At 40.1% G+C, this 576,716-nt stretch overlaps 3 protein-coding genes and 2 non-coding genes across 30 annotated transcripts; 3 read left to right on the top strand and 2 right to left on the bottom strand.

The window, feature by feature from the left end:
• The first annotated feature begins 98,384 nt into the window (after positions 1-98,384).
• On the top strand, positions 98,385-225,493 carry ZNF280D (zinc finger protein 280D). Of its 18 annotated transcripts, none has more exons than XR_011380917.1 (24): positions 98,385-98,617; positions 137,967-138,012; positions 138,123-138,184; positions 143,666-143,812; positions 146,266-146,331; positions 146,431-146,570; positions 153,621-153,738; positions 157,258-157,428; positions 157,559-157,668; positions 166,945-167,168; positions 170,441-170,598; positions 171,579-171,679; positions 172,903-173,049; positions 174,863-174,997; positions 176,836-177,143; positions 177,289-177,429; positions 187,533-187,592; positions 192,645-192,763; positions 192,912-192,948; positions 207,726-207,771; positions 219,416-219,468; positions 221,448-222,126; positions 223,308-223,386; positions 224,243-225,493. XR_011380917.1 is itself a non-coding variant. In XM_070054241.1 (23 exons), the coding sequence occupies exons 3-22, from the start codon at positions 138,157-138,159 to the stop codon at positions 219,436-219,438; spliced, it is 2,358 nt and encodes a 785-aa protein (XP_069910342.1). In that variant the 5' UTR covers positions 98,385-98,617; positions 137,967-138,012; positions 138,123-138,156; the 3' UTR covers positions 219,439-219,468; positions 221,448-223,294. The 18 variants fall into 18 exon arrangements, 15 of the variants coding, with proteins under 15 accessions (XP_069910342.1, XP_002717765.3, XP_069910338.1 ...); XR_007910184.2 differs by having other exon boundaries at positions 98,423-98,617; positions 138,116-138,184; positions 224,243-224,454; XM_070054241.1 differs by lacking the exons at positions 223,308-223,386; positions 224,243-225,493 and adding an exon at positions 209,593-209,671 and having other exon boundaries at positions 221,448-223,294.
• LOC138844842 (U2 spliceosomal RNA) lies at positions 104,764-104,947 on the top strand. Its single transcript, XR_011381206.1, has one exon. It is a non-coding gene; the product is annotated as a U2 spliceosomal RNA (small nuclear RNA).
• MNS1 (meiosis specific nuclear structural 1) lies at positions 223,354-452,759 on the top strand. Of its 4 annotated transcripts, XM_070054243.1 has the most exons (13): positions 223,354-223,386; positions 224,243-224,333; positions 340,023-340,178; positions 387,697-387,918; positions 404,251-404,378; positions 416,466-416,568; positions 418,807-419,036; positions 419,631-419,847; positions 419,947-420,054; positions 426,723-426,980; positions 429,923-430,048; positions 431,140-431,245; positions 452,542-452,759. In XM_070054243.1, exons 3-12 carry the CDS (start codon positions 340,092-340,094, stop codon positions 431,218-431,220), a joined length of 1,560 nt encoding a protein of 519 aa, XP_069910344.1. In that variant the 5' UTR covers positions 223,354-223,386; positions 224,243-224,333; positions 340,023-340,091; the 3' UTR covers positions 431,221-431,245; positions 452,542-452,759. The 4 variants fall into 4 exon arrangements, with proteins under 4 accessions (XP_069910344.1, XP_069910343.1, XP_069910345.1 ...); XM_070054242.1 differs by lacking the exon at positions 452,542-452,759 and having other exon boundaries at positions 431,140-431,367; XM_070054244.1 differs by lacking the exons at positions 223,354-223,386; positions 224,243-224,333; positions 452,542-452,759 and adding an exon at positions 329,320-329,470 and having other exon boundaries at positions 431,140-432,293.
• Positions 389,364-389,497, bottom strand: LOC127484039 (small nucleolar RNA SNORA1). Its single transcript, XR_007910820.1, has one exon. It is a non-coding gene; the product is annotated as a small nucleolar RNA SNORA1 (small nucleolar RNA).
• On the bottom strand, positions 431,881-506,361 carry TEX9 (testis expressed 9). Of its 6 annotated transcripts, none has more exons than XM_002717709.4 (12): positions 506,217-506,361; positions 506,018-506,109; positions 497,270-497,333; positions 494,927-495,006; positions 488,909-488,957; positions 488,096-488,178; positions 484,125-484,303; positions 481,561-481,643; positions 480,654-480,827; positions 473,931-474,065; positions 433,131-433,265; positions 431,881-432,145 (listed from the first exon to the last, which is right to left on the bottom strand). In XM_002717709.4, the coding sequence occupies exons 1-12, from the start codon at positions 506,241-506,243 to the stop codon at positions 432,068-432,070; spliced, it is 1,179 nt and encodes a 392-aa protein (XP_002717755.1). In that variant the 5' UTR covers positions 506,244-506,361; the 3' UTR covers positions 431,881-432,067. The 6 variants fall into 6 exon arrangements, with proteins under 6 accessions (XP_002717755.1, XP_051677947.1, XP_069910346.1 ...); XM_051821987.2 differs by having other exon boundaries at positions 494,927-496,047; positions 506,217-506,273; XM_070054245.1 differs by lacking the exon at positions 473,931-474,065 and having other exon boundaries at positions 506,217-506,350.
• Positions 506,362-576,716: the final 70,355 nt, after the last annotated feature.

The raw sequence follows: 576,716 nt of genomic DNA, 5'->3' as shown, positions 1-576,716 counted from the left end.
AGTTACTACACACAGTAACTACATTTACTGTTGCTTACAGATAATGAGTAGCATGTTTGAATGTCTTTTTTCTAGTGAGAATTACATAGCAAAACATAAAGAGATACACTAATATAAAAAGAAAACACTCAGGATCTTCCCCAAGTGTCTTAATTTGGTAAGTTAAGCTTTTTCTAGTTGAAAATTTGTGTTTTTTTTTTTAAGATTTTATTTATTTATTTGAAAGACAGAGTTACACAGAGAGAAGAGAGGCAGAGAGAGAGAGGTCTTCCATCCGATAGCTCACTCCCCAATAGCAGAGAGCTGGATGGGAAGAGGAGCAGCCAGGACTAGAACCGGCACCCTTATGGGATGCCAGCATTGCAGGCAGAGGGTTAACCTACTGCGCCACAGTGCTGGCCCCTTCCTAACCCTTAATAGCTGATCATGTTGGCCTGCTTTTAGCAAGAATCCTTCCCACCGTTGATGTTTCCTCTTAGTCCATCTAATGACCTCCTCACACTGCTCATTGCCTGCAAATCCCCATCTGTCCTTGTGTTGGGAAATGTGCCCGATCACTTGCTCTACTGTGAGAGTTGATCTCTATTGTAATAAAGGTCTCAAATAAAGTCCTTCTGATAATTTTAACAAGCTTTGGAATAATTTTTTCTTTAATAAATACATGAAGAAAAGTGAGTTTCATGATCTGTAAATAAGCTACAAGAGACATTAGAATCAGTATCGTCTCATTTTAAAATTTTTATTTTACTTATTTGAAAGATAGAGACAGAGCTCCCATCTGCCAGTTCATTCCCCAAATGCCCACAATGTCCCCTGGCTAGGACTGAAGCCAAGAGCCAAGAATGCAATCCAGGCCTCCCATGTGGGTGGCAGGAACCCAATCACTTGAAACATCAACACTGCCTTGCAGGGTTTGCATTAGCAGGGAGCTGGAGTCAGGTACAGAACTGGGACTCCAGTTCAGGTACTCCAGCATGGGATGTAGGCCAACCAGCATCTTAACTGCTAGGCCAAATGCCTACCCCACCTTTTAAAAGATCATTTTGTCCTATCTTCTGGGATTTGGAATCCCTCAAACTTCAACTTGTAGAGCAGTACATATCCCTTTCCCCTACTTTTGGCTGCTTAACACATTTCATGGTAATCACTAATTTATCACATGGAACTGAATAAGAACCATTTAATATGATTATCTTCTCCATTAAAGCTGTCATCATAATTAGAGCTGCAGTGAACTGTTTGCCAGGAATTAAAACTTCTGCCAAGAAAAACTTGGGTGTCATTTTAGAAAAATTCTTAGGTGGGGGAGGAGGAGATCAGGACCATCTGTGTGGGGATCCAAAGCTGAAAAACGATAAGTAGAGCCCCTTTCCCCTGCCCCCTGCCAATCTCTGGCCAGCCCTCCAACAGGACCTTGCCAACAACTTTAGAACGAACCAGCTTTCAAGGTAGTCCAAGAAGCACACCCTCTCCACAGAAGGGAGCCTTTGGAAAAGGCAGCAGCAAGTAAGAATTAGGGCTTTGCGCATAAGGCTTTCTAAAAGTTGTTCCAAAAGGTTTTGTTTGCCACCCCACTGTTTCCAGGGCAACCACCTAAGCCAGGACAGAAGTAGAAGGAGACATGAGGCTCGAATGGGACCACCCACTGTAATTCTCATTTCATCCTGATGGCAAGAACCTTTCTGTCGACTCAAAGTGTTTGTCAGGCCGCTTGCTGTGAATCACTGGAATAACATTTTGCCCTGATGAAAGTGTGTCACAGGCTGCTGCTCCCAACACTCCCCCCCCCCCCCCCCATACTGAGGTGTTTCTAATGGAACCAAATACCCCAGGGATATTCCTGCACTACAGCATTACTTTGTCGTGCATTTTTAGATTACACACTGTAAATTATAGATTCAAAAAATACATTATGCTAAGTTCCTCCTGCATGCCTTTTAGTTATTTTTAGGAAAAGTGTGTTTGGAATTCAGCCTCCCAGGTAAACATTTCGAATGAATGGAATAATAAAACCAAGCAGAGAGAGCGCAAGCCTCAATGACAGTTGCACTACAGTCTGGCATAGTTAGGAGCTTAAGTCGGGTCCAGCATGGATTTTAGCTGCCGATAGTGGCAGGAGTCCTGGACTAGGCATCACTAGGTCTGGGTGTGCACTCCGGTTCTACAGCTTTTTGGGTGTGTGACTTTGGAGCAATTTGCTTCATTTTCCTACATCTTAGTTTCCTAACCTGTGAAATGTCGGTATTCAACGAGATCTCCAAGGTGACTCGCACTCCTTGTGCTCTGTGCTAAACTAAATAAAATTGCCTCAAGTCACATAGTAGATTATATTGATTATCTTTTAAAAAAAAGAGTGAATAAATTCAATCTGTGAGCTTTAAAAATGCAGCAGCACAAAACACTTCTACATACCTTCTCATGATGTCTTCCTGCACTGAGATACATATGGATTTATTTTCACTAGGTGTGCTGGAGAGCTTCCATTTACCCCTTAGATCTTTCCATCTCTCTCCAACCTGGCAGACTGTCCTGGAAGGAGCATAACACAGGCTTTTGTCTTCTGGCTTCCACATGAGTTCAGTGAATAAACAGGAGGTTGAGAAGTGGACAGAGTATGAGGATGAGTCTTTCCTGATCCCAGCCTGTGACATGGCCCTGAGCAGGTGGCACTGTCCAGCCACAGATCACCGCTTCTTTAAGGCATCCACTCTGGCCAACTGCCTCTAGGTTTACATAATGGCTTTCTGTGCTTGGGCTTCAGGTCTAGAGACATTGTGCAAACATGTGGTTCTCTACGCCCTGTCCACATCTTTAAAAATTAATCTTTATTGAAGTCTCCTCAAATTATCTGATGTGAACAAGTCATCTCTTCTCTGCTAGTGACCTGATTGATAGTCTCAGTTTTTTAAGATTACAAGTGTGGCAGGACTGAAAAGGCCATGGTGCTTATGACTGAAAAATATGAATTCACCGTGAATGCATCCTTTTTCTTTTCTTGGTTGCAACTCAGAAAAGATGAGAATCTCTATGTATTGCTGCTTGGTTATATATTACTTGACCTATATATGTGCTTGCATTAGGATATGAAGCAGATAATAGAAACCATTCTAACAGTTCAGGCAGGAAAGCATTGGATGCAGGGAATGAGATGCCCACAGTTACAGGGCTAGAGAACCTGAGCCTCCAGGAATGCGTCCATAACACAGCCACAGAGCTGCCTGTTTAGAGAACTAGTTCTGCAACAGTCAAGAAACTCAAGAACCAAGAAGCTACTGCACCACCCCCCAGCTCTAAGACCACACGACTTTGCTAGAGTTCAAGAATTAAAAAGCCGTAGCTTCAACTGTTGGCCCCAAATCATGCTGTACTTGATTTCTACCAAATGAAGGCCCTGGCACTACCTTCTTCCCTACTTTGTACTAAATCCAATTTTTATACAAGTACATCTAATTGGTTTAGCTTAAGTCACATTCCTACTCACGAGGAGTCTGAGAAATTTAACTTGCAGCTTTCTATGCTCTGTGCTACGGGCAGGCCCACTAGAAGAAGCTTGGAATGAATCCTGAGGAAGCCAATCTGTTCTATCTGCCACAAGATGATTTCTGAAAGCCTGTTTCAAATGGCACATTATGGAAGCACCAACTTCAGAGGTTAAAAAAGGAACAAGACTGAAATTCTATCTCCTAGCTAGGAAGTATTAGCTGTTTGACCTTGGGCAACATCACCAAACCTATTTTTCACCTGTGGAATGAGATTAATAATGTGTACTTCACAGAGTCCTGGCTGCTCTACTTCCAATCAAGCTCCCTGATGATTTGCCTGGGAAAGCAGCTGAAAATAGTCGAAGTGCTTGGGTCCATGCTTACATGAGGGAGACCCGGAGGAAGCTCCTGGCCGCTGGCTTAAGCCTGACCCAGCCCTGGCTGCTGTGGCCGTTTGGAGGGAGTGAACCAGCAGATGAAAGATCTTCCTCTCTGTCTCTGTCTCTGTCCCCTTGTAACTCTGACTTTCAAAAAAATAAATAAATCTCATATATATACATATGTATATACGAGAAGTGATAGAAACCTAACTAGTTGGTTAAGCTGAGAAGAATGGGATTCTAAAGATTCAGGACACAACTCAAACAGGCTTCAGAATTAGCCTGATGACACTGCCGGCTGCCGCATTCCTAGCACCCAAGGCTACATTTTGCATTGCCAGCTGGAACTTTACTGATGTGCTGCTACCGTCAGCTCTGCTACCAGGAGCTCAGCAGTGCCACGTCTGAAGACCAAGTGGCAGTGGTGTCACTCTCACTGGTAAAAATGGATTCCACGTGGTACTTCTTCCTCACATTGGTCTCTTCCCAAAGGAATTTTTATAAGAGTGTCTGGTGGGGCCTGGGAAACATACTTGTATCCAGCTGCAAAGGAGTCTAGGGAAGCCTAATTTCTGAGGTCTAGTTTGGGGAGGAAAGAAACTTCCTAGCTAAAAGGAGAGTGTTCACAAGGTATAGGGCCCCAGACAAATGTCCTATTCCAAATGACTAAGCAAAAAGGACTTTCATGGGTTGTCGCTCCCCCTCTTCGCGGAGGAACGACACTAAACCCTGCCTAGGCTTCATATCCGAGTCACGGCACCATTATGTCGCTCCCCGTCTTCGCGGAGGAACGACACAGGACCCTGCGCTGTTCTTTCATCTGCTCGGCCCTCCCCGGGTTTGCTGCTGGTTCTTCCCGGGTTGGCTACTATCCCTTCCACCTCCGTGGAAGGGCAGTTCCCCCTGCCACTTTCCCTACTTCCGCGGGGGAGCGGCACACCGCCGGCCGGCTCTCTCGGGGGCTTCTCGGGGGCTGCACAGGTGTTCCTCTTAGATGTTCCTCTTAGATGTTCCTGGTGCATGTTGTCTCTCTCCTTCTTTATAGTCCTCTTCCACCAATCCCAACTCTGCTACCCACACGCCGAGTACGCTGCTCTCCTCCAATCAGGAGCAGGTCCTGCTGTTTATTGGTTGAACTGGAGGCAGCTGTGTAGAAGCTGTTTCCTCCTCTCCCAGCGCCATATTGTGGGAGAGCAGATGCATAGAATAAGTCTTAATTCCAGTAACTTAGTCTAGTCCGAGTTGCTCCCCACAATGGGTTTTGATCCTGTCTTATCTGCTTTCCTTTGCTCAAGCATTCATTCTCAGATATTCTCTCTCAGAAACGGTGGCAGCCTAGTCCCTAAGTACTGCAAACTTGCATTCTATGAGCCACCACTTTCCCAACCATTCCATCAAAAAAATCTGTGACTGACTTTATTGATCTGACCTGGATCAAGTAAACTTTCCCAAACTTTTCATTGAACCAGGTGGATGGAATAGCTCTAAACACCAGGTCTGGATTATGTGCCAGCCAAACTGGAGAGGAATAGGTTCTGCCCCGCTGGAACTGTTTGGATCAAGCACAGAGGAAGAAAGATTTTGTAAAGGAAACTTGGGATGTTAGGTGGCAAAAATAGCTGTTATCCATTACAATCTTCCTGACTGTTCAATATCCATTCACATATTCTCCTGCTTATACAGTGTCATTATTGTTACCACCCACAACAGTGCAACTCCGAACTCCCTCCTTCCCCAGGTTCTAGGCCAGTTATTACATTCAGCTCTAGGATCTCTTGATAACATGCATTACCTTCAGGTGGGTCCAGAATAGGTCTTTGTATGTTGGAAACCTATGGCTAAATGATAAACTAATCTACAATGATGGAAGGAGATCAGAATAATTTTTAAAAAATCAAAAGAAAAAAAAATCCCATGTTAAAAAAAAGAAAGGGGAAGAAACGGCCTAGAGAGATCAATACCTAATAGTACTTTTTTTTTTTTAATTTATTTGACAGATAGAGTTAGACAGTGAGAGAGAGAGAGAGACAGAGAGAGAGGTCTTCCTTCTCTTGGTTCACCCCCCAAAGGACCGCTATGGCTGGCGCTGCGCCAATCCGAAGCCAGGAGCTGGGTGCTTCCTCCTGGTCTCCCATGCGGGTGCAGGGGCCCAAGCACTTGGGCCATCCTCCACTGCCTTCCCGGCCCACAGCAGAGAGCCGGACTGGAAGAGGAACAACCAGGACTAGAACCCGGTGCCCATATGGGATGCTGGTGCCACAGGCAGAGGATTAACCAAGTGAGCCACGGTGCCAGTCCCCCTCCCCCCCCCCTTTTTTTTATAATAGTACTTTTATTTATGACACTCTGCTTTCCAGGAAACCTAAGGGACTCCCTGTCCCAGAAGGAGTGAATCATTGATCAACCAAAGCAGCTGACAACAGTTCTTTCCTCTGGGAATGGAACCTGTGGTGCAGTGTCCATTGTGTCTTCATCTGAAAAGGACAGTGGGGAGGGTCACTTGTTGGAGCTAAACTAATTTAGGGCCCTATTTTCTATTTTTAAGGATTTATTTATTTTTTTGAAAGTCAAGGAGAGAGAGCGAGCAAGCGAGCGAGCGAGATCTTCCATCCACTGCTTTACTCCCTAGATGGCCACAACAACCAGGGCTGAGCCAGGCCAAAACCAGGAGCCAGTGGCTTCATTTGGTCTTCCATGTGAGTGGCAGGGGCACAAACACATGGGCCATCTTCTGCTGCTTTTCCCAGGCCATTAGCAGGAAGTTGGATCAGAAGTGGAGCATCCAGGACGCAAATCAGTGTCCACATGGGATGCTAGCATCACAGGTGGAAGCTTTACTTGCTATACAATAATGCCACCCCCACCCCCCTAGGACCTTATTTTCAATTGAGAAGAGTCCGGGCACCTGGATATTGCCCTAGGTTGGTCTACGTTTTCTATGAACACAATTTCCTTAGAATTGGAGTAGGCTCTCCGTATACATCCAATACCAGATACAGATGTCCTCTCTTGAAAAGCCTTAGAGCTCTGCCCTTCCTTCCAGCAACACTCAACCATAAAATCTCCATTTTGTACATTTCCTGGGGGTAGTGACAAGCAATCGCTTAGGCTAGAAGAGACTAAATCAATATGGGCTCCTGTATGCCATGTATTTCAGTGTTGGGCTCTCAAGTAGGGCTATTGAAGTCTTTATCAGAGAAGAAAAGCCCAGAAGAAGATGTTTAGTAGGGGTTTTCTAGGGTCCTTTTTCACTTCTACTTAAGTGTTCAGAATCTTTGAATTTGCCATCACTAACTTTATTTTCAGGGAGAGAATTCAGCTTAAGATGATCTGTGAACCCTCTCTGATTCCAGACCACAGTTAGAAAGGGCTTCCCATAGCAGTTCCAGAGCTGGAATTGGAAGTGGAGCTGGATCTCAAACCCAGGCATTCTAATTTGGGATACAGTCATGATCACTGCTCCAAATGACCACCCCTGAAATATGACGCCTCTGTAAGAGATCTATTGAAGGAGTACTTTCCTAGGACTATCCTGCATTCCTGCAAATGGCTACAGGATTATTTCAGCTCCCATGTACTCCTCCAGAAAACTGTTATTATTCAATCAAGAACTGGGGTCTTTGAATTTAGGTGTATCTTGTGACTGTTTTGATTAATAGAATGAGGTAGACTTCTAAGTTTATGTTACAAATTCAGCTATCATCAGAATCTCTCTGTCTCTCTCTCTCAGGACACTCTCATTTAGAACCCAGTCACTGTGCTATGAGAAAGCTGAAACTATCCCATGCAGAAAGACCTCAGCAAGAGTGCCCCAGTAAATGGTTTACATCAACTGCCAGACACAGGAGCAATGAGATTCAGGTGAATCCCATCCCCTACTTTCAAGTCTTCTATCTTACAAATCTTATGAAGAAGAGACAAGTCACTCCCACAAAATTCTTGACCCACAGAATCCACGAACATAATATGTGGTTGCTCTAACCTACCCAGTTGTGGGATCATTTATTACAATGGAAACATATTTCTACATGGAAGCAGAGTACAGCTGTAACAAAAACCTGTAAATATGACATGGGACTGGGGCTTTGAAGCAAAAGATGGAAGTCAAAAGAGTCTTGAAGATACTGGTATCAGAGTCAGATGGTCCTCAAAGAGCTTAAAGAAAAATGAGAAAAAGTTCTTGGAAATAGGAAAAAGGGTATCTTTGTTATATAGTGGCAGGATGTAGCAACACTGGGACTTCCAATAAGGTAGAAAATATGAAAATACCTAATGAACTGGATGATCTATCTGTAGATTTCCTGAAAGAGTGCTGAAGCTGCCACCTGTCTTCTTCTTGCATATTGTAAAAGGTGAGAAGAAAAAAATAGGGTGACTACAGAACTGAATTTAAAAATAAAATCATCATTTCTAGGCTCTCTATGAGTATCAATTAAGTATTCTTAGGTATTTAAATTTAACTGAAAAATTGATCCCTGTTAAAAATAAGAGTGGGAATAAGAGAGGGAGGATATGTACAGTTCAGCACATGCTCACTCTGACTTCCCCTAATGGTAGAACTAGAAACGTTCATGGGACTCCAAATCCCATTAAGTTGGCAGGTACCAATGCCATCTTACTAGTTAAAATGATCAGTTTAAGTTCATAATTGATCATAAAGATAGGATTAAGTGTCAAAAGGATCACATAAATAAGACCAGTGTCTGCTAATAATAACTGATAGAATTAAAAAGGAGAGACTGATCCAACATGAGAAGCGGGATACACAACAGACTCATAGAATGGCAAATGCCCTAAACAGCACTCTGGCCTCAGAATCAGCCCTTAAAGCATTAGATCTGGCTAAAAAGCCCACGAGAGTTTTTCAGGCATGGAAAGCCAAGACACTGTGGCAAAAAAAATTGACCTAAATGAAAGATCTCTGTAAGTGAGATCCCAGCGGAAAGAACGGGCCATCAAAGAAGGAGGTACCTTTCTCTGAAGGGAGGAGAGAACTTCCACTTTGATTATGGCCTTGCCTAAATAATGTCGGAGTTGGAGAACTCAAGAGGCTTCCATAGCCTTGGCAGCTCATGACAAGAGCCTCGAGTGATTACTACTGCCATAAATAAGAATGTCAATTGTTAAATCAACAACAGGAGTCATTGTGCACTTACTCCCCTTGTAAGATCTCTGTCCTTAATGTATTGTACTATGTGAATTAACAGTAAAAATAGTCTTCAAACAGTACTTTATACTTTGTGTGTCTGTGTGGGTGCAAACTGTTGAAATCTTTACTTAGTATATACTAAGTTGATCTTCTGTATTTAAACGAATCTTAATGAAGAATGGGATGAAAGAGGGAGTAGGAGATTGGATGGTTTGCAGATGGGAGGGTGGTTATGGAGGGAAAAACCACTATAATCCAAAAGTTGTACTCTGGAAATTGATATTTATTAAATAAAAGTTTTTTTTTTTAAAAAGAATATCAATTAAGAGAAAGCTTCACAAGAAAGATCAAATCTAAGGAACAACTATAAGGTCTGTTTTTATGGTCTTAGAAAAATCTAAAGTGGTTATTCAGAGAAAAATTTAGTCAACTTAAAAATCCTCTAAGGATCCTGGCTATATCCCACAGCTCTTCCTAATAATAATAAAAAAGGCTTGTAAAGATCTTAAAGGTGTTGACCCTCAGAAGCCTAACAGGAAGACTAATATAGAGATTAATGTAGATATCTTCTAGATATCTTAATTAAAAATTAGTTTTCATTTTTTTGAAAGACAGAAGGAGAGACAAAGAGGGAGGGGGAGAGAGAGAGAGAGAGAGAGAGAGAGATCAATTTTTCATCCACCTGTGCACTTCCTAAATGCCCACAAAAACCAGAGATGGACCAGGCCAAAACTAGAAACTAGGAAGTCCATCCCATGCTCCCACATGGGTGTCATGTACCTAAGTATTTGAGCCGTCACTTGCTGCTTTCTGGAGTGCACATTAGCAGGAAGTTGGATCAGAAGTGAAGGTGGGTTGCAAACCCGAACACTCTGGCATGGGATGTGAGCATCCCAAGCAGCAGCTTAACAACTGTGCCATAATGTTCACCCCAAGAGAAAGACTTTTCTTGAAAAGAACTTTTAGTGTGAATCCTGTTTAATGGAGTAGATTATAATTTGATTAATAGAAAACCCACAAGGATTTTAAAAGAAGTATATCAGCTTGTACTGAAAAAGACATTATACAAAATTAAAAGAGGTCATTGGACCCCCAATTTTTTTTAAAGATTTATTTATTTATTTGAAAGATAAATATGCAGAGAGAGCAGTCTTCCATCTGATGGTTCACTCCCCAGTTGGCCGCAATGGCCGGAGCTGCACCGATCTGAAGCCAGGAGCCGGGAGCTTCTTTCAGGTCTCCCACGTGGGTGTAGGGGTCCAAAGATTTGGGCCATCTTCTACTGTTTTCCCAGGCCATAGCAGAAAGCTGGGTTGGAAGTGGAGCAGCCGGGTCTCGAACCAATGCCCATATGGGATGCCCGCACTTCAGGCTAGGGCGTTAACCCACGTGCCACAGCACTGGCCCACCCAAAATTGTTATGGGCAGAAACAGGTTGAGAAAATTAGGAGCAAATGTGGGCTATTTTCTATGGAAAATGAAAGAGACCAAGAGGCCAGAACTGAATCAAGAATCATGGTGTATCATTCCTAGGTAGAACAACTGATCCTCTAATAAAGGAAATCTAACATGTGTTCAACAAGATTTCAGAATTGCTATGGATCAGTGACTCTCATGTGCTTCCATTTCACCTGGTTTGAAAGGCAGCATCCAGGCCGGCGCCGTGGCTCAATAGGCTAATCCTCCACCTTGCGGCGCCGGCACACCGGGTTCTAGTCCCGGTCGGGGCGCCGGATTCTGTCCCGGTTGCCCCTCTTCCAGGCCAGCTCTCTGCTGTGGCCAGGGAGTGCAGTGGAGGATGGCCCAGGTGCTTGGGCCCTGCACCCCATGGGAGACCAGGAAAAGCACCTGGATCCTGGCTCCTGCCATCGGATCAGCGCGGTGTGCCGGCTGCAGCGGCGGCCATTGGAGGGTGAACCAACGGCGGAGGAAGACCTTTCTCTCTCTGTCTCTCTCTCTCACTGTCCACTCTGCCTGTCAAAAATAAAAAAAAATAAAAAAAAAAAAGGCAGCATCCATAGCAGCTGTCATAGGCATGTGCCATTACTGTATCTTGGAAATATGCAGAAATATTTTGTCTTTGATTCAAAAGGAAATATGCACAATAGGAAGTAGGCTCTTCAAAGCACAATGCCTTCAGAAGCTCTTCTTGTTAATCACACACTTTAAGAAAGCTTTCAACCTTCAAAGGACCCAAGATGGTCTGCTGAAAAAATTATAGGAGTCTTATAGTTCTCTAGTATCCATTCTCTCTCTCTCTCTCTCTCTCTCTCCTTAAGGCAAGATAACCCTTGAATTTTAGCTAAGCACGTGGCTACCAAGAATTAAGATCGCATTTCCCAACTTTCCTTGCAGTTGGACATGCCAACATGTCTAAATTATCATCAATGGGATGTCACAGAGAAAATCAACAAAGTAAGTGTAATGCCCCTGGGTTGCGTTTTCTCTTTCCTGCTGGTAGGAAGACAGATGGTATTCACTGTTCACTTTGGAACATGCCTATAGAGTCACACTCTAAGACTGATAAAGAACAAAACTAGAAGGATTCTGGGTTCCTGACAAATAGCCATTTTATACTAGAGAATAATATTTGAGTATTAAAACCACTGTGGGGGCCAGAGCTGTGATGTAGCAGGTAAAGCCTCCACTTGCAGTGCTGGTATTCCATGTGGGTATTGGTTGGAGTTTTGGCTACTCCACTTTCAAGCCTCCGAAAGCGGCAGAAGATTATCCAAGTACTTGGGCCCCTGCACTCACTTGGGAGGCCTGGATGAAACTCATAGCTCCTGGCTTTGGCCTGGCCAAGCCCTGGCTGTTGTGATCATGAAATAGTGGATGAAAGATCTCTTTTTATCTTTCCTTCGGCCTGGTCCTGCCCAGGTCTCTGTGGCTGGTTGGGGAGTAGACCAGTGGAAGGATGACCTCTCTCTGTGTGACTCTACCATTCAAATACATAAATAAATCTTGAAAAAAAAAAAAAACCAGCTGAGGAGAACTTGGATTATGCAGACATGAAAAGAGAAGGCACTGGGGGCCAGCATGTGGCGTAGCAGGTAAAGCTGCTGTCTGCAGTTCCAGCAGCCCAGATGGGTGCTGATTCAAGTCCTGGCTGCTCCACTTCCAATCCGTATCTCTGTTATGGTCTGGGAAAAGCAGTAGAAGATGGTCCAAGTCTTTGGGCCCCTGCACCCACGAGGGAGACCCAGAAGAAGCTCCTAGCTCCTGGCTTCGGATTGGCCAGCTCTGGCTGTTGTGGTCATTTGAGGAGTGAACCAGCAGATTGAAGACCTCTCTCTCTCTCTCTGCCTCTGGCTTTCTGTAGCTCTACCTTTCAAATAAATAAATAAATCTTTAAAAAAAGAGAGAGAGAAGAGAAGGCATTTGGGATTAAAGAAAAAATCCAATTTAGAGATCTAAGTATTATAAGTTTACTTTTCTAGGAGGCCCTGATTATGGTGTCACAGTTCATTCAAAGTCCGAACAGACTCAGTGTATATTTCATTCAACCATTTTTGAAAACAGTGGTAACCACACCTAAGTATTGTTACACTAGGTATATAATAGATTTTGTTTTGTCTATTAAACTCTCATTACAGCAACAACATCAATTCAACCTTCCCAAACACATCTGCTGTTTCTCTAGTGTGAGAATAGAACAGCATAAAAGGAAAAATGACGTAGAAACATCATTTTTAAAACTTATATTCATCTAAAATGGTCTTTTGACCATGAAGAAGGACTTTGCAATTTGTAATGCAAGAAAAACATTCCAAACTCATTTTTTCCAATAGCTGATAGTTTGTATGCTGAGATTTTGATCCAACATTGAAATGGAATTGCAAACATTTTAATAGCTTCTTTGTTGCAGCTGAAAACCAGAGTATGAGCTTTGCCAGAAATCCTGCTTTTCTCCATATCATTCCATCCAGTTCTAACCTACTACATTGGTCATATTCTGCCCCCTTTAGTTGAGCTACATTAAAAACAAATTTACCCATCAACCTTTCACCTTAAAAGGATGCTAATTCAACTTACTTTCTACATAAAATGTGTTTCTATGTATTTTTTTTTCTAATTTTTATAATTTGATTGTGTATTATGAGGAAAATCTCTCCTACATGGCTTTAAAATAAATTTAGTCTATTTTTCATTTTTAAAAAGATTTATTTATTTATTTACTTATTTATCTGAGAGGCAGAGTTACAGAGAGAGGGAGAGATAGAGAGGTCTTCCATCCACTGGTTCCCTCCCCAAATGGCCACAATGACCAGGGCTGGGCCAGGCCGAAGCCAGGAGCCAGGAGCCAGGAGCTTCTTCTGGGTCTTCCATTTGGGTGCAGGGGCCCAAGACTTGGGGCATCTTCTGTTGCTTTCCTGGCACATTAGCAGGGAGCTAGATCAGAAGTGGAGCAGCCAAGACTCGAACCAGTGCTCATATGGAATGCTGATGGTTGCAGCCGGAGGGTTAACCTGCTATGCTGCACCTATTTTCATTTTACAAGTGAAGCGTGAAATTTGCTGTGAATTTCTGCTTCCTTCCAAATACAGTTCAAGTTGTTATTTGACGAAGTGTGATGTTAACTGAAACTTTATTATGTTAAGAGAATGTCTTCCTCTCATTGACTTTTTTAATTCATTCAACAGCAACAAAATAATTTAGCACTACTTTGTGTTGGGAACTGTAACTGAGTGAAAAGTTTCTCACATGTAGCGTACAGTTAAGTGGGACAGATATTTATGAAATAATCCCACAAATATAAATTTTTTATACTTATCAGTATCCTAGTTGTGCTTTGAGAGTGGACAGCAAGGGGATCTGGTTTATTTAAGGGCTCATGAAAGGCACTCATGCTGAGAGTTAAAGGATAAATAGGGTAAGAAGCCTAACACCCATGGTATGTGAGAGATGAAAGGGTTTTAGGAAGAGGGAATAGCAAAAACAAACATTAAATGTAGGCCTCTGTGGCTAGAACCCAGTTAATCAGTGCAAATATGCTTCAAGCTGTATTAGAGATCAGTGCTCCTATTCCATGTGCAATGGTACATTAGCTTGCATGAATATTAGTTAAGGGTCTTTTCAGCTGAATGTAATGGAAAACCCAATCCAACTTGCCTTAAACAAACAGAATCGGCTGGTGCCATGGCTCACCAGGTTAAAAAGTGGGGCCACTATTGTGGCACAGTGGGGTAAGTTGCCACCTGTGCCACTAGCACCTATTAGAAGTGCCAGCTGGAGCCTCAGCTGATGCACTTCTGATCTAGCTCTCTATTAATGTACCTAAGAAAGTAGCAGATGGACCAACGCCACGGCTCACTTGGCTATTCCTCCGCCTGCAGCGCCGGCACCCCGGGTTCTAGTCCTGGTTGGGGTGCTGGTTCTGTCCCGGTTGCTCTTCTTCCAGTCCAGCTCTCTGCTGTGGTGCTATGGCCAGCCCGGGAAGGCAGTGGAGGATGGCCCAAGTGCTTGGGCCCTGCACCCCATGGGAGACCAGGAGGAAGCACCTGGCTCCTGGCTTCGGATCGGCGCAACGCGCCAGCTGTAGCAGCCATTTGGGGGGTGGACCAATGGAAAGAAGACCTTTCTCTCTGTTTCTCTCTCTCAACTGTCTAACTGCCTGTCAAAAACAAACAAACAACAACAACAAAAAACCCAGAATCATTGGCTATGTAATGGTGAAATTCAAAGTTCAAACCTCATTCCATGCAGTTTTAACCATAACATGATGATGTCTTCATGCCCTACTCTGGCTCTCTGGGATCCTTTAACCCTATCTTCACCTTTGTGCTGGTTTAATATTCAGTCTGGCTCCTATCATGGTTAGAGAACTAGTCAATTTCCCTCATTGGATTTGCTGAAATCTTGGGCCCACCTAGAACCTATTCCTTGGGATAGGGGCATGGTGAAATCTAAACATGGATTAAGTACCTTTCTCTTAAATAATCTCCAATGAGGTAGGAGTATGTCAATTACAGCATCCTAATTCTGGAATTGGAGGTGGGGATAATCTCACCTAAATCATCTTGAGGGAGAAGTGGTATCCTAAAAAATATTTAGGTGAGACTGGCATTGTGGCATAATGGGTTAAGCCACTGCCTGCAATGCTGGCATCCCAAAAGGAGGCTGGTTTGATTCCCAGCTGCTCCACTTCCAATCCAGCTCCTTGCTAATATGTTTGGGAAAACAGCAGAATCTGGCCCAAGTCCTTAGGTCCCCACACCCATGAGCAAGACTCAGATGAAGCTCCTGACTCCTGGCTTTGGCCTGGCCCAGTCCCATCTGTTGCAGCCATTTGGGGAGTGAATCAGCAAATGGAAGAACTCTCCTTCTCTCCCTTAATAAATCTTTAATTTAGTTAATGAACAAATATCAGGCTGTTTTTATGATAAAGAGTGACAAAATATTTTGGATATACATCATATCAGATGTCCAATATGCTTTGAAAAGTTTTAAGGGGGTTGAGAATGGAGGAAGTAACATAAATAGATCTGTCTTCATGGTATAAACATCAAAGATGACCTGTGGAGTTGAAAATGTAGAAATGGCTCAGATAGAAATAGGGCTTGAAATCTATATCGAATTTCAAGCCCTGCCTGTAGTTGGGGCAGGGGCAGACCAGATGACTTACGCCTTAGATGGCCCATGGGTTGGATGTTTCCCACCCCAACTTAAAAGATGAAATGGATACAACTCAGTGATTAATTCAATATGGAGGATGAAGGTAAAGCATTGTTAGAGATGCTAACATGGTTACATGCCACAGGTTTTCGGCTTACCCATTAATGGGGTAGATGGCAGTAACATTACAACTGATAAGAGGTTTTAAAAGAAAATTTGAGGCCAGCGCCGCGGCTCACTAGGCTAATCCTCTGTCTTGTGGCGCCGGCACATCGGGTTCTAGTCCCGGTGTCGGGGCGCTGGATTCTGTCCCGGTTGCCCCTCTTCCAGGCCAGCTCTCTGCTGTGACCAGGGAATGCAGTGGAGGATGGCCCAAGTGCTTGGGCCCTGCACCCCATGGGAGACCAGGAGAAGTACCTGGCTCCTGCCATCGGATCAGCGCGGTGCGTTGGCCGCAGCGCGCCAGCCGCGGCGGCCATTGGAGGGTGAACCAGCGGCAAGGGAAGACCTTTCTCTCTGTGTCTCTCTCTCACTGTCCACTCTGCCTGTCAAAAAATTTAAAAAAAAAAGTAAAAGAAAATTTGGTTTGGTAAATAAAGCATCAGTTTCAAATTAATTTTGGTTTCTTTTGACACATCCAAAGGTAACTGGCCAGAAGACACTTAGACTATTTTGATCTACACAGATACATTTACTTAAGACTTTGTAATCAATCAACTTTCATACTTGGGTAAATTTCTCTAAGGCTTCTCTTACCATGAAAAAACAACCTTTCCACTCTATCTAACCCCTAGAGAGAAGTACTGACATTACTCTTATAATCTCTCCTTTATGTATTGAATAAAGAAAAAAATTAAGGAAAGGATCTTGGTGTGAGCATTTGGCATGGCAGTTAATACACTGCTTGGGACACATGCATCCCATAATAGAATGCTTGGGTTTGAGTCCTGGCTTCCTCCAGATTCTAGCTTCTTACTAATATGCAAAGGAAGCAGCACATGCCGGTTTGAGTGCTTGGGTACCAGCCACGCACAAGAGATCCAGACTGAGTTCCCAGCTCCTGGCTTCATCCAAGCCCAGCCCTAGACACTGTAGGCACTTGGGAAGTGAGCTGTAAGATAGGAGATCAGTTTCTGTCTGCCTTTCTCTGTTGGTCTGTTTCTCCCTTTGTCTTTCTGCTTTTCCAATAAACAACAACAACAATAATAATAATAAACAATCTTTATTTTCCGAAATCCCCTTTGGCTCTTTAGGAGAATCCTCTGGTGCTAAAGGGCCCCTTGTTGCCGGCTCCCAGACATCCAGCCCTCAAGGCAACGGGAAACATATCATCACAGCTTCTCTTGATGCTCCATCCTGCCCCAAGGACTGAGGTACTGGTAGGGTGTTTGTAGGATAGGGGTTTCACTTTTGGAATGTGTTCCTTTCTGTTTTAGCTTTCCAACTTTTGTATATTGTGCTTCATTTGATTACAGGTAATTAAAAACCCAACTAAAATAACTGAATAAATAAAAGGAAATTAATTGGCTCTTAGAAGTACAAGGTAAAGCTGGCTGGTGGGAGTCTGGTGACTCAGAAAACACTGCTGGTTGCCTCACCCCCAGCTCGGCTGTCTCTTTGTTTCTTTTCAACTGTGTCTACTGAAGGTGGACTTTCCTTCTTGTGGCTTGGTGGGAATGAGCTAGGAGCAGTAGGCGTAAGCCAACTTAAGCTTATAATACTATAGCTCGGCAAACTCAGGAATTCAAAATAACTTTTTTCCTCTGACCCCTTTATGAAACTCAAAGCAGGAGTTTTACTGGCCTAAGTCATATGCCTCCTTTTAGGTGATTAGTTTGGGAAAATACATGCGTTTATGGGGATAGTGGTGGAACTTCATAAATTGAGGGGCAGGTACCTCCCCTTGGGACGTGCATCCATGTGGGAAGAAGCAGGGTGTGAATAAGGGGAACAGTGAGCAGAAGAGAGTGGAAAGGGATTCTGAGTACACAAAAGCAAGAATTGGTCTTTCTAGTTATAAGATATGAAAATATCTTCAAGTATTTGCTCCATTGAGAGGGAAAAGAAAACTTAGATTTTATTAAACATTCTTCCAATTTAAATACCTGAGACATGATGTCTGCTGGGTTTTATTAATCACTGCTGTGACATTTGAGCAGTGTCTTAGCTTGGCTTACCACAGAAGCTGACTTGGAGGCAAAGATTCAAGAACTGATATTAATTTGGGAGGTATTTCCTAGAAGTTCTTTTAAGGGAGCAGGAAGTTGAGACAAGAAATGGAAGGAAGCCAATAAAGGATTCATTATTTAGAAGGTTACTGCTATGGACAAGTGGACTGTGGTTCCATGGGGGAACTCTGAAAAAGTTATCCAAGTTGAGAGACAGAGAAGTTGAGTGTTTTTCCTCCAGTTCCCATCTGTCATTGGCTGAGGGAACAAGTATCTTGGCCATTTCTCTCAGGTGGAAAGTGGCAGGTGCTTACAGCAGGATGCTGTCAGAATAAATTGGATCAGGGAGCAGGGAGGAAGATACAGGCAGGGAACCAATAGCATCTGTTACAGGTAAAACTTTATTCTGGTCAAATCATAGGTTGATGGCTTTTGAGGCAGCATCTGAGTAGCTTTCAATCCTATAAAGGTTGCACCATGTGGTAATAAGCAGAGTTTAATAGACTGCTTTTTCAGGAGGACTGAGGACAGGAAAGCAACTGCTGATGAACATGTCTAGTATAAGGAGAAAAGAAATATAAGATTCAGTGGTAGGTCATCTATCAGAAAGTCTAAAAACCATGGCACCTATAGACTTGTATAAAAGAATGACATAGATTAACCAATAACAATATAACATGATAGTTTTGTCACTAGTACTGCATGTACTATGATAATTCCTAGTTATTTGTAGGCTTAGGCACACACAAAAATCTGGTGTTGAAGCCTCAAGCAGTTAGCAAAGACATATTTTTTTAAGGTCTAATCCCTGTAATGGAGAGAACAAATAAAGAAAATGCACCCATTATTTACTTTCTTCAAGATTTAATTGGAAAATGCAGCTGAGGACAGAGGGATGAGCAGTGGTGGTGGCTTCAAGCATACAGGGTTGCAGCTAGAGCATATGAGGGCATCTATGTAGGGCACTGGTGGTGGCATCCTAAAACAAAGTGTCAGAGCATGAGTAGGGAGAGGAAGGTGTTCACAGAGACAGACCATAGCAGCAGTGGAAATTACTTACATGCTAGGAGACTAGACAAAAATGTAAATATATTCAGGATAAAGGTTGCCAAGATTTTTACTGTTGGAAGATAAAAAGCACAACTGGGAATAAATCCTGTGTTTTGAGATTGGAACACTGGTGGGTCCAGGAATTTCAGTGGGTAGGTAGATAGATGGATATAGTAGTAGCTGTATCCATTTTTATACGTGCATATATAGATTCCCAAGTTCTATTTACTATAAGGGCCTGGAAACAGAAATTTCCTCCAAATAATGAGCACATTCAGCACCCAGATCTTGGTTTCTAAACATCATTCTTATTAATAAGGAATAAGGCAGAATTGAAGCAGAGAAGTTACAAGACAAGCCTGGAAAATCCTGTTGTCTTAGAAAGTAAGGATGTACTCAAACAAAGATTCTAAAGGAACGGAAAACCAAGCATCAGAGGTTCTCACCGGCCAAATCTGGGGCAATTTGGTTACCACAATATGTAACAATAACATATATTACAAAATTGAACAAAATAAGAATGTATTAATCCATATGGATATAAAGAAGTAAATAAATGGAGATGGAGAAAGATTTTCCTTTTTCTTTTTTTTTTTTAAAGATTTATTTATTTGTTTGAAAGTCAGAGTTACACAGAGAGGAGAGGCAGAGAGAGAGAGAGGTCTTCCATCTGATGGCCCATTCCCCAGTTGGCTGCAATGGCCGGAGCTGTGTTGATCCGAAGCCAGGAGCCAGGAGACAAGAGCTTCTTCTGGGCCTCCCACATGGGTGCAGAAGCCCAAGGACTTGGGCCATCCTCCACTGCTTTCCCAGGCCACAGCAGAGAGCCGGATCGGAAGTGGAGCAGCCAGGTCCAAATGGGATACCGGCGCTTCAGGCCAGGGCATTACCTGCTGCACCACAGCACCGGCCCTGAAAGATTTTCTTTATAACTAGTAAATGTAGAAGGAATTATGCAATTAGAAAATCACTATTTGACAACCACAATAGTGGTGACTGGTTCAGAAGAAAATCAATGAATGCTAAAATTAATGGATAAACTTAGAAGAATTGAGGATGGGTGTTGTTACACAGTGGTTAAGCCACCAGCCGAGACACCTGCATCCAGTATCAGAGTGCTGGTTTGAGTTCTGGCTTCTCTGCAAGTATGTGGGAGGTAGCAGATGATGGCTCAAGTTCTTGGATCTCTGCTACACACATGGGAGACCTGAACTGAGTTGTGAGCTTCTGGCTTTGGCCTGGCCCACCTCTGGCTATTACAGGCATTTGGGCAGATGAACTAGTGGATGTTTCACTCTGTCCTTCAAATAAGTAAATAATTTTTTTAAAAAATTTTAAGGAATGGAATGAATTACATCTTGATAAAATGTTATTAATTAGAAAGTAAGGGGGCTGGCACCGTTGCTCACTTAGTTAATCCTCCACCTGCAGCACCGGCATCCCAAATGGGCGCTGGTTTCTAGTCCAGGTTGCTCCTCTTCCAGTCCAGCTCTCTGCTGTGGCCTGGGAGGGCAGTGGAGGATGGCCCAGGTGTTTGGCCCCTGAACCCGCATGGGAGACCAGGAAGAAGCACCTGGCTCCTGGCTTTAGATCGGCGCAGAGCCAGCCGTAGCGGCCATTTGGAGAGTGAACCAACAGAAGGAAGACCTTGCTCTCTGTCTCTCTCTCACTGTCTATAACTCTATCTGTCAAATAAATTTAAAAAAAAAGTAAGAATGTATAATTCTACGATGAAGAAGTTTGGAAGATACTGCCTTAATCAAATGTATCTAAAGACATATTGAGGGAAGTTCCCTAAAACAAAAGGAATCTCTTCTCTAGGGCTCAAGATACAATCATCCATTTCTCACTACCTCCCACTTTCTTCCTCACCATTTCTTCTTCAAATGGCTCTTATAACTAAGTTGTCCATTAAAAATAAAAATGAGATAATTTGAGTCTTTAAAAGATCTTTCATAATTCCTTCCTTTGCACAGATATTTAAAAATACTTTGGAAATTTTTATTAAGTCGTATTTTGCTTATGTTGTAGTTATATGATTTATAGTGGGATTATGATCATAAGACATAACGTATTGGGGCTGGCGCTGTGCCATAGTGGGTAAAGCTGCCAACTGCAGTGCTGGCATCCCATATGGGCGCTGGTTCGAGACCTGGCTGCTCTATTTCTAATCCAACTCTCTGCTATAGCCTGGGAAAGCAGTAAAAGGCGGCCCAAGTCCTTGGGCCGCTGCATCCACGTGGAAGGCCCTGGCTCCAGGCTTTGGATAGGCACAGCTCTGGCTGTTGCTGCCAATTGGAGAGTGAACCAGTGGATAGAAAACCTCTCTCTCTCTCACTCTCTCTCTCTTTGCCTCTCTTTCTCTCTCTGTGTAACACTTTCAAGTAAATAAATAAATCTTAAAAAAAAAAAAAGACACAATGTACTTACAGATTTTAGAGTAGAAAAGTTGCTAGTCAAAACCTTGTAGGAATTTATAATGTCTATTTTGATAGTTTACTATCCATACTGGATCAAAAGTGGGCCACAAGTTCTTTGAGCTTCTTCCATCAAGAGGTAATCTAACCATTAGAACATGGAGTGGCATTATGTGACTTTCAGTCTGAGACCTCAAAGAGATCTTGAAGCTTCTGGTTTAACCTTCCCTAGAATCCAGCTACCCTGAGTGAAACCCCAAGCTAGCCTACTACAAAGGCCATGTGAAGGTAAACAGAGACAAATAGCCTGCATCAGCTGCCAGATATATGAATGGAACCATTCAGGACTAGTCAGTCCCCAGCCTGTTTGCCAACCAATTGCAAACACATTCATCCATCTATCCAGTTATAAAGAGCACAAGACTTCTCCTCTGAGTTCCACCCAAAACACAAATCCATAGAATTATGAGCTTTATTAAACTAGGAATTAGGGACAGGTATTGTGGCACAATGGATCAAGCTGCCTCTTGGGACACATGCATCTCATATTGGAGTTCTGGTTGTGTCCAGCATCTCCTGCTAATGAATCCTGGGAGGCAGCAGATTATGGCTCAAGTACTTGGTCTCCTGCAATCCTCATGGGAGACCCAGATGGAGTTCTGGGCTGCTGACTTTGGCCTGGGCCAGCCAACTTGTTGCAGGCATTTGGAGAGTGAGCCAGCATATGGAGGATGGATTTTCACCCTTCCTCCCTTTCAAGTAGATGGAAAATATATAAATAAACATTCAAAAATAAATCAGGAGTCAACAAATTAGGATTTCACTGTCTTTTTGTAAATAAAATTGTATTTGAACCCAGCCACAGCCATTTATTTACTATTGTCTAGCCTTGAATTACAACAGCACAATTGAGTAGTTGTGACAGACATTGTATGGCCCACAGTGTGAACATATCTACCACTTGGCCTTTTACAGAAAAAGTTTGCTAACCTTTATGTGAAGACACTGCGTTTAGGATGATTTGTTAGGCAGCAATAGAGGACTCAAACACTCTCTTTACAGCAGATATGTCAAGCCCTTACTTGAACTATAATTAATTTCCATAATTTTATGTATACATGTTTGAAACCTGTGAAAGCATTTAACTTTATCTAGACCAACATCTGTTTTCATATAAGTAACAATGTCATTTTTCTAAATAGAAGACGTTAATAATGCCAGGCACAATATCTACTTTCTTGATACAAGGCATTTTTTGAATTTAATAACCAGATAAAATCCAATATGGCTCTTTTCCACTCTCAAAAGATGTTTCATTTAAAAATTATTCATGCTAAAGTGATTTCAACTTTATGTTGGAAACGAGCCTTGGTGGTATATGAAAGTCTTTCAAAGTATAATAATTCATCCCTGAAAGCAACCTCTAAGCATTGCTGCTACATTTTCACAACTTTTGCTAGATACTTGGTCCTTATCTTTTTTAAGAAAAAGAAAAGTAAAATATTAGCCTGTCTTCAACCTTCAAAGAGATGAGCTATATTTTCTGACTTGTACAAGGTATTTTAAAAAACTAATTTTAGGGATTGGCAGATCCACTGTGTAATCCTGCCTTGTTGAAAAGTTTACGAATAGATTTCCACATGAGTTTGGGAAATGTGAATAAATATAACATGTAAGACACTGTCAAACTCAATATTTATGTGTACTGCAGAAATTTGCTATCTATTCTTCCCTGTCTAAATGCATCAACAATCAGTTAGTGCTGATTAAATGTTACTACTTCTGCAAAAACTGTAAAATAAAATGTAAGTTAAGGAAATGGGAAATATAATGTATTTTTCTACATAGCTATGCAGATATAAAATGTACTGTGGGGCATGAGGGTACAAGGCTGGTTCCTCTGGGGCATTTATTTGCTTTTTGAGAGGTACAGAGATAGAGTGCACATATGAAAGAGATAGAGTTAGAGAGAGACAGACAGCAACAGTGAGTGAGAGTGCTCTTATATGCTAATTCCCTCCCCAGTGCCTGCAATTGCCCCCCAACAGGTTGAAGCCAGGAGCCCAGAACTCAGCCTAGGTCTCTGATGTGGTGGCAGAGATCTAATGACTTGAGCCATCACTGCTGCCTCCCACGGTCTATATTAAGAGGAAGATGGAGTCAGGAGCTGGAGCTGAGTGCTGAACCCAGGTACCTCAATGTGGGACACAAGTGTCTTTACTGTTAAGGTAAATGCTCATCTCTTGGGTCAGTTTTGAAGCATATATACCATAAAAGAAAATGCTGGTTGTTGAAACAACAAAAGGGACTGGTGCTGTGGTGCAGAGGGTTAAAGCCCCAGCCTGTAGCACCGGCAACCCATATGGGTGCTGGTTCAAGTCCCAGCTGCTCCACTTCTGATCTAGCTCTCTGCTGATGGCCTGGGAGAGCAGTGGAAGATGGTTCAAGTCCTTGGGCCCCTGTACCCGTGTGGGAGACCCAGAAGAAGCTCCTGGCTCCTGGCTTCAGCCTAGCCCAGTCCTGGCCGTTGTGGCCATTTGGGGAGTGAACCAGCAGATGAAAGATCTCGCCTTCTCTCCTTCTCTCTCTGCCTTTCAAGCCTTTCAACTAAATAAATAAATACATCTTTAAGAAGGCAAAAAGCCTGAGAATCTGAGTTACCCTCAATATGAATTATGATGATTCTGAAATTCTAACTCAAAGTTAGCACAGTTGGATCTGCAGGACTTTCCTTCAATTTATTTTCTATTATTATACATTTAAATTTTAGGAAAACCTCTAGAGTTGCTAACTTATCTCTGACTTTCCTGCACGTCCATTATTTGTGGTACACATCCAGTTTCTTTCTTTTTTTTTATAGATTTATTTTATTTACTTGAAAGTCAGAGTTACACAGAGGAGAGGCAGAGAGAGAGGTCTTCCATCCGATGGTTCACTCCCCAGTTGGCCGCAACAGCCAGAGCTGTGCTGAAACGAAGCCAGGAGCCAGGAGCTTCTTCCGGGTCTCCCACACAGGTGCAGGGGCCCAAGGACTTGGGCCATCTTCTACTGCTTTCCCAGGCTGCAGCAGAGAGCTGGATCAGAATTGGGGCAGCCAGGTCTCAAACCGGCGCCCATATGGGATGCCGGCGCTTTAGGCCAGGGTGTTAACCCATTCTGCCACAGTCCCGGTCCCATGTTTCAAAAGTTATATTTAACAACATTATATACTTGAACCAGAATTATAGTATTTTGGAACTGGAAGAGACCTGAGAGATTATTCAGTCTAAATGTCTTATTTTTAGTAAAAGGACATTGTTTCTCTTCATGTATGTATGTATACCATCTTACTTTCTACCATTTTCACTTACCCAGCAAACTATTGGATTGTAAATGCTTTTGAGGAGAATATAAGTAATGTGCACCAACTAGTTCAATTTGTTAGTTTTAACAATAATTTAATGAAGAATTTGATCTATTGTAGTTGTCTACGAGTTACAAACATTTGAGAAAGGATCTTAAAAGATCAGCAACAAAATTCAAAGCAATCCAAAAGTGAGAAAGTTGAATTTGTCTATAACCTTGTGTTATGGGCTGAATTCTGTTTCCCCAAAGTTCATACATTGAAGTTTCTCAGAATGTGACTGTGTTTGGACATAAGGTCTTTTAAAAGGTAATTAAAATGAGGTCAGTGTGTTAGCCCTAATGCAATATGACAGATGTCCTTATAGAAAGAAGAGTGTCACACAGGACCACGTGAAGTCATAGGGAGAAGGTGAACACCTATAAGCCAAGGAGAAGTGCTCCAGAAGATGCCAACCCTGCCAACACCTTAATTTCAGACTTCTGGCCTTCAAAATTGTGAGAAATGAACTTCTATTGTTATAGCCACCCATTCTGTGGTGCTTCGTTATGGCAGCTCTAGCCAACTAACGTACCTTGTATAATGAAATAAATAATAATACCTAATAATACCTAATAATACAGAAGTGGTCTGACTACATGACATCTTTATGTGGTGAACACCATAGCTTTATTGATGCTGCATACGATTTTGTGACCTGTATATATACTCATTTCTCTGTATCTATATGTTCTATTTCCTTGAATAAAAGCAATTTAGAATCAACAAATCTTGGAAAACAATTGCATCTGTACTGAACTATGTATAGATTTTTTTTCTTTTCAGGATTCTATAAGTAGCATTTACACTGCATTAAATATTATGACCAACCTAGAGATGGTTTAAAGTATATGGGAGAATTGTGTAGGTTATATGCAAGTACTACATCATTTCATATAAGGATAGTGAGCATCCACAGGGTTTGGTATCCTTGAAGGGTCCTAGAACCAATCCCCGGGGGATACTGAAGAATGATTATAGTTGAGATATTCTGTGACGGCTCAGAGTTCCAGTAAAAGACACACTTCAGGTATCCAAAAATAATTGGAAAAAAAATCTAAATTTTACTTCAGTCTCTTAAAACACACAAAAAGTGACAATACTATCCCTAACACATGACAACACTTGCTAGGAAACCTCTTTCCTCATTTAAAAATCCTCTCTTGCCACAACACTACAGGTAATTTAATTTCTTCTTCTCTCTCCTTTATAAACTTCCCAAACTCACTGTTTTTAGGCAGTGTTCATTGGCTTCTGTGTTTCTTACTAACTCCTCTCAACTTCATGATTTTTTTTTCCTTGTGCAACTCTCTGACTTTCCCAAGAGATCAAATCTTTTCCTATTACCCAATCCACCAATCTCTTAACAAGGTCAAGGGATTGACCTTGCCAAGAAAACTTTCCTTTGCTGAAGGAAGGAGGAGAGAGGCTGGAAGCAGTCAGCCATTAATTTTTTTCTTCTGTCAAAAAATCTGACAACTATTTCACATGATTGCCAATATTAAATTTAAAGTAACATATTTCAATGCTTAAGGTTAAAATGAAATAATCCCTATCTTGAACTGAGGATGGCTTTTTGTTTTGTTTTCTATTTTTAAAAATAGAAATATTAAATAATCTTTTAATGATCTTCCTGATATATTTCATCTTTTGGTCCAGCTTTCCAAAATGCTGGAATCTTTTTTTTCTGTCATCTAATATATTAGACCTTATTTCGAGTTTTATGAATTTGATAGCCTGGGACCACCCACTGAGTATGAGTCAGCAGTATACTGCGGGTGGTTTTATAAAGCTGACTGTGATAGTGAAATATATTAATAGGTCTATGACATCCAAGAGCTAGGAAAGTATCCCTCTGCTAAAGTTAGACTTGGTCACACCCTTAAAGTACCATGCCAATTTTGGGCACTGGCACTTTAATGCACATGTAAAATGGCAGGGAGGATTTGAGAGTAGGCTAACAAAAATGATCAAAAACATGAAATGAAATATGGTTAAAGTGGTTGAGATTACTGAAACCAGAAAATAAAAATTTAAATTTTTATGAAGAGGAACTATGGAGAAGACATTCACCTACTGTTCTTCAGTTTCTCAGGGAATCCAGGACACAGTATGGTCACAGTATGGACACAGTATGAGGACATGGCCATTAAAAACCTGGAAACAACATATAGGTATAATAATACAGGACTGTTTAAATAAATTATGGTGCCTTTATATAATAGAAAAATATCATGAAACACTAGATTTAAAAAAAGCCCTGAATTTTTTTTAAATTTTTTAAATTTAAATTTAAATTTTTTTTTTTTGACAAGCAGAGTTAGACAGTGAGAGAGAAACAGAGAGAAAGGTCTTCCTTCTGTTGGTTCACCCCACAAACATGCTATGCCGATCCGAAGCCAGGAGCCAGGTGCTTCCTCTTGGTCTCCAAAGCGGGTGCAGGGCCCAAGCACTTGGGCCATCCTCCACTGCCTTCCCGGCCTACAGCAGAGAGCTGGACTGGAAGAGGAGCAACCAGGACAGAATCTGGTGCCCCAACCGGGACTAGAACCCGGGGTGCCGGCGCTGCAGGCGGAGGATTAGCCTAGTGAGCCGTGGTGCTGGCCCCCTTCCCCACCAAAAAAAAAAAAAAAAAAAAAAAAATTGCCCTGAATTTTAAAAAATCATCTTGAAGTAAGGAAGGCCTTTCTAGTATCACATAAATCCCAAGCATAGAGTAAAAACATAGTTAAATTTACAGTTTCCAATAGGAAAAAATAAAACTGGAAAAATGTCTTATGGGATGGCGCTGTGGTGTATCAGGTTAAGCCTCTGCCTGCAGCACCAGCATCCCATATGGACTCCGGTTCTAGTCCCGGCTGCTCCTTTTCCAATCCAGCTCTCTGCTTTTGGCCTGGGAAAGCTGTGAAAGATGGCCCAAGTGCTTGGGTCCCTAACCTATGTAGGACACCCGGAAGAAGATCCTGGCTCCTGGCTTCAGATTGGCCCAGCTCCTGCTGCTGTGACCACTTGGGTAGTGAACCAGTGGTTGGAAGATCTTTGTCTCTTCCTCTCTCTGTCTGTAATTCTACTTCTCAAATAAATAAGTAATGAATCTTAAAAAATGTTTTAAAAAATATCAGAGTAGGGGTAAGCATTTGGTGCAGCAGTAAGATGCTGGCCACTTAGGACATCCTATATTGGAGTGTCTGGGTTCAAGTTCCTACTCCTCTCTTGATTCCAGTTTCCTGCTAATGCACACTCCAGGAAGTACATGGGTCCTTGCCATCCATGTGAGAGACCCAGACTGAGTTCTGGGCTCTTGGCTTTTGTCTAGTACAAACCTGGCTATTGTGGGCATTTAGAGACTGTATCTTTTTCTGTCTCTCTGCCTTTAGAATAAATAACTAAAAAAAGCTTTAAACTCAAAAAGGAAATGATCACAGAAAAAAGCAAACAAAGAGTAAAATACAGAACCACTTTCCAGCGCAGAGTTTGGAGAAGACACACAGAAATGATACCTTGCAAAGGGTAAGTAAAAGAAGGAGGCCTTGGACTTCAGGTGGCTGAAGGAGAGACTGTCTTTGTTGTTTGCCACATCTTTGCATGTGAAACCCTTCAGTGAAACCCTTGTCCATGTCATGGATCTTCCTGTCAAGGAAATCATCTATCAAGTGACTGGCCAGAGGAATTTGAAGGCTGACCGAAAAGAACCCTTCCTACATGCTACCATGTTGGCTACCCAGGATGTGGCCCAGAGGTGCAAGGAACTGGGCATCACTACCCCTATATATCAAACTCTGGGCAACAGGAGGAAATAAGACTAAAAGCCCTGGGCCTTGTGCCTGGTCAGCTCTTAGAGCCCTTGGCCGCTCAGATGTGAAAATCTGGCAGATTGAGGAGGTTGCCTGCCCCCCACTTTTCTACCCACATCAGCCACAGGAAGGTGGGGTTGCGCTGGCTGTCATCTTGTAAATAGGACTCCCTAGACTATTGTTTTTGGTTAATAAATTGCCATCATATTAAAAAAATAGAAAAGGCAGAACCAAAGGATTTAAATTTTCAAACTGAAAGAGCATAATGAGTGATCAGTTCACTGAGTGAAAAAAAAAACATAGGAAGGTACATTGTTATGAAATTTCAGGGCCTCAGGCATAGAGATAGAATCTTAAAAGGAAAGAAAAACCCACACAAACCACCAATCAGTTAACACAAAAAGTTATAAGAATCAGTTGGCATATGTGTTGACAGCAATCCTGGAAACCCAAAAATGGAGTAAGACCTTCAAAATTCTGAGGGAAAATGATAGCTGGCCCAACTACCAATCAAGTGAAGGAAGAATAAAGAATTTTCACTTGTTGGGGCAAAAGAACTTCCTTTTCCTCTTCCCTTGGAAGTTTCAGTAATTGAGCCTGCTGAAATAAGTTAACAGCAAACAGACTAACAGGAGAAAAAGCAAACATGTTCATTTACATAAATGCACGGGGGAGCCACACAAAATGCAACTCAAAAAAGCACCAGATGGTTAAAGCTTAAGTAGCATTTTGTGCTGCATAAAGAAATAGGGTATTGGGACTTCTTAGAAGGTAGAATAAATCATTTTTAGGGGACATTAATGGCCCAAAGAATAGTCAATACTCTGGTCAGGCCTGATGGTGGCTCCTGTTGCTGCACAGGCCAGAAATGAAAAGACTGATTTTAAAACTATTTATATACATATATAAATATATATAATGATATTAAAGCTTAAATTTTAAAGGAATGCCTGGAGAAGAAAGTTATTAGAAGGCATTATTAACGAAAAAATTTTACAATGTAGTTTTTTTTTTTTTTTTTTTTTTTTTTTTTTTTTGACAGGCAGAGTGGACAGTGAGAGAGAGAGAGACAGAGAGAAAGGACTTCCTTTGCCGTGGTTCACCCTCTAATGGTCGCACCACGCTGATCCGAAAGCAGGAGCCAGGTGCTTCTCCTGGTCTCCCATGGGGTGCAGGGCCTAAGCACTTGGGCCATCCTCCACTGCATTCCCTGGCCACAGCAGAGAGCTGGCCTAGAAGAGGGTTAACCGGGACAGAATCTGGCGCCCCGACTGGGACTAGAACCCGATGTGCCGGCGCCGCAAGGTGGAGGATTAGCCTATTGAGCCGCGGCACCGGCCTACAATGTAGTATTTAAAGAATGTGGTTTCGGCGCCGGCCTACAATGTAGTATTTAAAGAATGTGATAGCAATCTACATGCATAACAGAAAACCTGAAAGGAAAGAATATATGCCAAAGTATTAATATTGGATATTTCTGGATGGTGGGATTATGAAAAATTCCTATTTATTACTGGGTTGAACTTCATTTTCAAAAATTTCAAATAATAAATAGGCATTATTTTCGATTGGGACAGGTGTTTAACACAGTGGTTAAGTTGCCTCTTGGGACACCCACATCCCCTATCAAAGTTCATAGTTCAAGTCTGAACTATATTATTTTCAATTCAGCTTACCGCTAATGCATATAAACCCTGGGAGGGAGAAGATGATGGCTAAAGTATTTGGGCCACTTCCACCCATATGTCACCCAGAGCACTCCTGTTAGGTAGGAAGCCAGAAATTTAGCCTACATGTGTGTGTGTGTGTGTGTGTGTGTGTGAGAGAGAGAGAGAGAGAGAGAGAAAGAGAGAGAGAGAGAGAGAGAGAGAGAGAGAGAGAGAGAGAAAGGGCCTGAAGAGCAGCCTGCACTGTGGAAGCTCCAGAAGCCCAGCATTTTGCACTTCAAAGACCTGCTCAGACCATGATAACCTTCCAGGTGGTCCCAGCCCTTTCCCCAAGGAAAGCTTCCAGGAGAATTCTCTCAGGACTAAATGGGTTGCCAGATCAGATAACATGGGGCAATAAAACCTTCACAGATGCCCTAAGGGAAACCCCTTTACTCTGCCCAGAGCCAGCAAATCTGGGGAGGAATTTGCTAACTTTCACCCAACAAACCCTTCCACTAGGACTCCCCATCCTTTGTCCTGGAGGAGAGGGGGAGGACTCCCTCAAAAACCTAGGGAGGGGCCAGTGCTTTGGCTTAGTGGGTAAAGCCTCCTCCACCTACAGTGCTGGCATCCCATATGGGCTCTGGTTTGAGTCCTGGCTGCTCCTTTTCTGATCCTGCTCTCTGCTGTGGCCTGGGAAAGCAGTAGAAGATGGCCCAAGTCCTTGGGCCCCTGCATCCACATGGGAGATCCTGAAGAAGCTCTTGGCTCCTGGCTTCGGATCAGTGCAGCTCTGGGCCGTTGCAGCCAATTGGGGAGTGAACTATCAGATGGAAGTCTCTCTCTCTCTCTCTCTCTCTCTCTCTCTCTCTCTCTCTCTCTCCCCTTCTCTCTCTGTGTAACCCGGACTTCCAAATCAATAAATAAATCTTAAAAAAAAAAAAAGTCCTAGGGAGTCCAAACAGACTGTGAGATCAATTCTCTGCTCTTGACCTGCCCAGTTGTATTCTCTCCATTCAATCATGTAAACGCGCTCTCCCCAGTCCGAGTGACTGGGCACTCTCTATCTGCCCCTGCCATTCTGACGGATGTCCTATCCTCAATAAAGCCTTATCACTTTGCTGTCTGTCTCGTGCCTGAATTCTGTTTTGCGTGAAGACAAGAACCCCATGGCTTCCATGGCCTGTTCTCTTGAGATACTCCCAGATGGAGTTCCTGGCTTCTGGCTTCAGCCTGGCCCAACTCAGGCTGTTGTTGGCTTTTGGGGAGTGAGCCAGTGGATGGAAAATCTATTTCTCTCTCTCTCTTTTTCTCACATGCTGTTTCTCTGCCTTTCAAATAAAATGAAAAAAAAAAATTAAAGGCAGGAATTACTTTTGATGTGAGAAAAAGAATCAGCAATACAGGATATATGTATACTTGCATAATAGGAGGAGTTTAGTCAGGTAGTAGAAAGCATTTAACTTTAAAAGTAACTAAACACTTACTTTACCTTTCCTTATGTCAGAGAGGATAAAGTGCCCATAAAAGATGGGAGGCAAGAGGGAGAAGGAAGGAAGTTTAAAGAGTTTCTTGCAAGCAATTTTTTTTTCTTAAAGATCTATTTTATTTATTTGAAAGACAGAGTTACAGAAAAAGGTAGAAATGGGGAGGGTGGGGAGAGAGAGAGAGAGAGAGAGAGAGGTCTTTCATCCGCTGGTTCACTCCCCAAATGACCCCAACAGCTGGAGCTGAGCTGATCCAAAGCCAGGAGCCAGGAGCCAGGAGCCAGGAGCTTTATCTGGGACTCCTATGTGGTTGCAGGGGCCCAAGGACTTGGGCCATCCTCCACTGCTTTCCCAGGTACATTAGCAGGGAGCTGGATGGGAAGTGGAACAGCCAGTTCTTGAACCAGCACACCCATACAGGGCGCCGGTGCTGCAGACCAGGGCTTTGACCCTCCGCACCACAGCGTGGGCTCCAAAAAGCAACTGTTGAGAAGAATCCAGAATGAGAGGGAGCGGAGTCACAATGACATGTCAGAATGACAAAAACTTGAAAAATACAAAACGAAAGTTATGGACCAGAAAGCATGAAGTCTAGAAAAGACTATGCCTGGCTTCCAGTCAGGGTTGTGGAATCCTGCTGAAAATACATTTTAAGAGCGAAAAAGAGGAGCAGGAATTTAGCCTAGTGGCTAAGGCAATGGTTAGGATCCCTGCATTCCTTATCAGTGTACCTGGGTTTGATACACACTTCTTCCTTGTGACTCCATCTTTCTGCTAAAGCAGATCCTGGAAGGCACAGTGATGGCTCAAGCAATTGGCTTCCGGATTCCTGTGTTGGACACCTAGATTTTGTTCCTGGCAAGTAGCTCCTAGGACTCGCTGTTATGGGCATTTGGGGAATGAGCAAGTGGATGGACGCTCTCTCTTTTTATGTTACTCTCTGTCTGTCTCTCACCCTTTCTCTGGCTTCCTGCCTCTCAAATAAATTTAAACATTTTTTAAAGAGAAAGAAGAAATGTCACTGGAACACACACTGGTATAAATTCAAAGCACAAAAGAGTAAAAGAAAAGGAAAAAAGAAGAAAGAAGAAAGGAATAAGAAATAAACACTATTGGTGGCAGCTTTTATCATTAACAAGCTTGAAATTAAAATGGGTCATACGTAACCTATGAAAAAAATGTTAAGAATGGTTTTTCTTATTACAACCCTGTCCATGGCTATAGTTTCAGGATTTGAGAGGTTTCAGGTTAACTGACCAGTCCCAATGTGAAGGGAACAAGGAGCCTTCTTTCCTGTCATAATTCCGTGGCTATAACCAGACAAACGCTCCTGATAGCCCATAATGGAACTTCAAGGGTATTATTGCATGAAAAAACTGTTCAAATAAGCTTTTAGGTTTTCCCTTGGCTCAATTTTGATAGCATCTCCAGCCTTTATCTCCTATCATTTCTCTCTGAAGTTACATCCTCCAGATACACCAACTATTTGCAATCTCCTAAATATGCATTAGCAGAGCTCTTAGTTGCCCTCACAAACATATTCTGTCTTTCTTCTTTTTAAACACATTTAAGTTTGTTGAGAGTAATTTTGTGCCCAGCTTAAAAAGACTAAAACCAAGGAAGAAAAGAAAATTGTTGCTTCTCATTTTTTTTTTTTTTTTTGAGACAGACATGTCAATATGAGACCTCTCTGATCAAAGAGATTTTAAGAGAATTCTGCTTGGAATGTCTAACAAGGTTTTACTTCTCTGATGTGGGCACTGAAAATTTCTTCCTCCTGCTTGAAGCATGGAATGTGAAGGCTGGAGATGAAGCAGCCACCTTGAGGTCCCACAGGCCAATAAAATCCCAAAGACCTAGGACCTGTAATCCTTGAGCTTCTAAATCAATGTCAGCAGGTGCCTACCTATATATTTGCTAATTCATCTAAAGGGATTGTTTCTTTGTAAATCTTTACCTTACCTCTGCAAATTCAGGTAATTACATATTCTTTTGTACTCCCATAATATTTTTATATATTGTTATTATTTGTCATAAAACCTTTTCAATGGTCTGTGTATTGAATTATCTTTGATACTTACTTTGAACTGAGAGCAGGACTGAGTTGTATTTTTATTTTTTAAGATTTATGTATTTAAAAAGAAAAGTTACAGAGAGGCAGAGGCAGAGAGAGAGGGGTCTTCAGCCAGGACTCAAACTGGCACACATATAGGATGCTGGCACTGCAGGCGGTGGCTTTACCTGCTACGCCACAGCACTTGCCTTGAGTTGTATCTTTTGTGTTTCCTTGCCCAGTCAGACAAATCCAAGGGCTTAGAAGATAGATAATTTTTTTATCATTTATTTTTTATTCACTGGCAAGGCAAAAACTGAAAGAGGAGGAGAGACACACAGAGAGGAGCTGAAGTATAAGGGCCCCCACTGAATGCCTATTGGACAGTTACCTGCCAATCTGCATGACAGTACTGGTCGCTGATTGACAGCAACCCCCCTACACTCATGAGCCGCTGATTGATAGCTCTCAGCAATCTGCAGTTTGACAGCCCAGGCAGACATCCCACATGACAGTGCAGCCTGGTCCACATGACAAGTCCCCTTCTGAGCACCATCCAGGCCCACTTCTCAAGGCCCCCCACCTCTAACCTGCTTCTGTGTGGTGGAAATTGCACATTCTACCATGTTGCAAACAAACTTACAGTCAGCACTAAGTGGAAATACAGAAACATGGCTGCAGGATGGGTCACTCCCTCTACCCCTATGATCTTTAGGTCATTATAATGTCATCAAAATAAAATTACAATGTGGAGGGTACCCCCACTCCCATCATGCAACTGATACCATGACACTTCTGATATATCCAAAACAGTGCACGAAAATAGGCAGTGCTAAACTTGCCCCCAAACTCTACCCTTTCTGAATATTCAACTGAGGGGCCAGTGCTGTGGCGTAGTAGGTCACATGGGCTTTTGTTTGTGTCCCAGCTGCTCCTCTTCCGAATCAGCTCTATGCTAGTGAGCCTGGGGAAGCGGTGGAAGATGGCCCAAATGCTTGTGCCCCTGTATCCATGTAGGAGACTGGGAAGAAATTCCTGACTCCTGGCTTTGTATTGGCCCAGCTCCCACCGTTACTGCCATTTGGAGAGTGAACCAGTGGATGGAAGACCTTTCTCTGTCTCACCCTCTCTGTCTATAAATCTACCTCTCAAATAAATAAATAAAATCTTAAAAAAAAAATTCAGCTGGACTCCACTCTTTGGGCAATGCCTAATCTTGTAGAGGAAGGGTTTTTTCAATGTTAAAAGTTTATCCTTGTGATGGATTTTTCTTTGTTTTGGGGCCTTTTTGCATGTTGTCATGAACTCTACCTCTCTCCCTCTCTAGCTGGTCTGACTTACTCCTTGAGTTTGCACTTTTGCTTTGCTCTGAGTAAATCCTGCTTCCCTGTACAACTCTATGTCTCCACCTTTGAATTGTTTCATGCCTGAAGGGAAGAACCTACAGTAAGTCCAGCCAGGAGCCCTGTATCCCATAAAAAAAAACTATCTTGAAAGCCCAAAGTATCTGTTAATTTACTGATTGCAAATTTATTTTCACAAACACAACTGTGATGCAAATTTACCTCTGTATCACAGAATTTAGCACCATCTACAAATTCAGATGAAATATGTGGGTGTTCACTAATTTAACCTGTATTAACAGATAGTCAAAGAAACAAACCCTTATAAAATCTGAACTAGGCAGCAAAGGAGGGGAGCAAACATTCTGTGGACATTTCTTATTTACTGGTCATTGTGTTTTGAGACTTACCTTGCTTACCAAAGCAACTCTACAAGATGGGTATTCATTCCACATAACAGAAAAAGAGACTGAGGGTACAGACATTAAGTAACAAGTCCGAGGTCACAGAGTCAGTAAGAAGCACATCCAGAGAATGTACTCAGACTTCAAGTAATTTTCTCACTGTTTCTACGCTATCAAGCTGCCACTCATTCAAAAGTAAGAGTGAGAATGTAAACCTCAAAAGGCAGTGGAGTGTTGCCTTTCCCCTGCCTCTAATCTTTCCCATTCCAGTTTAATCAGCACATTGTGGTCCAATTCATCTACCTTAAATACAATTCTACAACATTCATACAGTTGGAAATATACGGGTTTTCCATAGTCTAGTAGAAAAAAAAAGCCACCAATCTGTACCTGTAGGTATCTCAGCCAGGCAACTGTGTTCTAGCCAGACTCCATCCATTTGTCAACACTGTTCCTGAACCCTGGATGGATCTTCCTACAACACAGACATATTTAAAATTCATCTGCCTTTGGAGACATTTTCCCCAACTTCACAAAGATCCTATGGATTGTCTGTTCTCTCTACTCCTACTGTATCTTATTCATTTCACTCTTTCTTGCATTTAATTTTATTTTGTAAACTGCTCATTTTTTTTCTCTTCCATACTAAATTGTAAGCTCCTAGGAAATAGGATCATTTGTATTCATTTTTGAATTTCTCTCAGTGTCTAATGTGGACATTCTATCAGATTTCAGGTGTTAAATAAGTCAATGAATGATAAAATATGCACATATTTGCACTTTGCTCATCACTGCTTTTTGTTCTCTACTCTCCTTTCACAAATGGTGTTCCCTTAATTGCAGACACGAATGAAAGTCACATTGGGCTGCTCTCTTACAGGGTTTCCTCTTGATGCTCCAACTTCAAAAGCCTCTTGTTATAGTTCCCATTTCTTTCCTGAAAGTTCTCTACCATATACTTTAATAGTGGGTCTGATTGCATGTTTAAAGTTTCTGCTTTCTTAGGAGAGCTACCTAAGACTTAGCCACACAGGCACAGAGGGAACATAGAGTCCAAAACTGCAGATCAGGCAACATGGATATACACAGAGGAAGGGAAAAAATATACTTTGTAGAACCAAAGCAACTGGAGCATGATTAGAACTTAGACACCCAAGTCCCTTTAGAAGCCAGGGGTCCACTAACCAAGGAAAACTGGTGCTGGAGCCTACCTTGTTTAACTTTACTATAAGTTGTCTGGTTCCACTGCTTTCCAATTTGAACTTGCCTCACCAGTGCTTCTACATATTAGCTTTTGCTAAGTTATCCATGAATCTTTGTCCAGACTCTCAGATCAGGAGACAGATTTGAGCTACACCTCCTGTCTCCTTTGCTGGTTGGCTACAGAAATAAAGCCTTTCTCTTCTTAAAAGATCAATGCCATAGTTTGTTTTTTGTGTGCATCAGGCAGTGAAACTACCTTGTTTGGTAACAAAAGTAGGCTCATGATTTCAGCACTATACTTCAACATTTTGAATAACTCTATTTCACCTCCTCTGTATTTCCTCTCATCCCCATCAAACTACATGTTATGTTAGAAGAGTGCTGAGTAAAGCCATGCATTCTAAATATTTCAGCAGCTTAAAAAAGAATCAATTCATTACCTTAAAATAGAAAACTTAAAAGTTTTTTCACCATTTTCCCCACAATCAGAAAAGTAGTGCTCTTTAAAATACTCAGTCTCATACATATTTCCTTAAGTTTGTAATGGCCACTCGACACCCTGTGGACAATGAATAAGGTAGAATGACTACCACACTGTTTCTTTTGCAGTACAGAAACTTCTCAATTTGATGCAATCCCAATAGTTGATTTTGGCTTTGACTGCCTGTGCCTCCCGGGTCTTTTCCAGAAATTCTTTGCCTGTGCCAATATCTTGAAGGGTTTCTCCAATGTTCTCTAGTAACTTGATGGTGTCAGGTCGTAGATTTAGGTCTTTAATCCATGTGGAGTGGATTTTTGTGTAAGGTGTAAGGTAGGGGTCTTGCTTCATGATTCTGCACGTGGAAATCCAATTTTCCCAGCACCATTTATTGAATAGACTGTCCTTGCTCCAGGAATTAGTTTTAGATCCTTGATCAAATATAAGTTGGCTGTAGATGTTTGGGTTGATTTCTGGTGTTTCAATTCTGTTCCATTGGTCTATCCATCTGTTTCTGTACCAGTACCATGCTGTTTTAATTACAACTGCCCTGTAGTATGTCCTGAAATCTGGTATTGTGATGCCTCCGGCTTTGTTTTTGTTGTACAAGATTGCTTTAGCTATTCGAGGTCTCTCGTGCCTCCATATAAATTTCAGCACCATTTTTTCCAGATCTGAGAAGAAGGTCTTCGGTATCTTGATTGGTATTGCATTGAATCTGTAAATTGCTTTTGGGAGAATGGACATTTTGATGATATTGATTCTTCCAATCCATGAGCATGGAAGATTTTTCCATTTCTTGGTATCCTCTTCTATTTCTTTCTTTAAGGTTTTGTAATTTTCATCGTAGAGATCTTTAACGTCTTTGGTTAAGTTTATTCCAAGGTATTTGATTGTTTTTGTAGCTATTGTGAATGGGATTGATCTTAGAAGTTCTTCCTCAGCCATGGCATTGTCTGTGTATACAAAGGCTGTTGATTTTTGTGCATTGATTTTATACCCTGCTACTTTGCCAAACTCTTCTATGAGTTCCAATAGACTCTTAGTAGAGTTCTTTGGATCCTCTAAATAAAGAATCATGTCATCTGCAAAGAGGGATAGTTTGAGCTCTTCCTTCCCAATTTGTATCCCTTTAATTTCTTTTTCTTGCCTAATAGCTCTGGCTAGAACCTCCAGAACTATATTGAATAGCAGTGGTGAGAGTGGGCATCCCTGTCTGGTTCCAGATCTCAGTGGAAATGCTTCCAACTTTTCCCCATTCAATAGGATGTTGGCTGTGGGTTTTTCATAGATTGCTTTGATTGTATTGAGGAATGTTCCTTCCAAACCCAGTTTGCTTAGAGTTTTCATCATGAACGGGTGTTGTATTTTATCAAATGCTTTCTCGGCATCTATTGAGATAATCATATGGTTTTTCTTCTGCAGTCTATTAATGTGGTGTATCACATTGATTGTCTTGCGCACATTAAACCATCCCTGCATACCAGGGATGAATCCCACTTGGTCTGGGTGGATGATCTTTCTGATGTGTTGTTGCATTCTATTGGCGAGAATTTTATTGAGGATTTTTGCATCTATGGGATTAAACATGACAATAGGTCTGCTCTGATTTCATCATCATTTTAAAAAATCATCTATTATTTTTCACTTTATGTTTCTGTGTGGGAGCAAACTGTTGAAATCCATACTTAATGTATACTAAGCTGATCTTCTGTATATTAAGATAATCGAAAATGAATCTTGATGTGAATGGAAGGGGAGAGGGAGTGGGAAAGGGGAGGGTTGTGGGTGGGAGGGACGGTATGGGGGGAAAGCCATTGTAATCCATAAGTCGTACTTTGGAAATTTATATGCATTAAATAAAAGTTTAAAAAAAAAAAAAAAACTAAAAAAAAAAAAAAAAAAGAAAAAAAAAAAAAAAAGAATGACTACCACACCAGGAAAAAAGCCCTATCTATTAGACAGAAATATATTGGAAAGAGTGACCAGATAAATACAAATCCAAGACATTCCAGAAACTAGTTTGAAAAAAGAAAGACTAAGTCATTAAGTCAGGGACCAAACCCTTTGAATTAATGAGGCAAGACCCAGAAGGCCAACTGGAAACAGAGCTTCAGTCCCTCACTGCTGTCAACATCAAGAATGAGAGGGAGAAGAGAGAGAGCTGGCTAGCACTAGAATCTTGAGCAAAAAAGAGTCAGGTACACAGTCAACTGTCCCATTGAAAAACTCAGGAAAACTTGTTATCAAAATAGTACTGACGGTCACCATCTTGGCACAACACAGGCAACAATGACTAGTATTCTAAGCCTCCATGGTCCATGGGGCTAGGGCATCCCAACTTACAGATTAGAATTTCTCAGCTATGGTGTACATTCTAAGAGATTAAAAAATAGTGGCTACAGGGAAGAGGAATGTATATTCTATATCAATAAAATGTAAGAGGAAAAGAGTAATCAGATTCATAGAGACAGAAAGTAAAATACTAGTTGTCAGGGGCTGGGTGGTAAAGAGAACACAGAGTTGCTTGGTAAGTACAGAGTTTCAGGTTTGCAAGATAAGAGTTCTGGAAATTAGTTGCACAATAAAGTAAATGTATTTAACACTCCTGAATTATACACTTAAAAATGGTTATGATGTATTTTGCCACAATTATAATTTCAAAAAGTTAAAAATTAACCCAGAAAAATGAAACCCCCAAGTTATAAAACTATTTCCACGTACCTAACTAGAACCTGGAACAAATCTCAACAATGTTAAAACAAAATTCATGGGCACCGTCATGGTTGGATAGTATAGTTAGGGTATCTCCCAAAGGCGCATGTATTGGAAACTTGGTCCCCAGTCTTACAGTAATAGTTAGTAGATTAATACTAATGGATAATGAATTAAGGGTAGACACTTGATACAATTATGGTGCCCATCCCCGGGTCAATTCTGAAGCATAGACAACAATGAAATAAAATGTTAGTTATCAAAATAATATGAAACTGGGGATCTGAATTACCATCAGTATCAATTATTATGACTCTAAAGCCTAACTTGAAATTGGAAATTAGATATGAAGGACTTTCCTCCAATATCTTTTCTATTATTATCCATTTAAATTTTAGGAAAAGCCTCCATAGTTGCTAACTTGATCTCTGCCTTTCTCAGATGCCCATTAATTATGGTTTATAACAATTTTTTTTTTTACAGGCAGAGTTAGACAGTGAGAGAGAGAGAGACAGAGAGAAATGTCTTCCTTTTCTGTTGGTTCACCCCCCAGATGACCGCTAAGGCAGGTATGCTGTGCCGATCTGAAGCCAGGGGCCAGGTGCTTCCTCCTGGTCTCCGATGCGGGTGCAGGGCCCAAGCACTTGGGCCATCCTCCACTGCGCTCCCGGGCCACAGCAGAGAGCTGGACTGGAAGAGGAGCAATTGGGACAGAATCTGGCGCCCCAGCTGGGACAAGAACCCTGGGGTGCCGGCGCAGCAGGCGGAGGATTAGCCAAGTGAGCTGCGACGCCAGCCAATAACAAATTTAAAGTTATATTTGGGGCTGGTGTTGTGACATAGTGGGCTAAGCCTCTGCCTGCGGTCCTGGCATCCCATATGGTGCTAGTTCTAGTCCTGGCTGCTCCTCTTCTGATCCAACTCTCTGCTACAACCCGGGAAAGCAGTAGAAGATGGCCCAAGTCCTTGGGCCCCTGCACCCATGTGGGAGACCCAGAAGAAGCTCCCAGCTTCTGGCTCCAGATCGGCCCAGCTCCAGCCTTTGTGGCCATTTGCTAGAGTGAACCAGCAGATGGAAGACCTTCCTCTCTGTCTCTCCCTCTCTCTGCCTGTAACTCTACCTCCCAAATAAATAAATAAAAATTTTTTTAAAAAGTTACATTTAAAGTCATTATAACTTGAACCAGAATTGTAGGATCTTAGAGGTGATCTGATCCAGATGTTTACTTTTTCAGAAAAGAACACTGTTTCTCTTTGTATACATATATATATATGTATGTATATATATATATATGTATACTATCTTGGAAGGTAGTTCTTGAGTGTGCATTATAAAGGCTGGGTTAGCATGCCTCTATCACAACCCTCACATCTCATCTTCTACCTCCCTCCCTTATTATTATTTAAGTCTATTCATATGGTCTTCTATAATAAAAATCTTAAAGTTTCCTCTAAGGAAATTTTAAAAACAACCCTGCTTACGCAGTACTCTTATCAGTTCCCTATCAAACTACAGTCTTAGCTATGACAGCCAAAGAATTCAGAAATTCTGAATATTTTCTCTTGCTCTCAACTTTGAAACTTCTTGTTCTGGTCTGAAGTATCCTATTATCTGCCTTGTTGCTACACGCTTGGATTTTGTGTTGGTTGGGTAGCATCTTCAAACTGATGTATCAGTCAAATGGACAGTCTGGCTTTCTCTCTCGTTGTTTTGCCTTTGGCTTTGTCTGTTGAAGAGCCATCGGTCACTGAATATAAGCTCTAATTCTCTCCCACACTGACATCCATCCTAATCATCTTCTGTCCACCACTGTATTTATATCCTTCACTCAACCTTTTACCTTTTCTTGGAGGCAACAGAGTGTAGTAATAAAAGAAATACTTGTCTTAGAATCATAAAGAAAATAGTTTTAACTCTCAGCTCTACTCTTTTCCAATCATAGAAATCCTGCAAATTCACTAAATCTCTCTGAAGGTTTTCTCACCAATTATGCTTATGAGGCTAATGCTTGCCAACTCATGGGATAGTTGAAAGGATCAGACGAGATAGTGTGTTAAAAAGTTGCTCTGGCTTTGAAGAGATAGATGGACACTATGAGTGAGGTACACAAGAAGAGAAGGCTGACTCCCCCTCTTTAGACAATAGATCCCGTTCCCTTTTGCTTATTCAAGTACTTGGTTTGGAATTACCATCTGTGTCTTTTATAGAAATGAAGAAACCACTAGTTTCTTCATTTCTATAAAATAATTCTGATCAACATACAACCATGCTATAATAACTCACATGTACAAGATGTCACAACAAAAACTCTAGACCTCACGTGCCTGCACAAGGGGGTAATTTCTTTGCTCTTCTTCTTAATATTTATCACCTACTTTTTACTCAACCTATTCTGTGTTAGCTTAGGCACTCTAAAAAGAAGACAACAAGACTGAATTAAATGAGTAAGGATTTACTGGGGGAATGGCACTTGGAGGATAAAGGCAGGGAGCAACAGCAGTTAGGGAGTGCCTTTGGATCACTGTGCATATCTGATGCCTGGGAAAGCAGAAGAGAAGGAAGAGGACTGGGGAGGAAGAGTTTCAGACTACAGCACAGTTTTAAGAAAGTTTTGATGAGGTTAATGAAAAGTCTTAAAATGAGGCTTGCCTGTTATGCGGAGTCCTGCACTAACAACCAGCCAGATTCAGTCACTGGCTGGGAGCAGATGGGGTAAACTTGATCTTAGTACAAATCCAGTGGTGGATCCCCAGGAGCTTCAGCTGGAGCTGTCAGTCAACCCTGTTCCCAGCAGATCTGTGTGGACCATCTCCATAGCTGCTCCACGTGGCAGTCAGGCTTTGGTTCCTACTCCTCCACTAGAACGACCCGTGTTGAGAACACTGCTTCAGTTTTGTCACGTTCACTGGCAGTCCTCTCATGCATCCTTCATATTTTTCAGCTTCCAGCAGCATTTGACACAACTGAATACTTTTTTCTTCCTGAAATATTTTCCTCATTTGACTTTGAGGTAGCCACATGCTCTCAGTTTTTCTCCAATTTCATAGATAAGCAAGGAGTCTTTTCTGGCTCCTTCTTTGTTGAAATCTCTAAATGTTAAAATGTTCCAGGACTCATTTTCATCCTCTATCTATATTCACTCTTTTGATAACCTCTACCTCTTCCAGTCTATTTTTTTTTTTTTTGACAGGCAGAGTGGACAGTGAGAGAGAGACAGAGAGACAGAGAGAAAGGTCTTCCTTTTCCGTTGGTTCACCCTCCAATGGCCGCCGCGGCCGGCGCGCTGCGCTGATCCAAAGCCAGGAGCCAGGTGCTTCTCCTGGTCTCCCATGGGGTGCAGGGCCCAAGCACTTGGACCATCCTCCACTGCACTCCCGGGCCACAGCAGAGAGCTGGACTGGAAGAGGAGCAACTGGGACAGAATCCGGCGCCTCAACCAGGACTAGAACCCCGGGGTGCCGGCGCCGCAGGTGGAGGATTAGCCAACTGAGCTGCAGCACCAGCTGCAACTGATCTTTCTAATAGCCTAGAGTGGTCTGAAAGGTGATGAGCCTTTCCCACATGTGAGACCTGGGTGCAGTACACTACCTGCTCTGTCTCACTATCACCGGGTCAATTTGTAAGGACAAGAATTCCATAATTAAAAAAATAAACAAAATGAAAAGATGGACATGCAGGGACTAAGGCACTAAATTGAGGTGGACACAATATGGCTCACAGAACAGATCACACTGTAGAACATCTGCAGACTGAATTTAATCACAGAAATCTAGATGACTAAAAGCCACATGAAATAGAGGGTGTTTCATAGCGTCACAGAGAGTAAAACCTGCATTTCACAGCTTCTTAACAGTATTAAGAGCATTCTCAAGTAAAAATTAAATCTACCAATTAAAACTGACCTGGAAGTTAACTCTTTCAGCAAGAAGCTAAGAAGAGAGACAAGTGCCAAAGAGAGAAGCAGACACATAGTGAGCAGAGCAGAAACCAGCTACACAGAGGCAAAGATATCATTCCACTTGCAATGCTCCAAGTGGCATTTCAGAGACAGGATATTGGACGGTGTTAAGGGGAATTACTATGAAGATCCCCAAATGGAACCTAAAATTCCTCTGGCAGCAGTTATGGAAAGAGGAATACTGCACTAATGTTGTCACCATGTTTATAAGCATGGCAGGCCGAAGTTCACTGAGAATATCTATATGTTTGCATAGAGCAAGAATGAATAAAATACGCAAAATCCATGCTTAAATGTTCCTTGTTTAGAAATCCGGCTTGCTTGTCTTGTGTCTCCCTAATCTACTTAGCCAGAGACTTTCCTTGTGTTTTAATATCAAATAGGCTTTAGCATAGACAGGTCTAATGGGACTTTGCCACTGGTAGAAGCTTAATAGGGCTACAGGAGGTTGTAAGTAAATTTCATTAGTAGGCTGTAATCTCCATCTCAGGAAAAACTATGTGTGTGTGTGTGAAAAGATATGAGGTCAGATATCCCTGCTGTTTGCTAGAAATGCCCTACAGGAATTCCCCGCCGGTCTCTGAAATCCTCTCTACTGAACTCTTCCAGTCTTGAGCAAGCCACATAAACTCAGGGCCCTGGGCTGCTGGGATAAATGAACTTTCCTACTTTCTAGTCAACAACCGAAATGAGCGTGGCTAAATACAATTATTGTTTTTACATTCAGTTTGATAGAAAATAAGGGACTTATTAATCACCTTCGATCACTTTCTATTGTTTAGAGAGTCCTGCATCTCCACTTCACTGTTACAATTTAAACATGCCTTATCCTAGAGAAAGGAAGGAAGCATTGCTGATTCGACCCTAAATCAAATAGAAGGGACACTTTAAGTTCAATACAATTAAAAAACAGATATGGTGAGAGCATTGTGAAGAGTGCTGTGTAAAGTATGAACTTTGGAGTGTTTGCAGATGAATAAGCACAAGAATTATTTGATATTAATCTTAAAAGCCTTGCTGCAAGGAATCATCATTCTGGCCATCATGGGAATATGACTCAGGCTATCATGGGAATATGAATAGGGTAAGACTCAGAGGAGGGAGGTGGATAGCCCAGACACTAGGTTAGTAAGAGAAGAGGCAGCCTAGCACAAGGACCTTTCCCTTAGCCACGAAGCTGAGGGGATTCAAAGATTCCCCAGAAAAGAGACTACATGTAACATAACAGAATCACATACATTGCTTATTTATTTTTTGGTTTTTAGTTTTTAACAGATTCAATACAGCTCATAGATATGATTCTAAAATACAAAGATTTTCCTTTTCTCCCTCCCTCCCTTTCTTTTAGCTTTTGAGATAACATTTTTAATTTACATTACAGTCAAGGACTTAATTCTCCATCAAATAAAGAGTTCAACATGTAAAAAGCAATAAAATCACAACAGCCAAAAAATGAAATTAATCAAGGTGTCTATCATCAGATAAATAAAGAAAATATGGCATGTGCATACACAAAGGAATATTATTTAGCTATAAAAAGAAATTCTACCATTTGCATCAAAATGGATGCAACTGGAGGACATCATGTTGTGGGAAATAAGCCAGACATAGAAAGACAAATGCTGTGCATTCTCCCTTTTATGTGGGAACTAAAATAAGAAAAAAAACCAAAAAGGCTGTTTATCTATGAATAGGAAGTGCAGTAATATATTTCAAAATTCTCATAGTTCAAGAATATACAGTAATAAATTATCTTTAACTCATATCTAACCTTCTCAAGTGCACTAATATTATCAAACTATTATTTTCTTTCAGTACAATATGAGCAAATGTGTACAAACTGTTTCCCTTCCTTTTACACAAATGGTAATACCTTATATGCTCTGAAGCTTATTTTTTCCCCCATTAAATCATGTTTGGAACTCATTACATATTAGTGATAATTTTACCTGTAATTCACAGTAGTATATCATTCCATTGACCGAAGGCATCATGAGTTCTTTGACTAGTTCCACATCGAGGGACATTTAAGTTATTTCCAGTGATTTGTTATTACAAATAATATTTCAAAGGCTTGCATTATACATGTTATTTTGCATATATTTAAGTAAACTACAGGGTAAATTCCTAAAGATATAATTATTGATCCAGAGAGTGTATATTTTATAATTTTGATAAATGTTGCCAAATTACCCAACATAAATGTTCTGCTAACTTATGTTCCTATTAAAAATATATGAAAATGCCTCTTTCATATACTCTAATGTAGACTATTATCAAGTTTTGTGATTTTTTCCCTAGTTTTATAGGTTTACTGTGACATTTGTTTACATTTAACTTGCATTTCTCACTATAAGTGAGATTGAACATCTTTTCATGTATGTTTTAGAATCATTTATATTTTCTTTTTTTAGTTTAAAATATTTTTAGTTTTGAGATAACATTTATATTTTCTCTTATGTAAACTATTGACAATCTACTGTTTTATCTTCTGGTTATTGGTTTGTTTATAGTTTTTTTCTTTTTCTTTAAAGAAAATTTATAGATAAAAAATCTGCACTTTGACCTATAAGTATTTTCCCAGCATTTCCATGGAGTTCATGAATGTCAAAAATTGTTTTGCTGGGGTCGGTGCTGTGACATAGAGGGTTAAGCCTCTCCCTGCAGTGTTGGCATCCCATGTGGGCACCAGTTCGAGTTCCAGTTGCTCCACTTCTGATCCAGCTCCCTGGGGATGTGCCTGGGAAGGCAGAGGAGGATGGCCCAGATGCTTGGGCCCCTGACACCTATGTGGGAGATCCAGAAGAAGCTCCTGGCTCCTGGCTCCTGGCTTTGGCCTGGTCCAGCCCTGGGTGTTGTGGCCATTTGGGGAATGAACTAGCAGATGGAAGAGAAATCTCTCTTCCCCTCTCTCTCTGTACCTCTGCCTTTTAAATACATAAATAAATCTTCTGAAAAATTTTTTAGCATTTATGGTTGAATGATATAAAGTTCTTCGGTCACACTTTTTTCCTTGAGGGTTTTAGTGGCATTTCCCTGTTGTCCTCTCAAACTACAGAGCAGTCATATGTCAACCTGTTTGTTTTTACTTTTTATAGATGATTCATTGGATTTGCTATACTCACTGCATTACAACGCTGGCCCCAGTTTATTCCTAATTGTGTATTTGGCACAACATCTTCGCATGATCTGATCCTATGATTTCAACCACCCATGTCTTTTCTGTCACCCAATCTTCCTGTAAGTTTTACATTTGAAGGAATACAGTGATCTAAGGACTTCTCTTCCTCCAGCTCAGCATATTCATCGTGTCGTCCTCCCAGTTTGTTGTAGCAGAGGTTTCTCTATGGGTATGCTTGCACCCCACAATGGAGGGCCTGTGCCTGAATCTTCGCTCTCCTGCTGATCCCAATTTCCTGCTAATGATCACGCTGGGCACCAGCAGGTGATATGGCTCAAGTTGATGGGTCCCTGCCACTCACATAAGAAGTTCCTGGCTCATGGCCTCAGCCTGGCCAGGCCCTGGCTGTTGTGGGCATTTGGGGGAGTGAACCAGCAGATGGAAGATTTCTCTCTCTCTTTCTCTCTATATTTTCTCTCTCTCCCCACTTCTGCTTTACTGCCTCTCAATTAAATAAAATAAATAAATTTTTAAAATGTTTTGAAGAGGGGTTGGCACTGTGGCATAGCAGGTAAAGCTGCTACCTGCAGTGCCAGCATTCTATATGGGCGCTGGTTCAAGTCCCGGCTGCTCCACTTCCAATCCAGCACTCTGCTATGGCCTGAGAAAGCAGTAGAGGATGGCCCAAGTCCTTGGGCCTCTGAACTCACGTGGGAGATACAAAAGAAGCTCCTGGCTCCTGGCTTTGGATGGTTGCAGCCATTTGGAGGGTGAACCAGCAGAAGGAAGACTTCTCCCTCCCTCCCTCCCTCCCTCTCTCTCTCTCTTTCTATCTCTCTGCCTCTGCCTCTCTGTAACTCTACCTTTCAAATAATAAATAAATAAATCTTCCAAAAGTGTTTCTAAGAGAGTATTATTGAGAAAAGAAATAGTGGAAATGGAAATTAAGGAACACTCAAAATATACTTTGCCCACTAATTTAATCTAGCTGGACTTACATAAAAATAAAGCAAGTCAAATTGCTACTATCATTATTTTACTAATAGTTAGAATTATATAAACATACCTGCAGGTAAATGACACCTCAAGTTTGGTAGGTGAGCATTTTCTATGAGAAGGTAAAACTTTTGAAATGGATATAAGTTTCTGCTTTCTTTATTTTATGGAATTTTTAAGCCTTTCATTCCACATTAAGTCCAGTTGACTTTAGTGTTCTTTTGAGAGCATACCTCTGCTCAGTGGAAACTTAGCTACTGTTCTGTTTATATCCAATGAGGCAATACCGGCCATGGCAGCTAGTCTAAGGAAAATTAAAGGGAGCTCCACTTTGGGATTTTTGCAATATCAAGATCACTTATTTCACATGAAGAGTGATGCTAGCATTACGTTTAAGCGTTCTTATATCAGGCTGGCATTGATACTTTTTTATCAAAGTTAGAATTATCCAGTCATTTCATTTTTAGAAATGGATTTTAACAATGAATTGATACGGAAATGTGGACATTCAATATGACCTAACCCAGTAAGGATTCTAATGTACAAAATAGATTTGGTGAATTGGAAACAATCTCCCAACAGAAATGCTACTGTGATTGACAGCCTCGAAAGAGTATAATATAATCATACATACATTATGTAAAATGTCTTTCTAAAGTTCAGCAGAACACATTGTTACTTCTTCTCAAAAGTACTCTTAATCCCTTGGCTTATACAACTGGGGTGATGCTGCCAAGTCAGTCATTTCAATTTCTTGTCCCATAAACAGAAGCACTTAAGCACAAGTACTTGTAATAAGAAGATATTTTGAAAGGCATTTTATTAAATGTTATGGATTTTGAAATGGTTAGTTAATAGGAATTGTGTCTATAAAGAATAGAATGCTCTAATGATTAATATATTCAGCAATCATTCACCTAACTGAGAACTTTTCTAGAATGAATACTTTTTTCTTATTTCCTACATTTCACATTTTAGTATAAAGATCAAGAAAAAGAAACATTATAATGACTGAAAAGTGGAAACAATGTAAATACCTATCAAATGATGGAATGGATAAACAAAATGTCATATATTCATCCAGTGTAATATTATTTGGCAATTAAAAGATATGATGTACCGATGCATGTTACAACATGGATGAACCTTGAAAGCATTATACTAAGTAAAAGAAGTCAGTCATAAAAGACCACATATTAAATGCTTCCCTTTATATAAAATGTCGTAACAGGCAAATCTATGAAGACAGAAAGTATATTAGTGGTTACCTAGAGTTGGGGAGAGGGGAACAAGATCAGAGTGTCTGCTAACATGAGGTTTCCTTTGAGGCAATGAAAATGTTCTAAAATTGATTGTGGTAGTGGCTGCACTACTTTGGGAATACATTAAAAAAATCATTGAATTGTCTACTTTACATGGGTGATTTATATGGCGTGTGAATTACATCTAAATTAAGCTATCAAAAATGAAAAAGAGAAATGAGATTTTATATCTGTTAAATTTCTGAGGTAACAGTCTTTGTAGGACAAAATTAAAAGTTTTAAAAATGTTTTATGTGGCAAAAATGTGTTTGATACTTTAATGTTTGGTTTGGTATTTCCCCTATGCATTACTATAGTTCTCTAAAGAAACATAATAGCAGAGAGAGAGAGAGAGAGAGAGAGTGTGTGTGTGTGTGTGTGTGTGTGCATGTATGTGTGTAGACGAACAGCTTGGGAGTCCAGTAGGGAAGAGAAGAGAGATATTTACTTTCAGGAATTGGCTCATGTGAATTTTGGGGATAACAGTGTTGGAATTCAGAGGGTGAGCCATCAGGCTGGAGACTCAAGGGAAGAGTTGATGGTATTGCTTGAGTCAAAAGCAGCAGTGAGGCAGAGTTCCCTCTTCCCTGGGAGCAGTCTCCTAAGGTCTTCAAGTGACTGAATGAGACTCACTCATATTATGAATAGTAACGTGCTTTACGCACATCTGCTGATTTCAATGTTAATCTCACCCAAAAAATATCTTCAAAGTGATATTCAGGCAGGTTTTGACTAATATCTGGTTTGCATGGCCTTGCTACATTGACATATAAAATTAACTGCATCAGCAAATCATGTAGAAAATAATTTTAATTCTTCAATTCCAATTATAGACACCATATTTGAGATTTTGGAACTTAATTTCTTTTTGGAACAAAATACATGGCTATTATAAACTTTTAAATATTAAAAAAAATAGCAAAACAAAAGTCACCTTATCCTCATCATTTTGAGTTATCTTTTCCAATTAGGTTTTGTCTAGAATTGCTCTGTAAACTGAGAATTATGGTTTTTATATAAGGAAAATTTTAAATCATCTTTGCAAAATATATGAAGAAAAATTACTTTATTATGAAGCAAGTAAATATGACTTATCCATAGCACACAATAGATCATTACCACTTTAAAAAATTATTTGATTTATGAGAAGCAGAAAGACAGAAAGACAGAGACAGACAGATGGAGATATTCAATTTATTTCACTCCCAAAAACACACTGCTCCCAGGGATGGGAGAGGCTGGAACTGGGAGCCCAGAACTCAATCTGGGTCTCCCACGTGAGTGGCAGAGACACAACTACTTGAGTCATTATCACCTGCTGCCTCCAAGAGCACATATTAGAAAGCTAGAATCAGGAACAGAGCTAGTGTTTGAACCCAAGCACTTCGATATGAGATGTGGGTGTCCCAAGTGGCATCTTAACCTTTAGGCCAAATACCTGTCCCATTGCTAGTTTTTTACACAGCCCATAAGTCACGAGAATCAAACGATGGTGATCAGGAGAGAGGAGCTTTTTGTGAGTCCATGGTTCTTTTCCTTTTTTTTTTTTTTTCAATAAATATTTATTTATTTATTTTGAAAAACAGAGTTACAGAGAAAGAGGGAGAGAGAGAGAGAGAGAGAGAGAGAGAGAGAATCTTCCATTCTCTGGTTCACTCCCCAGATGGCCACAATAGCCAGTACTGGGTCATGCCTAATCCAGGGGCCAGGAATTTCACCTGTGTCTCTCATGTAGGTGGCAGGGGTTCAAACATTTGGTTCATCTTCTGTTTTTTCCGGGTCATTAGCAGGGAGCTGAATCAAAAGTGGAGTAGTGCCGGCGCTGTGGTGCAGCGGGTTAACGCCCTGGCCTGAAGTGCCAGCATCCCATATGGACACCGGTTCTAGTCCCGGCTGCTCCTCTTCTGATCCAGCTCTCTGGTATGGCCTGGGAAGGCAGCAGAAGATGGCCCAAGTCCTTGGGCCCCTGCACCCACATTGGAGACTTGGAAGAAACTCCTGGCTCCTGGTTTCGATTAGCTCAGCTCCAGCCGTTGCGGCCATCTGGGGAGTGAACCAGCAGATGGAAGACCTCTCTCTCTGTCTCCATCTCTCTCTGTAACTCTGTCTTTCAAATAAATAATATATATATATATATATATATTTTAAAATGGAGCAGCAGGGACACATACTAGCACTCATATGAGATGCAGGCATTGGAGGCAGCAGCTTAACCTGCTATGCCATAACGCCGGCCTCAGGCCATGGTTCTTACATTTACAACAACTAGAATTGCATTTAACATAAATAATAACAGCATTTACCTTTCTCCCCAAAACTTTTGCACCCTACTCCATTACCCACACACATTTTCTCCACAAACCTAAACAAGTTGTCAATGAATTTCTTCAGTGAAAACAATTTATCTAGATTATGAATTAAACCACTGCCTACATTGGATCTGGGGACCACATCTGTTGAAGAACAATAGTGTTAACTGAGAATATACTAAGTCATAGACAGTTAATCTACTCTACTGTGTTACTTTCATGGAGGAATTCATCTTCCATCCACTGGATCACTCACCAAATGGCCACAACAGCCATTTGGCTGGGGCAAACTGAAACCAGGATCCAAGAGTTTCTTCCTGGTCTCCCATGTGGGTGCAGGGGCCCAAGGACTTGGACCATCTTCTGCTGCTTTCCCAGGTGCATTAGCAGGGAGCAGAATTGGAAGTGAAGAAACCAGGACTTGAACTAGCACCCATATGTGATGCCAGCACCACAGGAGGCAGCTTTACTTGCTATGTCACAAAACTGGCCCCCATCATGATTTCATATAACAATCATTCAAGATAAGTGATGTTTTCTTTCCCTGTTTCTGACAGAGCAGCAACTAAAGCACAGAGAACTTAATAGAGACTATCCTAGGTCACATGACTAATATATTGAGAAGGCTTTTTCCTTCCCAGAGATTTTCTTTATCCTCGGTAGTATCAAATGAAGGAAAACAGTTTTCTGAGTCTCAGCTCTTGTAACTGGAATCCCCAGCTCTTGTAACTGGAATCTATCTCCACTTTCTTAGGGTTTCCAAAGCATGCATGAGCTCCCATGTTTCAGTCTTGCTAAACACGTCCTGGTTTCTCTACAGATGCAGCAGGACCTGGATTGTTGAACTTGCCTACAATTCCTGAAGTAGTCTTGGCAATGGCCCAAAGCCCCTGGCTTGGATACAGAATCTGATTTCCTTCTCAAAGTGCAGTCTTTGTGAACTTCACTAGAATTTTTGAAATTAGCTTTAATATCTGAATTTGGCTCTATTTCCAGACTAAGGTTTTTGATCAGGCATGATGAAGTATACATGGACACTTATGATTCCAGAAGTCTGCCTATGTCAGAAAGTTTGCATAAAACTTCATAATGGACTGAATAAGGAATCCAGTGAATAAAGAATGAGTCCTAGATTTTTGTTTTGAGCTTCTGGGAAATGAGGGTGCAATTCTCTGAGACAGCCTTTTTTTTTTTAAATTTATTTGACAGATAGAGTTAGAAATTGAGAGACAGAGAGAAAGGTCTTCCTTCTGTTGGTTCACCCCCAAATGGCCGCCACGGCCGGAGCTACGCCAATCCGAAGCCAGGAGCCAGGTGCTTCTTCCTGGTATCCCACGTGGGTACAGGGACCCAAGCACTTGGGCCATCCTCCACTGCGCTCCCGGGCCACAGCAGAGAGCTGGACAGGAAGAGGAACAACCAGGACTAGAACCCAGTGCCCATATGGGATGCCGGTGCCACAGGTGGAGGATTAATCAAGTGAGCCACGGCACAGGCCTCTGAAACAGTCTTAACAGACTGAGAAGTAGTTCAGTGCAGGAGGTTGTAAAGACATACATGGTTTTAAACTTTAAACTCTTCCCTCCTACCCTATATCAATCCCTTCATCAATCCTGTCATTTCTACCTCCAAAATATGCAATGGTTACAGCAACTCTCAATAATCCAGCATCTCCCCTGTATCAGCCCAGCTCACCAAGGAATTGAGAAACTATTTTAAACACAAGGGATTTAAAGAAGCGACTTGGCTAGGCAGTTATTCAAGCAATGAGAAACCAAATAGAATGGCAGGCAGTTCAGAGATCAACCACAGTGGGAAGCTGTTGCTGTCACATAGTAAGCCAAGGGTGGGATTGGGGGACAAAAGGAGGGGGAAGAAGAAGGATCATCACCCAGAGGAAACTGAATCCATAGTGATACCATATGGCAAGAACAGGAATCACTTGTTCTCTGCCAGAGATGCTGCCTGAGGCTGAGAGAGGAGTAGGGGAGTACAAGAGAGGAGAGAAGAGAAAGGGACAGATGCACAGAGAGAAAGCTAGAGAAAGGGAGAAAAATAAATGACTTGCATCTCCTTATTCTTGTACTCCAATCACCCAACAGTGCCTCAAACCAGCTAGAAGCCATATGACAGATTCTGGAAAATGCGGAATGCAGGGACTGGCAGGGTTAGCAGAGCAAAGAAAGGGAAAAAATGAATTTGAGCATAAATAAACCCTGTTGGTGCATAACCTCATTCAAGCCACAATAATCTCTCTCTCTCTCTCTCTTTTTTTTTTTTTTTTTTTTTCTGACAGGCAGAGTGGACAGTGAGAGAGAGAGACAGAGAGAAAGGTCTTCCTTTGCCGTTGGTTCACCCTCCAATGGCCGCCACGGCCAGCGCGCTGCGGCCAGCGCTCCGTGCTGATCCGATGGCAGGAGCCAGGTACTTATCCTGGTCTCCCATGGGGTGCAGGGCCCAAGGACTTGGGCCATCCTCCACTGCACTCCCTGGCCACAGCAGAGAGCTGGCCTGGAAGAGGGGCAACCGGGACAGAATCTGGCGCCCCAACCGGGTCTAGAACCTGGTGTGCCGGCGCTGCAAGGCGGAGGATTAGCCTAGTGAGCTGCGGCGCCAGCCGCACAATAATCTCTTGACTGGGCTATCACAGTAGTCTCCTAATACGTCGCTGCTTTCACTCTAACCTTCCCTGTTGATAGGGTAAGATGAGGCTACTGTAACATGGACCAACAATACAATGGATTCTTACATAAGGACCAACATACAATGGCTTGTTGAGTAAACAAAGACATTTATTTCCCACTGGCTGATGGGAAGCTTTGCTCTTGCAGTGATTCTGAGACCAGGGTTGCTTCTGAGTCATTGCTTTTCATCTCCTTGGGTATTGCCATCACTTGCAATGACAACGCTAAGTCACTGCTATGTATGAGCGGTGTCTTTCAGGAAAGGAAAAGAGTGGACATTCAGGACAAGGAATTTCTTCTTTATCCAGTGACTCAGAAAGTTCACACATCATTTCCCTTACATTCTATTGGCATGTACTTAGACATGCTGCTGCAGGGAAGGCTTAGAAATACAGCCTTTAACTGAGAAGCTAATTGCGCCCAAGGAGAAGACTCTGTATTTGGGAAGTACAAGCATATCCCCCATAACCTGTACTCTAGTTAACAGCCAGCATGTTCCCCTTAAAACACAGACCAGGGGCCAGCGCTGTGGCGCAGTGGGTTAACGCCCTGGCCTGAAATGCCAGCATCCTATATGGGCTCCGGTTTGAGACTCGGCTGCTCCACTTCTGATCCAGCTCTCTGCCATGGCCTGGGAAAGCAGTAGAAGATGGCCCAAGTCCTTGGGACCCTGCACTCGTGTGGGAGACCTGGAGGAAGCTCCTGGCTTCTGGCTTCGGATCGGCACAGCTCCATTGCGACCAATTGGGGGAGTGAACCATCGGATGGAAGATCTCTCTCTCTCTCTCCCTCTCCCCCCCCCCACTCTCCTCTCTCTCTGTAACTCTGGCTTTCAAATAAATAAATAAATCTTAAAAAAAAAACCATAAAGCCAAATCAAGCTCTTGCTTGCTCACAACTCTGCAAAGGCTTCCCATTTTCCTTAAACTTAAATCTAAATTCCTTATGATGGAATTCAAGACTCTTCAAGCTCTAATGTCTGTTTAACTCTTTTTTTTAAAAGGATTTTATTTATTTATTTGAAAGTCAGAGTTACACAGAGAGAGAAGGAGAGGCAGAGGTCTTCCACCAGTTGGTTCACACCCCAGACAGCCGCAACAGCCAGAGCTGAGCCTATCTGAAGCCGGGAGCTTCTTCCATGTCTCCCACATGGGTACAGGGTCCCAAGGACTTCGGCCATCTTCTACTGCTTTCCCAGGCCATAGCAGAGAGCTGGATCGGAAGTGGAGCAGCCAGGTCTCAAACCTGGCCCTATATGGGATGCCAGCGCTTCAGGCCAGGGCGTTAACCCGCTGCACCACAGTGCTGGCCCCATCTGCTTAACTCTTGACCTCACTGTTATGACCAGTAGAGGATTCCTTGATTTGAGCAATTGTCAATATCCAAGTTACAAATACTTGTAGCATGGCTGATATCAGCCTACAAATGTAATGTCACTGCATGCAAGGCTGCAAAGAGATGCACAGTTTTGGCTTTTGTGAGCTAAGGTAAGCTGGTTCCAGCATACTACGGCCTACTAGTCTCTAAACTACTTAAATTTCTCCAGCTACATTAGTTTCTTTCCTGTTTTTCTAACACAGTGGTTTTCAAAGCGTTGTCCCAAGCCAGCAGCACGAGCAGCACCTGGGAACTTGCTAGGAATGTACATTTTTGGGCACTATTCCAGACACTCTGCACAGAGCAATCAACCTGTTTTAACAAGCCCTCTAGTTGTTGCTGTGTGAGCTCAAGTTGGAGAAGCTCCACTGTACCATATTAACCTTCTTCCTAAGTAAAGGCCTTTTTACTTCTGCATCCTCTGCTTGGTGTTTTCTTCTTCCATTTTTTCACATTATCTAGGTCTCTGTGAAAATCTAACTTCTTCAAAGATGGCTTCCCTCTTGCCAATCCTACTCTATTTTTTTCACTGGTATGTAAGCAGGTAGCAGAGACTAATATACCTAGGAAAACACTGGAAGATAGAAAAAGTCCCTGGGCCCCTACATCTAATGGGAGACTCAGAAGAAGCTCCTGGCTTTGGCCTAGTCCAGCCTTGGTTGTTGTGGCCATTTGGGGAGTGAACCAATGGCTGGAAGATTCTCTCTCTGTTTCTCTTTCTCTCTCTGTAACTATGCCTTTCAAATAAATAAATAAATAAATATTTAAAAGAAAGAAACAAGCAGCAACAACAACAAAACAGTACCTGGCATGTGCTGGACAAATGGAAATATATATCAGATGAATTACTAAATATATAATATATATACTGTATAGAATCATATGCTAAATCATGTTTGTTTGTTTTTGACAGGCAGAGTGGACAGTGAGAGAGAGAGACAGAGAGAAAGGTCTTCCTTTTGCCGTTGGTTCACCCTCCAATGGCCGCCACGGCCGGCGCACTGCGGCCAGCACACCACACTGATCCGATGGCAGGAGCCAGGTACTTATCCTGGTCTCCCATGGGGTGCAGGGCCCAAGCACCTGGGCCATCCTCCACTGCACTCCCTGGCCACAGCAGAGGGCTGGCCTGGAAGAGGGGCAACCGGGACAGAATCCGGCGCCCCGACCGGGACTAGAACCTGGTGTGCCGGCGCCGCAAGGCGGAGGATTAGCCTAGTGAGCCGCAGCGCCGGCCAAATCACGTTAATCATTAACACACCATGAATGTTAAAGTTAGTTTTATATTCTAACCAGTGCTCTGAGAAATTGGAAAAGAAATATATAAGACAACCATGTTCAAACCTTAGAAACTATCTAACCCCCTCCTCTCATTTCTTTAACTTGAAATTCAACAAATACATGTGGCAGTTCAAGTGGAAGTTTATAAAAGTGTTTTCAGGGTAAACATCACACCTTCCTATTTGCCAGTTGTTTCTGTTTTTTTCTGGGAGGAGGTAGAAGGGTAATAATTTTATTGAGATATAATTCACATTCCATGGAATTCACCTATTTAATGCACAATTAAGTAGTTCTTTTTTTTTTAAGATTTATTTTTTTATTTGAGGGGTAGAGTTAGAGACAGAGAGAGGAAGAGATAGAGAAAAAGGTCTTCAATTCACTAGTTCACTCTCCAAATGACCACAATGGCCAGAGCTGGGGCTGATCTGAAGCCAGGAGCCAGGAGCTTCTTCCATGTCTCCCACGCAGGTGGAAGGGCCCAAGCACTTTGGCCATCTTCCACTGCTTTCCCAGGCCATAGCAGAGAGCTGGCTCAGATGTGGAGCAGCCAGGATATGAACTGGTACCCATATGGGATGTCGGCGCTGCAGGTGTAGGCTTAACCAATTACACCACAACACTCGCCCCTTCAGTAGTTCTTGTATGTTTACAGACTCATACATCCTTCAACATAATTTTAAAATATTTTTATCACTCCCAAAATAATATCTTAGCAGGTATCCCTCCCCCATTTCTCCTCCACTGTCCAGTCCCTGGCAACTGCTAATCTACTTCCTGTATCTATGGGCTTGGCTATTCTAGACACTCCATAATAGATGGAACCATAAATAGGTGCTCTTCTGTGACTGGCTCCTTTCACTGAGCATGTTGTTTCCAAAGCTTATTTATGTTGTAGCATATATCACTACTTCATTCCTTTTTATTGCCAAATAATATACCATTGTATAACTATACCACATTTTATGTATCCTTGCACCAATTGATGGGCATTTAAAGTTTTCCATATTTGGCTCTAATGAATAGTGCTGCTGTGAACATTTGTGTACAAGTGTTTGTGCAGATACATTTTTCATCTCTCTTAGGCATATTCTCAATAGTGGAATTTTCATTTTAAACTTCAAGGAACAGCATGATTTCCAAAGAAGCTGCTCATGTGTTGGTGGTGGTAGAGTGGTTAGCATAGCTGCCTTCCAGAGAAGCTGCTCCATTTTGCATTCCTCACTAGCAGTAAGAATTCCAGTGTATCCAGTTCTTTGAAAAACTTACTATCCATAGTTTTTTTTTAAAGATTTATTTATTTATTTGAAAGTCAGAGTTAGAGAGAGAGAGAGAGAGAGAGATGTCTTCCATCTGCTGGTTCACTCCCCAATTGGCGATAACAGCCGGAGCTTTGCCGATCCAAAACTAGGAGCCAGAAGCTTCTTCCAGGCCTCCCACGTGGGTACAGAAGCCCAAGGACTTGGGGCATCCTCCACTGCTTTCCCAGGCCACAGCAGAGAGCTGGATCAGAAGAGGAGCAGCCAGGACTAGAACTGGCACCCATATGGGATGTCGGCGCTTTAGGCCAGAGTGTTAACCCGCTGCATCACAGCGCTGACCCCATTATTATCTATAGTTTTTATTACAGCCACCTTAGTAGTAATGACATAGTATCTCACTGTGGTTTTTAAAAAAGATTTATATATATATATATATATATATATATGAGAGGTAAAAAAGATATATATATATATATATATATGTATATATATATGAGAGGTAGAGAGATCCAGAGAAAGAGAAAGGTAGAGACAGAGACAGAAATATCTTCAATCCGTTGGGTCACTCCCTAAATGGCCACGACATCCAGGGCTGGTCCAGGATGAAGCCAGGAATACAGAACTCCATCTGGGTTCCCATGTGGTAGCAGAAGCCCAAGTACTCAGATCATTTTTTACTGCCTTCCCAGGTGTATTAGGAGGGAGCTGAATCAGAAGCAGAGCAGCTGGAACTCAAACTGGCACTCTGATATAGGATTCCAGAGTGACATGCCAGTATTGTGAGCGATAGTTTTATTCACTGCATCACAATGCTAGTGACTTTGATTTGCATTTTCCTAATAACTAATGACACTGTACACCATTTCATGTACTTATGGGCCATTTGTAAATCTTTGGAGAAATGCCCATTCAGATCCTTTGGTGATTTTTTTTTTTTTAATTTGCGGGAGAGAGAGAGAGTGTGTACGAGAGAGCACTCCCATCCACTGCTTCACTCTCCGAATGACTGTAAATGTGGGAGCTGATTGCTGCCAAGGCCTGGAGCCAGGAACTCAATCCAGATCTCCCAAGTGGATGACTAGGACCCAATCTCTTGAACCATAAGTACATTGCAGGAAGTTGGGATTGAGAGCTGGCACCGGGATTTGAAGCCAAGCCCGATGAGATGGGAAGTGGGCACCATAACCACTAGGCCAATACTTGCCCCTGCCCAGTTATTTCTCTTTTTATTACTGAGTCGTAATTCTTCTTTATATAAAGTAGAAGTACCTCATCAAAAATAAGATTTTCAGAGGAGGCAGAGCAAGATGACAGCTGAGTAAGATGTTATAGTGATCATCACCCCCCAGAAGACAGCAATCTGAACAGCATTCATGCAGTGAGCCAACTTCACAAGGGTCAAGGAAGCCAAGTGAGAGACTGAAGTGCCTAGTTTAATACAATAATAAGAAAAAATGCATTGAAGAAAGAAAAAAGGAAATAATTGCTGCATCACTGTTCCCCCAGCTCCAAACAGTGCAGAATCAAGAGATGCCTTGTCTCTCTCTTGTAGAAGGAGAGAACTGAAACTCAATAACAAGTAACTGCTACAGTGCAAACTAGAGCCAGAGGAGGCCCAAGACTCTTGCCCCTAGGTCAGTACCTGCAGCCTGAGTCTTGGACTCTCCTTAGCCAGGAGGCCAAGGGACCATCTCTACCACTCTTCCCCTAAACTTCAGCAGACAGTAGAGCAAGAGTCCAGCTGCTGGGAGGATGGCAGGAAAGTAAGCTTAGGATTTTGATTGAAGTTCAGATACCTGGCACCAGATAAAGTCCAAAGGCCTCTATCCCCAGGTCAGTGTTTGCACTCTAGGTCTGTCCTGGCTTCAGGAAGAGACCTGACTGCGGGTGGGATGGAATCATCTCAGCTTATATCACAGCCAGCCTTGTGTGTACCATTGAGACCAACAACAGAGACCATGCAGGACCCTAAGATTACGATCCAGTTTAGTGTCACAAGGCAGCCAAGAGATTACGATCCAGTTTAGTGTCACAAGCCAGCCAAGAGATTGTCTTTATCACTCCTTCCCCAACCTTGGGCAGACAAGGAGTAAGACTTTAACCACAGGGGAGTAGGACAGGAATGTGAGCTCAGGGTTTTGCCTTGAAGCTTAGTGTGAGTGCCTCAGTGGTGAAACCTAGCATTAGATAGACAGCAGAGGCCCCTAATCCCAAGCCAATACCCATGGATGGATCCTGTAGATCTACTGCAGCATCAGGTAGGGACGTGTGCCCTGGTAGGACAGATGAGAGTTTCAGCCTACCTCACCCCCAGCCTCATGTGCACCAGTGGTACAATCTACAGGATAGTACAGGGCATTATGGCTGTGAGACACAAATGTAATCCAGATTTGTGTTAGCCTTAGCAGCAAGGGACTAATTTTACCTACCATTCCCCTCAACTGTAGACAGACAGGTAGGAGCAAGACTCTAGTCACTGGAGAGTAGAGCACCAAAGTGAGTACAGGACTATGTTTTGAAACTGGTAACATTCCCAATCAACAGGATTTATATCCCTGCCAGAATAACCTCTGGTTGGTTGTCCTGGTCTGTTCAACAAGTCTACTTCAGCAGTAGGAAGCCCATAGGAAAATGGGTCTTGGCCCCAACCTGTGCTGCATTGGTCTTGGTAGGCTATAGGCTCTAGGTATGATCTAGCATTGCAGCATATGTAGCTACAGGATTGCATACTCCTTCCCCCAACCCGAAGGACTAAGCAGCCTAACACAGGGAGAGTAATTATCTGATTGGAGAAGGAAAAATAAGTAATATGAATGCATTCCATATAAACCTGAGGCTGACATCATGGAGACCTGTGTGTCCCTGCTGAACTTTTGACTTGGAGTTACTATGATCCAGGGCAAGCTTCTGCCAACATGGGGATCTAGATGACCCCAGTACTGGGGCTCTAGGTTAATACTCCCATGACTCCAGCCACCATGGACTGAATGTAATGCCCATATAACCCCAGATGCTGTCCCATGGGCTGCCATGAAGACCCACAAACCCCTGCTGGGACAGAGACGAATATGCCATACCCCCACTGCCACTGTCACTGCCACTGCCATTGACTACAGCAGAAGAAGATGTGGGAAGACTATGCTATAGCATCCCACTGGAAATAAAGCCAAAATAGCTCACCAAATTGACACTCAAAGACACATCATCAGAATACCAGTCATTTTTACCATGAATACCAGTCAGTTAAAGTGATAGAAACAACTAACCTTTCAGACGTACAACTGTAAACATAAAGGCAGAAGTATGAAAAATTAAGGCAATCTGATTCCCCCAAAGTAACATAATAATGCTTTAGTAACACAATCCAAAGAAATGGATATCGCCAGTGCCCCAGCTCACTAGGCTAATCCTCCACCTGCAGCACCGGCGCCCCGGGTTCTAGTCCTGGTTGGGGCGCCGGATTCTGTCCTGGTTGCTCCTTTTCCAGTCCAGCTCTCTGCTGTGGCCCGGGAAGGCAGTGGAAGATGGCCCAAGTGCTTGGGCCCTGCACCCGCATGGGATACCAGGAGGAAGCACCTGGCTCCTGGCTTCGGATCAGAGTAGTGCACCGGCTGCAGCACACCGGCTGTAGCGGCCATTTGGGGGGTAAACCAACGGAAGGAAGACCTTTCTCTCTGTCTCTCTCTCTCTCACTGTCTAACTCTGCCGGTAAAAAAAAAAAAAAAAAAAAAAAAAAAAAAAAGAAAGAAAGAAATGGATATCAATAAAAAGTCTAATAAAAAATTCAAAAGAATGATTGTAAAGATTCTCAAGGAGAATACCGACAGAAATAAGGAAAAAATGCATGATATGAATGAAACATTCAGTTAAAAGAGTTCTTGAGAAAGAACCAAACATAATCTTGAAACTGAAGAACTAAAAAATGCAGTTGAAAGTTTCAACAACAGACTGTATCATGCAGAAGAAAGAATATCTTTACTTACAGAACAAACCTTTTGAAACATTTTAATCAGACAAAATAAATGAATAAACACTTCTGAGACTTTGGGAACACCATTAAATGAAAAAATTTCAGGTTGTGTAGATCCCTGAAGGAGAAGTGAGAGGTAAATGCATATAAAACCCATTCTAAGAAGTAACAGTTAAAAGTTTTCCAAATCTTGAGAATATGGATATCGAAGTACAGGAGGCCATAGGACCTGAATAAACATAACCAGAACTGATCCTCAACAAGACATAGTATAGTCAAACTCAAAAGCACATTGCAAAAACAGAATTATATAATCTGCCAGAGAAAAGCAGAAAAGTCTCATTTAAAGAAGCCCCATTAGATTAGCAATAGATTTTTGAGCATAAACTGTCTGGAAGAATGGAATGGTATATTTCAAGTTCTGAGAGAAAAAAAAAAAGCCAACCAAGAGTACTGCATTCAGCAAAGCTATCCTTCATTAATAAAGGTGGAATAAAGACTTTTCAAGACAAACACTATTGAGTTCATCACCACCTGCCTGCCCTTAAAAAAGATGCTTAAGGAAGTCCTCTATACAGAAGCAAAATGCAGATAACCACTACCACAAAAACACATGAAAATATAAAACCCACTTGAAAAAGAGCAAAGAATATTCAAAATAAATATAAGAAATTATTTTAAAAGAGATTTCTCAACAGAAACCTTACACAATAGAATAGAATGATAAATTGCAAGTTCCAAAAGAAAAAACTGCCAACCAAGAGTACTTTACCCAGCAAAGCTATCTTCCACATATGAAGGAAAAATTGTTTCCAAGCTAAGCAAAATAGGGAATTCATTACCACCAGACTGGCTTTACTAAAGATGCTTAGGGGAGTATTAAATGAAAACACACAGGAAGATAAATATCAACTGAAAATATGCAAAAGACTAAAACCCATTAGAAATAGAATAAAATATTTTAAAAATATAAGAAAAAATTGTAAATGACAGAACTAACCTTGAATGTAAATGGATTAAATTCACCAATTAAAGATACAGACTGGCTGAATATAAAAAGACCCCATGAAATGTTGCCCACAAGAAATCCATTTCACCACTGAAGACATACACAGACTGAAAGTAGATATCAAAACTAAAACCTAGTGGAGATAGTTACACCAGACAAAACAGACTTTAACACAAAAACTGTAGAATGAGACAGTAAGTATAATAAATGATCAAAGAATCCTTAACAAGAAGATATAACAATTATAAATGTTTATGAGCCTAATGCCAAAGAATCCAGTTTTGTAAAGTAACCATGATTATATCTAAAGGGAAAAATCAAGTCTAATCTAATAATAAGCAGAGTTCTTTAAACTTCCACTTCCACTTCCATCAGTGGACAAAAGTCAGCATCTAGACTAAACTTCTAAGATCAATTGTATTCACAATAGCTAAAAAAAAAAAAAAAAATCAAGTACCTTGGAATAAATTTAACCAAGGATGTCAAAGATCTTTATGATGAAAATTACAAAACATTAAAGAAAAAATACGACACAAATAATAGAAAAATCTTCCATGTTCATGGATTGGAAGAATCAGTATCATCAAAATGTCCATACTACCAAAAGCAATTTATAGATTCAATATGATACCAATCAAAATACCAGGGACATTCTTCTCAGATCTAGAAAAAATGATGCTGAAATTCATATGGAAATACAGGAGACCCCAAATAGCTAAAGCAATCTTATACAACAAAAACAAAGTGAGAAGTATCACAAAATTAGATTTCAAGATATACTCAAGGCAATTATAATCAAAACAGCCTGGTACTAGTACAAAAACAGATGGATAGATCAATGGAATTGAAAAGTAATGCCAGAATATCAGTTCATGCATCTACAACCGACTTATCTTTGACAGAGTAGCTAAACTCAATCCCTGGAGCAAAAAAAATCCCTGAAATAAATGCTGCTGGGAAAACTGGATCTCCACATGAAGAAGTATGATGCAAGACCCCTATCTTACACCTTATACAAAATCCACTCAAAATGGATTATAGACCTAAATCTACAATCCGATACCATGAAACTATTAGAGAAGACAGGGCAAATCCTGAAAGACATTGGCACAACCAAAGAGTTCTTGGAAAAGACTCCAGAGGCATAGGCAATCAAAGCTAAAATTGACAAATGGGGTTAGATCAAATTGAGAAAGCCTCTGTACTGTAAAAAAATCAATCAGCAAAGTAAAGAGGCAACCAACAGAATGGGAGAAATTATTTACAAACTTTGCAATTGATAAAGGATTAATATCCAGAATATAAGAAGAGCTCAAGAAACTCAACAACTACAAAACAAACAACCCAGTTAAGAAATGGGCAAAGGAATTAAACATGCATTTTTCAAAAGAGGAAAAGCGAATGGCCAACAGACACATGAAAAAAGGCTCAGGATCACTAGCCACCAGAGAAATCAAATCAAAACCACAGTGAGATTTCATCTCACCCCCATTAGAATGGCTTTCATACAGAAATCAACAAACAACAAATGCTGCCAAGGATGTGAGGGAAAAGGTAACCTGATCCACTATTGGTAGGAATTTAAAGTGGCCCAGCCACTGTGGAAGAGAGAATGGAGATACCTCAGAAATCTGAACACAGACCTACAATATGACTCACTCATCCCTCTCCTGGGAATTTACCTAAGGGAAATGAAATCAGCATATGAAAGAGTTATCTGTACTCTCATGTTGATTGCAGCTCAATTCACAATTGCTAAGATATGAAATCAACCCAAATGCCTGACAACTGGAGACTGGATAAAGAAATTATGGGATGTGGCCAGAGCTGTGGCACAGCTGGTTAACGCCCTGGCTTGAAGTGCCAGCATCCCATATGGGTGCTGGTTTGAGACCCAGCTGCTCCACTTCCAATCCAGTTATGGCCTGGGAAAACAGTCCTTGGGCCCCTGCACCCATGTGGGAGACCCGGAAGAAGCTTCTGGCTCCTGGCTTCAGATCGGCGCAGCTCCAGCCGTTGCGGCCATCTGGGGAGTGAATCAACAGACAGAAGACCTTTCTCTCTGTCTCTACCTCTCTCTGTAACTCTTTCAAATAAATCAATCTTTTTTTAAAAAAGGAAATTATGGGCTATGTACACCATGGAATTATACAATGCGGTAAAATAAAATCCTGTCATTTCAACACAATGGATGAAACTGGAAAACATCATACTTAGTGAAATGAGCCAGTCCCAAAAGGATAAATACCATATGTTCTCCTCCTAGATCACCTCCTAAAAGGTGATCTATAGAAGTGAAATTGACACTTTGAAATGCAGTGACTTTTAACAGCCCTTGTCTCAACTGTTAAGGAACAGTTTTTTTCCCCCATACTATTTGTTGACCTCTTTATTTAACATAATCATATGTAAATAAAGTTAATTGTAAATAGATTTTAGTAAAAATAAGAATGGGAATATGAGTGAGAGGAGGAAGAGAGGTGGGAGCGTGGGTACAGTGGGAAGAATCACCAGGTTCCTAAAGTTGTAATTATGAAATGAATGAAGTTTGTATTCTTTAAATGAAAGGTTTCTGGGAAAAAAAATCCATCCACAGTAGCTACAAAAAAAACTTGGGTAAATTATTCAAGATTGTGAAAGACCTCTATGATGAAAATTACAAAACACTAATGAAAGAAATTGAAGGAGACACAAAAACTTGGTAAAACCTCCAACGTTCATGTGTTGGAAGAACTGATATTATTAAAATGTCCATACTAAGCAAAGCAATTTATAGACTTAGTATAATCTCCATCAAAATCTTAATTTTGTTCTTTTTGGTTTTGTTTTTATTTTATTTTATTTAAAAGGCAGAGTGAGTGAGAGAGAGAGAGAGAGAGAGAGAGAAGTCTTCCATTTACTGGTTCAGTCCCCCAAATGGCTGCAATGGTCAGGGCTAGGCCAGGCAGAAACTAGGAGCTAGGAATTTCATCTGGACCTCCCACATGGGTGCGGGGGCCCAAACACTTGGGCCATCCTCTGCTGCTTTCCCAGGTACATTAGCAGGGAGCTGGATCAGAAGTGGAGCAGCTAGGATTCAAACTGGTCCCCCATATGGGATGCTGGCATCATGGGCAGTAACTTAACCCACATACTATAGTGCTGGTCTCCATTAATGACATTTTTTACAGAACCAGAGAACAGTCTTGAAATTCACATGAAAGTACAAAGCCCCCAAATAGCCAAAGAAATCTTGACCAAAAGAACAAAACTGGAGGCATCATAATAATTAACTTCAAGACATACTATAGAGGTATCATCACCAAAATATTATGTTACTGGCATAAAAGCGAACATATAGATCAATGGAACAGAATAAGGACTCCAGAAACAAATCTACACATCCACAACCAACAAATTCTAGACTAAACCACCAAAAAAAAAAATTGAAAAAAGAATAGCCTCTTCAGTAAATGGTGCTAGGGAAACTGGATGTCCATATGCAAAAGGTTAAAGCTGACTCCTCGACACTTCCCTATTCAAAAATCAACTGAAGATGAGTCAAACCTTGTCAGAATAAGTTCGAAGTCGGTGAACTCAAAAGGCTTCCATAGCCTTGGCAACTCATGACTAGAGCCTAGGGAGACTACTGACGCCATAAACAAGAGTGTCAAATTGTTAAGTCAACAACAGGAGTCACTGTGTACTTACTTCTCATGTGGGATCTGTCCTTAATGTGTTGTCCAATGTGAAGTAATGCTATAACTAGTACTGAAACAGTATTTTACACTTTGTGTTTCTGTGTGGGTGCAAACTGTTGAAATCTTTACTTAATATATACTGAATTGATCTTCTGTATATAAAGATGATTGAAAATGAATCTTGATATGAATGCATTGGGAGAGGGAGCAGGAGATGGGAGGGATGTGAGTGGGAGGGAAATTATGTGTGTGGGGGGAAGCCATTGTAATCCATTAACTGTACTTTGGAAATTTGTATTTACTAAATAAAAAAAAAAGATGAGTCAAAGACCTAAATGTCAGACTTCAAATTATGCGACTACTAAAAAAAATAGGGGGAACACTTCAGGATAAGAGTATAGGTAATACTTTTTTTTTGATATGACCCTGAAAACATAGGAAACAAAAACAAAAATTGACAAATGGAATTATATAAAATTAAGAAGTGAAGAGACAACCAACAAAATGGGAGAAAACATGTACGAACTATTCATCCCACAGAAGATTAATGTAAAGAACCCCTCCCTCACACACACACACACACACACGCACAAAATAAACAAAAAACAGAAACCAAACAATCCAGTTAAGAAATGACCAGAGGATATGAACAGATATTTCACAAAAGAAGAAATCCGAATGTCAATGAATACATGAATAGTCGCTCAATATACAAACCTTTAGGGAAAAGCAAGTCAGAGCCACAGTTAAGATTCATTTCACTCTGGTTAGGATTACTACTATCAAAAATAAAATAACAAACACCAGCAAAGATATGGAGACAAGAGAACCCTTTGTTGGTGGGAGTGCAAATGAGTAGAGCCATTACAAAAAACAATATGGAGTTTCTTTAGAAAACCACAAATAGATTGCCATATGAACCAAGTATCCCACGTCTAGGTAAGTAGTCAAAGGAAATGAAATCAACCTATAAAAGACAGACCTATTCTCTCATGTTCTTTACAGCACTATTCCCAATAGTCAACATAAGGAACCAACCTAGGTGTCCATCAGTGGATGACTGGATAAAGGAAATGTGGTTCATGTATACAATGGAATACTATTCAGCCATAAAATGAATGAAATCCTGACATCAGCAACCAAATGGAGAGAATGAACGGTCATTATGTTAAGAGAAATAAAGCAGTCCCAGAAAGACAAATGTCTCATGTTCTCTATCATATGTGGAAGTTAAAAGACTTTTTCTGAACTTAGAACAGTGATCACTAGAGGGTGGAAAGGGGAAAGTGAGAGGGGGAGACAAGAAAGTCAGATAATGTTCAGGTGTTCCACAGCACAGTAGGGATAATATATTAATAAATTAATGCATTATATGCACAATGATATATTCTACACTGTATAAAGAACTGATAGAAAAGAGCTCATAGGCTCCAAACATAAAAGATAAGGAAATTGGTCTGGCTGAAAAGCCTGTGAGAGCATTTCAAGTATGCAAAGCCAAGACACTCTGGCAAAAAATGTTCTACATGAAGGATCTCTGTGAGTGAGACCCCAGCAGAAAAAAATGGCTATCAAAGAAGGATGCACTTTTCTCTAAAGCAAGGAGAAAACTTCCATTTTGCTTATTGTTGAGGTGGATTCATACTGAGAGGAGGAGCGTGGAGGGGGCAAGAGGCGCAGAGTCACCACACAGATCCCAGGAGTCGGGTGAAAGCAGGCCAGAAGCCTGCAGCCTGCAGACTCGTTTATTTCAGTAGGTACAGCAGCTTAAATAGCCAAGGCAACCAATCTGGTCAAGGGGCGGTCTATGCCCTAACCAATCACAGCCTGTTTCCAGGCAGTTTCCGAAGTCATCCAATCACAGCCTGTTGCCAGGCAGTTTCCGTTGCCAGCGGCCATCTTGGCATGGCCTTCTCATTCCACCAAAGCGTATAGCCTTGTCTAAATACTGATGGAGTCTGTGGATTCAAAAGGCTTCCATAACCTAGGCAGCTCATTCAAGAGCCTCTGGTAGTCACTGACATCATACATAAGAGTGTTAATTGTTAAATTAACAACAGGAGTCACTATTCACTAACTCCAATGCAGGGCCTCTGTTCTCAATGAGTTGTATTATGAGAGTTAACTGTAAAACTAGTTATCAAACAGTTTGTGTGTGTGTGTGTGTGTGTGTGCGCGTGCGCGCGCAAATTGTTGAAATCTTTACTTAGCATAGAGTTAGTCTTCTGTATGCAAAGTTAACTGAAAATGAATCTTAATGGTGAATGAGACTGAGAAGGGAAAGGGAGAGGGAGGAGCAGAAGGGGCAGGAGTGTGGGTGGGAGGATGAGTATGGTGGGAAGAATACTATATTCCTAAAGTTATACTCTTGAAATCTATATTCCTTAAAAAATAAATAAAAAGGAAATGAAAAATGCTAATTGCCTAAATTTAAAAAAATGTATTTATTTGGTAGGCAGAATTAGAGAGAGGGGGGCAGAAAGAGAGAGAGAGAGAGATCCCATATGCTGGTTCATTTTTCAAATGGCTGCAATGGCAGAAGGGGGGCTGGTCTGAAGCCAGGAGCCAGGAGCTTCTTGCAGGGATTCAAGGACTTCAGTCATCTTCTGCTGCTTTCCCAGGCACATTAGCAGGGAGCTGGATTGGAAGTGGAGCAGCCAGGACTCACATCGGTGCTCATATGAGATGACAGCATCGCAGGCAGTAGCTTAACCCACTACACAACAGTGCCAGCCATAACTGCCTGATTTGAGTAGTTTATACTGTATCTATGTATAGCAATTTTGCATATTACCCAATAAAATGTATAAATATTATATATTAATCAAATAGTTAAAACATTTTAAAAATAAAGTGAAAATTATAATTCGTAAATTCACCACTGATTCTATGGGTTGTCTTTTCACTTTCCTGATGGTATCCTTCAACACAAAGAACTTTTAGTATTGACAAAGTCCACTTTATCATTTTCTTTTGTTGCTTGTGCTTTTAATGACATATCTAAGAAACAAAATCTAGGTCATATAAATTGATGCCTGTTTTCTTCTGAGAGTTTTATGTTTTAGTTTTTATTCATTTGAGTTGCTTTTGATTCATTTAGGTCTTTGATCTATTTTGAGTTAAATTTTTCATATGGTATAAGAGTGTCCAACTTCATTCTTTTGCATGTAGATATCTAGTTATGCCAACATGATTTTTTGCAAAGACTTTTCACTCCCATTGCGTTGTATGGGCACACTTGTTGAAAGTCAATCGCCTGTAAATGTGAAGGTTTTTTTTTCTGGACTCTCAATTCTACTTCATTGATCTATATGTCTAATCGTCTGCCAGTGCTTCCTTTTAATCATTGTCTATTTAGTCATATCATAGGGTCCATTTCACTGTACAAACACATGTTTTATTCAAGAGCAATTTTATCTGCATGTTTTTCATTCTACAACTAACAAAATTCAGCCAGTTTTACCATCTTATGAAAAGGAAGACTGCAAATTATAAAAGGCATGTGTCCATTACTTCAAATGAATGGAAACTCTTCTGAATACCAAAAGAAGGAACTGGATGGTTCCAACCAGAAGAACAGTAATATTAAAATTATGATTGTCTCATCTGGATGCCAGATGTGGAAGCTATCTCCTTCAAAGAAAAAAAAAAAAAGAAAGGAAGGAAGCATAGGGATGATATAACTAAAATATTTGGAGGCACTGACATACTTGGCAATGTTAGCAAAAGGCTTTAATATCTTGATGAAAATTTAGCTGATTAGTTCTCCTGCTTTTCTGACAAAATAAATTACTTTTCTTCAGAAATCGTAGTGCCACATTTCAGCAACACCTCCCCACCCATTCCACCCCATTCTTCTCATGTTTGAGGTCAAAGAGTTGCTCCCTTATGAACAATTTATGTTGATGACAACAATTGCTTTCTTTTTTGTCAAAAAAGAACATGATTAAGTATACCTTTTGTAAAAGAGGACATACCTAAAAGGTCTCATTAGATGTAGGCTTGGACTCATCCTAAAGTAACTCCAGCTCAACTGAATCAAACCTGTAAGATATACTGTGGTCAATCAGATACAACTTTAACAATACTCTAGAATCCATATGGTGCTATTTCATTTCAGGGAACACCATTTTTAAAGAGTTTTAATTTAATAGTACATTGGTGACATTTTTTCCAAGTATATTTTCAGTTTTTTAAACCATGTGTTATTTACAGAAAATAGAATTCATGTGTTTTTGATTCATTTACACTTAACTCATTAAAAAAATTCCTGTTAAACCACTCAGTATTCATGGACTTTTCAGTTTTCTAAGTAAGTTTCCAAAAAGCCTTCTCAAAGATATGAAATGGTGTTAAATAAATATGTACATGAGTTTCCAAACCATGTTCATAATTTTTCTTTAGAATTTTGTGCCTTTAATTAGTAAAATATGCTTTTCTCCCAGCCAGAAAGAAATTAATGTGTGAAAATTTATCATTTGTCAATGTAAGAAAATCTTAACTTACAAATAGGAAGTTTTAAATATCATTAATCAATAAATAAATTCATTCACATATGAGTATATACTATAAAATAATTTTCACATAAGTCTCACAGCTTTTTAAAAAAGATTTATTCATTCATTTGAAAGTCAGTTACAGAGGGAGAGGGAGAAGGAGAGGGGGAGAATCTTCCATCCTCTGGTTTACTCCCCAGATGGCTGCAACAGTCAGGGCTGGCCCAGGCCAAAGTCAGGATCTAGGAGCTCCTTCTGGGTCTCCCAGGTGGATGGCAGGGGCCCAAGCACTTGGGCCATTCTCTGCTGCTTTCCCAGACCATTAAGAGGGAGCTGGATCAGACAAGGAGCAGCCCCAGGATTTGAACTGGTGCCCATATGGAATGCCTACACTGCAGTCAGCAACGTTAACCACTTCATCACAACAACGGCCTCATCTCACAACTTTTGGAGTGAGTTACCAATTATTGAGCACAGTGGGTTAAGCCACCACCTGTGATGCCAGCATCCCATATCAGAGTGCTGATTTGAATTTTGGCTGCCCTGCTTCCAATCCAGCTACTTGATAATATGCATGGGAAAACAGTAGAAAGTAGTCTAAGTGCTTGGGCCCCTGCAACTCATGTGGGAGACCCTAATGGAGTACCAGGGTCCTGACTTCAGCTTGGAGACTGTTGCAGCCATTTAGGGAGTGAACCAGCAATGGAAGATCTGTGTGTCTCATGCTCTTTGTCACTCCGCCTTTCAAATCAATATAATACATCTTAAAAAATATACAACAATTATTGAGCACTTCTTGGGGGCATGTATTGAGCTTAGTACTTTGTATACATGGGCACTTTCACCATTTTTTCACAGATTAAAAAATTGAGGTTTTGGTAGGCTAAATAATCTTCCCAAAGCCACATACTAGTTAAGACAGAACCATTATTCAAGGGTCTGTGTTCTTTTTATTAAAGATTTATTTATTTAAAAGTCAGAATTACAGAGAGAGAGGGAGAGACAGACATGTTTTCAATTTGTTGGTTCATTCCCCAAGTGGCTGCAACAATCAGGGCTGAGCTAGGCTGAAGCCAGGAGCCAGAGCTTTGTGCAAGGCAGGGGTCCAAGTACTTGGGCATCTTCTGCTGCTTTTCCCAGGCCATTAGCAGGGAGCTGAATGGGAAATTGTGCAGCCAGGACACAAACCAGTCCCCATAAGGGATGCTGGCATAACAGGCAGTGGTTTTACCTGCAGCATCAACACCTGCCTATCTATGATTCTTACGTCCATGTTATTTCTACCACCTATGAATTCTGATAGATTTGAAATGAGTTATAAAGTATCACACTTTTTCCAAATGTCAGTAATACAAATGTTCATAAGCCTTAGCTTCTTTGACTATAGGATGAGTACAGAAATATTCATCTTACAAAGCTGCTACTAGGAAGTATGAAACAAGACCCCTACCCTACATCTCATACAAAAATCAACTCTAAATGGATCAAGGAGCTAAATCTATGACTTGACACTATCAAGTTACTAGAGGAGCTAGAGGAGAACATTGGTGAAACTCTGGAAGACCCCAGAAGCACAGGCAATCAAAGCCAAAACTGAAAAATGAGATTACATCAAGCTAAGATGCTTCTGCACTGCAAAGGAAGCACTCAACAAAGTGAAGAGGCAACTGAAAGAATGGGAGAAAATATTTGCAAACTATGAAACTTATAGAGGATTAATACACAGAATCTGTAAAGAGCTCTAGAAACTGAACAACAACAAAACAATCAATCCAGTTAAGGACTTACTTCAAGAGACATTTTTTTTAACTTTTATTTAACAAATAAAAATTTCCAAAGAACAACATATGGATTACAGTGGCTTCCCCCACCCCATTACTTCCCCTCCACCTGAAACCCTCCCATCTCCCACTCCCTCTCCCATCACATTCACATCAAGATTCATTTTCAATTATCTTTATATACAGAAGAGCAATTTAGTATATATTAAGTAAAGATTTCAACAGTTTGCACCCACACAGAAACACAAAGTGTAAAGTACTGTTTGAGTACTAGTTATAGCATTACTTCACATTGTACAACACATTAAGGACAGAGATCCTACATGAGGAGTAAGTGCACAGTGACTCCTGTTATTGACTTAACAAATTGACACTCTTGTTTATTTGAACAGGCATTTTTCAAAAGATAAAATGCAAATGGCCAACAGACACAGGAAAATTGCTCAGGATCACTAGCTATCAGGTAAATGCAAATAAAACCCACAATGAGGTTTCACTGCATCCTGGTTAGAATAGCTCTCATATAGAAATCAACAAACAATAAATACTGGTGAGGTGTGGGGAAAAACGTACCCTAATCCAGTGTTGGTGGGAATGTAAGCTAGTATAGCTATTATGGAAGACAGAATGGAGATTCCTCAGAAAGCTGAAAATAGATTTACCATTTGACCCAGGCATCCCACTCCTGGGAATTTACCCAAACGGAATGAAATTGGTATATGAATCAGTTATCTGTACACCCATGTTTATTGCAACTCAATGCACAATAGTTAAGATATGGAATCAACCCAAATGTCCATCAACCAGTGACTGGATAAAGAAAATGTATATATACACTATGGATTAGTATTCAGCCATTAAAAAAATAATGATCCTGTCTTAGGCAACAAAATGGATGCAACTGAAAACCATTTAATTAGTGAAATGAGAGGTCCCCAAAAGACAATTATCATATGTTTTTCCTGATCTATGGTAACTAATAGAGTACAAAAAAGGTAAAGTATATGAGCAAAATTGACATTTTGAGAATTGATTACTGTTTATAGCCCTTGTCTCTACTGTTGAGGAATAGTGTTTTGTTTTTCTTACTTATTATTTGTTGAATTCTTTACTTACTGGAGGGTTAATCTTATGACTGTAAAATAAACTGAAAGTATGTCATGGTAAAAGTTAAAAGAAAATAAGAAAGGAAGGAGGAGGAAAGGTAGGAGTGTGGGCAGAAGGGAGGGAAAAGTGTGTGTCGTCACTATGCTCCCAAGTCTACATATATGAAATACATGAAATTTGTTCACCTTATATAAATAAAAAATAAAGCTGATATTAGAAGAAATGTAGTAATGTACATATGAATGCACCTAGATTGCAATGAGTTGATTCTCTTACCTCCAGCCTGGTACTATTTCAGCGAGTTTTCCTATTGCATAGTTTAACACTTTGAAATACCACGTTTCATGTCTATTTTACATTGCAAAATTTTCAATGATTCTCTAAGACCTCAGACTATAATTTAACGTTTATATAGACTTTACAATAGGTTTATATATTCTACTTCATCTCCTTTATTTCTCTAATAAATGTTTAATTTTATAGATTAATTTGTTCCTACACTCATGAATCAACAGACGCACTACACTTTTTTTTTTTTTTTTTTGACAGGCAAAGTTAGACAGTGAGAGAGAGAGAGAGACAGAGAGAAAGGTCTTCCTTCCGTTAGTTCACCCCCCCAAATGGCCGCTATGGCTGGAGCTGTGCTGATTCAAAGCCAGGAGCCAGGTGCTTCCTCCTTCCACCCATGCAGGTGCAGGGCCCAAGCACTTGGACCGTCCTCCACTGCCTTCCCGGGCCACAGCAGAGAGCTGGCCTAGAAGAGGGTCAACCGGGACAGAATCCAGCGCCCCAATCGGGACTGGAACCCCATGTGCCAGCGCCGCAGGCAGAGGATTAGCCAAGTGAGCCACGGCGCTGGGCACGCACTATACTTTTTTTTTTTTTTGACAGGCAGAGTGGACAGTGAGAGAGAGAGAGAGAGAAAGGTCTTCCTTTTGCCGTTGGTTTACCCTCCAATGGCCGCCACAGCCAGCGCGCTGCGGCCGGCGCACCATGCTGATCTGATGGCAGGAGCCAGGTACTTATCCTGGTCTCCCATGGGGTGCAGGGCCCAAGCACTTGGGCCATCCTCCACTGCCTTCCCTGGCCACAGCAGAGGGCTGGCCTGGAAGAGGGTCAACCGGGACAGAATCCGGCGCCCCGACCGGGACTAGAACCCAGTGTGCCGGCGCCGCTAGGTGGAGTATTAGCCTAGTGAGCCGCGGCGCCGGCTCAACGCACTATACTTTTTAAAAATTGTGGTAAAAAATAGAAAAAACAAAACTCACTATTTCAACTATTTTTGAATTCACAATTCAGTGGCATTATTTTTTCAAATTAATTTAATTCTTTGAAAGGCAGAGTGACAGAGATAAAGAGAAAGAGAAAGACACACACACACTCACACACACACACACACACACACACACTCACACACACACAGATTGGTCTTCTATCTAGCAGTTCACTCCCTACCTGGAAACAACAACCAGGGGTGGACCAGACTGATGTGCCAGGAGTCAGGAATTTATAATTGTCTCCCACACCAGTGGCAGGCAGCCCAAGTACTTGGGTATCTTTTGCTGCCTTTCCAGGCACATTAGCAGAAAGTTGGATTGGAAGTGGAGCAGCCAGAACTTGAACTCGCACTCTGATATGGGAAGCTGGTGCTGCAAGCAGCAGCTTAACCGGCTATGCCACAACACCATCAGTGGGGTTCCTTAAGAGTTCATTCACATTATTGGGCATCTATCATTACTGTCCCACACCATATTTTTCTAACCAGCATTTCACCATGCTCTATAGAAAACATTTTTCCTTACTTTCACTTATCCAACTCCATGTTCTCTTCTAAGATCTGACTCAAATCTTGTTCATGAAGTGTGTTTGACTTGTATCATATATTGAAAGGCAGTTTTGCAGTGGTTCAGTATGTAGACCCTAGGTCAGACTGTTTACGTTCTGTTACTCCCTAACCATATGATCTTGGGCAATGAATCAAACTATTAGTGTCCTAGATGTTTATCCAAATGATTAAGAAAACTATGAGTGCTAGCACTGTGCCATGGTGGGTAAAGCAACTGCCTGTAGTGCTGGAATCCCATATGGTTGCCCATTCGTGTCTCAGCTGCTCCACTTCTGATCCTGCTCCCTGCTAATGTGCCTGGGAAAGCAGCAGAGGATGGCCCAAATCCTTGGGCCCCTGCACCCATGTGAGAGACCCAGAAGAAGCTCCTGGTTCCTGGCTTCAGATAGGCTCAGCTCTGGCTATTGTGGCCATTTGGAAAGTGAACCAGTAGATGGAAGACTCTCTCTCTCTCCCTCCCACTTCCTCTCCCTCTCTTCTACTCCCATTTCCTCTCCCTCTTTCTCTCTCCCTCTCTCTCATTCCCACTCCCTCTCTTCCTCTCTCTGTAACTAGTCTTTCAAATAAATAAAACAAATCTTTAAAAAAAACTGTGTTCACACAAAAACCTATCTATAAATGTTTACAGCAGCTTTCTCAATAATTGCCTAAAGTCAGAAGCAACCAAAATGTCCTTCAACATGTGAATGAATAAATAGATGGGGCATATCATTATATAGTGGAATATTATTCAGAAATAAAAAGAAGTGAGTTGCCAAGCCATGAAAAGACATGAAGGAAACTCAAATAAAACAAGTCAGACTAAAAATACTACATAGTGTATGATCATGCCATTCTGAAAAAACTATTGAGACAATAAAAAGATCAGTGGATTCCAGTGTTTTGTGGAGCAAAGGTGGAACACAGAGGAATTTTAGGGCAGTGAAACTATTTTTTATGATACTTTAATGATAGATACATGAAATTATGCATTTGTCAAAACCCATAGAACTATTTATCACAGAATGAATCCTAATATAAACCAGAACGAGAGAAATACAGATTATTCTCCAAATGTTAAAAGAATAAAAATATTACTAACAACTTTATGCCAATAAATATGACAACTTAGATGACATGGATACATTCTTTGAAAGATACCAACTGCCAAAACTTATCTAAGAAGAAATAGATAACATAATGCATGAATGTCTATTTAAAAAATGAAATTAATAATTAAAAACCAACTCATTGAGACTCAGATGTTAAATTCTACTAAGCACTTAAGAAAGAAAATAATACCAATTCTACCTTCATACTTCTAAAAGATTAAATAAGAGGGACAACTTCCAGCTCATTCTGTGAGGCCAGCAATATTAAGATCTCAATCCCAATACAAGACATTAGAAGAAAAGAAAATCACAGAAAAATTTTCCTTATGAACTTTGAGGAAAACATAACTTTTAAAAATTTAGCAAATTGGGGCTGGCGCTGTGTCGCAGCGGGTTAAAGCCCTGGCCTGAAGCGCCAGCATCCCATATGGGCGCAGGTTCTAGTCCTGGCTGCTCCTCTTCTGATCCAGCTCTCTGTTATGGCTTGGGAAAGCAGTAGAAGATGGCCCAAGTCCCTGGGTCTCTGCACCCATGTGGGAAATCCAGAAGAAGCTCCTGGCTCCTTGCTTCGGATTGGCCCAGCTCCAGCTGTTGTGGCCATTTGGGGAGCGAACCAGCGGATGGAAGACGCTCTCTCTCTGCCTGTCCTCTCTGTGTAACTCTTTCAAATAAGTAAATAAATCTTTAAAAAATTTTTTATCAAACTGAATTCAACAATATAAGAACAAAGGGGCCAGCATTGTGGCACAGTGGTTTATGCTACTGCTTACAAGGTGCTGGCATCCTGTTTTGGAATGCCAGTTCATGTCCTGGTTGCTCTACTTCCAATTCAGCTTTTTGCTAGTGCGTCTGGGAAAGCAGCAAATGATAGTCCAAGTAATTGGGTCCCTAACACCCATGGGGAGACCTGGATGGAGTTCCTGGTTCCCAGCTTCAGTCTGGCCTAGCCCCAGCCATTGCAGCCATTTGGAAGAGTGAACCAATATATAGAAGATCTTTCTCTTGCTCTCTGCCTGTCCCTTTCTCTCTCATATTCTGCCTTTCAAACAAACAAACAACAAACAAATAAATAAATCTTAAAAAAAAAAAAAAGAACGAAGATGGGTTTATCTCAGGAATGCAAAGTTGGTTTAACTTGTGAAAAAAATCAGTCAGTGTAATTCACTGTATCAATAGACTTTTAGAATGTATATAAATGATCACCTCTTTCTCCCTCTCTGCCTCTCAAATAAATAATTTTTTAAGTGAGTAGAAAATCTTGGGGGTAGTGCTGTAGTATAATAGGCTAAACCTCTGCCTGTGGCGCCAACATCCCCTATGGGCGCTGGTTCATGTCCTGTCTGTTGCACTTCCAAACCAGCTCTCTCCTATGGCCTGAGACAGCAGTAGAAGATGGCCAAAGTGCTTGGGCCCCTCCATACATGTAGAAGACCTGGAAGAAGCTCCTGGCTACTGGCTTCGGATCGGCTCACTCCATCTGCTGAGGCCATTTGAGGAGTGAACCAGCAAATGGAAGATCTTTCTGTCTCTAGCTCTTTCTGTCTGTAATGCTACCTCTCAAATAAATAAATGAATAAATCTTTAAAAAAGAAACATTTGAACACAAACTTTGCCAAAGAAGATACATTGATGACAAATAAACGTGTGAAAAATTGCATAATATCATTAGTCATTAGGAACATGTAAATTTAAAACACATATGCATTTAGTAGAATGTTGAAAATTAAAAAGATTAATCATATTAAGTGTTGGTAAGAATGTGGCATTTTCTCACGGGAGGTTAGCAAGGATTCTGTCTCCTTTAAATGTTCATCCCAGGTGCTTCACTGGTCTCACCCTAGTCCTGGCCCTACTTGTAACTTAGCCATTCTACTTCTCTATTATATTTGCCAAGGTTTTCAAAAATTTATTTAAAACTCAAAAGTTGAGGCCTGACCCTTTTCTCTCTCTCAGTAATCCTTAAGAGGCAATAAAAGCCATACAAAACAGTCACTCTTTTGCAACAGTCACTCTTTTGCTGTTTTACTAAGATTATCCCTCAACCCTATTAAGGATAGATGTTGACTTTTATCAAATAATTTTGGCCCCTATTAAGATTATGGTTTTTCTGTCCTTTAATTTTTAAGACACTGAGTTAAATTGATGGATTTATTTAAAATATTTTAAATTTTAAATATGTCAAATATATTGAAAAGTATAAACAGTAATATTAACAGATACATATGTGCTCCCAGCAACAATATTTATAGACATTGGCATTTAGCCATATTTGCTTGAGTTCACTCTCTTTTTAAGGGAACAAACATCTTGTGTTTTTGTTTTTGTTTTTACAAACATTTTCCTTCTTTTTATCCTGTCTTTTTTGAACTTGCATCTCTTCTGTGATTTTTTTTTTTTTTTTGACAGGCAGAGTAGACAGTGAGAGAGAGACAGAGAGAAAGGTCTTCCTTTGCCGTTGGTTTACCCTTCAATGGCCGCTGCGGCCGGCGCACCACGCTGATCTGATGGCAGGAGCCAGGTACTTATCCTGGTCTCCCATGAGGTACAGGACCCAAGCACTTGGGCCATCCTCCACTGCCTTCCCTGGCCACAGCAGAGAGCTGGCCTGGAAGAGGGTCAACCGGGACAGAATCCGGCGCCCCGACCGGGACTAGAACCCAGTGTCCCGGCGCCGCAAGGTGGAGGATTAGCCTAGTGAGCCGTGGCGCCGGCTCTTCTGTGGTTTTGATAATCATTACCATGAATATTTTAATGCTTTATATATGATTTTATCTGTTTTAAAATTTCTTGTATAAATAGTATCATAATGTTTTACTTTGTAACATGGATACATTTATATTCGTGTTTACCATGATTTGGTGTATTTTCTTTTATTGCCCCTTTTAATCAATTTGTTTTCATTCCCTTTTATCTCCTGTCTTTGTTTTAAAAATCATGTATTCTGGCCAGCGCCTTGGCTCACTAGGCTAATCCTCTGCCTGTGGCCCCAGCATCCTGGGTTCTAGTCCGGGTTGGGGCGTCGGTTCTGTCCCGGTTGCTCCTCTTCCAGGCCAGCTCTCTGCTGTGGCCCGGGAGTGCAGTAGAGGATGGCCCAGGTCCTTGGGCCCTGCACCCGCATGGGAGACCTGGAGGAAGCATCTGGCTCCTGGCTTCGGATCGGCGCAGCATGCCAGCCGTGGCGGCCATTTGGGGGGTGAACTAACGGAAGGAAGAACTTTCTCTCTGTCTCTCTCTCTCTCTCACTGTTTAATTCTGCCTGTCAAAAAAAATAAAAATAAATAATAAAAAATCATGTATTCTTGGGCCAGCATTGTGGTGCAGCCACCATCTGTGACCAGAGATGCTGGCATCCCTTAAGAGCACAGGTTTGAGTCCTAGTTGCTCTACTTCTGATCCAGTTCCCTGCTAACACATCTGGGAAGGCAGCAGAAGATGGCCAAAGTACTTGGGCCCCTGCACCCATGCAGTAGACCTGGATGGAGTTTCAGCCTCCTGGCTTGAGCCTGGCCTAGCCCTGGCTATTGCAGCCATTTTGGGAATGAACCAACAGATAGAAGGTATCTCTTTCTCTGTCTCTGCCTCTCTTTCCCTGTAACTCTGCCTTTCAAAGAAATCAACATTTTTTTAAAAAACACATTCTTTTTCTATTCTCAATCTTCTCAATATTTCTACTGAAAAATTAACAATGTTGAGAAAAATATGTTTTCCCCCCCTAAGAAGTATTCTAGAGCTGTCAAGGTAGTCAATAAGGGATTGCAGGCCAAAATCTAAGCAAACACTGGAATCTGCAGAGATAAGTCGAGCACTGAAGCACTGAAGTTGCTTTTGCCTGGGGGAACTTGCTGATCTGGGCAGACGTGGACTTCGGTTTTAGCAGACCATGGTATGGCAGAATCTCAGAGTCAACACCCAGCGCCTACCCAAGGTGGGCGGATGACCTTCCCTTCATGAGCTGGCGAACTGAAAGGCTTGAAACCTTCAGAGTAAATGAAAACCTGGAACATATCCACCCTCCGAAAGCCCAGGATGGAACAGTAGGTTGCCTTGGTGTTGAGAAGAGAAGATACAAGAAGAAAAGGAGGAGGAGTCCTCCTTGAGAAGTTGTGACTTTCTGGGAATTGGACCTGGGTTTGAACTGCCCAGGGTATGAAGTCATGAAGTTGGATAACATGGTCCTGAATTGGCAGTTGAAAATCCTCACTGAAAGAAGGTACAAGTATGCTAGGCCTATAAGACCTCTTTCTCATAGTATTCTAGGCACAAGAAACAATATGTAGTAAAATACACACATGTGCATGCATTTTTTAAGAATAAAAACAGAACCAAAATATAGCAGATATGTGAATTTAGCAGAGAGATTATTTTAGAAACTCAGTTTAGGAGATGGGCATTTGCCTAGTGATCAAAACGTCCATGTCTTACATCAGAGTATCTGGCTTCAATACCTGGCTCTAGCTTCTTGCTAATGTACATCCTGGGGGAAGCAGTGATGGTTCAAGTAGTTTGGTTCCTACCATCCACACGGAAGACTTTGATTGAGTTCCTCCCAACTTTAGCCAGGGCCAGCTCCAGACTCTGTGGGCATCTGTGGAGTGAACCAGCAAATAGGAGCTCTTTCTGCATCTCCCAAAAAACAACCAAACAAAGCTGGGCTTACTGTATTTAAATACATAAGAAAATTATCATTATACTCTAAAAAGTGATTTTGAAAATAACCAGTGAAATTTAATAGAAAAATAACAAAGCATAAAAACAGTGAGTAAAAAAAACAGCAAATCAGAAGACATATTAGAAGAAATTATGAAGAATGCATCATATATTAAAAATATACAAAACAGAACAAAATTTAGGAGACATGGAGTGGACCTGAGGATCTAGTATTCATTTACTCAAAGTTTTTTTTGCCAGTTCGAGTCCTGGCTGTTCCTCTTCTGATCCAGCTCTCTGCTGTGGCCTGGAAAAGCAGTAGAGGATGGTCCAGATCCTTGGGCCCCTGCACCCACGTGGGAGACCTGGAAGAAGCTCCTGACTCCTGGCTTTGGATCGGCGCAGCTTCGGCCGTTGCGGCCATCTGGGGAATGAACCATCTGATGGAAGACCTCTCTGCCTCCCTTCTCTCTGTGTAATGCTGACTTACAAATAAATAAATAAATCTTTAAAAAAAATAGAAAAATAAAAAGATAGAGGAACAAAAGAAAGAGCAGAGGCAATATTTTAAGAAATAATGACTGAGGCCAGCACTGTGGCATAGCGGGTAAAGCTGCTGCCTGTGGTGCTGGCATCCCATATGGGAACCTGTTCGGTCCCACCTGTTCCACTTCCCATCTGGCTCCCTGCTGATGTGCCTGGGAAAGCAGTGGAGGATGGCCCAAGTCCTTAGGCCCCTGCACCCACATGGGAGACCTGGAAGAATCTGGCTCTTGGCATCAGCCTGGCCCAGTGCTAGCCATTGCAACCGTTTGGGGAGTGACTCAACGGATGGAAGATCTCTGTCTCTCAATCTCCCTCTTCCTCTGTAATTTTGCCTTTCAAATAAATAAATAAATCTTAAAAAATAAAGAAAGGAAGAATGACTAAGGCGTTAAGCCATAGGCTGTAACACTGGCATACCATATCAGAGTGCTGATTTGAGTCCTGGTTGCTCTTCTAATCCAGCTCCCTACTGATGTACTTGGGAAGGCAGCAGAAGATGATTTAATTGCTTGAGCTGCTGCCATCCACATATGAGACCAGAGGGCATTCTGGGTTCTTGGTTATTTGGAGAATGAATCAGCAGACAGAAGATCTTTCTCTGTTTCTCCCTCTTAGTCATTCTCCCTTTCAAATAAATAGATTTTTTAATGACTTATTTATTTATTTGAAAGTCAGAGTTACACACAGAGAGAAGGATAGGCAGAGAGGCTGAGAGAGGGAGAGGCCTTCTATCCGCCGGTTCACTCCCCAGTTGGCTGCAATGGCCAGAGCTGGGCTGATCCGAAGCCAGGAGCCAGGAGCTTCCTTTGGGTCTTCCAACGCAGGTGCAGGGGCCCAAGAACTTGAGCCATATTCTACTGCTTTCCCAGGACACGGAAGAGAACTGGATCAGAAATGGAGCAGCCAGGACTTGAACTGGGATCCATATGGGATGCCAGCACTGCAGGTGGCAGCTTTACCTTCTACTCCACAGCACCGGCCCCAAACATTTTTTTTTTAAATCACAAAGGATGTTCCAGAACTGATGAAGAACCTGCATTAAATGACTTTTTCATCTCACTCTATAGCTCTCAAATATTTGCAACACATGTTATTCTGTTTTAAAAACACTGCTCCCTTCATGCACAGAAAATTAGAAGCTTCAATTATGCATTTTTTGCTTGATATGACATTGAAAATGCTACTTTCATACTTGGTAAATTCCATTTCTTCCCATCTTGTACCAATTCTATATTCAAAAAGCAGGCAAGTTTTAGGTGGGCCATCCCATAATATGAAATTAACACTTTGATTCTCTTAGATATTTTAGTATACAAATTTTACTGGCAAAGGGTAGTGGTGTATTTAGCATTTTCCAGACCAAACTTACTGCTGCCCTGTTTTATAATGAGGAACGCAGAAGAGCAGTTTCCCATTTGTCTGTAGTTTAGAGAGGACACAAATTACTTTCTGAAGACAATCTCATCCGTATTCCTAGAACTTTATTTCTTTGGCACAACTCCAAGTACCAGGTGGAGTGACTTTCTATTCAGACGGCTTTTTGCATGTTTTAATATTCACCAGAAAATGTCAATGCTATTATCCTCCCCCACCCAGAGTTCTGCTGATTATTAAACATAAGGACCTGAACTTAATTAGTGACAATGAATTGCCATATTTCTTGGGGGTGGGGAGTTGATATCTAATTCAGAGCTGTTCACTATTTTTTAAAAGCTCAGTTGAAAGAAACACTAAGGAGAACTGCCTAAAAGATTTGCAATTCATGCATTTATTTGGATGGAGGAAATCCACCTCTCAATTAAGGCCTACCATACACTGACTCTTGCCTGTGATGATCCAGTGGAGAAAATATTTTCTGGATTCAATTCAAGTAGTTTTGCTTTAGTAAGGAACTAGTTCACTTTTTGTACTATAGACAATGTATCTGATATCTTTTTTTTTTTTTTTTTTGACAGACAGAGTTAGACAGTGAGAGAGAGAGAGAGACAGAGAGAAAAGTCTTCCTTTTCCATTGGTTCACCTCCCAATGGCCGCCACGGCTGGTGCATCGTGCTGATCTGAAGCCAGGAGCCAGGTTCTTCCTCCTGGTCTCTGATGCAGATGCAGGGCCCAAGCACCTGGGCCATCCTCCACTGCACTCCTGGGCCACAGCAGAGAGCTGGAATGGAAGAGGGGCAACCGGGACAGAATCCGGCACCCTGACAGGAATAGAACCCAGGTAGAGGATTAGCCTAGTGAGCCGAAGCACCGGCCCTGATATCCTTTCTTACCCTGGGGCTATAACTTGCTCAGGGAAACAGAACAAATGCATAGTTCTGAAGTCTGTTTTTAGACATGGATACTTTTTCTGAGAAATTTATTTATTTCAAAGACAGAGATCTTCCATCTGCTGGTTTACCCCCAAATTCCTGCAACAGCTGGGTCTGGTCAGGCTGAAGTCAGGAATACTTTAGTCACTACTTGTTCTCCGCCAAAGTGCTCATTAGCAGGAAACAGGAATTGGAAGCACAGCCTAGGACTTGGACTCAGGCTCTGATACAGGATGCAGGTGTCCCAAGCAGCATCTTAACTGCTGCATCAAACAGCCTGCTCAATATGGCCATTTTGGTACACATAATTTATACCCATTTCATCTCTGAGCCTCATCACATTCCCGATTTTCACCTCAACTGAGGACATCAGTAACTGTATGAGGCTCAGGAATATGGTGAGAACAATGATTTTGCACATTATGCCAAAATAAAAAGTGTAGCTGTTTCTATTTTAGTCTTTACCAAAATGTCCCCTTGTCAAAACTATTGTATCAAAATTTTACATACTCAGGAAACCATTAATCTTATAAGTGCTAAATACATTTAATAAACTTATTAAATCTCAGCTCTAGGTTAGTTATTTGGTATATGACAGTGAAAACAAAGCAATTAATTAAATATTTGAAATGAAACTATTAAAATTAATATATAATAGAAGCAATCAACTACATATAAGGTAGCAGAAGATTATGTATATAAGTAACTAAGGAATTTTGGAAAGAAAATTGAAATTCATTGAGCATATTTACTATGAAGTAGTCCTGTGTAGAAACCTCATTGAGTAGCACCCAAAACAAGATAAAAGGGTAAGAGCATTGTTTGTTGTTATGCTATAATTTAATCCAGCTCAATCTAATCAATTTTGCTATATTTTGACAAAATAAAAATATTTTAATAAAAAAATTGTTTGGAAAGGCTTCTATTTTTGTGTAAAAAACAGAAAAAAAATGCAGTTTTGAAGAATGTTTGCTACTCCTCATTCATATTTATTTATTCATCACACACTCATTGAAGCTTGAGGCTTGTGATACGCACTGAAAATATAAACACCAATAATGTCTCCTCCACATTCAATAATCTTAAATTATCAGAGAACAATAGACATGTAAATCATTAATTATAATATAGGCTGATAATTGCTAAAAATTTAATAATGACATATTGTATATTATATGGGTTAGGGTTATGACAATGCAAAGACTGAGAGTTGCAATTGTGTTCTCTTGCTCTTAGGTCTGTGATATGGCTAGGAAAGACTCCAGGCTCCAGTTTCTAGGCTCTAGAATACAAGTTGGGTTCAGGTCAGCTCCAAATGTCCCTTATTTTTGGACCAGTAGTTGCATAGGCTGTGTGGTCTGTTCCATGTGTCTACCCTAGAGACTAAATTGAATAATCAGCACCAGCAACCTGGGACATTTTTTTTTTTCATCATTAGAGTAGGAGGGCAAACTCAAACATACAAGAATATTTCAAGCCTCTGTTTGAATTACAAATGCTGATACCCCATTGGCCAAAGCAGAACATGCACTCAAGCTCAATGTCATTAGGGTAGGAAACCATACTTGAAGTATAAAGGAGTATAAATATTTGCTGAACATTAGTCCAAATTAACACTTTCAAAATGCAATAGGAGGGAGCAAGAAGTTGTTATGGAAATCAGAGTTCTGGGTTGTAAGCAACAGAAACAGATATCTATCAGATAGATAAGGAATTTACTTAAGGAGCAATGGTTAGTACATAACATCTTTTGGAAGTTTTAGAAACAAATCTCAGAGCGTATGAAGCCAGGAAAAACTCTCCAAATAACTAGGAACCAGGCTAGGTAGGACAGTTGTTACTACCAGTAGCACAGACATAGTAGCTTCAAGTCCCACAACTGATAACAACACTGTTGCAACAACTACTGGCACTATTGCTTCTACAAACTGGTTTTAGGTGCTTGGTCCATTGTTGTGCATTGTCAGATTTCTGAAAAAAAAATGCTTTTTTACACTATTTAGTCACTAATTCAAAGACCTTAGATCATATGTATGTGTGCCCTAAGTATAAGGGAGGTGGAAACAGCAAGTGGCTGGCATTTTCATTTTCTATAAAGATGGAAGCCTGTGCCCACAAGAATGGGTGATATTTCAATCACAGGTGGGGCACTCAGATGCTACCCAGTAAACACATGAATGAGAAATGTCCATTGCAAGCACACAGATAGAGGTAGGGGTAACAGGGAAGGCTACTCATATTAGGTAAAGTTCAAATAAGCAGAACAGATAAGCAGTGAATTGAAGTATAAATGTGTAATTTCAAGCAGAAAATATGGTATGTCTGAGGACCTGAAAGTAGTTCAGCATGGTTCAAGTACAATGTATGGGGTGGATGTGTATAGCGCAGTGATTGGAAAGAGCTTCATGAGTTTAGGTTAGCAAGAAAAATAGGAGTTAAATTATGAAATGCCTTGTATGACATGCTCATCCATCAGAGTATGACATGGGAAATACAAAATAGGTATTTCAGATAGAAAGATATTTAATACAGGGAAATATAACATTGGTGGAAGGGTTAGAGGAATAGAAATCAAGGGGCTGCTATAATTTCATAGCTGAGATCTAGGGTTTAGGAAGTTGCTGCTGCTGCCACCATTCATGCTACCTCAATTGCCCCTCACATACATGGATCTAGTTAATACGTACTAGAACTCTACGTTCAGTTACTGTGGTGGCCTCTTCCTTTTTTTTTTTTCTTTTTTGACAGGCAGAGTTAGACAGTGAGAAAGAGAGACAGAGAGAATTATAGACAGTGAGAGAGAGAGAGACAGAGAAAAAGGTCTTTCTTCTGTTGGTTCACTCCCCTAATGGCCGCTACGGCCGGTGCTGGGCCAATCCGAAGCCAGGAGCCGGGTGCTTCCTCCTGGTCTCCCACGCAGGTGCAGGGACCCAAGCACTTGGGCCATCCTCCGCTGCCTTCCTGGGTCACAGCAGAGAGCTGGACTGGAAGAGGAGCAACTGGGACTAGTACCTGGTGCCCCAACTGGGACTAGAAACCGTGGTGCCAGCACCGCAGGCAGAGGATTAGCCAAGTGAGCCATGGCACTGGCCACCTTTTTTTAATTTTTAAAAGATTTATTTATTTGAAAGCCATAGTTACAGAGAGAGAGAGAGGCATACACACACACACACACACACACACACCGAGAGAGTGAGCAAGCGAGAATCTTCCATCTGCTCGTTCACTCCCCAGATGGAGGCAACTGCAGGGGATGGGCCAGGCAAAAGCCAGGAATTTCATATGGTTCTCCTGTGAGGTTGGCAGGGGTACAAACACTGATTTGGGCCATATTCTACTACTTTTCCCAGGCCATTAGCAGGGAGCTGGATCAGGAGTGAAGCAGCCAGCACTGGCACTGGTACCCATATGGGATGCTGGCATTGCAGGCTGTGGCTTTACCTGGTGCATCACAACACTGGTCCCTGTAGTTGCCTCTTAATGTTTTCACAACCTTGCTGGGCAGTAGCAACAGCATCATAGAAGGTTTGTATTTCATTTCCATATTTCAAATCTGATGCAAGTACATCACCTATGCAAAACCTATTGCATCTACAACTCCAGGGGCAAGACTGTATAAATAATAGTTGTTTTTGCTTCAGCGTCCCAGCACCTCCCAGTCAGAAGAAGAGTGAAATGCAGTCTGAAGGAGCCAATCCATGGACTACACCATGTTATGGAATATGAGTTTTATCTCAAGGGCTTTGTAAAGAACTGATGTGTTTTTAAGACATAAACATTATGTATGACAGTACTTCAAAAAGCTTATGGAAAAATGGAGCTGCATGATAAGCTTATTTTGTCATAAAACATTTTTGAAATCCATGCATACTTTTTCCATAACATATATTTCCATGAGCACTTGGAGAACACTTTATATCTTGTTTTTTTTTTTTTTTTTTAGAGATTTATTTATTTTATTTGAAAGGCAGAGCTACAGAGAGATAGAGCGGGAGAGACAGAGAGAGGTCTTCCATCTGCTGGTTGACACTCCCAAATGGTCACAGCGGCTGGAGCTGAGCCAGACCTAAGGCAGGAGCCAGGAGCTTCTTCCTGGTCTCCTATGTGAGTGCAAGGGCCCAAGCACTTGATCCATTTTCTACTGCTTTCCTAGGCTTGTTAGCAGTGAGCTAGATCAGAAGTGGAGCAGCCAGGACTCGAACTGGCACCCAAATGGGATGCTGGCATTTCAGGTGGTGTCTTAACCTGTTATGCCACAGTGCAGACCCCATAGTTTTTTTTTGAAATGTGTTTTTGTGACACTGGAAGGAGTTAATTGCCACAGTATGAATTAGATGATTCTGCAGTAACTCAAGGACTATATGGTAGAGGAACCAGAAATTGACATTAGGACAAAGGTTGTTGCTTTAGTTTTCAAATAATAAATAAATAAATAAACATTAAAAAATACCTAAAGTTGTTTCTGAGACTTCCTTAGATTGAGTCCCCAAAAGCAGATCCTGAGAAGAGTTGTGCCCATTGATTTATTAAGTAATGTATTAAGCTGGCAAGGATGTGGGGAAAAAGGTACCCTAATCCACACTGCTTGTGGGAACATAAGCTGGTACAGCCATTGTGGAAGACAGTATTGAGATAACTCAGAAAGTTGAAAAAGGATCTGTCATATGACCCAGGCATCCCACTTCTGGGAATTTACCCAAGGGAATTGAAATCAGCATTTGAAACAGTTATCTGTACCCCCATGTTCATTGCAGCTCAATTCACAATAGCTAAAATGGAATCAACACAGATGTCTATCAACTGATGACTGGATAAAGAAATTATGAGATATGTACATCATGGAATTCTACAAAGTGGCTAAAAAAATGAAATCCTGTCTTTTGCAACAAAATGGATGCAACTGGAAACCACTATACTTAGTGAAATTAGCCAGTCCTCAAAAGACAGATACCATGTTTCTCCTGATTTGTGGTAACTAATAGAGTATCTAAAATGTATAGTGGAGTAAAATTGACATTTTCAGATTTAATGATTGTTTGTAGCCTTCTCTACTGTTGAAGAATTGTGGTTTTTTGTTTTGTTTTGCTTTTTTTTTGTCCTCATAATATTTGTTGAACTCTACTTATTGTAGGGATGATCTTATGAGCATAAAGGAAATTGAAAATAGATCTTTGTAAAAATTAAATTAAGAGTGGGAATAGGAGAGAGAGGAAAAAGAAGGGTGGGAGGGTAGGGTGGCAAGAATCACTATGTTCCTAAATTTGTATATATCAAATGCATAAATTGTTTATACCTTAAATAAAGAAAAATAAAGAAAAAAGAAAAGATAAATATATTAAGAACCTTGAAGCCTAGTGGGAGAAGTAGGGCAAAGAAGGTGAAGAATCCAGTGTATCACTCAGGATCCAGTTGGGAGATAGAAAGCACACTAGTCACTTAACTGAGAGAATTAAAAATAAATAATTGCTAAATGAATTTTTAGAACTTCACACACTAAATATTATGGAGGTAGCAACCTCTAGAAGCAGCTACCACACATAGAGCTCTGGGTGAACAAAGAAAAGAGTCCTCAATCATTAATACTTAGAAACTTGGAGCCCCAGGGAGCAGAAATTCGAATCTTTGGGAAGATAGCACTGCTCAGCTGCTGCTGGAACCTCTTATAAGAGAAATTCCACAAAGCTGAGAGTCATACCTCTGATGAAGGAGGTGCTATTGATGTCTTTGTGGAGAGTACAATGAGATCAGTTCTGCCAAGTGTTGGGAAAAGTACAGAGTTCAGTGTCTACTCCAGGAATGAATTGTCTGCTAGTGTGCTGCTAAGTTGCTCCAGTTACTCAGACAGGAAAATAAAGCAAATACAAGCAAACAGGAAGAAGTGAAGCCCTTCTTCTTCCTCTAGCCTTGTGGTTTCCTCTTATGTCCTGTGTTGGCAGAAGCTAACAAGGAGCGAATGGCAAAGCACCAAAGGTGGTTTGTAGGTTTCCAGCTCCTAGCAACACAAAGCTGAGTAGAGGAGGGTGGCTTGGACCTGAGATAATAGTCTAATTTGCACAGAAGCAAGGATTTAACTTTAGGCAAAACTAAAAAATTCAAGCTTCTACCTGATTTACAGAATTCTGGAGTGTAAGTTATATGTCAAAGTTGTTCCCACTAAGACATGAAAGTAGAGCTTTCACACTCCTACATATTATCAGTTATTGGTTAAGGGGCTACCCCTGAAATAATGTAAAGTACCAGGTACCTGCAGTCTCTGTGAAGGTTGGCAAAGTGGCTACAAAAACCCAAGGGTAGTTCTATTAAAAATTGTTACAAATCCTGGCTGCTGGAAGTAAAAGGGTAACAAAAGTTGAGGCTATGGGTAAACCCTCAAAAGGTAGGTAAAGTCTTTGCTTTATATCTACAGAGATTGTTGCATGATCCCTTGATATATCAAAATCCTTGAAGGCTCAAGTCCCTTATAGAAAATGATGTACTATTTGCATTTAACCTATATATAGTCACAGATATTCTTTAAATCACCACTATATTGCTTATATTACCTAATAACATGTTAATTGCTATATTGTTTACAGAATAATGATGAAAGTCTGTATGTGTTCAGTACAGATGCAATTTCTTTTAATATTTTTGATCCATAGGTGGTTGAATCCATGGGTGCAGAACTTGCTGATATGGAGGACCTACTATAAATACCAAAGGGTGTGTGGTTGAAACATCCACAGTATTTCCTCTGGAGACATAGTTCTAAAAGCTGCCTTATTTTTCTGCTTTATTGACTCAATCTTTCTTTTTCTCAATTTTATAGCTGCTCATTTGAGGCTATCTGAAAAGATCTTTTCCTAAGGGCAAGTCCCCTTGCTCAAATTCTTCTGAGGCTTCCTTGCTCAAAGCCTTTTAAAATCACATCTCTGAAATTTAGAGGTAGTGTTTTCCCATGTTGCAAAGCCCCCAAATACTGGACTCTGTCTATTCTCTTTCATTTGTTTATAAACTTGTTTATAAACTTGTTATTTCTCTTCTATGCTAATCTCTTTCTGATATTTTTGCTAAGTATCTAAAAAAATCACCAACATTCATTACTGATGTTATTTTCTGAACTCTTCTCTTAGAGCTACCAGGTTTTTAAATACTGGTCTACCTTCTGAGGCATTGTAAGCAACAGTTCAACCAATGCCTAATACGAATCTCCAGTTGTCCAGCTGGCTACATCTGTTCCCACATTTTCCATCTGACTGCTGTGCTAATGTTATATATATTAGGTTTGTCTTTTAATGATAAATCACCACATCTATTATTAATCAGGTATAGTGATTATAGCTCTTTTAACAACCCTCAAAACTCTGTCATTAACCAATAAAAGTTTACAATTTGATCTAATCAGTACAAAGAGGATCAGCATAGTGCTATGCTTCATGCAATCATGAACAGATCTGAAGTCTTTGAGTCTAAAACAGCTGCCAGCTCCTAGCTTCTCAGAGTTCTCTAAGTCTGGCTGACTAATGTACGAAAAACAAACAGAAACTATGAATCACTGGAGATTTTGAGTCAGGATTCTATCTGGCGATCACTACTTTTATCTACAATGCACTGACGAGAAATAGTCGTGCACCTGGGTCTGAAGGCAAGGGAACTAGGAAACACGGGTTTCCTAGAGGTGCAAAGAGAAAATATGGTCAATGTTTGCCCTTTTCTCTGTTACAGGATGCTGTCAGCTGCAGGTAACAGAAAAAACTCAAATTGGCTTTGAAGGGAGCTTTGAATTACCTTCTTGGGTTCGAAAATCTGGAGCCTTTAATTGATGAATTAAACTGACAAAAGGCAGATTAACAAGAGATTTTAATCACATGTATATAAGAGTTCACAAACAAATGTGACTAAAGTGTGAGGTAGTTAGAACTTGGGAGTTATATATTTACATATGGGAGGGAAGGCATGGAATACTTATGGGAAAAAAAAAGACTTAAGAGGCAGGGAAGGGGCTGGCGCTGTGGTGTAGGGGGTAAAGCTGGAACTCGCTGGTTCGAGTTCCAGCTGCTCCACTTCTGATCCAGCTCTCTGCTATACATGGGAAAGCAGTAGAAGATGGCCCAGGTCCTTGGGGCCCTACACCCACGTGGGAGACCTGCAAGAAGCTCCCGTGTCCTGGCTTCGGGTTGGCACATCTCCAATCATTGCAGCCAACTGGGGAGTAAACTATCAGATGGAAGATCTCTCTCTCTCTGCCTCTCCTTCTCTTTCTGTGTAACTCTTGCAAGTAAATAAATAAATCTTAAAAAAAAAGAGGCAGGGAAGAAAAGCACTTAAAGGGAAATAAGGGAGTGTTAGAAAAGACAAAGGAGTCCTTTCAAGAATAGTTTCATGACAGTGTCTATTTTGGTGCAGTGACACTTTTCATGGTCTCGGATTGTACTGCTTGACATTGCAACAGCCATCTTGGTTTTTAACTGCCATTTTGTCCTCTAGGTAAACCCTGATTGTCATCCCAAATCCTATTGGATAAACATAGTCATTGATATAAACTGCTTGCTCTTATCTGTTGCCTGGAAAGTCTCTTATCTGATGCCTGTAATGTTAATATTTATTGAGAAAGTACAGGTGCACTCAAATTAGCCACAGTTCACCTTTTGTTTTTTATGTAAAATCTGCTTTCTTCTGCCTTATGGCATGGGTCCCCCTTGTCTTGTGGCCACCCAAGACCACACTTCTGCCTGCAAATCCCTAATAAATTTTACTTTATAATCCTGGATTTGCCTGCCTCTTTCTTTGACCTCATAGCCTTTTCTGTCTTTGGCTGTAGGTTCTCAGTTCTCATATACTATTTGACCCAAAACAGGGATAATAAGATATTTTTGGTTGTTTTCTAGAGGGGATTTGGGGTTCTTTTGGAAGGTTCCACTTTTAGGCAGGTAAGAATTTGGAAACTCAAAGACATTCAATTCAAAATACTTTTTGATACTAAAATGCCTTATTCTGGACCTTTTCAGTTTTATCAACAAAGGAAATTTACTGGTTCATATAGCTGAGTATTCTAGAGGTAGCATGGAGTTCAGGTTGGGTTTGATTTGGAAATTTCTGATAATCTGAAGGATTGGCTTCCTTCTTCTACCATCAGTTCTCCCAACTCTCCCTCTTCCTTGTGTTCTTTTTATTGTGTTAGCTTTATTCTTGGGTGGTTCAGCAGAAAAGAAATAAAATTTTAACACTTCTGGTATTCATACACTAATACCACACCATCCAAAGAATTTCTCTTTTCCCTGAAAACACAAGTCTTCACTCTGGCCTCTGGGACAAAAACTGATTCAGAGAATAAGGGTAATTCTGACATTAGTTAGATCATTCTTGCATGTGCTGTGGGGCAGAAGAATTAATTCTGCCCAAACTTCATGAATGAACACAACAAAGTTGGGGACTGGAACCAGGGAATCATCTACATCCATTACCATCAGTCAGGGAAGTTTCAAAAAAAATTTTTTTTGACACGTAGAGTTAGAAAGGTAGAGTTCGACAGTGAGAGAGACAGAGAGAAAGGTCTTCCTTCCATTGGTTCACCCCCAAATGGCCGCCACGGCTGGCGCTGTGCCGATCCGAAGCCAGGAGCCAGGTGCTTCCTCCTGGTCTCCCATGAGGGTGTAGGGGCACAAGCACTTGGGCCTTCCTAGTCAGGGAAGAGTTTGGAACATGATCCCCCTTAAAGAGAATTACTGTGAGGATCCCACAATGAGTGGATTGCTTACAAAAGGGGGCTAAAGAGGGAAACGGTGTGGTGCAGACAGTTAAGCCATGGCTTGGGATGCCCACATCCCATATCAGAGTACTATTTTGAGTCCTGGCTACTCCAAATCTCTGATCCTGGGACAGAGGCCTCTTTTTAATTAAACTTGTTTCTAACTGACATGATTAAAGTTGTGGTAGAGGCTGCCCCAAGGTTAGAAGAAGAAAAAGAGAGGCATCTGCTCTGGGAATGAAATGTAGTTGTTATCTGCTTGCCTATGGATGCTTCAGCTGTAGTTCCTATCTGCTTCTGTGTAACCACTTTAGGTTCTGCTTGTTAGTACAGAGCAATGATGTTAACCTTTGCCAGCCGGTTTACAGTTCACTCTGTGTAGGGGAAAAAAAAACCAACAAACTTCAGTAACTGTTTCCATGGGCAGTATTGTATCAATCCTGTGGCCACCACCTACACCAGAATATCCAATCAAATGTATGCAGGTAACCATGTGAGAGACAAGGAGGCTAGAATCATATATAAGGGAAAAACCCTTCTTTGTCCAGGGCTCAGGATTTTGGATAAGAAATTCCACCTGGGCTTTATGCCAGCATAATAAAAGACTATATCCTGTTAAGAGGCCTTGGTGTCTTGTCTGGGTATACAAATCCTACTACAATCCAGCTTCCTACAAATACATGTGGAAGGCAGCAGATAATAGCCCAAGTTCAACCAGCAGATAGAAAATCTCCATCTCTCCCTGTCACTTTGCCTGTCAACAACAACAGCAAACCTTAAAAAGGGCCTAGGCTGAGCTGAAAATATAACATGATGGAGACAGGAAATTAGCTAATGAAGAGGAGTTGTAGAGTGCCAGCATGGGTGCTGCAACCCCTGTGTGCACCACCCAAATTCCACTCCCTTCCATGTAGACACAGTTGCTGGGGTTCCTCCAGCTAGAAAATATGCAACATGGGTAGCTGTGATGACGTTGAAATCAACATAATCAGTATAATGTGTGCCAGGGGTGATAATTAAATTACCATGCTCAGCACAATCACTCCCACCATGCACCTGATGCCATACTTCTGAGGTTTCCCGACATGTGCTATAGCCTTATGTGCACCTGACACCATGACACTTCTGAGATTTCCAAGAAAGGAGGCATGTAAACAGGAGGGACTCTAGCCCTACCCCAAACTCCACCCTATGTGAATATTCAATTAAGCCCTGTCCCAGGTACCACCCCATCCTATAAAAGGATCAACACAAATCTTGTAAATTTCAGCTCATTTGAGTTTGCTGCACTCATTACCGAGTGTATATTTCACTTTATATAAATCTTGCTTGGAGATAACACTATGGATGAAGTCTAGCCAGAGACCCTCTCTGCAACAAGAAGCTCCTAAAATATGATAGGAAAGTGGACAGTAAATCCAGAGAACCAAGAGTGGTGTTCTAGAAAACAAAGGAAGTTTTTTTCTTTTTTTTTTTAAAGATTTATTTATTTATTTGAAAGACAGCATAACAGAGAAAGAGGGAGAGACAGAATCTTTCATCCACTGGTTTACTCCCCTGATGGCTGCAATAGCTGGGATGGCCCCAGGCCAAAGCCACTAGAAGAGTAATTTTAAGGCTGGAGTAGGCTAAATCACCTAAATAATTTCTGGTATACTGATTCCAATCTTACCAGACATCCCTGGCAATTCAGGTTCTCATGTAAATGCTTTATTTTTTATTTTTTTAGATTTATTTACTTGAAAGAGTTACACAGAGAGAGAATGGGGGGGAGATAGAAGAGAGAGAGAGAGACAGAGACAGAGACAGAGAGACAGAAGAAAGGTCTTCCATCAATGGTTCACTCTCCCATTGGCTGCAACGGCTGGAGCTTCCCTGCTCTGAAGCCAGGAGCCAGGAGCTTCTTCTGGATCTCCCATGCAGGTGCAGGGGACCAAGGAGTTGGACCATCTTCCACTGCTTTCCCAGGCCATACCAGAGAGCCAGATCTGAAGTGGAGCAGCCGGGACTTGAGCTGGTGCCCATGTGAGATTCCAGTACTGAAGGCAGTGGCTTTACCTGTTATGCCGCAGCACCGGCCCATACAAATGCTCTTTTTTAAAGACAATACCTTGGCCAGATTTTTCTGGCCTTCACGGTGGTTAAGTTTTTCATGAAAAAAAAAAAAAAAGAAATTTCGGTTAATCCATCAGTCTTTAGTAAGTTTAGTTGGCATCAATTATCTGCTTGGACTTAATTTAGTTCTGGGAGCTGGTAACATTAAATTTTTGTCTCTGCAAACTAGGACCAGACCGTAGACTACAGAATGAAATATTCACTTCAATAATGTAAAATGCCTTGCTAGCCTTTAGGAACCATACACACACACACACACACACACACACACACACATATATATTGACAGGCAGAGTTAGACAGTGAAAGAGAGACAGAGGAAAAAGAAGTCCTCCCTCCGTTGGTTCTCCCCTGAAATGGCTGCTACAGCCAGCACACTGTGCTGATCCAAAAACCAGGAGCCAGGTGCCTCCTCCCGGTCTCCCATGTGGGTGCAGGGCCCAAGCACTATGGACCATCCTCCACTGCCTTCACGGCCCACAGCAGAGAGAGTTGGACTGGAAGAGCAACTGGGACAGAATCCAGCACCCCAACTGGGACTAGAACCCAGAGTGCCGGTGCCACAGGCAGAGTAGCCTAGTGAGCCACGGTGCTGGCCTAGGAACTATATTTGAAAAACAATGACTTAAAGGTGTTCTAAGATCTTGGCATTTCTAACTTTCTATGTTTGCTTGCTCTTTTATCTTTTTTTCTCTTTTTATTTTTAGGGCTAGCAGGAAACAGAAATCTTAGTAGACTATCCAAGACCTAGAAGGAAAGAGTCATGGTTGCCTGTGAAGAAAACCAGAATGAAATGTCTCTCTCACAATCCTTTTGAGTTAAAGACTATCAAGAAGCAGCAAAAGGAAGAGCTGTTTCCCCTTCCCCTGCTTTTTGGAAACAATATAAATTCTTTTTCACAGGGGGCAAATCCTGAGAGCTAAGAGGTAGCATCAGAGGACTCTACAAACCAACATTACTGCCTTCGTCCCAACCCATATGTTTACCTTTCCAGTTTCCTGCCTTTGGAACCCTAAAACTGCTTTCCTTTGTCCTGTCTTTGCTCCACAGATGTACTGTTCTTTGTTGAAGATGCTACCAGCAGACAAGCCAGAGTTCTAAATCACTGCCTTGAGTTACCATTCATTGAGATTTCTTCCACACGGTGTACACTGAATAATAACTTTTTTTCCCCTCCTGTTGTTGACCTATCTTTTGTTACACGTTCCCAACCAGACAACGAGGAGGGTTGAGGAGAGATTCTATTTCCTCCATGTGACCTGTAGCCACGCTAGGTAGGCACTACAGGTGATCCTGGCGGCTTTTAGGGGAGATTAACCTGGGCGTGTTCATCAATAGCGAGGCCTCTGGGATGACACACACGTGAGGAGAATTGGGGTCGGTCTAAAAAGAGACTCAGTGGTTGACTGGATGAAGTGTGTAACATGGCTCTGGTGAGGCAACGGTTCAAGCCGTGGTCACTCTTAATGCTGGACCACTTACTGTCCTTGACCTTGTAAAGACAACCAATAGAGGGTGTCTTCCTTACAAATCAAAACACAACGTCCAGTGTTTATTATGCGAGCATTGCCTTGGCAGATTTTTTTCCTTGCAAATAAACTGGTAATTTTTTTTTTCTTACATATGACATGAAAATCCATATAGCAGTTAGGATTTGAAAGTTATGGCTGAAACGAACTTGGTAAAATTAGCCGCTTAATAAAAGAACCGCTCCTCATCTGGACGATGTCTTCGTCTCTCAGGCACAGTCCTCCCCGTCCATGATGCTGACTTTCCTACCATCCAAGCCTGTGGAGGCAGAGCCCTTACACACAAGCAGGGCCTGAAACACAGGGGGAGCCTGTGGACTCCCGGCACCCCAAATTTCCGGGCTGGCCGGCGAGCAGGCCCGAACCCATCGCCGCGCACGCCCCGGCCCTCGCCCGCGGCCGGCGCGTGGCGGGTGGCGACGGCCTTCGAGGGCCCACGACGCGGCGCACATGCGGGCCGCCCCCCGCCTCCCGCGTCGGCGAGAAGACCGGGAGCCCGGACGCGCGGAGGCTGACCTGGAGCCTACCCATGAGGCAGCGCGCGGGCTGCACGCGAACCCCTTCACCCCCCTTCCCACGGCTCAGCTGCCTGCTCCGCAATGGGAGCCGCCGCCGTTGCCGCCGTGTAGTTTTTCGTGCTCCTCCTTTTCCTCCTCCTCTTTCTCCTCCTCCTCAGGGCTCCAGTCAGGCCGATCCGCTCCGCTCACGGTAAGCGCCCCCCGCCCCCGCCCGCCCCGCGCTGCAGCAGGCAGAGGCCCTCCCGCGCGGCCTGCGCCGCCTCACTCCGGGGGCGCAGGCCTGGGGGGTCTCGAGGCCGGCGCGGGTCGTCGGGAGCGCCCAGGGCGCGGGGGAGGGGACCGGCTGCGCGGAGGCGGCAGCGGCCGGCCCGCCATCTTGCTCCGGCCCCGGCGGGGGAGGGCTCCCGGCGCGACGCGGCAGCCCGCTCCCTCGGCTGCCGCAGGCCGGGGCTGCGCGGGCCGCCGCCTCTCCTCCTCCCGCGCCGCCTCACCTCCCAGGCCTTGAGCCTGTGTATTCCCAGCCTGGTTTTGCCTCTTCTCTTGTCCCTCTCTCTCGGCAGTGCCTTTGGTCCTTTGTACGATTCGTAGAGCCCCATAGTCTTCGCGCCATAGCCCACCCCCGAATCTCTTGAATCGTAGGAAGAGACCAAAAGGGGGTTCGGAAGTGGGCGGCTCAAGGCCCCCTCATTTTGTCTAGGTGACCGGCAGTCCCCCCCGCTCGCACGCTCGTTCTCGTCAGAGGGACTTCCGCGCTCTGCCCTGGAAGTCCCGTTATTGTCTGCAGAGGTAGGGCCCTAAGGAGAACCGTAGAGATGCAAACAGCTCACCGAGCTGGCAAGAATGATCTCAGGTTTAGCGTGCTCCCGACATGGAAGAGTTGCTTCCAACTTATCCCAAGTTTTCATGCTTTTAAGGAGGATTCTGCTGGAGAGGAAAAAAACCGTCCAAGTGAGCCCAGTTCTGCCAGCATGGGAGACCTTTGGACAAGGCGCTCCCTTTGTTTGGGGAAGCTTTTTGTTTTTTAAATATTGTCAGCTTAAAAACAAAAGTGTTCAGGTTTGGACTGTGGGTGTACAGAATTTGATGTCTTTGGGTACCATTAAACATAAGACTGAAAGGTGAAAGGAGAACTGGACAGTACAAAAGCCCCCTCTTAGCATTTGTAAGGTGTCCGGCTATGGGGGGTTACTGTGCCAACTCGAGCTGTCAGGACGCAGAAATTTCCTGTGGCTTATAAAATTCGCTTAGGGCTTTGTGCCTTTGATATTTCCACTTTATTACAAATACCGTCATAATTGTATCTTGCGTTTCTGTCAGTCGTTCATTTCACCTAATTTGTACCACATACTCCCTTCTGAAATGGTCTTTGTTGATAGATCTGTTTTGATGATGAAACAGCCTTAGGGAAGTGATTTTAATGAAACTGGTGGCGAAGAAGAGCCAGGGCCAGTTACAGAAGCTTAGATCTTCTGACTACTATGTATGTCCCTTTTTTGTTGGGATGAGGTGGTTGAGAATAGGCAAGAAGACGGCTTCTTTCACATTTTTATTTTCAAGATCCCTTCATTTTGCCACTTTTTATTAGGCAGTCTTGTTCTTTTTTCTAACATTGTAGAGTTGTGACCTTTTTGAACACTCATGCCTACCACTTAGTTTTCAGTTATTAGCAGATTTGCCTCATTTGCTTTATTTACCTATCTCATCATTTGTGCTGAACATTTCAAAGTGTCACCCCTAAACACTGTCAGTATATATTTTCTAAGAGTAAGGCCATTTTTCCATATACTGTAACACAGCACTATAATCACTTATTTAAGAATATTCCCTAAAGTCTAAAACGTATATGTAGTATATATCAACATTTCTCCAGTTTTTCCCAAAATGTCCTTTTGAGTCATTTTTTTGAGCCACAAACCAGTTGTTATTACATTTATTTGTTGTAGTCTCATTTAATTTGAAGTTCTCTGATTTCTTTCCTTTTTTGATGGCGTTTTCCTTTTAAAGAAACCATGTCAGAAGTCTTGCAGAGTAATCCACAATCTGCATTTTATTGATAGTTCCTCCTCATGGTATTTAAATTGTTCCCTCTGCCCCTTGTATATTCTGTAAACTTGAAAAGTTAAGCCCAAAGGCTTGAATAGATTTAGGCTTTATATTTTTGACATAACTAATTCATAAATAACAGTGTACTTCAGAAGACATATGAAGTAGGATTGTCCTATTAGTAATCCTAAATTTGATCTCTTAGATGAGATGACAAGCTGTCTTTCCCTTGCAAGCATTTCCTTTTGCAATTAGCAAGTAATCTGAGGTGTGATATTTTGGCATTAACACAGTATGAATTTCGCATCTGATAAACACTTAGTTGGGAATTGTCCTGCAGAAATGGGTGTTTGGAAATAGAAAGGAGTGGGTTTGAAGGATGGGACTAACCTGCTTAGTTTAGGGAACTTGGAATTGCTGCTATCTTTGGGTATCTGAGCCTTGGAGGCCTGGAGAGAGAAGGCAGAAGACTTTGTATGTTTAAAAGTTTGCTTAGGGCAATTGTGGCAATAAAAGTTCTGTTGTTGAAAAGATATAAATCTCAGCATCCCCGTATCAACAAGTTCTGTCTAGTTCAGCTACTAGCATTGGTGTTTTTAAAGAGGAGAGAAGGTCAAAGCAAAGGAATAAATAATTTTGTATTCTCCTTTCTCATACCTGTTTTTTTTTTTTTTTTAATTCAAAAGAAGCTTTGGAACCATACAAAGATTTTTAAAAAATAGGTTGCCTAACTGGAATAGCAATTTTTATAAATGAAAAGGAAACTGTAGTTTTAGATGACAGGATATTGGAAATTTATACTGAGAACATACTTTGTTTTTAGGTCATCCCTTATAATAAATATCCCTTCAGATTATACAGGAATTTTAAAATTAATTAATGACAGACAGTACCTTGAGCTGAGAATAATAACTAGTTTTCCTTAAAAATCAGAGTATGTTTGAAATTAAGATTATGTACAATGGACTTGAATTTCCTTTTGTGAAGATTCACAGAAATTCAATTCTATTCTTCCTAAGAATGCCAACTGAAGAAAGTTTCTTGCTGAATAATGCTCAGCCAATTCCACACTTCTAAGAAAACTTGTCACACACTGTATTTCTGACAGAATTTGGGATTTCATAATCAGTTTTGTAATACTTGTTACTGTTGGTTCTGAACTTACATGTTCTCAATCTCTGTGTACATTTATACTTTCCATGCTTATGGTGTTTCGTTGGCACTGTTGCCCAGCTATTTTCTAGATTTTGAATTTATGTATACTTGAAAAGGGCAGTGTTGTCTGAAAGCAACTAACTACTCAACTGTCATACATGATCCTGAACTTTTTTTTTTTTTTTTTTTTTTTTTTTGACAGGCAGAGTTAGACAGTGAGAGAGACAGAGAGGTCTTCCTTCCGTTGGTTCACCTCCCAAATGGCCGCCACGGCCAGCGTGCTGCGCTGATCCAAAGCCAGGAGCCAGGCGCCTCCTCCTGGTCTCCCATGCTGGTGCAGGGCCCAAGCACTTGGGCCATCCTCCACTGCCTTCCCGGGCCACAGCAGAGAGCTGCTGTGGAAGAGGAGCAAGTGGGACAGAATCCAGTGCCCCCAACAGGACTAGAACCCTGGGTGCTGGCGCCGCAGGTGGAGGATTAGCCCAGTAAGCTGCAGTGCTGGCCTATTTTTTTTTTTTTTTTTTTAAGATTTATTCATTTGAAAGGCAGAATTACAGAGAGGGAGAAAGGGAGAGTCAGAAGGAGAGATCTTCCACCCACTGGTTTACCCCCCAAATGACCACAACAGCTGAAACAGGGACAATCCAAAGCCAGAAGCTTTTTCAGAGTCTCCCATGTGGGTTCAGAGACCCAAATACTTTGGCCATCTTCTGCTGCTTTCCCAGGTGCATCAACAGGGAGCTGAATCAGAAGTGGAGCAGCTGGGACTTGAACTGGCCCCCATGTGGGATGATGGGCACTGCAGGTGACAGCTTAACCTGCTGTGTCACAAGGTCAGCTCCGATCCTGGAACTATTCATCTCATAATTACTGGCTTGATATGTCAAATGCTTCCCTAATAGGGTCTAGCTTGTCACTCCTTTGAGACCCTCCTTTTACATATGCATCAACAGAATGCAATATTTGAATAATTTTTTTGCAAGCTTTGAAAGTTCATCATTTATTGAAGGGCAGCCATCTTTTTTGCTTCTTTGTAAGATATTTTCAATTTCAAATTTATAAACAACTAAATAGAGTGATCAATCCAATGAATTTTAATTTTTCTTTCTTGTTTCCTTCTACTCACCTTTGTATACACCCACATTCAACACTTGTGCATTTATGAAATGTATGAAATAAAATTTTAGCACACACATAAGAGAGGAAAGCTGACTGTAACTTGTCCATTCAGTAAGACAGCATAGTGTACATTTTCTTATTGCAAAAGTATGACATGAAGTGCTTCCTACTGCATGAGAATGCAATATTTCCTTTCTCTTTTCAGAAATGTATTCACTCAGTGGTTGTTGAATATGAGAAAATTTGTCTAGGATTCCTCATCTGTAGCTCAGTCAGATTTCCCTCATATGATTGTATGATTGATTATAGTGTCAATATTAGAATCTAAAGTACTGTTACCTATCTTTCATTTATTATCTAACAATTGTGAAATATCTTCCTTAGTTTTTTTTCCTCTTCCATTATGGGCAAAAACTAAAAAAATTTGGGTGTTTAACTGTTGTATTTGGTTAAAACTAAAAGCAGATGAATGGGATCAGGATACACCACCCCAAATACACCTTTTTGACATAAGGATTATTTTAAGCTGAAAGCAATTGAGAATCAGCAGATGCAGGAAGAATATGGCGCCCTCCTTTTATCTGCCTAAAAGCAAGCCATAAATTTACTTTTATGAGGTATCCTCACCCTGTGCCAGAAAGGGAAGGGCAACTCTTTTCCCCTGCGATGGAGAGTCCATACAGAGATGAGTTTGCCTAAGCAAACCTTACGTAAAATAATCCTTATCTTCCATTAGTTCTGCCATACATTTCTTTTTTTTTTGTCATGATTTTATTATACCTTAAAACCCCCTTTCTTTGTTAAAATGGTATATAAACCCCTGAATGTAACAGTTTCTTTGAGTTTCGCTACTTATCTGTGAATTCCTGTGTATGTAAATATTAAACAAAACTGTCTTTTCTCCTGCTAATCTGTCCTTTCCTAGTGTAGTTTGCAGACCCCCAACTACTGAAACTACAGTAGAGGAAAAGTTTTTCTCCCTGACAAGGATTTTGAAGATGATGTCTTTAAAATTCTATACTTTTTTGAAAGTTGATGTTTTTTTTTGTTTGTTTTTGCAAATCAAGAAAACTGAAAAAACAAAAGTGAAAGATCATGTTTTAGCTGTGATTTCACTATTATATCCTTGTAGGTGATTGAATCATTCTTCCGTTTTTTTTTTTTCCTTATGTTTTATTTATTTAACATAGTTAGTTTTAATTGTTGACCAGTGGTGAAATAACGTTTGAGATGACGGAATTAACAAAATATTTCAGAGCCTGTGCTGTGGTGCAGTGGGTTAAACTGCCCTCTGCAAGCTGGTCCCATATGGGCACTGGTTTGAGTCCTTGTTGCTCCACTCACGATGCAGCTCCCTGCTAATGTGCCCGAGAAAGCAGCAGAGGATGACCCAAGTGCTTGAAACCCTGCAGCCACATGGGATACTGGGAAGAAGCTCTGGGTTCCTAACCATTTTGGCCATTTGGAGAATGATGGAAGATTTCTCTCTGTTTCTCTGTTTCTGTAATTCTGACTTTAAAATAAATAAGTCTTTAAAAAATTATTTTGGGGCCAGCACTGTGGTGTAGTAGGTTAATCCTCCACGTGCAGTGCCAGCATCCCATATGAGCACTGTTTCTAGTTCTAGCTACTTCTCTTCCAATCCAGCTCTCTGCTGTGACCTAGGAAGTAGAAGATGGGCCAAGTGCTTGGGCTCCTGCACCACATGGGAGCCCTGGAAAAAGCTCATTGTTCTTGGCTTCTGATCGGCTTAGTGGTGGCCGTTTAGGTCATTTAGGGAATGAACCAGCTGATGGAAGACCTTTGTCTCGCCCTTTCACTGTCTGTAACTCTACCTCTCAAATAAATAAATAAAATTTCTAAAAAAGTATTTCAAGATGTAGGAAAAAGAAAGTCAGTATGAGTCCATAATATTTATAAAAAGATTCTTTTATAGATCCATATAGTAATTGTGAGATAGAATGAGTTTTATTCTTTAGAATTAATAAGTAAATTTTCCCTTCTTTGAATATGTCTAGGATCGCTTCTCGGCCTTTTGGCTAAGATCAAGTGTGTGAATGTGTCTAGGAAGTGATGTAAGTAATATAATATCAGTCTTTACAAATAGAAAATAAAAAAGTTTTCTGTGGACTCTGATAGTATAATGAAGGCTAATGGATAATTTGGGCAGAATTCCAGTTTTCTCCAACACAAATTAAAGCTACCTGCCTCTCCTGCTACCTTGACAAATTTGTCAGCCTGTCATAAACATCTCTAATGAAGGCATAGAAAGTTGTCCCATGAGGTTTCTGTTGTAAAATACTTTTGTTGGTAGTAGGGTTTTTTTTTTTTTTTTTTTTTTTTCGGCTTACCTTCAGAGATCCTTCATAGTAATAAAATTATTTACTAGAACCTTGGTTGGTCAAGGGCTTGTATTCAGGCTTTTTGGTTAACTGGATTAAACCAAAACTGTTTTTTATTTCAGTCATTTTCATTGTAAGCATTCCTGTTTTTCTGGTTTGGTGTATCATGATGAACGCAAAATGATTTTTGGGATGATACATGTTTTGCCTCTCCCCATTTTTTAGCACACTGCCTACATGTAATTAATGCTTAGTAACTTTTCTTAGCGTTTGGCTTTTCATTTTTCATACTCCCTGTTTGGGGCCGGCACTGTGGCGCAGTGGGTTAACGCCCTGGCCTGAAGCGCTGGCATTCCATATGGGCGCCGGTTCGAGACCTGGCTGCTCCACTTCTGATCCAGCTCTCTGCTATGGCCTGGGAAAGCAGTAGAAGATAGCCCAAGTCCTTGGGCCCCTGCACCCGCGTAGGAGACCCGGAGGAAGCTGCTGGCTCCTGGCTTTGGATTGGCTCAGCTCCGGCTGTTGCGGCCAATTGGGGAGTGAACCAGTGGATGGAAGACCTCTCTTTCTCTGCCTCTCCTCTCTCTGTATAACTCTGACTTTCAAATAAATAAATAAATTTTTTAAAAAAGATTAAAAACATCCCCTGTTTATCAGGGAATCACTTGAATTCACTTATCAGTTGGCTCATTAACAGTTTTAAATTACTGCTTTACTCTTCAGATTGGTATACAGGTTAAACATTGTTGACCAGCTGGCATGGTAATTTAGCCCTCCTTAAACAAAAAGCTTTTACCTTTTATAAATAGTGTAGCAGTTCTCTAACTGTGTTCTTTGTTTGGCTTGAGATAATTTTCAAAGATTTCACTAGATTCTCCCTTTACCTCCTACCTATCTTGTGAGGCTGGGATTTTCTTCATTTCAGCAGAACAATGGTAAACAACAAACAGAATGCAGAAGCTGATTAGAGAAGCCAGCTATCTTTATTATGATGATGAGATTTGTAAAAATAGAAAACAATATGAATACTAATCTAATTTTTTTTGTTTTGGAAAATATAGTCATTTATCACAAAAAGATATTACTGTATAATGCTTTCAATATTGTCATTTTTAAACAAATTAATATATATGCTAAAAAATTCTCAGGTTTGGGGTCTTTGGATTCCCAAGGATTCTGTTCTTAGGCAGTAGTAGCAATACACACAGTTCTTTTTGGTCTGGTTTTGGGATTTCTTCAACAATATAATTGAGTTATGCAGTTGATTTGCATTTTGACTAGAACAAGTAACCAAAGATCATGAATCTGTGAACTACTTTGCCCCTTGCTTCCAGGTTTTACTCCTGTTTGTTATTTTGTGGGTAATTATTTCTATGCCAAGCTTGAGAATTCAGGAAGGGTTTGGGAGAGATTTGGGGGTTATAGCCAAATCTCTATTTTGTCTTGACTATTTTCTTATTAATCACTACTTTTCCTATTCGAAATTTAAGATTATTTGACTTTCAACTATAAAGGATTACTGATGGCTACAAGAAAGGGCCTCATAAACAAAATGCACATAGAAATATCTTTTTTTTTTTATTTGACAGATAGAGTTAGACAGAGAGACAGAGAGAGAGACAGAAAGGTCTTCTTTCCGTTGGTTCACCCCCCAAATGACCACCACGGCTGGAGCTGCACCGATCCAAAGCCAGGAGCCAGGTGCTTCTTCCTGGTCTCCCACATGGGTGCAGGCGCCCAACCACCTGGGCCATCCTCCACTGCCTTCCTGGGCCACAGCAGGGAGCTGGACTGGAAGAGGAGTAACCAGGACTAGAACCTGACACCCATATGGGATGCTGGCACTGCAGGTGGAGGATTAACCAAATGAGGCATGGTGCTGTCCCAGAAATATCTTTATTACATTTCATGGGGAAAAAATAACTAATGGATTTCACATTTTTATTGAATAGAAAAAGTAAGGAAAATTGACACTGATTTTGTGACCCTACGTTGTTAATATAGGGATTCATTTGAGAAGTTATATGCAAGAGATGTCTATTTTTTAAATTAATATGGAGTTCATTTGAGAATAATATTAATATAGGGGTTAATTTGTTAATATAGGGATTTGAGAAGTTATATGCAAGAGATGTCTATTTTTTTTAATTAAAATTATTTTCATTTTATTTGAAAAGTAGAAAGAGACAGACAAAAGAGAGAGATCTTCCATCCCCTGGTTCACTCTCCAAGTGCCTGCACCAGCCAGGGCTGGGCCAGATAGAAGCCAGCCATCAGGTTTTGCGTGTGGATGGCAGGGAGCCAAGTACTTGAGTTGTCACCTGGCTACTGGGGTAAGCGTTAGCAGGAACCCAGATCCAAAGTGGAGGAACTGGGACTAGAACCAGGCACTTCTGTATGGAGTGTGGATGTCCCAAGGGACGACCTAACCACTGTGTCAAACACCTCCAAGATAATCTTTGTGATCTTTTCATTTCTTTTATTTTGTAGTGTTTTAGAGATTGTAAAGTATACTCACAGTTATAGTTTCTCCTTCAAACCAATTCTTCTTTGAAATAGATGGTATTACCACAACTCATCTTCTATAGATTAGGAAATTGAGTCTCAGAGAAAGTTGCTTACATTTGTTGGAACATTTACTAGGTGTTGCATGTTGTGTATTTCTTCTCTAAGATGTGACCACAACTGGCCTTCACTTCCTTCAGCCTTAACCTTTCTTTTTTCTTTTAAGGTTTTATTTATTTACTTGAAAGTCAGAGTTACACAGAGAGAGTTGGAGAGGCAGAGAGAGAGAGAGAGAGAGAGAGATCGATCTTCCATTTGCTGGTTTACTCCCCAGTAGGCTATAATGGTTGGAGATGTGCCCATCCGAAGCCAGGAGCCAGGAGTCTCCTCTGGGTCTCCCATGTAGTAGAGGAGCCCAATCTCCTCTGGGGATTCAAGATGAGACGCATAACAGTTTCACTGGTAGAAAAAGTGAAATGCAAAGTACAACTGATTTTTATACATTGAAAAAGAGTCATATTACATAAAATTTGCTATTTTAAAATAAATACATTTTTACTATAATTCAGTGGCATCTAGTGCCTTCACAGAGTTGTGTAGCCATTAACACTATCAAATTCCAGAATATTTTCAGCTTCTTTTTTTTTTTTTGGACAGGCAGAGTGGACAGTGAGAGAGGCAGAGAGAAATGTCTTCCTTTGCCATTGGTTCACCCTCCAATGGCTACTGCGGCCAGCGCGCTGCGGCCGGCGCGCTGTGGCCGGCACACTGCGCTGATCCGATGGCAGGAGCCAAGTACTTACCCTGGTCTCCCGTGGGGTGCAGGGCCCAAGGATTTGGGCCATCCTCCACTGCACTCCCTGGCCACAGCAGAGAGCTGGCCTGGAAGAGGGGCAACTGGGAGAGAATCCGGCGCCCTGACCGGGACTAGAACCCGGTGTGCCGTCGCCACAAGGTGGAGGATTAGCCTAGTGAGCCGTGGTGCCAGCCTCAGCTTCTTATAAGGAAACTTGTTACCATTAAGCAGTCTCACTGCATTCTCCCCTTTCTCCAACTCCTGGCAACCACTATTCTGCTTTCTGTCTCTGGATTTGCCATCTCTAGAAATTTGATATGTATGAAATCATATAATATGTGAATGACTGGTTTCATGTTAATAGCATGCATCAGTACTTTTTAAAGAAATTTCTGAATAATATTACACTACTTGGATAAACTATATCCTTTTATCAATTGGACATATGGATTGTTTCCACTTTTTTGGCTATGAATAATACAGATCTAATTTTTGAGAGAACAATTTCAGTTTTGGAAATTCTGAATTTGAGATGAATTTTAAGTATCCAGATAACAATTTTTGGTAGTAGAAAAGAAGGATTTAGAACTTACTTGAGATGTCAGAGTTGGAATTTAATAATTGATGATTTTGTATGATTTTGCAGGTTAATACTGAGAACTGATAGTTGACTATGAAATTTATTAGGCCTATCTTTTGGGGAACAGTTTGTTTAGTGCTGAGATCTAAACTATGGAAAGCCTGTTTTTACAATATTAAAAGGAGGAAGAGATACAGATAATCTGTGAAGAGTTAAAAAGGAGCAAGTTGAATAAACACACTGTTGGTGTACAGAAAATTACTACGTTGGATATTTTAAGAAATGGGGTTAAAGTAGATGCAAGAAAAGCAAGAAAAATGAAAATGAAGATCTTCTGTCCTCTGGCTCACTCCCTAAAATGCCTCCACCAGCCAGGGCTGGGCAAGGCATACGGAAGCCAGGAGCCAGACCTCCATTCAGAATTCCCATATGAGTGGGAGGGACCCAAGTACATGGCCATTACTTGCTCAGAGCAGGTACTCCAATCCAGCATGTGGTTGACCCAAGAGTTGACTTAACTGCTGTGCCACAATGCTTGCCCCTCATTGGGATTTTTGAGGATTAGATGAAATAATGTATGCTTTAATTAATGTTATCTAATTGTAAAATTATCTTTATGATAATTATTATATGCAGTGTAGCTTGCAGTGGAATGTAATGAATGAAGTAGTTGTATTGAAGCTTAGCACTAGGAATGAAATTCTCTAGTTTACTCAAAACAACTAAGTATTATTATTATAACAAATAACAAATTTCTTTAACATACCACAACTTCCCCTTTCCTTCTTTATCCTGACAAAATATAATGGGGATACATTCTGAGGAAGGTATCATTGGGCAGTTTTGTTGCTGTGTGAACATAGAGTGAATTTAACAAACTTAGGTGGTACAAGTTGATCACTTGATGTGACCTCTTGTTGCAGTCAAGAGATGAGGTAAACACAAGTCAGTACAACACATTATACTGTTCAACACTGAATTTAGGAGACCCAGATGAAGTTCCTGGCTCCTGGCTTTGGCCTGGCTCAGCCCTGGCTATTGTGGCCATCTGGGGAGTGAACCAGTGGATGGACGGACTCTCTCTCTCTTTCTCTCTCTCTATGTCTAACTCTGAGTTTCAAATAAATAGATAAATAAACCTACAAAATAGGAAGAAAGTATATACTGTAATAAAATGTATATGTAAACAGTAGCAAATATGGAAGTCAGTAACATGGTTATATATTATCATTGTCAAGTACTATGTACTGTACAAGTATGTAATTGCTGTACTTTTAAAATTTATTTATTTATTTTTAAAGATATATTTATTTATTAGAAAGAGTTACAGAGAGGCAGAGACAGAGAGAGGTCTTCCATCTGCTGGTTAATTCCCCAAATGGCTGCAACTGCCAGAGCTGAGCTGATCTAAAGTCAGGAGCCAGCAGCTAGGAGCTTCTTCCCAATCTCCCACTTGGATGCAGGAGCTTGAGTACTTGGGCCATCTGCTGCTGCTTTCCCAGGCCATACTGGGTCTTGAACTGGTGCCCACATGGGATGCTGGCACTGCAAGTGGTGGCGTTACCTGCTACTCCATAGTGCCAGCCCCAATATACTTTTTTTAAAAAATATTTATTTATTTGAAAGGTAGGATTGGAGAGAGAGAGCGAGCCAGAGAAATCTTCCATTCTGATTCACTCCTCAAATGGCTGCAGTGGTTGGAACTGGGCTGATCAGGAGCCAGGAGCTTCCTCCCAGTCTCCCATGCAGGCCATCCTACACTGGTTTCCCAGGCACATTAGCAGGAAGCTGGATGAGAAGTGGAGCAGCCTGGGCTTGAATGAGTGCTCATATGGGATGCCAGTGCCGCAGGTGTTGGCTTTAGCTGCTATACCACAGTGGCAGCCACTTGTGCCATTATTATCTTCTATGCAGATGATAATGTGGTTTGTATAAGTTAGCATCAGCATAGACATGTGAGTAGCGATTTGCACTTAAGAATTTATATCGGTTTCAGAGTCACTAGGCCATAGGAATATTCAAACTCCATTATTTTATAGGACCATCATTGCATATGTGGTGTGTATTTGATTGAAATGAGGCATGTGTGTCTGTAAATAGCTTTCACTTCTACCTCCTCAGTTTCACAGTCTCAAATTTCCTAGGTTAAATATTTTTACTTTTTTCAGGTTAATCTAGATGAAACTCTAGTTCTTAATTCCTTGAAGAGGACATTTGTTGTTTTTCTTACTCACTGTCCAGATTCACCCTTATCTTTTTAACAGATATCTTGACTTTGGTTTGGGAAACAATCTTGTACTTTCTGATTGAGACCCTTACCTCTGGCACCAGGGAATGGTTGTGATCTGGGCCTAGACCTGTCACAGTACCTTCACAATAGTGATTACCTTAGGAAATAGCGTATGACTTTAGCCAGGCCAATCAGCTTGGGTCAGAGCTGGTTCTCTTGTTATTGTCCTAGATTAAATCTTGAAAGTTGTTAATTTGTTAAAGTAATTTTTGATGGAGATCCTGTCTGAGAATAGAATCAATGTAGAGGTAGTGAAGTCCAGGAATAGAGACAGAAAAGCAGAGTCATGTGATATCGCTTAAATAATATTTGTAGCTGTTCCTGTAAATTAGCCAATACATTCTCTTTTGTATAAGCCGAGTTTGAGTTGGGCTTTCTGTTACTTATAAAAAATTGTGGCCAATACACAGTATCCCAAGTAGGGATTGCCATCTCTTTGATTGTAGTCTCAAATCTTGTAATTTTGACACTGTATCACAAATCTGATATCAGTTTCTACTTAAAATCCCTAAGTGGGTTTTCATTGCTCTTAATGACAAAATTCTCTAACATGGTCTACAAAGTGCTTCTTGTTTGACACTTTTCTCATCTGCTACCAATAGCTTATTTCTGCATTTATTTATTTATTTTTTAAGTCACAATGACCTCTTTTCAGTTTCTCATAATAGCAGATATGGTCGGTTTGGGTTGTTTCCAAATAATCATCCACAAGCTGGAGTTGCTCAAAGGAAAACTTTACTTGTGCTGAGAAGCAAAGGAGACAGGGAGATGTCGCTCCCTGAGATGCAGTTTGCCAGAGTTTCTATAGCAAGGGTTGGGAATTGCCCAGAATGTAAAAAAGAGAGGGTAGAAGGGTTCTTCCTGCCTGTAGTGTGTATCCAGAATGTAGAAAAGGGCAGGGGGAGTGTCCTTCCTGCCTGAAGTATACATCCAGGATGTAAAGGAGAGGCAAGCTGATCCTTTGTGCTCAAGCAATGCACATCTTCATACTTTGTAAGTTTGACTAAAACTTATTTCTTTCAGCTTTCATTGGTTTGCTGATGGTCTGGCCCCTTCAAGTATAGTCTTGTAAGATAAGCCTTCCTGGAACATCCTCTGAAAAACAATCCCTGATGAGTAAACTGCCTCAGATTCTCTGCCCTGGTTCTGCACTCTCCTCGTGCCTAAACTACACTGTGTTTGTTACAGTAGATCTTTCGCACATGCTCTTCATTTTACATGGAATGTTCCCTTCCTTCTCCCATTTGCCTCTAACCTTTTATTAACTGCTATGCCAAATCTCTGTGCCCCCTCCCTTTCTTCAAATAACAGCTTAATTATCACTCTTTTTAGGGAAACCAGCTTAGATTATGATTCAGGTTCATAGTCTTCATTGCACTTACTTTTAGTTTATATCTCTTTGTATGAGTTTTGTACCTATCTCTAGACTTAGGGTTTCATGTGTGCAACAACTGTGTCTTAAATTTTTGCTCGTTATTGTATTCCTGTTTGGCACATAGTATATGCTTTGTAAATATACTTTTTGAATGAGTAATCCTTCGATTCATGGATCTCTGATAACCAAAAATGATGTGGTACATCTTCAATTTATATATATATATATATATATATATATTTTTTTTTTTTTTTTACTAAGTAAAGATTGCAACAGTTTGCACACACACACAAAACTGAGAACAAGTTTTACAGTTAATTCTCATAATACAACTCATTGAGGACAGAGGTCCTGCATGGGAAGAAATGCAGTGACTCCTGTTGTGAATTTAACAGTTAACATTCTTATGTATGATGTCAGTGATTCAATTTATATTTTGTAAATTTTGGTTTTTGGGCAAATATTAACTTTTACCATTTCTTTAAAAGATCCTTTTTGAGATCTTTTAAAGCCTCATTTTGTTATCTAACATACATTATTTTTTTAAAAAATGGTAATGAAAAGAAAAATTCTTTAAGGATTAACGCATATGTTTCCTTCATGGTAGGACATTTCCTAATCCTCCAGATAGACGTCATTGGTTTTTTTCAAGCTCCTGACCTAAAGATTCTTAACTTTTTGATTTCTAGGCCCTTATGAGATCTTGATACACTACCTTATCTTTCCAGAAATTGTATGACTATAAATGTAATTTTGCAAATTTTTATTTGTATAATTTCCCACCTTCTAAAACCTCATCAAGAACCTCTGCTCAATCACTTTTTAAAATTTTATTTAAAATGCTCACAACGTCTGAGGCTGGAGCCAGGAGCTGGGTCTTCCATGTGGGTGTCAGAGACTTAACTACTTGAATCTTCACCTACTGCCTGCCAGAGTCTGCATCAGCAGGCAATTGAAATCAGAAGCCAGAGCCACACTTTGAGCCCAGACACTGATGTGGTGTGTAGGTTCCCCAACAGGCATCTTAGGCACTAGACCAAGTGCCACTAGATCCCTGTTACCACTTTTGATTTTTATTATCACAGTAACCATGTCCTGGTTTGTATTTATTAATCTCCCTAATAGATCATTTATTGAGGTGGGATCTTTTTTCCTACTCTTTGCAGTATTGATGTTTGTACTTTGCAGTAGATACAGAATGATTACATCCATAAAAATTTTCTAAAATTCTTAATTGTTTATAATTATTTTATTATCCTCAGAAAAATGGAGTTCACCAACTTAGATAATTGTTTTAACTTTAAGGAATCCTTCAGGAATTCTACTAATTCAGAGAATTGAAGTGTTAAATCATTGGCAAGTTACCTTCAGATAGTGAAATTTTTTTGTTGTTGTTGTTTAAATTAGGAGATAGGCAAGGGAAGTTGGCTTAATTGTTCTAGTCATGTTATTGGAAGTAAAGTGACCTCTTCTAGGACATGGATTTTCCCTACTTTGTCCTGTCTCTTTGTAGACCAATTTTCTCAAGGCTGAGTCCCAACCTTTCACTTTTGCTGGTGTTTGCTGATAAGATTCCCAAATACATACTCTTATTAAAAATGACATTAGATTTTTTTTATTTAAAGACTGTGAATATTTATAGCCATTTTTAGATCTTTTTATCCTCTTCTTGGAGTGCCTTTATCAGGAGAAGTGTTCTTAAAAAATTACAATCTTTCAATAATTAGGTGAGATTTATCTTCTCAAGTCCCTTAAGATACTATGAAGTTTCAGTATTTTGCCTGCAGTGTTTTAGCTGCTGGAAGTCATGTTTCTTACACTGAGTTTGTGTGGTTGGAATGTACCCTTTTCAAAAGTAAGACTGATTTTTAACAGTAACAACTAGATGGATTCTGAAAAAAATTAATATTTAGTTCCCTACTACTAAAAAAATTATTGAAAGACTCAAGGAAGAGTATTTTCCTTTGAAATTTTGTCTGTTTAATGTTTGTAAATAAAATAAAAATAAGTAAATTTTATAAAATACCATAAATATTAAATTTTATTAAGTCAGATTTTAATCATGAGTCTCAATTGTATATGGATTTATTGCATTTGATTTAAGGTTTCTGTTGTCAAAGTAGATGTTGTCCTCTGTTTTTCTAATCCTTTTACAGTTAATTGTCATAATGGAGTTAACAGGTGATATGAAGGTAATGTACATAGGAGTTTTAAAAAAAGCTCTTTATCCTTAAAATATTCCATTTAATTTTTTAAAAGAAGATTTACCTTTTTGAAAGGCAGAGTGACATAGAGGGAGAGACAGAGAAAAACGGAGAGATTGAGAGAAAACTTCCATGCACTGGTTCACTTCCCAAATGGTTGTGATAGCTGGGACTGGGCCAGGCTTAAACCAGGAGCCAGAATCTTCTTTTGGGTCTTCCATGTAGGTGACAGGCACTCAAATTCTTGAGCCATCATTTGATGCTTCTGGACACATTAGCGGAGCGTTGATCAGAAGTGGAGCTGGTGTGATTCTAATTGGCACTCCAGTATGGGATATGAGCATACCAAATGTATTCACTGTATTACAATAGCTACTCCCACCATATGATTTTAAGAAAATGAACATTAAACATTAAAGTAAAATTAATTTTCTAATACCTTCTTGAGGTGGAAACCCTTGTGGGATCACAAAATCAGTTGAGAATGTTTATTATTGATAAGAAGTTTACTCATTTGAAGTTAGAATTTAAAAATTATAGTCCTCCATTTAAATATGTAATTAGTGATAGAAAGACTGAAGAGATGTTTATAAGATGAAATGCAACATAAACCAAAACTTTAAAGTCGACAGAATAGGGGCTGGCATAACGGAGCAGGTAAAGTTGCAGCCTGCAATGCCGATATCCCGTATGTGCTCCACTTCCAACCCAGCTTCTGCTAATGACCTGGAAAAAGCAATGGAAGATGTCCCAAGTACTTGGGCCCCTTCTACCCATGTGGGGACCTGGATGAAGCTCCTGGCATTGGCCTGGCTCAGCGCTGGCTGTTGGGGCCATCTAGGGAGTGAACCAGAGGATGTAAAGTTTTTCTTTTTTTTCTGTGTGTCTCTCCCAGTCTCTCTGTAACTCTTTAAAATAAGTAAATAAATTTTATATAAAAATAAAATTACTAGAATGATTTAAATCTCTGATTTCTTGGGAAATTTGGGAGAGGAGAAAGTGGCAGATTAAATTTTAGTGAAATCAGTGGCCATTTGTTTTCCAAATCATGAAAATCTCTTTTTAGTTTTAAATATTCTCCTACGTATAGATTTCAAACATTTTTACTTCCAAATTTTATCAGTTTTCTAAAAACTTCCTGAAATGCCCTTGTATAAGCAAAATTCTTAAATGTTTAGTTTTTTTTATAGCTAGAATGTTCATCTTTTTTTTTTTTTTAATTTAATGAGCATAAATTTCCAAAGTACAGCTTATGGATTACAATAGCTTCCCCCCCCCCCCATAACTTCCCTCCCACCCACAACGCTCCCCTCTCCCACCCCCTCTAACCTTCCCCTTCACATCAAGATTAATTGTCAATTATCTTTATATTCAGAAGATCCATTTAGCATATATTAAGATTTCCACTTTTTGCTCCCACACAGAAACACAAAGTGTAAAATACTATTTGAGTACTAATTATAGCATTAATTAAACACCTAAGAGTAATTGTGTATTAGTTACAGAGTTCAACCAATAGTTTTAAGTAGAATATAAAATGCAACTTTCGTATTGTTGTGGCTTCCCACCCTCAACCTCCCTCCCTCCCGTGGCCCTCCCCTCACCCACTCCCTCTCCCATCCCGCCCTTCATCATGTTTCATTTTCAATTACCTTCATATACTGAAGATCAACTTAGTATATACTAAGCAGGGATTTCAACAGGCTGCACTCACACAACCGAACCAGGTATAGGGTATTGTTCGACTAGTAGTGTTGTTTTTGAGTTTCATAGTTAAACACATTAAGGATAGAGATCCTACGTGGGGAGCATGAACCCAGTGACTCCTGTGGTTGATTTAACAATTGGCACTCTTATTTATGATGTCAGCAATCACCCGAGATTCTTGCTATAAGCTGTCTAGGCTATGGAAGCCCCTTGAGTTCACCAACTCTGAATTTGTTTAGTCAAGGCCATATCACAGTGGAGGTTCCTTCCTCCCTTCAGAGAAAGGCGCCTCTCTCCTTGATGGCCTGATCCTTCTGCTGGGGTCTTGTTCACCAGGATCTTTCATTTAGATTGTTTTTTGCCACCGTGTCATGGCTTTCCATGCCTGTGAGACTCTCATGGACCTTTTAGCCAGATCCGAATGTCCCAAGGGTTGATTCTGAGGCAGGAGTGCTGTTTTGGGCATTTGCCATTCTATGAGTCTGCTGTGTGTCCTGCTTCCCCCGCAGGATCATTCTCTCCCTTTTTATTCTATCTTTCATTATTTGCTTACACTGGTCTTATTTGTGTAATCTCTTCGACACTTACCCTATCTTTTTGATCAGTTGTGTATTTATACTTATCACTTTACCAAGTGTGCTGGCATTGGTACCTGCCTCCTTGGTAAGGTTGTGTTGAAATCCCCTGGCACATTTCTAGTTCCACCATTGGAGGTAGATCTGAGTGAGTATGTGCCATCCTATATATCTCCTCCCACTCTTATTCCCACTCCTGTGTTTCACAGAGATCAATTTTCTGTTAATTTTTAAATGCTGAAGAATGGTTGTGTATTGATTGCAGAGTTCAACCAGTGGTCTTGTGTAGAGCAAACCGAGCAACAACAACACCACCACCACCACCAACAAAAATATTAAAGGAACAAAATAGTAAGTTGTTCCTCAACAGTCTAGACAAGGGCTGCTCATGTCATTGTCTCTCATAGTGTTCATTTCACTTCAATGGGTATCATTTTAGGTGCTCGTTTAGTTGCCATCGATCAGGGAGAACATGTGATATTTATCCCTTTTGGACTGGCTTATTTCACTCAGCATGATGTTTTCCAGCTTCCTCCATTTTGTTGTAAATGCCCGGATTTCTTTTTTTTTTTTTTTTTACTGCTGTATAGTTTTCCATAGAGTACATATCCCATAGTTTCTTTACCCAGTTATCCGTTGATGGACATTTAGGTTGATTCCATGTCTTAGCTATTGTGAATTGAGCTGCAACAAATATTGAGGTGCAAATGGCTTTTTTTCACCCCTTTAATTCCATTTGGGTATATTCCAAGGGGTTGGATGGCTGGGTCCTGTGGTAGTGCTATATTCAGGTTTCTGAGGATTCTCCAGACTGTCTTCCATAGTGGCTTTACCAGTTTGCATTCCCACCAACAGTGGATTAGTGTCCCTTTTTCTCCACATCCTCGCCAGCATCTGTTGTTGGTTGATTTCTGTATGTAATCCAATCTAACCGGAGTGAGGTGGAATCTCATTGTGGTTTTGATCTGCATTTCCCTGATGGCTAGGGATCCTGAGCATTTTTTCATGTGTTTGTTGGCCATTTGGAGTTCGTCTTTTGAAAAATGTCTGTTAAGGTCCTTGGCCCATTTTTTTATTGGGTTGTTTGTTTTGATTCTGTGGTGTTTTTTGATCATTGTGTAGATTCTAGTTGTTAATCCTTTATCTGTTGTGTGGTTTGCAAATAACGTCTCCCATTCTGTTGGTTGCCTCTTCGCTTTCCTGACTGTTTCCTTTGCTGTTAAGAAACTCTTCAATTTGAGGTAATCCCATTTGTTTATTTTATCTTTGATTACCCGTGCCTGTGGGGTCTTCTCTAGGAATTCTTTGCCTATTCTGATATCTTGAAGGGTTTCCCCTATGCTCTCAGTTAGTTTCATGGTGTCGTGGCGCATCTTTAGTTCTTTGATCCATGTTGAGTGGATTTTTGTATAAGGTGTAAGGTAGGGGTCTTGCTTCATACTGTGACATGTGGACATCCAGTTTTCCCAGCACCATTTGTTGAAGAGGCTGTCCTTGTTCCAGGGGTTGGTTTTAGGTCCTTTGTCAAATATGAGTTGGTTATAGATGTTTGGATTGATCTCCGGTGTTTCTATTCTGTTCCATTGGTCTATCCATCTGTTTTTGTACCAGTACCAGGCTGTTTTGATTATAACTGCCCTGTAGTATGCCTTGAAGTCTGGGATTGTGATGCCTCCGGCCTTGTTTTTATTGTAAAGGATTGCTTTGGCTATTCTGGGTCTCCTGTTTTTCCATATGAATTTCAGCATCGTTTTTTCTAGTTCTTTGAAGAATGACTTTGGTATTTTGAGTGGTATTGCATTGAACTTGTAAATTGCTTTTGGGAGAATGGATATTTTGATGATATTGATTCTTCCAATCCATGAGCATGGCAGGTTTTTCCATTTTTTTGTGTCGTCTTCTATTTCTTTCTTAAGTGTTTTGTAATTTTCATCATAGAGGTCTTTGACCTCCTTGGTTAAATTTATTCCAAGGTACTTTATTGTTTTTGTGGCTATTGTGAATGGGATTGATCTTAGTAGTTCTTCCTCAGCCCTGGCATTGTCTGTGTATACAAAGGCTGTAGATTTCTGAGCATTGACTTTGTATCCTGCTACTTTACCAAACTCTTCTATGAGTTCCAGTAGTCTCTTATAGGAGTTTATTAGGTCCCCTGTATATAGTATCATGTCATCTGCAAATAGGGATAGTTTAACTTCTTCCTTTCCCATTTGTATCCCTTTAATTTCTTTTTCTTGCCTGATGGCTCTGGCTAACAATTCTAGGACTATATTGAATATCAATGGTGAGAGTGGGCATCCCTGTCTGGTGCCAGTTTTCAATGGAAATGCCTCCAACTTTTCCCCATTCAATATGATGCTGGCCTTTGGTTTATCATAGGCTGCCTTAATTGTGTTGAGGAATGTTCCTTCTAACCCCAATTTGCTTAGGGTTTTTATCATGAAAGGGGGTTGTATTTTGTCAAATGCTTTCTCTGCATCTATTGAGATAACCATATGATTTTTGTTTCTCAATTTATTAATGTGATGTATTACATTGATTGACTTTCGAATATTGAATCATCCCTGCATACCAGAGATAAATCCCACTTGGTCCGGGTGAATGATCTTTCTGATGTGTAGTTGGAATTTTGTTGAGTATTTTTGCATCTATGTTCATCAGGGAGATAGGTCTGTAGTTTTCTTTCTCTGTTGTGTCTTTTCTGGGCTTAGGAATTAAGGTGATATTGGCTTCGTAGAAAGAATTTGGAAGGATTCCCTCTTTCAATCGTTTTGAATAACTTGAGAAGAACGGGGGTTAGTTGTTCTCTAAATGTCTGGTAAAATTCGGCGGTAAAGCCATCCGGTCCTGGGCTCTTCTTTTTCGGTAGTGCATTTATTACTGATTCAATTTCTTCCATGGTTATGGGTCTGTTTAGATTTTCTATATCTTCACGGCTCAGTTTAGGAAGGTTGTATTTGTCCAGGAATCTATCCATTTCTTCCAGGTTCCCCAATTTGTTAGCATACATCTCTTTGTAGTAGTTTCTGATGATTCTTTGTATTTCTGTTGTGTCTGTTGTTACATTTCTATTACTATCTTTGATTTTACAGATTTGGGTCTTCTCTCTCCTTTTTTTGCTTAGTTGGGCCAATGGTGTGTCGATTTTGTTTATTTTTTCAAAGAACCAGTTCCTGGTTTTGTTGATCTTTTGTATTGCTTTTTTTTTTTTTTTTCAATTCTGTTTATTTCTTCTCTGATCTTTAGTATTTATTTCCTCCTTTTGGATTTGGGCTTGATTTGCTGCTGTTTTTCTAAATCCTTGAGGTGCATGGAGGGTTCATTTGTTTGGTTCCTTTCCAGCTTCTTGATGTAGGCACTAATTGCTATAAACTTTTTCTTAGCACTGCTTTTGCTGTGTCCCACAGGTTTTGATAGGTTGTGTTATCATTTTCATTTGTTTCTAGAAATCTTTTGATTTCTCTTTTAATTTCTTTGATGACCCACTGTTCATTTAGGATCATGTTGTCCATTCTCCATATATTTGCATATGGTTTAGAGATTGTTGGGTTGTTGATTTTGAGTTTCACTGCGCTATGGTCTGAGAAGCTGCATGGTATAGTTTCAATTTTTTTGAATTTGTTGAGGCTCCCTTTATGGTCTAGCATATGGTCAGTCCTAGAGAATGTTCCATGTACTGGGGAGAAATACGTGAACTCTGTCTGTGGGGTGGAAGGTTCTGAAGATATCTATTAGGTCTATTTGGTCTATGGCGTCAATTAGTTCAGTTGTTTCCTTGTTGAATTTCTGTCTGGTTGATCTATCCATTGGTGAGAGTGGAGTGTTGAAGTCCCCTGTTACTATTGTATTTGAGTCTATATCTCCCTTTAAATCCTTTAGTAATTCTTTCAGGTAGCCAGGCGCCCTGTAATTAGGTGCGTATACATTTATAATAGTAATGTCTTCCTGTTGGATAGATTCTTTAATCATTATATAGTGCCCTTCTCTGTCTCTTTTAATAGTTTTTATGTTAAAGTCTATTTTGTCTGATATTAGGATGGCCACACCAGCTCTTTTTTGATTTCTGTTAGCTTGGAGTATCTTTTTCCATCCTTTCAGTCTGCGTGCATCTTTGCTGATAAGGAGTATCTCCTGAAGGCAGCATATAGATGGATTCTCTTTCTTTATCCAATCAGCTAGTCTGTGTCCCTTTGTAGTGGAATTAAGACCATTCACATTCAATGTGATTACTGTTAAGTACTGTCTTTTCCCCTTCATGTTTCCTGAAATGAGCTGTTTATGTATTTTGAACTTTGTTTGTGGGTTACTCTACATTTGCTTTTTTTTGTAGTGAAGTTCTTGTTTTTGTATTTCTGTATGGAGCACGTCTTTGAGCAAGTGTTGTAGGGTTGGACGCGTGGATACAAATTCTTTCAGTTTCTGTTTGTTGTGGAAGATCTTTATTTCCCCTTCATTCATAAATGATAGCTTTTGCAGGGTATAGTATTCTAGGTTGGCATTGTTTGTCTTTTAAAACTTGAAATATATCATGCCATTGTCTCCTTGCCTGGAGTGTGAGAAGTCTGGGGTGAGTCTGATTGACTTACCCCTGAATGTGATTTGTCGCTTTTCTCTGGCACATTTTAGGATTTGTTCTTTGTGTGTCACTGAACTGAGTGTTGCCACAATGTGTTGTGGTGAATTTCTCTTCTGGTCTACTCTGTTCGGAGTCCTGGCTATCTGTTGTATTTGTGTGTTGTTATCCAGCTGCCTTTGTTTGAAGTTTTCTGATATTATTTCGTTGAAGACACCTTCCAATCCATTCTCTCTTTCCACCCCCTCAGGGACTCCTATTATCTGAACATTACACCATTTGATTGAATCTTATAGGTCTCCGACCGTATTTTTTAATTTTTTAATTTTTTAATTTCTTCTTCCTGCGTTTGAACTGACTGTATTATTTCTGGAAGTTTGTCTTCGAATTCTGATATTCGGTCTTCTATTTCATCTGTTCGATTTCCGAGGGATTCCGCGGTGTTTTTTATATGGTCAATTGAGTTTTTCAGTTCTAGTATTTCATTCTGGCGTCTCTTTAGGATCTCTAATCCTTGGGCTTGTTTTTCATTCAGCACTTGACATTGTTTCTCATTATTTCTAAGTATTCTGATGATTAATTTTCTGAATTCTTTTTCTGGCATGGTTTCAACTTCTTCTTCTTCAGCCTCTGTTATGGTTGGTTTAGCCTGCTCCATTGGCAAGTTTATATGTTCTTCTATATTCTTATTGTGGGTTTTTGTTTTGTTTTTTGGCATTCCATCTGGGTGGTTTTTAAGGTTGATTTCCCTCTGCTATAGGCTGCTGTGAGTCTGTACCAATATCCAGTGTAAGCAGGCTGCTCTACACAGCCCGAACGTAAACAGACAGGATGGCTGCTCTCTGCCCGCTACAGCTCTGGATCCTACCCTTTCCCCCCCCCCCCCCGCAGGCACTATTCAAATTTTTTTTTTCTTGTAACTTGAGTAGATGGGTGTCAGGGCTTTGAGCTGCCCTCCCTCGAGCAAGAAGTGTCCTGTTGCTCTGCTCCACCTTTGGGCTCCGCCTCCGAAGGTTAGTGTCCAGGCAAAGACAGTGCTCCTTTAAGTACGAATGTAAACAGACAAAATGGCTGCTTCCCGCCCGCTGCAGCTCCGAGGAGGCGCCAAGAGATTCTGGCTTACTCAGTCTCTCAATTAGTACCCCTGAATCGCGCACTCTTTCTGCAGGCGCCACTCACTCTGTTCCGTTTTCTATTTCCTCCCCCACTCAGTCGTGTGTGTCTCAGTGTCCATCCCAGGGTGGGTTGGGGGAGGGGCGGTGGCGGCTGTTGCTGCTGTGCTGGGCGAGTACCCCGTCTCACCTCGGCTTCCAGCGCTGGTGCGTACACACTCCTGCTGGTGTCCTGCGCCTCAGGCGTCCGCGTCCTCTTCGCATGTCCACCCTATCTCCCCAGTTTCAGGAAGGGCTTCTCATTCCTTAAAAACTACAAATTCTCACCCCTCTTTGAACCTTCCTTTACCGGACCTTCGGTGTTCTCCCTCCCTAGTCCGCCATCTTCCGAATGTTCACCTTAAGCTCAATTTATGAGTTAAATTTCTGCTCTTTTGAAAAGATTCTACTTCTTGTTTTATGTTTTTCTGTTTATGTTATAATCATATCTGGTTTTTATGTTGCCAGTTTCTTGGTTAGAAATGCAGTGCTCAATTAAAATATTATTATTATTATATTTTTAAATTTATTTGACAGGTAGAGTTATGGACAGTGAGAGAAAGAGACAGAGAGAAAGGTCTTCCTTCCATTGGTTCACTCCCCAAATGGCTGCTATGGCCAGCGCTGCACCGATCTGATCCAAAGCCAGGAGCCAGGTGCTTCTTCCTGGTCTCCCATGCAGGTGCAGGGGCCCAAGCACTTGGGCCATCCTCCATTGCTATCCTAGCCACAGCAGAGAGCTGGACTGGAAGAGGAGCAACCAGGAATAGAACCCAGCACCCATATGGAATGCCAGAACCGCAGGTGGAGGATTAACTAATAAGTAAGCCACAGCGCCAGCCCGTCAATTAAAATATTATTTTTAAGATGAAAAAAACCCAAAGATTAATTTTATGTGATTTCTTAGGTTATTTCATTGAATGCTTTTAACTAGTGGGATCCAGGAAGAGAACCACTCACTGTATTCCTCGTACTTATATTCTACTAGCCATCCACTCATTTAAAGATTTTTTTTAAGATTTTTCTTTTTATGGCCGGCGCCGCGGCTCAACAGGCTAATCCTCTGCCTGTGGCGCCGGCACACCGGGTTCTAGTCCCATCAGGGTGCCGGATTCTCTCCCGGTTGCCCCTCTTCCAGGCCAGTTCTCTGCTGTGGCCAGGGAGTGCAGTGGAGGATGGCCCAAGTCCTTGGGCCCTGCACCCTATGGAAGACCAGGAGAAGCACCTGGCTCCTGCCTTTGGATCAGCGCAGCGCGGCGGCCATTGGAGGGTGAACCAACGGCAAAGGAAGACCTTTCTCTCTGTCTCTCTCTCTCACTGTCCACTCTGCCTGTCAAAAAAAAAAAAAAAAAAAAGATTTTTCTTTTTATTTATTTGAAAGACAAAGTGACATAGAGAGCAGGAGAGTGAGATCTTCTACCTGCTTATTTATTCCCCAGATGCTGCAATAGCCAGTGCTGCGCCAGGTGAAAGCCAGGAGCTAGGTACTCCATCCTGGTATGTCATGCGGATAGTAGGGGTCCAAGCACTTGGGCTATTATCCACTGTTTTCCCAGGCACATTAGCAGGGAGCTGAATTGGAAGTGGAGCAGCTGTGACTAGGACCCATGCTTTGATATGGGTTACCAGCATCAGAAACTGTGGCTTAATCTGCTACACTATTATGCTGGCCTAATCTTTTAGTGATTTTTTTTCTTTTAAAGAAATTGAGTTACAAGATACATGCCAAATGAAATATTTTTTCTAGAATGAAAATTGTATAAGATACTTTAAAAAGATTGTTAATTTTTATGTTTGTTTTTTTAAGTTAACTACTTGCTTTATTAGATTATTTTTCAGTATATTGTAAAATATATAGTAAATAGTATGCATAAATAGTATATATAGTATATATAAATTATATATAATATATAGTACATATTTTATATATAAAATATGTAGTAAGTAGTATATAGTATATATACTATATATAAATTATATAATTATATACTATATATAAATTATATTATATAAATATATATAAATTATAAATAGTATACTATATATAAATTATAAATATATATAAAATATATATAAAAATATGTAGTATATATAAATAGTATATATAAAATATATAGTAAATAGTATACTAATAATATACTGATATAATAACTGTTGATAATTTTATGCGTAATCTTTATATGAGAGTTTAACAATTCTTGTGTAGATATATATATATATTTAATTTAGAAATACTTTTTTTGAAATTCTAAGGACAATTAATATTATTAGAAAGTTTTTGTTTTTTTTTAAGATTATTTATTTGGAAGAGTTACAACGAGAGAGGAGGGAGATCTTCCATCCACTAGTTCACTCCCCAAATGGCTGCAATGGCCAATGCTTGGCCAGGTCAAAGCCAGGAGCCAGGAGCTTCATCCTGGTCTCCCTCATGGGTTCAAGGGCCCAAGCACTTGGGCCATCTTCCACTGCTTGCCCAGGCAAATCAGCAAGGAGCTGGTTTGAAGGTGGAGCAGCTAGGACTTGCACTGGTGCCTATATGGGATGTTGGCACAACAGATGGTGGCTCAACTTGTTGTGCCAAAGTGCCAGCCTCAAGAAATGCTTTTTTTAAAACAATTAAAATTTGAAAGGATAGATTTGACAGCCACTTTCCAGAATATGTATTTATAAAGTTAAAATTTTGTCATGAGACTGTACTAAAGATCTTTAATTTTTGTTTATTAATTTGTTTTATTTGAAAGGCAGAGAGGGTGGTAGAAAGAGAGACAGAGATCTTCCATCTACTAGTTCAAATGCTATTATGCATTCTCCAAATGCCTAGAACATCCAGGGCTGGACTGTTTTGAAACCAGAAGCCCAGAACTCAATCTATGTTGGCAGGGACCCAAGTGCTTGACCCATCATCTGTTGTTTCTAAGAATGTGAATCAGCAGTAATCTGTATTGGAAATGGAGGAGCTGAACTTAAACATTCTGATGTGGGATGTGGGCATCCTAATTGGCGACTTAACTGCTGCACAATGCCTATTCTTGTACTCAAGATCTTTTTTTTTTTTTTTTGACAGATAGAGTTATAGACAGTGAGAGAGACAGAGAAAGGTCTTCCTTCCATTGGTTCACTCTCTTAATGGCCACTATGGCCAGTGCTGCACTGATCCAAAGCCAGAAGCCAGGTGTTTCCTTCCGGTCTCCAATGTGGGTGCAGGGACCCAAGCACTTGGGCCATCCTCCACTGGCCTCCCAGGCCACAGCAGAGAGCTATACTGGAAGAGGAGCAACCGAGACTAGCACCCGGCGCCCCAACTGGGACTAGAACCTGGGATGCCAGCGCCGCAGGTGGAGGATTAGCCAAGTGAGCCACGGCGTCGGCCCTGTACTCAAGATATTATATAAAACAATGGTTTGTAAGTGCTTAGCTGATAGCGTGTAAGTTCCAATATGATAATAGAATTGATATTAGTTTTTGAAGTTCTTTAAATCAGATTTAGCCTAGAGTTAAAAATGGTTAAGATTTATTGACAGGTTTCTGTGTGCCAGGCATTGGAACTATGTGCTTTATTATTATTATCTCATTAAGTTTTATTTTAATACCATGAAATAAGTACTGTTAAATACACACATACATCAATAAAACCAAGCATAGAGTTTAACTTGTCTAAGGTCATAGGGCTAATAAGTGGTTGAGGCAGAATTTGAATCTGGCAATTTTTTCTTCACATTTTACTATTTTTTTGATGTTTAAATTATACAACTAGAATTTTTTGGACTGGAATAAACTAGGGTCCATCAGCTGAGCTAACATCCTGAGGCTAGAATTGTGAGGTGATATGGCATTCATGTTGGAGACCCAAAAGAAGCTCCTGGCTCCTGGCTTTGGATTGGCCCAGCTCTGGCTATCATGGCCATTTGTGAGTGAACCGGTGGATGGAAGACCTTTCTCTCTGTCTCTCCTTCTTACTGTCTGTAACTATACCTCTGAAATAAAATAATAAACAAATATTTTAAAATAAGACTACTACATAGCACATACTGTGGACAAAGTATATGCTATGTACAATATCACATGTATTACCAATGTTATTTAACAAAGAAAGATTATGTGACATCTATCAATGGATAAAAGTGAAGTTTTCAAACAGTTAATGTGGGCCAGCGCTGTGGCACAACGAATTAATGCCCTGGCCTGAAGAGCCGGCATCCCATATGGGCACTGGCTCAAGCCCCAGATGCTCCACTTCCGATCCAGCTCTCTGCTATGGCCTGGGAAAGCAGTAGAAGATGACTCAAGTCCTTGGGTCCCTGCACCCATGTGGGAGACCCAGAAGAAGCTCCTGGCTCCTGGCTTCAGATTGGCGCAGTTCTGGGCATTGCGACCAATTAGGGAGTGAACCATTGGATAGAAGACCTTTCCCTCTCTCTCTCTCTGCATCTCCTCTATATAACTCTTTAAAATAAATAAATAAATCTTTTTAAAAAAACAGTTAAGAAATTTAGACCCATATTGCCATTGATTTCTTTTTTTTCTTTTTTTCTCCCTTTTTTAACTTTTACTTAATGAATATAAATTTCCAAAGTACAGCTTATGGATTACAATGGCTTCCCCCCCATAATGTCCCTCCCACCCACAACCCTCCCCTTTCGCGCTCCCTCTCCCCTTCCATTCACATCAAGATTCATTTTCAATTCTCTTTATATACAGAAGATCAACTTAGCATATATTAAGTAAAGGTTTCAAAAGTTTGTACCCACATAGAAACACAAAGTGAAAAATACTGTTTGAGTACTCGTTATAGCATTAAATCTCAATGTACAGCACATTAAGGACAGAGATCCTACATGAGGAGTAAGTGCACAGTGACTCCTGTTGTTGACTTTACAACTTGACACTCTTGTTTATGGCATCAGTAATCTCCCTATGCACCAGTCATGAGTTTCCAAGGCTATGGAAGCCCCTTGAGTTCTCCGACTCTTATCTTGTTTAGACAAGGTCATATTCAAAGTGGAGGTTCTCTCCTCCCTTCAGAGAAAGGTACCTCCTTCTTTGAAGACCTGTTCTTCCCACTGGGATCTCACTCGTGGAGATCTTTCATTTAGGTAATTTTTTTTTTTTCAGAGTGTCTTGGCTTTCCATGCCTGAAATACTCTCATGGGCTTTTCAACCGGATCCACGTGCCTTAAGGGCTGATTCTGAGGCCAGAGTGCTGTTTAGGACATCCGCCATTCTATGAGTCTGCTGTGTATCTCGCTTCCCATGTTGGATCGTTCTCTCCCTTTTTTATTCTATCTGTTAGTATTTTTTTTTTTTGACAGGCAGAGTGGACAGTGAGAGAGAGAGACAGAGAGAAAGGTCTTCCTTTGCCGTTGGTTCACCCTCCAGTGGCCAGCGCGGCCAGCGCGCTGCGGCCGGCGCACCGCGCTGATCCAATGCCAGCAGCCAGGTACTTATCCTGGTCTCCCATGGGGTGCAGGGCCCAAGCACTTGGGCCATCCTCCACTGCACTCCCTGGCCACAGCAGAGAGCTGGCCTGGAAGAGGGGCAACCGGGGCAGAATCCAGCGCCCTGACCGGAACTAGAACCCAGTTTGCCGGCGCCGCAAGGTGGAGGATTAGCCTAGTGAGCCGCGGTGCCGGCCTCTATCGGTTAGTATTTGCAGACACTAGTCTTGTTTATGTGATCCCTTTGACTCTTAGTCCCATCATTATGATCAATTGTGAACAGAAATTGATCACTTGGACTAGTGAGATGGCATTGGTACATGCCACCTTGATGAGATTGAATTGGAATCCCCTGGTATGTTTCTAACTCTACTGTTTGGGGCAAGTCAGCTTGAGCATGTCCCAAACTGTACATCTCCTCCTTTTCTTATTCCCACTCTTATATTTAACAGGGATCACTTTTCAGTTAACTTTAAACACCTAAGAATAATGGTGTGTTAATTAAAGAGTTCAGCCAATGCTATTAAGTAGAACAAACAAACAAAACTACTAAGAGGGATAACGTATTAAGTTGTTCATCAACAGTCAGGGCAATGGCTGATCAAGTCACTGTTTCTCATAGTGTTCATTTCACTTTAACAGGTTTTCTTTTTGGTGCTTGGTTAGTTGTCATGGATCAGGGAGAACATATGATATTTGTCCCTTTGGGACTGGCTTATTTCACTCAGCATGATGTTTTCCAGATTCCTAACAGGGATCACTGTTCAGTTAAAAGTTAAACACCTAAGAATAATTGTGTGTTAATTACAGAGTTCAACCAATAGTACTAGAACAAAAAAAAAATACTAAAATGGATAAAGTATTACATTGTACATCAACAGTCAGGACAAGAGCTGATCAAGTCGCTGTTTCTCATAGTGTCCATTTCACTTCAACAGGTTTCTCCTTTGGTGCTCTGTTAATTGTCGCCGATCAGGGAGAAAATATGATATTTGTCCCTTTGGGACTGGCTTAATTCACTCAGCCATTGATTTCTAAAACATTATTTTGTAGGGGAAAAATCCTTATATACAACTTAATTTTAGATCTATAAGAGCTGAAAAAAATTAATAGAATAGGAATTATAATTATGTGAACAGTCTCCAAAGCTAATGGATTGTATTCTAAAGGATCTGTGAGATCTTGGAATTAATTTTCCTCCTATGAAATAGTAGGAGGCTTCAAAAATTTCATGGAAAATGCTCATTATCTTAAAGCAACTTTCAAAACTGTATTATTTAATTTCATTTTATTTGAAAGGCAGAGAGACAGAGAAAGTCAGAGAAGGATCTTCCATGGCTAGTTCACTCCCAAATGCCTGTAGCAGCTAGGGCTGGGCCAGGCAGAAAACAGGAACGTAATCTGATCATCCATGTAGAATCATTACAAGCTATTTCACACAGTACGCATTAGCAAGAAACTGCAGTTGAGAGCGGATCTCGAACTTTAGCCCAGGCACCCAGTAATGGTACATGTCCTAAGCAGCATCTTAACTCCTGTGCCAGATGCTTTTCCTTTTCTATTATCTTGTAATTCTGATAGTGCAAACTTTTTGTAGCCCCTTCATGTATTAAACATGAGCATGAAATATGTTCCTGAGTTCCGTAGCTGAAGTAGAGTGTTCTCTCACTTTCTGGGCATTTTAGCTCCAACTCTGAGCTACATAAGCTAGAGAACTAACTAACTTTCTCTCTCTCTCTCTCTCTCTCTCTCTCTTTCTCTCTCTTTCTCTCTCTTTCTCTCTCTCTCTTTCTGTCTCTTTCTCTCTTTCTTTCTCTCTCTCTTTCTTTCTTTCTTGATTTATTTATTTATTTATTTTATTTGAAAGTACACAGAGAGAGAAGGAGAGGCAGAGAGAGAGAGAGTCTTCCATCTGATGGTTCACTCCCCCATTGGCCACAATGGCTGGAGCTGCGCCCATCAGAAGCCAGGAACCAGGAGCTTCCTCCAGGTCTCCCACACAGGTGCAGGGGCCCAAGGACTTGGGCCATCTTCTGCTGCTTTCCCTGGCCGTAACAGAAAGCTGGATTGTAAGTGGAGCAGCCAGGTCTTGAACTGGCGCCCATATGGGATGCTGGCGCTTCAGGCCAGGGCGTGAACCTGCTATGCCACAGCGCCGGCCCTTTGAGAACTTTCATACTTTGAGATCCTCAGTGCTTATCTTTTCTCTGTATTCCACTTCCTTAGTATCTGATTTAACCTTTTACAGAATTCCCTGCCTTACCACAAAAATTGTGAAGCATTTGCTGATAGAAATTTATATGATCACTTAATAAAAGTATATATGAGTCTGACAGACTATGTAATTGAGACCCTTGAAACTTTTTCTGTATTCTTGATAGCTAAATGCCTTAATGCTGAGCAAGAATTATCATGTACTTATCTAAACATAAGCATTACATTGATTCTAGTTAAGGGACAAGCTACAACTATTTAAATCGAGTTAAAGATTTAGTCAGACCTCAGACCTGGGGGAATTTATTAAAACCCAAGATTCATTGGGGTCTCCTGTAATCAATCTTTAAATATTTGTAGTAGTAATTTCTACTTTTAAAGGCTTCTTTTTAAAAAGATTTATTTATTCATATTTGAGGTAGAATTATAGTCCGAGAGAGGGAGAGACAGAGAATCTGCTGGTTCACTCCCTAAATGGCTACAGCGACCAGAGCTCAGTTGATCTGAAGCTAGGAACCAGAACTTCTTCCAGGACTCCCAATGGGTACAGGTGCCCAAGCACTTGGGCCATCTTCCAGTGCTTTCCCAGACTAGAAGCAGAGAGTTGGATGGGAAGAGGAGCAGCTGTTACATGTAATGGTGCCCATATGGGATGCCGGTGCTGCAGGTGGGGGCTTTAGCTTACTATGCCATAGTACATGCCCTGCAGTAATAATTTGTACAGTTAAAAGTAAAGTCGTTACTTATCAATGGTCACCTTGAATGTAAATACCTCAGCTCTCCAGTTAAAATGTACAGCCAGGCTGAATGGATTAAAAAAAAACAAAAAACCATCTATTTGCTGCCTCAAGAAGCACCTCTCACCAACAAAGATACATGCAGACTGAAAGTGAAAGGTTGGAAAAAGATATTGCATGCTAACAGAAGCCAAAAGAGAGCTGGTGTAGCTATCTTAGTATCAGACAAAATAGACTTTCATGCAAAAATTGTTAAAAGAGACAAAGAAGGGCAGTATGTATTGATTAAGGGAACAATTCAACAGGAAGATGTGACTATTATTAACATATACACCTGATTACAAGGCACATGGTATTTAAAAGAAATGTTAATGGATCTAAAGGGAGATATAGACTCCAATACAGTAGTAAGGGGGAACTTCAGTATCCCACTCAGCAACAGACAGATCAACCAGACAGAAAATCTGCAAGGAAATAGTAAAGTTAATTGACACTATAGACCAAATGGACCTAACAGATATCTATAGAACTTTTAATCCTAGAGCTGCAGAATACACATTCTTCTCATCAGTGCATGGAACTTTCTCTAGGATTGTTCACATGCTAGACCATAAAATAAGTCTCAGCAAATTCGAAAAAAATCGAAATCATACCCTATATCTTTTCAGTGGGATGAAGCTGGAAATCAACAACTCAAGAATCTCTGGAACACAAGCAAACATGGAAAATGAACAACATGCTCATGAATGAACAGTTGGTCATTGAGGAAATCAAAATAAATAAAAATTTCTGGAAACAAATGAAGGTGACAGTAAAACATATCAAAATTTATGGGATATAGCAAAACCAGTGTTAAGAGGAAAGTTTATAGCAGTTGTTGCCTGCATCAAAAGGTAGGAAAGGCACAAAATAAATGAGTTATAAATACATCTTAAGATCTAGAAAAACAACAACAAACCAAACCCAAAACTAGTAGGTGAAAAGAAATAATTGAAATTAGAAAAGAAGTAAACAAAATTGAAATCAAAATAATACAAAAGATCAGCAAAATGAAGAGCAGTTTTTTTTTTCAAAAAAATAAAATTGACACACCATTGGCCCAACTAATCAACAAAAAGAAAGAGAAGACCCAGATCAATAAAATTAGAGATGAAAAGTAAATGAAACAACAGACAACATAGAAATAAAAGAATCATCAAAAATTATTCCAAAGATCTGTGTGCCAACAAGTTGGGAAAACTGGAAGAATTGGATAGATTCCTGGACACATACAACCTGCCTAAATTGAGCCGTGAAGACTTAGGAAACCTAAATAGACCAATAACCAAGATATAAATTGAATCAGTAATAAAGACCCTCCCAAGAACAAAAAGCCCAGGATGATTTCACTGCTGAATTCTACCAGACATTTATAGAAGTAGTAACTCCAATTCTCAAGTTATTCAAAACAATTGAAAGGAAGGGAATCCTGCCAAACTCCTTCTATGAAGCCAGTATCACCTTAATTCCTGAAGCTGAGAAAGATACAGCAGAAAAAGAGAACTACAGACCAATTTCCCTGATGAACATAGATGTAAAAATCCTCAACAAAATAGTAGTCAATTGAAACCAACAACACATCAGATAGATCATTCACCTGGGCCACGTGGGATTTATCCATGGTATGCAGCAAAAGCATTTGATAAGATTGAGCACTCTTTCATGATGAAAACTATAAGGAAATTGGGTTTAGAAGGACCATTTCACAACACAGTTAAGGCAATTTATGACAAACCCATGGCCAGTGTCCTAATGAATAAGGAAAATTTGGAAGCATTCCCACTAAGATCTGGAACCAAACATGATGCCCACTCTCACTATTGCTATTCAATATAGTCCTGGAAGTTTTAGCCAGAGCCATAGGCAATAAAACGAAATCAAAGGGATACAAATTGGGAAAGAGGCAATCAAACTATACTATATTTGCAGATGACATGGTTCTATTTATGGGGGATTCAAAGGACTCCACTAAGTGACTATTGGAACTCTTATAAGAGTTTGGTAAAGTGGCAAGGTATAAAAATCAACACACAACAATCAATAGCCTTTGTATACACAGACAATGCGACCACTGAGAAAGAACTTCTAAGATCAATTCACAGTAGCTACAAAAAAATTTCTTGGAATAAATTTAAACAAGGATGTCAGACCTCTATGATGAGAATTACAAAACATTAAAGAAAGAAATAGGACACCAGAAAATGGAAAAATCTTCCATGTTCATACTGCTAGAACAATTTATAGATTCAGTGTGATAACCAATCAAATACCAAGACTATTCTTTCCAGATACAGAAAAAAATGATGCTGAAATTCATATGGAAATGCAGTTTGCTAAAGCAACCTTCTACAACTCAAAGCTGGAGGCATCACAATACGAAATTTCAAGAAATATGACAGGGCAGTTCTAATCAAAACAGCCTGGTACTGGTACAAAAACAGATTGATAGACCAATAGAACAGAATAGAAATGCCAAAAATCAACCAACGTATCCAAGACCAACTTATCTTTGACAGAGGAGATAAAATCAATCCCTGGAGCAAGAACAGATTCTTAAATAAACGATGCTGAGACTGGATCTCCACATGCAAAAATATGATGCAAGACATCTACCTTATCCCTTACACCAAAATTCTATCAAAATGGATAAAGAACTAAATCCACGATCCTATAACGTCAGATTATTAGAGAACATCAGGGAAACCCTGTAAAACATTGGCGTAGGCAAAGAGTTCTTGGAAAAGACCCCAGAGGCACTGGCAATCGAAGCCAAAATTGACAAATAGGATTACATCAAATTGAGAAGCTTCTGCACTGCAAAAGAAACACTCAGTAAAATAAAGAGGTAACTGATAGAATGGGAGAAATTATTTGTAAACTGTGCAACTGATAAAGGATTAATAACCAGTACATGTAAAGAGCTCAAGAAACTCAACAACAGTAAAACAAACAACCCAGTTAAGAAATGGGCAAAGGACTTAAACAGGCATGTTTCAAAAGAGGAAATACAAATGGCCAACAGACACATGAAAAAAATCCTCAGGATCACTAGCTGTCAGGGAAATGCAATTGAAAACCCCAATGAGGTTTCTCCTCATTCCCATTGGAGTGACTTTCATACAGAAATCAACAAACAACAAATGGCTTGTGAGGATGTGAGGGAAAAGGTGCCCTAATCCACTATTGGTAGGAATGTAAACTGTTCCAACCACTTGGAAGACAGAATGGAGATACCTCAGAAATCTGGATATAGATATAAATCTACCATATTACTCAACCATCCCCCTCCTAGAAATTCACCTAAGGGAAATGAAATCAACATATGAAAGAATTATCTGTACACCCATGTTTATTGCAGCTCAATTCACAATAGCTAAGATACAGAACCAACCCAAATGCTTATAGACTGGAGAATGGATAAAGAAATTATGGGGTGCCAGTGCTATGATATAGTGAGTACAGCCACTGCCTGCAGCACCTGCATCCCTTATGAGTCCTTGGGTCCTTGCACCTGTATGGGAGACCAGGATGAACCTCCTGGCTTCAGATTGGTACAGCTCTGGCCATTGTGGCCATCTGGGGAATGAACCAGTGGATTGAAGATCTCTCTCTCTCTCTGTCTCTCTGCCTCTGCCTCTCTAACTCTGCCTTTCAAATAAAAATAACTGAATCTTTTAAAAAAAGAAATTATGGGAATTTACTAGCAGTAAAAAAAACATGAAATCCTGTCGTTTGCAACAAAATGGATGAAACTGGGAAACATCATGCTTAGTGAAAACATCGTATTTAATCCCAAAAGGACAAATACCATATGTTCTCCCTGACCTGTGATAATAGAGCAAAAATAAAATAAATAATAAAATAATAGATAATAATAAAAGCTAATCTATAGAAGTGAAATTGACACTTTGAAATGTAATGACTTTGAACAGCCTTTGTCTTAACTGGTGAGGAACAGTTTTTTTTTTCTCATTATTTATTGAACTCTTTAAACAAAGTTAATCATATGTGTATGAAGTTAATTGAAAATAGATCTTAGTAAGCAATAAGAATGGGAATAGGAGAGGGAGGAGTAAGAGGCATGGGAGAATGTGTGTGGTGGGAAGAATTACTGTGTTCCTAAAGTTGTACTTATGAAATTCATGAAGTTTATATTCCTTAAATAAAAATTTTCTGGGAAAAAACAGCATTTTTTTTCCTTTGGACTAATTCACTACAGATATTCTGGAAATTGGAAAGCAGGAGGCCGGTGCCGCAGCTCAATAGGCTAATCCTCTGCCTGCGGTGCTGGCACACTGGGTTCTAGTCCTGGTTGGGGCACTGGTTCTGTCCCGGTTGCTCCTCTTCCAGGCCAGCTCTCTGCTGTGGCCCGGGAGTGCAGTGGAGGATGGCCCAAGTGCTTGGGCCCTGCACCCCCTGGGAGACCAGGAAAAGCACCTGGCTCCTTGCTTTGGATCAGCGTGATGCGCTGGCCGCAGCACGCCGGCTGCGGTGGCTGTTGAAGGGTGAACCAACGGCAAAAGGAAGACCTTTCTCTGTCTTTCTCTCTCACTGTCCACTCTGCCTGTCAAAAAAAAAAAAAAAAAAAAAGAGCCGGCGCCGTGGCTCAATAGGCTAATCCTCCACCTTGCGGCGCCGGCACACCGGGTTCTAGTCCCGGTTGGGGCGCCGGATTCTGTCCCGGTTGCCCCTCTTCCAGGCCAGCTCTCTGCTATGGCCAGGGAGTGCAGTGGAGGATGGCCCAGGTGCTTGGGCCCTGCACCCCATGGGAGACCAGGAAAAGCACCTGGCTCCTGGCTCCTGCCAGGATCAGCGCGGTGCGCCGGCTGCAGCGGCGGCCATTGGAGGGTGAACCAACGGCAAAAGGAAGACCTTTCTCTCTGTCTCTCTCTCTCACTGTCCACTCTGCCTGTCAAAAAAAAAAAAAAAAAAAAAAAAAAAATTTTCTTTTGTCAGGTTGAGGAAAAAGGAATATGAAGATTGAATTATCTTTGTATTTCAGTATTTTTGGTTTCCAGTGTCTAGTTTTTTACCTTTTTTCTTTGTAACTAAAGCAATTTTTAAAACAAATGTTTATTTTTTTTTAAAATTGATGCTGTTGCGTGGGGCCTGAACCCAGCTTTTACCAATATTTGGGGAGTGAACTGGCAGATATAAGATCTCTCTGTCCCTGTCTCTGCCTTTCAAATAAAATGACAAAGATGAAAAATATTTGATGTTGGATGAACATAAGAATTCCCCAAACAAATCTGTGGTTCAAATAATGCAATTCAAGTGTATCTTTGTGATAGTTTTTTTGATAATACTGTTAAAAGCCCAATGAATTATGACATAATAGATTGTATGCTTCTGAAAGCTGTGACTGTGACTTACCTTTGGTTTCTACTAGAACTTAGCATGTTTCTTGCATACAGAGGGCAATGAGTAGTTTATTTTTGAATGAATCTATGATGAAATATTTCAACCAGTTTTTTGTTCCTTTTCACTTAGTAATAAAAAACTAGAGAAATGTAAACTCAAGATTTATTTAAAATTGTTTTCTTATAGAAATATTTAGATTCGTTTCTGAAATGGAACAGGTAAGGACTAATGTCCCTTATTATTTCAGAAGTCAGGTTCACTAAAAGAATATATTATGGGGTTATTATTCATTTTTACAAAATAATACTTATTTTTTAAAAGATTTATTTTATTTATTTGAAGACAGAGAGTGAGAGCGAGAGCAAAACATTTGCTGTTTTGCTCCCCAAATGATCACAATGGCCTGGGCTGGACCAGGTGGAAGCCAGGAGCCCGGAGAGTCTTCCAGGTCTCCCATGTGGGTGCAGGGGCCCAAGCACTTGGGCTGTCCTTCACTGCTTTTTCAGCCACATTAGCAGGGAGCTGGATTGGAAGTAGAGAAACTGGTACTTAAACCAGTGCCCATATGACTTGCGGGCTGCAGGTGGCAGCTTTACCCACTGTGCCACAATGCTGGCCCCCACAAAATATTTTTAATTTACAAATTTATCAGATTGCTTCAAATAGTACTTAATGCAACTGATACCAGACAGCTGGGGACTCCTCCGTGGACACAAGCCCTGACAGGTGAAGGCGAGAAATCAGTCTTGAGCCAGCAAAGTGAATAGCAATTGAGTTTTATTGAAGGAAGTGGGGAAAAAAACCTGGGCCACTTAATAGATAGATGTGGTTCACCATTTTTTGGGGTTCAGGAAATTTATACATCTGGACAGAATATTCACCTTGTTTCTGGGAAATGGGCAGTGAATTCTAGGTATTAGAGATCCACCTCTTCTCTCCTTATGGTCAGTTCCTTAGGTTGCCGTGGCAATAGTAATCTGTCATGGTTGGAGTGGGAGTGATTTTTACTATGTTAATGCATTATAATGAAGCATAATGAGCCTGGAGATTGAGTAGCCATTAATCTAGATGCCATTTTGGAATGAACTTATCTGACAGGCCAGTTCATTTGCCTGAATCTTATTTTTTTCAGCCATGTCCTGGTCATGGAGCTGGGGCTTGCCACAAACTGTTTCATGGTCACTGTTTTATTTATTAAATTTGGTTTATTTAGGAATGAGCACAATGAGTTACATGTATATCTTGAATGTAAAATTAAATTTTTATAGGAAAAAATTAAATAAATATAGATCTAACTTAACAAAATGAACCCTAATTGTAGGTATCTTTATTTTGTAGGAAGGAAAACGTAGATATTGATTTCTGCTGTGTCTGGAGTCACATGGTGAGTGAAGCGATCAAAATTAGATCCAAGAATCCAAGTTTCATGTTTCAATATTTCATGTTACTTAAAGTAACTAATGAAATTGACTGATGTCATGTGTCAGTACTTAGGTGACAATTTACAGAAAGTCAACTCTGCAACTTGATGGGCGACAACCCTTTTCAACCAAAAAGTAAGTGTTACTGCCACGACTGATACTAGTTATGTGTGGCATTTGTGTAAATTTGATTTAGGGGAGAGGCTGAGAGGTGGGTTAAGTTTTCTTAAAAAACAAAACACTTAGAATTGTTAATGTAATAAATACTCACCTAAAAACATAATATAAATGAAGTGAGTAAAGCAGAAATGAAATGTTTTCTCTCTGTTATCAGTTTGGAATACATAATCCCTTGGGTATACATAATCACTTGGGTTTCTTTTATGCATAGACAAAATCCAAATTGTTTCTGAATAAAATTATACAGCTATTATGTATCTTGATGTTTTCTTCCTCCCTCAGTGATATATCCTGATTGTGTTAACAATCATAGAGCCCTGTTAAAAAGAATAGGAAAGACCTTTGTATTACTGTTAGTATTGTACTACATTAGTTTGCTAGCCTTGACATAACAGAATACCATAGACTGGGTGGCTTATGCAATGGAAATTTATTTTCTCATAATTCTTGAGGCACCTTAATCTAAGGATATGGTGTTATAGAGTTGATTTCTTCTGAGGGCCATGAACAATGGGCTCCAACCCTCCTTGACTTGGAGATGATATCTCTGCTCAGGTGTTTACATGGTCTTCCCTCTGTGCATTTGTGTCCTAATCTGCTTTACTGGTGGCACAATCAGATTGGATTAGAGCATACCTCAGTAATTTCACTTGCAACTTAATTATGTCTAAAGATACTGTCTACAAATACAGTCAAAATTCTGAGATACTGAGTACTGGGACTTCAGCAAATAAATTTTGGGGAAACACAGTTCATCCCATAATATATAACAAGTGAGTATAAATGATACTTTTATTATCAGTATTCAATGGTCTCCCTAATATTTAAAATTGGGCATTGCTTAGTGTCACTTAGTTCATACATTATTATGTGCTGTTACCTACTCTCCATCTAACATGTAGGGGAAAATATAAAAAATAAAAGCTCAGTTTTGACCTTTGACATATGAGATTAGACCCACAAAGGAAATAGTGAGCAGTTTGAGATCATTTATGTTAATCCTTGAATTGTCATTGTAGTTCAGAATTAGAAAGAAGGTAAAAATCTGTTGATTCACTGAGGTAGTTATATGTGAATCAAGAGTTAAGAAGAGCAGATTTAAAGTTGAGTATTTGCTTGAAGTTAGATATTTTTATGGCATTTTCTTGAATCTATATAATATAAAATGTCTTCTGTTATAGTTTCATGTTATATGTGTATTATACATGTGGAAAATAGACTCCAGTGATTTCTGCAGTCATACTATTAGAAATGGTGCAGTGAAGATTTGAACTATTCACTGGATGTCAAGTCCACTCTCTGTGTGCTCTATATTGAGCCATGTAGACCATAGAGGTGAGGAGGAAGGATATTATGGGTAGAAGCAGCAGTATAGATACTACCTCTGAGGTACACAATGAGAGCAGTGTTTCAAATACATAAAATATGCAAATGGTAAGCCATGAATTGCCAATTAAAATGGGCATTTTTAGTTATTTGACTTGAAAAGCTGTATATAATTAATGAAAATAGTGTTAAGTTCATGATGTTGACGTTTGGGAAAATGGGAAGGGCTGTTTTCTGGTAAATGAGGTATTAAACATTTAAGTAGCATTAGACCAGGAAATAGTTTGGGACTCTTTTTTAAATGATTTGAAAAAAATTTATTTGAAAGGCAGAGTTATAGAGAGAGGAGGAGACACACACACACACACACACACACACACGGAGGGGAAGGGGGAGCAAGTGCCAGCGCGATCTTCCATCCTCTGAGTCCCCAAATGGCTGCAACCACCAGGGCTGGGCCAGGCTGAAGCTAGGAGCCTGGAGCTTTTTCCAGGTCTCCCATGTGGGTGCAGGGGCCCAAGTACTTGGGGGCCATCTGCTGCTGCTTTCCCAGGTGCATTAGCAGGGAGCTGGATCAGAAGTGGAGCATCTCGGTCTCAAATCATTGTCTTTTCCTTTCCCAAAGATGCCCCTTTTCAACATGAAGCAGCCAGAGCGATCATTGCCCAGTTCTTCCTAACAGATATTGGGGTTTCAATCTGCAGGAGAAGGGAATGTGAGGAGTCAGATGGGTTAATAGATAATCAAGGGATCCTGTTGCTGTGAATTCTATCTGAGAGGAGGAGTGTGGTGGAGGCAGGAGGAGTGCAGTGGGGGCAAAAGGCGCAGAGTCACCATGCAAACACTGGCCAAAGGCGAGCAGCTTGCAGACTCATTTACTTCAGTTCGTACAGCAGCTTATATAGCTGAGGTAGCCAATCTGGTCAAGGGGCGGTTTATGCCCTAACCAATCACAGCCTGTTGCCAGGCAGGCTCCGTTGCCAAGTGGGTTCCGAAGCCGTTCGTGAGTAACTGACGCTTGCTTGTCAGCGGCCATCTTGGCGTGGCCTTCTCATTTCACCACAGGATCCCAGTGGAATTTGAGGTATAAAATATTTACTTCCTTCCCTGGAAACTTTATCTTTAATAAGAACAAACATGGTGCCCTCCTTCTTTACAGTAAGAATAGCAAGGAAGCTCTTCTTAGCAGGCCAGACAGGATGGAGAATTGTAAATGAGGTCTTTAGATGACTTTTGTCCCCTCCTGATAACTCAATGGCAATCTGTCAAGTTTTCTTTTTTTTTTTTTTTTTCCCTTAGAAATTGTACTTAAAGTCCACTGCCACCAGTCTCCTTTGGGTCTTCCTCTCTTGGAACCCCCATCTTTGCCTCTCTGGCAGGAAGTTTCCAACCTAAATAAATTTTACTTTACTTTAAAAAAAAATCAGTGTCCATATGGGATGCTGGCATCCCAGGCAGGGGCTTAACCTGCCATGCCACAACACCAGTCCCATGTCATATTTTTATGTAAGGGAAAAATTTAAAAAATTTTCAGAATGACACCTAATTTACATTTTCTTTCTATGCCATTCCCAAGGCATTGCTTCAGTTAGTATCTTTTAATATCATAGAACTCTATTCATTTTGAGTCAGAAACGGTGTTATAATAAAAAAAATACCTTTTAGAAGTGACAGCATTTAAATGATGAATTGATATATTGTCTAAGCCAGAACCCTAGAGGTTTTTATTTCTTTTGGAGTCTTCCTCTATGTTACTGGCTAAGCACACTGGTATCAATCTCCATTCCTATTACTTTAGGTCCTCAGTACTCTATTTCTTTTTCTTCCCCACTTCCTCTTCACCTGTTCCTCCTGTTTCCATCTCTTCCTTATAGCTTAAAGCAATATGAGCACGTAATTTAAAAATTGAATAATCTGAAAAGGCTTAAAATGGCTTTACCAAAGATTTCCAAAGAGTACTTACATATACAAAGATATGTATGTGTGCTGTGTCACATCATTAATTTTAATCATTTTTTATGATCTATTGTGGAAGATGAGATTTTAGTTGTTTTTTTTTTTAAGGTTTATTTATTTGAAATATATATATAGAGAGAGAGAGAAAGAGAGAGAGAGATCTTCCATCCACTGATTCTCTCCCCAAATGGCTGCCACAGCCAGGGCTGTTGTATACCAAAGTCAGGAACTCGGAGCTGCTTCTTGTGTTCCATATGGTTGCAGGTGCCCAAGCATTTGGACCATCTTCCACTGTTTTCCCAGGGGCATTAGCAGGGAGCTGAGGAAGTGAGGCAGCCAGGTCTTGAACTTGGAGTTTTACCTGTTAAACCATAATGCTGACCCCTGATTTTAGCTTTCTAAAATTACTCTTTTCCCTCAAGTATTTACTAGAATGGGTGTTACCTCAGGTTTTGGTTAAATCAAAATAGTTTTTATTGTATTTGGACTGTCCTGCAAGTAATTGATTTTATTTTTCCACTTCCTTATTTTTATTAGAATCTGTAACTAAGTGTTCGCACATCCTTCAGTAACCTCTCAATTTAGTTTTCTACACAGTACAACCTGTTTGTTAACTTAAAGTTTACTTTTTAATCATCTTTTCTATGGTCTCCAGGGATATTACTTCTGAAATACTTTTCTCTTGATACTGTCTTAACTGGTTATCCAAGCCAGCTGGGAATTGTGTTGTGTTGAATGCCATGCTTTGTGCATCTTGTATCTTTTTCTTTATTAATGATTTAGTCTTGTGTTTGGTGGATGCTACAGCAGGTTCTTTGGAAAAGAGTATGTAGGATGTATATGTATATCTTATGTGATATTCTGCCTTCATGTTTTTAAAAAGTTTCATCAGGTGTAGAATTATAGGTTGAAAATTAATTTTAGTAAGAATTTTTCAAGCTTTATTTCTTATTCTTGAAACAGAAACCTGTTTTGTTTCAGCCTTGCCATATTTCATATCTTCGAATGCTTTTTATCTTCATTGCTCTGAAATTTTGTGATGCTCTTGTGTTGTTTGCTAGTAGACACTTTCAGCCCAGTGATCTGTATCCTCCTATATAGGAAATTTAAAACTCCTAGCGAGTTTTTTCTTGAATTATTTGATTGACAACCTACCCCTTCTGTTTATTCCCTTTCTTCAAATATGACTGGATGAGTGTTATACTTTCGAAATTAATTGTCTTACAAGCCAATCTTCTCTATTTAATTTTTTCTTTTAGTTCTACCTCTGAAGACATCCACTCAGCCTAGCATTTGATTATTTTTAGCTGTATTAAAACATTTTGCCTATAGCATTTTTAATCCTATAGCTTGTTTTTCTGAACATTACATTTTATAGTCATTCTTATATTTCTAAGCATACAAATTTATTTTCTCTAATATTTTTCTTTTCCTATGCATTATCTCTTTTCCTTAAGATCCTTTTATCTTATTGTTTTTTAATTTTGTCTTTTAGATAGGAGGTTTTCTAATAAAAATTCCTGGTGCTTGTTGTTTGTTCATATTTAAGAGTGAGGCACTAAAATGCTTCCTACAAGTTCTGTGTACTTTATCAGAATTTTTAAGATGATAATATTTACTCTATGTACTGCTTTGATCACTTTCTTCAGGTGATAAATGTCTGATTTGCCCAAGGAATAAGTATCACTCATTTCTTATATTTTAGTCTAGCACTTCATCCTTGCTTTGCTCTGTACTTGAATTCCAGAATCTAGTTTTATTTATTTTCCACCTGTTGCTTCTTATTGTTTATCTTCATTTTGTTAATACTTTTTTTCTTGATGATGGTTAAGTGTAATATTTTTTGCAGACATAATCATATTCCAGGTATATGGCTGAAGTTCATTTTGGTTGAATTTGTCCCTCAGTTTTTTGTCCATTGTAAATACTGTTTTCTTCTTTCTCATCAACCCCTCCCTCCCTTGCTATGTATGTATCTGAAGTTTGCTAGTTTATATGTTAGACTCTGAATTTCTCACTGTTGTCATATGCTGAGTACAAATAACAATTCAGAAATTGCTAATAAAATTATTAGATTTTATATATCATTATTTCTGAAATGATTTTTAAAATTTTTTTGAAAGTAAGGTTTGCTTCTTTCCTTTTGAAAATTAGATATTTCAAAAATGGCAGAACTCTTTATGGAATGTGAGGAAGAAGAGCTGGAACCATGGCAGAAGAAAGTAAAAGAGGTTGAGGATGATGATGATGATGAACCCATTTTTGTTGGAGAGATATCAAGTTCAAAACCAGCAATTTCAAGTAAGCATTTACTTTAGTGAAGCCAAGTTTTGTAAGTTATTGTTTCCACTGAAAACAAATTTTTTGGGTCTTAGGGGGGAGTAAGTTATTAAATATCAGATATGAAGAAAGAAACATGTACTAAGATTAGTTGGTGGCCTTGGAGATGTTCTGAGATTGAAAATCATAATTTTTACTGGAACTGAGTAAACCTGTTAAACTGTTCATTTTCCCTTTTTATTCACTTAAACCCAGAAGTAGAGAAAAAGAAAAATTTGAAGTGCTTTGCTTAAAATTTCAAATATACTAAATGAGTTTGTGTAAGTCTCAGATGTGAATTCTCACATCCGGACTTCATCACATTGCCTTTTATACATGGCTAAAAAATGAATAGACTATGAATGATTGCACAGTCTCCTGCCTATACAGAATCTTTATGGATTACTAGCTTTAACTTAGAGTAATTGCAATTAACATTTTTATAATGTCAAAGCAAAAGCACTGTCCAAAAAGCATATAATAAAATGCAGAGAAGTAATATACAAATTTCAGAGAAAGGGAAAATATTTATTCTTTCCTTGTTATTTTCATGTTTGTATGTTTGTTTTAAGCCAGGAGAATTTACCAAAGAATGTAATGTAAGCAACATTCTCTGTGTTTTCTTAGTTAACAGGACAATATAATGCTTTCAAATGTGAATAAGAGACTACTTTAAAATTTTCGGGGAGACTGGTCTTGCTTCTGTTGTCTGTAGACTTGAATGGTGCTTTTATGCAGTTTTATCAGAGGGAGAGTTATTTAACCGATTGAATTTTCAATACTGTTTCCTTATGGCAGATTGGTAATCTCTTATGATGTGCTAAGTGGAATACCACTTGTATTATAAAATTAATTAGGCATAATGTCATGCTTTCTGTTGATAGTGGGGCATAATATATTCTCTTAATTACTATTTCCTAATTACTGATTGTTACTCAGAATCTCAAATTGAATTTATACTGATTGTGAGTATTAATGGTATTCAACTAGGACACTGTTAGTTTTATTTTATTTATTTATTTGAAAGGTACAGTTACAGACAGAGAGAGGGAGAGACAGAGAGAAAGGTCTTCTAACTACTGGTTCACTCCCCAAATGGCTGCAGTGGCTGGGGCTGAGTCAATCTGAAGCCAGGAGCCAGGAGCTTCCTCTGGGTCTCCCTCATGGGTTCAAGGACCCAAGCACTTGGGCCTTCTTCTGCTGCCTTCCCAGAGAGCTGGATCAGAAGAGGAGCAGCTGGGACACAAACCAGTGCTCATATGGGATGCTGGCACTGCAGGCAGAGGCTTAGCCAACTATGCCACGGCACCAGCCCCTGTATGTTAAAGTAATTCCATTAAGAAGGGGATTAACCCCAGTAATATTCATTTTTTTGAACTAATACAAAAAATTTAAGTGATTTTATGGTTTTATGTATAAGCCATAAAATATTTTAACATGTGGGATAAGAGTTGAATACTTATATAAAACTGTCATACAGGAAGATAAAATCTTGTATTTTATAGATTACAACCTCTAAAAAGTGCTAAACCATTTTTTTTTTATATTTTTAGTGTTTAATCTTGAATTTCTTAGTAAAAACAGTGTCAGATTGAGCAATTTTTTCTCCAGTAACACTACTGTAGTGCTTAATTATAGAGCACTACATTGCCATTTTCAGAAAATCACTGTACCTTCATGTGAACTTTATAGAATAATGAAATATGGTTCTTTTTTACTATGGAGAAAAAGAAGGACATTTTTATGAGACTTGGCAGATTTTCAAGGTGTTTTTTGCCCTTCCCCAGCATGTTTAGGCTTTCAAATTTTAGTTTGGTCATTGAGTTCACAAGAGTTAGGAACTTTAATCTGACCCTCAAATGCATATCAAACTCAGACTTGTGGTACAGTGGTAAGTTTAAAACCCCTTGGCTTACAAGTTACTCAAGTAAATTTAAAGTTGTTCAGTCTACATTCTCTGATAGCTTCCCTTTCCCGGTGAGATTCTGCCATAATGAAACTTTATGGCTTTTAGAAGTTGTGAATGGACTATGGAGGTTGGATAAGGAGTCATAGGAACCTGAGAGTGTGTACAACCTTATCTCATTCAAGGAAAGTTAATATTTCAATTACATATTGAACATAAATATATTTTTGGAAAAATTTTACTCTGAATTATTTCTTTGTCATGCAGAGTGTTTGGAATTTCACATAGTTATATTTATTATTATTTTACTTTTTTGGATTTTGAGTTACATTAAGAAAGGTATTCTTATTCCATAAAAGTTACTACTGATATATTCTTTGTTTCTTTAATACAAAAAGATGTATGTGCCTAAAATTTTATCTTTAATAACTTACATTCCTTGCAGAAACCTGTATGTTTTCATTACATGATTTCTGTTATGTTAGTATCTATTTCCTTTGAAAAATTAATATAAATAAATTTTTTATAGATATTTTGAACAGAGTGAACCCTAGCTCATATGCAAGGGGAGTAAAGAATGGTGCACTCAATCGAGGTACAGTATTATTATGCTATTTTAATTTTAAAGAGAACTTTTTGATACAATTGGTTATATAAAAATATATTCAAAATATTGTTTAATTTTAATATACAGGTATTTCTGCTGCATTTAAGCCTACAACTCAACACTATACGAATCCAACATCAAATCCAGTGGCTCCCTCACCAGCAAGTTTTCATCCTGAATCCAGATCTTCAAATAGTTCTGTTATTGTTCAACCTTTTACTAAATCTGTAAGTGTGTCTGAAACTACACATTCAGCTCAAGATATTGGATATTGTTTATCAGTATCAACAATACTCATTTAAAAATCTGCACGGTAATAGGTAATTATTCAGTAGAAATCTAATCAGCATCTGAAAATGTTACCATGTTAATGATATCTCAACTAGTACCCAAAATAATAACTGCAGGAATTAACTAACCAACCTATTAATAAATCAGGTAATATGCTAGGTACAATACTGGGGCCTATATTATCAAAAACATAAATAGAAGTGTAATCTGTCATGAACATTGTAAAATGGCAAAGTATTTAAGATTGCAAACTGAGCTAGGTGTTATTGGGAAAATTTTTGAGAGGCAGTGCAGCTCCTAGGAGTTCCCCAAGATTCTTTTTAGTGGTTTAGGAGTCAACAGTTGTCACCATAATCAGACAGACAATTTGCTTTTTCCCATGTATTAATATTTGTGCTGATGCCAACACAGTGGTGGGTTAACTCTTGTGCTTTAGTGTGCAGAGGCACCGAAGTGTACTATAGTTTTCATATTAGTCACCTGCCATATATTCATACTAAAAGATATTCCAATTATACTTAATTTCCTAATGAAGCATTAAAATTTATTAATTTTGTTAACTCTCTGCCCCTTGAATATGTGTCTTCTGTAATGGTCTATTGATGAATTGGGTCATTTGTTTAAAGTGCTTCTTTGAAGTATCATGCTTGTTTTGAAGAGAAGCAGCTGTGTGACTGAATTGTGACCTAAACTACCTGTAAAAATACAATATTATTTGTACTTGAAAGAATGACTGACAGATCATGGTGTATTATTTATTTCTGTGTATCAGTATTACTACAGATTTAGGTGGCTTAAAACATCACTTACTTATCTCACAGTCTCACAGTTTTGTGGGTCAGGATTAGGTCATGGTTTAGCTGGAACCTCTAGGATCTCACAAGACTACATTGAGGATCTGGTCTCTGAAGTTGTCTTATCACAAGCTGTACTGGGGGAGTATCTGCTTCCAAGTTCACATGATTGTTGACAGCGTTCTGTTCTTTAATCAGACTGAAAATTCAGTCTCAGTATTTTACTGGCTTTTGTCTCACTCTTTGCCAGGTAGGTCTTCCCAATGTGGCTCCTTGCTTCCTTAAATGGGGAGAGAGTCCTAATGAGATATCATTACAGTCATAGGTTACATAATCTTGTATTTGCTGTTGGTTTTAGAATCACATCCCGTGTCCTGCCCACAGTCAAAAGGAGGGAATCACACAGGACATAAATACCAGCAAATGGAGATCATGGAGGCCATATTAGAGTATGTCTGCTACACACACAATTACTGAATCTTGAGTGTGTGGCAAAAATTTCCTCAAAGTTAAATACAATTAAAAAATTGCACCTGTTACTTCAAGGAAAACAGATAATAGTATTCTTGGTAATTATAAAAGTAAAAATTTTAATCAAAAATTAGGCTTTTGGATGACTTATCTGCTACTGAGATTTTAACACCTTTCTCATATTTCAAGACTTTTCAGATAAGTGATTGTATTAAAAATATGATTGATATTATATAATGAACTATGTCAACATTTAAAAGATAGCATACTTCATCGAAACAAGTATTTTCCAAATGACCAATGTATATAAGATTTTGTTGGGTAAAGTGCTATTCAGAGTGTAAGATGAACCAGTGATTTCAGTGGAACAGTACAAAAATTCAGGGATATGGTTTCAGATTTTACATTACTGGAGATGTTCAGGAAAGTACCAAATGTTATTTTGATATGTATTTAAAGTTATATTTCTGTGTTTATCTTTTTTTTTAAAGATTGATTGATTTGAAAGCCAGAGTTACAGAGAGAGAGAGAGGGAGAGAGAGAGAGAGAAAGGTCTTCCATCTGCTGGTTCACTCCCCAGATGGCTGCAATGGTTGGATCTGTGCCAATCTAAAGCCAGGAACCAGGAGATTCCTCTAAGTCTCCCGTGTGGGAACAGGGGACCAAGGACTTGGGCTATCTTCCACTGCTTTCCTAGGCCATAGCAGAGAGATGGATTGGAAATGGAGCAGCTGGGACTCGAACCGGCAGCCACACGAGATGCTGGCACTGCAGACTGGGGCTTTAACCTGCTGTGCCACAGCGCCAGCCCCTCTATGTTTATCTTAAAATGCTATTAGAACACTGCCATTTTCAATGATATATTGCTTCAGTGAAGCCAAATTTTCTTTGTGTTCTTCAACCAAAACTTTGATATCAGAAACAGATAAGACACTATAGCACTTTTTTTTTTTTAAAGGATTTTATTTATTTATTTGACAGGCAGAGTTACAGTCAGTGTGAGAGAGAGAGACAGGGAGAAAGGTCTTCCTTCTGTTGGTTCACTTCCCAAGTGGCCACAATGGCTGGAGCTGCGCCAATCCGAAGCCAGGAGCTAGGTGCTTCCTCTTGGTCTCCCATGTGGCTGCAGGGGCCCAAGCACTTGGGCCATCCTCCACTGCCCTCCTGGGCCACAACAGAGAGCTGGACTGGAAGAGGAACAACTGGGACTAGAACCGGCGCCCATATGGGTGGAGGATTAACCTAGTGCGCCACAGCACCAGCCCCACTACAGCATTTTTTGATTAAGCTAGACATTCAAGAGAAATGCAAAAATGCATAACAGTGCCATTCTTCATTTACTAATTTTTTTTGTTTGCAAGTCATTTTTCATAAAATGTTATTTATGCTAATCTGTAATGGGTTTATGTTTGTTATTTTAAAATTGATTAAGTATTTAAAGTTTTCTTTTTTTCTTGAAGATTTATTTTGTTTATTTGAAAGAGCCACAGAGAGAGAGTTCTTACATCTGCAAGTTCACTCCCCAAATGGCCACAATGGCCAGAGCTGAGCTGATCCAAAGCCACAAGCCAGGAGCTTCCTCCAGGGCTCCCACATGGGTATAGGGGCCCAAGGACTTGGGCTATCCTCCACTACTTCTCCAAGTATATTAGCAGGGAGCTATATTGAAAGTGGAGCAGCCAGGAATCGAACCAGTGCCCATATGTGATACCAGCACTGCAGACCAGGGCTTTAACCTCCTATGCCACAGCCTTAGTTTTCTCTGTTTTAATTTCTAGTATGCTCTGTAATGATAGGTATAGCTAATGTGAACAAAACTTCTTTTTATTTCAGTAATTTTTAAATATATAAAGAGTACTTAAAGCCAAGAGTTAGGGTACCACTGCCTTAGAGAAATGGTGATCAATTTTTCTTAAAATGTTTGGTCTTTAGATAATAGGATCAATATGGGAGACCACTGAGTCTCTCTTTGAAACTCTGAGATCGCATAGGTTATTATTAATGCTTAAAGAAATTGCAATAGCTGTTGTTAAAGTAAGGTGGAAAGCTGCCCAGAATGTAAAAATTGTTTGCTGTTAGGTGGGGTCACATTAACTCACTGGTTTTCTCTTGTTTATTGTAAATTGTTTGGTATTTTTTGGGGAAAATAACTACAAAAACTTGATTATTTAATGCAGTTTGGTGGATAAAGTTTTTCTAATATTAGATCTGGGGAGAAAAAAAAAGCAACAGGTAGATTTTTGTTTTTATAAAAGTTAGAAACTTGAAACTTTTCTGGCTTGGAATGTTTTTTGTTTCTGTATATATAGTTTTGAAATTAAAACACTTCTATTTGGTGGTTCCCAATCTTGGGATTCTTTTATTTTTAATTTTTAAAGATTTATTTATTTATTTGAAAGACTTATAGAGAGAAAGACAGAGGCAGAGAGGAAGAGAGAGAATCTTCCATCCGCTAGTTCTCTCCTCAAAGAGCTGCAGTGACCGGAGCTGGGCCAGGTCAAAGCTAGGAGCCAGGAGCTTCATTTAGATCATCTGCCACATTGGGGCAGGGGCCCACGTACTTGGGCCATCCTCCAGTGCTTTCCCAGTGCATGGATTGAAAGTAGAGCATCCGGGACCCCAACTGTCAACTTCTGGGATGCCACAGTGCTTAAAAAAGGGTTTATTTTAAAAAGTGAGATTTTTGCCAATTGGTCTGGAAGAGGCCTACAAACCATAATATAATTCAAAAACTCAGTGACTCTATGTGCACAGAATGATAGGTATATTCCAAAATGATAAATGATAAATCTATTTAAGGGACTTTTTCTCTGAATTTTAGAAGCCACTGGTTTTAATAAATAATAATTAATAGTTTTTAATTTTATGTCATGTTTTGTGAAGTGTGTTTTTACTTTTTCATGAAATATCTTTGTATTTCAACGTCTGTTTCAGGTAGACAATGATGGGATATATTATTATCACTTACAGTCAGTGTGTTAAAGGGCACTGTCTTTGTAATCAGACCTAGTTCTAATTCCTACCACCTCAGTAGCAAGCAGAGCTGTCGTGGGAGCCTTACTGAACCCTACTGAATCTTAGTTTATCTGTTTATTTTTTTAGGCAGAGTTACAGAGAGGCAGAGGCAGAGAGAGAGAGAGGCCTTCAGGAGCCAGGAGCTTCTTCTGGGTTTCCCACATGGGTACAGGGGCCCAAGGGCTTGGGCCATCATCTACTGCTTTCCCAGGCCATAGCAGAGAATTGATTCGGAAGTGGAGTAGCTGGGGCTTGAACTGGCGCCCATATGGGATGCCAGCACTGCAGGCGGTGGCTTTACTTGCTTTGCCACAGTGCCAGCCCAGGTTTATCTGTTTATGAAATGAGAGAGAATATTAGGTGTTTATAAGTACTTTGTTGTAACTACTTGATACAATACACGTACCATGAAGAGCAAGTACATTTAAAATATAAAATTGTATGGCCGTTATTTGAGTTTGAAAGGTGCATAACTTGAAGCTTAGAAGTGACTTGCCCAAGCTTACATAATTAAATGAATGTATAGATCTTCCAAATCCCCATCTAGTGCCTATTCTTTCCTACTTATTGTTCTGAATTGTTTTATAATACACTAAAAATTCTTTACTGGAGGATTATTTTAACTAGTTTGTTGTTGAATAATGTGCTGTCTGCTTTCTGAAATTGTGGTATTTAACTTTATTATATTTTGGCTAGAGAACCATTTTGGAAGATGCAAGTGAAGATTTTCCATTTATAAAGGTTAACTATTTGGAGAAAATATGATATTTGTTAATCATTTGACATTTTTAAAAATATTGTATGGTAAGGTTCAAATGCCTGTATCTGCCTGTTAGGACTCAAATTCTAGGAGTGATTTGGGTTACTTCAATAGCTGTATTTTCATAACTTTTTAACAAACCCATCTCAATAGAAAAGTTAGAAACAAAGCCAAATTCTTAAAGCCCAATTTTCTCTCAGTTTATTAGCACAGGTCAAAATTCTTAGGTTTATGTTATAGAATAATAGGCATTTTGAGGAGAAAATTTAGAAAGGTATATTGCTTAGTATGTTATCATATATTCAGGTATTTCTCTTTTTTCAGAGAACATTGTGCTTCAAGCATGTCATTGGATGTTTCTCAAAAACTTGATGCTAATGGTTGCATGGTAGTCTATCCATTTATTTAATTATTGGATGCATGGGTTAGATTTTTTTTCTGTACAGTTCCCCATTAACATTTTCATTTCTTCGTAAATTCTTGAAAATGGAATAATTGCTTCAAAAAATAGCCTTTGCTAACTCCTGCCAAAATTTTTGTGCAGAAAAATTATACCAGAATATAAACTCTACTTGCCAATAGTGAATGTTATCATTGCTTTTTAATTTTTTATTCAAACTGGTATTAAATGTACAAAATAGTGCAGAGAGTTCTCATATACACTATACCCAGATTCCCTTCATATGAAAATTATAATCAGGCAATTAAAAATAACTAAATTGCAAAATTTATTAGAATTTTTCCAGTCTTTTTTTTTAAGATTTATTTGAGAGGCAGAGTTAGAGAGAGAGGGAGAGGTCTTCCATCTGCTGGTTGACTCCCCAAATGGCTGCAACAGCTGGAGCTGGGCTGAATTATGTAGCTTCTTCCAGATCAAACATGTGGGTGCACTTGAGCTATCATCCACTGCTTTCCCATGCCATTAGCAGGGAGCTGGATTACAGGTGGAGCAGCAGGGACTGGAATGCTGGTGCTGCAGGCAGAGGCTGAACCATATTTGCTTTATGAAACAGGAGATTGCCTTACACAGCACAGCTTTTTGTGACATGATGGGAAGAGTGAGGGGCACACTCTTCATCTTTGTGTTCTTTAGTTCATAAACTTCTTCAGTAAAGATGACTATATAATTTACATCATATGATATAGTCATCATTAAGCTGATGAACAGTGCTACAGATTGTTTCCCAGTTCTGATATTTTGGATGTGGAGTTCTTTGAAGTATAGAAACTGTATTTGACAAGTAGAGTTATAGATAGTGAGAGAGAGAGACAGAGAGAAAGATCTTCCTTCCGTTGGTTCACTCCTCAAATGGCCGCCACATCTGGTGCTACACTGATCCGAAGCCAGGAGCCAGGTGCTTCCTCCTGGTCTCCCATGCGGGTGCAGGGCCCAAGCACTTGGGCCATCCTCCACTGCCCTCCTAGGCCACAGCAGAGAGCTGGGCTGAAGAGGAGCAACCAGGACTAGAACCCAGGCTCCATATGGGATGCTGGCACCACAGACAGAAGATTAACCAAGTGAGCCACGGCGCTGGCCCCCAGAAACTTTAATTTTTCAATCCAACCAATATGCTTTTTATTTTTCTCCTCTCTTATGCCTGAAGAGTTTGTTGAATTCTATTACTTTCTCTTAAGTGGGATTACCATATGTGTAGAATCTCTCTAAATTTTAGCAAAATTGTTAATATAAAGTGGCTTTGGGTTTCTTAAAAGTTGTACTAAAGTTTGCCTTCCATTTTAGTTGTCTAATTAGTAATTAACTAGATATAAATAATAGTTTGCTTTGAGTTTTAGTAGAAAATTTTGGCAAAATAGTATTACCTTTATGTTTTTTAACTTACTAATAATTAGGTCATCCGAGGTTATCTTTAGGATATTTAAACATTTATGAAACAAAATAAGTTTGAATATATATATAATATTCTTCCTCTAAAATATTTTGGCAGGGTTCTGTAACAAACTCTTTGCGAGTTGTGTCGAATAACGCTCCAGAGTTACTGTTTGATTTGACCCAGGATGCAGGATTACCACATTTTCAAGGTGGACCAACAGTTTCTGTAGCAGGTTGGTTTTAGTACTTTTTCATAAAGACTGAAGAAAAGAAGCTTGATGAATATGCATAAGGAATTGTCTTTGAAGCTTGTACCCTTGAAGGATGTGTTTCATATTTCTAAAGTTGGGATGGCACTAGTTCTTCAATGCCTTTCTTGGGTGATTTTATATATGTATATATGTTATTTAATAGTTTAGATTATTATATAATATTTTATACTTATTATATATTATACTTAATATTATATTAATATTATATATCTTGCTTAATATTTTTACTTCTCTTTATAAAATAGGCCAAAAGCTTTGAGCTCATTTTTTTTTTTTAAAGATTTATTTATTTGAAATTCAGAGTTACACAGAGAGAGAAGGAGAGGCAGAGAGAAGGAGAGGGAGTGAGAGAGAGGGAGAGAGAGAGAGGGAGAGAGAGAGGTCTTCCATTCGCTGGTTGACTCCCCAGTTGGCCGCAATAGCCAGAGTTGTGCTGATCTGAAGCCAGGAGCCAGGAGCTTCCTCTGGGTCTCCCATGTGGGTACAGGGGCTCAAGGACTTGAGCCATCTTCCACTGCTTTCCCAGGCCATAGCAAAGGAGCTATGAAGCCAACCTTGCCCTGAAAAATCTTGAAATAATTTTTATGAACTAGAGGAGTTTAAATACTCTAAATACTGTTTAGAAAGTTTTAATTATTTTCTATGACTACTAATGCACAAAGATGCATGATTGTAGTTGATTTTGTAATTGGGTAAATATTTTTCTGTCCTAATAAATTATTTCATGTGAAAAATATGATTATAAAATAACCACGGAAGAGAAATAGTTATTTGTACAGGGTAAGCACTCAATAAAAGCCCATTGATGGAGTAATGCAATTTCCCTATTGAAGACGATTTTAAGTTCTTTGAGGATATAACATAATGGAGTTCTTCATTAATTTAAAATATATTAGTGTGCTATGAAAGAATTTTATCTAGTTGAAAATTCTCTAATTAAAGTGATTGTGCTTTAGCAGTTTATATATATTTCAAGTATTTGACTAAATGGAGAAAATAGATGATTTTTTTGTTAACTTTTAGATTGTTTTCTATCAAATTGGTGCAGAGAATTTACCAAACCCTCCACCAAATTTTTTTTACTAGAAATAGAGGGGTTTTCTGGGTGTTGTTGCATGCTTCACAAATATAGCTAGCAAGAAAGGAAAGAACCAAAAGAAACAGAGAGGAAAAAGTGTTGTCTTCAGTCTCATTTTATAAAGCATGTGAGCTTTTAGAAAAAGTCCGAATTCTTGGATCTTAGGAATAAGTAAAAACAATGACTCTTAGGTGTTTTTTTTTTGTTTTTTTTTTTGTTTTTTTTTTTTTAAACCACAGAGAGTGGGACGTTAGGCTGGGCAGTAAGTAGGATATTTGGAAGATGTAGATTTGGACCTCTATCTTGAGATTTTTATAATTATCAAATCACCTGACCTGTTTATACTTCAGTTTTCTCTAATTGTTAAGAATAGAAATTTTCATTTTTCTTGAATAATGCATTTATTTCCTATACCTGGGATCAACCATTTGGAGAAAAAAGTATCTGCATTAAAAAAAATTTTTTTGCATTAAAGTAAATGCATCTTTTAATTCCATTTTCCATGAATTTTTGAAGCACTCATGAATTTCTCACTGTGTTTTACACAAAGCTTTTTTGATTCCCAAATAAGTGAAATATGAAAGTGCATTACAAGATTTAAAGGACTTGACAATAAACAGTTGTTATGATAATGTACAGTAGCATTATTAACAGACCCTGTCTAGGGAGATTAAGGGGATTTTGAGAAGACTGAGTTTGAGCTTGATAATGAATGAGGAAAGGTGTTTTATTGGCAGAGGTAGAGCTTTTGAAAGTAGGGAGAAGCACAAGCCATTGAGAACAGAGATCAGTAAGAATAAGGGTCAGAATTAAAAGCAAATGCAGAGTGATTTTATTTAACCTTGAGATTTCTTATGTTAAAATATTTCTCATATTAAAAGTCTATTTTTACCATCCACTGTGTAATATGATTAGTTGCTTAATTCAAAATACCAGTGCTCGTTAGTTTTTTGGGGAACCTAATGATCTCACGGTAATACTAGTTTGATTACAAAGAATCTTTCCCACATAGCTTCTGTATATCTGCCAGTAATCAAGTACTTTAATGATGAGGAGAAACATTTTTGTGTTACCAAAAAGTAGAAGCAGAGACACCAACTAGAATAATACTCTTATTTTCCTGGCATGTTTGTCCTTACTGAAAAGCTGAAAGTGAATAGTTTTTCTTCTTTTTTAAAGTAAGTTAAATAAGTTAATGTTTCATTAGTAATAATAATAGTTGTCATTTATTGTAGAATGTACCATGTATTTTGTTGAGTACTTTACATTATTTTTATAATTTTTCTTAAAATATCTTTATAAAATAAGGTATAACTTATTTTACAAAAGACAGGAGTGAGGCTTAGAGAAATGAAAAAACCTGAGAATACATAGCAAGAGAGAATAGAGTTTGGATTTGACTTTATCTTTCTGACTTAAAAACCTGAAATATTTCTGGGGTATTTATTTTACCTCTGTACTTTTAGAGTACAGTTGGGGGCCTTTAATATGTGATACGCAGTTTTAGAATCCTTCTTACAAAATATAGTTGTGTGTTATTTTCAAAAAGAATTTTACTTGGCCTGGGTAGAGCTCATATATCTCCATTTCTCTTGCTAATGCTCTAAATAAGGCTGTCTTTAGATTCAGGGTAATAATTTTCAAATGAAAAAGTATTTATAGAAATGAAATTTCTATCCAAACAAAATTTCATGTGAAAGTAGAATTTCTTTGTTGTACATGCCCAGTAATTCCCTGAAATGAACTTGGGTACCTCGTATGAAAATCATTGTACCAATTCTTTGCCATTATGCACTCACTCAAATAAATGATTAAAATATTATCATTTAAGAATAGTTGTTTCCACTCTATAGTAGAAATAATAGGTAACATTACCTAAAAACGTGAATCAACCACTTCTCAGATGGAAAAAGAACTACCTTTCCATTTCACATTCTACATTGTAAATAAAAAAGCCTCTTTAGGGTCTCTAAATTTTTGTTAACAAATACAAATTGTTATTGGTGACAACAGTAATACATTCAATGCATGTACTTAAACATCTAAAAATAGTTAATTTGTAGGAACTAAACTCAGAGTATTCTCAGCTTTAATTTTTTTCTTTTTTCTTTGGATATTTTGGTCTGGCTTCTTTTATAATAGCTATTGTTTTTTTTAATGTAAAGCCCAATTTAGAGTTTTCTTGCTAAAAAGATTATTTCACAAATTATTTGAATACATGAAATCCATAGTAAATATTTATTTTATTTCTTTATACATCTGAGTTTGGATCACTCAATTTTTATCATTGTCATTTGTATGTTGATTAAATTAACTAATTTATCTGTGAATTATTTTTACTTTGTTGTAAACAAATTTTATAATGTTTTAAAATTCTTTCTTTCACTATTAAACCATTCAAGGTGCAAATGAAAATTCATTTTTATCAAAACGCCCTTCTGCTTCTGAAGTAAACAGTGTGAGTCCCAAGAAGCCCAAGCCCAGTGAAAGTGTTTCTGGAACAAATTCCTCAGCTGTATTCCCTTCAGTTAAGTCTCCTTCAGTGACAGCTCCACAAGCTGTGCCATCAAAAGGTAAATACAAAATATAGCTTATAAAGAGAAATTTACTTTAGAAATTGTTGTAAATTTAAAACTATTACTAATGTTATTCAAGATTAGGAAGTTATGAATTTGAATCATAAGTGTTCTGAATGTATTTTAGGTGCAAATGGCTCATCGAATCAATCTAAAAATGGAACACCTTTTCCAAAAGCTTGTCCAAAGTGCAATATTCATTTCAATCTTTTGGATCCTTTGAAAAATCACATGAAGGTAAAACTCTTTAACACTTTAATTTATAAGAAGTCTGTAAATTCCTATCAATATTAGTGTTCATTTGTAGAAAATAATGGTTTGTTCAGATTTTTAAAAAAATCTTATATTAATATTGCTATGTAAGGTAAAAATTTGCATTCATAATGGTTGCCTTAGTAAGATTTAAAAATTCCTTCTGAATAATTACTGTTTTAAAAAGATCTTTTTATTTATTTGAAAGGTGGAGTTACAGAGAGAGGGAGAGACAGAAATTTTCCTTCCTCTGGTTCACTCCTCAAATGGCTGTAATGGCCAGAGCTGGGCCAGGTTGAAGCCAGGAGTCTGGAGCTTCATCCTCGTCTCTCATCTGGGTGGCAGGGGCCCCTGCACTTGGACCATATACTGCTGCTTTTCTAGGCCCATTAGCAGGAAGATGGATTGGAAGTGGAAAAACTTGGGAGCATCACAAGCAGCACCTTAACTTATTGTGCCACATTGCTAGCCCCTGAATCATTACATTTTAAAAATTAACTTCTGTGTAGAATTGTAACATACTGTGTAGAACTCTGCACCTGGAGGCGTATGCAGCCATTTTCAGATGTGCATTTAGGTGTTACTGCGTTGTTTGTGGTTACTTGTATTGGAAACAACCAAGACATCATACGATAATCATACATTAGAACACTACATCATATTTTTTCTTTTTAAATTTTTTTGACAGGCAGAGTGGACAGTGAGAGAGAGAGACAGAGAGAAAGGTCTTCCTTTGCCGTTGGTTCACCCTCCAATGGCCGCAGCGGCCGGCGCGCTGCGGCCGGCGCACCGCGCTGATCCGATGGCAGGAGCCAGGAGCCAGGTGCTTTTCCTGGTCTCCCATGGGGTGCAGGGCCCAAGCACCTGGGCCATCCTCCACTGCACTCCCTGGCCACAGCAGAGAGCTGGCCTGGAAGAGGGGCAACCGGGACAGAATCCGGCGCCCCGAGCGGGACTAGAACCCGGTGTGCCGGCGCCGCTAGGCGGAGGATTAGCCTAGTGAGCCGTGGCGCCGGCCCACTACATCATATTAAGAAAGAAAGTTGGGGCTGGTGCTATGGCATAGCAGATATAGCTACCCCCTGCAGTGCTGGTGTCCCATATGGGCACCGGTTCGAGTCCTGGCTGCTCCTCTTCCTATCCAGCTCTCTGCTATTGCCTGGGAAAGTGGAAGATGGCTCAAGTCCTTGGGCCCCTGCACTCATGTGGGAGACTTGGAAGAAACTGCTGGCTGCTGGCTTTGGATCAGCGCAGCTCTGGCCATTGTGGCCATCTGGGGACTGAAGCAGTGGATGGAAGACCTCTCTCTCTCTCTCTCTCTCTGCCTCTCCTTCTCTTTCTGTATAATTCTGACTTTCAGATAAATAAATAAATATTTTAAAAAAGGGAAAGTTACCTCTGATAGGTATTGATATGGAACAATCTATAACACAATAACATACAATTTTTTTTTAGTTTTTAAAATTTTTTTTTAATTATACAAGTTTCAGGTATTTCATATATACAGACTTAAGAATATAGTGATACTTCACACAACGTACCTTTCTCCTTCCCACGTTCCAACCCTTCCTCCATCCTTTCCCACTCCCACTCTTAATTTTTACAAAGATCTACTTTCAGTGTACTTAATGATCATAAGGTTAACCCTACACTAAGTAAAAGAGTTCAAATAGTGTGAAGAAAAAAACTACTGTTCCTCAACAGAAGAGATGAGGGAGAGATGAGGGCCATAAGTAATCATCAAATTTCAAAATATCCATTCTGTTCCAATACATTATGTTTTAGGTACATTTAGGTTTTTGTCCCAGATTCAGATATATTTCAGATTAGGGAAAACATATGTTATCTGTCTTTTTTTTTTTTTTTTTTTTTGGACAGGCAGAGTTAGAGAGAGAGAGAGAGAGAGAGAAAGGTCTTCTTTCCGTTGGTTCATCCCCCAAATGGCCGCCATGGCCAGCGTGCTGTGCTGATCCGAAGCCAGGAGCCAGGCACCTCCTCCTGGTCTCCCATGCGGGTGCAGGGCCCAAGCACTTGGGCCATCCTCCACTGCCTTCCCAGGCCACAGCAGAGTGCTGGACTGGAAGAGTAGCAACTGGGACAGAACTGGCGCCCCAACCGGGAGTAGAAGCCGAGTGCTGGCACTGCAGGCGAAGGATTAGCCTAGTGAGCCGGGGCGCCGGCCATGGTATCTGTCTTTTTGGGACTGGCTTATTTTACTCAGCATAATGGTTTCCAGTTGCATCCATTTTGTTGCAAAAGACAGAATTTCATTTTTTTAAATAGCTGAGTAGTACTCCACAGTGTATATATACCATAATTCTATAAGATATACTATTGAACTAAGTTGAATATGAGTATAGTATGAACAATATGTGTTTGCCTCATGAAGAAATCTGAAGGAATAGTGAACAAATCTAGGGAGGAAAAATTTAAAACTGAGGAATTTTTACTTTCTAGCTTATACATTTTTATTTATCAATAAAGGGTTTTGATATTATAATAGTAACCTATTTGAAAAAATATGATTTTTATTTGTGAATGATTTTTTTCCTATTATAGATAAATGGAAATTGACTATACCACAGAAATAATATTTTTCCCATGGAAAATATTTAATATATTAATATTCTACAGTGATTAGAACAGTTTATCTGATTAGAACAATTTATCTGGTACTAAGTATTTGACATAGTAGTAAACTTTGAATATATTATTAAAAAGATATAAGCCAGTGTTGTGGCACTTTGAGCCACTGCCTGTGATGCCAGCATTTCTTATCAGAGTTTTTGGTTTGAGTCTTGGCTGCTCTCTTCTGATTCAGCTCCCTTCTAATGTGCCTGGGAAAGCAGCAGAAGGTGGCCCAAGTACTTGGGCCCCTGACACTCTTTTTTTTTTGACAGGTAGAGTGGACAGTGAGAGAGAGAGAGAGAGAGAGAGAGAGAGAGAAAGGTTTTCCTTTGCCGTTGGTTCACCCTCCAATGGCCACTGCGGCTGATGCACCACGCCGATCCGATGCCAGGAGCCAGGTGCTTCTCCTGGTCTCCCATGCAAGCACAGGGCCCAAGGACTTGGGCCATCCTCCACTGCCCTCCCGGGCCATAGCAGAGAGCTGGCCTGGAAGAGGGGCAACCGGGACAGAATCCGGCGCCCCGACCAGGACTAGAACCCGGTGTGCCAGCGCGGTAGGCAGAGGATTAGCCTATTGAGCCAAGGTGCTGGCAGCCCCTGATACTCTTGTCTGAGACCAGAATGGAGTTCCAGGTTCCTGGCTTTAGCCTGGCCCAGTCTCAACCATCATGGCCATTTGAAAGTGAACCAGTAGATGGAAGATCTCTTTCTCTCTGTTTCTCCCTCTCTGTCTGCCACTTTGCCTTTCAGACAAGTTAAATCTTTCTTAAAAATCATTATTTCACTTAATCCTTAGAAAATTCTTTGTGATAGACATTTTCCTCATTATTGTATAGCCAATTAATTGGCATAACTGCCATTCAAACATCAGTCCCTTTCATGTAAAGTTTAAGTTCTGACAAATACTTTCATTTTCCTTTTTGGAAAAAATGTGTAGATTGTAATGTTGTGTGGAAACTTTGGTGAGTGTCTGGTGCAGTGGTTAGGATGCTGCTTGGTACTCTTGCATCCCATAGCAGAGTGCCTGGATTTGAGTCCCGGCTCTGCGTCCAATCCCAGCTTCCTGCTGATGTGTAGTCAGGACGGCAGCAGGTGATATCTCAAGTACCTGGGTCCACGCTGTCCATGTGGGATACCAGTTGAGTTCCAGGCTCCTGGCGTCAGCCTAGCGCATCCTCAGTTTTTTTGGTTATTTGGGAGTGAACCAGTAGATGGAATATCTTTCTCTGTCTGTCTCTGTCTCTTTTGTCTCTCTCTCTCTTTCCCCCAACTCTCTCTTCCCTCTATTCCCCCCCCTCCCTTTCGTGCCTCTCTGCCTTTCAAATAAAATAGGAAAAAATTTTTAAAAATATTTTAATTTGAAAACGTTGGGAGAAGGGCTGCAGAGAGAGAGAGATCTTCAGACTGCTATTTGAAGCCAGAAGCCAGGAGCTTCCTTCAGGTCTCCCACTTGGGTGTAGGGGCCTGAGCACTTGTACCCTCTGTCTCTGCTTTCCCAGACAGACTAGTAGGGAGCTGGATCAGAAGTGGAGCAGCCAGAATTCAGACTGGTGCCCATATGGGATGCTATCATTGCAGTTGGAGGCTTAACTTGCTACAGCACAACACCTGCCCAGAAAAAGTTTTTTTTAAATGTGGAGACTTGAAAGTAGATATGTTATTTCTCTTTTAAGATATGGACTTTTGTGGTTTTTTTTTTTTTTTTTTGGACAGGCAGAGTTAGTGAGAGAGAAAGAGAGACAGAGAGAAAGGTCTTCCTTTTCCATTGGTTCACCCCTCAAGTGGCCACCATGGCCGGCACACTGTGCTGTTCTGAAACCAGGAGCCAGGTGCTTCCTCCTGGTCTCCCATGCAGGTGCAGGGCCCAAGGACTTGGGCCATCCTTCACTGCCTTCCCGGGACACAGCAGAGAGCTGAACTGGAAGAGGAGCAACCGGGACAGAATCCGGCGCCCTGACTGGGACTAGAACCTGGGGTGCCGGCGCTGCAGGTGGAGGATTAGCCAAGTGAGCCGTGGCGCCGGCCAGATTTGGTATTTATCAACCAGGCTTAGCTTATTAATTACACTTAGATTTCTTTACTTTCACTTATGTTTAGTCTACCTGATCTTTCCTGGATTGAGAATCAACACATTTCAACCCATATTTTTGAGTACTTTTCTTTGACACATTGCAGTTTCATTGTAAGTTTATTGTGTTTTTTTGCAATATAGAAGAATCCATCTTTTTTAAAAAAAATTGCTTTTTATTTAATTGAGAGGCAGAGAGAGTGAGGAATCCCATCGACTGTTTCACCAGTTTCCCAAAACATCCAGGATTGGGTTGAATCTTGAACCAGGAGCTGGATCACAAATCAGGTCTCTCACATGTACAGTTGGCAGGAACCCCTCCTTCCCCTCCCCTTCTCCCCTCCCTTCTCCCCCCTTCTCCCCTCCCCTCTCTCCCCTTCCTCCCCCCTCCCCAACACTTGGGCCACCTTCCACTGCTTCCACAGGCCATAAACAGAAAGCTGGATGGGAAGAGGAGCAGCCAGCACATAAACCCTGTGGAATGCCTGTGCTGCAGGCGGAGGCTTTACCTACTACACCACAGCACTGGCCCCTTCCCTCCCCCATTTCTTCCATTTTTTAATACTGAATGTTGCTGTTGAGGAATCTGGGACAAGCCCGAGTTATTTTGCCCCTTTTTGTAAAGTGATTTGATCTGTTTGCCTGATTTTTCATAGGATTCTTTATTTTTGGTGACTAGTAACTTTAAAATGACATAACTTGCTATTGAGAATTTTGGATCAGTTGTCTTTGGCATACAACATGTTCTTTCAACCTATATATTTGTGTCTTTCTGTGAGCACCGTTTTCTTGAACTGCATTTGAAAATTTCTATTCTAGTTAATTGCATCCCCAGTATGAATTTGTTTGATGTTTTGGCTGGTATATCTGCTATTTTCTTTTTAATCCTTTAAAACATTTATTTGCTTTTCTCATTACCAACCTCTCTGTCCTTTATTATATTTTGCAGTGTCTATTCACCACTGTACCCTGCTCTAATTTATCTTTGTCTCTTTTATTTTTTCCTTCTATCTTCCCCCTGATTTTTCCACTCTTTTTTTATTGTCTTGCCATCTTTTTTTGTTTTTGTAACCTTTCAAATAGAGATGGTGGCTTCATTAATGTTTTAAAATTTGTGACAAAAATTTGGGCCACTCTTTACAAATCTGCATCTGTTCTGTGGCAACGTGTTTCTGGGATTTTTGTTAGGATAATTTTATATCCTCCTGTTATTTGTTTACTTTTATATTAAATATTTTTGTTCAAATATGATTCCTATCTTGTTAACAGGTTGAATTTCTTGGGCTGCTATTTTGTATAAAATCCCTTTTGGGACAAAGCCATAGGTTGCCATGGTAGTCTTATGGGCACATAAGAAGGTGTCCTGCAAGTATGACTTGTGTGTTTGAATGTTTATGTAACATTGCCTTTTCTGTTTCTCTGTACTGAATCAGGTCTGGGGTACTTTGCCAATTTTCAGGCTTAGATTCTGCACCTGATTTTGCAAACAAAGGCTGTAACTTGTGTATTAGATATGTCTCTCACCTTTAGGATGTATATTTTTGCTGACACTTTCTGAGATCTGTTGCTGTTGATCCTTTTGACTTTGATCTTCCAGCTACATTCCTTCTGTCATTGGCTGATGTTGGTTGCTTTGGATAGTTTTTCATACATTGTGGAGTGCGTTGGTTTTTCCTGACACTTAGTTCAGTAAAATCAGACTCGAACTTGGTCATTTTGGTTTTTAGATAATTCTCAGGTAGAAAAGGAAAAAATGTTGACCTTTGTAGTTATGTGAAACATCTTGTTTTACTTTTTTTTTTTTTTTTTTTGACAGGCAGAGTGGACAGTGAGAGAGAGAGAGAGACAGAGAGAAAGGTCTTCCTTTTGCCGTTGGTTCACCCTCCAATGGCCGCTGCGGCCGGTGCGCTGCGGCCGGCGCCCCACGCTGATCCGATGGCAGGAGCCAGGTACTTATCCTGGTCTCCCATAGGGTGCAGGGCCCAAGCACTTGGGCCATCCTCCACTGCACTCCCTGGCCACAGCAGAGAGTTGGCCTGGAAGAGGGGCAACTGGGACAGAATCCGGTGCCCCGACCGGGACTAGAACCTGGTGTGCCGGCACCGTAAGGCAGAGGATTAGCCTAGTGAGCCGCGGTGCTGGCCCATCTTGTTTTACTTTTTAAAAATAGTCTCCCATCTCCATTGCTCTGAAAATCATACCTGAATTTTTTAGGCCAGTAACAAAGCAATAGCATACAGTCTATACACTGGGAGGAGTTATATGAGAATGGTGTGTATATATTGGTGTTTGATGTTTGTGAAGCTACAATATGTGGCATTAAAAGTATTTAATATTTGCAGAATGGCTAACACAGGGAAATAATGGGTTAGTGAGGAGCTGGGAGTTGCAGGTAAGGGCTAAAACCAAAAGGCTGCTAAAGCTGAACACAAGGGGCCGGTGCTGTGGTGTAGTAGGTAAAGCCACCGCCTGCAGTGCTGGCATCCCACATGGGTCCCAGTTCATGTCCCGGCTGCTCCATTTCCAATCCAGCTCTCTGCTATGGCTTGGGAAAGCAGTGGAAGGTGGCCCAAGTCTGAGCTCCTGTACCTGCGTGTGTGATCTAGAAGAAGCTCCTGGCTTTGGATTGGCACAGCTTTGGCTGTTGCAGCCATTTGAGGAGTGAACCATCAGGTGGAACCAGAGCTCTCTCTTTCCCCCTTTCTGTAACTCTGCCTTTCAAATAAAAATAAAAATAAAAATAAATCTTAAAAAAAAAAAAAAAAGCTGAACACAAGATGACAAGTTGATCTTGAGCCATTACTCAGCTATGCCTTCCATAGCTTACTCTGCCTTCTTAAATCTGAACCTACTTCTTTACATTGTTGTCTGTCTTTTGGATATTTTCTGGCATATATTTTGCTTTCCTTTTAAATTAATTTCTACCTTAGTTCACTACCCCTTATTGTTCATTGTTATCAATAGTTTGCTATTCAGCTTTTTTATGGGTATCTGAAACATTGTGTAAAATAGGTTCTGTAAACCAGGTTGGTGTGTTTATTTTTTAAAAGATTATTTCAGAGGCAATGTTACAGAGAGAGGGAGAGACAGAGAGACAGAGAGAGGTCTTCCACCATCTGGTTCACTCCCCTGTTAGTTGCAATATCCAGAGCTGGGCTAAGCTGAAGCCCAGAGCCAGAAGCTTCATCCAGGACTCCCATGCGGGTGGCAGGGGCCCCAGGACTTGGCCCATCCCCTGTTGCTTTCCCAGATACATGTAGCAGGGAATTGGATTGAAAGTGGAGCAGTCGGGACTGGAACTAATGCCTATATGGTATGCCAGCACTGCAGGCAATGGCTTTACCTGGTATGCCACAGTGCTGTCCCCATTCTATCACTTTTTTGTATGTCGTTTTATTCAATTTTCTTTGGATCTGCTGTAGAGTTTTTTTGTTTGCTTGTTTTAGTGGTTTTTTTTTTCTTTTGACAAGTTGACAAGTCAAACAAAATGAGTATAATGCCACCTTGAAGGAGATGTTACAGGTCTGTCTTGGATCAAAGGCCCATGTAGTATAGGATGTTTCAACAATTATCTAACATGTGGCAGAAGAGGAAGTAGATCTTATTGTCTTAGAGTTGTGTTTAGATTTTCAAACTTTTTTATGTTGCTACTAATGTAATAAATAACGCATTTAGGAGGCATTTAAATTATAAAACAGTTACCTGAGTTGCTTTTTAGAAACACAGCCTTTGAGCCCTATCTCTAGATATTGTGGTTTAGTCTTTCTGACATTGGGTACAGGAATTAGCATTTTAACAAGCATTTTTCTAGTGTAGGTCTTCATCTGAATGTACTCTGAGAAAATTGTCCTGAAGAAATCCTACAACTGACAATTCTGTACAGTCAGTGAAATAGTTATATCTTGTTTTAGAAAAAGTACTTCATGTACGAATGTATTCTGTATTAGAACTAGTTTATGTGAAATCTTGATTCCCCTTTGAATATTTAAACATTCTCAGTTTCAAAACTTAACTTTTGAAGTTTTCAAGATGAAACTAATGCCTCTTTGTGTTCCATACATTTTCTAATACCTTGAGTCTGGGAAATGGCAAATTAGGTTGTTTCAAAGTCCAGTTCTAATCAAGCTTTGTGGAATTCTGTGTATCTCTTGATAATTAGACATACACATCAAGGCACATGGAACTGCATTTCCTTCCTATACTATATCAAGACATTAATATAAAATTAATGATTTTTGGTTAAGGAATAAATTATTATTGAATAGTTATACCCGAATAGGTAAATTGAAGAGAAAAAGCTATTAGACTATAGCCCAGTCCTGATTTAAAGTTTCTCATTTCTCTTTGAAATTTTTTTATTAATGTAATAGGAATTTGTTGTTTCAAATTTTTAAAATTTGTGTATGCACAATGAATTTTTGATGACTTTTTTCCCATATTTGTTATTATCAAGTATTGTTTTACATGATCTGGCCTTAGTTGTAAACATAGATTTTTTTTTTTTTTTTTTTTGCTATTTAGTTTTTAAAAAAATAAATAAGCCCTTTTTTTTTTCTCTCTTTCAGTATTGTTGTCCAGACATGATAAATAACTTTTTGGGGCTAGCTAAAACAGAATTGTCAAGCACAACAAATAAAAATAAGACTGTTGATTCAGAGAAAGGAAAATTGATCATGTTAGTTAATGACTTTTATTATGGAAAACATGAAGGAGATGTCCAGGAAGAACAGAAGACTCATACAACCTTTAAATGCTTCAGTTGCTTGAAAATCTTAAAAAATAATATTAGGTATGTAAATGCTTATTTTTGTTTTTATTTGAAAATTGCAATGCTATAGATATAAATGTTGAAACTCATAGTTTTCAGTGCCATTCTAAATCAGCAGTTTTAACATTTTCGTCTAAAAACAAAGGCAGATTGTCTTGTTGAAAAGCATTTACTCTTTGTTGTATTTTAGTGCTTGGTTTCTAGATCCACTTGCACTTGGCTGTGTTTCTTACACATAGCTTAATGACAGTTTTTTAAAACCAGTAATCTAGGAATTTTTACTAGATATTTTTCATTCTCTAGCTGTCTTTGAATTTCATTTTTCTTTACAGCACAAAAAATTTCTTGATGTTTGTTCAGTTGGACAAGCTAACTTTATTCAATGCTCAAATCTTTTAGCTGATATTTTTAATTTTTTTAACTACTACTACTACTTTGGAAAGATACCAATTCTAGGAAACATTGCTACTTTTATTTTAAATTTAACACCTTTAAAAATTTAATTCTCAATGGGATTTTGAAGCTATTATAAATGGATATTTTAAATTTAAGGAGTTTATATTTTGTAAACCTTGAGTTAACATGACATTATATATGAAGGTATCATCCTATTTAAGTTAATAACAAGAAAAAAGTAAAAAAGACGGATCAAATAAAATTTTCCATTGGCGTATAGCTTGACATTTATATTAGATAAGATTGTTTTCTCTAGCATTTTATTATAAACATTTTCTAGTATTGAAGTTTTAAAAATTTCATAGTGGATACTTGTATTCTTACCATCCTTGTAACATTCCACTGTGTTTGCTTTGTAGTATATCTTTTCATACTTCTTTCCTTCAAACTTTCTGGTGTTTTTGACTCATTTCAAAGTATATTGTACACATCAATGTACTTCCCACTGGTGAAATATCTCTGTATTCAAAAGCATAAGCCTGTATGTGTGCCTTTTTGTGTTTGTTCTTGATAACTATCATCTGTAATTAGCATTTTAAAGAATCTATAGTTAAATCTGTGTGCAGCATTTATATATTTTTCCTGTGAATTCAGGGGACTAAAAAGAAACATGTGGAAAAACCCTGAAATATACTGTGATACCTTCCTATAATAATTGTTAATGGTTTCTGTATGATAGTGCTTTATAATAAAGTTTTCCAAGTTTTTTTTACATTCTTGATTTCATACCAATTTTCATATTTCTTTACCTCCTTTTATTGCACTTTAACAGCCACCAATATTTAGTGATGTTAGTAGTTTAACAGAAGGGAGTTTGTGCTGTGAAATATAACACTGAAAGAATATTACAGTAAAACTTTGACATCTATTGTCATATATTTTTGTTTTAGTAGTAAAATACACCAGAATGTCATGTTAGTAAATAGAGTAAAATGAGTAGAAATGAGGCTCATTGGCTTCCTTAGTTTCCTGTTCAGTGATAGGCATAGGATAATACAGGTTATTTCAGCAGTAATTCTTTGGCTTTTTCTTTATGATTAACCCATTTAGTATGAAACATGGAAATGAAAAGTCATTTTCCTTTCAGAAGAAATTACATGAGTCTAAGTTATCAGAATAATAATTTTTCCCATTTCAGAAGAAATTATATGAGTCTTAAGTTATCAGAATAATTAGAAATTTTAAGCAAACTACATTTGATAATATCTAGAAATTAAGCATTTTAAAACATAATGATTATTTAGTAAATGTAACCTTAATGGTAAATGCCTTATGACTAAAGAAATGAAAGATATTGTATTATGTGTTACTTTAATTTTTTCCTGTAAAAACTGGGAAGGCAAATTGATGATTGTAGAGAATAGTAAAAACCGATAGCTAAATATTTCTACGGTGCTGTTGGTATATCATGCTATGTTGTTGTGTTGTCCCCCCCCCCCCCCCCATTGAGTGTCACTAAAACAGGTTTATTTTGTTTTGCGACCATCCTTGTAAGAAGTTTGCTTTTTTGGTTTCCCCCATTTTCATTTATGTGTTCTAGAAGTATGAGCTCCTAATGGGGGATCCACTAATTCAGAGAAGGCCAGCTGGTTAAGGAACTTTTATGTAGTTATACTTTAATTGCTTCAAGTTGTGTGCTGAAAGTTTAATGGATCATGACCTTTCCTCTATATGTAAATAACTAACTAAGACTAAGGTTTTCTGCAGTGTTTGTAGAACAGGTGTTAAAACCAAAGGAGAAATTTCAAGGTGTACCAAAACCTGCCCTAAAGAGCACTAGTGTTTTGTGTGATTGAAAAATACATATATATATCTTATATATATCTTTTATATATATATATATATATGAGAGAGTGAGCGAGAGAGAATATATAGTACAGTATAGTATATACTGTATAGTATATACTATGTAGTTTTATAGTATATATGTGTGTGTATATATATATATATATATAGTAACCTTCATGATGATGATGATTCAGACTGGTGACATTAGTAGTTCAAGATTATTTTGTGACTCAAAGTGTTTCAAAGTGAATAGTTATTAATGGTTGACCAGTCCAAAAATTGTTGTTTTGACTGAATAGGTTTGCTTTCAAAATCAGCAAAAAGCTTCAGTAAGCTCTTTTAAATAGGTGTTCCCATTTATATTACACTTTCTTCTGTTGAAGGTCATAGTTCCTGTTCATAAGAAGCCTTTTAGGGAAGCTGAAATAGCAGAATGTAAAACTGAAAAATGGACGTTGCCTACAAAGGGCACAGTCTGCAAGATAAAATGAACAGTCTGTGTTAACAGTAAACCAGTATCATTAAATAAAACAAAAGGTTCTTGTAATTGTAGGCATTAAAATTGCTATTACATGCATTTAGAAACCAAGACACAAGTAAAAATACCAGTAATTTGTCTTTTAAGCAGCTGGAATATATTGTATATCTTCAAAATTTCTCTCTTGATGCCAGATTTCTCTCTTTATACTGTAGTTGCTTTTGGTGGTAGGGTTTCCTTTTTCTCAGTATTTTATTTTAAAATGTAAATTGTATTGCAGCTATGGAAAAGAACCTTGCTATTTCATCTTAAAGATTTTAATTATCTGAAGTAACTTTTGAGATCTACATCAAATCAGTGATATTTCAGATAATTACAATTAATTAATTTTCTAAAAAAAGTTGAAAAGATTTAAAGGAATTAAGTATAGAGTTTTCTAGAGGACTTTTAAGGCTTTTGAGATTTTGAGTAATGCATCTCTTTTTTTTAAAGATATAGGTTCAGATACTTGTGAGATTTTTCTTTTTGTTTCTAAATCTGAACTTTAGCACCTGTTGACAATCATTTATAGGTTTATGAACCACATGAAACATCATTTGGAACTTGAGAAGCAGAGCAGTGAGAGCTGGGAAAACCACACCACCTGCCAGCACTGCTACCGTCAGTTTCCCACTCCATTTCAGCTGCAGTGTCACATCGAAAGTACACACACTCCCCATGAATTTTCTAGTAAGTTGTAATTTCATGTAGGTATTCAGTGTTACTGGCTTTGATGATACAAACTATGGAAAAAAGTCTGTTGGAAAAGTAAGAATAAGAAATAGACTTTGGAATTTGAAGAAAAAAATTGAAAGTTTTCTGTTTGAGCTTTTATATTTTTAAATAAAATTAGTTAATAAAATTAAAATCTCTTGAAATATGTGTAATGTATGATCAATGACTGGGTATAGCCTCGGATCATAATTTTCAAATATGGAATCAGTGACCTTCATTGAAACTTTAATTAGAAAAGTAACTACAGTTATAGTTTATTTAAAATAATCTTCTTTCCTATTTAAAAAAATACTTATTTTTTATTGGCCAAGTAGAGAGACAGAGTCAGAGAAACAGAGAAAGAGAGGTAGAATGACAAAGTCATCTCCCTTGCCAGGGCCTAGGAACTAGAAACTCAGTCCAGGTCTTCTCTCCTATGTGAATGGCAGGGACCAAAATACTTGAGCCATCACTTCCTGCCTCCAAGGGTGTGCATTGACAGGAAGTTGGAATTGGGAATGGTGACAGTACTTGAACTCAGGAACACAATATGAGATGTGAGTGTCCCAAGTGGCATCTTAACCACTGTGCTAAATGCCCACTGCTACAATTATAGTTAAAATAACAGATTCTGGAATTGGACATACTGGTTTGAAAACTCATCTACCTCTAAATAAGCTACATGATTTCAGGCAAGTTACTTAGTACTTGATAGTAGGGAAAATAGGAGAAAGCACTTGGCTCCTGGCTTTTTCCTGGCCCAGTCCCAGTTATGGCCATTTGAGGAGTAAACCAATGGATGGAAGATTCTTCTCTACCTGTAACTCTGCTTTTCCAACTAATAAAATAAGTCTTTACCAAAAAAAAAAAACGGAAGTGGTTATTTTTAAAAAATAGTGTTGATATAGATGTATGTACTTTAAAATATTATAATACTATTTCTCTCTCACTTTTAGCCATTTGTAAAATCTGTGAATTATCATTCGAAACAGAACATGTTCTTTTACAACATATGAAGGACAATCATAAACCCGGTGAGATGCCATATATCTGCCAGGTATACACAAATTTTATTACGTTCATGCTGTGTTTGTTTTGGTTTTAGGTATAAGATTTAAACCTATTAGACCCAGAGTCAGCAAAATTTGTTTCCTGTGAAAAGTAAAGATGGTAATTTTTTCATTCCTGTCAAGGTTACATCAGGTTACTTCAAAAAGTTATTGGAAAATGGAATTAAAAGATGTTATTTTGCTGCAAATTTTTTTTCAGATCCATGCATCATTTTTCATAATATGTGTTTTTCATAAACTTTTTTGAAGACCCTTCATATGCATTGACTCCAAAAATATTTTGAACAAAAATAAACATTTTCGTTCTATTTTCAATTAATTTTTTGCTTTGTTCAATCTCTTTTGTAACTAATCAGCTCTGCTTTCATAGCACAAATGCAGCCGTAGACAGTAAGTGAATGACTAGATGTATCTGTATTCCAATAAAAATATATATGGATGGTGAAATTTGAATTTGATGTAATTTAAATGTGTCATGAAATATATTAGTCTTTTATTTTATATTCATATTTAGATAAAAATGCCAACTAAAACCCACTCTTGTAAGTAATTTGTCAGTAGGAAGTCCCTTGGCAAGTCATGTATTATATGAGGGGTAAGCAGGGGCCTGCATTTGGCTCAACTGCTGTTGTTTTACCCATCCATGTACTAGATAAATAAGATTCTTGCTAGAGAAAGGCAAAACATGGAATTACTGTACCATATAGAGGAGAATGTAGGTATCCAAGGGGAATACAAAATGCTGTTAGTTGCAAAGGACCCTATTAAATGCTTTGGGACTCATTTTTTTCAGAATTTGAAGAAATAAGGAAATAAGAGAAAGATAAGTTGCCATAACCATAGTCTGGAGGCTATTTATAGTCTAAAAGAGAATGCTGTTTTATATAGCAGAAAAAAGCATTTTGTAGGACAAGAGGTACCAGAACTTGAAAGTTCAAGTCAAGATGGGGAATGATAGATGAAAAGATCTGTTAGAAAGAAGGGAATCTAGTTATACTTTGAGAAAAATTCCTTAACTTTGAAAGGTAACTTTCCTGTCTCAAAGATTAGCTTTTGGTGCTTACATTAGTGGAATTCTTGGTTGTATAGGCATCAGAGCTGGATTAGTCGTACATAATGATCTTCTAAATAAATGATCCATCATTGTTATTTCATAACTGCACATCTGTTATTAACTTTAAAGTTAAATAAACCTTCCTTTCATCCCTAGGTTTGCAATTATAGATCATCATCATTTTCTGATGTAGAAACTCATTTTAGAACATCCCATGAGAACACAAAGAACCTGCTGTGTCCATTTTGCCTCAAAGTTATTAAAATTGCAACACCCTATATGCATCATTATATGAAGCATCAGGTAAGATTTACCTGTTCTTATTTGTTCCTGTTGTGAGAGCAGAAAAGATTGATTGTCACCCAGAACATTGATTAGATTTGTTCTGCAAAGAAAGTAGAGTTCCAAATAACATGATTAGTTTGAAAATGATGTTGAATAACCTGTGAAACTTCCACTTTTTTTAAACTTCCTTTTTAGTGTTTTAGTGTAGCTCCTATGTAATAAAATTTCTGAAAAATACCTAGATATGAGTTGCCTAGGTTTGAGAGAAAAAACAGAAAGTGAGTGTAATCTACAAAAGATGGGATTTTTTAGAGTTTAACATCAGGTAAGCAGTCCTTTTGGAGGGGAGTTATCAGAAGGGGGAAAGGTGAGTCTGAACTTAGGAAGAAAAGATTGAGAACTCATAATTTTGTTCTCCTTTTTCTCTTTAAACTTTATTTCTACTTCTCCATCTCCCCAGTAAAATGAGAAAATATCTTGTCATCATTGATCCAGAGTAGTTATTTATAGCTGCATGCTAAAGAAAACAGTAACGACACTTCCTGTCGGTATTGGAATTCTGCCAGAGAGCTATATTTAGATCATAAATTGTTTACTGGATAACTTCTGCCAGTTATGCTGTGTAATTTTGGGGACCTTGTATTGGTACTTTTATCCTTTCCTTGAATTCTGATGTTATGTTTCTTTGTTATTTTCCTGAAACAGCTAAACCATCTTTTGTTTGGGCTAAAATTTTTGATCAAATATTTGATCTTATTCCTGAGTGCTTGGAAAAGCCGTAGTGCTTTTGTCAAAATCAGAAGCTAATGAATGTACAGAATCTGATCATGGGATCAGGTTTTGTAAACTCACTATAGAGCTTAATTGAAGTTTATGATTGTTTTTAATTATCTTCGGGGAAGTGACAGATTGTTCAGTGGTCCCGTGTCCTATCTGTAGAATAATGACAGGACTGTGTTTATGGAGGGACTCAAATTCCTAACCAATAAGTAGATTGTGATTAGCTGTTAAGTTGTATATCTCCCTGTCTACGTTGTCTTATGTAGTAGCCACTAGCTGCCTGTGACTGTTTGAATTTACATTAAAATTAAAAATTCAGATCTTTGGTTGCACTTGCCATATTTTGAGTGATGATCAATAACCACGTGACTAGTAGCTATGATGTTGAACAATATAGCTCTAGAACATTTCACCATTACAGTAAGTTTGATTGGACAGTAATACTTTATGCAAACATGTCTATGACAACCTTCTTTGAAATGGCTGCTAAGATTTATTTGGTTTTAGAGAATTTATTTTACCAACTTGTTATGCAACTGGAAAAGCAAAAATTAAAAAGAGATTTATTTATTTCTAGCATAAAACTTTTACAGTATCACTTTTTAAATACTTAATGCATATAATTAAAAGAGCTTTCACACCACAGTTGATAGAACTTTCATTAGAACTTATTGGTGGAACTTGCCATGTTTTATTCCTTTATTTAAAAATTTAAACACTTTTAAATCCCAAATACCAACACTAGTGCAAAAACTGAAATGGATTAAGGAATTATTTATGATGTGAAATGGTGAACTACTAATTTTAACATTCTTTAAAATATTTTTTATTTATATAAGCTGAACAAATGTCATGTATTTATACATGAAATGTGTATATATGACAGATTTAGGAGCATAATGATACTCCCTACCCTATCCTCCCTCCAGCCTGTGCTTTCCCACACTCCTGCCTCCTTCAGTATCATTAGAGCTAATTGAGAGTAACCTTAGGACAAAGGAATTGAGCTTACAGAAATTATTTGTTCTTCTTTATTTTGCTTTCTAAACAGAAAAAAGGAATACATCGTTGTACAAAATGCAGACTGCAATTTTTGACATGCAAAGAGAAATTGGATCATAAGACTCAGCATCATCGGACATTTATAAAACCCAAACAACTGGAAGGATTGCCTCCTGGGACAAAAGTGAGTTCAAATATGTTGTATTTTAACGTTGTGTTTGATAAAAGACATTAACTCCTGCTCAGTTTTATCTATTGAATGTACTATTTTTAAAAAATGACTTCTGATTTTCATTAAAACTTTAATTTTAGGTTTTATAATTCTGATGCTTAGAAAGAAAAACATCTAAATATCATATTGAGATCAGTGGTGGGTGCTATGTTGAAGTTGTATTTCTTTGTAAAAAGTACAACTAGATTAAAACTGTTTCCTGAGTCGGTGGGTTGTTTCAGTAGTGTATAGACTGTTTTGAGCTATTCCAGTTGGCATTATGTATGTTGGTTTTGGCTGATAAAGATTAAAATGTTTGAGATGAGGAATCATGTTTTATTTATCTTTGTATTCCCAGCATCTGGTAAGGCACCTTGAATGCCATAGGTTCTCAAATGTTTCTTGAAGTTGTTATTAATGAGTATACTCTCAGAGAAGCAAGTTCTGCTGCTGGATAGCATTGTGTTTTAAGTGAGCAAACACGTCTGACTGCATACTGATGATTCTAATTTACTTTTCCCTTTTTGCCTTATGTACATCTGTTTTCTCTGACTTCTTTATATACAGTCAGCTCTTGAATATTTGCTCCAGTGGAGGGAAACAGAGGCATGGATAATCCAAAGTGAAATAATCCCCAAAACATTTATATTTGGCTTTGGGTACTTACCTTTGAGTGTGGGTATGTCTGTTATTTGAATTAACTAAAACAATGTAAAGCCATGCTCTGAAGACCTAGAGCAAGAGAAGCTATCCAGCATCCTTCCCTGCAGTCCATTCATTTCATGCTGGGACTAGACATGCAGAACACTAATGTAAGCAGTGCAGTACTCTCTCATTTCTTCCCTTAATAATAATAATAATAATAATATTAATGATAATGATACTAAATGTTTTTATAGCACCTTAGAATCAGGCTTTCAGTATACTTTTTTCATACATTCTGTTATTTAACCCATACAACAATCCAGTGACACTGACAAGTATTGAGTTGTATTGTGGAGGAGAAAAGACTCAGAAAGGATAAGGTACTTATTCTAGGTCACATGACTAGGAAGACATAGTATAAAATTTGCTTGGTTCTGTTGATTCCTGGTCCAGTGCTTTTGTTTGATTCCCAAGCACATGTATTTCACAGTACATCTTCATGAGAATGTTGGTAGGCAATTGTGTTTTCATTGTCAACCAACAGGTTCAGTTTTTTCTTTATAAATACTAAATGATAAACATCATATTTGTTCTCTGTAAGAAAATTCTAAATATTATTTAATTTTTCATGCTGTATATATATATAGAATTGATACAACTCCTTCCGTAAAATTTGTGAGCATAAATACTAAGCATTGAGCCTCTTGAAAGAAGAGGTCACATTTACTGTAAATCCTTTTGTTTTGAGTTATGAAAGGATAGATCAGGCCTTTTTAGAGTTTTATTCAGGCTTTGAGATTTAAATTTTCAGCTATGTGTTTGTGAATTTTTGTCATATATCAGAGCATAAAAATAGCTGTGAATTGTGGTCTTTTTATATTCATATAATTTGCATTAACTCCTAATTATCCATTAATAACTGTGTTAACATATAATTGATATCAGTACAAAAATACAAGTATATCATATTACAAGTGAATACATACCAAGTTTAATCCCATTATATTGATTTTTTGACCATTTAGAATAAATGGAAGACTTACTGAGATTGTAGTTTATCTTATTTTTTTTTCAAAATACTTAATGTTTAACTTTTTGTACAATGATATTCTGATATTAATATAATGATTACTTTCTTAAAGCAAATATTTACTTCATTTTTGTAGGTTACCATTCGAGCTTCTGTTGGACCTCTCCAGTCAGGATCTTCGGTCACACCATCCATTAGTGCAAGCACTTCTACCCTTCAGCTCTCACCTCCAAGGACTAAAAATATAACTGATAAAACTCCCACAAAATTGAATACAAGTAAACCTAATACAACCAAATCCAATGCGAGTAAACCCAATGCCAGTAAGCCTAATGGAAATAAATCTAAGTACAAATCAAAAATCTCTAATATGCAAAAGAAACAAAGCACATTGGCTAGTAGCAATAAAAAAAGTAAAGTCAATACAGCATTGAGGAACTTAAGGTAATCTTTTATTCCTGATACACAATACTAACTCAAATTTAAGCATAAAAACTTTGTTATTTAGTTAACAGAACATTAATAAGGTTCTCCCTTAATATTTTTGTTTTAAAATATATTTTTATCATTTTCTTTATGTCTCCATAAGGTATCGTCGGGGCGTTCACAAGTGCATTGAATGTTGTTCCGAAATAAAAGATTTTGCAAACCATTTTCCTACATATGTCCACTGTAGTTTTTGCAGATACAACACTAGCTGTAGCAAAGCCTATGTAAATCATATGATGAGGTAAGATGAGTTAAACATGTAAATCGCTAATTCAAATTATACATCAACAAGTTTTTGTTTTGAAAAGAAAGTTTTTCTATTAGAAGGCAGTTTTTTCTCTTTGGGAACTAAAGGATCTATTAATAAGGAACTTCTAGGATATTGCCTTGGAACTATTTTCTGGCACACCAATCAAGAAATTAGTAGAATAAAATTGTAGGAAGAGTTAATTAAACAAATGAAATTTAAGATAGGTTTGTTAGGCAAATAGTTTTTCTGTAGAGTTTATTTTTCCTTATGGGTATTTCAAAATGATTATTTTTTTAAAAATTGTGAAGTTTTAAATATATGTACAAAATAAATACATGTACTAGCATTACTATTAACTTTCTCGAAGCAAACATTTTGAGACCCCTCAGCATTTCCACTGATTTTAGGAACTTTATTTGATCTGTTTTTCTTTGTTTCTTTTCTCTGTAATCCATCTCTCCATTTGTCTGTCTTTCCAGCTAGCTGAGCAGCCTTCTATACTTGAATCTATTCAGTGAAGATGCTAGGCAATTCTAGCCATGGTGCCCCTTTTGGATTCTTTTTCATTAATTCATTCAACTTAAATGATTTGAATACCTATCATTTACTCTGTGCTAGAGTAATACTTCAGAACCTTCATTACTTTCATTTTGATCTCATTAGTAGAGGAATACTTTATTTCTTTAGGGTAGTTTTTTTTTTGTTTCAAGTAGGCAAAGGTGTTCAGAAATAAACCTGAGAGATGTGCTTATACAAAATCAAGTTGTCCCTTGTCTCTGTCTCTATCTTTGTCCCTTCATTTTTTTCCCTTCCCTCTGTCCACCTCTCAAATAAATAAAAGTAAAATATATGAAAACTTTTTAAAAAGGGTTAGACATTTGGCACAATGATTAAGTCAATGACTAGGAAGCCTGCATCCCATGTTTGAATGTCTGGGATTAGTCCCAGATCCAATCCTGATTCCAGCTTCCTGCAAGATCATACCCTAGGAAGCAACAGATAATGGCTCAAGTACCTGTGTCACTGTGACCCCAGGCTCCAGACTTTGGAGAGTTATTAGGAAGTAAACCAGTGGTTGGGAGATTTCCCTTTCTGTCTTTGTCTGTCTCTCAAATAAATAAAAATATGAAATAATTCTTAGAACTTGGGTTGTCCCATTTATTGATATACTAGAGTTAATGTATAATTATTATGTCAGTTTCTTACAGATCATAACATGACCTCTTAATTTTTTATTTTAAATCACTTTCATATTTAATTAACTACTTCATTTGTTTATCTTTAGAGATTTTTTTATTAATTTGAAAGGCAAAGTTACAGAGGGATAAAGAGAGACCAAGATGGCTAGAATAGCCTGGGCAGGACCAGGCCAAAGCCAGGAGTGCAGAATTCCATTCAGGTCTCCCACATGAGTGCAGGGGCCCAAGAACTTGGGCCATCTTCCATTGTTCTCTTAGGTTCATTAGCATGGAGCTGGATCAGAAATAGAGCATCTGGGACTCAAACTGGCACCCATTTGGGATGCTGGGATTGCAGGCAGTGGCTTAACTTGTTGCACCACAATGGCAGCCCCTGTTTACCTATGGTTTTTATTTTGCTTATTAGAAACTGAGGGAGGGAGAAAAAAAGGGAGACAGATCAATCAAGAGAGATGTTCTGTCCACACCGCGGCTCACTAGGCTAATCCTCCACCTTGCGGCGCCGGCACACCGGGTTCTAGTCCCAGTCGGGGTGCCGGATTCTGTCCCGGTTGCCCCTCTTCCAGGCCAACTCTCTGCTGTGGCCAGGGAGTGCAGTGGAGGATGGCCCAAGTCCTTGGGCCCTGCACCCCATGGGAGACCAGGATAAGTACCTGGCGCCTGCCATTGGATCAGCGCGGTGCGCTGGCCGCAGCGCGCCGGCTGTGTCGGCCATTGGAGGGTGAACCAACGGCAAAGGAAGACCTTTCTCTCTGTCTCTCTCTTTCACTGTCCACTCTGCCTGTCAAAGAAAAAAAAAAAAAAAGAGATGTTCCATTCACTGGTTCACTCCCAAAATGCCTGCAGCTGCTGGGCCTGGGTGAAGCCAATGTCAGGAGCCTGGAACTCAGTCCCAGTCTCTCATTTGAGAGTAAAGATGTGAGTACTTGAGCCATCACCTTCTGCCTCCCATGTTGGGTGGTAGCAGGAAGTTGGAATTGACAGTGAAGCTATGACTAAAATCCATTAACTTCTATATGGGGGTATTTCAAAGACACAGAGAGAGAGAATCTCAGAAATCTCCTATCTACTGGTTCAACATCCCAGTGCCCACAAGAGCTAGGATGGAGCCAAGCTGAAGTCAGAAGCCAGGAACTCAATCTGGGTCTCACATGTGGGTGATAAGGACCCAAGAACTTCATCCATCACCTGCTGCCTGTCTGGGTCTGCATTCAAAAGAAGCTGGGATCAGGCACAGAGCTAGGACACAAGCCCAGGCATCCCAAGCAACATCTTAACTGCTGCACCAAGTACTGTTCTTATATTACTTTCTGACCACTGACAGATAAATGCGTTCACGTATTCTCTAGCCTTCATTTGTGGCTTCAGCACTTTTTTTCACGGTTTTTACTCTTTGATGATCAGTCAGCCTCATCATCCTTTGACTCCTTAAGTGCCCAACACATCACATCAGTTTTTGAGCTCTTGAATCCTCTTCCATACCATGATACATTGCGATATCATCCTATACAAATTTTATTCATTACAAATTTTATTCCCATTACCTGATGGTGGTCAGGGGCTTTCACTCCTTTTTTCATCTAGCAACACTCATTGAGTTTTACACTCAGTCTTACCATCAGAGTCATGTTTTGATTGCTGATGTGTTTTTGTCCTAGGATCTTTTTATACCTTTAGTCAATGCTCATGTGGCATAATGGGCAAGGGGAAAGTTGAAAGACTTCCCCATTTGAACTTTCTCTATTCCCAGTTCTAGGTTATGAAACAATGTTTGATCCAACCAACTCTGACTTCATAATCATAAACTTAGATTTAATTCTATTTTTTAAAGGAAAGACTGTTTTGTTTTCTTTTCAGACAGCTCCCATCTGCTTGTTACTCTTTAAATGACTGCAATGGTCCACACTGAATCCAAGAGCCTGGAACTGAATCTAGGTCTCCCACGTGGGTAGCAGGGACACAGTCACTTGGGTCATCACCTGCTACCTCCCTGAGTCCACATTAGCAGGAAGCTCGAGCTGGGACTTAAAACTCTAATAGGGGATATATGTGTCTCAACTGGCACAAAGACTTACTTTATCTGAATGTTTATCCAATCATTTTCAGAACCCTAAAGTTTTTTTTTTTGTTGTTTTTTTTTTTTTTGACAGAGTTAGAGAGAGAGAGAGAGAAAGGTCTTCCTTCCGTTGGTTCACCCCCCAAATGGCCGCTACGGCCGGAGCTACGCCGATCTGAAGCCAGGAGCCAGGTGCTTCCTCCTGGTCTCCCATGGGGTGCAGGGCCCAAGCACTTGGGCCATCCTCCACTGCCCTCCTGGGCCACAGCAGAGAGCTGGCCTGGAAGAGGAGCAACTGGGACTAGAACCCAGCGCCCATATGGGATGCTAGTGCCACAGGCGGAGGATTAGCCACGTTAGCCAATAAAGTTTTTATTTTGGTCTTTTAGTTATAAACATAACCTAACAATTACTCAATTGAATGTTCATCATTTTGAAATTTTTTCTAAAATTAACTTTGCAACCCCTAATTTTTTGGTGTTACCTCCACTTATATATTAATCTCAGAGATCAAACTTGTCTCAAAAGTTAACCTTATCTTTTACCTTCACTACTTCAGTATGACCATATTCAGTTAACCTGTGTCTTCATCTCTTTCTCTCTTTTGGGTTTATTCTGCTTATAAACATTTTTCTAGTTTGGTTTTATTTTGTTAGGAAGTAGAAATTTTATCCCTAACTGCCTTTTTAAAAAAATTTGTTCTCTTCCTTTTTACCATAAGTATTTGTAAAATGCATTTGTGATTAATTTTTTGCCTTTGAGTGTCATCCCCACCATTAAAGATGGTCTGTCATATTTATTTCACACGTTTATTACACTGTCTGTTGTTCTTGCTCCTCCATGATGTCTATATTTGACTTTGTTGCCACTCTTCTCAAACTGCCTCAACCTGTGTTAAACTGTTTCCATCATTTTTCTTCCTTTTTGGTTACTCTCTTTTTAAAGATTTATTTATTTATTTGAAAGTCAGAGTTTCACAGTGAGAGAAAGAGACAGAGAGAGAGAGAGAGAGAGAGGTCTTCCATCCACTAGTTCACTCCCCAGTTGGCCGCAACAGCCAGAGCTGCGCCAGTTGGAAGCCAGGAGCCAGATGCTTCTTCCGAATCTCCCACGTGGGTTCAGGCGCCCAAAGACTTGTGCCATCTTCTGCTTTCCCAGGCCATTGCAGAGAGCTGGATCGGAAGTAGAGTGGTTGGAACTTGAACCAGTGCCCATATGGGATGTCAGCACTGCAGGTGGTGGCTTTACCTACTACACCACTGTGCTGACCCCTTTGGCTACTCTTATTTCATTGCCTTTTCTTCCTTCAGTTCTTCTTTTCTCCTTCGCTTTCTCCTTCTACTTCTCCTTCTCCTCCTCCTTTAAGATTTATTTATTTATTTGAAAGGCAGGATTTCTGAGAGAGGAGGAGATACAGAGAAATCTTCCATCTGCTGGTCACTCTCCAAATGATTACAATGGCCAGGGCTGGGCCAGGCCGGAGCCAGGAGCATTGCGAGTGGTGGCTTTACCCACTATGACCCAGTGTCAGCCCCTCTTTTTGACTCTACATTCTCTTTTCTTGATACTTAACCATTTTCACTTTCAGATTTTGACTCTAAATCTTAGAAATTCAAATCTTAGTTTTCCCGAGATCCAACTGTCTTTTTCTATTTTGTGGATAGTTTTACCTTTGACTGACTGGTATCTACAGACAGAAAAGTCTAACATTATTTTTTGTCTAACATCCCAATACTCTTTAAACTCTGTCTTTTTCAGGGGTTAATTTGTTGTGAATATGGAAGAATAACTGGGATATTCATTGTCCCCAGCTTCCTGAAGCTCATGAAACTCAGGATCCATTGTGCATCTGACTTCCTGAGATTTCCTGCCTGCGTTCTGTTGCAGTGTGCTAAACCCATATTGCTTAGCATTTATTCTTACCTGGGCCCCAGGCATCCTTTCCTCCAGTTAACTGCCGTGTGGAATGTTGATCTCTTACTCTGTGCCAGATACATGGCTTTCCAATAAAGGTCTTTAATTCTGTCCTCAATTTTTAGGGAATCAAAATGGAAAATATTTTGTGCTTCTTAAGTATGAGTCATTTATCCTTTCTCTCTCCCATTTTTCGTAGGCTTCTCCCCATCCTGTAGAATCTTCTTATTCATTTGATGTCACAACATTCCCAGTTAGCCCCAGACTTCCCTCTTACTCTCTTCTCAATTTCCTGTGAGTCCCAACCTCATCACCCACACACAGCTCTTACTCATTATTAGCCTTATATGGAACAGACAACTTCCATTGCTACTCTTCTAGGGTCAGTAGGTCCTTTATCCCTGAGTGGTGCCCTTTCTTACCTTACTGTCTTTGAAAACTTAGATTGAATGATACCCTTATTTGTGTCCACTGTGAGTTTTTATTACAGACTTGAGGCCTATATCTGTTGAAGCTTCGTTCTATCCAAAAGTTGAATACCTTTAATTTTATCCCATGCAAAACCAGCTTTGCAGCCTCTCAATTGAACTTTCTTTTGGTTTCATACCTGCTACAGTCCTTTTCATTAAGATTCCCATCCCCATGAGTTTGTTAACTTTACTAAAGTACAATTTTCTCCCATACTGATTGTTTTTAAGATTTCTTCATTTATTTGAAAGGTAGAGTTAGAGAGGTTTTCCACCCACTGGTTCACTACCCAAATGGCTGCAATGAACAATGCTGGGCTAGGCTAAAGCCAAGAACCAGGAGCTTCATTTGGATCTCCCACATCGTAGCAAGAGCCCAAGCACTTGAGCCATCTTCCACTGTTTTCCCAGGGGCATTAGCAGGGAGCTGGATCAGAAGTGGGATTAGCTGGAACTCAAACTGGTGTTTATGTGTGATGCCTACCTCACAGGCAGTAGCTTCACAATGCTGCCCCTGCCCATGCTGATTTTGTACAGGGGCTTCTCCTAATCTTTGTTACTTCCTAGGTTGCCCTGTGATTCTCTCTGTTTACTTTCTTAGAAGTTTCTGATCATTACAACCATTCCTTTCTTGAAACCGCGAACCATTCATGTTGTCTGCCTTTTATATTTATTTTGTCTGCATTATCTCCTTGAGAAGGAGCCCTTTGTATTCATCATAAAATCTAGCACATTACAAACTACCCATGGTAGTCATTGTTTGTTGTCTTTGTAAAAGGCCTTAAAAATGATCTTAAAACAGGATAGTAAAAAATCTTGAAGCAGTTGAAGGATTCTTTGACTTTCAACATCATAGAATATGTAACTTTTAAATTATTTTTTAAAAAATTATTTAAATAATTGCAATTTATTTGCTGTAGCTTTTAAGTAGTGATATAATTCATCTAACAATGCAAATGATTGTTAATATTGCTATTATTCCTTAGAAAGATAAATGATGACTTTTTCCTCTACAAGTATAGAGTTAATGACTAATATCTCTTTTTTTATCAGAGTTTATTTCATTTGTGTTCATTTCAATAACTATTTTTATTAGTAGAAAGATAGAAGTTGCCAATAGGTATGGTAATCTGATAGTAGATAATCTGGTAAATGTGGATATGAATCCAAGCTTTATAACTCTTATTACCTGTATGATTTGGGGTAAAGCTACTTAACCTGACTTCCAGTTTGCTTTTCTTGAAAAGGTTATTGTGATTATTAAATATAATGCTTAACAAAATGATTTTTATTTAGAAGACATTCAACTAATGATAGCTGTTAATTTCTAAGATGTCATTGTTAGGTATTGGAGCGAAAGCCTTTGTCTTTTATTTTTCTCAATTTAGTAGTGGAGGTATATTTACCTAGATGAATATGACAGATGACTGCGGGAACAGAGAAGATGTAAAGAAGAATAAACAAGAAATAAGGGAAACTTTTCTATAAATGGCATTGCCTTTAGGCCTTGAAGGATGATTTTTTTTTAATTTTTAAGGAATAATGCTGGTATAAAAATTTATTCCTATACAGTAGACAAGATAGTTTTTTTTTTTTTTTTAAGATCTGCTTGGGTTCAAATGAATCTGATTGGGTTCATTTACATTGATTTATGGGCACTAAGTAGTAGTTATTAGAAGAACAGTTGAATTATTGTGTTAGCATTATAGTTCCTCTTTTGCCTGTTTCCTAACCTTCTCCCTTTATCTCTAATCCTTTCTTCTACTGGAATAGACATATCTGGTCAAGTCATTTTTTGGCCTAAAATCCTTTAACTTTCTGACAGTGATATGATAAAAGTTCACATTTTCTGGAGACTGGAAGGCCTTTCATTATATAATTCTTACCTACTTTTTCAGTTCCTTCAACTCCTTTTATTTTCTTGAAAATCCTTACATATCATCACAGTTGTCCTTTGCTTAGCCTGGAGCAAAGCAGTAAGAATCTTCTTAACTGAAATGAACTCCTAACTATTAACTGCCTTCCATTCCATGGGCCTACAGCTTCCTTTATGTAACCACAGAATTTTATATGTGTTTTTGTTGATTTTTATTTTGTGTTATTTGTGACTATGTGTATATTCATTTAGCAACTATTTATTGGACATTATTCTGTGTCAGACACTTTCTGTCTCCCTACTTCGTTACCCAAGCCATGAAGTCTGGTACAGCAACTTGTCATCTTTTTAGCATACCATCGACCTCTAATATCTTGTCTTAAATAGTAAGCATATCATCAGTATTGTTGAATGTTAAAAGAAGTGTTCCTTTTTTGTTTCTTAGAAAGTAGTTGCATGAATTCAAGATTATTGAGAAAATATGGTCAAAGGAAGTTTTGTCCTGTGTTTTCTTGATGTGTAATTTATATGTAATAAAATTTCCCTGTTTATAGAGAATGGCTTACTGGGCTTTGGCAATTGTATCCAGTCATTTTTTAAAGATTTTTTTTAAACCTAAGTATTACTTAACATTATCTATTTATTATATCGTAATAAAAACATTGTTTTTCTCTTTTGTTAGATTTATTTCTATATTGCTATTAACTTTATGGAAATCTAATAGGAAAAGGAAAGGTAGTTTTTACTTTTTATTTGTGAGCTCTCGATCCATTTTTCCATCCCTGTAATACACAAAACTATAAGTATGGAATTTGTGTATTAAATAAAGAGATAGTGTAAACCACCTCTTTTTTGTGGAAAGGAAATTCTAAATTAAAACTGGATTAAGGCAGCTAAATTTTAATGTTGCACCAACATTTTAATCTGCTATCATATGGTACCAAGTTGTAGACAGTTGTGAAAAGCATCAGAAAGACCTGAAACCAAACCAGTAGATAAATAAACAAAAACTAGAAACGTTGTTTGAATAGAAAGAGCTTTTAAATCTCAAAAATCTCACTTTTTAAAAAAGTTTTATTTATTTATTGCAGAGACAGAGTTACAGACAGAGAGAGGGAGAGTCAGAGAGAAGTCTTTCATCCGCTAGTTCACTCCCCAAATGGCACCAACAGCCTGAGCTGGGCCAATCTGAAGGAAGGAGCCAAGAGGTTCTTCTTGGTGTCCCACATGTGTTCAGGGGCCCAAATACTTGGGCCATCTTCCATGGCTTTCCTAGGCCATTTTAGGGAGCTGGATTGAAAGTAGAACAGCCTGGACTCATTGGCACCCATATGGGATGCTGACAGAGACTTAACCTACTATGCCACAGCAGCAGTCCCTAAATCTCACTTTTAAAACAGCTTGTTCAGTTCACATTTTTTAGGAATTAGACAAAATCTTGGACTCATTCTGATGAAAAAGTTATTTATGTAAATTTTTGCTTATAATTTTAGGGCTTCCCAATCTTCTGATGCTGTCTTCTAACGAAACTTTATTTTTGTGGTATTATCTCAAATATGTAAGCTCTTTAATACTGGTTACTCTCAGATTGAAGAAATGTCTGTTAGCAATCACCTAAGTACTTATAGCTAACAAGAATATTTGCTTTTGCGTGGATACATGCTGTGCTGGTCATGGTTACCTTGTGTCAGAGTAACTTGACTTGGTTTGCTGGCTACCGCTTCTCAGACTTTAGCTTGTCCAAGGAAAAAGCTTGTTTAGCAGATTCCAGGACTGTGCTGCCAGAGATTAATTCAATAGGTTTGCGGGGTTCTGAGGTTTTGCTTTTCTAATTAAGGTCTCAGGTGATGCTGCTGCTTTGAGTCCATGACTGTGACTCTGTTTTTAGAAATGCTGTGCTAAACTTATCCTAGCTTTCTAGTACAGGGGAACTTTCCTTACCAGATTTAGGGTATGTAAAAGCTGTTACCATTGGCTACAGCATTTGGTGTGTGGTTTTCTGTTCTTGTGCTTAGCGGAAGATTGTTTTAATTTGTGAGTTTCAGTTTGTTCGATTTTTTTGAAACATCCCCTACTAATAATTGCAAAGAGCTCTCTGAAGTTTAAATTACGAATGGTAAGCAGTGGCATCTAAATTACCGTTTACTTCCTAGATGATTTGAATTCTGTCTCCCCCCCCCCCACATCCATATTTTAAGGTTAGAAAGTATTTGAAAATTTAATGATTATTATTGATAACCATTCATATTATTAACAAAAATTTAGAATTATTTTCAACTCTTAATAGATATAATTTGGTTTGGTGCTATTTATAGTTTTTAAACTTTATTGCCTTTTTATACAAATAAGAGCAAGATACTTATAATCTATGAATATGCTTGGGAAAATAAGTATCATAAAACAAATAAATAAAAGGGAATCTAAGATTTAAAAAGTTGAATTAAACAGGGATGACAAACATTATGATTATATCATGATTTTCTGTTAAAAACTAGAAACTTAAGTATAGACTTGAAATATAGTTATAAATGAATATGCCTTGCTGTATAATAAAATTATTAAAATCTCTTTTGTCTCTCCAGCTTTCATAGTAACCGTCCAAGTAAAAGGTTTTGTATATTTAAGAAGCATTCAGAACTCAGGTAACTAGTTGATCATTTTTTATTCTTCGTATTGGAAAATGGTTATTTGATACTATTATTATTATTTTTTAATTTAAAAGGGAGAGACAATGAAGAGAGACAAAGGCCTTTACTCCTGGTTAACTCCCCAGATGCCAGCAACAGCTGGGGCTGGGCCAGGCCAAATCTAAGAGCTCAATCTGTCTCCCTTGTGGGCGGCAGTTCTTGAGCCATCATCTACTGCCTCCCCAGGATATGCATTAGCAGGATGTTGGATTCAGGAGTGGAGCTGGAACTCAAACCTAGGCACTCCAATATGGGATGCATCTGAACCAAGCATTATCTTAACTATCAGGCAAAAGGCCTGCCCCAGTGGTTTTTTTTTTTCCCGTTACATACAACTTTATTGAGGAATAATTAATGTATGTTAAAATTTATGCATTTAATGTGTATAATAATAAGTTTTAGTATATTTAGAGTTTTGCGCTAGTTATCATTGTTCATTTTAGTACATTTTCATTACTCAAAACTATTCTCATTAATGATCATCCATCTCCATTTCTCTTCAACTTTGTCCATTCCTGAGCAACCACTGATTTGCTTTCTGTCAGTGGAGATTTGCCTATTCTGGACCTTTCATATAAGTGGACTCATACCTTAAGTGGTCTTTCATGACTGCTTTCTTTCATTTAGTCTGATGTTTTCAAGATTCATCCATATTGTGGCATATATCAGTATTTTAGTTTTTTAAAATTTCTGAGTAACATTTCATTTTATGTAGATACCATAGTTTATGTACTTTGGTTGCTTTCATTTTGAGGCCATTATGAATAATGTTACTATGATTTATGTACAGGTTTCAGTATAGATATGTCTTCCTTTATTTGTCTTTGGTATACAGTTAGGACTAGAATTGCTGGATTACATGGTAAAACTCTATGTTCTTTGAGAACTAAAGATTAGTTCTCTAAATTAGCTGTGTTATTTTACCTTCTCATTAGCACTGTATGGTGGTTTCAGTTTCTCCACATTTTTGCCATCATTTGTGTCTCTTTAAAAAACTTTTTTTTTAAATTTTGTTTGAGAGAGACAGAGAAAGACAGAAACTTCCCATGTGCTAGTTAACTTCCTAAATCCCTGCAACAGCTGGGGCAAGAACAAGGCACTAGGAATCTAATCCAGGTCACCCAGTTGGGGATAGGAATTCACTTACTTGAGCCATTGCCATTGCCATTGCCCTGCATTGGCAGGGTGCTGGAGTTAGGAGCCAAAGTTAAAAATTGAACCCAAGCACCCCATTGTGGGATGCAGCTTCCTAACTGCTAGGCTAATTGCACATTCCCATTGCTACTGTTTTTTAAACAAGTTTGCTTATTTATTTTCATTTTATTTCAAAGAGATAGATTTTCCATCTGCTGGCTCAGTCCCCAAATGCCTGCAATAGTCAGGACTGGGCTAGGCTAAAGCCAGGAACCTGGAACTCAGTCTGGGTATCCAAGGTAGGTGGCAGGGACTCAAGTATGTGAGCCATTATCTGCTGCCTTCCAGGGTGTGCACTAACAGGAAGCTGGATCAGAAGTGGGGCAAGGTATGGCCAGGACTCAAAACCAAGCATTCTGATATGGGTTGAGGGTGGCCCGCATGGTATCTTAACTGCTGTGATTAATACCTACTCCGGTACTGCTTTTTGAATGTAGCCATGTGAGTGGGTGTAAAGTTTTATCTCATTGTGGTTTGCTATGAAATTTTTGTTTAATCTGATTTTGAGTTGCCTAATTTGGAAGTTCAAATAATTGCTTCTGAACATTACGGAGTTCTCTTCATTCATATTCCTAAATCAGAAGAGTCAATGCCAAGTTTATTGCAGTGTGATAAGTAGTGTCAAAGTGAGACTTTCATTCATTTACATTGTAAAATAACAATAATAAACTTTTTATCTTCTCCCCTAGTGCTTCTGTCCAGCCTTTCCTATCTCTTTGTTATGCATTATTTTCTAAATCATGTACCTATTTATTTTTTATTTATTATCCATGTCCCCTCAGTACAATGTATATGGTTTGTTTTTTTGACTATGCCTGGCACATATGAGGCACTCAGATATTTGTTGGAATATATAATAAAAATGATAGATGTGGAAAGTAAGTCCCATCTATGATGTTGGACCAGTAGCTCATAGGATAGAAAAATATGATTCGGATTTTAAAATATATTAGTACTACTTTTAAATAATTTACTAAGTCCAAAAGAATAGATTATGTTACATGCTGTCTTTACTGAAAAATTTTGCCAGAATGAAAAGAGTTTTATTGCACTCTAAAATTGAGGTTTTAATTTGATTTCTACCTCACTGTTGTTAAAGTCAGTTATATGTTTGTTTTCTACATGAACTTTGTGACTTTGAAAGTCTAGGCTCTTTTTCTCTTCATTTGGATATGTCTCAAAATTGAAGAAAAATGGTGATTTCTGTGAATGGAACTTAGCATGTTTATAATTCTATACCATAATAACTTTTGTAATGACTTGATGAAATAGAATACTCATTCTTTAGTTTTATGTTATACATTATCTTGTACATGTTGTAACAGGTCCTATAAAGAGGACGTTGATGAAGCAGTTTTTGAACAGATTATTAAGGATTGTACAGTTTATTTGATAGGAGATAAGGTGTGCATATAAATAACTGTAGATTTTAATAAATGAAATGAGAGTTGGAGGGAGATTGCTTGTAGTACCTGGTTACTTGTTAATTTTTCTGGGCTTTAAAGGATGGTTATTGTTTCTAATGATAGAAGAGGCATGGGCAGACTAGTTTTAAGAAAAAGCACAAATGATGGGACAGAAGTGAAAAGTAGAAGGCATATAGTAAATGGATGGAGCAAGAATTGTATAGAATAGAAGTAAGATTGGAGTCCAGGGCAATAGTTTTGAATTTAGAGCTAAATTTAAAAGCATTGAAAATTAATCTATGGTTTTGGACTTCATTTGGAAGATATTGGAGAACCATTAATGTTTTACGTAGAGTCGGGTGATACTAAAGGAAGTTTGAAATCAAGGGTGTGCAAAGTGAGTTGTGGATGCATAACTACTGCGATAGTCACGAATGATTTATTAAGGACACAACTTAAAGTGATGAGATTATATTGCATCATAAATGTGATGTTGTCACTATACATAACTATGATGTAATATGGGCACTGGAATCAAAGAGCTCTATTTCTTTTTTTTTTATTATTTCCTTTTTTCTTTTTCTCTTTTCCTTTCCTTTCCTTTTTCCTTTTTCCTTTCTCCCCCCTCCCCTCCCCTCCCCTCCCCTCCCCTCCCCTCCCCTCCCCTCATCTCTCCTCTCTCTTCCTTTTTCTTCTTTCCCCTCCTCCCCTCCTCCTCCTCTTCCTTTTTTTTTTTTTTTTTCTTTTTAGCAAAGCAGGATTTATTGAAGTCAGAATCTTCTGCTGCAGCAGAAAAGAAGAGCTGTTTTCAAACCTGGTTCTGACTTTTGCCAGCTTAATGACCTTGGTAGATTACTAAGCTAACTTATTATAAAGAGGGGATAATTACAGAACCTAACCTTTTTGGATGTTACAAGATTTGGATGAGATAATATGTCTAAAATCAACCTGGCATAAATCAAGTAATGAATTATTAATATTGTAAAATATTTGACATATATTTTAAGGAAGAAGAGAGTCAGAGCTTTAGTGTGAGAAGAAATGGCATCATCAGGAAAGCCAGTCAAGAGGAGCTAATTATAGGACAAAATACATGATTTTAACTTTATGATGGTCAGTTTTGTTGTGTCAGAATCACATCTAGGTGTAAAATACAGTGTGCGGTTAGACTAGAGAGCTTCAGGAAAGAAGTCAATCTAATGTATACTATTTGTAGACTAGTGAAACACTTAAATTTTTACTATATGAGGAACTTAAATATATTTATGCTTTAGTAATAAACTGACAGTAACAGTGACCACATTTCACAATTTTTTTTCACTCAAGCAAAATAATTCATAATTTATTAAGAAGTTAATTTATTATTTGTTAGAGGGAAGCCAAAGAATCTCATGGATTCCTAAGTGGAGGACAGCTAGAATAATTAAAGGAAACAAAATCATCAGGAATCAACATGAGGTCTTTCTAGTTTGACCTGCTGAAGCAACATAATATTATCTTACTTTTCTCTGGACTTGACTTTCTTTCTCCTGTCTCTCGGCAGTCCAGTTTTCTCTATTAATGATCCACACATAATATTCCCAGCCTTCCACATTTCTTAGTTCAAGAAATTTGATTATGTATCCCAGTTACAAATGCCTGTTGAGGTAAGTTGAGCATTCTACGCGTTCTTCAACTAACTAGGTCCAGTAGAATAGGCTTAGAGCCTCCCTTTTACCAGAGAGACTCCTTAATGTTTGTGAGGGCAGGTTTTTGATAGATACAAAAGACTAAAGATACTTATTTAAGCTAAATATTTAAAATTTTAACTTAAGCATTTAAGTTTAATTTATAATATTCCATCTAGAAATATAGTACTTTTAATAATCACTTTTAGGAGAAACTTTAATTAATATATAATGATGTTCATTAAGTTAATAATTTTCAACCATTTCAAATTTATAAAATGGAAATTGAAAGTTGTAGTTATGACACAAAAACCAAATTGTGGGGGTGGGTGTTGTGATGTAGTAGGCTAAGTTACTATTTGAGATGCTTGGATCCCATATGAGAGTGTCTGGTATCAGGTTCTGCCTTGGTTTCCAATCCAGCTTCCTGCTAATGCACGTAAGAGGCAGTGGATTATGGCCCAGTGCTTGAGTTCCTGCTACTTGCAAGGGAGACTCCAGTGGAATTTCTGTCTCCTAGCTTTAGCCTGCCACAGCTCTGTCTTTTGTGGGCATTTGGGAATGAACCAGCAGATGGACAGTCTCTTTCTCTGTCTTTACCACTTTTTATGTCATTATGCCTTTCAAATAAATTAATAAATAAATCTTAACAAAATGAAAATCATGGAAAAGTAATTACTGTATGTGTATATAAGTTTTCATTAATGATAATGTCCTTTTCTTTTATGCTATTTTTATAGGGGCATTACTGTAGTGTGCCTTAATTGTGATTTCCCAAGTGATGTTTCTGACTTAGATAATATGGCTACACACTTATGTCAACATGAAGCTCATACTTGCCAAGTTGTAATAGGGAAAGGTACGTGTATGTAACTGCTGTTTTGAATTTTTGATATTTATTAGAATATTTTTGGTCAGTCATGATATGAACTCTTTACTAAATCATTATTCTCTGTCTTCATATTTCATATGCTGTTGTAAATGTAAAACTTTTCTTCTAATTTCAGTTTCTGTTTGTATCCCAACTTCTGAACATCTTTCTGAGTAAGTTTAATTTTTATTCAGTGCATTTTACTTTGATGGAATTCAGCATTATTGAATTTTAAATGTATCATTAATAGGAATGGAAAATATTAAAGTATTTTATTTTTTTCTCTAAAGCTGCTTGTTGAAATAGGTTCCTGCTCTATGGAGCTCATGACCTGGTGCAAGACAAGTTGGAATTTCCTAAGTTCAAAGTTCTGAGATGTTTTCTTAAACAAAGGCAGTTAAGCAGCCAAGTTTCTAACACTAGCTCTCATATTCAGCTCTTTTCAGCTTTCAAATGGGTGTAGATACTTATTCCACCTTATCTTTGTGTCAGGTTGTCATATCTTAACATAAATTTTTCTTCCAGTTGTCTCTCTAAAAAATAACCTTTGTTGCTATAGACTTTTCTTTCTTTGCTTAAAATAATATATGTTTTTCTCTGTTGTACTTGCCTTCAGAATAATACATTCCAACTGATATGGCTGTTTGTCTTTTTGTCTGTTTTGTCTGCTTTCTTAATTTCTTATGTCTTAGTTTTTAGGCCAGTTGATTGGCTTTTTCCTCATTCGTGTCTGTCATTGTGCTATTTTTCTTATTTTTCAGATGCAGAAGCAGCCCAGAGATTTCAAAAAATATCCAGGGTACACCTGGACAGTGTCCCCCTTCGATGGACACAACTGATGCCAGTTCTCTCTTTCCAAGGAATTTGACTAATTTGACTGTGGGACCCGATCTAGGTTGTGACCTCAGGAAATCAGATCTTGAGCAGACTCCCTTCCATTGTGGCTGGCCTCCCATAGGGCTGCTGACACTGGTTTGGCCAGAGATAGACTCAAAGCCCACCAAATTGAGCACACTTCCTACTGGTGGCTTTGACTCTTAAGCTTATGGGTCAGTTATGACCAAGGAAAGCCCATCAAATCAGTACTTCAACATCCAAGTTGAAGTTTAGTGATTTTGGCTGCTGCTCTTAAATCTTTCTCTAGCATAAGTACAGTCCAAGGAAAACAAAAACCTCTGGTTGTTTGGGAACCCATGCTATTTTTATGACTTTGGAATTACAGGTCTCTATAGTTATGTTATTTTTACTGCCATTTAAAATTTATTACTCAGTATTAACTATAATTTTTTCAACAACACCAATGCTCAGATTTTTTGTTTTTAAAACTTTCAATTTTAAAAAACTTTTAATTTAATTTAATAGCTTAACTTTATGTTCTCTGAATTTATTGATGGCTGTTTTTCTGTCCTTTCTTTAAAACTTGACTAAAGTTTGATTGGTTTGTTTAAGAATTCCAAGAGATTCCTTTACCAAATTCTTATAGCTTCCTATTTGTAGATTTTTAATTTGGCTGTTTCTTAGACCATTAGACATTATTTTGTCATCTGTCTTATCTCAGGCTTATTTTTAATATTATCATAATATTTGTGAGTTGTAAGGTTTAAAGAATTGGCTAAACCTCTTCTTGAAGATTTTAAAAGCAAGTTTGAAAGTTACGTATTTTTGTATCGTATACATAATATCTACTCAACCACTAATGTAGTTACTTTGGATAAAGGTAATATATTAAAAATCTGTATATGATAATCAGTAATACGTGTGTTTCCTCTATATTTTAAATTTGACATTTGTTTATTTTAGTTACATTAAATATGGATCTACTAAACAGTTTTGGTACTACTATCCTCTTTTAATAAAAAATTATGTTGCTTAAATGCCTCAGGAATTTTTTGCTAATGAGTAATTTCATATAAAAGCTGCAGGTTTTATCTTATAAATTGGACCAATGCTTTAACTGCTGTATACAAGCTTTGTTACCCAACCTGCAGACTGAGAACTATGTCTACTTGTATTTTCTTCCTCTAGCACACTGAAAGGTTATGGTATACCAATTTTTTGAATTTGAAAGACTATAAAAATACATTTTGTGATCTGAGTAGCTATAAAGATAGGCAGGCTCTGAAATTATGAGTCCTTTTTTTACATTAAAATCAAAACTCTTCATTTGTACTTTGGAACAGATTCAAAACCAGTTTAGATGATCACTTATTATGTAATTCATTCCTTACAAATAATTAAAAAATTGGAATCCATTAGTTACAAATTTCTGAACTGATTTATACAATAAATGAAAGATTTTCCGAAATCTCCAAAATCCCCAGTAGTGGGTAGGCATTGTCATATACTAGTCTTTATTTCCTCCTCTGTCTCCAGTAAGTTTTGTCCGTTTTTGCCCAGAAGGAACAACTTCTTTTCATTTTTAATGTTCTCTGATTATTTACGGATACTTGCTTTCCCTTGAGCAGAGTTTAAAAATATGATGAGACTCGTAGGATTACTGTTTTGTGTTATTCCATAGGATTCAACTTTCTTTTTTTTTAAGATTGATTTATTTATTTGAAAGTTGGAGCTATAGAAAGATTGGAGAAACAGAGATTATCTGTCCACTGGTTCACTCCCCAGATGGCTGCAATAGTCAGAGCTGTATCAGACTGAAGCCAGGAGCTAGGAGCTTCTTCTAGAATTCCCATGTGGGTGGCAGGGGCCCAAATACTTGGTCCATCTTCCATTGCTTTTCCCAGGCTCATTAGTTGGGAGCTGGATTGGAATTGGGCAACTGGGACTTAAACCTCAAAACTTATAGGGGGGCTGGCGCCGCGGCTCACTAGGCTAATCCTCCGCCTTGCGGCACCGGTACCCCGGGTTCTAGTCCCGGTCGGGGCGCCGGATTCTGTCCTGGTTGCCCCTCTTCCAGGCCAGCTCTCTGCTGTGGCCAGGGAGTGCAGTGGAGGATGGCCCGAGTGCTTGGGCCCTGCACCCCATGGGAGACCAGGAGAAGCACCTGGCTCCTGCCATCGGATCAGCGTGGTGTGCCGGCCGCAGTGCGCCGGCCGTGGTGGCCATTGGAGGGTGAACCAACAGCAAAAGGAAGACCTTTCTCTCTGTCTCTCTCTCACTGTCCACTCTGCCTGTCAAAAAAAAAAAAAGAAAAAAAAAAAACTTATAGGGGATGCCTGCCTCACAAGTGGTAGCTTAACCCACTGCTCCACAATGCCTGCCTCAAGTATAAACTCTTAAAGTTCTATCATCTGTAATTTCATTTTTTAAAAAAATGTATTTAAGTAACGCAAGCTAGTCAGTCTGGAGCTAGCTTCTTATAGGCAGTTCTTTGAATTTCAGTTTGATGCTAATTACTTGTAACTTAATCTAATCTAATCTCTATCATGGAGTTATTCTTTTTTTTAAAAAAAGTTTTATTTATTTATTTTGAAAGAACAACAGAGAGAGGGAAAGACAGAGAGATCTTCCAACCTCTGCTTCACTCCCCAGATGGCAGCAATGGCCTGTGCTGGTCCAGGCTGAAGCCAGGAGCTTCTTTCAGGTCTCATACTTGTGTGGCAGGGGTCCACATACTTGGGCCGTCTTCCACTGCTTTTCCCAGGCCATTAGCAGGGAGCTGGATTGGAAATGGAGCAGTTGGGACAAGAACTGGTGCGCATATGGGTTGCTGGCATCACAGGCTGTGGCTTTACCCTCTGTGCCACAATGCTGGCTCCATGAAGTTATTCTAAATGGTTTATTCACCTGGTCGGAAATAGCTGTTTCATGCAAGCATGCTCTTTAATTACTGCTGAATAAAAAGTAATTGTTTTTTGTTTGAGTCTTTCATCATTCTCTGAAAAATGATTCTTAAACTACAAAGACTTGGATTCTTTACCAGTTTTTGTCAGGTTTTGGCAAAGCACCTTGCTTCTTTGTGTCTCATCTATTTAGTGAGCTTCTACTTTATGCAAGGCACTGTTCTGTTTGCTTGAAAAATAGACTGAAATCTGTCCCTTTTTGGTATTTACATTTTAGAGATAAAAGACACAATAAAAAGTAAATGAGATATATAATGTTTTAGTTGGTGATCAGTATTTTGTTTAAAAGTGAAAAAGGAAGGGAAGTAAAGGAGTATGAGATGGGAGTGTGAAGGCTACTATTTAAATTCTTTGAGTATCACCAAGACGACATTGGAGTAAAGACATAGAAGAATTCAGGAAGTGAGCCACTTTCATTTATCAATAATGCATTCCAGGGAGGAAAAATCCCATCAGTTGGGAACTCAAAGGAGTCTGATTTGACTGCAGTGAAGTAAGAGGAAGAATGGTAGGAGATGGGCCTGTGAAGTAACGTGGATCATATGGTTAAGTCCTTACTGCCTGGGGCTGTGTTATGGCGCAGCAGGTTAAGCTGCCGCCTGCAATGCTGGCATACCATATGGGTGCTGGTTTGAGTCCTGGCTGCTCCTCTTCTGATTCAACTCCCTGCTAATATGCCTGGGAAAGCAACAGAAGATGGCCCAAATTTTGGGCCCCTGCCACCCACGTGGGAGACCCGGATGGAGTTTTTGTCTCCTGGCTTCAATCTGGCTTAGCCCCAGTCATTGCAGGCATTTGGGGAGTGGACCAGCAAATGGAAAATTAGTCTCTCCTTCTCTCTGTAATTCTGTCTTTGATTAAATTAATATTAAAAAGATAATAAAAAAACCTTATTAACCATTAAAAGTATTCTTGCATTTACCATGAAAAGTCAGTAGAAGAAGCTGAATTGAATATAAGGTATCTCAATAAATAACAAAATAGAAAAGTTAAGTAATTGAAAAGTGTATGGGCCACCTCTGGATGTTACTTTGAGAATGGAGGATGGAATCAGGGAAATCAATTAGGAGGCAGTTGTAGTAACCTGGATAGGAGATTTATGGCTGAAGCTAGGATGCTAGCAATGTAGGTGATAAAAGATTTGATTTTGTTTGAATTTGTTGATGGTTGGAATATGAGATGTGAGAGAAAGTACTGAGGATGACTCTGCAATTAATAGTCTGAGCAACCAGTAAGAGTACTGATATTGACTGAGATGGAGAAGACTATGGGAGAAGTAGATTTGTAGGGAAGATGGCTTGATTAGGGACATGTTTTAGTTTGAGATAACTGTTAGATATCCAAGGAGAGATGTCCTAGTCATCAGCTGGAGTGAGTTTAGCAGACATGTTCTAGTGTATTATTTAATATTTTAAGATGTCATGAGAATGAATGTAAGTAGAATTGAGGAAGTGTGTAATATCACTAGTAATGTTCAGGTTCTAAGGTGATGTAGTTTTGCAAGAGGCTATCATTGAGGGAGACTGGGCAAAGAATGCATGGGCTCTCACTGTATGAAAAAAGGAATTAAAAGATGAGTTTATTTTGGTGAGAAATTGAAGTCCATGCGAAGTTTTTTTTTTTATATAATACACATTTGAAAGACCCCCCCATTGTTTCTTACAACTATGTGAATCTGTAATCATCACACTAAAAATTAAAAAATGATAAGAGTACATGAGATCTCAAAGTGACACAGTAGAGAGGGAGAGCTCTGAGGAATCTGACATAAAGAACTTAAGAAGATAGGAAGTTAGGAATGTTTCATCAGTGATGTAGAAGGAAAACCAGAGAGTTACCCTGTTTGTAAAATGCAGGTGCTCACTTGGATCTGGGATTCTGTTATTTAATAATGGTTACACCTAGATGTCATAGTTTATTCTTATGAGAAGATGAAATCAGAATGGACCCCATAGCAAAAACAGGAACCATTGAGAAAATTAAATGCCCACGTAACTCTTAGGCACATTAAACTCTGTTGTCAAAGTAATTGTCTTGCATTTTTGTAAAAGAAGGTAACAAGATCAGTGGTTTCCAGATTCTGTACTGTAAAACTAATGTCCTTAAATATATAAAGAGTCTGGGAGAAAAAGGTTCTTTGATCAAATAAATTTTGGAACTGTAAGTATAACTAGATTAATGAGTTTTTTCATGCTATCTGGGATATATGAACGTCTAAGAGAATATTAATTTTATCTTGGAATATTTTTCCTTCAGCACTTAGTGTTCCTTGACATAATTTCCATAAAATAATGTGTAGAATGCTGATCTGGACTTAACCATTTGATTTTCTTGGTTGGGAGTTAAAAAAAAAAAAGTAGTTGTGTAGACTATTGAGTAGGAAGAACTCAACATTTCATTCATGTTCATGAATCATTTCTGAGATGTAGTTTATAAATAAATGCTAACAAGAACTTTTTTATATTTTAAAAAATTGTCAGGAAAATATCCTCATTATGCTTATAAAAATTTAAGCAATATATAACAAAGATTACAAAGATTGGTTATTAGCCTGTTGTGTTTCTGATTATAGCAGTAAAGGATATTTTGTTGGACAGTATGGCTATCTAATATGATTTCACACTAAGGAGCTTAAGAATATCAATTATTTCTAGCTTCTCTCTGTAATGCCTTTTGCTTAGCTTATTAATCTACTACCTACCTGTCTTGACTATTACTATTTCTAGCCTTTTATTATCTATCAAGGTTTTCATTTCAAGTTTTACTTGCTTCTTAATAGCTTCAGGAGGTGTTCCTTAATAATAAGATTAAGAGACTTGATACTCAGCTGTACATTCAGTCCTTTGAAACCCTTAAAGGGACAGAGTGGTATAGTGATTAAAGAACATAAATTCTGCAGTTGATTGCTTCTTTTGGAGTTCTTGCCCTTTTGCTTACTGAATGTGTGTGACTCAGAGTAGGTTACCTGACCTCTGTGCCCCAATTCCTTGTTTGTAAAATACAGATAACTAACAAAAGTATCTACTCATGAAGTATTGAGGTAATTAAAGGAGTTAATGTATATATGATGCATATTAACATATTCTATACCATATTGATAAACTAATATATAATATTAATAATGTGTAAAAAGTGCTTAGCATGCAGGAACCACTATGCAGGCATAAAGTTATCAATGTTTCTATTGTCATTCTCTTCATTTTATTTCTGCCTACATTTTATTCAGATGGAATTACCCTGATCTTCAATCTGTTTTTATTTTACCTTATCATACATTTTCACAAATCACATCTGTTAACTTTCTTTTCCTATCCTAGTATATCTTTTTTTAGAAATACTGTTGCTGCTCATACTAGTCATACCATTAGATTTTGGGGGTTTAAAGCTCACTAAGCTTACTTATTAGAGAATGTCTCTGAATACTCTGAGGTTCAATTTAATTTTAACTGTCTTTTGTACATAATATCAATATTTTCCCCTAAGTAATACTACATGATACTTGTCACTTTATGATTCATCTTATTTTTAACCTGTATCTCTGATTTTGACATACCTGTGTGGTCTCATTCTGCTTTACTATTTGACCAACTGGAAATGCTTACTGTCATCCACATACCTGGAGAGGTACAGTGCCTCTCCTTTTCTGCATCATTTATTGAAATACAGGACCCTGCTATTTTTAATCTGCCACACTGGAAAATATATATTTATGAATACTTTTGTGAAGTATGGAGTTATGAAAGGAGTGCAGTTTTTTTCTTGGTCTTTTTTTATTATTTTATTTATTTATTTATTTTTTATTTTTGTTTTTTGACAGGCAGAGTGGACAGTGAGAGATAGACAGAGAGAAAGGTCTTCCTTTTGCCATTGGTTCACCCTCCAATGGCCGCCACGGCCGGCTCGCTGCCGCCAGCGCACCGTGCTGATCCGATGGCAGGAGCCAGGTACTTATCCTGGTCTCCCATGGGGTGCAGGGCCCAAGCACTTGGGCCATCCTCCACTGCACTCCTGGCCACAGCAGAGAGCTGGCCTGGAAGAGGGGCAACCGGGACAGAATCCGGCGCCCCGACTGGGACTAGAACCCAGTGTGCCGGCGCCGCAAGGCGGAGGATTAGCCTAGTGAGCCGTGGCGCCGGCTTTGTTTTGTTCTTTAATAAAGGCAGCAAGAAAGAGAGAAAGAGCAATCCTACCCACTGATTCATTCCCGAAATACCTGCAACAGGCTGGACCAAGTGGAAGCCCGGAGCTAGGAACTCAATTCAGCTCTCTCATTTGGGTGGCATGGACCCAAATACTTAAGCCATCACCTGTTGCCTCCAAAGGTGTGCATTAGGAAAATGGAACCTAGAGTGAAGCTGGGACTCAAACCCAGTCACTCCAGTGTGGAATGTGGGCAATCCCAAGCAGCATGTTACCAACTGCATGTCAAACTCCTGCCCCAGGAGAGCAGCTTTGAAACTAGGGATACCAAGGATTAAATCCTAGTTTTGTATCTGTTTACATCTGTATCCTTGAATAAATTGCTTTTTAAGCCTCAGCTTTCTCCTTCTTGAAAAATATGTAGTCATTACTCTCTGAATAACTGTAAGTAATACATATAATGTGTACATTTATTTTTTTTTAAAAGATTTATTTATTTGAAAGCCAGAGTTACACAGAGAGAGGAGAGGCAGAGCGAAAGAGAGAGAGAGAGAGGTCCTCCATCCGATGGTTCACTCCCCAGATGGCTGCAGTGGCTGGGGCTGAGCCGATCCGGAGCCAGGAGCTTCTTCCGGGTCTCCCATGTGAGTGCAGAGGCCCAAGGACTTGGGCCGTCTTCTGCTGCTTTCCCAGGCCAAAGCAGAGAGCTGGATCAGAAGTGGAGCAGCCGGGACTGGAACCGGCGCTCCTCTGTGCCACAGCGCCGACCCCTTGTGTAAATTTAAATATTAAAATTATTTGACATTGGTCTGACAGAAACTAGGCACTCAGTAATTGGACATCTTTGTTGCTGCTGCTGCCAGTACTGCTACTGCTGTTACTGCTGCTCCAGCTGTTACTGCCTGTACTGTCGTAGTTACTGCTACTTCCTGATGACAGAAGACATTTTGTTCCCAGATACTCATTTCCAGCTATCTTGGCTACTTACCTAGTACTACTACTATTATGAAACTGTATAGTTGTACTAGTTAGCAGTAGTCATGTAGCTGTTTCTTTTGTAGAAATTTGAAATGATTAAAAATCATTTGCCCTTCTCAGATGTTAGAGATAACTATAATTCAGTCACGAAATGTGTTCTTTTCTGATTCCCCTTATATCCATTTTCTTCCTCCTCTCTGTTCTACAGTATTCTGATTGGCTAGGTTAATATAGCACAATAGAGTTAAGGCTTTAAGTTTTCTGAGGGTTTTTTTTTTATGACAAAAATTTGATGCTCGAAAGATGATTCCCTCTAGCTCATCTGCAGAGAATAAGAATCTGTGGTGAATACATGATTACTTAAGTTTGGAAAACTAGGCGACTTAGCCATTTTTCTGGTTCATTGCTTGTATCAGATGTCCTAAGGGCCACAATTTGAAGTGATTTTTAAAAGCTGATTGAGTTATTTGAGTGACTTCCACATTTGTTCTAGGTACAATGAAAAGGGTGTTAACTAGACTCAAAATAACACAGATAAAGACACAGATGGCTCATGATGGACAAGTTAGCTTAGTTTCTTCATCTGTGAAGTGGTGTTGAAGATAATATTTGCTTTGAAGAGTTAAAAGAAATGTAAATATGTTTTATGGATAAAAATATATATATTATACTTTTTAAAGTCCCCCTAATTTAAAGAGTGCTGAAGTGAAATGAAAATAGAAAACTGAATATCCTTGAGACTTTTTAAAGTACCTCCATCTTATTTAAGAATGGCTAAGATTCTCCATTTTATATATAGCATCAATAGTAACTAAATGGCTCTTTGACAGTGTACTATAGGTAACCCTTCCACATAATCATTGACATTGAATATTGATAATGGACCTATGTACAAGACAATGTCAGGTTTTAGAAATGGAAACATAAATAAGACATGGTTCATGCCACCAAGATAATGGCAGAAGAGTCACATTCCCAGGGCCACACAGTCAATTGACTTCATAATTAGTTAAAACACTTTCACACCGTGTAGATATTGCATTGTGTAATTTTTGTGAAATGCTGTACCAAAAGAGAATCTGAAGCTATTTCTAAAGCTAAATAATACTGTATCATATCATTACTCTCAGTAAAAGCAACGTCATTAATATTTGCAAGCAGTAAGCTTTTGTTGAACAATAATGGCAACCTTTTCTGTGTTACATGTTAAAATATTATTTCTCTTAAATTATTTACTCTTTTATGACCATTGAAGATTATGTAAGGGGTCGTTTCATCATTTTCCTGTGAAATTTTGAACTCACTGGGAGGAATTATTGGCTGTGGTCACAATCCAGTTTATCAAATCTTAAGGATTCTTAATAGTCAGGATGTCTTCATATATTTAACAAGAAAAAAAAAAGCCAACTGATCTAATCTGTGAGCTCATGTTGAGTTTGTTTCCTTCTGTAAACTTCTGAAATGTGAGTGGGATTAGAGTTTGGGGGATCTTACCTCTGGATACTTTCTTCCTACTATGGACTTTAATATTTCAAATCAAAATCTTTAGGGACTTGTGAAATAATTTTTTCTTTTTAAACTATACATAATATTTGACACTAGTTTGTAACTGCAAATCAGTAGGTAGAAGCTCTGCATCAAGATCTGGTGGTTTCTGGCAGTTGGACTTCTGCCTTTGATACCTGCTAAGCAGGGAAGAAAGGGCAACGCAAGGAGACATAAGTGAAACTTGGGTAAAGTGTTTTATTTAGGACAAGCTTACTGGTGATTCTGAACTTAACCCCATTTTTCCAGTCCCTGGATCCTGAAGGTAATTGCCTATAGATTATAAAGAGTATAATTCAGTATTGTCAACTAAACAACAAAGAAGCTGTGTTCTGTTTTTAAAATTTTCTACTTCCAGTGATGGTCTTGGTTTTGTATTTTCCCTTTCACTTTCAAACACAATCATTTTGTTTTACATCATGGTTGTCTGTCTTTGCCTGGTTCTGTCTTCTTGCTTTCTAGAATTATTTTTCTGCCCTATCTTTTAGAAAATCATATTCATATGTTTAGAAATAGGTAGATCATTTCATATTAGAGCAAATAAGACCAGCTTTAAGGAGAGTAGCTCAGGAATTAAGATTAATATCTAATGTATTGTGTTTGAAAGTAATGTGGAGGCATGGCAAAAGATAAAATGGTGGAAAAATTTTGGAGGTTAAAAGGAGCCTGTATTGTTCACTGTTAAGCAAATTCTGGCCAGGAAAATTGATCATAGATTCTACCCATGACATACTAATAACTAGCACTGAATTACCACTTATAAGAGAGGTTCAAAAAGTTCATGGAAAAGGGGAATTAATAGATGCTTTTATTTTGGTGCAAAAATATTTTTAATTCCACACATAATTTTTTCATAATATATACTTTCTGTGAACATCTATGCATGGATTTCAAAAAATTTTTGCACTGAAATGAGTTTATTTTTAAGTTCCATTTCCCACAAGCTTTTTGAAGTACCTTTGTACTTCCTTCCTTGATTATGATTGGCTGAGAATGGAATAGGAGTTAGTTCCAGAATGAAGGCCCTCTTCTGACAGGAGTCTGTGCAGGAGCTGACACAGTTGTTGTATTGGGATGATGATGTAGCCTCCTAATCTTAGAGCATTATTTCTATGTGTACAGACAATAGATTGTTTGAGCAAAAGATAACATATATTGGTTAGTAGTACTAATTGGTGATGATACTCAGCATGTTCCAGGGTAGAAACTGTTTGGAGGCAGAGGGAAATTAAACATTTTCACTTTTCTCAGCATGCTGATAATGGAGCCTGATTGATAGGAGAATAATTGGCTGTGCAGGTAGTACAGTGGAAATTTGAAATAGAACCCACACCTTTAAACTTGGTTCTGTTCCTAATTGCTTTATTACTTCAGTATTTTAGGCCTTAGATTCTTCTCATCTAGATAATGGGGGCAGTTGGTTTTAACGTTTTATCATCACCCAAAACCTTCATTTGGAAAGAAACACTTAGCACAGTACCTGATGTCTGTGGTGACTGTTTAGTTCAGACACCCTCCCCACACATAAATCTGTTAACACTTTCTTCTAGATGTTTTACTGCTATTTCTTAGACTGATTATTGCTGTCTTAAATTTAATCCTGAGGGACAGGGGTGGGAAATGTCTGACCCCCTGACCGTGTAAGACCTGTGTGAAATGATTTGGTCTGGCCCTGCCAAGGCAACTCAAAATTCAGTTTATAGCAGGCTAGTTTTTATGTTGATAAATTTTTGTGACCTGCAAATGATGTTACAAATATGCAAATGGCCCTACACAGAATAAAGATTCCCTACCCCTCAAGTGGAAGGTGTTGAGAACTTGTTTACTACTGGCTTGTACAACTGCTTTTTAGCTTTTGTAATATGTGTACAAACATTCTTTTAAGATTATATTTTTAAAATCAGCATTGAAATTTTGGCTTTTAAATTTTACTGAAAAGTAGGAATGTGGCCTAACTGAAGTGAACCTTAAGATCTTTCTCCTTACAGTTCCTTCTCATGTTCCATGGTTTATTATATGAATTAAACTTCAGAAGAATGTACAAGTATAATTGAACCTGAATATTGATTTTATGTGTAACTTTGTATTGGTCATGTAACCTACAGAAAAATGCAAATAGTGCTATTTATTTCATTTTAGAGTTTAGAGAGAAAAGATTTTCCTGTAGAAATGTATCAGAAAGGACTTATTTGACAAGTTTCCATAAAAGAAAAGTTAGTTGGAGTTCTGATCATTAATGTTGAAATTGTTAGCCTGTAAGTTGTTTTGTTCTCCTTTGCATTGAAATCTTCATTTTTTACTAAAAACTACACTACATTTTTCTATAAAACATGGCAACATTTATAGGCAACAAATGTAATTACCTAATGGGAGGTTATTAGCTCAGAACTTTGAGCTTAGCAAATTTCACTGTCTTCTGCCAAAGCATTTGAATATCTCAAATGATGACTATTTCAGCAGGCATCTTTAATGAATAAGAATTACAGGTAAGAAAATGATGTATTATTAGTTGCATTAAAAGTTAATAGTTAAAATACTAGTTCATATGTTAGGGGATGAGTTTATATAACAAATTGGATAATGTATTTTTCTAGTTTTTTTGTTAGATTTGTTTTTCTAAAAGTTTTTGCTGGCTATTGCAGTTTTGTCCCTTGAAGAGAATAAAAGTATGGGAAATACAATAAGATTGGTATCATATGCCTCTTTATACTAGTTATTTCAATAACTTTCTGTTGTTCTCACTGTCACCAACCTTTATGCATAGACATTAAGAGGGCTCCCTTTCTCCAATTTAAATACCAGCAGTAATAGTTAAACACGTTTAATGGCTTTCATTTTCATTGCTGCATAAATATTAGTTACAATAGCCTTATGTGGAAATGATTAGCATGGTAATATTTCCTTTGTAAGGATGTAAGGTTTTACTGATAATATTTTTAAAGGATGGCTGAAAGAAATCTTTGATGAGATATTTTTAAAATGCTTTGTGACCAATTTGTTTTACAAGTTTTCCAAACTGAATTTAAAATAATTAAATGCTTAGAAACAAATATCAGTTGTAATAGACAGATTTATTCTAAAACTTTATGAATCATAGATATTTTTATTTCTTTAACATAATTTTTCATTTTTGTTACTACTTTATATATTGTACATGTTATTTTTAAAACTATTCCAATTTTCTGATACATTTCATGAAAGCAATGAAACTGTATTATATACTTTATGTAGTCTCATCTGTATGACTATTGTTCACAAGTAAGTACTTAAGACAATTACTGAATCTGTAACCCAAAAAATTATTGACATTTTTATATTTTATCAGTGTTTTGTGATAGTTTTATTCATTTCATTGTAACAAATTGGTTTTAAGTTACTATAGTATACTCCCAGTGTAGTGTTTCTGTAAAAATGGATATGATATACCTTACGTTGTTTGCAGTTTTGTGTAACAACTAAAATATAAATAATTTTACACATTTAACTATTATTAGTATCTAGTAAACTTAGCATTTATATTCCTCATATTTTTAAATGTGCCCTCAGAGAATGGGTAAAAAAGAGGGTGTTTGCCAACTCCATTTTTTATTGACTAACCATAAGATCATTGACATTTCTATCCTATTAGATATCTTCATTTTTGTCCATGAAATTTTAGTCAATATGATTGTTGCTTATTTTAAATATAGTGTCCCTTAAGTGTAGCTTTTAAGCCTTCCTAAAGTTATAAAACACTTAAGTCATGATTAATGACATTTCAGATCAGGTAGGCTTCCTACTTATGCAGATTAAAAATAACTCTAATGTGTAGTATTAACAAATAGTATGTAGTCATCAGCAGTTTTTTTTTTTAAAACAAGGATCCTTTGGAAGATCTGGAATTTAAATTATTTTACAAGATTTTCTACATAGCATATGACTTTGTTAATGTTAATAATAATTTGTAATATTTTTAGAAATCAAGGAATTAAGAAATATGATTAACATTTGAAAAATGCTTATGAAGGTTTTTAAAAGTTTATATTTATTAAAATTTTCGGTTATTTCTGTGATTTCACTGCCTCCAGAGTAAGTTAATTGTAATATATACTGAAGTAGCATCATTGAATTTCACAGTAAATAAAATATTTATCTTCTCTCACATTTTAAGTGCTATAATAGTATAGAGTGATGCATATTATATTTATAAAGCATGTAACCTGTTTTTTAATTCTTTGAGCTGTTTTATTAAATGTATTATGTCTTTTAATTTAAAAGTTAGCAAAGAGAATGCTTCTTAAATGCTTTTGTTTTTAGAGAAAAACATGTCTACTTAGCACATTTATGAATAATCCATTTTATTTTTGCCTTAAAATATTTACAGAGGTCATTTACTATTAAAGGTTTAAATATACATTAGTTTATGTGTACATTTTAGTTATCATAACTTTTGTGTTTTGTCATTGTAAGTATAGAATAAAATATTCAGTGCTTATTTTATTTTTAAGATTGAAAAATGAAGCTCCTACTAAGGAACAAGAACCTGTGTCTAAGGTAAAGTTTGTTTTATTTCATACCTTAATAGTTTATACATTTGAAAGTATTGATGTGATGTTTTAAACTTTTCATTTCAATTTGTATACATCAGTAGTAACTAATAACATGGGTGCTGATATGATGGCACAGCATGCTAACCTGCTCTCTGCGCACCCAGCATCTCGTTTGGGTGCCAGTTTATGTTCCAGATGCTGCACTTATGACACAACTCCCTGCTAATGTGCCGGAGTAAACCAGTGGAAGGTGACCTAAGTGCTTAGGCCCCTGCCATCCATGTGGAACACCTGGCTGTGGTTCCAGGCTCCAGGCTTCAGTGTGGCCCAGCCCTGGCTGTTGTAGCCATTGGGGAGTGAACTCCCTCCAGGTCTCCCATGTTGGACCATCATCTGCTGTCTCGCAGGCACATTTTCAGGAAGCTTGATCAGAAGCAGAGAAGCAGAGGACCCAGGCACCCTGACAGGGGCTGTGGGCATCCCAAGTGGCATCTTTAACTGCTGCACCATGACACCTGCCCCTGGTGTTAACACTTTTTGCTTTAAGACAATTACCTTTTAGAGCAATTAAAAACTTAAAAAATATTCTTAGATTTACCTTCATTTTTATTACTTTCAGTACTCTTTATTTTCTTTATGTTTGCTGTCTGTCATATTCTTTTCCTCTCAGAACTTCCTTTGATATATCTCATGTTGTACATCTACTGGTAGAAACCTTTTTTCTTTAAATTTTTGTTTTCATTTTTGAAAGATTTTTGTGAGTATAGAATTCTAGATCGCCAATTTTTGTTTTAGTTTTGTTATTTAAGCAATATGAAGAATTTTGTTGTCTCCTGGCTTGTATATTTTCTCACAAGATGCCTTGCTGTAAGTCTTAGCTTTATTTCTATATACTTGAATGTAATATGTCATTTTTCTTTGGTTGCCCTCATATATCTTATCCTAGTTTTCATCAGTTTGTCATGATTTATGTCATGTATCTAAGTCTGATTTGTTCATTTGCTTATGTATGTGTTTCTTTGTGTGTTTAATTATTTTTGACATTTCTCCAAATTGTTATTTTCTGAGCTGTCCTCTGTTTACTACTTCTGGGGTTCCCACTTCACATATGTTAAACCAGTTTGTGTTAGTCGTTATTCTTAAATGGTCTGTTTTGGTTTCTAGCCCCCATGCCCATTTCTTTTTTTTCTTTTTTCTTTTTTTTTTTTTAATTTGTGCTTCAGCTTAGGTAATTTCTGTTTTGACTTACTTTCAAATTTACTGATTCATTTTTCAGTTATGCCAGGAATGCTGATGGGCACATCAAAGACTTTTTTTTTTACCTTCTCATGGTGATTTTTAAAATATTCTTCTGGCATTTACTTTGATTCTTAGTTTCTTACCTTCTGCTGAAATTCCTCTTCTGGTCATACATATTGCCTGTTTTAACATATTAATCATAGTAATTTAAAATTTTCTATCTGATATTTTCAACATCTGAGTCATATTGGAGTCTAGTTCTGCTGATTGCTTTGTCCACTGAGTGGATTTTCCCCCATGCCTTTCTGTTTGTTGTATAACATGATTGAAAGCCAGACATTGTGTAGGACTGAGGTAAATAGTATGTAGCTGGAGGTGGGCATGTCATATGTTAGGTCATTAGTATGAGATTTGGTTCATCTAGTAAGGAGTTGTCCTGAATTTGGTTTTCTCATTGCCATGGTTACCCTCAGTGTACTGTGAAGGTCAGTTCATGTAGTATTTCATTGTGTATAGGGTGGGGATTATTTCCTGGAGACTTTTTCTCAATGTTTTTGTTCCACATTCAACTTTTGAATTTCCCTAGGAGACTAAGCCTCCAAAGATGTCTCTTTCAACACTTACATCTCTTTCAGCAGTACCGCTGTTGCTTGATGTTGCTAGTGGTGAGTGGCGGTGTGCTGAGTGGTGGGTGGCAGGGAGTGGGGTGATGTTCTATTTTGTGTGGTTTAGCCTCACTCTTAAACTGGCCTTGTGTGCCTGCATCTTGGTAGTAGAGATTGTTTTCTTCTTCCATCCTCCAAGCCTCAGTTGGTCCTTGTGCTTTAAGGATAGCAGGGTTTACTTCTCTTCTTTCCAAATATATAAAACCATAAACATGAAGAAACATTGTTAATCTAATACTTTACAGCATTTTTCATTGTATTGTTTCCAGATACATTCATACTTAAGTAGAATAAATCATCATATATTTGCTACTTCATATGTGTCAAGTGAAACAAGCTTTTTCATGTAATAAACCAATTTTCTTAAGTTTGATTTTTTTTTTAATTTAAAAAAATGCTTCTAATAAAAATTCAGCAATCCTAAACAGAGTTAAAGGAAACCACTTGGAATGAAAGGCCACATAAAACAGTCTTGGTCCAAGTATTTCTTTGAAGTATGTATATGACATAGATATTCCCACCAATGTAAGTCTAGATAGTCCCATGAAGTATAAATTATAATATGAATGACAGTTTGATATGACCTCTGAGATTCTAGTCCAGTGCATTGTAGTAAAATCAGTATTATCATACCCCTTAATATTTTCCTGTTGTAACTGTGGTTTTACATTTTCTCTTTAAAGATTAATTCTTTCTTATTCACCAGATTGACTACTACTACAAATATTATTTTTTAAAGATATATTTATTTATATGAAAGGCAAAGTTACAGGGAGAGAGGGAGAGACAACAGGAAAGAGCGAGAAAGCTTCTTTCCAACTGGTTCATTCCTCAGATGACTGCAATGGCCAGGTTTGGGCTGACAGTCTGAAGCCAGGAGCCTGGAACTCCATCCAGGTCTCCCACATACGTCGCAGGGGCCCATGTACTTGGTCTGTCTTCTGGTTTCTCAGGTGCTTTAGCAGAGAGCTAGATCTGAAGCAGATCAAGAGGGACTCAAACCGGCGTTCATATAGAATTCCATAAAAGCTATAATCCCAGGCCTCTGCTTAACCTGCCATGCTACAATGCTGACCCCTGCATATATTCTTTATTGCAACATTCCACTACTTTTGTTTCCTTTTAACTGCATGTATGCCATGACTCTTCTCTTCCAATGTGATGGTTAGTGTGGTTTCATTATAACTAAATAAGGGGTCAGGGAGAGGAGGTAGGTGGATAGACATGCCTTTGTCGTAGTGTGCTTCCCACCTTAGCTGCTAGGGAGCACTTGATAGCATGTTCCAGGAATCTTTGTATTGAGAATATAGGTTAACCAAGTTATTTTCCTGTTTTCAAGGTAGTCACAATCTAATAGGACAATTAGACATGATAGAATTTGTAACCCATTGAAATAACTACTATTCCAACTCTTATCAGATACAGTGGGTATTCATAGAAGTCACTTCAGAGGGACTTTGAGTTTTTCCTCTCCTCTCCTTTGTATTTTTTCCCTCAACTGATAGATACACATAAGCAAGCAGAACAGAGATTCTCTATTATTTCACTAGCGAAATGGCAAGTTACCTGTAGTCTCCAGTCCTTGTAAAGCTGCATGGGGCAGCATATCCATAAAGAATTTCTTTTTTTGTTAATCGGGAATTTTACTTTTTTACATTTTTTAAATTTATTTGAGAGGTAGAGTTACAGACAGAGTGGGAGAGACAGAGAGAAAATCTTGCTGGAGGCTGGCCAGTCTGAAGCCATGAGCCAAGAGTTTCTTCCTGGTCTCTCACATGGGCACAGGGGTCCAAGATCTTCCATTGCTTTTCCAGGACATAACAGAGAGCTGGATTGGAAGAGCATCTGGGAGGTGAACCAGTGCCTCAGGCGAAGGCTTAGCCTACCATGCCATAGCGACGGGCCCCATCAAGAATTTCTAAAATGTTTGCTTTTGCTTGGCTTTTTTCCTTTTTGGTTTGTGACTTTTCCGAACTTTTTGAGAGCTTTAGACTTTGTAATATCATTTTAACAATCAAATTAAAAGTTAAAATATAGGGTAGCATGTTTATTATAAAACAGTGGTTTGCCCCATTGTTTCTCATCTTTTAGAGGCAGCTTTTATTTTTCTTTTTTAAGTTTTATTTATTTATTTATTTGGAAGGCAGAGTTACAGAGAGGAAGAGGCGGAGAAAGAGAAGAGGTCTTCCATCCACTGGTTCACTCCCCAAATAGCCACAGTGGCGGGAGCTGGGTCGATATGAGGCTAGAAGCCTGCAACTGACTACAGGTCTCCGACATGGGTGCAGAGGCCCAAGGACTTGGGCCACTTTCTACTGCTTTCCCAGGCCCATAGCAGAGAGCTGGATCAAAAGTGGAGCAGCTGGGACTTGAACCAGCCCCCCTATCATATGCAGACACTGCAGGCAGCAGCTTTACCTGCTATGCCACAGTGCCAGCACTTAGGCAGCCTTTTTCAACTCTTCCAGCTATTTTTTCTAGGATCTATGTCCATATTTCTAAGTTACAGTATTTTCTTGATTGTCATTTTTTACGCTATGCCTGTTTGTTAAGATAATTAGGAATTTACTTCTCTAGACCACTGCCCTTATTTGGTCTGGCCTTTAACCAGAAGCAGATTTTTTTTTAAATATTTATTTTTTTTAGTTGAAAGAGAGACAGACAGAGACAGAGACAGAGAAGAGACAGCCAGATCTTTCATATACTGGTTCACTCCCCAAATGGCTACAACAGCAGGGGCTGAGCCTGGCTGAAGCCAGGAGCTTCTTCCAGATCTCCCACATAGGTGCAGGGGCCCCAAGGACCTGGGCAATCCTCCACTGCTTTCCCAGGTGCATTAGTAGGGAGCTGGATCAGAAGCAGAGCAGCTGGGATTCCCACTGGTGCCCCTTGGGATGCTGTCACTGTGGACAGTGGCTTAAACCACTGTGCCACTGCACCAGCCTCCCTTAACTAACATTAAGGTGAGGCAAGTAAGGCCTCACTTTGGATCCATTTTGAGTTGATTTTATATAGGGTATAAGGTAGAAATTCCTAAAACCAGAATGGAAGTATGAGTAAGTAAATAAGATGCCACTTGAAATAAATTTTAATAGTCTTTCATCATGGATGCCTATTTCTGATAAAAATAAAAGCTGATTTTAGTAGAGTAAGGGCCTATCCGAGGATAAGATTTAGTTTTTAGATAATCTGTTTCACATGATGGGTAAAGATTTTCAAAAGATGAAGTCTTCTAAAAAAAAAGTCCCACTGGTGAATTGATTCATCATGGCTGGCTCACTTGTACCTAAGAATTCTTGCCGCCATCTTGTTTTCCATTCATACTTTTTAACAATACTACAACTGAAAGAAATACTGTAGATATTGAAAGAATTTAAATAATTAGTGATCTCTAAAATTTCGTGTTTCATTATGATACCATTTGGAAGTTGAAGTATTTTTGAAAATATTTTCAAACTGATAGTTGAATAGATGATACTTTATAGGATGTGATAAAATATGTACAAGTGATTTTTGATGTTAGTACTTTTGTGCATAAATAATTTATATCTTATAGTATCAAAAGAAATTATTGGTAGGGGCCAGCATTGTGGCATAGCAGGTAAATCCGTTGTCTGCAAAACTGGTATCCCATGTGGGTATCATTTCGTGTCCTGGCTGTTCCACCTCAGATCCAGCTACCTGCTAATAGCCTGGAAAAAGAAGTGAAAGATGGCCAAAGTACTTGGACCTCTGTTAACCCTGTGGGAGATCCAGATGAAGCTCCTGGCTTTTGGTTTTGGCCTGGCTCAGCTGTGGCTGTTTTGGCCATCTAGAGACTGAACCAGCAGATGGAAGATTTCTCTTTCTTAGTTCCTCTGTCTGTAACTCTTTCAAATAAACAAATAAATAATTTTTTACAAAAGAAATTATTGAGAGTTTGAATGCTTATATGTTTCCAAATCAACTTCAACTTACATGACATTTTAATCATGTCACTAATCATGAAAATGAATTTGTATATTACTTATCTGTAAAGTCAAAAGCTAATTTGTAATGCAGATGGTGAATCATATTAAATGTGAAATACTATTGTTATAAAAAGGAAAATATTTTCCTTACTTTTGGATTATAAACCATGTATCTTTAGTCATGAATAAATGATTATTATGTATGTTTATTGTCGCTCCCCCTCTTCGTGGAGGAATGACACAGGACCCTGCGCTGTTCTTTTGTCTGCTCGGCCCTTCCTGGGTTTGCTGCTGGTCCTTCCCGGGTTGGCTGCCGACCCTTCTGCCTCCGTGGAAGGGCGGCTCCCCCTGCCACTTTCCCCACTTCTGCAGGGGAGCGGCACACCGCCAGCCGGCTCTCTCGGGGGCTGCTCAGATGTTATCCAGATGTTCCCCTTAGATGTTCCTGGTGCATGTTGTCTCTGTCCTCCTTTATAGTCCTCTTCCACCAATCCCAACTCTGCTACCCACACGCCAAGTACGCTGCTCTCCTCCAATCAGGAGCAGGATCAGCTCCTGCAGATTATTGGTCGAACTGGAGGCAGCTGTGTAAAAGTTGTTTACTCCTCTCCCAGCGCCAAATTGTGGGAGAGCAGATGCATAGAATAAGTCTCAATTCCAGTAACTTAGTCTAGTCCGAGTTGCTCCCCACAGTTTATGTTAAAAATATGTCATGATGAGAAAGCTTTACTGACTTGACTGAAACAAGGCATAACTAGATAATTATATCAAGAAACTTATTAAAAACCTGGATATCATCTAGGTTATGAAATTATTAGTACATTTGAAGGAGATTCTATTTACGTAAACACTCTTTTGGCAAGGAATCTGATCATTGTCAAACATAGTTGATATATGTCATAATGTATAAGCCAGTATTTCATCCCTAAAATAAGTATGCCAAAGTTGTACCTTGCTTTAGTTCATAATCATAACTTAAGATGAAAAAACTCATCTGTAATTTTAAATATGATTTCTGTTTTAGCATTGTACAGAGAATCTATATTTTGGGAATAGAAGTCAGTGAGCAAATGGGGTAGGGTATTCCATTCTAAAAATGACGTTAAAATGATATGTATATACCTGATGGTCATCAAGACCTAACACAGTCAAGACAACTTTACACACAAATGTAAGCTGTTATCTCTCTCTCGCTATCTGTCTCTCCCTTTCTGTAATTCTGCCTTTCAAGTAAATTAAAAAATTTAAAGGAGGAGGGGTAGTCCAGCCCTGTGGCATAGACAGTTAGGCTGCCATCTGCAGCCCCGGCATCCCGTATGGGCGCCAGTTCATGTCCTGGTAGCTCCACTTCCAGTCCAGCTCCCTGCTAATGCACCTGGGAAAGCAGGGGAAGATGGCCCAAGTGCTTGGTCCCCTGTGCCCATGTGGGAGACCCAGAAGAAGCTCTTTGCTTCAGATCGGACCAGCTCCTACCGTTGAGGCCATTTGAGGAGTGAACCAGTGGATGAAATATCTCTGTCTCTTCCTCTCTTTTGTAACTCTTCCTTTCAAGTAAATAAAAAAAGCTGTTTACCAGATATTAAAAGATACAATATCAAATTGCAAACAGAATGCTGAATTTAAAAGAATTTTGGTATAAATTTCTATGCAAATTATTTCTTTGGGTTGATACTTTGAACTAACTATAAAAAGTTCTACATCAAAACACATGACTACATGTAAAGTTGCATACTTATCAAAAAGCCCATCCCTTTGCTTACAAACAAGTGAGAGAAAGTAGTTTTGCATGTATGTTTGGTGAATATAAAACTTTAACAAGAGGGCCAGCGCCGCGGCTCATTTGACTAATCCTCTGCCTGCGGCGCCGGCACACTGGGTTCTAGTCCCGGTCGGGGTGCCGGATTCTGTCCTGGTTGCTCCTCTTCCAGTCCAGCTCTGTGCTGTGGCCCGGGAGTGCAGTAGAGGATGGCCCAAGTCCTTGTGCCCTACACCCGCATGGGAGACCAGGAGAAGCACCTGGCTCCTGGCTTTGGTTCAGCACGGTGTACTGGCCACAGCGTGCTAGCTGCAGCAGCCATTGGGGGGTGAACCAACAGAAAAGGAAGACCTTTCTCTCTGTCTGTCTCTCTCTCACTGTCCATTCTGCCTGTCAAAAAAAAAAAAAAAAATTAACAAGATACGAATAATCTTATCAACTTTGAAAATAAATTAAAAGATCAATAAAAATTTGAAAACGCATGAATAACTGGATTAAAATATTGATAATCATGAGAAAAATACTTATCCAGACAGAATTTAGATTCTAAATACTCTAATTTCATTTGAAGTAGAAAGATGAAAAATTAAATGAAATATCAACATATTCAGAATTGTTAGACTGAAGAAAGGTTATCTTCTGTAAATATTCATATATCTGAGTTTAAAAAGCAGCCACAAATTTGGCTTTAAATATTCAGATAGTTTGAGTTCTTAAGAAATGTCATGTAAAATAGTTTAAAGCAATATATAATATCAGTAATTAGTAATATAAAATCATCATTGTTTGAATCTTCTAAAACTTACTAAGTGTTTTCTTTATGCAAAGTTATACAGATTTAGACTTGATATTCAGAATTCTTAACCCCAGACACAGTGACATCCTGAAAAAAATGTTTTAAAAATGTTGTAAATTGTCATTTGGTCAAGAGAAATTGTCAAAATAGCAATTTGCTCATTTGAAAATAAGATTTAAAAAGGGATTAGAATGTGAAAAATATATTATTAATGTTTTTGCTTCCATTAAAGCCAGGAAAGTAAAATGGTATTAAATTTTGGATTTGGTAGAAATAAAATGCTTAAATTTAAGCTAGTGTTACAGGTTTCAATTCATGTGCTTTTGTATTTTTCAGTATTTTTATATTCTAGTAGAAAACATTTAAAAACACACAAAAACTTGGACAAAAGCTCTTCAAAAATGTTGTGGAAGATGTGTAGTATGAATAAACCATGCATAGATTTCATAAATTTTTGCACCAAAATAAGCTTATCTTTTAATTTCGTTTTCCATGAATTTTGTGAAATAGCGTGGAATACGGGGTGTGTGTTTGTTCATTTGCTTCAGGTTCCAGGATGGCACGGAATAGCACTGACGCCAGCATAGTACGCCACACTACTTGAGACTGTTACATGTGCTGAACTAGGAAGTGTGCTGTGGTTTTCCTTTTGTTCCTAGACCTCATTTTATCTTTGTGGAGCTAGAAAATATTTGTCTTTTTTTTATTTTTATTTTTTAGTTTTCTGTGTGCAGAATACTTTTTGTTAAAAAAAAAATGCTGCAGTTTATCTGTATAGTTTTGGAACCTTTTTTTTTCTCATAGTTTGCACATCAAAAAAAATTGTTGGGAGGGTCTGGAACTCTTCTCTCAAACTCCCTGCTTCTGTTTAAACTAGTTGCTCCTCTAGCCTGGTGCACAGTTTATTGTGTCAGGATGTTCCTTTGCCTCTCTCTCGTGTTGGATGTTGTTTCTCAATTTGCTCGTCATTTGGATGAGTCCTGCCCTCCACTAGCATCCTCAGAAGATCTTTCTCTTTTCATTCCTTGTGTATCTAAAAGTAAATTTACTTGAATTATAGATTAGCTGAAGTATAAACTGTTAGAAAACAATTTTCTCAAGCAGTTTTAAAATTAAACCACTTGTGTTTGGTGGTGAAGAGTATAGTGATTAGCAGTACAGTTGGGGTTTGATGCCACTGCCTTGGTTTGTCTTAAGGTGACAGCATTTTTACTTACCACTGCATCTGTACCAAGATTTGTGACCTCACATGCCTCTTTAATGTGGTTGGGATTCCTCAGGGGTCTGTGAATGACGCTTTGAAAACTACTGACAGGAATTTTTTTTAAGTTTATTTATTTGAAAGGCAGAGCTACAGAGAGCCAGAGGTAGAGAGAAAGAGAGAGAGGCCTTCCAACCCACTGGTCCACTCCCCAAATGGCTGCAAAGGCTGGAGCTGGGCCGATCCGGAGCCAGGAGCCTCCTCCAGATCTTCCACGTGGGTACCAGGGCCCAAGGACTTGGGCTATCCTTCACTGCCTTCCCAGGCCACATCAGAGAACTGGGTCAGGAGTGGAGCAGCCAGGACTCGAACTGGCGCCCACATGGGATTCTGGCCCTGCAGGCAGCAGCGTTACCTGCTATGCCACAGTGCTGGCCCTTGCCAAATTGACCTTTTAAAAGTTTATTGTGCTGACATGAATTACAACGTGAAGGTGATCCGTAGATCCATAGTCAGCATGGGAATTGTTCACACTTCAGTGCAGGAAAATCAGGTGCTTAGTTAATTCTTTGTTGAGGAGGATACTCTCAAAATTATTATGGGAAATCTCTTTTGGGCCTGATAATTATCACCAAAGGGAGGTCTTCTAAATTCTAGCTGGAGTGGTAAATTGAGGAGTTAAGTTCCCTGGCTTCTGGAATTTTGGGAGCCATGCAGGGAGAGGGACTGTGGGTCCCTCTTCTACTCAGTAGATGGACTCTTACTGAATCTGTTTTCTCTTAGTACATGTGCGCTTTTTGCTGTTCCTAGTGTTCACAAACCTACACTGTCTCTAGTTCACAGAGTTAGCCTTTAACCTCTGAGGTAAGGAGAGAGCTAGGTACCTGTTACTAGAGCTGGGAGGAGGAGCATTTAGCTTTCCCAGTAAGCCCTGCGCTTCATTTGTACTAGCTATTGTACTGAGTTCCTGTAATACCAGGTGTCTTAGCTTTTTTGGTCAGATTGACTCTTTTCTCCTTGCCATGTACTCTTAGGCACTCTGCTACGGACCATCTGTTGTGATTTCCTTCATACTGCTAAGTCAGTTACCACTTCTCTAGCCTCATTCACAGTTATTACATACTGATGTTTTCTTGATCTTTAAGAGTGAAAATCTTTTATTTCTTTACTCTCATTTTAGCAGAGTTGTGAGAGGGTAAGGAGATAAATGTATGTGAATAGTGCACAATTACCAATTTCACAGGATTTAGTCAACCTACTCAAGTGGTAGAATTTGATTTGAATCTTTATTGCTTACTGTAGATTTTCCTTGGGTTCCTCAGTTTAACTGACTTCTCATTTGTAAAAATGGCACTGATAATATGTAATATGAAGATGAAATGGTGAATCTATATATTTTATATGTCAATTTATAAATATGAGATAAGTTCTTAATATATCTTATATGTACCCAACTGGTAGTTTTTTATAAAATGTTAGTCTAACCTCTGACATACTGAGGTTTTACAACATTCTTTCCTTTCTATAAAACATTTTAAATAAGCAAAATATTTCTTAGATTTGTTTATTGTTTCATCTTGTTGCCTTGACAGTGGAAGGGTGATCATAGCTCTGAAAATGAAATCAAAATTTTAGAAATGTTATAACTAAGTGTCAGTACTTGATATGTTTATATGAAGTACTGTGGCTATATCTTCTTATTCAAGTTGTGTTTTATTAGTTTTCTATGTAAGTAATTGTAATTACAGCCTACATTTGAAAGAAAGGCTAGGAAAGTAGGTATTGATATAACTAGTTAATTGCTTGTTGGCTTTAATTTAAAAAATTTTTCATACACTGGAATTCTTATACATTAAAAATTATTTTTAATCCTACTTTTAATTATGAGAATTATTCTAGTGCATACTTTTAAATTAAAAAATAGGTTTTTGTTTCTTTGGTATATTTGTATACTTAAGTTTCTTTTACTTAATAATATAGAATAATAATAGTTTTCTCTTGGCTTAGCCATGTAAAATAAAAGTATAATTAATCATTTCAGGAAGTTGCAAAACCTGTGACTGAAGGAGAGACAGAAACATCACGTTCAGAAAGGTAAGGAAAAATTTTTATAAAATAACACAGGGTACATTATTTCCAGCTAATTGGCAAAGGACTATTTCAATCTTTATATCTGGCATTGCTTTTAGTAATGACTTTCAATTAAAATTTAAAAATTTTTAATTCAGTTGAAATATACTGCAGATTTTTGGCTTTTGAACCGTTTAAACATGTAGAGTTTAAACATTTTATAGGATACTAACTTTTTTTAAAGAACTATTTATTTATTTGAAAGGAAGAGTTACACAGAGAGGGAGAGAGAGAGCGAGCAAGAGAGCACTTCTCTCTGCTAGTTCACTTTCTAAATGTCCACAGCAGCCAAGGCTGGGCCAGGCCAGTTTTGAGCTGGTAGCCTGGAACCCCATACAGAATCTCCCACATGGGTGTAGGGGCCCAAGCACTTGGGCCATCTTTGGCTGCTTTTCCAGGAGCATTAGCCAGGAGCTGGATTGGAAATGGAGCAGCTGGGATTTGAATCAGTGCTCATGTGAGATGCTGGCATCACAGGCCATAGTTCAACCTGCTGTACTTCTACGCGGGCCCCTAATTTTTTTTTTTTTTTTTTTTTTAGATTTATTTTAGAGTTACAAAGTTACAAAGACAGAGAAAGGAATGGAGAGAGCGAGAGAGCGAGAGAGCGAGAGCGAGAGCGAGAGAGAGCGAGAGCGAGAGAGAGAGAGAGAGAGGTCTTCCACCAGCTGGTTCATTCCTTAAATGGCTGTAGTGGCCAGGACTGGGCCAGGCCGAAGCCAGGAGCCAAGAACTTTTTCTGATTCTGGCATGTGGGGGCAGGGATCCAAGCACTTGGTCCACCCCTCTGCTGCTTTCCCAGGCACATTAGCAGGGAGCTAGATTAGAATTAGAGTAGACTCCTCGAATCAAAGCCAATATGGTATGCCGGGGCTGCAGGCTGTGGCTTTAACCTGCTGAGCCACAGCGCCAGCCCCATACATTTTTAAATTATTAAATTTATGTAGAAGAATCATAGAATGAAGGTAATTTGTTCTACTAGATAGTAAAGTATAATGTTAATTTATTGTTGTTAAGACTATGCAGTGTTCTTGGTATTCCTGGTCTACAAATAGTCTAAGGACAGATCAAGAAAACAAAATAAATAGCAGAAAAACAGCATTATACATAAAATAATTCAATAATAATGACCATTTCAGAATGTGACCAGGATATTTGTGCAGTTCATTGGGGAAAAGTCTACATTCTGGGTAGATTAAATGTAAGAAATAGGTATATATAATAATCATGAAATTTATTTTGATAAATAAGTATCTATAGATTATATAAAGGGCTAAAATTTCTTAGAAATCTGTTTCTAACATGATTGTTAGATTGTTATGATTCACTAAATAGTTTCTGTTAAAACTGGTCAGAGTAAACATATAGAAATATATAGAGGTATATATATATATATACATAGTATATGTGTATCTTTATATATATGTAAACACATGTAAACATATGTATTCTGTGTATCTTCATATTTTCAGGTATATGTTTACCTTTTAAAAATTAGGCTTTTAAAAATTAGGGAAATATTTGTGAGTGCTTATCTAATTTTTTAAAAGAAAAGATATTCTAAGCATAATATGATAAATAAATTGTAAAAGAAAAATAGATGTTTTCCAAACATATTCCTAGTTTTAGGTACTCCTATAGATTAATAAGAATGCTTAAGTTGTAACTAAAAGCAGACAAAGATATGAATAGATGAAAATACTGATACGCAGGTCTAGAACCAGTTGCTAGATGTGATTCCACAGTTTCATACAGCTTTACCTAAGAACGTGAGCTCCTCCTAAATTGTAATGGCATGGCATGGGGTGGGACCTTTGGTTCATTTTCCTTTTTAGTGGGCAAATATGCCTTGACTTTTTTTCAGTTTTTAAAGAATGTCTATTTTTATGGTGCTCAGATATTTGCTTTTTAATAAATAGCTAATAAATGGTTTCTTTCTTCAGAAAACATGAGAAAGCTTCTTCGGAAGACAAAAATGAATGCAATGCAGATTTATTTGAAGGTCTATCAGCAACAAAAAATGCAGAAAGCCCAGCGATTTCAGATAAGGAGAATGATAGCCACCTTACAGGCCAGGAACTTGGCTCAGAGACGGTCTTCAGTTATGAATCAAATATCAGTACAGATGAAGTGGGAAAGGAAAAACAAGCACAACATGTTTGTCAGGAAACAGAATTAAAGAAGTGCAAAGATCCAGAAAACACTGTTTCATGTGACCAGATGGAAGATCTTAGCTCCAGTAAAGCTAAGTGTTCTTCAAAGAATATTAAAGATTTGCGGTTGACATCAGGTGATGTTAGCATAGATCAGTTTTTGAGAAAGCGAGATGAACCTAAATCTGTTAGTTCTGATGTTAGTGAGCAAGGCAGTGTTCATTTGGAACCTTTGACTCCTTCAGAGGTACTTGAGTTTGAAGCCACAGAGATTCTTCAGAAAGGTAATGGTGATCCTTCAGCCAACACTGATGAAATAGTGTCTGAAACAGATGACATTCCTGGAGGAAATAGTCCTGGCATGACAGAGACGACAGTAGACCTGGCAGATGACAAAGAAAGAAGTTGAAATTAGTCTTTCTAAGTTTTAGTGTACCAGCGGCAAGAGCATTTGCAACAGTGCTATCAGGTGAGCTCAGTGGTGCTGTTGTAGAGATCAGAAATAGAAAAATGTGAAGGAGGTCATTTATACACTTTACCTGTCTGTTCAACCTAAGTTATTAAATAAGTCAGCCCACCAATAATTCCTTGATTAGTATGGCCTTCCAAGTTTCTAAAGACATGAAAAGTATGTTAATGAAGGTTAGGTTTGCAGTGGAAAGCTTCAAATTTTCCTTAGACCTAAGCTAAAAATTATTACTACCTATATATCCTTTTCAGTTAAAGGAAGAGACTTGGAGACCATGCATCATTGGGGAAATAATAGATATAAAAATAATGGCTGATTGGCATTGTTAATGAAGGCTTTGTTTTGAACATGATGCTGGTAAACAGAGCATGCTTTGAGTGCTAAATTGACCAGATGAGAATTTGAATGAAAATAAATTTAATTTTTAATTTAATATAACATTCCAGTCTGTCAGAAGCATGTAAAAAGAATATTTGAATCTGTGTACCTCCATACAAGTGTTAGCCTGCCAGGCTGTAAGCTTACCTTTAATTAAACTTTCAGTGAAAGTGAAATTATTAAAATATAAATTTATATTTGTGCTTTTTGTCAGTGTGTAAGCTGTGCAGAAATCTCTTGATGTACTAGTTGTATAAAGTAGAAACTCATTGTTGAAACTCCTGTAGCTATTATGCTTTTAATATTGTTTTAATGATTTTTAGAAATAGGCCCATAAAAAAGGTCTGGAAGCCAAACCAAAGTCTGGTATAATGTAGATATTGTAAAGCAGTAAACTGAAAACATGTCTGGGCATGTATTCAGCCATGTTTTTAATTGACTTTTCTTTAATTGTAAAATAATAACTTCAAATGGGACCTAACGCAGTGATGTAAAAATTGGTTTTGGGAATTGAGCCTATTTGTTCATAAGACGGCTGTTACATTGATTTTTCGATTTTTTTTATCATCTAGAAAATAATAGATATAGAAATAATATGAAGAACAGTAGTTTGCTCTGAAGTACTAATAAACTTTTATTTAAAATGCTACATTTTAACTTCTTAAAATGTGCTTTGAATTCCTAGATTCTGTTTTCACTGAATGTTACATGTTTTAAATGGCTATTAAAATTCTGCTGTATATAGTAGTTTTTGAGTAAATATTTGCAATAAAAATTTGTCCCTGAATAATTTTATTTTTCAGATCACTGCTTGATTCAGATTACCTTTGGTGCCTTTAGAAATTATATACTGTTCAAAGAAATTTCATGTTAAAGATAATGGTAGGAGTTCATTCTGTATTTTTTAACTGATATATCTATATGTATATGATTTAGTTAAAAATAGGATTAAAGCTATAGTAATATTGCTAATAAAGAGGATAGGTTTGCTTTTACTTGCACTTCAAGAGACATACAGTTTAATTCGATTTTCCAACTACTCAACAATTTAGAGTGGCAAATAAGCAATATATATTGTTGAATTATTTTCAGGAAGGCAAATATTTTCATTTTTCCTGCTCTCAAGAAAAGACAGGGAGAGTTGTTGTTCTTCACCTTTTTGAAGCATAAATCTGTAGCAGTGAAAATTTTTGGAATAATAAAAACCTTAAAAGAGCAGAGTAGAAAAAAAAAAGCCAATGGAAGGACCACTTTCTGAGTCCCATTCATTTTGCTGCTAAGCCCATCACCTTTTGCTGCAGAACTCCAGAACATTAGTGACGCCATAATCCCTTTTGAGGTTTGATAGTTCCTATACCCTGTCCCCATATACATTTATTTATTTATTTATTTATTTATTTATTTATTTTCCCCATATGCCTTTAGAGTAGTGGCGTGAAAGTTGCTGATTAGTGAACTGTCCCTATCCACTACAAGAAAAGGAACTTAACCCAGACTATATGTCTTTCATTGAGAAAGTCTGGCAATGGGAAAAAAAAGTAGTTAAAATAGTATTATAGGAGGGTACTCCAAAAAGTTCCTGGAAAAATGCAATGAAAAACTAGGTTTATTTTGATGCAGATATTTTTGAAATATGTGTTTTCATAATACACATTTTCCATGAAGCTTTTGAAGACCCTGCTTACTTGTTAACATAGTTGGTTTACATTCTCATACTTTCTCCTTATCTTGGCCCCAGTCAGGAACAGACAGTTCAGATATGCAAAGCAGAACTTTGAGTAGCAGTACTTTGGAGCAGAAGACAGCAAACCTTTTCTCTACAGAGCCAGGTAGTAAATAATTGCGGGCCATGTGGTTGCAGTTACTCCGTTCGCCTTGTTTCCATGAAAGCATTTGAAGATAATATGTAAATAATTAGTCTGTGTTCCAGTAAAATTTTATTTACTAAAACATGATGTTGGCTGGATTTGGCCCAAAGACTATTGTTTGCCTAACCCTTCTTTAGAGTGCTTTGATTCCGGTTTTTTGTTTGTTTGTTTGTTTGTTTTAATTATTTGAAAAAAAGAGAGCTGTCATCTGCTGGTCTGTCTCCAAATACCTGCAGTAGCAGGGGTGAAGGTGGGGCACAAAGCCAGGAGCCAAGTCCTGGCCTCCAACATGATTGGCAGGAACCCAATTAATTCAGGCATCGCGGCTGACTCCCAGAGTTTGCATCAGCAAGAAACTGGGACTCAAACCTGGGACACGAGTGTCTTATCTGGGGTTTTGATCATCATATTACGTAAGAGACCCTAGATTCCTTTGATAGGAATGGGAATGCTGGTAATACACTCTAGTGATTACCTAAGAACAACCATGAGCCCAAGGTGATGTTTTTTGCAGTAGTTAAGATGTAGCTTGGGAATCCCTGAGTTCAGTTCTTGCCTCCCTTCTCAGTTTGAGCTTCCATACCCTGGGAAACAGTAGTGATGGCTCAAGTAGGTGGATCCCCTACCACCCAGACTGAGTTCCTCACTCCCAGCTTCCGCCTGGCCTGGCTTAGCTCGAGTTGTTGCGGGCATTTAGGGAGTGAATCAGCTAATGGGAGATCTCTGTGTGTGCCTTTCTCTATGCCTTTCAAATAAATAAGTGAAAAATTTTTAAAAAGAACAACCAAAATCCCTTAATATGTTAATAGTTCTCTGTTACCTATCAATAGGATTTTGATAGTACAGTTTGATGATGTTTTGAAGCATACTTGTTTAATGAGATGTATTTTTAGTTTATATTGAAAATCTGAATATGATTTTCACTTGTTATTTTTAACCCTATGTATCTCATTAGTGTTTTAGGAAAGAAATTATAATTTTTCCACTCCTGAATTTAAAAAAAAAAACTAAAGATTTGCAAAAAGAAGCTAACAAAATATAAGTTGTTTTGTTTGGGCTCTAAGTAAAAAGGTGAGGAAAATAAATAAGCAATTTTTAATGTTACAAGATTTAAACACAAATTGATCTGATTCTAATGCTATATTGTTTTTCCATCACACATATGCTTCCTAGCATTTATATTGAATATCCCCTTTTAAAATAACTAACTTTTGCAAATTACTTTCTCATTGATATTACTAATTATAATTTTATTATCACTATAGTGACCTTATGGAATCAAGGGCATCTTAATTGAAAGAAAGTGAGCCTAATGATATCTTTTTTAAAAAGACTTATTTCATTTATTTGAAAGCCAGGGTTAAGAGAGAGGGAGAGATAGGAGTCTTCCATCCGCTGGTTCACTCCCCAGATGGCTGCAATAGTTAAGGCTGGACCATGTGTCTCCCATCATGGGTGTAGGGGCCTAAACACTTGGGCTATCTTGTGCTGCTTTTCTAGATGCATTAGCAGGGAACTGGATTGGAAGTGGAGCAGCCAGGACTCGAACCATTGTCCATATGGGACGCTGGTGTCACAGGTGGTGGCATATCCTGTTACTCTACAATACCAGCCCACTAATGATGCCTTTTTTTAAAAAAAAAAAAAAAAGAAGTTTCATTTTTTTTGAAAAGCAGAGACAGAGACAGACAGACATAGAGATCTTCCATTTGCTGGCTCACTTTCAAAAGGCTGCAACTGCTGGGGCTGGACTAAGCCATTGCCAGAAGCACCAGCTCTTACTGGGTCTCCCACATGGGTAGCAAGGACCCACGTACTTGAACCATCACCTTCTGCCTTTCAGTATATGCATGAGCAGAAACCTCTGCTAATGAGATGCAGGTGTCCCAAGCAGCATCCTGACTGCTGTGCCAAATGCCTGTCTCTTTTCTTAATAAGAATTAATGACTTTCCTCTGAAGAAAAAGTGTTAGTAAATCATTTTACTAATAGGAACGATAGCATGTAATTTGAAAATATATTTTATGTAATAATTACTGAATTTTTAACATTATTACAATTTTGTAGGCTTCTATTAAGTCACTGCTTGGTTTTCATGGTTGAAATGATCATTTTTGTTCCTTCAAAACTGCCACTCCAAGAACACTTATTTGTACTGACTTTATGAAATAGGACATATATATATATATATATATATATATATATATAAACACACACACACATATATATAGGCACTAAAAGAAGATTGCAAATATTTCTTTTGTTTTGTTTTTGAAGATTTATTTATTTATTTATTTATTTATTTTAACTTTTATTTAATGAATATAAATTTCCAAAGTACAGCTTATGGATTACAATGGCTTCCCCCCCATAACGTCCCTCCCACCCACAACCCTCCCCTCTCCCACTCCCTCTCCCCTTCCATTCACATCAAGATTCATTTTCGTTTCTCTTTATATACAGAAGATCAGTTTAGCATACATTAAGTAAAGATTTCAACAGTTTGCTCCCACACAGAAACATAAAGTGAAAAATACTGTTTGAGTACTAGTTATAGCATTAAATCTCAATGTACAGCACACTAAGGACAAAGATCCTACATGAGGAGTAAGTGCACAGTGACTCCTGTTGTTGACTTAACAAATTGACACTCTTGTTTATGGCATCAGTAATCACCCTAGGCTCTTGTCATGGAAGCCTCCTGAGTTCACTGACTCTGATCATATTTAGACAAGGCCATGGTCAAAGTGGAAGTTATTTCCTCCCTTCAGAGAAAGGTACCTCCTTCTTTGATGGCCCATTCTTTCCACTGGGATCTCACTCGCAGAGATCTTTCATTTAGGTTTTTTTTTTTCCCCAGAGTGTCTTGGCTTTCCATGCCTGAAATACTTTCATGGGCTTTTGAGCCGGATCCGCATGCCTTAAGGGCTGATTCTGAGGCCAGAGTGCTGTTTAGGACATCTGCCATTCTATGGGTCTCACTTCCCATGTTGGATCATTCTCTCCCTTTTTTATATTTCATTTTTACATTATTATAACATTAACACTTGTTTATTAGGCTAAAAATCAAACAATTTACCCATATTTAAGCTTTTAAAAAACTTATTGTCTCATTATTTAAAAGAATATACCAAGTATAATTATTTTTCATTGCTGACACTGTGTTATCGTAGTGAAGATTATTGGACTAAGCTGTAAATGAAGCTGTAGCTGCAGATACTAATGACCTAAGTGATCCCCAGAACTTACCTTACGTTGTGGTTTCCAGAGAATGCTGCACGTATGTCTAGTCTCATTTGACTCTTCCAAAAATCGAACAGAAAAATTGACTGTATTCCTCAATCACCTCAGCTCCTTTTTTTTTTTTTTTTAAGATTTATTTATTTATTTATTTGAAAGTCAGAGTTACCCAGAGAGAGGAGAGGAGAGGCAGAGAGAGAGGTCTTCCATCAGATGGTTCACACCCCAAATAGCCGCAACGGCAGGAGCTGTGCCGATCCAAGCCAGGAGCCAGGAGCTTCTTCTTCTGAGTGCAGGGGCCCAAGGACCCAGGCCATCTTCCACTGCTTTCCCAGGCCACAGCAGAGAGTTGGATCAGGAGTGGAGCAGCCGGGTCTCGAACCAGCGCCCATATGGGATGCCGGCGCTTCAGGCCAGGGCATTAACCAGCTGTGCCACAGCGCCAGCCCCCTCAGCTCCTTTTTTAAAAAGACTTTCCTTTCTGAACAGTGGAGTAAATATGTCCTTTCTGTGAAATTTGTTAACTATGAACTCTAGTTTTAAACTTTTAAAATTTTTGAGCCTTTACCCACTACGTTTAAAGCATTTTAATTGCTCTATGTTAGAGGCTAGCAAGCTGTGACCTACTAGTGACCATCTGTTTTATAAATAAAATTTATTAGATAGCCATACCATTTGTTTACAAATTGTTTTATTTTCCCTACAACAGCACAGTTGTATATGCAATAGGCCATAAGAGTAAAATATTTATAATACTTGCAGTCTGAACCTTTATTTATTAATGGAAACTTTTGTTGTTTGGGAGATGGAGAGCACTCATCAGTTGCTTTACTCCTCAAATGCCCACAGTGACCAGGACTAGACCAGAGTGAAGCTGTGAGCCAAGAACTTAATCCACGTCTCTCACATGGATCACAGGATCCCATTTACTTAAACTATCATCAGTACCTCTCAAGATCTGCATTGGCAAGAAGACTGAGTCAGGAACTGGAGCTGGGTATCACACTCATGCACTCTGCTATGGGGCACAGGCATCTTAACCAGTGTCTCCCCCCACCTCCCCCGGAAAACCTTTTATTTAAGGTATACAGTCTTCATGCATTTCATAAGTGCAATTTTAGGAACATAGTGATTCTTCCCACCATACACACACTCCCACCCTTTTCTTTCTGCCTCTCCTATTCTCATTCTTTTTTCACTAAGATCTATTTTCAGTTAGCTTTACGCACATAAGATTAAACTAAGTAAAGAGTTCAACAAATAGTATGAAAAAAACCTTCTTCAACAGTTGAGACAAGGGCTTCTCAAAGTCATTGCATCTCAAAGTGTCAATTTTACTTCTATAGGTTACCTTTTAGGTGCTCTGTTATTATCACAGATCCGGGAGAATATATGGTATTTGTACTTTTGGGACTGGTTTATTCCACTAATATATTTTTCAGATTCATACATTTTGTTGTAGATGATAGGATTTCATTTCTTTTTACTGCTGTGTAGTATTCCATGGTATATTTATATACCAAAATTTCTTTATCCAGTCTTCAGTTGATGGGCATTTGGGTTAATTCAGTAACTCAGCTATTGTGAATTGAGCTGCAATAAACATGAGAGTACAGATAACTCTTTCACATGCTGATTTCATTTCCCTTGGGTAAATTCCCAAGAGTAGAATGGTTGGGTCATATAGTAGGTCTATATTCAGATTTCTGAGGTATCTCCATTCTGTCTTCCACAGTGGCTGGACCAGTTTACATTTCCATACAGTGGATTAGGGAACCTTTCTCCCCACATCCTCGCCAGCATGTGTTCTTTGTTGATTTCTGTATGAAAGCCATTCCAACAGGAGTGAGGTGAAACTTCATTTTGAAATTTTGATTTGCAGCCGGCGCCACAGCTCACTAGGCTAATCCTCCGCCTTGCGGCACCAGCACACCGGGTTCTAGTCCCGGTTGGGGCGCCGGATTCTCTCCCGGTTGCCCCTCTTCCAGGCCAGCTCTCTGCTGTGGCCAGGGAGTGCAGTGGAGGATGGCCCAAGTGCTTGGGCCCTGCACCCCATGGGAGACCAGGAGAAGCACCTGGCTCCTGCCATTGGATCAGTGTGGTGCGCCGGCCACAGTGCGCTGGCCGTGGCAGCCATTGGAGGGTGAACCAATGGCAAAGGAAGACCTTTCTCTCTGTCTCTCTCGCTGTCCACTCTGCCTGTCAAAAAAAAAAAATTTTTTTTTTGATTTGCATTTCCCTGATGGCTGGTGATCCTGAGCATTTTTTCATGTGTCTGTTGGGCATTTGGATTTCCTCTTTTGAAAAATGCCTAAGTTCTTTGCCCATTTCTCCACTGGGTTGTTAGTTTTGTTGTTGTTGAGTTTCTTGATCTCTTTATATATTCTTGTTGTTAATCCTTTATCAGTTGCATAGTTTATAAATAATTTCTCCCATTCTGTCAGTTGCCTCTTCACTGTGCTGAGTGTTTCTTTTACATTGCAGAAGTTTCTCAATTTAGTGTAATCACATGTGTCAGTTTGGGCTTTGATTGAGTCTTGGGGATGTTTTCCAAGAACTCCTTGCCTATGCCAATGTCTTTCAGGATTTCCCCCAATGTTCTCTAATAATTTGATGGTATTGGGTCATAGATTTAGGTCTTTGTTCCATTTTGAGTGGATTTTTGTGTAAGGTGTAAGGTGTGGGTCTAGTTTCAAACTTCGGCATGAGGAGATCTAGTTTTCCCAGCACCATTTACTGAAGAGACTGTCCTTGCTCCAGGGATTGATTTTAGCTCCTTTGTCAAAGATAAGTTGGCTGTAGATGCATGGGTTGGTTTCTGGTATTTCTGTTCTGTTCCATTGCTCTATCTGTTTTTGTACCAGTACCAGGCTGTTTTGATTATAACTGTCCTGTAGTATGTCTTGAAATCTGGTATTGTGATACCTCTGGCTTTGTTTTTTGTTTGTTTGTTTTGTTTTGTTTTGTTTTAATATGACAGAGTTAGACACAGAGAGAGAGAGAGACAGAAAGGTCTTCCTTCCACTGGTTCACCCCGCAAATGGCCACCATGGCTGGAGCTATGCCAATCTGAAGCCAGGAGCCAGGTGCTGCTTCCTGGTCTCCCATGCGGGTGCAGGGGCCTAAGCACTTGGGCCATCCTCCACTGCCCTCCTGGGGCACAGCAGAGAGCTGGACTAGAAGAGGAGCAACCAGGACTAGAACTGGCACCCATATGGGATGCCAGCGCCGCAGGTGGAGGATTAACCAAGTGAGCCATGGCACCGGCCCCCTGGCTTTGTTTTTGTTGTATAAAATTGCTTTAGCTATTCAGGGTATCCTGTGTTTTCCATATGAATTTCAGCACTGTTTTTTCTATATCTGGGAAGAATATCCTTGGTATTTTGATTTGTATCACATTGAATCTGTAAATTGCTTTTGGTAGTATGGACATTTTGATGATATTGATTCTTCCAGTCCATAACCATGGAATTTTTTTAAAATTTTTTTGTGCCTTCTATTTCTTTCTTTAATGCTTACTAATTCTCATCATAGAGATCTCTGACATCCTTGGTTAAGTTTATTCCAAGTTATTTTTATTTCTGTAACTATTGTGAATGGGATTGGTCTTAGAAGTTCTTTTTTGCCGGCGCCTCAGCTCAGTAGGCTAATCCTCCGCCTTGTGGCACAGGCACACCGGGTTCTAGTCCCGGTCGGGGCGCCGGATTCTCTCCCGGTTGCCCCTCTTCCAGGCCAGCTCTCTGCTGTGGCCAGGGAGTGCAGTGGAGGATGGCCCAAGTGCTTGGGCCCTGTACCCCATGGGAGACCAGGATAAGTACCTGGCTCCTGCCATTGGATCAGCGCGGTGCGCCGGCCACAGCGCGCCGGCTGTGTCGGCCATTGGAGGGTGAACCAACGGCAAAGGAAGACCTTTCTCTTCTCTCTCTCTCTCTCTCTCTCTCACTGTCCACTCTGCCTGTTTAAAAAAAAAAAAAAAAAGTTTTTTTTCAGCCATGGCATTGTCTGTGTATACAGAGGCTATTGATTTTTGTGTGTTGATTCGATATCCTGCCACTTTACCAAACTCTTCTATGAGTCTCAATGGTCTGTTAGTGTAGTCTTTTGGATCCCCTATATGTAGAATCATGTCATCTGCAAATAGGGATAGTTTGACATCCTCCTTCCCAATTTGTATCCCTTTGATTTCTTTTTCTTGCCTAATGGCTCTGGCTAAGACTTCCAGGACTATATTGAATAGCAATAATGAGAATGGGCAGCCAGGTCTGCTTCTAGATCTTAGTGGGAATGCTTCTGACTTTTCCCCCATTCAATAAGATGCAGGCCATGGGATTGTTATAAATTGCTTTGATTGTTTTGAGGAATGTTCCTTCTATACCCAATTTGCTTAGAGTTTTCATCATGAATAATGTTGTATTTTAAAATGCTTTCTCTGCATATATTGAGACAATCACATGTTTTTTTTTTCTTCAGTTTGTTAAGGTGATGTATATCATTGATTGATTTGAGAGTGTTGACCCATCAATGCATACCAGGGATAAATCCCACTTTTAACTAGTATGTAACTGCTAAGTCAATCAATGAGCTGCAGTGGTCAGGGTCAGTGCTGGGCCAGGCTAAAGCCAGGATCCAGGAGCTTCATCCAGGTCTCCCACATGGGTGCAGGGGCTCAAGTACTTGGGCCATTTTCCAATGCTTTCTCAGGTGCATTAACAGGGAGCTGGATCAGAATTGGAGCAGCCAGGACTGGAACTGGCACCTATATGGGATGCTGGCAGTGCAGGTAGAGGCTTAGCCTTCTGTGCCACAGCACAGGCCCTTTAGTCGCATTTTTTTTTTTTAATAATTGTTTACTTACTTGAGAGGCAGAGAGACAGCATTCTCATCCTCAGGTTCACTCCTCCAATTCTCCCAGTAGCCTTTGTTCAAATCCAGGAGCTTAGAAGCCAATCCAGACCTCCTACAGTGGGGAAGAAACCCAACTACTTCAGCCATCATGGCTGTCCCCCAGAGTGGGTACCAGCAGGAAATGAACCAGAAGTGGAGCCAGGCAGTGAAGCCAGATTGCTAGATATGGAATGCAGGCCTCCTATCTGGTATCTTAACTGCTAAACCAAATGCCCACCTTTGTAATGGGGACCTTTAAAAGAAAGTATGCCATTTCATACTATATATTTTTATATAGGCACATTGCACTTTATAGCTTTTTGATCTTCACTCTTATAAAAACTACAATGAGACTTTTAGAATTCTAAGTGTAGTCTGTGGCCGCACTATCCTAGACACACCCAATCTCATTGATCTTGGAAGCTAAGCAGGGTGGGGCCTGGTTAGTACTTTGATGGGAGAATTCTAAATGTGAAATTTATTAGGTTAAAGAACAGTCTGTTTTCAAATTTTTAAAAAAAAATTCATACTAATGTTACCAATTTGACAGGATATTTTTATAAAAAATGTTAATACATAATGCTTGTAAGATAAAAAGTGGTTAAAGTTCTACCACAATAATTATGGAAAGCTTTTTGTCCCCACATAAACTCATAAGAATTGAAGACTTATTTATCTAGAAATTTTTATCTTCAATTCTTAAAAAAAAGTTTTTCTTCATTTTTTTAAAAAAGGTATTGTGCTTTTCACCAGATATTTCTAGTATGTGGTTGTGTGATTAGTTCCCAACCAGTGGGTTGTGAGTGAAGGTGACTTCTGGTCTGGGTATTTGGTTGCTGATCTGAGACTCTGTGAAACTTTTTTTCCTTTGGCATGGTACCAGTCACACTTGAGATGGTGATTGCCCCATGGGAGAGCATCCATGCTTATTCATATGTTGTGTGAGAGGGAAATAAGCCATTTTTGTTATAAACTAATGCAGTTAGGGAAATTTTGTTTCTGCATCATAACCTATTTTGACCTATACAGGCATTAATCCTGAAAATAGAGTACTGTCATTTAACAATCAGACTTAAACAATGGCTTTAGGTGACAGATGGTGAGGCTACGTGAGTGATCTACATTCTGCTGCAGTGAAAGATTTGATAAACTGTTCTCTCAAATAACTCGGAAGACAATATACTTAATGAACTTGTTTCTCTATTGGGAGACCAGGTAGCACAATGTTAATAGCATGTTTTGATTACTATACTAGCTGTATTTGGGAAGATATTTTAAGAAAGAAAAGAACTCAGATGAGAAGTGGTATGATTGCAAATGGGAACAAAATAGAATAGAAACGTAGAAATTCATATACATATTTGCAGGATTGAAGGAAGCAGAAAACTTCCCAATTTCAACCAGTAAAAGGAAAAGGACTTTGAGCACCAAAGCTTGATTGAATCATATATGGCCACCACTGTGATTGTTGAAACATCTGCCTATAGTGTTTCTTCATGAGAATTCCTTCCAACATTTCTTGGGAAATTCATAATTTTGCAAATCAGAAGACATATCAGTTAAGAAATTGATGGAAGAATGGAAAGTATTATAATTTTGCTGTGTGATTAAAACATATTAATTAACTTAGAGCCATTTACTGTTTGAAGAAATCCACTGAAATCAAGCCCAATAGCAAGAACAGGGAATGCTGACATGGTGGAGTTCAAGGGTAAGGTCAGTGTTTCCATACAGTGAACAAAGAGCAAATAAAAGAGAAATGTTCACAATCTAATCAGCCTTGCTTGAAGCTATTGCTATATTGCTGTGTCCACACCCCTCTTTGCTAACAGTGATAATAATTTTATATGTGTAGTATACTTAATACAAATTTGATCAGTGGTGTTTGAAGAAATAACATGTGGAAGCAAAATAACTCTTTAAATTGGAAATTTTGACTTGTTATTTTTATATAGTACTGTTAACCTTGCTAAGAGAGCCAAACATTACATAATGCAACTATTACTAAATAAATTTGTTAGCACTTCAGAGTGTTGGTTATTTGCCAAAGACTAATTGTTCTTTGCAAATATTTAAAAATGCAAAGAAAAAAATGGGAATATTCTGGAACATTCCAAACGAATCTAAACTAAAATTACAAAAACAGTATCAGTTTCAACCATAAGACCAACATCAGAGCAAACAGATAAATGTTTTCATCATTTAGAAGGAAATAGAGTTTCTATGAAGCAATATATAACCTCATTTGAGGATATTTTTGGACATACTCTTAGCAACTCTATTAATACCAATGCAAAATGAAAAAAAAAAAAACTATATTTGAAACATCTGTTACCAAGTAAAGATTATTGGGTAGAGCTTTGTATACTTTAAGTTTTAGTTGATAGATTAATTAATTAATGCTTTGTGTACTTTACGTTTTAATTTTAAGAATAACTTAGGGACCTGTGCTGTAGTGTAGAGGATAAAATCCTGTAATGCCGATATCCTCTGGGTGTGCTGGTTCAACTCCCAGTTGCTCCACTTCATATCTGGCTCACTGCTAATGCTCCTGGGAAGGCATCAGAAGGTGACCCAAGTACTTGGGTTCCTGCACCCACGTGGGAGACCTGGATGAAGCTCTTGGCTTTGGCCTAGCCTAGCCCTGCCCATTACGGCCATTTAGGGAATAAACCAGGGGATGAAAGATTCTCTCTCCGTCTCTCTCTCTTTCTCTGCCTGCCTCTGCCTCTCCCTCTCTCTAACTACCTTTCAAATAAATGAATTAATTTAAAAAACTTGTAAACAAATATTTGTGGTACTTCCAATTTTCAAAATAATTTTATTTGACATTTATGTTACTGTTTCTGTCATTTCTGTTATCAAATATTTATAACAGGTAGAAATTATGGTATTGCAGTATATCATCTTGTCACAATATGATTCATAATAATAAACCACATACTTATAATTTGTTTTTAATACATTTTCTGAAATATTTAATATAGCAATCACAGAAAAATGATTTAGTGTTTATTTTGTTCACTCAAAATTATTTAAACTATATTAAATATATTTAAAATTATTTTATATATTTAAAATATGGTAAGTACACTGCTATGAAAAATTTCAAATTTTGTGTAGTTTGAAGATTTCTAAGAATTGCCAGAAATTTTGATTCTTCACCCTTACATCCTTGTTGGTGATTTGGAAATACCAAAACCCAATAAATCTTCATAGCAAGGCAAAAATGGCTTAGACACAAAAGCTAAAGAGTCAGCTTTTCACCAATGCCTGATAGTCTCAGAGAACCCTGTTTAAGTGTGGGAACAGTTGGGAGGACGTATCTTTAAAAGTTGTGGGTGGCTCTTGACTCATTGCTGAGTTGCAGATCCAGGAAACTAGAGAACCTCAAACACTAGACATATGAAGAAAACTATACAAAGGTAAGATAATACTCAAAACCAGTAATAAAATCTTAAATGTAACCAGATAAGAAAGACATGTTACATATTGAGCAACAAAGGATGATATCAGAGACCTTTAAAAGTACTAAGGGAAGGCCGGCGCCACGGCTCACTAGGCTAATCCTCCGCCTAGCGGCGCCGGCACACCGGGTTCTAGTCCCGCTCGGGGCGCCGGATTCTGTCCCGGTTGCCCCTCTTCCAGACCAGCCCTCTGCTGTGGCCAGGGAGTGCAGTGGAGGATGGCCCAGGTGCTTGGGCCCTGCACCCCATGGGAGACCAGGAAAAGCACCTGGCTCTTGGCTCCTGCCATCGGATCAGCGCGGTGCGCCGGCCGCAGCGCGCCGGCTGTGTCGGCCATTGGAGGGTGAACCAACGGCAAAGGAAGACCTTTCTCTCTGTCTCTCTCACTGTCCACTCTGCCTGTCAAAAAAAAAAAAAAAAAAAAAAAAGTACTAAGAGAAAATATTTAACTTAGAATTGTTTCCTAGCAAAAGCGTCTTTCAAAAACAAACGCAAGACTTATTCAGAATTTATCCTCACAGAGCTGCACTACAAGAAATGCTAAAAGTGGACAGAAGGTACACCATAGAGAAAATTAACTGTATTGTTCAGTTTTTTAAAAGCTTTTGCTGAGTTTTTTCTTTGCTTGATCTATCAGTTACTGGATAATATGTTTGAAAACCCTTTACTGTGTTGGTGGTGGTAGCACATGTATCAGTTTACAGCAGTATTTTTGTTTTAGTTGAGATTATATTTTGTATATACAAGTTTAGTTTATTTTCCTAGTGAACTGAGCTGCATTATATAGTGACCTCTTTATATCTAGTAAATGCTGAAAGCTTTGTTTGAGACTGCCTGTTTGCATGATACATAATTTTGATTCTTATACTTTCAGCCTTTATATTATACATACGTACATTTTAAAAGTCCAAACAATTTTTATGTTTTAATTATAGCACTTAGTCCACTATATTTATGTTCTTTCTTGCTATCTTTTGAAGTATCCGTTTTCTCATCTATTTTTTTTTAATTCTATTGGTTTTGGAAATCATAAACTCTGTACTCTCCTACATGCTTTTTCAGTCTTTGAGTAGGTACCCACCTGGAATCTCACCATGGATCCTTGATTTATGAAAGCCTAAAAATTATTTTGATCCCTCTAAAAACACGTAAATTATACTTGATTCCATATTCCTTTCTAAAGGCTTTTTTTCCTACTCAGTTTTCATCCAAGGCTGCCAATCAGAAACATAGGCTTGGAATGGAATATGAAATCTCTTGATTTTTAAGTGTTGTCCAAAATTGTGTGAGCCTAGTAAGATCTTGTTGACAGTTCAGTAATTAAAAGCTTCCGCTAGGCCCAAGCAAAAAATTTAATCATGGCTTTATTCAGTGGTGACTGCAACTGTTATCACACAGAAATCCTGCCTCATGTGAGGTGCTTTATTTCCTGTTACATAAGAGAAGTAAAACTTGTAGCTGCTGTTTGCCACTCTGGAAATTATACTATGTATCCTAAATTTCTAAATGTCTAATCAGTTATTTTTAGGGGCCCGGCACTGTGGCATAGCGGGTAAAACCACTGCCTGCAATGCCAGCATCCTGTCTGGGCGCCAGTGAATGAGCGGATGGAAGATGGCTCTCTCTGCCTCTCCTTCTTTCTGTGTATAACTCTGACTTTCAAATAAGAAAGAAAGAAAGAAATCTAAAAAAAAATTATTTTTAACCTCTTCCCAATCAAAGAGCTGTAAAAACTCCCAATTCCAAATGCTTGTAGAGGAGTACATGGCCCTTCCAAGATGGCAGCTCTAAGTTCCAGTTCACTGTGGCACCAGTATTTGTTGTAAAATCTGCCATTTTTTTTTCCTCTTTTGTTTTGATCAACGTAGTGTTGACAAAACAAACTATTTGCAAATCAGATGTGACTGGCAAACAGCCAGTTTTTAGCCTCTTCAGGAGCCAGTGAAGAGCTAATTATATATTTATCTCTATCTTTATCTTTATATCTATCCGTTCCTTCAGTAAATGTTTATTGAGCCCCTACAATTGTCATGTGCCTTAATCCTTTGTTTAGTGTAGCCACTTGATGAAGTGTGTCGCCAAATCCTTGACAGCCAGTCCTTTAAGAATGGCCCACCAGGGAAATTAAGAAATCATGGTTGAGATTTACTATATTTTTACCATTTTCGTGATCTTCATTCCTTCTTGTATGTCATTCCTTCTATCTGGGCTTATTCTCCTACTGACTGAAGTATATCCTTCCTAATAAATACTCTTCAGAGGAAGTTTTCAGATTGCAGATTTTCAGCTTTTGCTTTGAAAATATCTTCCTCTTAGTCCTTGTTAGAGAAAGAAATTTTCTGAGTATAGAATTACAGATTGAATAATTTTCTTTCTTCCTTTTTTTTTTTTTTTTTTTGACAGGCAGAGTGGACAGTGAGAGAGAGAGAGACAGAGAGAAAGGTCTTCTTTTTCCATTGGTTCACCTTCCAATGGCCGCTGCAGCTGGTGCACCGCGCTGATCCGTTGGCAGGAGCCAGGTGCTTCTCCTGGTCTCCCATGGGGTGCAGGGCCCAAGCACTTGGGCCATCCTCCACTGCACTGCCTGGCCACAGCAGAGAGCTGGCCTGGAAGAGGGGCAACCAGGACTAGAACCCGGTGTGCTGGTCCCGCAGGCGGAGGATTAGCCTATTGAGCCGCGGTGCCAGCCCTGAATAATTTTCTTTCAGCATGCTGAAATACCATTTATTTTCTTCTGAATTCTATGTTTATTGTTAAGAAGTCCATCTAATTGTACTCTTCTCTCAGTTGGCATCTCAAGAAATGGTAGTCTATGCACTTTGGATTCATAATGATATGTTTAGGTATTGCTTTCTGTTTATCATCCTGCTTGATTTATTACACTATTTATGAAGTAATACCTTTCTAGAACATTCTCAGCCTCTCTGTTTCTTTTTTAAAGATTTATTTATTTGAAAGGCAGAGTTGCAGAGAGAGAGGGCAAGACAGAGAAAGAAAGATGTTCTATCCACTGGTTGACACCACAAATAGCCACCATGGCTAGAGCTGGGCCAGGCCAAAGCCAGGAGTCAGAAACTCCATACCTGTCTCCCACATGAGTAGTAGTGGCCTAGGTATTTGGGTCATCTTCCAACTGTGTTCCCAGGAACTTTACAAGGGAACTGGAATGGAAGTGGAGCAACCAGGACTTGAACCAGTACTTATAGGTTGACAGCACTGTAGGTGGTAGCTTACCATGTTGCACCACAACTCCAGCCCCCACTACCATCTCTTTTTAAAACTCCATCCTTGGCCGGCGCCGCAGCTCACTAGGCTAATCCTCCGCCTAGCGGTGCTGGCACACCGGGTTCTAGTCCCGGTTGGGGCACCGGATTCTGTCCCGGTTGCCCCTCTTCCAGGCCAGCTCTCTGCTGTGGCCAGGGAGTGCAGTGGAGGATGGCCCAAGTGCTTGGGCCCTGTACCCCATGGGAGACCAGGAAAAGCACCTGGCTCCTCCTGGCTCCTGCCATCGGATCAGCGCGGTGCGCCGGCCGCAGCGCGCCGGCCGTGGCGGCCATTGGAGAGTGAACCAACGGCAAAGGAAGACCTTTCTCTCTGTCTCTCTCTCTCTCACTGTCCACTCTGCCTGTCAAAAAAAAAAAAAAAAAAAAAAAAACTCCATCCTCTATGACTCTTAATTTTTTCTCATATTCAGTTTGTGCTACATTTTGCATAACTTAGATCTTTCAGTATATTATCTTTCTCCATATTTAATCAGTTAACTACATTCATTGAACTTTTGAAATTTCAATTACTACATTTTTCATAGTGAACATCCTCTAATTCTTTCTTCAACTCTGTAATTTGCTTGCTTTTTCCATTTTATTTATTGAAGTAAATTAAATAATTTTTATGTGTGCCTGAATATTCCACTACTGAAGTCTTTTCAGGTCTGATTCAGCTATCAGTTGTTTCTGCTTGTTCTAACCTGTGGGATTTTGTTTCTTTAATGTTTATTGATTTTTATTGTGATATTAGTGTTCCTCATACAGTAATTCTTAGAGGTCTGGAATGAAGTAAATTTTTTCCAAAGGGAGTGGGATTATATCAGTCTTCTGGAAACACTACTATTCCATTATGCCTTTAAAATTCATTATGTGAGGTTTTGTCAACTACAAAAATAAGGTAAATTCAGGCTGCATACCTGCTTGAAGGCCAAGCTGTGAATACAAATTTTCAGGAAAAAAACTTTTGCAAATCTGAGATGGATATTTTTTCTTTCAGTCTTAGTGATATTACAGTCTATGTTGGTATTTTTTTTTAAGATTTATTTATTTATTTGCTTGTTTCATTTGAAAGGCGAAGTTACAGAGAAAGAGAGGGAGACAGAGATACTGGTCTTCCATCACTAGTTCACTCCCCAAATGTCCCTGCCCTGGACAAAGCCAGAAGCCAGGAACTCTTTGGGTCTCCCACATGGACAGGAGAAGCCCAAGAACATGGATCTTCCTTTGCTTCCTAGGCTCATTAGCAGGGAGCTAGATGGGAAGTAGAGCAGCCAGGACTTAAACCAGCACCCACATGGGATGCTAGCACTGCAGGAAGTGGCTTAACCTACTTTGCCACGATGCCATCCCCCAAATATCAGTATTCCTAATTCATCCATTTACTAAGGAATAGACCCTGTTGCTTTAAACTTTGTATAAGACATGAATTTATTAGACATGAATGTTGTTTTCCATCTTCTGGAACAAAGCTTTGAAAACCAGTGCACAACTTCATCTAGCTCAGTAATTACACTAAAGACAGGAAGTCATCTCTGGGTTCCCAACTTTAGAGTTTTGCTTCTCTCAGATTATATACTTAAGAAGAGGTTTAAATATTTTTGGTTACTTTGAATGAATTCTATTCTTGGCTCTCTTTACTAATACTAATTTTCATCACATGGTGGAGAACTTTCATCTGCAGATACATTTGTAAGGAGATTTCCCCCATTGCCTCTCGTCCTGCTATCCTTGAGACTCATATAAACATACAAATGTACAAGTGCACACATGTATGCACAAACACAGATTTGCCTTTTTATGCTCAAAACAGCTCCTGAAGGGCTCAAGACATTGTAAACAAGGACTTTTGTGTAGGTGGGTAATGAATGCCTTTCACTCTTTACCTTAAATACTTTCTGTATTTTGAACTTAGTGAATTATCTATTCAAAAATAAATTTAAATTGAATACCTGTTTTTTAAAGATTTGTTTATTTATTTGACAGAATGAGTTACAGACAGAGGGAGAGACAGAGAAGTCTTGTATCTGCTAGTTCACTCCCCAAATGGCCTCAACAGCAAGAGCTGGGCTGGTTGGAAACCAGGAGCCAGGAGCTGCTTCTGGGTCTCCCACGTGGGTGTAGGGGCCCAAGCACTTGAGCCATCTTCCACTGCTTTCCCAGGCACATTACCAGGGAGCAGGATTGGAAGTGGAGCAGCTGAGACTTGAACTGGCACCCATATTGGATGCCAGCCCCACAGGTGGAGGCTTAACCTACTATGCTGCATTGCCAGCCCTGGAATACCTACTTTAAGCCACTAAATTTATAGAAATTTTTTATGGCACAGCAAATGAATACAGGCTGGTGCTCGCGCTCGCTCACTCTCTCTCTCTGTCTCTCCCTCTCTCTCTTTCACTATTATGAGCTGTTGGAACATTGCATATAAAGACTTTTTGTGGACATACGCTTTCATGTACCATTGGTAAATACCTAGGAATGGGGGATGACTGGTGTTAGGGTTTGAATAATAGGCTGGGTGTCCCCCAGAGACCCGTGTGTTTGGGGCTTAGTCCCCAAAATCATCTGTTAATGGTTAATGGATTAAGGTTAAAGACTTGATCTGTATGGTGTCTGGAAGGTAGACCCAGTGGAAGGTCTGTAGATTATTAGGGGCTCGCCCACAGAAGTAGTTATTGAGAGAGGGTGGATTGTATATGCTAAGCTCGGCCCAGCTTTTCTCTCTCTGCTTCCTGATTCACCATGTAATCCTCCTTCCACTCAAGTTCAGCAAACCACCATCTTCATCAGGTGCCAGGCTAATGGGGCTGCCTGATCTTGGATTGTGAACCTCCAAAACATGAGCCAACATAAACCTTTTTTCTTCCTAAGTAGTTTTTCTCAGCTATTGTAGGTATAATAATGAAAAGCTGACTAATAAAACTGGCTTACATGGTAAGTATATTTTTAATTCTTCAGAAAATTAGAAAATCTTTTTCCAAAGGAGCAATATTGTTTTATATTGTCAGTGGCATTATGTGGGTATTGTCACCAACACTTGGTAAGGTTAAGTCTTTTTCATTCATTCTCCTGGGTGTGTAGCAATGTCTTTATGTAGTGGCATTTCAGAGAATGCACTATGCATAATTTCAGACTGAAATATGTTGAGATTGTCTTTATGGCTGAGAGCATGATCAATTTTGGTAAACATTTCATGTCCTTAAAATCAAGATACAAACTGCAGTTGTTTGGTATGATGTATGTTTTAGGTCAATTTTCTTAATTCTGTTACTCAGATCTTACATTTGAACTCATTTTCTTTATCTGCTTTTTTTTTTATCACTTTATGGATATTATGAATTAAAAGTCTTTCATTTTGACTCAGGCATTTTTTCTTTCAGTTCTTCAGTTTTGCTGTATTACAACCAATAATATGGTCTTTCAGTAGAGTTTTATCCTTTTGAGAATATCATATAAATGAAATGATACATTATGTCACCTTTTGAGACATTTACTCAGTGTAAGGTTTGAGATTCACACAAGCTGTAGCATGTATCAATGGTTCATTTATTTTTATTGCTGAATAGTTATCCATTCTATGGGTAAAACAAGTTTTATTTTTTACTTGTTTACCCATTAGTTGACACATGAATTGTTTCCTGTTTGGGGATTGTGAATAGATTTTGTATAAACATTCATGTACATACTTCTGTCTGACCAAGTTTTCATTTTTCTGCAATGAATAAATAGGAGTAGGATTGCTAGGTTCCATGGTAGGTATATATTTCACTTACAAGAAACTAGCAGACTTTTCAGGAGTAGTTCCATAATATAACTCTTTAAATTATGATTTTACTTAGATTAAATATTTTGTCACATCCAGTGAGATGTAGAAGCCTTAAACCCTCATGTTCTTTTGTCCTGTATGCTTTATGTTGTAATATTACATCTCTAGTCATTAAAAATACTATTAGATGTTGTGACTTTTGCCTTAAGCCATCAAATATATTTTAAAGAATTCAAGAGGAGAATAGCCTATTGTATTTACTCAGATGTCAACCATTTCTACTGCTCATATTTTATGCATGATGTGTCAAGTTTTGCTTCAAGTATCATTTTCCCAAAGGTCTGAAGACCTTATTTTAGTAATTCTTTTAGAGCATGTTACATGACAACAAATTAAGTTTTCCTTTATCTGAGACTGTTTTTATTTTAGCTTTGTTCCTGAATAATATTTTAACTCAATATGGAATTGTAGGAAGACAGACCTCTTTGTGTTCTTTGTGCTTTAGAAAATATGCCATATTTAGAAAATATGCCATTTGGATCTTCATGAGGTGAAGGATTTAACAGTCACTTGAATCATTGTTTCTTTATAATAAGATATTGATTTTCTAGGGCTACTTTCAAATCTTTCCCTTTGTCTTCAGTTTTCAGAAGGTTGACTGTGGTGTGTTTTGGTATGGATTTCTTTTTTTTTTTAACTTTTATTTAATGAATATAAATTTCCAAAGTACAGAATATGGATTACAATGGCTTCCCCCCCCCCATAACGTCCCTCCAACCCGCAACCCTCCCCTTTCCCACTCCCTTTCCCCTTCCATTCACATCAAGATTCATTTTCGTTTCTCTTTATATACAGAAGATCAGTTTAGCATACATTAAGTACAGATTTCAACAGTTTGCTCCCACACAGAAACATGAAGTGAAAAATACTGTTTGAGTACCAGTTATAGCATTAAATCTCAATGTACAGTACACTAAGGACAAAGATCCTACATGAGGAGTAAGTGCACAGTGACTCCTGTTGTTGACTTAACAAATTGACACTCTTGTTTATGGCATCAGTAATCACCCTAGGCTCTTTGGTATGGATTTCTTTGGGATTCTGATGTTTGGGATGGACTGGACTTCTTGAATTTGTAGGTTAAAGTTCTTTGCTATATTTGGGAAGTTTTTCTTTTTTTTAATCCATTATTTCCCCTTCCATTTTATTGTGGTAAACGATACGTAACATAAAATCTGTCACATTGACATTTTAGATATCTAATTTAGTACATTTACAATTTGCAACAATCACCACTGTTTACTCCAGGAACATTTTCATCATCCAAATAAAAAAAGAAATTTTTTATGCATTGAGTAATGAGTCTCTGTTCTCCCTTCCGTTAGTTCCTGGTAACTTCTATTTTCTCTATGAATCTGTATATTCTAGTTACCTCATGTAAATGGAATCATAGGGTATTTGTCTTAATGTTTCTGAATTATTTCATTTATCGTATGTTTTCCATATGATTGTAAGTATATACCACATTTTGTTTGTCCATTCATCTGTTGTTTGAAACTTGGGTTGTTTACATCTTTTAGCCATAGTGAATAATAATTTCATAAGCAATTGCATAAAAATGTCTCTTTGAATCCCTTTTTTTTTTTTTTGGTCTTTTGGATATACACTAAGAATGAATTGCTGTGTCATGATAATTCTATATTGAACATTTTGAGGAACTGCCACGCTGTTCCACTTATTATAAAAGTGGCTTAGTGTTTTACATTTTCATCAGCGATGTACAAGGGATCTAATTTCATGCCCCTGTCCTTGCCAACATGTAATTTGGAGCTTTTTTGATACTAGTCGTTCAAGTGGGTATAACAAGGTATCATTTTTTTCTCCTCTGTCTGAGACTGTGATAACATAAACATTTGTCTTTTGTTATTGTCCTACAGGTTTCTTAGGTTCTATACTTTTTTAGGAAATATTTTTGTCTGTTTTCCAATCAGATAATTCCTAATGGTCTATCTTTTAATTCACTGACTCTTTTTTGTCATCGCCTTAGTATTATTATGACCATCAGTGAGGTTTTTTTAATTGTTAATTTCAGTATATTTTTAGTTCTGAAATTTTAGTTTGATTCCTTATATTTTCCATTTCTTCCCTGAGATTTTTTCTTTTATCCATTTTGAGTGTCATTACTTCCTAGAGCACTTTTATAATGCCTTCTTTAGTATGTTGATCACATAATAAAAGCATCTGCATCTAATCATTGACATGTTGATTCCCTTTATTTATGTGAGTTCAGGTTCATCTGGTTCTTTATATAATAAGTTTGAATTATATCATGAACATTTTGAATATTATAGGACTCTGGCTTTCTTTAAATTCTGTGGGAAGATGTTGATACTTTTATTTAAGCAGGCAGTTAACGTTTTTGTTTTGTTTGTACGTTTCAACCAGCCTTGGGTTGTGGTTTCAATGTCCTATTTTCAAAGCCTGTTCATATTTATTAAAATCTATCACATACATGCTGCTCAGTGGCCAGCCTAAGACCTGGGGACTGGTCTGCCTCTTAGTGCATTCTGTCTGTCTATGTTTGGTATGTTTATTGGAACCTCACATGCATTTCTCTGAAATCATTTTAGGAATTCATAAACATATTTATTTGGTAATGCCCTTCCCACTACTTTCCAATCCTCTGACGCTCTCCTTTGAACTTCCAACTGTAATGCTGAGATTTTATTTAACGCAGTGTACCAAAAAACTCCCCATGCTGCACCTACATCCAGGGCTAAGTAAAGGGAGGTTAGTGAGAGTTCAGACATCAGTGGTGTTCACTATACCTTCTGGAGACTATGGCCTTTTTTTAACTGGAAAAATCTCTCCCTTCCCCCAGAGATTTTGATTCTTGTAGGCTCCTGTAATTATCATGAGACCTCTAGGTTGCTTTCTGAGCCTAGGCTGGAATGCTTTTCTGAATGCGCTCTCTGGCCACACCAATGCCTATTTCCACATTTCAGGATGTCTTAGATCCAGACTGGAATATACTAAAGAGGGGTGAATATGATCTGCTCACCCCTACTTAGGTGATACTGTGATTTCTGTTATTATCCTATCTGCCTACTACTATTTACTTTTCGGAGTATTCAAGAGTATTTATATGCGTTCTGTCCAGATTTTATAGCTGCACTTGATGGGAGAATGAGAGTAGAGCACTTAACTCTGCCTTACACAGAACTGGAACCCTTGCAGTAATTTTGTAATTAAAAATACCAACAGTAAGGAAACAACCAAATTTGACAAGTAAGTGCTATCAATACTAAGCCAAAGTATTCTTTAAAATAGAATTTCTCAGTAAAATTCCAGATAGAATTCACTTTTTAAAAAATATTTATTTATTTATTTGAAAGTCAGAATTGCATAGAGAAGGAGAGGTAGAGAGAGAGTTCTTCCATCTACTGCTTCACTCTCCAGTCGGCCATAATGGCTGGAGCTGTGCCAATCCAAAGCCAGGAGATGGGAGCCAGGAATCAGGAGCTTCTTCTGAGTCTCCCATATGGGTACAGAGGCCCAAGGACTTGAGCCAACTTTTTCTGCTTTCCCTGGCCATAGCAGAGAGCTGGATCAGAAGTGGAGCAGCCAGGTCACAAAGCCACACCCATGAGGGATGCTGGCAATTCAGGTGGCACCTTGACCTATATATACCACAGTGCCAGCCCCTAGAATTCACTTTTAAAATTCCACCAAACCAGGGGCAAGACAAGGTTGCCTCCTAGGCTACTAAGGAGTCTTAACTACAGATCACAGAAAAGTTTCTCTGGCTGACAAGAAGAAATATAACTTACCAAGTAAGTATTACAAGAAGATACAAGTAACTAAATCAAAATTGAAAGTGAAGACAGTGCTTCTGACCTTTATGAAATCAAAAGGATTATAGGAATACTCTGTACTATACCTAAAAAACTGGGTAAGCTAGATGACATGGACAAGTTTCTTGAAACATAAGTTACCAAAACTGACTCAAAAAGAAATAGAAGATTGACACAGAGCTATTACAATTAAGAGATTAATACATTAAAATATCCCAACAAAGAGTCTAGGATCAAATGGCTTTACTAGTGAATTATACCAAGCATAAAGAAATATTAGCACCAATCCTTCTTAAATTCTTCCAAAAATATAAGAGGTAGGAATACTTCATAGCTCATCTTACGAGGCCAGCATTAACCAAATATGTAAAAATCATCATCAAAATACAAGCAAGCCAAATGCAAAGCATATTAAAAGATTATACACCATGACCAAAAGAGATTCATTGCAGGAATGCAAGGATGTGTGAGCCTAAGAAGAAGCAATGTAATGTACTACACTAATACAATGAAAGAAAAAAATATAATCATCTCAACTGACGCCTAAAAGCATTCGGAAAAATTCAACACATTTTCATGATAAAAATTCAGAAAGCTAAGAATGGAAGTGAACTCCCTCAACTTAATAGAAGCAGTTACAAACACAGCAGTGCCGTGGCTGTAGCTGGTAAAGTTGCCACCTGCAACACCAGCATCCCATATAGGATCCTGTTCAAGACCCTGCTGCATTACCTCCAGTCTTGCACCCTACTGATGATGTGTCTGAAAGCAGCAGAAGATGGCTCAGGTGCTTAGGCTCCTGCATCCATGTGGGAGACCCAGAAGAGGCTTCTGGTACCTGGCTTCAGCCTGGCTCTGTTTTGGCCGTTGCATCCATCTGGGGAGTGAACCAGAATATGGAAGGACTTTGTCTCCCTCCCTCACTCTAACTTTCAAATAAATCTTTTTTAAAAAAGACTCATAGTCTGATCACTTTGACTAGTGAGATGGCATTGGTACATGCCACCTTGATTATCCCATTTATCTTTTTTTTGCTTTTGTTGATTGGGCTTCTGGGATCTTATCCAATAAATCTTTGCCAGTGCCAATGTCTTACAGTACTTCTCCTATGTTTTCCTCCAGTAATTTGATTGCTTAAATTTTTAGGGGTTAGACCCTTGATCCATTGAGAGTTGAGTTTTTATAAGATGTGTAAGGTAGGGATCCTGATCTGTACTTCTGCATGTTTAGCTCCAATTTTCCCAACACCATTTTTTGAAAAAATAGTTGCTTCCCTAAGGAGTGATTTTAGTTCATTTGTCAGAGATTGTTTGGTTGTAGATGTGTAGATTAATTTCTGGAGTTTCTATTCTCGCCCATCGATCCACATATCTATTTTTGTGCTATTATTATGATGCCTCCAACTTTGTTTTTATAGTTTAAGATTGCTTTAGCTATTTGAGGTCTCCTATGTTCCCATATGAATTTTAGTATCCATTTTTTGAGATCTGGGAAGATTGTCCTTGGCATTTTGAGTGGGATCACATTTAATGTGTAAATTGCTTTGGGTAGTATGGACATTTTGGTGATATTAATTCTTCCAATCCATGGATTTGGAAGATTTTTCCATTTGTATGTGTGTATGTGTGTGTTTTATATTCCTTTCCTTAATTTTTTGTAATTTTCATTGTAGAATTCTTTTACTTCCTTATTCAAATTGATTCCATAATGTTTAAATGTTTTTGTAGCAATTGTGAATGGGATTGTAAACATAGGCTATGATTTTTGTGTGTTGATTTTATATCCTACAACTTTGCCAAACTCTCTTATGACTTTAATAGTCTCTTAGTGGCGTCTTTGTTCTCTTATGTATGGCATCATGTCATCTGCAAACAGGAATAGTTTGACTTTCTCCCTTCCCATTTGTAGTCTTTTGATTTCTTTTTATTTCCTACTTGCTTTGGTAAAACTTCCAGAACCATATTCAATAATATGGTGAGTGGTTATCCTTGTCTGGTTCCAGATCTTAGTGAAAATGCTTCCTGCTTTTCCCCCTTTAATATGATTCTGGCAATGGGTTTGTCATATATTGCCCTGATTGTGTTTGGGAATGTCCCTTCTATACCCAGTTTGCTTAAGGTTTTTATCATGAAAAGATGGTTACATTTTATCAAATGTTTTCTCTGTGTCTATTGAGATAATCATTTGAAATTCTGTACCCATAAAACAGCAAATCCATATTACTTCCTTTCTCCAACGCTTAATAAACACCATCCTACTTATTGCCTCTATTCTTTTCACTGTTCTATATATCTTTTTTTTTTTTTTTTATAGTGCTTTATTGAGAATTGCCCAAAACAGGAACCAATTTAGATGCCCTTCAACTAGTGAGTGAATAAGCAAGTTGTGGAATATTTCTTTTATTTTTTTTTTTATTTTTTTTTATCTTTTATTTAATGAATATAAATTTCCAAAGTACGTCTCATGGGTTACAATGGCTTTCCCCCCCATACCGTCCCTCCCACCCACCACCCTCCCCTTTCCCACTCCCTCTCCCCTTCCATTCACATCAAGATTCATTTTCGATTATCTTAGTATACAGAAGATCAGCTTAGTATACCTTAAGTAAGGATTTCAACAGTTTGTTCCCACACAGAAACATAAAGTGAAAAATAATAGATGATTTTTTTTTAAATGATGATGAAATCAGATCAGACCTATTGTCATGTTTAATCCCAGTGAGAGTCAAGTTGGGAATTGATAGTTTCTTTTTTTTTTTTTTTTAACAGAAGATCAGTTTAGTGTACATTAAGTAAAGATTTCAACAGTTTGCACCCCCATAGAAACACAAAGTGAAATATACTGTTTGAGTACTCGTTATAGCATTAAGCCTCAGTGTACAGCACATTAAGGACAGAGATCCTACATGAGGAGTAAGTGCACAGTGACTCCTGTTGTTGACTTTACAAATTGACACTCCTGTTTATGGCATCAGTAATCTCCCTATGCACCAGTCATGAGTTTCCAAGGCTATGGAAGCCCCTTGAGTTCTCCGACTCTTATCTTGTTTAGACAAGGTCATAGTCAAAGTGGAGGTTCTCTCCTCCCTTCAGAGAAAGGCACCTCCCTCTTTGAAGACCTGTTCTTTCCACTGGGATCTCACTCACAGAGATCTTTTTGCCAGAGTGTCTTGGCTTTGAACCAACCTAAATGCCCATCAATGGTAGACTGGATAAAGAAATTATGGGATATGTATTCTTTAGAATACTATACCGCAGTAAGAAACAACGAAATCCAGTCATTTGCAACAAAATGGAGGAATCTGGAACACATCATGCTGAGTGAAGTAAGCCAGTCCCAAAGGGACAAATACCATATGTTCTCCCTGATCGGTGACAACTGACTGAACACCAAAAAGGAAACCTCCTGAAGTGAAATGGACACTATGAGAAATGGTGACTTGATCAGCATAGCCCTGACTGCTAATGGACAACTTAATACATTATCCCTCATAGTATTTTTTTTTTGTCTGTTCTACTTAATATGACTGGTTTAATTCTGTAATTATCACACAGTTATTCTTAAGTGTTGAAAATTAACTGAAATGTGATCCCTGTTAAACATAAAAGTGGGAATAAGAGAGGGAAGAGATGTATAATTTGGGGCATGCTCGGGCTGACTTGCCCCAATTGGTAGAGTTGGAAACATACCAGGGGATTCCAATTCAATCCCATCAAGGTGGCTTGTGCCAATGCCATCTCACTATTCCAAGTGATCAATTTCAGTTCACAATTGATCATAATGAAAGGACTAAGAGTCAAAGGGAGCACATAAACAAGTCTAGTACCTGCTAACACTAACCGATGGAGTAAATAAAGGGGAGAGTGATCCAACATGGGAAGTGAGATACTCAGCAGACTCATAGAATGGCGGATGTCCTAAATAGCACTCTGGCCTCAGAATCAGCCCTAAAGGCACTCGGATCTGACTGTTCTATATATCTTACTTACGTGGAGCCTTGGAGTACTTGTCCTGTTGTGACTGGCTTATTTCATTTAGCATATCCTTCAACTTTTATCTGTGTTAGACCATATGTCACAATTTCCTTTTAAAAGGAAGGAAATAAAGCATTCTATTAAATATTTGTACATTTGCTTTTCTGTTAGTTTTCTGATGGAAAATTGTTACTTCCAATGTGAAAAATTGCTACTGTGAACATGAGTTACAGGTACTACTTCAAAACCCTTTTTTAATTTTTGCAGTTAAGAACCAATCAAACATTGTTTAAAAAAAAAAAAACACAACTACCCAGTGCTCAGTGTATATGCTACACAAAGGAATTGCTATAGTTAGGAACCAGGCAGAGCAATGATAAATCTATATAGATATTCTCTATATACATCCTGAAGATTGGTAACTAGGCATTCAATGAAGAGTTGAATAATTGATTGACTTAAGAAAGGAAATAGGACTGGCTAAAAGTAATAGGCAAGTTTTCTAGCTTTCAGGTATGTGCTTACTGATATAAAATTATCTTTAATCAGTGGAGATGATTTTTAAGCCTAGTACTGAAGGTTACTTGATGTTACAGTCCTTCTCTAGTACAGATTTGAAAACCTTAAGCAGCCCACCAAAATTTGACACCTTATCTACAGATTAAGCATTCACCACAGTATTCCTCACTGTCACTTAAGCAATGACCAGGAAAAGAAGGAAAATTTAGAGTATTGCAGCAGAATTTCTTCAACAACTTCTGCAACAGAAGTATGTTTCCAGTTGGTGCATTTGTTCTCTAAATGAGGAAAGCCACTTACCAGTGATAGGCTAGCAAAACTGGATATGATTGCAGTGGACAAAGAAATGTATCTAGAGAAAATAAAGTTATTTAAGAGTATTAGCCTTTCAATGAAAATGGTTGCTTGAAAGTGTGGGGAGCAATCCGGACTAGACTAAGTTACTCGAATTAGGACTTATTCTATGCATCTGCTCTCCCACAATATGGCGCTGGGAGAGAAGTAAACAGCTTCCGCACAGCTGCCTCCAGTTCAACCAATTAACTGTAGGACTTGCTCCTGATTGGAGAGCAGCGTACTCAGCCGAGTTGGGATTGGCGGAGGAGGACTATAAAGGAGGAGAGAGACGGCATGCACCAGGAACATCTATGGGGAATATCTAAGGGAACCCGTGCAGCCCCCGAGAGAACCGGCCGGCGGGGTGCCGCTCCCCTGCGGAAGTGGGGAATGCGGCCAGGGGGAACTGCCCTTCCACGGAGGTGGAAGGGATAGTAGCCAACCCGGGAAGAACCAGCAGCAAACCCGGGGAGGGCCGAGCAGACAAAGGAACAGCCCAGGGTCCTGTGTCGTTCCTCCACGAAGAGGGGGAGCGACAGAAAGCTTGAGTAATATCAATACCCAAGAAAAAACAATGAAGATAATTTCAAGTTGTATTCTTTAATTAGAAGAGTCTACAGATATTGATACTGTTCAATTGTATGTTCAAAGAGTTGATGCCAAATTTTGAGTTAATAAGGAATTAGACCTTACGCATAGTCTGTGGAATAACTATAGGTGAGAATATTTTCAGAGAAGTTGGGAAAACAATTAATTCTTTAAAACCTGAAGTAGAATTACAAGTGATGGTAGTAAAACCATGTACAGCAAAAAAGGCATAGGTATGGTCGGTTCCAAGATGGCGCAATATGGAGGGAGCTTACTGATCTAGTCCAGGAGAAGATGGTTTAATAAAAATGGAGATAGTGTAGTCTCAGGGAAGAGTTAGGGGAAAAATGGCAGAGGAAACTCTCCATAATTAGAGGGACATGATGGACCTATGTGAAGGGCATGGGCGCCCACAGCTCGGGACTCCAGCAGCTGAGAGCCTCCATATCAGCGCTGGAAAATGAGGTGAGACCAGACCGAGAAACTGGTGAAAAAGCAGTAGGAAGAGTCTAGAGGGAACGAGACTTGAAGCCCCATGGGGGTAAGTACACAAGCTTAACTAGAGGGGAGAAAAAATAAAAGGGGCAGTACAGACACGATTCTCTTTCTCCAGTCACCTTACAAAAGTGTACAAGCCAATAGAGCAGGCGCCATTTTGGACATACGTAACAGCTGCACCAGCTCGTGTCTGCACCTGGCAATCAGCCAACCAGAGAAACCTGACTCTGGTGGGGAGTATTAACAGGAGACTAAGACCTAGTGACTGTGTGGAGCTTCTGAACTGGGACTGTGGAAAAAAACAAAAGGAAAAAAACAGGATGTGTGGGAGAACTCATGGTGTGGCTGAGGCTTTGAGTAGTCTTGGTGGGAGATGCCACAAGCTCAGGTGACCCTTGCTATCCAGTGAGAGACATTGCAGGGGAATCTGAACTTACACTGAGGACTGAACATATCCTTTGTGTGGTCCTTGGGACAGAACAGATGAATATTGTACCCACTGGGGCCAGTGCTCAGTCACTGATCACCATCTAGGAGAACAGCTCAGCTGAGTGGATTTACTTCTCTTCTGATAAAAAAAAAAAAAAAAGATTTTACACGCCAAACCTGGGTGTGTCACTTTAGGCACACCCTTAACCCTGAAAAACTGAACAGAGCTCTCTGGCCACACCCACCAAAAGCCTCTAGGGATTCACTGGAAGAAGACAGTCCACTTATCTACAGAGCCATAGTAAAATTTAAAAAGCTGCCAGAGTGGGAAAAAAAAAAAAAAAAAAAAGAAGAAACCAATGAGTATCTCCACAATGCTGAACAACAAATGCAAAAATCCAAGAAACAAGAATAAAGGAGACAACATGACACTCCCAAAAGAACATGACACTTCAAAGTAGCAGGATATAAAATCAATGTGCAGAAATCAACAGCTTTTGTATATATAGACAATGCAATGGCTGAGAAAGAACTGTATCAATCCCATTCACAATAGCTACAAAAACAATCAAATACCTTGTAATAAACTTAACCAAGAATGTCAAAGGTCTCTATGATGAGCATTACAAAACTTAAAGAAACAGAAGAGGATACCAAAAAATGGGAAAATCTTTCATGCTCATGGTTTGGAAGAATCAATATCATCAAAATGTCCATAAAACCAAAAGCAATTTATAGATTCAATGTGATACCAATCAAAATACCAAAGACAGTCTTCTCAGATCTGGAAAAAAATGATGCTGAAATTCGTATGGAGGCACAGGAGACATCGAATAGCTAAAGCAATCTTGTAATACAAAAACAGATCGGGGGCATCACAATACCAGATTTCAAGATGTACTACAAGATGCTTATAATCAAAACAGTAAGGTACTGGTACAGAAACAGATGGATAGACCAGTGGGATGGAATAGAAACACCAGAAATCCATCCAAACATCTACAGCTAACTTACATTTGATCAAGGATCCAAAACCAATTCCTGGAGCAAGGACAGTCTCTTCAACAAATGGTGCTGGGAAAACTGGATTTCCAACATGTAGAAGTATGAAGCAAGACCCCCTACCTTACACCTTACACAAAAATCCACTCAACATGGATTAAAGATCTAAATCTATTACCTGACACCATCAAATTATTAGAGAACATTGGAGAAAACCTGTAAGGTATAGGCACAGGCAACAACTTCTTGGAAAAGACCCCGGAGGCACACACAGTCAAAGCCAAAATTAACAATAGGGATTGCATCAAATTGAGAAGGTTCTGTACTTCAGAAGAAGCAGGAAAGTGAAGAGGCAGCCAACAGAATGGGAGAAAATATTTGAAAATTATGCAACTGATAAAGGATTAATAACCAGAATTTACAAAGGGATCTAGAAACTCCTCAAAAACAAAACAAAACAAAACCACTTAAGAGATGGGCCTCGGACCTCAATAGACATTATTTCAAAAAAGGAAATCCAAATGGCCAACAGGCACATGAAAAGATGTTCAGGATCACTGGCCATCAGAGAAATGCAAATCAAAATCACAGTGAATTTCACATCACCCTGGTTAGAATGGTTTACATACAGAAATCAATTAACAACAGATGCTGGCGAGGATGTGTGGGAAAAGGCCACTAATCCACTGTGGTGGGAATGCAAACTGGTAGAGCCACTATGGAAGACAGTTTGGGGATTCCTCAGAAGCCTGATGATAGCCCTACCACATGACCTAGCCATCCCACTCCTTGGAATTTACCCAAGGGAAATTAAATTGACAAATAAAAGAACTATCTTCACCTCAATGTTTATTGCAGCTCAATTCACAATAGCTAAGTCCTGGAACCAACCTAAATGCCCATCAACAGTAGACTGGATAAAGAAATTATGGGATATGTACTCTATAGAATACTACACAGCGGTTAAAAAAATGAAATTCAGTCAGTAGCAACAAGATGGAGTATATGGAAAACATCATGCCGGGTGAAATAAGCCAGTCCCAAAGGGACAATTATCATATATTCTCCCTGATCTGTGACAACTGAGTACCTAAAAGGAAACATGTAGAAGTGAAACTGACACTATTAGAAACAATGACTTGATCAGACCTTGTCCTGACTGTCGAGGAACAGCTTACTATTTTATTCTTTTTAGTATTTTCTTGTTCTACTTAATAACATTGGTTGAACTCTTTAATTAACACACAGTTATTCTTAGGCGTTTAAATTTAACTGAAAATTGATCCTTGTTAAAAATAAGAGTGGGAATAAGAGAGGGAGGGTATGTACAGTTCAGCACACACTCACTTGGATTTACCTCTAATGGTAAAGCTAGAAACTTGCCATGGGACTCCAAATCCCATTAAGTTGGCAGGTACCAATGCCATCTCACTAGTCAGAGTGATCAGTTTAAGTTCATAATTGATCATAAAGATAGGTTTAAGCGTCAAAGGGATCACATAAATAAGACCAGTGTCTGCTAATAATAATTGATGGAATTAAAAAGGAGAACAATCCAACATGGGAAGCAGAATACACAACAGGCTCATAGAATGGCAAATGCCCTAAACAGCACTCTGGCCTCAGAATCAGCCCTTAAGGCATTTGGATCTGGCTAAAAAGCCCATGAGAGTTTCGCAGGCATGGAAAGCCAACACACTGTGGAAAAAAAAAAAAAAAACAATGACCTAAATGAAAGATCTCTGTGAGTGAAATCCCAGCAGAAAGAACGGGCCATCAAAGAAGGAGGTACCTTTCTCTGAAGGGAGAGAGAACTTTCACTTTGACTATGGCCTTGTCTAAATAAGGTCGGAGTTGGTGAACTCAAGAGGCTTCCATAGCCTTGGCAGCTCATAACAAGAGCCTTGGGTGGTTACTGACATCATAAGTAAGCGTGTCAATTGTTAAATCAACAACAGGAGTCATTGTGCACTTACCCCCCATGTAGGATCTCTGTCCTTAATGTGTCGTACTATGAGAATTAACAGTAAAACTAGTCTTTAAACAGTACTTTATACTTTGTGTGTCTGTGTGGGTGCAATCTGTTGAAATCTTTACTTAGTATATACTAAGTTTATCTTCTGTATATAAAGATAATTAAAAATGAATCTTGATAAAGAATGGAATGGGAGAGGAGTAGGAGATGGGATGGTTTGCAGGGGGGAGGGTGGTTATGGGGGGGGGGGACTGCTATAATCCAAAAGTTGAACTTTTGAAATTTATCAAATAAAAGTTTTCTAAAAAGAGACATAGGTAGCAAATTTACAAAGGTTGTAAAAATGTAAGTTGTTTAAAGTCTATGGGATTTTTATATTGTATTATTCATCCATATGATAATTTTCGAATCTGTCATGTGATATTTACTTAGTAGAACTACAGTGAACTTCATATGCTCTTCATTATCACTTTTAAGAATTTATGTCAGAAAAAGAACTTGAATACCCAGATTTTCCCTACCAAGCAGACATTTTATGGATTAGACATGGTCATGTTCTATTCTGAGTTTTAAAAAATGATACTTCCCACTCCAATGCCTCCTGCCCATGCTCCCACCTGCCCACCTTCTTCCTTTCTAATTTTTTCTTTTAATTTTTTCAAAGACATAGTTTCAGTTTATTTTATAATCACAAGCTTAACTGTCCACTAAATAAAGAATTCAAACAGAAAAACTGCTGTCCCTCAGGAGTAGAGATTAGGGTTGTAAACAATAATCTAATCTCAAAAGTTTAATTTTGTTCATATACATTACATATTTTGGTACTCTGTAAGTTACCACAAATCAGGGAAAACATGATATTTGTCTTTTTGGTACTGACATATTTCACTAAGCATAATGGTTTTATTGCAAAATACAGGATTTTATTCTTTTTTAATGGCTGAGTAGTATTCCATAGCATATATGTACCACATTTGCCATAACCAGTCATCAGTTGATGGACCTGTGGGTTGATTCCATATCTTTGCTATTGAGAACTGAGCTGCAATAATCATGGGTCTACAGATAACTCTTTCATATGCTGATTTCATTTCCCTTAGGTAAATTCCCAGGAGTGGGTTGCCTGGGTTATATGGTATATATATTTTGGATTTCTGAGGAATCTCCCTACTGTCTTCCATAATGGTTGTACCAGTGTACATTCCTACCAACAGTGTGTTTGGGTACCTTTTCCTCTACATCTTTGCCAGAATTTATTGTTTTTGTGATTTTTGAATGATAACCATTCTTGCTGGAGAGATAAAACCTCATTGTTATTTTTATTTGCATTTCCCTGATGGCTAGTGATCCTGAGCATTTTTTCATGTGTCTGTTGGCCATTTGAATTTCACCCTTTGAAAACTACCTGTTGGAATCCTTTGCCCATTTCTTACCTAGATTGTTTGTTTTTGTTGTTGTTGAGTTTCTTGAGTTCTTTATAGATCCTGGAAGTTAATCCTTTATTGGATGCTTATTTTGCAAATATTTTCTCCCATTCTGTTGGTTGCCTCTCCACTTTGTTGAGTGTTTCTTTTGCAGTATAGAAGGTTCTTAACTTGATGTAATACAATTGGTCTGTTTTTGCTTTGATTGCCAGTACTTCTGTGGGTCTTCTCCAGGAAGTCTCTGCTTATACCAGTGTCTTGCAGTATTTCCTCAATGTTTTTTCTGTAGTTATTTGATAGTATTAGGTCATAGATTTAGCTCTTTGATCCATTTAGAGTAGTTTTTTAATAAGGTTTAAAGCAGTGGTCTTGTTTCATACTTCGGCGTGCATGGATCCAATTTTCCCAGCATGATTTGTTGAAGAGACTTTCCTTTCTCCAGGGCTTTATTTTAACTCATTTGTCAAAGATTAGTTGGTTGTAGTTGGTTGTGTGGATTAATTTATGGGGTTTCTATTTTGTTTGATTGGTATACATGTTTATTTTTGTGCCAGTACCAGGATGTTTTGATTATAACTTCCCTGTAGTATGTCTTGAGACTGGGGTATTGTGATGCCTCTGGCTTTGATTTTGTTGTTGAAGATTTCTTTAGCTATTTGGGGTTTCGTGTTTCCAAATGAATTTTAGCATTGAGTTTTCTAGATATGAGAAGAATGTCATTGGTATTTTGATTAGGATTGCATTGAATCTGTAAATTGCTTTGGGTGGTGTGGGCATTTTGATGATATTAATTCTTCCAATCCATGAACATGGAAGATTTCTCCATTTTTTGTTTCTTCTTCTATTTCTTTCTTTGATGTTTTGTAATTTTCTTTGTAGCAATCTTTCACATCCTTGGTTTAATTAATTCCAAGGTATTTACATTTTTAAAAGCTATTGTTGATGGTAATGTTCCTACAAGTTCTTTCAGTCATAGCATCTCTGTATATACAAAGGCTATTGATCTTTGTGTTTTGATTTTATATCCTGCAACTTTACCACACTCTCTTATGAATTCAAATTGTTTCTTAGTGGAGTTTTTCGTTTTCCCTATAAATGGAATTATGTCATCTTCAAACAGGGATAATTTGACTTCCTCTTTTCCAGTTTATAGTCCTTTGATTTCTTTTTCTTGCCTAATGGCTTTAGTAAAACTTTCAGAACTACACTGATTACCAGTGGTGCAAGAGGGCATCCATGTCTGGTTCTGTGTGCTTCCTATATTTGGATGTCTCTTTCTTTCTCCAAATTAGGAAAGTTTTCTGCTATCATTTCGCTGAATAGGACTTCTAATCCATTTTCTTTTTCCATGCCTTCAGGCGTGTATATTAGGTCATGTATATTAGGTCATTTGGTAATAACCTATAAATCTCAAAAACTATTTTCAGTTTTCCTAATTTCTTCTTCCTTTTGTCTGACATTTTTCCAAAGATTTGCCTTCTAGCTTTGATATTCTTTCTTCTGCCTCACCAAATCTGTTGACTTTGCACTGTGTTTTTTTATTGTTGTTTAACATCGAATTCTTCATTGCTAATATTTCAGTTTGATTTCTCTTCAATATCTCTGTCTCCCAGCCAAATTTTGCACCCATGTCATATGTGGATTTAATCAATGAATTTGTTTCTTGTTGTTTGTGACTAATTTAGATCATTCTTTTGAATTCCTTTTCAGGCATTTCATCAGTCTCTTCATATTCTTACTCTGATGTTGAAGTGTTCTTGTGTTCCTTTTGAGGATTTGTGTTGTCTTCCTTGTTTATGTTTCTTGTATTTCTACATTCTTTTTTAGGCATTTGTGGAAACACTTGGATGTCTCTTCTGATGGTTTTTATCTTTGAAATGTGCCTCTGTGCTTCGTGGATATGTAAAGTCATGTGCTGGGTGGGGCCAGAGAGCTCTGATCAGTGCTCAGGGGTGGTGCAAGAGTCCAGGTTGAGAATGGTAGGTCTGCTTTATTGTTTGCAGGGAGGAGAAAAGGTATGGTCATGTCAGCTGGTGTGATCACAGCCTCACCTCCTCTCTGCCAAGATTATCAATGCCTAGGGTAAGCCCACAGTGGCTACACACCCTACCCACGCTGGCGTATGAACCACTGAAATGAACTGTGCAGTTCTCAGTGTGAGCACATCACCCTCTGCAATGACCCACCCCAGGTACTCAGGGGACTCCAAACCTCTGAAGCCAGACACAGTGATTGACCAGAGACCCTGCTTTACACCACACCCTATTGTGCATAGAATCCCCACAGTTCTAACACATGACTCCCACAGTTACAGGGAGCAGAGGGTCCACTATCAGCCCCACAAGCCTGCTCTGCCCTCAGGGAGAGCTGAGGTGTTCCCAAAGCCAGCTGCCTGTTGGTGTTCTACTGTGATAGAGTGAGGGAAGGAGAGCACCTCACAGGCTTAAGTGGGCTCCCTGCCCCCAGCCGACACAACAGGCCAGGCTCAAAGTCAGTGGGAACTGCAGATTAATCTCTAATGAATTCCCCTAGTGGCATGTGTGCGTTCCAGCTCCAGCAGCCTGTATATGCCTTGTTAAGATGGTGCTTTCTCCCTGCTTCTCTCTGGGAGCCTTTGTCCAGTGGATGGGAAATAGGCAATGTGCTCTCCCTTCACAGAGCTAGGTGGGCCCCCTACTCGCCCTCCAGGCCAGACTCAAAGTTGTGTTCTGCAGGGCTCTCCCTCAGGCAATATCAGCAGTGACTCAGGCTGCTGCACATTCCTGTCACCCTGCTCTAAGAAGGTAGTATCTCTCCAGCCCCCAGCTGCGGGAGTCACCAGTGGTGTCCCTGCGTGTTGCGGCATGTTTGTACTGTCTACAGTGCTCCATGGCATCTCTCTTCTTTCTGCAGGTTTCTCTCAAACTCTTCCCTGGGAGTGCAGTTTCTCTGCATTTCTTCTGTTACTATCCCATGGTCAAAATCAGCATGTCTTTTCCCTATTCAGTGGTCTTGGATCCTGATACTATGATTTTTTTTTTTTTTTTTTTTTGAGCTCAGGGCTGAGATTCCATTTTTCTGATTGATTAAAAAAAGCACTATATCAAACCCTGAATATCTTTGGACATTAGCTTTAGCTGCAAACTTAATAACATTATTGAATAAATTCATCCCAAAATTATAGGTAAAACTACTTATATGTGAAATTATACTGCATTAAAGTTATTTAGAAAACTAATTTTTGAATAAAAAAAATCATAAGTGGCTCTGTACACTTCTCACATTGTCCAAAGGTAAAACAAGAAATATGGTTTCTATTACCATGTAAATTTTCAGTGAATGTTTTTTTCAGGTTCAAACTACCTTTCCATTAGAGTTTTTGAGATTTTGATGCAACTGAAAAGGAAATTTCAAAATCTTAGCTGTGCAATTGAGGAGCTTCCACTTAACTGTTTAGTGGTTGCCCTGCAATGTCAATACATAATGAAATAAAATGAGTAAATAAAGCTTAAGAAAAGAATCTAATAAAATTCTATGTATACCTTCCAAGTTATGAGTATCTTCAATTAAAAACATATGAATGGACTAATATCAATATTTGGCAGTGCTTACTATGTAAAAAGATATTTTTAATGATGAAATACAGAATCTCATTATAAATTAACATTGACATATGAACATTTGCAATTGGTATTTTATGATAAGAAACATAACCCTGACTCCCAATTTAGAAAAAAAAACTCTGCCATTAAAAAAGGAATTTCATTCCTCTTTTTAGTAGGCCATTATAAAAAGTTGCACTCAATTTTTATGATTATATTTTGATTTTCATAAACTAACTTAGAAAAAATTGGTTTTCTGTTTTGTTATATAAAATCTATAAAATATCTGAAGTTTTGCCTCTTTGTCCACAAAGCCGGAAATATTTACTATCTCACTATTCATCTAAAAGTCTTACTGAGTACTTAAATAGACCAGTGAAATAAAATAGGAAGCCCAGAGCAAGGCTACAAATAGATGGGTCCAAGTTTTATAACATATTATTGCATATTGAAGGGGAGCAAAATTTCTTTTCAGAGGAAGAATGTAAATCTCATTATACATGAGAAAAATTATGAATTATGTACTATGAATCTAAATATGAAAAATAATAAACTTTGAGAGAGAATATAAAATAATTATTTCTTTTTTTTTTTTTTTTTTTTTTTGACAGGCAGAGTGGACAGTGAGAGAGAGAGACAGAGAGAAAGGGCTTCCTTTGCCGTTGGTTCACCCTCCAATGGCCGCGCTGATCCGATGGCAGGAGCCAGGAGCCAGGTGCTTCTCCTGGTCTCCCATGGGGTGCAGGGCCCAAGGACTTGGGCCATCCTCCACTGCACTCCCGGGCCACGGCAGAGAGCTGGCCTGGAAGAGGGGCAACCGGGACAGAATCCGGCGCCCCGACCGGGACTAGAACCCGGTGTGCCGGCGCCGCTAGGCGGAGGATTAGCCTAGTGAGCCGCGGCGCCTGACAAGAATTATTTCTTAACAGAAAAATCACTAAACATAACAGGAGATTAACAAAGTTTTCTCCATTGTGTTTAAGATATTGGTTTATCAGAATGTGTCCTAAAGGAAAGAAGAGGGAAACAACAGTGGTTTCGAAATTAAGTGACTAATTCCATAACAACCAAGAGTTCCAGGGAGTGGCCCTTATAGATACTAGGTTCCGTTTTAAAAAGATAGCAATCATAAAGCTCAAAGTTCGCAATAAACAGAGCTCACAACCGTACCTCTCCTACTGAAAAGAATTTATAATATATAATGTTCATTATCAAATATAAATGATCTATTAAGTAATTTTTTTTTTTGACAGGCAGAGTGGACAGTGAGAGAGAGAGACAGAAAGGTCTTCCTTTGCCTTTGGTTCACCCTCCAATGGCCGGCGCACTGCGGCCGGCGCACCGCGCTGATCCGATGGCAGGAGCCCATGGGGTGCAGGGCCCAAGGACTTGGGCCATCCTCCACTGCACTCCCTGGCCACAGCAGAGAGCTGGCCTGGAAGAGGGGCAACTGGGACAGAATCCGGCGCCCCGACCGGGACTAGAACCCGGTGTGCTGGCGCCACAAGGCGGAGGATTAGCCTAGTGAGCTGCGGCGCCGGTCTTATTAAGTAGATGTTTTAAGTTTATTGCAACTACAAGCACCATAGATGATATTATGACTAATATGTTCAAGCATTTCACAAATAAATTTTTCATTCATATTATACCAACTACATCATTTTTTTTAAAGATGTATTTATTTATTTGAAAGTCAGAGTTACACAGGGAGAGGCGAAGCACAGAGAGAGAGGTCTTCCATCTGATGGTTCACTCCCCAGATGGCTGCAATGGTCAGAGCTGCGCCGATCTGAGGCCGGGAGCCAGGAACTTCTGCGTCTCCCATCTGGGTGCAGGGTCCCAAAGTCTTGGGCCATCTTCTACTGCTTCCCTAGGCCATAGCAGAGAGCCGGATCGGAAGTGGAGCAGCTGGGACTAGAACCAGCGCCCATATGGGATGCTGGCACTTCAGGCCAGGGCGTTAACCCACTGCACCACAGCGCCGGCCCCCAACTACATCATTCATAAGGCACTAATTCCGTTGGGTACGGAGTTAAACCTAAGTAAATTGAAAACACCTTGCAATACAATCAAATGGTTCTCATTTAGAACCCTGCTTCACTGAAATAATCATTAGAATAGTAAGTTAACATCAACAAAACTACGTACTATTTGATGTTAGTAAATACATTAGCTTTATTGTAGCTGGTGGGCAAAAAAATATTTTGATGAAACTCCTGGAGGGAGACACATTTCACAGTGAAATGTCTTTCCATTCTTTATCTTATAAATACAAGATCCATTAGCAATGTAACTGTGGTGTTTAGGTCAATAAAAACTATAAATACAAATTTTTTAGCTTAGTATTTCAAACTCAGAATACCACAGTCAGACATTAATGTGGCTCAATCAGTTGATTCTATGGCTTTCTATATCACCATTAAAAATAACTATCTTGGGGGGCAGAGGATTGGTCATTAGTCTACTCTTTATGGAATCTAATCTTTCAGACTAAAAACAGCTTTAAAAAATTCTTCACACAATGCAATTTTGGAACCTATCATTTTTTATCATCTATATGGTACTATTTTTACCTAATATTTAGTTTACTTTTTCATTCAGTAATAGAAAAGTACTTTTTGTCTTATTCTGGAAAACAATTTCTTTTCTGTTCACAATCCATTTATGCCAAGAACTATACTAAGAATTTTGTGTGTATTACCTATCACAATTTTATTTGGAGGAACAACTACAATAATCATTTAGACAAGAGAAAAAAAGGATTAGATAAGTTAACTAACCCAGAACATAAGAAACTCAGGTCACAGACAATGGAAACCAAAATCTCAACTGAGAAATGTTTGATGATTTAATGGAGACTTCTCATATAAATTAAGACTTCATGATAGAGAAAATAAATGGTAGCTAAAAGTATGATACATTGATTATGCCAAAGACTCTAAAGCCAGTTGATGTTTGAAGTTAGTTGAATGTAAGCTAAGCATTCAATGTATAGGGTATAGCCTAAAAGCATATACTGGTCCAATGGAAAGGTTATATTGGGTACAACTGATGAGGACCATAGAATCTTAAAGGCTTTATTAAAGGAAGAACACTCAGAATGTGGATTTTTTTTAAAAAGGACCATTATGACACATTTTACATAACAGAGAATAGTGAGATTAAATTGATGTATGTTTTTCACTATGCTATTGTTTCTAACCTAATAATACAGAAGCATTTAAAATAAAAATTGAAAGCCCCTTTTCTCCCTATTCCCTTTTTTTTTTTTTTTTTTTTTTTTTTTTTGACAGGCAGAGTGGACAGTGAGAGAGAGAGACAGAGAGAAAGGTCTTCCTTTGCCATTGGTTCACCCTCCAATGGCCGCTGCGGCCGGCGCACCACGCTGATCCGATGGCAGGAGCCAGGAGCCAGGTGCTTCTCCTGGTCTCCCATGGGGTGCAGGGCCCAAGCACCTGGGCCATCCTCCACTGCACTCCCTGGCCACAGCAGAGGGCTGGCCTGGAAGAGGGGCAACCGGGACAGAATCCGGCGCCCCGACCGGGACTAGAACCCGGTGTGCCGGCGCCGCTAGGCGGAGGATTAGCCTAGTGAGCCGCGGCGCCGGCCCTCCCTATTCCCTTTCCAAATCTCAATTCCTAGAGTTATTCACTGTTAAATTTTGCATGTGTACTCCCAGACTTGAATGTGTATTTGTGGGTATGTGTATACATGTGTTTATGTACATGTTCATATAGCCATGAAATTTTGTTTTAAACTGTACTATATATTATTCTTTAGTCACTTCTGAAATACAACTTGTTAAATAAGCTGCCATCATGTAACTAAATTCAATGTCACTTCTATAATGCAGGTTAGTATCTGCCTTTTTATTCTACTGGTCTAATTATTTATTTGAATGTGTATACTATACCATTTGGTTATAGCAGCTTAATGAGTTTAATATCTGAAGGCAATTATTTTTCACAGAATATTTCATCTAATCTATTGCTTTTCATGGCATTTTGAATATTCTTGGAAATTTTTCTTCTTCTATGTGAATTCTTCCTATGAACATTTCTATCTTCACAATTTTATCTAGTTCCATAAATAGCTTTTCTGATTGTGGTTATATTCAATTTATTAGTTTTCAGAGGACTGAATTTTTGTGGCATTGTTCCTATTCATGATAGATATGCTATATATTTCTATGTCTTTTGGGTATTAGTTTTATTTAAGTTATACAAGTTTCATATTTTTCATGTTTACAGATTTAGGAATATAGTGACACTTTCCCCACACACTCCCTCCCTCTCACCCACACTCCAACCCTTATTCCTCCTCCTTTCACATTCCCACACTTAACTTTTTTTTAAGATTTTATTTATTTATTTATTTGAGAAGTAGAATTACAGACAGTGAGAGGGAGAGAGAGAGAGAGAGAGAGAGAGAGAGAGAGAGAGGTCTTCCATTCGCTGGTTCACTCCCCAAATGGCTGCAACGGCCATAGCTGAGCTGATCCGAAGCCAGGAGCCAGGAGCTTCCTCTGGGTCTCCTACTTGGGTACAGGAGCCCAAGTGCTTTGACCATTTTCCACTGCTTTCCCAGGCATAGCAGAGAGCTGGATTGGAAGTGGAGCAGCTGGGACTCGAACCTGCATCCATATGGGATGCCACCATTGTAGGTGGAAAGTTAGCCTACTGTACCACAGTGCCACTCCGCCCCCCCCCTTAATTTTCACAAAGCTCTATTTTCAGTTTATTTAATGACTGTACAGTTTACCCTATACTAAGTAAAAGAATTCAACAAATAGTATGAAGAAAAAATTTTTTAAAAAGTTGTTCTTCAGTGGAAGAGACTAGTGCTGTAAACAATTATCAAGTATCAAAATATCCATTTCACTCCAATACATTACATTTTAGATACTATTAGTTACCTCAGATCAGGGAAAACATACATGTCTTTTTGAGACTGGTTTATTTCACTAAGTATAATGGTTTCTAAATGCATCCACCTTGTTGCAAAAGACAGGATTTCATTATTTTTTTACAGCTGAGTAGAACTCCATAGTGTATATATACCATAATTTCTTTATCCAGTCAACAGTTGATGGGCATCTGGGTTGATTCCATATCTTAGCTATTGTGAATTGTGCTGCAGTGAACATGGGGGTACAGATAACTCTTTCATATGCTTATTTCTTTTTGTTTGGGTAAATTCCCAGGAGTAGCATGGCCGGATCATACAGTAGCTCTGTATTCAGATTTCTGAGATATCTCCATTCCCCAGTGGCTGCACTAGTTTACATTCCCACTAGCATTGAACCAGGGTATCTTTTTCCCACATCCTTGCCAGCATTTGTCATTTGTTGATTTCTATATGGGAGCCATTCTAATGAGTGGTGTGAAACCTCACTGTGGTTTTGATTTGCATTTTCCTGATGGCTAGTGATCCTGAGCATTTCCTCAAGTGTCTGTTGGCCATTTAAATTTCCTCTCTTGAAAAATGCCTGTTCAAGTCCTTTGCCCATCTCCTAACTGGATTGTTTGCTTTCTTGTTGATGAATTTCTTGAGCTGTTCATAGATTCTGGATGCTAACTCTTTATCAGTGTGTAGATTGCAAATATTTTCTCCCATTCTGTTGGTTATCTCTTCACTTTGCTGAGTGTTCCTTTTGTAGTGCAGAAACTTCTCAGCTTGATGTAATCCCAATTGTCAATTTTGGCTTTGATTGTCTGTGCTTCTGGGGTCTTTTCCAATAAGTCTTTGTCTATGCTAATGTCTTGCAGAGTTTCCCCAATGTTCTTTAGTAATTGGATGGGATTGGGTGATAGATTTAGGTCTTGGATCCATTTTGAGTGTATTTTTGTGAAAGGTGTAAGGTATGGGTGTAGTTTCATAGTTCTGCACATAGAGATCCAGTTTTCTCAGGACCATTTGTTAAAGAAATTGTCCTTGATCAAGGGATTGATTTTAGCTCCTTTGTTAAAGATAAGTTGGTTGTACATGCATGCAGATAATTTGTGGAGTTTCTATTCTGTTCCACTGGTCTTAAATATATTTTTTGTTTTATGTCTTTCAATAAATTTAGAATTTTTTATTATGTGAATCCTATAATTTTGCTCTTTTCTTAAATATTTACTACTATTTGATATTTACTACTTTTTTCTTATAATGGGAAAATTTTTTCAATTTTTACTTCTAATGAGTTTAAAAAAGTATTGATGTTTCTATATTCATCTTGTATCCAGCCATTTTTTAAAAAAAATTCATTTATTTATTTGAAAGGAAAAGTTGCAGAGAGGCAGAGGCAAAGAGAGAGAGGGTGAGAGAGGTCTTCCATCCACTGGCTCACTCCCCAAGTGGCTGCAATGGCTGGAGCTGGTTAATCTGAAGCCAAGAGTCAGGAGCTTCTTCCGGGTCTCCCACATAGGGGCTAGGGCCCAACGACTTGGGCCATCTTCCACTGCTTTCTCAGGCCATAGCAGAGAGCTGGATTGGAAGTGAAGCAGCTGGGACTCGAACTGGCGCCTACATGGAATGCCTGCAGTACATGCGGTGGTTTTACCCGCTATGCACAGTGCTGGCCCCTATCCAGCCATTTTAACAGCTTTTCTCTCAGTGGTTCTTGGAGTTTTTCATTGGTTTTGCTAAACATATAAACTATAAATAGAGATATGTTTTCTCTATATTTATATTGACCATTTCAGTTTTGTATTACTGCATTAGCTAGAACCTCCAACCTCCAAAACAAGTTGAATATTCAGTAGACGCTATTTGGAAGAGCAGATTAATCAACACCTAGACTTGTTACTGAGAAATTTCTTGTGCTGTGAGTCAGACAAGACCCGCCTTTCTTATGAGCAGGAAAATCCAAATACTTGCCTACCAAACCCATTTGAATTAGGATGTTGCCACTTAAATTATACTCAGGTAATAAAATATACCCCTGCAAGATGCCTGAGATAAGGAATCAAAGATGCAGGGACAATGAAGAATAAATTTTGTTGACAAGCTGTAGAATATGGCCTTAGTCTCAATGTAGCAGTGTCCCTCCAGACTGATTCTTTATCTTGATTCATGTAATTCTGCCTGCTTGTCCACCTCCATTTTTTTCATGTCAGTTTTTCAAGGCTATTATGTGGCCTTCCTTGCAATTCTATATACAATATGAAATACACTTTTAAAAAATAAAAGTATTGAGATATAGTTGCATAACATAAATTTAATCATGTTAAATTAAGCAGGTAAGTGGCATTTAGTATATCCATAATTGTGTGCAAGCATCACCTCTGACTAGTTCCAAGCCATTCCCATCACTCCAAGGTAACCTCCTTTCCAGTTAAGCAGGTCTCTGCCCCCTCCCCTCTTTGCATTGCCCACTATCCCAAGTCCTTGAGAGCAAAAATACACACTGTCCATACAGATTTATCTATCCTGAATATTTAATATATAGAATAATACAATAAGTGACCTTTTGTGTCAGATTTCTCTCAATTTAACAATGTTTCAAGATTAATTTACATTTGTGGCATGCATTAGTACAGATGCCCCTCAGTTTACAGTGGGTTAGTATCCTGAAGTCCATGATAAGTTTAAGGATATTGTAAGTTGATGGGGCTGGTGCTGGGGCACAGTGGGTTAAACCACTGCCTGCAGTGCTGGCATCCCATGTGGGCCCCAGCTGGATTCCTGGCTGCTCCCCACTGGTGCACCTGAGAAGGCAGTGGAGGATGGCTCTGTACCCATGTGGCAGACTTGGAAGAGGCTCTGGACTCCTGGCTTTGGCCTGGCCCAGTCCCAGTCAATGTGGGCATTTAGGGAGTAAACCAGTGGATGGAAGATATTCATTCTCTCTCTCTCTCTCTCTCTCTCTCTCTTTCTCTCTCTCTCCCCCTCTCCCCCTGCGACTCTGCCTTTCAGTTAAAATATATCTTTAAAAAATAAAGAATATTATAAGTTTAAAATGCATTTAATGCAGCTATTGAATGTTGTAGCTTACCTGGCCTACCTTAAACATACTCAGAACACTAACATTCTTATTCTTTCAAATAAATAAGATACATATTTTTATACAAAAAAGTAATTGAGAGAGACATCAGAAAAATGTCAGAATAGAAGATCCCAGTTCTTGTCTCCCCAAAGAAACACCATTTTAATGACCATCCATGGACAAAAATATCTTTATGAAAACACATCAATCCAGTGATGGGCTGTGGTATCCCAGTGGAGCATAAACATGAGAGAAAGTTGGAAAGAGTAAGAAGAGTTTCTCTTTAGGCACAGTACTGCTTCCCCAAGCCAGCACAGCAAGTGCCTTTCCCTCTAGGTCTCTCATGGGGCAAAGAGAGAGTTAAGGGAGAATCCAACCTCCCAGTCTTTTGGGTTGCTTCCTGAGAAAGCCGATTCTGTTGCACTTCACCCGGAACACTGAGAGAATCGGCAGAGCCACATCATCTGGGATAGCTAAGAATGAAGAGAAGGGACAGGGCCTCTCAACGCTGAGTACATGAGTGAGAACTTTTGACGGGAGGTCCCCAGTGGCAGTTTTGCTGATAGCCCTTGGCAGCAGCCCAGTCCATTTATGGCCCACAACACTGTGCCTGCCTATCCACAGACTTCTCCAACTGCTGCATTCAAAATCTCTGACTGGGAGTAGTGATGAAAGACTCTACCTGCCAGAGCCAACCTCTAAGAGACTGGAGGAGGTGACTGTCTTAAAATGCACAGACACCAACCTGAGACTACAAGGATCATGAAGAATCAGGGAAACATCACCACCAAAGGAACAAAATAATGTTCCAGTAATTGACCCTAGAAAAATGGAGATTTCCTAACTAACAAAGAATTAAAAATAATTATCTTAAAGTTCAGTGAGCCACAAGAAAACACAGATAGACAACTAAATTATATCTGGAAAGCAGTACATGTACAAATTAGGAGATCAAGAGATACAATCAAATAATAACCAAGTAAAATCTGGAAATAAAGAATACAGTGACTAAATGATAAATTCAATATGGAGTTTTAACAGCACATTCAAAAAGAATATCAGTGAACTCAGAGGACATTTAAAATCATCCTGTTATCGAAGCAAAAGGACAAAAAAGTGAGAAAGAGGGAAGAAAGGCTACAGGACTTTTGGGACACCATCAAGAGAAACACTTTTGGCACTTTCAAGAAGAGAAAAGGGTAGAAACCTTATTTAGAGGAATAATAGTGGAAAACTTCTTAAATCTGGGGAAGAAAGTGAACATTGAGATTCCATGAAGTCCGAAGGATCCTAAGTTAGTTAAACCTGAGGAGATATGCAGAGAGTTAAAGACAAACATAATTTTTTAAGCAGCAAGGGAAAATCGACTTGTCTTAAACAAGCACACCTTCGCAATGTGATTAGCAAATTTCTCAGCAGAAACCTGGCAAGCCAACAAAGAGTGGGATGGCATATCCAAAGTTATGGAAGAAAAACAAAACCTTGACTACCAAGAATACTATACCTAGAGAACTGTGTTCTATTTTTTTAAAAAGTTTTATTTTATTTATAGGAAAGGCCGAGTTACAGAGAGAGGTAGAGACAGAGAGAGGTCTTCCACCCACTGGTTCACTCCCCAAATGGCTGTAAAAAACCAGGGCTGGGCCAGTCTTAAGCCAGAAGCTGGGAGCTTCTTCTGGGTCTCCCATGTGAGTTCAGAGGCCCAAGCACTTGGGCCATCCTCTGCTTCTTTCCCAGGCGTGTTGGCAGGGAGCTGGATTGGAAGTGGAGCAGTCAGGACTCAAACTGATGCCCATATGGGATGCCAACGCTGCAGGCCAGGGTTTAACATTTTGCACCACAGCACAGGCCCCAAGAGAACTTTTTAAATATGAGGGAATTCAAAAAGTTCATTGAAAATAGAATTAAAGATGTTTGTTTTGATGCAAAAATAATTGAAATCTGTGCATAGTTTTTTCATATCATGCATTTTTCATAAATTTTTTGCCGAACTTTTTACGCATGTGTTAAGATTAATATATTAAGGCATGAGTGTTTGGCGTAGCAGTTAAGATTCCATTTGGGATGCCTGCATCTCAGAGTGCCTGGACTCAAGGCCTGGATCCACTTCTCTCTCTCTTTTTTAAAGATTTATTTATTATTTGAGAAGTAGAGTTACAGACAGAGGGAGAGACAGAGAGAGAGGTCTTCCATCCACTAGTTCACTCCTCAGATGGCTGCAATAGCTGGAGCTGAACTGATCAGGAGCCAGGAGCCAGGAGCTTCTTCTGGGCCTCCCACACGGGTGCAGGGGCCAAAGCTCGTCAACCATCTTTATGGCTTTCACAGGCCACAGCAGAGAGCTGGATCAGCAGCAGAGCAGATAGGACTCGAATCGGAGCCCATATAGGATGCTGACACTGCTGGCTGAGGGTTAGCCTATTACGCCACAGCACCAGCACCCTCGCTCCACTTCTAATTCTAGCTTCCTGTTATTATGCAGCCTGGGAGGTAGCAGTGAAGGCTTTTGAGTCTCTGACACTCTCATGGGAGATACGAATTTAGTTCTGGCCTCCTGTTTATGTCCTGGCCCATTCTCTGTTGTTGCAAGCATTTGAGGAGTGAACCAGTGGATGGAACGTCTCTTTGTGTGTGTCTCTGTTTCTCTGTCCTTTAAATAAATGACTAAAATATTAAGGTGAATATATGAACAAATACACAATAATGTTATACTGTTACATATGAGTAATTTTTTGTGGTAAAATAAGCTTTTCTTTTAATCCCACTTTCTACAAACTTTTTGAAGTATCCTATTGTGTGGGGAGCAACTGAGACTAGACTAAATTACTGGAATTAAGACTTATTCTATGCATCTGCTCTCCCACAATATGGCGCTGAGAGAGAGACCAAACAACCTCTACGCAGCTGCCTCTCACCAGTTTGACTGATAAGCTGCAGGAGCTGATCCTGCTCCTGATTGGAGGAGAGCAGCGTGCTCGGCGTGTGGGCAGCAGAGTTGGGATTGGTGGAAGAGGACTATAAAGGAGGAGAGAGACAACATGCACCAGGAACATCTGGGGAACACCTGAAGGAACACCTGAGCAGCCCCCGAGAGAGCCGGCCGGCGGTGTGCCGCTCCCCCGCGGAAGTGGGGAATGTGGCAGGGGGAACCGCCCTTCCACGGAGGTGGAAGGGATGGTAGCCAACCCGGGAAGAACCAGCAGCAAACCCGGGGAGGGCCGAGCAGACAAAAGAACAGCGCAGGGTCCTGTGTCGTTCCTCCACGAAGAGGGGGAGCGACACCCACCCTCAAAACAGGGCATTTTAAATGCTGCAAAGAAGACTGCATCAATCATAGTCCCAACAGAAACACACGGTACACTCAGATGATTAGTTGAAAAGAGTTTAATGAAGAAAACATTTTTTTTTATTTATTTATTTATTTTTTTTTTTGACAGGCAGAGTGGACAGTGAGAGAGAGAGACAGAGAGAAAGGTCTTCCTTTGCCGTTGGTTCACCCTCCAATGGCCGCCGCGGCCGGCGCGCTGCGGCCGGCGCACCGCGCTGATCCGATGGCAGGAGCCAGGAACCAGGTGCTTTTCCTGGTCTCCCATGGGGTACAGGGCCCAAGCACCTGGGCCATCCTCCACTGCACTCCCGGGCCACAGCAGAGGGCTGGCCTGGAAGAGGGGCAACCGGGACAGAATCCGGCGCCCCAACCGGGACTAGAACCCGGTGTGCCGGCGCCGCTAGGCGGAGGATTAGCCTAGTGAGCCGCGGCGCCGGCCTGAAGAAAACATTTATTTAGGTAAGGGCAGGATAAGGTGATCAACAAGAAAGTGAAGAATACTGAGACCAGCAACAGTGGGAAGCGAAAACTAGCCCAAAGCCTGACAGGGAAAGGAATGGGACTGTCACCACGGCTCAGTGAGAGTCTGAGCCAAGAACGAGGCACTTCCCAGTGAGAGCCCCGGCCAAAACTCACTGCAGCCACCGCAGATAGTAACTGGATAAGGAGGCCACTCTCCCCATCCTGTAACCACGTTGCACTTAAGAACACAACCAGACAGGCCAGTGCTGTGGTGCCGTAGCTTAAACCTATGCCTGTGGTGCCAGCATTCCATATGGGCACCAGTTCATGTCCTGGGCCCCTGCACCTGTGTGAGAGACCTAGAAGAATCTCCTGGCTCCTGACTTCGAATTGGCCCAGCTCCGGCCATTGTGGCCATTTGAGGAGTGAACCGGCCAATGGGAGACCTCTCTCTCTGTCTCCTTCTCTCTGTCTGAAACTCTGCCTCTCAATTAAATGAATAAATCTTAAGAAAAAAAGAGCCCAACCAGAAACCAGAGAGCCAGGAAGCCCAGATGATGCCACAGAGGTTATCTTCATAAGCCACAGAGCAGTGCAGAGAGAATATCCATGAATTATAGGGAGTCCCAGCAAGCCAAGAGGAGGAAACAGAAAATAATGAGTGTGCAAGTGTCAGGTAAATTCAATCACCCAAATGGACTAAGCTCTAAGTTAAAAGTCAAGGGTTAGCAAACTGCGGGTTTTTTTGTTTGTTTGTTTTTTTGTTTTTTACAGGCAGAGTGGACAGTGAGAGAGACAGAGAGAAAGGTCTTCCTTTTGCCGTTGGTTCACCCTCCAATGGCCGCGCGGCCGGTGCGCTGCGGCCAGTGCACCGCGCTGATCCGAAGCAAGGAGCCAGGTGCTTTTCCTGGTCTCCCATGGGGTGCAGGGCCCAAGCACTTGGGCCATCCTCCACTGCACTCCCTTGCCATAGCAGAGAGCTGGCCTGGAAGAGGGGCAACCGGGACAGAATCCAGCGCCCTGACTGGGACTAGAACCCGGTGTGCCGGCGCCACAAGGCGGAGGATTAGCCTAGTGAGCCACGGCGCCGGCCCGCAAACTGCGTTTTTCAAAACTACAACTAGATGTTGCCTTAAAGAGATTTATTTAAACTATAAAGACAATGAAAGATTGAAAATGAGGAGGAGGGAAGGGGAAAATGTACCATGGAAATGCAGATAGGAAGAAAGTGAGTATACTATATTACTATAGTATTCAAATGAGCAATACTACATTAATATCAAAACAGTCAAGCATGTATGAGGAAGAAAGCATTACTGGAGAGGAAAGGAATCACTGAATACCAATTTCTTAAAAAGCCGTGATGAACTAGTGATACGGTGTAACTAGATAGTTAAAGACTGGGCAAGCTGGAACTCTTATAACCGTGCAACGTGACCCTATCTCTTTAACTGTCAGTTTGGTACATTCACCTTCCCAGGATGCATCTGTTGCATCTAGGGCCAGGTGCATGCTAAGAGTATACCAGTCGGGGTGCCACCGCCTTCCTTATACAGGAGGTGGGAGGTGGGAGAGAGCTCTCTTTGTGCTGCAGAAAGCACTCACTCTCATGTGTGCTGTTTTCCACAGTGAGCAATCCAGGACAGATTCCACTCTCCCACTCTCAGGCACGCTCCCAGTGACAGTCATGGCTTTTGGTTTTTTTCTCTTTCTCTCATTTACAAGCAACTCGTTGGCCTACTCATGTTAGGTATTTCTCTATCTGGGGCAGTCCACACTCAAGTGTAGATGTATATTTATTCCTTCACTGCTAAATATATTCTGTTTCCATTTGCACATGATACCATTCTCCATTTAATATTTCTGTCTCTGTAGGAGTCAAGAACCTAATTCAAAAATTAACATATCCAGGGGCTTTAAATGTAAATGAACTAAATTCTCCCACTTAAAACTCAAATAGTGGCTGAGTGGATTTTAAAATAAGACCTAACTGTACACTGTTACAAGAGATTTTAGCTTTAAGGACATACCTGGACAGGCGCCGTGGCTCACTTGGTTAATCCTCCGCCTGTGGTGCTGGCATCCCATATGGGCGCTGAGTTCTAGTCCCAGTTGCTCCTCTTCCAGTCCAGCTCTCTGCTGTGGCCCGGGAGGGCAGTGGAGGATGGCCCAAGTGCTTGGACCCCTGCGCCTGCATGAGAGACCAGGAGGAAGCACCTGGCTCCTGGCTTCGGATCAGCACAGCGCCGACCCTAGCAGCCATTTGGGGAGTGAACCAACAGAAGGAAGACCTTTCTCTCTGTCTCTCTCTCTCTCACTGTCTATGACTCTACCTGTCAAATTAAAAAAAAAGGGGGGCATACCTAAGATATAAGATAAAAGTGAAGGAATGGAAAAAGAAAATATATGCCATGCAAATTGTAACCAATACAGCAGAAGTAGGTATACATATATGAGACAATACAAAATGTAAGCTAAAATCTGCCACAAGACACAAAGAATGCCATTTTATATGAATAAAAGAATCAATTCATCAAAAAGATATGACAATTTTAAATTTATGAGCACTCAACAATGGGGCACCTAGGTATTTAAATAAAATATTGATATATCTGAAGGAGAAATAGACAGTTATACAGTAATAGTCAGAAGCCTCAATATCCACTTTCAATAATGGATATATTGTCCCAACAACATCATAGGAAAACTGCAGGTTTGAACTATAGACATAATGGTCCTGATATATATCAACATTTCACCCCCAAACAACAGAATATCTATTCTTCTCAAGTGCACATGGAGCAATTTTGTAAGATGTATCACGTTGTGTCACAAAGTACATTTTTGTGATACAGAATAATTCCTGAAAGTTATTGGAAGAATTGCTATAAAATCCCCCATACTGGGTCCTAACACCCAATGAACAGAAAGCCAACCCCTGACAGTGGTATGGGGAGAGGAAGGAAGAATTTATTGCCGTGTGCAGAGCAGGGAGCCAGGCATCTGTCACTGGGTGCTCAGGCTCTCCAGGGGTTAGGTGTGAAAGGTCTTACGGATTGGAGTTGTGATGAGAGATGCATGTTCAGTGCATGTGGTCTTCCCTGAGTGGCTGGTGTTCTGTCCTTTATGAAGCAAAAGTGGTCTTTAGTCAGTGTGAGGGCTACTTGCAGGTGGCAGTTACTTTCTGCCCTGGGCCTGTAATTCTTGGGTAAGAAAATCCTCAAGACAAGCCCAACATCAAGATTTTATCTATTGGATAATAAATGACCTTATGAGTGCAGTAATAGCTGCACCACACTCAATTCAGTGAGTTAATTTTAGTAAGAAATTGATCTGCAGTTAAAAATCAAATGAATATTTTTACACTAATGGAGGGAGGTTGGGAGACTATTGAGAGAGACCTATGATATTTGACATTTGCATACAAGGCTCTGTGTAGAAGCTTGATTTCATTAACAAATGTAAAAAGATTGAAATCATTCCCAGTATCTTTTTCCAACCACAATAGAATGAAATTAAAAATTAGAAACCAATGAGAAAACTTTCAGGTATATGAAAATTAAATAATATACTCTTAAATAACTCCTGGGTCTAAGAAAAATAAAAAGGAGGGTGGTGCTGTGGTGTAGCGGGTAAAGCTGCTGCCTGCAGTGCTGGCATCCCATATTGGTGCCAGTTCAATCCCCGGCTGCTCCACTTCTGATCCAGCTCTCTGCTATGGCTGGGAAAAGCAGTGAAAGATGGCCCAAGTCCTTGGGCCCCTGCACCCATGAGGGAACACTCAGAGGAAGCTCCTGGCTCCTGGCTTCAGATGGGCGCAGCTCCAGCAGGTGCAGCCATCTGGGTTGTGAACCAGCAGATGGAAGACTCTCTCTCTCTCTCTCTCTCTCTCTCTCCCTCTCCCTCTCCCTCTCCCTCTCCCTCTCCTTCTCTCTTGTGTAACTCTGACTTTCAAATAAATAAATAAATCTAAAAAAAAGAAAAATGAAATTTAAAAATACCTCACAATGAATGAAATCAAAAGCTTATTCCAAAATGTTGAGGATGCAAAAAAGCAGGACTAAAAGGGACATTTAGAGCATTAAATTCTCACTTTAAACAAAGATCCCAAAAATGCAAACTAACTTCACATCTCAAGAAGATAAAAAAAAATAAACAGCCTAAGTTAGCAGGAGGAAGGAAATAATGAAGATTGAGCAGAAATTAATGAAATAGAGAATAGAATAGATAAATTGACAAAACAGAACTGATTTTTATTAAGGATAAATAAAATAGGCAAAGTCTTAGCTAGACCAAGAAGAAGGAAAAAACAAAATCAGAAGTGAAAAAGAAGATGTAATAAATGCCTCAGGGATAGAAATGATTATGGAGCTATTATGAATCAGTATTTGCTAACAAACTGGACAGTCTAGAAGAAATAGGTGAATTCCTAGAAACACAGCCTTCCAAGACTGAATCAAGAAGGAATAGAAAGCCTGAATAGACCAAATAAGGAAATTGTGTCAAAATTTTAAAATTATCCTAACAACAAAAGCCTGGTACCAGAGGGGTTCACAAATGAATTCTACGAAATTTAAAAAATTAATATCAATCCTTCATGAACTAATCCAAAAAATAGAAGAACATTTCTGGCCGGCACGGCGGCTCACTAGGCTAATCCTCCGCCTAGCGGCACCGGCACCCCAAGTTCTAGTCCCGGTCGGGGTGCCGGATTCTGTCCCTGTTGCCCCTCTTCCAGGCCAGCTCTCTGCTGTGGCCAGGGAGTGCAGTGGAGGATGGCCCAAGTGCTTGGGCCCTGCACCCCATGGGAGACCAGGAGAAGCACCTGGCTCCTGGCTTCTGATCAGCACGATGTGCTGGCCACAGAGTGCCGGCCATTGGAGGGTGAACCAACAGCAAAGGAAGACCTTTCTCTCTGTCTCTCTCTCTCTCTCACTGTCCACTCTGCCTGTCAAAAAATTTTAAAAAAGAACATTTCTTCATTTTATAAACCCAACATTAATCTGACACTTGGATTGTATCTCTCCATTCTCTCCTGGCTGATAGGGTTTCTGTTGGGAAATTTTCTGTCAATCTGATGCAAGATCCTTTAAAGTTAATCTGGCATTTCCCTCTTGCATGTTTTAGGATATTCTCTTTGTTTTACTTTTGAAAGTTTGACTAAAATGCGTCATGGTTAGGATTTTTTCTGTCATACCTATTTGGGGTTCTGTGTGCTTCCTGTATTTGGATGTCCATATCTTTCTCCAAACTGGGGAAATTTTCTGCTATTATTTTACCAAGTAAGTTTTGTAAGCCATCCTTTTCCCCATACTTTCAGAAACTTCTAAATCTTGTATATTTGGTTGGTTGATGGTATCCCTACATCTCAAACACTGTTTTTGATCTTACTAATTTCTTTTCTTTTTATTTTTTTTTTTTGGTCTGGTTGAGATATTTCAAAAAGGCATGTCTTCTAGATCAGATATTCTTTCTTTTCCTTCACCAACTCTGTTTTTAAGGTTTCATTTTATTTTGTATTTGACTTATTGGATGCTTCATTTCTAATATTTCTGTCTGATTTTCTCTAATATCTCTATCTGCAGAATTTTTCATCCATGTCATGTATAGATGTCTGTATTTCATGTAACTGTTTCTCTGTGTTCTTGAGTGACCTTACAATCTTGCTTTTGCATTCCCTTTCAGGCATTTTGTCAATCTCTCTTTCTTACCCAATATTAATATATTATTGTGTTCCTTTTGGGGGCGGTCATATTGCCTTTCTTGTTCATATCACTTTTGTTTCAACATTGCTTTTTTATACTTGGGCAATCACTGATTATGTCCTTTTTTTTTTTTTTAGAATCCACATATGAGCAAGATCATGTGATACTTCACTTACTGTGCTTGGCTTATTTCGCTTAGCGTAATGATCCTAGCTCCATCCATGATGTTGGGACTATCAATATTTCATCACTTTTTATGACTGAGTAGTATTACATTGTGTATATATATCACATTTTCTTCATCAGTTCATCAGCGAATGGACATTTAGGTTGTTTCATTTCTTGGCTATTGTAAATAGTGCTGCAGTAAACATTGGAGTACAGATGTGTCTTTGACAGACTGATCTTATTTCTCTTAGATATATACTCAGTCATGGGATTGCTGGATCTTGTGGTGGTTCTGGTTTTTGTTGTTTGTTTGCTTGATTTTTTGTTTTTGGTTTGTTTGGTTGTTTTTTTTTTTAGATACCTCCATACTGTTTTCTGTAATCACTGACCTAATTTGCATTCATATCAACAGTGTATAAGGGTTCCCTTTTCTTCACATCCTAACACTTGTTATCATTTGTCTTTTTGATAATAGCCTACCTAATTAGAGTGCAGTTGTATATCATTGTAGTTTTGATTTGCATTTCTTTTATGATTAGTGGACCATTTTTCATGGACTGGAAAAGATTTCTTACCATTGACATTGGGGTTTATTTCTTGGATATGACAACAAAAACAGACAACAGGTGTAGAAATAGAAAAATGAGATTATAACAAACCAGAAAGCTCTACACAGTAAAGGAACCATCAATAAAAAGAAAAGGCAACTTATAGAATAGAAAATATTTGTAAAACATGTTTGATAAAGGGTTAATATCTCAAATATGAGCAACTCAAGGGCAGGCAACCAAATGACCTGGTTAAAAAACAGGCAAAGGAATGGAATGGATAGACATTTCACCAAAGAAGACTTATAAATTGCCAACAAGCATATGAAAATGTACTTGTTGTTAGTAACCACCAGTGAAATGCAAATAGAAACCACAGTGAAATATCACTGCACACATGATATGGCTATTATAAAAAAATTAGAAATTTTATTGGAAGTGGTGGGGAGAGGTAAGGGAGTCATTGTACTTTGTTGGTGGGATGTGAAGTCATCAGTCATTGTGGAAAATAGTAAGGAGGTTCCAAACAAAATAAAAAATAGATTTCTATGGGATCCAGAAATGACATTTATGAATATATATTCAAAGCTATTTAAATTAGGCTTTTGGAGAGATAGCTGCATCTCATGTTCGTTGAACTGTTTTCACAATAACCAAGACATAGAAGCTACCAAAATGTCTAGTGACAGATGAATGGATAAAGAAAATGTATAAATAGAAGACAAAAGAAAAGGAAAAGTCTTCCATGTTCATGGACTGGAAGAATTAATATCAAAATATCCATACTATTCAAAGCAGTTTACAGATGCAATGTGATCCCAATCAAAATTCCAGTGACATTCTTCATAGAACTATGAAAATAATCCTAAAATTTATATGGAAACACAAAAGACTCCAAATAGCCAAAGCAATCTTAAACAATAAAAACAAAGCCAGAGGCATCACAAAACCAGATTTCAAGATATATTAAAATCAAAATAGTTTAGTACTAGCATAAATTATCAATGTAGACCAAACAGAATAAAAATGTTAGATATTCCACATACATCTACAACCAACTAGTCTTGGACAAATGAGCTAAAATCACTCCCTGAAGAAACCACAATCTCTTTGATAAATGGTATTGGGAAAATTAGGTTTCCACATGCAGAAGTTAGAAACAAAACCATTACCTTATGGCCTATACAAAAAATCAATTCAAGTTCAATCAAGGAGCTAAACTTAATACCTGAAACCATCTACTAGAGGACAATAGAGGAAATGCTGCAAGACATTGGTCTAAGCAATGACAACTTGGGTAAGGCCCCAGAAATACACTTAGTAAAAGCAAAAATAAGTGGGATTACATCAAGCTAAGAAGCATCTGCATAGCAAAGGAAACTATTAACAAAATGCAGAAACAACTGAAAATGGGATAAAACATTTGCAAACTATACATCAGATAAAGGATTAATATCAAGAATAAATTAGGAGCTCAAGAAACTCAACAACAAAGCAAACAATCCAGTTAAGAAATGGGCAAAGGGGGGCTGGCATCCTGGCACAGCAGGTGAGGCCACTGCATGCAATGCAGGCATCCCCTCTGGGCTCTGGTTCACACACCGGTTGTTTTGCTTCTCATCCAGCTCCCTGCTAGTAGCCTGAGAAAAGCAGCAGGAGATGGCCCAAATAGCTGGGCCCTTGCAGCCATGCCTGACTCAGCCCTGTGGCCACTTGGGGGACTGATGCATTGGATAGAAATCTTTCCCTCTCTCTCTCTATTTTTCTGTGTAAATGAGTGAATCTTAAAAAAAAGATAAAGAAATGGGCAAAGGATATGAACAGATATTTTTCAAAGGATATAAAACAAATGGCCGGCCAGTGCCGCGTCTCACTAGGCTAATCCTCCGCCTTGCGGCTCTGGCACACCAGGTTCTAGTCCCGGTCGGGGTGCCGGATTCTGTCCCAGTTGCCTCTCTTCCAGGCCAGCTCTCTGCTGTGGCCCGGGAAGGCAGTGGAGGATGGCCCAAGTGCTTGGGCCCTGCACCCCATGGGAGACCAGGATAAGTACTTGGCTCCAGCCATCGGATCAGCGCGGTGCGCCGGCCGCAGCCGGCCGCGGCAGCCATTGGAGGGTGAACCAACGCCAGAAGGAAGACCTTTCTCTCTGTCTCTCTCTCTCACTGTCCACTCTGCCTGTCAAAAATAATAATAATAATAAAAATAAATAAAATAAAAAAAAACAAATGGCCAAGAAAAAATGCTTGAGATCACTAGCCATCAGGGTAATTCAAATAAAAACCACAATGAAGTATTGCCTCACTCCAGCTGGAATGGCTATAACCAAAAATAAAATAAATAAATAAATGCTTGTGAGGATGTGCAGAAAAAGGTACCCTGGTACACTGCTGGTGGGAATGCAAATCGATACAACCATTAGGATAATAGTGTTGAGATTCTTTAGAAAACCAAAACTAGATGTATTATTTGTCCCAGCTATTCTACTTCTGGGAATGTATACAAAGGAAATGAAATTAGCATGTGAAAGAGGTACCTGCACTCTCATGTTTATAGCAGCTCCATTTAAAATAACAAAGCTATGGAATCTATCTAGATGTCCATCATCTGACTGGATAAAGAAAATGTGGGATATATACATAATGTAGTATTACTCAGCCATAAAAAGATTTAAATCTTGACACTAGCAACAAAATGGATGAAACTAGAGATCATCATGCTAAATGAAATAAGCCAGATCCAGAAAGACAAATATCATGTTTTCCCTTATTTGTGGTAATTTATATATATAATATATATAGTTTTGTATATTATATGTGCATATATTTGTATATAACTATATAAAATAGAGTATAAAAATTATGTGGATGTCATATTATTTGGTATATCATAAATATTGTTTCACTGAATTGTACCATGTAAATGACAATATGCCCTTCTTTCCCTCACATTATTTTTTTTAAAGATTGATTTATTTATTTGAAAGGCAGAGGTACAGAGAGCCAGAGAGACATCTACTGTCCACTGGTTCACTTCCCAAATGGCATGAACTGGGCTGATCCGAAGCCAGTAGCCAAGAGCTCCTTCCCGGTCTCCCACACAGGTGCAGGAGCCCAAGGACTTGGCCCATCTTCCACTGATTTCCCAGGCTGTGGCAAGGAGCTAGATCACAAGTGGAGCAGCCGGGACTTGAACTGGTGCCCAGATGGGATGCTGGCCCTGCAGGCGGCAGCTTTATTCACTACACCGCAGCACCGGCCCCTTCCCCCACATTATAATCATTGTCATGGATTCCTCACAGTATATATGTATGTGTGTGTGTAATGTCTATATTTGAAGTGAGTGTAGTATAATATTTTAAAAATTCTTAAATTTAAAATGAAAGCATAATTTTATGAATCCAAAAAGGAAAACATTAATAGCAGCAACAGGGTGGGAAAATTTGTGATATATAAATACAATGAAATATTATTCAGGCCGGTGTCGCGGCTCACTAGGCTAATCCTCCGCCTTGCGGCGCCGGCACACCGGGTTCTAGTCCCGGTCAGGGTGCCAGATTCTGTCCCTGTTGCCCCTCTTCCAGGCCAGCTCTCTGCGGTGGCCAGGGAGTGCAGTGGAGGATGGCCCAAGTGCTTGGGCCCTGCACCTCATGGGAGGCCAGGATAAGTACCTGGCTCCTGCCATCGGATCAGCGCGGTGGGCCGGCCGCAGCGTGCCGGCCGCGGCAGCCATTGGAGGGTGAACCAAAGGCAAAGGAAGATCTTTCTCTCTCTCTCTCTCTCTCACTGTCCACTCTGCCTGTCAAAAAAAAAAAAAAAAAAAAAAAAAAAAAAAAAAGGAAAGAAATATTATTCAGCCTTTAAAAGAAATCCTGCCATTTATGATAACATGGGTGACACTGGAGATCATTATGCTAAGTGAGGTAAACCGAACACAGAACACAAATACTATATGAACCCCCTTACGTAGGTTGAGCATTCTTTTTTTTTTTTTTTAAGATTTATCTATTGCCAGAGCCGCGGCCCACTTGACTAATCCTCCGCCTGTGGCGCGGGCACCCTGGGTTCTACTCTCAGTTGGGGCACTGGGTTCTGTCCCGGTTGCTCCTCTTCCAGTCCAGCTCTCTGCTGTGGCCCGGGAGGGCAGTGGAGGATGGCCCAAGTGTTTGGGCCCTGCACCCACATGGGAGACCAGGAGGAAGCACCTGGCTCCTGGCCTCGGATCGGCGCCGGCCGAGCGGCCATTTGAGGGGTGAACCAACGGAAAGGAAGACCTTTCTCTCTGTCTCTCTCTCTCTCACTATCTAGCTCTGCCTGTCAAAAAAATAAATAAAAGATTTCTCTATTTATTTGAAAGTCAGAAGTATAGAGAGAAAGGGAGAAACAGAGATATCTTCCACCTGCTTGTTCACTTCCCAGATGGCTGCAAAACCCAGTGCTGGGCCAGGCCAAAGCCAGGAGCTTTTTCCAGGTCTCCCACATAGGTAGTGGAGCCCACGCACCTGGGCACTCTTCTACTTTTTCCAGACCATTAGCGGGGAACTGGATTGGAAGTGGACCAGCTGGGACCTGAACCAGTGCCCATACGGGATGCAGCATTGCAGGTGGCAGCTTCACCCACTGCTCCACAACACTGGGCCTGGGTTGAGCATGCTTACAGTGAAAAGTTGAAATTTGAAATATTCCAAAATCCAAAATTTTTGAGCACTCACAGGATGCCACAAATGAAAAATTCCATACCTAACCTGTGACAGGTTGCAGTCAAAACACAAGGACTTAAGACCAGCGCTGTAGTGAAGTGGGTAAAGCTGCTGCCTGCAGTGCTGGCATCCCATGTGGGCGCCGGTTTGAATTCCAGCTGCTCCACTTCCAATCCAGCTCTCTGCTATGGCCTAGGAAAGCAGTAGAAGATGGCCCTGCACCCTCATGGGAGACCCGAATTGGAGGTTTTCCCCAGGTGGAGCATTGGGTATTGGGTATTGGATATCCTACTCAGAGTTTTACTGTATTTATGCCTTCAATGAATTGTATTAGTACAGCTCAGTCTACAGGTTCAAATGTTGAATGCATCCAGAAACATCCTTACAGGCACACCTAGAAATAGAACTTAACCAGATATCTGAGCATTTAATGACCCAGTCACATTGACACATAAAATCATTCTTACTTCAGCCAAAATTGAGAATATTGTTCTAGGTAGTGAAAAGCATGAAGTTTGAAGCCTGGAACTACTTTCAGCTACCTACTTAGCATCTAAATGACTGGGTGGTTTTCAGAATAAGTAGGAATAGAAGACTAAAGAATGGCTAAGTCAGATTTGGAGAGTATTCCAGCAAACCTTTACTTTTTAAAAATGTAGAGACATATTCACTTTATCCATATTGCCATGCAAAGGAAGGGGATTCTAAACACAGAAACATGGGGTTTGATCTCTTTTAAACAACAAGCTTCAAAAATTCTTATGCAGGTTTGTTGCATTGAGCAAGAAAGATGACTTTAATTTTCCAGCATAATTTGAAAACTTGCCATTCGATTGCTAAATATTTAAAAACATTTCAGTATGTTCCCTCTTGTACTCTTATAAACCTTTTATGAGTTGGGGAAAAGAAACCACTGTAGCATTCATGAATAAGTAAGCACAAAGTCTGTGTTGATGCAAACTCAATGATCATCACTATTTTGTTTTGTCATTTGGCAGCAAGAATAAACTGAACATCTAAACATAATCAGCATTGAATCCATGGTGCTTTATTCTGCAGCCACAAATTTCAAAATACAATGTTTGAACCTGTTTATCCTGTCCATATTAATGTGGGAAACTGTTGAGTGTGTACACTGTTTCCTGCTACCAAGGTGTAAACCCATTTGCTCTTTAGAGAAAAATCTTTGCAATAGCAACTGGGAAAAGGTTCGTGTGTAATAAATCATTATCCCAATCAGAAGGTTTATCTTATTTCTGCCTTATCCCTGGTTACAGTCATGTTTCACACACTCAGAACTGACTGCTCTACACAGAATAGAAAACAGTTTCAGAACAAGAAGACCACCTGAGTTCTGAACTCTATTTCCTTATTCTGTGTGATATAGCTAACTTTGAGAATGTTATCCAAGTTCTCTTAACCTCTATTTGTTAATTTGTAAAACACGAAATGATAATATATGCCTCTGAGTGTTGTCATGAATATGAAATGAGATAACTTGTTTAAAATCAGCAGCATAACTTTTAAGATGTGTTTATGGCGCCATGGCTCACTTGGTTAATCCTCTGCTTGCAGCACCGGCATCCCATATGGGCGCCAGGTTCTAGTCCCGGTTGGGGCGCCAGATTCTGCTCCTCTTCTAGTCCAGCTCTCTGCTGTGGCCCGGGAAGGCAGTGGAGGATTGCCCAAGTGCTTGGGCCCTGCACCCACATGGGAGACCAGGAAGAAGCACCTGATTCCTGGCTTCGGAGATAGGAGATAGACAAGAAGATCTTCCATCTGCTGGTTCACTCCCCAAATGGCTGCAATGACTGGGACTGGGCCAGGCTGAAGCCAGGAGCCTAGAATTCCATCTGGATCTTCCACACGGGTTGCAGGGGCCCAGATTCTTGGGCCATTTTCTGCTGCCTTGCCAGATGCATTAACAGGAAGCCGGGTTGGGAACAGAGTAGACTTGAACCAGTGCTCCAGTGTGGGATGAGGCATTGTCTGTGGCAGCTTAACCCCCCTGTGTCACAACTTGGAAGGCCCCAAGTCATAAAATCCTGCACTTTGACATCGTAGTTGTGTCATTGATTCTGTGCCTGTACTCCAGCCCCTGATGGCAGTACCTCCTGGAGGGACCTGTGCAGGTTCAACCCTGCTAGTGCTCCTCTGTCTGGGCCTTTGACTACTGCTGGGACGGTTACTCCCGGAACAACTCACAGAGAACTTGAAGCGTTCTTCAAGACTTAGAGAAAAATTTTCTTCAGCAATAACGAAAGCTAATTTGCATATATTCTTAAAGGACATATAACCAATCTTCTAATTCCACTCTACCCTGACTACTCACAGCCCCTGGCTGGAATCCAACTGTATGAATGTGCTCAAATTTGACTTGTTACATCCACTCACTACACATCTCTACTACCGTTTGGTTTTACTAATATCAATCTAACCTTCACACATTGGTTCTTGGGTATTGCCTCCTAAATTTAAATTATTATTATGTCTTCAGTTTGATTAAATTTTAAACAATGGTTTAACTTCATGTTTTTGTTATACTTCCTCTAAAACTCAATTAAAATTATAATAAAGTGTTAAAATATAAATAAATGTACGTGACTCTTCCTAATCAAAATCCTTTCCTACCTCTCCCAAAATAACTACTGTATTGACATTTTGAAAAAAATTATGATAAAATACACGACATAATATATGTTCTTAACTGTTTTGAAGTGAGTATTTCAATAGTGTTAGGTACATTCGCATTGTTGTACAGTCTCCAGAACTCTTTCATTTTGTAAAAGTCACACACTATCTCATCTAACAAAAGCTATTAATTCAACCCTTTCTCCAAACCCTGGCAAAAGTCATTCTGTTTTCTGTCTCTATGATTTTTGACTACTTGATGTACTTCATGTAAGTAGATTCATAGAGTATTTGTCTTTCTGAAACTGGGTTATTTCATATAGCATAATGTCCTCAAGATTCATCCATACTGGACCAGAGAGGATGACAGTATCAGAAGTTTATCCCTAGGTCCTTCCTCTGCCCTTCCTGGCCTCTAACAATCACTATTTTAAATTCATACTATAAAAATATATAATTATTTAATGCATGCTACAAATATAATTTTAAACATCCATACGTAGGAAGGAATATGAGATATTTGTCTTTCTATGTCTGGCTTATTTCGCTTAACATAATGATTTCTGGTTCCACCACCTTTGCTTCAATTGTTAGGATTTTATTCTTTTTTATGGATGAATACTATTCTATTGTATATCAGGTATGGACAACCTTTTCTCTGCCAAGGGCAGATATTTATAACATCATTCACAGGCTATAAACAACATTGTCAACTTTAAAATTACCCTGCTAGGGGCTGGCACTGTGGCTCAGCGGGTTAATGCCCTGGCCTGAAGTGCTGGCATCCCATATGGGTGCCGGTTCTAGTCCCAGATGCTTCTCCTCTGATCCGGGTCTTTGCTATGGCCTGGGAAAGCAGTGGAAATGGCCCAAGTCCCTGGGCTCCTGTACTCATGTGGGAGAACCAGAAGTTCCTGGCTCCTGGCTTAGGATCGGCGCAGCTCTGGCCATTGCTGCCAATTGAGGAGTGAACCATCAGATGGAAGACCTCTCTCCCTCCCTCTCTCTCTCTACTCTTGTCTCTGCCTCTCCTCTCTCTGTGTAACTCTGACTTTCAAATAAATAAATAAATCTTTAAAATTACCCTGCTATAGATTTATTGAATTTGAATCCCACCTGTGGTTGTGGTGGCAGGGATGGACCAAATGACTTTGCAGTTCCTATATGGCTATGGGTCAGACATTTTCCATCCCTGGTACGTGAACCACATTTTCTTTAACCATCCATCCATCAATGGACACCTAGGCTGATGCCATATCTTGGCTGTTGTGAATAGTGCTACAATGAACAATGGAGTACAGGTATCTCTTTAATACGCTGATTTCTTTCCTTTCAGATTTACATCTAGAAGTCTGGTGTTTGTGTCACAGGGTAGATCTGTTTTTAATTTTTTGAGGAACCTCCATACTATTCTTTATAATGGCTGTACTAATTTTCAAGTTCACCAACAATGTAGAAGGGTTGCCTTTTGTCCACATCCTCACTAGCATTTTTAATCTTTTCTCTTTCTTTTTAAGAAAAGATTTAGCCAGCGCCGCGGCTCACTAGGCTAATCCTCCGCTTTGCAGCGCCGGCACACTGGGTTCTAGTCCCAGTCGGGGCGCCGGATTCTGTCCCGGTTGCCCCTGTTCCAGGCCAGCTCTCTCCTGTGGCCAGGGAGTGCAGTGGAGAATGGCCCAAGTGCTTGGGCCCTGCACCCGCATGGGAGACCAGGAGTGTGGGGAGCAACTCGGACTAGACTGTTACTGGAATTAACACTTATTCTATGCATCTGCTCTCCCACAATATGGCGCTGGGAGAGGAGGAAACAGCTTCTACGCAGCTGCCTCTCGCCAACTTGAGTGATGACCTGCAGGAGCTGATCCTGCTCCTGATTGGAGGAGAGCAGAGTACTCGGCGTGTGGGTAGCAGAGTTGGGATTGGTGGAAGAGGACTATAAAGGAGGAGAGAGACGGCATGCACCAGGAACACCTGAGGAACATCTGAGCAGCCCCCGAGAGAGCCGGCCGGTGGTGTGCCGCTCCCCCGCGGAAGTGGGGAAAGTGGCAGGGGGAACCGCCCTTCCACGGAAGTGGAAGGGTCGGTAGCCAACCCGGGAAGAACCAGCAGCAAACCTGGGGAGGGCCGAGCAGACAAAAGAACAGTGCAGGGTCCTGTGTCGTTCCTCCGCGAAGAGGGGGAGTGACACAGGAGAAGCACCTGGCTCCTGCCATCGGATAAGCGCAGTGCGCCAGCCACAGCGCACCAGCCGCGGCGGCCATTGGAGGGTGAACCAACGGCAAAAGGAAGACCTTTCTCTCTGTCTCTCTCTCTCACTGTCCACTCTGCCTGTCAAAAAAAAAAAAAAAAAAAAAAAAAAAAAAAAAAAAAAAAAAAAAAAAAAGAAAGAAAAAGAAAAGAAAACAAAAGATTTATTCAATGTGTTAAAAAGTAGAGTTAGAGTAGTATGGTTTAACTATAGTATTTGGTTCTTATATTTTTTGTCTAGATGAGTTGCCCATTGGTGAAAGTGGGATGTTCAGATCATATTGTATTATTGTATTGGGGCTTATCTCTCTCTTTCAATCCAATAATACTTGTTTTATAAAATTCTGCTCTAGCATTAGGTGCATATACATTTATAATTATGGTTGTAATTTTTGTAATTTCTTCTTTAATTTATTTTGTGATCACCAGGTAGTGACCATCTTTGTATCATTTTAGGTTTTGTCCTAAAGTATGTTTTGTCTAATATCACCATAACTACTCCTGCTTGTTTTGGGTTTCTGTTTGCATGGATTGCCTTTGAAAAAGATTTATTTATTTATTTGAAAGTCATGGTTACACTGTAGAAGTGAAACTGACACTATTAGAAACAATGACTTGATCAGCCCTTGTCCTGACTGTCGAGGAATAGCTTACTATTTTATTCTTTTTAGTATTTTCTTGTTCTACTTAATAACATTGGTTGAACTCTTTAATTAACACACAGTTATTCTTAGGTGTTTAAATTCAACTGAAAATTGGTCCCTGTTAAAAATAGGAGTGGGAATAAGAGAGGGAAGAGATGTACAGTTCAGCACACCCTTGGACTTACCCCTAATGTTAGAGCTAGAAACGTGCCGTGGGACTCCAAATCCCATTAAGTTGGCAGGTACCAATGCCATCTCACTAGTCAGAGTGATCAGTTTCAGTTCAGAATTGATCATAAAGAAAGGATTAAGTGTCAAAGGATCACATAAATAAGACCAGTTTCTGCTAATAATAATTGATAGAATTAAAAAGGAGAGAACAATCTAACTTGGGAAGCAGGATACACAACAGACTCATAGAATGGCAAATGCCCTAAACAGCACTCTGGCCTCAGAATCAGCCCTTAAGGCATTTGGATCTGGCTAAAAAGCCCATGAGAGTTTCGCAGGCATGAAAAGCCAACACACTGTGGGGGAAAAAAAAAAAAAAAAAAAAAAAAAAACCACCAACAATGACCTAAATGAAAGATCTCTGTGAGATCCCAGCAGAAAGAACAGGCTATCAAAGAAGGAGGTACCTTTCTCTGAAGGGAGGAGAGAACTTCCACTTGGATTATGACCTTGTCTAAATAAGGTCGGAGTTGGTGAATGCAAGAGGCTTCCATAGCCTTGGCAGCTCATAACAAGAGCCTCGGTGATTACTGATGTCATAAATAAGAGTGTCAATTGTTAAATCAACAACTGGAGTCACTGTGCACTTACTCTCCATGTAGGATCTCTGTCCTTAATGTGTTGTACTATGAAAATTAACAGTAAAACTAGTCTTCAAATAGTACTTTATACTTTGTGTGTCTGTGTGTGTGCAAACTGTTGAAATCTTTACTTAGTATATACTAAGTTGATATTCTGTTTATAAAGATAATTAAAAATGAATCTTAATGAAGAATGGAATGGGAGAGGGAAGTGAATCTTAATGAAGAATGGATGGGAGAGGGAGTAGGAAATGGGATGGTTTGCGGGTGGAAGGGTGGTTATGGGGGGAAACTGCTATAATCCAAAAGTTGTACTTTCAAAATTTGTATTTATTAAATAAAAGTTTTCTAAAAAAAGTCATTGTTACACAGAGAGAGATCTTCCATTCACTGGTTCACTCTCCTAATGGCCACAATGGCCAGGGCTGGGCCAGGCCAAAGCTAGGAGGAGCCCGGGGCTTTATCTAGGTCTCCCATATGGGTCACAGGGGCCCAAGCACTTGGGCCATCTTCTGTTGCTTTTCCCAAGCCATTACCAGGGAGTTGGATGGGAAGTGAAGCAGCCAGGACACAAACAGGCACCCATATGGGATATAACATTGCAGGTGACAGCTATACCCACTATGTCAGAACATGGGCCCCTGAAGTATGCAGCTGTGCTGACCACCTATCTCATGTAATGCAGAACACCACTTGGGTTAAGATGTTGGGTTCAAGTTTGGAGATACCTCAGAAATCTGAATATAGCCCTACCATATGACCTAGCCATCCCATTCTTCGGAATTTACCCAAAGGAAATGAAATCAACAAATAAAAGAGTCATCTTCACCTCCATGTTTATTGCAGCTCAATTCACAATAGCTAAGAAATGGAATCAACCTAAATGCCCATCAACAGAAGACTGGATAAAGAATCTATGGGATATGTATTCTATGGAATACTATACAGCAGTTGAGAAAACAAAATCCTGTCATTTTCAACTAAATGGATGAATCTGGAAAAAATCATACTTAGTGAAATAAGCCAGTCCCAAAGGGACAAATACTATATGTTCTCCCTGATCTGTGATAACTAATAGAGCACCTAAAAGGTAACCTGTAGAAGTGAAACTGACACTACAAGAAGCAATTACTTGAATAGCCCTTGTCTTGACTGTCGAGGAAGTTTATTATTTATTTTTTTCTACTTAATACCATTGTTTGAATTCTTTACTTAACATAGAATTAATCATAGGTATATTAAGTCAATTGAAAATAGATCCCAGTTAAAAATAAGAGTGGGAATGAGAAAGGGAGGAGCTGTACAGATCAGCACACATTCCCACAGACTTACATCTAAGGGTGAAGCTAAAAACTTGCCATGGGACTCCAAAGCTGGGTGGTACTAATCCCATCTTATGTGATAAAGTGATCATATTAAGTTTGGAATTGATCATATAGTTAAGACCAAAAGTCAAAGGGATTGCATAATTAAGACCAAGTATCTGGTAAAAACAATAGATAGAATTAAAAAGGAGATAAAGTTCCAACATGGGAAGCAGTCCACACAGCAGACTCATAGAATGACAAATGCCCTAAACAGCATTCTGACCTCAGTATCAGCCCCTAAGGCATTCAGATCTAGCTGAAAATCCCATGAGAGCATTTCAGATATGGAAAGTCTAGACATAGTGGCAAAACTGTTCTGCATGAAAGATTTCTGTAAATAAGAGCCCAGTGTAAAGGAGGGGCCATCAAAAAGGATGTACTTTTCTCTGTTGGGAGGAGAGAACTTCCACTTTGCCTATGGCCCTGTCTAAATATCGACAGTTTGTGGACTCAAAAGTTTTCCATAGCCTTGGCAGCACATGTCAAGAGCCTCAGGTGGTCACTGACATAAAAAATAAGTGTTAATTGTTAAATCAACAACAGGAGTCATTGTGCACTTACTCCTCATGTTGGACCTCTGTCCTTAATGAGGCATACTGTGAGAATTAACGGTAAAATTTGTCTTCAAACTGTACTTTATACTTTCTATGTCTGTGTGGGTGCAAACAGTTGAAATCTCTACTTAGTATAGAGTTGGTCTTCTGGGAAAGGGAGAGGGAGGAGGAAAAAAGGAGGGAGGATCGGTAGGAGGGAGGTGGGGGAGAAGAATCACCATGTTCCAAAATTTCTATATGTTAAATGCATGAAGTTTGTATTCCTCAAATAAGATAAAATAGAATAAAAGAAAAAAAAGATGATGGCCTCACTGTTGCTTCTGGAACTAGTTGGGATTGTGAGGCAGCAAGCCTTTTTGCTAGTGTGGTGGAATATGTGTAGTCCTGAGGATGAGGCTTCTGTCCTCCAGGGGAGTGTGGATTCCAACGGTGATCCTTTTCTGAAAATGATAGCACAGTGCCACAGCCCGCGCTCTGCTGGTTGTGCAGGAGACATTTGAGTTCCTTCTCTGAAGCAAAGCTGCTATGTGGACTCCATGTTGCTCCCCTTGCTGGGATCTAGAGCCTGTGATAACTGTGAATTGCTCCTGTAGCTAAGGATGCTGGTGCTCAGGGTCCCTGGAGATGGGCTTTACTGTGACTCTCCGCTTTCTTCTTTCCTCTGCCATGGAGATTCCCTCTGGCTATGGGATCAGGGTCTCCATTGCTGGTGCACTTGGCTGCTCTCTTTATGCTGCTATCCTACATCTCTGTGTCCTATGGGGCTCCTGTGTCTCCCTTGCTGAACTCTAGTGTTCTCTTTTGTGTGCTCACCTATAATTTGGTCATTTTATGCAGAGGAGCACATAACTAGTGGGCACTTCGATTAGACCATCTTGGAGCTCCCCTCATAGCAATCCTTTTGATAATTCTGCAGTGCCAGATGAAAATTGGTGTTTTGGGGGAGAGAGTGCTATAGAAATCAACAACTGAAAGGAAGGAGGCAGAATTAAGCAGATGGAAAAATGAAGCTGTGATGTAGGCTCGATGACAGCTAAATGGAAATGGCTCATCAGTGTTGTCTTTTTTTTTAGTATTTACTTATTTATTTATGTATTTGAAAGAGTTACAAAGAGGGACAGGCAGAGAGAGAGAAAGCATTGTCTTCCAACCACTGGTTCACTTTCCAAATGGCCACAACAGCTGGGGCTGGGTCAGATCAAAGCCAGGAGCCAGGAGCTTCATTTGGGTCTCCCACGTGGGTGCAGGGGCCCAAGGACTTGGGCCATCTTCCACTGTTTCTCCAGGAGCACGAGCAGGGAGCTGGATTGGCAGCAGAGCACTGGGGACTCCAGTCAGCGCCCATATAGGACGTGGTGTCGCAGGTGGAGGCTTTACCCGCTATGCCACATCACCGGCTCCAGTGTCGTCTTGAATAGGTACAAAACTACCAAGCTCTTGTACTCCATCTCAAGCAGCTGCTGTATGTTGGCAACAATAGGAATGGCATGATCTTGGCTAGGTGGCTCCCTGCTCCTGAGACAATCCCTGAAGAGGTTAATAACCAAAGAACGCTGTCTGTTGACAGCACTCTGAGCAACTGTTAACAACAGGTACTTCCTGGACTGGGGAACTGAGTTCTGCATTTATGGCCCTTTCTGGACCAGCAGATGCCCTGAAGTAAAAGCAAATCTTTATTCAAACTCTTGCTCTAGTATCTCCTCACAATGTTTAATTGTTTGATGTTTTAAGAATGTAATCGTTCTTTTTTAGGTGTCTTTAGCAGAAAAGGTAGTCCAAATTACCTCATTACCTTCACCAGAAAGGGAAGTCCTACTCAAGTCTAACAGCTAGGGCATGGAGTTTCAATGTCTTTATGGGATCTTGGCTGACTTTGTGACGCAGCCTTGAACCAAATAGGAACTGGACCTGAGCCCCCTGGATAATACCAGGGTCCTCAAAGTGTTGCTGTTTCTGTGATAAGGAGACTAAAAAATTCCACCCATGAAGTGTTGAGAAGCAAATTAGGTGGTCATTCACGTGATTTTGTGAAGATTGGGGGAGATGTGACATCCTCTAAGAAATTGAAACATTAGGAATACTTCACCACTTTTGTGTGTTGTATGGACGATCTACCCCCATGGTGTGAGACATTCATTTAAAAATTATTCATGGGGGGCTGGCGCTGTGGCATAGCAGCGCCATATAGACGCTAGTTCAAGTCCAGGCTACTCAACTTCCAATCCAGCTCTCTGCTATAGCCTGGGAAAGCAGTGGAAGATGGCCCAAGTCCTTGGGCCCCTGCACTTGCGTGGGAGACCTGGAAGAAACTCCTGGCTCTTGGCTTTGGATTGACCCGGCTCCAGCTGTGGTGGCCATTTGGGGAGTGAATCAGTAGATGGAGGACTTTGTTTCTGTTTCTGTCTCTGTCTCTCTCTCTGCCTCTCTGTAACTCTGCCTTTCAAATAAATAAATAAATAAATTTTTTAAAAAATTATTCATGGGACCAGCACTTAAAGATGCCCAGATCCCCTGTCAGAGTTCCTGGATTCAATACCCAGCTCCAGCACCTGACTCCAGTTTCTTGCTAACACTGATGCTGTGAGGAATCAGTTGAAGGCTCAAGTAAGTGGGTTCCTGATACCCACATGGAGAACTGAGTTGAGTTCCCAGTTTCCAGTGTCAGTGCTTCAGCCTTGGCCATGGCCCTAACTGTTGCAGGCATCTGAGAGGTAAAACAGCAAATGCAAAGTCTTCTAGGTTTATCTGCCTTTCAAATAAATGAGTAAAGAAATTTTTAATTAAAAAATAAAAATTATCCATGAGTTGTGAAATAATTTGGGACTGGCCGGCGCCGCAGCTCACTTGGCTAATCCTCCACCTGCGGTGCTGGCACCCCAGGGTCTAGCCCCAGTTGGGGTGCTGGTTCTGTCCCTGTTGCTTCTCTTCCAGTCCAGCTCTCTGTTGTGGCCCAGGAAGGCAGTGGAGGATGACCCAAGTGCTTGGGCCCTGCACCCACATGGGAGACCAGGAGGAAACACCTGACTCCTGGCTTCATATCGGCACATCGTGCCAGCCGTAGTGGCCATTTTGGGGGTGAACCAATGGAAGGAAGACCTTTCTCTCTGTCTCTCTCTCTCACTGTCTAACTCTGCCTGTCAACAAAAAAAAAGGAAAAAAGAAAAAAAATAATTTGGGACAGTAACGAGAAATAAGAAACCCTAAGATTTCTCAGTGGAGCTCGTTCCACACTTCAGGATGTGTGTGGTGTGTGTGTGTGTGTGTGTGTGTGTGTATCAAACCCATTAAAGTTAAAACTAAAAATAAAAGTATACAAACAGCATGATGCGATCTAGTTAAGGAGGAATCACTAGATACAATAAACTGGAGAATTAACAGGCTGAGAAGTTGAGTTAACATAAAAATCTCCAAAAAGTTTCAAAGTGACTTTGTTTAAAATGGTCAAAGGGATGGAAGGAATAGCAGAAATCATGATAATGAATGACCCACTGTGAGAAACAGGCAGAATTGGAAAGGAACCAAGATGTTTTTGAAAATGGGTATAGTCTCTGGAATTTAACATTCAGTAAATGGTTAAACACTGAAAAGGAAATTTGGTGACGTGGAAGATGGATCTCAGGATATGCACAGAATATAATGTAAAGATATGGAAAACCCAAAAGGGAGGTTATATGATATAAAAGGTACAATGAGCAGGTCACACACCTCAAAACAGTTACAAAAGGAAAGGGAAGGGAAGCCACAATATTTGAATAATGAATGGCAGCTGCAAACTTTGTGGAGTTGAAGAAGAGAGATGAGTCTTTACCTTCCAGATGCACCAAGTCTCCTGCTGAATAAATCCAGTGAAATGCAATAGTGGACATATTGTCCTCCACGTACAACATAATAAAAACAAAAATTTAAGAAGACACCAAAGAGAAAAGACTGTGCACTTATAATGGACAAAAATTCCATTGAATTACAATAGGCTTATTGTGTGGATAGTCTTAGAATACTAGAACAATCATTTCAAAATGTTGAGGGAAAATAATTCTCAGCCTATAAATCTATACCCAGATGAATTGTCTTCAAGAGTAAGGAAGAAAAATGTCTCTTTCAGGCAAAGATTAAATATATTATTTATTGCTTTCAGATCCCTGTGGAGAGATTTATAAAATGATACACTTTGGAAGGAAATATACAGTTTAGGAAACTTAAGCCAGAGTAAAGTGGGAAATATAAGGATGAGTAAAATAATACGGATAAAGCAAGTGAACCATTGATTATATGAAAAAAGAAGAAAATGGCAAATCACTATTATGAAACCCTATTTTAATAAGGCAAAGCTAAGAAGCAACAAGAACATGGAAGAGGGTTGGTAGCAGGGCTTGTGGTCGTGATAGTTCTCACATTATTAAGAAGGAAGGACAGTTGCTAATTTTAGTTTTCTGTCAAGTAGAATATGTAACTTCCAAACCAAAGGGAGAAAAAAGTAAACTAGAGGGAGAAGAAGAACAAAAGTAGAGAGAGGAATAAGTAAAAAGCACAGAATGTAGAAAATATACTATCATATGGTAGGAATGAGTCCAATACATGAGTGATCATTGTAAATGAGAATGGATTAAAGTTACCCTTTTCATGAAAAAAATATTTATTTGAAAGGCAAGGTGACATGGAGAAACACAGAGAGAGACCTCCCATCCACTGGTTCATTGTCCAAATGGCCACAACAGCCAGGGCTGGACCTGGCTGAAGCCAAGCCTGGAACTCCTTGTGCCTTCTCTCCTGGACAGCAGGGGCACCAGCAATTGCTCATCTTTTATTACCTTCCCAGGCACCCTAGCAGAGAATGGGATGGGAAGTGGAGCAGCCGGGACTCTCGCCAGCAACGATATGGGATGTCAGTATTGCAATCTGTGGCTTAGCCTGCTCCGTTACAATGCTGCCCCCAAGCTTATCTTTTGAAATATAAAAATTATCCATTGGGGCTGGAGTTGTGGTGTAGTGGGTAATGCCACCGCTTGCAGCGCTGGACAGTTTGTGACCCGGCTGGCTGCTGCTAATGGCCTGAGAAAGGCAGCAGAAAGCCCAAGTGTTTGGGGCCCTGCCACACATGTGGGAGACCTGGAAGACGCTGCTGGCTCCTGGCTTCAGCCTTCAGCGAATGGAAGATCTGTAACTCTGACTTTCAACTATGTAAGTAAATAAATATTTTTAAAAATTATCAAATTGGATTTCAAAATATAATTTAATTATGTTTTATAAAAAGCTTATCAAAAATACTATGACACAAAAAGGATGAGTGAGGACTGGTGTTGATGGTGTAGCAGGTCAAGCCCTGGCTTGTGACGCCAGCATTCCCTTAGAGCACTCCGTGAGTCTCGGATGCTCTGCTCCCCAGCTCCCTGCTAATGCACTTGCGGAAGCGTAGGAGATGGACCAAGTGCTTGGGCCCCTGCACCCACATGGGAGACCCAAATGGAATTCCTGGCTCCTGGCCTCCATCTAGCCCAAACTGGCTGTTGAGACTATTTGGGGAGTGAATGAATGAATGCAAGTTCACCTTCTCTCTCTGTCCCTCCCTCTCTGTAACTGCCTTTCAGATAGATGGATAAATATATATATATATTTATAAATTTTAAAAATATATATAATATATGTATATGTATATATATATTTAAATGGTAAGGATGTGAGGTGATGCTGTGACCTTCGCAGTCTGTACCCATACCCATGGGGAGACAATGGAAAGCCTTCTATCAGAGAGCTAGATTCTGAGGCAAATGATGATTTGTGTTTACTGCTCCTGTTATTAAAAACAGATCTGTTCTCCAGAGTTCCAATTTTAGCATACTCATTTTCTGTAGAACAGAAGCATTATTGTTTCTTCAGTATTTAAGGAAATGACTCTGGACAAAGCCTTTTGGTTTTTCACATGCCAATGTGGAAATTGTGCCAAGGTTCATTTGCTACTTGCACCTTTCTGCAGGCTAACTCAAAACGTGCAAGCTTATTCTAGCCCTGTTCTAATGAACTGGAGCGGCAGTGCAATCAGAAAATCAGTTTGTAACCCTTAACAGAATTACCAATCATTCCTTAGAGGAGGCTGAAGAACTACAACAAGATCTTACTGCGGTAGAGGCCCTCAGCAGGGTGGCTAAATGCAGTACTGTGAGTTCACTCTCTGATGCTAAAATATTTTAAAGTTTTCCTGCTGTCCTGTTTTTACATTTTTCTGCTGTTTGAATTGTTTTGATCTAATATAAATATAAAAATCAATAATAGATATTAAAGAGTGTATTTGAAAGGCTGATGCTTTGCTTTGGATTTGTCAATTTATGAAGCTGAGAAATTACTCTTTCTCATGATGATATGTGGATGGAAGATTGATGGACACTCACTTCAGAGGACAAGATTGTGACTATTATCAGCACTTAATGTGTACAAATATAAAGATTAATAATACAGAATGCAATCCATAAGTAAAGTCTAATAGATGTGTATTTTGTATATGACAAGTATGGCTGCAGTGGGAAAAGCCAGATTCTCCAAATAAGTCTTGTTCAGACAAGGGAACCAAATATGAAGACAAAAATTACTCCATAAAGTACTAGAACAAAACATGTATTACCATATATAATCTTGTGGTAGGGGTGATTTTTCTTAGCATGATGTAAAATAAGAATTATATGAAAGAAAAGAATAAATAAATAAATAAAGAATAAATAAATTAGAAGTACTTGCATGATAATGACATAGTAAAATTAAAAACAATATATTGGCAAAACATTTGCTTTTTTTAAAGATTTATTTTATTTATTTGAAAGAGTTACACAGAGAGAGAGGAGAGGCAGAGAGACAGAGGTCTTCCATCAGCTGGTTCACTTCCCAATTGGCCACAGTGGTTGGAGCTGCACCGATCCGAAGCCAGGAGCTTCCTCCGGGTCTTCCCATGTGGGTTCATGGTCCTAAGGACTTGGGCCAGCTTCCATTGCTTTCCCAGGCCATAGCAGAGAGCTGGATCAGAAGTGGAGCTGCTGGGACTTGAACCAGCACCGATATGGGATGCCGGCACTGCAGGGGACAGCTTTTACACACCACACCGTGGTGCTGGGCCCCATTGGCAAAACATTTGAATACAAATTGCAAAGCACCACTGTAGAATTTCACTGATCTCTGACAACTCAGTAGGAAAAGATGAACAACATCAACAGAAATACAGCAAATGATACAGAGAGATATTTTATATATCAAAAATACTGAGAATAGGGCCGGCGCCATGGCTCAATAGGCTAATTCTCTGCCTGTGGCGCTGGCACACCAGGTTCTAGTCCCGGTCGGGGCGCCGGATTCTGTCCCGGTTGCTCCTCTTCCAGTCCAGCTCTCTGCTGTGGCCCAGGAAGGCAGTGGGGGATGGCCCAAGTCCTTGGGCCCTGCACCCGCATGGGAGACTAGGAGAAGCACCTGGCTCCTGGCTTCGGATCAGTGCTGTGCGCTGGCCGCAGCAGCCATTTTGGGGGGTGAACCAATGGAAGGAAGACCTTTCTCTCTCTCTCTCTCCCTCTCACTGTCTAAATCTGCCTGTCAAAAAAAAAAAAAAATACTGAGAATATAAATAAATGCTCATCCAATACAATGAGATACTATTATTTAGCCTATAAGTTTAACAAAGATTAAAGTTTTTTAATATTACCCATTGTTGGTAAGATTGTTGGTAGGTTCAGATACAAGTCCATTTATAGGGAGAGCAAATTTCAATTAATTGTAACTCAAAGGAAAATTTGGCCACCCACATAATTTTTGTCAGATTAGATGAGGTTTAACAAATAAATTGTATTCTTTTTAAAGATTTACTTAATTATTTTGAAAATCAGAGTTAGAGAAGGAGAGAGAGAGAGAGAGAGAGAGAGAGAGAGAGAGAGAGAGAGAGAAAGGGATCTTCCATCCACTGGTTCACTCCCCACATGGCTGCAACCGCCAGCACTGGACCAGGCTGAAGCTGACCAAGAGTTTCACCCTGGTCTCCCACAAGGGTGCAGGGGCCCAGGGGCTTGGGCCACCTTCTTCTACTTTCCCAGGCCATTAGCAGGAAGCTGGATTGGAAGTGGAGCAACCAGGACATGAGCTGGTGCCATATGGGATGTTGGCATCCCACATGGATGGTGGCAGCTTTACCTGCTGCATCACAATGCCAGTCACAAAATTTATTCCTTTAAAAGTGTTTAGTTTGATGAGTTTTGACATTGTCGTATTACCACCATTACAATTAGAATTCTCATTTTTATCATCACAAAATTTCCCTCCTGTCTTCTTCAACAAATTCTTTTCCTTCATCTCCAGCTCTTGGCAACTGTTAATCTGTTTTGTGGTATATAATTTTGCCTTTTGTAAAATATCATTGCCTTTTATATCTGGCTTCTTTCATTTGTCATAATGCTTTTGACTGTTGTTGCATATCAGTAGTCTGTTTCTTTTAATCACTGAAGAGTATTCCATTGTATGATTGTGCTATCATTTTTTTGACATTTTTAACAAGTTTTTTTTTTTTATTTGACAGTCAGAGGTACAGTTATAGAGAGGGAGGGAGAGAGAGAGAAAGAGAAGTGGGGAGAGAGAGAGAGAGAGCGCAAATTTCCGCCTGCTGGTTCACTCCCCAGATGGGTCCCAGTGGCTAGCAAAAGTCCAGGTTGAAGCCAGGAGCTTCATCTGGGTCTCCCATGTGAGTGGCGGGGGCCCAAGCACTTAGGCCATCTACCGCTGCTTTCCCCAGGTCATTAGCAGGGGGCTGTATTGGAAAATGGAGCAGCTGGGACAGGAACCAGGGCCAACGTTGGGATGCCAACGTCACAGGTGGTGGCTTTACTTGCTATGGTATAATACTGATCCCTATTGTTTGTTTATACATTCTGTCGCTCCCCCTCTTCGTGGAGGAACGACACAGGACCCTGCGCTGTTCTTCTGTCTGCTCGGCCCTACCCGGGTTTGCTGCTGGTTCTTCCCGGGTTGGCTACTATCCCTTCCACCTCCGTGGAAGGGCAGTTCCCCCTGGCCACATTCCCCACTTCCGCAGGGGAGCGGCACACCGCCGGCCGGCTTTCTCGGGGGCTGCACAGGTGTTCCTTCAGATAGATGTTCCCCTTAGATGTTCCTGGTGCATGCCGTCTCTCTCCTCCTTTATAGTCCTCCTCCGCCAATCCTAACTCGGCTGCCCACACGCCGAGTACGCTGCTCTCCTCCAATCAGGAGTAAGTCCTACAGTTCATTGGCTGAACTGGAGGCACCTGTATAGAAGCTGTTTTCTTCTCTCCCAGCGCCATATTGTGGGAGAGCAGATGCATAGAATAAGTCTTAATTCCAGTAACTCAGTCTAGTCCGGGTTGCTCCCCACAGATCCCCCTTTCTTTTTATTTTTTGGCGTTGATACGCGCCTGTCTTCGGTGTCCTGCGGCACACACTCTGCTCTACTTGCTAGAGTTGCCACAGGTTCTTACAAGTCCTATCAATCAGGCAAACCGAATCCGGGTCCTCTCTTCGCCATGTTGTGAGGAGGTTTTTAGGCGCTGATGTGTGCCTGTATTCGGTGCCCTGCAGCGCATGCTCTGCTCTGCCTGCAGGGGCTTACAAGCCCTAACAATCAGGCAAACCGAATCCAAGCCTTCTCATTGCCGTATTGTGGGGGAGACTTATTAGTGTTGGTTCGTGCCTATCTTCGGTGACCTGCAGCTCATACTCTGGTCGAGCTGCTTACTGGTGCTTACCGCCTTAATCAGGCAGACCGAATCCAAGCTCTCTCATTGCCATGTTGTGGGGTGACTTATTGGTGTTGATAACGTGCCTGTCTTCGGTGACCTGCGGCGCATAAGCTGCTAGCCGCCCGCAGGTGCTCACCACTTCCCTAATCAGGCAGACCGAATCCAAGCTTTCTCATTGCCATGTTGAGGGGAGGCCTTTCTATTTCTCTATTTCTCTATCTCCGGGCATTCCTATTTCTCCCATTTTACTTCTGTCTGCCAACATTCCTATTTCTCTCATTTTACTTCTAAACTTCTGTTTCTCTTATCCCCGCAGCTTTCCGGTGCCCGCCCCGAGGCTGCTTCTCGGCACCCGCCCCGCGGCGGCTTCACGGCTCTGCGCGTCTTCCCGGCGCCTCGCCCCGCCGGCAGGTTCCCGGCTCTGCGCGCACGCTCCGCGGTCTCCATGCACTTCGCACCCGCACCACGGCCTCACGCCAGCCCCGCGTTCCTTATCTATTCACGCCCCGTGCTCTCTCTGCACGCGGCGGCTTCCGCGAGTCACACAGCGTAGCTTACGTCTCAGCCACTAGTATTCAATCCAAGTTCCCCGGACTAACCTGGCGAATTCCAACCTGGCGGCCCACGTCTCTGGTTCCAGATCTTCGCCTCTTGCTCCCTGGGGTGACTTGAAGAATTCCAAGGTGGCTTACGTTTCCGCCTCGGCCTGCACTCGCGGCTTCATCCTCCCTAACATTTTTCTCTACCCGGTATGTTTCCTTAAGTTTTCTTCCAACAATATTCCTCTCATTTCTCCTGGCTTCTCCCCACAGTCCGTATCCAAGTCTAAGTTTCTTATAGGTTTCACTTTCACTTTCAACCTGCAGTCCGTATCTAAGTCTAAGTTTCTTCTTGCTTTCACTTTAAATCCTAACTTCTTTCCCACAGTCCATATCCGAGTCCAAGCCTCCTCCAGGTTTCACTTTCGCTTTCAATCTCCTAGCTTCCCCGCCATAGTCCGCATCCGAGTCTATGAAAGCTTTCACTTTCGCTTTCAAATCCTAACTTCTTTCCCACAGTCCATATCCAAGTCTATGCCTAGGCTTTCAATAGCTTCTTCCGGCACCTTTCTCGTCCGGCTTTCCCCTAGGCTCTTCGCTAGTCTCTCTCTCCGGTATTTTCCTGCTTCTTCCCGTTTCTTCCCTCCTAAGTTTCCTATCCGTCCTAGGTTTCCTATCCGAGTCACGGCACCATTATGTCGCTCCCCCTCTTCATGAAGGAACGACACTAAACGCTGCCTAGGCTTCATATCCGAGTCACGGCACCATTATGTCGCTCCCCCTCTTCGTGGAGGAACGACACAGGACCCTGCGCTGTTCTTCTGTCTGCTCGGCCCTCCCCGGGTTTGCTGCTGGTTCTTCCCGGGTTGGCTACTATCCCTTCCACCTCTGTGGAAGGGCAGTTCCCCCTGGCCACATTCCCCACTTCCGCAGGGGAGCGGCACACCGCCGGCCGGCTTTCTCGGGGGCTGCACAGGTGTTCCTTCAGATAGATGTTCCCCTTAGATGTTCCTGGTGCATGCCGTCTCTCTCCTCCTTTATAGTCCTCCTCCACCAATCCTAACTCGGCTGCCCACACGCCGAGTACGCTGCTCTCCTCCAATCAGGAGCGAGTCCTACAGTTTATTGGCTGAACTGGAGGCACCTGTATAGAAGCTGTTTTCTTCTCTCCCAGCGCCATATTGTGGGAGAGCAGATGCATAGAATAAGTCTTAATTCCAGTAACTCAGTCTAGTCCGGGTTGCTCCCCACACATTCACTATTTTATTTAAATATTTTCTAGCTCTTGGCTGTTAAGAGTAAATCTTCTGTGAACATACCTGTGCAATTATTAGTGCAGGCATAAGTTTTCATTACCTATGGATAAATATGCAGGAGTGGGCTTACCCAGTTGTGTGATAAGTGTATGTTTAACTTCATGATGGCCTGCAATACTGTTTTCCAGAGGGACTTTACCACTTTACAGTCCGACTGAAAATTTATGAGCATTCCAATTGCTCCATGTCTTCACCAGCTCTTAATATATTCAGTCATTTTAATTTAGCCGTTTTAGTGGGTCTGTCGTAATATTCTATTGTGGTTTAATTTGCATTTTCATAGAGACTGATGTACTGAGGTTCCTTCTGTGTTGCTTATTTGCCATCCTTATCTTTTCCCTGGTAAATTACCTATTCACACCTTTCTTTCATACTTTTATCCAGTTGTTTTTCTTTTCATTATTAAATTAACAGAATTCTTTAAATATTCTAGATTTAAGTTATTTATTAAATATGTTATTGTGGCTGGCGCTGCAGCTCAATAGGCTAATCATCCACTTAGCGGTGCCGGCACACTGGGTTCTAGTCCCGGTCGGGGCGCCGGATTCTTTTCCGGTTGCCCCTCTTCCAGGCCAGCTCTCTGCTGTGGCCTGGGAAGGCAGTGGAGGATGGCCCAAGTGCTTGGGCCCTGCACCCATGGGAGACCAGGAGAAGCACCTGGCTCCTGCCTTCCGATCAGCATGGTGCGCTGGCCGCAGTGTGCCGGCTGTGGTGGCCATTGGAGGGTGAACCAACGGCAAAAGGTAGACCTTTCTCTCTGTCTCTCTCTCACTGTCCACTCTGCCTGTCAAAAAAATATGTTATTGAAATTTTCCCCCTAGATTGTGGTGCACTTCTAGATTCACTTCATGCCATTATTACCAGACACTGAAATGTAAAGAATTTACATGCTGAAAACTACAAAATGCCTATGAAAGAAATCAAAGATATAAATAAATGCATAGTCATGAAATTGCAAGAAATAACAGTGAATTCTCCCCAAATTTATATTCAAGTACAGCACAGATCCTATGAACTCTCAGCAAGAGATAGTCAAAATTCTTCTAAAATATTTATGGGGCTGACATCGTGGTGTAGCATGTTAAGCTTCTGCCTGCAACACTGGCATCCCATAAGGTGCCGGTTCATCTTGGCTGCTCCACTTTCGATCTAGCTCTCTGCTAATGTGCCTGGGGAAGCAGTGAGAGATGGCCCAGGTCCTTGGGTCCCTGCACACACACTGGAGACCTGTATGAAGTTCCTGCCTCCTGGCTTCGACATGGTCCAGCCCTGGGAATGTTGGCCATTTGGGGAGTGAACCAGCATAGGAAGATATCTCTCTACACCCTCACCCTCTCTCTGTAACTCTCTTTCAAATAAATTTTAAAAATCTTTAAAAAAAGAAACAAAATATTTATGCATAGGCAAAGAAGTTACAATAGTTAAAATAATTAGTGGGGAGAAAAGAGAACCCAGAAATTAGCCTGCACAAATAGGTACAACTGAGTTTTGGCAAGTCTGCAAAGCTGAATCAATGAAGGAAAAATTAGCCTTTTGAACAAATGATGATGGAGCAAATGGACAACCACAGATTTTTTTTTAAGAATGAACCCTGATTTGTTTCATACCTTAGTTAGCTTAAAATGGATCACATATATAAATGTAAGACATAAAACTATAAAACTCTTAGAAAAATAATAAAATATCAGAATCTAGGGTTATACAAGCAGTTCTGAGACTTCTCACCAAAAATTTCATCCATAAGAGGAAAACTGATTAAGTGAACTTCATCAAAATTCAAAACTTTTGCTCTGAGAACATTTTAAGAGAATGAAGTGGCAAGCTAAGACTAGGAAAAATTACTTGTAAACCACATATCCACACATACTGATGTCTTAGAATTAGATGGAACTTTCAAATGTCAGTTATAAGGAAAGAGCATCTAATTTGAAAACTGGTAAAATGCATGAGATATTTTACTGTAAAGGACATATAAATAGCAAAAAATGCATGCAAAGATGTACAATATCATTCACCCTTAGAAAAATGCAAATTAAAACCACAATGAGATATCACTGCCCACCTATCAAAATGGTAAAAATAAACCACAGCAGAAACCCAAATACTGGCAACACCAAGAAGTTGAGGCACTCATACATTGCAAGTGGGAAGGTGATGAAGTACAGCCACCATGAAAAACAGTTAGGCAATGTTTTCATAAACTGAGTATGCAACAAACATACAACACAATTGTACCTCTGGGCATTTATCCTGGGAAAATGAAGAGTTACATTCATACCAATACATGCACACAAATGTGCATATCACCTTTCTCATCATAACCCTAATCTGGAAATAATCCAGAGGTACTCCAGTGAGTGGTTAAACAAGCTGTGATACATATGTATGGAATATTATTTAACAATAAAAAAGAATGAACCATTGAGCCACACAACAGCTAGGATGAGTATCTAGAGAATTATTCTGAGAAAAGCTAATCACAAAGGTTATGCACCATATGATTCCATTTATATAATGTTTTGGAAATGAATTCTAAAAACGGAGAATGAATTAATGCTTGGTTAAGGAGGGCAAAGTTCGGCAGGCAAGTGGATGAGGCTGTAACATGGCAATATAAGGAATCCTTGTGGTGATTATAACATTGTGTTGACTCCATTAATCTCAAGATCCTGATTTGATACTGTAGTATAGAGTTCCGGAAGATGTTGCTATTAGCAGAAAACTGGGTAAAGAATACAAAAGATCTCTGCTTTATATCTTGTAACTGCATATAAATCTTCAATTATCTCAAAATCAAAACCTTAACTTAAGAAAATTTAAACATAAATCTACCATGTTATCCCTCCTTTCCACTCCTGGGTATTTATTCAAGCACAATGAAAATATACGACCATGCTAAGACGTGAGCATGAATGTGCAGAGTGGCCTAATTTGTAATAAACAAAAACTGGAAGCAAGTCAAAGGTCCTTCAACAGGTGAGTGAATAGACACACTGTAGAATACCTGAACGATAGAATATTTCTCTGCAATAAAATGAACTGAACTTTTGCTATGGGCAATAATATGGTTGAATTTCTTTTTTCTTTTCTTTTCTTTTTTTTTTTTTTTTTTTGACAGGCAGATTTAGACAGTGAGAGAGAGAGAGAGACAGAGAGAAAGGTCTTCCTTTGCCGTTGGTTCACCCCTCAAAGGGCTGCTGCAGCCGGCGCGCTGCACCGATCCGAAGCCAGGAGCCAGGTGCTTCCTCCTGGTCTCCCATGGGGTGCAGGGCCCAAGCACTTGGGCCATCCTCCACTGCCTTCCCAGGCCACAGCAGAGAGCTGGCCTGGAAGAGGAGCAACCAGGACAGAATCCGGCGCCCCGACCGGGACTAGAACCCGGGGTACCGGCACCGCAGGCAGAGGATTAGCCTAGTGAGCTGAGCTGCTGGTCTTGAATTTCCATATAATTAGGGTGGGTCAAAGAAATCAGACAAAAACAAAATACTAGAAATGTACTTCATAGTCACAGAAAAAGATCAGGTGATTTTACAGGTGCATTTCAATGTTCATCAAACTGTATACTTTAAACATATGCAACCTTGCTTTGGAAGTTTATTTGTTAATTTTATTTTTAACTGATATATAAAAATATAAAATTATGACTACTTATGGAATACCATTTGATGTTTTGATACATGTGTATATTGTACAATATTCAAATCAGGGCAAACACATCTCCTCAAACATTTATCATTTCTGTCTGTTGAAAACATTAAAATCTTCTAGCCTTAAAATGTTTGTTTTGGGATTGGTGCCGTGGCACAGTAGGTTAATCCTCTGACTGCGGCGCCAGCATCCTGTATGGGTGCCAGTTCTAGTCCCGGCTGCTCCTCCTCCAGTCCAGCTCTCTGCTGTGGCCTGGGAAAGCAGTAGAAGATGGCCCAAATCCTTGGGCCCCTGCACCCATATGCGAGACCAGGAAGAAGCACCTGACTCTTGACTTCGGATCAGCACAGCTCCTACCGTTGCGGCCATTTGGGGAGTGAACCAACAGAAGGAAGACCTTTCTCTCTGTCTCTCCCTCTCACTGTCTGTAACTCCACCTCTCAAATAAATAAATAAAAATCTTTTAAAAAATGTTTGTTTATCCATTTTTATTTATTTGAAATAGACAGATACAGATAAACAGCCAGAGACAGATCTCCCATCCACTGGTTCACTTCCCAAATGCCCACAACAGCCTGGACCAGATCAGGTCAAAGCTGGAAGCCAGGAACTCAGTCCAGGTCTCCCACATGGGTGACAGAGACTCACCTGAACCACCACCTGCTGCACCCTCAGGTATGCATTAGCAGAGAACTGGAGTTCGGAGTGAAGCCAGGACTCAAACTCAAGCTCTCTGATAAGGGATGTGGGTGCCTCAAAAGGCATTTTAGCCACTATACCAAATGCTGGCCCCTGGGGTGTGTGTGTGTGTGTGTGTGTGTGTGTGTGTGTTTTAGAATAAGCATGCATTATTGTTGTTTACAGTTAACTTGCTGTACATTAGAACACCAGAATGTTAATCAACCATTCTCCATCCCTCCCTCATGAACGTTTTTACATATCAGTTATGCTATGGTTTCTATATGATTTGTTCTCTCTGAAACTCATACTGAAACATGAATGCCATTGTGGTAGTGTTGGGAGGTGATTAGGTTGGTAAGAGGGATCAGTACCTTTCTCTGGGAGTGAGTTTTCACTCTCTCAGCACTGGGTTAGTTACCAGGAGAGTGTGCTAGCCAATCAGACCACTCCTTGTGTTTGGTCTCTGTCACATGCACCCACTTGCCCTTCTGCTTTTCTACCTTATTAAGGCACAGCATGCAGCCCTCACCAGAAGCTTGCAGATGCCAGCATTGTGCTCTTGGACTTTCTAGCCTCTACACTCAAGAGCCCAAATCAACTTATTTCCTTTATAAAGCTAATCAGTTTCAAGTATTCTATTACAACAACAGAAAATGGACTAAGACCAGTTGTATCTCAAAAAATTGGTAAAAATAGGATTCAGGTTGTGGCAGAGCAGGTTGAGCTGCTGCTTGGGACACATACACCTCAGAGTGCCTGGGGTTGAATGCCACCTCTGCTTCAGATTCAGTTTCCAGCTAATGTATACCCTGGAGCAGCAGCTGATGGCCCCAGTTCTTGGATTCCTGCCACCCAGTGGGAGATCTGGATGAAGTTCCTGGAACCTAGCTTTGACCTTGGCCCACCCAACTATTGTGGACATGGGGTGAGAGAACCAGCAGTTACCTAGTAATCACTTTATCTGTTCTTATATTCATACTACCTAGTTGTTGAACAATACCTTGAATTGGATAAAATAGCTTATTACTAAAATGTGCCAAAATATCTAACTATTGCTTAGTATTTGAGCATTTGGGTCATTTCCAAATCCTGGGTGGTTTTTTTTTTCTGTTGAAATGTACGTAGCTATAATATGTTTGCATACTAACCACAGATACCATCACCAACCCCATTTCAACTTATTTCTTAGAATGAATGCCTAGGAATACCATTTTTATTGCAAAGGGATTGGTTAGCGTATTGGATTATAATGGCCATCTATTTTGTCATTGGCACTTTGCCATCCCTCATCATATGGTGCAGCATCCCTTTGTTTTGGAGAATGCATGAGAAGAATGGTCCACAGACTATGGTCATTCATGCTTCCCACCTAGACCAGCTGGGCCTCTCATTGTCCTGTAGCCCTCTGAGCAGTGACTGGGTTGTGAAGACTGGCAGATGGGATGTGACTTGAATCTACCCAATCAGTGACTGAGTTGGAGAGAGAAAGATACAGTCCTTTCAGTCTTTTTTTTTTTTCCTGGTTTTTGAGATGTAGGATGTAGGATGTAGGCTTTGGATAGTCCAAATCTTCAGTCTTCAGTGGTGTGAGCACCTCTAGTGTTCTTCAAACTCACGGAAGCATGTGTTTTACTTACACAAAGAAATTTTGATCAATATTAGTTTTATGATTTTCCCCTAAATGTCACCAAATTGCTGTTCTGAAAGTTGACTCATTTTTAGTGTTACCAGCAATATGTGAGTGAACATCCTCGTTACCCCACCCACATGTAGTTTTAGAATTTTAAAAAATTACCTTTACTAATTTAATAGGTACAAGAATTGTCTAAGTTTAAAATTCTGGTCCTATTGCTTGTTTTGTCACAGATTTCTTTTCTCAGACTCCTTAAGGAATGCAGGGACAGGTGTTTGGCACAGCATTAGGATCCTTGCATCCCTTATCGAGTGCCCGTGGTTGAATCCCACCTCCGCTTCCAATTTCAGCTTCCTGCTAACGTGCAGCTGTGCGGCAGCAATGATAGCTCAAGTGCTTGAGTCCCTGCCCCCACGCAATAGACTTGAATGAAGTTCCAGGCTTCTCCTGACTTTGGTCTGGCCCAGCCTTGGCTGTTGCAGGCACATGGGAAGTGAACTAGCAGATGAAAAAAAAAAAATCTCTGTCTTTGTCTCTCAAATACATAAAAATTAAACAAATTTCAAAGAACTAGTAAAAAAAGTGTGCAACACAGAGGACTCTGCAGCCCGCTGCTTAATCTACCATCCTGACTGAAGCTTCTGGTCAGTCTTTGCTTTCCCACACAGGCAAGTGGGCCTGAACAGTAAATTCAATGACCCACTCCACCCTTTGTAGTGAAATCTTGAAATCCAAAACACTCTTGTCCTAAAAAGTAAACACACAGCTTTGACACAGCTTTGGGGGTCAAGGTCAAGGCAGTCATCCTAAATGCTTTTTTTTTTTTTTTTTTTTTTTTTTTTTTTTGCTGTCTAGAAATTGATCAAAACAGAAGAAAGACAGAGCAGGCACTTGGCCGAGCAGTGAAGATGCCACTTGGGATGCCCACATCCCATGTCACGGTACCTGGGTTCGAGTCGTGACTCACTCCTGGTCCCAGTTTCCTGTTAATGTGCACCCTGCTAGGCAGCAGATAATGGCTGAAGTGGTTGGGTCCCTGCCACCCGTGTGGGAGACCTGGATTGGGTTTTGGCTCTCAACTTCAGCCATTTGTGGCTATTTGCGGGCATTTAGTAAGTGAACCAGTGGATAGAAGCACGCTCTCTCTCTCCCTCCCTCCCTCCCTCTCTCTTTCTCTCTTATCTCTTTGCCTCTCATGTAAACCAAAAAAAGAAGAAGAAGAAAAAGAAAGAACGAAAGAAAGGAAGGCATTGGTGCACCTGGTCGTAATAGATTTTAAAGGATCCTTGGGCCACCAAATGCTACCAAAACGCTTCTAAGTCCTAAAGTACAGGTGAAATTATTTTGTGCAATGAATGTAAAATATGTCAGCTGTACTTATATCCCTCATGTGCTTCATTTGTAATTTATGATTGTTGTGAGTCTCTATATGAGCACCATATTTATAAAAATTGTTTTGGAACTCAGAGCATAAGATTCTGTTTTAAGATACAATAGGGGGTTGTAGTTGTATTTTTGTCAGGTGCACAAATGCCCAAGTCTTTATAATGTTTTTTAGGTGGAAATGCTGGTATTATTGTAACATTTCAAGTGTCTTGTATAGCAAATGCCCCATTCTCCTTTCCAACTACTCCCTCACACCCTCCTGGTAGCATAACAACACAAATACAATAGATTTTGGAACAGCAACCCTCACCTTATACTTCATAACAAGTAGCAATTTCATTTCTGTTTGTTTGCAATGGTTCCTACATTATTCTCTGTTTTTATTAACATCAGTTTACTTGAAAGTTTCAGAGCATTTTTGCTGTCAGTCTCAAACCATTTTAAACTAAGACTTTTTACTACCTGTATCCAGTGTCAAAAAGTCTCTGCATATAACGCCTATTAATAACTGGGAGTCCTGGTGTCTTTCTCCACGTTAGTATTCAGCTTTCACTAACTTCTCTCTGCCAAACAGAGTTAATAACATGTTGGCTATTATGCATTTTAAATGAGCTTAGCTGCATATGAGAAGGATTATTAAAATGTTCCGTGAGACATGAAGCCCAGAGTAGAAAGAACCATACAGGAAAAGCAAGAATATTGCTAACTACCACTGTATTCTCCATGAAGAAACAGACAGTCTTTGGTCTGCTGACATTAACAGCAATGAAGTCACAAAAAGAGCTGGTGCCTCACTAATAATATCTTCGGGGCCTCCCATGAGTAGGTTTGCAAATAACTAACACTCGAGTTACACAGCCGCTTGGCCTAACCTGCATGATATCAATCCATGTGACATTTAATAACAGTGTAATTATGCAGCCTTTTAACCTTTTCAAATGCAGTTCCAATTTGAGATAAGAAAAATGACAAATCTACATATTTTTCCTTTTTGAAATTTGCATAAAGCTGGATAGTTGCATCTGCCTTGAATAAATATTTATAATGAGAGAATAAAATGTTTCATTAGGAACACAACCAAGTGCCACTGAAGTGATCTGCTTACTGCTCTTTGTATATCTCTGTCATACCTTATCCAGCCTTCTGAGTTGTTCACTTTATGTTAAATCCCACATGACATTTACTCAGAAGTTCTGAGATCAGTTTCCTCACATACAAAATGAAAGGAGATTATTTGTGTTCAAACGTCTCAAAAAATAATCTATTTTTATTTATTTGAGAGAGAGAGAGGGAGAGAGATTTTCTATCTGCTTTGGTCCTCCACACAATGTCCACAACATGTAGGGCTGGACCAAGCTAAAGTCAGGAAGCCAGACCTCAACCCAGGTATCCCATGTGGGTGGGAGGGACCCAAGTACTTGGGTTATTCATTTCCTGCTGCCTCCTGAGGTGTGCAATAGCAGGAAGCTGGAACTGGAGGCAGATGCAGGACTTGAACCCAGGCACTCTGGTGTCCATTCTGGGTGTCCCAAGCAGCATCCTTAGCCACTGTGCCTTAACTGCTACACCAAAAACCCACTCTTCAAACTGGTTTTTAAGCTAAACCTCAACATAGATAAATAGATGATAGATAGATAGATAGATAGATAGATAGATAGATAGATAGATATAGATGGATAGATGATAGATAAAATGAGAGAGCTGTTTTGGCTCACCCTGGGATATGGAGAAACTTTTCTCTTAGGGAAAATGTAATTCTCCTTTTCCTTCACCTGCAAAAACTGTAGACAATCCAATAAAAACACAACAAAAATATTTAAGAGCTTAAACATAAGGTTAGCATGGCCATAGGATACTAATGAAATGAGCAAAGTAATTCCATTCACAGTAGCATTCAGAACAATAAAATATTTAGAAATAAAAATAATAAGGCCTGCACACTGAACACTATAAAACATTGAGAGAAATTAAAAACTTAGTTAATGGAGAGATACATACCATGTTCATGATACAAAAGAGTTAGTATTGTTAAGATGGCAATACTCCCCAAATTAAGAGGTCAGCAAAATTTCTACCAAAATCTCATTAGATTTTCTTTAGAAATTGAAAAACTGATCCTAAGATGTAGAGTAAAATAAAAAATACCAAAAATAGCCCCAAAAATATTGCAAAAAAAACCCAAAACTAGAAACCTTATACAAATTTTAAAATTAACCATAAAATTTCAGAACTTACTATTGTGTTGTCATAAAGATAGATACAAAAAAACAAAGTGAAAGAACAGAGTATTCAGTTATAAATGTGCACACTTATGATCAGTTGATTTTTAAATAATTATTTAGGGTATGTATTTCATGTTTTTTCTATGTAAGAATTTTTTAGTTTACTCATTTTGTTTTTTGAGAGTCTAACAGAGAGAAAGAGACAGAGCTCTCATCCACTGGCTGACTCCCCTAAGGCTCACCACAGCTGGGGCTAGGCAAGGCCGAAGCCAAAATCCAGGTCTCCCATGTGGATGATATGGACCCAAGTAACTAAACCATCACCCACTTCCTCTCAGAGTCTGCATTAGCATGAAGCTGGAATCATAGTAGAGCTCGAACTTGAACTCAGGTCCTCTGATTTGGGAGACAGGCATCTTCACTGTTAGGTGAAACACCTTCCCCTGGTCAGTTGATTTTTGACAAAGATGCTAAAACAGTTCAATGTAGGAAAGGATGCTTTCCTTTAAGAACAACAACAAAACAGCTGGGCTAATTGGATCTATCTGTCTGTGTCTTTATAATCTGTCTACCTACCTATCCATTTACCTATCTGAAAGGTCACAAACTCTTATGTCACATCACACACAAAAGTTAGCTCAAAATAAATCATAGATCTGAGTGCAAAACTAAATTTATGCTCTTCTAAAAGAGCATAAGCAAAAAAATTTTGTATGGATTAGGCAAAAATTTATTAGATATGACACCAAAAGAACAATCCATTTTTTAAAAGTGGTAACTTGGACACCACCGCAATTTTAAAATTTCCTATTTAAAAGACATCATTAAATAAAAAGACAAAATATAGACTGGGAAAAATATTTGAAAATAATATATCTAAAAATTGACATATGTATAAGAAAAATATAAATTAATAATAAGTAACACAAAGTGAACAAAAATTTTTAATGGACACTTTACCAAAGAAGACATGCAAATGGCTAATAAGCACCTAAAAGAATATTCAAGACTTCTGGGTTCTGGTCTTTCATGTAAAGACCTTGGTTGTCATCATTCTTGTCCTCACAAGAAAAAAATGAAACAAACTGAAAATCAACAGCTCTTCTTCTGGATCTATTAGGTAATTGAGGCCATGGGGGAGAAGTGCTGCACCCAGTACTGGATAAGTGGGCCAATGCAGAGCATTACAGCTTATTGGGAACAGAGGTTGTTGCTGGAGACAGCAACCAACAAGGCCATACGTTATTGGCTGGTTCCGGGGTTGTGGCGTAGCAGGTAAAGCCACCACCTGTAATGCTGCGTTCCATTTGGGCTGCTCTGCTTCCAATCCAGCTCCCTGCTAATGGCCTGGGAAAGCAGTGGAAGATGGCCCAAGTCCTTGAGCCTGGGCACCCACATGGGAGACCTGGGTAAAGCTCCCAGCCCCAGTCATTTCGCCCGTTTGGGGAGTTAACCAGTGGATATAAGATTTCTCTCTGTGTCTCTCCCTCTCTCTGACTCTGCCTTTCAAATAATAAGAATAATAATACTATAGGTAATTGACTAATTGCTACCAACTGACTCTTGGACTGTCTTGAGAAATAAAATGTCTGGGGACCCCACTGTATGATTCCTCCATAATTTCATCAGTTTTACCTAATAGATCCAGAAAAAGAGCTGTTGATCTTCAGTTACATCCGCTAGCATGGGGCCCCATGAAGTTCTCAAGAGTTAAAATCAGAGAAAAAAACCCCTTCTGATTCTAACAGGGGGTAGAGGGGGGAGGGTAAACATTTGGAAGCACCCCAGAACCTCTGTCCTCCTTAATAAAGGCCTGCTCTGGAGGAAATTCTTACCAGAGTCTAACCTAATTTTGTTAATACATTTTTTTAAACTTTTATTTAGTAAATATAAATTTCCAAAGTACAGTTTATGGATTACAATGGCTCCCCCCCATAACTTCCCTCCCACCCGCACCCCTCCCATCTCCCGCTCCCTCTCCCATTCCATTCACATCAAGATTCATTTTTGTGGGGAGCAACTTGGACTATACTGTTACTGGAATTAAGACTTATTCTATGCATCTGATCTCCCACAATATGGCGCTGGGAGAGGAGCGTACAGCTTCTACCCAGCTGCCTCTCACCAACTTGACAAGCTGCAAGAGCCGCTCCTGATTGGAGGAGAGCGGCGCGCTCGGCGTGTGGGTAGCAGAGCACGGATTGGTGGAGAGGACTATATAGGAGGAGAGAGACGGCATGGTGGTGTGGGTTGGTTAGAGAGTGCGTTGGAGAGTTCGCGGGGAAGTTCGTTACTTCGTTCTTTCTCATTTCTCTCTACTCATTCTTGCTTTGGGAGTTTGCTGTTTACTTATTCTTACTTTACTATAGAAAGGACTTGTAAAAAAAGGGAACAACAAGCGTCCGGTCCGGTGCGGCTCCTCCGTGTGCGGAGGAGCAGCAATTTTCAATTATCTTTATATACAGAAGATCGATTTAGTATATATTAAGTAAAGATTTCATCAGTTTGCACCCACACAAACATAAAGTGTAAAATACTGTTTCAGTACTAGTTATAGCATTAATTCACATTGGACAACACATTAAGGACAGAGATCTCACATGAGGAGTAAGTACACAGTGACTCCTGTTGTTGACTTAACAATTTGACACTCTTGTTTATGGCATCAGAAATCTCCCTAGGCTCTAGTCATGAGTTTCCAAGGCTATGGAAGCCTCTTGAGTTTGCTGACTTCGATCTTATTTAGACAAGGTCATAGTCAAAGTGGAAGTACTCTCCTCCCTTCAGAGAAAGGTACCTTCTTCTTTGATGGCCTGTTCTTTCTACTGGGATCTCACTCACAGAGATCTTTCATTTAGGCTTTTTTTTTTTTTTTTTTTTTTTTTCTCCAGAGTGTCTTGGCTTTCCATGCCTAAAATACTCTCATGGACTCTTCAGCCAGATCCGAATGCCTTAAGGGCTGATTCTGAGGCCAGAGTGCTGTTTAGGACGTCTGCCATTCTATGAGTCTGCTGTGTATCCCACTTCCCATGTTGGATCGTTCTCTCCCTTTTTTATTCTATCAGTTAGTATTCACAGACACTAGTCTTGTTTGTGTGATCCCTTTGACTCTTTGACTCTTAGACCTATTAGTATGATCAATTGTGAACTGAAATTGATCACTTGGACTAGTGAGATGGCGTTGGTACATGCCACCTTGATGGGATAGTATTGGAATCCCCTGGCACATTTCTAACTCCACCATTTGGGGCAAGTCCGATTGAGCATGTCCCAAATTGTACATCTCCTCCCTCTCTTATTCCCACTCTTATATTTAACAGGGATCATTTTTCAGTTAAATTTAAACACCTAAGAATAAATGTGTGTTAATTACAGAGTTCAACCAATAGTATTAACTAGAACAAAAAAAAATACTAAAAGGGATAAAGTATTACATTGTACATCAACAGTCAGGACAAGGGCTGATCAAGTTCATACTGAGTGAATTAAGCCAGTCCCAAAGGGGCAACTATCGTATGTTCTCCCTGATCGGTGACAACTAACCAACCACAAAAAAGGAAAACTGTTGAAGTGAAAGGGACACTATGAGAAAAAGTGACTTGATCAGCCCTTGTTAACACATTTTTTAAATAAGAAAATAATGTTTCACATCCCTATATTTTTATTTGATTTCATTTTATTTGCAAAGCAGAGAGACAGTAAGACATAGAGAGATCCCCACATGCCCTCAACTGCCAGCCTTGGGCCAGGCTGAAGCCAGGAGCTGAGAAGAGAACTCAATCCAGATCTCCCATATGGGGGGCAGGGACCCAAGTACTTGAGGCAGCATGTGCATTAGCAGGAAGCTGGATTGGAAGTGGAGGAATGGGGACTCTAGCCAGGCATTCCAACAGGGGATGTGGGTGTGCAAGTGGCATCTTAAATGCTGTGCCAAACCAACATTTTAAATTTTGAACTTTTTCTTTCTCTCAAACTGGCTGTTAGTTGAAGGGAGATAGAAGTAGAGGCTGTAACGGACAGAAGCAGGCACCTGAGCTGCCATAACGAGGATCGAAGGACAGCTATAACCATAACGAACGGTGTCTTCCCTTTGCCTTCCTTGGCTGAGGAGGGCCAGCTGTTGGTGTTGTGAATTACCTGTGATTAGTGAAGTTTGCATGGGGATTTCAGGAACCTGCAGAGAGGAGATGGCTTAGAATGGCCAACCTCACTCCCAGCTAAGGAGAAAGTATCCAGCCATGAAGTCGGAGCTTTGTTGGGACGCTTCCACCTGGCTGACTTCCTGCCTCTTCCCGATGGACCATCAGGGGCACGGAGCCTGCGGAGCTGCTTGCTGGCTTGTTGAGGGGAGGGGGAAGAGCACCTTTTGTACCTAGAGATCGCTCTTTGCGAAAGACTGCTAGTTTCTTGAAATAAACCCTTCCCTATGGCCGACTCCCGTCCCTGGTGAATTGGCTGTCCAGCAGCGAGCAGCAAGGACTTGCTGATTTTGTCCACTAACACCGCTTCCAGAGGCAAGGGTGCTCCTTGGCTGTGCACAGGGCTCTGACTGTGGTCGTGTCCATTGTCCCTGCAAAGGACAGGGATTTCCCACTGAGTCTAAAATGATTACAAGGATGAATGAGAGTGGCTGTGACAAGCTGCTTTTCAAAGAAGGATTAAATAAACTGAGCCGGTTGGAGTTGGAGAAACAGGCTGTCGAAAAGAACCCAAAAGTCTGAGGAGAGGAGCTCTAGCTAAGGCAGAGCTCCGGGTGTGGTCCTGGGCAGCCCTTCGTGGAGCAGCAGAGTCTGTGGGAGAAAGCGGGAGATGTTGCTGTGAGGTGAGTGTGAAGAGGATACCGGCTGGGTGCCTCCCGCATTGTGCGTGGAGAAGCGCAGACCCTGTGCCTGGCCTCTGGAGGCTAGGAGGAAAGGATGTGGGGGAATGGGGAGGGTGCGTCGTCTCAACGGCTGAGCCCTGAGGCACGAAGGCACTAGCACTGGGAAGAGAAGATGGGCCCAGGGGGCTTGGAATCACAACACGGTGAGGTTGTTCTCACTGTTTGCCTCCACCGCGGTGCACCCCGTGGGTGACAGCAGCATTGTTGGAGCCCGGCTGGTCAGCAAAGGAAGGGCCCCGACATCCAGAGAGAAAATGCTGCTTCCCAGAATTTGGCTAAGCGTGGTCAGCACGCAAGAGTCTCTTCTCATTTTTGTGAGACCCTTGTGCCACAAATGATCTTACACCTTCTTCCAGACGTGAAGAGAGAGGAGTTTAGTAATCTGTGGCCCAGCTGATCAGCCAGTTTCAATCTGGTCTGAGTCTCAAGTCCTTACTTCCTGCCTGCCATAGATAGAGGCGTCCTCTGACTTGGAAACAGAGTTTAGTTGAGGGAAACCAGATCGTCCACGTGGAAAGAAGCATCCACTTGGCAGTTATTGCTAGGAAGTGTGATAACTTCAGTATATTGCCTGCTTTCCCCCAAATTGCAAAGAGATACTTTAAAAGCAGAAATGTTCCATTCTCCGAATAAAAAAAAATCACAGGTAATAGTTCTTAATGCAGGAATAGTTCTATATCTATGGCGCTAATGGAAGTAGATACCCCCAGCTACACAAGCAGGGCAACGTTTCAGATACCCAGTCTGAGACGGTAAAGAAATCAAATGTTGTTAAATGTGATTGGAGAGGTACAAAGATAGCTCCCAGAGAGGAAGTCATTAGCAGGTTTATACCGTGTCTACATTTTCTTTTCTATTTTTGCATTAGAGCGTGGCAGTTGATAATTAAGAGAGATTACTTGCTTCGAGGGTGAAGAGGAAGAAAACAACCAAATGCACTAAATCAGAATTATCATTTTTGGGGGAATAAAAACCATAAAACTGATGAGTAATACATTTAAGCTTCCAATAAGTAACTTGAACCAGAACATTTCCACTTGTTCACTCACTCATTCATTCATTCACTACTCTTGCCTTCCAATGCCAGATGCTTTATTATTTTTAATATAGATTCACCTAACTTGATTTTTTTAAAAATATTTATTTATTTATTTGAAAGGCAGAGCTACAGAGAGGCAGAGAGAGAGAAGGAAAGAGAGAAAGTGAGAGAGCTGAGCCAATCCGAAGCCAGGAGCCAGGAGCTTCTTCCGAGTCTCCCACGTGGGTGCAGGGGCCCAAGGACTTGAGCCATCTTATACTGCTTTCCCAGGCCATAGCAGAGAGCTGGATCAGAAGAGGAGCAGCCGGGACTCGAGCCGGCACCCATATGGGATGCTGGCGCTGCAGGCATTAGCCTCACACGCTACGCCACAGTGCTGGCACTTGATGACTTTTTTTTAAAGATTCATTTACTGGGCCGGTGCCGCGGCTCACTAGGCTAATCCTCCGCCTTGCGGTGCCAGCACACCGGGTTCTAGTCCTGGTCGGGGCGCCGGATTCTGTCCCGGTTGCCCCTCTTCCAGGCCAGCTCTCTGCTGTGGCCCGGGAAGGCAGTGGAGGATGGCCCGAGTCCTTGGGGGTCCTGCACCCCATGGGAGACCAGGAGAAGCACCTGGCTCCTGTCAGCGCGGTGCGCCGGCCGGCGTGGCCGCGGCAGCCATTGGAGGGTGAACCAACGGCAAAGGAAGACCTTTCTCTCTGTCTCTCTCTCTCTCTCTCACTGTCCACTCTGCCTGTCAAAAAAAAAAAAAAAATTCATTTACTGGGGCTGGCACTGTGGCGCAGTGGGTTAATGCCCTGGCCTGAAGCTGCTGCTCCTCTTCCAATCCAGCTCTGCTATGGCCCGGGATAGCAGTAGAGGATGGCCCAAGTCCTTGGGCCCCTGCACCCACATGGGAGACCTGGAAGAAGCTCCTGACTCCTGGCTTCGGATCGGCACAGCTCCAGCCATTGCGGCCATCTAGGGAGTGAACCAGCGGATGGAAGACCTCTCTCTGTCTCTATCTCTCTCTGTAACTCCATCTTTCAAATAAATAAAAATAAATATTTAAAAAAATTCATTTACTTATTTAAAGGCAGAGTGAGAGGAAGAGAGAAGGGGAGAGAGAGAAAGAGATAGATCTTCCATCTGCTGGTTCATTTCCTCAGCCAGGACTGAGCTAAGCCAAAACCAGGAGCCAGGAGCTTCTTCCAGGTCTCCCAGGTGGGAGGCATAGGCCCAGGCCCATTAACAGGGTGCTGGATTGGAAGTGGAGCATCTGGGACTCTAACCAGCACTTATATGGGATGCCAGCACAGCAGGCTGGGATGTTAACCTGCTGAGCCACAGCACCAGCCCTGCCAGGCACTTTAAAGGGAAAGGAAACAAAAATGGAGTAAAATGTAGTTCTTTCCTCATGAAACTGAAAGTCCATTAAAGGCAATAATTACTGGGTATGTCAAAGCTTTGTGGGAAAATGGAATGAGAAGATGTGTATTTTGGTATAGAAAAGTTTTGAAAGCCACACATAGTTTTTCATAACACACAATGTTTGTGAACTTAAAGACATTTTATGTATTTGAGAGGGAGCGAGACAGACAGAGCAAGCTCCAGTCATCTTGTTCACTCTCCAGATGCTCACAGTGGCTAGGGCTGGGTCATGCCAAAGCCAGGAGCCAGAAACTCAATCCTAGCCTCCCAGGAGGGTGGCGGGAGCCAAGTACTTGAGCTATCACCTACTGCTTCCAGGGGTGCTCGTTAGAAGAAAGCTGAAAATTGGGAGCCAGGCACTCCAATATGAGATGCAGGCACAGGCCCAATCCCCACCCCTTAATGAACTTTTTAATGAAAAAATCAGGCATGGATTTCAAAAATTTTTGCACCAAAATAAACTTACCTTGTAATTCCATTTTCCACCAACTTTTTGAGGTACCCTAATACGTATAAGCTAACTACAATTGAAATGTGATGTGTTTTACAAGGACAAAATGTTCAAAGTGCAGGGAGAGCCACAGGAGGAAAGGAGGCATCTATTGCACCAAGACCCGTGTGCCCCAGTCCCCAGATTATGGCCACCAGAGCAGCTGCAGGGCCACGGTTACACCATTGCAGCAACAGTCAAGAGCAAGATGAAGCCGGGACCTCAGTGTTGTGGTTAACAGGTGTTGAGTAAGTACGAAGAAAATGTAAGATCAAGCCACAGCTGTGTTTTGAGAGCTAAATGCTCTCCTAAGTACGTAAAGAAATGACTTGAGCAGGCAGTGCTGTTACTTTGCTGAAGTTTAAGCTTACGCTCGAATCGTCAGGATTTCAAGACTTTTCCTATAATTCCACTAAGTCTTGCTGCTTGCCTGGGTCATAGCTGTGATTGGAAAAGGAAGGAAGTGCTGAGAATCAGAAGTGTTGGGGCCGGTGCCATGGCTCACTAGGCTAATCCTCTGCCTGTGGCGCCAGCACCCCGGGTTCTAGTCCCGGTTGGGGCGCCGGATTCTGTCCTGGTTGCTCCTCTTCCAGTCCAGCTCTCTGCTGTGGCCCGGGAAGGCAGTGGAGGATGGCCCAAGTGCTTGGGCCCTGCACCCCATGGGAGACCAGGAGAAGCACCTGGTTCCTGGCTTCGGATCAGCAAAGCGTAGCAGCCATTTGGGGGGTGAACCAATGGAAGGAAGACTTTTCTCTCTGTCTCTCTCTCTCTCTCTCTCACTGACTAACTCTTTTTGTCAAAAAATAAATAAAAAGAAAAAAAAAAAGTGGTAGTAGAAAATGAACCACTGTAGGAAAGCGGCTGGAGTTTGGGTTAGCATTTCATTTTGTACTTCGTCACCTGCTACTTCCTCATACTCTTCTTCCCTTAACAATTGCAATGCTCTATTCATTCATTCATTTGTTAATTAAACATATATTGCACACCTACTCAGGTTAGAGACTGGTTATGCATAGATGATCAAATGCCATCACTGCTCTCTGAGATGCATTCTTAATGGGAAGGGAACACTCAATCCCGGTGCAGGGCGGCAAACAGACCTACAAGGGGAAACAGAGACTGATCTGCCCAAGAGAGTTGTCACAGTAAAGGATAACTGAGTTCCGTTCTAAAAGATGGGCAGGAGAGGATGCAAAGAGCATTCCCCAGACAGCAGCCTGAACCAAGTCACAAAGGCACAGACCTACTGCGTGGAATGTTCAGGAGAAGTGACTGGCATCAGATAAGGATGAGAGTGACAGAGATGAGCTGGAAGGCAGATTTGGACTAATCATACACAAAAAGTTGAAACAAAGTTTGTATAAAAAACCAGTGTGGAGCAGGCGTTATGGCTCAGTGGATTAAGCCGCTGCTTGCCATGCTGGCATCCCATATATTGGAGTGCCGGTTTGACTCCTGGACGTTCTGCTTGCACTCCAGCTCCCTGCTAATGTACCTGGGAGGGCAGTGGAGGATGGCCCAAGTACTTGGATCCCTGCTACCTGTGTGGGAGACCCTGATGGAGTTCTTGGCTCCTGGCTTCTGACTCTTGTGGCCATTTAGGGAGTGAACCAGTGAATGAAAAATCCTTCCTCCTACCCCAGTCTTTGCTTTTCAAAAACCCACAATGTTTGTTTTTTAAAGAAAAGCTTTAGCACCTCCCAACTTGTGCCTTCAGAGATAAAGAAGTTGCCTCAAGTCGACTTAGCCCTGCTTTCTGCACATTGTCTCCACGCCTGTCGTTGGGAAGACAAGGGTTTGAAGTGGACAAAGTACATACAGAATGTCCCTCTGACTCCCTTCTGCTCCCCACCTCATCCACCTGAAAAGCACCCTAAGCCTCCAGACTGCTGTCTAACTCCTTTTCTTCCATGAACCAGGTTCAAAGGAATCTGATAAGCACATTAAAAAGCATGGCAGCTTCACCATGTTAATTCTCCACATTATATTCCTGACTCTTCGCAGAAGTGTTTGATGTTTTACACAGATTCATGTGGTATCTAGCAAGTGTGTGCATGTATGTTTGTGTACGTGGCTGTGCCGAGTTCTAGGAGAGAGGAGAGTGGTTGCTTTGTGGTCTGAAGTCATCAGCTGGATTCACTCGTAACAGCGAGTGGGGAGCTGGCCGTTTTTAACATCTGCTTTCTTACTGGCTGATGTGGCTGTGGTCCTGTTGTTCATAGTCTGGTGGTGGTCAGCCATGTTTGAATGGGGGTTTAATGCACAAGCTTGGCATGCTTAAAATATTTATAATATTCCCTGTTAAAGATGTAGTAAATCATTTATATTCGAAAAACAGTCACAGATTTCTTTTATAAAACCTCACTATATCTTGAAGAATTAGTAGCTTCTGATCTTGAGATTAATTGATATTTAATTAGATACTTTGAAGAAATTAAAGAGATAAAATATAGACAGGGTTTTAACTTCCATACTGTTTTTTGCTGCCAGAATTGATCAGTAACCCACAAACAGACGGATCACTGTCATAGTCCATGAAACCAAAGCTACTTTCTGGATCTGCTATTCTTGATGGCGTTGGAATAGCAATTCACACACAGCTCATTATAGGAGACACAGTTTTGTTTTTTTTTTTATCATATTTCCCATGTTCAAAATGAAGTTCTAGAATATACTGAGATGAAGTGAATGTTTAATATTATTGGCATGATTAGAGGAATATGTCTTTTAGTGCAAGCAACAGTAGAGTCTGAACCTATTGAAGTCTCTGGTGGCGGTGTTGGGAGGCAGAGGTAGGCTCTGCTCTTGCAGATGTAAAACATTAGGCCAAGAACTGACTATAAAAGGCTTCACGGACTGGGGGCTCAGGTCTGGCACTCGCGTTAAAATGTGAGAGTTTCTTTTTTTGTCCTTTTTCTGCGGGTCCTCTTTCCCCTCCACACAGAAGCAGCAGCCCCAGGTGCTCTCGCCCCGATTCTCCTGAGAGCCGGGAGCTCTCTGAGCAAAAGCAGGAGGAGGCTTTCTTTTCAAGCCGCATCTTAAACTGGTCAGCTGGGAGCTCTTCTGCACCTGCTGGGAAAGCTCCAGCATCCCTTCTGGGAACGGGGGGAGGGCATCTGCTAGGCCTTTAAGACCAGCATCACCATCCAGGCTTCGGCCCCCAGAGGACCCTTCAAGCGCAGAGTTGCCAGAGGTGATGGGCGACCTGGGTGTAGTTTTGGGAAACAAGGGCTGGAGGCTGGGAGAGCGGATTCTTGAGACTTTTGAGCACTGTTTTTTTTTCTCCCGCTCCAGGTCCCTCACTGCTTATTTGGCGGTGGCTGTGTACAAAGCAGGTTAACCCATTGCCTTGGGTAAAGGAAAATCCAAACTGAGGCCCCACAGAAGCATTGTCTGTCTGCGACTTGGGCAGGGCTTTTGTGTATTAGTACAGAGCTCAACGAGCAGCGAGAGGGTTGTTTGTGCTTGGGTTATGTTTGCTGTGTTCCAAAGCGAAGGCGAAATCTGGCCTCAGATCCCTGAGGTCTCACTAATCCAGTAATGAACTGAGACAGCTTGATAGGCGCTGTTTCCACGCAATCCCCAGACTGTTCTGTTCTGGGAAGCTATTTCCTGAGTTGAAGATAGGGTAAACATAATGGGCCCCACACAGAAATGACAAATCTCCTTGTAAAATCATCCACAAATGAAGTTAGCTGGGGGTGCCGTAAAAGAGCCCTCTGTTCTTAAAGTTATAATCAAGAGTCCTATTGTCAAGGAAAACATGATAGATTTGTTAAATACCCTATAGAATACAGTACTCAAACTGCCTGCTTTATCTGATGCAATTTTTCTGTTTAATCTGAGTTGTATGTATGCTACTGCAGGCTCAAAACATCTGGGCACAGCAATTTTTTCCTATCCTGCACCTGCAAGGGTAAGTACACACATAAACAAAAAAGAAATTAAATCTTCCGCAGAGCTGGGGAGAAAAAGAACCCAACCAGCCATGAAGCTCAAGGGAGCAGTATGACAAGGGCTGAGCTGTAAACAAGCTTGAGAGGGATTTAATTCTTATGACAAGTGCCAGTGGTGGCGTCTCACATGGACTCAGCATATGCACACATTTCAGAGAGGAGCCACACAGGATTTCATGCAAATAGACATGAATAAAAAAAGAAAAAAAGAAAAAGCTCCCAGTGCATCAGCTTCTCCTCGTCTATAAATAGTCAAGCAAATCAGGATGAGCTAGTGTTGTAATTATCTTGATTTTCGGAATTTTTGCCACTCAGAAGAGATTCTCAGAGTCTCCTCCCTGCTCTTTATAATTATAGCTGCTGCTCCAGCCTCTGCCAAGGACTGGTGGTTGCAATGTGATATTCGCCAGGTGGCTGCTCTGCAGTGGAGAAAATTAGCAAGTTTCCTTGGTTGGTCCGGTTTTGTCACTTAGGATCCAAATCAAAACTTCAGAGGGCAACCATTCATCATCTAGTGACAGTCACTTCTTTGCTTTTGCTTGCAACTTCTAGACTCTGGCACCATGGGGCTGTTCTGTACTTGAATAAATGACATGATTAAGACACCAGTGGAGCTCTGCTTCACTTTGCACAGAATCCTAATCAGAATTAGAAACCACGCCCTGTGTCAGCCCCCATGCTAGGCGCTTGCACACACGCAGTGCTCTGGTTGCTGTTCCATATTTGCTCGGTGTGTTGAAGAACCAAAGGCAAGGTTGGAAGGGTGTATGGGAAGTGATTTTCAAAAATTATTTATTTATTTGGCAGAGTGACACAGAGAGAGAGAAACATTCTTCCATACTCTGATTCCCTCCTCAAATGCCTGCAGTGGTGGAGATGGACCAAGCAGAAGCCAGAAACCTGTAACCCCATCCAGGTTTCTCACTTAGGAAGCAGGGCCCAAGGACTTAGGCCATCATCTGTTGCTTTCCCAGGCACATGAGCAGAGAGCTGGATTGGAAGTAGAGCAGCTGGGAATTGAACCAGCATTCAGATATGGGATGCTGGTGTCACCAGCGATAGCTTAACCTGCTGCACAATGCCCTGGCCCTGAGGAGTGATTCTTTCACAGATGGATGGGATGAGGGGATTCTGCTAGTTGCCTCCTAATATCTTTCTCCTATATCAAAAGTGGACAAACTCAGTCCACTGGCTAAATCTAGCCCGTTGGCTAATTTTCTCACTTAAGTTTTATTGGAACGTGACCTCATTGTGTATTGCCTACAGCTGCTGTCATGCTACAAAGGCAGAATTCAGTAGTTGCAAGATACACCATATAGCCCACAAGGTCTAATACATTCAACTGTCTAGCCTTTTACAGAGAGGGTTTGCTACCCCGTGTCTTATGAACAGAACCCCAACTTGTTTTTTTAAAGAAAAGAACTACTTTCTTGCAACCGGGAGTAGTCATGTGATCTAATTTACCTAATAAGATGCAAGAGAAAGTGAACTGAGTTAGGCTCCAGGAAAATTAAAAGTGGCACTGGCACTTCTTTTTCTTTCTCCCTGTGTGTGTAGCTGTGCTAGCACTTTGGGACATGATTCCCATCTATGGGGCATGATGGACGTGATGGCCTGTCACTGTGAAGATGAAAGAAATATTGTTTTTTTAAAAAAATTGATTTATTCATTTGAAAGGCAGAGCCACAGAGAAGCAGAAGCAGAGAGAGAGAGAGATCTTCCATCTGCTGGTTCACTCCCCAAATGTCTGCAATGACTGGGGCTGGGCCAATCTGAAGCCAAGAGCCAGGACGTTCTTCCTAGACTCATCTTCCACTGCTTTCCCAGGCTGTCAGCAGGAGCTGGATTGGAAGTGGAGCAGCTGGGACTCAACAGGTACCCATATGCGATGCCAGCACTATAGGCAGTGGATTTACCCGCCACGCCACAATGCCAGCCCCTGAAAGAAATATTGTAAGGGAAAAGGGGGTCTACAATGAGATACCTGATCTTTTCTCATAAAATCCGAACGAAATACAGACAGAATAAACCGAGGTTTTCTGGAAAATAATGTAGCTGATATTTTTCCTTAGAGTCCAAAGATGCCGGCAGTAAATCTCATCTCACCTTTCACAGGATCTGCGTTGATCTTTCCGAAACTATGAGGATAAAGTTCTGGAGCTGATTCATCCAAATATTTACTACTTTTAGGAGGAATTTTACTGCATCTTTATATGTCAAAATCTAAAAGAATAATTGAACATGGTGATTTGTGTCAATATTTTTATTTCACAGACATCATCCATCAATGCATAGAGAGTAAGCTTTTGGGTGTATTAAGTTTAAACATTCTTTGATGTATTAATGCTATCTTAATTTGGTTACTTTTTTCACAGAAAGCCTGCAGATAGTTTATTTTCATGGTTTTATCTACAAATTATTATTGATTCTCACTACCATGCATATGAAGCTTTGAAGCCAAACAAATGTGGTATATAAGAATATGGTCACAGGGGCCGGTGCTGTGGCTCACTAGGCTAATCCTCCGCCTAGCGGCGCCGGCACACCGGGTTCTAATCCCAGTCGGGGCGCCGGATTCTGTCCCGGTTGCTCCTCTTCCAGGCCAGCTCTCTGCTGTGGCCAGGGAGTGCAGCGGAGGATGGCCCAAGTACTTGGGCCCTGTACCCCATGGGAGACCAGGATAAGTACCTGGCTCCTGCCATCGGATCAGCGGATCAGCGCAGTGCGCCGGCCGCAGCGTGCCGGCCGCGGCGGCCATTGGAGGGTGAACCAACAGCAAAGGAAGACCTTTCTCTCTGTCTCTCTCTCTCTCTCACTGTCCACTCTGCCTGTCAAAAATAATATATATATATATATGGTCACAGTGTATGAGTACAAGACCATCAATACTTTAAATGATCCTATTTACAGGATCAGCTTTGTGGCACATTGGGTCAAGCTGTTGCTTGTGGCTCTAGCATCCCGTATTGCAAAGTGCTGATTCGAGTCCCAGCTGTTCCATTCCCGATCCAGCTCCCTACTGATGTGCCTGGGAAAGCAGCAGAAGATGGTACTTGGGCATCTGCCATTTATGTGCAAGACCAGGATGGAGTTCCTGGCTCCAGAGTTGGATCCAGCGCTCTCTCTCTCGCTCTCTCTCTCCACCTTTCAAAAAAGGAATAAACAAATGGATAAGTAGATAAATCTTTTAAAAATAAGTGATCATATTTTCACCATCTAAAGTCAAGAGTAACATCAAGTCTGCCATACTTCTTCATCAGAAATGGCTCTACAATGTAAGCAAGGATGGCCCAGCTGTCTCAAGAAAAAAGATAAGAAAATATAAGAAAGCCCTATATTGTATTTTGGGCCAGGATGACAAATGTAAACAGACCCCCAAATCTGAGAATTCTGAGCGCTAGAACTTGTATCTCTGTAACACACAGAATTCTAAATCAGCCCCTAAGATTGGTTCCCATGGTACCCATGTCCTGTGTATTCCATCCCTTGTGGGTTGGCAGAGCCTATGAATATGATAGGAAATCACCTATGCAGCAACTAATTGTTTAGATTTTAGTTTATCAAAATGCAGAATTTTCAGGTGGGCCTGGGAGATTGGAAATCTGGGAAAGCCCAAGGAGGGGGCATGTAGCTGAGACCTGAGAGCAGCCTCTAGGAGCCAAGAGCAATCCCTAGCTGACAGCCAGCAGGAAACAGGACCCTTAGTCTTACAACTACAAGGAAATGGATTCCACCAACCATTTGAATGAGGGCAGAAAAGATGCCAAGTCCCAGATGAGACACCAGCTCCAGCCAACATCTTGATTTCAGGCCAGTGAGACTCAACAGAGGACCCGGCTACTCGTGCCTGGATTCCTCTTTTTTTTTCATGAACTTTTATTTATTTATTTGAAAGGCAGAGTTACAAGCAAGAGATTGAGAGACAGAAAAATGATCTTTCGTGTGCTAGTTCACTCCCCAAATGGACAAAATAGCCAGGGCTGGGCCAGGCTGAAGCCAGGAGCCAGGAGTGTCTTCTGGGTCTCCCACAAGGGTGCAGGGGCCCAGGCACTTGAGCCGTTTTCTTCTGCCTTCCCAGGAACATTAGCAAAGAGCTGGATTGGAAGTGGAGCAGCTATGACATGAACAGTCACCCAGATGGGATACTGGTGTCACAGATGGCAGCTTAACCCACTATGCCGCAGCACCGGCCCCTCATGCCTGGATTCCTAATCTGCAGACACTGTGAGGTAATACATTGGTGTTGTTTTAAGTCACTAAATTTGTAGTGATTGGTTATGCAGAAATAGAATGCTAATATAATCACAAATTCAAAGCCTGTCTAATAATGCTTATAGCTGTTGGAGCTCCAGAATCTATTAAATGGAAAAGAGGTCTGTCTTCCGAACTGTCCTTCTGCGATTAACAGCCAGCTGGTTGGATGTTGCCCTTGGCAAGAATCCCACAAAAGTTCTTGATGACTTGATCAATAGTAAAATTCATTCATTCATCTACTCATTCAAAAACTGTCTACCACATGTCAGGCATGCTTCCAGACATTATTTTATATGGCCTTGCTCTATTTGCCCCCTCTCGATGTTATCTCTACATTGCTGTGTCTTGGAAGGCTGACTTCTGTGGATTGTTCTATAGGACTTCTTTGTTCTTTGGATTAAGCTAGTGGAAAAGTAGCAGGAAGACTGAAATGTAGAAAAGAGTGAATAAATCAAGAAATTTATTTCTATGAATTTTTCCCTGGTTGGTTAACTTGAGTTAGCTGCATCTCTCCTCTGTCTCTGTCTCTGTCTTTCTCTGTTTGGGAAGCCTGCTCCCAATACCCAGTCCCTGAACAGTAAGAACTCCCCTCTATTGCCAGCCTTCATGTCCTTCACCCTCCCTGCTCATATGTTGAAACTCTGCATGCTTTTAAAAGCAATTTCTTCATCAAACTCTCTTCATTTCTTTGATGTTAGAGTGTGCTCTTTCCTCCTGGGCTTGAGGATATGGCATTAAAAATCCCTGCAAAAATTTGGCCCTGGAGCCACAGGATCAGAGGAATGGACTCTTGTCTCAGTTCATCCTCTCCCTAGCTACAGAAACATGGTCTCTCAGGGACACTGTTTCCTTATCAGTTCAACAAGGGATGAGTTTTGAAGGACTCTGTAAGGTTTCTATCAGCTCTCATAACCTATACGTTGGTAGATGGGTTGTAAAACTCACATATGTGTTGTTCAGAGCAAATGTAAAGTTCACCTATGACTGATCTGGACTTCCTCATGAATCTCAACTCCTTGGTGTTGGAAAAACCGTATTCAGGCCAATCCAATGAAATGATGTAACTATCCCTTTAGCTAATGTAAGGGGTCTCTAGGTAAAAATGCTGAGTGTCTGAATTTCTTAGCTCAGTTTCAGTGCCTTTTCTAGTGGTTCTCCAGGATGGCTGCTGGGTGTCTGGAGGGAGGGCACTGGTCTGTGTCTCATGGCCTCGTGAGAAGGAAAGGAATCTGTCTCCAGGGACTCGTTTTTATCTTCTGGCTCCTGTGATCTCCAAGGCTGTGTCTCTTGTCTGCGTCATTGCAGCTCATCCTGCAGACTTAACCAAGATTTAGGACAGAGGTTGGCACACTATCCATAAACAGTCAGTAAACATTTTTAGTTTTTGCAGATCATATGGTCTATTTTGAAACTACCCAACTCTCCCCCTCAAATGCAACCTCAGACAATATAAAAATGAATGCATGTGTGTTGAGAAGAATAGTCCATCAGGGTGCAGGATGGACCTGTTTAAGGTCACTGATTTGAGGGCAGGCCTCCAAGGCCCCCTACTCAGAACCAGGTCACATGGGCATAACAGCAGGCTCCGGCCTCCGTCTGATGTACACTTCCCTGCACCTCAGTTTTCTGGGTGTTTTCATAAATGTCCTGCCTTAATGCTTTGCTCTGAGAAGAGAAAGAGAACATAAAAACTCTAGAGCATACGTCTCCAGTCCCTATGTCTCACTATTCCCTAGGGTCACAGGGTTCGTTCTCTCCTGACCTTTATTCTTTCCCTACCTTATTCTTACTCTTGCCACAGTACAACAAGATTTTTGAACTACTGGGGAAGGAGTGTGTGTGTATGTGTTTGTGTGTGCCTGAAGTTAATTTTAAAAGTGAGTGGAAAACAGAATTAAAGGATAACTTCATTTTGATGCTTTTTTTTTAAATCCTCACATAAGTTTTTTTGAAATAATTTGTATTTTTGATGAATTTTTAAATAGAATTTAACTTTTTTTAATTGTATTTTTCCAAAAACTTTGAATTACCCTCATTTAGTGGAAGGAGTGTGTTCTCTGTAACACGAGAGAATTCTTGGAGTTGGTACCTCCAGAATGACTTCTTAATATTTTCAAGAGGAAATAAAAGAATTTTGGTCATCTCTTGAGAAAAGAATCTGGTTCTAGGAATAGCATATTTTTGCAAAATGTTACTTAGCATCTCAAAATCTGAGCAGTAACTCTTTCCCTTTCTTTACATGCCTTTTGAAACCATCACTTCCACCACTAAACACACACAAATGCCTCCACTACACTGGAGGGAAAGTATGGGGCAGGCATTTGGCGTGAGCTCTTAAGAATCGGCGTCAGACACCCACATTCTGTTTTGGAATTCCAGCTCCACTTCTCATCCAGCTTCCTGCTAAAATGCACCATGGGAGGCCAGTGGTTGATGGCTTAAGTACTTGTGGGAGACCTGGGTGGAGTTTCTAGCTCCTGACTTTAGCCTGGCCCAGCCCTTCTGTTGCAGGCATTTGGGGAGTGAACCAGTGGCAGTGGTCGGAAGCCCTCTCTCTGTCTCTCAGTCTGCCTTTCAAATGAAATGAAAATAAATAAATAAAAATTGTACTCAGGAAAGCGAATAAGAAAAGCTCATCAACAAGAGAAAGGAGAAGCAGTTGTATAAGATGCAGGAAAAGCAGTATCATTCTAAACAGTTATACACTGTCTTTTATTCACATCAGGATTGAGCACTCACCTTACCCGACAGAGGTGGCTCAGGATAACACTAGGCTGCTTACCACCCAATATACTCTCAAAAGGGAACGTACCCCTACATAAAGATGCCTGAAACAGTGCTGGCAGCTCTGAGGCACTTCTCAGAGAGTGTGGAGCAAAGAAAGAACTTGAGTTTAAGGTATAACATTCTCATCTCTGTGTGGCCCTCAGTAGTTAGGAAACCATGGACTAATTCTTACCTGTTTCTGAATCTTGTGGTCCATATTTTCAAACTTCACTTTGTAACAACAGTACAACTGCCTAGACCAGGATCTGACAGCTTAGTAGATGCTCAACAGAAGGACTCTGACAGCTATCGCCATTATTAGATGTTTAAAATGTCTTCAAATTAATACGGAGTCACAGCTCTGTTTTGTCAATTGTGTTCTTGCAAAGGGATTTTAGTAAGTTGAACTGAACTTGGAGTGAACTGGAAACTGCTGAGGTAAGTCTCCATCACCCAAGATTGAATCTCTTCTTTCCCTGCAGTGACCTCCTGCAGAGGATGGCAACAAGAGGCTGGCTGGTACTGAATACTCAGTACTATTTCTGATAAGAGTGACATATATAATTGCCTTCATGGTTTTTTAAATGTTCTGTGTTTTCATTTTTGAAATCAGAATCAGTTGGAACATACTACTTTAGTTGACCAAACTGATGCTAAGACCCTGTAGTGAATGTCAAGAAAGGAGTTAGTTTCAGAGTTACATAAGCAATTAACTAGTTTTAACAGTGGGCTCCATTTGTCCCTTTTTTTTTTTTTTTTTTTTTGGACAGGCAGAGCCTCCAATGGCCACCGCGGCCGGCGCACTGCGGCCAGCGCACTGTGCGCATCGCGCTGATCCAGAGCCAGGAGACAGGTGCTTCTCCTTGTCTCCCATGCAGGTGCAAGGCCCAAGGACTTGGGCCATCCTCCACAGCAGAGAGCTGGCCTGGAAGAGGGACAACTGTGTCCGAATCCGGTGCCCCGACCAGGACTAGAACCCGGTGTGCCGGCGCTGCAAGGCGGAGGATTAGCCTAGTGAGCCGCGGTGCCGGCCTCATTTGTCCCATTTTTAAATAGGAAGTTGAAAAAAACTTATTCCCCTACCCACACCCCACTCTGTTTTGGCTTCATTCTCAGTCATCCTTAGTGGGAAGCATGGTTAAATGCGGTCAAATAACAGGTGGGATCCGAACTATTTAAAAGTCAGCACCAATGGTTGTGTTTCCCACAGCAAATACACAGCAGAAAATAATTAGATTTGGTACCAAGCTCCCTGATGCTGAGGCCTCCCCGCACTGATCTGTATTCTCCATGGAGAGGCAGACCCAATGTTATTGCCTGGAGATTGTTTTATGGATTTTAGTTTCTTAATTCCCATGAGAGAGTTCAAATGGCCACAGCTGCTGGGCTTATCAAAGTGTAACTGCAGACATCTGCACTGTATTTCCTGATGTTTGTGATATTCTCTATGCTTATTTAAATGTAATGTGACTGACCTGTAGCCTAATCAGTTTAACTTTACATGGAGAGTTTATCGGGGGTGGTAGAGGCGGGAGGACAGTAAACTTCATAATGAGATTTCCTGTGCAGATGTGAATACATGTATGCATTTGGAGAGAATGAGGAAGTAGACAAAAGAAAATAAGAAGTTATACCCACAAAGGCTACCCTGGTAATAACCCATGATAAGAACTGAGGAATTGTGGGAAACAGGAAGGGCACTTAAGAAAATGATTATATGTCTTTGGCATCCGGTCCCTCCTGTGCAGTCTTTTGTTTGCTTTTTAGGCATTTCCTCTAACGCTCTATGCCCTCCCTAGGTGCCTGTGTGTACCCAGAGACACCTCCCTTCCACCTCCCCTTCCTGTCTGCCATTGTGTCCATGTTCACTAGGATGTACTTCATCTGGATCCCTGGCCTGTGGAATGGAATGGCTAGTGAGATGATCTGATAATGGGTGTAAATATGCTGGTGTCTTCTGGGCACTGTCTTTAAATTCTACCATGAGAATGTGGGTTTCCTGGGACTTGTCTGACGCTGATGGAGAGAAGATCAATCAGGGCAGCACAGCGGTTGTGGGCAGGAGGCTGCTCTGAAAGACCAGAGTTCTAGTCCTACTTACTTAATCTCAGGAATGGGCTGTCCCAGGATCTGCATCTCCCAACATCAGGTTTCACTTTGAGGAAGATGAAGATGCAAGACTGAGAGAAAATGACAGAGGGAGGGACACAGGTGGCAATAATCAAGAAGGTGCAGCTACTGACGCCATGCCTGCTGCTAGTTAGGAAGGAGTGGAGCGGAATTCAACAGAAAGAGGGAAGGTCGCAGGGTCATGGACACAAGTTGCATCTTTCTCACATCATCAAGAGCAGGAGTCAGATGGTGAAAAATTATAGCTAAGGAGCCTGGGTTTTATTTTGTAGGTGATGGGGAGGTTGAGGAATTCCTGACACTCTTCTACTATGAAACCATGGAGATTCTTATTAGGCCTCGTTAGTTCTCTGCTCCCTCCCCTCTCACCATTCTTCTTCATGGCACCCTGTTGTCCATGCACAGGTCCTCCTTTATCTCCTTGTATTTTGTTTCATCCAGCCCCTCCCCCCCACTTCAGCCATGACCTCCACACCCATTCCTTCCTTCCTGTAGAGCTGTCCATTCTGATGGGCTGGGGACATGTCCTCAGGTATCTAGGTGTGCTTGTAACTTGTGCTGCATTGTTTGTATGTGTGTGTGTGTTTTAAATTTTTATTTAAGTTATACAAGTTTCATATATTCCGTATGTACAGATTTAGGACCATAGTGATACTTCTCCCCCTCCAAGCTCCAACCCTTCTTCCTCCTCCATCTCACATTCCCACTCTTAATTTTTACAAAGATCTATGTTCAGTTTACTTAATGATCATATAGTTAGCACGACACCAAGTAAAAGAGTTCAACAAATAGTATGAAGAAAAGAAAAAAAAGAAATACCAGTGTTCCTCAACAGAAGAAACAGGGCTGTAAGCAATCATCAAATCTCAACATGTCCATTTCACTCTTAAACATTACATTTTAGGTACTCTATTAGTTACTTTGGATCAGGGAAAACATAGGGTGTTTGTCTTTTTGGGACTGGCCTATTTCACTAAGTATAACGGTTTCCAGTTGTGTCCATCTTGTTGCAAAAGGCCAGGATTTCATTATTTTTTACAGCTGAGTAGTGCTCCATAGTGTGTGTGTGTGCACATAATTATGGTATATATTTATATATAATATATAGAAACTATGGTATATATACTATATACCATAACATATAGAACTATGATATATATTATATACCATAATATAAAGAAATTATCCCGTCAACAGTTGGTGGGCATCTGGGTTGATTCTATACCTTAGCTATTGTGAATTGTGCTGCAATGAACATGGGGGTACAGATGACTCTTTCATATGCTGATTTCCTTTGGTTTGGGTAAATTCCCAGGAGTAGAATGGCTGGATCATATAGTAGATCTATATTCAGATTTCTGAGATACCTCCATACTGTATTCCACAGTGGCTGCACCAGTTTATATTCCCACCATATATGTTTCTATTTTTAATTCACACAAATGGTGATGTGAAGTTTTTTCATTCAAGACTATGATCTATCTTGTGGCTCTATGTATATTTATTACTTGCTACTCTTGTATAATACTCCATAGAGTCTATTCACATTTTCTAATCTGTTTCCCTAAAGTTGAATAAGAGACTTACTGCCCTCTAGGGCAAACACTGAAATATCAGTATCTTCTTAAATGTTCCCCTGTGGATTCTGGAAGGAGTCAAGAGTGGGGTATTAAGTGTAAGCTGTATGAAGCCAGAGTTTCATCAGTTACTTGCAGATTGCTCTCCAGAACAGCTAGACCAGTTGACATTCACACTGACACTAACAAGTGTATTAGACTGTATGTCCTTTCATCCTCACCAACTTTTCATATTTTTACTTTTGTAATATTTTCCAAACTTATATATGTCAAGTGGTATCTCATTTTAATATGTATTTCTCTGGGTACTAATATGGTTTGTTTTTCTTAAATAATTTAGTGAATATTCAGATTTCCCATTGTATAAATTTCTCATTTATAGTCATTCCCCACTTTCCTGCTGTTTCCTTTGTTTTCCTCATTTATTTGCAGGTATTCCTTATACATTCAGATGTTAATCCCATGGCTTCTTTAATCAGTATAAATATCTTTTCCAGGGTGTCACCTGTTAATTTTGCTCACAGAGATCTTTATTGAACAGAAAAACTCAACTTTTATATAAAGTCAAACCCATTAGTATTTTTTCCTCTTGTGTTGTAACATAGTTTTTACGTACTTTTAAGTTCTCTTCAACTCCCAAGCAAAGTCTCTCTTTTACATTTTCCTCTACTGACTGTATAGTTTTAATCATTTGTATTTTGAACTCATTGATCTGAAGTTCACTTTTGTATATGGTATATGGTAGGGACCTACACTTTTCTCCAAATAACCAAGCTTTGTCTACTCAAGAATCTATAGGGGCTGGCGCCGTGGCTCACTTGGTTAATCCTTTTGCCTGCAGCACTGGCATCCCATATGGGCGCTGGGTTCTAGTCCCAATTGCTTCTTTTCCAGTCCAGCTCTCTGCTGTGGCCCGGGAAAGCAATGGAGGATGGCCCAAGTGCTTGGGCCCCTGCACCTGAATGGGAGACCAGGAGGAGGCACCTGGCTCCTGGCTTCGGATCAGCGCAGAGCTGGCCATGGCGGCCATTTGGGGAGTGAACCGACGGAAGGAAGACCTTTCTCTCTGTCTCTCTCACTCACTGTCTATAATTCTACCTGTCCAAAAATAAATAAATAATAATTAATTAAATTTAAAAAAAAAGAATCTATATAATATGGGGACTGACATTTGGGTTCAGTGGGTTAAGCTGTTACCTGCAATGCCAACCTTCCATGTGAGCTCTGGTATGAGTCCTGGCTGCTCCACTTTTAATCCACCTGCCTGTTAATGAGCCTGAGAAAGCAGCAGAGAATGGCCCAACTACTTGGGTCCCTGCACCCATGTGGGAGACCTGGGTGAAGTTCTTGGCTACTGGCTTTAGCTTGGCCCAGCTCCCACCAATGTAGCCATTTGGGGAGTGAACCAGTGGACTAAATCTCTCTCTCTCTCTCGTGCCTTTCAATATAAATAAATATGTTTTTAAATCCATACAATTAGAGTGGCTATGTTTTCTATCTATCAGGTACCCATATATCTGGGCATCTATTTCTGAGGCTTCTATTTTGTGCATTGCTCTATAATAGTCTATTTCCATAACCTCTACCCTATACTTTTTTCCCCCAGAATTGATTGTGTTATCTATTGTGTTATAAAATGTTAGAATATTTGTCAAGTTTCTCAAAAAATGCCTTCAAAATTTAGGTTAGGACTTATTCACATTTATGGATTAATTTGCAGTAAAATTGATATCTTAAGACAATTGTATCATTCCACCCAATAACATGCAAAATCTTTATTAGATATTTTGTACCCTTTAAAAGTTTTAGATTGGCCGGCGCCGTGGCTCAATAGGCTAATCCTCCACCTTGCGGCGCCGGCACACCGGGTTCTAGTCCCGGTTGGGGCGCCGGATTCTGTCCCGGTTGCCCCTCTTCCAGGCCAGCTCTCTGCTATGGCCAGGGAGTGCAGTGGAGGATGGCCCAGGTGCTTGGGCCCTGCACCCCATGGGAGACCAGGAAAAAGCACCTGGCTCCTGGCTCCTGCCAGGATCAGCGCGGTGCGCCGGCTGCAGCGGTGGCCATTGGAGGGTGAACCAGCGGCAAAGGAAGACCTTTCTCTCTGTCTCTCTCTCTCACTGTCCACTCTGCCTGTCAAAAAAAAAAAAAAAAAAAGTTTTAGATTTTTCTTCATGGAAGTCATATGCATATTTCATTGTTTCATCCCTAGATATTATATAATGGTGCTGTTATTATGAATGTTATCATGTTAAAAATTATATTTGTTGCACTGTTAGTGTAATGGAAATATTACTGTATTTTTATAAATTGGTTTTGTATTTGGCAATCATTTAACTCTTTTATTAATTCTAACAGTTGTTGATTCTATAGAATTTTCATTTTGTATTGGAATCCAAGTTGTACTGACTTCAAAAATTGAACTGAGAAACTTTTTCTAGTTTGTCTGGAACATTTTTCACATAGTATGGACAGTATATTTCTAGAAAATTTAGTAGAATTTACTTGTATAATAATATGGGGGTGATCAACTGATGACTGGATAAAGACATTGTGGTATATGTAAAGTATGGAATACAACTCAGCCATAAAAGAGAATTAAATCCTGTCTTTTGCAACAAAATGGATGCAACTGGAAACCATTATACTTAGTGAAATAAGACAGTCCCAAAAAGACAAACACCCTATGTTTTTCCTGATCTGTGGTAACTAACAGAACACCAAGAAATATAATGTATATGAGTGAAATTGACATTTTGAGATTTGATGATTGTTTACAATTCTAGTCTTCTAAAATTGTTTTTTTCTTCTTTTTGTTGAATTCTTTACTTAGTGTAGGGCTAACTGTATAAAGTAGACTGAGAGTAGATTATTATAAAAATTAAAGGAAGGAATATGAAAGGAAAGAGGAGGGAGGATAAGGTGGGAAATATTACTATTCTCATAAATATGTATATATAAAATACATGAAGTTTGTTCACCTTAAATTGTTTTCTAAAAAACTCAAAAATGATAAAATAATAATCTGGGTCTGGAGGATTTTTATTATTATAATGGAAGAGTAGATTCTAATTATCTTTTCAGTATCATTAACAGTGTGAGCCTATTCTCATAATTCATCTTGTAATAATTTTGGTATTTGTATGCTTTTCTAGATATTGATTCATTTTGTCTAGTTTTGAATATGAGTGTGTGTTTATTCTTTCTGTATGTTGTGTATTTGCAGTGTCTCTTTTTTCCTTTATTATTCTTGCCAGAAACTTGTCTATTAATCTGTTTAAGAATTCAGTCTTTCTTTAGATTAATTTCTCTATTTTTATGTTTATGTTTTATGTTCTCTATGTTGTTCAGTATCTTATTGATTTCTGATCTTCTCATTTCCTTTTTTTGTTTCTTTGAACTTATTCTGTTTTTCATTTTCCAACTTCCTGAGGCATGCACTTAGCTCATTAATTTTCAATTCCATTTTCTAATAAATGTTTATTTAGAGCTATACATTTCCTTATAAGTAAAGATTTAGTGTGTCTTACATGTTTTCACTGGTGCATTTTGAATACCATTTAATATTTTTCCCCTTTAAATAAAGGATTTGGGTACACTTTCTAGTTTCCAGACATGCATATTTAAATTTTCCTTTTCTGCTTATTGATTTCTACTTTATTTCAGGTAATACTGTATCATTTGTTTCTTTGGAATTTATTGTGTCTTCTTCTGTTTCCAATTATATTATTGATTTATACAAATGTTTCATATGTGTTCGAAAAAGAACTATATTCTCTTTTAAAGAAATATGTAATACATGGTAGTTTAGAAAGACTCAAATTCCCAATTTTATTTCAATATTCTTTATGATTTTATTTATTTGTTTACTTATTGGTTTGAACAAAAGTTGGCCATTTGGACTTAAAGTCTCCTAATCCAGAGTTGAGTGAATGTCCATGAGTTGAGTCAATGTCAATTGATCATTGACTGGGCGATGCGGGAAGGAGTTTATTCACCTGCTGTATACAACTTGAGATGAAAATGTATTCATACAGCACATGTGTTTTATTTATAGTTGCTGTGAGAAGAAGGGAAGTGGAGAAGGAAGGAAGGAAGTGAAAGACGCTTGGCTCAGTGGCTCCTCATGATGAAATTAAAGGAAGTTGTTCCAGCTGAGGCCCTATGGATGGTGTATAACCTGGATAAAATTTCTGTGAATGTGGATATAAGAGTGAGTGAGTATGTGTGTACTTGTCATGAACTGAAACATTTGGGTAGCAAACAGCTTGGCTTTGGGACGTAATGGTCATGGGGCAACAGAAAGGGAATGCTTTGCTACCACCTCCAATCTGCTGTCACCTGGACAAAACAAGATAGCTCTGGGTCATGGCTGGTAGGAGGCATTTGAATGGGTACTACTTGCTTTTCATAGTGTTTGATTTTTGTGTGAACTAATTTCAAATTTACCAGAAATGTAGACAAATGTTATGAATGAATGGGTTGTTTGGACCTAAGATTAATATTTTTAATGCATATGTGCACTCTTAGGACTCTTAGTAGTATTTTAGGAAGTAGATTTTGTATAAAGCCATATACTCAAGCAGAAGAGCTGTTCAGGGCCACTGTATTTTGGCTACTAAATGTTAAACTTGATTTTTAATCACTGTATGGTGACATTGATTTTTACTTGTGTGTTTTTTACTATGGTATGTTTTTAGAAAAAATATATAACATGTATATAACTTCTTTCATAATAGTATACATCAGGGTTAACCTGCTTCATTCATTCAATAATACATCTTTGATATTGTATAATAGTAAGAAAATTCCTAATAATCCACAGCTAGAAAGAATTACTACATTTGGAAATTTTAGGTAGATATTCAACCATTACTAGTCTGTGTGATCAGGCCCAATTTACTTAGCAGGGAAGTATCCAAACATTTAAGTATGCAAATGTATAAAGCCAAATGAGACATCATCTAATTCCTTTATTGTCTTACAGTGAAAGGGAGCAAATGAGCAAGTTGATGGCTTTATGCCAATTATTTTTAGTATGATTTCTTTTATGCTAAGGTATAGCTGAAGGCAAAACCTCAAATTCTAGCATGAACATGCTGCAGCAATAACATGAATATTTTAGGGGCTATACAATTCTTTTCATGGGTTATGGTTGGAAATAAAAATTTTAAGTTGCAACTGCTTAGACAAACACATAATAAAACTACTGGGGCTCAGAATGAGTATGTATGTGTGGCTTCAATCCCAGACCTTCTAAAAGACCCAAATCCTTGATGTCCAAGGCCTTTTTAAAGTGACTCTTTTCTTCTGTCTTTCTGGATTCATCTGTCGCCATTCACACAACTAAATTCAGCCCTATCCCTTCTACAATCACAGCCACTTACTTTAACAGCACATGCATTTTCACAGTCCAGGTATGTGGCCTATGGACTCTCTGCAAGCGTCAGGGCCTGCAACCTGGCGATGGCGGCAGTACTAACAGAATGGCTGAGCTGAAGAGAGCAGTGGGCCGACGAGGCTTGGGGTCATGGCCTTGTCATTGCCTTTACTCTTTCCTACCAGACACCCCTCTTACATCATCTCACAGTAGGGTTCTCTCAGTCAGAATGAGGACCCCATAAAACCTCTCCCTTTAGTAGACCACAGAGCCCTGTCCCTGTGACAGTTATTGGGGAACACTCATTGAAATTCAAAGGGGAAAGAATCTGGTGCCCCGACTGGGACTAGAACCCCGTGTGCTGGCGCCGCTAGGTGGAGGATTAGCCTATTGAGCCGCAGCGCTGGCACACCGGGTTCTAGTCCCAGTTGGGGCGCCAGATTCTTTCCCGGTTGCCCCTCTTCCAGGCCAGCTCTCTGCTGTGGCCTGGGAAGGCAGTGGAGGATGGCCCAAGTGCTTGGGCCCTGCACCCCATGGGAGACCAGGAGAAGCACCTGGCTCCTGCCTTCAGATCAGCGCGGTGCGCCGGCTGCAGCGCACCAGCCATGGTGGCCATTGGAGGGTGAACCAATGGCAAAAGGAAGACCTTTCTCTCTGTCTCTCTCTCTCACTGTCCACTCTGCCTGTCAAAAAAAAAAAAAAAAAAAAAAAGAAAAAAAGAAATTCAAAGGGAGATGTTATCCTTGAGAACTGGCCAACCACATATCTAATCTCTTTGTTTGAGGATGTTTTTCCTCCTTAGAGAAAAAATTAGTGAAGAATTTCTGTGTTTAAGGCTCTTCAAGAATTAATGAACCTCATTCTCTTTTTTCTCACCCAAGGCACATTAATGCTTAAAAGCACAACAAAGTGCTGACCTAGGCAGTGGTTCCAGAACCCAGGGCCTCAGCACAGCATTTTAAAGACTCATCCTCATAATAAATTGCTATTTTAATGATAGTCCTAGTAACATATGGTGAATGGAAAACACTTTCTGTAGATTTAGCAGTGAGGTTCCCATTAATGCTTCACTGTACTTGAGACCTTTAAAGAGATTTCACTAACTGTTCACTTGGTGCAGTTTCTGCTCAATTATTTAAAACACCTCCCTCCTGCTCTAACTTTGTATTTGCATTAGAAAGTACAATGCCAATTAAGACTCCTTCATTGCCTCCAAAGCTCTAAAAATAAACACAAGCTAAATCCTAATCACCGATTTCTCTTTGTGTGACTCTTCGGTTATTCTAAACATAGGCACAATGAATAAACAATATACAACATTTGTGGGAGGAGACAATCAGAAGGCTAGGAACTTATTTATTAAGACAGCAAAAAAAAAATTAAAGTCTAACTGATGGCTTTTTGGAAGGGCTGAACAGACACATGTTTCAGAGTTAGGTAGAAAACTCAGTTTTACATTTAACTAGTATGTGTTGAACCATATTTACAATAGTGTAATGTAAACTATAAAGGTAAGTGTACTTAAATTTATATAGACCTAAAATTTAAAATATATAGACTAAAATTTAAAGTATTGACTCCATTGGCTGATTTGAATTTTATCTACTATGGTAAATAATCTAAAGCAAAAATTAGATGAAAGTGTAACTTTGCTAACCATGTTTTGTTTGCTTATTTTTGCAAAGCTGGTGTTTCTGTTTTCTTCCTTGTTATATGCAGGTTAGCTGTTGACGCTAACCCTATCTCAGAAGACTTTGTCAACACAGACCCAAGTTGTTTCATTTTCCTCATACATATCTCTCTAGGGTCTCAAAATCTCTGTCTAGGCCACTTCTATCTGGAACTTCTGCTGCTTGCGGACCGTTGTCCTTCCATTCCATTCCAAAGTCTACTTCCTTCAAGGAGCTCTCAGCTCATCCCTTCTGATTCCAGGCATTCTGATCACTCCAGGTGACTGTGTCCTCCATCCATGCATACAATCAGCTTCGCTAAAAGGGTTGGCAAATACTGTTTTGAGTTCCTTTTGTGTCACCGCTCATTTTCACTTGGGTACATCCAGCAGATTAGTACAGCACCCTGCTTATAGTTACCACTGAGGAAACCTTACCGGGGACAATGGGGAGCGGGGAATGTCAGTTTGAATCAGAGTGCCATCTACTGGTATAAACGCTGCAATACTATTAACAAGATCACATTCTCCTTGATACACGCATACACTTACACCCAGACGCACACAGACATATACATTCATTCTCACTGTTAGGTTAAAGAATAAGGAATATGCTATATCAGATGCATGCTTTACTCCCACAATTAGCAAGATCTATATTTTTCAAAAACAACACAACAACGAAATAAGAAAATATCTCCATTTGAATCCCCCAATTGAAACTGTCATCTCCAAAAAAAATAAATAAATAAAAAAATAAAAAAGGGTGTGAATTATGGCTGTTGCCCTCTGGCTGTTTTGTACCTAGGTTTTTTCTACTTATTGAAAAACAAATAGAAATCACAAATGCAATGAGGAATTCGAAGAATACACACTGAAATGTCTGAATGCCATTAAGCTCTTGTGCAAATGGCAATGTTTTATGAAGAGGACTAGACTTTCATTCTGTTTTATTGTGGGGACTTGGCCCTTCTATAAGGTGAGCTGTCCCTGCTGGACTGATTCTACTTTGCTGTCATGCAGAGCTGCGTAAACGTGATTTCTCAGCCCAAAGTAGAGGAATTGGATATAGGAGCAACATTAAAATTATTTAATCTCTGTTTGGCAAGGTAACACTTTAGTCTATTACATCTTTTCTGAGCGCTTTTAATAAATCCAACCTTTCTAATCACTTTAAAGGAAATCGCCTGGTCGATAGATTTAAACGAAATGCACAGATGTGGGTCTGTAAATTAAGAGAAAACTTTTCTTTCTGCACACAGAGGCTGATATGGATGGCACGGGATCATTAGTGACAAAACAGATGCCGCCATCGATAGCCCAGACACAGCCCTCAGCTGTACACAGCGCCTTTCATTTCCAACTGAGAGGAGAACTCAGAACTTGTCACTGATTTTTGCACCCTCTTAATCTTCCTGTTTATTCTGTGCTTCATTAAAGTCAATCTCCACAGGGCAGACTGTCATCCGAGCTCTGCCTGACCTGCTGGCTGCTCTCTCCCGAGAGCATCCTTCATCCTGATAAGCGGGCTGTGACTGAGCTCCTTAAGGTAAATAGATTCCAGAGAGCTACTCGCCCCACGCTGGCTCAACAAAATGCGATAAGCAGATCACTGGCGTGGGCACTGCAGTGGAGACCATTCTTTTCCCAAAGATGGGGTTTCCATTTTTTTTGTGAAATCAGATAGGGAATATTTATTTGTATCATTGTATCACACCACACCTTTAAGGCCGTGTTAGCAAGTGCCATTCCCCTGCCAAGTGTCTCCATGGTGATGAAGTATCCTTTATAGGATGACTTCTGTGTGCTGGCCTCTATGCTAGGGACATAAATGGGGAGGAAAAGTGGTGGCTGTGGTGGGAGACAGTGCAGCTCCTTGGGAAGCCATAAAGCATGCCACAGCTACAGTGGCAGCCTGTGTGCTGAGTTCTGGGTATGCATTTGTTGGACTCCCACACCTTGCTGTTATCCCAGAGCAATTGTTCCATTTGGTTGAGAGGTAACACTGGGGCTTGAGACTAGATTCTGGACATGGTGTTCCTACCCCATCTCATTGTTGAGCAGTAAAGAAGCGAATTTACCCTCCAAGGCTCCATGACACTCCTTCCTACACATTGAGGCCGGCAAGAATCAGAGTCCAGAGAACTGAAGGCTGGTATTTCAGGCGGGGAAGTTTAGAGGCATCTGGAGTCGCTGAGCTGAGGATAATGAAGTTCCTATGACCACCAGCTGAGTGCTGCGGTCACTTTCACCAGAGCTGGATGATGGGAACCATGTGAGACACCCCAAATGTCATGGCCACTTTAAAAAGTATGGGCAGCCCCCTTAAGAAGTCAGAAACTTCCACCCTGGATGAGCAAGATCCGTGTTGGACATGTGGAAAGCAATGGAAGACAGCTCACTCCCACTTAGCTAAGGAGATTAAGTCAAGGAAAACTTCAGCCGCCCAATCCCAGTTTTCTCAAGGTGGGAGCAGGCATTCTGTAGCGTCCTGATGGTGCAGACTTCTCAGCAATTTTACTGCAACTTCCGCCTGGGAGGCCTGACAATGAAAAAGAAGACAGCACGGCCCGGGCAGATGCTGTCTGTTCTGCCAGGGGCCGCCCTGGGCGCCTGACTTGCCCTGCGTTTTCGCAGTGCCGAGGGCCCCACGGGCAGAGCGTCAAGGTCCACAGCAGCAACCTCTGTGGGGCTGCCAACGCGCGCGGTCCACCCAGCCATGAGCTCTGTCCAACCGCGACGCCTCCTCTTGCCTCTCTTCTGCCTCCCTGTACCACAGCCCCTCGCCCTCTTCCCAGCTCCTCTTCACAGTGCACAATTGAGCATTTTGGTCTACGCAGTCTCATGAACTAATTGTTCTTTGTATTTCGTGTTACAGCAGCAAGATCACACTTGTGTGTTTCATGTCTTTGAAATCATAAAAGCACAGGATCGGACATTCGCCTTGCATTTAGAACTAGTGTTATAAATATAGCAGGGATCTGATACTTAAATCTAAATGCAAGAATCAGCAAGGAGTTCTGGGGCAGGCAGTACTGGGGATATGTTTATCAACAGATACTAAGTTACAGGCTGGCGCCGCGGCTCACTAGGCTAATCCTCTGCCTGCGGCGCCGGCACACCGGGTTCTAGTCCCGGTCGGGGTGCCAGATTCTGTCCCGGTTGCCCCTATTCCAGGCCAGCTCTCTGCTGTGGCCCGGGAAGGCAGTGGAGGATGGCCCAAGTGCTTGGGCCCTGCACCCCATGGGAGACCAGGAGAAGCACCTGGCTCCTGCCTTCAGATCGGCACGGTGCGCCAGCCGTGGCGGCCATTGGAGGGTGAACCAGCGGCAAAGGAAGACTTTTCTCTCTGTCTCTCTCTCTCACTGTCCACTCTGCCTGTCAAAAACAAAACAAACAAACAACAACAAAAAAGTTACAGTTAGATGGGACAAAGCAGTTTGTTGCCCAGTAGAGTGCTTATAGGTATATTTCAAACAAGCTAGAAGAAAGGCTTTTTAATATTTTCACCATAAAAGTGATACATGTTTGAGAAGAGAGAGATGTCTATCCTATTTTGAATATTACACAACATGCATGTGCATCAAAATATCACACGGTACCTTAAAAACGAGTGCAATTTTATGTGTCAAAAATTTTGAAGTGTTTAAATAAAAAAATAAAAAGTTTTGTGGAAACACTTAATAGCTTCCTCCTTTAACAGAATAGGGAGCAAGTCCAGAGAATTGCTTCTGTATTCATTCCACAAGGGTCTAATGAAAAGTTCCACTCAGGGGAGGCCATTTAACTCAGTGGTTGAGATGGCTCTTGGGATGCCTGTATCCCATATTGGAGTGCCTGGGATCAAGTCCGGCCTCCGCGTGGGAGCCAGCTCCCTGCTAATGCACACTATGGGAGGCGGTGCGTGGGTTCCTGTCACCCCATGGGAGACCTGGGTGGAGTCTCTGGCTCCTGGCTTCAGCCCGGCCCAGCCCCAGCTGTTGCAGATAGTTAGGGACTAAGGTAGTGAATATGAGATCTCTATCTCTCTCTCCCTCTGTCTCGCTGCCTTTCAAAGAAATAATGTTTAAAGCAGTTCAAGTCACTGTGCCCGGTGACTTTTGGAGAAGTGGAGGTGTCCAGGAGATGAACACAGGTCTCAGTGAGGCCTGGGGGAGGACCTATGTGTCAGTCACCGAGCCTGGAGCCCCAGAAAGAAGGTAAAAGTGAAGCCCGAGGGCGCTCGGTGAGGCAGGACCGCTGTCAGCTGAGGGGCCCGGAGCACCAGAACGCCATCTTTTTTTTTTTTTTTTTTTTTTTTTGACAGGCAGAGTGGACAGTGAGAGAGCGAGACAGAGAGTAAGGTCTTCCTTTGCCATTGTGAACGCCATCTTGAGGGCTTTGCGGGAACAGGGGAGGCACAGAGGAGTGTGAACGCACCTCGGCTTCAAGTTCAGCTCGCGGTCAGACCACAGCACGCGTGACAACTGGGACGCTGAGTGCCACGGTTTGAAGGTGTCCCCCAAAGTCCTCGTGTGGGGATTTCCTCTCCCCAACCCCACTCTACCCTTCAGGGGAGGGCGTGGGCCGCCAACCGAGGACCCGGCCCTGCCGACTCGCTCGCCCTCTCTGCTCTTCCGCACAACAGCAGGAAGGCCCAGGCCACAGGCCTCTTGGACTTCCCCGCCTCCAGAACGGTGAGACAAAACTTCTCGATTTCTTTAAAAATTACCCATTCTCAGGCATTCTATTACAGTAGCAGAGTGGACTGAGGCACGGAGCCTCCTGCCAGGGGAAGCGTCCATTCGCAGGGCTCGGAGCTGCTCTCGCCCTCGTCGTCCCTCACCTCACCCCAAAGACAGCGGTTCTATCTCTTGTTTCCCCGGGCCTTGCTACCCTTCCCCGCAAGGGAAGCTTCCTGTCCGCTCGCCTTTGGTACAGCTGGGCTGCTGTCTTGCCAGTCCCGCCACGTGCTCGTGCGAGGCGCACCTGCGGCTCCTGCTCACGGTACCGCCCGGCCCTGGTTCGAGCAGGGTCTACTCCGTGGCCTTGGAGGTTTCTCTCCCCGTCTCAGCCCATACTCTGCCTCTAGGGATTGCGCTTGGCAGGGAGGGAGGCCCCACTCTGCACTCAGCCCTCTCCCTCCTCCCGCTTCTCACCGCACTGCCCAGCTACCTGCACAGAAGGCTCCTTGTCCTACGCCAGGACACTCACGGTCTCTTCCCTTGGCCCTAGGATCTGTCGCACGCCATCCCGTTCTCCCTTCTGCTCACCTGACTCTCCTCCTCTACTGGCTTTGGCCTACTTTTGCTTATTCCCTTTGGACCGACGGAAAACATCGTGATGTCAGGACTGCAGCATGGAGGTGGGGGAGGTACCAAGGCATGCTGGGTAGTGCACCCCTCTCTCTACCTCGACTTAGAAGCCTGCCTGCACACTTTGCTCTCCATGTCTCCTTCCAGACTTGGGTAGTCTCTCCCTGGAGGCTGGGGGACAGCCGCAGCAAGTGGACCTCGGCTGGACAGGGACCATCTTGTACCTCTGGTGTACTGTACTCTGCCCTGCAGGCTGCAGCAGCTACTGAGGGTCCAGGAGCCCTTGGATCCCTTAGTCCCTGTCTGGTGGCTCTGGGGGTAGGGAGTGATCGGCTGCCCTCCGTGCCAGGCACCCTGGAGCACCTTCCTCTGAGCGCTTCCTCTTCTCCCTTTTGCCTCGGATTTATGGGGCCCTCTCATCTTTGCTTTCTTAAGTCCCTGGATGCCAAGTTGTCATACATGTAAACATGTATACATGGCAGTAATGTGTGTGATCAGCTCTAATCCCTTAGTACATGTATAATTCACATTATTTAATGACACACTCTTTGAGATGGGACTGTAAGTCAGGGCTTTACTCAACTTACTTTCATTGTCCAATGTTAGGCTGGTGACTGTGGATAGAAGCTTCAATCTCATCCAGACCCAGAGCCAGGTGCAGGGCTGGCAATGCTGGCCAGCCTCAGCACACACTGCTGCCCCACAACCCCTGGAACTGAAAAACATTTTTGAGATTTTTAAATTGCATTTATTTGAAAGGCGGAGAGAGAGAGAGCTAGCTATCTCCTGTGTGTTGCATCGATCCTCCAAATGCACACAACAGCCAGCGCCCAAGCTAAGAGTCTGGAATTCAATCTGAGTCTCCCATGTGGGGAGCAAGGAACCAAGTACTTGAGCCATCATCTGCTGCTGCCTCCTCGCCCACACATTAGAAGGAAGCTGGAATTAGTGAAGCCAGGACCGACGTCCAATCTGGAATGGGATGCAGGCCTCCTAAGCACCTCTTCATCCCTGTGTCAAATGCCTGTTCTATCAGGTGCTTTCAAACACTGCTTACTTACAGCTTTCTGTGGATTTGGACCCAGTGAAAAGGCTAGAGGGTGACGTCTGTGTGGTGATCAGTCCCAGAAGCTTGGTTTTGGAAAGTATAGGGAGCCTGACAGGGCAGAGCCCAGAGCTGTGGTGGTTGCAGGCCAGTGGGTAGGGGTAAGTGCATAGAACAGCTCCTACGTGATCCTTCTCTCCTTCCGTCTCCTTCCAGCCTCGTAAGGGGTTGTTAAATGTCCCAGATCAGCTCTGAGTTAAGATTCAGGAGATACTGACAAAATGACATGAAATGCACGGACATTGAGTGCTTAATATTTATCTGCTCAAAAGAGGCTTAACACCATAAAAACACAAAATACATGCAGAATAGTTTGCATTTTAGAAATTTCCCAATGGAAGTAGTTGACTGTATGATGTATTCCTTTTCAACCTGCTAAGCAGATGTTTTAGAATCTGCATCCTTGGCTGGTAGAGCCCAAGAGTCTCTTCTGATTGCAGAGCGTGGCTCCCTCTAGTGTTCCTGGCTCAGCCTTGGTTCCATGCCCTGGGTTTGCGAAGTATTGAATGAGAATTCTAAGCCCACTGCAACTCCTTGGTGACTTTTTTTCCTTAAATATTTATTTATTTACTTATTTGAAAGGCAGAGTTAAAGAGGCAGAGGCCAGGGCGGTGGGGAGGGGGTTCTTCCATCCACTGGTTCACTCCCTAGATGGCTGCAATGGCCAGAGCTGCACCGATCCAAAGCCAGGAATCAGGAGCTTCTTCCAGGTATCCCATGTGGGTGCAGGGATCCAAGGACTTGGGCCATCTTCTACTGCTTTCCCAGGCCATAGCAGAGAGCGGGATTGGAAGTGGAGCAGCCAAGACTTGAACCAGCACTCATTTGGGATGCCAGCACTGTAGGAGGTGGCTTTACCTGCTAGGCCACAGCTCCTGTCTCCCATGACCACAGCATCTCTTCCCTCTGTGGACAGCTTTGTTATTTTCTGTTACTTGTGACTACTGTTTCGTTAGTTTCATTTGATAAACACATTGCCTCTTGTCTTTCCCCACCCCACCCACCCCGTGCCAGCACACGCACCCAATCACAAATGTATCTTTGAAATGGGAGGGGCCGGTGCTGTGGCGCAGCGGGTTAACACCCTGGCCTGAAGCGCCAGCATCCCATATGTGCGCTGGTTCATGTCCCCGGCTGCTCCACTTTCGATCCAGCTCTCTCCTGTGTCCTGGGAAAGCAGTAAAAGATGGCCCAGGTCCTTGGGCCTCTGCACCCATGTGGGAGACCCAGAGGATGCTCCTGGCTCCTGGCTATGGATCAGCACAGCTCCAGCTGCTGTGGCCAATTGGGGAGTGAACCAGCGGATGGAAGACATTCTCTCTCTCTCTCTCTGCCTCTCCTCTCTCTGTGTGACTCTGACTTTCAAATAAATAAATAAATCTTAAAAAAAAAAAAATGGGAAACACGTAGTGTCAGGTACACAATGGAATCCAATACTTGGGGAATTCAAATACTAGAAATAGTTAAGAATGTTAACATGGCTTTGTCTGTTCACGAAATAGGAAGCAGATCCAGAGAATTGATGCTCTTTTTTTTTTTTTAAGATTTATTTCTTTATTTTAAAGGCAGAGTCACACACCCACATACACACACACACACAAATACAGAGGGAGAGAGAGCAAGCTTCCATCTACTAGTTCATTCCCCAAATAGCCATAGTAACTGGGGTTGGTCCAGGCTGAAGCCAGGAGCCCAGAACCCCATCCATACCTCCGACATGAGTGAAAGTGGCCTAAGAATTTGGGCCCTCCTCCACCACTTCACCAGGCACATCAGCAGGGAGCTGGATCAGAAGCAAAGTAGCCAGAACTCAAACCAGCACTCTGTTACGGAGTTCTGGCATTGTAGGCAGTGGCTTAACCTGTGCCACAATGCCAGCCGCAGCAGCTCTATTCTTATCATAGATATCTAGTTAAACTTCAAGTCACATTGGGAACACCTGGAGGAGACAGATGTCCAAATGCTGAGGCCGTGGCCCACCTTTCAGTGAGGTGCGAAAAAGGGGACATGATCACCCATCACCAGAGGTGGAAATTCAAAAGGATCCCAAGTGAGAGGTAATAGCTGGAGAGAATCAGTGATTTTATGGTGACAGTGGTACTTGATCTTAACCTTGAAGAATGTAAAGGATTTGATTATATGGGAACAAGGGTAAAGTTTAGTGCTGTCACAGCACATGGAAGGGAATGTGAAGTTAAGATAGGAGTGCTTTAGGGTCAAGGTACTGGAGGCCTTGAATGCCAGCCAAGGCATTCCTGACTGTTAAACAGGAAGCACTACTGAGGAAAGGGCTTAGATTTCCAACATCTTGTACGTGCGTTTTTTTAAGTGAATCCTTCAACATTAGAGATTTTATGTGCAGACTGGATATGCTTTATTCAGCTATTGATTTAGACTCATAAAATGGATTCATGCATGACCTAGGTCACTGCCAAGTTTCCTTCTAAAAGAGGTTATCTGTTTAGGATGTTTCAACCAGCAACTAACCCTCCATTAAAGGAGGGAAGACCTTGGATTTCTTTATCCTTAGCAGGTGCTCAATATCTCTTCAATGAATAAATCATGGGAGCAAAGTTATGTTTTAGGAAGAAGAATTTGGCAGCAACTCTTTAAGCTAAATTAACGAGAAGGGAGGGACTGTGTAAAGGGAGACTGATTAGGACATTATTATTCATTTTCCAGGAATAAACTAGGGCTAGTGGAAATAAAAATGGAAAGTAGATTGATACTTTGGATATAGAATCAAGATTGCTTTTTTATTGTAATTAATTATATGTGGTCCTTCTCCTCAATGAACCGAAAATTTGAGAGCAAGAAGTGTATCTTCTTTGGTTTTGTATCTCCACTGCGTGACAATACCTAGCATGCATATGTGCTCGGTACGTATTAAACAAGTTCGTGGACTAGATGTTGACTGGCATTAGGAGTATCAAGACTCTGGAGTAGGGGCAGCCAGAGATGTTGGATAATAGCCCAGGACTTAGGTGGTCCTGGCCTAGGCAGAAGGAATACAGGAGACAACAACTGTCTACTGCTTCACTTTCGGCTCTCTTGTAAGCCATGACAGGCAAGCCTACATCCGCACAAGCTATCAGAACTTTTCACGTTTAGCTCACCCACACCCTTCCTGCCTTTCTTTCCACTTTTAGTTAATTCTCATCTGCATTTAACGCTGTTGACAGTTTCATCCCTGGAACAACATCCTCTTATTTTCCAGGACTCAGTTAGCATGGCTTCCTTCTTACCAGGCTCATAGCCCCTTCATTCTAGCCATTCTGGCTTAGCCTCCTGATTCCAGTATTTAAACCAGTGGTACTCAACCTTAGTTGCACATTAGAATCTCTTGATATTCAAAATGACGCCCAGGCCAGTTAAATCAGAATCCCTGAAGGATGAGTGCAGGTTCAGGGTCAGTTGAAAGCTCTCCTGTTGACTCCAATGTGCATTCAATGTTGGAAACCACTTCCCTGAATATTGAAGTTCCTTTGAGCTCAGAGTTTGATCTCTTCCTTTCTCTGGCTCTACCCCTAGTCCTGTAAATTTTGAGAGCCTCTTTATTACCTGATATGCACATCTGTACTTCTAACCCCAGCCGTCTGAACTGTAGTCTTATATGTACAACTCCCTATTCAAGGTTTAGACATCTCAAACTTAACAGGTACAAATACAACACTTTTTAAAAAAGATGTATTCATTCATTTGAAAGGCAGAGTTACAGAGAGGCAAAGGCGGAGAGAGATCTTCCATCTGCTGGTTCACTCTCCAAATAGTTGTAATGGCCAGAGCTGGGCAGATCCGAAGCCAGGAGCCAGGAGTTTCCTCCGGGTCTTCCATGTGGGTGCAGGGGCCCAAAGACTTTGGCCATCTTCTGCTGCTTTTCCAGGCCACAGCAGGGAGCTGGATTGGAAGTAGAGCAGCTGGGACTCAAACAGGCACCCATATGGGATGCCAGCACTGAAGGCAGTGGCTTTACCGGCTATGCCACAGCGCCGGCCACAAACACTTTTTTTTTTTTTCTGGCTTCCAAATCTACTCCTGCCCAATGTCCCCCATCCTGGCTGATGATATCATCATTTGTTCAGTTGTGCCAGCAAAACGACTTGAGAATTATCTTTGAGTTGTCTTTGTCATTCACCTCATACGGTGCATCATCAAGTCCTATTGGTTTCATTCTAAAATATATTTTGGACCCAGCCATTTCCCATGACTTCTACCTGCCATTCTCATCCTACCTGTTCTGCAGCCAAAGCTGCCTGTCCTGCCTGTCTCACACCACTCCTTACATCCTTTCTCCCCCCCCCCCCCCCCCACAGGCAGAGTGGACAGTGAGAGAGAGAGACAGAGAGAAAGGTCTTCCTTTGCCGTTGGTTCACCCTCCATTGGCCGCCGGGGCTGGCGCGCTGTGGCTGGCGCACCACGCTGATCTGAAGGCAGGAGCCAGGTGCTTCTCCTGGTCTCCCATGCGGGTGCAGGGCCCAAGCACTTGGGCCATCCTCCACTGCACTCCCTGGCCACAGCAGAGAGCTGGCCTGGAAGAGGGGCAACCGGGACAGAATCCGGAGCCCCGACCGGGACTAGAACCTGGTGTGCCAGCGCCGCAAGGTGGAGGACTAGCCTAGTGAGCCGCGGCGCCGGCCTACATCCTTTCTTTACACGGCATGTGGAGGAATTTTTTACAAACTTACACCATATGTTTTTTCCTCTAAAAAAGAAACTCTTTAAAATACTCTCTAGTGGCTTCCTATTACCATTTAGAACAAAATCCAAAATTTTCCCTCTGTCCTTTACAGTTCCTCGTGATCTGTCCTCCTGCTTGTCTTTCCACTCCTGCTCCCATTCTCTTCTTAGTTGGCTTTACTCTTGGTATACAACCTTATTTATTTTCCATTTTATTAGAGAGAGAGAAATTTTTTAAAGGATATATTTATTTATTTGAAAATCAGAGTTACAGAGAGAGAGGTTTTCCATCACTGGTTCACTCCCCAAATGGGTACAACAGCTGGGCCTGTACCAGGCTGACACCAGGAGCCAGGAGCTTCCTCTGGGTCTCCCATGTGAGTGCAGGGGCTCATGCACTTGGGCCCTCTGCTGCTGCTTTCCCAGGCACTGTAGCAAGGAGCTGGATCAGAAGTGGAGCAACCAGGACTCACCTGGCACCCATATGGGATGCTGATGTTGCAGTTGGCAGCTTTACCCACTAGGCTACAACGCCAGCCCCTAAGAGGAACAAATCTTTCATGCAATGGTTTATTCCCCCAAAATGTCTGCAATAACCAGGGTTGGGCCAGTCTGAAGCCAGGATCCCAGAACTCAAACAGGGTCTTCTGCATGTGTGGCAGAGAACCAAGCACTCGGGTTATCACTACTGCCTCCCAGTGTGCATTCTCAGAAAGCTAGAATTCGAAGTGGAACTGGGACTTGAGCTCAGGCTCTCTGATATTACAATTCAGGCTTCCCATGTGGCATCTTAACTGCTAGGCCACATGCCTGGCACTGCATAACCTTTCTGATGTTTATGGAATAGAACCTTTGTCTCAAGTGTTCCTCTGCCTGAAACTTCACTTGATGGTCCCCATACGGGTGTCAGCCCTCCCTCTTGTTATCTCTTCATAAAAGTCCTCACTGACCTCACCCCTCACAGCTAACACAGCTGCCACCAACCCGGTTATCCTTTATTTTAACCTTGCCTCTTTCTCTTCTTAACTCCTCTTATCTGAAATGATAATATCTATTGATGTGTTTATTTCTTTATCTCCCTCCAATAGAAGGCAGAGACCTTGTCTGTGTTAACTATATCTCTGGCACCTGCTGGGTTCTCAGTAATTACCTGTTAAATAATTGCTAAATCCAGAGTTGAAATTCAAATAACAGTGAAGCAGATGTACTGGCAAGGAGTTCCTGGGAAGTGGATGAGTAACCCGGTCAGAGGGTGTGGTTTAAGACTATTAAAGGTGTCGGATGCTGGCGGACTACCCTGCCCCTCTGCCTCTGGACGTGGTTCTGAGACTGTCCCATCAACTTTCCAATGCATGCTTTCTTGTTGAAAGGTTTTGCCTTCTCTTGAAGAGGCCCTCAGTATGTTCCCACGGGCCAATAAAAGATTCAGGGAAAAAGATTTTCTGAGAACTCAGACTAAGAGCAGAGGAGACTAAGAAGAGCAGGAAGGGAGGTGATGGTCAGACTAAGTTTTCTTCCCTGGGCCCTGCCTTTGACTGAGCCCTTTGGGGAAGTCAGTTGGCTGGTTCTAGGCCTTAATAAAAAGCTGTATGTGGATCCCACTGGGACCAGCAACCTCCTAACCCCTCTCACCTCTCACTCCTGTGGAATTCTAGTTCTGTTCCCAAATGCCTCTTAACATTTCTCGAGTGTGGGGATTTGACATCTTGGTAGTCCATTTCAAGTACTCCTTTCATTCTTGATTGTTTTCCTATTACAGCACACCAACCAGACCTGTTTCCAGAAGAAAGCAGCTCTGTAGCAGATAATCTTGAAATTTCCAAACAGTTTCATATTATTAAATGATTGTTGAAAACACAGTCATATACATAAGTAAGGTAATAAATTTTAATAACATGTTGGAAACTGGGAGTTTGTCCTGGCATTGCAATTTGGACTCCCTGAGAAGCAGACTCCGAGACAGAGCGTGAGGAACACGTACTGAAGAGTGCTCTTGAGATCGGCATCTGTGGAAGGCAAGGAGGCAGGACTGGGCTGAGGAAAGCTGAATTCAGTGCTGTCTCCAGGAAGGCTTTGGCGCACTGCCCTGGGAGCTTTGATGGCCCTTCAGGGTTGTAGTCCCTCCTAGTGAGGAGAGAAGGTGTCCTTATTCCCCCAAAAGGCCTGCGTTGCATGCGCATGCACACTGATCTGGTTGAGATGGTGCACCATGACAAAGGGTGTTTGTAGGGTGGCGGCCAGCACTCCAGCACCCAGGAGAAGTCTTCAGCTGTGAAGACAGCATCATTACACCTTGTTTTTTCCTAGTAATGCCCCTTTGTGGTTGCTCACATTATTCTGGGTATCTATAATGAGGCAGTTAGAGAAATTGTGTTTTATGAGGCAGGTTGAGAAATTATGCACTAAAGTTGCTGTTGAGTTGACTTTCATGCTGAGGAAGCTTTTCTTGTTAATGTTGTGCCTCTAAAATACTTCTACCTTTTTGTTCTTTCCCTAATACGTGCCATAATCATATGCAGATAAAAGTGTTGATTTTTTATGTCATTGTAATTATTCTTAAGCAACATTTTGTAAACAATCCATAGGATGCTCCAGGTCCTGGGGTTGCTTCCCAGCTCCTGGGAGGCCAGTCTGACTTGTTAGAAAGATAACAGGAGACTCTCATTAATCCTGCAGATCCATTTGGATATAAGTCCCACAAGGTTTCTTTAAATAAACAAATAAACCCCTTAGCCTGAATATATCAGAGCAGCTAATTACTTAGGCTTCCCATTATAGTTTTGCCTACGTAAGGACTAGATTGGAGCCCTGAGTAAGCATAATTGAGAATTAATGTGTTCTGTGGCTCTGATGAAAGAAACACTGAGGCAGTCCGCATGAGAAAAAATGGATCCTTTGATGTTTGTGGACAGTAAGGACACGTGATTGTGGACCTTCATGCTCAGGCCTGGCCAGTGGAGACAGATAACAGGACTCTTCGTACAGTGTGCTTTCAACTTGGCAAGTGTAGTATCTGCAATGAGACTAAATTACATCTTAGCATGTTCATCTCTCTGCAAAAACATGGACATGAATGAGCAAGGAAATTATGCAAATAAATTCTGCCTCTGTCTTATCAAGCATTTGGAAATCATAGATCCTTGTTAGATATGTTCTGCTTGTCTGAAATGCTAATGTCTTGTTTGGGGAAGGGAGCTGGTGCCACATCCTTGTTAGGCCCACTTCTCTATCGCTGCGCTTGGGGATGATGAGACAAGTTTATCTGCTTCCTTACAACTTCAGTTGATTACCAAGGAGGCAATATTCAGTGGGTCAGGGGCTCAGCAGGCGGAGTTTCAAATATGAGCTCATCAGCTTCTTGGTGGAGTTGCCTTAGGTATCCTGAATTCACTGCTCCGAGACTTCTTTTCTTTGTCTCTAAATTAGCAATAACCATAGTGCCTACTCACAGAGCTGTCGAATGGAGTGAGCTAGATGCTAGCTGTGAAGTGCTAATAGCACACGGTAAAACTGGTAAATATTAAGTTTTACTATTACATGCTAAGATTGAGTTCACAGAGGGTAAGATTAGGTTCACAATCACTTTCTGGGGCAAAGAATGGGGCATCCAACCCTGGTTGGCCTGAAAATACTTTGGATGTGCATGCAATGAGGTCAGTAAAGCAGCAATGAAGAAAGATAATTTGCATGTAAAGTTGAAACCAATAAGATAATTCTCCTTTAAAGTTAGATATAACTGCAGGACTTGGATCATTGGTAGCCAAGGCAGAATTAAATGCTAAATTAGGAGTAGCTATTGCCGTCCATTAAAGTCCAGGGATAGCTTTTTCTATCAATCATAGACTCATGAGTCAGTCAAGGACTTGGACTTTCCTACATCGAAAAACATTTCTCACCTGAACACAGCAAGATAGGAACTCACCAAACTCAACTTGTTTTTTTTTTTTCCCCATAAGGTAATGATTATATAGGTAATATGTCACCTGTTTGTTAGGAAATCCAAGAACCCTGCTGGTCAACTTAGTGAGGCCTTTTTCCATGAAGATAATACAAACTGGGGAGCAGGAACAGGTTTCTGAGAAATCTGATATGTTTCTAGCATTCTTCTTCCATCTTCCAGGTATTTTATTTAGAACTGTTAGAGATTTCTGTGTTCTAACTGCCTATTTGTGTTTTAAAGAGGTGTTGACTGACTGTGGGGAGCAAACCGGACTGGACTAAGTTACTGGAATTAAGACTTATTCTATGCATCTGCTCTCCCACAATATGGCGCTGGGAGAGAAGAAAGCAGCTTCTACCCAGCTGCCTCCAGTTCAACCAATAAACTGTAGGACTTGCTCCTGATTGGAGGAGAGCAGCATGCTCGGCGTGTGGGCAGCCGAGTTGGGATTGGCAGAGGAGGACTATAAAGGAGGAGAGAGACGGCATGCACCAGGAACATCTAAGGGGAACATCTAAGGGGAACACCTGTGCAGCCCCCGAGAGAGCCGGCCGGCGGTGTGCCGCTCCCCTGTGGAAGTGGGGAATGTGGCCAGGGGGAACCGCCCTTCCACGGAGGTGGAAGGGACAGTAGCCAACCCGGGAAGAACCAGCAGCAAACCCGGGGAGGGCCGAGCAGACAAAAGAACAGCGCAGGGTCCTGTGTCGTTCCTCCACGAAGACGGGGAGCGACACTGACTATATATCATAGTGCTGCTTCTGATTGCATATGCTCCATATTTATTCTTCAGTAAATACTTAATAAATACCTTCTATGTGCAAGTTACTTAGTAGATAGGTGTTCTGAATGGAAGTAAAAGGACTATAATTTAAAAAATATATTAGAAAATACCATTAAACTCTTTTCTTCTCCCCACTTAGTATTCACAAATCTGACTGAATTCAACTCTCTGTCACCTTGGGTTTGGGACCACATTTCCATGATATTTTGGTAAAATCTCTGACATAGCAACGTGTATCCAGATGACCATTTGTTCATGAAAGCTGAAAGATTGCCATGGTACAATAGAGAAGCCAAGGCAAATGTGACCATTGGTAATACATTTTCTCTTATTGGAAGAAAGCAAGTTATAGGTATAAACAGCCTGAAGAAATGATATAATTTATGAATCTTTTCCCATGAGTTAAGCCTCAAGATAGTTTGTGGTGAGGGCCAGTGTTGTGGCCCAGTAGATAACGCTGCAGCTTTGACACTGGTCAGAGTGCTGCTTGGAGTCCTGCTGCTCCATTTCCAATCCAGCTCCCTGCTAATGCACCTGGGAAGGGAGCAGAAGATGGCCAAGTACTAGGGCCCCTGCCACCCACATGGGACATCTAGATGGATTTCTAGGTTCCTGGCTTTAACTTGGACCATCCCCAGCCATTGTGGCAATTTAGGGAATGAACCAGCAGATGGAAGACCTCTCTCTGTCACTCTGCCTTTCAAATCAATAAATCTTAAAAAAAAGTTTAAGGCATAAAGCTTTATTTATTTATTTTTTTGACAGGCAGAGTGGACAGTGAGAGAGAGAGACAGAGAGAAAGGTCTTCCTTTTGCCGTTGGTTCACCCTCCAATGGCCGCCGTGGCCAGCGTGCTGCAGCCAGCGCACCGCGCTGATCCGAAGGCAGGAGCCAGGTACTTATCCTGGTCTCCCATGGGTGCAGGGCCCAAGTACTTTGGGCCATCCTCCACTGCACTCCCTGGCCACAGCAGAGATCTGGCCTGGAAGAGGGGCAACCAGGCCAGAATCCAGGGTCCTGACCGGGACTAGAACCCGGTGTGTCAGTACCGCAAGGTGGAGGATTAGCCTAGTGAGCTGCGGCGCTGGCCTAAAGCTTTATTTTTTCCAAACAAGATATGAGAAAGGCAAGATGTAAGGAGTTGTCAAAAAAATAAAATAAAATAAAAAGAAAGAAAGATAAAGAAAAACAGAGAGGAAGTTAAAATTGTTCTGTCTGAATTTATAACTGTGTTGCTGAAGGCTTTGGTATCTTGTGTGGTACAAGCAGAATTTTCTAGAATACAAAAATTTTACTGAAAGTAGCAGGAAAGTTTTGTGTCCAGTAGAAATAGAAAACAATCAAGTTTACTCAGATATTTTTATCTATGTATGTTTCATTCTCATTTTTTTCTGTCCTACTTAATGAATCTCAAATAATTTACCTTTGTTTTTAATGCAAAATAGAAATTCCAGAGTTTGTGACCCTCTGAATCGGACTATCTGGTGAGTAAGGCTCAACGTCTCAGTAAGAAAGTTGCAAAATATGGTTGGGTGTTTGCTACAACAATTAAGATACCCTTTGGGATGCTTGTATCTCTTATTGGGGTGCTTGGGTCCCAGTCCTAGCTCCACTTGGATTCTCATTCCCTGCTAATGTACCCCCTGGGAAGCAGTGGTGACAGCTCAAGTGCTCTAGTGCCTGTCACCCAAGTGAGAGAACCGGATTGAGTTCTGGCTCCAGCCTGGTCCTGCCCTGGCTACTGTGACACTCTTCTTTCTTCTCTTTCTCTGCATTTCACATAAAGGAAAATAGAAAATTAAGTTATAGCAAAATAGGCATACTACTTCGTTGCTATCTTGAAGTACCATTCAGTGGCATTAGTACATGTGCATCATTGTGCAGCCATCCCCACCGTGCCTATGCAGAACACTTTCATCTTGCAGAACTGAAACCCGGTAGCCCACTGAACAATACCCCCCTCTTCTCCTCCCTACAGCCCCAGCCAACCGCCTCCCGACTCTGCAAGTTTAGCTGCTGTAAGAGCTTTATGTAAGTGGAATCATGTAGTAATTGTGTTTTTGTGAATAACTTATGTCAGTATAATGTACTTGAGGTTCATACATGTTTTCGCATGTCAGAATTTTCTTCCTTTTTAAGGCTGAATAATATTCCGTTGTATGTATATATCACATTTTGTCTTCCAGTCACGGTTCATAGACAATTTGATTGCTTCCACCTTTTGTTTGTTGTCAGTCATGCTGCTCTGAATAAATATCTCTTGCACCCTGTTTTCAGTTCTTTTGGGGTATATACCCAGAGTAGAATTGCTGGATCATATGGTAATTCTCTATTTTTTAGAAGATTTATTATTTTCTTTTTGAAAGGGAGGGACACACACACACACACACACAGAGTTTTAATTAATTTTTTGATTGGTTTTCCATCTGCCTTTTCATTCCCCAAAAGCCCATAACATCCAGTCTGGGCCAGGCTGAAGCCAGGAGCCAGTAACTCCATCCTGCTCTTATATATATGGCAGAGGTCTGAGTATTTGGACTGTCTTCTGCTGCCTTCCCAGGCACATTAGCTGGAAGCTGGACTGGAGGTGGAGAAGCTAAGGCTCAAACCAGTCCTCCTATGTGTGATGCTGGCTTAGCAAGCAGTGGCCTAACTGGCTGTGCCACAATGCTAGCCCCAGTGTTTCCATTTTTAAAGAAATGACCACAATGTTTTCCATGGTGGTTGTACCATTTTATTTTATTTTATTTTATTTGCATTCCAACTAATAGTGCATAAGTATTCCAGTTTTTTTGATATCCTGTCAACACTTAATATTTTGTTTTGTGTTTTTATTTTATTTTTTATTATATATGGTTAAATTATGGTAATATATGTGGGGTACAAAGTGGTGTTATGACATTTGAATTCTGGCACCATGGTGCCGTGTGGAATGATTAAGTCAAGGCAATTAACAAATCTCACTTCAAATATGTAACATTTTAGTTAAAATTTATTGTCCTAGCCATATTGAAATGGGCAATACTCAATTACTACCTAATTCACTATGCTTGGCAATTGTATAAAAAATTGAATTTATTAATCCCATCTGAGGCTTGGTACCGTTTTTTTTTCTTTTTTTTTCTTTTTTTGACAGGTAGACTTAGTGAGAGAGAGAGACAGAGAGAAAGGTCTTCCTTTCTGTTGGTTCACCCCCCAAATGGCCGCTAAGGCCGGCGCACTGCAGCCAACGCTGTGCTGATCTGAAGCCAGGAGCCAGGTGCTTCTCCTGGTCTCCCATGCGGGTGTAGGGCCCAAGGACTTGGGCCATCCTCCACGGCCTTCCCGGGCCACAGCAGAGAGCTGGACTGGAAGAGGAGCAACCGGGACAGAATCCGGCACCCCAACTGGGACTAGAACCCGGGGTGCCAGCGCCGCAGGTGGAGGATTAGCCAAGTGAGCCAAGGCACCGGACTTGGTACCTTTTGACTATAAAGTTCTCACCTTCCCACTTGCCAGTCTCTTGGTAATGGCCGTTCTTCTCTCTACTTCTGTGAATCCAGTTGTCTTGGCTTCCATATTTAGCTGAGAACATGTGTATTTCTCTTTTTGTATGTAGCTTGTTTCACTTAGCATAATGTTCTCTGATTCCATTCATGTTGTTGCAAATGACAGAGTTTCTTCCCTGTTAAGGCTGTGTAGTATTTCACTGTGTATAAACAATATGATTTCTTTATTCATTAATCCCTTGATGGACTTGGTTGTTTCTGTAACTTGGCTATTGAGGGAGTGCAGATATATCTGATGAATTGATTTCAAATATTGGTAGTCATGATTTTTTTTTACAATAGTCATCCTAATTGATATGATTGTATCTTATTATCATTTTCATTTACATTACCCTCATCACTGGTGATGTTATGCACCTTTTCATGTACCTGTTGGGTACTTGTACAACTTCTTTTGAGACATGTCTGTTGAAGTCCTCTGTGCTTTTAAAAATTATTTGAGGCCAGTGCTGTGGCGCAGTAGGTTAATCCTCCACCTACAGCGCCGGCATCCCATATGGGTGCTGGTTCTAGTCCTGGCTGCTTCTCTTCTGATCAAGCTCTCTTCTATGGCCTGGGAAAGCAGTAGAAGATGGCCCAGTGCTTGGGTCCCTGAACCTGCATGGGAGATCTGGAGGAGGCCCCTGGCTCCTGGCTTCTGATTGGCCCAGTTCCAGCCATTGCAGCCGTTTGGGGAGTTAAACAGCAGATGGAAGACCTTTCTCTTTGTCTCTCCCTCTCACTATCTATAACTCTACCTGTCAAATAAATAAATAAACTATTAAAAATTATTTGAGAGGCAGAGAGGTGTGTGGTGGGGGAGAGAAGAGCGGAGGGGAGGATAAGGGAGAGGAGGAGAGGGTAGGGGAGAGAGGAGAGGAGAGTGCATGCTTCCTTTGATGGTTCTTTCCCCAAATGCCCACAGCGGCTGAGGATGGACTGAGCCAAAGCCAGGAGCTGGGAATTCAATTCAGATCTCCCACGTGGGTGATGGGAATACAATTCCTTAGCTATCTCTGCTGCCTCCCAGGGTCTATGTTAGCAGGAAATGAGGGTCAGGAACTGGGGCTGTATTCAAACCAGCTACCCTGAAAGGGAAATTGGCATCTTAACTGTTAGGCTAAATGCCTGCCCTATTGGCCATTTTTAAATTGGTTGTTTAATTTTTTTGTTGCTGAGCTATGTGAGTTCTTTATGTAATTTGTATGTTAACTCTTTATCACATTATTTGCAAATATTTTATCCCATTCTGTAGGCTGCCTTTTCACTGATTATAACCTTTAATGTATAGAAGTTTTTAATTTGCTATAGTTATATTTATCCATTCTTTCTTTTATTGTCTGTGATTTTGCTGTGGTATTCAAAAATAACAGCCAAATTCAATGTAAGTAGCCTTTCCCCTATGTTTTATTTATTTTTAAAGATTTATTTATTTATTTGAAAGGCAGAGTTACAGAGAGAGGAGAGATAGAGTCAGAAAGGGGAAGAAAAGTCTTCTATCCACTGGTTCACTCGCCAAATGATGACAATAGCTAGGGCCAGAAGTGAGAAGCGTCATCCAGGTCTCCTACGTGGCTGCAGGGGCCCAAGCAATTGGGCCATCCTCCACTGCTTTCCCAAGCACATTTGCAGGGAACTGAACTGGAAGTGGAGCAGGTGGGACTTGAACAGATGCCCATATAGGATTATGGCATCAACAGGTGGCAGCTTAACTCATGATGCCACAGCACCTGTCCCTCCTCTATGTCTTATTTTTGAGTTTTATAGTTTTATCTCTTGGGCTGGCACCATGGCTCACTTGGTTAATCCTCCGCCTGTGGTGCCGGCATCCCATATGGGTGCCGAGTTCTAGTCCCCGTTGCTCCTCTTCCAGTCCAGCTCTCTGCTGTGGCTCGGGAAAGCAGTGGAGGATGGCCCAAGTGCTTGGGCCCCTGCACCCACATGGGAGACCAGGAGGAAGCACCTGGCTCTTGGCTTCAGATTGGCGCAGGGCCGGCCATAGCGGCCATTTGAGGAGTGAGCCAACAGAAGGAAAACCTTTCTCTCTGTTTCTCTCTCTCACTGTCTATAACTCTACTTTCAAATAAATAAAAAATATATATTATATATAGTTTTATCTCTTATGTTTAGGTCTTTTATCTGTATTGAGTTAATTTGTGAAAAATATTTATTTATTTGAAAGGCAGAATTAAAAATAGCAAAGGGGAGAAAGAGAGAGAGAGAGAGAGAGAGAGAGAGAGAGAGAGAGAGAGAGAGAAAGAGAAAGAAAAACCTTGCATCCACTGGTTCATTGCCCAAATGGCTGCAATGGCCAGGGCTGGGCCAGGCCGAAGCCAGGACCATCATCTGGATCACCTACATAGTGGGCAAGGGCCCAAGCATTTTGGCCATTTTCTGCTTTTCTCAGGCAAATTTGCAGGAAGCTGGATCAGAAGTAGCCTTTACTCAAACTAGTGCACATATGGGATGTTGCTATGGATACATTCTGAGAGAAGGAGCACGATTGGGACAAGAGGTGTGGAGTCATGACACAGATATGACACAGACACCGGGAGTCAGGTGAAAGCAGGCTAGAGGCAAGCAGCTCACAGCCTCGTTTATTTCAGTTGGTGCAGCAGCTTATATAGCCAAGGCAGCCAATCCGGTCAAGGGGTGGTTTATGCCCTAGCCCATCACTGCCTGTTGCTAGGCAGGCTCTTTGCCAGGTGAGTTCCGAAGCCATTCCTGAGTAACTGATGCTCACTTGCCAGTGACCATCTTGGCACAGCCTTCTCATTCCACCACAATGGGATGCCTGCATCACACCTGTTTCACTGGCCACTTGAGTTAGTTTTTGTATGTGGTGTAAATTAAGAGCCAACTTTGTTCTTTTGTTTATAGCATCTGCTTTTGACTAAAATTCTAGTGATATCCAGTTTCCATTTACAAAAATATCAGATGATTTATCATGTTAAAAATAAAAGTGGCAATAGGGCCATGCACAGAAACAAGTATTTGTGCAAAATTTTCATAGCTAACCAGATTGTGCTTGAGGTAAATAAAAAGGTTAAATAATTGCTAGCTGCAGTAATGAAAAACATAAAGATTAAGCATAGAAATAAGCTTTTAAAAAATTCCCAGGGCTGGCACTGTGGCATAGGTCTGTGATGCCAGCATCCCATATGAGTGTAGATTGGCATCCTGGCTGCTCCACTTCCAACCCGGCTCTCTGCTCATGTGGCTGGGAAAGCAGCAGAAGATGGCCCAAGTCCTTGGGCTCCTGGTTCCTGGCTTCAGCTTGGCCCAGCCCTAACTGTTACAGCCATTTGGGGAGTGAACCCACAGATGGAAGACATCTCTCTCTCTCTGCCTCTGCTGCTCCCTCTCTGTAACTCTGACTTTCAAATAGAATAAATAAACCTTTTTAAAAAAGTGCCCTGGGTTAGTTATATAGTTGTGTCCTGAACAGAGAAACATTCTTGGGGTGATGGTGGAGTGGGTATTTGGCAAAATGGCTCCACAGTTCCCACAAATTAAGTTTCTCTAAAATGAGCTCACAAAAATCTAAGGGAAAAGTTACCAACTGTGAGCGTCAATAGAAAAATATAGCAACAAAATTAGAACCTTGAAAATTTTATATAATGATATAATCAAATACAGTACTATTTGTTTAGACTGATTAGACAAGTAAAGAGTAGAATAAAAGTCATAAGAAAGATAAGATAAGTGTACTGGTGTTCTTCAAAAAGTTTGTAAAAAATAAACATCATGTTTTAATTCCATTTTTATTAGTTTTTTTTTAAAGATTTGTTTCTTTATGTGAAAGGCAGAGTTACAGAGATATAGAGAGAAAGAGAGATCATACATCTGCTCTCCAGGTGGCTGTAATGATGGGGGCTGGGCCAGGCCGCAGCCAGGAGCTTCATCCAGGTCTCCCACATTGGTGCATTTGGGCCATCCTCCACTGCCTTCCTAGTCACATTAGCAGGGAGCTGGATCAGAAGTGGAACAACTGGGACTCCAACTGGCACCCATAGGCGATGCCAGCACCGCAGGCTGCAGTTTACCCATTATGCCACAGCACCAGCCCCTTTTAATTCCATTTTCCTTGAGCTTTTGGAAGTGCCCTCATATGCCAACTTTAGCATAGTGTTACACAGTCTGCATACCTCGGGTTAAGAGCTGGAAAGTTGTCTCCATGTTAGAAACCACCCTCCAGTGACTCCCCAAAATAGTGAAGAATATTATTAAAACTGTTCCAGAGGATGTTAACTGATTAATGAGAACAAACTGGTTCTCTGAATGTAGAAATAAATCAAATCCCCGTTCAGGACACAAAATCTTCACTAAGGGGGGAAAAGGAAGAAAACGTCTATAGCAGGAAAAGCAGTTTATTACAGTTTGTAACCTTTATACCGCAGGATGCAGAGTGTGATCTCCTTCTGTTAAAAATTATCCATGCATGGGGCCGGCACTGTGGCATAGTGCGTAAAGCCGCTGCCTGCAGTGCTGGCATCCCATATGGGTGCTGGTTTGAGTCCCTGTTGCTCCACTTCTGATCCAGCTCTCTGCTATGGCCTGGGAAAGCTGTGGAAGATGGCCTAAGTCCTTGGGCTCCTGCACCCACGTGGGAGACCAGAAAGAAGCTCCTGGATCCTGGCTTCAGATCAATGCAGCTCGGCCATTATGGCCATCTGGAGAATGAACCAGCTCCAATGTCTTCATATAGCTGTTTCTGTCTTTAGCTTCTACAAAATTGCCTTCTCCCTTTTCCCTTAGGCCTAGGAGTAGCAATGTTTCCCTAGTGTCACTGTGCTATGGGTACTGTATGATTCCTGGTTGTTTCCTTAAACCTTATCTACATCTTTTTATTATATATTTTGTTTGTTATACATGTTTCGTATATTTCCTTTATATTGTTAGAGGAACATAGTGGCACTTTCTCCCCACCCTCCCACACTGCAACCCTTCATCTCCCTCCCTCTCAGATTCTCACTCTTAACTTTTACAATGACCTTTTTTCAGTACACTTAATGATCGTATAGTTAACACTACCCTAAGTAAAGAGTTCAACAGAAGAGAACACAAAACAAAACAAGATGAAATACTGTTCTTCAACAAAAGAGTCAAGGGCTGTGAACCATCTTTGCTTCTCAAAATGTCTATTTCACTTCAATAACCCACGGCATTTTAAAAGACCAATTTTGAGGTGCTGTTTCCTACTTGGACCCTAAATGATAGAGATTCCATTTATGATACCAACAAATAATTTAAAACATCTGGGAATAAGCCCAACATAAGAGGCATGAGATCTTTATAGAGAAAGTGATAAAACTTAATTTAAAGGCATTTTAGAGAACATATAATAAATATATACCATTTACATGGAAAGGAATATGTACTATCATAAAGATACTGATTTTTCCCAAAATTGAGCCAGAGAGTCCATAAAATTCTCACCTTCTTTTCCCATGGAACTTTGTATGGAAAATCTAAATGTATATAAAAGAACCAAGGGCAAAGAATAGCCAGAAAATTTATACAGACAACAAATCAGATAAAGTCTTATTCGACTAGGTAGTAAGTATTATTATAAATGTAAAGTAAGTAAAAAGTAAAAAAGTATGAATTCACTACAGTATAGACAAGTAAGGAAAGAAAGAAAGTGATGTTGTTATAACTGGCTATCCATATGGACAAAAGAATCCTAACTGCACACCTTCTTCTCTAGGATGCCAAAACATTGAAATTTAAATCCCAGGTGAATTAAAGGTGTATCATGCAAAACTTTATAGCCTCACATTATTAAAGGATTGTTTAAGTTTTTTCATAGCATGTATTTTTCATGAGCTTTTTGAGGACCTTTTGTATCCCATCTCTGATTCCAATTTCCGCTAATACACACCCTGGGAGGCAGCAGATGATGCTCAGATATTTGGGTTCCTGTATCCCATGTGGGAGACCTGGATGGAGTTCTTGGCCCAGTCCTGGCTGATGGGACTGTGGGAATTAAACCAGTGGATGGAAGATCTCTGTGAAAATAAACATTTATTTATGAATTTCATTTTTTTGGCACCAAAATAAACTTACTTTTCAACAAAACTTATCTGATTCCATTTTTCACAGACTTTTGGAAGTATCCTACTTCATGTAATCACATGGAGTAATTTCACAAACAGAAAAAATTAAAAGCAATTTGCAGATGTAGTACTCAATTAATTTGGTCATTAAAGCATGCAAAATAGTATCATGTAATTTTAAGAGCTTGGTACATGTGATTGAATGTATAAAGACAAGGGAATGATAAGCACTATTCAATATAGAATAGTTTTATTTCTGAGGTGAAGAAATGAGATAGGAATATGTGCACTGGTACACAAGAACATCTTCCCTGTGTCACAGTATGGATACATGAATGTTCATATTAGTCTCCTTACCTTTCTCTATGTCAGAAATAATTACCATGGGAGTAGACTTGATACACACGTATAAACTATATACATGTATATGTATATGTATGAAATCTAAGTTCAACAAACTAAAAATAGTGAGATTTAATTTTTTAAATCTAAATTAAATATGAATTATAATACTTTAGGAAAATATTAAACTGTTTAAAAAGATAGGCATAAAAAAGAAGATTAAAAAAGATATTTCCTTATTAACTGGAAAGTAAAGTGTTGTGTTTGTGTTTTTTTGGGAGGAGAGGGTTAAAGTAACCAACAATTTTTCTAGTAATAATTCAATATAGACTCAGGTACAGGTAAAAGTAGGTAAGGGAATGCTGAAAGCCAAAGAATAAGGAATCAAACTGATGATACAGTAAAGTAAATATTGGTAGAATTAGAGTCCCTGACCCTAGTTATCCTTGAGCACTTTAGAAATTGGTGAGGAATGTCACACAACCACTCTCACCATTAATAAATCTCTGGATGAGCACCTGATGAGGTTCTGAGTAGTAAGGGAAAACGTCACCACAACAACCTTTTTAAATAGAAAAGAATGGCCTTAATAAACATCTACCAGGTCAGATCCCTTGCCAGGAAAGCTATTGAACATTTCATGAAAGTATTAATTTGCAAATCTTAAAAAATGTTGGGCTTAAAATCAACATGAGCAAAGATTAAAATCTGTCAGCTGAATCTAATTTTCTTCTGTGCTGGGTCTGTTGCAGGGCAGCGACAGTGTAATTAATTGCTCGAGGCTCAGAAACCCAATTAATCTCTAAGTTGAGTTTTATTTCATAGAATGTTAGTGCTGCATGAGGCCTCCAGGATCATCCAACCCGCCCTCTTCATTTTAGAGAGGGGGAGATAGACATCAGGGAGGTTAATCAGTTTGTTCAAGCTCAGAGATCCTGACCTTCCTTTCCTCCGTTCCTTATAAATTGAGTTGATTTTGCATCTTTAAAACTCTTATGAGTTTCTTTGAGTCCGATCATGAAATATTATTTGAACAAAGTTGTTCTTTTGTTACAGCCTTTCATAAAATATCTGGAAGTTCATCTCATGAGTGTTTGCTTGCAAAGGGTTCCAAGTCTCAGTTTTTAAAACCTGAATCTTTTCCCATACTATTTATGCCGCAAATGTTGCAAAAGGGGTGGGACTGTGCTCTGATTTGCATAATTCACAGGAACTCTGGGAACAGATGTGGACTTGTGAACAAACAAGATGGCAGTTTGGCATGAGCAAAGGCCCAATCCAGGGATTGGGACCTCCAACCTGTGGGCTATCTGAGGCTCATGAAATCATTTGGTCTGGTCCAGGCAAGGCAACTGAAGGTGGAATTTGAAATTCAGTAAATCTATAGCAGGCTAATGTTTAAGTTGAATATTTTTGTATGGCCCGTAAGTGATGCTATAACTATCCAAATGGCCCTTGGCAGGAAAAAGGTTTCTCACCTCTGTTGAGTCTAATCCTAGCTGGCGCATTGCAGGCTGTGCCATTCCCTATGGATTCCATGTACCTGATTCTAGGGTGTTAGCACACAGTATTTTTAGAGAAGAGCTTAGTAAGGTGGTGATGATAATAATGAAGACTTATGAGGTGATCAGAGGAAAGGACAGCTATCATAAATGGGGGAAGCATGAGCACCTGCCAGGTGTCAACATAGAGTGTCCTGCTCATGTCTGCCCTTAACCGAAACTGCTGCAGGGAAAGTGAGTGCAAGAACTTCCAGTTGTTTCATATCAGATTTTTTTTTAAAAATGATTTATTTATTTATTTAAAAGGCAGAGTTACAAAGACACAGTGTAGGGGAAAGGGAAGATATCTTCCATCCACTGGCTCACTCCCCAGATAGCCACAATGACCAGAGCTGTGCCGATCTGAAGCCAGGAGCTTCTTCTGGGTCTCCCACGTAGGTGCAGGGGCCCAAGCACTTGGGCCATATTCTACTGCTTTCCCAGGCCATAGCACAGAGCTGGATGGGAAGTGGAGCAGCCAGGACACAAACCAGCACCCATATGGGATGCTGGCACTGCAGGTGGTGGCTATACACGCTATGCCAGGGTGCCGGCCCCCATAGTCAGATTTAATGCTGCATCCATGCTGAGACCATGTTGTCCCTGAGTGCTCCTACCTAAAAACTGAGTGTGATCAGGGTCTGAGGGCCAGGACTGTGGGCCCAACATGAGGCATTAGGGGGCTTTGCTTTAGCCTGGCAGAGGCTTCCTTTGAATTATGCTGTAATTGTTACTGTTTTCAGATTTACTTATTTGAAAGGGAGAGAGACAGAGAGGGAGAGAAGAAAAAAAAAGATCTTCAGTCTGCTGATTCACTCCCCAGATGGCCACAGCAGCCAGGTCTGGACGAGGCCATTATCGTCCCTCATGTGGATGGCAAGGCGGGTTGGCAGGAAGCTGGATCTGAAGCAGATCTGCTGGGACTCAAACCAGCGCTCAGACTTAGGATGCTGTTGCTTCGCTTTTTGCACCACAGTGCCAGCCCCTGTGCAGCAGGTTGAGGCTGCTCCTTTTTCTGTTCTTCTCCGCTTCTGCAGTCCTCAGATCTGTATTCTGGTCTGAGGTTCTCCATGCCTATGGCTACTCTACCTCCCCCACCCTCAACTTATTCTTTCCAGGTCTTTCCCCAAGTTAGTCTCTGGACTATCCAATTCTGTCTTGGCATTTGCATCTCAGAAGGCCCTGGCAGATGCAGAATATAGCCACTGCCCTGGCTGATGCCAAGAAAGGACTGAAAAATATACAGCCTGAGAAAGAATTAGATCGTTCCGAGGCGTGGTTTCTGTTTGCTTGTAGTCACCATTATTGCAGCCCTGGTTGTGAGCTCTCATGATGCATGGCATTAGGTTATCTGAATTGCAGTAAAATTTACTTCTAGGGAGGAAAGAAATCGATGTTGCACAGATTTTTTTAAAAGTTTATTTATTTATTTGAAAGTCAGAGTTACACAGAGAGAGGAGAGGCAGAGAGAGAGGTCTTCCATCCAATGGTTCACTCCCCAATTAGCCACAATGGCTGGAGCTGCACCAATCCGAAGCAAGGAGCCAGGAGCTTCTTCTGGGTCTCTCACGTGGTTGCTGGGGCCCAAGGACTTGGGCCATCTTCTACTGCTTTCCCAGGCCATAGCAGAGAGCTAGATCAGAAGTGGAGCAGCTGGGTCTTGAACCGGCACCCTTATGGGATGCCGGCACTTCAGGCCAGGGCGTTAACCCACTGCACTGCAGCGCTGGCCCCAATGTTGCACAGATTTAAGATGTATTTTTTGGGTTGTGTTTTAACCTTTCTGAAATTGGGATGAATCCACACTTTCATTGACAGGATTTTTTTTTTATCTTTAAAGGTGAATAATAGTGCATCCTGACATTAGAATAACAGTGGTGTTATAGAGTCAGTAAAATACATTAGCCCAGTTCAGGTCACCAGATGTCAGGTACCATAATGGAGCCCAAAGATCTAAGGTGCTGAATCAGCCTCTGTAGGTTATTTGACTTTTTCTTAGCTTTACCTATGAAGAAAGAAAAGGAAAACCCTAAGGAGGAGTATTATGGGATGGAGAGGTGTATGGTAGGTATACGTAAGAAGCGACTGCATGTGCTCTTGTCACTGTGGCTTTAGTCACTCTTTTTCTTTCTTTCTTTATATATTTTTGGTCCTTTATGACTCAAGCTACACTATAAGCCACACTTACCTTGTTTTGGTCATTCTGTCATCCTGAAATATCTTGTGTAATGAGAGACCTGTGATAATAAATGTTTTCACTCTGTGTTGAACCCCTTGTTGATTTGTGTTAAAGAACACCAAGTGGAGGACCCAGCAAATAAAGTCAAGTTTACCAGCAGTCTCCAGGGAGATGGATGTGATCTGCTTCCTGGATTCTGTAAATGTACCTGCTGATGTAATTGGACTCTTTGTCACTGACTGTTTCTGTTTTTTTTTTTTTTAATATTTATTTATTTATTTGAAAGAGTTACAGAGAGGCAGAGGGAGAAAGAGAGAGAGAGAGGGAGGGAGGGAGAGAGAGAGGGAGAAAGAGGTCTTTATCTACTGGTCTGCTCCCCAAATGGTCTCAGTGGCCGGAACTGAGCTAACCCAAAGCCAGGAGCCAGGAGCTTTTTGCTGGTCTCCCACATGGGTGCAGGGGCCCAAGGACTTGGGCCATCTTCCACTGCTTTCCCAGGCCATTGCAGAGAGCTGGATCGGAAGTGGAGTCACCAGAACACAAAGCAGCATCTATATGGGATGCCTGCGCTGCAGGTGGCGGCTTTGCCCACTATGCCACAGCGCCAGCCCCTGTTTCCCGTATTAGTTGAAACCAGTGTTGCCTTTCTCTCTAGATGCTGCCTCTGTGCCTGCCTCAATTTCTCCTAGCATTCCCCATGTTTCAAAAATTGCAAAGACTCTGCCTTCGAGAAAATGTAATCATTATTACTGCTCTAGACTGAAATCAATCAATTTTGGATATTCAAGAAAAAGTTACTCTTGTTATTACTGTGCAGATACTATGAAGAACATATGATGTATAATGTTCTATTAGTATAGTTTATATATTTTGTTATGTGTAAATTGTGTTATATAACCTATGGCATGTTGTTAGTGTATGGTATATTTTATTACAGCTTTTAGTAGACATATCTTAACAAAACAAAGTTACATCTGCCTAGGAAAAAGTAAATGAGGGATTACTCTGATTCACTACATTGTTTTCGTTGGAGAGATTTGAACAGTTTGTTGAAAATACTTCAAACGTACCTGATTTGGTGAGTCTTTGAAAAAGTTATTTGGGGTAGAGAAAGGAAAATGTTCCGTAAAATGGGAAATATGCTAAAGTTATGAAGTTAAGGCTGGGAAAGACCCATTGTGGTTTAATCCAGTCATTTTCGAACTTTTTTTGATATTGACACATAGTAAAAAACACATTTTACACCATGGCCTGCTAAATTCATTGATTCATTCTTTCCTTCCTGTGTGCCCATTCATCCATCTATCATCTGTGTATAACCAAGACATTTCACAAAATAATACCTAGTTTACTAGATTTGAGGCACGCCAATATTTTCTGGAACATTCATCTCCATTTCTTCTTATTTTTTTTAAAGATTTATTTTATTTATTTGAAAGAGTTACAGAGAGAGGTAGAGCCAGAGAGAGAGAAAGGTCTTCCATCTGCTGGTTCACTCCCCAAATGACAGCAATGGCCAGAGCTGTGCTGATCCGAATCCAGGAGCCAGGAGCTTCTTGCAAGTTTCCCACATGGGTGCAGGGGCCCAAGCACTTGGGCCATCTTCTACTGCTTTTCCAGGGCATAGCAGAGAGCTGGATTGGAAATGGAACAGCCGGGACTCCAAACGGCACCCATATGGGATGCTGGCCCTGCAGGCTGAGGCTTTAACCCACTGCACCACAGCGCCAGCCCCCTTCGTTTCTTTTAAATACTGTTTGTGACCCATAATTTGAAAAACACTTAACTCATGAAAGAATCATGATCTGAAGAGACAGACTTGGTACAAATATCTGTCCCACTACTAATGCTTTCTATGAGCTTGGTAGTTACTTCTTCCCTTTGAATTTTTTTTTTTAAGATTTTATTATTTGAGAGGTAGAGTTACAGATAGAAAGAGGGAGAGACAGAGAGTGATCTTCCATCTGCTAGTTCACTCCCCAAATGGCTGCAATGGCTGGAGCCGAGCCAATATGAAGCCAGGAGCCGGAGCTTCTTCCGGGTCTCTCATGCAGGTGCAGGGGCCCAGGCACTTGGACTACCTTCCTCATCTTTCCCAGGTCATTGTCAGAGAGGTGGATTGGAAGAAGGGCAGCCAGGGCATGAACCAGTGCCCATATAGGATGCTGGTGATAGCGTTGGTGGAGGCTTAGCCTCTAAGCCACAGTGCTGGTCCCATTCTCTTTGAATCTTGTTTTCATATGTAAAATGAATGCAGTTGTTCTGATGAGTGAAGAACGAGTGTCTGACGTGTGCATAATAAGTGGGAAGATACCAAGGTCATACCTTCCTGTGCATTTGCTCACTTTCTCTGCCTTCTACCTGCTCATGGTGAGGTTGTTAGAGAATTTCCAGGCTGTGCTTATCCATTTGCTCTGTTAGTGGGTTGGGTCTCTCCCTCTCTCTGCTTGTCATCCTGCCACGGTCCGAGCAGGGGCAGGGTCTGAAGATGAGGTGAATAGTCTTGTGCCAGTCTTCTTCTCCCTTGTTTCCATGTTCAGAGCAAGCTTGGGTTCTTTGATTTTGCTTCCTTAGTGACCTTCATCTGATGTTCCCCCTGGAGGATAATTGTGTCCCTCTTTTGCCCCAGGACCTTGGAGTCAGTGCTTAGCTTCAAGTGCCCAGCTATTCTCGCAAGATAGATGCTGCTCAGGCTCCCACAAGTTACCTCTCCTGGGCCTGACCCTCTGGTCCTCTAGACACTCAGAGTCTGCAGGTGCAGAGCTGATGTACCATAATTGACTTAGCCATTCCCTTATCATTGCATACTTGGATCATCCTCTTTTTCTGCTAAATTAGAAAATTCCGATTTAAGTAAGATGATGCTTTAAGTAGTTTTAAATGTTGGCTCTCATTATTTTTTATTAGAAAAGATGCTATAAATACACCAAATTGATCAAAGTGGGTACTTTTTCTTAAGAAATGAAAAACCCTTCTAAAACTAGATATATGCATGCCATTTTTTTAAACCAATAAGAGCTTGTGTGATTCCTGATCTAGTATGGCCATTGTTGCTTCACCACTAATGAAATTACAATCTCTGGGCAACACACGACAAATTTGTAATGGTTAGTGTGCATCACAACTTCCATGCCCCGTGTATGTACACTGGGTATGCCAGTCCCCTATTTTACTACCAGCTTACTTAGCTTTTAACACAGTTCTGCTCTTATTCTGACTGTGTGTCTACTTTGTTACTTACCTAAGCCTAGAATATGACATTAAAAGCACAAAAATAGATAATTGAGATAATTATCTGTTTCAAGGTAACTTTTAGAAATTATATGGCATTTTAAATAAAAGAGTTTTATAAAGATATCTAGATAGATTTTTATTCATGTCTACAGCAAATGAACATTCTTTCTGTGTAGTGATCCCCGGTCCTACAACTGAGAGCTTACACATCTTGTAGTTCTTTTCTAGTTTTATTCGAGAGTTCACAAGGTCAGCAGTCTCCTACTTCCTGTAGACTTGATGAGGATACAAGACAAGGGGGAAAGGGAGACAGCAGGAAAGAAAGAGAACCACTGATCTGGGTTTCAGTATGTGACAGAGAAGCCATTTCAGGGTCCTTTTCTTCCCCAAATAATTATTTAGCACTGGAACACATCATCACATAGTCAGTTTGACTCCCAGATGATGATGGCTGAAACACCCAGAAATGGATTCTACTGTGTTAATGAAGCAATCAGATTCAACATATGGAAGCTTGCTTATTCTGAATCAAAGAAAGTAGTCACTTCCTAACTGCATATAGCAGAGAGGAAAAGTACTAAAGGAAGTTATATACAATGAAACCATTAAATGCAGATTTGCCACAAGGCAAGATGGTAATACTTGAACATTATGAAGTGCAAAAACTGCACAAACACATTATGTTTTAAACACTTCATCTATTTAACAAACTATGTACACTCTTCATCTAAATAAGATAAATTGAGATTCAAGAGGCAGCACTGTACTGGCAAATCTCATCCTAAAGGCACCCATTAATATAAATCAACAGTAGCAATTTGGTTTGATCATTTATTTGCAAGAATCATTAAGGTCTATTAGCATAATTATTCCCTGTGGGATTTCATGTCGAGGAAATGAAAAATGACATTATCAATATTTAAAAGATAAGTGTGTAATGTTCAGAGTACTTAAGCAGTCATCTGCAGGTGGTGTCCAGCTGCAGCAAATTAGATTAGATTTGGGCATTTTTCTGAATGAAAGAAAAATTGTTTTGTTTTAGTTGCCTCATTTTGTAAAGCCACATTTTGGAAAAAAAAATTTATGTATGAAAAAATCATAGTTCATACCCATTAACATAGCATCTTTCAGATCAGCAACTCTGATATGTTTAACCCTGTTGGGTTGTAACTATTGGGAAACTTTAACCAGTATAATCCATCATTTATTATTAGCAAAAGCTCTCTCCTTTCAGTGCCTTAGACCTTTCAGTAAAGACCTCAAGGTAAAAAGCTATTTTCTGAAGGATGTGAACCAGAGGTTTCTCCTTAGTGCCAGGAGGGCATAAATCTTATCTTTTCATATAGGATGGTGGTCATTTACCTTTTGAAATAATCTTTAAATATAATAATTGCTTTTTAAAATGCCAGATAATGCAACATTGTTCAGTGATTAAGAAATAAGTGAAAAGACTTGGAGAAAGATTAGCGTGCATATTTTGTCATTCAACTCTATGACATTCTGGAAAAGGCAAAACTATAGAACAAGTAGAACAATTAGTGGTTTCCAGAGCTTCAGAGCAGGATGTGAGTGAGGGCTGAATAGGGAGAGCATAGAGGATTTTTCGATAGTGAAATTATTCTGTATCATACAGAAATTATATCTGCCCCATACTTATCATGGGGCATACGTGAAATTATGAATTTGTGGAAACCAATAGAGCCATACCAAAAAAAGTGAACCCCAGTGTTGAATATGGTAATAATAATATAATATAATTATAAATAATGTATCAATAGCTCATCAATTATATCAATTGTACCAGAGTAGTGTATAATGCTAATATAGGGGAAACTGTGTGGGTATGGGGAGAGAGAGATCATAGGGAATTATTTTTTTCTGTCTAATTTTTCTGTAAAACTTAAACTGCTCTAAAACAAACCTAGCACACTAATTTTAAAAATGTAATAATTGTATCTTTAAAAGGAAAAATTAGTTGTTGCAAGTGATTAGATTGTCTGATTTAGGTCAATATTTGGGCCAGAAATTCTTTTCTCAACAGCTATCTATTAAATTACATAAATTCTACCATATTGATAGATAGGCTGGAAATAAGGAGTTACAAAAGTGCTTCAGAAAGTTCAGGAAAAGACGGAATTAAAAGGTAAGTTTACTTTGGTGTGAAAACATTTGTAATCCATGAGTAATTTTTTCATGATACACATTTTCCATTAATATTTTGAAGACCTTTCAAATAACTAAAATTTGCTGTAGAGCTGAAAGTCCTTAATTAGAGATGCCAATAATATTGAAAAAGCATATATGTTTGCTGACATATTTTGCAATATCACCACTTTGCTATTAGGAATGAGATTTTTTTTTAAAAATGTATTTTGATTCTTTGAAATACAGAGTTACAGAGAGAGGTAGAGACACAGAGAGTGAGGTCTTTCATCCGCTGGTTCACTCCCCAGATGGCTGCAACAGCCGGAGCTGAGCCTATCCAAAGCCAGGAGCTTCTTCTGGGTCTTCCACGTGGTGCAGGGGCCCCAGGACTTGGGCCATCCTCCGCTGGCCTCCCAGGCACGCTAGCAGAGAGCTGGGTCAGAAGTGGAGCAGCTGGGAGTCAACCTGGTACCCATATGGGACGCTGGCACTGCAGGCTGAGTCTTTAACCTGCTGTGCCACAGCACCGACCCCAGAAATGAGATTTTAACTCATGCTGTTGATGTGTTATACTCTGTTTTATCCTGTACATACCCCCATTATCTACCCCAACCACAGAGATGCTGACACATGAGAGTCTGGCTCTGACAAAAAGGAAAATCTATAGCAGGCTGCCTGCTTTGCTGCATCCCATGTCAATTTACACAGAACACTGAAGGGGTGCGTTGGTGCTTCTCTTTCGCTTGGAGAGTAATACCAATGAGTAGAGCAGCAGAGATACCACAGATCAGCAACCATGTGAAAAATGACCCACGGACAGAAAGGAGCAAAAGGTTTGCAGCTCCCAGCAATTCTTTCAAGGCTCAAGTTAAGCATTTTTATTCACACTGTATTTTCTTTTCCTTGTGGTCTCTGCCTTTGCTGCATAAATAAATAATTTCCTACAACAAATATGTTGCATTTCTTTAAATATTTGTTTATTTATTTATTTGCAAGGCAGAGTTACAGGCAGAGTGAAGGGAGGGGGAGAGAGGGAGAGAAAGAGAGAGGTCTTCCAACCTCTGGTTTACTCCCCAGATGGCCACAACTGCTGGAACTGGGCTGATCTAAAGCCAGGATCCAGGAGTTTCTTCTGGGCCCCCCACACGGGTGCAAGGGCCTAAGCTTTTGGGCCATCCTCTGCTGCTTTCCCAGGCCATCAGCGAGCAGCTGGATCAGAAGTGGAGCAGCTAGGACTCGAACAGGTGGAAGCTTAGCCTACTACTGTGATGCAGCAGGTTAATGCCCTGGCCTGAAGCACCAGCATCCCATATGGGCACCGGTTCTAGTCCCAGCTGCTCCTCTTCCAATCCAGCTCACTGCTAATGGCCTGGGAAAAGCAGCAAAGAATGGTTCAAGTGCTTGGACCTCTCCCACCTATGTTGGGAGAACCAGAAGAAGAGAGACTTTGCCTAGCCCCAGCCATTGCCACCATCTGAACCAACAGTGAAAAATCTCTCTTGCTCTGCCTGTAGGTCTTTCAAGTAAATAAATAAATGTTTTAAAAGTGGTTTGAGTCATTACATACTCCTTTTTTAGTACAAAGTGATATCTGGATAAATGAAATATTTGGAAAGAAGCAAATCTAATAACATGTGTCAAAGAAGTCTGAATATTTTAAATTGAAGGAATGTGAAAGTGCAACGTATCAAAATCTGTGCGAGGCAGTTCAGGTAGGGAATAGAGGGAAAATTATGTTTCTGTGTAAAAGGAATGGTCTTAGGGGGCTGGCGTTGTGATGTAGTGGGTAAAGCTGCCGCCTGCAATGCTGATATCTCAAAAGGACGCCGGTTTGAGTCTTAGCTGCTCCACTTCTGACCCAGCTCCCTGCTAGTATGCCTGGAAAAGCAGCAGAAGATTGTCCAAGTACTTAGGACCCTGCACCCATGGGCCCAAAGAAGTTCCTGGCTTCTGGCTTCAAATCAGCCCAGCTCCAGCTATTGCAGCCATTTGAGGAGTGAACAAGCAGATGGGAGATCTCTCTGTCTTTCTCTCTCCTGTAACTCTGCCTTTCAAATAAATAAATATTTTTAAAAAAGGAATGGTCTTGGCCGGCGCCGCGGCTCAATAGGCTAATCCTCCGCCTAGCGGCGCCGGCACACCGGGTTCTAGTCCCGGTCGGGGCGCCGGATTCTGTCCCGGTTGCCCCTCTTCCAGGCCAGCCCTCTGCTGTGGCCAGGGAGTGCAGTGGAGGATGGCCCAGGTGCTTGGGCCCTGCACCCCATGGGAGACCAGGAAAAGCACCTGGCTCCTGGCTCCTGCCATCGGATCAGCGCGGTGCGCCGGCCGCAGCGCGCCGGCCGCGGCGGCCATTGGAGGGTGAACCAACAGCAAAGGAAGACCTTTCTCTCTGTCTCTCTCTCTCACTGTCCACTCTGCCTGTCAAAAAAAATAAATTAAAAAAAAAAAAAGGAATGGTCTTAAATATATAAACTTCCAACGTAGGAAACTAGAAAATAAAAACATACAGAGCAAGCATAAAGAAGGAAATGATGGTACTCTTACCAGAAATCAACTGACTTGGAAATTGGCCAAAATTAATAAAGTAAAAGATTTGTTCTTTGAAAATATAAGTAAGATTAATCAACTCTCACTGGACTGATGAAGAACGATACTTCTCCAAAGTAACTTCTTTATAGAGCTTTCTTTATATGAATAATAACATTATTTTAATCATGTGTTCATTTAACAAAACTTATTTAGCATCTACTTTATGCCAGGCATTATTTTCAATGCTTAGGCTATGTTTGTATTTTAAACAAAAATTTCTGGGGAAGACATTTTAATTAGAACGTACTTTACAATGAGAAGCTAAAGCCATACTTTTGGTAGAATTCATGTGGAGGTGGATAGACTAACAGGGAATTAAATGCACACAACAGTTGCATCCTGGATTCAAAATATTTTGCATTATAAAATATCCTGCAACCAAGTTACTTTTGCAGATAGAAACATTGATAATGCCCACATTTAGCTTCCACAAGTACTATCCTAATGTTGGAAAAGAATTTGAATATAAGGTGAGAACTTCAAGCCCAATATTGTTCTCTATGTACTGTTAACCTTCTGCATTTCAGTTTTGGAAGTTCCTCTTGACATCTTCATGCCCACTGACTGTTCAGTTGAGTCCACTACTTCTAGGTCCATCAAAGATTTTATTTGTTACAGTGTTTCTCATCTCTTGCATTTCTTTATGATTCTTCAAGTTTCCATCTCTTTATTACTCTGTGCTTGCGTGTTATTTACATTTTCTGGTCCTTAACATATTACTGATTTTTACATTCCCATCTAATGTTTCTCAAATATGTAACATCTGAACTTAGTTTTGGTGCTTACTTTGGCTTTTGGATTATTTTTCCTTCCTTGCAGTAACTTGTCTTTAGCATATAGCTTTTTGTTGAAAGTTGGATGTGATATATTGGATAACAGGACCTGGAGCTTTTTGTAGGAGGCTCTGTATCATATGGCTAGGGGCTGGGTTGTTTTTAATGTTTGCAGAAGCCAGAGGCTTCAAATTGCTCTGTAATGCTTTTGCTCATTGACTCCTGTTGTCTTTGGATTTCCTTTATTAGAATTTTGATGGAATGTTTTGTAGTTTTTCCAGCTATAAGTCAGTCTTTTTTTTTAAGATTTATTTATTTGAAAGTAAGAGTTTTAAAAAATTATTTTCTCTTTATTTTTGTCTGACTGGATTATTTATAGCTCCAATATTCATTTTATGTGTGTTTTTTAAATGATTTCTATCTATTTATTGAATTTCTTATTTACATTATGCACTTTTTTCCTCATTTCTTTTTTAAAAAAATATTTATTTTATTTATTTGAAAGACAGTTACAGAGAGAGGTAGAGACAGAGGTCTCTCATATGCTGGTTCACTCCCAAAATGGCCTCAGTGTCTGGAGCTGAGCTGATCTGAAGCCAGGAACCAGGAGCTTCTTTCGGGTCTCCCACATGGGTGCAGGGACCCAAGGACGTGGGCCACCCTCCACTGCTTTCCAAGGCACATTAGCAGGGAGCTGGATTGGAAGTGGAGCGGCTGGGACTCGAACTGACACCCATATGGGATGCCGGCACTGCAGACTGGGGCTTTTACTTACTGCGCCACAGCGCCGGCTTCTCCCTCATTTCTTTTTTTTTTTTCTTCTCTCTCTCTCTCTCTCTCTCTCTTAAAGATTTTATTTATTTATTCGAAAGTCAGAGAGTTACACAAAGAGAGAGAGAGAGGTCTTCCATCCGATAGTTCACTCCCTAGATGGCCGCAACAGCTGGAGCTGTGCCGATCCAAAGCCAGGAGCCAGGAGCTTCTTCCGGGTCTCCCACGTGGGTGCAGGGGCCCAAAAACTTGAGCCTCCCTCATTTCTTTAAACTGTATTCTCTATCATCTCTTTGAGTTTCCTTAGGATCATTATTTAAAATTTTTCTTTTAGTTATTTCATATATTTTCTTCAAATCTGGTTCTATTTCTACCAAACTATTGTGTTCTTTTGGAGGTATCATGCTTTTTTCTTCTTTTTCCCTGTATCTCTATGTTGACATCTGCACATCTAGTATATTAGTTTTATGGAGAAGGATTCAGTGGAAAGGTTTTTTTGTGTTGTTGTTTAGTTGGAATGTGGGATATCAATTGGGCAATTTAGTTGGTTTGGGTTATAGGTGAGCCCAGCAATGTAAACTCTGAGTGATATCTTCAAGTGTAATCAACATCCATGATGTCTTTGACTGACATAGTTGTCGAGTCTGCAGCGCTTCATGGAGGTAGTAATTTGACTTTGAATTCAACATGGGATTTCAAGGATGTGTGTCCTCTATCTCCATGAAGGTGGGTATTAATCACACTAGAGTTTGTGATGGCAGTAGACTCTCTCTTGTGCTGTGAAACACAGAGGGAGCTGTCCTCTTGTCCTGCCAGGAAAGTCCAAGTGATGGTGGGCATGGTGGCACCACTCACTGTGGCCCTGGAACTGTGTGACATGGGTGCAGTCTTCACCAGGTCCTGCTGGGTGGGTGTGACTGGTGCTAGTCCTAACTTGGAGGGGAGGCGGTTTGGAGAGCACCTTGCCCCAGTCCTACAGGGTAAATACAGGTTATGTTGGGGATTGTTCACTGGTAAGTGGTGGTCTGGAGCAGTGGAATGCAGGTAGGTTTTTCCCTACATCCCACAGGGTAGGTTCCAGTGACTCTGAGGAATGCAATACTAATAGTCACAGCCCTGGAGCTTCAAGACAGGAAGGGTACCTTGTCCAGGTCTCACAGGAAAAGCCTAGGTTATGATGGTCATTGCGCAATGGCAACTGTGGGCATGGAATGGAGATAGAGCCTTCCGAAGGTCCACAGGGTAAGCACAGGTGTTCCTGGGGCTTACAGAGCTGACAGGATGTAGTTCAGACCTTATCCAGGTCTCATGTTCCACACATTAGTTATGCTGGGGATTGTGCACTAGCAGGTAGAGTTCTGGAGCAGTGGAAAGCTCATAGGGTCCTCCTCCCCAGGTCCCATGGGGGAGATCTCTGGTGACTCTGTGGAGTGTATCTGCAACAGTCTCAGTCTCAGAGATGCAGGTCTCAGAGAGCACCTTATCCAAGAACCAGGTTATGCTGGGGATTGTGCATAGCCTTTGCAAGCCCGGATCAGCAGGATGAGGATAGGATCTTCCCAGGCCCCATGCATCAGCACAAGTGGCCTTGGGACCTACAGAAGAGTTACAGACCCACAGCTGCACTTTGCAGTGGGGTTCTTACCTCTGTCCCTCAGGGCGAAACCAGGTAACTGTGGAATAGCTTCAACTGTAACAGTCTCCAAAATTCAGGACTCAGAGGGTAACTAGCCCAGGTCCTACAAGGTGATTGCACATTATACTGGTTACTGGGCACTAGCAGGTGCAGGCTTTGAGCACAGGAGTGCAGATAGGGCCTTCCTTGGGTCCTGCAGGGGACTGAAGATGACCCTGGGACCTACAGCACCAGCAAGCACAATCCCATAGATGCAAGGTGCAATGGGATCCTTACCCAGGTCTCCAAGGGTGAGTGCCAATTTTGCTGGGGATGGTGGATGGGCAGCCTCTAGCCTGAAGCAGAGAAATGCAGATAGGGCTCTCAAGATCCCACAGGTGAGTGCAAATGCTCCAGGGATTGTAGCACCTACAAGCATCCAGAGCTGCCATTCACAGAGGGGACTGCCCCAGGTCTCACAGGACACGCTAGGGTGTTGCTGGGGCTTGTGCTTTGGCCTTAAGCACCCTGTGCGAAGAAGTACAGAAGAGGACTTCCCTAGGTCTGGACCTCTGGGCTTGTGTACAGACTGTGGCTGGTGCTGAGCCCTCGGAAGCCAAGGGGGGGTCTTCTGTAGATCGAGCATAGCTCTGGGGCTTGTGCCCAGAAATTCTGCAATTTCAGGATGCAGAGAGGCCTGCTGTCTGCCTTGGAAAGCACCAGGCCTCTGGCTTTTGGGGCTTCCAGCAGAAAGGGGGGCTGCTTGTTGTTCCCTAAGACAGAATGGAGTTTAGCAGAGTTGTATCACAGCAGCTCAGGTCTGGCACTTTGGGGGCAGAGGGAGGTAACGTGGGTTCCTCTTGTGGAGCTAAGCTCGGATCCCATCTGCTGTTAGACTGCATTTAAAGCCAGTGAGTACTATGGAATTCTCCTGTAGTGAGAGCTTCCAGTGTGTGGCCAAGGCAGGGCTTATAGAGCTTGCACTTTACCTTTTTCTCTCTCTCTCTTTCTTTTTTTTTCTTTCTTTCTTTCTTTCTCTTTTTTTTCTTTTTTTTTTCTTTTTTTTTTTTTTTTTTGACAGGCAGAGTGGACAGAGAAAGAGACACAGAGAAAGGTTTTCCTTTGCCGTTGGTTCACCCTCCAATGGCCGCCGCGCTGATCCAATGGCAGGAGCCAGGTACTTATCCTGGTCTTCAATGTGGGTGCAGGGCCCAAGCACTTGGGCCATTCTCCACTGCACTTCCTGGCCACAGCAGAGAGCTGGCCTGGAAGAGGGGCAACCGGGACAGAATCCGGCGCCCTGACCGGGACTAGAACCCCGTGTGCCGGCGCCACAAGGCGGAGGATTAGCCTAGTGAGCTGCGGCGCCAGCCAGTTTACCTTTTTCAGGCCAGATGGCATCCCCTTGGCTGGGGAGCCATAGCAGGAGCTGCGGTGTACTTTGTTCCTCTCTCTTAGCTGGCTTTTAGAGTCTCTGTGCTAGTTGAAGTTCCCATAGTTACTGACATTTTCTCTGTTACCTTCTGAAACCCTCCCACCCCCCTTTTTTTGGTTCTTCCCTGTAACTGAGGTGAGCCAACTTGATCTCTCTCTGGGGAAGTGTTTTATAATCTTACTGGTTAAATTCATCTTTTTAATACTGCTGTTGTTTTTTTTACTTTCAAAAGTGTTTCTTAGCTCCTCTGACCACATGGATGAACCAGTAGTCAGAGAAATGTCTTTGTCTTGATTAGACAGAGGCTATGGTGAACTCTTTTCCCCTGTAAAGTAACACTCTATTATGAGATGGTTCTGAATGTATTTGACAGTGATTATTCTTCCGCTGCCTTCATTCTTCACCATAAACAGCCCAGTGGGCTTTCTGGAGGTATGACCTGTGAGATGCGGGGTCCTCCTGAGAATGTGACTTCTAGTGGTTTCTTTTATACTAGTCCACAGTCAGTATCCAGCAGCTTCTTAAAGCCCCCACCTAAGTGATCCTACTTGTTTAGGGCTCCAGTAGCTTGTGCTTCAGGTAAGTAGGTCTTGTTTGTGACTCTGGATTCTCTGTTCTCCAGATGTCAGGGTTTGTCCCCTGATCTCAGTTTTATGATAGAGCCAAGACAAGTGGTTGGGTTTTTTGTTCAGCATTGTTTTTTGTTTTTTTTTTTCCTGATTGTAAAGATGAGAATAAGAACTAAGTTTTTTACATGTGGTAGTTGAAATTGGAAGTCCTATTTGTTATTAATCTTTAAGCAGACATATTGCTACATAGGATGTACTTCAAATTGGGACATCAACTTAATCAAGTCATTCTAACTACCTTTTTAAAAAAAAAAATTATTTATTTGAAAGTCAGAGTTAGAGAAGGAAAGGGAAAGAGAGAGGTCTTCCATCCACTGGAGTGAACTCCAAATGGAGTGAACTTCCATTCACTCCCCAATTGGCCCCAATGGCTGGAGCTGGGCCAGTCCGAAGCCAGGAGCCAGGAGCTTCCCCAGGGTTTCCAGCATGGTTGCTGGAGTCCAAGCACCCGGGCTTTCTTCTACTGCTTTCCCAGGCCACAGCAGAGAGGTGGATTGGAAGTGGAGCAGCTGGGTTTCGAACTAGAGTCCATATGGGATGTGGGCACTGCAGATGGTGGCCTTAGCTGCTAAGCCGGCCCCACCGATTTAGTTTTAAGGTTTCTCTAAATATACCTAAAATCTATTCTTGTTCATACATTCTTCCATTTAAAATGGACTTTTATGTTTAACTTGCTAACGAAATAAAGCAGACCAACATCCTGCAATCATCTGACCTTCTCTAGTCCCTGGACCACGTAGAAGAGTAAGATCCGTGTGGCTCATACATTGTATTTCCCGAATTCAGCAATAGCTGCGTTGGAGGCTGAGGTGAAGGCTCCCGTACCGGCACCATACCCACAGTGCCTCAGGGTAACCCCGCGAGGCGGACAGTGGCACAGAACTCGCGCTGCTGAGCTGACACCAGTCCGCAGCCGCGGGAGATTAGGCATTGGAGGAGCAAGACGCTCTGTGCGTGCAAGTTGCCATCGGCCCCACGCACCAGACGTCGTTTGCGTGTTTCTCGGGAAACAGTTTGAAGAGGCCTTGCCTCGGTTCCCAACCCACAGAGTTTAACCACCTGTGGGACATCGTGGGCTCCCCAACAGCCATAAACGCCCTACGTCAAAGATGCAGGATCTGAACTTCCCGCCCGAGTCGTCTGGGCCTACGGAAGGAGCCCCCTCCTACGAGGCGCCTAAGAAGCTCAATGCCGATTGGGTCCTTCGGCGTCCAATGGGAGGCCGCGCCCTGCGCGGGCCGGCCTCGGGCAGGCCGGGTGGCGAGCGAACGCGGCGGTTGCCGGGAAACCGCGTAAACAGTGGACCTGGTGCAGCCCGGGTCGGCCTCTGAGCGCAGCAGGCGACTCTGTTTGCGGTGGGTGGTGGCGGTCGCCCGAGCCCGTGGGCGATTTTCGGCAACCAAGATGGTGAGCTTGTCCGGGGATTGGCAGCCTTTTATGTACTCGTTGGTTTACTTGTAGTTTGGAGAAGTGCCTGAGAATGAGAGCGGGGCGTGTTTGTGGTCAGAGGCTTCAAGTGCTCATATTTAAGGCAACGTCTGCAGTGGGGTTCAGCCTCCCCGACCCGTTCCCCAGCGTGTTAGCTTCGTCTTTAAATCTGCAAGACTTCTGAGCGAGAGCCGACGGCTCAGGAAGCGCTGGACCTGCTACATTCGCGTCGGGAAAGCCTGAGCCGCACCTGCAGCCTTGTGGGGTTGGGAGGGAGCAAAGAGGGAGTCCCGGGCCTGGAGAGCCAGGCTTCCTGGCTTTGGAGCCTGGTACTGCTGCTCATTAGCGCAGCACCCCCGGTAAAGCTACTTTAGACTTTTCATTCTTCCACTAAAAACAGGGAGTGGTGTTAGTACGTGTTCGGTGTATGTACTGGTATACTCCTCTATCGTTACTCTTACTAGGATGCTTCTCTAAATTTAGGAAGGAACCACAGATTCTGCGTTTGTTACTGTTGCCTATTTTCGTATCATTTATAGTAATAAATGGGGTTTGGGAATATCGAAGTATAACTGCCCACGACCCCCCCTCCTTTTTTTTTTTTTTTTTTATACTACAGGCTTCCAAAAGGAGAACCTTGAGCTTTAGCGAAAGGCATCAGAAATTAGTAGATGAAAACTACCGTAAAAAATTGCATGTCCAAGCACTCCAAGAAATAGAGGCTCAGATCAGGAACCAAATGGTCAGGAACGAGAATGACAACCGGGCAGAGCACAAGAGATTCCTCAGATTATTACAGGATGAACAATTTGAGTTGGATATGGAAGAGGCCATCCAAAAGGTAAGTTTTTCTGTTTATTGTTACATTTATTTTCCTTCATTGGTGCCTTGGAAATGAATCAAACCAATTATTAATACTGGAATTGAGTAGACAACCACCATGTGCATCAGCCCAGTGTCCTGACAAGGAGCTGATATTTTGGAGCTAGATTGTTTGTGAATTTTAGTACTGCTGTGTTTTAGCTGTAGGACTTTAAGTAACTCTTTATAAAAAGCTACTTAATCTAGTAAATGGGATAATAGTGCCTCCTACTTAAGATTGTTGTAAATACGTGCAAAGCCCTTGGAGTTGTGCCTGGCACGGAGTATGCACTCAGATTTCCTTCCACAGAAGCATGAAATCCATAGTTAGTAATGTCCATGGTTTTGCTAATGTAAGTGCAGTTGTGCCCTTGGCATTGTGTGATGTCAGGAGTCATATGAGATGTGGATGTTTCACTCTCTGTAGTGCCAGTGTTGTTTGGTAGGTTTAGGGAGACAGATTGTTTCCTGCATTCTGCAGTTACCATCAAACTTTTTTCTGTTATTTTATTTTTTTATTTTTTGACAGGCAGAGTGGACAGTGAGAGAGACAGAGAGAAAGGTCTTCCTTTTGCCGTTGGTTCACCCTCCAGTGACCGCCGTGACCGGCATGCCGCGACCGGCATGCTGCGGCTGGCGCACCGCGCTGATCCGAAGGCAGGAGCCAGGTGCTTTTCCTGGTCTCCCATGGGGTGCAGGGCCCAAGCACCTGGGCCATCCTCTACTGCACTCCCTGGCCACAGCAGAGCTGGCCTGCAAGAGGGGCAACCGGGACAGAATCCGGCGCCCCAACCAGGACTAGAACCCGGTGTGCCGGCGCCACAAGGCGGAGGATTTGCCTAGGGAGCCACGCCGCCGGCCTTTTCTGTTATTTTAGAAAAGATTTTTTTCACTCATTAGAGGTTGCAAACATGGATTTTCTAATTTTTGTTCCTTTCACATTTAATAGCTAAAACTCCTTTGTAGAGAACCTTTCCTCAACTAGAGTTATTTTTTCAGAGTAGAAAGAGAAATAGTTATTTTCAGAGTGAAAAGGTGGTACCTTGGCTACTTCCATTTGTGTCCATCATCTTTTTGTTATTTAAAATTTATTTAATTTTACTTTTTCTCTTTAAAAATATCTTTAAATATTCAGAGATCATTATATGCTAACATTAAGGCTTCCTCCGGGTCTCCCATGTGGGTACAGGGGCCCAAGGACTTGGGCCATCTTCTGCTTTCCCAGGCCACAGCACAGAGTTGGATAGGAAGTAGAGCAGCTGGGTCTCAAACAGGTGCCCACATGGGATGCCACCGCTTCAGGCCAGGGCGTTAACCTGTGCCTCAGCACTGGCCCCAAGCCTTCTTTAACCTTTGATACTTCCCTTGTCTTCTGTCAGAACAAAGTGTTCTACATTCATGATTTTTTCCTTTTTTTTTTTTTTTAAATGTTAGAGGTCTTCTTGTCACCACTGCAGTTCGTTTACTGTGATAGAAGCATGACCTGTGTCTCAGTTTAGCCATAATGATAATTTTGGATACCACAGTCACCAGTGCCCATTCTCATCTAGAATGAGGCCCATGATAGTTAATTTCTGTGAATTTGACTGGACCATGGGGCACCCAGGTGTTGGATCTAACATTATTCTAGGTGTTCCGGTGCAGGTGTTTGAGGTTAGTCTGCTGCATAGAGCGGATTGCCCACTTGGGTGATGTGGGTGATGTGGGTGGGTGTCATCCAGTCAGTTGAAGGCCTGAAAAGAACAAAAAGGCTGGCCTGCATCCTGGATAAGAGAATCCTTCCTGCCTGCTGCTGTGGCACTATCAATTCTACTGCCTTTCAGGTCTTCAGACTCAGACTGGAACTAAAACATTGGCTTGTCAGCTCGCTAATGCATCCTGTAGGTCTTGGGACCCCCCCAGCCTCCTAATCGCTTTCTCTGGAGAGTTCCAAGTTCAGGTTCATTGCATGTATTTCTTGTCCCATACCTGGAATAGGTTATTGTGTAAATGAGTCCTATTTTTTAAGAAAATTTTATTTACTTTTATTTGAAAGGCAGAGTGACAGGGAGGAATGGATCGCTAGGGAAAGAGGAGTCGGGGCAGGAGAGCGGGGAGAGAGAGAGAGAGAGAGAGAGAGAGAGAGATGGACGGACTTCTGTCTGCTGATTCATTCCTTGAATGCCTGCAGTCACCCAGGTCTCCCATGTGAGTGGCAGGGGTTGAAGTACTAGAGTCATCTGCTGCCTCCCAAGGCGCACGTTAGCAGGAAGCTGGAGGGGAAGGAGAGGCAGGACTGGCAGTTGGATACAGGAAGCGAGTGGCCGTTAAGTCTGCTTATTCTTAAAGGGATGTAATGGCTTTTTCAGGTCTTTTTCAATGAATAAAACTTAGGACAATGCATATTTCTAGCTTTTTATTTTGAGATAAGTTTAGATTTATGAGTTGCAAAATTGGATGCAGAGTTTCTGCATGCCCATGACCTGATGGCTTGTTATGTTCCTATCTTTCATAGATTAAAGTCATAGGAAGATGTCGAAAACATAGAAATTAACCTTGATACAATATTGTTAACCATGGGATTTGTTCAGATTTCATATGTTTTTCCGTTAATGCTTTTTTTTCTGTTCTAGGATCACACCTCCTTAGTCTCCTTCAGTGTCTGTCACCTCCAGTCTCTGAGAATTTCTTCCTTTTTCCTGGCTTTTGTGGCCTTCCCAATTTTGGAGACTGTGGTTCAGTTGTTGTAGTTCTTTTTTTTTTTATTTCACAGGTAGAGTTATAGACAGTGAGACAGAGACAGAGAAAGGTCTTCCTTTTGTTGGTTCACTCCCCAAATGGCTGCTACAGCCGGCACTGCGCTGATCCGAAGCCAGGAGCCAGGTGCTTCCTCCTGGTCTCCCATGCGGGTGCAGGAGCCCAAACACTTGGGCCATCCTCCACTGCCTTCCCTGGCCACAGCAGAGAGCTAGACTGGAAGAGGAGCAGCTGGGACTAGAATCCGGTGCCCACATGGGATGCTGGCACCACAGGTAGAGGATTAACTAAGTGAGCCACAGTGCTGGCCCCATAGTTTTTTCTTTTTTTTTTTTTTTAAAACAATTTATTTATTTATTTGAAAGGCAGAGTTACACACACACACACACGGAGAGGGAGAGGGAGGGAGAGACAGAGATATCCATCTATGGTTCCCCAAATGACCACAATGACCATGGCTGGGCCAGGCTGAAGCCAGGAGCCAAGAACTTCCTCTTAGTCTCCCACGTGGGTGGAGGGGCCGAAGCATTTGGGCCATCGTCCAAGGCTTTCGCAGCTCCATTAACAGGGAGCTAGATCGGAAGTGGAGCAGCTGAGACTTGAACCAGCGCCCATTTGGGATGCTGCTGTTGTAGGCAGCGACTTAATCTGTTAGGCCACAATGCCACTCCCAGTAGTAGTTTTTTTGTTGTTGTTTGTTTGTTTTTTAATTATTTGAGAGGCAAAGAGACATAGTGAGCGAGCTACCATCTGCTGGTAGTTCACTCCCCAAATACCCAGGAATTAGGAGCTCAATTCAGTTCTCCCACAAGGTGGCAGGAACGTAACTACTTGCCACCCAGGGTGTGTATTAGCAGGAAGCTGGAATTGGGAGTGGGGTCTAGACTGAAGGCCAGGCACTGTGATGGTGTACGCGTGCATCCCACATGGTGTCTTTTTTTTTTTTTTGGACAGGCAGAGTGGACAGTGAGAGAGAGAGACAGAGAGAAAGGTCTTCCTTTGCCATTGGTTCACCCTCCAATGGCCGCCACGGCCGGCGCGCTGCGGCCGGCGCACTGCGCTGATCTGAAGCCAGGAGCCAGGTGCTTCTCCTGGTCTCCAATGTGGGTGCAGGGCCCAAGCACTTGGGCCATCCTCCACTGCACTCCCTGGCCACAGCAGAGAGCTGGCCTGGAAGAGGGGCAATCGGGAAAGAATCTGGAGCCCCGACTGGGACTAGAACCCGGTGTGCCGGCGCCACAAGGCAGAGGATTAGCCTAGTGAGCCGTGGTGCCAGCCCCACATGGCGTCTTAACCACTGCACCACATGCCCTCTCCTTTTATAGTAGTTTTGTATTGGTATATGCTAAATTCCCCCAGCTCTAGCAGTTTAAAACAATACAAATTTATTATCTCACAGTTTCTGAAAATCAAAACTCTAGAGATGGTATTGCTGGGTCCTCTGCTTTCTCAGTAGGAAGAAATCAAGGCCATAGCTTGGGGTTCATTGTTACCAAGAGTTCAGGGTCTTTTTCCAAGCTCATTGAAGTTAACTGAAAAATTCATGTTTTTTCAGTTGTAGCACTGAGGCCTTTATCTCCTACTGGTCACTACCATTGCCTGCTACGTGGCAATGGGCTTCCCCGAGGCTCAGTGGGGACTAGCCTCAGCTAAGCCAAGTCATTTTTACAACCCAACCGATTAGGTTAGGCTGCCCAGGATACTCTCCCTTCAATTAAGTGAATGTCAACTGACTGGGGATCCTAATGCCCTTTTCATGAGTCACAATGGAGAGTAGATGGTATTAATATGTATTATTCTTGATAATAACCTTGAACATTTGGTTGAAGTGATACCTACCGGGATTCTTCTCTGTAAAGTTACCAATTTTTACTTGTAATTACAAAAAATTTGCTGGCATCCCATATGGGCACAGGTTCAAGTACCAGCTACTCCACTTTTGATCCAGCTCCCTGCTAATGGGAAAGCAGTGGAAAATGGCCCACATGCTTGGGCCCATGTACCCATGTGGGAGACCCATAAGAAGCTCCTGGCTTCTGGCTTCAGTCTAGCCCAGCCCTGGCCATTGGGGCCATTTGGGGAAATGAACCAGCAGATGGAAGATCTCTCTCCTTTTCTGTCTCTCCCTCTCTCTCTCTCTAATTTTGCCTTTCAAAAATAAATAAATAAATCTTAAAATAAAAAGATAGCTTTGCTGGGTGAAGTATTTTTGGCTGGCAGTTTTTCCCCCCCAGAAGTTGGAATATATCACTCGATTTCCTTCTGTTCTATGAGGTATCTCTTGAAAAAAAAAATCCATAAATCCTTTAAACGTAACCTAGTGCTTCTCTCTTGGAGATTTTAGAATTATCTCTTTGTGTCACTCTTTTGGGAGTTTAACTGCAATGTGTGGTGGTGATGGTGTTTTCTGGTCATGTCTATTTGTGATCCTGTGCGTTTCCCATACCTGAATGTTGTCTTTCTCCAGGTGGGGGTGTTTTCGGCTAAGTCATTGAATGAATCTTCTGGCCTCTATTCTTCTCACCCCCTGGGATCTCAGTTATGTGAATGGTGATCCATTCAGTGGTGTCCCATGTGTTCCATAGGCTGTTTTTGTTCTTTTTATTCTTTTTTCTTTTTTGTCTGAGATATTACAAAAGACCTGTTTTTTTTGAGTCCAGGTTTTCTTTTTTTTTTTTTTCCCTGCTTGATCTAGTCTGTTGAGGCTTCCAGCTGTATTTTTATTTGACTTACTGATTTTATCTCTAAGACCTCTGTTTGCTAAATTTCTCATTTATATCATGCACTCATGTCCTAATTTCATTTAGCTGCTAGTCTGTGTTCTCTGTGTTTCTTTTTTTTTTTTTTTTTTTAAGATTTTATTTATTTATTCGAGAGGTAGAGTTACAGACATTGAGAGGGAGAGACAGAGAGAAAGGTTTTCCATCCATTGGTTCACTCCCCAAATGGCCGCAACAACCGGAGCTGCACTGATCTGAAGCCAGGAGCCAGGTGCTTCCTCCCAGTCTCCCATGCGGGTGCAGGGCCCAAGCACTTGGGCCATCCTCCACTGCCTTCCCGGGCCACAGCAGAGAGCTGGACTGGAAGAGGAGCAGCCAGGACTAGAACCGGCGCCCATATGGAATGCTGGCGCCACAGGTGGAGGATTAACCTGTGCCAAGGTGCCAGCCCCCTCTATTTCTTAGATCCTTAAAATCATTCTTTTGAATTCTTTATCTGGCATTTCAGTAGTTTCTCCTTCTGTGGAGTGTGAAATTAAAGCATTATTGGATTCCTTTAGGGGCATGATATTGCCTTTTTCAAATTTCTTGTCTGTTTATTTTTGTGCATCTGGTGGATCATTTGCCTCTACTGTTTTGGAGGGTGGCTTTCATGGTTTGAAGGCTGCTGCATGAAGATGTGTCTTCAGCTGCCTGTTGGGTAGGCTACTTGGGCACTAGTTTTCAGTTGGATGCTGAAGTGTAGCCTCCCTATGTCTTCTGCCAGTGTGAATGAGGGCAGTGGCAACAGGGGTTTGGGAGGATTCTTCTCAATCCCAGTAGGGGCATGCAAATCTTGGCAGTGGCTGCCAGAGGTGTGGCAGTGCCAGGTCCAGGTCTGTGGCTTGTATACTCTGCTACTGTGTCTACCAACACTGAGGCAGGCTTGGATTATGGTGAGGCTGGAGTCTGAGCTACTCACCAAGGAGCTGGGGTGGACTGCCTGCAGTAGAGCTGGAGTCTGGGTCCCTCAGCTAAGCTGGAAGCAGGCTAGAAAAGGGCAAGAAAAGAGCAGCCTGAGCAGATACGGGTGACCAACCATGTTTGTGCAAGCCAGAGCAGCCTTGGACCACAGTAAGGGTGGAGCCTGGATCACTCACCAAAGTAGGAACCTATTGGAGAAAAGAGCTGTACTGATGAGTGGATGTACACACTCAACTGTACCCCAAAAAAACAAAAGTGGGCTCACACGTCAGGGCTGGAATCAGAGGTATTCATCAAAGCTGGAGGCTGCTGGAGTAGGGAGCTGCACAGCTTGGGCACCTAGTTGTGCACCACCACAAACACTGAACAACTGCAGGGTGCTGAGGTCTTGGGTGCTCAGCAAAGCCAAGGCCCACTGGAATCCCAAGCAGGTGTGTACAACAGACATTCCCACCAAAGCCCGTGCTCACTCAAGCTAAACTGAAGCACTCACCAAAGCTGTGGTGTCAGTGGGCAGCCCAGGCAAGTATAGGGACCAGGTACCCATCAAAGCTGGGTTTTGTCAAGCTGCCCAGGACTAGAATTAAAGATACTCACCAACAGCTGGGATTTAACATAAACGACAACCAAGGCAGGCCCTTGGTGCTAAAGCCAAAACCCCCTGGCCCAGGGAAGCCACACTGCCTGAGTGTTTGTTCTTGTGTACAGCCACATTTCCCAGAACCAGGGTGTAGGGAAGAGAACTGTGGTGGGCCAAAGGGTCTCCTTCGTGGTGAACCCTACTGCTCCCTGGTGTGCACTGCCTTGTGGGAAGGGAGGGAGTGCAGGAGGATGGGCAAGTCTACAGAAGCAAGTGGCCGGCTTCTAAGGTCCTGGAAGCAGGCAGGACCTACCGCACTGGACTACCTGTCTTTTGTACTGCAGAACACTATTTGGACTAAGGTGCTGTGTCTGTTTCCACTGTCGGGCCCAGGTGATTTTGTGGAACTGTGATCATTTTCCAGCATGGTGGAGTGTCTGTGAGGTCCCAAGCATGGGGCTATATAGGGATTCTGTCCTTCAGGGTGGTGTGGTTTCAGACAGTGACTCCTTTCTGAAGATGGCATCCTACTGCTGCAGCCTGTGCTGTGGAGGTTGGGGAGATGACATTGTGAGTTCCTTCCCTGTTGCAGAGCTACAGAGTATACTGCGAGTAGCTCTCCTTGTGGGAATCCAAGTCTTGATGACTGTAAGGGCCCCACCCTCCTAGCTGAGGTTGCTTGTATTCGGCATTCTTCACATGGAGTCTGCTGGGGTTCTCCTGCTGCCCTTTTGCCCTGGGGGTTGCCTCTGGCCCTGAGGCCATAGTCTCTGATGCTGGGGGCTTTGCTGTCCTTTTTATGTGGCCATCCCACATCTTTGTGTCTTACAGGCTTCCTACATATTCCCCTGTGAATTTCTTCTCTCCTCTGGGCACTCACTCTGAAATACAGTTATTTACTTGTTATTTTGATTCTTCTCTGTGAGAAGATAAACCCTGGACAATTCTGTTTGGACATATTCTTTCACAGTTTCGAAAGGAATGAATTACTGATACATGCTGCAATATGGATGAATCGTAAAAACATTACGTGAAAGAAGCTGGACACAAAAGGCCACATATGAACATGGAATGATTTAGTTTGCATGAAGTATCCAGAATAGGCAAGCCCATACAGACAGAAGTGAGATTAGCAGATGCTACCGGCTGGGGGGAAGTAAGAGAAATGGTGAATGCTAACAGGTATACAGCACTTTTTGGGGTAATGTAAACATTGTGGAACATTGAAAATTTATGTCTACAAAAAACATACATACAGATTTGCTGTATAGCATGTGTGCATATATACATCAGCTATATATATATATGTGTGTGTGTATATATAGCACATACAGAAATGTATATATAATACATGGCAACTATAAAACTGCTGTAGCACATCTGTTTTCATAATGCCAACACCTAGAAGCTGACAAGATGTTCTTCAGTAGCTGAAAGAATAAATAAACTGTGGTACACCCAAACAGTGGAATATTATTTGGTTTGAAAATAAGCTATCAAGTCATCAAAAGATGTGGAGGAACCTTAAATGCAGATATAATTTCAACTGTATGACATTCTGGGAAAGGCAATGGAAACAGTAAAAAGATTAGTGGTTTCCAGAGATTGGGGGAGGAATGGTTGGTAGGCTTATTGATTATAACAAGTGTAACACTCCACTGGGGGAGGTTGAGTGTGGGGGAGGCTGTGCATGTGTAGGGGCAAGGGATACATGGGATATCTACTTTGCTCATTTTCTCATGAACTCCAAATTCTAAAACATAAAACTTTTTTTTAAAAAGTTCTGAAATTAATGTTGACAGTTGTACAACACCGTGAATACACAAAAAGCACTGAATTGTGACTTTTCAAAGGCGAATTTTATGATAACATGAATTGTGTCTCATTTTTAATAAAGAACAGTTTCCATAAATGTTCTACAAATGGCATCAAAGGGTATTTTATGTTTTGGGATTGACCCGTTTCATGCAGGACAGTTCGTGGGGAGATGCATCCAAGTTGTTGCATGTGTTCTTCCTTATTGCTTCTTGCCTTGGAATTGATAGGTGGTATTCCACAGAATGACCTGCCATGGTTTATTTGATCATTCACCTGGAGAAGGGTATGCTGGGGATATTTCCCCTAGTATCTGTTGTGAGTAAATGTGCTGTAAACATTTGATTAAAGACGTTTTAATAAGCATCAGTTTTCATTTCCCTGGGATAAGTTGTTAAGTTGTATTGTATATGCATGTCAGCTTATTAGAAACTACCAAACTGATTTTCACAGTAACTGTACCATTTCACATTCTTACCAGTGATGGATGACATCTGTAGTTTCTCATCAATATTTCATGTTGCTGCTATTTTTTATTTTAGCCAGTGCAATTAGTAGGTAGTGATAGCGCACTGTAATTTTCTTTTATTTGTTTATTTAATTTTTAATATTTATTTTTAAGGTGAATATAAGTATTTCATATATCCAGATTTAGGAGCATAGTAATATTTTCTACCCTACTTTTCCTCCCACCCACACTTCCATCCCCTCTCTTCCATCCTCTCTCATTCCTTCCTTTAATTTTTACAATGATCTACTCTCAGTCTATTTTATACTCGTAAGATTAATCCTACACTAAGTAAAGAGTTTAACAAATAGTAAGAAGGAAAAAACATTGTTCTTCAACAATGAGACAAGGACTGTAAACAATCATGGAATCTAAACATGTCATTTTCACTAATATACATTACATTTCTTTGCATTCTATTACCACAGATCAGGAAAAACATATGGTAATTGTCTTTTTGAGACTAGCTTATTTCACTAATTATAATGATTTCCAGTTGCATCTGTATTGTTGCAAATGATAGGATTTCATTCCTTTTTACGGCTGAATAGTATTGCACACTAGATATATACACCACAGTTTATCCAATCATTAGCTGATGGACATCTGGGTTGATTCCATATCTTAGATATTGTGAATTGAGCTGTAATAATGGTAGGGGGTTACACATAACTCATATGATGATTACATTTCATTTGGGTAAATTCCCAGGAATGGGATTGCTATATTATGTGTTAAATCTATTTTCAGCTTTCTCCATACTGTCTTCCATAGTGGCTGTAGTAGTTTACATTCCTACCAACAGTGCATTAGGATCCCCTTTTCCCCACATCCTTGCCAGCATTTATTGTTTGTTGATTTCTGTATGAGAGCCATTCTAACTGGGGTGAGGTGAAACCTCATTGTAGTCTTCATTTGCATTTCTCTGATGGCTAGTGGTCCTGAGCATTTTTTTCATTTGTCTATCGGCCATTTGAATGTCCTCTTTTGAAAAATGCCTGTTGAAGTCCTTTGCACATTTCTTAACTGGATTAGTTGTTTTGTTGTTGTTGAGTTTCTTGAGCTCTTTGCAGATATCTGAATATTAATCCTTTGTCAGTTGCATGGTTTGCAAATATTTTTTCCCATTCTATCAGTTGCCTCTTCTCATTGCTGAGTGTTTCCTTTGCCGTACTCACGCTTCTCAGTTTGATGTAATCCCATCTGTCAATTTTGGCTTTGATTGTATGTGCCTCTGGAGTCTTTTCCTAGAACTCTTTGTGCCAATTTCTTGCAGAGTTTCTCCAGTGTTCTCCTCTAGTAATTTGGTGGTATCAGGTCATAGATTTAGCTCTTTGATCCATTTTGAGTTTTTGTGTAAGGTTAAAGTACTGCATACTTCTGCATGTAGAGATCCAGTTTTCCTAGCACCGTTTGTTGAAGACACTGTCCTTGCTCCAGGGATTGATTTTAGGTCCTGTGTCAAAGATTAGTTGTAGATATGTGGATTAATTTTTGGAGTTTCTATTCTGTAGTATTGGTCTATGAATCTATTTTTGTGCCAGTACCAGGATGCTTTGATTATAACTACCCTGTAGTATGTCTTGAAATCTGGTATTGTGATGCCTTTTGCTTTGTTTTTGTTGTTTAAGATTGCTTTAGCTGTTCATGGATCTCTTGTGTTTCCATATGAATTTTATTATCAATCACATTGAATTTGTAAATTGCTTTCAATAGTATGGAAATTTTGATGATATTAATTTTTCAATTCACAAACTTGAAAGATTTTTCCATTTGTTGTATCTTGATTTCTTTAGTGTTTTCTAGTTTTTTTTTTTTTTTTAAGATATATTTATTTACTGAAAGGCCAATTTATAGAGAGCCCGAGGCAGAGGCAGAGGTAGAAAGAAAGAGAGGTCTTCCATCCATTGGTTCACTCCCTAAATAGCTGCCACGGCTGGAGCTGGGCTGATCTAAAGCCAGGAGCCAGAAGCTTCTTCTGGGTCTCCTACATGGGTTCAGGGGCTTTCCACTGCTTTCCCAGGCCATTGCAGAGAGCTGGATTGGAAGAGAAGCAGCCAGGTTTTGAACTGGTGCCCATATGGGATGCTGGCAATGCAGGCAGGTGGCGTCTTTACCCACTAAGCCACAGCACTGGCCCTGTGTTTTGTAATTTTCATCATAGTTATTTTTCACCTCCTTGGTTAAATTTATTCCAAGGCATTCAATTTTTTATAGCTGTTATGAATGAGACTGATGATACAAGTTCTTTCTCGGCCATGGCATTGTTCATGTATACACACTATGATTTTTGTGTGTTAATTTTATATTCTAAAACTTTACCAAACTCTTATGAGTTCCAATATTCTCTTAGTGGAGTCTTTTGGTTCCCCTATATATAGAATAATGTCTTCTGTGAACAGGGATAATTTGACTTCCTCCTTTCAATTTATCTCTTTGATTTCTTTTTCTTACCTGATAGTTCTGGCTAGAACTTCCAGGACTATCTTGAATAGCAATGGTGAAAGTGGGCATCCTAGTCTGGTTCTGGAAATTGGTTCTTAGTGGAAGTGCTTCCAACTTTTTCTCCATTCAGTATGATACTGATTGTGGATTTGTTATAAATTGCCTTTATTGTGTTGAGGAATGTGCCTTCTATACCCAATTTTCTTAAAATCTTTATTATGAAAGAATGCTGTATTTTATCAAATGCTTTCTCTGCATCTATTGAAATAATCATATATTTTTTATTCTTCAGTTTGTTAATGTGATGTATCACATTGATTTGTGTGTGTTGAACCATCCTTGCATACCAGAATTAAATCCCACTTTGCTGTGAATGATCATTCTGATGTGCTGTTGGATTAGATTAGCTAGTATTTTGTTGAGGATTTTTGCATCTGTGTTCATCAGGGATGTTGGGCTATAGTTCTGTTCTTTGCTGTACCTTTTTCTGATTTGGAATTAAGGTGATGCTGGCCTCATAGAAGGAATTTGGGAGGATTCCCTCTGTTTAAGTTGTTTTGAATAGATTGAGAAGAATTTGAATGAGTTCTTCTTTAAAAGTCTCATAGAATTCAGCAGTGAGGCCATCCAGTCCTGGGGTTTTCTTTGTTGGAAGGGTCTATATTATTGATTGAATCTCCATCTTGGTCATTGGTCAATTTAGGTTTTCTGTGAATCATGACTCAATTTTAGTAGATTATATGTGTCCAGGAATCCATTTCTTCTAGATTTTCCAATTTGTTGGTATATAGCTGTTTGTAGTAGTTCCTAATGATTTTTTAAAAAATATTTATTTACTTATTTGAAAGGAAGAGTTACAGAGAGGCAGAGAGAGAAAGAGAGAGCAAGTGACACGTTTCCATCCACTGGTTTATTCCCCAAATGGCTGCAATGGTCAGAGCTGGGCTTATCCGAAGCCAGGAGCCAGGAGCTTCTTCTTGGTCTCCAATGCAGGTCCAGGGACCTAAAGTCTTGGGCCATCTTCCACTGCTTTCCCAGGCCAGAGCTGAGAGCTGGAATGGAAGTGGATCGGAAGGGATTCAAACCAGTGCCCATATGCGATGCCGGCACTGCAGGCCACAGCTTCACCTGCTACTTCCACAGCACCAGCCTCCTTGATGATTCTTTTTACTTCTGTGGTATGTGTTACATCTCCTTTTTCATTGATGATTTTATTAATTTGTCTCCTCTTTTATTTTGTTGTTGGTTAGTTGGGCCAATCGTGTATCAATTTTATTTTTTTTAAAAAACAGCTCTTCATTTCACTGATTTTTTTTTTGTTTCAATTTTGTTTATTCTCTAATTTTAATTATTTCTTTCTTTTGAGTTTGGCTTGTTGTTTTTCTAGGTCCTCGAGGTGCACTGATAGCTCATTTATTTGATGCCTTCCAATTTCTTGATGTAGGCACCAATTGTTATAAAATTTCCTCTTAACACTGCTTGGGCTGTATCCTATACATTTTGATATGTTATATTGTCATCTTGATTTGTTTCCAGGAACTTTTTCATTTCCCTTTTTTCTGTGACCCACTCTGTATTCAGGAGTGTGTTGTTCATTCTCCATGTATTTACATATTTTCTAGAGATTCTTAAATTGTTGATTTCCAGCTACATTCCATTATGGTCAGAAAAGATGTGTGGTATGATTTTGATTTTTTTTGAATTTGCTAAGACTTGTTTTATGGGCTAGCATGTGTTCTATCCTAGAGACAGTTCCATGCACTGATAAGAAGAATGTGTATTCTTCAAGTCTGGGATGAAAGATTCTGTAGATATCAGTTAGGTCCTTTTGGTCCATGGTGTCGATTAGTTCTGTTATTTCTTTGTTGATTTTTTGTTTGTTTGTTTAGTTGATCTGTCCATTGATGGAAGTGGGGTGTTGAAGGCCCTGATTATTATTGTGTTGGAGGTCTGTGTTTCCTTTTTTCTAATTTTTTTTTTTTTTTTGGTCTGAGATACTTCTAAAGATTTGTCTTCTAGCCCAAATAGTCTTTCTTCTGCCTCACCAAGTCTGTTGTTAAGGCTTTCCACCATATTTTTTATTTAACATGTTGAATTCTTCATTTCTGATATTTCAGTTTGATTTTTCTTCAAAAATCTCAATTTCATGGGAAAATTTTTCTTCAATATTATGTATGGATTTCTTTAATTTGTAAATTTACTTCTCATTGCTTCTGAGTAATCCTATGACCAATCTTTTGAATTCCTTTTCAGGTATTTCCTCATCCCTTTGTCTTCACATTCTAATTGTGAAGTAAATGTTGTGGTCCTTGAGGAAATCACGTTGTCTTCCGTATTCTTGTTTCTTTAATTTCTGCATTTAGTTTTAGGCATTTGTGGAAATGCTTGTTGGTTTTCTTCTCTGATGGTTTTTATCTTAGAACTAGGCTTCTGTGGCTTAGTGGAGTGTCTGCTCTTTCAGTGAATACCCATAGATGTGTGCTGTGTGTGGCCATCAAACTCTGGTCAGTGCTCCAGGATGGGACGAGAATCCAGGGTGACATCCAAGTTGGGCGTCGTGGATCTCCTGTATTGTCAGCAAGGGTACAGAATGAACATGCTTGTTGGCATAATCACAACTTCAGTGACCATAGTTAGCCCACAGTGGGTACAAACCCTATCCATGCTAGTACATGAAACTGCACAAAGGATCTATGTGGTCTTCACTCTGGGTCATCTAGGAACTCTGCCTCTGACACCAGACATAATAATTGCCCAGAGACCCAGCTGTACCCTGCACCCTATCATGCAGTCACAGAACTCCCACAGTGACAGCATGCAAGGCTCCCGTAGTCGTGTGGTGCAAAGATCCAGTCCTCCCTGCAAGCCTGCCCTGTGAGCCTGCCCTGTCCACAGAGAGAGAGATGTTTCCAGAGCCAGCTGCCTGTGGGTGCTCCACCTTGGCATTTGGAGCGATGAAGCCTGTGATATGTTGAGAGGATGGGTGCACCTCACAGTCCCATGTTGGTGCCCAGCCCCGTCAACCCTCCCAGCCAGACTTAAAGCCTGCGGGGAATGTGGATTTTTCCCTCTGGTAAAATCCCTTGGTCACAAGCATACACAGGAGCTGCCACAGCCTCTACTGGTGTCAGAATGGTGCCTTCTCCGGCCAGTTGCCAGGTGCCCTAGTCGGGGGATGGGGAGAAAGAAGTGTGCTTTTATTTCACTGGATTAAGTGGCTACCCTGCTTCCCACTAGGGCTCCAGGCTGGATCCAGAGACAGTGTGGTCTGCAAGGCTCTCTCTCAGGCACCATCGGCAGTGGCACAGGCTGCTGCAGCCGGCTCTCACCTCACCTCCAAAGCTGGTGTATCCTGTGGCTCCCGGCTGCGGGGCTCGTGTGTGGTGTCCACACTCACTGCTGCGCATCCACACCTCCCATGCTGCTCCACGGTGTCCCTCTTCCTTCTGTAGAATTTCCACTGCAAGCTTCTCTCCAGCTCTTCCCCTCGGATGCACTTCCTCCTTTTTTTTTCTGTTTTCCCCTGTTCAAAAGCAGCATATCTTTTTCCTATTCAGTCGTCTTAGACTCCATCTTGTGATTTTTAAATTGCATTTCCTGATAGCTAATGATGTTGAACATCTTCTCATATATATATTTGTTGTTAAATACAGAACCTAGTGAGGCCTCTAGATCTGTCTATCATTTTACAGGAAATACATAAGAAACAATGTAAATTGTATCTTGAGGAAACAATCAGTCTACTGTGGTATATGGGATAATTTCTATTTCTACAACAGATCAATAGCTTGGGGGAGAAAAATGTGTGTGTATAGAGGTGACTCTTACAGAAAACAATATAAAAGAGAACTAAGAAAAATAACCAGATGCACTATGTAGACCTTGTTTGGTTTTGATTTGAACAGACCAACTAGGAAAAAAAAAAATCTTTGAGACATTGGGGAAAGTTGACATATAGACATTACTAAGGAGTTACTGTTAATTTATCTAGAAGTATTAATGGTGTGGTTGTTTAATAATAAATTTTTATCAGGTAGAGATCCATACTGAGTTATTTACATGATACATGATATCTAAAGTTTGCTTTAAAATAGCCTTGCAGAAAGAGAACAAGGAAAAAAGAATAGTATAGACTCTAGAGAAAAAAGATTGAGAAAATGTTGATAATTTTTGAAAATATGGGTACTAGTGGGTATATTTTGATATTCTTCTTACTATTGATGATATTTGAAAATTTCCAGGATATAATGTTTGAAGAAATACTTATTGAAATAATTATATTTTTTATTTTAAATATTTGTTTATTAGGGAGGGAAAGTGGGGGTAGGGACAGAGAACAAGCAAGCTTCCATCCACTGTCCAAATGCCCACACTGGGCAGAGCTGGGCAGTGGCCGAAGCCAGGAACAGGAAGTGTAATCCAAGTCTCCTGCGTGTGGGGAAGAAATCCAGTTACTTGAGCCATCAAGTAACTTCAACAAGTAAATTCATCCTTCATGAAAAAAATTGACTCTGGAGAATCAATGAAGTTATTTTGTTTGTTTAGGCAGAAGAAAACAAGAGATTGAGGAAACTCCAGCTTGAACAAGAAGAAAAGTTGGCTACAGAATTGGCAAAACTAAAACATGAAAGTCTAAAGGATGAGAAGATGAGGCAACAAGTAAGAGAAAACAGGTGTGTTGGATTCTGTAGGGTTCACTGACTTATTTTATATCTTTAAACTTTTATGTAATTCTTAGCTCCTGAAAGTGAACTTTCTTTGTTTATATTATTACATTTGGTTAATATTTTCCCTGGAAATAATTATTGCTTTGAAAAGAACTGTATTTATAAATGTGTTAGTAATAAATAAGTATCAATAACCCCCCTTCTTTCCTTTAAACACTTATTTTTAAATGACCTCTTTAAAAAAAAAAGAAATCTTAATGGAATCTTAGTCTTAAGAGACACTTTAGGGCAAAATTAATTTTTTTTTTAAACAGGCAGAGTTAGTGAGAGAGAGAGAGAGAGAGAGAGACAGAGAGAAAGGTCTTCCTTTTTCTGTTGGTTCACCCCCGCAAGTGGCTGCTATGGCCGGCGCGTTGCGGCCAGCGCGCTGTGCTGATCCGAAGCCAGGAGCCAGGTGCCTCTTCCCTGTCTGCCATGCGGGTACAGGGGCCAAGCACTTGGGCCATCCTCCACTGCACTCCCGGGCCACAGCAGAGAGCTGGCCTGGAAGAGGGGTAACCGGGACAGAACCCGGCGCCCTGACTGGGACTAGAACCTGGGGTGCCAGCGCAGCAGGCCGAGGATTAGCCTATTGAGCCACGGCACCAGCCTAGGGCAAAATTAATTTAATTTCATTTCCTACATAAACTTCCAACACCGTTGATGGAAAGTGCCTGTTCAGCCTGTGTTTCCACCCTTGTAGTAACTCCAGTGGGGCTTTTTTGTTGTTGTTGAGCCCTAACTTTAAACTGTTTCCCTACATTGATTTAAAATTAATTTCTCTGTAGCTTCCATGCATTTGTTTTCTTTAGGACATCCTTTCCTAACTAAAAACCCACTATGTGCTTTCTTCTGTAAGTTAAATATCGTTTGTTTCTTATACAAAACAGCTTCTAGCTTACCATCCTGGTTTCTTCTTCTTCTTCTTCTTCTTCTTCTTTTTTTTTTTTTTTTTTTGGACAGGCAGAGACAGACAGTGGGAGAGAGAGAGACAGACAGAGAGAAAGGTCTTCCTTTTCCATTGGTTCACCCCCCAAGTGGCCGCTACAGCCGGCAAGTTGCGCTGGCACGCTGTGCCGATCCGGAGCCAGGAGCCAGGTGCTTCTCCTGGTCTCCCATGCGGGTGCAGGGCCCAAGGACCTGGGCCATCCTCCACTGCACTCCCGGGCCACTGCAGAGAGCTGGCCTGGAAGAGGAGCAACCGGAACAGAACCGGTGCCCCAACCGGGACTAGAACCCAGGGTACTGGCGTCACAGGTGGAGGATTAGCCTAGTGAGTCACGGTGCCGGCCCCTGGTTTCTTCTTTACATGCTGCTTAGATTGTTGTTGTTCTTTAACAAAATATTAAGTATTATGTATAATACTCCTGGAAGATATCTCAAATGGAAGGATTAATAATATTGTTCTAGAATATGCTTATTTTTAATTTAAAATTTTTGTCTTTGTACAAAATACTTTTATATAAAATACATTTTATATTTTTACATTTATATTTATTTTTAGTTTTATTTGTTTGAAAAGCAGAGAGAAAGAGACAGAGATCTTCCTGAAATAGCTAAGGCTGGGCCAGGCCAAAGCCAAGGGTCTGAAGCTCCATGTGGATCTCCCATGTGGGTGGCAGAGACACAGCCTTGAGCCATCTTCTGCTGCTTCCTAAAGTGTGCATTCCTTTTTTTTTTTTTTTTTTTTTAGATTTTAGATTTATTTTATTTATTTGAAAGACAGAGTTAGAGAGAGGTAGAGACAGAGAGAAAAAGAGAGAGAGAGAGGGGTCTTCCATCTGCTGCTTCACTCCCTAAATGGCCACAATGGCCAGAGTGAGCCAATCCGAAGCCAGGAGCTTCTTCCAGGTCTCCCATGGACCCAAGGACTTGGGCCGTCTTCTGCTTCTTTCGTAGGCAATAGCAGAGAGCTGGATTGGAAGTGGATCAGCCCAAACTCAAACTGGTGCCCATATGGGATGCCAGCACTGCAGGCCAGTAGTTTAATCCACTGCACTACAGCGCCGGCCCCAGGGCATGCATTCTTAGCAAACTGGATTGGAGGTGGAGTAGCTGGGATTCTAGCCAGGCATTCCAGAATGGATGCAGCTGTCCCAAGCAGTGACTTAAACATTGCATCAAATCCCACCCTTGGAATATATTTCTTAATGCTGCCTAAGATAAAATTACCTTTCCTTTGATTTATTTTTAAAATTAATTTGTTGTTTATTTGAAAATCAGGGTGAGAGACAGAGATGGGGAGACCTTCCACTCACTCATTCATTCTTCAAATGACCACATTTGAACAGCCAAAGCTGGGCCAAGGTGAAGCCAGGAGGCAGGAACTCCATCCTGGTCTCCCACATGAGAGGCAGGGCCCCAAGCATTTGGGTCATTATCTTCTGCCTCACTAGGCTAATCTTCCTCCTGAGGCACCGGCACCCCGGTTCTAGTCCCAGTTGGGGCACCAGTTCTTTCCGGGTTGCTCCTCTTCCAGTCCAGCTCTCTGCTATGGCCCGGGAAGGCAGTGGAGGATGGCCCAAGTGCTTGGGCCCTGCACCCGCAAGGGAGACTAGGAGGAGGCACCTGGCTCCTGGCTTCGGATCAGCGCAGCACACCTGCTATAGCAGCCATTTGGGGGGTGAACCAACGGAAGGAAAACCTTTCTCTCTGTCTCTCTTTCTCCCACTGTCTAACTCTGCCTGTCTAAAAAAAAAAAAAAAAAAAAAGTTATGGACTCAACGTGGACTCAAACTGGTGCTTTAATATGGGATGACAGCACAGCAGGCAGCTGCTTAACCTGCTGTACCACAATGCTGGCCCTTCAAATTATTTTTTAGGTGCAACCATGCTACCCTGTTGATAAAAACCCATGACCAGGTTCAGTGTTGTGGCAACGTGGGGTTAGACTACTGGCTTCTAACTTTAACCTGGCCCATCCCTGGCATTCAGGCATTTGGGGAATGAAGTGGAAGATGGAAGATACATGTGTGTGTGTGTGTATGTCTGTGTATCTGTGTATGTGTCTCCCTCTCGGTCATTCTTTTAAACATATAGATAGGGGCCGGCACTGTGGTGCAGTAGGTTAATCCTCCGCTTGTGGCGCCATAATCCCATATGGGCGCCGGTTCTACTCCTGGCTGCTCTTCTTCCAATCCAGCTCTCTGCTGTGGCCTGGGAAAGCAGTAGAAGATGGCCCAAGTCCTTGGGCCCCTGCACCCGTGTGGGAAACCCGGGTTTCCCTGGAGCAAAGGCTCCAGCCTTTGCTGCCATTTGGGGAGTGAACCAGTGGATGGAAGACCTTTCTGTCTCTCTCTCTCACTGTAACTCTACCTGTCAATAAAATCAAATAAAATATTAAAAAAAAAACCAAAGAGATAAATTTTTTTTAAAAAAGGACCAACTAAATGCCCATCTTATACTTTCCTAGCTGAATATGTTGGAAATTTACTTTGATAGTTACATTTTATCCTAATTGAATAGGACTTCTGTAGAAATTATGGTGAACTTTGGGCGTTTTGAGGCATTAAATTATATGTTTGACAAATGTACCCATGTACATTTTTCTGGGTTGACAATGTTAATCAAATTCTCTAAGAAATTTCTTAGAAGAAAATTAAAATTATTGCTGCTATCTGCATTTTATTCTATCGATATTATTAACTATATATATATATATATATATATATATTTCTTTTTGGATTTGTATTCTCCAGTCATTATTAGCTGTTACTCATTGTTTTATATCATCTGAAGTTGAAACACCCCATTTAATGAGCTCTTATATATGAAATAAATATTTCATTATGTCTTTTTGTAATTAAATAAGATAGCTTTCCACCAGGCTAGCTGATTTATACAAATGTTCCTTCTGAGAACAGAGTCTGGAGAAATTATTAAAAATAAAGTCTGGGAGGGGAAGTGAGCCTGGCACTTGTAGCTGCATTTCTTCTGGAAGTTTCTGCTGATTAAAAAGCATGGCTGGGGGGCCAGCGAGGTGGCGCACTAGGTTAATCCTCCACCTGCGGTGCCGGCATCCCATATGGGTACTGGGTTCTAGCCCTGGATACTCTTCTTCCAGTCCAGCTCTCTGCTGTGGCCCGAGAAGGCAGTGGAGGATTGCCCAAGTGCTTGGGCCCTGCCCCCGCGTGGGAGACCAGGAGGAAGCACCTGGCTCCTGGCTTCAGATTGGTGTAGCTCCGGCAGTGTGGCCATTTGGGGAGTGACCAATGGAAGGAAGACCTTTTTCTCTGTATGTCTCTCTCACTGTCTGTAACTCTACCTGTCAAACAAATAAATAAAAATCTGTGGCACAGCGGGTAAACACCCTGGCCTGAAGTGCCGGATTCCCATATGAGCCCTGGTTCAAGGCCCGGCTGCTCCACTTCTGATCCAGCTCTCTGCTATGGCCTGGGAAAGCAGTAGAAGATGGCCCAAGTCCTTGGGCCCCTGCACCTGTGAGGGAGACCCAAAAGAAGCTCCTGGCTCTTGGCTTCGGACAAGCCCAACTCTGGCCACTGCAGCCATCTAGGGAGTGAACCAGCAGATGGAAGACCTCTCTCTCTCTGTCTCTGTCTCTGTCTCTGTCTCTGTCTCTACCTCTCTTTGTAACTCTGTCTTTCAAACAAAAAAATCTTTTTTTTTTTTTAAAAAAAAAGCATGGCTGAGAGTTAAACAAAGTACAGCTTGGCTGATAAGTACACGACAGTGTGGTCAGCAGCATTCTGCACACTGTACGTGTAGGATTTGTGTCTTTTATACACAGGGGTATTCAAAAAGTTTGCTGAAAAATAGAATAAAAGATAAGTATAGTTGGGTGTGAGACATTTTTGAAATCCATATGTAGGGTCTGGCGCTGTGGCATAGCGGGTAAAGCTGCAGTCTGCAGTGCCAGCATCCCACATGGGTGCCAGTTCATTTCCTGGCTGCTCCACTTCCAGTCCAGTTCCCTGCTAATGGTCTGGGAAAAGTGGTGGAGGATTGTCTAAGTTCTTGGGCCCCTGCACCCACAGGGGAGACCTGGAAGAAGCTCTAACTCTCCTGACTTCAAACTGGCCCAGCTGTCACCATTGGGGCCATTTGGGGAGTGAACCAGTAGATGGAAGATCTCTGTCTTTCCCTCTCTTTGAAACCTTGCCTTTCAAATAAATAAGTAAATCTTAAAAAAAAAAAAATTGTTCTGTGGCAGTTTTTGTAATACACATTTTCCATGAACATTTTGAAGTACCTCATGTGTTTTAATTCAGAAATGCAGAATTTGATTAGATTTTATTAGACAGGTGTGGATGAAGTTATAATTTTAAGCAGCTTAGTGGGGAATATCCAGAATAAAATATAGAGAGATCAAAGGATAGAAAGATACAGATGAGAAGTTCAAAGCATCCATGTGGGATGCCGGCATTGCAGGCTGCAACTTAACCCACTGTGTCGCGGCACCAGCTCCTGTAATGTATACTTTAAAAATTATTTATTTTAGAAGGAAGAAGAAGAGAGAGAGAGAGCAAGTGCGTGCTCCTATCTGCTTGTTTACATTCCAAATGCCAAAGTGTCCGTGACTGGGCTGGGTGATAGCCATCAGACAGGAACCAAATGCAGATTTCGCATGTGAGTGGCAAGAATCCATTTAAGCCATAAACTGCTGCCTCCCAGGGTCTGCATTAGCAGGAAGCTGTCATCAGGAGCTGGAGCTGCTTGGATAAAACCCAAGTTCTCCAGTGTGAGACATGAATGTCTAACCAGTGTCCTTCCAGTAGGCAAAACGCCCATTCCTGTAATTTGTGTTTAATTCAGAAGAGACAGACAATTTTCCCTTATTAGTACTGTTACCAGTTCCTTTCTGATGCCAGTACAATTATGTTCTAGCTTGATAGTTAGGTTGTTAATTCATAAAGAAAGGAGATCGGATGGATTTAAAAAAAAAGAGGCATAAAATAATATTTTCAGTCAAGAGTAGATTGAGCAGCAGTAATCTTTCACTAAAGAAAATCATAGAGTTCTCACAGGAGAGGTAAAATGATCTGAAGCTTACTTTTAGAAATGCAGAAGGTAAATGTGTAATAAGTTAGTGAAACTTGAATGTATCAAGCATTTATTATAATGTCTTCTGGGATTTAAAATATGTAAAGTATTAGAAATTTAACAAAGTTGAAATTAATTAAATGAAAGTAATTAAATAAATGAGTTAAAATGGTCAAGAAATTTTTATTATCTAGTAAATAGTAATGGACATCTTTGATTAGACTTGAAACAAAGAAATATTCTGTAATCAGAATAATAAAAATTTGGAAAAGAATTTCTAACAAATTAATAGAGGAGGTGATACTAGGAAATGATAAGTCCAAAAAGAAGCTGAGCAGAAAACAGTTAACCAGCTTTAGGCTGCTGTCTTCAGAAAGTCCTGCTTACAAGTTTGGTCCTTGGCTGGCTTCTAGAAATTTGGATTTTGAGAAGGTTCCCATCACCCTGTTTGATAAAATGACTCACTTGTGCCCAAACTGTGAAAACCAGTAGTATGGTTTATGTTTTAGAGAGTGAAAGTGTATACCAAATTCTGTCTGGATTGCACCTGCTTTGCCTTTCTTATTTGCCAATTTTGCTCTGTGTCCTTGCATTATAATAAATTAGAGCCATAAGACTGACTATAAACTGAGTCCTACAAGTCTTCCTCATGAGTCATCTAACCGGGGATGGTCTTGGGGACCCCCAACACAAGCAAAAAAGAGGGAAAAGAAAGCATGGACTAGGAAGGACAGATAGAAAACACTATGCTCATAGACCTAGACTCACTTACATAGTTGTTATTATACACATATTTAAACCATTGTGCAAAAACAGGCAATATGTTGCACAGACCAAAAGTGTCAACAGGTTTTCAAATGATTTAATTCATATACAGGTTGTTCTCTAGCTGTTGTGGAATTAAACTAGGTATCAGTAAAAAACAACAATAAACTATACAATACTTGTATGTTTAGGTACTTTAAAATATACTTCTCAGTAACCCTGGAACTAAAAAGTAATCAAAATTAGAATTTTAACTGAATAATGAAAATACCACACAGAAAAAAGTTGCAGGAATGTGTGATTCAGCAAAATGTCAGAGTGGCCAGCTCCAAGCTCTTGTCCTTTCTGCTTGTCTCTACCAGAAACATCCCCTTGTCCCTACTAGAAACATCAAAGAACAAGCAGAAATGGACAGAACCAACTTTGCAAGAACTTGGGATGGACTCAAAGTTTATGGTCACCAAGAAAGAGCCCAGAATGAAGCAACTTAAAGATGATATTGAAGTTTTGTGTTGTTTTTACTTGCTATTACCTCAGCCCCTCCCAATTTGGAGGCAACCTTGAAGACAGTAGCCCATATTTCTCCTGTGGGCCCCAGTCCCTGGTCAGGAGGAGAGAGTGAGCATATGCCATTCACAAACTGTGTCCTGTTTTAACCTATCATGGGGCTACATGAAGAACTAACTTAGCTCAGACATTACTCAGGCCAGAACATAAAATTGTGTCTTTGATAAGGATTTAACATCCAGAATATATAAAAAACTCCTGCAATTTGACAACAAAAAAACTACCCAATTAAAAGTGGGCAACACACTTAAATAGGCGTTTCTGTAAAGAAGATAATGCAATGGGCAAAAAGCACACTAAAACGTAGACGGCGCTGTGGCTCACTAGGCTAATCCTCTGCCTGTGGCGCTGGCACCCTGGGTTCTAGTCCTGGTCGGGGTGCCGGATTCTGTCCCGGTTGCTCCTTTTCCTGTCCAGCTCTCTGCTGTGGTCCTGGAAGGCAGTGGAAGATGGCCCAAGTGCTTGGGCACCTGGAGGAAGCACCTGGCTCCTGGCTTTGGATCGGCGCAGCGCCGGCCGTAGTGGCCATTTGGGGGGTGTACCAATGGAAAAAGGAAGACGTTTCTCTGTCTCTGCCTCTGTCTCTCTCTCTTTCTCTCTCTCACTATCTCACTATCTAACTCTGCCTGTAAAAAAAAAGAAGCCATTAGTCTTGAGAGAAATACAAGTCAAAACGACAGCAAGATACCATTTCATACCTAATAGGCCTAATTGCAATAAAAACAATGGAAAATATTGGTTGGCAAGAAAGTAGAGAAATTGGAGTCTTCCTAGGTTGCTGGTGGGAAGGTAAAGTGATGCAGGCACTGTGGAAAATGTTAAAAATAGAATTGCCATATGACCCAGCAATTCCACCCCCTGACTTATATACCAAATAATTGAATCTGGGCTCAGTAGATGCTTTTATGACAGTGTTCAAAGCAGCATTATATATAATAGCCAAGAGCTGGAAACAACCTGAGTGTGTATTAACAGGTGAGTGGATAAACAAAATATGGTATATATGAGTGTACTTCAAAAAGTTAATGGAAGATTTTGGTACAAGATTTTTTTTTTTTATTTGACAGGCAGAGTTAGACAGTGAGAGAGAGAGAGAGAGAAAGGTTTTCCTTCCGTTGGTTCACCCCCAAAATGGCCGCTACAGCCAGCGCGCTGCAAGGATCCGAAGCCAGGAGCCAGGTGCTTCTCCTGGTCTCCCATGTGGGTGTAGGGCCCAAGCACTTGGGCCATCCTCCACTGCACTCCTGGGCCACAGCAGAGAGCTGGACTGGAAGAGGAGCAACCGGAACAGAACCGGCATCCCGACTGGGACTAGAACCTGGGGTGGTGGTGCTGCAGGCGGAGGATTAGCCTAGTGAGCTGCAGCGCTGGCCTGTGCAAGAAATTTTGAAACCTGTGCAAATCGGTTTTGTAATAGTTCATGAAAAATAGAAGTAATGAAAAACTTGCATGGATTTCAACTATTTTGGTACTAAAATCATCTCTATTTCAATTTTCTGTAAACCTTTTGAAGCACTCTTGTACATACAGTGGAATGTCATTCTTTTACAAATGAACGTATGGACTTAAAAAAACATTTTAAGTAGATAAAAGCAGACCTAAAAGACACAAACAGCAAATTTTACTTACATGAAATATCCATAATAGGCAAATTCATAGAAGCAAAACCTCAATTAGGAATTACCAGGGGCTAGGGAGCAGGAGGAGTGGGAAGTTAGTGTTTCTCTCTCTCTCTCTTTTTTTTTTTTTTTTTTTTAAGAGGGAGGGAGAGATATATAGAGAGAACGGTCTTCCATCTGATGGTTCACTCCCCAATTGGCTGCAACCAAGCCAATCCAAAGCCAGGAGCCAGGAGCCTCTTCCGGGTCTCCCGTGCGGGTGCAAGGACTTGAGCCATCTTTCACTACGTTTCCCAGGCCACAGCAGAGAGCTGGATCGGAAGTGGAGCAGCCAGATCTTGAACTGGTGCCCATATGGGATGCCAGTGCTTCAGGCCAGGGTGTTAAAGTGCTATGCCACAGTGCCATCCCCAGAAGTTACTGTTTAACAGAGAAAGTATTTGTATTGATGAAAAAGTTTTGGAAATAGTGTTGATGGCTACAGAACATTGTGAAAACCAGGAGTTTGCCTTAAACATGGTTAAATGGCAAATTTTTGTTACATTACCACAATAAAAAAAGTTACAGGATTAAAAAAAATCCCAAACCTTGTGGGTTGTCACTAAATCTATTCCTTGGGATAATTTTTAATGTGAAATGATTATATTAGAAAAGAAGATTCCATCTAGAATTATTAGAAAATTCTCATCTGGAATGATTAGAAAAAGAATGTAGGAAAAAGGCTAATAAAGGTATTAAGGAGAAAGTTACAATACAGACATAAAATAGAGTGATATAAAGTAGAATAAACAAATCCATGAATTGTGCCTTTAAAAGGATAATATGATAGAGCCGGCGCCGCGGCTCACTAGGCTAATCCTCCGCCTTGCGGCGCCGGCACACCGGGTTCTAGTCCCAGTTGGGGCGCCGGATTCTGTCCCGGTTGCCCCTCTTCCAGGTCAGCCCTCTGCTGTGGCCCGGGAGTGCAGTGGAGGATGGCCCAGGTGCTTGGGCCCTGCACCCCATGGGAGACCAGGAAAAGCACCTGGCTCCTGGCTCCTGCCATCGGATCAGCGCGGTGCGCCGGCTGCAGCGCGCCGGCCGCAGCGCGCCGGCCGCGGCGGCCATTGGAGGGTGAACCAACGGCAAAAGGAAGACCTTTCTCTCTGTCTCTCTCTCTCACTGTCCACTCTGCCTGTCAAAAAAAAAAAAAAAAAAAGGATAATATGATAGAGTAGGAAGAATGACAATTTTAGGAGTGGGTGATGGGATATCACTTTAGATCTGTATGAACATTTAGTAGATGATAGCAGAATACTGTGAGCAATATTAGGCAAATTAATTGGAGAATTTAAATAAGTTCCTAAATAACATTTTAGCAAACTGGCTAAGAAGAAATAGAAATTTTAATGATCCTACAACTTTGAAAAAATCATGCTTCTATAATTTAAACCTTGTCTACAAAGAAACTTCAAGGCTAGGTGAATGTTAACAAACATTCAGTAAAAAGTGATACCAATCTTAATAGTTCCACAGAGCAGAACAAGGAGGAGAGCTTCTCCATTTATTTTTTAGATCTGTTTCTGAATAGAGTATTGGTAGAAAATTATAGATGATCTTTCTCATGAATTCAGCTGCTGTAATCTAAAATAGTCTATTAGTCAAAATCAAATGCAATGTTAAGAAAGATGATTCATCCTGATCAAATTCAGTTTTTTCGCAGGAATACATGGTTGGTTTAACATTAAAAACCAATAAATGTAATTCCTTGTAGTAACAAAATCATGTCAGTAGGAAAAACCAGTTGGTGTGAATCGTCACACTGTGATTTTGTGAAAAGTTTAGCGACGTAGTAATAGCAGGGAACTTAGAGAAACAGCATATTCAGCGACAAACTGCTGCGCAGCTTCCCTCTGACATGAAGACAAGGATGCCTGCTCTGACAGCTGCTGCCCGTCTCCGTGTCGGATATCCGAACCAGCGCAGTAAGGCCAGGAAGAGAGATGGAAGAAAGGTGTGAGGATGGGCAGCCGAGGAATACAAGATTTCATTGCTCACAGGTGACATGACTGTGCATGTAAAAAACCCAAAAGAATCTACAGATACATAAAAATCGGAAAAGAATTAGAAAATTTAACGGTGGTGTTAGATATGAAGTCAAAAATAAACTAATTTTATTTCTGTAAATCGACTTTAACTAGAAAATGAAATTTGAAAAAGGATAATCTGTTTAATAAAAATAATGAAAGATATAAAAAGGCATAAAACCAAACAAAAAATCATTAGGGATAGACTTTTTGAAAACTGAAATAATTGGAAGGATATACCATGTTTATTGAATTGAAGACTCAGTTTTGCAAAGATGTTCTCTCCAATTGATTTATGAATTCAGTACATTTGAATCAGAATTCCCATCAGTTTTATTAATTGTGATGTTAAACAAGATGAATCTGAAATATATATGGAAACGCAGAGTACCAAGAACAGCTAAGATGATTTTTTTTTGAGATCTGTTTATTTATTTTAAATAAAGAGAGGGAGAGACACAGAGATCTATCCACTGGCTCACTCCTCAGATGTCCACGATAACGGGCTAAGCTAGGCTTTGAACCCGGGAGCTGGGAGCTTCATCTTCATCTCCCATGGAGGTGGCAGGGCCCCAAGCACTTGGGCCATCTTCTGCTGCTTTCCCAGGCACATTACTAGGTAGCTTGATTGGAAGCGGAGCAGTCAGGATGTGGACAGGTGCCCATGTGGGATGCCAACATCATAGGCAGCAGCCCCTGTGCTGGTGCTAAGAGGTTATAGCAGTCTTTAGGAAGAAAAGCAAACTTGGAAGTGTCTTCTCTAGGGTCTGAAGACTTACCTTCCACAGTAGTTAAATAGTGTGATGCTGGCACAGGAGAAACAGAGTGTTAGTAGTATAGAGAGGTCTTTTTCAACCCAAAAAGGTAAACCCTAATGCCCTAAGGCATCTATTAAATGTAATGCATTAACTTATCTCTCCTTTGGCTCTAAATATTATACCAGCTACATATATTGTATGGTCATTGAATTTTCTGTGAAACTTAATTCTTTTATAGTCCTCAAATTTAAACTACTACTTTTTTTTTTTTTTTAACAGTATTGAGCTCAGAGAACTGGAGAAGAAATTAAAAGCAGCTTATATGAATAAAGAAAGGGCAGCTCAGATTGCTGAAAAGGATGCCATTAAATATGAGCAAATGGTAATTATGTGTCTGGTCATTCTGTTATTTTTATGTTTTTAGCTTCATTTAGAAAAAATAAGACAGTTTTTTTAAATTGTTACAATCTGAAGAATTGACACTGCTACATTTCTCCAACACACATAAACTTTTCAGACCCTGAAGGAAACTGGTGAATAGTGGAGCCTTTCAGAGGCACGGGCCTCCGTTGCGAGTGAGCAAGCCCTGTTCAGTAACTGCCAGCATCCTGCGTGCTTTGTAACTGAGTGTTCCTGGACAGACAAGTTCAGTACAGATTGTTAGCATGATGCATGTACTTTAGGTTGTTGTTAAATTTATTTTTAAGTGTTTTTGGAAAGTAAGCTATTTTGTATATAAAATTTCACTGTTTTATAAAAGCAGTATCTTTGGCTCATTTGCTATATCTTTATAAGCTTTTCTAACTCCTCACATGCTCCCAACTTCAGGGCGAGGCTTTTTCTTGAACAAAGGAAGTCTCAGACATACTAGATGCTGGTATGTCTCAGATATACATAATGCTAGAGGCTACAGCTATAAAGATAAAATAGGGTTTATTGAATTAACACTTGAAAGCAGACTGCTTGAGTTCTGATTATTAGGTAGTTACATAGGAATGCATATATGTGTACACGTGTATTGTATGTGTCAACATAAACATTCATTCACATATATATAAAATTAGAGTTGAGTATCAAAACAGTTAACCAGAGCAATGCAATACAGGTATTATATACAGGTATTATTATACATTATTACTATTGTACGTGTGCACTTAGTACAGAAATTGTCTAGGGGTTCTGCACCATGTTGTGAACAGTCATAACCTCAGGTGTGGTAGGGAAAGTGGGGGAAATTTATTTCCTATGCCTGTAGTGTTACCCTTTCATAAATAAAGTAGAACATAATGATGTGCTCCAATGGTTTGGAGTTTTCATTATCTTAGCAGTTGAGGTTACTTAAAGGAGCTGTGGACATTTTAATCAGACTGCTAAGAGAATTGTTAGTACTTTCTAAATAAAAATTGATCCACAAAATGAAAGCCAAATTCTCAGAGGAGCTGACTGCCTGTCAGGGTATACTAGTTTTGACTAGCCTTAGTTTTCTTATCTGTAAAATGATCACATTATGTTTCAGTAAGTGGTGATCAGTACATAAATGCTTTTATCGATTTTATATAAGAAAGTACAAAATATGGAAAGAAAAGCAGAGAAAAAATTTTGGTCACGTACATTAGTCAAGTCTATGTTAAAGGCATTGCTTCTATCAGCAGTGACATTTAGCATTCATATTTTAATGTTTCTTCTTTATGTTTGATGCTTTTGACCATTTCAGTGTTTGGATTGCAATCATACAGATAAACATATGGGTGGCAGGTATAAAACCATCATCCTAATATATTAAAAATCATCCTAATATATTAAATTTACAACTTAATTTGTTGAATGATTTGCAAATACTCAAAAGAAATACGGGTTTAACCCATTGAAGATGAGAGATTATCTCTAATTCAGCAGAAAGATCTTGAGTGAGTGAATTCAAAACTGAAGAAAACAGGCGTGGTGACATAGTGACACTGTTAAGTTAAAGGTGATTACCAAGGGCCTTTAATACATTAGACAAAGGAAACCTGGAAGGACCAGGGAAAGGAAGTTTCGACTAGAGTCACTAGAGCCATTCAATAGTAGACTCCCATGAATGTGGTAGTTACCGTCTTATTCTAAATAGCAGCTACTGCTCAGTGAAGCTCAGGATTAGGAAAATTACCTGGATCAACTTGAAAGTAGAAGAAAAAGATGACCACTGCGTTGGCAGTTGAAATAATTAAGCTTATGGATAAAGTATTCTGTATTTTACTTGCTAGTTTTCAAATGTGGACTCACTAATTATCCTTATCAGGTTACTCCCCTGTGAGAGCCACCTGAAGGAACCGGAAAGTCTCTTTAGAGTCTGATTCATAGTTCAGATCCTTCCAGTGACAGTGGCTTAGTTTTGCTTTTACATAGACAAATGAAAATATAAGGATTCTTATAAAAATTCATGGAAAATGTGCAGAGGGAATAACTATGCATGGATTTGAAACTGTCTTTGCACCAAAATAAGGTTATCTTTTAATTTGACTTGTAATCCTTGTATCTATTCTATGTAACAGGCTTTGCAGTCTAAATTATATCTCTTTGAAATAGTCCGTCATACTTTGCTGAAACTTGAATGGAAAGATGAGTTTTCTTTTACTAACAGAAACGTGATGCTGAAATAGCCAAAACTATGATGGAAGAACACGAGAGGGCAGTCAAGGAGGAGAATGCTGCGGAAGACAGACGAAATAAAATGAAAGCACAGTATTACCTGGACTTAGAGAAACAACTCGAAGAGCAAGAAATAAAGAAGCAGGAAGCTTATGAGCAGTTGCTGAAAGAGAAACTCATGATTGATGAGATTGTTAGGAAAATCTATGAAGAAGACCAATTGTGAGTTTATTCCTACTTGGTTATAATGCTGGAATATGTACATGAGAGTCAGGATAGGCTTGTTGGGAAAAGGTGAAGCACCTAGAACCATTGCCTTATACATAGTAAATGTCATAAATGTCAGCTGTGGGCATGTAAATTGAGATCAACACTTACTCATCTTTGTTAGCATGGTAACTAGTAGATGGTTATTAAGTGCCTGAGTGGTCTAAACCTTTGTTTTTCTTAAATATTCTCATATCATATGTCACAAGACAGGTTATCTGATGACTCTCCTTGGTAGACAGCTTAAATGGAGGATCCTGCAAGGTAATGTTAACAGGTAGTAACCTCTCTGAAATAAGAACACGAGAGTACTAACAGAGGGCAGGAGAGACACAGTGGTAGCGTATCCAGAAAAAATCATACCTGGTATTATATTTACTATTACATAGTAGACATTCAAAATATTTGTTGCATGAACGTATGAACACATTATAAATAGGAAAGGTGTTTTCCCTCATATTATTGCAAAAGAAGGAAATTACTTTTTAAACTTTTTGATGTTTTTATCATTTCTGCTAATGTAAAATTGTACCCCCTATCGCTTTTTAGGGAAAGACAACAAAAGTTAGAAAAAATGACTACAATTCAAAAGTATATGGAAGAATTTCAGAAAGAGCAGGCTCTCTGGAGGAGAAAGAAATGTGAGGAGATGGAGGAAGAAAACAGAAAAATCATGGAGTTTGCCAACATGCAGCAGCAAAGAGAAGAAGCTCGGATGGCAAAAGTTCAAGAAAATGAGGAGAAAAGGCTACAGCTTCAGAATGTGGTATTTAAATCACTGCTTCTTTGATACCGGTGAAATTCTGAATTCTTCGTTACTGATCGTGGGTCCTATAAATTCTGTGTTTGTTTAAAACTTTAACAGCTGTCTCAGAAGTTGGAAGAAAAGCTGCGGCAACGTGAAGATTTGGAACAAGTGCGGCAAGAATTATACCAGGAAGAACAAGCTGAAATAGTCAAGAAAAAAATAAAAGTAAGTTTCAGAAAGTGAGGTAATGGTTAACATAGAGAAGATTACAATTTTGAGATGAAAGCAATAGAAAGATTTGAACCCAACTGTATTGATAATTACACTGTATGTAAATAGTATAAACATGACAGGTAAAAGAAATTTTTGAGCTGGATAAAAAGCTAGACCCAGGCAGCAGTTCATAGACTTTATCATAAAAAGAATGATGCACCCATGGTGCCTAAACAGTGAAAACAGTTTAAACGTGAGGACACATATAGTTTAAAAGAAAAAAGATGGAGAAAAATGTACTATGCAGACACTAATCATAAGGAAATTGGAATAGCTATGTTAATGGGGGGGAGTCAACTTTAGGGCAAGGAATTGAAAATGATAGTAGGGTAGATTCATCTAGAGGATGTAATAGTCCCGAATGCATATGAACCTAAATAATAAAGCTTGGCAGTGATGTGAAGCAAAACTGAGGAAACTCGAAGGGGAGACAAACCCACAGAGCTATGATTGCAGTATCCATTTCTCATGAATACAGAGCTTAAGTAGTCAGAACAGTATCAGCAGAGTTGATCGTAGAAAACACCTCACCTAACAAATGGAATAAAAATTCCATTCAAGTACGTATGGAACGTTCACCAAGATATATCGTATTCTAGAGTGAAAGGTCTCAAATGTACAAGGTTTTAAAGCATAACAAGTAAGTTTCCTTTTTCTTTTTATGATTTATTTATTTGAAATGTAGAGTTACAGAGGGAGTGAGAGGGGTCTTCCATCTGCTGATTCACCCCCCCAAATAGCTGTAATGGCCAAGCTTAGGTGATGTGAAGCTAGGAGCCAGGAGCTTCTTCTGGGTCTCCCATGTAAATGCAGGGGCCCAAGGATTTGGACTATTTTCCACTGCCTTCCCAGGCTGTTAGCAGAGAGCTGGATCAGAAGAGGGGCAGCCGGGTCTCGAACCAGCACCGATATGGGATGCAGGCACCAAAGGCAGAACCTTAATCTACTATACCACAGTGCTGGCCCCACAAGTAAGTTTTCTGACTACAGTGGAATTAAATTAGAAATCAATAATGAAAATAAATCTGGAAAAATCCTGAAAAATGTTGTGGTTAAACAATATACTTCTAAATAATATAAAAGGTAGAAATCAGAAAAATATTTCAAACTGAATGACTAGGAAAAGAGCATATCAAAATATGTGGTGCTGCTAAAACAGTTTTTAGAGGAAAGTTCATTTCTTTAATATTGAAAAAGAAGGGAGGTTAAAAATTAGTGATCTTAGGTCTGCACAAGACCTTATATGTAACGGTTCATAGAAGCATTATTCATGAAAGCCAGAATGTCTGTCAGCTGAGGAATGGACAGTCTCCACATAATAGAATGTTATCCAACCAGAAAAGGAATGAAGTTCTGGCATGTGTTAAGACAAGAGTGAATCTTTAATTATATCTTATTTAAACATGAAATACCTCAAGAAAGTTAACGTAAGTGGGATCAGACATAGTAACCTGTAGGGATTGGCCATTTCCGTTCACCAGAATTCCCTGGAGATGGAGCCACGTTTTTGCTGCTGTCAGTACTCTGTCCCTTTTTTTGCAGAGCAGCACTCTGCTGGTGTGCCTTGTGAAAGTTTATTTGACCATTCACCCACTACAGGATATCTGGAGTGTTTCCATGTTTTTCTCATGAATAAATCTGCTAATATTCAAGTATCCATTCTTGTATAAACATTAGAAGTTTTCATTTCTCTGGGATAAACGCTCCAGAGTCCATTAGCTAGGTTTTGTGATAACTGCGTGTTAGCAATTATAAGCAGGACTACAGAATGTTTTCGAGAATGGCTGTACCGTTTAACGTCCTCATTGGCAATGTGAGTGGTGTCGTTTCTCTGCATTCTCACCTGCATTTCTTATTGCCACTGTTGTTTTACTTTAGCCATTTTTAATGGCTATGTAGTGATACCTCATTGTAATTTTAACTTTGTATATCCCTGATGGCGGATGGTGATGAACATCTTTTTGTGTGCTTAAATATTTTTGTGTGGTAAACCCTTCTTCATATCTTCGCTGATTTTTCTAATTGGGTTGTGTATTCATTTATGGTTGGGTTTTTCTCCAAATTTTAATTTATTTGAGTTGGAGGGAAGGGTGGGGGGTTAGGAGAGACAGAGAGAGAACATTCCATACTCCCATCTGCTGTTTCACTCCCACAATATCCACAGCAGCCAGAGCTGGGCCAAGCTGACACCAGGGTCTGCGAACTCAATCTGAGTATCTCGAGTGGGTGGCCAGGACCCAGCTACTTGAGCCATCACTTGCTGCCTCCTGGTATATTAACAGGAGGCTGGAACTGGAAGCAGAGCTGGGACTAACCAGGCACTCTAAGAAGGGGTGCAGTCGTCTTAATGGCTAAGCAGAACTGCTGATATGTGGTATTTTTTAAAATTTTTTATTTATTTGAAGTAGTTACAGAGAGGTAGAGACAGAGAGAGGTCTTCCATCTTTTGATTCACTCCCCAAATGACTGCAATAGCTGGAGCAGAGCCAGTCCAGCCGATCTGAAGCCTGGAGCTTCTTCTGGGTCTTCCACATAGGTACAGGGGCCCAAGGACTTGGGCCATCCTCCGCACCTTTCCCAGGCACATTAGCAGGGAGCTGGATTGGAAATGGAGCAGCCGGGACTCAAACCAGCACCCATATGGGATGCTGGAGCTGCAGGCTGGGGCTTTAAACCTCTGTGCCACAGCACCTGCCCTGATATGTAGTCTAAATGATTAATACATAAAGGAATGTAAAATAAAATATGTATAGACTTTTTAAAGAGATATATTAATATAGTCTGTTTACATATACCTGATACTGAATTATCCAAAAAGTTTAGGACGAAATGATGGCTGAAAGCCTAACATACATGAGTAAATAGGAAGTAGATAGGCAGGGTAAGCAGAATAGCAAATGAATCCATGTAGCACAGTTAAAAGATAAAATTGCTAATGAAGGTAAAACAATCGTCCAAGTAATGTTGCAGTGATATATCTATACATACATACATACACACATACGCATACACACAAAACTTTAAAAGCTGTTCAAGGCCGGCACCGCAACTCACTTGGCTAATCCTCTGCCTGCGGCACTGGCACCCCAGGTTCTAGTCCCTGTTGGGGCGCCGGATTCTGTCCCGGTTGCCCCTCTTCCAGTCCAGCTCTCTGCTGTGGCCCGGGAAGGCAGTGGAGGATGACCCAAGTGCTTGGGCCCTGCACCCGCATGGGAGACCAGGAGGAAGCACCTGGCTCCTGGCTTCGGATCGGCTCAGCACCAGTCATAGCAGCCATTTTGGGGGTGAACCAATGGAAGGAAGACCTTTCTCTCTCTCTCTCTCACTGTCTAACTCTGCCTGTCCAAAAAAAAAAAAAAAAAAAGCTGTTCAAAATATAAAGGAAATTTACAAGCATCAGTGAAAAGGGTATTTAATACACCAGTATTAAGAAATATTTTAATCTTCTAAACAGAAAATCTAAAGACATTTTATTTATTATTTTTTGTTGCGAAAACCTGCAACTACTTAGAGGATGAGATTACTCTATATCAAAAGCAATCATTTATAAAACTGATCTCTGAGGCAATCAATTATGAAATGAGAAATGCTAGAAGTTATCTAGACAGTCAGCTCCAGAATCTATAAAAAGTATACAAATCCAAGTATAAGGCAAGAATACTAAATGTTAAAGTGGACATTAAGTTAAAATTTGAAAAACCACTAATATTAATCCAATTGCTTAATAATGGAAAAGTATAAGGAGAAATGTGAGAACAAATTAGAAGGAATAAATGGTCTATAAATGGAAATACACAGCACATTAGGAAACCAATGAGAAATCATTCAACTGTATACTCATGTGGAATTCTCCATGGCACAATTTTCCAAGTTAAAAATAGAGTAATTTCAAAAATGTACAAAAAGAATCAGACAAAACAGTATCATTACGGCTATCTCCTCTGTTACAAAGCCTTTTGTGCCCTGCCTCGCGCTCCCAGCCTGCCCTCTGATTTCAGTGACAGCTGCGGGGACACTTGTGAAGGTATCGGCTGACGGGGCATTTAGTCTCCTCAAGGGTGGAGTGTGGGTGAGAGCAGCGTTAACATCCCCTGTGGCGTCCCTCAGCCAAAGTGGACAGGAGCTGTGGACACATTCCTCTCCTGTGCTGGAAGGCACGTTCCCCACGAAGTCCCGGCAGCTTGATCCGCAGCTGCCAGCTGTGCTGACCGGCTCGGTGGTGAACTCGTGTGTTGCTTTTCCTTCCTTCCCATTTCATTCTGCTTTTCCCTCACTGCTGATAATGTCTCTTCAATAAAATAGCTATATACAACTTTTTGTTGAAAGTTATGCTTTCAGAAGAGAACCTAGACTGAGATATCTCCTAAAAATTTCCAGTCAGAGTGTTTTTACAGAACTTTATTTCAAGATTTCAGTGAACAGCTATTTTTAAAACTGCATAATAGGTTTTGGGACTTAGAAAAGGATGGAAAGTTGTGCAGTTCATATTGTATAACTTAGCAGAATTGTGATCCAGACTTATCAGAGTACATGAAAACTTTTGTGGTTGTAAAAATGTGAGTAAAGTTTTGCTTTGCCAAATATTTCCGTTTTTTAGCCAGATGTCTTCATCACTGGATTAAACTAAGATTTGTATGTGAAGTGGATAGCAGGAAATGTTGACAGTTCATCTGGTTCAGTATGTATTAAATTCTTTGGGCTAATATTATGCAAATTCTGGGAAATTCAAAAGTAAATGAGACAGTTTTTCTGCCTTCACTGGGTCAATTTCAATGTACCACATGGCACATTGCAGAGGGCGTTTGGCACAGTGGTTGAGATGCTACTTAGAACACCTGTGTTCCATAATTGGAGTGTAGGTTCCAGTCCCAGCTCCACTTCCAATGCTGGCTTCTTGCTAATGCACACCCTGGGAGACAGCAGATGATGCTTCAAGTGCCTGGTTCCCTGCCGCCAAGTGGGAGAGCCAGATTGTATTGGGATCTTAGCTTTAGCCTGGCTCAATCCTGGCTGTTGCAGGCATCTGGCAAGAGAACAAGTGTATAGAAGATATATCTCTCAGTATCTGCTTCTGTGTCTGTCTTTCTGCATTTTAAATAAAATAATTAACAAATATACATTATAAATAATTGTTATTACCAAAAAGAAATATATATATATATATATATAAAAAGACCATGAGGTTGAAAGTATATCTTTCTTTTAGCTAGAGTTCTTCACGTGGACCTAGGTTATCTTCAAGAGTTATTTCCTGGGGCCGGCGCCGTGGCGCAGGTTAATCTTCCGCCTGCGGCCGGCATCCCATATGGGCGCTGGTTCTAGTCCCAGCTGCTCCTCTTCCAATCCAGCTCTGCTGTGGCCTGGGAAAGCAGTAGAAGATGGCTCAAGTGCTTGGGCCCCTGCACCCAGATGGGAGACCTGGAAGAAGCTCCTGGCTCCTGGCTTCGGATTGGCGCAGCCCGGTCTTTGTGGCCATTTGGAGAGTGAACCAATGGAAGGAAGACCTTTCTCTGTCTCTTCCTCTCACTGCCTGTAACTGTACCTCTTAAATAAATAAATAAAAAATCTTTTCAAAGAGAAAGTTATTTCCCCTTTCACCCCTTCGAGATATGAAGATGGAAGTGTGCTAAATGAGACAGCAGCCACACATGGGCAATCGGATCATTTGAGTTAGAGTTATACCCTCGTGAAACCTGAGCAGTGTGATTGTAGCCTAGTTCCCTGGCCCTCTTAGAAGTTCTGTATGCCACTTAGTGTCCTGTAGCAAATCTCTTATGGTCTGTGTTATCTTTACATACAACTCTGACCAATTCAGCTATGAAAGGAATATTCTGGATACCTAGAGGATACTGGTTTACCTGGAGCTTTTTTGAGAACTGGGTAAGGATGATTAGATTCATGAAGAGAAAAGAATTTCCATCAGCCCAAATTGGATGGAAGGCAAAGAATAGTAAAATATTGATAGAATCTAGGTATTAGGTATACAGGTGATCACTATCAAATTCTTTATATTTGTGTATGCTTGAATTTTTCATAATAAAATCTTGTAAGACAGGACTTAACTGATCCAAGGAAATTTGAATTTCCCTGAAAAAAATTCAGATTGTCATTTGTAGATTGTTTTTAAATTTTAGAGAATTTTGGATAATGGAAGGAGTATTAGAAGACTAGAGATGGGAAAATGCACCTTGGTTTCATAAAGGGAAGAAGTTGGAAGTGGAAAAATACTTATTGGTGGTTGGAAAGCTGTTTCAGATAAGAGTCTAGAATGAGTAATAGTTGGTAAAAATTTCACAAACCACAGCCTAATAAACTCATGTGTGTAAAAATAGGTTTTCCTATCAGCTTTTTTTTTTTTAATGGTTATATGTCAGCTCTGAGTATAGAAACAAAATGTTAAATAAGTACAAATGTAAAAACAAATAATAGAAGGCAACACAAAGGTAACATGTCCTTTATACAACTAGTTAAAAAGGGCACAGTGTTACCATTAAAGGCTTAATTTTCAGTTTTTATGATTATATATTGTAATGTTAAGCTTACCCAAATTATCCCTTCCTTTCTTTATAAATCCAGTATAAGGAAATGTTTATTGAATTAACTTTAGCTGTATTATTTAGGAAGAAGCAGAAGAGAAATTGAGAAAGCAAAAGGAGATGAAGCAAGATTTTGAAGAGCAGATGGCCTTGAAGGAACTGGTTCTGCAGGCTGCAAAAGAGGAAGAGGAGCTCTTTAGGAAAACTATGCTAGCTAAACTCGCAGAGGATGATCGAATAGAATTAATGAATGCGCAGAAACAAAGAATGAAGCAACTGGAACACAGAAGGGCTGTGGAAAAACTCATAGAGGAACGTCGCAACCAGTTCCTTGCAGACAAAGTAAGAAAAAGATTTTTTCGGGGGGTAGGGGTGGGGGTGTCACTGTCACTAAACCTTTACTAAGAACCATTTATGTGTGAGACAACGTTAGATCTGTTTACTAATCATGATACATAAATTTTCTGACCCATTATATATTAACGCATCTAGAAAATATTTTTATGCATTTACTGGTTAGTGTTGAGAACATAGAGGTAAATACAACTGAGTTCATGTCATAAATGAATTTATCTTCTTAAGAGAAAATATAAACATAAAGTCATGTCACTTGCATGTGATAAATTATGCAGGAATAGATGTGTTGGTAATGCAGAGAGGACAAACAGATCTTGAGTGCCCTGAATGCTATTATAAGAAGGTTGGTTTTTCCCAGTGGGATCCACTGAAGAATTAGGAAAGCTACATGTTAAAATCTGCATTTTGAAAGGTGATTCCAGTGGCAGCATTGAGGGTGGATGTGAGAGGAGTAGACTTGGAAACAGGGCACCCAGTAAGGAAGTTACTGCAGTAATCTCAGCGATAAGTGGTAAAATCCTTGCAGTTGGGGCTGGGGCCCATCAGAGGGTAAGGATACAGCTTGGAAGGGGTTTGTTTACTGCTGGATACTGAGAGAGGAAAGAGAACTTTTTTTTTTTAAAGATTTATTTATTTATTTGAAAGAGTTACACAGAGAGAGGAGAGGCAAAGAGAGAGAGAGAGAGGTCTTTCATCCGCTGGTTCACTCCCCAATTGGTGACAATGGCTGGAGCTGTGCTGATCTGAAGTTAGGAGCCAGGAGCTTCTTCCGGGTCTCCCACGAGAGGGCAGGGGCCCAAGGACTTGGGCCATCTTCTACTGCTTTCCCAGGCCACAGCGGAGAGCTGGGTCAGAAGTGGAGCAGCCAGGACTTGAACCGGTGCCCATATGGGATGCTGGCCTTTCAGGCCAGGGCATTAGCCCACTGCGCCACAGTGCCGGCCCCAAAAGAGAACCTAAGGCTACTACTGACAGTAACTAACACTATTACTTCTGTCTTTAATGGATGAGGATAAGTGTGCAGAAAGAAAAATGCGTTTTGTGTAATTTGATTTTGTTGATGGTGATTTTGAGGCCCAGGGAAGGTTTCTAGCTGGAAATGTGGATGTAAGGTCTGTGACTCTGGACACATGCATTTACTATTTATCATTCACCCATCAAAACCAAAGTAATACTCATATAACGTTTCACTAGATTGCCGTGCTTTAAGAACCAAACCAGATAATGCGTAAGTGCTTTGGAGAGATAAAGAGCTCTGAATATGAAGAGTATAGTTTAGGCCTATGGTAATACTTTTAAGCAATGATAATTATTACATTTATTGAGTGTTCATTTCATTCAGTATTCTGTCCTCATCACAAGCAAAGAAAACTTTGAACCCTTTGAGTTATGTACTGATGTGATCTCCCTTTTAATGATGTGGGAACTGAGGCATAGGGATATTATTGTCCATGGTTTCTTAGAATTAAGTGGCAGACTTAGGATTAATATAATGCTGATCTTTTCCTCCATGGGTAGGTAAGAAGAATTTCAGGATATTCTTGTAATCACAGATACTTACTATTCTGCTTTGTATTTGTGAGAGAAACAAAATATGAAAGCTCATTCTGGCAGCTTCTGATCTAATACTGAAAACAGGGTATCGGGACCCCAAAGAATGGAATATATGCATTACCCTGATGTGTTTCTTAAATGTGTACACACCTGCAGAATTTGGTGGTGTGTAATTTACTAAATGTGCGATGCATTTGTGGCAGAACTTTGTGGATTTACCTAAAAATTTTACATGCGAATAAAAGCAGACAGGGAACGGCTATTTTCTAAATCGATGACATTTGAAATGAAATGCCACTTGCCTATGAAAAGGCAGAACCAGTGACTGAGTGCCCTACTCATATTTAATCAGAGAGCTCCTGGAGGGATAGGCCTTTGAAGCATTGGTTAAGATGCCACCTGGCATGCTAGCATCTCATAGCAGAGTGCCTGGGTTTGAGTCCTGGCTGTTTCCAGTTCCAGCTCCCACTTACTGTGCATCCTGTGAGGCAGCAGGTGATGGCTGAACTTGGGTCCCTGCCAGTCACTGGCAACCCAGATTGAGCTGCATGGTCTTGACTTGGTCTGGCCTAGTTCTGACCGTGGATGGCATTTGAGAAGTGAACCAGCAGATGGAAGATTGAAGATCTCCATCTGTGTCTTTCTGCCTTTCAAATAAAAAATGAATTTAAAATAGAAAGCTCCTGGAAAAGTCAGTGGGACAACTATAAATGGAAGTCATATAAAACCACCTAAGGCATGGATACTTGTATAAGAAATTCATGTCTTAATTGTTCTTCATAAATTATAAATGTTCCTTGTAAGCTTTAAGTGGAAGACTGGGCAATATTTTTGCTCTGGGCCAGGGGAAGAAATATCTTTATGATGATGCATCTCATTAATTCAGTCCATTATATAGTGATGTAAGGCTGCAACTCCATTTGGATTTCAGAGATCTTCCTAAGTAGGTATTTATAATTGTGTCCATCTCTAAAAGAGTCACACATTTTATATATGAGAAAATATTTATCATTTAGATATCCTTGTTCTGTTCACTAATTTTTTGTCTGAAGTTTTTTTAGCTCTTGTGATGTAAGTATTCAAAATATATATTTGCTGAATTTATTAGAAAATCCCTCCTTTGAATATTTTTTCCTTATACATTTTCCTAAACATGTATACATGCCTCGTTAAAATCCTAGTCATAAATACTGTTCTTGTAACTTTTAAGGAATAGTGAGGGTAAGATTCTCTCTCTGTTTCTCTCTCTCTCTCTCTCTCTCTCTCTCTCTCTCACACACACACACACACACACACACACTAGTAGCTCTTGAACTTTTTCACTGCAAGAACAGTTCTTAAGACAATTAACAAAATTTGATTCACATTTCCAGCAACGTGAACTGGAAGAATGGCAGTTGCAACAAAGAAGACAAGGATGCATTAATGCAGTCATTGAAGAAGAAAGGCTAAAACTTCTCAAAGAACATGCCACAAAATTATTAGGATATCTCCCTAAAGTAAGTGAGATTTGTCTCAATCTTCATGACCTCGAATGGTCACAGAAGGCTGAGGTTTTGCTCTGTTATGAAGCAGCAGTGGATCTCGGCCAGGCTCTGACCATCTCTGGGCCAATCCAAACATCCTTAAAATGAGTTCATGGTCTTGGCACATTATTAAAGTATGAGTTAGGAGAGAAAGGAGCCTTTAAAGTAGAAATTCAGTAAACCTTTCAGCATAGAAATTTTAAAATTCAGCTACCCTAGAGCAACGGTAATACCTTGACATCAAGACATATACATAAAATCACCATCCTTCAAATACAGAAATCATGCCATTTGATATTCATTAATTCAGAAAAAGAAATTAATAACTTCAGTCCAGTACTCAGGAAGGAAGGAAAAAGAGAATTATTTAAGTAATTACTATCTGGACAAAGGCTCTTCTATTGATAAAATACATTTGTAATGGGTAAATTTCACAAAACAAGTTATAAATTCTGGAAGAGTCTTTGGATTTTGATATTTTTATGCGTGAAAAAATTGTGGAGGCAAGAAGAAGGCCTAATGGCCCCAAATGATCTACATTATCCCTTAAATCCTTTAGATTATAACATAAATATTTATTAAACAGCTTTTTGCTACTTACTTTAGGGGCAAAGAAAAATAGAATTTCAACTGTGTAATTCAAAACCTGATGCTTTCTGCAACACTGAATGTTTGCTGACTGGTCACAGAACTGAGACAGTTCCGTACATGAATCCAGCAAAGCTCTATCTCTTCACCCCAGCCCTCCATCATTAATGTTATAGAGCTGTTTTAAACAGGGTAGGGTACTATAGCATGAATTCCTTCTCCAGGCAATCCAAACAGTAGTACTTGCAAGTAATACAGTGGAGAGGCACAGATTCCTATGACATGTGTCTGCACTGCAGCGATAAATAGGAAATTAGGTTAGTCTAGGAATATTCCGAGTGTGTGTGTGTGTTTATAAGTTATGTTTTTAGAGAATATTGACTTTTTTAAAATGTAAATTTCTGTATGTAAGCCTTGAAAGCATTTAGTGAAGTATTCTAGCAACCAAAATAACCTGCAAAATATTTTTCTTGTAGGGAATATTTAAAAAAGAGGATGACATTGATATGCTTGGTGAAGAGTTTAAGAAGGCATATCAGAAAAGAAGTACAACTTGAAGACAAGTGGTAACATCAAGATTTGGTAACCCGGGGTTCTTTTGTATGTTGCCACTAGATGTCAGTGTAACTTTGATTTTACAGTTCAGTGACACTATAGATCGTTTATGTGGATCTTCTAAAACACTTATTTATATAACTTATAAACAGCTACCAGGAGTATTAAGTATATTAGCTACTTTTAGTCAAACATTTTTATACTGATAATCTGAGTATCTGAATTCTATACCACTTTATAACATTCCATGTTTAAGTATATTAGCTACTTTTAGTCAAACATTTTTATACTGATAATCTGAGTATCTGAATTCTATACCACTTTATAACATTCCATGTTTTCTGCTTATATTTACTTCTGAACTGTTGCCTTCTGCCTTTGTATTTAGGAAATTTCCTTCCTTATTTGGCCAGGGAAAGAAATATTTAGAATTCGATTTTAAAGCATCTTTTTGAATCTAAAGAAGGAGAAAAGATTTCAGACTGTCAAAGTGCTGTATGAGCTAATGTGCCTAATTGTCATGGTAAAAGCCAGAACTTACACATAGAATTTCTCAGATAAACCTTCATTTATAAACTAGAGTTGACTCTCCAGACATAAAACATTTTCAACTGCAGTTGTAAAAACTCAAAAATCTAGTAGGCCATGAAAAGATAGCAGAGTTAAAAGTATAATCCTTGTTTTATTTTATATTTACATTTCCTACTTACATAGCAGAGTAATATATCAGTTTTGTATCCCTCAAATGTAAACATGGAGTTCTTGAAAGTATTTCGATTTCATAAAGAGTAAAAATAATTAAAACCATTACAACTACACATGGTCATAAAAGGAACTGAAGTATATCATTTATGAATTTCCCCATTCAAGTGCCTTCATAAATTCTTCTTCAGTGAAAGACAGCATCTTGGCAGCTTCAATATGCATCTGGTTTTTTTAAAAAAAAAGCATTGTCCAAGTTAGTTTTTATAAGAATGTAAGCATGATATTTTAAGTTCGTGGACAATATTATGAAAAATCTGTGTACGATTTCAAAATATTTTTGCATTAAAATAAACTTTTCAGACTTCTTGAACTCTTGTACATTCAAGAATCTACTTTAAAAAAAAGCCTTTTTGCCCAACAGTGATAACTGTATCAACCTACTCACTATTAAGACAATCATTTATAGTATTTTAATGCCTGAGCTTTGTAATAAAAGGGAGTGACAGAACTATGAATTCCTGTCTTTCACCAACAGGTATCTCATGTTTAGAGAAAGGAACACCAGTTGTTTGGAGTCAGTGTTTACTCTTGAAGGTTTGAAGTGGCAGTCTTTTAAGACAATAGTCATTCTTGCATATGGTCATTTCTGTAGTTGAGAAGTACCCATACCATACTAACCCATCAGGTTTTTCCATACTACTATCCATTTGCTTAGATGATACATTTTTTTAAAGATTTTATTTATTTATTTGACAGGTAGAGTTACAGACAGTGAGAGAGACAGAGAGAAAGGTCTTCCTTCCATTGGTTCACTCCCCAATGGCCGCTACGGCCGGCGCTCCGCCGATCCGAAGCCAGGAGCCAGGTGCCTCTTCCTGGTCTCCCATGCGGTGCAGGGACCCAAGCACTTGGGCCATCCTCCACTGCCTTCCTGGGCCACAGCAGAGAGCTGGACTGGAAGAGGAGCAACCGGGACTAGAACCTGGCGCCCATATGGGATGCCAGTGCCACAGGCGGAGGATTAACCTAGCATAGATGATATATTATTTATAAGCAATAATATGTGTTAGATTTCATATTGCTAAAAATTCCACAGACATAAAATAGGCTAAATATTTTTGTAGTAAAAGGGTCTAAATGAGATCTGATTTAACTAGAAGGGTCTAAATGAGATCTGATTTAACTTAGTTTTTTAGGATAGACTCACCTTCTGCCTTTTTAAAACATCAATTAATTTTAATTGTTTCTTGAACCCCATCATTAATTCTCCTTTTTGTTTTTCTAGTTTCTTGTTTTCTGCTTTTAATACTTCAATTTTTTTGTGTTCTTCATTTGCTATATCCTACAAAAAGGGGAAAAAAAACATGTTTTTAAATGTAGTCTTTTAATGGAAATAATTATAAAAACAATCATTACATCAACAAATTTTTTATTTAAAATTTTATAAAAAGAGCATAAATTCTATGCCACTTGCCTCCCACCCTATCCCTTTCTGGCCTCCCCACAGTCCAAGCCTCTGCTACCTAGAGCGTGCAGGCACCACACCTGCCACTGTTACTACAAAGGAAGAATTGACATGATCTTCTGGTTCCACCACTCCCATTGCTGGAGTAGCCACATAGTGGATATTCCACCTTTACTGTTACGTGCAACACACCATACCGAGCCACTAAAATACCCTCTCTGTGTGGCTCCTGGCATACAGGCCTCTCTAACCTTACCATCACATGTGTTATACACAAGGCCATCAATGCCAAAGAATCTATAGGGAGATTACACTAAGGCACAGAACTAGAACTAAAGCCAACACAGCCTACCAAACCAACACTTTAAGATATATATTCAGGGGGCCGGTGCTGTGGTTCAGGGGGTTAATCCTCCATCTGTGGCATCAGCATCCCATTTGGTGCCAGTTCTAGTCCCAGCTGCTCCATTTCCAATCCAGCTCTCTGCTATGGCCTAGGACAACAGTGAAGGAAGGCCCAAGCAGTTGGGTTCCTGCATCCACATGGGAGACTTGGAAGAAGCTCTTGGCTTCGCATCAGCTCAGCTCTGGCCGTTGTGGCCATTTGGGGAGTGAACCAGCCAATGGAAGACTCTTCCTCCCTCTCCTCCTCCTCTGTCTGTAAGTCTACCTCTCAAATAAATTTTAAAATCTTAAAAAAAAGACATATTCAGGACAAAACCATCTACTATGAAAGTCACCTTATAAAAAATGGTAGAACTAACTGCTTTCACTGGATGCCCAAATAACAGGGACACAAGCATGAAATACAAAATTCCTTCTCCAAGAAAACCAGTAACTGTCTAGCAAAAGACCCCTCCCAAAAGCAGACAGATAAAATGCCTAACAAAGAACTCAAACGGTTTAAATGAATGATTATATGAGATATATGAGAACAGAGTTTCATGCAATTAGGAAAACAATGCATGATGTGAGAAGTTCAGGCAAGAAGATACTGACAAAGGAAAAAAATCATGGGAATAAAGAACTCGGGCAATTTGTTGAAATGCTGAACAGACAAGATCAAGCAAAATACAGGATATTTGAATTTGAAGACAGGTCTTATGAAATATGTCAGAGGGAAAAAATAATGAAGACATTCTCCAGGACCTCTGGGACATCATTAAATGGAAAAAAGTATTTGAATTTGGGGGATTTCTGAAGGTGAAAAAGAAAAAGGCATAGAAAGCCTATTCAATAAAGTAATAGTTGAAAACTTCACCTTCTTGAGAAAGATAAAGATAGCCAGGTGCAAGAGGCCCAGTGGATCCCAAAGAGGTTTGACTAAAAAGGCTCCTCACTGTAGCATGTTAGCTAGACTGTCAACAGTGTAATACAAAGAGAATTCTAAGAACAGAAAAATTGCTACATTGCATTTAAAGGAAACAACGTGAGACTAACATCAGATCTTCTTTTTAAGATTTATTTATTTGAGAGAGAGATGCGAGCGAGCGAGCGAGCGAGCAAGCTGGTTCATTCCCCAAATGGCTCCAACGGCCAGGGCTGGGCCAGGCCAAATCCAGGAGCTTCATCCAGTCTCCCACACGGTGCAGGGGCCCAAGGACTTGGGCCATCTTCTGCTGCTTTCCCAGGTGCAATAGCAGGGACTTGGATAGGTTTTCCCTAACTACTGGTAACTAATATACCGAGTACAAAAAATGTAATGTGTGTGAACAAAATTGACATTTTGAGATTTAATTATTGTTTACAGCCTTGTCTATACTCTCTTGAGGGACACTGGTTTTTCTACTTACTACTTGTTGAATTCTTTATTTAGTGGAAGGCTAAACTTTTGATTATAAAATAAACTGAAAGTATGTCACTGTAAAAATTAAAAAATTAAGAAAGGAAGGCGGAGGGAGGGTAGGGGAGGAAGTATCATTATGTTCTTTTGAAATACATGAAATTTGTTCACCTTATATAAGTATTTAAAACATTTTCAAAAGGGCTGATAAGTAAACACTATAGGATGTGAAATTAACATGGTCTTCAACTGTATTTTTATATACCAATAATAAACTTGTTGAGAAAAATTACCAAACAGTCCTGTTCATAGCAGCTGTGAAAAATAAAATACCTAGGAACAAACTTAAGAAGTAAAAGCCTGCAGCTCTCTGCTGTGGCCAGGGAGTGCAGTGGAGGATGGCCCAAGTCCTTGGGCCCTGCACCCCATGGGAGACCAGGAAAAGCACCTGGCCCCTGCCATCGGATCAGCGCGGTGCGCCGGCCGCAGCACACCAGCCGTGGCGGCCATTGGAGGGTGAAGCAACGGCAAAGGAAGACCTTTCTCTCTGTCTCTCTCACTGTCTACTCTGCCTGTTAAAAAACAACAACAACAACAACAACAACAACAAAACAAAACTAAAAGCCTGGGACCAGCACTGTGGCATAATGGGTAAAGCTGCCACCTGCGGAGCTGGCATCCCATATGTGTGCTAAATTCGAGTCCTGGCTGCTCCACTTCCAATCCAGCTTTCTGCTATGGCCTGGGTGAGCAGTAGAAGATGGCTTAAGTCCTTGGGCCCCTGCACCCAAGTGGGAGACCTGGAAGAAGCTCCTGACATTGGATCCGTGCTGCTCTGGCTGTTGCGGCCATTTGAGGAGTGAACAATCAGATGAAAGAGCGCGTGTGTGCGCGTGCACGTGCGCTCTCGCTCTCTCGCTCTCCTCTCTATATGTAACTCTGACTTTCAAATAAATAGAAAAAATAAAAGTTTAAAAATTAAAATTCTGAAACACTCATGGAAGATTTAAGATGACACACCAAAAACAGGAAGACTTCCTTGTCTGTGGACCAGAATTAATATTAAAATGTGCATTCTACCCAAAACAATGGATAGATTTAATGCATTCCTCACCAAAATACCAATGATAGTTCTTCACAGTACTAGAAAAATACTATGAAATTCACATGGAACACAAAAACAAAATGAATAAAGCTGGAGGCATCAGGATAGCTGATTTCAAACATCTAGAGAACTATTCTAACTGAAATAGCATGATACTAGCATAGAACACATAGACCAAAGGAACACAATAGTGATCCCAGAAAAGAGTCCACCCACTGATAGCCAATTGATTCTTGACAGTTGCCAGAAACATACAGTGGACAAAGGTAAGCCTCTTAAATGGTGCTAAGAATTGGGGGTATCCAGAAGTAGAAGACCCTACACAAATAGCACCTCAAAATGGATCAGACCTAAATGGAAAACCAAATACTATTTAACAACTTGATGAAACTTTAGGGGAAAAACTTTAAGACATTGGTATATACAGTTACTTTATGGACAAGATCCCTAAGTAAATAGCAAAAGCAAAATTAAACAGATGGGATTATATCAAACTAAGAAGCTTCTATACAGTAAAGGAATCTTCAACAGAAGAAGATACAACTGATAGAATAGGAGAAATATTTGTAAACTATTCATTTGACAAAAGATTCATATCCAGAATATATTACAAGGAATTAAAAAAACCTTTAAAAAGTCAATCTAATTTTAAAATGTATAAATAAATTGAAGAAAAATATGCAAATTACCAACAAATATGTGGAAAATGCTCAATATCACTGCTGTCAGGGTAATAAAAATCAAAACCACAGTGAGATATCCTCTCAGTCTATTTTGGATGGATATTAAAAAGAGACAACAACAAATATTGGTGAGGATGTGGAGAAAAAGGAAGTCATATACTTTGGTGGGAATGTAAATTAATGCAGTCACTGAGAAACAAAGATTAAAAATAGATTTTTCTATTTGCTATTTCTATTTTCTATTTTTTAACCCGCTGTGGCGCAGTGGGTTAAAGCCCTGGCCTGAAGTGCTGGCATCCCATATGGGCGCCGGTTCTAGTCCCAGCTGCTCCACTTTCAATCCAGCTCTCTGCTATGGCCTGGGAAAGCAGTAGAAGATGGCCCAAATCCCTGGGGCCCTGCACCCACATGGGAGACCTGGAAGAAGCTCCTGTCTCCTGGCTTCGGATCAGCGCATCTCCAGCCATTGTGGCCATCTGGGGAGTGAACCATGGATGGAAGACCTGTCTGTCTCTACATCTCTCTGTAACTCTGTCTTTCAAATAAATAAAAGAATAAATCTTTAAAAAAAAATAGATTTTCCATATGATCTAGCTATCCTACTTCAGGTACCCACTGAAAGGGAAGAAATTCAGTATATCAAAGAGATACCTGCACTCCCATGTTTATTGAGACACTACTCATAATAGCCAAAATATGTAATTAACCTAAATGTCTGCATACAGATGAATGGATAAAGAATATGTAGAATATATAAACAATGGACTATTATTTAGCTACAAAGAAGAATGGGATCCTGTCACCTGCAGCAAGGTGAAACTGGAGGACAGTGTTGAATGACATAAGCCAGGCACAAACAAATAGCTCATGTTCTTGTATGTGGGAACAAACAACAAAGTTTATCTCAGTGGGGTAGGGGGGAATAAGAATACCTTGGAAAATGGGTACCAAAACACAGATAGAAGGAATTATTCTGTTTTGGCACAGTTCAGTGGAATGACTGTAGCTGCATATTATATATTTTATGAAGTACTACAACAGAGGAGCTCAGAGTCACCAAAGAAATAAGGAGATGGCAATTTACAATTATTACATGTTAAAGTTCATAAACTTGGAATGCAAAAAAATTTAAAAAGAAAAACGGGAGCCAACTTAACACTGCTTACAAGAGACTCACTTTAGAGCTAAAGACATACGAAGGTTGAAAGTGAAGGGATGGTATAAGATCTGATGCAAAAGCTAATGGAAATCAGGAGTGGCTATTATACTATCAATCACAATAGGCTTTAAGTCAAAACTATTAAAACAGAGAGACATATCATATAAAGACAAAAGGGTGGCCGGCGCCGCGGCTCACTAGGCTAATCCTCCGCCTAGCGGCGCCGGCACACCGGGTTCTAGTCCCGGTCGGGGCGCCGGATTCTGTCCCGGTTGCCCCTCTTCCAGGCCAGCCCTCTGCTGTGGCCAGGGAGTGCAGTGGAGGATGGCCCAGGTGCTTGGGCCCTGCACCCCATGGGAGACCAGGAAAAGCACCTGGCTCCTGGCTCCTGCCATCGGATCAGCACGGTGTGCCGGCCGCAGCGCGCCGGCCGCGGCGGCCATTGGAGGGTGAACCAACGGCAAAAGGAAGACCTTTCTCTCTGTCTCTCTCTCTCACTGTCCACTCTGCCTGTCAAAAAAAAAAAAAAAAAAAAAAAAAAAAGACAAAAGGGTGAAGTCACCAGGAAGATACAATGATTATATGCGCACACACACACACACACACACACACGAAGCAGGCATTGACAGACTCAAAAAATAAATAGCTGGGGCCAGCGCTGGGGCCTAGTGGGTAAAGCAGCCATTTGCAGTGCCAGAATCCCATGTGGGCGCCAGTTTGTATTCCAGCTGCTCCACTTCTGATCCAGCTCTCTGCTATGGCCTTGAAAGCAGCAGAAGATGGCCCAAATCCTTGGGCCCCTACACCTGCGTGGGAAACCTAGAAGAAGCTCCAGGCTCCTGGCTTCTGATTGGCTCAGTTCCGGCCATTGCTGCCATCTGGGGAGTGAACCAGCAGTTGGAAGACCTCCCTTTCTCTTCTCCCCTCCCTCCCTCCCTCCCTCCCTCCCTCCCTCCCTCTCCCCCTCCCTCTCCCTCGCCCTCTCCCTCTCCCTCCCTTCCTCCCTCTGCCTCTAACTCAAACTCTACCTTTCAAATAAATAAATAAATCTTTTTTCTTTTTAAAAAGGAGGAGACATTGATACTCTCTACTTTCAACATGGGATAAAACCACCAGATGATCAATAAAAAAAATAGATGGGGGACTTGGACAACACTATAGAAAAATTGGGCCTAAAAGACATATACTCCTCTCAGTAGCACCAGAATACAGTTTTCTCAAGTATACATGGTATATTTTCCAGTCAGGAGCCAGGAGCTTTTTCCAGGTCTCCCATGTGGGTATCAGGAACCCAAGCATTTTGGCCATCTTCAGCTGCTTTTCCCAAGCCTTTAGTGGGGATACTACCGGTGCCCATATGGGATGTCGGCAGTGCAGGCAGTGACTTTACCCACTACACCACAACACTGTCACGTTAGTATGTTTTAAAAGGTAGATGTCATATAAAGTAATTCTGATCATAATGGAATGAAATAAATTAGTAGCAGGGCCGGTGCTGTGGCATAATAAGTAAAGTCGCTGCCTGCAGTGCTGGCATCCCATTTGGGTGCCGGTTCAAGGCCCGGCTGATGCTCTTTGATCCGGCTCTCTGCTATGGCCTGGGAAAGCAGTAGAAGATGGCCAAGTCCTTGGGTCCCTGCTCCCATGTGGGAGACCCGGAAGAAACTCCTGGCTCCAGATCGGCGCAGCTCCAGCTGGTGCGGCCAATTGGGGAGTAAACCAGTGGATGGAAAACCTCTCTCTCTCTCTATGTATCACTGACTTTCAAATAAATAAATAAACCTTAAAAAAAAAAAAAAGAAATCAGTAGCTGAAGAACTGGAAAATGCAGAAATATGTGGAAGTTACACAACACAAAGTGTCAATGAGTTGAAAATCACAATATTTTGAGTCAAATGAAGTAAAAAATACCATATCAAAATTTAAGTGAAAGAGGATAAGCACAGCAAAGAGAAATTATAAGCTGCAAATATGCTGAAAAAAGAAAAAAGATCTCAAATCAATCTAACTTTTTACACATTAGGGAATTAGAAAATGACATAGCTAAACCCAAGGCTCATAAAATGGGAAATAGAGAGATAATTAGACTAGAAATCAGAAAATCAAATGAACTGAGAGTTACTTCACAGAAAGATGAGCAAATTGACAAATCTCTAGCTAGACTGGCAAAAGAAGGGTGGACCCAACTAAAATCAGAAATGGGGGAAAATTTAAAAAAAAGGGAACATTACAACTTTTTTAAAGAAATAAAATGAATTATAAAGTAATATAATGAATACTTATACGTAACAAATTAGATAAGTTAGATGAAATGGGAAAATTCCTAAAAAATTCATAATGTGCCAAAGCTAAAAAATAATAAAGATACAGAAACTCTGAACAGGCCTATTATAATTTAGGAGATTGAAGCAATAATAAAAATCATCCCAATACTCCTTGGAGCACCCACATCCCATATCAAGAGTGCCTAGATTGCAGACCCAACTCTGCTCATGATTCTAGCTTTCTGCTGATGTGTACCTCTAAGGGGGCACCTTGTTGGCTCAAGTGGTTGGGTCTCTGCATTGACATGGGAGACCTGGATTGAGTTTCTGACTCCTGGATTCAGCCTAGCCCAGCCTTAGCTGTTACAGGCATTTGGAGAGTGAACCAGCAGATGGGAAATAACTTACTCTCTACTTTTCAAATAAAATTAGTTTTATACAAATCCCTTTAGGAATGTCTAGGACCAGATGGTTCTACCACTGAATTCTATCAAACATTTTAAAAAGAAATAATAGTTTTATCATATTTCCCCAAAATTTGAACAGGGCTTAATATATCCAAACTCGTTCTATGAGTCTAGCATTAACAAGATAGCAAAGCCAGACAGAGACCGGGGGGGGGGGGGGGGTACAACTAATAGCCCTTGTGTATATTGATGTAAAAATCCTTAAAGTAGCAAAATCACATTCAACAGCACGTTAAAAGGATTATACATGATGACTAAATGGGAATTCTTTTTCTTTTAGGTTTTTATTACTATAAAGAGAACAGATTACATGCATTCCATAGGTACAGTTCCAAGAAGACAACCAATCACACTTCCCTTACTTCCCTCCTGCCCCCACACCCATCTTCTTCCTTACTTAGATTTCTTCATCAGTTTTTGCAAAGGTGTAACTTTAATCCACTCTATATTCAAAGGCTTAATTTACCACTAACCTTGATATTCAAGGGATTTCTTATTGAAAAGCTGGGACAGTTTGACATACAAAAATCAGTATTATTTTTCCACATTGACCTGCTTAAGGAAAAACTCCAGATGATCATCTTGAGTAGAAAAAGTATTTGATATTGAATACTCTTTCATCATGAAAAAAAAAAAAAAAAACCAAACTAGAAGGAAACTACCTCAATACATGATCATATTCTTCTGTGAAAAAAAAAAAAAAAAAAAAAAAAAAGAAATTATCAATTCCCAACTTGACTCTCACTGGGATTAAACATGACAATAGGTCTGCTCTGATTTCATCATCATTTAAAATAATCATCTATTATTTTTCACTTTATGTTTCTGTGTGGGAGCAAACTGTTGAAATACTTACTTAAGGTATACTAAGCTGATCTTCTGTATATTAAGATAATCGAAAATGAATCTTGATGTGAATGGAAGGGGAGAGGGAGTGGGAAAGGGGAGGGTTGTGGGTGGGAGGGACGGTATGGGGGGGGAAGCCATTGTAACACATGAGTCGTACTTTGGAAATTTATATTCATTAAATAAAAGATAAAAAAAAATCATAAAAAAAATACATGATCATATATGAAAAGCCTACAGCTAATATCATACTCAGTGGTAAAAAAGCTTTCTCTCTATGATGAGGAACACAAAAGGTATACACTTTTTTCATTTCAACTCTACTCCATATAATTAGTCATAACTAGAACAATTATGACTGGAAAAGAAATAAGGCATCCAAATTGTAAAGGAAGATTATCTGTGTCCACAGATATCTGATCTTATATGTAAAAAACCCTAACTACCTGTTAGAATACACAAATTCAGCATAAATATGTAAGTTTCCATAAATACATATGCAAAACACAGAAGGTTATTTGTGTTTCTGTGTACTAACAATAAACATTCTGAAAAAGAAATTTTTAAAAATTGTATTTACAGGGGCCGGCACTGTGGCATAGAAGGTTAAGCCTCGCCTGTGGTGCCAACATCCCATATAGGTGCCAGTTACAGTACCAGCTGCTCCACTTCCAATCCAGCTGATGGCCTGAGAAAGCAGTAGAGGATGGGCCAAGTGTTTGGGCTCCTGCACCCACATGGGAGGCCAGGAAGAAGCTCCTGGCTCCTGGCTCAATTGGCCCAGCTCTGGCTATTGAGGCCCTTTGGGGGAATGAATCAGCAGGTGGAATATCTCTCTTTCTCTGTCTGAAACTCTGCCTCTCAAATAAATGTATCTTTTCCAAAATTCTATTTACAACAGCACAGAAATACTAACATATAAATTTAATAGAGGTAAAAGATTTGCAGATTGAAAACTATAAAATGCTGCTCAAAGAAATTAAAGACAAATAAATAAAAAGACATCCCATACTTATAGCCTAGAAGATAACAATATTGTTAAGATGTCAATACTACCCAAAGTGACCTATGGATGAAATGCAATTCCATCAAAATCTTCACAATATATTTTGCAGAAACAGAAAAATCTATCCATAAATTCATGAGACCCCCAAAAAGCAAATCAATCTCTCAAAGACTGAAGTTTAAATTCTCAGTAATTAAGAGTGGCTGGTGCTGTGGCGCAGTGGGTTAACACCCTGGCCTAAAGTGCCAGCATCCCCTATGGGCACCAGTTCAAGGCCTGGCTGCTCCACTTCTGATCCAGCTCTCTGCTGTGGCCTGGGAAAGCAGAAACGATGGCCCAAGTCCTTGGGCCCCTGCACCTGCGTGGGAGACCCGGAGGAAGCTTCTGGCTCCTGGCTTTGGATCAGCGCAGCTCCAGCCATTGCGGCCAATTGGGGAGTGAGCCATCGGATGGAAGACCTCTCCCTCTCTCTGCTTCTCCTCTCTCTGTGTAACTCTGACTTTCAAAGAAATAAATAAATCTTTTAAAAAAAAAAAAAGAGTGGTGGTGCTAACATAAAGATAGATATAGAGACCAATGGAATAGAGACTGGAAATAAACCCTCATGCATATGGTCAAATGATTTTTGCAAGTGTTCCAAGACTATTCAGTGGAAATGGAAAGGGACTATGTAATATGTGTAGAGCTTCAGCTTTTACAAGAGTTCTGCAAATTGGCTGCACAACAGTGTGAATGTAGGTGACACTGAATTATATGTTCAAAAATGTTTCAGAGGGTAAATTTTATGTGTTTACCAAAATTAAAAATGTTCAAATTAACAATGTAGAATGGAGTTTGATCTAAGTGAAATATATGGCAACAAGAGCAAAAAGGGCAGGTTTAGGTAATGGAAGTATACTGGAAATATGTGGAAGTTTATTGCTCAAAGATTTTTTTTACATGATTCATTAAATTCTGTATTACTTGAAGGCAGAGTGACAAGATGTATAAATAAATGCTAAGATGCAAACAAATTAGTGTAGATAATGACCCAATAAAGGAAATAAATGGAATTATTTAAAAGAGGGGAATTCAAAAGAAGGTAGAAAAAAAGAGAAGGAAAATATATGAAATAAATAAAACCAAATAGCTAGATTATCAATAGACTTAATTCCAACATACTAAATCACATTAAAAGTAATGGAATAAAAAACCCCACCCAAATAGAGATTCTAATACTAGATTTTCAAAAACACCTATATGCTGCCTATGACATGACAGTTTTAAGTAAAAGGATGGAAACATAAAACAGTACTAACATAAGCTGAAATACAGTTTGAGATGTTTGTCAAAGTAACATCAGAACAAAGACTATAACCAAGAATAACAATAGTTGTCATAATAATAAGAGTTAGTTCAACAAGAGGACACAACACTCATGAGTGTTAATATTCCTAATAACAGATCTTCCAAGTATAGGATGCAAAAAAAAAAATGGATAAAATTGAAAAGGAAATGTACCAATACACAATTCTATTCGGAGTTCACTACCTATCAATCGTTGATAGAACGAGTAAACAAAAAAATAAGTACGAAGATTTAACACTATCAAGCAACTTGACATAACTGACATTTATAGAATGTTAAAAGGGGACTGGTATTGTGGTTCAGTGGGTTAACTCACATCCTGCAACACTGGCATTCCAGATGAGCAGTGGTTCAAGTCCTGACTCTTCTGCTTGTGATCCAGCTCCATACTAATATGCCTAGGAAGGCAGTGGAAGATGGCTCCAAGTGCCTGAGCCCCTCTTGCCCATATAGAAGACCTATTGAGTTCCAAGTTCCTGGCTTTGGCCTGGCCCAGCCCCAGATGCTACAGCTATTTAGGGAGTAGACCAGAAGATGGAAGATCACTAACTCTGCCTTTCAAATATATAAAATATTTTTTAAAATACAGAATATATATTCTTTTCAAGGGCACATGGAATATTTGCCAGTTGAAGCCATATTCTATACTATAAAAATAAACATAAGTTTACAGTGACTCAAATAAGAACAAATGCATTCTCTGTTTATGATGGAATTAAATTGCAAATCACTAAGATACTTGGAAATGAAATAACAAACTTCGAAATAAATCATGAGCCAAAGAAAACAATCAAAAAGAAACTTAGAAGTACTATCAACAGAATGAAAGAAAAAATTTGAAAAAAAAAATCAGTATTTATGGGAAGTAGCAAAAGGAATGCATAGAGGAAAATTTGTAGCATTAAATACTCATATTAGAAAAGAGGAGGTAGGTGTTTGGCCAAGTGGGTTGAATCAACTGCATCCCACATTAAAGTGCCTGGGCTTGATATCTGACTCTGGATTCTGGCAACTTCCTGCTAATGTGGAAGACGTGGGTGGAATTCCCATCTCCTACCTCCAGCCCAGCCCAGGCCCTGCCACTGCAGGCATGTGAGAAGTGAACCAGTACACAGGAGCTTTCTCTCTGTCTCATTGTGTTTCTCTTTCTCAAATTAAAAACAAAAACAAAAAACTCTCAGTTTAACAGTCTCCAACTTTCTTTTTCTAATGACTTCAAATAGAGACAAAGTGAACCAAGGTAACCAGAAGGAAGGAAATAATAAAGAACAGAAACCAGTAAAAGAGAAATCAGAAAGAGGGACACAGAGCAAGGTGGCAGCTAGTAAGATGCTCCAGTGGTTGTTTCCCCACAGACACAGCTATTTGACCATTTTTCCTACACCAAGTTACCTACAGAAGGCTAAGGGAGACAGGCCAGGGCCTGCTGACAGATCCTCTAGACGTGTTCCAGCACTGGTGGAGACTTGAGCCCCAGAGGGACTTATTTAAGCATGTATTATCGGACCATGTAAGACCTGATTCTGTGAAACCTACGTGTGACCCAGCTTAGTGCCAGCCAGGGTGGCCAAGGGCCTCTCTGTATCATCCTTCTCCCAACTTGGGAATTAAGCAAGGAACTACAGGACTGTGTTTAGGGACTCAGTGCAGAGATGGTAAAATCTAACAATGGGTGGTAGATCCTAAAGGTCCCTGTCCTTTGGCCAATGCCTGAAGACATAGCCTCTGGACCTGCTGCAGTGTCAAGTAGGGTTCCATAGCCCCAGTTGATTGGAATTACATATCAATCAGCACCATCTATGGCTGGATATATCAGCCCTGGGCTATGAGTCCATCTTAGCAGTAGACAAGACCATAGCAGTGTAACTTTGGTCCTATTGCTTATCATGCTGCTCTTTGGGGGCTGTGAGTTCCAGTAATAATCTAGCATTACAGTATTCCTGGGCACAGGACTAGGTGTCTATGCCATCACAGCCCAAGGAAGAGGTTTACAGGGAGGGATACCCCTTCTTACACTTCTCCAGTTCATTCTGAATAAAATATAAGGACAAATCTTAGCTTGGAGTGTCTTCTAAGACTTAAACAGTGACCACACACCAACAGCAGACTTGTGGCAAATCTCAACTTAGGGACCCATCTAGAGCTGAAATAGTAGTGCAAATAGGATCAGAAAAAATGAGCAGACTGATTAGAATTTCTGGAAGGACAGCCACAGTGAATACTGGAAATGAAACTGGACAGCCACAGTATGAATACTGGAAAAATATAATTCTCCAATGTGCAGATGATGCCATATGCCAATAAACATCAACAATTAGGGAACCACGACCTCTCTTATAAATACCTGTACAAAAAATTCAATATAGCTATTTTAAGGAAATTCAGTGAAGTTATAATACAGAAATTATTCTGTGGAATAATTTTTTAAAATTTTTATTATTAACTGAGAAGTACATTAGGTAGAATTAAAAATATCAAAGGCAGCATTGGGGCTGGTGCCATGGTGTAGTGGGTAAAGCTACTGCCTGCAGTGCCAGCATCCCATATGGGTGCCAGTTCAAGTCCCAGCTGCTCTAATCCAGCCTCTGCTATGGCCTGGGAAAGCAATGGAAGATGGCCCAAGTCCTTGGGCCCCTACACCCATGTGGGAGACCCAAAAGAAGCTCCTGGCTTCGCATCGGCATAGCTCTGGCCATTGTCGCTAACTGGGGGGTGAACCAGTGGATGGAAGAACCCCACCCTGCCTTTCCTTCTCTCTCTGTATAACTCTTTCAAATAAATAAACAAATCTTAAAAAAAAAAAAAGGCAGCCATCAGTAGCAAAACAGAACAAAGAATCAGAGAACTCAAAATAGGCTATTTGAAAACACACACTTGGAGGAGAAAAAGAACAAAGAGGAATGAAGAAGTCTTATAGGAAATGTAGGGCATTAAAAGAGCAAATATCTGAGTTAATGGGGTTCAAGAGGGACTTGAGACTAGCAAAGGAGCAGAAAGAAAACTCAGAGATAATGACAGAACACTTCCAAAACCAAAAAAAAAAAAAAAGCAAAAATAACATCCAGGAATAGGAACATTAGAGCTCATTAGTTGGAGTCAACTCAAGTCTCCCCCAAGACCTGATATAATCAACCTCTCTTAGGTTCAAAGACAGGATTCTCAGAGTTGCAAGAGACAAGAAACAAAATACAAAAAGGAGTCCCAATTCATACCTGAGTGCATACTTGTGAGCAGAAGCCTAACCCTAATTCTAACCCTTACCCTAGTCCTAGAACTAGGCATAGCCCTAGCCCTAGGCATGGCCCTGGCACTTAGCCCTTAGCCGTTGGCACTTGCTCCAGCCCTAGCCCAACACTAACCAGTGGATGGAAGATCCTCTCCTTCTCCCATCTCCCCTCTCTCTTTAACTCTGCCTTCCAAATAAGTACATAAATCTTTTTAAAAAATTGAGTTCTTTTAGCTTCCACATATGATGGAGAACATGCAGTATCTGTCTGTGTCTGGCATACTTCACTTAACATGATGTTCTCCAGTGCTATTCATTCTGCTGCAAGTGCAGGATTTCATTCTCTCTGTGCCTGAGTAATACTCCATTGTGTATATATACTACATTTTATCTGTCCATTCATCTGATGATGGAACCTTGGCTGATTCAGTATATTGGCTATTGTGAATAATGCTACAACAAACATAGTAGAGGAAGTATCTCTTTGATATAATGATTTCATGTCTTTTAGACATATACCTATCAGTGGAACTGCTGGATCATATGACAGATCTAGTTCTGGTTTTTAAGGAATCTTCATATTGTTTTCCATAGTGGCTGTACTAATTTAAGTTCCCACCAAACATGTTTAAGAGTTCCCCTTTCTCCACATACTTGCCAGCATTGAGTATTCTTTTTTTCTTTGCATATTTTAAAATGAATGTCAAATTGGTATCATTTCAAAAGGTTTTTGTAAGCTAGTTAAAAACCACAAGGTAAAAATCTATAATAGACTTACCAAAAAGAAGCAAGGAGTCAAAACTTATTAACCACAAAGAAGACTGTTTGAGAGGGAAAAATAAAAAATAAAACTAGAAAACAAGTATCAAAATGGTAGCAGTGAGACTTGACTTGTCAATAATTACCTCAAATTTATATGGATTAAAATCTTCAATTAAAAGACATAATAGGGTGACTGAATGAATAAAGAAAAAAACAAGACAACTATATACTGCTTAAAAGATACATCACCTCTTTGGACATGCACAGACTGAGAGTGAAAAGATGAAATGAGATATTGCAAATAGTATGCAAAAGAAAACAACAGAAGGAATAATTATAATCTCATAATTTAGAATTTAATAAAAGTAGACAAGGACAGTCATTATATTATGATAAAGAGTTCAACCCAGCTAAGAGGAAATAACAGCTCTATTTATATACCCATAATCAGAACAAACACATAAAGCAAATATTAATAGATCCAAAAGGAAAAAGACTCCCAATACAATAGTTGAATGGGATATTAACATTCCACTTTCAGAAATGGACACGGGGCTGGCACTGTGGCATAGCAGGTAAAGCATCCCATATGGGCACTGGTTCAAGTCCCAGCTGCTCCACTTCTGATCCAGCTCTCTGCTATGGCCTGGGAAAGCAGTAGAAGATGGCCCAAGTCCTTGGGCCCCTGCCCACTCGTGGGAGACCCAGAAGAAGCTGCTGGCTTCAGATTGATGCAGCTCCAGCAGTTGCGGCCAATTGGGGAGTGAGCTAGTGGATGGAGGACCTGTCTCTCTCTGCTTCTTCTCTCTCTTTTTAACTTTGACTTTCAAGTAAATAAATAAATCTTTAAAAAAAATTCATGGAGAAATGGAGTTAGGGTCTGTGTGTGGCAAATGGGGTAAAGCTGGTACCTATGACACCACCATCTCATGTGAATAATAGTTTTGAGTCCTGGCTGCTCCAGTTCCTATCCAGCTCCCTGTTGATGTGCCTGGGAAAGCAGTGGAAGATGGCCCAGGTACTTGGGCCCCCTGCCATCCATGTAGGAGACCTGGATGGAGTTCCAGGCTCCTTGATTCAGCTTGGCCCAGCCCTGGCCAGTTAACCAGTAGATGGAAGATCTCTTTCTTTGTTTCTCTGTCTCTGTAACTCTGCCTTTCAAGTAAATAAATATATCTCAACTTATTGCTACCTCAATGAACTAGAAAGAAAAGTCAAAGTCAAAACTGGTGGAAGAAAACATCCAGTAGAAATAAAGGAAATAAGGACTTTAAAAATACCCTCAAAATGATGAGCTGATTCTTTGAAAAAATAAAGAGAACAAACTATCTCAACTAACAAAAAAAGGAGGGAAAAATCATGTAAGTAAAAATGAAAAGAGACACTAATGCTGACACCAAAGACATGCAATGGATTATTCTATATCATTAGAGACAATTGTACAGGAACACAATTTATAACCTAGAGGAAATGGACAAATTCCTGAAAACATACACCTCACCAAGACTGAATTATAAAGATAAAAAAAAAAAAGGAGGACCCACTAAATAAAGAAAAACAAAGCGATTTTTAAAACTACATTATAGTCAAAAAACTCAATGCTCCATTAAATAAAGAGTTTAACTGGCCAGTGCCGCGGCTCAGTAGGCTAATCCTCTGCCTTGCAGCGCCGGCACACCGGGTTCTAGTCCCGGTCGGGGCGCCGGATTCTGTCCCGGTTGCCCCTCTTCCAGGCCAGCTCTCTGCTGTGGCCAGGGAGTGCAGTGGAGGATGGCCTAAGTACTTGGGCCCTGCACCCCATGGGAGACCAGGAGAAGCACCTGGCTCCTGCCATCGGATCAGCACGGTGCGCCGGCCGCAGCACGCCGGCCGCGGCGGCCATTGGAGGGTGAACCAACGGGCAAAGGAAGACCTTTCTCTCTGTTTCTCTCTCTCACTATCCACTCTGCCTGTCAAAAAAAATAAAAAATAAAAAATAAATTAAAAAAAAAAGAGTTCAACTAATATAAAGAATAGTTCAGCAGAAATATAGGCAAGGGCTATAAACAATAATCAAATGAAAAGATGTCAATTTCATTGATGTGCGGTAAATTTTAAAATAATCACAGATCTCAAAAATAAAATGTAAGCACCCTATGATAAACAATCATGAAATAATAATACAAAATACCTAATATGGGGCTAGTGCTGTGGCGTAGTGGATAAAGCTGCTGCCTGCAGTGCCAGCATCCCAAATGGATGCTGGTTCAAGTCCCAGCTACTTCACTTCCAATCCAGCTCTCTTCTATGGTCTGGGAAAGCAATGAAGACAGCCCAAAACCTCCTGCACCCACATGGGAGACCTAGAAGCTCCAGGCTCCTGGCTTCAGATTGGCTCAGCTCCAGCTGTGGCGGCCATTTGGGGAGTGAACCAGCAGATGGAAGAAATCTGTCTCTCTGCCTCTGCCCCTTTGTAACTTTGCCGTTCAAATAAATAAATAAATCTGTAAAACAAAATACCTAATACTAAATATGATGGAGCCAGAGAATTCAATAAATATTTGTTGGTTTATCACTCAAATAATTGTAAACTGTATTGTTGTAACAGTAAATATAAGTAGTCTTCAGGAAGAATGGAAAAAAGCAACAAAGCAAAACCAAGGAACAAACAGTTTGATTGTTGAATCCAGACATTTAAAGAATTATAAAAATTTCTTTTAAAACTTAATCCAGGCCGGCGCCGCGGCTCAATAGGCTAATCCTCCACCTGCAGCGCCGGCACACCAGGTTCTAGCCCCAGTTGGGGCGCCGGATTCTGTCCCGGTTGCTCCTCTTCCAGTCCAGCTCTCTGCTGTGACCTGTGAGTGTAGTGGAGGATGGCCCAAGTGCTTGGGCTCTGCACCCGCAGAGGAGACCAGGAGAAACACCTGGCTCCTGATCAGTGCGGTGTACCGGCCGCAGCAGCCATTGGGGGGGTGAACCAGCAGAAAAAGGAAGACCTTTCTCTCTGTCTCTCTCTCTCACTGTCCACTCTGCCTGTCAAAAACAAAACAAAACAAAACAAACAAAAAACCAACTGAATCCAAAATATAGAATAGGGAATTCTTCCAGATCTGTTCTATGAGGCCAGCATTATCTGGATACCAAAACCAAACAAGAATGCAACAAAAAAAAAGTAAGTTACAGACCATCATCCTTGATGTACAGAGATAAAAAAATTCCTCAGGAAAATACCAGCAAACGAAATCCACCAGCAGATTTAAAAGATGGTTCACCATTATTAACTGAAATTTATCTCAGGGGTGCAAAGATGGTTTAATATATGCAAATCAATAATATACTATATCAACAGAATGAAGAATAAAAAATAATCACCTCAATAGATGAAAAAGGAATTTGATAAAATCCAACATTCCTTCATAATAAAACCTCTGAATAAATTTCAGTATAAAGGGAATGTGCCTCAACATAATAAAGACCACATATAACAAGAAAATAGCTAAGGTAACACTGAATAGGGAAAAACTGAAGGCTTTCTAAGACTTGGAACAAGACAAAAATCTCAATTTTCACTACTTTTATTTAATACCATGTTGGAAGCCCTTCCAGAGCAATTAGACAGGTAAAAGAAAGTGTACCCAAATTAGAAGAGAGGATGCCAGATTATAACTGTCTACAGGTGATACAATCACATATAGAGAGAATACCAAAGACTCTTCCAAAGATTTATTAAAACTAATAAATAAATTTGGCAGTTTTAGGATACCAACTCAATGTACAAAACTCAGTTATAACCAGTTGTGATGTCCCTGAAAAACAAATCAAGAAAGAAAACCTATTAACAATAGCTATCAATAGAAAAGAAAAGAAACCAGAGGGATAAATTTAATGATATAAAAGATCTCTACAATGAAAACAATAAAATTTTGATGAAAGACACCCTATATTCATGCTCATGGATTGGAATAATAAATATTGTTAAGTGTCAATAGTCCCTAATGCAATTTATGGATTCAGTAATTCCTACCAAAATTCCAATGATCTTTTTTACTAAAGAAAAGCCACTCTAAAGTCTGTATGGAACCACAAAAGAATCAAAATTGCTAAAATAGTCATTATAAAAAAATAAAAAAAGAGGCATCACACTGCCTGACTCCAAATGTATTACAAAGCTGTAGTAATTCAAATAGTAGGGTACTGGCATAAAAACAAATAGACCACAGGAACAGAATAACAATCCTAGAAGTAAACCCACACATCTATAGCCAACTGATCTTTGACAAAGATGCCAAGAAAATGCATTAGAAAAAAAGTACAGTCTTTTCAATAAGTGGTTCTGGGAAATTCTGGCTATCCATAAGAAGAATAAGACTACACCCCTATCTTTCACTGTATACTAAAGTCTATTCAAAAAGCATTAAAGACCTAAAAGTAAGACCTAAAACTTTGAAAGTATTAGAAAAAAGTATAGGGGACACTTCAGGATATTACAGTGAGCAAGGTTTTGTTTTCTTTTGTTTTGTCAGCTCCCCTCTACCAAAGCACAGGAAACAAAAACAAATGGGATTTCATCAAACTAAAGAGCTGCCCAGCAAAGGAAACAAGAGTGAAGAGGCAATCAAACGGAAGAAAATATTTGCAAGCCAAGTAACTGTTAAGAAATTAATATCCAGAATACATAAAGGAACTCAGTAGCAAAAAACTCCAAATAATCCAGTTAGATTGGCTACTATAGAAAAAAAAACAAAAGTAACAAGTGTTGGTGAGAATACAGAGAAAAGAGCACACCCTTGCACAATGTTGGTGGGAATGTAAATTAGAACAGCCATTGTATCGCTTCTTGGCCTTTTGGCTAAGATCAAGTGTAGAATAGCCATTGTAGGAAGCATGGAGTTTCCCCCCAAAAATAGAATTATCATATGATCCAGCAAATCCACTGCTGGGTCCAAGGGAAATCAGTCTACTGAAGAGATATTTGCATTTCCATGTATATTGCTCAACAACTCACAAGTAATGGAAACAACATGTCTACCCACTGATGAATGGATAAAGAAAATGTACATACACACAACAGAATACTGTTCTATTAAACTGGATGAAATCTTGTCATTTACATTATTAGTGTGGCTAGAAATAGAAGTTTAAGTGAAATAAGCTAAGCACAGAAAGACAAGTACCCATGTATTCTAACTCATATGTGGAATCCTAAAATTTTAATCTCACAGAAGTTGAGTAAGTAATGGTGGTTACCAGAGGTGGGAAAGAGTCAGATAGAACATACTAAGGTACTGTTAGATAAGAATAAAAAGTTCTGGTGTTCTGTCACATTGTAGAATGACTATAGAAGATAATGTATAATACACTTCTATTTTAAAAAAAAGTATTCTTATGTTCTCACTATAAATAAATATTAAATAGGGAGCAGGCTTTTAGCCTATCCCATGTCCCACAATGGAGTTCCACACTGGAATACCTTGATTCGATTCCCAGCTCCGGCTCCTGACTCCTGCTTGTTGCCAATACAGTGGCATGGAGGCAGCAATGAAGACTGAAGCAACTGGGTTTTTGTTATCACATGAGATACCTGGACTGCATTCCTGGTTCCAGGCTTCAGTCTCAGCCCAACAATAGCAACTGTAGGCATCTGAAGAGTGAACCAGTAAATGGGTGCTGTGTCTCTCTGCCTAATACATTTTTAAAATAAAATTTAAGAAATGTTAAATGCTTGAGGAGATGGACAGGTTTACCATGATATGGAACAAAACAGCACATGGTACCCATAAATATGTACAATTTTTATGTTGCACTTAAAAATTTTTAAATTATTTTTTTAAATTATAAAGGGAAATCAATGAAATCAGAAGAAGTAAGCCTCCAATAAGGCTGATCAGGAAAATAAAAAAGAAATTACCAATGCAACAATGAGCATGGGGAGAAAAAAATAATATAAATGTAAGATGAATATTCAAAGGACAATGAGGAAACAGTATAGAAAACTATGTAGGAGATTTCAAAAAACATATGAAATAGATTTCTTCAGAGACATCAACATCCAAAACACGTAATAAAATCTATATAGCCTCTACACAGAGATTATGTATCTATTAAAGAAACTGAATTTGAAGGTTATAATGTTTCTACAAGAAAACCTCAAGCATAGATGGCTTCACTTGAGAATGCGATCAGGCAGACATTCAAGGAAAAATTAATACCAGTTTTACAGAAACAAAGTTGAGCTTTTTTAGAACAACCTGCAAATTCATTAAATGCAAGATCGTTACAAGAAAACTATGCACTAAAGAGATTAAAAAGAAGACTACAGATTACATTACAGATGAAAACTATGTTCCCATGTGTGTATACATGCAAAAACTATTAAGTTGTGTTACATATATCCCAGTAATAAATAAAAAAGAGGAAACACCATTACAAAGTGGAGTTTATCCCAGGAATTTAAGGTTAACATTTGAATATTAATCTATATACTTAATAATTTAATAGATTAAACGGGGTACTTCAAAATGTTCATGGAAGGGATCAGCACTGTGGTGTAGTGGGTAAAGCCTCTGCCTGCAACGCCAGCTTCCCATATGGGTGCCGATTTGAGTCCTGGCTACTCCACCTCTGATCCAGCTCTCTGCTGTGGCCTGGGAAAGCAGTGGAAGATGGCCCAAGTCCTTGGGCTCCTGCACCCACCTGCATGGGAGACCCAAAGGAAGCTCCTGGCCCCTGGCTTCAGATTGGCATGGCTCTGGCCATTGTGGCCATCTGGGGAGCAAACCAGCGGAATGATGATCTTTCTCTCTCTCTGCCTCTGCAACTCTGCCTTTCAAATAAATAAATAAATCTTTAAAGAAATGTTCATGAAAATGAAATTAAAAGACAGTGTGCATTTTTTTTCATGAACCTTTTGAAGACCTCTCATGTTATCCGAACAGTTAACAGAAAAAACATTTGTCCTAACATCTATTCCTGATAAATCAGATCTCTCAGGAAACTGTAGTCAGTTTTTCTATAACCTGTGAGATAAAAATGATTTTTTAAAATTTTTGAAGCATTTAATAAATTGAAAAATGAAAACCAATGAAGAATATTCAAGAGCTTTCAATTGTAGTCCAGAAAGACCAAAATAATTACAAGTTGCTTTGTACAGAATAAGTTTGCTTACCATTGGTCTGTGCAGAAAATCTTAAGGCTTCTAGAATAAAGTGAGTATGGCAGAGTTGCAAGATTCAGAGTCAATATTCAAAAGTAAATTCTTTTTTTATGCTAGCAGCAGTATGAAATTGGAATTTAAAAAACTTGTAATATCAAAAAAAGAATAAGAGATAAGTTTGAGAAAATGTATAAGACCTGCATGCTGATAATCTATTTGCTCACCTGCTTAGAGAAACTGAAGAAAGCTTAAACAAATAGATGTTTTTTCTTCATTACTTGAAAGACAAAATATTGTTAAAATGTCAGTTTTGTCAAAATTGATCAATGGATTCAATGCAAATTCCAATCAAAACTCCCACAGGATTTTTGTGGAAACTGATGATTCTAAACTTTCTTTGGAAATGCAAGGGATCCACAAGAGCCAAGCAATTTACAAAAAGAAGAATGGAGTTGGAGGGCTCAAATTAATTTAAAGACTTATTATAAAGCTATATTCACAACAATACATTAGCAGCAGAAAGAAAGGCATATAGACCAATAGAAAAATATTCCAGAGCTGGCAACATTTTGTACAACTGGTTTTCACAAAGGCGTTAAGGCAAGTAAGTGGTGAAAGGATCATCTTTTCAACAAATACAAGTGTAAAAGAAAAAAAAAACACCTTGATCTTTATCTCAATGTCATATATACAGAAGCTTACCTAAACATCAATGCTACAAAGCTATGCAACTTCTATAAGAAAACCTAAGAACAAATCTCAGTGGTCCTAGATTTATCAAAGAATTCTTAAGTATGACATAAAAAGCATCGATTTTTAAAATGAAAACAACAAACTGGACTTCATCAAAAATCTAAACTTTTACTCTTCAAAATCTACAATTCCAAAATGTGAACAGTGAGCAAAAAATCTGTTCTGATAAGAGATATGTAGTTAGGATATACACAGAACTCTAACAACTTATTTATACGAGTTGTACAAGTTGTTACATAATAAGTCAAACAACCTAGTTTTTAAAAATTAACAAGAGACTAAAATTAAAGAAATCTAAAGTATGGTCTTTAGTTAATAACAGTGCATCTGTACTGACTCATTCATTATTTATAACAAATGCACCATACTGATGTATAGTTAATAGGAGGAACAAAGTTTGGAATTATAGGAATGATCTGTGCTAGCTTCACAATTTTACAGTAAATATAAAAATGTTTTAGTAATTCAAGTTCATTAATTTTTTTAAAATGAGTCAAAGATTTATACATATACTACATAAAAGAATTTATCAAAATGACAAATAGGTGGGTGGACCTTTAGCATAGTAGCTAAGGTGCCAGCAATTCCACATCAGAGTACCCGAGTTCAGTTCTCAGCTCAACCTCCAGACTCCTTCTTCCTCTATTGCAAGTGCTACAAGGCAGTGGAGATGGCTCAAGATTTTGGTTACTGCCATTCACATGGGAGACTTGGCTAGCATTCCTCATTCATGGCTTTTGCTCAGCCCTGACCATTGCAGGCATTTTGGGACTGAAACAGTGGATGGGAGTTCACTATATCTGTCTCTCACTGAACTACACATGTACAATTTGTGCATTTTATTTATTAATTCATTAAAATAATTACCTCATGGGGTGAGCATTTAGCCTAGTGGTTAATATACTAGCTAAAAACCCCCATGTCCCATACTGGTGTCAGCTTCCAGCCAATGTAGACCTTGGGAGGCAGCAGGTACTCAAGTAGATGAGTCCCTGACACCCATTTGGGAGACCTGGATTGAGTCCTGGGTTCCTGTTTCAGTACTTCCTGCCAGGCCTAGCCACTGCAGGTATTTGAAGTTAACTAGTACATAGGAGTGTGCATTCTCTCTCTGCCCCTTGAATAAAACAGAATTCTCTGTATGTCCCTCCAGTGTGAACCTTTAGCTAAGTATTTTCAAAGAGTTGTTTACAAGATAATCTATTTGCTCACCTGCATCCATTGTCTTTCCCCTGGAACTTCACCTCTTCCCCATCACTCTCCTAAAACATTTTTTCAGTTCCCACAGAACTAGCCTCTCAGCAGTGTTGAACACTATTGACAACTTCTTGTGAAATACTGGAATTCTTCACGTCTCAGTTCTAGGCCCTTGCTTCTCTCCTCCCCTCACCGATTTTATTCTCTTGTCTTTACACAGACTTCTCCACTAAGTCTTGACACTTCCTCCTGGATTCCTTAGTATAATTTCAGATAGCATGTTCTAGAACAAGCCATAATTTCCTTCCTCAAGCCCATTACAGTATTTCTTATTCAGTGAATAGTAGTCTTTCTAATTCTGAAAACTAGAAGTCTAAAAATTCTTTGGACTTCCCTTTCCCACAACCCATATCCAGATCATAAATAAGCTCTAGTGATTTTCCCTCCTAATTGAATTTTTTGATACTTGGTTTCTTTCCATTTCTTTTTTAAAAAATGATTTATTTTTTATTATTTTTTATTTTTTTATTATTTTATTATTTTATTATTCACTTCCCAATCAGCCACCATAGCCAGAGCTGTGCCAATCCAAAGCCAGGAGCCAGAAGCCAGGAGCCAGGAGCCAGGAGCCAGGAGCTTCTTCCGGGTCTCCCATGCAGGTGCAGGGGCCCAAGGACTTGGGCCATCTTCTACTGCTTTCCCAGGCCACAGCAGAGAGCTGGATAGGAAGTGGAGCAGCCGGGTCTCAAACCAGTGTCCACATGGGATGCCGGCACTCTAGGCCAGGGCGTTAACCTGCTGCACTACAGTGCCGACCCCATCTTTCCATTTCTACCACTATGACTTCAGTCAACAACATCATCTCTCAATTACATTGCTACACGTACCCAATCTATTTGCATCATTCTGATCCCTTTACAAATGATTCTCTAAACTGCAAAGAGTATCTATTTAATGCATTTTAACTGTTCTTTGGATGAAATCCAAAATCCTTAACTATGGCCTAAAGGGCCTGGATAGTTTGACCTCTATCTCTATTTGAAGCCTTATTTTCCACTACAGGTCTGTTTTTATATACTATTCCTTCTATCGGTAGTAAGCCCCTTGGCATGTAACTCTTACATATGAAGATACTTTAAAAAAATTCATGGAAAAAGGAATTAAAAGGTAAATTTGTGTGTGAAATATTTTGAAATACATGAATTCAGATCTTAGTTTAGAATTACATTTTTAAAAAAGGCATACATTGGCCTGATTACCTGCTCAATATACCATGTCCCCTCCACAGCAGTTATCAGAGTTCCACCTTAGTTTTGCTTGATGGATTATCTAAATTAGATAACTACCCATAAAATCCTAGTTTTACTTGGTAGATTACCTGAACAATCCCGTCAGTTGCATAACTGTAAAAATCACATAAGGTAAAGATTTCTAAACACAAACATTTCTAAATAAATTAGTGAAGAATTAGAAAGTATTTGATCCCAAATGAAGTAACATGAACTTTGGTGTCATATTTAAGATGGATTTCAAGCAACCCTCTTAACCAAAGCCCAGTTTTTAACCAGAAATCCAGTTAAACCATCATTGCATCATTTCTTCTTCAGTGTGTTTCAGAGGTGATGACTATGTGCCAGGCCCTGAGGACATAACAGTAAATCTGACAGATAAGGTCCTGCACTCATATAACACATGCTTTAAGTAGACTCACTTTTCATTTTAAAAGTTGCTCTTGGGGCCGGTGCTGTGGAGTAGCAGTAGTAGCCACCTGCAGTGCCAGCATCCCATATGGGTGCTGGTTCAAGTCCCAGCTGCTCCACTTCCAATCTAGCTCTCTGCTATGGCCTGGGAAAGCAGCAAAAGATGGCCCAAGTCCTTGGGCCCATGCGCCCATGTGGGAGACCGGAAGAAGCTCCCGGCTCCTGGCTTCATATTGGCCCAGCTCTGACCACGGTGGCCATCTGGGGGAGTGAACCTCTCTCTCTCTTTCTCTCCACTTCTGCCTCTCTGTAACTCTGCCTTTCAAATAAATAAATAAATAAATAAAATTTGGGCGGGGGAAGCCATTGTAATCCATAAGCTGTACCTTGGAAATTTATATTCATTAAATAAAAGTTCAAAAATAAATAAAAAATTTTTTAAAAAAGTTATTTTTGTTTTAAAGCCAAACTACTTGTTTCCTAACCTCTGTGGGTGTTTATTATTTTCTAAAAATAGATCTTTACCTTTTTGATGACTGTGAGGTAATCTTATTCTATGTTACAGAAACCTTGCTATTTCCTTGTCATATTTTATCAAACATATAGACCCAAAGAGCTTTAATTGTCTACTTAATTATAATTGTAGGTGCAATCAGAATAAAAGATACAAAGAATTAAAATGAAAAAAAATACCTGCTCACAAAAGAACCCCAGAGAAAAATACTGCATATCCCAGAAACAACACCCAAAAGATAAAGCTTAGAAACCAAATAGTTGAGAAATCAAACCAATATGTCAATATGATAGTAAATAAGCAGTAGACACAAAAAATATTTAAATCAGTAATTCATAACGCAGACATGAATCAGAAGAATGAATCTTGAACACACTTAAGTTTTTTTTTTTTTTTTTTCATTGCGTTGATGGCCTTATACTGAGTTCATATACTAAGTTTTAAAACTTGAACTTACAGAATGACTGGCTTCAATAAGGAGAGTTATTTGCTGTCATGGAGACAGTTCTTCTACTCTGAAATTTGTGTGCTAATATAGAGATTAAATCTACAACCAGATTAGGAAATCTTGATAATATACATGGTTACTCTTCCTTTTATTTTCTTCAGAATCCCTTTAAAATGAACCAAATTGGAAATACTCTAAGATGATTTACTAACTTGTTCATTTAATAATATCCATTAATAAATCCAAGATATCACGCCACCACTGGTGGTCCTTTAACACAGCATAAACATGCAGATATCTTAAAACAGAGGGTATCTTAAAACTCTGCAGACATTATGTCACATATTTGCCTTGGTAATTATGCTAGAGGACTTACAGAGGTCAGTTTCATTCTATTGCTATCAAGTGTTACAAATTTAATCCAAAATGTATCATTTGTGTATTTTAAAAAGGTAGTTCATAATTTCATCAAACACATTATTAAATTATTAAATACTGTTCTAAGGGAGAAATTCCAATAGAATATTACTGTTCTCTCAGGTTGATACAACCTATATTCAAAACTTAAATACAAAATTTCTAAGACATACAAAAAGTTTTCACATACATCAGTATTTGAACCTTCATTTATTCAACAGATATTTAAGGCACTGCAGTGCTAATTCTATACCAAGCATTGTCTGTACAGTGAGGATATGATGGCGATTCCTACAGTAACTTTTTTATAGCGCTTATCAGAATGTGGTTTCAGAACAGCAGAACCAGTATCACCTGGGGACTTGTTAGGACTCACCCCAGAGACCTATCAGAAACTCTGGAGGTGAGACCCAGCAATCTTCGATTTAACAAGCCCTCCAGGTGACTGACACATATTATAGTTTAAGAATCATTGGGGCTGATGCTGTGGCGCAGTGGGTTAACACCCTGGCCTGAAGCACCGGCATCCCATATGGACACCAGTTCCAGACCTGGCTGCTCCACTTCTGATCCAGCTCTCTGCTGTGGCCTAGGAAAGCAGCAGAAGATGGCCCAAGTCCTTAGGCCCCTGCACCCATGTGGGAGACCCGGAAGAAGCTCCTGGCTTTGGATCAGCACAACTCCAGCCATTGTGGCCAATTGGGGAGTGAACCAGCGGATGGAACACCCCCACCCCCCGTGTAACTCTTACTTTCAAATAAATAAATAAAACTTAAAAAAAAAAAAGAATCATTGCCCTGGGGTCAGCACTGTGGCATAGTAGGTTAGACCTCTGCCTGTAGTGCTGGCATCCCATATGAGTATGGGTTCAAGTCCCTGTTCATGTGCCTGGGAAAGCAGCAGAAGACGGTACAAGTGCTTGGGCCCCTGAACCCAGGTGGGAGACCCAGAAGAAGATCCTGGATCCTGGCTGCAGCTCATCCAGCCCTGGCCATTACAGCCATTTGGGGAGTAAACCAGCAGATGGAAGACCTCTCTCTCTCTGACACCTCCTCTCTAACTCTGCCTCTCAAAAAAAATACTCTTTTTTAAAATAGGAGTCACTGTCTTAGCCCCTTTATCTATTAGAAACTTGAAGGTCAAAGAATTTAGCACATTTGAGGTAGAAAAGCTACTCATTTTCACCACCTATACTCTGAGCTTAAAAAGTGGTATATTATATGGGTGCCCAATAATCATTTGTTGGATGGAGAAGTGAATGAATCATCCAGAGTTGTGTTATCATCCAATTATGGCAATACCCCAAGAATATAATCCTCCATGTTGAAACTATATGAGAGGGCTATAAAAAGTTCATGGGAGAAGGTTGATTTCAAGATGCCCAAATAGGGACCAGCGCTGTGGCACAGTGGGTTAAGCCATTGCCTACAGCACCAACAACCCATATGGGTGCTGGTACAAGTCCTGGCTGTACCACTTCCCATCGAGATCCCTACTAATGAACCTAGGAAAGCAGCAGAAGACAGCCCAAGTACTTGGGCCCTACACCCACATGGGAGACCATTATGAAGTTCTTGGCCTCAGCCTGGCCAAGCCCTGCTGTTGTAGCCATTTGGGGAGTGAACCAGCAGATGGAAGATCTCTCACTGCCTCTTCCCTTCTCTCTGTAACTCTGCCTTTTAAAATAAATAAATAGATTTTTTAAAAAAGGAAAGAAAAAGGCCAAATAGAGGTAACCTTCATTTACCTCTTTTTCTGAGGAACAGAACCAAGAAAACAAATGAATAGCTGCATATCAAGGTGAGGGCCCAAGGACAAAGACTAAAACATAGTAAAGGAATAATGGGAACATGGTAGGATATGGAGACCTGGGATGGCAGCCTAGAGAGAGGAACAAAGAAAATGTCAACTAAAACTTCACCCCACAGCTGGAGAAAATCCCTGTTGTAGGAAAGAAGGCAAGTATAGAACCTCAGCAGAGCCCATCTGCATTAGTTGGGCAAGCACAGAGCTGAGAGAAATCCACAGGTGCCACAGACTAGGAGCTTAGTAAGAGAGCTTACGGGAAAACTGCTTGCTTTGATTCAGAGAAGGAATTCGCATATCACCCACAACCATCAGAGCACTGGCTGTGACAGTGTGGTACTACCTGCAGAAAGGTGTCACTCTAGGAATCCAAACTACCCTAGAGGACAGAAACCCCTGCATATCCCTGTCCTACGGCCCCATAGATGTTCTTTAACACTACAAAAAAAGCCTCACAAATCCAACTAGACCAAGCAGAGAGACTCTGACCCTAACACCAAATCCATGCAGCATTTTGCACTTTTAGGGATGGGGAACAGAACACAGGAAGGATCCTGCTCACAAAACTCTAGAAGAAAAGGGCATTTGCCCCCTCAGACTTGAGGCCCACCTAACACCCTCTTTCCTGACCACTCACTGCTTGCTACCACTGAGAATCGAGCACACCAGGACTCCTAGCCACAGTTCCCAAGACCCTAGCACAGGCTCCCCCTTGCCACTCAGAACTGTGCCCTGGGAACTGTGTGTATTCTTGGCCCACTCTGAAAACACACTTCCTGAAGCTTTGGCACCTCCCAAAGATAGTGGGTGCGCGGTTGCATGCCTGGCTCATTCCCAGCACCAGCCTGTTCTACTCCCAGGACCAACACTACTCCGGTGACTCCTGCTTCTCCCTCAGGCATTGTCTGGGGGTCCAGATACCAAGCCCACTCCAGGAGTCACTCCCATCCTCTTAGAACTGGCCTGCATCTCATGGTGCAGCTAGAGGTATAGGTACCTGGCTTACTCCCAAAACCAGCACTTCTCCCATGACTCCAGTCCCTTCCTTGGGCAGCAACAGAACCAGATTCAGGGATCCAAGACACCACGCCAGACTGCAAGCACACCCTGGACCCTCCCCCCGCCACTGCTGTCATCAAATACAGTAAAAGAAGGTTCAGAGACACTACTACTAAGATATCCAGTTCTAACTAAAGCCGAAGCAGTCTGTCAAACTGACAACAAAGACAAATATTTAGGAAAAAGCATCCATCCATGAAAACCACCCTTTAAAAGAAACAGCAACAGCTGAGAATCGGGAGCCAAGATGGCGGAATAGTGAGGGCGCACACCGATAGTCCGGGAAAAGATAGTTTAATAAAAGTGGAGTTACGGTAGCCTCAGGAAAAGGATCAGGAAAAAACTGCAGAGGAAACTCTTCCGGATATAGTGTATGTGACTCGGAGGACCTACGGGGAAGCAAGGTTGCCCACCGCGTGGAAGCCAAGCGGTAGGAGCTGCGGGAGCCGCGGGAGCCGCACTGCAGAGTTTGCGCACCAGCGCTGGAAGGGAGGTGAGACAAAAACTTCTTGGTAATCCCAGACATTGGCGGGGAAAGGCAGAAAGAGCCTGCAGAGAACGAGGCCTGAAACCCCACTAGGGACAGTTCACCAGGCTGGCTGGAGGAGAGAAAAAATCGAATGAATAAGGGGAACCAGCACGGACATTAGCCTCTCTCTCCACTCACCTTACAAAGCCAAGCAAGATAAAGCACAGGCGCCATTTTACATAAGTAAAGCGGGCGCCCGCCACTTTGCATATGTAAAGCGGGTGCCCCTCATTAGCCAAGCAGAAAAACCTGACTCTGGTGGTGAGAAATAACAGGAGGTTAACACGTAATGAAAGTGTGGAGCTAACCAACTGAGACTGTGAAAAACTGAGGGGGACAAGAGAACTCACCGAGTACACAAACTCCGTAACCTGGGCAACCTGGTGAGACTGTCCTGAAATCTGAGACCACACTGAGGGCTGCATAAACTCTTTGTGTGGTCCCAGCAGTAAGCAAATGAATATCCACAGGAGCCAAATTCATACATCAAATACTCTCAATTCCACTCAGCTGTGTGGAATTACTTTCCAACTGAGTCAAAAAAAAAAAAAAAAAAAAGAGAGAGAGAGCGAGCGAGCCAGTGAGAGCTAGCAAGAGAACAATCAGGGTGAATCACCTTTGGCACACCCTTAACCCTGAAGAACCAAACAGAGCTCTTTGGCCACACCCATCACAGCCTCTAAGGATCCATCAAAAGCAGACAGTCCTCTTAATCTAGAGTCACAGTATAATGAGAAAAAACACCACACTGAAGAAACCAAAGAATATCTCCAATATGCCAGACAACAAATGCAAAAACAGAGGTAACAAGAACAAGGAAGACACTATGACGCCCCCAAATGAAATAGACACCCCAATTCAAGATTATGAAGATGATGAGATAGAAGAAATGCAAGAAGTAGATCCCAAAAAATTGATAAGAACATTAAGAAGTTCTCGAAAACAAATTCTCGAACTACAGAAATCCTTAATGGACAAGATAGAAAATCTCTCTCATGAAAATGAAATATTAAGGAGGAATCAAAATGAAATGAAACAACTAGTACAACAGGAAACTGTGATAGTGGTGAGAAATCATAATGAAATGAAGAATTCAATAGATCAAATGACAAACACATTAGAGAGCCTTAAAAACAGAATGGGTGAAGCAGAAGAGAGAATATCAGACTTAGAAGACAAAGCACAGGAAAATATACAGTCAAACCAAAGAAAAGAAGAAGCAATTAGAAATCTAAAAAATATTGTCGGGAATTTTCAGGATAGTATTAAAAAAACCAACATTCGGGTTCTAGGAGTTCCTGAAGGCATAGAGAGAGAGAAAGGATTAGAAGGCCTGTTTAGTGAGATACTAGCAGAAAATTTCCCAGGTTTGAAGAAGGACAGAGACATCCTAGTACAGGAAGCTCACAGAACCCCTAATAAACATGACCAAAAGAGATCCTCACCATGACACGTTGTAATTAAACTCACCACAGTGAAACATAAAGAAAAGATCCTAAAATGTGCAAGAGAGAAACGTCAGATTACTCTCAGAGGATCTCCAATCAGACCCACAGTTGACTTCTCATCAGAAACCCTACAAACTAGGAGGGAATGGCGAGATATAGCCCAGGTACTAAGAGAGAAAAACTGCCAGCCCAGAATATTATATCCTGCCAAGCTCTCATTTGTGAATGAAGGTGAAATAAAGACCTTTCACAGCAAACAGAAATTGAAAGAATTTGTCACCACTCGTCCAGCCCTGCAAAAGATGCTTAAAGATGTGTTACACACAGAAACACAGAAACACGGTCATCAATATGAAAGAAAGTAAATGAAGGAAACCTCACACCAAAAGATCATAGGAAGTTCAAAACATATATTAGAAAATATCTTTGGCAAATGGCAGGGCAAAGTTACTATTTATCAGTAGTCACATTGAACGTTAATGGCCTGAACTGTCCAGTTAAAAGACACCAATTGGCTGATTGGGTAAAGGAACAAAACCCCTCTATTTGCTGCTTACAAGAAGCACATCTTTCCAACAAAGATCCATACAGACTGAAAGTGAAAGGCTGGAAAAAGATATACCATGCCAACAAAATGAAAAAAGAGTGGGTATAGCCATCTTAATATCAGACAACATAAACTTTACCACAAAAACTGTTAGGACAGACAAAGAGGGGCACTTTATAATGATTAAGGGATCAATTCAACAGGAAGATACAACGATTATCAATGTATATGCACCTAATTACAGGGCACCGGTTTATGGAAAAGATTTGTTAAGGGACTTAAAGGGAGACTTAGACCCCAATACAATAGTACTGGGGGACTTCAATACTCCACTCTCAGAAATAGACAGATCAACAGGACAGAAGATCAACAAGGAGACAGTAGATTTAAATGACACTATAGCCCAAATGGATCTAACAGATATCTACAGAACATTTCATCCTACACAGAAAGCATTTACATTCTTCTCAGCAGTACATGGAACCTTCTCTAGGATTGACCACATACTAGGCCATAAAGCAAGTCTCAGCAAATTCAAAAGAATTAGGATCATACCATCCAGCTTCTCAGACCATATAGGAATGAAGTTGGAAATTAGCAACTCAGGAATCCCTAGAGCATATGCAAACGCATGGAGATTGAACAACATGCTCCTGAATGAACAATGGGTCATAGAAGAAATTAAAAGAGAAATCAAAAATTTTCTGGAAGTAAATGAGGATAACAGCACAACATACCAAAACTTATGGGATACAGGAAAAGCAGTGTTAAGAGGAAAGTTTATATCAATAGGTGCCTACATCAAGAAACTGGAAAGTCACCAAATAAATGAGCTTTCAATGCATCTCAAGGATCTAGAAAATCTGCAGCAAACCAGACCCAAATCTAGTAGGAGAAAAGAAATAATTAAAATCAGAGAAGAAATCAAGAGGATTGAATCCAAAAAAAAAAAAAAAACACTACAAAAAATCAGCCAAACGAGGAGCTGGTTTTTTGAAAAAATAAACAAAATTGACACCCCATTGGCCCAACTAACTAAAAAAGGAAAAGATCCAAATCAATAAAATCAGAGATGAAAAAGGAAATGTAACAACAGACACCACAGAAATAAAAAGAATCATCAGAAATTACTACAAGGACCTGTATGCCAGCAAACAGGGAAAACTATCAGAAATGGATAGATTCTTGGACACATGCAACCTACCTAAATTGAACCAGGAAGACATAGAAAACCTAAACAGACCCATAACTGAGACAGAAATTGAAACAGTAATAAAGGCCCTCCCAACAAAGAAAAGCCCAGGACCAGATGGATTCACTGCTGAATTCTACCAGACATTTAAAGAAGAACTAACTCCAATTCTTCTCAAACTATTCAGAACAATCGAAGAAGAGGGAATCCTCCCAAATTCTTTCTATGAAGCCAGCATCACCTTAATTCCTAAGCTGGAAAAATATGCAGCATTGAAAGAGAATTACAGACCAATATCCCTGATGAACATAGACACAAAAATCCTCAATAAAATTCTCGCCAATAGAATGCAACAACACATCAGAAAGATCACCCATCCAGACCAAGTTGGATTTATCCCTGGTATGCAGGGATGGTTCAATGTGCACAAAACAATCAATGTGATACACCCCATTAACAGACTGCAGAAGAAAAACCACATGATTATCTCAATAGACGCCGAGAAAGCATTTGATAAAATACAACACCCTTTCATGATGAAAACTCTAAGCAAATTGGGTATAGAAGGAACATTCCTCAATACAATCAAAGCAATTTGTGAAAAACCCACGGTCAACATCCTATTGAATGGAGAAAAGTTGGAAGCATTTCCACTGAGATCTGGTACCAGACAGGGATGCCTACTCTCACCACTGCTATTCAATATAGTTCTGGAAGTTCTAGCCAGAGCTATTAGGCAAGAAAAAGAAATTAAAGGGATACAAATTGGGAAGGAAGAACTCAAACTATCCCTCTTTGCAGATGATATGATTCTTTACTTAGGGGACCCAAAGAACTCTACTAAGAGACTATTGGAACTCATAGAAGAGTTTGGCAAAGTAGCAGGGTATAAAATCAATGCACAAAAATCAACAGCCTTTGTATACACAGGCAATGCCACAGCTTAGGAAGAACTGCTAAGATCAATCCCATTCACAATAGCTACAAAAACAATCAAATACCTTGGAATAAACTTAACCAAGGACGTTCAAGATCTCTACGATGAAAATTACAAAACCTTAAAGAAAGAAATAGAAGAGGATACCAAAAAATGGAAAAATCTTCCATGCTCATGGATTGGAAGAATCAATATCATCAAAATGTCCATTCTCCCAAAAGCAATTTATACATTCAATGCAATACCAATCAAGATACCCAAGACCTTCTTCTCAGATCTGGAAAAAATGATGCTGAAATTCATATGGAGACACAGGAGACCTCGAATAGCTAAAGCAATCTTGTACAACGAAAACAAAGCCGGAGGCATCACAATACCAGGTTTCAGGACATACTACAGGGCAGTTGTTATCAAAACAGCATGGTACTGGTACAGAAACAGATGGATAGACCAATGGAACAGAATTGAAACACCAGAAATCAATCCAAACATCTACAGCCAACTCATATTTGATCAAGGATCCAAAACCAATTCCTGGAGTAAGGACAGTCTATTCAATAAATGGTGCTGGGAAAACTGGATTTCCACGTGCAGAATCATGAAGCAAGACCCCTACCTTTCACCTTACACAAAAATCCACTCAACATGGATTAAAGACTTAAATCTACAACCCGACACCATCAAATTACTAGAGAGCATTGAAAAACCCTGTAAGATAGAGATACTGGCAAAGACTTCTTGGAAAATACCCCAGAAGCACAGGCAGTCAATACCAAAATTAACATTTGGGATTACATCAAATTGAGAATTTTCTGTACTTAAAAAGAAACAGTCAGGAAAGTGAAGAGACAACCGACAGAATGGGAAAAAATATTTGCAAACTATGCAACAGATAAAGGGTTGATAACCAGAATCTACAAAGAAATCAAGAAACTCCACAACATCAAAACGAACAACCCACTTAAGAGATGGGCCAAGGACCTCAACAGACATTTTTCAAAAGAGGAAATCCAAATGGCCAACAGACACATGAAAAAATGTTCAAGATCACTAGCCATGAGGGAAATGCAAATCAAAAAACCACAATGAGGTTTCACCTCACCCCGGTTAGAATGGCTCACATTCAGAAATCTACCAACAACAGATGCTGGAGAGGATGTGGGGCAAAAGGCACACTAATCCACTGTTGGTGGGAATGCAAACTGGTTAAGCCACTATGGAAGTCAGTCTGGAGATTCCTCAGAAACCTGAATATAACCCTACCATTCAACCCAGCCATCCCACTCCTTGGAATTTACCCAACGGAAATTAAATTGGCCAAAAAAAAAGCTCTCTGCACCTTAATATTTATTGCAGCTCAATTCACAATAGCTAAGACCTGGAACCAACCCAAATGCCCATCAACAGTAGACTGGATAAAGAAATTATGGGACATGTACTCTATAGAATACCATACAGCAGTCAAAAACAATGAAACCCAGTCATTTGCAACAAGATGGAGGAATTTGGAAAACATCATGCTGAGTGAATTAAGCCAGTCCCAAAGGGACAAATATCATATGTTCTCCCTGATTTGTGACAACTAACTGAGCACCAAAAAAAGGAAACCTGTTAAAGTGAAATGAACACTATGAGAAAGGGTGACTTGATCAGCCCTTGCCCTGACTGTTGATGAACAACTTAATACGTTTTCCCTCTTAGTATTTTTGTTTTGTTTGTTCTACTTAATACTTTTGATTGAATACTTAAATCAATACACAGTTATTCTATCCAGCGCCGCGGCTCACTAGGCTAATCCTCTGCCTTGCGGCGCCGGCACACCAGGTTCTAGTCCCGGTCGGGGAAACCAGATTCTGTCCTGGTTGCCCCTCTTCCAGGCCAGCTCTCTGCTGTGGCCCGGGAGTGCAGTGGAGGATGGCCCAAGTGCTTGGGCCCTGCACCCCATGGGAGACCAGGAGAAGCACCTGGCTCCTGCCATCGGATCAGCGCGATGCGCTGGCTGTAGCGCACCAGCCGCGGCGGCCATTGGAAGGTGAACCAACGGCAAAGGAAGTCCTTTCTCTCTGTCTGTCTCTCTCACTGTCCATTCTGCCTGTCAAAAAAAAAAATACACAGTTATTCTTAAGTGTTGAAACTTAACTGAAAAGTGATCGCTGTTAAATATAAGAGTGGGAATGAGAAAGGGAAGAGATGTGCAATTTGGGATATGCTCAAGATGACTTACCTCAAACAGTAGATTTAGAAACATACCAGGGTATTCCAATTCAATCCCATCAAGGTGGCATGTACCAATGCCATCTCACTAGTCCCAGTGATCAATTTCTATTCACAATTGATCATAATGATAGGACTATGAGCTAAAGGGATCACATAAACAAGAGTAGTGTCTGCAAATACTAGCTGATAGAATAAAACAGGGAGAGAACGATCCAACATGGGAAGTGAGATACACAGCAGACCCATAGAATGGCAGATGTCCTAAACAGCACTCTGGCCTCAGAATCAGCCCTTAAGGCACACGGATCTGGCTGAAAAGCCCATGAGAGTATTTCAGGCATGGAAAGCCAAAACAATCTGGCAAAAAACAAAAACAAAAACAAAACAAAACAAAACACACAAAAAAAACCCTAAATGAAAGATCTCCGTGAGTGAGATCCCAGTGGAAAGAACAGGTCATCAAAGAAGGAGGTACCTTTCTCTGAAGGGAGGAGAGAACTTCCACTTTGACTATGACATTGTCTAAATATGATCAGAGCTGGTGAACTCAAAAGGCTTCCATAGCCTTGGCAAGTCATGACAAGAGTCTAGGGTGATTACTGATGCCATAAACAAGAGTGTCAATTTGTTAAGTCAACAACAGGAGTCAGTGTGCACTTACTCCTCATGTAGGATCTCTGTCCTTAATGTGCTGTACATTGTGATTTAATGCTATAACTAGTACTGAAACAGTATTTTACACTTTGTGTTTCTATGTGGGTGCAAACTGTTGAAATCTTTACTTAATATATGCTGAATTGATCTTCTGTATATAAAGAGAATTGAAAATTAATCTTGATGTGAATGGAAGGGGGGAGGGAGTGGGAGATGGGAGGGGTGTGAGTGGGAGGGAAATTATGGGGGGGAAGCCATTGTAATCCATAAGCTGTACTTTGGAAATTTATATTCATTAAATATAAGTTAAAAAAAAAGGAAACAGCAACAGCTGATAAGGCAGAGGTGCAAGTATCAATATAGTGACCCAATTAGTATGAAAAACCACAGCAAAATGATGCCCCAAAAGGAACATAATAATACTTCAGAATAATACTCCAAAGAAAGGGAGATTGAGAAAATGTCTGAGAAATAATTTGGAGATTGATTATTAGGACAGATATTCAAGGAGATACTAGAGAAACACATAGTTAAAATTAGAGAACCAATGCATGACATAAATGAGAAATTCAGCAAAGACAGAGATCTTGAAAAAGAATTACAGAAAATATAGATGATGAACTCAGTGAGTCAAATTTTTAAAAAATCCAGTAAAAGCTACAGTGGACTAAAAATATAGTTGAAAGCTACCACAGGCTAGGTCAAGCAAAAGAAAATACCTTAAAGATAGGATTGAGGCGCTAGTGCAATGGCTAAGCCTCCGCCTGTGGCACTGGCATCCCATATGGGTGCTGGTTTGTGTCTCAGCTGCTTCTCTTCTGATCCAGCTCTCTGCTATGGCCTGGGAAAGTAGCAAAAGATGGCCCAAGAGCCTGGGCCCCTGCACCTGTGTGAAAGACCCAGAGGAAGCTCCCAGCTCCAGATCAGCTGGGAGGGATGGAAGACCTCTCTCTGTCTTTCCCTCTCTCTGTGTAACTCTACCTCTCAAATAAATAAATATTTAAAAAAAATACAAGTTTGAAACATCCCAATCAGAAAAAACATTTTAAGATAAAAGAAGACAGGTTTCAAAACTTATGGGACACCATTAAGTAGACAAATATTAATATTTAGCTAGAAACTTCCCCAATCTACAAAAAGGTGTGAATATCTACATTCAGTTGGCTCACAGAACCCCAAATAGACATGACAAGTTCCTGACTACAACACATTACACTCAAATTCTAGCAAGTACAAAACAGAGAATTTTCTTTTCTAGAACGTATAAGAGAATAGCACATCGCTTTTATGGAAATTCTCGGCAGATTAACAACAGATTTCTCAGCATCTTATAAATTAGAAGGAATGATATGTTCCATGTTCTGAAAGAAAAAAAATTGCCAACCAAGAATATTTTACACATTGAAGCAATGTTTTCATAAATGAAGGAAAAAGACTTTTAAATAGCAAGAACTAAAGGAATTCTTCATATCCAGATCAAACTTACAAAAGATGTTTAAGGGAGTCCAGACAGAAGGGTAATTACCATCATGAAGATATGTTAAAGTATAAAACCCACTAGGAAAACAACAAAGGATACTCAAAGTAAACAATAAATTTAAGTCATTACTTATATATTTATAATGAATATAAATGGACTAAATTCCTCCAATTCAGACTAGCTGAATTGATTAAAAAAAAAAAAGACTCAGTGATAGGCTTCTAGAATAAGTTACCTTCACCAGTAAAGACAGAGACTGAAAGTAGAAGGATATAAAAAAATAATCTGTGCAAATGGAAGCCAAAAGTGAGCAGAAGTAGCTATACTTCTAACAGACAAAACAGATGGTCAGATAAAAAGTGTAAAAAGAGAAAAAGGTCACAAAATAACTATCAAATGATCAATTCAGCAGGAAGATGCAACGATTTTAAATGTATATTCACCTAATTCTAGAGCACCTGATTTAGTAAAACCAACATTATTAGCTCTAAAGGGAAAAATAAGTACCAATACAATTATAGTGGAGGATTTCAACATTCCACTTTGATCAATAGACCATCCAGACCCCCCCAAAAAAAATCAACAAGGAAATGCCACTGCTAAAACTACACTACAGACCAAATGGATGTTACAGATACTTCATCCAAAAGCTGGTAATTAGACTACTTATTAGCCCCAAAACAAGTCTCAAAACTTCAAAAACATAGAATTCAGGTCATGCATATTTTATGACCACACAACAGAGTGACTATAGCTCAGCATGATATATTATATTCTGTATCAAAGACTAGAAAAGAGAAGCTGGTAGGTTCCAAACACAATGAAAAGGAAATGGAAATGCTAACTGTCTGGTATGATCCATAGACACTGTATATATAAATATATTACATTACTGCACTGTATCCTATAAAATTATACAAGTATGTGTTAATTGAAAACTTAACAATGTGATATTATAAAAATAGGCAGTATTAAAGGCTATGAAAGATGAAGTTCACAGAGACAGCACATTATAATTCCATTTTTCCCAAACTTTTGAATCCCCTTGATAATTAATATGTTCTTCTTGAAAAGAGAAATACTCATTATGATATAAAGAATTACAATTTGGGGGCCAGCTCTGTAGTACAGCAAGTAAAGCCACAGTCTGAAACAGCAGCATCCCATATGGGTGTCAGTTTGAGTCCTAGATGCTCTACTTCCAATTCAGCTCCCTGCTAATGTACCTAGGAAAACAGTCGAAGATGGCCCAAGTAGTTGGGCCCCAGAACCATGTGGGAGATCCAGAAGAAGCTCTGGGCTCCTAATCGGCCCAGCTCCAGCCATTGTGGTCATTTGGGGAATGAACTGGCAGATGGAAGATTTCTCTCTGTGTCTTTTCCTCTTCCTCTAATTCTGCCTTTTAGATAGACAGACAGAAAGACAGATCTTTTTTTAAAAAGAAAAGGATTATAATTTTAGGAACAAGCATTGTGGTGTAGTAGGTTAAGCCTCAGATGGGATGTTAGTATCCCCATAATCTGAGTGTTTGATTCAAGTCCTGGCTACCCTGTTTCCAATCCAGCTTCCTGCTAATGCATCCAGGGAGGAATCAGATGATGACCCAAGTGCTTGAGCCCTTGCCAGCCATGTGGGAGACCCAGATGGAGTTTTGGGTCCTAGACTTCAGCCTGGCCAACCCTGGCTCTTGCAGGCATTTGAAGAGCAAACCAGTAGATGAAATAGCACTCTTTCACATAGATGAAAATAAACAAGCATTTAAAAAAGCAATTATAAATATAAAACTATTATTTTTAACATCTGCATAAAAGAAGTTGCTACCAAAGGTAATGACAACTAAAACTATTCATTTTTTCCATACCTTGTTGTTTTGTCTTAATTTATTTAACTCCAATTTATATTTTTCTGCTTCTTCTACAGCTCTATTCAAGCGAACCTCTGTGGCACTTTGACTAGCGGCAGCCTGTTTTTGAAGTCTATTTTTATTTTCTAATTCCTGTATAGCAAAAAAAGAGAAAATATTTAAATCATGTTTCTTTTTATTATTTTACATCATGTTCACTCTCCATATTCTTTCCATTCTCCCAAATTTTATATATACACACACAGGACTTCAAAAAGTTCACAGAAAATATATTTTGTTTAAAAACCATGTATCGGTTTCAATATTTTTCTGCTGCCAAATGAAATTATCTTCAGTATTTTACTTCAAAGTTACGTAGGAAGCTAGAGGCTAAGCACTAAGTGATAAAAGTCTCAGGAAATTTTTTTCCCAAATTGGTATTAGAAAAACATACATGTAAAAAATTTAGTCATAGGACTGGCATTATGGCCCAGCAGGTTAAGCCACTGCTTACAATGCTGGCATGCCATGTGATCACAGGTTCAAGTTCCAGCTGCTCTTCTTCTACCTTCCTGTTAATATGCCTGTGAAGATAGTAGAAGATGGCCCAAATAATCCCACATGGAAGACCCAGATAGAGTTCCTGGCTATTGACCTCAGCCCAGCCTAGACCTGGCTCTTGTGGCCATTTGGAGAGGGAACCAATAAATGGAAGATCTCTCCCTCTCTCAGTGTATGTACCCACTCTGTCACCTTCTCAGTTGCTCTTCCTTTCAAATAAATAATCTTTTGCAAAAAAAAAACATAATCATGCTCTAGGCGTTCGAATTTTTTTTTTTGACAGGCAGAGTTATTGAGAGAGAGAGAGAGAGAGACAGAGAGAAAGGTCTTCCTTCTGTTGGTTCACTCCCCAAATGGCCGCAACGGTCAGAGCTGTGCCGATCCGAAGCCAGGAGCCAGGTACTTCCTCCCAGTCTCCCATGCAGGTGCAGGGCCCAAGCACTTAGGCCACCCAGCACTGCCTTCCCCGGGCCATAGCAGAGAGCTGGACTGGAAGAGGAGCAATCGAGACTAGAACCAGGGGTGGGGGCGCCACAGGCAGAGGATTAGCCTAGTGAGCCATGGCACCAGCCTCGAATTGTTTTTCAGTTAGAATTTTCTGTAAACATGGCCCCAATATTTATTTTACAAACAATTCTTTATAACTACAGTTCTTCTTTTGAGAGTCTCCCAAAAGTCCAATGTAAGACAAAAATAAATTCTCTTCTGAATAATGTTTTTGTGCAGAACTGATAAAACTTATCATTTAAGAGAGTATTCAGTAAATACAGAGCATTCTATATTAGCTCTATAGGAAAATACAAATTCTGCATAGAAAAAGCAGATCATATACAACATTTTGCACATCTTGGGGTGAATTTAGACTTATATTTCTACAAATACTTTAGGATGTTATCTTGCAGAGTCAACAGGCCAATAACTGAAGAAACATGAACATACAAGATAAACACCAAACTTCCATAATCTGGCACCTGTCAACCACAGATCTAACTTTTAATAATAGCAGTACTTAAATCTTTCCCAAAAAGCCCTAATGTTTACTGCTTCTTTGTTCATGCTCTTTCTCCTGCCCTAATCTACAACCCCCATGCCCTCCACACACAGACACCCCTCCTTTTTACCTAGTTAGCACACACCTACTGATTTTTTACGACTCAGCCAGAGTTGCACACTAGGGCTTTACCTCTTCCAGGAAGGCTTCCCTCTCTAAACCTCCCTACCCTCTCAGGTTGGATTAGGTACTTTTTCTTCAGAGCCTCTACAAAGCCCTGGTATACATTTATCACAGCACCTGCTGTGTGGTACTGAGCTTATCCATTTACTTTATTTCTTCTACTATAGTGTAAACTACTTGCGGATAGGAAATCTTAATTTCTGTATTCTCGGTATTCTGGCATGTTTCTTAAACTAATCTTCTAATACTTAACCCACTTTTTAAATTTATCCCTTACCAAGATAAAGCCGAATCTGGAGACTTACACAAAGCAGAAACTTCCTAAATGTTGTAGAATTAAAATGCAGTTAAAAATGTGGTTGTATGTCTTCCTCTTTTATAATGTTTTTCTCCTGCTGTGTCACTACATTTTATTTAAAAACTGATCTTCTTGACTTTGAGTAATTAAGAGGAAAACAAAACAAAATAAAACACATGCTGCTCCTTATGTAGGTTTCTAAACAAACCAAGCTGTGTATGGATACCATCTGCTATCACAGCCTTCTTCACAGCATTGTGGGTGGTAGCTACACTCAGAGCTGGTCTGCCTTATCTCACTGTTCCCATGGAAAAGGCAGATTCTCATTAGCTGCAAAGTCCACAATTATTTTTGCCTTATTTCAGCTTCCTCTCATTAGACTATGCAAATAATTCTATGCTATTTTCTTTCTGGCTGGTGACTTTATAGCCTGCTTTCCAGAAAAATTAAAACTATTTTTCACTGCATGATTTCAACAATCCATGCATTAACAGCCAGAAGAAGAGTAGAGTAGGACAGAAAGGTTTTCTATATGAGTAGAAAGGGAAAGAAAGTAAAGAAAGGGCATATCTTACAAAAACTTAAAGACACTTCTTTTTTCATTCATACTCAAGTATCTTTTACAAAGTATAGACTGGATACCAATATTGTTATGAGAGCTTGCATCCTAAAAACTTGCTAAAGTAATCTGTTACAAAGATACTGAGCACTTTACATGCTGCTAGACAACAATCTAATGAAAATCTCATTTCTGAACTGTCCATTAGTTTTAAAAGAAAAGATAAATGTCATAGAAAAACTAAAATGTAGCTTTAAAATTCAAATACTGTGAGCTTCAAGAGAAAATGTTTATTATTCTCTTATAAATATGAAAGCATACGTAAAACACATTGAGGGCGAGCAAGGGAAAGGGCTGTGCACCAGCAGTACAAGATAAAGGGCAGGAAATGCCGTAAAGGATATACGGCTCAGCACAGGAACTCACATGAGGAACAGTCAGAAGAGCATAAATAAATGATCAGAAACAGGCAGCTAAGGTAGAGAAACAATCGACTTAAAGTCAGACAATTTATAAGCTTGGTACTACATTTCTGTATCTGAAATTGGGAGCAGTAACATCTGTATCCAATAAGCTTCTCTCATTTATTTAGCATATTTAGCAAGTATTTTACATGACCAGCACAAAAATTAACCCAAGTTGCTCCTCTCACAAAGCTTGCATTCAAGGAGAGAGGGAGGATAAACCATACACACACACACACACACACACACACACACACATATATATACACACACATATATATACATACAACACCTGGTAGTGATAAGGGATATGAAGAAAAATAAAGGCAGGTAAAGGAACAAAGCAATGGCAGAAGGGCAAATCCGCTTTAGAAAAAAGAGGTGGTCATCCATCATAATGAGAGAGAAGGCAGAAGATAGAAGCACAGAGAAAAAGAGGCTGGTAGACTTTGGTTTATTATTGAAATGGAGAACAAAGTCACGAGCTGAGAATGGACTGGTGTGGGGAGTTAGAAAGCTGCGGGAAAATGCCTAACCATCTAATAATCATCCCAGAGACTGAAGGAGGAGGGATTTGACTTCTCAAAAAGTGAAAGAGGAAAATGCATTATGTTTGAAATTTGTAAATAAAGAAGTGATTAATGATAAAAGAGAGGGGCAGGCATTTGGCGTATTGGTTAAGATGGCGATGAAGACTTCATATCTGAGTATCTGAATTTCATAGCTGGCTCTGCTGATGACTCCGGCTTCCTGCTTAGACAATCGTGGGAGGCAGTGGTGATGGCACAAGAAGTTAGGTTTCTGCCACATGTATGGGAGACCTGTATGGACTTCCTAGTTCCCAATTTCAGCTCTAGCTAGGGGCCACTGTGAGCATTTGGAAAATGATCCAGTGGATGGGTGTGATCTCTATCTGCCTCTCAAATAAGTACATAAGAATAAAAGCCAGAGGAGACAAATTCCCAATACCAGAAATGAAAGATGAGTTATTATAATTATACATGCATTATAAATATATAAAGATATAGCATAGACAAATTTCTTAAAATACACTAATTATTGGGGCTGGCACTGTGGCGTAGTGGGCTAGGCCTCTGCTTGCAGCACTCACATCCCATATGGGCACCGGTTCATCCTGCTCTCTGCTATAGCCTGGGAAAGGAATACAAGATTGCCCAAGTTCTTGGGCCCCTGTACCCACCTGGGGGACCTGGAAGAAGTTCTTGGCTCCTGGCTTTGGATTGGCTCAGATCTGGCCATTGCAGCCAACTGGGGAGTGAACCAGTGGATGGAAGACCTTTCTCTCTATCTCCCTCTCTGTCTATAACTCTACCTCTGCAATAAATAAATAAAATCTTTTAAAAAATAGACTAATTACAAAGACTGACTCAAAAGGTACTAGAAGGATTAAGCCTAGATCTGCAGTGTTGGCATCCCATATAGAAGCCAGTTTGAGTCCAGCTGCTCCACTTCTGATCCAGCTACCTGCTAACGCACCTGGGAAAGCAGCAGAAGGTGGCCCAAGTCCTTGGGTCCCTAAACCCATGTGGGAGACCAGAAGAAGCTCCTGGCTTCAGCTTGGCCCAGCCCCAGCCGTTGCTGCCATTTGGGGAGTGAACCAGCAAATGGAAGATTCTCTTTCTCTGTCTCTGCCTTTCAAATAAATAATCTTTAAAAAAAAAAAAGTAATAGAAAAAGAAAACAGACTTAAGTACATTAAGTAAGTAGAAATCAAAATTCTCCCAAAAGACTCTAGCCCACATAGTTTTATCTGTTATCTACACCAAACATTTGCATCAATTAACATAACAGAGTCCAGAAACAGACCCACACATATATAATCAGTTCATTTTCTGCAAAGGTGGCATGGTAACTAAATGAGAAAATAATACTATTTTCAGCAAATACTATTGATTATTTGTATTAAAAAAAAAAAAAAAACTTGATCTTTACCCTCACACCATACACAAAATTAACTTGAAATACATTACTTTGTGTACACACACACACACACACACACACAAAACTTCTAGTAGAAAACAGGTGAAACTCTTCAGGACCTTGGTTAAACAAAGATTCTTTGGATAGAAAGAAAACTACATGAACCACAAGAAAACAATATATCAGAATTAATAAAAATTTAAAACTTCTTTTTTTTTGGAAACATGTTAAGAAAATAAAGCCCAGTCAGAATGAAAGTATTCACTACACACACACACATACACACTCACACACACGAATAACATAAAGTACAAGCCAATATTTTTCCAATAGGCAAAAGATTTGAACAGACACATCACAAAAGGTGACATATGAATGGGTAATACGCAAATGATAAGATATTCAACATCAACAGTTATAAAGGAAATAAAAACGAAACAATGAGATAATACTTTCCCTCTGGAATGGTTAAAATTAAAAAAAAAGGCCAAATATAGGTAAGTATATAAAATAACCAAAATACTCATGTATTGCCAGTGGGAATGTAAAATGGTATAATCATTTGGAACACAATTTGGCAATTTATTAAAGAGTTAAAGATACAGTTTCTGTAAGATCCAGAAATTTTACTCCTAGGTATTTATCAAATACCTTGAGTGATGTTGGATGTTGGATGTTTATATAAAAACATGCATTTACACAAAAAGTGTGCCCTAAAACTTCATAATGATTTTATTTCCAATAACAAAAACTGGAAAAAGTTCTAATCTCCACATCAACTGGTGAACAGATAAAATGTATCTATAAATCAATACTACTCAGCAACACAAGGAAATAAACCACCAAACATGTAAGAAAATTGATGAAACTCAGAAACACTGAACAAAATAAGCCATTTTTAAAAACTACAAATTTATGATTCTATCTACATGAAATTTAAAATGAAAACAAATTGGCAGTGAAAGAAGGCAGATCAGCAGTTACTTGGGGCTGTGGTTAGTAATTAGAGATTTATGGGCAAAGGGTACAAAAGAAATCTGGGAGAGTGATTAAACATAGGGTTACCATATGATTCAAATTCACTCCAAGATATGTACTCAAGAGAAATGAAAACATACATCCTCCAAAAACTTGTACATGAATGTTCATAGCAGCACTGTTAAAACTGTCAAACAGTGGGAACAACTAAATGTCTACAAGTAAATATATGTGTTTTGTCTAAATCATGGAATATCACTTGCCAATAAAAAGGAATGAAGCACTGATAGGTGCAACATGGAGTCTTGAAAACAGTATGTTAAAGAGGTCCATCAAAAAGACCACACTGAATGAGTTCATGGATATGACATTTCCAGAATAGATATATCAATTGAGACAGAAAATAAACTAGTAACTCAATAGGGCTAGAAGGGATTGGAAGAGGAGAGTTGGAGCATAGTAGCTAAAGTGAACAAAGTGTCTCTTTGGGGTTATGTAATGTTCTAAAATTGATTGTAATGATGGTTACACAACTCTGAATATACTAAAAAAGCAATGAAATGTTCACAACAAGTGTGAACTATGCCATGTGAATTATATCTCCATAAAGTTGTTAAAAATACTCTTCTGAATATGGGAGAATAATTTTCAGTAAATCCTAATAAAATAACTGTAGTAAAAGAGGTACAATCTGTACAAATGGGTAGCTTTAATAGATGTAGTAGATCCTTGGCATTAAGTGAAGAAAAATATCATAATTAATTACCCTTTCCACTGAAGATAACTGTTGTTGTAATCCATCACATTTTTTGTTTGCTTCTTCAAAAAGAGTTTTATATTTTTCTAGTTGAGACTGTTGCATATTAATTGTTCGCTGCTGTCTCCCACAATCTTCTTCAAAATTTTTTACTTGAGACTTTAAATCCTGAATTTCATCTTCCTATAGTTAATTAAAGATTATGTTAAAAGTGCACAAACTTTGGTATCAAAGCAAAGCCAAAATAAAAAAGCAGCTGTATATGATCTTTAATACTTATATCCCTTTTAAAAAACGTATTTATTTGAAAAGGCAACTTACAGAGATAGAGGGAGAGTTGAGAGAAAGAGATCTTTCATTCACTGGTTCCTCCCCAGATGGCACAATGACTAGAGTCAGGCCAGGCTGAAGCCAGGAGCCTAGAACTTCATCTAGATCTCCTATTTGGGTGAGAAGCACGTGGGCCATATTCTGCTTTCTCAGGCCATTAGCAGGTAGCTGGATCAGAATTGTAGCACCTGGGATTTGAACTGGCGCTCAAATGGGATACTTGTGTCATAGGCTGAGCCTTAACCTGTGACAGGTGGTTAAAGCTCCGAAATATCCATTTTCATTAAGAAAAATTATGTTCCATTTTCATCTTCAAAAATGAAAATAAGATGTCTTACTTGTATTTGATAGCTTATGATTTTAGGTCTAATATACAGAATTCTAATTGTAACAAGTAAAGTTATTTGTGAATAACAAATTCTGTGAGAATTCAATATCAAAATTCAGTATTAATACATGATTTTTAAATTCAAAATGTAACTGAGTTGCATCTAAATAAAGCCATTCAAAAATTTAATTGAAATTGCTCGTAAAATGTCTATTATCAAATATCAGAGCATCTTTTAGAGAGGTTTTAAAAACTTACTTTTTTATTACATTCACACACAACATTATCCAATTCCTCCTGCATAACACGGAGTTTGGCCTTTAGAAATCTGATCTGTGCTTCTGTGGATGTAAATAATGATATTCATTACCTTTTGCTGAATCTAAAACATCAATTATAAAATAGAACATTACTCTATGTGGGGAAAAGAGGAGGCTTATAAGGAGATTCCCATTAGGGGACATTAAGGACATGAAATACTTTTTTATGATATTTTATTTTTTCCATGTTAATGTAATATTCACAGAAAACAGATTCAACATAGTTCATAGACAAAATTCTAAAAATATAGTGATATTGTCTCCCTCCCTCCCATTCTTCTTTGAGAAATAAATCCACTCAACAGAAAAGAACAGCAAGGAATCAATCAGATCTCAATACTGGAAATGAGTAAGGACACAGAGAGAGGGGAAACAAAACCACTCCCAAGAATATAAAGCAGAAACTGAATTCATGTTTAGCATGGAGGTCCAAAATATATCACACAGAATTTAAAGTGGTCTCAGGTCAGTAATGTCCCTAAGTGTTTGACAGACACAAACACAAATGCTCTCCAGGAAAACACAACTTCAATCCCAGGCATTCTGATGATAAAATGCCAGAGTATAACACATCCAGTAGTTTGTGTTTCAAAAGTAAACAAATGCATTAATACCTATTGTCACACTTTCTCCCACAAACCTTCACTAAGACCCATCTTTGGTTATTCATTTCTCACAAAAGTTCTTTATTAAGTAATATCAGCAGTAAGTTATAGACCCATAAACAAATAAAATGAAAACTGAACTTAAAATCCACTCATTAATTATTCAGTTATTCATCCAAAAACTATTCAATCCAGTGTATAACAGAGAGGAGACAAGCCTTGCCCTCAGGGAGCCTATTGTGAGCACAGTTTTTGCCTGTGAGAAGCCACTAGGACAAACCACACTAAGCCATATACACATGAGGAACAGAGCTAAAAACTGCTCCACTCACACCTGCTGCTTTCCTTTGAAGTGCCCCCAGGACTGCCACCGGGCTATGGTTGGCTGTAACCTTCCTACATTCTCTCTGGCCTCAGTGCCCCTTCCAGCCTCTCATGGAACTCCAGGTGAGCAGAGGATAGAAAGGAAATGACAATAAATTGGCAATAGTTGGTGTTTAGGGTTAAAAAGGAAGAAAGAAAAGGAGAGCACGACTTTCCCCATTTCTCTCCTCAGCTGTCAACTTTATCTCAAGGAGCTCAGTGTCCTCATGCCTTGAAGCCCGAAGCCTAACCTGCCCTCCCCACACCAGATTTAATCTTACAAAGCAATCTATGCTTAAAACCTATCTTGATCTTCTCCCACACACAACCCAGCCACTCCAAGCCATCATCTGGAGTAAGAACACTCTCCCCAAAGGGAAGGCACGTAGGCCCAAGATACTAAGAAAAATAAAGAGACGAAGTAGCAGAGACATAATTTATCCACCAGGAAAAAAGAACCATTTTAGGTAAACTAAAATGTCTGGATTCTGGAAGCAGGAACATTTTAACAGAGCCATGGCAGATTCTACGGAGCAACAGCCACCATCTGCCCATCATGTCCTTGAAGATAGCTTGAGAGACTGAAAGGAAACCTATTCTGCTTATCTTTCCTGCCTACAAGTAGCACCATAAAGCTTGATTAGGTAAGTAAATGTCACATTTGCATAAAACTGAATTTGCTCCTGGCAATTAACTAATATGCAACACAATAAACATTAAACACACAAAATGTTATGACTTGTCAAAGAATCAGAGAATTTTAAAGATAAACTTGATCACCTAAAATAAACTCTTACATTTTTGAACAAAAAAAGTTGCTGTGACAGAAGGACCATGTGGCTTTCATGAGGTCATAACTAACTGCATTACAGGTCAGCACTATGTTCATACATTCTCAACCATCTTGTTTCTTGTTTTAATAATATAGGTGGTTCCTCATAAATCAACAGTTTTACAGGCATTACTGGTAAATAAGGTAATGGTTCTACATTATCTAAACTTAGCGTTGTGATTTTTCTAGTGATATGTCAGGAAGAGTTAATACAGGAAACTCACACTCATTAGGAAACTCGTTTCATTATCTTATATGATGAATAGCAATAACTCATGTTTCTGCATGTGAAATATGTAAGAAATATGTAAAATATATTAACATAACATAAAAGGAATTCAGAAAAATGTTCTATTTTAATGAAAAGCCATATTTGATAAAACATGCTAATTTTAGCTGAAAAGTGTTCAATGAAACCAATACTATCATCTTATTATTTTTTACTTCTTACAATGGAAAAAAATCAAACATACACAAAAGTACAAAGATAATTTCAGTGAACTGCCACTTACCCACTACCCATCTTTAATAATCACTGACTCCCGGCCCATTTTACATCATCTATTATCCTGCTTACTCTTCCCACCATCACATCCCACTAGATTATTCTGAAACAAATCCAAGACATCACAACACCTTTTTTAAATGTAAGAAGCTGTTCACAAAAATCTCTTCTAATTGTGACATAAAGAAAAGACCTACCTGTTCCAATGTCTTTACTAATTCCAGAGAAGATATCATCATCTACACATTCAGGTAAGCCTTCTTCCTCTAGCTGCCCTTCAATTTTGCTAATTGTTTTTGCCAGAGAAAAGTCTGAGAAATCCTCTGGAATGGCAACATCATCAGCAGTGTGTACATCTGAGTATTTCAATTTAGCACTAGAGAAGTGAAAATTAAACAATGTACACATTTCTTATAAACAGAACAGAAAGGCAAAAAGGAGATACAGTGTTACCCAAACAATAATGCAAATAAAAAATGTGAGTTTTAAGCTTGTGATGAAAACTGTAACTCTTTCAGGGACTATGAGAGACATAACAGACTTTAGAACTTTGTGAATCACACACAACCACGGAGTTGGAGAAAACTTTATGAGGCCAGTTGGTCTAGATTGTGAATCCAATCATGCAAATACCAAAATCAATTATACCAAATTTGACATGCTAGTCAAATCTAGCATATGGCTTTTAATTTTACATACTTCTTGATCATAACATATACTGATTGCCCTGGGCATATTTCTGCAAATACAAAATAATCTCTTGAGAAAGCCTTAACAATAATTAGCCCAGTCAAGTTCAAATTTTTTCCACCTATAGAAACATTCTATTTTTTTAGGTTTAAATTTTATTTACTTACTAATTTTATTTGAATGGCAGAGAAAGAAAGAGCTCTCATCACTTCTTTACTCCCCAAAAGCCCAAAACAAGGATGCCTGGATCAGGTGAAAGCAAGGAGCCATGAATTCAATTCTGGTCTCCCACTTGGGTGACAGGAATACAAGTACTTGAGTTATCACCTGCTGCCAGGTGTGCATTAGCAGCAACTCAGAAATGAGACAGGAGCTGGGACTCAAACTCTGGCATTCCAACAAGGGATGTGGGGATCACAGGTATTATCTTAAGTACCAAACAAAATCTCCCACTCCCCCAAAAACATTCTAACCAAGACCAAAGTGAATCAAAAAGTTAGATTTGACATTTAAAATGAAGTCAGGTTTTTTTTTTTTTAACTTATCTTGCAGGTTTTTTTTAAATTTTTATTTTATTTATTTGAAAGAGTTAAAGAGAGAGGTAGAGACAGAGAGAGGTCACAGAGATGGCCACAACGGCTGGAGCTGCACTGGTCCAAAGCCAGAAGCCAGGAGCTTCTTCCAGGTCTCCCACATAGGTGCAGGGGTCCGAGGAATTGGGCCATCTTTTTTTTTTTTTTTTTTTTTTTTTGACAGGCAGAGTGGACAGTGAGAGAGAAGAGACAGAGAGAAAGGTCTTCCTTTGCCGGCGCACCGCGCTGATCCGATGGCAGGAGCCAGGAGCCAGGTGCTTTTCCTGGTCTCCCATGGGGTGCAGGGCCCAAGCACTTGGGCCATCCTCCACTGCACTCCCTGGCCACAGCAGAGAGCTGGCCTGGAAGAGGGGCAACTGGGACAGAATCCGGCGCCCCAACCGAGACTAGAACCCGGTGTGCTGGTGCCACAAACGGAGGATTAGCCTAGTGAGCCGTGGCGCCGGCCAGGGCCATCTTCTATTGCTTTCCCAGGCCATAGAAGAGAGGTGGATTGGAAAAGGAGCAGCCGGGACTAGAACTGGCATCCATGTGAGATGCCAGTGCTTCAGGCCAGGGCTTTAAGCAGCTGTGCCACAGTGCCAGCCCCAAAGTCAGGTTTTAATAGTCTAACATAAAAACAAAGGCTTCAGAAGTTTACCTAGGGAAAAAAAAAAAAAAGTTTAAAAGTAACAAGTCTGAAAATCAGAGAACCATTTCAGGGTAGGTGTTTGGCCTAGCAATGAAGACACTGGTTAAGATGCCCATGTGCACAATGGAGGACTAGCATTCAAATCCTAGTTCTGCCTCCTGACTTCAGCTTCCTGCTAATACATTCCCTGGGAAGCAGCAGTGACAGCTCAAGAAACTGAGCTCTTGCCAACCATGTGGAGACCTGAATTGAGTTCCTGGTTTTTCAGCATTGGCTTTCCGATCTAGGCTACTGCAGGTACTTGGAGAGTGAACCAGCAGATGAGAATGTGCTCACATGCTCATTCTCTCTGTGTCTCTCAAATTACATACATCTTTCCAGGTAAGTATGTATCTATGCATGCATGTAGAAATATGGCATACATTCATTTCTTCATCTATTTTATCTTCTGTAACCCCTTTTCTTCCCTTTTATCAAAAAGAAGAGGAAAATGAAGTTAAACAAAAAAATGTAAGAATTAATAATATTTCTCCAGAATTACAATGGAATTTTCAGTTTGGGTAAGTAAAAGACATAAACGTAGGAAACAAGTTCTAAGAAAATATCACTACAAATAACATTTCAAAGATGGTGATTTTGCTTAAGAGAACAATACAAAATATTCATTACCTGCTATAAAACATTTCTGAACAGAAAATGTTTTAAATTATTGAATGTCAGTAAGATGCATAAAGTAACATTTTATATATTTGCCATATCAAAAGATCTAGAAAAAACACAAAAAGCCTAATAATTAAGAATGATGGTACTGGGGCCGGCACTGCAGTGTAGCAGGTAAAGCTGCTGCCTGTGATGCTGGCATCCCATATGGGTGCCAATTCATGTCCAAGCCGCTCCACTTCCCACCAGCTCTCTGCTAATAGCCTGAGAAAAGCAGCACAAGATGGCCCAAGTACTTAGGCCCCTGCCACTCATGTGGGAGACCTGAATAAAACTTGTAGCTTCAGCCTGGACCTTTGTGGGCTGTTGTAGCCATGTGGGGAATGAATCTGCAGATAAAAGATCTCTCTGTCTCTCCCTTTTTGTTTAACTCTGACTTTCAAATAAATACTCTTAAAAAAAATGATGCTACTGGGGCCAGTGCTGTAGCATAGCAAGTACAGCTGCTGTCTGCGGCACCTGCATTCCATGTGGGCTCTGATTAAAGTCCTGGCTGCTCCACTTCCAATCCAGCTCTCTGCTAATGCACCTGGGAAAGCAGTAGAAGACAAGCAGTTGGTGCTCTGCACCCATATGGGAGACCTGGAAGGAACTCCTGACTCCTGGCTTAGGATTGGCCTAGCTCCAACCATTGCAGCCACTTAGGGAGTGAACCAGTAGATGAAGATCTGTCCTGGTCTCTTCCTCTCTGTAACTACCTTTCAAATGAGTAAATATATCTTTTTTGAAAAATTATGGTACTAAGAATTATAAAACTGAAAAGAAGTAACACTTTTATTTATTTTTAGTTTTTTAACAGATTCAATATAGTTCATAAATATAATTCTAAGAATATAAAGATTTTATTTCTTTGTTTCTGAGGTTACCTATTTTTAATTTACATTTAGGCCGGCGCCGCGGCTCACTAGGCTAATCCTCCACCTTGCGGTGCCGCCACCCCAGGTTCTAGTCCCGGTCAGGCGCCGGATTCTGTCCCGGTTGCCCCTCTTCCAAGCCAGCTCTCTGCTGTGGCCAGGGAGTGCAGTGGACGATGGCCCAAGTACTTGGGCCCTGCATCCCATGGGAGACCAGAAGAAGCACCTGGCTCCTGCCATCGGATCAGCGCGGTGCGCCGGCTGCAGTGCACTGGCCGTGGCGGCCATTGGAGGGTGAACCAACGGCAAAAGGAAGACCTTTCTCTCTGTCTCTGTCTCTCTCTCACTGTCCACTCTGCCTGTCAAAAAAAAAAAATTTATATTTAGTCTTATAGTCATAGACTTAATTCTCCACCAAATAAAGAGTCCAACAGACAGTAAGATCCTAGTTCAGTAGGAATATAGGCAAGGACTACAAACAACAGTCAAATGGAAAGATGACCATTTTACCCAATACAGTAAATTTTAAAGCAATCACTTTTTTTTAACTTTTATTTAATGAATATAAATTTCCAAAGTACAGCGTATGGATTACAGTGGCTTACCCCCCCCATAACTTCCCTCCCACCCGCAACCCTCCCCTTTCCCGTAAAGCAATCACTTTTAAAACTTTACTATACCTTGAATTTGTTTTCTTTCCTTTATTAGCAGATAGCAGTTTGTTTTGAACCTTGTTTACAGGACCACTGTTTTTGGTTTTCAGCTACATGAAAAAAATTTAAACAATTAGAATCTAATCATCTGACAATGAAAGAAATTTGTAACACATGGAATATGCAGTTTTACCAAAAAGAATTGCTGTTTTCATGGAATTAATCAAATTGTATTTTCAATGATCCCAGAATTATGAATTTGGGGGAAAAAAAAAAAACCTAGGTAGTACCAGGACCAAGAGAACCAAGGGTAAGGAATACTGAAAGAAACTCAAATAGCTAGTGGAATGTTAAATATAGATATTCTGACCACAGAATTTAGTTTTCCTTGGTAGGCATCCCTGGCCTTCATATGGACGGTGTCCTAGGCCTAGAGCTCCATAAGTGGAGAACACATAGTACCCAATATGTCCAGCACTGGAAAGAGTTATCTCTACACTACAATCATTTAAATGAATGAACCCTTCAAATCACCTTCTTCGGATATGAGTACCTTTCTTTTACAGGGTCTTCTCTCTACTAAAGCTTCAGAGGAAAAACTAAAAGTCTCAGGTTACAAACTCACAGCCTGTATGATTTTTATACTTTACCTCCAAATTGGTCAGTGAAATTATGAAACAAAAAAAGCCTCCATTTATTATATGGACAACATTTCATGAACAGATCCCTGAGTACCAAGGTTTATATTCTAAAGTTATATTCTTCTGTTTTGTCTAAGTTTTAAAAATGATCTAAATTCTACAGAATGTAATTACATTCACAGAAAGTTTGGTTCCATACCTTAGTTTCTGAATGCAGATTAATCATCCCTTCATCTGATAATAGTCCTCTACAGACCAAAAATAAACATATATAGATGAGAGTAAATGGAGAGAAAAAGTCAACAGAAATTTTATTTGAAAGGTGAAATGTACAATTATCAAGTAGACTCTGCTATAAGCCTAATTATCTACATGTTAAATTCATTTTGAATGAATGTCACAAACAAGTGATTTGGATAAATAATTCACCTTTGAGATATATAACGCCAATAGTTTTGGAGGAGAATGTAGCACAAATTTTAATGAACAGAAATCAAAAGAAGTTACTCAAGGCTTTACACAGAGATTATCCATTTTAAAAATGATTCATCACCGAGTTTTTTTTTATTGTGAGTTCACTCAATGTTACCATTCTTCTAAGGCATTTAAAGAATTTGGCCAGGAGTTGCTTCCATATGGGCCCTGGTTCTAGACCCAGCTGCTCCATTTCTGATCCAGCTCCCTGCTAATGGGCTAGGAAAGCAGCAGAAGATGGCCCAAGTGCTTGGGCCCCATCACCCAAGTGGGAGACCTGAATGCAAACTCCTGGCTCCTGGCTTTGGCCTGGCCCAGCCTCAATCTTTGTGACCATTTGGGGAGTGATCCAGCAGTTGGAAGGTCTCTCTCCATCTCTATCTCTTCCTCTCTAACTCTGCCTTTTAAATAAATAAATCTTTAAAAAAATAATTTTCCCCTATCGTATTCCGTTTTCCCATTATACTCTGAACACTACAAAGGTAGGGATTATGTCTGCCTTGTTCTCTGCTGCATGTTTGGTACTTGTCATGGTATCTGGCATATAAGCTCTTAAACTGGTACTAAATATTGCCAAGTGGATGAATAAACTTATCTGAAATGCAAATCATTTTAATGTACATGGTTTTCAAACCATGTTTGTACTTTAAGACATGAAGTATTTACAGGGATCTACAACCACGGCCCATGGGCTAAATCCACCCCAAACTCATTCACTCACCTACTGTCTATGACTGTTTTCATCTTACAACTGCAAAGTTGTATAGTTTTAACATAGTCTATATAGCCCACAAATCCAGAAACATTCACCATATGGCTCTTTACAAAGTTCGCCTACCCTTTAACAAATGTCTACAGCATCTGCATTGATCTCTTTTAAAATATACCATTTCATATCTACTGTTGCTATGTAAAATATTCTACTATATCCTCTAAGAATTCCTAACTATATGCGGCCAACTGGAGAGTGAACTAGCGGATGGAAGCTCTCTCTCTCTGCCTCTCCTCTTTCTGTGTAACTCTTTCAAACAAACAAATATTTTAAAAAAAGAATTCCTAACTATAGTAGAGGCCATAAAATCACTTTCCATCAGATGTCACCCAATGTACTAGTCACACATAGGTTTTTTTCAACATCAAACACAAAAATATAGATAATACTAAATATAACCTCTTAAACTACTAGAACCACTGAGATGAATGAAAGTCTTCCTAAGTATCTGTTACAGAAACTAAGTAATCATTCTCACAGGACATAAAAAATGTCAAATATTTTACAAATTTAACTGTCATTTTTATTTCTCATTTCAAATTAATGTTTGCCATCTCTTTAGCATATTTTCTGCTCCTGGCATCCATACTTGCTACCTAGCCCACATCCACCAAAAGATATTTAATGGTTATGTGTCTTGAATCTTCAGGTTTCACAGTAATATTATTTTGCTGGTATAATTTCATGAAATTAAATTTGTTCATAAACAGTTTATTTGTAAATAGATTGAAACAATCTAAGGGTGAATCCTATTTCTAGAAAAGTGAAAGACATATATGACTACAAAGGAAACTAAATTCTGATCCCCTACATATGTTTTAAAATGGAGTAACTTTGGGAATTGAAAACATTTTATAAAATATAATAACTGACTATAATTACTTAGGTGGATTACCAGTGCTCCAACCTGAAATGGAAGGTATCCACACAGAATTATCTTTCAACTTTTTTAAAAATTTATTTTATTTATTTGAAAGGTAGAGTTACAGAGAAGCAGAAGCAGAGGCAGAGAGGTCTTCCATCTGCTGGTTCACTCCCCAAATGGCCACAAGGGCTGGAGCTGAGGCAATCCAAAGCTAGGAGTCTGGAGCTTCTTCCAGGTCTTCCCTGTGACTGCAGGGTCCCAAGCACTTGTGCCATCTTCTGCTGCTTTCCCAGGCACATTAGTAGGGAGCTGGATGGGAAGTGGAGCACCTGGGGCTCGAACTGGCACCTATATGATGCCGGCCCTGCAGGCAGCAGCTTTACCCTCTATGCCACAGCACTGGCCCCAATTGTTTTTACCTTTCACAGCTCCCAGCTAATAGTCAAATGCTATGATAAGAGCCATCTGTTCAACAGGAGCATTTTTTAAAAAAAAACTACCTGTTGTAGGTAAACAGGTGTCTTCACCACTTTACACTTAGGGAAAATTTAGTACAAAAAAATTATCAGATTTGTTTTCATGCTTGTGAAATCTGTCTCTCACTTGCTTCAACAGAAATTAGAGATCATCTGTTGCTAACATCATTTCAATTCTTTAGTTAGTTGGATAAAGTTATATGTAATCTTATGTGCACTCAAATTCTAGAATTTTGTTAACTGTTAAGTATATTTTTATAAAATGTGTCAAAATTACATATAATAAGGATGAGTAGTTTCAAACTCTATGTACACATGTATGTGTATCAAATGGTGATATAAAAACACATTTTGATGTACTAATAAAAAATGCATGGGGCTGGAGTTGTGGTGTAGTCAGCACTTGCAATGCCAGCATCTTACATTGGTGCCCGTTCATGTCCCTGCTATTCCACTTCTGACCCAGCTCCATGCTAATGGCTTGAGAAAAGCACTGGAAGATGGCCCAAACACTTGGTCACTGCCAACACTGTGAGAGACCTACATAAAGCTCCTGGCTTTGGTCAGCCCAGCACTGGCCACTGTGATCATCTGAGGAGTGAACCATCAGATGGATGATTGCTTTCTCTCTGTCTCTCCCTCGCTCTCTGTAACTCTGGCTTTCAAAAACATCAACGAACCATTTAAAAAGTCAAAAGCAATACATAGGCAATAACTTCTTGGGAGTGCCAGTAGTTAACCTATAACTAATAGGGCACAAAATTATTTTAAGGCTTATTTATGTAATTTATATATCATAAAATACACCTGCTTAAGTTATACTATTCAATAAACTTTAACTTGTGTGATCACATAAGCAGAACAAGAGAAAATTCCATTATCCCAAATAGCTTCCTTGTGTAGTCCCCTAACCACTCCCCAAAGCCTTAGATACCACTGATCAGATTTCTATCCCTATAGTTTTACCTTCTCCAGCATATCAAATAAATGGAAACGAAGATCATGTACATTTTTGGAATCAAGCTTCCTTCACTGAGCACCTATGTTATTGCTGTATCAGAAGTTCATTGCTTTTTATTGCCAAGCAGTATTCCACTGCATGGATATACCCTAACTTGTTCATCCACTCATCATTTGATGGGTATTTGAGTTGTTTGAAGTTTCTGAAAGTTATGAATAACACTGTCCTAATATCTGCCTGCAGGTTTTTCTTGGACGTATGTCTTCATTTCTCTTGAGTAAATATTGAGGAAGGGAATTAACTGTTGGATTGTATGCAATAATTATTTCTGAAGATATGTATAATATTCTAATTAAAGTATGAGCCAAAAATATTACCACTTTAGTCACACAATTCTTATTTGTTTCTAAGCCCTGCAAGATATCTATCCATTTGCCTAATTAGGGTTGCGCAGCTCCCAAAGTCTGGCTCTTGATCTTAGAAAATTGGGGAGCCATAGCTGTTTCATGATTTAAACAGCCATGAACAATTTCAATCTGCTTTTACAGCTTCTTTGCTGATGCAACCACTAGTGACCTTCTTATATTTGGTTTTGGTCCGTTCTATGTGCCATTATCACATCCACAGTTCCTTCCAACACTACAATTCATTATTACATTTCTTTATTTTACCCTGAACTTCTCTCTTTCTCAATTTAAAAACAGGTTAAAGTTGTCAGGCTTCTATGGAGAGACTACTCTCTGTTTAGATCTTTACCATAAGCTATTTATCCAGCTGGAAAGTTTCAGTAGATGCTATTTAATCTGGTCCTTGACCCAAAGGACTTCAACTCATTGGAACGTTTTATCCATAGTTGAAAAGGCCACACGTTTATTCTTTTTTTGTTTTTGTTTTTGTTTTGCCTTAGTTCAGTTTTTATAGACTTTTGTTCTTCAAATATGTCTTTAAGTTTATCTCCTAATTCTTGAAGTCTAAAAGCAGTTGATTACAATGAGAAGTCATCAAGGCTGGGTAGGATAAATAAATCAGTGGAATATAATTTAGAGTTTGAAAATAAAACCTATGTCTATGGGCAACTGATTTTTAACAAGAGTGTCTACACCATTAATAGGGGAAAGAATAGGCTACTTAACAAAAGATGCCAAGGACGGAAGGTTGATACTTTCTCATACCATATAAAAAATTAACTCAAAACAGATCAAAGACCTGAATCTAAGAGTTAAAGCTGTAAAACTTCTTCCAAGAAACCAAAGGTATAAATCTTAATTGCCTTCAATTAGGTAATAAAGTATTCCATTTCATTTCTGCTTGCAAAACAGCCAATACTCTCAAACATATTTCTTTCTTACAATACCATGCCAAATACTTCTAACAACAACAGCACAGATTCCTGATATTCAGTGTTCCAACCTCTCCACTAGTGCATAAGTTCATTAAAAATCTAGGGGCCGGCGCCGTGGTGCAGTAGGTTAATCCTCTGCCTGCAGCACCAGCATCCCATATGGGTGCCAGTTCTAGTCCTGGCTGCTCCTCTTCCAATCTAGCTCTCTGCTATGGCCTGGGAAAGCAGTAGAAGATGGCCCAAGTCCTTGGGCCCCTGTACCCATGTGGGACACTGGGAAGAAACACCTGCTCCTGGCTTCATATCAGCACGGCTCCGGCCATTTGGGGAGTGAACCAACGGAAGGAAGACCTTTCTCTCTGTCTCTCTCTCTCACTGTCTGTAACTCCACCTCTCAAATAAATAAATAAATAAAATCTTTCAAAAAAGTCTGTTCTGCCTCTCAATTTCCAATCGGTGACAATTTTGTTAAATTTACTACATGACATTAATTCTCTATCTTTACAGTCTTCAGCAAGTTTCCTTGCTGACTCCCACCTAACTACTAATCTAAAGCCACACTTTGAGAGTTTTCATTGTGCAGCACTCCACTCCCAATGCCAATTTCCAACTGAGTAAGAAATGCTAGGATAGTCACCTCAAAATCTCAGTGCCCTAACACACTCAATGTAGCAGCAGACAAAAAAGACCCCTTTCTCCCACATATTCCGCAGGATCACCCAGACAACTCATTGGGAGGTTTCACCAACTGAAATTTCACTGATCTTTGCACAGAAAGTCATTTGGAACTCCCTTCTGTCTTAGCTAGGAAGAAGTTAATTTGACTTTTGTTCACAACCCAATGACCAATGCAAAAGACTTAGAACTTTGGTGATCATCGTGGTCTCCACTCTAATAAGATTTTACAATTTTGTTCACATTACTATTTTTCCTGTAAAACTGATTCCTAATACTTTATAGTTCCCTAATTTGACAATCCAGAAACCTACCTGAAATTCAAGAAAAAAAACTGATAACATATTATCTTTACTAATTATTTACCTTTATCTAATTTTGTAATTAGATAATTTTTGTAATTTTTAAAGAAAGGTAGTACAGTTTATACCTTTGACAAGTACTGACTATTTCTAAACTGCAGGATTTTGAAGACAATAATATTTATTTCAAAATAATTCTATTAAAATAACAGATAAAGAGCTTGCATTGTCACAAATGCTCAAGTATTATTAGTTTACATTATATAAATATTCTTCAAATTAGATTTTCAACATTTGCATGTAAAAATTTTTGTATTATAAGATCCATAAACATCATTTAAATCACTTACCTTAAACTGTAATCACCTTCCTCTTCATATGATTTAATTTGTGATGAAATTGGCCTAGATCGTACCTCTTGCTGATCTCGCTAGTTAAGTAAGTAAAATTAGGTCATATATAATACAGGAAAAACCCACAAAATTAGGATATATTGAAGTGACCCTCTAATCACTCATCATTTCAGCACTGTCCCAAGTTTCTATGGTATTAAGGCACAAGATTCTGAATGTTACAGTATAAAAATAAGATCTGTAATATCCTAGCTTCACCTTTCATTCATTCCAGGTTATAAAAACTAGTCCTACAGGGACAATGTCCAGGTTATAAAAACCAGTCCCAAAGGGAAAATGTAAGAGTAACAAAGCCTTGAAATACTTCCAACTCTTGCTTTCTCTTTACATTAGTCTTCCATCTCATACAGCATGCAATGGAAATTAGAAAGTGGCATACAAAATGCAAAAAAAAAAAAAATCCATTTAATGGGTACTTGTCTCAAATCAGGTAAAATTTCAATGTTGAAAACACCATGAAGATGGTAAAAATGAAGTACCAGAGGCCAGCGTCTAAAGCCCTAACCTGCAATGCCAGCATCTGATACAAGAACTGGTTTTGTGTCCAGCTGCTCTACTTCCTATGCAGCCCCCTGCTAATGACCTGGAAAAAGCAGCAAAAGATGGCCCAAGTATTTGGATCTGTGCTGTCTTGGTGAGAGACCCAGATGAAGCTTCTGCTTCAGCCTGGTTCAGCCCTGGCCATTGTGGCCATCTAGAGAGTAGACCAGCAGATCCAAGATCTCTGTATACCTAACCTCTGCCTTTGAAATAGTAAGTAAATATTTAAAACAAAAGTGAAGTACCTCGACAAAAGAGCTTTTTGGCAAAGATACATCAAGAATTGAAAGTAAACAAAAAATCAGGATGGCCAAAGTTGTACTTAGCTTCTATGGGGAAAAGGGGATGTCCCCTCCCCCTTTCCCAGCCTTTTTCACTTTCATGTTCTGCTTGTTTTTGAGGAAGAAAGGTTCTTTTTAGGGAACTCTCAGAAAATAATACATAATAAATCTCTCATTCTACTGTATCTTAGAGTTTCTTTGCACATGTTTTCTTCTGCTCCTCATACACTGGCAAAACTAAAAAATGGAATAAAAACAGTTTTAAAAAATATTTAATGATAAATGCAGCTAGTAAATCTGTAACCATTATCTACAGATATTACTTGAAATGTTATACATGATACATTTCTTATTCCTAAACTAACAAAGAATTGTGTATTTGTGTAAGACACTAAAATATTACCGAGATTTAATTTCTTGCATCTATCAATTCCATTTTGAAGAGTACAGGGTTTTAAAAGGAAGAATGATACTTAAACTAGGATAAGAACTGGTAGAAGTTTGAAAGTAGACAATTTACTCCTCACAAAAGGGCTATTCTACCTTATCAATTGACAGTGGGCAGGCTGACCCTCAAGGAGTGATGCCTCAACACAGGAATACCCAATTTAATATCAGAATGCGGGATAATATGCTTAGCTACCCTGCTCAGAGATACAATCTCACCAAATTTTCTTGATTAAAAATGTGATTCTAGTCTACCTCTAAGAATCTGAGTTACATCCAACTGCAAAAGTTGAAGAAATAAATTATCACTAAATTTCAGTAATAATTGTTATCACTTAATCAACTTTCATCTAGAGGACAATTTATGTCAATCTCCACTGAAGTACAGGGTTAATTCTATTTACTTTCAAAATATTAATCTTTTGATACTAGGAAATACTTAATTATGTAGTATTAAGATTCCAACTCAATGAATGGAAAATGTAAAAAGTGGAAAACACTTTTCCATTGGTATTTTTAAAGCTTTGGCTTATCCAGGGTCGGCACCATGGCGCAGTAGGTTAATCCCCCGCCTGCAGCGCCGGCATCCCACATGGGCGCCAGTTCTAGTCCCGGCTGCTCCTCTTCCAATCCAGCTCTCTGCTGTGGCCCGGGAGGGCAGAGGAGGATGGCTCAGGTCCTTGGGCCTTGCACCCACATGGGAGACCAGGAAGAAGCACCTGGCTCCTGGCTTCGGATCAGCGCAGCTCTGGCCATTGAGGCCATTTGGAGAGTGAACCAATGGGAGGAAGACCTTTCTCTCTGTCTCTCCCTCTCACTGTCTATGAATTAAATATTTTTAAAAAAGAAACTTTGGCTTACCCAAAACACACCCATACATATATACATACTATATTCAGGCATATGTAACCATGTTCAATTTGTGATAATTTATTGAGCTGTATATTTGTTCTGAGTACATTTTTGATATGCTACATGAAATTAAAAAGTTAAAAACCTAGCATTTACTTACAATTACTTCTTCAGCTTGTCGAACCAGGTCAGCGGTTTTTGCCTCCAATTCTGCATTTAAGCGCCTAAAAGCAGAAAATAAGTTAACTGAAATACACAGAAGATTCTTAACAAAATTGAAAGTAATTACACTTCAGCAAGTGACCTAATACACAAATGGAAAACATTCCCAGGACATTTCCCTCCTCAGACAGACAAAGCTGTCAGAACTTACTGTCCCAACTCCTCCACTGTGGTAGGGACTCAAACACTGCCAACGCTGGCCTTTCTGGGGCCCTTTACTCACTGCAAGTGAAGGGGCTTACCTGACTCCTAACTTAGAAAGAACATAAACTGCATGCATTCAACTCTGCTGTAACTGTCATTTTCTTCAGATTGGCTACCTGCAGGGAGCACCAGGTTCTAACCTCAATCCTCCACAGAGGACACGAGGAGGCAGAGTCGGGGGCGAGGCCTGCTCAGGGAAGAGGTGTGGCTGTCATTAAGTAGCTACATCTGGGGTCCACTGCATGTTTCCATATTAGCCTCATCAAAAACAAAGGAGATTATTCTTTTTTTTTAATTTTTTATTTAGTAAATATAAATTTTCAAAGTACAGTTAATGGATTACAATGGCTTCCCCCCATAATTTCCCTCCCACTCACACCCCTCCCATCTCCCACTCCCTCTCCCATTCCATTCACATCAAGATTCATTTTCAATTATCTTTATATACAGAAGATCAATTCAGTATCTATTAAGTAAAGATTTCATCAGTTTGCACCCACACAGAAACACGAAGTGTAAAATACTGTTTCAGTACTAGTTATAGCATTACTTCACATTGGACAACACACTAAGGACAGATCCCACATGAGAAGTAGGTACACAGTGACTCCTGTTGTTGACTTAACAATTTGACACTCTTGTTTATGGCGTCAGTAATCTCCCTAGGCTCTAGTCATGAGTTGCCAAGGCTATGGAAGCCTTTTGAGTTTGCCGACTTCGATCTTATTCCAACAGGGTCATTGTCAAAGTGGAAGTTCTCTCCTCCCTTCAGGGAAAGGTACCTCCTTCTTTGATGGCCCCATTCTTTCCACTGGGATCTCACTCGCAGGGATCTTCTATTTAGGTCTTCCTTTTTTTTTTTTTTTTTTTTTTTTCCAGGGTGTCTTGGCTTTCCATGCCTAAAATACTCAAAGGAGATTATTCTGACCCTCACCTGCCACTATTTTTTCAGTATCTAGTGAAAAACAGTTTACTTAGTCCCACCAAAACCACAAGAATGACAATATCGTTGAAAGACATTGTTTTTAAAGGACAAATTGCTTATAGTTTTACTACCATCATTTGACCATTTTTATTTTTGAATTTCCCTTCCAATTTTCATCTATAACATTTACAAATTTTTACTTTTTTTGCACAGCAGTGGAGTGAATGTGTAACGTCTTTACAACTAGCAACTTAAATACCTGCATGAAACTCCAATGAATCACAGTTAACATAATATACTAAACTCTTCCATTGTCAAAGTCAGTTTTTAAAGGTTAACAGTATATCAGCATCTTCAAAAAACATTCACCTTTTTTCTCCTATTGAAAGGTCATTTTGAGACGATTTGGTTCTTTTGAAGTTATAAGCAGACATGAATAAACAGAAATCACCGATAACCTCTAATCCCAGGAAAAAGAGAGGGGCACTACCACATTCTTTATTAAAACAGTCTGATATTTTAAGAAATATTTTCATATTTTGAGATTCTTTGGTCAAAAGAAGAATATTTACGAAACACTTAAAACCTGTATTTAAAGTGCTGTTAATCTGAATTTTAAATTTCCTAGCAAGAGTCCTGAAGACTTAAATAGATGCTCCCAATCCTTACAGTAAATCGAGATGACTAAGAAAACCAGTCTTAAATTCCAAATCCAAGGAAACACCGGATAAAATATGATGAAGGAAATACTTTGCTGAGCTCAAACTCAGGCAAGGGAAATGCCCTGGTACTAAATATAAAGCAGCAATTCAAAGTGAGAGCAGTAAACAGGAACAGAAGCCAAAATAGCTTAACAGTTAGAAGCTGAGGCACGTGTGAGTCATGAAGGGGACACCTGTGAAACACAGGCTACAAACCCTCTGCCCATAACCTTAGGAGAACAGAAAAGCAGCCACAGCCAGTCATTAAAACACAGAGTGGAATCCAAATTCACCTGCCCAGATGTTCCAAGGACACTATGCCAAAACTTTCATGTGGAAGAAAGCAGGCCTAGAACCAGTGAAATCTCTAAGCTAGTAAAGATAAATTTCAAACCACCTATAGAGACATGTACCCATCTAGAATATATGAACTCCCTCACACAGCAACCCTACTAACGTTGACTTCAAAAACACAAGTTACATAAAGAAATAAGCCACTAAAATGGAGAATCAGCACATGAAAGGGAAAATTAGTACCATGAGAAACGGAGACAAAACAAACTAAGGAAGATTCTTTAACATTTTCAATGTGGACAAAAAAAGTAAGGGCACCATTTGACAAGACCCATATATTATATTAAACACTGAATTTATATTATATTAAACACTGAATTTAAAAAAGAAATCACATAACTGAAAACCAAAATCATTCAAAATTAAAAGCTCAAACTCAGTGGATATGGCAAGCAATAGAATGGACTGAAGAGGAATGAACGAATTAGAAATGAGCATGAAGAGGGCTGGCATTATGACATATGGGTTAAGCATCCCATACGCGACATCAGCAGCCTATAAGTGACGTCAGCATCCCTTATGGGCACCAGTTCAAGTCCCAGGTTCTCCACTTCTGATCTAGCTCCCTAATAATCTAAGAAAGCAGTGGAAGATGGTTCAAGTCCTTGGGCCCCTGCACCCACACTGGAGATCTGAAAGAAGTTCCTGACTCCAACTTTAGCCTGGTCCAACCCTGGTCATTGCAGCCATTTGGGGAATCAATCAATGGATGGAAGATCTCTTTTATGTCTTTCAAAAAAACAAACAAATCCTAAAAAAAAAAAGAAAAGAAAAGAAAAGAAATGAACATGAGGAAATCATCTACAAGAAGGTACAGAAAAACAAAGGGATAAAAAAAAAAACACCAAAGAGAGTTAACATCCATTGAAGACAGAATCTGTGACAAAGACAAGTGTTATTTATCTGATCTCTAATAGAAATAACAGAAAGAAATCCTAGAGATAGAAATATCAATATTTGAAGAGATAATGCTGAAAATTTTCCAAATAAGAAGGACGTGGATCACAAACAGAATACAGAAAGCAAATTCACACTTGTACATATGATGGTGAAATGGCAAAACTAAACTAAATATTCTGAAACTCCCAACTCATTATTTTAAAAGATCAGAGAAAAACAATACAATACAATTATCAAAAACCTGATGGTAGATGGATCATTAACGTCTGTGGATGCCAAGACACAACAAAAGGATGTGCTGAGTGGACTGAGAGGGAAAAAGTGGCCATCTAGAATTCTATGTTGGATAAGATGTCATTGAAAAGTAAGTTCAAAGGAACAGAACTCTCAGAAAACACTGGAGCGTTTAAGACAGCTCTTCACATAGTTAGTAATGAAGGGTCTATGCGTCAGGAAGGAGGAAAGTGAACCTGGAAAAAAAAAGATTCACGAAGAACAAGATATCAGAAAACACAATAAAACTAATTTTTTTTGTTTTTTTTTTTGGACAGGCAGAGTGGACAGTGAGAGAGAGAGAGACAGAGAGAAAGGTCTTCCTTTGCCGTTGGTTCACCCTTCCAATGGCCGCTGCAGCCGGCGCGCTGCACTGATCTGAAGCCAGGAGCCAGGTGTTTCTCCTGGTCTCCCATGGGGTGCAGGGCCCAAGCACTTGGGCCATCCTTCACTGCACTCCTGGGCCACAGCAGAGAGCTGGACTGGAAGAGGAGCAAGAGGGACAGAATCCGGTGCCCCAACCGTAACTAGAACCCGGGGTGCCGGCGCCGCAGGTGGAGGATTAGCCTAGTGAGCCGCGGTGCCTGGCCTAAATTTTTTTTTGACAGGCAGAGTGGACAGTGAGAGAGAGAGACAGAGACAAAGGTCTTCCTTTGCCGTTGGTTCAACCCCCAAAAAGGCTGCTGCGGCCAGCATGCTGCGCCGATCCGAAGCCAGGAGCCAGGTGCTTCCTCTTGGTCTCCCATGCGGGTGCAGGGCCCAAGGACTTGGGCCATCCTCCACTGCACTCCCGGGCCACAGCAGAGACACGGACTGGAAGAGGAGCAACTGGGACAGAATCCAGCGCCCCAACAGTGACTAGAACCCTGGGTGCCCGCACCGCAGGTGGAGGATTAATCAAGTGAGCCATGGTTCTGGCCAAAAAAAAAAAAACACAGTAAAACTAAATTAATACAAACTAAAAAGTCACACTGATTATTAACTGGGTGTAGGTGTTTTCAAAACTAAGAATTATCTAACTTGAAGGAGGAAAACCAAGGGGTCAGTGCCATGGCTCACTTGGTTAATCCTCTGCCTGTGGCGCCAGCGTCCTACATTGGCGCCAGGTTCTAGTCCCGGTTGGGGGGTGCCGGGTACTAATCCTGGTTGCTCCTCTTCCAGTCCAGCTCTCTGCTGTGGCCAGAGAGGGGAGTGGAGAATGGCCTGGGTGCATGGGCCCCTGCACTTGCTTGGGAGACCAGGAGGAGGCACCTGGCTCCTGGCTTCGGATCGTGGCGGCCATTTGGGGAGTGAATCAACAGAAAGAAGACCTTTCTCTCTCTCTGTCTATAACTCTGCCTGTCAAATAAATTTTAAAAACAAATAAAATCAAATCTTTCCAAGAAAGAAAAAGGAAAATAATGAAATCTCATTCACTCTAACGGAGACAAACAAAAACCAAAATTATGGTAGAAAACATGAAAAATAAGATGACTAAGGCAACGTCAAATTAGCAAACATAATAATTTAAAGAAATTCATCAATTAGGGGCCAGCCTCATGACATAATGGGTTAAGCTGCCCCTGCAACGCCAGTTCAAGTCCTGGCTGCTCTACTTCTGATCCAGCTCCCTGTTAACATGCCTGGGAAAGCAGCGAAAAGTGGCCCAGGTCTTTGGGCCCCTGCACCCACGGGGGAGACCCAGATGGAGCTTCTGGGTCCTGACTTCAGCGTGGCCCAGCCCTGGCCACTGCAGCTATTTGGGAGTGAATCAGTGGATGGAAGATTACTATCTGTATCCCTCTCTCTCTGTAACTCTGCCTTTCAAATACATAAAATAAATCTTTAAAATTAGATTAGCAAGAAAATCAAAGGTAGTTCTTTGTAAAAACCAATAAAAATCTTCCATGTAGATGGAAAAGATGAAAGCAAACCACACTGGGAAGTACCCAGAAGAAGAATGTAGAAAGGTATTCAAAACATTCATGGAAAAATGAAATTAAAAGATGCTTATACTGGTGCAAAATTTTTTTAAATCGATGCATAGATTCAATAATACACATTTTCCATATTTTTGATGACTCTTCATGGTTGTAGATACAGTCTAGATTTAAAACATGTAAGCATAAATTCACACAAATATATTCTATTAAAACATACATGAATAATTTTTAAAAAACTATCAATAACCAAAATTTATTCTAGAAGAAATAGTGAATCTAAATAGATAAACAACCGTTGAGGAAACTAAATTCATAGGCAAAAAGAAATCTGTTGACAAAAAACAAAAAAGAGTCAAACAGGTTCACAATTTTAACCAAGAACAAAACAATCCCTAAACATAAAAAGTTTTCAAGACCATAAAAAAAAGAAAAACTATCCAACTTATTTCACAGAGCTAAGATAATACTATTAAAATCAGAAAAGAAAATAACTTATAAAAAATAAAATAAAATAAAAAATAAAATAGAAGAAAAGCATACAACCAACTTCATTTGTGTTCATGGATACAAAAAAACCCAAAGCAAAATTACAGCATCCAACCATCTTTAAAGGAAAACAACAGATCTGTTATTTTCATATGATAAAACATTTAAAAGGGAAAATATACCACCACCTGAATTAATTGGAGAAAAAAAGAGTTTTGAAGGATTTAACCTCTGCTCAAGTTAGGTATTAAGGGGAATAATTTCTGTAAGTTTGATGAAAGGAATCTACCAAAACCCACAACAAACCTGAAAGGCAATGATAAATTATTTAAATGAGCTCCTCAAAGTTATAACCAAGATAAGGAAGTGCACCATCATTTTTTTCTACTACACACTGCACTAAAGGTCCTAAATGCAGAGGGAAAAATGATGATGAATGAGAAACTGTGAAGATAAAACAACCCTAATTTGCATGTGATATGACTGTCTTCATCAACAATCCAAGGAACTCAACAGAATGAATTAGTAAGTTTAGAGGCCAGTGCTGTGGCACCGCAGGTAAAGCTGCAGCCTGCAAGGCTGGCATCCCATATAGGTGCTGCCTGTTCCAACTGCTCCATTTCTAATCCAGTTCCCTGCTGATGGCCTGGGAAAGCAGTGGAAGATGGCCCAAGTGTGTGGGCTCCTGCTACCCACGTGGGAAACCCGGATGAAACTCCTGGCTCCTGTCTTCAGTCTGGTCCAGTCCTGGCCTTTGTGACCATCTGGGGAGTAAACCAGTGGATGGAAGATCGATCTCTCTCTGTCTCTCCCTCTCTCTCTGTAACTCTGACTTTAAAATAAATAAACATCTCTTTTTTAAAAAAATTGAGATTAGCAGGGCTAATTTCTGTCTCTATATAAACATACATATAGCACCAAAAAGTACAATCAATAAAATACAAATTAGAAAATGTTCAAAAAAGCCATCATTGCAGCAACAAACTACACTTCAAATTATATACCCAACACTTTCATGTAGTAAAATGATAACTCCCGCTGAACAGAACAGTTCCTATAATTTCAGACTTGAAATAGGATTGCATCTCCAATGGCACACTAGAGTCAGGTCCATAATACACTCTCAAGTAACTTAAGTGAATTAACTTAATAACATAGGTATTTAATACTACCTAGTCAACTGGTAATGGAAATAACTGTTTTGGTTCTGGCACAGCTGATATAGAACCGTAAAAGGACAAAAGGTTAAGTTGTTTAAGTACTCTTTTGAATTGGGATAACAGGCCCATTTGATAAGGGAGAGAAGGATGACTGCCTGCCTACATGCTGTGGCAATTTGGCTTGTGTTTAGCCCATCTAAAGACAGTGCACTTCAGTATTAATTTTTTTTTTTTTATATTTGACAGAGTTATAGACAGAGAGAGACACACACACAGAGAGGTCTTCCTTCTGTTGGTTCACTCCCCTAATGGCCGCCACGGCCAGCACTGCGCCGATCCGAAGCCAAGAGCCAGGTGCTTCCTCCTGGTCTCCCATGGGGTGCAGGGCCCAAGCACTTGGGCCATCCTCCACTGCCCTCCCGGGCCACAGCAGAGAGCTGGCCTGGAAGAGGATCAACCAGGACTAGAACCTGGCGCACATATGGGATGCGGGGGCCGCAGGAGAAGGATTAACCAAGTGAGACATGGCGTCGGCCCCCTTCAGTATTAATTTTAAATATGCTTTGATTTTACATATATGATAGTAACTATTTAACACTCTGAAGAATTGCCAGATTGTTTTCCAAATTTTAAATGTTTTTTTTATTATTATTTCAAAGGGAGAGTTAGAGAAGTATCTTCCATCTGCTGGTTCACGCCACAAATGGCTGCAGAGGCCAGCGCTCAGCCAGGAGCCTAGAATCCCATCTGGGACTCCCACGAGGGTGCAGGGGCCTAAGTACTTGGGCCATCCTCTGCTGCTTCCCAGGTGCATTAGCAGGGAGCTGGATCAGAAGTCGAGCAGCCAGGACTCCAATTGGGGATCTTACAGGATGCTGGCACTGCAGCCAGTGACGTAGCCTTTGGCACCACAGTTATTCTAGTTTTAATTAAAAAGAAGGGGTTGCTAAAATATGCTTCCATAAGAATGTCAGATGGCAAATAAAACAAACATGGTCTCTGCCCTTGTGGAACTGTCCTTTAGTAGAAGAGACACAAAATCTAAAACCAATGAATTGACTCTAACAAATTATACTAATTACAAAAGAAAAACTCGAAAGATAGCAACAACAAACAACACATAGCCTAGTATTTAACGTAATCAAGGTGGAAAGCAGGTGTGATCATCCTCAAGGAAGAGAAGGAAAAAGTTTTCAGAACTAAAAGGCCACCAAGATTGGAAAAGTTAATAGAAAACAAACACACACATAGAGGCGCGGGCACAAGATCAAATAAAAGCATAGGCAGGAGCCGGATGCGTCAGTTTCTGAAGCGCGACAGGAAACCAGTGCGGCTTTTCACGCAGAGGAACGACATGCTCAAATTAACCAGAGTGCCCGGGCTTCTGTGTGACAACGGAGGATGAGAACGGTACTTCCAGCCGCACGGAGAAACGTGCTTTCAACCTCCAGAGAAATGCACCTCACGTCGACTCCAGGCCCTGGAAGTTACGCGAAACCAGGAACCGAAAGTGGCCGTGGCGGCTCCTGCTATCCGAATGCTTTCAACAGTGTCATCTAGCTAAAGAACACGTCTCCTTGAGCAAGACTTTCGCCCCCTTCAAGTATCTTCTGAGAGGCAAGCGAGGAACCACGGCGGCCAGGGGGGGCGGGATGCTGGGAAAGCAACGCTACCCGGGGGAGCAACCCCAAAGACGCGGCCAGTCTCCCGGAAAAGTGCTCGTCAGAGAGAGAAAAAAGGCTCAACTTCCAAGTGTCTTACTTATATTCTTCCTCCTGGGCGAGGAGGTCCCGTCGGGGAGCCGCAGGCTGCCGCACGCGCGACGGGAGCGGCGTCCCGGGAACGCTGCGTCCCTGTAAAAGAGGCAGAGCCTTTCAGACCTGGAGATCAACTGAGTTATTAGGCCTCCCTGCCGCGGAGGGCCCAACCGCCACCCCCTGGAGGCTGGGGGTGAACTGACCCTCCGACCAAGACTTCGCCCCGCCATCTTTCGCGGCCACGACGCGGTTACCGAGGCAACGACGCATCTTCCCGCGAGAGGTTCCGCATCCCGCAGGGGCGGGAGGTCCCTTCCCTCTCCCCGGGCGCTCGGCGCGAGCGTTGGGGCCGAGCCCGGGGGCGGGGCAGTGGGCGCGGCGGCTCGGCGGTTCGGCGGTTCGATCCAGCTCCACCCGGCCGGTCCGGGAACCGGAGAAGCCGATGTAGTGCTTTGACTAAAGCCCGAGTGTATTCTCGAATAGGGGTGAAAGGGCTCCAGCCAAAGAACGCAGGTCTGTTTCTAATACTCCATAGCAAGCAGGCGAGTGACGCCCTACCCTGTTGTGCTTTCCCAACCATTCGTGGCCAATGTGAGCCTAAGCCCCTTTATGTAAAATGCATTCTTTTCTCAAGTTCTGATTTCTAACGTTTATTCAGAGCGGGAGGAGCTCGGGCTGTCAAATCGGTCGGCCTAAGTTCATATTCTGGTTCTGCTGCTAAGTACCGCCGTGGGAAATCCCTCTGTTACCTCAGCTGCCTCATCTGTGAAATGGGAGGAAGAGTAGTGCCCAGTTCACAGGGTTAGTCTGAGGCATAAATGATATCAGCCTGAGAATCAGGGAACACCGTAAAAAGTCCCCGGTGCCGGTTATTCCGGAGTCAAATTGAGAGTCCAGAAATAAGCCTTCACATGAACGAGCAACTGATCACCAGGGTAGTCGGACATTCAGTGGGCTAAGAGTACTCGACCACAAATGGACAACAGTTGGATATCCACATGCAAAAGAATGGATTGGACCTTACCTTATACCATGCACAAGTTTTTAAAAAGATTTATTCATTTATTTGAAAGGCAGATTTACAGAAAGGCAGAGGCAGAGAGAGAGAGAGAGAGAGAGAAAGAGAGGTCTTACATCTTCTGGTTCACTCCCCAGATGGCCCCAGTGGCCAGAGCTGAGCATATCCGGAGCCAGGAGCCAGGAGCCTCCTCCAAGTCTCCCATGTGGATGCAAGGGCCCAAGGACCTGGGCCATCTTCCACTGCTTTCCCAGGCCATAACAGAGCCGAATCGGAAGTGGAACATCTAGGACTTGAACTGACACCCATATGGGATGCCGGCACTGCAAGTGGCAGCTTTACCTGCTATGCCACAGCACCGGCCCCACCATGTGCAAATATTAAAATGGAACAAAGACCTAAACTTCAAAGCTTAAACTATAAAGCTCTTCAAAGAAATCATAGGTGTAAATCTTCATGCTCTTGAATTAGGTGGTGGATTCTTGAATGTAACACCAAAACCACAAATGAAAAGTGACGAAAGAATAACGGATAAACTGGAGATCATCAAAATAAGCATTTTTGTTTCAAAAAATTGCAATAAAAACACAAGGAGAATTTTACAGATTATGTATCTGGAAGAGGCTTATGTCTAAACTATATAAAGAATTATTGAACTTCAAAAGTAAAAATGCAGAAAGCCAAATCAAATATGGGTAAAGGATCTTTGATAGTAATTTCTCCAAAGATACTCAACAGATAAACAGAACAGGTTCTATATATTCAGTCTTCACAGAAATGAAAAATAAAACCTCCATGAAATACTACTTCACACCCACCAGGCAGGCTATAATCAAAAGGATGGACAAATAAAAGAGTGGGGGAGGAAGTAGAGGAATTCAAACCATCATATTCTGTTGGAGAGAATGTAAAAAGTTTTCTTTAAAGTTTATACATAAAATTACTGAGGCTGGCATTGTGGCATAAAGAGTAAAGCTGCCACCTACGATGCTGGCATCCCATATGAGCGCTGGCTGGAGTCCCGGATGCCTCACTTCCAATCCAGCTCCTTGCTAATGGCCTGGGCAAGCAGCGGAAGATGGTCCAGATCCTTGGGCCCCTGTACCCAAGTAGGAGATCAGGAAGAAGCTCCTGGCTCCTGGTCCTGGCTCCTAGCTCCTGGCTTCAGCCTGACCCAGCCCTGGCCATTGCTGCCATTTGGGGAGTGAACCAGCAGATGGAAGAATTAAAAGGCCCCCCTCTCTCTTGCTCTCTCCCTTCTGATCCAGCTGCCTGCTGGATGCGCCTGTAAAAGCAGTGGAGGATGGCCTAACTGCTTGGGCCCCTGCATCCATGTGGGAGACCAGGATGAAGTTCCTGCCTCTTGTCTTCAGCCTAGCCCAGCCCTGGCCATTGAGGCCATTTGAGGAATGAACCAGCATGGAAGATCTCTCTCCCTCTCTCTGTAACTCTACCTTTCAAAAAAAAAATTAAATCTTTAAAAATGATTTATGCAGTGGCATATTATTAAAAAACAAAAAGAAATTAAGTGCTGATAAATACTACAATAAATCTATTAAGCTTTAAACATATACTAAGTGAAAAGCTGTTCACAAAAGACTACATGCTATTTAATTTCATTTACAAAGAGCATATATTGTATGATTTCATCCCAATATGATTCCATTCTGACAAGTAAATGAAATGCCCAGAATAGGCAAATCCAGAGAGGCAGAAAGTAGATTAGTGGCTGCCTAGACCTTGCAGAGGACGTAAGATTGACTAAAGTTTGCAGTTTTTTTGAGTATTAAAATGTTCTAAAAGTTTTCATAGTAATGGTTGCATAGCTTTGAATATACTAAAAGCCAGTGAGTAACACATTACATGGATGAGTAGTACATATGTGTAATGCATCACTCAAGCTATTGAAATAGTAAATTGTATAAAGAGTCAGGGGACAGAGAAAGTTAACACTGTGCTAACACTAACCTTAAGAAAACTGCGGTAGTTATATTAATTTCAAACAAACATGGCTTCCTAATAAGGAAAATCAGGGAGAAAGAGGAGTATTACATAAAGACAGATCAGTTCTCCAAGGAGACATAACAATACTTAGTGTATATGCACCTAACAATGGAGTGTCAAAATATATGAGGCAAAAACTGTTAGCAATGCAAGGAGAAATAGACAAATCCACTATTGCATTTGGAGACTTCAATAACTCTCTTTCAGTAATGTATAGTTCAAGCAGGCATAAAATCAGTAAAGATATAGTTGCTCTAAACAGCACTGTCAATCAACTTGATCTCATTGACAATTATAGCAGCCTCTATCTAACAATTGCAGAATACACATTCTTCTCAAGTTCACATGAACGGTTACCAAGATACACAACATTCTGGGCTATAAAACATTCTTCAATTTAAAAGACAGAAATTATATTGGTTTTCTAGGGCTGGTGTAACAAAGTATAGCCACATAACAACATTTTGGTCAATGACAGAACACTTATACAAGGGTAGTCTCATAAGATTATAATGGCAGTGAAAAATCCTTGCCAACTACTGATATTATAGCCAGCATTATAAGATAGCACAGTACTCACATGTTTGTGGTAAGGCTGGCATGAACAAACAAACTGCCAGTTTCATGAAAGCATAGCACATAGGATTATTTATAAGATGTGATACTTGATAATAAAAGTAATGGACTACTTACTAAATTATGTTCTTATATTATGCTTTTTAATCATTATTTGAGTGATTCCACAGTTTTAAAAGTTACTTTTTGAATTTTTTGTGTATTTATTTCTTTGAAAGACAGAGAGGTGAGAGGCAGAGAAATACAGATTGGAGTGGGGGTGACAGGGGAGAGAGAAACAGAGATCTTCCATGATCTGCTGCTTTTCACAAATGCCAGCAACAGCCAGGGCTGTGCCAGGCCAAAGGCAGCAGTCTAGAATCCATCTCTATCTCCATGTGGGCAGCACAGACCCCAAGTACTTGAGCCATCATGTACAGCCTCAGGATGTGCATTAGCAGGGAGCTGGAATTGGAAGCAGAAATGGAACTCAAACCCAGGCACTCTGATATGGAATGCAGGCATCCCAAGCGGCGTTTCAACCACTGGGTCAAACACCTGTCCCCTATTTATATTTTAAAAGGAAAGTTTGCTATAAAACAGTATGCCGTGTTATGCCAACTGTAGCCTCAAAACATCTTATTTTTACCATGCTTATTTATCGCCTCATTTTCTTTTTACTTGATTCATTCTCATGTTGTTTTGGTCACAATGTACCCTAATTATACAAAATCTGCTGCTAATGTTGCCAGTAACTACCCTCATTGGATGACTGAACTGAAAACAAATTTAATGTGGAGATGGGAGATCAGTGATGGCTATTGCTCACCAGACAGGCATGTCCCATTCCACTGCAGTTACAATCTTGAAGAACAAAGTGACACAAGCTGCTAAAGGATGTGCTTTATTGAAGGCAACAAGACTAACATAAATTGAAAAAGGCCTCTACAGGATGTGGAGAAACTTCTAAGGACTGGATTGAAGACCAACACGAAGTGTGTCCCTCTCCACACCATGACAATCGTGGGCAAATCAAAGTTTGTTTACAAGGTTGCACAAAATGGTTGGCACTGGCCATGTTAAATTTACTGCTAGCCCTGGGTGGCTTAAATAATTCAAGAATTATTACTCATTACATCATATGAAGGCAAATAGTGGGATTGCAAGTGCTGATATGGAGGCACCAAAGAAACACCTGATAAGGTGATTTTGGAGGAAAATTACTTATGAAAGCAAATCATCAATGGGAATGAAATCTCCAGATTCTGGAAATAGATGCCTGAATGGGATTTCATCCACAAAAAGGCCAAGTCAGTGCCAGGATTCAAGACTTTTGAGGACAAGATAATAGTTTTGCTCAGGAGCAATGTTCAAGCTACAAACAGAAACCTTTGTGATCTGACACAGCAAGAACCCAGGAGCCTTGAAGCCTATCCATAAACTCCCACTGCCAGTGCACCACAGGAGCAAACGGAAGTCACAGATGACCCAACTCCTTTTCCATGAGGCCCTTTCAAATGACTAAGCCAGCAAGATTGAGAAATACTGTTTGTAGAGTAACATATCTTTCGGTATTTACTTATTATCCATAGTGTTCATACGTATCCTTCCTTGATTGGTGATCTTTGTATGACCATCAAAGTGGTATTTCTTTACCTGAATTCCTCCTCTTTGGTCCAACAAATCATGGAGTTGTAGCCTTTTTACGATTTACTGCCAGAGGAAGATCATCGCCCAGGTTATTGCCACAGCTGAGGAAAACACTGGGGAGATGCTGATGCAAGTCTGCGAAGATTACAAATCTATGACTGAATTAAGGAGCCTCGCTTGGACACGGGGTGATATCAGCTAGGAGTGTATGAATGATGTTTGGAACACACTTGAGAGATTTGTCCCTTCAAAAAATTTATAAATCTCTTTATTGGTTACATAAGGCAACAAGGATGTGGTTTGGATGGCAGACAAATTCAACCTGGATGTGGATGAAGATGACCTTGAGGAGCTACGGGTGGTTCCTGAGGAACTGGCTTGTGAGGAGTTGTGGGAACTGGAGAAGGAATGCACAGCTAAAGAAGAGGCAAGGAGGAGAGGGAACTGAAGGAGAAGGAAAAGAACCACCAAGAGAATTACAATGACAGGTTTAGTAGTGGAAACTTTTGCAGACCTCAGCAGCTCTTGAAAATGTTTGAAAACATAAACCCGGGGCCAGCGCTGTGGTGTAGCAGGTAAAGCCACCGCCTGCAGGGCCAGCATCCTATGTGGTAGCTGGTTCAAGTCTGGATTGCTCTGCTTCCGATCCAGCTCTCTGCTGTGGCCTGGGAAAGCAGTAGAAGATGGCCCAAGTCCTTGGGCCTCTGCACCTGCATGGGAGACCTGGAGGAAGCTCCTGGCTCCTGGCTTTGGATTGGTGCACTCTAGCCATTGTGGCCAATTGGGGAGTGAACCAGTAGATGGAAGACCTCTCTCTCTGTCTCTCCCTCCTCTTCTCTCTCTGTGTAACTCTGACTTTCAAATAGTAAATAAATCTTTAAAAAAGAGAAAACATAAACCCAACACTGAAATGTTACTATTAATATACAGGAATATTCAGGGTGCATCTTCTTCTAAGCAAATCTATGATGAGAAAAAGAAACCAAGCAAACCACCATGGACATATTTCTGAAAAGTGTGACAACTTCTCAAAAAGAGAGGGTCCTCCAGGAGGTATGCAGAAGAAGGAAGGCATGGGTGGCATAGGGGAGGACGCATGAAGCACATTTTACTTGTGCTTAAATTTAAAACCATACATCAAGAAAAGAAAATTTCACTTTTGAACTATACATTCACCTATGTATACTGTACTGCAAGAGTGCAGGTGAAATAGAGATGCCTGTATGTAAATAAAATCTACACACTTACACTAAAATTTCTTCTAAGTATATGCTCCTGTAAGAAAGAATATAATATTAGGGCACACTGAGAGGCCAGAGTAATGGTGAGCAAGTAAAATGGTAAACATGGAAATAGGTTTAAATATATACAAGTTGACCATCTCTAATACAAAAACACAAAATTTGAAATGTTCAAACAGCAGAAATTTTTAAAGCAGCAACATGATATCACAGTAGGAAATTCCACACCTGATCTCATATATCTGGTCACAGTCAAAATACAGCTTCATTAAAAATATTGTATAAAATTACCTTTGGGCTATGTGTATAAAGTGTGCAAGGAACATAAGTGAATTTTGTGTTTAGACTCATGTCTCATTCCTAAGATATCTCATTATATATGTACAAATCTTCCAAAATTTGAAATATAACATAATTCTTGTTCCAAGCATTGAGAATAATTGTTATTCAACCTATAATTCACCAATAACTCTTATTAATAATTATGTCCACTTTGTGGAGATAAAAAGAAAGTGAGGATTCAAACATTGGATTCTCATCAAACTATGGAAACAAAGGAAATTCATCAACCTGAAAAAGGATATGTTAAGAAAAAGCAAACCTACAAATGACATCATATCTAAGAATTAACAAAAAAGCTTTCCCTCTAATGTCAGGAAAAATGAAGCGCTTTCCCTTCACAACCCTCTGATTTGTAATTATACAGGAGATCTATACCTGCTACTTGGTGCAATGAGATAAATTAATCTTGAAAAGGGAAAAATAAAACTGTCTCTATTCAGAGAAGACATATTGTCTATTTATAAAATTTCAAATAAGGTCACAAGTCTCAGAAACTACATGGAACTTATTAGTTTAGCAAAATTACAGGACAAAAAGTATGCATATATCAATTGTACTTCTATATGCCAACAATGAATAATTGGAAAACAATTTTATGATGCAGTACTATTTTTAAACTTTTATTTAATAAATATAAATTTCTAAAGTATAACTTTTGGATTATAGCAGCTTTTCCCCCCATTACCTCCCTCCCACCTGCAACCATCCCATCTCCCATTCCATATTACATCCCATTCACATCACATCAAGATTCATTTTCAATTATCTTTATATACAGAAGATCAATTTAGTATATACTAAGTAAAGATTTCAATAGTTTGCACCCACACAGAAACACAAAGTATAAAGTACTGTTTGAGTACTAATTATAGCATTAATTCACATTGAACAACACATTAAGGACAGAAATCCTACATGAGGAGTAAGTGCACAGTGACTCCTATTGTTGATTTAACAATTGACACTCTTATTTATGACGTCAGTAATCACCCGAGGCTCTTGTCATGAGCTGCCAAGGCTATGGAAGTCTCTTGAGTTTGCCAACTCCAATCTTATTTAGACAAGGCCATAGTCAAAGTGGAAGTTCTCTCCTCCCTTCAGAGAAAGGTACCTCCTTCTTTGATGGGCTGTTCTTTCCACTGGGATCTCACTCACAGAGAACTTTCATTTAGGTCATTTTTTTTTTTTTTGTCACAGTGTATTGGCTTTCCATGTCTGAAATACTCTCATGTATTAACCAGATCCGAATGACTTAATGGCTGATTCTGAGGCCAGAGTGCTGTTTAGGACATCTGCCATTCTTTGAGTCTGCTGTGTATCCCGCTTCAAATGTTGGATTGTTCTCTCCTTTTTAAATCTATCAGTTATTATTTGCCGACACTAGTCTTTTTTATGAGATCCCTTTGGCTCTTAATCTTATCATTATGATCAGTTATGAATTGAAACTGATCACTTTGAAAAGTGAGATGGCATTGATACATGCCACCTTGATGAGATTGAATTGGAATCCCCTGGCATGTTTCTAACTCTACCATTAGGAGTAAGTCCAATTGAGCATGTGCCGAACTGTACATCTCCTCCCTCTCATATTCTCATGCTTATGTTTAACAGGGATCACTTTTCAGTTAAATTTAAACACCTAGGAATAGTTGTGTGTTAATTAAAGAGTTCAACCAATGGTATTATGTAGAACAAAAAAGTACTAAAAGGAATAAAGTAGTAAGTTGTTCCTCAACAGGACAAGGGCTGATCAAGTCATTGTTTCTCATAGTGTCCATTTCACTTCAACAAGTTTCCTTTTAGGTACTCAGTTAGTTGTCACCATCAGGGAGAATATGATATTTGTCCCTTTGGAACTGCCTTATTTCACTCAGCATGATGTTTTCCAGATTCCTCCATTTTGTTGCAAATGACTGAATTTTTTTTACTGCTGTCACAGCATTCTATAGAGTACATATCCCATAATTTTTTTATCCAGTGTACTGTTGATAGGCATTTAGGTTGATTCCGTGTCTGAGCTATTGTGAATTGAGCTGCAATAAACATTGAGGTGCAGACAGCTCTTTTATTTGCCAATTTAATTTCCTTTGCGTAAATTACAAGGAGTGGGCTGGCTAGGTTGTATGGTAGGGTTATAATCAGGTTTCTGAGGAATCTCCAAACTGTCTTCCATAGTGGCTTTACCAGTTTGCATTCTCACCAACAGTGGATTAGTGTGCCTTTTCCCCACATCCTCACCAGCATCTGTTGTTAGTTGATTTCGTATATAAGCCATTCTAACCATGTTAACGTGAAAACTCATTGTGGTTTTGCTTTGCATTTCCCTCATGGCTAGTGATCCTGAACATTTTTTCTTGTGTCTGTTGGCCATTTGGATTTCCTCTTTTGAAAAATGTCTATTGAGGTCCTTGGCCCATCTCTTAAGTGGGTTGTTGGTTTTGTTGTTGGGGAGTTTCTTGATCTCTTTGTAGATTATGGTTATCAATCCTTCATTGGCTGCATAATTAGTAAATATTTTTTCCCATTCTGTTGGTTGCCTCTTCACTTTCCTGACTGTTTCTTTTGCAGTACAGAAACTTCTCAATTTGATGCAATCCCAAATGTTAATTTTGGTTTTGACTGCCTGTGCTTCTGGGGTATTTTCCAAGAAGTCTTTGCCAGTATCTCTATCTTGCAGGGTTTTTCCAATGTTCTCTAGTAATTTGATGGTGTCGGGTCATAGATTTAAGTCTTTAATCCATGTTGAGTGGATTTTTGTATAAGGTGAAAGGTAGGGGTCTTGCTTCATGATTCTGCACGTGGAAATCCAATTTTCCCAGCACCATTTATTGAATAGACTGTCCTTACTCCAGGGATTGGTTTTGGATCCTTGATCAAACATAAGTGGACTGCAGATGTTTGGATTGATTTCTGGTGTTTCAATTCTGTTCCATTGGTCTATCCATCTGTTTCTGTACCAGTACCATGCTGTTTTGATAACAACTGCCCTGTAGTATGTCCTGAAACCTGGTATGTGATGCCTCCGGCTTTGTTTTCATTGTACAAGATTGCTTTAGCTATTCGAGGTCTCCTGTGTCTCCATATGAATATCAGCATCATTTTTTCCGGATCTGAGAAGAAGGTCTTCGGTATCTTGATTGGTATTGCATTGAATGTATAAATTGCTTTTGGAAGAATGGACATTTTGATGATACTGATTCTTCCAATCCATGAACATGGAAGATTTTTCCATTTTTTGGTATCCTATTCTAGTTCTTTCTTTAAGATTTTCTAATTCTCATCGTAGAGATCTTTGACATCCATGGTTAGGTTTATTCCAAGGTATTTGATTGTTTTTGTAGCTATTGTGAATGTGATTGATCTTAGCAGTTCTTTCTCAGCCATGGCATTGTCTGTGTATACAAAGGCTGTTGATTTTTGTGCATTGATTTTATATCCTGCTACTTTTCAAACTCTTCTATGAGTTCCAACAGTTTCTTAGTAGAGTTCTTTGGATCCCCTAAATAAAGAATCATATCATCTGCAAAGAGGGACAGTTCGACTTCTGGCTTCCCAATTTGTAGCCCTTTAATTTTTTTTCTTGCCTAATGGCTCTGGATAAAGATTGCAGTACAATATTGAATAGCAGTGGTGATAGTGGGCATCCCTGTCTGGTACCAGATCTCAGTGGAAATGCATCCAACTTTTCTCCATTCAATAGTATGTTGGCTGTGGATTTGTTATAAATTGCCTTGATTGTGTTGAGAAATGTTCCTCCTATGCCCAATTTGCTTAGTGTTTTCATCATGAAAGGGTGTTGTATTATATCAAGTGCTTACTCTGCATCTATTGAGATAATCAAATGGTTTTTCCTCTGCAGTTTTTTAATGTGGTGCATCACATTGATTGATTTGTGAATGTTGAAACATCCTTGCATACCAGGGATAAATCCCACTTGGTCTGGGTGGATGATCTTTCTGATGTGTTGTTGCATTCTATTGGCCAGAATTTTGCTGAGGATTCTTGCATCTATGTTCCTCAGGGAAAATGGTAATTCTCTTTCCATGCTGCATGTTTTTCAGCTTTAGGAGTTAAGGTGATGCTGGCTTCATAGAAAGAATTTGGGAGGGTTCCCTCTCTTTGAATTGTTCTTAATAGTTTGAGAAGAATTTTAGTTAGTTCTTCTTTAAATGTCTGGTAGAATTCAGCAGTGAATGCATCCAGTCCTGGACTTTTCTTTGTTGTGAGGGCCTTTAGTACTGAAAACATTTCTGATTTCTGTTTAGGTTTTCTGTGACTTCATGTTTCAATTTCAGTAGGTTGTATGTGTCCAGGAATCTATCTATTTCTGATAGGTTTCCCTGCTTGTTGGCATACAACTCTTTGTAGTAATTTATGATGACTCCTTTTATTCTTGTGGTGCCTGCTGTTACATTCCCTTTTTCATCTCTGATTTTATTGATTTGAATCTTTTCTCTGATTTTTTTAGTTATTTGGGCCAATGGCGTGTCAATTTTGTTTATTTTTTCAACAAAAAAGCTCTTCGTTTTGTTGATCTTTTCTAATTTTTTTGGATTCAACTTAGTTGATTTATACTCTAATTTTAATTATTTCTCTTCTCCTACTAGTTTTGGATCTGGTTTGCTGTAGTTTTTCTAGATTCTTGAAATGCATTCATAGCTCATTTATTTGGCGCCTTTCCAATTTCTTGATGTAGGCACCTATTGCTATAAACTTTCCTTTTAACACTGCTTTTGCTGTATCCCATAAGTTTTGATATGTTGTGTTGTTATCTTCATTTACTTCCAGAAAGTTTTTGATTTATCTTTTGATTTCATCTATGACCCATTGTTCATTCAGGAGCATGCTGTTCAGTCTCCATGTGTTTGCATATGCTCTAATGATTCATGAGTTGCTAATTTCCAGCTTCATTCCATTGTGGTCTGAGAAGATGCAATGTATGATTTCAATTCTTTTGCATTTGCTGAGATTTGCTTTATGGCATAGTTTGTGGTCAATCCTAGAGTAACTTCCATGTATTGCTGAGAAGAATGTGTATTCTTCAAGTGTAGGATGAAAAGTTCTGTAGATATCTGTTAGATCCATTTGGGCTATAGTATCAATTAACTCTGCTGTTTCCTTGTTGATCTTCTGTCCAGTTGATCTATTTCTGAAAGTGGAGTATTGAAGACTACCAATACTATTGTATTGGAGTCTAAGTCTCCCTTTAAGTTCCTTAACATGCATTTTAAATAAACGGGTGTCCTGTGATTAGGTTCATATATGTTTTAAATAGTTACATCTTCCTGTTGAATTGATCCCTTAATCATTATATAGTGCCCCTCTTTGTCTCTCTGAACAGTTTTTGCATTAAAGTTTATTTTGTCTGATATTAAGATGGCTACACGAGCTCTTTTTTGGTTTCTGTTGACATGGAATATCTTTTGTCAACATTTCACTTTCAGTCTGCACGCATCTTTGTTATAAAGATTTGTTTCTTGTAAGCAGCAAATAGATGGTTTTTGTTTTTTAATCCATTCAGCCAGTCTGTGCCTTTTAACTGGAGAGTTGAGGCCATTTACATTCAATGTGACTATTGATAAGTAGTGACTTTGCCCTGCCATTTTTCCAAAGATATTTTAATATCTTTTAACTGGATAGTTTTTAACTTCCTGTGATCTGTTACTGGGAAATTTTCTTCCTTTACCTTCTTTCATATTGATGGCTGTGTTTCTGTATTTCTGTGTGTAACACATCTTTAAGCATTTTTTGCAGGGCTGGACGAGTGGTGACAAATTCTTTCAATTTCTGTTTGCTATGAAAGTTCTTTATTTCACCTTCATTCACAAATGAGAGCTTTGCAGCATATAATATTCTGGGATGGAAGCTTTTTCCTCTTAGTACTTGGGCTATATCTCACCATTCCCTCCTAGCCTGTAGGGTTTCTGATGAGAAGTCAGCTGTGAGTCTGATTGGAGATCCTCTGAGAGTAATCTGACATTTCTCTCTTGCACATTTTAGAATCTTTTCTTTATGTTTTACTGTAGTGAGTTTGATCACAGTGTGTTGTGATGAGGATCTCTTTTGGTCATCTTTAATTCCAGAAGTTTCATCTGCAGTTTTTCTCCCTTACTCTTTCCTGAGACTACAGTCTCTCCACTTTTATTAAACTATCTTTTCCCAGTCATCCATGAATTCCCTCCCTATTCCGCCATCTTGGAGCCATTCCAATGTAGTACTATTTTAATAACAACCTTCAGGGGCTGGCGCTGTGGCATAGCAGGTAAAGCCACTGCTTGCATTGCTGGCATCCCAATGGGTGCCAGTTTGAGTCTTAGCTGCTTCACCTCCAATCCAGCTCTCTGCTATGTCCTGGGATAGCAGTAGAAGATGGCCCAAATCCTTGGGCCCCTGCACCAATGTGGGAAGACCTGAAGGAAGCTCCTGGCTACTGGCTTCAGACTGGCCCTGTTCTGACTTTGTGGCCAACTGGGGAGCGAACCAGTGGATGGAAGACCTCTCTGTCTCTCTCTGCCTCCCCTTTTCTCTTTGTGTAACTCTGACTTTCAAATAAATAAGTCTTTAAAACTAAAAACAACCTCCAAATAAGATGCTGTGGTATAAACCACTTAACAATATGAAATACTTATACCTTAAATCAGCAAAATGATAATTTAAGTGTAAGGTATACCATGTTCATGGATTGGTACCCTCAATATTGTTGAAATGTCAGTTCTCTCCAATCCACATCCCAGCATAATTTTTTCTCTTCTTTTTAAAAAAAGAAATTGACAAGCTTATTTGAAAACTCATATGAAAAGGTAATGAAATTAAACTAACAAAAACAAGTTTGAGAAAGAAGAATGATATTGGAGAACTCACAGTAGCTGATCAAAGCTTAATAATAAAGATGGTGTAGTACTGACAAAAATGTAGGAAGTAGATCTATGGAACAAAAGGCAGTAAAGAAGTAGACATACATTTTTAAAAATGTATTTTTTATTTATTTGAAAGGCAGAGAGAGAGTGGAAGAGAGATTTTCTACCTGCTACTTCATTCTCTAAATGACTGCAACATCCAGAGCTGGGCCAAACCAAATTAGGAGTTAAGAACACTCTCCAGGTCTCCCAGACTGTGGCAGAGATCCAAGTACTTCAGCCATGACCAACTGCCTCCCAAGGTGAACACTAGCAGGAAGTTGGATCAGTTATTTATATATGACCACACAACACAGCAATCTAGGTAATAACCAAAGATGAATGAAGACATATATCAAACATAAAGACTATGTATTATATTATTCCAATAATATAAAATCCTTAAAAAAACAAAATCATAGTGAAAAAAGCAGATTGATGATTGCCAGGAATTGGAAATGGAAGGAATGTGTTGACTACAAAATGAGGAATTTTAGTTGTTAATGTTCTGCATCTTGATTATGGTAGTGGATATAGGACTATATGGAAATGCCAAAACTCATTAAGCTATACAATAAAAGACAGCAAATCTTATTGTATGTAAATCATTATGCAATAACCTGCAGAAAAATTAATTAGTTAAGATGTTACTAAAGCTTCCTCATATTTAGTTTGACTTGTTTGAATTACTTTACAACTAATAGTCATCAATATCCATCCTTGAGAATACAGTATTATCTTCTGTATCATCAAGTGTTGGATGTACAGTATTTATGAAGATTGTTCCACTACTTTTTTTGAGAATTTTCTTCTAGACATCTAACATTCATTCTTCAAGTTTATATGACCTTCATATCATCATTATCATATTACTTCCATTGCTTGTCTGATCCTGGCTGCTCCACTTCCCATCCAACTCCCTGCTAATGTGCCTGGAAAAGCAGCAGCAGAAAATGGCCCAAGTACGTGGGTCCCTGCCACCCACATGGGAGACATTGTGTGATTTTATATTTTTCACCAGTAGATTTATAGGGATATAAAAACTTGAGTAACAATTTTTTTTTCAATTTTAACTTAAAATATTTGAAGTTAAACAAATTCCTCACAGTATTCTGGAAACAAGGTATTAATTTTTCAACAGTCTAATCATGACGTTCTTGAAGGGTAAGCAAAAGCAAAATAATAGCATGTACATTAAATTAAAGTAGACTTATGTTTTCTGAGTTTTTGTCAACACATTGGAGAACAATCCAACAAATCAAATATGTATCAAAAATATGAATTAAATATAAATACACCAGAAGTAAACAAGGCCAATGCAGTCAAGGCAGTAGAATAAATGTCATATTGGACTCTGGAACTAATTCAATATTAATTTATCTCTTCCTAGTCGTAAATTCAGTAAAAGGGGAAGAAGAAGAAGAGAAAGAAAAAGAAGAGGAAGAGTAGGGGGAGGAGGAGGAAGAAAAAGGAGGAGGAGGAGGATGATATTTGAACCAAAATAAACTTATCTTTTAAATCTATTTTCCATGAGCTTTTTGAAGGACCCACCTTCACATTTCACAATGACCCATTTGAATTAGGAAGTGTTATTTGTGCTAAAGTTTCCAGAGAGTGCTTTTGAGTTCTATTTTAAGTAGAACTTGTAAATTCAAAAGTAACATTCCGTAACTAAATTTGTTAAAATTAAGCAATGCCTATAATTCTACATTGCTCCCTCACATCTGTTTTAAAATAATTTGGGGGTCAATGAAAATGTATAAAACATAGCATTCCACTATAGTGATACAGGAATTAAAGGGTGTTGTGAATTCAGGATATTTATCTATAACTTTCATTTTTCTTGTGACTTGAATAATAATGTGCAGGTAATTGAATCACGTAGGGCTTATGTCTAAGGCTTATAATGGGAGAAATAGCAAAATATGCTAGAAAGAAGAGGATTCTGTTTTATGTGTGCGTGAAGCAAACACAACTTGGAAAATGTGAACATTTAAGATACCTTCAATATTCGCTATGAACAGAAAACCAATCTGATGAAGATAAACTATTTTAAAAGTTCACATTATATTATTCTACAAAATCATAGTTTTAGAGCAGTACATAATCTACCAAAGGCCCTACATTTTATAGTAATGAGGAAATCAAGTCCTAGATATATTAAAAGATTTACTCAAGTTTACAGGGTTATGGGATGGCCTGCCAGTTAAAATACCTGCTTCCCAAATTGGGGTGCCTGGGTTAGTTTATGGTCTGCTTCCTGAATCTAGCTTCCTGATAATGCAACTCCTGGGAGGCAGCACTGATGGCCCAAGTAATTGAGACCCTGCCATCTATGTAGGAGGTTCCCAGCTTTGGTCTCAGCTTGGAGTGTGTTGCAGGCATTTTGGGGAGTGAACCAATGGATGAGGGCATTTTCTCTAACCCACTCTGCCTCTCAAATAAACATATTTTTTTTGATAGGCAGAGTTAGACAGAGAGAGAGAGATACAATGAAAGGTCTTCCTTTCCGTTAGTTCACCCCCCAAAATGGCCGCTACAGCTGGCGCACTGTGGCTGGCATGCTGCACCGATCCGAAGCCTGGAGCCAGGTGCCTCCTCCTGGTCTCCCAGGCGGGTGCAGGGCACAAGCACTTGGGCCATCCTCCACTGCACTCCCTGGCCACAGCAGAGAGCTGGACTGGAAGAGGAGCAACCGGGACAGAATCTGGCGCCCCGACCGGGACTAGAACCTAGGGTTCTGGTGCTGCAGGCAGAGAATTAGCCAAGTGAGCCATGGTGCTGGCCACAAATAAACATATTTTTAAAATAAAAGGTTATAATTAGAAATTGTGACTTGAATTCCGCTGCTCTTTTTACCATAAAATTTTTTTAAATTATATTAGTATTTTAAACTTAAGACCAGCAAAATAATTTATTTTTCTATAACATGTTTCAAAATCAAGCCTTAGCCCTTAGAAATGCAAATAAAGCATTCGCATAAAGAAAAAAACCTTATTCTGATGTCATGTGTAGCCAACTATAAAATATATAAATAATATGACTGCAATTTTTTAAAAAGATTTATTTTATTTATTCGAAAGACAGAGTTACAGAGAGAGGTAGAGACAGAGAGAGAGAGAGGTCTTCTACCTGCTAGTTCACTACCCAGTTGGCCGCAATGGTCAGAGCTGACCTGATCCGAAGCCAGGAGCCAGGAGCTTCTTCCAGGTCTCCCACTCAGGCGCAGGGGCTCAAGGACTTGGGCCATCTTCTACTGCTTTCCCAGGCTATAGCAGAGAGCTGGATTGGAATAGGAGAAGCTAGGACTAGAACCAGTGCCCATATGGGATGCCGGCACTTCAGGCCAGGGATTTAACCTACTGTGCCACAGCACCAGCCCCCTATTACTGCAATTTTAAAATGTAACACAGGAAAATCCATTATATATAAAGCTGTGTAGTAGTAGCTCACAAAATGCTTATAGTGATATTGGAGGAAAAGAGACCAAGAAAAAATGTCAAAGTCAAGACAACAATATCATAGGATTTGTGATTACAGAAAGGCTAAAATATGTAATAGCTGCTACAGGACTTTAAGAAAGGAAAACTTTGTGGCCAGTGCTGTGGCATGGCAGGTAAAGCCACCACCTGCAGTGCCAGCATCCTGTATGGGTGCCGCTTCGAATCCTCGCTGCTCCACTTTCAATCCAGCTCTCTGGTCATGGTATTGAGATCCTACAATTCTAAGCATGACAACCAATGCTTAGGAGATGCTTTTGGTCTATTTTTTCAGAAAAGGGACTGTGAGCAGGTCACACACAGAAGTATCATGACTGTATCACAGGGATTCAAATATTTGTTCACCAGTTTTGAATAATTTTTAGAATAGGATAGATAGTTTAGAAAATCAGCTGAGTTACAGAGAAGATGGAAAGGGGAAATAGTGATCCAAAGATGTGTGTGTGTGTGAGTGTGTGTGTGTGAGTGTGTGTATGTGAGTGTGTGTGTGTGTGTGTGTATTTGAAAGTCAGAATTACAGATTCTGAGGTTAAAGCTATTGTCATTCTATAATGCTGCTGTATGGACTCTTCCCTTGTTGGAACATTCACTCACTTCTTAATTCTATTATTGTTTCCAAACACTTAGTCCTATTTATATGACCACTTTAACACTGATCCTATCTATATAGCCTCTTTACCGCTATTTCTTATCCATTTGATCTTTATAACACTTAGGCTGCTATTTATATCAACTAGCTTGAGGGATTTTGGAGTCCTTTGGCTAATTGTTAAGCTGTACCCTTAGAAATAAGTCCGTAGGAATGTATGTAGGACTATACTGCTTTGCAGTTGCAAACTTCATACATTTCACAATTACAACTTTACAATCTTGGTAATTCTGCCCACTGTGTCTGCCCTCCCAGTCATATTCCCCACCCCTTCTCTTCCCTTTCTTATTCTCTCTCCTATTCTTTACTAAGATATGTTTACATTTAACTTTATACACATAGGATTCACTCTATGTTAAGTAAAGCATTCAATGAATCATATGAAAGAGAAAAAGATAAGGAAAATATTATAAAGGAAATGATAAACAAAAATACAGAATAAGAATCTGTTCCTCAACAGTCAAGAGAAGGGCTGTTCCAAATCATTGTTTCTCAAAGTGTCTATTTCATTTCTACATGTTGTCTTTAAGGTGCCCTGTTAGTTAACACAGGTCAGGGAACATACAGAATTTGAAAATGTCTGTTTAAGTCCTTTGCTCATTTCTTAACTAAATTGTTTTGTTGTCGTTGAGTTTCTTGAGCTCTTTATATATTCTGGCTATTAATATTTTATCAGTTGTATAGTTTGCAAATATTTTCTCCCATTCTGTCAGTTGTCACCTCGCCTTGTTGATTGTTTTGCAGTGCAGAAGCTTCTCAATTTGATGTAATCCCATTTGTCAATTTTTTCTTTGTCTGTGCCTCTGGAGTCTTTTCCAAGAACTCTTTGTCTATTCCAATGTCTTGTAGGGTTTCTCTAATTTTCCCTAATAATTGGATGGTATCAGGTTGTATATTTAGGTCTTTAGCCCATTTTGAGTGGATTATGGTGAAAGGTGTCAGGTAAAAGTTTTGCTTCATGCTTCTGCATGTGGCAATCCAGTTTTCCCAGCACCATTTGTTGAAGAGACTGTCCTTGCTCCAGGGGTTGATTTTAGCTCCTTTGTCAAAGATAAGTTGGTTATCGATGCATAGATTGATTTCAGGTGTTTCTATTCTGTTTCCATTGGTCTATCCATCTGTTTTTGTATCAGTACCAGAATGTTTTGATTAAAACTTCCCTGTAGCATGTCTTGAAATCTGGTATTGTGATGCCTCTGGCTTTGTTTTTGTTGTATAAGTTTGTTTTAGCTATTTGGGATCTCCCATGTTTCCATAAGAATTTCAACATCATTTTTTTTCTAGATCTGAGAAGAATGTCTTTGGTATTTTGATTGGTATCACATTTAATATGTAAATTGCTTTTGGTATTATGGACATTTTGATGATATTGATTCTTCCAATCCATGAATATGGAAGATTTTTCCATTTTTGGTATCTTCCTCTATTTCTTTCTTTAATGTTTTGTAATTCTCATCGTAGAGATCTTTGGTACCTTGCTTAAATTTCTTTCAAGGTATTAGATTTTCTTGTAGCTGTTGTGAATGGGATTGATCTAGAAACTCTTTATCAGCTGTGGCATTGTCTGCATATTAGACAGACTGTTATTTTTAGTGTTGATCTTATATCCTGCTACTTTTTCAAACTCTTCTATGAGTTCCAATGGTCTCTCAGTGGAGTCTTTTGGATTCTCTATGCATAGTATCATGTCATCTGCAAATAGGGATAATTTAACTTCCTTCTTCCATATTTGTATCCCTTTGATTTCTTTTTCTTATCTAATGTCTCTGGCTAGAACTTCCAGGAGTATATTGAAAAGCAGTGGTGAGAGGGGGTACTCTATGTCTGGTTCCGGATCTCAGTGGGATTGCTTCTAGCTTAACCCCATTCAATAGGATGCTGACTTCAGGTTTGTCATGAATTGTCTTGATTGTGTTGAGAAATATTCATTCTATTCCCAGTTCCTTTAATGCTTTTATCATAAAGCAGTGTCGTATTTTGTCAAATGCTTTTTCTGCATCTATTGAGATAATCACATGGTTTTTGTTCTTCAATTTGTTAATGTGATATATCACATTGGTTGATTTGTGAATGTTGAATCATCCCTGCATACCAAGAATAAATCCCACTTGGTCCAGGTGGATGATCTTTCTGATGTTTTGTTGGATTTGATTGGCTAGTATTTTGTTGAGGATTTTTGCATTTATGTTCATCAGAGAGAATGGTCTGCAGTTCTCTTTTTTTGTTGTATCTTTTTCAGGTTTAGGAATAAAGGAGATGATGGCTTCATAGAAAAAATTTGGGAGGATCCCCTCCTTTTCGAATGTGTTCAATAACTTGAGAAGAATAGCAGTTACTTCTTTAAATATTTGGTAGAATTCCGTGGTGAAGACATCCAGTCCTGGGCTTTACTTTGTTGGGAGGATCTTTATTTTATTTTATTTTATTTATTTATTTATTTTTGACAGGCAGAGTGGACAGTGAGAGAGAGAGACAGAGAGAAAGGTCTTCCTTTGCCATTGGTTCACCCTCCAATGGCCGCCACGGCTAGCGCGCTGCTGCCAGCATACCACGCTGATCTGAAAGCAGGAGCCAGGTGCTTCTCCTGGTCTCCCATGAGGTGCAGGGCCCAAGCACTTGGGCCATCCTCCACTGCACTCCCTGGCCACAGCAGAGAGCTGGTCTGGAAGAGGGGCAACCGGGACAGAATCTGGCGCCCTGACCGGGACTAGAACCCGGTGTGCCGGCACCGCAAGGTGGAGGATTAGCCTAGTAAGCCGCGGCGCTGGCCAGGGAGGGTCTTTATTACTGATTCAATTTGTCGTGGTTATCAGTATGTTTGGGTTTCTATGTTTTCATAGCTCAATTTAGTTAGGTCATATATGCCCAGGAATTTATCCATTTTCTTCTAGGTTTCCTGTTTTGTTGTTGTACAATTCTCTGTAGTAATTTCTAATTATTCTTTTTATTTCTGTGGTGTCTGTTGTTACATTTCTTTTTCCATCTCTGATTTTGTTAATTTAGGTCTTCTCTCTCTCTCTCTCTATCTCCCTCTCGATTAGTTGGGCCAATGGTGTGTCAATTTTGTTTATTTTTTCAAAAAACCAGCTCTTTGTTTTGCTGATCTTTTGTATTTTTTTATTTCAATTTTGTTGATTTATTCTCTAATTTTAATTATTTCTTTTCTCCTACTAATTTTGGGTTTGGTTTGATGTTGTTTTTCTAGGTCCATGAGATGTATTGATATCTCGTTTATTAGGCACCTTTCCAATTTCTTGATGTAGGCTCCAATTGCTATAAACTTTCCTCTTAACACTGCTTTTGCTGTATCCCATAAGTTTTTTTTTTTTTTGACAGTCAGAGTGGACAATGAGAGAAAGAGAGATAGAGAGAAAGGTCTTCCTTTTTCCAATGGTTCACCCTGCAATGGCCACTGGGGCTGGCACACAGCAGCCGGCACACCGCGCTGATCTGTAGCCAGAAGCCAAGTGCTTCTCCTGGTCTCCCATGTGGGTGCAGGGCCCAAGCACTTGGGCCATCCTCCACTGCACTCCTGGGCCATAGCAGAGAGCTGGACAGGAAGAAGAGCAACCAGGACAGAATCCGGTGTCCCGACCAGGACTAGAACCTGGTGTGCCGGTGCCACAGGTGGATTAGCCCATTGAGCCACAGCTCGTAAGTTTTAATATGTTGTATTGTCATCTTCATTTATTTCCAGAAACTTTTTTATTTCTCTTTGGAGTTCTTCAATGAACTCACTGTTCATTCAGGAGCATGTCGTTCATTCTTGATGTATTTGAGTATGTTCTGGGGATTCCTGTGTTGTTGATTAAGAACTTAATTCCATTCTGATCAGAGAATATGCATGGTATGATTTAAATTAATTGTGAATTTGCTGAGACTTGCTTTATGGCCTAGATGTGGTCAATCATAGAGAAAATCCCATGCACTGGTGAGAAAAATGTGTTTTCTATGGCTGTAGGGTAGAAAGTTATATAGATATATGTAAGGTCCATTTGGTCAATAATGTCAATTAACTCTGTTGTCACCTTGCTGATTTTCTGTCTGGTTGATCTGTCCATTGCTGAGAGTGGCATACTGAAGTCCCCCATTACTATTGTATTTGAGTCTATGTCTCCCTTTAAATACATTAACATTTCTTTTAAATAGCCAGGTTCCCTGTAATTAGGTTCGTATACATTTATAATAGTCACATCTTCCTGTTGAATGGATCCCTTAATCATTACATAGTGCCCTCCTTTGCCTCTTTTAATCATTTTTGTGTTAAGCCTATTTTGTCTGAAATTAGGATGGCTACAGCAGCTCTTCTTTGGTTTCTGTTGTCATGGATTATCTTTTTCCATCCTTTCACTTTCAGTCTGCATGCATCTTTTTTGGTGAGATGCATTTCTTTTAAGCAGCAAATAGATGGGTTTTCTTTTTTTAATCCATTCAGCCAATCTGTATCTTTTAACTGAAGAGTTGAGGCCATTTAATTCAGGGTGACTATTATTAAGTAATGTCTTTGCCCTGCCATATATCTGTTAATAGTCCTATTTTTTACTTTAGGTTCCCTTTGTACTTTTACTGTTTGCCTTCATGTCCTTTAATAGTGATGTTCCTGTTTCTGTGTGTAGCACATCTTTGAGCTATTTTTGTAGGGCTAGGCAGGTAGTTACAAATTCTTTAAATTTCTGTTTGTTATGAAAGATCTTTATTTCACTTTCATTCATAAATAAGAGCTTTGCAGGATATAGTATTCTGGGTTGACAGGTTTTTTTTCTCTAAAGACTTGGAATAAACCTCTCCATTCTCTCTTAGTCTGTAAGTTTTCTGAAAGGAGTGTGCTTTGAGTCTAATTGGGGTTCCTCTGAATGTAATCTGGTGTTTCTCTCGTGCATATTTTAGAATCTTTATGTTTTACTGTGGAGAGTTTAACCGCAATGTGTCATGGTGAAGATCTTTTCTGGTCATGTCTATTGGGAGTTCTATGTGCTTTCTGTACTTGGATGTCCCTTTCTTTCTCTAAATTGGGGACGTTTTATGTTATTATTTCAATAAAAAAAGTCTTCTAATCCTTTCACTCTTTCCGCACCTTTAGGAACCTATAGAACCCGTATGTTGGGTCATTTGATAGGATCTTGTAGATCTCCAACAGTGTTTCTTTTTTCTTTTTTTTTTTTTTTTTGTTGGATTTTTTAAAATTTATTTGACAGGGAGAGTTTATAGACAGTGAGAAAGAGAGATAGAGAGAAAGGTCCTCTCTCCACTGGCTCACTCTCCAAATGGCCACAATGGCTGGAGCTGTGCTGATTCAAAGCCAGGAGCCAGGAGTCTCTTCCTGGTTTCCCATGCGGGTGCAGGGGCCCAAGTACCCGGGCCATCCTCCACTGCTATCTCGGGCCACAGCAGAGAGCTGGACTGGAAGAGTAGCAACTGGGACTAGAACCTGGTGTCCATATGGGATGCCAGCACCGCAGGCGGAGGATTAACCTAGTGTGCCACGGCACTGGCCCCTCCAACAGTGTATCTTAATGTTCTAATTTCTTTCTTTTGGTCTGAGTATAAAATTTCCAGAGATTTGTCTTCTAATTCTGATATTCTTTTTTCTGTCTCCCCTACTCTATTGGTAAGACTTTCCACTGCAGTTTTATTTGATCTAATGATTTCTTCATTTCTAGTATTTCATTCTGATTTCTCTTTTTTTATTTTATTTTTTTTTATTTTTTGACAGGCAGAGTGGACAGTGAGAGAGAGAGAGAGACAGAGAGAAAGGTCTTCCCTTGCCGTTGGTTCACCCTCCAATGGCCGCTGCAGCTGGTGTGCTGTGGCCGGCGCACTGTGCTGATCCGAAGGCAGGAGCCAGGTACTTATCCTGGTCTCCCATGGGGTGCAGGGCCCAAGCACTTGGGCCATCCTCCACTGCACTCCCTGGCCACAGCAGAGAGCTGGCCTGGAAGAGGGGCAACCGGGACAGAATCCGGCGCCCCAACTGGGACTAGAACCCGGTGTGCTGGTGCCACAAGGCGGAGGATTAGCCTAGTGAGCTGCGGCACCGGCCCTGATTTCTCTTTAATATCTCAATTTTTTCATCAGAGAAATTCTCATTAGTTCATAAATTTGCTTCTCGTTGCTTCTAAGTAATCTGATGATTAATTTTCTGAATTCCATTTCTGGCATATAATCAATTTCTTCATCTTCAACTTCTATTATTGAAGTGTTGTAGAGTTCTTTTTGGGGGCTTATAATGTTTTTCTTATTCCTCTTTAAGTTTCTTCCTTTGGTTTTCAGCATTTCAGCATTTTATTTTTTGTCTGTATCCTTTATTTTTTGTGTGTGTCTTAGTGCCTCACTGGGACCTCTATACTTACAGTGAGTACCAAGAGGTGTGTGTTGGGTGTGGCCTGCTTGCACTGTTCAATATTCCAGGGTAGAGCTAATATACAAGGTAAGGCCCCCGGGGAACTTTGCATCTCTCCTCTGGTTATCTGGATGGAGGAGTGTGTTCACCTTAGTTGGAGTGACCCGCCCTTCTCCACACAGCTGTGGGACACCCAGGTGTTAGTTCCTGGTGTTTTCAGCAATAGTTCACACTGCTTATAAACTGCACGTTTGATCTGTGGTGTCTTTCCTAAGAACACAGTTCCCTCTGTTATGAGCTGCTATAAGTCTGTGGGTGGTGGGCAGGTGTGTGTAGCACCCCACTACTGGAGCCCAGCTCACTTCTCAATGGTGACATGCTGGCATGAGTTTTTGATAGCCGGGGCCTCCCCTTGCTGTACACCACCTGCCTGCACCCAAAAATAGTGAAAAAAAAAAAAATCCCACACCAAGCCAGCTGGGTGCTGGTCCCACAGGGTCAGGGGAGAGGGAAGGAAGTGCCGCCTCTCTACTTGCTCATTTATTTTATTCCCCAGGTAGACCTCGAAAAGCAATTTGCCAAGCACTGCCTCCTGCTGCTATCTGCAGCTCCTTGGGCCCATGGGGGTCCCCCCTGACCTGGTCCACTAGGGCTCTTGCTCTCCTCTCTGGGTCTGAACTTCTGCTTTTTTTTTTTTTTTTCTCTTTCGGCAAAGACCTGGACCATCTCTGTTGTTCTCGCTGGGTTTCACACTGCAAATTCCCCATGGCTTTATGTCAGGCATGTAGTTTCTATCCTTTTATTTAAAAAGATTTATTTATTTATTTGAAGTCAGAGTTACACACAGAGAGGAGAGGCAGAGAGAGTGAGAGAGAGAGATCTTCTATCTGCTGGATCACTCCCCAACTGGCCGCAATGGCCAGAGCTACGCCAATCTAAAGCCAGGAGCCAGGAGCTTCTTTCAGGTCTCCCATGTGGGTGCAGGGGCCCAAGGACTTGGGCCACCTTCCACTGCTTTCCCAGGCCATAGCAGAGAGCTGGATCAGAAGTGGAGCAGCTGGGACTCAAACCGGTGCCCATATGGGATGATGGCAGCCCCACCTATTATACCACAGTGCTGGCCCCTCTATACTTTTTTTAATTATTAATTTTGCCCTGAGTGATTTGGAACATCCTGTTATTATTCCGTCATCTTAGAACCAGGTAATTGCTTTTAAACATGTACATGGCAACTTCCTAGAAATGAAGTCCATTATCTGAAATGCTAAAGTTGGGTTTTTTTCCAATATCATTCATTTTAAAAAGCTTGAAGTCTACTTACAGGAATATTTTCAAACCCAATGTTTCCTTATATATGTATCATGCATCCTATCTCAATCATCTGAAGTATTAAGGATGACAATAGCATCTAAAGTATCTTAATAAAGTTAGATATTGGATCTTACAGAAACCAAAGATAGCATTTTTAGCCTTCAACTTGGAGTTTTAGTTGAAACAACATTTTGAAGTAAAGAAATACACAATACCAAATAAAACAGACATTTTTTTCTTTCGCATAGAGGATATCATTAATCCACTCTTATGCATGAAATGATTTCATGAAAGCAGTAACTGTTTGAGCTCAATATTTTAACTTTTAAGTCCCTTTAAGACATAGGCTGAAGCTACAGGCAATAACATTTTGCCCAGCTGGAGACTCACAGATCACTCAAGGGTTAGCCTGTTGTCATTTTGTCCATCTCTGTTCAAAACAATATTACACAATATGCAAATATTGCCACACAGACTGCAGTCCAAGACTTATGTGAGTTTAATACTCTGCTTTTGATGTAACCATTTTTATATTCAAGTGGAACCACACACTCCAAAACTGATAGGCATTTGCCTACAGTCTCCTTCAAAGGAGGTATGGAATTCTAGCCCTCTTTATAAGAAAGCCCTCTTTTTTTTGAAAGGGGGAGCTGAAATGTTCAATGTTCAATAGTGATGATATCCTATCATAATTTCATTATTTCATTTGAGATAGGTTTGTTAGGTAAATCTTTCTTTGCTCTTACTACAGATAATAAACACAAGCAGACACAAATCTTAAACAAGGAAACTTTAGATCCTTGCGTTTCCTGTGTGCTGCTAAAATTTGAAATTTACCTTTCTTAGAAAGATGCACAAAATGTGGGTAAGACATACAAATCATTGTTGACATCCATATGTCATTATATTTACCTTTTTCTTAAAAGAGAGGGAAAATATAATTCTAGTTAAATGGGGTTTGTCAAACTATGAAGGAAAAGTTGACCAAGGGTCTTCTCAAACAGTGACTCTGAATGAAGCTATGGAAATATTCTACAGTCATCAGTATTCCACCTCATGCACTCCATTTCTCTGCTATATTCACACTAAAAACACCTTTATTTAAATGTTTGTTTATTTTACTTTCAACACACACACACACACACACACACTCACATATGTTCCATTCTCTGGTTCATTTCCCAAATTCTTGCAACAGCCAGGGTTGGACCATTAAGGAGCCAGGAGCCTAGAACTTTTGGTGCCTGGGCACATAAGTGATAATCTGCTGCCTCCCAGCATTAGTAGGAAGCTGGACTGGAAATGAAGGTGTTAGCACTCAAACCAGCACTCCTATATCAGACATGGTCATTCCAAGTTGCTGCTTAACCCATTTGGTCACATCGCCTACTCCAAAACACCTTTCTTTAAACACTCATCATGTGTCACATTACTGCCTGGTTTTGGCCTCTCATGATCATTTTCACTTTAGTTATGGATCTTTTGAAAATTAATACAAGTTTAAGGTTTAATGAACTACATAGAAATTTATGACATTTATTTGACCAGGATTGTCCTATATTCCAGCAGAATGATGGTTCAGACTCTCTAGCTCCAAAGTCTATTCTAGACTAAATGAGTAAAATGTGGAATTAGTTAGTGTGAATGAAATGAGAATCGTCTAGATACCTGTGGGTGTAACATGTGACTGCCTTCCTGAGCTCCTCCTATGAGTGTCTGTTCAGCAGGTCCTAGATTCTACTTCAGTTTCTGACTTGAATTGCCATTCTCATTGTGTGTGGAATGCTTAGTAGAACTCCAGTCTACTTGGTTGTTCTCCAAAATTATACTATCATTATTAGGCCAAAGATTATGTGGCCCTTGAATTCCATAATTTGAATATCAGAATGTTGTACAGTTGCCAACAGAAAATCATTTTAAAAGTACGTATATGTTTTGTTTATTAATACAGTGAAAACATATTTAGCACTAAAATACCTAGTGCCAGACCTTTGCAAGACATCAGAGATATCAAGGTAAGTAAACTAGGATGTGTGGGCTTAGATTTTTGGAAAATAAATATACATATAAGTGCTCATTAAAATACAATAAGTACTATATGAAAATTTGATGGAGAAACACATGAAAACCCAAGAGAACACTTAACTTTCAACCTGAAGAAGGGAAAAAGAAAGGATTTCTCTGAGAAGATGTCTTACCTGATTCTTGATGTTCAGGTTAAAAAGAAAAAGAAAAATAACACTCAACTTATGCTATGGTTAAGTAACAACCATTTTGTAGGAATCCATAAACTCTGTGTAGACACACACACACACACACACTCACACACCTATAGACACTGGAGAGTTACCAACAGTGGGCAGCTTGTGGGGGAGAAATAGTAACTGCCTGAAGGGAATATCTTGGAGAGAGTGTCTCATTTTCTTGGCTTCAAGTCGGAGGGCAAGCTGCAATTGCCATAACACAGGGTGCCTAAAACTCTCATAGCCCACCCATAGCATTTCTGGCCTGAAGAATGAGAAAGTAGAACTTGGGGCAACTGGACCAGGGAGTTCCAGAGAGGAAAAGATCAAAATTCTGTGTATAAAGTCTACTCAAGTCTCCAGCTGAACTCAAAACACATACACAAGCAAATGTCAAGCAATTCAACTAATTATGAAAATGAAACTTCAACTGTTTCCCAAGAGATAGTTTGCAGATTTACTCTAGCCAACTTGCTTTCATGCTAAAACGATTCTATGGAAGAAAACAAGACAATCCAACCTCCACAATATTAGCATGCTCATTATCTAGGATATCATCCAAATTTACTTGATATATGAAGCAACAGAAAACTGTGTCCCATTCTCAAAATAAAAAGTCACCAACAGAAACTTACCACAAGATGACTTAAATGCTAGGGTTAACAAATAAGGAATTTATTAAAGCAAAAATTATAACTATATTCCCTGAAATTTGAAAAATTCACTGGGTGGGCTGGACAACAGAATAAGAATGACAAAGGAAAATGTCGATGAACCTAAAACCAGATTAATAGAAATCATTCAATCTGAACAAAAAAATAGAAAAAGATTAAAAATCTGAACCAAGGGACTTGTGGGGCCAGTAATGGTATTTGTGGCATATGTAATATATGTTATTAAAGTCACAAAGGAGGAGATAGAATGTAGATAAAGTATTTTGAGAAATAACGGACAAAAATTTTCCAAATTTGGCAAAAGATGTAAATTTATCATTCCAAGAAGTTAAGTGAACATCAAGCAGTACAAATATGAAGGAAACCATACCATCATAGTAAAATTTCTGAAAGCAAAGAAAAAATCTTGAAGGCAGTCAAAGAAAATCCGCATATCATAGAAACAACAATTTCATTTACAACTGACTTTTCTTCAAAAATAATAGAGGATATCAGACAATGGGATAAGATCTTAAAAGCACTGAAAGAAAAAACCATCACTCTTGAATTCTTTATCTAGCTAGATTATAGGGCCATAATGACAGTGAAATAAACACATTTACAGATAAAAGGAAATTACACATAACTTTCCTCAAATTATTTTTTTGCGAGTATTTATATGCACATATGTAGTTTCTTAGCCTGCTAATATTGTATGTTGCATTGATTTAACATATTAAATTGAGTTAATATATTAAAAAAGCTTTATATCCCTGAGATAAATCCTGCTTGTGGTATGTAACACTCTTATTACATTATTGAATTCTACTTGGTAATATTTTGTTTAGGATTTTTTTAAAAAAGATTTATTCATTTATTTGAAAGGAAGAGTTAGAGAAAGGGAGAGGTGAAGAGAATCATCATCCACTGGTTCACTCTCCAAATGACTGCAAGGGCTTGACCTGGGCCAGGCTGAAGCCAGGAGCTGGGAGCTCCATCTGGGTCTCCCCAGTGCATGAAAGGGGCCAAGTACTTGAGCCATATTACATTGCTTTATCAGCAGGGAGCTGGATAGAAAACGGAGCAGCCAGGACTTGAATCAGTGTTCATATGGATGCTGGCATCACAAGTGTCAGCTCAACCCACTGAGCCACAATGCCAGCCCCTTTGTTTAGGATTTTTTCATCTATATTCATAAGGTATATTAGTCTGTACTGGTTGAAATGTCTTCTATGGTTTTGGAATCATGGTAACATCACTTTCATAAAACTAGTCAGAAAGTATTCCTATTTTTTGGCAAAACTGTGTAATTGATGTTAGTTTTTATTTTTGTGGATTACGGTAACAAAAACATTTTGGCTTCAGAGGAGGAGGCAATTTTAAAGTTAGAAATTCTGAACAGGGAGAGATCTTACTGCTCTAGTCTAGGGGAAGTTAGTTTAAAAAAGTGGAGAGAGTGCAGTCTCAGGAGAGTTAGGAAGAAAACTGCAGTGGGAACTCCATGGAGTTTGAGGGATGTTGAGGATCTACGTGAAGGGGGTGGATGTGCAGTATGAGCATGGACCCAACACATGACCCCAGAAGCCAAGAGCCTCAGCACCAGCTTTGGCGAGTGAGGTGAGACCAGACTTCTGCAGCCCACACCGCTGGTGATAAAGCTGTGGGGAGAGTCTGGCACGAGTCCAGTCTGGAGTCCTGGGGGGACAGTGTATCTACCAACCTAGAGAGGAAAAAAGGGGCATGTCTCTCTCTCTCCAACCCTCTGACAACAGCGCTCTGCAACTAGCTGAGGGTGAGTGCCATTTTGCAAATATGTAACAGCTGCACCAGCTTATGTCTGTGTGCCCAGCATGCTGCCGAGAGGAGATGCTTGAGTGGCTGAGAGAATTGAAAGGGGCTTAGTGCCCCTGTAAGACTGTGAGGTGCCTCCAACCTCCCAGCATATCACAGACTCTGGGACTTAGGCTGCCTGGGCAAAATATCTACAGGCGGCTGGCTCTGGAAGTGTCTCAGCCTCTCTGTGGACAGGACAGACCGGCAGGGCAGAGTGGATCCTTGATGCTCTGTGACTGCGGGAGCCTTGTGTGCTGGATTGTGGAAACACTGTGGCTGTGTGGGAGGGCACAGGGTGTGGCTGGGTCTCTGGGCAGTCACTGTGGGCTGCTCCACATGCTTGGGCTCCCTGTTTGCCTGCGGTGGGTCATGACTGCAGAATTCATGCTCACACTGAGGACTGCATGGATCCTTTGTGTGGCCATTGTGGCAGTGTGCATGAACATTGCACCCACTGGGGCTAACGTCCAGACATCAGTTGCCTTGGAGGAGAGAAGGTGGGGGTGAGATTATGCCAACAGAGCTGATCAAACCCTCCCCTCTGATAAAAAAAAAAAAAAGATATTTACCACTCCCAACTTGGGTGTCACCTTGGATACTTTTGTCACTCTGGAGCACTGAACAGATTCCTGGCCACACCCAACAGATGCCTCTGGGTATTCACTGAAAGAGCTGACACTCCACTAAGCCACAGAGGTTTAGTCCAAAGATAAAAGCCATCAGAGGAAAAAAGCCCCAACAAATAGCCCCATAAATGCCTAAAAATCAACACAGAAATTCAAGAAATGAGAATAAGGAAGTCAACATTATGCTCCCAAAGGAGCAAAACAACACTTCAATACTAGAATGCGAAGATGAAGATACTGATGAAATGCTGGAAATGCAATTCAAAAAATTAATCGTAGGATTACTCAGAAGCAAACAGTAGCATATCCACGAATTAAAGAAATCCATGCGGGTCGGTGCCATGGCTCACTTGGCTAATCCTCTGCCTGTGGAGCCAACACCCCGGGTTCTAGTCCTGATTGGGGCACCGGGTACTAGTCTCAGTTGCTCCTCTTCCAGTCCAGCTCTCTGCTGTGGCCCAGGAAGGCAGTGGAGGATGGCCCAAGTGCTTGGGCGCCTGCACCCAAGTGAGAGACCAGGAAGAAGCACCTGGCTCCTGGCTTCAGATCAGCGTAGTGCTGGCCATAGCGGCCATTAGGGGAGTGAATCAACAGAAGGAAGACCTTTCTCTCTGTCTTTTCTCTCTGTCTCTCTCTCACTGTCTATAACTCTACCTGTCAAATAAAAAAAAAAAAAACCATGCATGACATGAATGAAAATTTTTCCCATGAAATCAAGATTTTAAAGAGAAATCAAAATGAAGTATTAGAAATGAAGAATTCAATAGATCAAATAAAAAATGCAGCAGAAAGTCTATTTTTTTTTATATGCCGCAGCCCAGGCCAGTCTGCCAGCCCTCCTGCTCGCTCCCCTGTCTCTAGACCGTGCAGGATCTAGGAGGTTGTGAGAGGCAGAGGCAAATGCTGCTGGGCATGGAGGGCAAAAAACACCCCGGCGATGTAGTGAGCAGCCCGCCAGCAGAAAGTCTTAACAACAAACTCAGTGAGGCAGAAGAAAGAATATCTGAGTTGGGGCCGGGGCTGTAGCATACTAGATAAAGCCTCCACCTGCAGTGCCAGCATCCCATACGGGTGCCAGTTCAAGTCCCAGCTGCTCCACTTCCAATCCAGCTCTCTGCTGTGGCCTGGAAAAGCAGTAAAATATGGTCCAAGTCCTTGGGCCCCTGTACCCATGTGGGAAGACCCAGAGGAAGCTCCTGGCTCCTGGCTTCAGATCAGAACAGCTGCAGCCAATTGGGGAGTTAACCAGCAGATGGAGGACCTCTCTCTCTCTCTCTCTCTCTCTCTCTCTCTGTGTGTGTGTGTGTGTGTGTGTTAACTCTGACTTTCAAATAAATAAGTCTATTTAAAAAAGACTATCTGATTTACATGAAAGATCTCTGTTAATTTTACAGTCAGGCCAAAAAAAGAAGAAATTAGAAAACTAAAAAACAGTGTTGCAGATTTATGGGATACTATCAAATGACCCAAAATACAGGCCTTAGGAGTTCCTGAAGGCATGGAAAGAGAGAATGGATTAGAAGGCCTTTTTAGTGAAATAACTACAGAAAACTTCTCCATTTGGAGAAAGAAGGTATGTCCAAGTACAGGAAGCCCAAACAACTGTTTTAAATTTGCTCAACACTTCACTTTCAGTCTATGTGTATCTTTGTTTGTGAACTGAGTTTCTTATAGGCAGCATATAGCTGGGTCTTGGCTTTTTTTACCCATTTAAACGACTTAAATATTTTTGGCTGGGGTATTTAATCCATTTACATTCAATATTAGTTTTGATAGATAAGGTTGATCTGGTGGTAATCAATTCTCTCAGTTTTTGTTTATTGGGGAAATACCTTATTTCTCCTTCACATCTAAAGGATAGCTTCTCTGGGTATAATATTCTTGGTTGGAAGCTTTTTGATTGAAGATCTTGACTATACCATCCTCTCTCTTCTGGGCTGTAGGGTTTCTTCTGAGCAGAAACTGTCTTTGGGAACCCCTCCTTTTCCTTAACATTTGACAATTTGACTACAACGTGATTTGGAGAGGATCTTTTTTGTTTTGTGTTCTTGGAGTCCTTCAAGCTTCTTGAATTTGAATGTTTATGTCTCTTTCAAGATGTGGGAAGTTTTCCACTCTTGTTTCACTTCGGAAGTTCTCAATGCCCTTTTCCCTCTCTCCTCCTTCAGCAATCCATATAACACAAGTAGCTTTTGCATAAACTTGCTTCATTCTGTTTTCATTCTTTTCTCTTTATTTTTGGATTATTTCAAAGTCTTGTCTTTCATATCAGAAATGTTTCCCTCCACCTGGTGTAGTCCACTGTTGAAACTCTTTTTTTTTTTTTTGACAGGCAGAGTGGACAGTGAGAGAGAGAGACAGAGAGAAAGGTCTTGCTTTGCCGTTGGTTCACCCTCCAATGGCCGCCGCGGCCGGCACGCTGCGGCCGGCGCACCGCGCCAATCCGGTGGCAGGAGGCAGGAGCCAGGTGCTTTTCCTGGTCTCCCATGGGGTGCAGGGCCCAAGCACCTGGGCCATCCTCCACTGCACTCCCGGGCCACAGCAGAGGGCTGGCCTGGAAGAGGGGCAACCGGGACAGAATCCGGCTCCCCGACCGGGACTAGAACCCGGTGTGCTGGCGCTGCTAGGCGGAGGATTAGCCTAGTGAGCCGCGGCGCTGGCCAAAACTCTTAATTCTATTTTTTATTTCATTCATTTTTTTCCTCTCCAAAATTCCTATTTGGTTCTTCTTAATAATTTCTATCTCCTTCATGGATTTTTCATATGTGCCATCTATTGATTTCCTCATGTCTTTAAGTTGTCCATCTGTATTCTCTTGAATCTCATTGAATTTTGTTATAATTATTATTTTGAATTCTATTTCTGGCATTTCATAGATTTCTTTCAGATCAGGATCTATTTCTAGAGAAACACTGTGTTCTCTTGGAGGTATCTTCTTCATGCTTCTTCATGTTCCCTGTGTCTCTATGTGGACATCTTTGCATCTAGGGTAATATTCCCTTCTTTTCTTTTTTAAAGATTTATTTATTCATTTGAAAGTCAGACTTACAGAGAGAGAGAGACAGACAGACAGACAGAGAGACACAGAGATATCTCCCATGCATTGGTTCATTCCCCAAATGGCAGCAATGTCCAGGACTGGGCCAGGACAAAGCCAGGCATCAGGAGCTTCATCCAGATCTTGCATGTGGGTGCAGGGGACAATGTGGGTTCAGGGGCCATCTTCTATTGCCTTTCCTAGGCACACTAACAGGAAGATGGATAGGAAGTGGAGAATCTGGGATAGGATATGGAATGCCAGCATCGCAGGCAATATCTTAACCCACTATGCCACAACACCAGCTCCAAGTCCTTTCTTCTTTATGGAGTAGGTATTAAGTTATTATTGGAAAAGAGTTTAGAATTTGGATGGAATGCAGATGTCACTTGGATTATTGCTTTGACTTTTGTTTTAGTGAGTCTAGAAGTATAACCTCTCAGTGATTTCTTTTGCTTTCATCAAGGTCAGCTGTGTCTATAAGTGTCACAGTGGTTTAGTTTGCCACATGTTGGAAGAGTAGAAGTATGACTTTGAGGTCAATGCGGGCTTCCTAGAATGTATATTTTCAGAAAGTTAGGTGTCAGAGTAGATATTGTGATAACCAGGGCCTCGTTTCCAGTGTTTAGGGACACAGAATGAGCTATCTCCTTGTTTCCCTGCCAAGCATGAGGACTTGTGGCATGAAAAGCTATGGCTCTAGGACCACATCACATGACTCTTCCAGGTCATGCTGGAATGGTACAACTGGTTCTGGGGCTTATAAAATCAAATGTCCTAGGTTCAGGAATTGATGATGTGAAGTGAACCCTGCTTCAGTCCTACAGGGTGACTACAAGGTATATAGCAGATTTTGTGCTGGCAGGCATGTTCTTTCTTAGGTCCCTCGGGGTAGATACCAGTGGGTTTGAGGTAACAGTAACTGGTCGTTAAAGTCCTGTTGTTGCAGGATACAGTGGGGTCTTTACCACATCCCCCAGGGTGGTAGCCACCTGCCTAAAGTCCAGTGATATGGATAGAGCACTTCAGATACCACAAATGAGTCCAAATTATCCCAAAGATTATACTACCAACATCAGCAGTCTCAATTCTGCAAGCACAGATGGAACTGCCCACAGATCTCAAATGCATATAAGGGTAATGTTGAGGGTGTGCTTGGCCTCCCAGCACCATGAGCTAGGAGGTGAAAAGAGAACTTCCTCGGGTCAGGTCCAGATGTTTTCAATGGGCTGCTACTGGTGCTAGCCCCCAGAAACTGAGGGAACCCCTCTGGATCACACAGTGAATGAGCCCAGCTCCGGGGCTGGCCCCAAACTCCCACCGCTGCACGATGCAGGGTGTCTGCACTCTGTTCTCTAGAATGCACTGATTCTGACACCCGTCACTTCTGGCAGCAACAGAACAGAGATCAGCTGCTCAACTCTACACAGTCAAATGAGCCTGATGCTTTGGGGGCTGGGGAAGGGGAGGGAGACAATGTGACTTCCTTTATAGGAGCAAAGTAATTGCTCAAAGCCCAGTCAGCTCTCAGGGCTGGAGCTGAAGTCGGTGGGGTCTGTGGAATTCTCCATCAGTTACAGCTGCCGGTGGCGGAGTGCATGGCAAATTCTTCCTACTTTGTATTAGGAATATGGCAACTTCCAGCCAGCAAACAGCGGAAAAGATGCAAGGTGAAGCTGGCCATGGGCTGAACGGAGTGGTGTGTCTGTCCTGTTTCTCAATGTCCTACTGCGTCTCTGCTGTGTTCTGTCACTGAACATTTCTGTCAGTCAGTACCCTGGGAATGTGGTCCTTCCTGTGCTTCTCTGCTATCCGTCGTGGCTGAGGTCAGTGCAGCTTCTCACTATTCAGCTATCTTGGAATCAACATAACATATTTTTAAGTTACATTGTAATCAAAGGCATAAAGCTGTATTAAATAAAAAATTCAACAAAATGTAAAAAGACCATAGTTCAGTGTTCATATGTTAAGTGATTTTTTTCTAGACAGTATATAATGAGGTAATACTTTTAATGGGCTCTACCCATACCTTTTATTTGGCATATTTGGATTTTTACATTTACTGGAATCACTGATATACAATAGAGTAAGTCTGCCATTTTATTATTCTCTTGTTTTCTATTGGCTATCTTTTGTAGTCTATTTCCTTTTCCATGCTTGCCTCTGGAACACTTGTTGTTAGAATTATACTTTGATTGTTACAGTAATTTTCCATATATCTCCTGTATAGTTTCTTTTTTTTTTTTTTGGTGATTGCTCTGGTATTATATACAAATAATCACAGTGTACTCATATCATTACTTTATCATTTGAAGCAAAAAATATAGAAATTTTACCTACTTTTAGGTCTCTTTACTCTTTATAATTTTTAAAAACTTTTCTTTTATGTACAATAAGAACCATATCAGATAGCATATACTTTTTGTATTGAGTGTCAACTATAATTTAGAAAACTAACGAGAAGGAAAGCCTATTGTGTCTACCCATAATTTTGCTTACCATGTTCTTCCTTCTTTCCTAATGTGCCAAGGTTTCTCTGTTATTTGTTTCCTTTTATGTTTAGAGAACTTCCTCTGTCTATTTTTAAAGGATTTGTCTACTAGCAACAAACTCTGTTAGTATCCCTTCACTTAATGTCTTGGGCGCTGTGGCACAGTGAGTAAAGTCATTGCCTGCAGTGACGGCATCCCACATGGGTGCCGATTCAAGTCCCGGCTGCTCCACTTCTGATCCAGCTCTCTGCTATGGCCTGGGAAAGCAGTAGAAGATGGCCCAAGTCCTTGGGCCCCTGTACCCGCATGGGAGACCCAGGAGAAGCTCCTGGCTCCTGGCTTCGGATTGGCTCAGCTCTGGCCGTTGTGGTCATTTGGGGAGTGAACCAGCAGATGGAAGACCTCTCTCTCTCTCTCTCTCTCTCTGCCTCCCCTTCTCTCTGTGTGTAACTCTGACTTTCAAATAAATAAATAAATATTTTTTAAAAAGTCTTGATTCTCTTTCATTTTTAAGGAGATTTGCACTAAATATGAGATTCTGATTTATAATTATTTTCTGTTACATATGAAAAATATCGTGCTACTATCTTCTTATGCTGTCTTCTCATGATAAATCTATTATTTTTCTAAATTTTCCCCCATACATAAAATCTTGTTTTATTTATTTATTTCCATTTTATTTGAAAGGCAAAGAGGCAGACATAAAAGATCTTCCATCTGCTAGTTCACTCCCCAGATGTCTGTAACAGCCAGGATTGGGCCAGGATCCCAGAACTCCATCTAGATCTCCCACCTGCGTGGCAAGGACCTAAGTGCTTGAGACATTATTTTCTGCCTCCCAAGAAATGCATTAGCAGGTAGCTGGATCAAAAGCAGAGGAGCCAGGACTCAAACCAGGCACTCCGATAATGAAATGCACGTGTCCCAGACAGCAATTTGGCCACTGCACCATATGCCTTCTCCTTATCCTGTTATGAAAAAGCTTTGATTAACATGTAGTACTTGCACATCATGATGGGGCACAGCACAATACATTATACAATGTAAATCAATCAAATCAGGCAAGTAGCATTTACATATCATTGATTTATGTTGGAATCTACCAGCTCCTCTCTTCCAGTTTTTTGTGCAGTTTATAATACATTTTTGTGAACTGTAGTGGCCCCACTGTGCTCTGGAACACTAACATTTATTACATCTATTTGTGTTTGGCACCCTTTATCCAGCCCCCTCCTTTTGTTAAAAGATCTAATTATTTACTTTGAAAGTCAGACTTAAAGAGAGATTGGGAGAAACAGAGAGAGATCGATCTTCCATCTACTGGTTAACTCCCCAGTGAGCCACCATGGCCAGCACTGGGCCAGGCCAAAGCCAGGAGCCAGGAGCCAGGAGCCAGGAGCCAGGAGCCAGGATCCAGGAACCAGGAGCCAGGAGCCTCTTCCTGGTCTCCCTTATGGGTTCCATGGGCCCAAGTGCTTGGGCTATCATTTGCTGCTTTCCCAGTTCATCAGTAGGGAGCTTATCCAGCTCTACTTCTATCCCCACATTGCCATCATTCCAGGCCTCTAGAATCACAATTCTAAGCTAATTGATGTTTTTTTCTAAAAACATTCTGCACATATGAGACAACATGTAGTATTTGCCTGTCTCTGTACAGCTTATTTTGCTTCAATTTCCAGTTCCCTTAATTTTGCTGTAAATGTCAAGATTTTAATATTTTTATGGCTGAATAATATTCCTTAGTATATACCATATTATCTTTACTCATTCTCCACCAAGGTTTATTCCCAATCTTGATTATTGTGAAGAGTGTTGCAATGAACACGGGAGTACAGATATCTATTTCACATGCTGAATTGATTTCCTTCAGACATACACCCAGAAGTATGATGTTGTAGATATATTTTTGGTTTGTTTTTTTAGAGATTTATTTATTGGGGCTGGCTTTGTAGCGTAGCAGGTGAAGCCACTGCCTGCCGTACCTGCATCCCATATGGGTGCCATTTCATGTCTCGGCTGCTCTACCTCCAATCCAGCTCCCTGCTAATGGTATGGGAAAGGCAGCAGAAGATGGCCCAAGTGTTTGGGAGACCTGGAAGAAGTTCATGGCTCCTGGTTCCTGGATCAGCCCTGGCCAACATATCTATCTGGGGAGTGAATCAGAGGATGGAAGATCTCTGTCTGTTTGTCCTTCTCTCTCTGTAACTTTGACTTTCAAATAAATAAATAGAGGGAGGGAGATACACACACACACACACACACACACACACACGGAATGTGAGAGAAAGATCTTCTATCTGCTAATTCACTCTATCTCCTAATTCACTTCTATCTGGCCACAGCAGCCAGCACTGGGCCAGGCTGAAGCCAGGAGCCATGGGCTTCATCCAGGTCTCCCACATGGGTTTAGAGGCCCAAACACTTGGACCAGTAGGTTCTTGCTTTGATTTACTCCCATTTGTCTAGTTTGCTTTTGTTGTCTGTGCTTTTGAGGTCTTATTTAAAGAACTCTTGTCTGGGGCTGGTGCTGTGACACAGGTTAATCCTCCACCTGCGGTGCCGGCATCCCATACAGAGAGCACTTCTAGTCCCAGCTGCTCCTCTTCTGATCCAGCTCTCTGCTGTGGCCTGGGAAAGCAGAAGATGGCCCGAGTCCTTGGGCCCCTGCACCCACGTGGGGGACCTGGAAAAAGCCCCTGGCTTTTGGCTTCAGATCAGTTCAGCTCTGACTATTGAGGCCATTTGGGGAGTAAACCTGTGCATAGAAGACATTTTTCTCTCTCTCCTTCTCACTATATGTAACTATCTCTCAAATAAATAAATAAAATCTTTAAAAATTTCTTGTCTATACTCATGTCTTGAAGTGTTTCCCCAGTTTCCTTCTAGTAGTTTCAAAGTATCAGATCCTAATTTAGGCCTCTGATCCATTTTTAATTGATTTTTGTACAGATTAAGAAGTACTGTCAGGGCCGGCGCCACAGCTCACTAGGCTAATCCTCTGCCTTGCGGCGCCGGCACACCGAGTTCTAGTCCCGGTCGGGGCGCCGGATTCTGTCCCAGTTGCCCCTCATCCAGGCCAACTCTCTGCTGTGGCCTGGGAAGGCAGTGGAGGATGGCCCAAGTGCTTGGGCCCTGCACCCCATGGGAGACCAGGAGAAGCACCTGGCTCCTGCCATCGGATCAGCGTGGTGCGCCGGCCGCAGCGCACTGGCCACGGCGGCCATTGGAGGGTGAACCAACAGCAAAGGAAGACCTTTCTCTGTCTCTCTCTCTCACTGTCCACTCTGCCTGTCAAAAAAAAATAATAATAATAATAAATAAAAAGAAGAAGTACTGCCAGGTTTCAAATTATGCATATGAATAATACGTTTTCCTAGGACCACTTATCCAACAGACTGTCTTTTTGAGCACCTTAGTTAAGAATCAATTGGCGGGCCGGCGCCGCGGCTCACTAGGCTAATCCTCCGCCTAGCGGCGCTGGCACACCGGGTTCTAGTCCCGGTCGGGGCGCCGGATTCTGTCCCGGTTGCCCCTCTTCCAGGCCAGCCCTCTGCTGTGGCCAGGGAGTGCAGTGGAGGATGGCCCAGGTGCTTGAGCCCTGCACCCCATGGGAGACCAGGAAAAGCACCTGGCTCCTGGCTCCTGCGGTGCGCCAGCCGCAGCGCGCCGACCGCGGCGGCCATTGGGGGGTAAACCAACGGCAAAGGAGGACCTTTCTCTCTGTCTCTCTCTCTCTCACTGTCCACTCTGCCTGTCAAAAAAAAAAAAAAAAAAGAATCAATTGGCTGTACATGTGTAGATTAATTTCTGGGATCTTTACTCTCCCCTACTGATCTATGTATCTGTTTTTATGCTAGTAGCAAGCTTTTTAGGTTACGATAGCTCTGAAGTATTGGATTTCATTTGCTAGTGTTTTGTTGAGAATTTCTGCATCTATGTTAATCAGAGATATTGGTCTATAGTTTCTTTCTTCCTGCGTCCTTGTCTAGTTTTGGAATTAAGGTAAGTCTGGACTCATAAAGGAAGGGTTCCCTTCCTTTCAATTCTTTGGAATAGTTTGTGAAGAACTGATGTTAGTTCTTCCTTAAATGTTTGACGGAGTTCAGTAGTGAATCCAGCTGGTCCTGCACTTTTCTTTGTTGCAAGACTTGAATTTCAATTCAGTATAATCACTCATTTTGGTCTTTTCAGGTTCTCATTTTATTGGTCTTCCAAATTGTAATTCTCTATTGAATTTATTTCTGCCCCAATGTTTGTTATTTCTTCCTTTCTAATACCTCTGTTTTTACTTTGTTCTTGCTTTTCTAGGTCCTTGGGACGCATAATTAGGTTGTTTATTTTAACTATTTCTTTTTTTATTTTTATTTTTTAAACTTTTATTTAATGAATATAAATTTCCAAAGTACAGCTTATGGATTACAATGGCTTTCCCCCCTCCACCCCATAACTTGCCTCCCACCTGCAACCCTCCCCTTTCCCACTCCCTCTCCCCTTCCATTCACATCAAGATTCATTTTCGATTCTCTTTATATACAGAAGATCAGTTTAGCATACATTAGGTAAAGATTTCAACAGTTTGCTCCCACACAGAAACATAAAGTGAAAAATATTGTTTGAGTACTAGTTATAGCATTAAATCTCAATGTACAGCACACTAAGGACAGAGATCCTACATGAGGAGTAAGGGCACAGTGACTCCTGTTGTTGACTTAACAAATTGACACTCTTGTTCATGGCCTCAGTAATCACCCTAGACTCTTGTCATGAGCTGCCAAGGCTATGGAAGCCACCTGAGTTCACTGACTCTGATCATATTTAGACAAGGCCATGGTCAAAGTGGAAGTTCTCTCCTCCCTTCAGAGAAAGGTACCTCCTTTTTGATGACCCATTCTTTCCACTGGGATCTCACACACGGAGATCTTTCATTTAGTTTTTTTTTCCCCCAGAGTGTCTTGGTTTTCCATGCCTGAAATAGTCTCATGGGCTTTTCAGCCAGATCCGCATGCCTTAAGGGCTGATTCTGAGGCCATAGTGCTGTTTAGGACATCTGCCATTCTATGGGTCTGCTGTGTATCTCACTTCCCATGTTGGATCATTCTCTCCCTTTTTTATTCTATCAGCTAGTATTTGCAGACACTATTCTTGTTTATGTGATCCCTTTGGTTCTTAGTCCTATCATTATGATCAATTGTGAACAGAAATTGATCACTGGGACTAGTGAGCTGGCTTTGGTACATGCCACCTTGATGGGATTGAATTCGAATCCCCTGGTATGTTTCTAACTCTACCGTTTGAGGTAAGTCAGCTTGAGCATGTCCCGAATTGCACATCTCTTCCCTCTCTTATTCCCACTCTTATATTTAACAGCGATCACTTTTCAGTTAAGTTTCAGCACTTAAGAATTGTGTATTGATTACAGTATTCAACCAAAAGTATCAAGTAGAACAAACAAAAAAAATACTAAGAGGGATAACATATCAAGTTGCTCATCAACAGTCAGGGTGAGGGCTGATCAAATCACCGTTTCTCATAGTGTTCATTTCACTTTAACAGGTTTCCTTTTTGGTGCTCAGTTAGTTGTCACCTATCAAGGAGAACAAGTGGTATTTGTCCCCTTGGGATTGGCTTATTTCACTCAGCATAATGTTTTCCAAATTCCTAACAGGGATCACTTTTCAGTTAAAATTTAAACACCTAAGAATAATTGTGTGTTAATTACAGAGTTCAACCAATGGTACTAGAACAAAAAAAAAATACTAAAATGGTTAAAGTATTACATTGTACATCAACCGTCAGGACAAGAGCTGATCAAGTCACTGTTTCTCATAGTGTCCATTTCATTTCAACAAGTTTCCCCTTTGGTGCTCAGTTAGTTGTTGCCGATCAGGGAGAATATATGCTATTTGTCCCTTTGGGACTGGCTTAATTTACTCAGCATGATGTTTTCAAATTCCTCCATCTTGTTGCAAATGACCGGGTTTCGTTGTTTTTGACTGCTGTGTAGTATTCTATAGAGTACATGTCCCATAATTTCTTTATCCAGTCTACTGTTGATGGGCATTTGGGTTGGTTCCAGGTCTTAGCTATTGTGAATTGAGCTGCAATAAACATTAAGGTGCAGACCGCTTTTTTGTTTGCCAATTTAAATTCCTTTGGGTAAATTCCAAGGAGTGGGATGGCTGGGTTGAATGGTAGGGTTATATTCAGGATTCTGAGGAATCTCCAGACTGACTTACATAGTGGCTTGACTAGTTTGCATTCCCACCAACAGTGGGTTAGTGTCCCTTTTTCCCCACATCCTCGCCAGCATCTATTGTTGGTAGATTTCTGAATGTGAGCCGTTCTAACTGTGGTGAGGTGGAACCTCATTGTGGTTTTGATTTGCATTTCCCTGATTGCTAGTGATCTTGAACATTTTTTCATGTGTCTGTTGGCCATTTGGAATTCCTCTTTTGAAAAATGTCTATTGAGGTCCTTGGCCCATCTCTTAAGTTGGTTGTTTGTTTTGATGTTGTGGAGTTTCTTGATTTCTTTGTAGATTCTAGTTATCAACCCTTTATCAGTTGCATAGTTTGCAAATATATTTTCCCATTCTGTCGGTTGTCTCTTCACTTTCCTGACTGTTTCTTTTGCAGTACAGAAACTTCTCAATTTGATGCAATCCCAAATGTTAATTTTGGCTTTGACTGCCTGTGCTTCTGGGGTGTTTTCCAAGAAGTCATTGCCGGTACCTATATCTTGCAGGGTTTTTCCAATGCTCTCTAATAATTTGATGGTGTCAGGTCGTAGATTTAAGTCTTTAATCCATGTTGAGTGAATTTTTGTGTAAGGTGAAAGGTAGGGGTCTTGCTTCATGATTCTGAATGTGGAAATCCAATTTTCCCAGCACCATTTATTGAATATATTGTCCTTACTCCAGGGATTGGTTTTGGATCCTTGATCAAACATAAGTGGACTGCAGATGTTTGGATTGATTTCTGGTGTTTCAATTCTGTTCCATTGGTCTATCCATCTGTTTCTGTACCAGTACCATGCTGTTTTGATACAACTGCCCTGTAGTATGTCCTGAAATCTGGTATTGTGATGCCTCTTGCTTTGTTTTTGTATTACAAGATTGCTTTAGCTATTCGAGGTCTCCTGTGCCTACATATGAATTTCAGCATCATTTTTTCTAGATCTGAGAAGAAGGTCTTCGGTATCTTGATTGGTATTGCATTGAATCTATAAATTGCTTTTGGGAGAATGGACATTTTGATGATATTGATTCTTCCAATCCATGAGCATGGAAGATTTTTCCATTTCTTGGTATCCTCTTCTATTTCTTTCTTTAAGGTTTTGTAATTTTCATCGTAGAGATCTTTAACGTCCTTGGTTAAGTTTATTCCAAGGTATTTGATTGTTTTTGTAGCTATTGTGAATGGGATTGATCTTAGAAGTTCTTCCTCAGCCATGGCATTGCCTGTGTATACAAAGGCTGTTGATTTTTGTGCATTGATTTTATACCCTGCTACTTTGCCAAACTCTTCTATGAGTTCCAATAGTCTCTTAGTAGAGTTCTTTGGGTCCCCTAAGTAAAGAATCATATCATCTGCAAAGAGGGATAGTTTGAGTTCTTCCTTCCCAATTTGTATCCCTTTAATTTCTTTTTCTTGCCTAATAGCTCTGGCTAGAACTTCCAGAACTATATTGAATAGCAGTGGTGAGAGTGGGCATCCCTGTCTGGTACCAGATCTCAGTGAAAATGCTTCCAACTTTTCCCCATTCAATAGGATGTTGGCCGTGGGTTTTTCAGAGATTGCTTTGATTGTATTGAGGAATGTTCCTTCCAAACCCAGTTTGCTTAGAGTTTTCATCATGAAAGGGTGTTGTATTTTATCAAATGCTTTCTCGGCGTCTATTGAGATAATCATATGGTTTTTCTTCTGCAGTCTGTTAATGTAGTGTATCACATTGATTGTTTTGCGCACATTAAACCATCCCTGCATACCAGGGATAAATCCCACTTGGTCTGGGTGGATGATCTTTCTGATGTGTTGTTGCATTCTATTGGCGAGAATTTTATTGAGGATTTTTGCATCTATGTTCATCAGGGATATTGGTCTGTAATTCTCTTTCAATGATGCATCTTTTTCTGGCTTAGGAATTAAGGTGATGCTGGCTTCATAGAAAGAACTTGGGAGGACTCCCTCTTTTTCGATTGCTCTGAATAGTTTGAGAAGAATTGGAGTCAGTTCTTTAAATGTCTGGTAGAATTCAGCAGTGAATCCGTCTGGTCCTGGGCTTTTCTTTATTGGGAGGGCCTTTATTACTGTTTCAGTTTCTGTCTCAGTTATGGGTCTGTTTAGGTTTTCGATGTCTTCTTGGTTCAATTTAGGTAGGTTGCATTTGTCCAGGAATCTATCTATTTCTGATAGGTTTCCCTGTTTGCTGGAATACAAGTCCTTGTAGTAGTTTCTGATGATTCTTTTTATTTCTGTGGTGTCTGTTGTTATGTTTCCTGTTTCATCTCTGATTTTATTGATTTGGGTCTTTTCTCTGATTTTTTTAGTTATTTGGGCCAATGGGGTGTCAATTTTGTTTATTTTTTCAAAAAACCAGCTCCTCGTTTGGCTGATCTTTTGTAATGTTTTTTTGGATTCAATCCTGTTGATTTCTTCTCCAATTTTAATTATTTCTCTTCTCCTACTAGATTTGGGTCTGGTTTGCTGTAGGTTTTCTAGATCCTTGAGGTGAATTGAAAGCTCATCTATTTGTTGATTTTCCAATTTCTTGATGTAGGCACCTATTGATATAAACTTTCCTCTTAACACTGCTTTTGCTGCGTCCCATAAGTTTTGGTATGTTGTGTTGTTATCCTCATTTACTTCCAGAAAGTTTTTGATTTCTCTTTTAATTTCTTCTATGACCCATTGTTCATTCAGGAGCATGTTGTTCAATCTCCATGTGTTTGCATATGCTCTAGGGATTCCTGGGTTGCTAATTTCCAACTTCATTCCTTTATGGTCCGAGAAGCTGCATGGTATGATTCTAATTCTTTTGAATTTGCTGAGACTTGCTTTATGGCCTAGTATGTGGTCAATCCTAGAGAAGGTTCCATGTACTGCTGAGAAGAATGTAAAATCTTTAGCTGTAGGATTGAAAGTTCTGTAGATATCTGTTAGATCCATTTGGGCTATAGTGTCATTTAAATCTACTGTCTCCTTGTTGATCTTCTGTCCTGTTGATCTGTCTATTTCTGAGAGTGGAGTATTGAAGTCCCCCAGTACTATTGTATTGGGGTCTAAGTCTCCCTTTAATTCCCTTAACAAATCTTTTACATAAACCGGTGCCCTGTAATTAGGTGCATATACATTGATAATCGTTATATCTTCCTGTTGAATTGATCCCTTAATCATTATATAGTGCCCCTCTTTGTCTCTCTTAACAGTTTTTGTGGTAAAGTTTATGTTGTCCGATATTAAGATGGCTACGCCCGCTCTTTTTTCATTTCTGTTGGCATGGTATATCTTTTTCCAGCCTTTTACTTTCAGTCTATATGGATCTTTGTTGGAAAGATGTGTTTCTTGTAAGCAGCAAATAGAGGGGTTTTGTTCCTTTACCCAATCAGCCAATTGGTGTCTTTTAACTAGACAGTTCAGGCCATTAACGTTCAGTGCAACTAATGATAAGTGGTAACTTTGCCCTGCCATTTGCCAAAGATAAGTTCTAATATATGCTTTGAATTCCCTGTCCTCTTTTGCTGTGAGGTGTCCTTCCTTTACCTTCTTTCATATTGATGACCGCGTTTCTGTGTTTCTGAGTGCAACAATGCATCTTTAAGCATCTTTTGCAGGGCTGGACGAGTGGCAACAAATTCTTTCAATTTCTGTTTGCTATGAAAAGTCTTTATTTCACCTTCATTCACAAATGATAGCTTTGCAGGATATAATATTCTGGGCTGGCAGTTGTTCTCTCTTAGTACCTGGGCTATATCTCGCCATTCCCTCCTAGCTTGTAGGGTTTCTGATGAGAAGTCAGCTGTGAGTCTGATCGGAGATCCTCTGAGAGTAATCTGACGTTTCTCTCTTGCACATTCTAGGATCTTTTCTTTATGTTTCACTGTGGAGAGTTTAATTACAACGTGTCGTGGTGAGGATCTCTTTTGGTCGTGTTTATTAGGGGTTCTGTGAGCTTCCTGTACTAGGATTTCTCTGTCCTTCTCCAAACCTGGGAAATTTGCTGCTAATTTCTACTAAAAAGGCCTTCTAATCCTTTCTCCCTCTCCATGCCTTCAGGAACTCCTAGAACCCGAATGTTTGTTTTTTTTTAATAGTATCCTGAAAATTCCTGACAATATTTTTTAGATTTCTAATTTCCTCTTCTTTTCTTTGGTCTGACTGTATCCTTTCCTGTTCTCTGTCTTCTAAATCTGATATTCTCTCTTCTGCTTCACCCATTCTGTTTTTAAGGCTCTCTAATGTGTTTTTCATTTGATCTATTGAATTCTTCACTTCATTATGATTTCTCGTCACTATCACAGTTTCCTGTTGTACTAGTTGTTTTGTTTCATTTTGATTCCTCCTTAATATTTCATTTTCACGAGAGAGATTTTCTATCTTGTCCATTAAGGATTTCTGTAGTTCAAGAATTTGTTTTTGAGAACTTCTTAATGTTCTTATCAATTTTTTGAGATCTGCTTCTTGCATTTCTTCTATCTCATCATCTTCATAATCTTGAATTGGGGTGTCTTTTTCATTTGGGGGCGTCATAGTGACTTCCTTGTTTTTATTACTTCAGTTTTTGCGTTTGTTATTTGGCATATTGGAGATATTTGGTTTCTTCACTGTGGTGCTTTTTCTTGTTATACTATGACTCTAGATTAAGTGGACTGTCTGTTTTTGATGGAGCCTTAGAGGCTTGAGATGGGTGTGGCCTGAGAGCTCTGTTTGGTGTGCCAAAGGTGACACTCCCAGGTTAGGCGTGGTAGATCTCTCTCTCTTTCTTTCTTTTTTTGATTCAAAAGGGAAGTAATTCCGCACAGCTGAACGAAGTTGGAGGTAGTTAGCAGGCAGATGATATACCCACAGGAGCCAGAGATTGGAAGCTCTTTCCTAAGGACCACACAGGGAATCTGTTCTGCCCTCAGAGTGGGCTCAAATTCTCCTTCAGTCTCCCACTGGGTTGCCAAACTTACAGAATTGTACCGTCTATGGAGAGTATTCACGTGAATTCCGTGAGTTCTCTCCCCCACCGTCTCTTTTTTCACAGTCTCAGTTCAGTAGCACCGCAAATTCACTAGGTCCTAATCTCCTGTTAATTCACCCCGCCCAGAGTCAGGTTTTTCTGCTAGGCTCAGGGCCGGTGCAGATCTGAGGTCACTCTGCTTATGACGTATGTCGAAGATGGCGCCTGCTCTTTGTCTTGCTCGCCTTTGAGAGGTGAGCGGAGAGAGAGAAACCTGTGTCCGTATCAGTCACTTGTTTTTTTTTCTCTCTCTCTCTTCTAGTTAGCCTGGTGAACTTTTCCCCCCGGGGTCATTCCCTCTAGTCTCCTCTTTCCGCTTGCCTGCCCGTGTCTTGGGCTATTGAGGTTCGGCTCACCTCACGTTCCAGTGCTGGTGTGTTGAGTCTGCCGCTGGTGTCCTGAACTGTGGGCTCCCACGCTCTCCACGCAGGTCCACTGTGAATCACTCGTTCCGGAAGAGTTTCTTCTGCTGTTTCTTCCCCTACTCTTCCTTGAACCCGCAGTATCTCCACTTTTATTAAACTGTCTCTCCCCGGACTATCAGTGTGCTCCCTTCCTATTCCACCATCTTGCCCTCGCTCCTTAACTATTTCTCTTTTATGTAGGAAGTATCTGCTATATGTTTGCCTCTTAGTATTGCTCTTGTTGTATCCCATAACATTTGGCATGTTGTGTTTCCGTGTTCATTTCTCCCAAGAAACTTTAAATTTTCTTTTTGATACTTTCAGTGAATGTTGGTCATTCAGAAGCATTTTATTCATTCTCTGTATATTTGTATACTTCCTCCAATTTCTTTTGTTGTTGATTTCTAGTGTTATCTTACTGTGGTCAGAATAGATACATGGAATAATTTTATTTTTTTAACTAGTACATACTTTCTGTGGCCTAATATATGTCTGTCTGTCTTAGAGGGCATTCCATACACTGATGAGAATTATGTGTATTCTAAAGTTGTTGGACGGAAAGTCTTCAGTGTTTATTAGGTTTATTTGATCCACAGTATGGTTGTGTTCTGATGTTTTTGTGTGGCTGTTGAATTATTTTGTTTAGATGACCTGTCCATTGAGGAAAGTGGGGTATTGAAATCTTCTACTATTATTGAATTGGAGTTTATCTCTCCCTTTAGATCTAATATATTTGCTATATGAAATTGAGTGTTCTTGTATTAAGTTGTTATAATTTCTCACTGAATTCATCCATTAATCATTATATACTGATCACCTTTGTCTCTTAATAATTTCTGTCTTAAACTTTATACAGTTCCATATAAATGAAGCTACTCTTGCTACTTTTGCTTTCCATTTGCATGGAATATCTTTTCTGATGTGTTCATTTTCAGACTCTGTATATCCTTACTATTGTAGTCAATTTTTTGTAGGAATATATTGTATGTTCTTCTCTTTTTATTTATACAACAATATCTTTTAGAAGGGTATTTAGTTCATTTGCAAAGTTTTTATTTGTAAGCAATGACTTGGTCCTGTCATGAACATTTTTCTTGTACTAATTTTGAATGTTCTCTGCTCTCTTTCTAGTGTTTACTTACTTTATTTACTTTCAAATATCTTTGTGATGATAGTTATCTATCTTTTGCTTCTGTATATGCAAATCCCTTAAGCATGTTTTTTGTTTTTGTTTTTGTTTTGTTTTGTTTTGACAGGCAGAGTGGACAGTGAGAGAGACAGAGAGAAAGGTCTTCCTTTGCCGTTGGTTCACCCTCCAATGGCTGCCACGGCCGGCACACCGCGCCTATCTGAAGGCAGGAGCCAGGTGCTTCTCCTAGTCTCCCATGGGGTGCAGGGCCCAAGCACTTGGGCCATCCTCCACTGCACTCCCGGGCCACAGCAGAGAGCTGGCCTGGAAGAGGGGTAACCGGGACAGAATCCAGTGCCCCATAGGGACTAGAACCCGGTGTGCTGGGCCACAAGGCGGAGGATTAGCCTACTGAGCCGCGGCGCCAACCAAGCATGTTTTATAAGGTCAGTCTAGTGGTGATAAATTCCTTGTTATGTTTTAATGTCATAAAAAAAGGGAGAGAATGATCCAACATGGGAAGTGAGATACACAGCAGACCCATAGAATGGCAGATGTCCTAAACAGCACTATGGCCTCAGAATCAGCCCTTAAGGCATGCGGATCTGGCTGAAAAGCCCATGAGACTATTTCAGGCATGGAAAACCAAGACACTCTGGGGAAAAAAAAAAACCTAAATGAAAGATCTCTGCAAGTGAGATCCCAGTGGAAAGAATGGGGCCATCAAAAAGGAGGTACCTTTCTCTGAAGGGAGGAGAGAACTTCCATGGCCTTATTTATACATGATCAGAGTCAGTGAACTCAGGTGGCTTCCATAGCCTTGGCAGCTCATGACAAGAGTCTAGGGTGATTACTGAGGCCATGAACAAGAGTGTCAATTTGTTAAGTCAACAACAGGAGTCACTGTGCCCTTACTCCTCATGTAGGATCTCTGCCCTTAGTGTGCTGTACATTGTGATTTAATGCTATAACTAGTACTCAAACAATATTTTTCACTTTATGTTTCTGTGTGGGAGCAAACTGTTGAAATCTTTACTTAATGTATGCTAAACTGATCTTCTGTATATAAAGAGAATCGAAAATGAATCTTGATATGAATGGAAGCGGAGAGGGAGTGGGAAAGGGGAGGGTTGCGGGTGGGAGGCAAGTTATGGGGTGGAGGGGGGGAAGCCATTGTAATCCATAAGCTGTACTTTGGAAATTTATATTCATTAAATAAAAGTTAAAATAAATAAAAATAAATTAAAAACTTATTTTTAAAAATATTTTAAAATATTCATTTATTCATTTTTATTTATTTGAAAGGTAGAGTCATACAGATTGAGAGTGAGAGAGAGAGAGAGAGAAAGATAGAGGAGACCTCCAGGTACTATTAAAATCTTTTAAATTATGCATGAGAAAGAACCTTGAAGCTCCTAAAAGCCCTTCTCCCATCTCTAGATTTGTCAGCCCACCTTCCATTTGCTACACTATTTTCCAACCATTTTTCTCTCCTACATTGATCCCAAGGTGGATCATCTTGGTTGATAATGCACCTGAGATATAATCTATGACTCAACCATACAGTTTTCTCTAGGACATTTGCAATGCATCTGAAGGTAGGAAAGCCCAGCTCTTAGGACTGGACATCAGGTTTGTTTTTATCTTGAGTTTTCCATTAAAAAGAGAGAATGGGGTAGCAGAGCAAGGTTATGACTAAGTAAGATGCTCCAGAGACTGTCTCTCCTCAGAGACCCAGCTATTCATGCACCAAACCACTTTCATAAGAACTATGGAAGCCAGATGAGAGACTACAATACCTGCTTTTAGTATAATAATGAGAAAAATGCATTGAAGAAGCCAGAAAGGAAAGAATTGCCCATATTACCCCCACTCCCAGTATTCCTTCTTGTTGTTATATGTAGTATTAGTTACTTCACTCAGTTTTATAACTAGATACTATTCTATATGTAGATATATCACATTTATTTATCCATTCTTCAGTCTATAGGCATTGGGTTGTTTCTAATTTTTAGCTATTATGAACAATGCTGCTATGAACATTTGTGTACAAGCTTTAGTAAGAACTTGTGTTTTCAAGCCTCTTGGGTTTGTACCTGGGAGCAGAATTTTTGTGTCATTGTGGTAAGTACTTTGAAGAACTGCCAAACTGTTTTCCAAAATAACTGCACATTTTACATTCCCATTAGCAGTTTATGAGAGTTCCAGTTTCTCCATATCTTCACTAACATTTGTTATTATCTTCCTTTTTGTTATTGTGAGGGGTGTGAAGGGATCTCTCATTAAGGTTTTGTTCAGTACTTCCCTGATAGCTAATGAGCATTTTTTGTATCCTCATTTGGCCATTTGTACATTTTCTTTTTTTTTTTTTAATTTGACAGGCAGAGTTAGACAGTGAGAGAGAGAGACAGAGAGAAAGGTCTTCCTTCCGTTGGTTCACCCCCCAAATGGCCGCTACGGCTGGTGCTGCGCTGATCCGAAGCCAGGAGCCAGGTGCTTCCTCCTGGTCTCCAATGTGGGTGCAGGTGCCCAAGCACTTGGGCCATCCTCCACTGCCTTCCCGAGCCACAGCAGAGAGCTGGACTGGAAGAGGAGCAACCGGGACTACAACCTGGCGTCCATATGGGATGCCAGCGCCATAGGCGGAGGATTAACCAAGTGAGTCATGGTGCCGGCCCCCATTTGTACATTTTCTTTGGTGAAATGCCTATTCATATGCTTTTCAAATTTTAATTTAATTTATTTAAGAGAAAGAGAAAGAGAGGAGAGATATCCCATCCTCTTGTTAACTCTTCAAATGCTCAGGAGCCAAGATATCAACCCAGGTCTCTCACATAGGTGGCAGTGACCTAACCTCTTGAGCCATCACCTGTTGCCTCCCAGGGCATACTTCATCAGAAAGCTGAATTTGGGACCAGAGCCAAGATATGGACCCAGGCACTCTAATATGGGAAGCAAGTGTCCCAACAAGTGTTTTAACCACTTTGCCAAATGCCTGCCCTTGCCTATTTTTTAAGACTTAGTTATTTATTTGAAAGGCAGAGTGAGAGAAAGAGAGAGAGAGAAAGAAAGAGAGAGAGAGAGAGAGAATCTTCCAGCAGCTGGTTCATTCCCCAAATAACCACAATGGCCGGAGCTGGACAAGTCCAAAGCTAGCTGCTTATTTTGGGTCTGCTACATCAGAGGCAGGGGCCTAAGTTGAGCCATCTTCTACTCCTTTCCCAGGCATATAAACAGGGAGCTGGATCAGAATCAGAGCAGCCAGGACTTGAACAAGTGCCCTTATGAGATGCTGACATCATAGGTGGCAGCTTTGCCTGTTACACCACAATGGTAGCCTCACCTCTGCCTATTTTTAATATGAGTTATTTATCTTTTTATTGGGTTGCAGGAGTTTTCTGTATGTAGTAGATATAAGTTTCTGATCAGACAAATGATTTGCAACAATATTCTTTCTGTGGATTGTCTTTCCACTTTTTTAATAGTAAGACATGTTTAGCGAATCTGTTAATTTCATGTAGTTGTGAAATTTCTTGGTATGAAGTTTTTCATCATTTCCTCCTAATATCTTTTTCATTAATACATTTCTCTTTCTGCCTCATACTGATAATTTTTTGCCATCTCTCCTTTTTACTTGATTAAGACTTGTGATGGGGTTATCAGTTTCATTCATCTTTTCAAAATATCAACTTTGCCATTGTGAATTTCTTCACAGTACATTGTTTTCTGTTTTACTGATTTTTGTTCTTAGCTTCCTTATTACCTTCCTTCTGCTTTGTTTAGCCTTGATTTGCAGCTTTTTTTTTTTAATTCTTAGAGACTTAAAATTTGAGCTTTTCTTATTTTCTGTTTTACACAGTTAAGGCCATCAATTTTCTCTAGGTACTACTTTAGTTGCTTCTGACAATTTTAAGTCATATGTTCAGTATCAATCAGCTCAAATATTTTCTAATTTTCACAGCAACATATTGTTGATCTCTGAATTATTTAAAATTATTTTTATAAACCACTTTGGATTTTTTTCTTTTAATCCCTGGTTTCTCCTTCCATGGCCCTACCTTCATTTTACTTTCACCTGCTATTTTACTGGCTTTTTTTCCCTTGTTTCAATCACCTTTGCAGAGGGCAAGCTGGAGCTTCCTGTGGCATCTGGAACCTAGCAAAGTGAACTTTGCCCTCAGAAGATTTAAACAATGGCTCTGCGGTGCAGTGATTAATCTTTCTCTTCTTTCTCCTCTGGCTGACAATGTTTGGAGTTCAGTAAGTTGGAAGTTTACCCTATTGAGAATATATAACCCTGCTAACTGTTTGGAAACAGCAGTAGAGAGATTCTTTCTCTCCGGGAGCCGCCATATTGGGCTGCAGGAAGTTTCTTGAATAATCTCTTTGAGAAAACCACATTTGTCCTTGTGGATTGTATTTCAGTCCAATGAAACCTCTGGCTTATTTTTTTTAATGAGGCTTTTAAAAAAATGTACTTTACTGTCTGTTTGGGAATTCATTGCAATGGGCCAATGTTAAGTGTGTTTATTTCTACCACTCCCAAACAACACCAGCTTTTCTACTGCACACAGAGCTTTTCTTTCTTTCTTTTTAATTAAATACTAAATGCTCTGAAGCATAATATTTGCTTTTACTTCTGTTCTTAACCACAAATGTGCAGGTTGTTGCAAGTAAAACAAATGGCCATAGAAAGAACAATTATTCTTAAGTTTTTACTTTCTAAAAGCAGTTATCTTGGGACTGCATTTTCATTTATTTCCTGGTTGTGTGGCCTTTACACTTAAAATCTCTGAGTTTTGGTTTTCTAATATGAAAAATAGAAATAGCAATAATTCATCCCTTATAAAGTTATTGTCTAATATAAGAATCATGAACATGGAAGGCTAAGAGAGTTTCTGGTATGGGTTGTTCGTTATTTTATAGGATCACAAGAAAAATAACAACTGATGATTCTATCAAATGAAGAGGAAGTGCTGAGTTGAAAGTTTGTGTTTAAACTTAAAAAAATTCCAGACTCTAGACTTCATCAAATGGTGAGCAAAAAATTGAAACTATGTCAAAGTAATAGAAAAATTTCACTTTTCAAAAAATAAACAGTTGGTAGGAAAAAATTGGGGAACTTCCCCATGCAGTGGTAATTTGGAAAAAAATCAATATGTGCCTATTACTTTTTTTAAAAAGTAAAAAAGTGCTTTAAATGAAATACTTTTCTACCTCTATCTCTAAAATCATCATCATTTAGCTCATCATGAACTCTCATGTGAACCTAAAATTTGAATTAAAGATCTCCTGTCAAAATTAACTTTTGTACCTGTGATTCTTTTATATACTTTATATAAATTTTTCTTTTTGCATATTTTTGTCTAATCATGATCTTTCCTAGACTCAACTTTAAAAAAAACATTCATTTTATTTTATTTATTTTAAAGGCACAGTTACAGAAAGAAAAAGAAAGATACACACAGACAGATATTCCATCTGATGGTTCACTCCCCAAATGGCTGCAATGGCTGGGGCTGGGCTAGGCTTAAGCCAGAAGGCAGGAGCTACATCTAGATCTCCCACAGGGGCCCAAGCACTTGGGCTATCTTCTGCTGCTTTCCCAGGTGTGTTGCCAGGGAGCTGGATAGGAAAAGGAGCAGCTGGGACTCAAACTGACACCCATATGGCATGCCAGCATTTCAGACAGCAGGCTAACCCACTACTTCAGCCCCAGACTCCAGTTTTTAAAACAATTCTTTAATAACATTTACTAACATCATTTCTCTTCTCAAACTATCATAGTTGATCTACGGGAATATTGAAAGCCCTTTCCACTCTCCTCCTTCCCTCTCTCTCTCTCTCTCTCTCTCTCGAGTGTTTCCCTGAAGTACAATCCCTCAATAAATTACCTATAGCTGAATCTGTATGTCAGATTCTGCTTCTAGAAAATCCATTTAACAATATATTGATATTAGATATGGGCTGGAAGCAAACTATAAAGATGGCACACAGGAGTTGAATCATGCAATCAAACCTGATTGCAATAATAGGTGGCGTATTGATAGTTCCTGGTAGGCTGAGGTGTTGCAATTATAAATATTCACAACTGTAATGGGATCAACTGGAAGATGTTGCACAGGCTTGTATAATACCACTGGCAGGGGCCGTCGGGTTAAAGCCCTGGCCTGAAGCACCAGCATTCCTTATGGGCGCCAGTTTGAGGCCCGGCTGCTCCACTTCTGATCCAGCTCTCTGCTATGGCCTGGGAAAGCAGTAGAAGATGGCCAAGGTTGTTGGGCCCCTGCACCTGCGTGGGAGACCCAGAAGAAGCTCCTGGCTCCTGGCTTCGGATAAGCACAGCTCTGGCCATTGTGGCCATCTGGGGAGTGAACCAGCAGATGGAAGACCTCTCTCTCTCTCTCTCTCTCTCTCTCTCTTTCTCTTTCTCTCCTGTCTCTGTGTAACTCTTTCAAATAAATAAATAAATCTTTAAAAAAATACCAGTGGCATTGAGAAGTATGAGGAAAGTAACAGTTATAAGGACTATGGAATTGCCTAACTGTTGCTGAACATCATCGCTGCTTTGGCATGAAAAAACAGCAGTGGTGGTGATTTATCAATGAATGCAAAGTGTGAATGCTAAATATCTTTCTTGAAAGCATTTAAAGAAGTTTATTTGCTTAGGACGTACTTTTAAGAGTAGAAGAACCTTAGAAAATGAGGTATTCTCAACCCCAGCAAGTCCCCTCTGCCAAAGTCAGGGCCATGAGATGGGAGGAATGAGACCCCGCATGTTAGGTTAAGAATTCTGAACAGAACCGCTTCAGAACAGAACCAGGTGTGCCTGAACCTTGTGGTACTGCAGAATTGGCTCACTCATTCTTGCGGCACTATTGTGCTGTTTTGCTTGAAGAATGTGCCAAAGTTTCAAATAGGCAGGTGACTTAGGAGACAAGACCTGACCATATCAGGATCTGTCACAAACTGCTGTCTTGGAATCAGATTAAAAAAAAAAAAGGAAAAACTTTCAGCAGTATAGGAGATACTTAAATATAATAATAGAGGAGATAGATGAGTTACAAATGAGCTATAGGTCCCCAATAACATCTATCACCCAAGAACCAGGAATTATATGCTGCGGATGTAGAATAAGGAAGATTTTGTTGATCTGGGGACACTCTTTCATGACAATGGAATAAACACTCTGGCAAGGATCTTGATGTCCAGTTTTAATAAGTTCTGGTATGACTCTTAGAAGCTTGGGAAAAGCAATGGTCTACTTTAAATGAAATGGAAAATTCAATAGTTGATTAATTATATTCCTTTGGTGGGCCTTTAGCATAGCCCATTTACCAAGGCCCTAAAAAATGCAGTGGTGAGGGTTGGAAGCTCCATAGCAGTTGTTCTGTAGAAGAAGGGACTGAGAGTAAGAGAGTGTATCACATAACCAGACTCTGTGATAGTAATGATGCAATTCTGGAATAGCAGCACCCAGCTGTTAGAAGCAATGCAGGTATTCTCTTCATCAACAACACTGGAATGGCAACTAGGAAAGCCTGACCCACAGTGATCTACAGAGATGACTGCTAGGACATGGTGGTATAGAAGCAAGACGAATGGGATCCACCAAGGGCATTGCTGAATATATACAATTAAAAGTGATAAATATTATTACATGGGTAAAAGATTAAAGTGAACTGTCTTCCAAGGAAAGACATAAGCCCTTAGCTAATTTCCATACCTAAGGCAGTTTTCAAATCCACAACTCAACTGAAAGAGAGTCCTTAAAGAAGGACAATGAAACCTTATCATGGCACAAGTACAGCATAATGACTTCCCCTTACTTCCCCTAAAGGACTCTGGTCATTTTTGCAGGTAACCATAAACTAGAGAAAGGGAATTTCTTTTGAAAGATGTTGTATTCCAGGTCTGAGGTGAATACTAATACCCAAAGACATCTTATCATGATACCTCTGTTGGAATAAAGAAGGAAGTCAGTTAATAAATATAGTCTTGGCCTAAGCCTGTCTCACAAGGAGTTCAATTGGTTCATGGGCCTACCTAAAGATCATTTCCCTGGTACAAACCACATAATTGGAATGGACAATTGGCAGAATCCTCACCTTGTTTTATTGAACTATAAACAAAGAGCTATTATGACAGAAAATGCCTAGTGAAAACCTCTTGGTTATCTTCCAAATCCTTGGAAGATCGTAAAATAAAAACAATACTACTTCTAAGTGCTGAAGAGATTATTATCATTGTCTAATAGGCAAGTGATGCAGGTTTGGTGGTACCTATCATACCACCTTGTAATTTTCCAGTCTGGTCTCTAAAATATAAGATGTCTTAGTCTATTTAGGCTACTCTAACAACACTATAGACTGAGTGTCTTACAAACAACAAATACTTCTGCTCTCAGCTCTGGAAGCTGGGGAGTGCAAGATCAAGTCTCCAGCAGACTCACTTATAGATCTATATATATATATATATAGACTAACTTATAGATCGCCGCTTGTTCATTGTGTCTCACCAGGCAGAAGGAGTCAGGAAGTTCTCTGTAATCTCTTGTAATAGTATTAATGAGGGCTCTGCCATCATGACCTACTCATTACCAATGACCCCCATCTTGTAATACCATCATCTAGGGGATTGGGTTTCAATATATAAAATTTGGAGGGATGTAAACATTCAGTCTACAGTAGTAAATAAATCCCAAACTCAACTAAGTAATAACCCTAATTGTAAATAATATCATGGATGTGTATATTTTTTATATCACAATAATACAGTCCCTTCTAAGTGATATGGGGCTATTACTCTGGTAAATGTGTTGTTGTTTTCAATACCTAGCAGGAAGGAAAATAAGTAGTTGGCTTTTACACAGGGGACAGCATTATAAATAAATGATCTTGCCCAAGGGCTCTTACTCTTTGTGATAATATGGTTGAACCCCCTGAATTTCCTAAGGAGCATCACATCGTTCTATGAAACTAAAGGCATCATGTTAGTTGGGGCTAATGATTAAAGAATGACCAGTATACAGTTGACAAGCACCATCGGTAAGACACATGTACTCCAGAGGGTGGGCAACACCCTCAAAGGAAGATTCGTTTCTATCATTGCTGTTTTTAAGATCTTAGTGGCTTGGGACTTCCTGAGACATCCCCTCAATTCTGGAATGGATTTACATTCCCTGTTCAAAGTGCCTAAGCAAACTTCTCCACACAAGAGATCACTATTGCAGACCATGTGAGCTAGTTTGCAAGTGAGATGTGGCAATGGACCCATGTCCATGGGATTCCCTAGTCCTATAACATACCGGATCATCCCAAAACTTGTAGGCCTGATAGAGAGATGAACCAGACTTTAGAAAGCACTGCATCATGAGAATGGGGCACTATCCTTCAACATAGAGCTGGCTCTTAAATCAGTGACCAAGACACAATGCTGTTTTCCAAACAGGGAAACCCTAGAGGTAGAAGTAGGAGTAGCTTTTCTCAGGAGCATTCTAGGTGTTTCCTTTTCCTGTAACATCGTGCTCTGCAGTCCTAGTGTTTCCAGTTTGCCTAGGGAAAATGCTTCCAAAATGGAACACAATAATATAACATCATTCAACTTTAAACTATGGTTGCCATCTGCTTATTCCAGAACCCTGGGTCAAGGGGTTAGCAGGCAAGGAAGAGTGTCTCTCTTCTGGCAGGATAAGTGGCTGGGATAAGGCAGAGATGTTGTTACACATGGGAGAAGGGAAGACCATTAAGCACTTAGCTGATCTAGTGGAATATCTCTTGATAATCCCCTTTCCCAATTTGAAGATAAACGGACAAATGCCACATCCCAACCTAAGATAGGCATGGTAGCTAGGATAAGGCCTTGAAACCCTCTAGATAGCCTGCACCAAAAAAGCCACCAGGCACAGAAGAGCTCAGTGAATGTGACGGGGATCTAGAAGAAGATAGATGATGAATATTAGTTACAGTCTCAGGATCAAACGCAACGTCAAGATTTGGAATTCTCACTTCTCACTTCTTCATGTAGTTTCTCCAATAGAAATGAGTAACCAGAATTCAGGATGAGCTATTTTCACATGGTGTGAAATTATTACATGAAGCAAGTTAACACAAGTGATGAAAAGCTTAGGGTACATTGTCTAAATATCCCCTTCAGGATTAAGGTATTTCCTTCCTTCTCTTCTGGGAATTACTGCTTACAGTTCACCGCTGAGTCTCTTCTGGGAATTTCTGTTGATAAAAGATTCATGTCTTGCCCAAGGTTGCACCCACTTCTCCAAGCAGCAGCCAACAATCAAAGACTGGTTGATACATGGCTGCAGAGGCCACGTTCCCCTGCCCCGGCTCAGAACAAGTCTGAATGGGCAGCTAAGCTTCTTGTCTTATCAGCTGAAACTGTTGTTGCAACTGCATTGCCAGTCAACCACTCTATCTTCCCTTCTGGTTTCCCTCACCCTCTTTTAGGTAATAAGAGTGTTCCTCATTAAACCTTCTGCATGTTTATCTTTGTCTTACTCAGTGCAGGCTGCTATAATAAATACCATAGACTGGGTGGCTCACTAACAATAGAAATTTACTTCTCACCGTTCTGGAGACCTGAAGTCCGTGATCAGGGTTCCAGAAGTCGTGTTCTGGTGAGGGCTCCCTTCTGAGTAGCATACTACCCACTTCTATTTGTATCCTTGCATGGGGGAAAAACAGCTAGCTAGCTTTCTGGCCTCATATTGTAAGGAAATTATATGATGCACCCACACAGACACACAAAGTATAAAGTACAGTTTGAAGACAAGTTTTGCCATTAATTCTCATAGTACAACTCATTAAGGACAGAGGTCCAGCATGGGGAGCAAGTGCACAGTGACTCCTGTTATTTATTTTTTTTAACTTTTATTTAATGAATATGAATTTCCAAAGTACGACTTATGGATTACAATGGCTTTCCCCCCATACCGTCCCTCCCACCCACAACCCTCCCCTTTCCCACTCCCTCTCCCCTTCCATTCACATCAAGATCCATTTTCAATTATCTTAACATACAGAAGATCAGCATAGCACACATTAAGTAAGGATTTCAACAGTTTGCTCCCACACAGAAACATAAAGTGAAAAATAATAGATGATTTTTTTTAAATGATGATGAAATCAGATCAGACCTATTGTCATGTTTAATCCCAGTGAGAGTCATTGGGAATTGATAATTTTTTTTTACAGAAGATCAGTTTAGTATACATTAAGTAAAGATTTCAACATTTTGTACCCCCATAGAAACACAAAGTGAAATATATTGTTTGAGTACTCGTTATAGCATTAAGCCTCAATGTACAGCACATTAAGGACAGAGATCCTACATGAGGAGTAAGTGCACAGTGACTCCTGTTGTTGACTTTACCAATTGACACTCCTGTCTATGGCATCAGTAATCTCCCTATGCTCCAGTCATGAGTTTCCAAGGCTATGGAAGCCCTCTGAGTTCTCCGACTCTTATCTTGTTTAGACAAGGTCATAGTCAAAGTGGAGGTTCTCTCCTCCCTTCAGAGAAAGGTACCTCCTTCTTTGAAGACCTGTTCTTTCCACTGGGATCTCACTCACAGAGATCTTTTTGCCAGAGTGTCTTGGCTTTCCATGCCTGAAATACTCTCATGGGCTTTTCAGCCAGATCCGAATGCCTTTAGGGCTGATTCTGAGGCCAGAGTGCTATTTAGGACATCTGCCATTCTATGAGTCTGCTGAGTATCTCACTTCCCATGTTGGATCACTCTCCCCTTTATTTATTCTATCAGTTAGTGTTAGCAGGTACTAGACTTGTTTATGTGCTCCCTTTGACTCTTAGTCCTTTCATTATGATCAATTGTGAACTGAAATTGATCACTTGGAATAGTGAGATGGCATTGGTACATGCCACCTTGATGGGATTGAATTGGAATCCCCTGGTATGTTTCTAACTCTACCATTTGGGGCAAGTCAGCTTGAGCATGTCCCAAATTATACCTCTCTTCCCTCTCTTATTCCCACTCTTATGTTTAACAGGGATCACATTTCAGTTAATTTTCAACACTTAAGAATAACTGTGTGATAATTACAGAATGAAACCAGTCATATTAAGTAGAATAGACAAAAAAAAATACTAAGAGGGATAATGTATTAAGTTGTTCATTAACAGTCAGGGCTATGCTGATCAAGTCACCGTTTCTCATAGTGTCCATTTCACTTCAGGAGGTTTCCTTTTTGGTGTTCAGTCAGTTGTCACCGATCAGGGAGAACATATGGTGTTTGTCCCTTTGGGACTGGCTTACTTCACTCAGCATGATGTGTTCCAGATTCCTCCATTTTGTTGCAAATGACTGGATTTCATTGTTTCTTACTGCGGTATAGTATTCTAAAGAATACATATCCCATAATTTCTTTATCCAGTCTACCGTTGATGGGCATTTAGATTGGTTCCAGGTCTTGGCTATTGTGAATTGTGCTGCGATAAACATTAGGGTGCAGACCGCTTTTTTGTTTGCAAATTTAAACTCCTTTGGGTAAATTCCAAGGAGTGGGATGGCTGGGTCGAACGGTAGGGTTATCTTCAGGTTTCTGAGGAATCTCCAGACTGACTTCCATAGTGGCTTGACCAGTTTGCATTCCCACCAACAGTGGGTTAGTGTCCCTTTTTCCCCACATCCTCGCCAGCATCCTGTTATTGATTTAACAATTGACACTCTTATTTATAACGTCAGTGATCACTAGAGGCTCCTGACATGAGCTGCCAAGGCTATGGAAGCCTTTTGAGTTCACAAACTCCGTCAGTTTTTAGACAGGGCCATATGCAAAGTGAAAGTTCTCTCCTCCCTTCAGAGGAAAGTACCTCCTTCTCTGATGGCCCGTTCTTTCCACTGGGGTCTCACTCACAGAGATCATGCAGAACCATTTTTGCCACTATGTCTTGGCTTTCCATGCCTGAAATGCTGGGCAATCTTGAACAAAGGCATTTATCTATTTTCAAATACTTCTACAAAGAACTCATCTTATGTAAAAATCTGATAAATGTGTAAAAAATTTTATATTGGATGTTTTAGAAATTAATTTAAAACATGGTCATAAAAAGCAGTTAAAATTAATTCTTCATTCTTCAAGAAAGATATTTGTCTATCAGTTTTGCTTTGAAGCTGTGATGGGAACATGAACACTGCTTTCTAACTTCTAAAAGGCCACTGATGACTGAAACAAAAATTACAGGTGCTCATTATGACACCAAAGAAACGAAATAAAAAGGGGCTAAGGGTATAATTTATAAGAAGTCTTTCTATTCAAATATTAGCTTTATAGCTGTTGAAATTGCCCAAAATAGAAATAAACTATTTCAGAAAACAGAACACTTCAGTCGGTGACAAGTGACAGTGCTTAAGCAGAAGCTGGTGAACCCGTAATCGGGATGCCTGGCCTCAGGGATCTTTAACATTCCTTTCACCTGAGAGAATCTCTAATTCCATCAAACTCTCTGGCCACCAGGGAGCCATTTATACTTTCTTACTGTGACATCTGAAGTGTTGGGCCATTGGGACCACATGGTGGCATTTAATACAAATGGTAAAGGCATATTCACAAAACTCTAAAGGTGGAAAATATTTAATAATTGAGGTAAATCACTAAATTCGGGTCCAGTAATAACTTAAATTTTCTTATTATTAACATGATTTTAGGTCTGTTAGATTGTTGAAATAGGTCTTGTGTTATATACTCTGTTCCCAAATTTGAAAAAATATTAAATGTAAGCCAGAGACCATCAGTAAGTGGACACTCTGACAGATAGGAAAATTCATTAGTCATTCTTAAAACAAAAGGCAACATTTATTCTTTGACCCTATATATGGAAGAATGCAGAAATAGGAAGAAAGGTGCCGGCCCCCAAAGCACGTGTCTTGAATATTACTTATTTTATCAGTGAAAAGTAATCTCTAATGTGTTATGTCAATTGACGAGCCCTTTGGGATGATTATAGATATTAGAAATACTACGTGTAGAACGTGAACTCTTTTTTGGCATACCACTTATGAGTTTGTATACCCAGTTCAATGTTAGTTAGCCTCCCTAGGGCACAGATTAAATTTATACATGCATATATCACAGGGTCCACCATGAACTATTATAGTATAAATTATAGACATATAACAACAATACAACATGAGAGCTTCCAGGAAGCACTGCTTCCAAATGGATGAGAAGTTGCACCATTCTTTATTTTTGTTATAGAGGAGCCAGTGATATTGTTTTCTCCCTTAAATTCTCCTCATCCTCTCTTCACCATCCATCATCCATCCCTCAATCCCATTCTCTAGTTACCATGCTTCTTACTATCCTCCTAGAATCCACCATACCATTCTTCCCTTACCATGTGATACTCTTTGTAATATGATTATCAGAATACAGTACTGACTCCTTAGTGTGAGTTAATGAAAGTATTATCTTGGCTCTTTGGTTCATCCTTCAGATACATCTGATGAAATGCTGACTCTGAGTAATTAAAATGTCATCCTTCATTCATACACTCAGGCTTCTCAACATTGCTAGAGGAATTCATTAGTCTGTGCTTTGGCACCATTAAAATGATTTTTTTTATTCTTACAACTTTAAGTATTTTTTTATTTTATTCATTTGAAAGGCAGAGAGACAGACACAGACAGAGATCTCTCATCTGCTGGTTCATTTAACCAATGCCAACAATAGCCAAGACTGGAGCAGGCCAAAGCCAGAACTTGGGAACTCAATCTAGGTTTCTCTCATGATTGGCAGGAACACACAAGGACCTCACCTGATGCCTGCAAGGTATATACTAGCAGGAATCTTGACTCTGGAGTAGAGCCAGGATATCAACCCAGGTACTCTAACATTGGATGCAGGCATCCCAAGTGATGCCTCAACCATTCTGTAAAATGCCTGCCCCTAAAAATTTTGGTCTCCAACTTCAGCTAGGCTTCAAGTTACCTAGAAGCATTTCTACATGTGTACTGCAACACCTGTTTAAGGCCAAGAAAATAAGGAATCTCAAGACAACATTAAATGTATTATTGCAATGATGAGCATGAAGATGGGCTTCTGGTTGGGCAACAGAGCAGAGTTTTCCCTCTTATACCATCCTCCTACACAATAACCTTTCCAAGATACCACCACCTAGCACAACTGCAGTAGTTTTCTTGTTTCTTGATTCCATATTGGCCTCATAATATCTATTCTCCACAAAGCGGACCAGATAATTACACTGCTTATTCTTGATGGCTTCCTGCCATACTTGAAACCACTTCTTATTAAGGCCCATTAGACTCTACATGATCTGGCTTACCCACATTGCTTACCCACACGCCTCCATCCACACTGGTGTTCTTGCTAATCCTCAGACCCAAAGCTCTCGTCTACCCCCTTTGTACCTGTTGGTCCCTCTGACTGCAACATGGCTCATTTCATTCTGGTCTCTGTTCTTATATCACCTTCCTCTACCTCCATACCTGTCTCTTTGTACCATTAGCCCAAACATAGAAAACCATCCATCAGTACTCAAGATTCTACTTACTACCATGGGAGGGAGTTTTTGATGTGCAAGTTGCATACTTCCATATTTTATTCCTTGCTGCATCACTGGGCCTACAGTAGGCTGGCTGATGTGTGGAGAGAGAGAGCTATCTTTGTATCCATTGGAAATAATATAAACTTGTTAAAGCAAGGAGGTGGGTGGGAGTAGCATGGAGAGTAGGGATCAGAGACTGCTTATCTGTTTTTGCCTGTTTAGAACCCAATTTCTATGAATTTTTACATATGCCTAGAATCACTGATCTACCTCCATAATAGAAATACAATGTGGTTCCATTGCTGCCCTGAAATCCCTCATGCAGCCCCTTTGGGAGTCAAGCTCTTCTTCCACCTCCCAAACCCTCCATCTCTATAGTACTAGGTTCCCATACTTTTCATTTTAAAGATTTACTTATTTATTTGGAAGCAGATAGGGAGATGCCTTCCATCTGCTGTTTCACTCCCCAAATAGCTGCAACAGTCAGGGCTGGGCCAGGCTGAAACCAGGAATTCCATCCAGGTCTCCCACATGGATGGCAGGTACCCAAGTACTTGGGCCATCCTGTATGCATTCCTGAGCACATTGGAAGGGAGCTGAATCAGAAGCAGAACAGCCAGGACTTGAACCACCACTCCAATGTGGGAAGGGAGTGTCACAAGCAGCAGGTTAACCTGCTGTGCCACCACAGCCACCCTAAGGCCCTTGAATTTTGACTTACTCAGGATACAGCTGGTTCTAACATCTGCAGAAGTTATTCAAATCATAACTTGACAATAGCACAAAAATATAATTATGTTATAAGTAAATAACTAACCATGAGCTTTGGAGGAAATGTAACATAGATTCTCAAAGCAAGTTGGAAGAATCATTCCTGCCCTGGTCTGGTCTGGTTTGGTTCAGATTCCTCCTCTCGTGTTGGTCAAGGTTCTGCTAATTCTCCTTCCAATATCTGTTCACACCCCTCATAAACTTCCACTTTACATAATGCTCTCAATGCCAGTTGCAGTTCTTTTTCTTTGACTGTACCAGTGCCCAACTTCATTTAAGCACTGAATAATTGTCACTGCCTGCTGGAGGTCATGCTCTCTGATGATCTCTGCAAAATGCCAGCTCCCAATCTCTTTCCACCTGAGTCCTGCAAGCTGAATTTGGGCAGCCTGGCTCAGATACCGGTTGCTTCTTAACCTTGGTGCTCTGCATTCTGCCCTTGGCTCTCTGGTTTGCTGCATCTGTGACTTGAGTGTCCCAGCACAGGAGGCTTAAGTATTAATATCCAACTTCCAGCCCAGTTACTGTGACCTTGTTATATTTCTGTTTGACTATTTCACACCCACTAATTATTCACACCCTCTGGGAACTCTGACCTGTGACTTGCACAGTGGCATTGAGTTTCCCAGAAGTAGGAAATAAATGTAAGAACAACAAGAAATGCACAGGTTAGTTCCTGTGCCTGGTGCAGTTGCAGCATCAGAGCTGGCAGGCTATAATTGCAAGGTGGCTTTAGCAACCTTTAATGATTCACAAATTGGCTTAGTCTTATCTTCTGCATAATAAAGGAGTTATACTGGGTTCCAGTTCTGAATTCACCTTGGAGGCCTCTTCATTTGCTAGTTCCTGTCACTCATCTAAGATCCCTGAGGGAGATAAATGTCCAGGTGACAGGGACAAAGGAAAATGAAGCAGCACTTGAGTCATAAGCTAGGATGACTATGGGATCTGATGTGTCAGGTCAGTGTTGGATGCCAGGCGTAATTATTAATAACATTTGTTTTACTGTTAAAATGTGCCAATTTTAATGATAAATTATTTAATTACCTTAATTACAAACAGGATGCATACATATCATAAAACTCTTTTTATTCCCTATTCCCTGGAAGCATTACGGAAGCATCAGAAATTAAACAGACAAGGAGAGGGGTACAGGGTTAAAGGACTAAAGTCATTCCTATCATTACCAGATAAAACTGGCAGCCAAAATTTCCCAATGACTCTGAGAGGATAAACAACAAAACAACTATAAAGGGAGTATTAGGGTGGAATTCGAATTTTTAGAAATAGAGATATAAAGACAAATTTTAAGGCCCCTAAAGCTAGAAAGTAATATCTCAAAAAAATCAATGTGGTTAAACAGGAAGGAGATGCAAGAAAGCCTTGCAGATTGGACCAGAACAGAAACAAATCTATTCTCTTTTCTTAAAGATGCATTTATTTATTGATAGAGAGAGAGAAAGAGAGAAGGTGAGAGAGAGAGAGAGAGAGAGAGAGAGAGAGAGAGAGAGAGAGATGGAGAGTAAGGTTATCTTCCATCCACGGACTCAATCCCCAAATGGCTACAAGAGTCAGGAATGAGTCAGGTCTGGGCCAGGAATCAGAAACTCCATATAGATAATCCACATGGATGGCAGGGACCCAAGTACTTGGACCATCCTCTGCTGCCTTTCCAGACACATTAGCAGGAAGCTGGATCAGAAGCAGAAGAGTTGGGCCTTGACCAATGACTCTGATATGAGATGCTGGCATCACAAGAATTGACTTAGCCCACCATACCACAAGGCCAGCCACATCAATCTGTTCTGACCAATAGTTAAGAATCAATACTTTATGATGTTTTCATTTCTGGCATATATTAAAGGATATATATATACAGGAGGGTTCCAAGATGGTGGAATAATGACAAGGTGGTCTGATCTAGGCTAAGTGAAATTAGTAGAAAAAAAAAGTGGAGAAAGTACACTCTGAGGGTAAAGCTGCAGGGGAAACTGCAGTGGGAGGTCCTGCAAAAGCAGAAGGTGAAGACATGCAGCAAAGAGCAAGGATACAATAAAAGAGGCAGCAGCTTGGATCCAGAAAACGTGCCCACTCTGGTAAGAAAGGTAAGGTCAGACCACATAGGCTATTCCATGGTTGATTCAGCTGGAGGGGGAGCCTAGTGGACTACACTGTCTCTCAGTCTGGCCAAGAACCCTGAAGGGAACAGGGAGACTATGCACCCAGAGGAGGAAACAAAAAGCGTACATCTCTCTCTCCCCATCTCCACATCTCCCCACCACAGGCAACAGCAACCTGCAGCCAACTGCAGAGGGCTCGTGCCATACTTGGACATAAGCAGGTAGCAGCTGCCCCAGCACTTGGGGACACACCCAGCAACTAGCAGGGGCACTCTCCACACGGTTGGCAGGAGCAACCACAGCAGTTCAAGGGCATCTGGCAGGGATGGTCTCCAGCAATGGGTGGGGAGGAGGAGCTATCCCAATAGAAGGGATGAGCCGCCTGTGGGGACTCTTGTATGTACCCAGCGCAACTGTGAAGTGAGTGGGGCTGCAGCTGGCGGCTATTGTGCACCCGTGTGATCCAGAGATTTTACCAGAGGTAAAAACTTGCATTTCCCACTGACTTTGAATCTGGGTGGAAGGTTTGGGCTTTATCCACTGGGGCAGAACACACACAGGCAGCAGCTCTGGGAACCTCTCAGTTTGTCTGTGGATGGGATAGGCTAGCAGGGTGGAGTGGTCCTTCTTGTACTCCTTGACCATGGGAGTCCTGAGTGCTGAGGCTGAGAAAAAAACTGTGACTGCATGAGAGGAGGCAGGATGTAGCTGGGTTCCTGGGTAATCACTGGGTGCTGCTGCCCACTCTTGGAGCTCCTTGGTTGTATAGAACTCCCTGGTTGCATAGAGCTGTACACTCTCAGAGCTCCTTGGTTGCAGCAGAACCATGCTCACAGGAAGGACTGCACAGATCATTTGAGAAGTTCACACAGCAAAGTGGATGAGGGTTGAACACACTGGGGGCACGCACTCAGGCATAGCTGAGTTTGGAGGAAAGGAAGTGAGAGAGTGATTGCACCAACAGAGGCGACCGTTCACCTCCATCCTGTCAACCAGAGGAGAGCACCATGCCCAGCTTGGGTGTTACCCTGGATACTTGCCCTATCCTGGAGCACTGACCAGAGCTCCATGGCCACACCCACCACACACTTCTTGGTATTCATGGTGCAGACATTTCACTAAACCACAGAGGCATAGCTCAAAGATAAAAGCCATCAGAGGGGGAAAAAAAGCAATCAACTCTACAAATGCCTAAAAACAAATGCAGAAATTCAAGAAACAAGAGTAAAGAAGATACCATGACACCCCCCTCCCCAAAAAACACAACATTTCAATGTTAGAATGTGAAGATGAAGAAATTGATGAAATGCCAGAAATAGAATTCAAAAAATTAATCATAGGGGTACTTAAAAGCAATCAGAAGCAAATTCATGAACTAAAGACGATAGGTACATGATAGGAATGAAAAATTTTCCCAAGAAATTGAGAAATCAAAATGAAATATTAGAAATGAAGAATTTAATAGATCAAATTAGAAATGTGGTAGAAAGTCACACTCGCTGAGGCAGAAGAAATAATATTTGAGCCACAAGACAAATCTCTGGAAATCATTCAGTCACACACAAAAAAAGATGAAATTAGAAAACTTAAAAACAGTGTTGGAGATTTATGGGATACTATCAATCGCATGGGTCTTAGGAATTCCTGATGGTATGTAAAGAGAGAATTGACTAGAAGGCCTATTTACTGAAATAACTACAGAAAACTTCCCTAATATGGAGAAAGAAAGGAATTTCTTTTCTTTCTTTCTTTCTTTTTTTTTTTTTTTGACAGGCAGAGTGGACAGTGAGAGAGAGAAACAGAGAGGAAGGTCTTCCTTTTGCCGTTGGCTCACCCTCCAATGGCTGCCGCGGCTGGCATGCTGCGGCCGGCGCACCACGCTGATCCGATGGCAGGAGCCAGGTATTTATCCTGGTCTCCCATGGGGTGCAGGGCCCAAGCACTTGGGCCATCCTCCACTGCATTCCCTGGCCACAGCAGAGAGCTGGACTGGAAGAGGGGCAACCAGGACAGAATCCGGCGCCCCGACCAGGACTAGAACCCGGTGTGCCGGCGCCGCAAGGCAGAGGATTAGCCTAGTGAGCCGCAGCGCTGGCCGAAAGAAAGGAATTTCAAAGTAGAATAAGGACATGGAACTCCTAACAGATGTGACCAGAAAATATCTTCACCACAATACACTGAGTCAAACTTTCTACAGTAAAGCATAAAGAAAATATTCTAAAATGTGCATGAGAGAAATCCCAGATTACTTTGAGAGGATCTCCAATTAGACTCACAGCTGACTTCTTATCAGAAACCCTACAAGCTAGAAGATAATGCTAAGATATAGTCTAAGTCTTATGAGGAAAAACTATCAACCCAGTATACTGTACCCTGCAGAGCTCTCATTTATGAATGATGGTGAAATAAAGACTTTCCACAACAAACAGAAACTAAACGAATTTGTCACTACTCATTCAGCCTTACAAAAGATTCTAAAGGATACACTACACACAGAAACAGAGAAAGCCATCATCATCATGAAAGAATGTCAATGCAAAAAACCCCCAAGTAAAAGTACACCAGAAATCCAAAAGTAAACAATAGGAATATCCATGGAAAAATTGCAGGGCCAAGTCACTGTTTATCCATAGTTACCTTGAATGTATATGGCCTAACCTCTCCAGTTAAAAGATACAAACTGGCTGGATGAATTAAAAAATAAGACCCATCTATTTGCTGTTTACAAGAAACACATTTCACCAACAAAGATACATGTAGACTGAAAGTAAAAGGATGGAAAAAGATATTTCGTGCAAACAGAAAGCCAAAAAAAAAAAAAAAACACCAAGTGTGGCATCTTAATATATACAAAATAAACAAACACAAAAACTATTAAAAGATACAAAGAAAGGCACTATGTAATGAATAAGGGATCAAATCCACAAGAAGATGTGACCATAATAAATGCATATGGATCCAAATACAACGCACCTGACTATATAAAAGTAACAGATCTAAAGGAAGACATAGACTCCAATATAATAGTAACAAGGGACTTCAATACCCCATTTTCATCAATGGATAGATCAATCAGAAAGAAAATTAACAAAGTAAGAAAACAATTAATTGAAACTATAGACC

The sequence above is a fragment of the Oryctolagus cuniculus genome, chromosome 12, assembly GCF_964237555.1.
Source record: "Oryctolagus cuniculus chromosome 12, mOryCun1.1, whole genome shotgun sequence".
NCBI classification, from domain to species: domain Eukaryota; kingdom Metazoa; phylum Chordata; class Mammalia; order Lagomorpha; family Leporidae; genus Oryctolagus; species Oryctolagus cuniculus.
Note: the sequence above shows the minus strand (reverse complement) of the source record. Positions and strands in the feature narration are given on the sequence as shown.

Coding starts and splice junctions, on each gene's coding strand:
- MNS1 (XM_070054243.1), top strand. CDS start 340,092: ATGATGAAATTAAAGGAAGTTGTTCCAGCTGAGGCCCTATGGATGGTG. Junction 387,919..404,250: donor TGGAAGAGGCCATCCAAAAG/GTAAGTTTTTCT, acceptor TTGTTTGTTTAG/GCAGAAGAAAACAAGAGATT. Junction 404,379..416,465: donor CAACAAGTAAGAGAAAACAG/GTGTGTTGGATT, acceptor TTTTTTTAACAG/TATTGAGCTCAGAGAACTGG.
- ZNF280D (XM_002717719.5), top strand. CDS start 138,157: ATGGGCGACAACCCTTTTCAACCAAAAA. Junction 174,998..176,835: donor GATTGCCTCCTGGGACAAAA/GTGAGTTCAAAT, acceptor TCATTTTTGTAG/GTTACCATTCGAGCTTCTGT. Junction 219,469..221,447: donor GAAACATCACGTTCAGAAAG/GTAAGGAAAAAT, acceptor TTCTTTCTTCAG/AAAACATGAGAAAGCTTCTT.
- TEX9 (XM_002717709.4), bottom strand. CDS start 506,243: ATGGCGGGGCGAAGTCTTGGTCGGAGG. Junction 488,958..494,926: donor GAAGGTGATTACAGTTTAAG/GTAAGTGATTTA, acceptor TTTGGTCTGTAG/AGGACTATTATCAGATGAAG. Junction 484,304..488,095: donor GGAAAGAAAACAAATTCAAG/GTATAGTAAAGT, acceptor TCACTTCTCTAG/TGCTAAATTGAAATACTCAG.